The sequence below is a fragment of the Giraffa tippelskirchi genome, chromosome 11 (genome assembly GCF_054371585.1).
Source record: "Giraffa tippelskirchi isolate mGirTip1 chromosome 11, T2T-mGirTip1v1.2.pri, whole genome shotgun sequence".
NCBI classification, from domain to species: Eukaryota; Metazoa; Chordata; class Mammalia; order Artiodactyla; family Giraffidae; genus Giraffa; species Giraffa tippelskirchi.
The window spans coordinates 31,142,580-31,719,295 of record NC_137285.1 but is presented as its reverse complement, the minus strand read 5'-3'; the positions used below and the strand labels follow the sequence as shown (position 1 = coordinate 31,719,295).

The following is a 576,716-nucleotide window of genomic DNA, read 5'->3' as shown; positions in this document are numbered from 1 at the left end:
CTCCTCCAGTGTAAAATTATAAGGGATTTGATTAAGGTCATACCACAATGGCCTGGCTCTTTTCTCTAGTTTCTTCAATTTAAGCCTGAATTTTCTAATAAGGAGCTCATGATCTGAGCCACAGTCAGCTCCAGGTCTTGTTTTTGCTGACTATATTAAGCTTTTCCCTCTTTGGCTGCAAAGAATATAATCCATCTGATTTTCTATTGGACATTTGGTGATGTTCATGTTGAGTCATCTCTTGTGTTGTTAGAAAAGTGTGTTAGCTATGACCAGTGTCAACAAAACTCTGTTAGCCTTTGTCCTGCTTCATTTTGTACTCCAAGACCAAACTTGCCTGTTACTCCAAGTATCTCTTGACTTTCTACTTTTGCATTCCAGTCCTCTCTGATGAAGAAGACATCTTTTTTCAGTGTTAGTTCTAGAAGGCATTAACCAGTCAACTTCAGCTTCTTTAGAGTCAGTGGTTGGGGCACAGACTTAGATTTCAGGAGTCTGATGGGCTACAGTTCATGGGGTCACAAAAAGTCAGACAGGACTGAGCAACTAAGCACAACAACAACAACAGTGATATTGAATAATTTGCTTTGGAAACAAATCAAGATTATCTTGTCATTTTTGAGATTGTACCCAAGTATTGCATTTCAGACTCTTTTGTTGACTATGAGGGCTACTCCATTTCTTCTAAGGGATTCTTGCCCACAGTAGTAGACATATTGATCACCTGAATTTAATTCACCCATTCCCATCTATTTTAGTTCACCGATTCGTAAGACATCAGTGTTCACTCTTGCCATCTCGTGCTTGACCATGTCCAATTTACCTTGATTCATGGACCTAACATTCCAGAGTCCTAAGCAATGTTGTTCTTTACAGCACTGGACTTTACTTTCACCACCAGACATATCCACTACTGAGTGTCATTTCTGCATTGACCCAGCTGCTACATTTTTTCTGAAGCTATTAGTAACTGCCCTTTGCTCTCCCCCAGTAGCATACTACACACCTACTGATATGGGGGCTCATCCTCCAGCTTCACATCTTTTTGCCTTTTCATATGGTTCCTGGGGTTCTCACAGCAAGAATACTGGAGTGCTTTGCCATTTCTTCCTATAATGAACCACATTTTGTCAGAATTCTTCACTATGTCCCATCCATCTTAGGTTGCCTTGCATAGCATGGCTCATAGCTTCATTGAGTTATGCAAGTCCCTTTGCCATGACAAGGCTGTGTTCCATGAAGGGGGAATATCCTTTAGGCACTTCAGATTCAGCGTATCCAATATAAACTGCTCCTGCCATACTTGTTTCACATTTCTTTTTGTCTACTCATTTGTATTACTGTATTACTGTCTTTCAGGCACAGACACTTCTTTTTCACCACAATTCCATACCCTTGAAAAGCCACAAATTCCTGGACACTATCTTTCATCCCTTTCCTATAGATCCCTGCTTCTTTATTTCCACTTCTATAGTATTAAGTTGGTGTCTCATCATTTCTTTTTCTTCCACATTTAAAAAAAATTATTAAAATATATATAGTTGATTTACAATGCTGTGTTTGTTTCAGGTGTATGGCAAAGTGATACAGTTATACACACATATTTTTTATATGTGTATATATATGCAGCTTTATATATGTAATTATATCTATATATATATATATATATATGTATATTATATATTTAGATTTCTTTCCACTACAGGCTATTACAAGATATTGAGTAGAGTTCCCTATTCTATACAGTAGGGCCTTGTTGGTTGTCTATTTTATATATAATAGTGTCTACACTCTAATCTCAAATAATCATCTCTTACATAAAACTCTGCACTATTTGTTTCCAGATTTCCCTGATTATGCTTACCCACCCCTCCCAATCTAGCCCCAACTCTAAATCACAAACATGATCAAGCTATCTCGTCACATTTTGAAAATCTTTTAACAGCTATGCATGACTTGCCCTTACACTGAAGTTCTTTATAATCTTCCAGTTTGTAGTACACATATAACACTACCTTTTACCCCTCATCTCTCCCTTACCTTCATCCCTGGAAACCATCAACTCCACTCCATAATTCTAGTCCTTAGGTGCTTATCTGTCCACATTCCATCTGCCTCAAACCATTTTTCCTGCTTTTTTGTCTAACTTCTTACAGTTCCTACTGGTCCACTAGAACTCAGCTGAAACATTACCTCCTCCACGGAAACTTCCTTATGCATCCTTATTCTTCCTCCATGCTTCCCACAGCATCCTAGAACAATGGTCACATGAAACAGTATCTTTGAATAAACAAATGCTCTGAAGAGTGTAATGTTGCACACAGCTTTCTTCAGCATAAAGATGAAATAGCACCATTATTAAAAGCATCATTTGTTATCACAAGGATGTTAAAGCTTAAATAAGTACAGCAAAGACAGCAACAGAATCTTGAACAGAAATGTGTACTATTTCTCAGGCACTGGGCTAAGTGCTTTACATAGTTTACTTAATTCTCACAGTATTCCATTGAGTTTTACTGCTATCATCCCCAGTTTATAGATGAGAAAAGGAAGACTCAGAGAAGTAAATCTGATAATCCATCCAGATATGCAATGCTGATGGCCATTTCCCCGGTAAAAGAGTCATCAGTATTCCCTTTGACACTCAGGAAGGACAAAAATGTTGGGGTGTGTATAAGTCAAGTATACCACTCTTCATAAGAAAAGTCATACATCATATTTTAGAAGTTTTATTCAGTACTGAAGACCAGGAAGCACTTCTTTTTCTTTGATGCTCAAGTTCCAACTGTTTTTCATCAAGGAAAGAATATATTAGTTTAAGAAATATACACACCACATTATAGAATTCACAACATTTTTTATCATCAGTTAAGAGTAACTGTATAAGAGGAACTGGGCTTTTGAAAACACGGATAGTACTTCAGTGATGTGTGTATAAATATCTTTAAAAAATACTAAATGTAAGTGATGAATTATAGCATTTGGGTCTCTGTCATGATCTGGAAAATATCTTGGTTAAAGAGAAGTTTGTGTGCTTGGATTTTTCCAGAAGTTATCTAAAATTCTAAAAAACTAACTTTATCTCAAGAGTTACATTTTTATTGTCCTACACACATCTGAAAGTTTCTGACCTTAAACATCATGGCAGAAGGTCTCAGCAGGCTGCTTCATGCTACAGGCCATTTACTTGAGCATGGATGCCTCAAGAAGAACAAGATAAATGAGGTCTAAAAATTTGCCTCACCTATGCACCTTCATCATCAAAACTATGGATGAGTCTCACCAGGAACTTTGAGTCAGCCTGCCTTTCAGTGAAAATGAATTATGAATGAGTTTAGCAGTAGCTCAGAATGAAACGTAAATCTTTGAATCTAATGCAACCAGTTCTGATAGGGATGCTACTGCTAAGTCGCTTCAGTCGTGTCCGACTCTGTGCGACCCCATAGATGGCAGCCCACCAGGCTCCGCCATCCCTGGGATTCTCCAGGCAAGAACACTGGAGTGGGTTGCCATTTCCTTCTCCAGTGTATGAAAGAGAAAAGTGAAAGTGAAGTCGCTCAGTCGTGTCCGACTCTTAGCGACCCCATGGACTGCAGCCCACCAGGCTCCTCCATCCATGGGATATTCCAGGCAAGGGTGCTGGAGTGGGGTGCCATTGCCTTCTCTGTCTGATAGGGATAGAACAGGATAATTAAATAGTTAATTTAGACATCTCACTAGGGGATTAAGGACAAAAAGAAGTTTTTAGAAGTTTGGGAGACTGTTGTAAGCTAATGACCACTCAAGAAAATAACTCACTAACCTAGCAGCAATCTACATTATCTTGAAGGAAGACCAGGAGCATTCAAGCACAAACCACACTAAAGTCACCAACCCTGATAGTTAACACAGAAAATAATAAATATGGGGTATGAATCTTGACATGAAGTCAGGGAGTTAACGGTCCTTGAAGAGTAGCATTTCTGCATGTAGCCAAGATATGAATACACATGAAAGGGAAAAGCAACTTGCTGAAAGGGGACATTATGCCAAACCTTGAGACGGATTACCATATTTTAGTATATGTCATCACCCCTTTGCAAATATACATGTGATTTAAATAGCACATGACAGTTCCCATTAGATCATATAGGGTCAAAGGAGAAACTAATGATATAAGCCTTGACATCTGCCCCAAAATGAGGAAGACAGTGGTCTTCTCACCTCCCTCTTTTTCCTTGATTATCAAGAGGTAGCCCTCTGGGTTCTCTGGGCTGCACTCCCTTGCCTGCCTGCCTGTATCTCTCTCACACATGTCCTGTGCTAATAAACTCACTCTTTGCCTAACACTTCGCTTCAGGCTGAATTCTTTCTGTACTGAGACAAAGAACCTGAGCTTCAGTCAGGCCTGACACCAGGTGAAGCAGTTTCAGTTAAGAGACAGCAGGGGATTCAAATCCCCTCCTAAGTCAGTGATCGTGGGTTCAAGTCCCAGCTTGAGGGGCATCTGGGTTTGAGTCTCATCTGAGAAGGAATGCAGTTTCAGGTCTGTATTTGTCCTAATGTCAGTTAATATTTCTAAAAAGGAACTTGACTACAATATTACAGTTGCTGCTGTGTTCAAACATATGTATTTTATTGAGACAAATACCTTTTCAGTTTTTGAATAGTTGTCTCTTCCTCTCTTCCTGTGAATAAGTTTAATCAGGAAATCAGAAACCTCTTCAGTTTTATTCAGTTTAGCTGAGGCCCTTCCATCTGTTGTGGCTTTAAAATACGCCAAGTGTTTTCTAGCCAAGGTCAAGACACAGCAGAATGATATACCTCAGCCATTCAATTTAAAAAAGAGAGAGAGCAAAAAAGAAACTGCATATCACAGTCCTATTGTCAGAGGCTTTCAGTGTGATGAAAACGTATTGCACACTGGTGAGCTTCAAAAGGTCACCGAATAGAAAGCTTTCTTCTTCCTCTTTGCCTGTTCAATATGGCATTGCAAGCTCATAGCATTGAAGTTCCAGCAATGATATTTTATTCATGCACTCCTCCGTTTCTTTTTTATCATTCATTTCTTTATTCAGAAAATTCCAAACCAGAGTGAGCTCATATCAGCAATCAGTTCAGTAGGGAGAAGCAAGGCTTCCATCTGAAATAATTGTTTTAAACAGTCACTACTCACACTTAAGCATCTGAATTTTAATAAGAGCTCCAGCTCCACAAAAAAATATCAGCTTAACTTCATCATTGTACTTTTCCTCTCTCTGTGCTCACAGGTCCCAGCTTAATGAAAGACTAGAAATAGCAAGGCATTTCACAAGAAGGATAGTTCTCAGTTTTGCTTTACATATGAAAGCTTATCCCAGAGTGTTGGATCAGCATTTGAGGCTGGAGATGAGCAGAGTGGCTCATGTCATACTTCTGAAGTGCTAACCCAGCCTCAAACATCCTTTGATCTGTCATGGCTCAGAAGTTCCTTGTTCCCTCTTTCTACACTCAGTGGCATTTTATCCAGGCTGCTCTGTGAACTCTTCATCCAACTCTTCTCAATGCCTGCTGAAAATGAAAGGCAGCAATTGACTTTTCCATGAGTCAAACTCCATCTGGTAAGGGTGCCCCCACCCCCTTTAACTCTGCTTAGGAAGACAGGTTCCTGCCTCCTGCTTTCTTCCCCAAGCTTAGCTGGAGGCATTAACTAAACTAGGAGGCTTCATAACTTTAATCTGATAGGCTGCCAGGACAGACTAGAAAGAGAACAAGAAAGTGAATAACTGCTTTCCCACACAGCAGGAAAGTGGACAGACTCCAAGTGTGAGAAAACTTCCCCGGTTGGCTGGACCATTCACATCCAGCAAGAGCAGTTTATAAGCATCATAAGAACAATTGCCATTGTCATATTCCAAACCATGCATGACTGCACTATCCTTTTGTTATAAACTCTCCGTTGGCCACATTGTAACTAGGAATTCATCTCTAAATTTCCTCCTTCACTGCAGTCAGCCTCTGCAAAGAGAGGGCCATCTGCCACGGTAGCTCTGCCTACGAAGGTAACGGGATCCCCTGGGGGGCAGGAGATGGCATCACCTGACATCCAAGTGCCCTCGGAGGTGACTTTGGCTTTGGTTCTACACTATAAAATCTTCTAACCACCCAATCCTGTTTCTTTCTTTGTTTCATTTTCTGAAACACTTAAGGGAGTAGGGGGAGGCATGGTAAGTGAGACTTCCAAAGGGCATAAATATTTCATTACAATAAGACAAGTCACAATTCATTTGCTTCATTTCACACATAATAGCTATGAATGTCAATGCATTTCATTGTTTTTATTTTTAGAAACAAAGGATTAAACCTTGTAAAATGCCTAAAGCATGGCCGTGACCTCCATATGGATAAAAAGAAGTTAAACATCCTATAGCAGTGGTTCTTTGAGTATCATACACATTCTCTTCTTTCAATAAAACTTATTAACATGACCTGAGAGAAGGCATTCTGAATTAGTAAAATGTTTAATATTGGCAGACTCTTTCTAGAGAGTAATGTGTCTGGAACTAAACTAATAGAAGATTGCCTAATGAATTTTCTGGCTTCATTGAACAGATATGATTTCCTACCAGCATATCTTTTGTCTCAAATGTAAATATTTATTTATAATGTACTTAAGGAAGCTTCCAACATTTATTGACACTACATATTCAACAATTACATGGTTAGAGCCAGCATCAAGAAAAACCCTAAGATGTTCTCCATCTAATAATTTAAACACCTGACTCAGGGTTTGTGCAAACCAAACTTCTCAGCCCACATTTACTGTGAAGAGTAAGCTAAGACTGGAGATGCAAACAGTTACATAAGATAAATCTCTCCAAAAAAGTTTATAATGTAATCTAAGACTTCCACCAAAAACATACTACATTAGTCAGTGTTCTCTAGAGAAACAGAACTAAAATGATACATAGAAAAATAAACAAGTAAATATACTTAGATTTATTATAATACATAATTTATATGGGTTATATTCCCTTTAATATTATATACTATGTATAATTATTGCATAATTACATATTTTATCACTATAATAATTTAATTGTTAACTATTAATAACATGTAATTTTACATGTGTGTATATATATAATATATATATATAAAGAGATTTATTATAAGGAATTGGCTCACATGATTATAGAAACTGAGAAGTCCCACTATCTGTAATCAGCAAAGTTGAAATCCAGGAGAGTCAGAGTTCCAGATATAAGCTGAAGTTCTGAGAAACAAGAAAACCAGTGATGCAGTTTCAGTTCAAGTCTAAACCGAGAGCCAGTGCTATAAATTCTGATCTGAATCCAAAGCCCTGAGAACCAGGAGACCCCATTGTATAAGTCCCAATCTAAGAGCAAGGGGCTTCCCTGGTGACTCAGACGGTAAAGAATCCACTTGCAAGGCTGGAGACCTGGGTTTGATCCCTGGGTTGGTAAGATGCCCTGGAGAAGGGAACAGCTACGCACTCCAGTATTCTGGCCTGGAGAATTCCATGGACTGTATAGCCATAGGGTCACAAAGAGTCAGACATAACTGAGTGACTTTCACTTTTCAAGGGCAAGAGAAAACCTATGCTCCCACTCAAGCTGTCAGACAGAGAGCAAGTGAATTCTTTCTTACTTGGCCTTTTTGTTCTATTTAAGCCCTTAATGAACTGAATGGGGTTTCCCTTGTAGCTCAGTTGGTAAAGAATCTGCCTGCAATGCAGGAGACCTGGGTTCAATCCCTGGGTTGGGAAGATCCCCTGGAGAAGGAAATGGCAACCCACTCCAGTATCCTTGCCTGGAAAATCTCCTGGACAGAGAAGCCTTGTGCGCTGCAGTCCATGGGGTCACAAAGAGTCGGCCACAACTGAGCAACTAACACACACACACCTCATGGATTGAATGAGGCCCACCCATACTAGGTCTACAGATTCAAGTACTAACCTCATGCAGAAACGCCCTCACAAATACACTCAAAGATGTTTAATCATCTATCCAGGCTCTTCATGACCCAGTCAAGTTGACACACAATATTAGTCATCACAAATCCACCCTTTGTCAACTTGACACTCATACACATATCCTTATTTCCAAATAAAAATAATACCAAGGTCATAATTCTACCTAACATGATACAACAGTGTGCATACAACTAAAAATCACACAAACTCTTTTCCCAGAAGAGGTGGTAAAATGCTATGAGCTAAAATTAAAAATGTTTAAACACAACAATATAAAATCAATGTATGTTACATGATAAGGGTATAAAAGAGAAAAGAAAACAAAAGTATTGCAAATACATTTGTGTATGACGTGTGTGTGTGTGTGTGTGTGTGCAGAAAAGTATACATAGTGGAACTACATTCTTCCATTACTCAATTTATGTTCCCTCTGACTTCAGCCAGCATCTCAGGTGGTCATAGTTCTATAACTGGTAAGGTGACCTAAACCTTCCTTCCTGAAGGGTCAGGGCCATTAGTTGTGCTACCTGACATGAGTTGTTGTAGTTTTCTGTTGACCTTAATCTCAGGGATGGTAACACTAAGAAATGCCCTGAGGGATCTACTGTATTCTTCCTTACTCTCATTGTGTAGCAGTATTCCAATCTCCCCTTGCTAGTCAAGGGCAATCACCCCAATCAGCACACTCATTACTTTCATTGCTTGTTGATTCAGAGGAATGAGGAGTCCAAAGTGGCCATGTAGTAGTCCTAACTTCTTCAGTAGAATCATTATGGTGTCTCCTGGTGGAAACATTCCTCCCTCTGAAACTAAGACATCTAGGTGAACCTTCAGCAGAACATAAAGCTGAGGGGGCAGAAATTTTGCTAATGGTGACTATGGGTAATAGTGAGCGATGCCACTCCTAGATTCTTGGACCCTAATAATCTTGGCTACAAGAGAAAGAACACCATCTATTGGACACTGGTTCAGAACATACACAGCCTTCTGGAAAACCTTGCCCAGACCTACAAGGTTTTGCCATATAGCTGGCACTGTAACCAAGTCTTCAAGAGACCACTCCTCTGTGCTATCAAGGCAGCTGCTTCAGGATTAAAGGAAACATGGTAAGACCAGTGGGTTCCATGAGCATGGGCCCACTGCTGTGCTTCATTTGCTGGGAAGTGAGTTTCATGATTGGAAGCCGTGCTGTGTGGAATGCCATGATGGTAGATAAGACATTCTGTAAGTCCACAGATGGCAATTTGGTAGAAGCACTGAGTTCAGGGTTTGCAAATCTATATTCAGAGTGTCTATTCTAGTAAGAACAAAACAATGGCCCTTCCATGGTAGAAGGAGTCTGAATTAATCAGTCTGCTACCAGGTAGCTGACTGATCACCCAGGGAGTGATGCCTTAGTGGAGATTCAGTGTTGGTCTCTGCTGTTTGTGGATTACACTCTCAGCAGTGCCTGGAACCAGGCAGACCTGCCTGAGAAGAAGTCCATGTGCTGGAACCCACACATCACCTCCATCCCTGACACCGTGATCACTTTGGTCATGAGCCCATTGGGTGACAACAAGGATGATGGGGAACAAGGCTGATAGGTATCCATAGAATGGGTCATCTATCCAGTTTATTATTAAAACCATCCTCTACTAAGGTCACCATTTGGTGAGCACTCACATGGAACACTAATATCTTCATATTTGTTACCCGTTCATGGAGGACTATCTACATACCTCTTCCCTAAATCTCACTGTCACCAATTTTCCAATCATGTCCCTTTAAAATCCCTGACTGCCCAACTGGATAACTGGCCATAAATCAGCATATAAGCACACATCTGGCCACTCCTCAGGGTTGTTTAGGATACTGGAGAATGACAGAGTATGAGCATAATCTTAAATAGGTGGTGGCTCCAATTATAGCTGCCCTGCCTGATGTGATTTCTTCTTTTAGTTTTTTGAATTTCAATTATTTTGCTAATTATCTTTTAAAAATATTATTTTTTAATTTTTATTTTTGGAGGCACCAAGAGATATACAGGATAGTCCCTAATGAGAGATCAAATAGGTGCTGCCTGTGTTGGAAACTCAGAGTCTTAACCACTGGACTGCCAAAGAAGTCCCTAATGTGATATCTTGAGTCAGTTATCATATCCCCTGTTATAAAAAGGACTTTCCTGGTGGTGCAGATGGTAAAGAATCTGCCTGAAATGCAGAAGACACAGGTTCAATCTCTGGGTCGGGAAGATCCCCTGGAGAAGGTAATGGCAACCCACTCCAGTATTTTTGCCTTGAAAATCCCATGGACAGAGGAGCCTTGCGGGATACAATTCATGAGGTTGCAAAGAGTTGAACATGACTGAGTGACTAACACACACATACATTCTGGTACCACAAGTGACAAAACTGGACCCATTGCACTTCCTGATTTCAAACTATATTTCAAAATTATAATAATCAAAACTAAAATCTTTTGCATATCAAAAGAAAAATAAACCAAATGAAAAGACAAGTTATACAGTTGGAGAAAGTACTTGCAAAGCACACACCTGATAAGGGAATAATGTCCAAAAAATACAAGGAATTTATACAACTCAATAGCAAATAATAAATAATCCAATTTAAAAATGGTCAAAGAATCTGAATAGACATTTTTCTTTCTTTTTTCATTTTTAAATTACGAGGGCTTCCCAGGTTGCTCAGTGGCAAAGAATCCACCTCCCAATGCAGGAGATGCAAGAGACTCGAATTTAATCCCCAGGTCAGAAAGATCCCCTGGAGTAGGAAATGGCAACCCACTCCAGTACTATTGCCTGGAAAATTCCATGAACAGAGGAGCCTGGTGCGTTACAGTCCATAGGGTTGCAAAGAGTCGGACACAACTGAATGACTGAGCACACAGGTGGCTTCTTTTTTTCTTTCCTATTTTTTAAATTATGAAAGTATGATAACATATTTATAGGAGACTTGGAAAATAGAGAACAAAGTTAATATAATTCTACTGTAGCAATTTTTAAGAGGATGATTTAAGATTTTAAAGTTGGAGTTTCAATATTAAACTCTCAAAAATTAATAGAATGAATAGACAGAAAAGTAGAAGGATATAGTTAGACCTGAAAAGCAGTATGACCGACCCAATGCAACATAATTAAGATTTATACAATTTTCACACTATGGTAGTAACTTCTATTCAAGTTCCCACAGATTATAAACCAGAAGACACTGAAACATATCCAAAGACATAAAACAAAATGCAAAAATTTCATGGTCTAAAGGTACTCAAATCATACAGAGTCTATTATCACTGTGTAATTATGTGGGAAATCAGTATCAAAAGATATTTGAAAATAACCCACATATTTTAGAGTGTAATATGACATTACCAAGAGAGATCTTTGACTTAGCCATTGAAGCTTGAAACTTCAAATCCAATTCTGAGAATATAAAGAAATACTATGTTGTAACAACAACAACAACCAAAAAAACCCAAAAAACAGGAAATTAACATGTGATACAGTATTATTAACTAAAGTACAGAATTTGTCAGAATTTCACATACTTTCATGCTAGTGACCAGTATTTGTTTTCAGACCTTATTCAAGATTCCACATTGTATTTAGTTACACTGAGCAGCTTCAGCTGCATGCAAAAATTTCTGATAAATACTCTTTTCATTTTTATTCTGCTACAAATATTTTCTAATTTTCCTTGCTATAGCTTCTTAGATACACCCACTCATCATTTAAAAATGGACATTTAATTTCCAAATCATGGATTTTTAAAGTATTTTTGATATTAATTTCTTATTTAAATGCTTTCTTCTCTGCAGTGATCTCTGTGTTTTTTCAATCTTTTAACATTATTGAAGCTTTCAATTAACAGACATTTTTCTAAAAACATACAAGTGACCAACAGGTAGATAAAGAAGTGTTTAACATCAGTATTCTCAGTGAAATGCAACTCAAAACCAGAAGGTATCACTTCAAACATTTTGGAATGATTATTATCAAAAAGACAACAAATGACAAGTGTTTGCTAGGATGTGGAGAAAGGGGAACTTTCACGTACTGATGATGAGAATGCAAACTGGTGCAGACACTATGGAAAACAGTATGTACATTCCTCAAACAAATTAAAATTACAACTACCATATGATCTAACAATCATATATATTCCTTGGTATAAATCCAAAGAAAACAAAATCACTATCTCAAAAAGACATTGTACTCCTGTGTTCATTGCAGTGTGATTTACAATCAGTTCAGTTCAGTCACTCAGTCACGCCCGACTCTCTGCAACACCATGGACTGCAGCACACGAGGCCTCCCTGTCCATCACCAACTCCCAGAGTTTACTCAAACTCATATCCATTGAGTCAGTGATGCCATCCAACCATCTCATCCTCTGCCATCCCCTTCTCCTCCTGCCTTCAATCTTTTCCAGCATCAGGGTCTTTTCAAATGAGTCAGTTCTTCGCATCAGGTAGCCAGAGTATTGGACTTTCAGCTTCAGCATCAGTCCTTCCAATGAACACTCAGGACTGATCACCTTTAGGGACTGGTTGGATCTCCTTGCAGTCCAAGTGTCTCTCAAGAATCTTCTCCAACGCCACAGTTCAAAAGCATCAATTCTTCGGGGCTCAGCTTTATTTATAGTCCAACTCTCACATCCGTACGTGACTACTGAGAAAACCATAGCTTTGACCAGATGGACCTTTGTTGGCAAAGTAATGTCTCTGTTTTTTAATACGCTGTCTAGGTTGGTCATAACTTTCCTTCCAAGGAGTAAGCGTCTTTTAATTTCATGGCTGCAATCACCATCTGCAGTGATTTTGGAGCCCCCCAAAAATAAAGTCAGCCACTGTTTCCACTGTCTCCCCGTCTATTTGCCATGAAGTGATGGGACCAGATGCCATGATCTTAGTTTTCTGAATGTTGAGTTTTAAGCCAATTTTTTCACTCTTTCACTTTCATCAAGAGGCTCTTTAGTTCTTCTTCACTTTCTGTCATAAGGGTGGTGTCATCTGCATACCTGAGGTTATCGATATTTCTCCCAGCAATCTTGATTCCAGCTTGTGCTTCCTCCAGCCCAGCATTTCTCATGATGTACTGTGCATGTAAGTTAAATAAGCAGGGTGACAATATACAGCCTTGACATACTCCTTTTCCTATTTGGAACCAGTCTGTTGTTCCATGTCCAGTTCTAACTGTTGCTTTCTGATCTGCATACAGATTTCTCAAGAGACAGGTCAGGTGGTCTGGTATTCCCATCTCTTGAAGAATTTTCCATAGTTTGTGGTGATTCACACAGTCAAAAGTTTTGGCATATTCAATAAAGCAGAAATAGATGTTTTTCTGGAACTCTCTTCCTTTTTCGATGATCCTGCAGATGTTGGCAATTTGATCTCTGGTTCCTCTGCCTTTTCTAAAATCAGCTTGAACATCTGGAAGTTCACGGTTCATGTATTGCTGAAGCCTGGCTTGGAGAATTATGAGCATTACTTTACTAGCCATGTGAGATGAGTGCAATTGTGCAGTAGTTTGAGCATTCTTTGGCATTGCCTTTCTTTGGGATTGGAATGAAAACTGACCTTTTCCAGTCCTATGGCCACTGCTGAGTTTTCCAAATTTGCTGACATATTGAGTGCAGCACTTTCACAGCATCATCTTTTAGGATTTGAAATAGCTCAAGTGAAATTCCATCACCTCCACTAGCTTTATTTGTAGTGATGCTTCCTAAGGCCCACTTGACTTCACATTCCAGGATGTCTGGCTCTAGGTGAGTGATCACACCATCGTGATTGTCTGGGTCATGAAGATCTTTTTTGTACAGTTCTTCTGTGTATTCTTGCACAGAAGAACAAGACCAGGAGCTGACTGTGGCTCAGATCATGAACTCCTTATTGCCAAATTCAGACTTAAATTGAAGAAAGTAGGGAAAACCACTAGGCCATTCAGGTATGACCTATATCAGATCCCTTACAATTATACAGTGGAAGTGACAAATAGATTTAAGGGACTAGATCTGATAGACAGAGTGCCTGATGAGCTATGGACAGTGGTTCGTGACACTGTACATGACACAGGGATCAAGACCATCCCCAAGAAAAAGAAATGCAAAAAAGCAAAATGGCTGTCTGAGGAGGCCTTACAAATAGCTGTGAAAAGAAGAGAAGCAAAAAGCAAAGGAGAAAAGGAAAGATAAACCCATATGAATGCAAAGTTCCACAGAATAGCAAGGAGAGATAAGAAAGCCTTCCTCACTGATCAGTAAAAAGAAATAGAGGAAAACAGTAGAATGTGAAAGACTAGAGATCTCTTCAAGAAAATTAGAGATACCAAGGGAAAATTTCATGCAAAGATGGGCTCAATAAAGGACAGAAATGGTATGGATCTAACAGAAGCAGAAGATATTAAGAAGAGGTGGCAAGAATACACAGAAGAACTGTACAAAAAAGATCTTCACGACCCAGATAATCACAATGGTGTGATCACTCACCTAGAGTGGGCAACGATTTACAATAGCCAAGACTAGAATGGACCTAAGAGTTCATTGATGGATAAATGGACAAAGTTGTGGTACATACATACAATTGAATACTATTCAACCTTTAAAAAAAGAAGGAAATCCTGTCATTTGCAAAGACTTAGATGAAGTCTAAAGGCATTATGCTAAGTGGAATAAGTCAGACGGTGAAATAGAAGTACTATATGATCTCACATGTAGAATCTAAAAAACTAGAGAACAAATTGGTGGTTGCCAGGTGTGGGGGAAATAGGAGAAGGGAGTTAAAAGGTACAAACTTCCAATTATAAGATGAATAAGTTCTGGGGATGAATAGTAATATAGAGCATGGTAACCACAGTTAACAATATGTTATTGTATATTTGAAAATACTAAGAGAAAAGACTTGAAGTTTTTATCATCACCAACAAAAAATTATACTTATGTGAGTCAATGGATTAACTAACCTTACTGTAGTAATTGTTTTCCAATATATACTTATATCAAAACAATTAATGTACACCTTAAACTTACAAATTTTATATTGATATGTCAATTATGTCTCAATAAAGCTGAAGGGGAAAACAAAGTAAGAAATTACCTATATGTCCAAAAACAAGGATCAATCTAGTAAATAATGGTATGTCCATACAGTTTTATTTGTTTGTTTTTTTATTTTTTTAATTAGTTTATTTTCTATTTTTTAACTTTATAATATTGTATTTGTTTTGCCATACATTGACATGAATCCACCATGGGTATACATGTTTTCCCCCTCCAGAATCCCCCTTCCAACTCCCTCCCCATCCCATTCCTCCTGGTCATCCTAATGTACCAGCCCCATTTAAAACATAATTTAGCAATTAAAACTGATATAATACAAAAATATCTAGTGAAAGACATATTTACAAATGTTATTATCCAAAAATCATAATACAAATATCAAAAACTACATATATAGAATTACCATATATATGTCAATGTTTTTCATATGTTTACATTTATATCTGTGTAAAATATTTAAACATATTACTCTGCTACATAAAATACCTGAAATAACAGTGGTTAACTCTTAAAAATAAATTTAAAATAACACAACTAGTAAATAATGGACTTCAATCAATTCAAGCCCATAGCTATCAGATGTAAAAATCCTTTATTTATATGGCATATGCTGATTTTAAACATGAGAGCGTGTAATAGAAAGAGTCTATTCAAGTGGCTTGCTTAGTCATGAGAAAGATTACCAGCAGAATCAGACCAAAAGCCAAAAAAAAATAACAAGAATTTCATGCCAATGCTTATGCCAAACATTTGTCAAAAATGGCTTTTTAATGTTCATCATTCAACTCTTAAAAACTAAGTTGAACTCTTCTGTTGGACTATTATTTATAAATGTGATCAAGTTATTCTTAAAGTTAAATTCATAATTAAAAGAGATATTTTCACTAATAGACATTAGAAAAATTACTAATTTTCTCTCCAGTGCTCCATTCTGTTCTCTTGAAAAACATTTACCTTGTTGTAGTTCATTTGAACAATAGTCTGAAAAAGAGCTCATGGTGTGGAAAATAATTTTCCTCCAATGAACTTGGGTCAGCAATTTTTCTTGAAATTAGATAAACCAGCATGAAATTCAAGACTTAAATTGAGACCAGCTTGTTCAAACTCAGTTTTTCCAAAGCAAAATATAATATAGTAGCAATTTCTTTTCCACTGTATTATATATTTAAATGCAAAATCACCAGTTATATCAAATTCATCTCAAATTCACAGACTGCCAATTTGTTTACCTGAATTCTGATGAATTAGCTCTTGCTATATCAGTGTAAAGTTATTCAACCTTGAACTGTTACCATCAAACAGAGATTTTCTTAGTCTGCAAAATTTACCTCTTATAAGAACTAGCCACAGCCTTTTATTATCAGATTAAATAACAGAGAAAACATATCATTTCAACCTAAACAGCCAAGAGCTATTATTATTCTTTTCCTGACAGGAGAAATTTGACCTCCTATCCACAAGTTTCATATCCCAGAGTGAAACAAGTTTATCATTTAGTTTGCAACTAGATAACTTTAACGATCTTCTTGGCAGAGAGTGCAACAAACACTGTCATCAGGTGCCTTAATGTAAGGCGCAGAAGAGAGGTTTCAGAATGAGAGAAAGGAAAAACAACATTTCTCCATGTTTGGTTCGGAACTGGTGATTTGGTACCACCTTGGGGCTAGGGGGCAGAGAGACGGAGGTGGTGGCGGTTATGATATTTACAACTGTTACCATGAGCAATATACTCATATACATTATATTGTTTGGTATTCTCAAACCCACCAAGGTAGCATTATAATTCTTAATTTATAGACAAATAAACTGAGGCTCAAGAGATTAAGTGAGTGGTTGAAATTCATTCAGTAAGTGGCACTGCAAGAATTTCAGTCCGTGCCTGATTCCACACCTTTGCTATTTCCACTGCTTCATTCTGTATCTTAAAATACATACGCTTCTTGCCTCCTATACTCCCTTGGTCCACAAGAACTGACAAAGACTCATTCCCTTGTAGCTACACAAAGATAAGAACAGCCTTAACTTAAGATAATAAAAAGCAAGAGCGTAACTATCACAATATCATGAATTATAGAACCTGAAACCGGAATCTTCATACCAAGTTAAGCAGTCCCATTCTTCCGTAATAAAGCTAATTAATCCTCATAAAGATATTAGGCTCTTAGATACTATTTAAGTCCAAGGAGGAATATATTAAAGTTTTATGAGAAATCCTGAGTCTTGAGTTAATTAGACTTGACAAAAATTGATAAATTTTTACTAGAGACTAGTGAAATTATGATAGACTCTAAGCCAAATAAATTCATATATATATATATCTATAAGTTGAGGCAAGATTTGTTTTATTTACTGAAAATCTCCAGTACCTAACATTTTCATAACAATTAAATATTTGTCAAATCAAAGATAAATAGTATCCTTTATGCTAAACCTTTATAACTTTTAAAGATTTTGTTTTATAGTGTTCTAAAGTAAATGACTTCTTTTGGAAGAAATTATTACTGGCTGAAAATAAGATTAGTTCAGGAATTATTCGGGAGATCTCATCACTAGGAATACTTTAATTTTAAGAACTCATTACACAGGTACCACTGAATTCATTAGGTCTCTGAGGACAATAATTAACAACTTAATTAGAAGATTCAGTTGAATATTCATAAAGGGCAAATGTTATAGCCAGATATATTATATAAAAATACAGTATCTTTTCTATTATGACACCACCAACAGCAATGAATACCACTGATTTAATAATAGCTCTTTGAGCAAAAAGTAATCATTTATTAATTATAGCTAAAAAAAGAAAAAAATTATATTACCCAACCATAGAATATTCATAAAACATAAAACTTTATTCATAAATAGAACAGAGCTTGAATCTAAGAATCTAATGTACCTTTAAAAATACTTCTGAATGCTTTTTAGCCCCTACAAAAGAATAAAGGCTCCATGTAGTTTTTTATAGCATATGATTGGAATCTCGACCTTCTAGTATCATTAGGACAACTATTAGGGCACTAGTGTCATTAGGACGGTCATTAAAATTCTAAGTCTTATAAAATATAGCAAGACTATCATATCCAGTATCAGTAAGCAAGACATTTCAGATTAACCCCGCAATCCCCAAAGAAGTAAAATGTCGGACAAAATTTGAAAAAACAAAAAAAGCGTTAAAGAACTAAAGAGAGAGCTGCTGCTGCTGCTGCTAAGTCGCTCCAGTCATGTCCGACTCTGTGCGACCCCATAGACAGCAACCCACCAGGCTCCGCCGTCCCTGGGATTCTCCAGGCAAGAACACTGGAGTGGGTTGCCATTTCCTTCTCCAATGCATGAAAGAGAAAAGTGAAAGTGAAGTCGCTCAGTCGTGTCCAACTCTTAGCGACCCCATGGACTGCAGCGTACCGGGCTCCTCCGTCCATGAGATTTTCCAGGCAAGAGTACTGGAGTGGGGTGCCATTGCCTTCTCCGAAGTGAGAGCTAGAGTTAACTGAACCAAGATACGGGACAATAAGGAAAGAAGCCAGTCATAAAGAGTTGATCAAGAGATTAAGGAGTATTTTAAAATCTAGGACCCCCCAAAATAAAGAAACCTTGATGAGACAGAATTCACCTCAAATTTTCCTCTTCTGTGGAATTTTATCACCTTAAAATAAGTAGCATATTAAATAAGAAGTTTATAAACCTGCATCCACTGTTTGATACATATTCCTGGTTATTTTCAAGTAAAATGTTTCAGAATATTAAAAGATAATCTCTAGCAGCTCTTTTGAGATTCTCAATACGTTTTAGCCAGTTAGTAATTTTCTTCTGTAGTGCTAAAAAGTCAGTTCCTGACTTACTTTATACTCAGTGCTAGATATGTGGTATATGCTTAAATAAATACTTCCTGCCTATATCATGCTGCCAAAAATAGAAAATGAGAAAAAAATTATATTAGATTTTCCTCTGATGCATATTTCAATAACTGTGTTAGGACTCACTCATGAATTTCAAAAATATATTATGCCAGTAAACCTTTTTGCAAGGCACTTTGTAAAATACAATTGAAATTTGCAAAAATACTTTATCTTAAACTTTTGATTGCATTATGGTCTATTACAACTTTTCCACAGTGTAGGTAATATTAAGTTTTTTTTTCCCTCTAGGCAAATAGTCTCTAGAGTTTGATATCGATCAAAGATAAAGCCTGATGCATAAATTATGTCAGTGACTTCAAACATCAAGCTAACATTTCAGGCTGGATATGTAAAAACCTCTGAGCTGCCATCTTCTTTCTGAAATCAACCAAGAGCAAGGAGAGAAAGGAAGTAAAATGGAAATTTCATTTTATAATAACAAAAACCGTTGACACTCAAATTCAAAATAAAGGAAAAAGGGCTACTGAGTGGAATGCACCTTGGACCAAGATAATGGAAAAAAGGAAAAAGGAGACAAGCGGGTCACTGCTGAAAAGCTCAGGTAGAGAAAGGAAATTAAAACCAAAAACCCTAGTTTGGACCACCTACAACAGAAAGGATGGAACCAGTTACAAGAGCTTTCTGCTATCTTGTTGGAAAATGAATTTGCAGGGGAAACAGAACTGAAGAAATAGACACATTCTTTGTAACTACTGCAGCAAGACAGAGAAAAAGCCCTGCCTGAGTAAATCACTATACCTACCATCCCAATCTTGGTCAAGGATACACATACACACATACACACACACACACACACACACACAGTTTTTTACACACACACACACACACACACACAGTTTTTTACACACACACACACACACACACACACACACACACAGTTTTTTATCCTATAGAGTTCCACGGAGAACCAGGGAGATTTCCTGCTAGCCCACACTAAGTCTGGTTCCTGTTCTATACAATCTGCTCTATAGTAGCTAACTGAAAAGAACTCTAGTCATTAAAAAGTAATAATTAATTTATAATAATAGCCAGCACTAGAGATAAGCAAAACAACTTTAAATAGGAAGGTCACTATCATAAAAGTATGTTTGAGGAGAGGGGACATATGTATACCTGTGGTTAATTCATGTTGATGTATGACAGAAGTCAAACCAATACTATAAACCAATCATCAATCAATTAAAAATAAATAAATTTTTTTTAAAAATTGCACACACACATACATAGCACATATACAACTTTTTAATACTTCTTATAATCCCAAAGAAAAGAAGTAAAGGCATTCAAATTTCCCGTGTGTTCAAGTTTTCCATAAACTCTTGCCCTGACTTTTCTAACAGCAAAAAAAAAAAAATCAGTAGATAAACTCTATGGTACTCTCAGACAGACCAATGGACCAAGCCCAAAAGTAGTCCCATAGATACATAAAAGCTAAAGTTTTAATAGAAGTGACATTGACAGTATGTGAATGAGATGGGAATTATTCAATAAATTGTATGGAAACAATTTTATAGAGGAAAAATGAAATCAGAATCTTACATAATCTTTCTTACAAAGATCAATGCCAGATGAATTAGAGATTTAAACATGAATGTCAAAGTTACAAAATATTTCAGAAGAAAAAGGGAAATATCTCTGTTACCTGGGGGTTAAGAAGAAATTTTTCAAACAAAAATGAAATTTTTCAAACAAAAAGAAAAATTTCTTCTTTCAAACAAAAAGTAAACAGACTGCAAAGGAAAAGACTAATATATGTCTTCATTGAAATTAAAATTATGCTTATCCAAAATATTATAACAAGAATTGACTACATAACCCACAAGCTTTCAGAATTTAAATGCACCATGATAATTGAAAAAAGGTAGTGAAGACGTAGAGAATGCCTTCAAGTCAACGTGAAAATTGAAATTAAACCAGTAGAAAATTTGGGGGAAAATTTAAGTATCGGCAACTCTAGCCACTTATATGAAAAGAAGATAAAAATGGAAATAAAGACTTTAAAGGTGCTCACCTTCATCAGCCATCGTGTATGCTCAGTTGCTTGGCCGTGTCTGACTCTTTGTGACCCCATGGACTATAGCCCGCCAGGCTCCTCTGTCCATGCTCCAGGCAAGAATACTGGAGTGGGTTGCCATTTCCTCCGGGGTATTTTCCCAACCTAGCGATCCAACCAACATCTCCTGCATCTCCTGAATTAGCAGGCATATTCTTTACTACCAGCACCACCTGGGAAGCCCTCATCAATCATCAGGGAAACCCAAACTAGAACCAAAGTTCATCGTGAGACACCATTTTACTCTGATTATAGTCAAAAAAATTTTTTTTCTTTAATGTGATAGCATCAGTGCTGGCAAGACTGTAAGACCCTGAGAACTGGCATGCACTACTGATGAGACTGTAAAAAGACACAACCATTTTGGAAGACAATTTCACATTCTCTAAAGTCGAGTCCAATTCTTTTGCAACTCCACAGACTGTAGCCTGTCACACTCCCCTTTGCATGGGATTTCCCAGGCAATACTGGAGTGGATTGCCATTTCCTTCTCCAAGGGATCTTCCCAACCCAGGAACTGAGACTGTCTGTCCTGCAGATTCTTTACCACTGCAGATTCTTTACCAAGCCTACAGCATCAAAAATGAGTTGAGACTCATATAATTTAGAATAACTTTAAAAATAGATATATTTTTTGAAGAGTTTGAAATAATAATAAACACTATACTTGAGGGTGTTCTCCTAGTGCTGAAGGCTTACCTTGGGATCTTTCCAGGGTAATGGTTTCAATAGTAATGTTGGAGACACTTGGTGAACTTTCAGTCATGGAGCTGCTCCCCTAAGCTAAGTTGCAATAAACTCTCAGATCATCTAGAAGCGGGATCTATTTACATGTGATGATTTCAAATTCTATCCCCAGGTACCTATGCTCACTGTGATCAAGCCCAGACTCTGACGGTATGATCTCATGATCCTGAGCAAAAGGCAGCCCCATCAGGGGAAACTCCTAGAGTACTAACATGGTTTTCATGTTCAAACAAGAGGTGACTGGGGACCCCTTGAGGACATCCCAGACGTTGATGGTATAATCGTTGTATCCAGGAGGATACACTGAGGAAGAAGTCCACGCTGGAAGCTGCCCGGAGGCGATAGAGGCAACACGAAGCATCATCTGATCCCGAAGCAAAGGCATCTCCACCCAGATTAGTATCAGACACTGTTGATGTCAGATTCTTGTGTTTGGAAGGCCTGCACGCACTGTCCAGGGTGCGCGTCCCACCCAACGGCTTTCTTGTCACATCCCCGAAACAACAAGGTGTTCCAGGTCTCTGAGGGGTCCAGGTCCAAACAGAGCACGTGGGTCCCATGCCCATGGAAAGCTCTGCAGCTGCCGCCTGCTCTCCACGTTCCACAGGGCACATGTGCCGTCGCCGCTGGCTGTCAGGATCTGCCCATCAGAGCTGGTGACGCTGCAAGCTGACAGATAGTCTGTGTGCATAGCAACAGACTTCTTTTCGGCAGCCATGTTTTCATTTTTGTTAAACGTCAGTAGATACATGGAACACTTATTATCCAAACTTCCGCATATAATGGCATGTCCCGACAGGGCATACGCACACTCCACCACCCACTTGCAGGTCATCACGACTGCACACTCTTTGTTACTAGTGAAGGAATCCCACACTACCACCTTACCATCCTGCGAGGAGGTCACCATCCTCCTCTTATTCTTGAACCAGTCCATACACAGAACCTTGTTCCCGTGGCCTTCCTCCTGGTCTTCATGACAAACTGCTAAGGGGCCTCCACATGCTCGGCCACCTGGTGCAGCTACAAGTCGGGCAGCTTGGCCCTCTCCTCAAGTTTGCCCTTGAGGCTCTCGGCCTATCTCTTGAACGACGCCAGCATCTCCTTTTCATGTAGCCTGTCGGCTGCTGTCTTCACACGGGGACCCACCTGGAGGGAAGCAGGATGCGAGTTAGCAGGAGGCGAAGGCGCCGACCAGCTCTGTAGTAGTGGGTCCAGCTGCCTCCCCATTCTCAGGCGCATATCCCAGAGCAATGCGTTTAACCTTTCTTGCTAACACTGTCCCTTAATATTTTTGAAAGTGATAAATCTTCTTGCCAATTTTTAAATTGACTATCATCTTTAATCAGAAATGTTTGTAATAGTTCTGAAGGATATTAATTCCCAGTTAAATATAAATATGGCATTATTAAATAAAGCTGTTACATCTCTCTTTATACACGTGTCTAAGGAATATGAATATAAGAATACATTTTTTAACCAACCATCATTTATTTGAAAAAACTTAATCAAGCTTTTCTTTAGCATTCAGAAATTTAACATCTGTCATGTTTCTCTTTAAACTTGTATCTCTATTTCATCTTCCTCAAATAATTTTATCTTAAAGGAATATATTTTATATTTGGAAGTTTATCAGTAAAAAATATATGAATTTAGAAGATAAGAAAATAGTAAAGACAAAGTACTAGTGAATAAAATGTAAACAAAAAGAAAAAAACAAGGAGACTTCTGTTTCCAGGAAGACAGAGTAAATGTACTTCTTATTCTTCTCAATAAGGACAATTTATGAAGAAGAAAGACTGTTTAGGGACCATAGGACCTACAGACTGACACAGTGGTGAGTTCCTTGGAGTAAATTATATCCCAGACATGTAGCCAAAGAAACTGGCAAACTGGAACTACCAATAGGCACATGTAAGCAGAAACTCCAACAAAAGCCTCTCTCTCTAGTCCAGCTCAATGCACATAAATCTGAGCAAACTGCGAGAGACAGTGAAGGATAGGGAAGCCTGGTGTGCTGCAGTCCGTGGAGTCACAGAGAGTTGGACATGACTTAGAGACTGAACAACAACAGCCAAAGGAAGCAGGAAAGGGGCAGCCTAGCAAAAGAGAAGACTTTAAAAAAAAATACCTTCTCAACTTCATTCATTCAAACACCAAAGGAGGGGGAAAAAATGTGGCTCCACCTCAAGCGTGCTAGCAAAATCCAAGCGAGGAGCCTACACCTTCATCCTTATAAGACTATAAAGTTACCCCAATCCGCTCCCTGCCAGGATGGTTTCAGAGATGAGCAAGCAGGGAGACAAGCCTTTCATCTCTCCTGGCTAGTGACAAGCCTACCCTGCAGTGTTAGTGGAGACCACATGGCGAACTGCAACTCCCAAACTCCTAACCCTGCCAAGCAATAACGAGGACTCTCCAACCATGTGTCAGCAGAGCACGCTGTTTTAAGAAACCTGTACTTCTATTTCCAACTGTCAGTGGCAAGGCAAATCTTCTCCTGCTAAGGTAGTGTCAAGATAAATCCATCTAAAATAGGTTTATATAAGCTATGGTCTCACAATATCACACAATAATGTCCAGGTATCAATCAAAACTCACTGCTCATACCAAGAAACAGGAAAATATACAAAACTGAATGAAAAAAAGAAGTCCATAGTTGCCAACACAAATATGACAAAGTTGTTAGAACTATCTACAAATATTTTAAAGTAGTCATAATTAAAATACTTTAATAAGCAACTATGGAAAACAAATGAAAAAGTAGAAAACTTGAGCAAAGAAATAAAATGTAGGAGAGATTTCTGCATGATAGTAGAGTGAGATGCTCCTTTTTTCTCCTCTTCAATCTAGGAGTAAAGAATCTACAACTCCAAAAAGGTGCTTCTGCCCAATATACCAGAACACAGAAGAATTCCACTTATCTGCACACCTAGAGATGGGTGGACTAGAACACATAGAAACAGTGGAAAATAGAACATAGGACATTGGAGGCAGTGCCTGAAATCTTGGCTTCCAGCCCTATAGCTGAGAGCCCGCAGCCCTGTAGAACCTGGTAGAAGCAGGGAAGGCAGCTCACAACACCAGCCTCCTGGCACAGGCAGTTGGCGAGCAATGGCAGTAGAGTCTGGAACCCCATCCCTTCAGTTGCAAATGCAAGTTGTTCAGTCATGTCCGACTCTTTGTGACCCCATGGACTATACAGTCCATGGAATTCTCTAGGCCAGGGTACTAGATTAGGTAGCCTTTCCCTTCTCCAGGGGATCTTCACAACCCAGGAACTGAACCCAGGTCTCCCACATTGTAGGTGGATTCTTTTCCACCTGAGCCACAAAGGAAGTCCAAGGGCGACAACAATTCCAGTCCTCCACCCCTCACGGGAAGCAGCAGCTGCTGCTGCTGCTGCTGCTAAGTCACTTCAGTTGTGTCCGACTCTGTGTGACCCCATAGACGGCAGCCCACCAGGCTCTTCCGTCCCTGGGATTTTCCAGGCAAGAACACTGGAGTGGGTTCCCATTTCCTTCTCCAATGCATGAAAGGGAAAAGTGAAAGTGAAGCCGCTCAGTCGTGTGACTCTTAGTGACCGCATGAACTGCAGCCTACCAGGCTCCTCCGTCCATGGGATTGTCCAGGCAAGAGTACTGGAGTGGGGTGCCATTGCCTTCTCCACTGGAAGCAGCAAGTTCCAAGAATACAACAACACATGACATGGCAGAAGTACCCATGACACCGGATCCTCCCGCACCGAATCCTTCCCACCACAGCTACAGAGCCTGCAAGTTAGGGGCACAGCAGATGAGTCCGTCATTCCAGTGCTCCAAGCTGCAATACGAGCAACACTTGCAGCAGCAAGACACCAACAAACCTGGAGGCACAAGCACTGAGGCCAGGAGTACTCGGTGACATCTCTGACAAGGCGGTGAAAGGTCGAAAGTGCCAACTCTCAAATATAATCAGAGACCGATGCCAAAATCAGACATAGACATTACAATAAAGAAAACTAAGCCAATATCTATTATGAACATAGACACAAAAATCTTCAGCAAAATGCCAAACCGAGCAACTTATGAAAGGGATTATATGCCATCACCAAGGGGGACTTACCTCAAGAATGAAGGCTGGTTCAGCATATGAAGAGCAATCAATGTAATACACCGTATCAGTAAAATCAAGGGAGAAAACCACACGATCATCTCAATAACACAGAAAAAGCATATGACAAAATCTAACATCCTGTCAATAACAACAAACTAGGAATGAAAGGAATCTTCCTCAGTCTGATGAAGGGCATCTAGGAAAACTGTACTGCTAATGATGAAAGACTGAAGGCTTCTCCTAAAGATCAGGAACACATGTCTTCATATCTCTTGAGTATGTACCTGGAATTGCTGGATCATATCCTGCTACTATGTTTATCAAACTATCAATGTATGGGAGTTCCAATTTCTCCAAATCTTCACCAACATTTATCATTTTCAATCTTTTAGACCGTAGCCATGCTTGTGGTTGTGAAGCAATATTATACTCTGGTTTTGATTTGTATTTCCCCAATGATTGTTGAGGTTGATCATCTTATGTATTTAGGTCAATTCTATATCCACTTGACACATTATGTCTTAATTCAACACAACCTGCATTAATTGTGCATTTGTCAATAAACTTCAAATGGAAAAAATGAAAAAGAAAGTCTATTTTGTCTGAAAAAATAAACAATCAGAGATAGTGCAGGTAAGAGCAATCAAAAACTTATGCTATAAAACCACCTATTGGAAATAATAGAAGAGACTCTAATTTCTAACCTGTTGAATCCTTATTTTAAGAAAAAGCGTTACCTTCAGGTGTACCAGCAGGCAAACAAATGATCAAGCACCATGAGGAACCACAATAACACTATAGTTTCCCCTAACAAGCACACAAAGATAATTCTTCAGAAACCAAACTTGAAGTTACAGAGAATGCTATTCTACTCCCTGTTGGCCTGTAGTATTTCTGATAAGAAAACTGCTGTTACCATTACCCTGGAAAGATCCCAAGGTTCCTTCGTAAGTTACCATCCATTTTTCCATGGCTCCTTTTGAAATTCTTTCTTTGTCATTGACTTCTGACAATTTTAACATAATATATCTTGGAGAAGGTCTTTTTGCTTCGTGGTAACAAGCTGTTCTCAGGTTCATGGACTTGTGTGTCTAGTTCTTTTCCCAGGTTTGGGAAGTTCTTAGCTATTATTTCTTCAAATAAACTCTCTGCTTCTTTTTCTCTCTCTTCTCCTTCTGGGGAACCATAACCTTAATGTTACCCTTCCTAAAAGAATAGAACAGCTCTGTTCTAGTGTAGGATCCTAGCGCCAGGAATTTTTCTATCTTTCCCCCTGAGGTAAAACAGTCCTTTGTTCCTTTTGCCTTTTGCCCAGTTGCAATGGGTCTTCGTAAGTTCCTTGGGAATGACAGCATTCATTTTTCTTTCCCTATCACTGTAAATATATTGTACCATATGAGAGAAATTTCTAGGAGGAGCTTCATGTCTTTCTCAGAGTCACTGTTTCCCATCTCTGACTCCTGGTTCCTAGTTTTACTCATGAGCACCCACTGGAAGTTTGTGAATAAGAATTCGTGAGTGAATGTAGACTCTCTTTGTATCTATGACTCCCAAGATTTCAATACTCTCACTTGGCCTTAAGAAATTCATTAAAAACTTTAGCTCAACAGCATCCACTATCTCTCTTCATCATGTCCTGCCACATAAGTCACTGCTTACACTTCATTTCTCCTTGGAGCAGACTGCCTATGGTTTTTCAGTTGAACTCCCTTTGACATGAGCTCTCTGATGATCTCAAGTTATGATTCTGTAATTTATCTGACTTTTTCTTGTCTTTAGGTTGGAAACATTCTTTCCAACTTTTTGCATCCTAGGCAAAAAGTAAAAGTCTCAAAATTGTCAATTTATGATTAACATGTTGAATTTCATTCACTAGTAGCATAATTCCTTCCATAGCACCTCATTTTTTCCTGGTTTTCTGAATGATTTTGTCCTTTCTAATATAATCTGTCTGCAAACTGCTCTCAAATCAACACATCTCAACTGCTGGTTTTTTAAAACTAAAATTTTGATATTCTATATCAGTTCAGTTCAGTTCAGTCACTCAGTCGTGTCCGACTCTTTGCGACCCCATGAATTGCAGCACGCCAGGCCTCTCTGTCCGATATTCTATATATGATAAGGTTATTTTAGCTATTTCTGTTTCCTTCAGTTTGTTTGAAATTTAAGTTCTTAATTTAACTTATATTGATAAATTAATAAAAATTTAATAATATTCAGTTAATTATCTTTAAGGTTTTATTTGCTAGACATAAAATTGTTACATCATTTGAGAAATTCACTAAATAACAGTCAATAGTTTAAGATTTTCAAAGCTGTAAGAATGCAGGTGCATTCTTTACCAACTGAGCTATGAGGGAAGCCCTTTTAGGTTAGGACAAATATCAGGTATTGTTTTCCATACTATACAGTAGGTCCTTGTTGGTTATCTATCTTATATATAAGGTGTGTATATGTTTATTCCATCTTCCCAATTTATCCCTTCCCTCACTTCCCCTTTGATAACCATAAGTTTATTTTCTATGTCTGTGGATCTATTTCTGTTTTGTAAGTAAGTTCATTTGTATCATTATTTTTTAGATTCTACATATAAGTGATATCTTTTATTTTCTTTGTCTGACTTACTTCACTCAATGTGATAATCTGTAAATACATCCATGCTGCTGCAAATGACATTATTTTATTCTTTTTTATGTCTGAGCCAGTGCCACTTTTCAACAGCATTTTCTCACTTCATATCTCTGTGTCACATTTTGGTAATTCTTGCAACATTTAAACCTCTGTTATTATATTTGTCATGATAATCTATGACCAGTGACCTTTGATGTTACTGTTGTACTTGGTAACACCACCAATCGTGCCCATATTAGACAGCAAATGTAATTGATAAGTGGTGTGTGTGTTCTGACTGCTCCACTGATCAGCCATTCTTCTGTCTCTCTTCCTCTCCTTGGGCCTTTGGATTCTCTGAGACACAAAAATATTGAAATTAGGCCAACTAATAACCCTAAAGTGGCCTGTAGGTGTTCAAGTGAAAGAGTGTCTCATATCTCTCCCTTTGTGTTAAAAGCTAGGAATGATTAAACATAGTGAGGAAGGCACGTCAAAAGCCAAATAGGCTGAAAGCTAGGCCTCTCATGCCAAACAGTTATCCAAGCTGTGAATGCAAAGTAAAAGTTCTTGAAGGAAATCAGAAATTCTACTCCAGTCAACACATTAATAATAAGAAAGCAAAACAACCTTCTTGCTGATTTGAGAAAAGTTTTAGTGGTTGGAATAGAAGAATAAACCAGTCACAACATTTCCTTAAGCCAAAGCCTGACCCAGAGCCATGTCCTGATTCTCTTCAACTTTCTGAAAGCCAAGAGAGGTGAGAAAACTAGAAGAAAATTTTAAGCTAGCAGAGGTTGGTTCATGAGGTTTAAGGAAAGCACCATATCTATAATATAAAAGTACAAAGTGAACTGGCAAATTCTCATGTAGAAGCTGTAGCAAGTTATCTAGAATACCGAGCTCAGATAATTAATTAAGGTGGCTACACCAAAAAGCAGACTTTTAAGCAGACAGAAAAAAAAGAAAAAAAAAAACAACAGCTTTGTTCCAAAGCTAGTGAGAAGTCAATGCCTGGCTTCAAAGCTTCAAAGGACTGGCTGACTTGTTAGAAGCTAACACAGCTGGTGACTTAAGTTGAAGCCAATGCTCATTTAGCATTCCAAAAGCCCTAAGGCTCTTGAGAATTATGTTAAGTCTATTCTGCCGGTGCTCCACAGGACCTCAGAAACAAGACCTGGATGACTACATATCTGTTTACTGAATATTTTAAGTCCAATGTTAAAATACTGCTCAGGAAAAAAGACTCAAAATAGTATTGCTTGTCTTTTTTTAAAAATCAATGCAGTGAATGCATTTCTTTTTGTTTGTTTGCAGGCTGTGCTGAATCTTAGTTGTAGCACTCAAGATCTTCATTGCCGAGTACAGGACCTTCCTTGCAACATGTGGGCTCTTAGCTGTGGCATGCGAGATATACTTCCCTGATCAGAGATCAAACGTGGGCGTTTTGCATTGGGAGCCCTGAGCCTTAACCACTAGACTATGGGAAGTGCCTATATCTGTGATTACTGGGAAGAGGTCAAACTATCAACATGAATAGGCGTTTAGAAGAAGTTGATTTCAACCATCATGATAACTATGAGGGGTCAAGACTTCATGGAAGGAAGTAACTGCAGGTGTGGTGGGAATAGCAAGAGAACCAGAAATGGAAGTGGAGCCTAAAGGTGTGACTGAATTGTTGAAATCTCATAATAAAACTTCAACAGATGAGGAGTTTCTTCTTATGAATGAGCAAAGAAAGTGGTTTCTTGAGATGGAATCTACTCTTGGTGAAGAGAGGCTGTGAAGACTGTTGAAATGGCAACAAAGGATTTAGAATATTCCATAAACTTAGTAGTAAAATATCAGCAGGGTTTGAGAGGATCAACTGCAATTTTGAAAGAAGTTCTACTGTGGGTAAAATGCTATAAAACAGCATTACCTGCTACAGAGAAATTTTTCCAGAAAAAAAAAAGTCAATTAGTGAAGCAAACTTCATTATTGTCTTATTTTAAGAAATTGTTACATCCTTAAGCAACCACCACCCTGATCAGTCAGCAGTCATCAACACTGAGTCAAGAATTTTATTTCATCAATTTCATCAAGAAGATTAATATTTACTGAAGGTTCAGATGATGGTTAGCATACTTTAACAATAAAGTATCCTAAAAGTAAGGTAGGTACATTTTTTAGACATAATGCTATTGCATACTTAATAGGCTACAGTATAGGATAAAAACAGCTTTTATATCCATTGAGAAAACAGAAATGTGTATACTTCCTTTTTTCATTTTGAGATAGTTACTTTATTGTGGCAGTCTGAAACTGAACCCACAATGTCCCCAAGGTATCCCTGAATATACTCATTGCTATTTCAGCAGGTGTAAGCAGGTTTAAGATTCTCTAGCCAATTTCATCAATAACATATCAATCTTACTTTAATTTATTTTAAGAAAATTATGTGTCACCAATCACCAAAATTGAGCCTTCTTATGGTGGTGGTGGTGGTTTAGTCGCTAAGTCATGTCCGACCCTTGCAACCCCACAGACTGTAGCCTGCCAGCCTCCTCTGTCCATGGTATTCTCCAGGCAAGAATACTGGAGTGGGTTGCCATTTCCTTAAAATCATTTTTGTTAAAACTATCAAAACATTCCTGATAAGACTATGATTGGTAAGTTCATCAAATTAGATATTCTACAAATTGAACTTTACTTTCTGTGAATTGATTTGAAAACTGTATATTAGGTAAATTTTCAATTTTGGAAGATTGACTATTGACCAAATTACCTGCACTTATTAAACTTTCAAACATTAGACACAACCTAAGCATCCAACAACAGGGATACATCAAGCACATTATAATATATTCATAGAGCTCAAGTGTCCAAAAGAGAATGGTGCAGTTTCAAATAAAATGACACGAACAAATCTTCAATGGATAAGGAACAAAGCCAGTTACCGCCATTAATATAATTCAGTGATTGTAAAGGTGTGATTCTAAAAGTGTGATCATCACCACCAGGGAACTTGTTAGAAAAGCAAATTCTCAAATCTCAGTTCTAACCTGTGAATCAGAAACCCTGAGAGGTGCTGCGTTAATGCAAACTGTGTTTTAACAAGCCCTCAGATGACTGTGAAGCATGCTGAAGTTAGAGAACCACTGATATAATTAAAAGAGAAACAGTGCATATATTCATGCACAGACACACACGTATATACTTTCATATGCACAGACACATTCTCATTCTTCTGGATGCAGAGACTACCCTCTAAAAGCACACAGGAATCCATAAGAATTGCTCTTTCTAGGCAAGAGAACCAGAAGCAGGAGGGGCCCGGAGTGAAAACAAAGCTTACTGTTGATATAACCTTGTGTACTATTAGAACTGGTTTTCTGTGAATGTCTTTGACAAGAGCAGATTTTTTTCTTTAATCCTCAGGTTTAATGCTAAAGAAATGTGCACAGCTATTAATCATGTAAATTTTTCTCATTCAATTTCCATGTTGAAATAAAGGAAAATAAGAATTCAGGCAGGTGGGAAAGAGAACATTTTAAATATTTTCTGCCCTTTCTCACAGTAAGCGCATCAAGTTTGAGGAAAAGGTTGCAGGTTACAGTCAAGGTACATATTTCATTGTTAGAAACCTGAAACAACTAAAGTAACAAATAGTAACTTTAATTAATAGTCATGCTATTATCTTTCTAAAGATATAACCACGTGGGCATTTTTAGAATATCTACACGAGGTAGAGAATTATTTATAAAATTTATCAGAGTAGGAGTCTACAGACCATAACATTAAATGCAATAAATGGTGTCATGTATAATTCATCTCCTTCACACTGTAGTGAACTTGGCAGTGACCTCAGTTGAAGCTTACAGACTCAAGCTTACATTAAATCTCTGAAGGCAAAAATTTGCAATTTTTCTTTCATTCTATATGGTTTTCTGAGTTTGTGTTAAATATTTCAAAACGCTTAAAATGTAGTCTTATCAGCATATCTTTAAACTTCTTTCTATTCTTAAATCAATTCAGGTAATCAACTAATTATAACCATCATTACAAAAAATATTAAGGATATTTCCAAAGTTCCGTATTATTTTCTTATTTGAGACAGTAAGATATTTCCATTTTTCAGACCACAAATCAGGTAAATTTATATGTAAAGAAATAACTGAAAGAATACAAATCCTTGTGATTACTGTATTTCTACTTGTATTAATAAAAGTTACGTAGTGGTTTAAAAACATGCTTCTGTCATTCAGTCATGTCTGACTCTATGCAACCCAATGGACTACAACCCACCAGGTTCCTCTGTTCCTGGAATTTTCCTGAGAAGAACATAGGAGTAGCTTCTTATTTCCTTCTCTGGGGATCTTCCTGGTTCAAGGATCAAATTCGAGTCTTCTGCAACTCCTCCATTGCAGGTGGATTCTTTACCACTAAACCACTGGGGAAGCCCTAGTTTTAAAAATATATCCACAATTTTTTAAAAAATTTATCCCTTCAAGAGATAGAACTTTACTCTTTTTCCCTTGAGTGGAACATGCAGAAATGATGTTATTTCATTTCTGATGTTAGGTTACAAAAAGGCTATAGCTTCCATCTTAGATACAAAAAACCTCTGACTTAGTTCATTCACTCAGGGAATTCAGCTCCTATATAGTGAGACCCCTCAGGCAGCTTGGAGAGCCCTACGTGGTGGGAAACTGAAATTTCCAGTTAACAGCCAGCAAAGAACTGAAATTTGCCAATGAGAAAGGGAGGGGCTTGACAATGGACCCCACTTGCACATCCCCAGGCAAGCTTTCAGATGACAGTAGCCCTGGGCAATCATTCACTACAACTTTAAGACAGATCCTGAACCAGAACCATCTAGCTACAGATGACTCTGAGTTAAAAATCCCTGACTCACAGAAACTATAAGCTAATAAATTTTTGTTGTCTTAAGCTGCTAAATTTTGAGTAATTTGTTATGCAGAGATAAATGATTAATGCATGCCCTAAATAGAACTATCTGTTAAATACAGTAGACATGAAATATGTGTTTCCCCAACATCCCTTGCTTTGCATAATCACTCCCTCCCTACAGTAAATAATCCTGCATAATCCATGACATTCCTGGTATGACTGACTTTTATTCCCTCCTGAGCAAGGAGGCCTGGAACAGCCCAGCAAGGTAGAATACCTCAACCACAGTGACTGCTTCAGAGCTGCACATGGAAGTTGAACTGGCCAATCAGTTCAGCTCAGTTCAGTCACTCAGTCATAACTGACTCTCTGTGACCCCATGGACTGCAGCATGCCAGGCTTCCCTGTCCATCACCAACTCCCGGAGCTTGCTCAAACTTATGTCCATCGAGTCAGTGATACCATCCAACCATCTCATCGTCTGTCGTCCCCTTCTCCTCCTGCCTTCAATCTTTCCGAGCATCAGTGTCTTTTCCAATGGCTCAGCTCTTCGCTTCAGGTGGCCAAAGTATTGGAGTTTCAGCTTTACCATCCATTCTTCCAATGAATATTCAAGACTGATTTCCTTTAAGATTGACTGTGTTGATCTCCTTGCAGTCCAAGGGACTCTCAAGAGTCTTCTCCAACACCACAGTTCTAAAGCATCAATTCTTCATTATTCAGGTTTCTTTATAGACCAGTTAGAATCCCCTCAAATAATATTAAGAGTTATTTGGAAAAATAACTCCTCTGAAACCAGTAGTCTAAGTGTCACATAAGATTAAAGCTGCCTGACCATCTTAACACTCCATGAAAAAAACATTTTCTGAAAACGAAGCCAAGATGATACATGAAAGCAAACAGATATGAAGCAAAAAGAGAGGGTTGTTCTCATCACGTTTTTAAACCTCTATATTGTGAAATCTACATTTTACCTCCCACTTAGGTGAGCTTTGCCATAGGTTAGCTATTTCAGGAAGTCAGATAGGGTTTCTGTTTCCAAATGAGTCTGAATGAGTCAACTGAATGAGTCCTAACAAATTTGACAAATTTTATGAACTCAAAATATACCTTAGACTCTTGCTTCTGGCCATGATGAATTAACACAAATCATTTTATTCTGTCACCATAAACAATTTAAAATAAACAAAATGTACAAAACACAGCTTTCAGTTTTGGACAAAAGTCATCTCAAGACAGTTATTTCAGAGAAAAAGGAAATAAATGAAGTGAGACCTAAAATTTCTCCAGCCTACCATCTGCAGAGTTCCTAGGCCTCAGAATGGTAGAAACCAGACAGATCATGAATGTCTTCCTGAACTGAAGAGACTGAGCTGAGAGTTTGTGGAGTCCAAAGAAGCTAGAGTTTGTAGATCAGCATAAAAAAACAGGGAGTGCTAAAACAGAAAGTGAATTCTAAAAATATGCAAGAAGTTTCTCTTGAGTCCTCAGATGAGTGCTTTTTAAAAATTAATTTTTATTGGAGTATACTCACTTGACACCACTATGTCAGTTTCTTCTATACAGCAAAGTGAATCTGTCAAATGTATACATATATCTCCTCTTTTTTTTTTTTTTTACATTTCATTCCCATTTAGGTCACCACAAAACATTGAGTAGAGTTCCCTGTGCTATAGCTTCCTCGGTGGCCCTAGCGGTAAAGAACCCGCTTGTCAATGCAGGAGACATGAGAGACATGAGTTCGATTCCTGGGTGGGGAAAATCCCCTGGAGAAGAAAATGGCAACCCACTCCAGTATTCTTGCCTGGAGAATCCCATAGACAGAGGAGCCTGGCAGGCTAGTCCATAAGGTCAGAGTCAGACATGACTGAAGTGACTTAGCGCACATGTGCCATAAAGTAGATTATCATTAGTTATCTATTTTATACATAGTATCAATAGAGTATATGTGTCAATCCCAACCTCACAATTTAGCCCCCCTGTAACCCTTGGTATCCATATGTTTATTCTCTATGTCTGTGTCTCTATTTCTGCTTTGCAAATATGATTATCTATACCTTTTTTCTAGATTTCACATATATATGTTAACTTACAACATTTGTTCTTCTCTTTCTGACTTACTTCACTCTGTAGGATAGTCTCTAGGTCCATCCATGTCTTTACAAATGACCCAGTTTTGTTCCTTTTGATGTCTGAGTAATATTCCATTGTATATATGTACCAAATCTTTATCCATTCAACTGTCAGTTGACACTTTGGTTGTCTCCACCTGGAAAACACATAATTCAAAAAGACATGTGCACCCAAATGTTCATTTCAGAACTATTTTACAATAGTCAACTGAACGCTTTTTAGCACTTTCATGTGAGGTAACTACCAGAGGTTGGTGAAACAATTTCAGAGATCATTGTAGGCTGGTAATAATTCATCTTCCCAATAGCTAGAGTGTAGAAATCTCTTTATGTATGAGGCAAATGGTTATGTATTCAAAGGGGATTATCTCAGTAGTAGAGCCAAATTCACTCTGGGCTAAAGGTTATTCAGCTGTTTTCAAAGAACTTAGGTAAGTTATAGAATAAGCTTCAAAAATCTGTGAAAGAATACAAAAAATTCCAGAACCAGAAAACATAAAATTCACTAAATCACTCTGATAATTTAATATAACACTATACTGGCAGCCCTCAGCAGTATAATAAAGAATAACATTAAAAAAAAAAAAAACAGATTGGAGAAAATAGAAAACTTACAGATGACATGATCCTCTATGTAAAATGTCTTAAGGAATTTCCAAAAATCTTCTAGAATTAGCAACAGAATTTAGTAAGGTTTACAGAATCAATACACAAAAACCAATTATAGTTTTAAAAACTAGCAATAAGTAATCAAATTAAAAATTTTAAACTATACCATTTACAATAGTATGAAAAATTTGAAATATATAAGGATAAATTTTGACAAAATATGTCATATCTGTACACTGAAAACTATAAAATATTGATGATAGAAAATTTAAAGAAGAGGCATACCATCTTCACAGTTCACATCAATTATTGTTAAGATTTTATTCTACTTAAATTGATGTACAGGTTTAACACAATCCCAAACAAAATGCCAACAGGTTTTTAATAGGAATAGGCCATCTGACTCTAATAGTTACATGCAAGTACATAATGAGAGGGTAACAGGTAGGAAGGCTAGGGGTCCCCAAGCAGAGGAAACAAACTGCAAGTGGCAGAGGTTTTTGTTTCTTTTTTTTTTTTTCCTTCTCTATACACAATTAAAAGGAGCTTTCTTTTAAATTCTGTGTTGTCATGACAACACGAGGTTCTGCCTGAACTTAACTTTCTCAAACCTTGAGCTAACCCGTGTGTTTTTCTTATGGAAATGTTTTTCTTAAGCTATGTTAATCAACTATGGTTTTGCCTTGGAATCTGCCTTTCTTCAAATCTGTTCTGCCTAAGACTCAAACTTTGAACTGATAATGGCTCAACAAACCTGTAGGTCTTACTCATGGAACCGTTCTCTTCAACTATGTTAATGAAACTATGTATTTGCTTGGAAATCTGCCTTTCTTTAAGTTTCATGTCAATTGTTTTATGGCCCAGGGATGACTCCCCCTGCGCCAATGCTATCTCAAAATGCATGTTGTGGGAGAGGGGCCTGGTGCAACTCTCTTACTTTTGAGGTTATTCCTTATCTGATTAGCAACTTACTAACAGATATGTAACTCCTTGCTAAAAACTAGCAAAAAGGGCACTCTTTCTGCCCCTTTCTGATGTCTACATCAGAAGCTTCATCTATCCCTTTTATACTTTAATAAAACTTTATTACACAAAAGCCTCAAGTGATCAAGCCTCATCTCTGGCCTTGGACTGAAATCCTCTCCTCCAGAGGTCACAAATCCTGGCGTAGCTCACGGCTCACAGCCATAACTTCTCAATAATACCTAAAGAAGCAAAATGATCTTTAAAACTAATGAATAAAATTGGAGGGCTTATACTATCTAATTGTAAAACATATTACAAGACTGTAATCAAGAAAGTGTGATGTTGTCATAAAAATAGACATGTAAGTCAATGCAAACTAACAGTGGGTCCAGAAATAGATACACAGGCACCTGGTCAATGGATTTCAACAGAGATGTCAAGGCAACTCAATGGGGAAATGATAGTCCTTTCAACAAATTGGACTAGAACAATGGAACAAACTTATTTTAAAAAGCAAAAGCCTCAACCATTCTCTGACATTATATAAAAACACTAACCATAAGCTGAAATATATAAGTTTAAATTATCACATTTCTAAAAGACAGCATAGCATAAAAATCTTGGTAACCTTTAGTTTCACAATGGTGTTTTAAATAGTGTACAAAAAGACATCAAAGAAAACAATCAATAAGTTACACTTAATTAAAATTTGAAACTTTTGCTCTTTATACTATATTGTGAAGAAAATAAAAGGGCAAGTCATAAACTTAGAGAAAATATTTGCAAAACATATATCTAGTAAAGGACTAACATATAGGTTCTTACAACTCAATAAGAAGACAAATTCACTTTGGAGCTAAAATAGAATACAAGTGATATCTTCCTCATCTCAGCCCCTTATTCCTGCCCCATGAAGAGAGAATAGTTTGAAAAACAAAAAAATCTCAAATTAGAGGGTAAGCAATGCTATCTCCTTAATGCATTTCATGTCTAAGAGCAGAATCGGATCCCTAAGAATAGTCAAAAAGAGGATGCGATGGTCAAAATCAATGAAATGAATAGATGCTGTCTTCTTGGAATTAGGAGAAGAGTAGAATAAATTAGAGGGCCATGAAACCAGGTCAGAGGAATAAAATAATGTATGAGATATGGATGAAATTCAAATAAGGAAGCACATATAAAACTAAGAATAAGATCTAAGAATACTACAATACTACATATTTTATCACTAGCATTTTCATCTCCACTGATATTTTGACATTATGGCTTTCAGGATATTAAGAAATGTATGGTAGCCATTGAAAATTAAGTTTTAAAATGGCCAAATATTGTGTATTACCTTATGCAAATTTATGCATTACACAGACTCTCTGCTGGGTTCCATATATTTTAAAATCACAAAAACTTAGGAATTAAACATTTTCAGAAAATAAACTCTTTATTTGAATGTGGATAGGTCAATTCATTGCTCATTTTAGAAAACATTAACCAACCTTCACTGAGCATTTATGTGTCAAGAAGAGTTTGAAATGTTTCCTGCTACCTCACTTAATCCTCATCAAAACTTCCATGAGGGAAGCTTCCATGCTATCACCCTCCATTATGTAGAAGTGAAAATGAGGCATGGAAAAGTAGACTAGAATCAGACATGTTAAAAAATACTTCAACCCACATTGAAACCCTGGTGATCTGACTCCAGAACCCAATTTAATACCAGGTAGCATCACTTCATGGCAAATAGATGGGGGAAAAAATGGAAATAGTTACAGACTTTATTTTCTTGGACTCCAAAAGCAGGCATGAAAGTAAAAGATGCTTGTTCCTTGGAAGAAAATCTATGACAAACCGAGACAGCATATTAAAAAGCAGAGAGATACCACTTTGCCAACAAAGGTCTGTATAGTCAAAGCTATCTTTTTTCCAGTAGTCATGTACAGATGTGAGAGTTGGACTATAAAGAAGGCTGAACACAGAGGAACTGATGCTTTCAAACTGTGGTGCTGGAGAAGACTCTGGGGAGTCCCCTGGACAGCAAGGAGATCAAACCAATCTTAAAGGAAATCCACCCTGAATATTCATTGGAAGGACTGATGTTGAAGCTGAAGTTCCAATACTTTGGCCACCTGATTTGAAGAGCCAGTTCATTGGAAAAGACACTGATGCAGGGAAAGATTGACAGGAGGAGGAGAAGGGGACGACAGAGGATCAGATGTTTGCATGGCATCATTGACTCAATGGACATGAGTTTGAGCAAATTTTGGGAGATAGTAAATGACAGGGAAGCCTGGCAGGATGCAGTCCATGGGCTAACAAAGAGTAGAGTTGGAAATGATTAAGTGATTAAACAACAAAGCTTCTCCTCTGATAAAACTATAACTGAGCAGGACCTTATGGGACCTTCCCATAACAGACTTCTGCCTGCCTTTTGTCTAAAATTAGTCAAAAATAATTAATCAGAGAAGGGAGAAAATGCAGAAACAAAGGAAAATAATCAAACAAGACAAAATAATAATAGTTTTGCCTTAAACAAAGTCAGACAATTAGTTCCTTCTCAAGGACTATAGGTATCATTCTGAGCCATGTCCTTTGAGCTGTTTTGCAAATATGCAAACCCCACTAGATGAAGAAGTTAACTGAATGTTGTCTGCAATCATGTAGACCCCAGACTAGTTGGAACCAGAGTGTTAATGATGTTGACTCCCTATTTCCTCACCACCAACCAATCAGAACAATGTCCACGTGCTGATCACACAGCCCACAACTCCCCTTCCTCACCTGTCTTTAAAAACCTTTCCCTAAAAGCTTTCAGAGAGTTCAGACCATTTAAGTACTAGCTGTCTGAACTCCTTGTTTGGTACCTGCAATAAACACCACACTATCCTTTACCACAAACAAGTATCAATAGATTGGCTCTACTGCACAGGTAATTGGACCCAAGTTTGATTCAGTAACAGTAACTAATGTATTCAAAAGCCCCAAGCATCAGAAGTGTTCTTAACCCATGCCAGTTGCTTTGACTTTAAAACACACAAGGTTAAAATCAAGTGCTACAGGATTATTTTGCCAAATCAAACTTGAATCCACGAAGGAGTGAAAGCCCCTCACAGTAGTGAGCACTTGAACTTCCCTGGGGAATGTCATGCATCGTGGCTACGAAAGGATCAGAAGCTACACCTATACTGGCAGGCCAACTCTCCTGAAGCATCCGTACTCTCTGAAGGTCTTGGCTGTGACCATGGCAACCCTCGCCTTCCTGCTGTGTCACACCTGCTTTCTGTCATGACAAGAATATCTTCACCCAGCTATGGAGTTGTATATTTCTGCAAATAGTGATTTCAGCAAAACGGTTAATCTCCAGGTTCTAACCCAGCTTTCAGGTGAACAAATTTAAGCCATTTCTTGACTATCCTTTAGAAATGAAAGACTAGGGGAAGAAAAGGAGAGAGGCACACTTTCAAAATGAAAAAAATGAGATTGAACCTTATTTCTCTGAGGCTCATATAAAGCTTAATCTGAGCATACATGGTTTTGTTCCTGCATTTATCTAAACTATTGTTGTCATTTTTATTAAGTCGGGGCAAATAAAAGTATTTTACATATTCTTTAAAAAGCCTTTTACACCTCCCAGGGCAATTACCTGAGTGCACATGAAATCTTGCCATTTAGTTATTTACAAAGACGACTCCAGGGTCCTTCCTCCTTAAATAAAGATCTAGATTTTTGTATACACAGCATACATAGTAACCAATTTGGAATTTGGAATTACTTTCTTTGACAATTCCAATTTTAATAACACTTTTTCTCTTTTTAAGTTATTAGATCTTCAGTATCATTAATCACCCTCAATATTCACCTATTTTCCTGTTGTTTTATTCAGTGTGGAATTCAAATACATTGGCACACACATTTATAGGTAATTGTTCAAAAATCAGGAATGCAATTATGATGTCTTCTTGTTTTCCCATTTCAAGGAGATGCTTTCTGTACCTCATCACGCTTAGTGTGTAAAGAGCTCAGATTGGTCCATTGGCTGTGGAGGGCTTTCCCAACAGCCTTGGCAGTTGCCATGTTGCAGAGAAGAATGTTTTGGAGACCCAGACACAGATGGGAGAATAGACTAAAATCAAGGACTCTTCTCCACAAAAGAGAGAAGGGATCTGTGAGAGATGGGGCATTGGGAACCTGCCTTGGTCAAGTGGGACCCTCACAATAAAGCAGGATAGCTTAGAAGCAAAGAGCATGGTCTCTGGTATCTGAATTCCCCCCTCAGCTGTATGATGTTGGCTAATAGACACCACCTCACTAGGCTCCATTTATCTCATATATGACTAAGAGATGGTAGAGGGACCCACGGAAATGTTGTGAGGGTGAAATGTACTAGCTCATAGGACTATATAGAAGTGATAGTTATCGCGACAATTGCTACTGAAGAGAAAGAATAAGAGAACTTTAAACACCTAAAGTTTTGGCAGAATGAAGTCTGGAAATTATATCATTCATTTTGTCTCACACATTTCAGCTGCACTCAAAAACTCAAGTTGTTGACAAGAACTTCTCTTTTTTCAATTATAAAAAGGACTTTGTCTATTCTTAAACTTTAGTCAGGCTTCTCTTGGAGCTCTTTTCAACTAGGACTTGACTTGTGTCAACTGGGCCTATGTTGAGCAAAGAAGCCTATTGAAACTAGTTTTAGCAGTAATCCTAAGAAGGCTGTTTAGCAAGAATTCTTTCAACCTTTAATATCCAATCAAGTTCCTCTCATCCTACCCTCTATATTAAACAAAGTTGCTCTTAGTAGCTTCCATCCAGTAACTCTCTTACCAAACTGGCTGTGTAGTCAGGGTAAAGTTCAGTCTTTCTCCCTAATGCAATGGTCTTCACTCCTATTTCAATGGTCTTAAATATAGTCTTCCTTGCCTGTTTAACCCTATCTGGTGCAATTTTCTCTTGACATTAGTCAAGGAAAGATCAACATCCTCTTTGGAAAGTCTCAGACTAGGGTTAAAGGGAGAGGAAAGGAGACAAGGACATGTAACTCCCAAACTCTCTATGTTATTACTCCTAGACTCTCCCACCTCAACTTGGTCATCTGTGGCCAGCTAAATGATTTCTAATGGGAGTGAATGCAGTGAAGTTCATTTGCAGTAAAGTATAATCTATCAAACACTGCATTAAAAGAACTTAGAATAAAACGAAAGACAGAAAAAACTGGGGTGCTGGACCCATGTAAGTGAGGGAAAGGTCTGTTATGAGAAAATGGGAATAAGAAAGGGAAAGTCCAGTATTTGAATCAGAAACTGACCACTTGACAGTGTTGTCAAACATGTTTCTGTGATCTTCAGGAACATATGTCATTCTATGTATCTTTTGTATGAAAGCATAGCAGAAGTTCTGGAGTAGTAAAAATGGTTTCCTAATATCATCCAGTACATGACATAATTCCTTTATGAATATTTATGTCTTTGTTATCAATAATCTTCCTTCTTCATATATTAGGCCTCTTATCCTTTCTGAACTCTGTGATTAGCATTTATTTTCTTTTTACCTTTAATTCTGGCCATAGTATCTTTCACTAAGAATTTTCCCTTTCCTACCAGAGTATAAACTCTCTGAGAACAGAAACAAAAATCATATTTGTGTATTTCAGCATACTTAACAGCTAATATGGGTTTCCCAAATAGCTCAGTGGTAAAGGATCCACCTGCAATGCCTAAGACCCGGGTCCATTCCGTGGGTCAGGAAGATCCCCTGGAGGAGAGCATGGCAACCCACTCCAATATTCTTGCCTGGAAAATCCCATGGACAGAGGAGGCCGTCAGGCTACAGTCCATAGGGTCAGAAAGAGCCAGACAAGACTGAAGTGACTTAGCACAATAGGTAATAATAGCTGAACACATCAAAACATTTATTCAGAGTTCATACATAGCATATAACCCAATGGCCAATTGACCACCTACTGCAGAGAGATAAAAGTTTAGAATTCCTCTCACCTGATCAAAGCAGAGCTTCCTGACTTCTAAAGAACTTCTAGCACAACAAGCACATAAAATTGTGGCATCTCAGCATTCCACTAAAAGTTGAAGAAATGAGAGCAAAAGAGGCATCATCACACCTGTGATGCTAATTTTACGTGTCAGCCTAAAATTCCCCAGGTGTTGGTTAAACATTGTCTGAGTGTATCTATGATGGTGTTTGTGGATGAGATTAACATTTGAATACGTAGGCTGAATAAAGCATGTTTTTTCCCCAGATGAAGATGGGCCTCCTCTAATCCATTAAAAGCCTTACTTCAGTAAGCTGAGAAAAAAGTTCTCTCCCTGCCTGACTTTCTTCAAGCTGAGACATTGGTTGTCTTCTGACTTTAGAATCAGAACTCCTCAGACTCCAACTAACACCGTTGGCTCCTCTGGTTCTCAGGCCCTCAGATTTGAGTGGTCATCAACTGGAAACAGTGGCATATTTTATTTTCTTGGGTTTCAAAATCACTGCAGACAGTGATTGCAGCCATGAAATTAAAAGACACTTGCTCCTTGGAAGAAAAGTTATGACAAACCTACGCAGTATATTAAAAAGCAGAGACAACACTTTGTCAGCAAAAGTCTGAATAGTCAAAGCTATGGTTTTCTCATTACTCATGTACGGATGTGAGAGTTGGACCATAAAGAAGGCTAAATGCCAAAGAATAGAAGACTCTTTTGAGGGTCCCTTGGACAACAAGGAGATCAAACTAGTCAATCCTAAAGGAAATCAACCCTGAATATTCATTGGAAGGACTGAGCTGAAGCTAAAGTGCCAGTACTTTGGCCACCTGATGTGAAGAGCCAATTTGTTGGAAAGGACCCTGATCCTGAGAAACGTTGAGGGCAGGAAGAGAAGGGGGCAACAGAGAATGAGATGCTTGGATGGCATCACTGAATTAGTGGACATGAGTTTGAGCAAACTCCAGGAGATAGTGAAGGACAGGGAAGCCTGGCGTGCTGCAGTCCACGAGGTCACAAAACATCAGACTCAACTTAGTGACTGAAAACAACAGAAGCTCTCTTAAGTCTCCAACTTGGACTTTTCCTACAAAATCACATGAGCCAATTTCTTATAATAAATCTCTCTCTCTCTTTCTCATTCGATGATAGGTAGGTAGGTAGACCTCCTATTGCTTTTGTTTCACTGAAAAACCCAGACTAATGCAGCACAATAAACATTTCATTAAAAGCAGTCTTTACTAGTGTTACCAAGTCAAACTAGGGTTCACTCACCCAACACACAGTGCACAGCAAAGCCAATCTACTAACAATGGGTTGTGGTGAAGGAAAGCACAATGTTTATTGCAGGGCCCAGCAAGGAGAATGGGCAGCTCATGCTTAACAGACCTAAATTCACCAAAAGTTTTCAGGAAAGCACTTTTAAAGGCAGTGTGAAGCAGGGGGCTTTAAGGAAGTGATCAGCTCCTGAACAGTTCTCTGACTGGTTGATACTGAGATCCCAGGGTGGGTGTTTAGGGGATCTCAACCATCAACTTTCTGATTCTAGCTGGTCTGGAGTCTACATGCTGGTTGGTCAGCATGCCTATGGTGGGGGTTTCAATTTCGTCAAAACAACTCAAGAATATGATTCAAGATATTATCTATAGACCTTGAGGAAAAACTAAAGATCCTTGACTTTGTTTTATGGCTAAACACTTATTATTTTTTCTTGCTTGACCATTTTTCTTTGCTTCTGCATTTTCTCACTTCTCTAAATTTGCTCTTTGGAATTCAGGGAAGGTGAAAGCTTTCCTATAAATAAGAGTCAGGGACACCAGGGCCTGTCCCTGGGAATGCCCCTCAGGTCCTGCTCATCTTCAATAGCTTTTTTCCTAATTCCCATCTCCCTGTCTTAATTAACTAGTGTATTTCTGCTCTCTTTTTCTCCCACTATTCTTTTTATTCCTTTCTACTACACATATCCTCTATCATACAAACCAAATCCATTCAAATTTTAGTGTGGATAAAAACACTTTGGATTCAAAGACCCTCTTAAAATGCACACTCCTAGGCCCCATCTCCAAGAAATGGTGCCTCTATGTTGTGGCCCTGTATGCAATCAAACCTGAGAGTACACTGTAAGACTTAGTGAGCTTTTAAAAAATGCCTATTAAATTTTACAGTAAGAAATAATATTAATAGTTATAAATAAACAATAGAACAAAGTCTAGGCATGCATGATATGAAGTGTTTTTAAATTTTTTTTTACTTTTTAAAAACTGAATTATAACTGATTTACAATGTTGTGTTAGTCTCAGGTATACAGCAAAGTGATTTAGTTGTACACACACACACACACACAAATTGTCAAATTCTTTTCCATTATAGATTATACAAGTTTCTGAATATATTCAATGCATAAGCATTCCTTGTGCTATACAATAGGTTCTTGTTGGTTATCAATTTTATATGTAGTAATGTGTACCTGTTAATCCCAAACTCCTAATTTGTTCCTCCCCTTTCTTCCCCTTTGTTAACCGTAAACTTGTTTTCTATGTAAGATGTAGTGTTTTGCATCAACTTTCAAGGAACAGGACCCTACTCCTAGTAGGAAAATTTAAAACCCATCTATTTTTCCCTAGAGGATGGCTCTTAGGGTCTCCTTATGTACCTTAGCATATTATCAATGTAAAATATAGCTGGAAAATTTTTCTGAATTTATAATAAAATATGAAGGGCTCTCTAAGTTTCTTTGGTTTGAACCATAAAGTACTGTTTGAAGAAGACACATCAGCCAAAAATGACCTCAATCAATGCCACTTTGTGCTTCTTGCTGAGTCATCTGACATTAAAAAGAAAAAAGAAGAAACAGAAGAAGAAATTCTCCTTCATAAGAAGAAGAGAAACCTCAGATTTAATAATTACTCCGTGGGTATGGATTCATAATAAGGAACATTGGATGTCACTGCTTACAAACATTTCAAACAGCCCTTTAGACAACAAGCCAGACTTTCTAGAACATAATTAATGCAAATTAACTGCATATATGTGTGTTTGTGGGCTTCCCAGGTGGTGCTAGAAGTAAAGAATTTGTCTGCCAATGCATGAGACATAAAGAGACCAAGTTCCATCTCTAGGTTGGGAAGATCTCCTGGAGAAGGGCATGGCAACCAATTCCAGTATTCTTGTCTGGAGAATCCCATGGACAGAGGAGCCAATGGGCTATAGTCCATAGCATTGCAAAGAGTTGGACATGACTGAAGTGACTTAGCACAGCATAGCATATATGTATTTATACCTATATATGTGTGTGTACCTGTACATCTATGCTTGTGTGTGTATTTAATAAATACAATTAAACAGAATAAACCAATTCTTTTCTATCCTGTTTTAAAAATAAAAAAGAAAGTAAGACATAAAATAGTTACATTGTAAAGTTTGCTCACACTCAAAAGAATGGGAAAAAAACATGTCCTTATATTCTGTGAGCAGGAACGTTGGCTTGGGATAAAATTTTCTATGACAGCATCAAACACAAAAAACAGTCCTGTGTCTCAACTTGGGGTTCAAGGTATAGGTCCCTGAAACACTGTTTTAACTGATTCAAAAGTGTGTCTAATGACGATAAAGTCAGGTACTAAGTATGAGTGGAAAAAGCTCAAGAAGTTTTTTCTCATGAAAGTAAGTAGGAAAAATCACTACTTCAAACTGATCCCATATATAATTTTTCAAAAGACAAATAGCTAATATTTAGTGAAAGTTTTCTATGGACTATGCTCTCCTCTTAACACCTCAAGTAATACACATAATTACTTGTAGAAAAAGCACTAAAAGTCCTTAATTTGCCGATAAGAAAATGGAAGTACAGAGAAACTAATACTTTACCAGAGTCTTTTCATAAGGATGAAGCAGAGCTAGCACTAAAACCCAGACACCCTGGTGTGCAGAATATACCAGGCTCTCATTGCTCAGCTAGGACTGTTTTTCTAATCTGTCCAGGCAGAGAGGACATTTTTCCTAATTTGCACAAAGTGCTATGTAGACCATCAGTCCTGAGAGTATGTGCACACACAAACACACACACACACACATCAAAAGTTATTAATAAATTCAATATTATATTTATGTGGTATACTCAATTTTGCTACAATCCCAAAAAGTTATATACTCTCATCAACCAAGTAAAATTTTTTGGAGCTTGTCATCAGGAAAATAAGACAAAAGAGAACATTTACAATATTTTCTCCATGAGGCCAATCTTGCTCAGTGAGAATATTCCTGGATCAGCCGTTAAGAAAATTTTTATCCACATCTTTTTAAGAAAAATATGTGATAAAGGAAATACAGAAAGCATAAGCAGAAAATTGGTTTTAATCATTTTTAACACTTGCTGCTGCTGCTAAGTCGCTTCAGTCGTGTCCAACTCTGTGCGACCCCATAGACGGCAGCCCACCAGGCTCTGCCGTCCCTGGGGTTCTCCAGGCAAGAACACTGGAGTGGGTTGCCGTTTCCTTCTCCAATGCAGGAAAGTGAAAAGTGAAAGTGAAGTCGCTCAGTCGTGTCCAACTCTTAGCGACCCCATGGACTGCAGCCCGCCAGGCTCCTCCATCCATGGGACTTGATCCAATTCCTCTCAAATGTGTTGCTGCTCGATATATTTTGAAGAGTCAGATCCCATTTGGGAATTTGCACCGTCTGTTTTCTGTCTCCAATACAAGAGGTTGTCAAGTACAGTTTACATAGATTTTGGATCTGGATTGCCTGGATTCTACTCTGATTCTACTGCTGAGGTGAGCAACGCCAAGCAGGTTACTTAACCTGCCAAGTTCCTCATGAGTAAAATGGAAATAGTAATAATAATTTGCCACAGGCTCAGTGTGCTAAGTAAATTAAAAATACCTAACACATAGGAAGCACTATGTGAGTGTAAACTAATGTACATATACAGCCCAAAGAGTCCATAGTATTATCTTCATTCCTACTATTTCTTTAAAAGTCAAAAATTCAAGAAAAATGTTATTTACCTTCTTTCTCTCCTTTTATTTACAGTGTGAAGCACTTTCTTTCTAAAACAAACACTTTGCTCATTAGTTTTCTCTAACAGGCATTTGCCCTGAATTATCTGAAGGTACTCATGGACATGGAAGAAGTCTTTCCCTCTATTATGAGTAATTATCTATTTAAAAAATCAAAGTTATAAAAATGTCTTCATCTTTCTTTTTCAGTGTACTGTTAAAAGAAAATAAATGACCAACTTCATAAGATACCTTTTCAAAGACAAAAATTGATTCTCACATCAAGGAAATCATATTAACAAAGTTACATATTAAACACACCACATACTCAAATCATTCACTTATTGGATATCATTATCCATCAAAAATAACTATCTAGTATCTTGATTACCAATCTCTTTTGTTATGCTTTCAAGTCTACCTTTAATAAATGCTTTAGTCTTACCCATTTCAGGAAAAAGAATTTTAAGCTCCTACTTAACTTTTTTTTGGAGGGATCCAAATTCTCAAGTGATTTGTGTACTATTTCTGATACTATTCTTGGCTATATATTCCTCCTTTAAAGTCCCTTCTATCACCTCTCTGCTGATGTAATACTCTTATAGGAATCAGCGAGTCACCTTTCAGTTCAAACGCAAGCTCTTTTTTTTCATTCTTATTTCTGCTATTTACTGGGTACCCCTTTATCTTCTCTCCTGACATCTCCTAGTGCTCCTTCACTCTTTGCAAAGCTTCCGTTATAGCCCCTACCCCTTCTCTCTGTGTCTGCTCCTTCAGAAAAAAATGACATTATCAGAGCTTTAATATTATTGCTACACTGGCTGACTTTCAAGTCAATCTTCCAGAAGCACATCTTCACTTGAATTACAATCACCACCTCAAATCCCAAATATCTAAACTCAACAAGTTCCTGCATCCATAGGGCCCACTGCCCTTCTCTCCCCCTATTTATTTCCACTGGTATCATTCTTTGACCTGAACTTCAAATTTGAGAAAACCATCATAATTATCAAAGCAAAGATTACACCGGACAAAATTAAAGGAAAACTTCGTTAACTATGGCAATAGGAAAGAGAGGCCAGAACTCAGTCTGAGCTCAATTCTGCTGAAACAAAGTTTGAGAGGGCTTTCAAGTCCTAGCATGAGCTCGTATGTCCTGGCATGGCTTCTCTGATACCTCAGATGGTAAAAAGAATCTGCCTGCAATGCAAGAGAGCCAAGTTTGATCTCTGGGTAGGGAAGATCCCCGACGGAAGGGAATGGGTACCCACTCCAGTTTCCTTGCCTGGAGAATCTCATGGACAGAGGGCCTGGCAGGCTACAGTCCGTGAGTTGGAAAGAGTCAGAGATAACTAAGTACAGCTAAGTACAGCATGAGCTCATGGAAAGGTATATTAGTGGAGGACATTAGGAAGATATTATAAGTCAAATGTGTCTTATACATGGCTTTATCCCATGACAAAATAAACAGGAGTTAGTTATACAACTTGAAGCAAGTCCCCTAACCAAGTCAGATACCTACCATCCCACAGAGCCTGGAGATAGGGCTGCTGATAACTTTTCAAAGGATCCTTGAGAGAATATTCCTGGGTTATAAAACTGGCAACAAGCTTTTAAAAAGATTGACTTCTCAAGGGAGCAGAGAAAGAATTTACAATTACAAACTACAATTACAACTACAAATTTCTAAAATAAATGCACTAAGAAAAGAGAAGTCAGGACCCCAGAGTCAGGAGGAAGCCCGTCTGAAGTTTAGTCACACTGAGGAGAATGTTAAGACCCTCTTATCATTGTCCTCTTCCACCAACAATTATAGAGAGCTTGTCACAAGCACAGTCCTGGGTCAAGAGACATAGGTGCCTTGTCTCTATAGCTTCCCTCCATTGTGTTTATCCCATAACTTACTGAATATTCTGTCAATTCAAAAGCTGGGAAACAACTTAGATAGATAGATAAGCTGTTATACCCCTATGATTACAAGCACCTTAAGAATAAAGGAAACTTTCATAGAAGACACTATATATATATGCATAAAAGGGGACAAAATTGTGCCATTTGCAGAGACACGGAAGAGAGATTTTCAAACAGAGTGAAGTAAGTCAAAAAGAGAAAAACAAATATTATGTAGTACCGCTTATGTATGGAATCTAGAAAATTAATACAGGTGAACTTATTTACAAAGCAGAAATAGAGACACAGATATAGAGAACAAATGTATGGAAATCAAAGTGGGGAGGGAGGTGGGATGCATTGGAGATTGGGATTGACACATATACACCACGCTGCATAAAATAGATAACTAGTGGGAACCTTCTGGACAGCACTGGGGACTCTGCTCGGTGCTCTGTGGTGACCTAAATGGGAAGGAAATCCAAAAAGAGGGGAATGCATGTATATGTATGGCTGATTCTATTTGCTCCAAAGCAGAAATTAACACAACATTGTAAAGCAAGTATATTCTGATAAAAATTAGTAATAAAATAATAAAGAAATTTTTGGGGTTCCTATTTATCCAGAAATGGTTTGATTGTTTGAAGGATTACCAATACATTTTGAGGTACAGAGACCAACAGCAAGTAAAATGTAATCCCTACATAAGAGTTTTTCATCTTTGTAGCTGGTGATCTTGACTGAGTCAGGCAGCCTTTGAATTTGGCAAAACCGCTCCTAGAGCCTCTCTGTGTGCTTGAGCAAACAGTGCTCCTAAATATCTTACCATTTTGTGGAAAACTTCACAAATTGTGAAGTGATATTGGAATATGATCTTAATTGATTAAATTAGGGGCAAAGTGTAGAGGCTAGAAGGCAGGAATTACATGATAAGGAGTTTTGACATGTGGGAATATGTTTGATGTGTTGGAGAACCTCAAAGAAAAGTGAGCTCCAAGGGAGAGACTGAGGTTTTTCCTTAAGGGAACAAAATAATGAAGAATGAGCATCAGGCTGCATTCAGTATCCTGGACACTTCTTGACTTGGGTGTCCTAAATCTGGGAGCATAAATCTGTGTAGGCGAACACTTTCTCTAAGAGCTGATCGTGGAGGATGGCAGATGCTTTCCTGCTTACCAGAGGGGGAGCAGAATGGGCTGTCCAGTGTCGGGTTGTCCAGAGTTGGCTGTCCAGTGTTGCTAAGCAGCAGAGTGGTTATTGTCACAGTGGATAAAAGTGGGTGGCTTGGAGGAAGCCAGCATTAGCAAGGGCAGTTGTGAACTGCCCTGAAGATCCACAGCCCAGCAGGACAAGCAGCAGCAGAGGCAGTGGCCAACAGACTGAGTTGAGGGTGGTCAGTGCAGAAAAAGAGCTGGAGGCCAACAGGCAGCAGAGGGAATGGAACCCACTGCTGCAGAATCTGTTTCTGAAAAAAATGTGAAACTCTCTCCTCTTCCTGGGGGGGGGGGGGTCCCACCTCCCACAGGAAAATGATGTTACCCAAGATCCTCAGTTGATGGAACATAAGAGACCATTTGGCTACACAGATGAGGATTTATTTTTAGCATTTAGGGAGGCAGATTTCCTGGGAGGAAAAGACTGATTTCCTTCTCTTCAAGAAATTGGAGCACGGGCCATCAAGATTTAAATATTACTGCAAATGTAACAAGTTTTTACCTGCTAGAAATTGAGTCCCAGAATGCAAAATTTCAAGTCTAAATTATTAGAAGAATTGTTTCAGTTTTCAGTTAAGAAAGCTCAGCACATTGCTGAGCATGAGTGGTTTTCTGACTGTGGATGCGTTTTATGTTTCCCTCTCTGTCTCTCTCTCTTTCTGTCAAGCATATTCAGACATAAATATCACCATAGATTCTGTGAGTGACCCATGTTTACCCCTATGGGACTATAAGAATCATTTCAGCATTCCCAATGAGAAAACATTGGACATGAAACATTCAAAGTTGGAAGAGTGTCCCGTACAGAACTTTTTGTCCAAACGATAACAGGGAAGAAATCTGTGCAAGGTTTTTTAAATGTATCCCTTTAGATGTGGTTTCATATCTTTAAATTTGGCATTATCTTCATCTTTGGAGTTGTAGAGAACTATCTCAGCTTAAATTCGAGAGAAAAAGAGGATTTTGGTTGCCACTGATGATAAGTTTAAATTTTAGGGTTATTTTGTTATTTGTTGATTTGATTTCTGCACCTCTGTTTAGATACTGCAGTAAGTGGGTGTGATAATAAACTTGCCATTTAGCTGTGTGTGATCCATATTTAAGCTGGTTTCTTCTACTTATTGCTATGATTCCAAAAGTGGCCCAGAATCATTGGATGCTGTTTAGAAAAGAGGGTGTCTTTGCCACAACCCAAATAACAAAAGCAATGGGAATCTGAGCAGCAGAGAAAGAACACAGCTTTGGAAATTGAAACATTTTCTACGGGTCTGAGTCACATGGTTCTCTGAAAGTCACAGTTTCAGAGAAGACAACAAAGGATCAAAATAAATTCATTCACTAGACACCATGGAGAAAGCTGTATGCTCAAGACTAAAGCAGCATTTAGTCTGTCCCTTGAGTTGAGTTCTGTGCAAAGTCCCTGAGATGGCTTACAGCAAGTAATAATCAAAGGCATCATGTCAAAGGCCCCAAGCAGCATTTTCCTAATTTGCATAAATGAAAATACACAGTAGTCAACAATCAGAACCCAAACATCTCTTTAGCCCTATCTCCTGCTTTTCACCAAACCCTCAACTCTAGCACAGATTTTTCTCTGCTAACCCTCCCCTGTTCTTTTCTACCTCCATTTCTTTGTTCAGGACTTACTTTCCTGATATACCTGCTATCTTTCACCTAAATCCCACCCATTTTCAAGGCACTGTTGATATGTCACTTTGGATAAAATTTTCTTCTACTACTGAGTCTGGAAAATGCTCCTTCCTCCCCAAAATTCCTGGAAAACTTTGCTGTTAATCTTAGAAAAGTTTCCTTTTTTACTGTCTTGAATAATTATTTAAATAGAGGCATATCTAACTCTCTAGTGCTTTTTAATGTGTCTCGTAAACTTGTCTCATAAAATATAACCTCTGCCTTTAAAAGGTTGATAATAAACAAGCTCCTTGGTGTCAGAAGCCATGCTTCACACTTTCATGCCTATACAATTCTTGTTTAGTCTTTTGATGCCTTGAGACTACATCAGACGATGTATCACCTTCTGGGAGTGGCAAATGTTAATAATAAACCCTGGGAATCCATTCCTCACTCAAACTCAATATCCAATTCATTTTAGACAGATAAAGATCAATCAGATTTTTTAAAAATTTCCCAAAGGTGAATTTTCAAAGCCTCTACTGATCTTTGCTATTCATTTGAAAATTACTTCCCCACAGTTGACCTAACTTCACCACACAATTCCCAGCATGCCCAGGCTAAATTTTCCCAAATTCCCCTGACTTAGAGTTCTCAAATGGGAGCAATTTCGTCTCCCCTGCTCCCCACCCACACACTTATGCTGGAAGGTGTTGGTAAAGTCTGGAAACATTTTGGTTTTTACAACTAGAGGCTGAGCTACATGCGTCTAGTTGGTGGAGGCCAGAAAAGCTGCTAAACCTCCTATAAGGACAAGTCAGCTCCATAGAAAAGAATTATCTATCTCAAGAAGTCAACAGTGCCAAGATTGAAACCCCTTGCTCTAGCTAAAGTAATCTCTCCTTCTTTTAAATGCCTGAGTTACTTTGTCCCTCTCTTCTTTATGGAAACTACAAATTTTTACTTTGTAACTTGATGAGAATTGGGTCATGCCTGTGTCACCTTTTAATGTTTCTGCTCTTGATCCTTAACACCACCTTGTCTTACGCTTCTGTCTAGTTCCAAAGACCACAAACAGCCCCCAGGACGGAAATGGAAGACCCTCAGAATATTGTTAATATCTAACATTTATTAAGTGTTTGTTCTCTTCCAAACACACTAAGTGCCAAATAAAGATTATCCTAAATGACCCTCCAACAACTCCATGTGACAAACACTGTTATTTTATAGCTGGGAAAACCAAAGAGGTGGAGAAGTTACCTTGTTCAAAGTCGTACAGTTAAGAAATTAAAGATCCAACATTCAAACACAAGCATTTGGACTCCAATGACCATCTTCTTAAGCAATGAAATGTGCCATTTGCACTCTCCTAGTTTGAACCATAATCCTCAAATACAGACCTCAGAATTTTTGGTAACAAGGTTAGGAAAAGTATACTTTCAAGTAGAAGCAAACAAAGCAGGAAAGCAGGTTATTTTCTCTACACATTACCGGAAAAACAGTGTCAAAAATAAAACTTGTTTCTGATAAGTTGCACCAATCATATGCCTTTCACTTTCCAGAAAACATGCAAAGCCCTGCATCTATAAAGATGAATAAGACATAGTCCTTGACTCAAAGAACTCATGGTGTATAAGAAGAGAGAAGAGATTTAACAATTCCAACCCTGGGAGGCCAGCACCCTAGTAGACCAGTGAGAAAGGTATTATGGAGAACAGAAATGGAGAAATATGTCTACCAGCTCCTATGGGGCAGCCTGCCCAGTGCCACGTGCCCACCTGCCCAGTGCAGCTTCACTGGGAATGGCTGAGGAGTTTTGTTTATGTTCGCTCTCAGGGCCGTGAAATGCTACTGTTCCATCTAAAGGCATATTAATGTTTAGTTTCTCTTTTGGAAATTCTTTAATTTGCAAGTTAAGAACTGACACACTTCTGGCTATTGTTTTCCTCAAGCAGTTCATGTGCATGAGTAGCATTCGTGTAGAGAGAATATGTGAGTCACAGAATTCCATATCAGCGAGCAGGTTATGTGGTGACTTACAAATGTAGTAGCTTGGAGCTGTCTCATATAAGCCTCTCATAATAACACCATGAATAGTCCTGTTCTTATTTTGGATGCACAAAGAGAGTAAACCCAGGTAAAGAGCCTTGAATTTGCAGACTGTACCTAACTTCTTGAAGTGTGAAGAGAGCCCTAGAAGTTCCTGACTGATAGTGGAAGAGCTCAACTTTAGACATTGTTTTCTGCAGCACAAAGAGAGTATTCAAAGGAAAGGGACGTTTCTATATTTTTATTCCATTGCTTTCAGTTAAATGAAACAGTTGTTTCATCTGCACCTAAAGTATATGGTACAGTTTTCTTAAGAATTAGGGGAACAAGGGGCCTACAATTTACAGGACCGTTTCAGTTCCTTTCAATAATTCTTGGGTTTTTCTTTGTTTCATTTTCTAGGAAGGTTGAAGAAGGAAGAGGTGATAAAGAAGAAAGCAACACCATTCATTTTTTAAAAAAAGAAATGATATATATGTGGTGTGTGTTTGTACGTGTATGTATTCTGTGTATTATTTTGTTATCATTCCAGTTATTTTCTTTCCACTAAAGTTTGCAATAACACTAACTCCTGATGATGCATTCTGGATCTTTTAAATTAGTCACTGTTATATTGTAGGAGACTGTCACAGGAGAGGAGTCAGTTTGCTTTTAACATTTTCACAGGGAAACCATTTAAAGCATCCTATTCAGCAGAAGACACATTTAACCCTAATAATCTCAAGCCTTGATGAAAAAGCTATATTTTGTAGATTATGGTTAAATGGAGAAAATTAAGTTCTGTAAGATAAATATGAGCTCCATTAACTTCTGATATCTGGTTTATTATAGCATTACATAATATGTTGATCCGCTTTCATCCAAATAAGATGCAGTAGTATTAACATCAACTTCTGAACAATGGCCTAAATATGCTTTTTTTTGGTAATGAAATCTGATGTATGTTATTTATAGTGACATGTGCTTTTATTTTCTCATCAGAAAACTGAATATTAATTGCATTTTACATTAGTTCCCAATGGCTCAGCAGGTAAAGAATCCGCATACAATGCAGGAGACACAGGAGACTCGGGTTCAATCCCTGAACTGGGAGGATCCCCTGGAGGAGGAAACGGCAACCCACTCCAGTATTCTTGCCTAGAGAATTCCATGGACGGAGGAGCCTGGCGGGCTACAGTCCATGGGGCCACATATAGTCAGACACGACTGAGCAACTAACACTTTTTTCAACACTTATTACTTAGCATATATTAAAGTTTTGAACCAAATGTGTTAACACTTGTGCTTTGCCATGTAAATTTCCCAGAAGTTGTTGAGCTCAAATGTATCCTACATCCACATGTAGTAATTTGTCAGAAATTGTTTAACTTCTGTATGTACTTGTGCTGTTTGATTCTAGCTACTCTGCTGAACAGTAGTCGAGTTACCATACAATATGGCTTTATACAAGGAAATGTGTGTCTTTTGTTTTGCGGTTTTGACATACAGAATTTCCTGTGTCTTCTTATTTAAATGAATTTATTAATAAAACTGGGGGGTGGGGGGAAGAAATGGAGAAATGCAACCTAGCTCAGCCTGGAAGGTAACACTACAGTCAAGTCTTAATGGAGGAGTAGACCATATGGAGGTGATGCCAGCAAAGTGGGAAACCAAAAAACAGGCCTATGGAGGCCTCTGTTCTTAATGAAACCACAGGTATGTATCTGGCTAAGTAGAAAGTTAAGTGTAAAGCAGCAATGAGAAAAAAAATATGAAAAGAAGAAAGTGAAATCATGATGCACTTTTTTTGTGAAGCTGATTGTAATCCTCGGGGCAAAGGACTGAGGATTCTTCAGCAGGAGAATGGCCTGGTCAGAGTTGCCCTTTTAAAAGGTCACTTGGGCTCCAGAGTGGAATACATAGTCAAAGAGAAAAAGATTAAAGGGGGGAAAACCATATAGGCATCCTCTGTAGCAATCCAGGGAAGAAACAGTAAGTACTGAACAAAACAGTGGCAGTAGAGGTGACCAGAAGGTCCCTGGCAATAAACAGACAGTCCTTACCTGAGTTATTTCCTAAAATTTACAACCCAGTACACATAACCACCAGAACAGAGTCCTTATGCCCCATCGTAAATATCTCGTTCTTCAACTAAACATCCAGCCCTTCTGTGATTGCCCTTGGGTTTCCTGACAAAAAGTCTGATTTTGCTCTCTGAAACTCCCAAACCAACATTGAGAGACGCTAAAGAATTTAAGAATGAGCAAGATTCTCATTTGTCAAAGAATAATGATAAATAGACAAGAAATCTTAAATTCGCCACATACACCCAACCTATGGTTGACCTTCAACAGCATGAAAGAAATCATTTAAGGACTTCTTCCTAGAAGTTCCTGATAATGTAAAATCTAAGTTCTTCACAGTGTACTGAGAGTTCACTTTGTCATGTTTTGTATTATTGCCTCATATTTTAGAGGTTGCACATATATTTATCTACCTTGATTTTACCTTTTTGCAGCACATTACTTATCTTTAACCCCAAATTAAGAATTTTCCCTTCTGAAAGTTTAAGCCTTAAAAAAGAAACTAATTCACTTTGAAATCTAAAAATGCTACATATACTCAGATATATCTAACAGAAATAAGTGCTAAAACATAGGAACTACTTAAACAGGTTATGACGACATAGTGCTCTTTCTGCCTCCAATGGTCTAAAATAGATGAAAGGACCTGTTAAAGCTACTGCATCCTTTCTACAGATCTCAGTGTACATCATTTCCTTAGGGGAGCCTTTCACAACCCTCCAGATGAAGTTAGGTACCTCTGCTGATGTACTCCAGTAGTCTGTACTGCCTTTACATTTGTCACCGAATTTAGGTGCAGCTGCTTGCTGTTGGGAAACCAATACTCGAGAGACAAGTATTAGTTGGAAAGAGCAGTTTGCTTTATTCAGGAGCCCGGCAACCTGAAGAGAAGGCAGAGTCCTGTCCAAAAACCCAATTCCAAAGATTCAGCTCAACCATGAAAATTTTTAAAGGGAGAAAGGGAAAGTTAATCGAACTTAATCCATTAGGTAGGGGGTCAAAGTCTTCATTATCTTCCACTGTGTGCAGACTGTCTTCTGATTGGTTGGTGGGGAGGTCAGAGGGTGGTGCTCCAGGAATTCTGTGCTCAGCCTGAAGTTTCCACCCTTCACTTGGGTGGTGGTGCTAATTCCTGCAGAACTCAAAGATATTATTATGTGTATTCCTTGAGGAGGAAACAGGACACTTCCCCATGGCTGCACCATTGTTTCTTTGCTACTTCTCTTTCATTTCTACTTCCCTCCCTTCCTTGATAAACAACGGTTTGAATCTACCTTTTGGAACTCAGTGAAAGTCAAGGAGGCTGAATGAAACCTATTTCCTACAAACAAGAAAAGGGGGACACAGAAAGGATTTGTAACTGGAAGCCCCACAGGATCTGTTCAGTTTCACCTTAATACTGCTCACATTTAGAAAAATACTAATTTAATCACTACTCCTCTTTCCCCACTTACCTTCATTGAGGGAATTGTATTTAGTGGCGTTTTTCATAACTTCATTCCCAGAAACACCAAACATAATGACTGACACACAAGAAGTGCTCAATAAATATTTAATGTATGTTTAATATGTGACATAATCTGCTCCATCATCCATCTAAGCTATTCGTGAGATTTGAGGTGGAAAAATGAACATGAATTATTGCCACTGGAGAGGGAGACTATATTCTTAACAGAGAGAAAGACTTACTCTCTCTGCATTGATTTGCCATTGTTCAGACTGTGATATTGTAAGCTTTTTTAATATGTGAAGAGTTTTTAATTAAAAATTCTGAAAGTTTTTAAATTTAATAATAAATAGGTTTCCTGTTTCTATTTAATAGGCCTCTGAGAGAGAAAACATAGTTGGAAAATAGAACATTTATTGATTCATAAATACTAAGAACTTCTTTATTCCCTAAGTATAATTAGACATAATTGTTAAAAAAAACATTTCTTCCTTGAAGGTATTTCCATTCTAGAACTATTACAGCAGTCATTTCAATTCTCCAGTGTTCCTGAAGTAGGCATTCATTTTGCATTACTAAATGGAATAGGTGGGGAGGAAAGCATTATCTTAAATTGCATTGCTTCATTGAAAATTCTTTCTAATACACCTTGTCTATAAAAGTAATCAAAACTTTTCTACACCCATCAGTATCTGAGGATATCTTTCTCAATCCAATCAAAAGTAACTAAATATCTCCTCAGTATCTGATAATTGGTTAAAGCTTAAATTGCTACTCTTTTTCTAACAACATAGAAATTTATAATTCTATCACTATAAATGTCCCTTATTAAGAAACCATTCTGTAAGAGTAACAGTATGCACTTGAAGAAACAGAAGACCTATTAAAATTCCTTTAGATATAAATAAATCTTACACTTCATGTAACAAGAAATTGGAGGCAGGGTGTTTATGTGGATGGGCTTTTCTGAGACTCTTTTCCTATTTCCCCTCTGCTACCCTCAGCATGTTGATTGTTCATCTCAAGGCCCCAAAATGACTTCAGAAGATCTATACATCATATATTTAGTCAACAACCTTCAAATCCATAAAAGAGTAGTTTCTTTCCTTTGCTGGGGTAACTTTCCAGGTCCAAGATGGGGCCACTTCCTCCCAGGGAATCACATTGACAAACCAAGACTTAGATAATTTTTGTGTCTCTGTAAATGGTTCACTTGACCAGAAATGTGGTATACTAGTCAGCCAATCCCCAAACACCAAGCCAACTCTGAGCTTTACTCTTATTTCCTGTTCCTTCTCACCCCAAGCAAGGTCGGCTGTGTGACCCCAGCCAATCAGATATTTTCTATTTTTCTCTTCCTTGTTCTTCTTTTTATAAAAGCCTCTTGCTCTCCACCCCATTTTGCAACTCGCTAAATGGAGACTGCTCACATCATGAAGTACTAAATAAAGTTTGTTTGTATCTCTAAAATAGCTTCTTTAATCATTTTTAACACCTTGGACCTCTTTTCTTAAGAGAGACGGAAACTTCCACAAAGCATTCCAGCAGCCCTCCCCGGTCATACTCATTCCTGCTGCTGCTGCTGCTGCTAAGTCGCTTCAGTCGTGTCCGACTCTGTGCGACCCCATAGACGGCAGCCCACCAGGCTCCCCCGTCACTGGGATTCTCCAGGCAAGAACACTGGAGTGGGTTGCCATTTCCTTCTCCACATACTCATTCCTGAGTCACTGGCAAAGGGAACAGAACTACCAGGGTTGTCTTCAACTAATCAGGACACTGCTTCGTGCTGAGGAGGGAACAACCTCTCCCCCAGGCAAATGAATGCCTGACACCTGGAAAATTTCAAAGATCTGTTTTCAGGGATAGGAGACAATGGGAACTTGGTAGTCAACCAAATGAAATCAGTCCTATGAGTATTTTTTCTCCAATTTGCCCATTTTAAGGGATAGAATAGTGGTTATAATTGATCATAGAAATCCACTCAGATTAGGTAATTTTCATTAGTGAGAGAAAAAGTTTATTTTTTCACTTGTTAATTTAATCAATGCATTAAAAATGAGCTAGGTGCTAGAATAACATAAATCATGGTCCCTGCTCTCATAGAGTTTCCACTATAGTAGGGGAGACTGACAAAATGTTAGCTAATAAATGATAACACAAACATAACTGAGATGAATGTGGTAGAAATGAAACCAGAAGTTGTAAGAGGATAATATGGGGATGAGGCTCCTGAATTCAGTGGTTCAAACTTACTAGGGAGCTGACAATGAAAGGAAGTTGAGTGGAAAACAGTACCCTGGGCAGAAGAAAAAGCATGAGAAGGTCCTGACACGGGACAGAGGCTGTCATGTATGGAACAGACACTTCTGTTGTGGTCTGTGTGCAGGTTGGAAAAGAATTTCCAGACATGAGGCAGAATGACAAGAGAAAAGAGTTTATTAGAGTGGGAGACATTGTTAGAACAGTGGGCCAGCTCAAGGGAGAGCTGATGCCTTTAGCAGGCTAGTAGCTAACTTTTATAGTCTCAAGACAAAGAAAATTCCTGCTGGGAGGGTGGTATCAGGTGATTGGTTAGGATGCAATAGAGTGGAAAATAGGATGGGTATTTTATCTAATTGGAGTTGGTGAACTAGCCCGTTCAGATCGGGAGGCTCATGATAACAGCTGCTATGGGGCTTGGTCCTTTCCAGAGATTTTGGTCCTATGATCTTGGTACAAAGTTCTGCATCTGTGACCTTGGTATAGGGCTCCACAACTTCCTCCTCTGACTCAAAAGAGAAGAAGGGAGTTTCCAGATGCAGGAAAGTAGCAACAAGTTGAGGGATTCCCCTTGTATAGTGTTGGAGAAGAAAACATTTCCCTTCTTCCCTTCTAGGGTCTCTGGCTGGTCTGATATTTTAATTTACAGAAGACAGATTAACAGCCAAAAAACAAATTTAACTATGTATATATGAGAGTCCCACAGAAACATGAAACTCAGTGGTAATCAGCAACTAATGTGTATGTACCACCCTGAGCCAAGGAAAAAAGGGGACAGGGTCCTAGGGCTTCAAAGGGAGGAAGACAAGTAGAGGACTGTGAGAAGAGCAAATGTTTGGTAAACCAATGTGTGTCCTGCCACACAGGTAAGTCTTTCTGATATAAGAAGTTCTCTCTGGTAATGGTGCTCTTTCCAGTATAGGCACCCTGTCTAAATTCTTTCAGGCAGTTAAGTTTTCCTGAGTCTGCTGGGTCTTGATTGCCTTCAGCTCACAACAGTCCACATGGCAACATGGCACAGTTTAGGGTGGCATATTCTGCTCCCCCTTAACAGGTCCTATCTCTTTAGTGAAGATATTGGACGATTTGCCTTAGTATACTGCCATTAACAGAAGCCAAGACAAACCCACTTAAAAAGAAGTATTGCAAAGCTCTCTGTGGGAGAAAAATATCTTTTCCAGTATTTTTTTTAGTTCTGTACTGGGAATCCTATAATAAGAGACAGATTAACAGTATGCATTCATGTGTGTATGCTAAGTCACTTTAGTCATGTCTGACTTTTTGCAACCCTAGGGACCATAGACCTCCAGGCTCCTCTGTCCATGAGATTCTCCAGGCAAGAATACTGGAATGGGTTGGGTTGCCATGCCCTCCTCCAGGGATCTTCTCAACCCAGGGATCGAACCAGTATCTCCTGTGTCTCTTGCATTGTCAGGAGGTTTCTTTACCACTAGCACCACCTGGGAAGCCTAATTAACACTACACAAATTTATTTAATGTAAGAGAAAATAATACAAATTTATTTAATATAAGTTTTACATGACATGGGAGTGTTACCAAACCCATGTTTGGTCTGTTCAACACATCACAGGACAATAATTGGGAGACAAGATGTTGAGACAAGGAATAGTAAATTTATTCAGAAAGCCAAGCATCCAAGAAGATGGTAGGCTAGTATCCCAGAGTACCATCTTATCAAGGTCTGGATGCCATTTTCCTTTATAGAACAGAGAGGCAGGGGAGGTGAGGAAAAAAATTAAAAAGCCATAGATCTTGCAAAATATCTCCTGTCCTGATCAGTATCAGGGAGGAGATGTGCTTGATTCTTCTTGTCTGCAACCATTTACAGGTGGGCAAGGTCAGAATGTCACCCTGTGAGCTGAACAAAGTCACTTTACCACTTAGGCAGAGGGATAAGTTTCCCTGAGGCAGGCCATTATGTATGCTCACAACTATAGACAGTATCCTTTTAGTGATTAAAGTAACAAAAGCGATGAAAATCAGAGATTAGAGTAAAACAAACAGATCCAACATGGAGTCAGGTTTTGCTCTTCCCCGTTTATCAGTCAGTTCAATCACTCAGTCATGTCCGACTCTCTCCGATCCCATGGACTGCAGCACACCAGGCTTCCCTGTCCATCACCCACTCCCAGAGCTTGTGCAAACTCATGACCATCAAGTCAGTGATGCCATCCAACCATCTCATCCTCTGTCATCCCCTTCTCCTCCTGCCTTCAATCTTTCCCAGCATCAGGGCGTTTTCTAATGAATCAGTTCTTCCCATGAGGTGGCCAAAATATTGCAGCTTCAGCATCAGTCCTTCAAAGGTATATTCAGGACTGATTTCCTTTAGGATTGACTGGTTTGATCTCCTTGCAGTCCAAGGGACTCTCAAGAGTCCAACACCACAGTTCAAAAGCATCAATTCTTCCATGCTCAGCTTTCATTATGGTCCAACTCTCACATCCAGTCCAACTCTCACATCCATACATGACTACTGGAAAAATCATAGCTTTGACTAGTCTGATCTTTGTTGGCAAAGTAATGTCTCTGTTTTTTAATATGCTGTCTAGATTTGTCACAGCTTTTCTTCCAAGGAGCAAGCTTCTTTTAATTTCATGGCTGCAGTCACCATCTGCAGTGATTTTGGGGCCCAAAAAAAGTCTCTCACTGCTTCCATTGTTTCCCCATCTATTTGCCATGAAGTGATGAGACTGGCAATGGTACCCCACTCCAGTACTCTTGCCTGGAAACTCCCATGGACAGAGGAGCCTGGTAGGCTGTAGTCCAAAGGGTCGCGAAGAGTTGGACATGACTGAGCGACTTCACTTTCACTTTTCACTTTCATGCATTGGGGAAGGAAATGGCAACCCACTCCAGTGTTCTTGCCTGGAGAATCCCAGGGATGGGGGAGCCTGGTGGGCTGCCATCTATGGGGTCGCACAGAGTCGGGCACGACTGAAGCGACTTAGCAGCAGATGAGACTGGATGCCATGATCTTCATTTTTGAATGCTGAGTTTTAAGCCAGCTTTTTCACTCTCCTGTTTCACTTTCATTAAGAGGCTTCTTAGTTCCCCTTTCTTTCCGCCATAAGGGTGGTGTCATCTGCATATCTAGGATTATTGATATTTCTCCCAGCAATCTGATTCCAGATTGTGCTTCATTCAGCCCAGCTTTTCACATGATGTACTCTGCGTAGAAGCTAAATAAGAAGGGTGACAATATACAGCCCTGACATACTCCTTTCCCAATTTGGAACCAGTCTGTTGTTCCATGTTCGGTTCTAACTGTTGCTTCTTGATCTGCATACAGATTTCTCAGAGGGCAGGCCAGGTGGTCTGGTATTCCCATCTCTTCAAGAGTTTTCCACAGTTTGTTGTGATCCGTACAATCAAAGGCTTTAGCATAGTCAATGAAGCAGAAGTAGATGTTTATAGGCATCTTCAAAAGGAGATGAAGACATGAAGAAACAGTTAAACCTGAGTGTTCTGTGCTAGGCTTGATAAAAAGTGGAAAGTCATGGAATATCTTTCCATGGTAGAGTAAAACTGAGCTGAGTATAATAAACTGGGGAAAAGTTAGCATGGCCTGTTGGTTCAGATCTCGTTACTGAACTTAAGTCCACGTGCCAAACGCAGAGTGAGGTCAAACAAACTAGAACATCAGAGTTTGGACCAGAGAAAGGTTTTATTGCAGAGCCATGGAAGGAGAATGTGTGGCTCATGCTCAAAAATACCAAACGCCCCAATGCTTGGGGGGAAAGTTTATATAGGCAAACTTTGGGGTGAGGGCTGCAGCCTGTGTGATTTATTTTCTTCTGATTAGTTGGTGGTGAGGTAGCAGGGTGGTGCTCCAGGAATGTTGAGCTCAGCCAAAAGTTAACATCCTCCACCAGGGTGAGGGCCTTAGTTCCTGCAGAAGAACTCAAAGATATCCTTATGTATATTCTTTGAGAAGGAACCAGAATCCTGCTTTAACAGCTGCATTATAGTTTCCTGGTTGCTTCTCCTTTGTTTCTGCATTCCCTTACTCCCCTGATTAGCAACAGCTTCAGTCTGCTCTTTGGTATTCAGGAAGGTCTAAGAGGCTGAAGCCTTTGTCCTGTAAGTAAGAAACTGGGGACACAGAAAAGCCTTTGTGCTCAAGAGGACCCCACAGTGTCCTGCTTGGCTTTAATCCCTCTGTAAGCTCCTTCCCTTCTTCAGGGATAAAGGTGCTCCTTTCCTCCAAGCATAGGAAGGGGACCTCTCACTTGAGTGTTTCATAATCTGACTCAGGGAAATGTCAGAAAGTCCTTTCTGTACCTGCCAATTCCCAAACTCTTTGAGCTTGAAACAGTCAATAGGCCAATAGTCGTGGTCTGTGTTGGGATTGGAAAAGAATTTTCAGAGATGAGGCAGAATGAGAAAATAAAAGGGAATAAAATTTATTAGAGTGGGAGATGCTGTTTGATCAGCGGGTCACTCAACAGAGAGCCGATGCCTTTAGTGGGCTGGTAGCCAATTGTCCTTTTCAAAAAAAGGAAAATTCCTACTGGAATGGTGGCATTGAATAATTGGTTAAGATGCAATAGGGTTGGTAATAAGATAGGTATTTTACCTAATATGGGGTCAGGAAACTGGCCAGTTTAGATCCAGAAGCTCATGATACCAGTTGCTGCGAGGCTTGGTCAGTTTCAGAGATCTTTGTCCTGTGACCTTGGTACAGGGCTCCACACCTGTGACTTCAGCATAGATCTCTACATCAATGTGCCATACTCTAGGGTAATGGTCTCAGGTGACCTCAGCCTATAACCACTTGAAGCAGGGCTTGGGTTCCTAGCCAGAGACTTAGGCTCCTAGCCAGAGACTTAGGCTGTGTCATAGCAGTGAGAGCACCAAATTCTAGACACTAGACCAGTGGTCAGTGACAAGGTCCCAGGCCCTCTGGCTTTGCAGAAAAGAATTTCCACAAAGACAGAAAGTAGTGAAGTAGGTAAAGTATTTATGAAGAGGAAAAGAGTACAGTACATGTGGATAGATACATGGGTGGAGTCAGAGAGAGCTGCACCCTTATAGTAGTTTAAATCACTTATATGGGGGCATTTCTTCTGGGTTTCCTTTGCCCAATCATTTTAATTTGCCAGGTTCACAGTCCACATTTGGTAAATCTCAGGATCCTCCCATGTGTGCACATGCATCTCTTAGCCAAGACGGATTCTACTGAAGAGGCATATGGGTAGAACATCTCTTGACATCACTGCCCTTTGACCTCCAAGAAGCATTTCTGAGCATGTGTGGTCAAGAAGATCTCCTGACTTTGAGAATGAGAAATATGTGGTCTAAGTAGGGCCCAGCTTCCTCCTCTAATTGTCCTACTATTCTCATCTTGGAGTTTCAGTCCATGAGGAATAAATCTCCAATTGCTTTACCCTGGGGTGCACGGGGGGGTGGGGGGCAGACAGAGATGACACCTATCTGCTGCCTCAATGTGTCCTAAATCCCATATCTCCTGTGGTAGCCACAAATGAGAAGTACTACAGGAAAGCAGGGCAGCCCTGAGGACCTCTGGGACTAGAGCCAGGAATTTTGTAGGTATTCAGATTCTCTTGGGCTAGCCTAACTTTGGGCATCAGCCTCATCTCTCAGGCTTTCTCCTTGTGAAAGTTGACATTGATGCAGACACCTCTACAGGCAAAATCTTGTAATCCCACAAAAGAGATGAAATGGATAATTCCCCATCACTTTCTTCCAAAAACCAACCTAGCTTGGCACATCCCTTGAATCAATCTCTGTGGCCAAGAAAATGGACCACTGATCCTGACTCACTGTGTCACTGGGTCATGCAGAGGGGGGTTGTCACCCAAAAGGAGAGAAGGGGGTCAATTACAAGCAATCTCTTCCAAGAAACAACTGAAGTGTGATTGATAACTATGCAAGATATTTTTTAATTATTTACAATTCACTTATGTCAATAAACAACAAAATCATCTACAATTCCAGTACTGAAGCTCTAAGCCACCTCACAGAGGAATACTCAATAAAGCATTAAGTCAGTCTCAGCTTGAATAAAAAGATTCTTTCACTGTGCCAGTTCAATGATGCTAATTTGTCTCATCTTATGTTCCAGTTGACTCCATATCCCACACCAGATAAATCTCAGGATCCTCCCATGTGTGCACATGCATCTCTTAGCCAAGACGGATTCTACTGAAGAGAAGAATGCAGATTTTCCCTCCCTGTATCTATCTGCAAATGCTCAAAATTTCACACTTGGCTTTTTACTGTAGTGATTGCTGCTGTTAATTGTCTACTCCAGAAATTTTTGCAAAAATGGAATAGGACAAATTTATGCATACAATTATTGAAACGGTCAGCCTTGATCTTTATCACATACAAATCACACAATCTACATTGAACTAGCTTAGTTTTGAAAGTATTAATAGTTTTTCTAGTAGAAAAAGTCCTTGTGACTAACTATAAAATTCAATTTCAATTCAGATAGCACCACCTGCAGAGTCATTATGAGATGATGCAATTCAAAAAACCAAGGGAGCATAGCATTTCCTTGGAAGGGTCAGAGACAGACTACAAGGTCAGATTCTCACAAGTTATGTTTTTTCCCAGCCCTAGTTTTACCCACTGAATTGCAGTTTTCTACAAACATATTTTCCAGACAATTTCAATGTCTAGGGCTTCAACATTTCAAATATATTCATAAGCCCTGTAACATGAAGGCTTAGCTTAAAAATGTAGAATAGAACCTAAAGATATTAAGATATTTTACAACTTTCCTCTTATGTGTCAATGAAAAATTGATCAGTCAATCTAAGAAAGAAATGGAAAATTTTATTCGAGCCAAGTTTGACGATTATATCCTGGGAAGAGCATCTCAGAAATTTCTGAGTATCTCAGAAATCTCCAAGGCACAGGTGTATAAGTTTTTGGAGATAGAGGGCTATACATCAAATGATGTGTTAATGTCAGTTTACATCATCCAGATCTAATCATCACCATGGTAGGGATCATCAAATGAGCTTACAAGATCAAGAAGTAGTGTTATCTTCTAAGGAATTGTTTTGTCGATGGTAAGAGAATGTTGCTCTTTATGTTGAGCAAAGGGCAAAGAGGCTTCCCAGATGTCACTAGTGGTAAATAACCCACCACAAATGCAGGAGACACAGGAGATGCTGGTTTGATCCCTGGGTTGGGAAATTCCCCTGGAGCAGAGCACAGCAACCACTCTGGTATTCTTGCCTGGAGAATCCCATGGACAGAGGAGCTTGGTGGGCTACAGTCCACAGGGCTGCAAGCAGTCTGACATGGCTGAAGTGACTTAGCATGTATGTAAAGGACAGAGAAACATTTTTAATGTTAAAATTTTTTGTGGTGACATAAAATATGAAATTTTATTTCCCATATGCTGCATGACTTTCTTTAAAAGTTGACAGAAGTATTGCACATTTGGAAAAATGTCCAACAAAACTTGAGCAGTGAACATTTAACTACATTCTAAAATGGAAAAAAATAGTCTTTTCTTCCAAGTTATTGCAAATTCATGATGTAGCTGCATCCAGTCTCCAGGAATGGTTAAATCTTTTGGTTAAAGGAAATATTTATTGGTTGTTCTCTACAGCACATTAAAAATGGTTCCCTACACCTTTAACTGTTAATTAGCTCAAATATTTGGTTCAGAAACCACAGCCCTGTTTAGTGTGACCTCACTGGTATGGCATCTGGGCAATTATCTTTGAGATAATGAGCCTTTTCATCCATAACAGAACAACAGCCTCTCACTTGGATTGCAAAAGATCAGAGCCAATCTGCTGCACACCAGGGTGCCTGCCATCCCCTTTGTATCATACCTTATTTTCAAACTAACCTTTCACATTCTGAATTAATTAAAGTGTTTTCAGATTAAAAATTAATGAATTCACTTTAGCATCATTTGGGGGGATGATAGGCACAAAATATCATCCAAACAATGTTTTGGATCCTAATACCACACTCTAAAAGAGAAGGAAAACCACATTTCTTACGGCATTTTCTGACACATGCTCTAGCTTCGCCAAGTCCTGATTTGGGTTACTCAGAAAAGTAAAGTCTCAGGAAAGATTTAATGGTAGAGTGTGCTAAATGCTCAGTTGGCATTTTGATGTAGTCTCATTTTGTTCCAAAATTAATTGAGAGGTTACCAAGTTTTTATCAGGTTGTGATAATAAAATCCTTAACCTTTGCCATCAACCACTCCTCTTTAATCATTTCTGTAAGGCGAGTGCAGAGAAAAAGAGAGCGAGCTGGGCAGTCAGGAAAGAAAAAGTAAATTTATTAGAGGGGAAAGAGAGGGTGACTGGCTCTTAAGGAGAACTAGCGTTCTCCCTTTCTAACGGAGTCCTTCTAACACCCCACCAATGAAAAATTCTCTGAAGGGATGGTCACGTAGCCGGGGGTCTGAAATCTGGTGGTCTTGCAGCTTTGAGAAGATAAGCGCCAGTGAGATAACAGGATGCCATTTGGGCAATTTGGTCAGTCTCACAGATCATTGTGACTTTATTCACAATGAGCCATCTTATCAATGAGACCCCACGTGGGCCCTATCAATTTCCTGCCTTGCCATCTCACCTATTCTTCATCATTGAATGAGTCTTCCCTTCTTAAATAACACTAAAAGAATATGAAGCCCTTTTCTCAAAGGGTCAAGCACTCCTTCTCAGAGATTTATTGGAACCTCATTTCTTTAAAAGACTTCATGAAGAAGTTTGAGATGAGCATATTCCATGTAAGTACGTAGTTTTAAAAAAATATATTTAGATATTTAAAAAACAGCAAGGAAAACTTTATTGCAAGTGAGAATTGCTCAGTCATGTCTGACTCTTTGCAACCCCATGGACTATACAGTCGATGGAATTCTCCAGGCCAAAATACTGGAGTGGATAGCCATTCTCTTCTCCAGGCGATCTTTCCAAACCAGGGACTGAACTCAGGTCTGCTGCATTGCAGGCAGATTCTTTACCAGCTGAGCCACCAGGGAAGCCAAGAGGATCCTGCAATGGTAGTCCTGCAGTAAGGGGATGTTACCAGAAGGGAACCACTTCTAGGACCCAAAATGGGCTCTTGTCTAACACTCAGAAAAGAACTGTCTGAGGAGATACACATACTGGCAAAGCAAAAGAGTAAAGCCTAGAAGGAGAGTAGCAGGGTAAGGGAACCCAGGAGAACTGCTTGCCACATGACTTGCAGTCTCGGATCTTATGATAATGGGGTTAGTTTTCCAGGTTGCCTCTGGCCAATCATCTTGCCTGTGCCCAGGTTTGTTCAACTCAAGAGCCTTCCTGGCAAAGCACACATCTCTCAGTCAAGTTGGTTTCCACCTGTAAGGGTTTCTGGGAGAGTGGCAGGACATATTATGGCCTGTCTCCTCCTTTTTTGGGGGCCCCTCCCAAATTCTCCCAGTTAGTTTTTAGCAGCAGCATCGTGTTCCTTATCAGGACTTCCTGTTGTGAGACAATTCATGCAAGTAATTATTCTTATGCCTGGGCAAGGCGGGCAGTTTTGATCAATGATTCCCTAACAGAGAGAAATTCGGCTCAACTCTGAATAGAACAAGAGCAAGAGAAGACTTATCCAAGGAACAGTGTAGGGTCAGTGAATGGAAAATTATCAAGAGGAAATATCTAGGCTCAAGAGATTCTTACTAGATTGACTCAGCTTTCCTATTTGAGATAGAGCAGAGTGATGAAGCACCCAGGGTGGGAGATAAGGGGTTTTACCTGATACAGAAGGTGAGGAATTTTTGATGAACTGATTTAACAAGATTCTTGATGAACCTAAATTAAATCATCTAAGGACAAAGCCCAAGTTCATGGCCTCAGCTGTTGAGGGCTCTGAGAATCATGATTCAAGCTTAGTGAGAGAATTTTTGTCAGTACTAGAAGATCTTCATATAACACTGAAAAGCTACAACAATCAGTCCTCTTACTGTTTTATGTTTGACTTGACTTAATAAGAAGGAGGAATGCCAAGAAGAGGGATGCAAACCACTCTGCCACCATTCCCTATATCTTAGTCAAGTTGCTTTTGGTTGTAAAACACAGAAATTCCACTCAAATTAGTTCAGTCACAAAGGAGGAATTTTTTTAAGAAGCATCACCTACTCAAGGGACATGAATTTGAACAAACTCCAGGAGATAGCGGAGGACAGAGGAGCCTGGTAAGCTGCAGTCCTTGGAGTTGCAAATAGTCAGGTGCAACTTAGCAACTGAACAACAACACAAGTGTAACCAAGCCTCATGGAGAACTAGATCTAAGATCTGGGAAAAAAAATCAGAATGCGAAACATCTCTCTCTCTCTCCACCCCTGCTTACATACAGACACACACACACATCAGTTCAGTTCAGTTCAGTCCAGTCACTCAGTCGTGTCCAACTATTTGCGACCCCATGAATCGCAGCACACCAGGCCTCCCTGTCCATCACCAACTCTTGGAGTTTACCCAAACCCATGTCCATCGAGTCAGTGATGCCATCCAACCATCTCATCCTCTGTCGTCCCCTTCTCCTCCTGCCCCCAATCCTTCCCAGCATTAGGGTCTTTTCCAATGAGTCAACTCTTCGCATGAGGTGGCCAAAGTATCGGAGTTTCAGCTTCAACATCAGACCTTCCAATGAACACCCAGGACTGATCTCCTTTAGGATGGACTGGTTGGATCTCCTTGCAGTCCAAGGGACTCTCAAGAGTCTTCTCCAACACCACAGTTCAAAAGCATCAATTCTTCGGCACTCAGCTTTCTTTATAGTCCAACTCTCACATCCATACATGACTACTGGAAAAACCATAGCCTTGACTGGATGGACCTTTGTTGGCAAAGTAATGTCTCTGCTTTTAAATATGCTGTCTAGGTTGGTCATAACCTTCCTTCCAAGGAGTAAGCGTCTTTTAATTTCATGGCTGCAATCACCATCTGCAGTGATTTTGGAGCCCCCCAAAATAAAGTCTGACACTGTTTCCACTGTTTCCCCATCTATTTCCCATGAAGTGATGGGACCAGATGCCATGATCTTAGTTTTCTGAACATTGAGCTTTAAGCCAACTTTTTCACTCTCCTCTTTCACTTTCATCAAGAGGCTCTTTAGTTCTTCTTCACTTTCTGCCATATATAGATACACACACACATACACACACATTCACACACACATATACACACATACACACATACACATACACACCCATGTTGCTTTCTACAGGCTTGCTTTGTCTCTAAGAGCAAATCTGATTTAACCACTTTGGCTTGCTATTCATTACTGCCCTGAGCTACTTTTGCAAAGGAAAATGACAGCATGATATCAAGATGCTTGTTGTGGTCAATATCTATGAGCAGGAAGATAAGGACTGTTCTCTGAGAAGGGAATGTGGCGCCAAAGCAAGCGGGTCCACTGCCTATGCACATTGTACTGGCCAGTACTGAATGCCTGTGAAACATGACACTCAGCCTAGCAGATCCAACACAAATTATGAAAATTCAGGTGTGCCAGAAGGCAAAACACTAACAAGGAACCATATATATGGCCTCAACTGATATATGTTTATGCCACATCTAAATTTCTTTCCTATATCCAAACTAGAAAAATATCTAGTACTCATTTTTGCCATTGATAAGCTTTAAATTTCCTAAGGAAGGAAACAGGAAAGAGAAAAAGATGAGAATTTTTATCTCTCCATATCAGAAAGAGAACTACTGCTCTTAGTTCCATGCATGCAAGTAGGAATTAGGAGTTAAATTCAGCCAGGATAATGATAAAACATCTTTAAAAAATCACACCCAGAAATCTGGCTGATTAAGTCACATAAAATTCAAGTAACTCCTTTGCCCTTTTAAGAAAACTTGTTTCTGTCATCAGCTAATCTAATAGAAAGGTTTTTGCTCACATTAGAAGTTATTTATATGCTTATTTTATAATTCTAAAACATGTGGCAGTAAAGTACACGCATAAAATAAAATAACTGGAAAATGTTAAAAGTTGATTAACCATTGAATCTAAAAAGAGCCATGAAAGATAGATACCATTTTAATGCAGTCAATTTAGAGACTTCATTCTGTTTCATTTCTTCTTTTTTAACAATAAATTCCTGCTTTTGGCTATTACTTTTAAAGACTGTTGAGTTGAAGCTTGCAGGGGTTATAACTTGGCATTTTATGACTTTTCCTTCCAGGAGGTCAAAGGACAGGAATTCATGTTTCACTCACACACCAGAAGCTAGGCAGAAAAGAAAAAACGCACAATGAAGTCTCAGGAAATTCAAGATCCCTGTCTGGAAGCCATGCGCAAAAGATACAGGGAACAAGACTATGTCTGTTTTATATGTGATACTAAGTTTTCTTATAAGTAACTTTAGCTTTTACAGGAAAAATTGATTCCATGCAATATTAAGTCAGATTAATATTCATTCTGTGACATTTCCACAGTGGGAGACATTGCACACTTTTTCTCTTCTCACCTTCTACATTTCTTCTACAAACCTCTGAGAAAACCTTGGGCTTTGAAGTCCATGACACTTGTGAATCCCTCCAAAATGAAGACCCCATGGTCATGTCTAAAAATCACAGGGTACAATATCACACTATGAAGCCAATTCTTGTGGTTAATAAATAGTTGATACTGTACTTACACTTCTTGGCTTCAATACAGTGCTCACCAGGAATTGGAACTCATTATTTTCCAACTGCTAGATGCTGGGTTTGTGTGAGTATGTAACTCTGTTGAATAAGCCATAAATGCCACATTCCCACTCTTTCTCACACCAGTCCAGGAACTTCAGCAAGAGCCCAGGCCTGCTCCCTGGTGCCCAAATGTATGTCTTTCTCCCCACTGTCAGCACCCTGGTTCCAGCCCGTCACTGCCCCCAGAACTATTACAGAGGCTTCTGCTCTGGCTCCTCACCCTCCTGTGTCTCGTTATCTGGATGCTGGAATGATGATCTATCCTCATTGACCTGGAAGAAAGTCCAGCCTCTCCAAAGCTGTGGACATCACTTCCTGTTTCCTTACTTCCCTGAGTTTCTTTTTTAAAAAATAATCAATTATTAAAATCAATGAATATATCTACTCCTTTTAATCTGGAAGAGCTTACAAGTACCCCACTGTAAAGAGAGGTCCTTCTTCAGCTAAAGACTACTGAAATTACCCTCCTTGTACAAGCATTCTCATTAATCCACTGGCATTTCACTCAGAGAGTCCACACAGATGGACTTTTTTGGCAGACTGTGATGCCATTTTTTTTCTTATTGCACTAGATATCTTTGCCAGAAAGGGGTCTCTGCATTTCATTGGGTGGGGCCTGAGAAAAGTGTAATTCTGCTATAATAAAAATGGTAACTTTGGGCAGCAGTGTATCATATGTTTAATAAAGGCTATGAAAATGTTGTCGGGGTCACACTCCCTCAGAAGGCTCTAGGGGAGAATCTTTTCTAATCTCTTCCAACTTCTACTGCCTCCAAGCATTTGTTCACTCATAGCAGCTTGACTGCAGTTTCTGCCTCTGGCTTCACATGGCCTTCTGTGTGTTTTTTCCTGTCTTCTCTCTTTTTATAAGACCACTTGTCATTGAATTTAGAGTCTGGACAGTTATCTGGAATGATCTCATGAGCCTCAATTTAAGTATGGAATATCCCCTGGAGAAGGAAATGGCAGTCCACTCCAGTATTCTTGCCTGGATAATCCCATGGACAGAGGGGCCTGGCAGACTATAGTCCCTGGGGTCACAAAGAGTCCTCGGAAATGACTGAAGCAACTTAGCACACATACACACATGCAGTCTTACGGCTTCCCAGGTGGCTCAGTGGATATAGAATCCACCTGCAATGCAGGAGACACGGGTTTGATCCCTGGGTCGGGAAGATACCCTGGAGAAGGAAATGGCAGTATTCTTGCTTGGAGAATCCCATAGACAGAGGAGCCTGGCGGGCTACAGTCCATGGGGTCGCAGAGAGTCAGACACAACTGGAGTGGCTAAGCATGCACATGCAGCCTTAATTTATATATTTGACATTGATAAAATTAAAATATCTGAAGCTCTGAAAAACCTCTTAACTTGGGGAAGAATTTTTTTAATCTTTTTAGTATTCTTGGTGCAATCAGTATTTGAGATTTCCTTTATCCACTGTGTTACTTATTACAAAAAAGGGTGATCATTTTTGTCTGTTTGTTTTGTGGTCTTTTAACTAGTCAAATAAGTAGCTAATTTATATTACTTGCCCCCTGCAGGCATTTCATTACCACACTGAAAAGGTGAGAAAATAAGACATTAATATGCATAGACACTTTGCTTAAGCAATTTAGAAGAGTATATACAACAGAAATTCTTTCCAGATCTCCGCCATCTCAAAGCCAAAAAATTATATTGAAATTCAGCTATTTAACCTTCATAAATGAAGTAACCCACATAGCTAACATTAAATGTTTGATTTAATTTACTGGTGCAGGTAGCTCACTGAGAAGGCATTTAACCTTAAAGTTAATGATATCAGTTCTATTCCACAGTGTATGTGCCTCCAATTGCTTTCTACAGCACTGCACAAACTAATATTACATTCTCATTTTAGTAATATCTGTGGGCAGGGGGGAGACATTATCCTCAATTATAAGATGTATAACACGTTTGTCAACTTCAGCTGCCTTCAGTTTCAAGAGCTTTAGGTGAGGAAAGAAGGGGCAGGACCAGATGACCTCAGAGAGTGGATTCAAGGAGAAATCTCTGAGAGCCAAGAGAGAGAGACTGCTACAGTTGTGTCTATGCCAGAGAAGCTTCCTTTTTCCTTTCCATATTTATACAAATGCCACCTTTAGGATGTGCAGGGGTTTTTCGCTAGTGTATGGAGATGTGTTTCTAAAGAGGGTGGGGAAGACTACAGAAGTACTAGACATCTTTGGAGAATTTACCATCATGTCAGAGGGGGAAGTCCTTTCTAATCATAATTTTAAAAGTCCTAAGATTCTTAAATGGATAAATTTAGCTACCTACATAACAAATAACTGCATGGCAAGATTCACCAAGCAAAGTGAAAACATGAAAAACTGAAAGAAAAATACAACAATGTCATAAAGGTTTATCTCTCATTTAATATACAGAGTTTCCACAAATCAGCTTCAAAAGTCTAATAGCAATTAGAAAAAAGGCAAAAAAAAAAAAATATGAACGCATAGTTCGCTTTCAAAAAGTAAATATCCCTCTTAAATAAATGAAATAATGCCCAAGTTCATTCACAGTGGAAGTACGATGATACCAGGATACCAGTATTTATTATCAGACTACCAGGGACCAGAGGTTTAATAACATGCTGTAGGTGACATAGAGCAACAGACACTGGCATACAATGCTGATGAGTCCACAGTTTCAAAACTTATATGGGAGATAATCTCAATATACAGCAGATTTACATATGTATGCATCCAGAAATGCCACTTCCAAGAATATATCCTATAGATGTACTCATGCACTTAAAAAAAGACATTCACTGTAACAACTTTTTTTAAGAGCAAATTGAGCAAGCAACCTAAAAGTTCACATAGAATGAATTTGTTATATTAAGGCATATACATAAGGGAATACTATACTGTCATTTAGAATAAAGTTCTTTGTGTATTCAAATAAATTGACCATCAAGATATGCCATCAGGTTAGAAAAAAAAAAAACACTAAGTGTGGAGCAGTATGTGTAGTATGCAGATGTTTGTGTAAAAAAATAGGGAAAATATGAAATAATAAAGTTAACCAAGAATAAATAGAAGACACATAAGGAACTGATGATATTGGTTTGCTGCACTGAGAATTGTATACCTGATGGAGAGAAATGGGAGGAAAAATCTGTGATAAATATCCTAGGTATTCTTGCATTTTGAAGCATATAATTATTATCTATACAGGAAATAATTTTTAAAAGTCAAAAGAAGGATGCCATCACTATTTTACACAAAGACATGTAGAGGTTCTATGAATTTCATCTGTTAAAAGTCTCTTTAACTCTTATCACAATGGACAAAGATAATCAAAATTATTTTTTGAGGGAAAAAAAGAAGTAGGAATACTCTTCTGTTTGAGCTGCTCTTAGAAATTGTCCTTTCTGCAGAATCCTAAATGCTTTTTCCACACTCTCCCTCTCCAACCCTCATCTTCTCTCAGAATGAGACATAACTGGATAGCTTGTTTAGAAATACAGGTAAGGACTTCCAGCCTTTGCACAAGGTCTATGTGGAATTAGCTCAGGCCTGCTCAAATGCAAATCGGAAGCCTTATTGGGACATAATTACTGTATCTCTCTTCACATGGAGAGGCCTGGTATAACATATGGTCTGCACTAGAACAGAACATTTTATTTTTTAAACGTTTATTTATTTTGACTGTGCCTTGTCTTAGTTGCAGCATGTGAGATCTTCAGTCTTAGTAGCAGTAAATGGGATCTGGTTCCCTGACCAGGTATTGAACCTGGGCTCCCTGCATTGGGAGTACTGAGTCTTAGCCACTAGACCACCAGGGAATCCCTGGGATAAAATGCTTTAACTGGGGCCATGTAGAAAACTGGGGACATAAAATGAAAGAATCTTTTAACAATCAGGTTAGAAATTTGAAGTGAAATTAAATAGTCTTAGTTTCCTATTTTCTTTATGGTTAGTTTTTGTTTTTTGATAGTTTGTTTGTCTTAATATGGAAGCTCTTTAGCTATTGACCAGAGGGAAATGTTCAGTTCTAACTCAAAGAGCCACGGATTCTTCTCCAAGGTTAAGCCCAGGAGGAAGTTGGGTGGCAGGAGGAGGCAGGAGCTGATAGCAAAGGTAAATGGGAATGAGGCAGGCGCGTGGTTATGTCAGTGTTGAGTGTGGCCCAGAGATGAAGGGTGACTGGGAGAGTGGGAAGTAAAATGTCACCCTAATTATTACTAAAAAAAATTATCGCTAAACTGCTTGCCTATTTTTGAAAACTAAAGTTATCTCCAGTCCAGCAGGATGGCAAGATGTTTGTTATCATAATTGAAAATAGGTAGCTTTTAAATACCACCGGCAATAGCAGTGCTGCAATAGCAATGCAGAGCAAGCTGGGAGTGTTTAGTGAAACAGTCAACTATACAAGAGAGGAGATACCAATAAAAATTAAAACTCAGCCAGAGAGATAATTCTCCATATTCATTTTTGTGGTCACCAAAAATTTTCCCTCTGGCACAAAATCTTTTCCCCCATAAACTGAACCTGTGTGTCTGTTCCTTCTCTCTTCTTTATTTTGCCTTCTAGCTCAAGGTTTGACTTTGGCTTGTTTTCATTAGCATCACCTTCAACAAATCATCTTCATTTGTCCAATTACAGACAACATAAAAATGCCTGTCTGCCATGTTTCTTATTTCAACCCCAGACTTGACATCACTCTCCTCTAAATCACAGAAGACACATGTCAGTTTCTAAGACTTCAAGTTAATTTTCACTTGGCTCTCTTGTCTGATTTCACATTTCTCATGGGTAATGACCAGAGCAAAAATGATGGTTGAAGAGCTTCTCTCCTTCAGACCCCTCGCTACCCCATCACAGATTTATACCACACTTGTCTTCGGGGAATTTTAGTACAGCTCTCCCCTCTACTCAACAATAAAAGAGAAAAGACTAGTATGATAATCTGGTATAGATATTCTCTTTTTAAATTAATTTTTATTGGTGTATAGTTGCTTTACAATGCTGTGTTAGTTTCTACTGTACACCAAAATGATTTGTGCATACATATACATGTATCTCTTTCCTTTTGGACATCCCTCCATTCAGGTCACCAGTGCATTGAGTAGAGTTCCCTGTGCTATACAGGAGGTTCTCATTAGTCATCTATTTTACACATAGTATCAATCTTCTTACACCCTTGAGGGACAAAGTCCCTTCCCTTATGTCCATGTGTGCTAAGTCGCTTCAGTAATGTCCAACTCTGTGCAACCCTATGGACGATATCCTGCCAGATTCCTCTGTCCATGGGATTCTCCAGGCAAGAATACTGGAGTGGGTTGCTGTGCCATCCTCCAGGGGATCCTCCCAACCGAGGGATCAAACCCATGTCTCTTACGTCTCCTACACTGGCGGGTGGGCTCTTTACCACTGAGCAACCTGGGAAGCTCCCTTCCCTTATACCACGATGGAAACAGCTACCACCATCAATGAAGAAAATGGAGCAATTGATGTCTTAAGAAGGAATTCGTGAACATTTCTACTCATTTCATTCTGCTGCTCCTAAAACCAGCTTATGCACTTACAAAAGCCAGCTACCTCTGTGACTGCATCCAGGTAGGGACACACCTGCATTAAGAAATTGGGGAAGTAAGCGATCACTCTCCTTTCAATTTGAAGAAAAACATTTTAGTAAAATGGAGACATTCTAAGTAACTTAAATTTCACTAAATTAAAGTGTTTTATCCTTATTTTCTGCCTAAAAAGAAGCAACATGGGTAAGTACTCCCAGAAGAAAACAAACTAACAAAAATGTTTGTGTATTTTGTCTCAATGTATATTATCTTGGCCTCTCTTTATATCACTGTCTTTTTTTTTTTTCAGACTTTCATTTCTCTTTTTATTTTTTTGGTCCCCTTTAAGGTTTTAAAATGCCTGACTTGCAGTACGTACTTGAAGATTTCCATGGGAACCAAGACTTACCTTGAAATATAATGTTCTAACTAGTGTTCTGAAACACTCTGGGACTCCCATGTGTAGGGCTGCTCAAGCCGTTATTGTTGGGTTTTTTATAGGTGATTTCCTGGATACCTGAAAATGTGAATGTCTTGAAGATGAAACATCCTTCACTGCCAATGTCTCCTGCCTATGTATACTTTATCTTTGATCTTGTATGTTTCTATGTTACTTTCTTGAAGAAAAAAAAAGTCATTACAATTTAGACTCCAAGAATTTACTTCCAATTCAATTTATGCTACTCTAAAATCTTAACTTCAGCTATTTTCTTAAATCTAGAAAATATTCATCAGAGGTAATGATGTATTAGTCCCCAACACTATTTCAACTATAAATAGCTTTTATAATTTATTAATTAACTGCAACATCTTTACCATATCATTGATTTGAACAATTTCATTTTAATGCTGATTGCTATGTTGGGAGAACCAGCCTGCATTGATTTAAGGGAAATATTTTTTAAAATGCCTTATTGAAGGTAGAGGGAAGTCCTTTTATTGAATAGATGCTATGTAATCCCACATTTGTGCTACAGTGTTTAATATGAGCCTCCTGTCTTAAAGGAGCCTGTGCTGTTCAAAGCTGTCGCCAACAATCACATGCATGTATTGAGCAGTAGAAATGTGTCCAGTCAGAACTGGGATGTGCTAAAAATGTCAAACACACATTAGATTTTAAAGACAGTGTGTATTCACACCAAAAAAAAAAAAAAGTAACAATATGAGGTGATGGATGAGTTTTAATTTATTTTCTGTGGGAAAATCTTTCATGATCTTTTATGTATATCAAATCATCACATTGTATACTCAAAATATCTTACCATTTTTTTCATCTATTATACTTCAATATAACTATAAACTAAAATTAACTGTGTAAAAAAGAATACAAATATATCATCAATAATTTTATATAAATTATATGTGGAAATGATAAAATTGTGGATGTATTGGACCAGATAAAATATGTCATCAAAATTAATTTCTCCTGTTTCTTTTTTATATATAGATACAAAATTTTTATACTTGACATATATTATACTGATATAAATATATCATGTGAGAGCACTGATACAGACATTTTAATAGTATCAAACAAGGGTTAGAATCATTGCTGTTACTAAAGGCCTAGCACATTCTTTAAATACCCCTAGTCTCTGGCTAATATACGAGCTCAGTAAGAATTAATTAAATAAAATGACAAATGAGAGTGAAAACAATTATTTATCTATCCAAGGAAATCAAAATGCTCAATTAGCATACAAAAATGAATAATTTGCATGTTTGAGACCGAAAGGAAGCAAGCCAAGGGAAATATATTTGATAAGTAAAGAAATTGTGATTAAAACAAAGAGTAAGTATTGGTTAAAGTTGCAAAACCAAAGGCAAAGAAGGGAGATATATTTATAAGATGTAATGATTGTGAAAAAGAACTGATGTATATTGTTCATAAGCAAGTTAGCAATGTAACTGAAAAATCAATATAATGTGAAATTTGAGCCACTTATTTCATGAGTAATTTATGCAAAGTCATGATTTAGGTAGGTTAAATCAAAATTCAACTCTAGTAGAGTTAATAGTTTCCAAAAAGTTATATAAAAAAAAAATAAAAAAGGTTTTTAAAGGAGCTATAATGGTAACTAGTGGCATCACACCTTAACTAGTTAGGCTTCCCTAGTGATTCATATGCTAAAGAATCTGCTTGCCATGCAGGAGATCTGTGTTCAATCCCTGGGTTGTGAAGATGCCTTGGAGAAGGGAATGGCTATCCACTACGTATTCTTGCCTGGAGAATTCCTTGGACAGAGGAGCCCAGTGGGCTACAGTTCATGGGATCACAAAGAATTGGACACAGTTGAATGAATAACACTTCACTTTATTTCACACAAAGTTTGCTTTTTGTTTCAAATTCTAACTAAAAATAGATATCCATTAGTTTTACCATATATTAGAATTAAGCTGAAAGTGAATTACTTATCATAGAAGGAAATTCTAAATGTTGGAAAACAAAAGAGGCAATTTGGAAAATTTGAAAACTGTTTAGTAAGCAATAAATCACACAAGTTATTTTTGATTGTGACACTCAATATCTAGAAGGGAGCAACAATATTATTAGCTGACATCAATAAGGTGTTTGATATACTCTAGGCACTGCCTTTAGAAATTACATAAATTAACTCATTTAATTTTCACAAGAATTTCATTATTATCCCTACTTCACAGATAAGAAAAATGAAATGAGAGATTAACTTGTGTGTCCAAGGTCACACAGCTGAGTCGCATAGCTTGACTGCAAACACAGGCAGTCTGGTTTTAGCATCTTGCTGCTAATCACCCGGCTATACTTTTATGAACACCTGTCATGAGACAGATTATTTAAATTTCTCATGTAATCTTTACAGAATCCTACAAGAAGGGGCAATTGTTACCAGTTTAAAAAGCTAAGAGATCTGGGCTCCAAAAGGTTAAGTGACTTGTCCAAATGGGACCAGAAATAAATTAAGTATCAGAATCAAGATTTGGATAAAGATCCATCTGATTCCACTGTCTCTTCTACCACCAGCCATATTCTGCTACATAAATAGAGCCTGAAAATGACTGAATAAATCTCCTGTCTCTATGCAGGTATTAATTATTCTGTTCAATTTTGGTGGATTTGGATTATCTGTACCAAACATTCTGAAGCACTTTCTCTTCTGAAAATAGAACAATATCCAATCTAGTAGAAACTGGTTATTTTCTCTTAAAACTTTGCTCTGAAACTTCACATACCTGTACTCTGCTATTGACTGGGTTTTAATTTGTAAATTTTATTTTATTTGCCAAACTGAGTATAAAGCAGCATATACAAGCCTATGAACAGTACACTGATAGAGCATCAGAACCTTGGAGAGCTCCGCCAACTTTCTGCAGGCCTCCTCCACAGAGGAAAACCACTGGGTTTTGAAAAAACCACCTGCAAGCTGCAGAAACCTCTTCACCCAAACAAAGGAAATTTTCTACCTTACTTGCAACCTGACCCACAAATGTATAAGTCCCAAAAATCAGTGAACAGTTAAAACAGGGAGATACGTGGTCATTTTTTTTTCTTTGAGAAATAAAAATAGGGGAAAGGGAAGAGAAGGCTAATGCTAATTGTACTGAAGAATTAGAATGCAGGAAAGTTAGAAATGAAAAGTTATGTTTCCCCTAGTAACTATAACTTGGCATATTCTATATAAGGGCATAAATATAACAGCAAATACAGTACATAAAATACTATCATGTGTGCAAGGAATGAATAACAATAGTTGGGAGGATCATAATTTTGACTTTCTTGACTTTTATGAGTTTAAATTCTCAGGCACAATGTTGCATTAATACATACAAGTTGGATTTTTTTTTTCAAGTCAACCTTAACTTAATTTTTGCCTCTCTGCAATTGACTTCCATTTTTTCTTGGCACTATGCAGGCTAAAGCAGTAACATTTGAACACTGACCTTACAAATCTGATTCTGATTCAAGTCTTGACCTTTAAGGGAAAAATGGGAGGAGAGAGTGTTTTATCTTAGGTCTCATTAAACGAGAGAAAGAAAGTGAGGGCAAAGCTTTCAGCTGTGCATGATTTTTAAACAGTGGGAGAATGCAGAAACTGCTAAATAAAACAAGTCACGCATTGGGCCAGAAAAAAAGCTGAAGCAATAGTTTAAGTCTGCACACTGCTGTTTTTTTATTTAATGCTGAGGGATGTTTACAATGCTGTGATTGCTGGAGAAAGGTTAATCCAGATGAGTAAAAGAGTAGCAGTAAATGAGACTGTTTCACACCAGCTCTTTGCAATGAATATTTTAGTAACCATTGTGAATCCATGTCAGCAGTGCAACCATAGGATGAACGAGGAAAAAAAGCAAGTACTACCCTAAAGAATGAATTTTGATTTAAAATAAAGGGAGAGGCATTTTCATTGCCCTCTGCCATAGTGATGATAGGCTGGGAAACAGTTTTCATCAGAGGAAAGTGCTCTTTTTGAGCTCCTGTATTCTCAACTCACCATCCTATTCGTGAACTTGAAAAGTAGGGAGGAGTAAAAACCTCCACTCATTCTCCTTCCAGCTTTCATTTAGTTTCTTTTTTCCCATGAGCTTCACAGTGTAGTAGCAATTCTCTCCTTGGAGAGTAACGCCTTACCTCTGACTCAAGTTATGTCAAAAACTAGTCAATATTCTAAGCAGTTCCACCAGGGCACATGTTCCTATTTCCTTCCCTGAAAAGTATCAGTACTGATCTCTCCAAAACCTTGAGGCCAAATGAAAACAGCAGGAGAGGCTTTCTGTGGGGGAAATGCAGATTTGTACTGTTCCCTCCATTTTTTTTCTTTCTTTCCAGAGTATCCATACAGACAGAGTAATATTGGAAATTCAACATTAATTTCTTTCTTTCTTCTTCCCCAAGGCTGTGTTAATAACAACCATTTTGTGTTCCTGCCTTTAAAACTTCAGGACCAAAGATCAGAGTCATTGTTTCAACTTTTTCCTTTGAAAGAACCACTGCCCAACCCACATGTAAAATACAGATTTCTTCCTCTACTGTTCAGTAATTTCTGTGAATAATAGTAATTATTGTTGTAGTATTGCTGTAGCATTATTGCTGAGGTATTGGTGAAATATCAGCAATTCAAATTTGAGTTCAATCTTTTGTGCCCACCTCATGATTTTAAACTCTATACAGAAAAAAAAATAATTCAGACAACTGTTAAAGATGGCAAGGAGGGTTACTACAGTGGGTTTTGTAGTAGAGGAAAGAGATTAAGTTCAACTCAGGAGGTTTATAACCGAGGAGCAGAGTGGGAATCAATGATGGAAATTTACTGAGAAAACCTCAAGCCTGGGGGGTTAGGGCTGAGCCAACTTGATAGGAATTGTGCCGAAGGCAGGTAAAGATGACAGGATACCAGGGAGGGGCTTGGGAATTTGATCAGATCATGGGGAATTTTTGATAAAATGACCCAGAAGGATTCTTTCTAAAAACTGACTAAATGAACCAAGGACAGAGTAAGTCAAAAAGAGGACTCAGAAGAGCTCAAATCATGTTTGGTCAAAAGAGAGAGTCTTCATCAACTCATTTTTTAAAATGACTGCATATTTTTAGAAAAGAAAAGGAAACTATGACTAGGCATGTTCAATATAACATACTACTCCCTGATGGTAATATGCATTGCAAGCGAATGTATTTTTAATACTATGATCTCTATATCCATGATTATATTCAAGACACATTTTATTACTAAAAGCAGTTCAATATTTTGTACATAAAACAATGCCAAAATGCCATGTAAAGAAACAAAATTCCTAGGCAAATTGGATAATTGGCTTATTATCTGAATGATAAATTAATGAAAGCTTACACTTATTAATATTTTTAAGTTATTTTCACATACTTAAATACCACTAATAACTTTACTATTGGGTGTTAATAATTGTCAGGTCCTCTACTGAACACTATAAACATTCAGTATGACCAACTTTTTTCTTTGGATATGCACTATTACTGAGGTTCTCAGGGGGCTCTACTGGTAAAGAATCTGCCTGCCAGTGCAGGAGACAGAAAAGACACGCATTGGTCCCCTAGGTCAGAAAAATCCCCTGGAGGAGGGCATGGCAACCTACTCCAGTATACTTGCCTGGAGAATCCCAAGGACAGAGGAGCCTGGCAGGCTGCAGTCCATAGGGTCACACAAAGTCAGACATGACTGAAGTGACTTAGCACACGTGCGTGCACTGTTATTACATTCATTCAGAGAAAATTGAAGCTAAGAGTATTACAAAAATATTGTGTTAGATATTAAGCCAGACTTGCCTGTGAGTGTCTAGGAGTCTCTGGCAGAGATGTGGGTCGACAGTGGCCTGCCACGGAGTCAGGGGCTCTGACTACAACAGTCGTGGGACTCGCGATGTGCTGGCATAAGTCCTTTTGAAGGAGGTCACCATTACTGTCATTACTCTCAGTTTGGCCAAAATACGGGGAGGGAACACAGCCTCACCAATCAGCAGAAAATTGGATTGAAGATTTACTGAGCATGGCCCTGCCCATCGGAGCAGAGTAAGACCCAATTTTACCCACAGCCAGTTTCCCCCATCAGGAACCTTCCACAAGTCTCTTATCCTCATCCATCAGAGGGTAGACAGAATGAAAACCACAATCACAGAAAACTAATCAAACTAATCACACGTATCACAACCTTGTCTAGTTCAATCAAATTATGAGCCATGCCATGTAAGGCCATCCAACATGGATAGGTCATGGTGGAAAGTGTGTGGACAAAACGTGATGCACTGAAGAAGGGAATGGCAAACCCACTTCAGTATTCTTGCCTTGAGAAACCAAAGAACAGTATGAAATGGCAAAAGAATATGACACTGAAAGATGAACTTCCCAGGTTGGTAGGTACCCTATACACTACTGGAGAAGAGCAGAGAAATGGCTCCAGAAGGAAAGAAGAGGCTGAGCCAAAGCAGAAACAACACTTAGTTGTGGATGCGTCTTGTGGTGAAAGTAAAACCTGATGCTGTAAAGAGCAATATTTCATAGGAACCTGGAATGTTAAGTCCATGAATCTAGGTAAATTGGAAGTGGTCAAATAGGAGGTAGCAAGAGTGAACATTGACATTTTAGGAATCAGCGAACTAAATGGACCGGAATGGGTGAATTTAATTCAGATGACAGTTATATCTACTACTGGGGGCAAGAATACCTTAGAAGAAATGGAGTAATCCTCATAGTCAACAAAAGAGTCTGAAATGCAGTACTTGGCTGCAATCTCAAAAATGACAGAATGATCTCTGTTCATTTCCAAGGCAAACCATTCATTATCACAGTAATCCAAGTCTATGCCCCAACCACTAATGCCAAAAAAGCTAAAGTTGAACAGTTCGATGAAGACCTACAAAATCTTCTAGAACAAACACCAAAAAAAAAAAAAATGTCCTTTTCCTCATAGGGGACTGGAATGCAAAAATAGGAAGTCAAGAGATACCTGGAGTAACAGGCAAGTTTGGCCTTGGAGTACAGAATGAAGCAGGGAAAAATCTAATAGAGTTTTCACAAGAGAACACACTGGTCATAGCAAACATCCTCTTCCAACAACACAAGAGAACACTCTACACTCTACACATGGACATCACCAGATAGTCAATATTGAACTCAGATTGATTATATTCTTTGCAGTCAAAGATGGAAAAGCTCTATAAAGTCAGCAAAAATAAGACCAGGAGCTGACTGTGGCTCAGTTCATGAACTCCTTATGGACAAATTCAGACTTAAATTGAAGGAAGTAGGGAAAACCACTAGGCCATTCAGTTATGACCTAAATCAAATCTCAGTAGAAGTGACAAATAGGTTCAAGGGTGTAGATCTGATAGACAGAGTGCCTGAAGAACTATGGACAGAGGTTCATGACATTAAACAGGAGGTTGTGATCAAAATCATGCCCAAGAAAAAGAAATGCAAAAAGGCAAAATGGTTGTCTGAGTAGGCCTTACAAATAGCTGAGAAAAGAAAAGAAGGAAAAGGCAAAGAAGAAAAGGAAAGATATACTCAGCTGAATGCAGAGTTCCAAAGAAGAGATAAGAGATAAGGAGAGATAAGAAAGTCTTCCTAAGTGAACAATGCAAGGAAATAGAGGAAAACAATAGAATGGGAAAGACTAGAGATCCCCTCAAGAAAATTAGAGGTGCAAAGGGAATATTTCATACAAAGATGGGCACAGTAAAGGACAGAAATGATATGTACCTAACAGAAGCAGAAAATATTAAGAGGTGGCAAGAATACACAGAAGAACTACACAAAAAATAATCTTAATGACTCAGGTAACCACGATAGTGTGATCACTCACCTAGAGCCAGACGTCTTGGAGTGAGAAGTCAAGTAAGCCTTAGGAAGCATCTATGAATAAATCTAGTGGAGATGATGGAATTCCACCTGAGCTATTTCAAATCCTAAAAGATGATGCAGCTAAAGTGCTGCACACAATACGCCAGTAAATATGGAAAATTCAGCAGGACTGAATTTTCACAGGACTGAAAAAGGTCAGTTTTCATTCCAATCCCAAAGAAAGCCAATGCTAAAGAATGTTCAAACTACCACACAATTGCACTTATCTCACACGTTAGCAAAGTAATGCTCAAAATTCTCCAAGCCAGGCTTCAGCAGTATGCAAACCAAGAACTTCCAGTTGTTCAAGCTGGATTTACAAAAGTCAGTGGAACCAGAGACCAAATTGCAAACATTAGTTGGATCACAGAAAAAGCAAAAACATCCACTTCTGCTTCATTGACTATGCTAAAGCCTTTTACTGTGGGGATCACAACAAACTGTGGAAAATTCTTAAAGAGATGGTGATAGGTTATGGGGAACAGTGTCAGATTCTTGATCTTGAAAGTATATTTAGCTTCGGGACCAGGGACCATGCTTGATCACTCAAGAGCTTTTGCGTAGCAGAAGTATGTATTAAAGTATGAAAAAGGATAGAGAATGCTTCCGACATAGACATCAGAAGTGGGATGGAGAGTGCCCCAATCCCTAGTCTTAGCAAGGCAATTATATACTTTTTAATTGGTTATTACAATAAATCAAAAGAATGTCTCAAGATTGGAAAGATCTTACTAGATCCACTCCCATAATATACATTTTAAGATAACAAGGTTAGTCAGAAGGTTTTCAGGAAGGAGAAATATGTCCTCAAGCAGGATACATTATTGTTATATAATTCTTACTAAGGAATGTAGAAAAAAAGCTTGTCATTTCCTCCTCCTTGAGAATTCCAGACGCCTATCTCCTCTTGGAGAGCCCCAGACCCCCCTCTCCTCCCCACGGACCCGGGACTTCCTATCAACCTGCCTAGGAATTGACTCTCTCAATGGGAATACCAGACTACCTTAACTGCTTCCTGAGAAAACTGTATGCAGGTCAAGAAGCAACAGTTAGAACCAGAAATGGAACAACAGGCTGATTCCAAATTGGGAAAGGAATACATCAAAGCTGTATATTGTCATTCTGCTTATTTAACTTCTATGCAGAGTACATCATGGGAAAAGCTGGGCTGAATGAAGCACAAGATGGAATCAAGATTGCCGGGAGAAATATCAATAACCTCAGATATGCAGATGACACCACCGTTATGGCAGAAAGCAAAGAGGAAGTAAGGAGCCTCTTGATAAAAGTGAGAGAGGAGAGTGAAAACGCCGGCTTAAACTCAGCGTTCAAAAACGAAGATCCTGGCATCCAGTTCCATCATTTCATGGCAAACAGATGGAGAAACAATGGAAACAGTGAAAGACTTTATTTTCTTGGGTTCCAAAATCACTGCAGAGGGTGACTGCAGCCATAAAATTAAAAGATGGTTGCTCCTTGGAAGAAAAACTATAACATACTTAGACAATGTATTAAAAAGCAGAGACATTACTTCGCTGACCTAGGTCTGTCTAGTGAAAGCTATGGTTTTTCCAGTAGTCATGTATGGATGTGAGAGTTGGACCCTGAAGAAGGCTGAATGCCAAAGAATTGACGCTTTTGAGCTACGGTGTTGGGAAAGACTCTTGAGAGTCTCCTGGACTGCAAGGAGATCCAACCGGTCAATCCTAAAGGAAATCAATCCTGAATATTCATTAGAAGAACTGATGCTGAAGCTGAAGCTCCAATACTTTGGCCACCTGATGCAGAGAGCTGACTCATTAGAAAAGACCCTGATGCTGAGAAAGATTGAAGGCAGGAGCAGAAGGGGACTGCAGAGGATGTCAAGGGACATTAGTTTGAGCAAGCTCTGGGTGATGGTGAAGACCAAGGAAGCCTGGTGTGTTGCAGTTCATGGGTTCACAAAGAGTTGAACATGACTGAGGAACTGAACAAACAATCAAAGGCTTGAGCATAGTCAACGAAGCAGAGTAGATGTTTTTCTGAAATTCCCTTGCTTTCTCTATGATCCAACAAATGTTGGCAATTTGATTCCTGGTTCCTCTGCCTTTTCTAAACCCAGGCTTTACATCTGCAGGTTCTCAGATCACATACTGCTGAAGTTTAACATGAAGGATTTTGAACATAACTTTATTAGCATGTGAAATGAGCACACTTGTATGGTAGTTTGAACATTCTTTGGCATTGCCATTCTTTGGGATTGGACTAAAAACTAACCTTTTCCAGTCCTGTGGCCACTGCTGAAAGTAAGTTAGTGTGCAAAAGCAAATTACTACATTTAGTTTTAATAGAATAAGGGTGGCCATAATTCTTTGCTGCTTTTCCCACATAGAGGTGATTTATTTCTCAGAAAACCTGGCTTTTGTCAATGAAAGTCTTGGCCTTGAAGAATGTTGTCTTTCCTACTCTCCTATATGGGATTCAAAAGCATATTTTGGGACTTAAAACTAAAAAATTGACTTTCCTTGGCTCAACCATCTCTCCTCCATGAACAGAATAGAGACAAACAAGCCCGAAGGAAAGTGGTCTCAGTATCTCAAAACTTTAACCCATTCCATAGTCACGATTGCTCCTTGGAAGAAAGCCTACGACAAATCTAGACAGTGTATTAAAAAGTAAATACATCACTTTTCCAGCAAAGGTCTATATAGTCAAAGCTATGGTTTTTCCAGTAGTCATGTACAGATGTGAGAGTTGGACCTTAAAGAAGGCTGAGCACCAAAGAATTGATGCTTTCAAACTGTGGTGCTGGAGAAGACTCTTGAGAATCCCTTGGACAGCAAGGAGATCAATCAGTCAATCCTAAAGGAAATCCACCCTGAATATTTATTGGAAGGACTGATGCTGAAGCTGAAGCTCCAATACTTTGACTACGTGATGTGAAGAGCCAACTCACTGGAAAAAAACATGATGCTGGGAAAATCTGACGGCAGGAGGAGAAGAGGACAACAGAGGATGAGGTGTTTGAATGGCATCATTGACGCAAGCTCCAGGAGATGCTGAAGGACAGGGAAGCCTGATATGCTGCAGTTCACTGGGTCACAAAGAGTTGGACATGACTTAGCTACTGAACAACAATGACAACAACAGTTATGAAAGACACAAATTGTAGCCTGATATCAAGACTAAAAGAAAAAACAAAACAAAAACTACAAAACTTATGAACGAATTTTTCTTTGCAATTCTGATGACACATTATTACTTCCTGAATAGCAGAGAAATGTGGCCTGGGAAAATGTTGCTATCTCAGTCAAGTCTTTCTTCTGTTTTTGAAGAAGGTGGCTTCTATTACTTGTATTCGTATTGGTTTGAAAAAGCATTCATATTTGTTGCTTTCGTTCTATTTTCCATAAGATACTGATCTTTCCAGGAATATTGCCAATCTCTATGTTTTTCAGGAATGCAAACTCCGAACTGTGAGGAATTAAACTGATCACATAGCTGTATCAGTCACTAGATCACATTTCTCTAAGGCAGGATCTTTTTTTTTTCCATATCCTATTCATCCTTAAATCCACCCATCTCTATTAGAATGCCTGCTGCAAAAATTGTTTAGAAATGTTTTATGAAAAAATGTCAAGCCTTTGAATGGTTTTGCTTTAGTAAAATAATATGGAAAGTTTTGCATGTGTTTTGTGTGTTTGTGCATGCAGGTGTATGTGTGTAAAATGCACACATATGATGAGTTTAAGAGAATTAAACCTGCTGCTTTCAGTTTGACAGTTCTCACTAGAAAGAAGTTAGTTTTATACTCATATTTTGCTGGTGTATGAAAATGAAAGTAAAATTCTTTCCAAATTGCTCAGAGCTGAGTTTGAGCAGGGTTGCCTTTAAGAGGAGTCAAAAGAAAGCCATTTATCAATATCTTTTTTAAAAATTTCAACATCTATTTTAGTACTACCTATGGTTTTTAGCTCCTTCTAATGGTGTACTTAAAATCTCATTTTGACTCAATATTTTCAACAGATTATTTGGTTCACAGTCATAACTTTTCTATTCTTTAAAAAAATTTTCATATATACATGCATGTGGTTACATCTAACAGCTAGGGAAAATTATTTATCTACACAGATATTTCTCTACAGGCATCCCTGAACACCTCAAGTTATATTCATGATGGTTGTTCAAAGTGGCACATAGCTGCACTTCTTTGAAGTATAGAATTACATGCAGCTGCCTGCATGCAGTGCAATCCAAAATAATTACTGTCAACGTCCAACTTCTACCTTTTAAGACCCAGAGGGTAGCAGAAAATTCATGGAGGAAATAAATTGTGTAACCTTGTTCAAAGCCTCTCTTACTCTCTTCTTTCTAAAGAACTACTGTAAAACTTCACTAAACAACTATTAATTACACATAAAAAAGTTACAGCATTTTTATCTCAAACTTGCATCTATAAAATATTTTGAGACTAAAATGTGTTTGAAGACAACATCTATAATTTTCTCAGTAATTCTGAATTATTTGACATTATTTTCTGCCTCTCATACACATATTTGGGATATGTTTGTATATAATATTTGACATAAAAAAAACTCTGAACCTTCAAAATACATGACCCAACTCTAATCATATATTTGCCTTCACTGTATGAATATATAAAGTAGATGATTTGGTGCTGAGGATTTTTACATTGATTGCTCATTTGCAGTTATTTGGCATATGAGAAAAAGCTATGATGATAACATCTGCTAATAGTATTTGAAACTTATCATGTCTTTTTAAAGTGGAAAAGGGAAAAAGTTTTGAAGAAAATTCAAGTTAATCTTGATACTATGATGGCATTACATATCTTTAAAGGACATAAAAATTTGAAATAGAAATATAGAAAAACCTTAACTTTTGACTGCAAATTTGCCAATTATTTCTAAATAGCAATCTTAAAAACACATTATTTAAATTAAATTTATTTTGAATAGGGAGAAACTTACTATTACTTCTCTAAAAGAAAGTTTTAAGAATTATTAGCAATATATTAAACTCATTATTAGATAATTAGCTTTGATTTTTTCAGTTTAGATTTATGATTAGAACTAAATCTAGTCTGAAGTGTACTTTTTTATTATGAGGGAAGCAGGATGGGGAGGGAAATAAACTGCTTACCGTAAGTAAAACTGCAAAGGAAATCTTTATCTTTTGGGGGGAAAATGTGAACCCCTTTAACTACTTTAGAAATGCTGACTTATGAACAACATAATTCTATGTAAACATGGTTAGACCAAACTTTGAAAAGCTGATTGAAATTATTTTTTCATCTTTAATATTATTCATAGGAGACTACATTAGCTTAATTTTGAAAATATCTGGAATACAGAGAAAAGTATTTTGGAAAAGTAACTGTAAACTTATTGAGAAACCTTGTTACAATGAAGATATATTGCCTTTTGGGTTTGTGTGTGTGTGTGTGTGTGCATACTTACATTTATAATATATATATATATATATATATACAGAGATAAGTATATTTTGCATATTACAAACTTGAAATCATATTGTAACTGAAAGTGGGATCTGGTTACTCACTGCTCAAAAGCCAATAAAAGGGCCAGATTGATGGAAAGGAAAGTTTGCTATATTTTGGATGCTGTCAACTGAGGAGGAGGGTGAACTCCTGTCCAAAGGCTGACTCCTCCTCCCTCTGGACAATCAGAGGACAAGAGTTTTTATAGAGAGGCAGGGGATTACCTGCAGAAATAGAACAGTCAGCTCTGACAGTCATCTTGAATTGGTCATGTGGTGATCTGACCAGCACCATCTTGACTGTTTTAAGTACAATTAATCCTCAGTTCCAGGGCTGGTTTGTTCCCATTTGCTTGAGGCCAGTTCTCAGAATTGTGGCAGCTTATGTCAAGGCAACAGTCTGGTCATCATGTTTCAGCATCTATAAGATAGTTCATAGGATGTGGCTCAGAATATTATCCATAACCCTGGAGAAGGAACTAAAGGTACTTGACTTTGTTTAATGATAAAACTATTATTATTTGGTTTTGTTTGACTGTTTTTCTTTGTTTCTGCATTTTCTTACTTCTCTGATTAAACCCATGGACTGCAGAATGGAACGAGGCATTACAGAACAACATAGACACTATGGTCCCCAAGAAACTTATCTGTGGCACAAATACAGGTCCAACAGCCACAAGTCAAACTTCCCCATGGTCTCATTAATGTCATTCAAAGCAAACTTGAAGAAGGGAAAGGGCATTCAACTTCTGTGACAGTTTTAACCAAACTTCTCTTCTAGAATGTTCAGCAAGAACCAGGTGAGAAAGAATTTGTGTGTATGTGTGTGTGTGTGTGTGTGTGTGTGTGTGTGTGTGTGATGAGAGTGTTTCCAAATTTGTGATTATCACAGGTGAATTGGATAAAGGTGGTCAAAAGGCACAGACTTGCAGTTATAAATAAATACTAGGGATGTAATGTACAACATATAAATATAATCAGCATTGCTGTATATTATATATGATAGCTTTTAATACAGTAAAAGCTTTGGTCACCTGATGCGAAGAGCTGACTCATTGGGAAGGACCCTGATGCTGGGAAAGATTGAGGGCAGGAGAAGAAGGGGATGACAGAGGATGAGATGGTTGGATGGCATCACTGACTCAGTGGACATGGGTTTGGGTGGACTCCAGGAGCTGGTGATGGACAGGGAGGCCTGGCGTGCTGCGGTTCGTGGGGTTGCAAAGAGTCGGACATGACTGAGAGACTGAATTGAACTGAACTGATTAAACTTATTCTTTGGTTAAAGTTTTTCCACAAGCAAAAGGCAGGCTGAGGACATCATGGGCAAGGATCATAGGCTTGTGTTCCATTTTGACACTAATTAATGTAGTTTTTAAAGTAAACATTAATGAGTGATTTAAAAATTCTCTTTATTGGTTGCATAATGTTCCATGGTATAAATAGTTCATAATATCTATTTTGCAATGTTTAATATTTAATATATGTCAGATATTTGCTGTTTTAAAACTGCTGATATGAATGACTTCATAAATAAATCTTCATCTACATCTCAGATTATTTTATAAGGAGAGATTCCTAGAAATGGGTGTACTGTTTAGAGTGTCAATGTTTTAAAGCTAATACTATATTATAAATTTCCAGATGCATAAGTGGGATTTAGAAAAGGTAGAGGAACCAGGGATCAAATTTCCAACATCCACTGGATTATAGAAAAAGTAAGAGAATTCAAAAAAAACATCTACTTCTGCTTCATTGACTATGTGAAAACTTTTGACTGCATGGATCACAACAAACTGGAAAATTCTTAAAGAGATGGGAATACCAGACTACTTTACCTTCCTCCTGAGAAATCTATATGCAGGTCAAGGAGCAACAGTTAGAACTGAACATGGAAAAATGGACTGGTTCAAAACTGGGGAAACAGTGTGTCAAGGATGTATATTGTCACCCTGCTTATTTAACTTCTATGCTGAGTACATCATGCGAATCTCAGGCTGGGTGAAGCTCAAGCTGGAATCAATATTGCCAGGAGAAATATCAATAACCTCAGTTATGCAGATGACACCATCTTAATGGCAGAAAGCAAAGAGGAACTAAAGAGCCTCTTGATGAAGGTGAAAGAAGAGAGTGAAAAAGCTGGCTTAAAACTCAACGTTAAAAACACTAAGATCATGACATCTGCCCCCATCACTTCATGGCAAATAGATGGGGAATAAATGGAAATAGTGACAGACTTTATTTTCTTGGGCTCCAAAATGACTGTGGATGATGACTGCAGCCATGAAATTAAAATACACTTGCTCCTTGGAAGAAAAGCTTTAACAACCCTAGAGAGCATATTAAAAAGCAGAGACATCACTTGTGAACAAAGGTCTGTACAGTTAAAACTATGGTTTTTCCAGTAGTCATGTACAGATGTGAGAGTTGGACCATAAAGAAGGTAGATCACCGAAGAATTAATGCTTTAGAGTTATGGTGGAGAAGACTCTTGAGAGTCCCTTGTACAGCAAGGAGATCAAACTGAAACAGAAATCTGAGTTCTTGTTAGCAGAGCTGAAGAATCCACAAACATGCAAACACTCATGGTAGCAAGTGAATAGAAATTATTAGAGAGGGGTAAAGTACAAAGCTCTCAGCATAGACACTGAGAGGGGGTAAAGAGTCCCAAAGATGGGACTTACAGAAGATTTATATCCTTAATCTGTACATTTTTGGTTCCCTACTCTCCTTAAAATATGTCATTTTTAACCAATCAGTTTAAAGATCAAGATGTTTAGTTTAACATCTTTACCACTTCTCTTGATCCTCAGATTAAGTCACCACCCTTTTTCATGCCCCTGACCATTTTACAGTGACCAGATATATGGATTTAAGGTTAATGATCACCAGTTGTTTTTCCCTCAGGCATATAGAACAGATGTTAATTAATGCCCTTCCCTGAATCTGAGTGCTGATAATTTATCAGACCAAGGACACATTCCAGGAATTCAGGACAAAGGGTATAACTTTAAGTAATGGAGTGAGATGTTTACTGAAAACAAGAGAGAGTTCTGAGTTCTACACTCACTGCCTAGCAATTTCTACCTCAAAACCAGTCAATTCTAAAGGAAATCAACCCTAAATATCCACTGGAAGGACTGATGCAGAAGCTGAAGCTCCAATACTTTGGCCACCTGATGTTAAGAGCCAACTCATTAGAAAAGGCCCTGATTCTGGGAAAGATTAAAGGCAGGAGGAGAAAGGGACAACGGAGGATAAGATGGTTGGATGGCATCACTGACTCAATGGACATGAGTTTGAGCAAGCTAAAGGAGATAGTGAAGGACAGGGAAACCTAGTGTGTTGCAGCTCATGGGGTCACAGAGTCAGACATGATGGAGCGACTGAACAGCAGCAACAATATTACAAAAACCTTCTAAAGAACTTGTACTGCTTGTTACCTTTCAATTGACAGTATAGAGGATTGCCAATTTTATCATACTGAACCAGTGTTGTTACTGAAACAGGATAAAGGGGGCAAGCATTTAAAAGAATAACATAGCTTGAGGGCTCGACATAAACGGATTAGAACGAAATAGGTCCAAGATGGCAGAAGATTCAACTTCCAGTGGACCTTGAGCCTCATTATATGCCCTTGTAACACATCAGCAAGCTAAATAACACACTCACTAACCACCAGCACCGTGACAGCTCTGAGGGCAACCATCAAAGACCAAAGAGTAGGTTGTGGCCCAATTCCTGAAAATTCCCACCCCATCACCAAAATAGTTAGAATAATCCTCCTACTCATTAGCCTATGAAATTACCCAGTCTGGAAACTAACTGCACCATATTTCAAGGCTATTCTCATCTTTTGAGATTGTAACAGGAGGGAAAGGGTCAGGGCAAAACTTTTGAAAGAATGACATAGACTAAGGACACAATATAAACCGATTAGAATCAAATGGGTCCGAGACTGCAGACACTGGACTTTGATTAGATCTTGATCCTCAATCAGCAAGCTAAATGACACACCAAGAGGTTCAAAGGCACCGTCAAATGACCAAGGAGTGTGTGGTGGCCCAATTCCTGGAAATCTCCACCCCTTCCCAAAAACAGTTGGAATAACCCTCCCACTAATTAGCATATGAAATTACCCAGCCCATAAAAACTAGCCAGCCACACTTTGAGGCTGCGTTTGCCCTCTGAGATGGCCCACACTCTATCTGTGGAGTGTGATTCTCTCTGAATCTAAATAAATCCACTTCTTACATATCACTTTGTCTCTCACTGAATTGTTTCTGCAATGAGACCTCAAGAACCTGAGCATCCTTAGGTCCTAAAAACAGGTACCATGGGTTATGGCTGGGTTTGAGTCCCATCCACGTGGGTTCAGGTTCCAATCTGAGGTAAACGATTTCAAGATGGCCCACACTCTGTCTGTGGAGCGTGTTTCTTTCTAAATAAATCCACTTCTTACCTATCACTTTGTCTCTCACTGAATTCTTTCTGCAATGAGGCATCAAAAACCTGAGCTTCATTAAGTACTGAAAGTAGGTGTATGATCTCAGTTGAAAGACCATGGGTCTAGCTAGGTTCAAGTTCCAACTGTGTGGGTTCAAGTCCCAATCTGAGTTACAGTTTCGTTATTATTCAAAAATCACTGATAATTTGATAAGCTATGGTAGCTTATTTTACTTTGCTTTTCTGGTTTGCTATGAAGTTGAATTTCTCAAAATATTAACTCACAGTTATAGACAAAAGTACACTTAAATCATGCACAGCTAAAGCACATGAAATGGTTAAAAGACCAGTGTACTCACAAGTATCATGTACCTGGATGTTAATCCTCATCAATATTAGCTGGAGGATGAACTTTTGTCATTCAGTCTCTTTCTATTGTTTGTACATCTGTTAGGCAGAAATAAGATTTGCTCTACTAACTGTATTGTAAGAATGGACAAAAGATCAAACAAAATTACAAATGTGTGTTAAGCCACAGTGATGTTGCTGAATGCAAGTTTAGTGCCTGACACACAGTGAGGCCAAACAGAAACACTGGAGTTTAGAGTAGAGAAAAATTTAGTAAAGAGCCAAGCAAGGAGAACCAGTGGCTTATGCTCAAAAACACTGAGCTCCCCAAAGGTTTTCAAAGAAAAGTTTTCATAAGCAATACTTGGGGAGAGGGTTGCAGATTGTGTGATTTTCTTCTGATTGATTGGTGGCGAGGTAACAAGGTGGTGCTCTAGGAAACTTAGGCTCAGCTGAACTTACTACCCTCCACCTAGGTGGGGGGCCTTAGTTCCTACAAAAGAGCTCAAAGATGTCTTTCAGTATATCCCTTGCAGGAGGAACTAGGACCCTGCTTATCACTGCAGTATTGTTTCTTAATTACTCCTCCTTAGTTTATGTATTCCTTCACATCCCTGATTAGCCACTGTTTGTATCTGCCCTTTGGAAATCAGGGAAGGTCAAGGAGGATGAATGAAACCTATTTCCTAGGAACAAGAAATGGGACACAAAAAAGATTTGTACCTGGGAGCCCCACATGGTCCCGCTCAGTTTCAGTAACTCACAACACATCTGAATTTGGACTCTAATTCTAACACAGTTGCTTTTGTTGTTCAATTGCTCAGTTCTATCTGACTCTTTGTGACCCGATGGACTGCAGCATGGCAGGTTTCCCTGTCCTTCACCATCTCCCATAGCTTGCAGAAACTCATGTCCTTTGAGTAAGTGATACCATCCAACCATCTTGTCCTCTGTCATCCCCTTCTCCTCCTGCTTTCAATCTTTCCCAGCATTGTTGTGGTCCTTTAATGGACCTGAACTTGGGGGTACAGAGTCGACCGATAAGAAAAGAAGGAAGAAAAGAGGCTGGTATTCCCTGGTTTACACAGTATGCCAATATAACTCTAGGACAAAGAGCTAGCACCGTCTACTAGGCTCAGGGCGCCCTCTCGAAGAGGTCTTGAAAGCCCGGGCAAATAAGTAGACACGGTGGACACCTGTGCTCCGTGGAAGCAGCCTGAAACGGAGAGAGGGAGAGAGCGAGAGAGTGGGAGAAAATGAGGAAAAACACAGTGACCAGTGCTCTGGTGGAACAAAGGCATTTATTCAACATATTGTGGGCATATATATACTCTCTTACCAGATAGCCCTTTTTAGCAGAGATAGGGATCAAAAATCTAACAAGTCATCTAGAAAGCCAGAGGCTAGAATTATTCTCTAGAGAGGGGGTTGTAAAAGTAACTTTACATATCAGAAAGGAGGAGACTTGTAAATGGCTGCTGTTCACCGTATGGAATTTCCATACGAATGAGATACATGAATTTCTATTATCCCCGAAAGCCGGCTTGCCAGCTCTCTGGCACCTGTATTCAGGTGCTGTTAAGGAACATAGAATTCATGCAAGACTGAAAACAGCACACAGGAAGCCTCCTGTTAAATGTATCCTGACACAGCATCAAGGTCTTTTCTAATGAGTCACCTCTTCGCATCAGCTGGCCACAATATTGGAGCTTCAGTTTTGACGTCAGTCCTTCTAATGAATATTCAGGATTGATTTCCTTTAGGATTGACTGGTTTGATCTCCTTGCACTCCAACAGACTCTCAAGAGAATTCTCCAACACCACAGTCCAAAAGCATCAATTCTTCAGCATTCAGCCTTCTGTATGGTCCAACTCTCACATCTATACATGACTCCTGAAAGCACAGCTTTGACTATATGGACCTTAGTTGGCAAAGTAATGTCTCTCCTTTTTAATACGCTGTCTAGTTTTGTCATAGCTTTTCTTCCAAGGAGAAAATGTCTTTTAATTCCCTGGCTGCAGTCACCATCTGCAGTGATTTTGGAGCCCAAGAAAATAAAGTCTGTCACTGTTTCCATTGTTTCCCCATCTATTTGCCATGAAGTGATGGGACCGGGTGCCATGATCTTTGTTTTTTGAATATTGAGCTTCAAGCAAGTTTTTCGCTCTCCTCTTTCACCTTCATCAAGAGGCTCTTTAATTCTTCTTTGATTTCTGCATAAGGATCATGTCATCTGCATATCTGAGGTTATTGATATTTCTCTCTGCAATCTTGATTCCAGCTTGTGCTTCATTCAGCCCAGCATTCTGCATGACGTACTATGAATAGAAGTTGAATAAGCAATGTGACAATATACAGCCTTGACGTACTCTTTCCCAATTAGGAACCAGTCCGTTGTTCTATTTCTGGTTCTAACTGTTGCTTCTTGACCTGCATATAGGTTTCTCAGGAGGCAGGTAAGGTGGTCTGGTATTCCCATGTCTTTAAGAATTTTCCACAGTTTGTTGTGATCCACACAGTCCAAGGCTTTAGTTAATCAATGAAGCAGAAGTAGATGTTTTTCTGGAATTCTCTTGCTTTTTCTATGATACAATGGATGTTAGCAATTTGATCTCTGGTTCCTCTGCCTATTCTAAATCCAGCTTGAACATCTGGAAGTTATCGATTCACATAGAACTAGCTTGAAGAATTTTGAGAATTATTTTGCTAACATGAAATGAGTGCAACTGTGCAATAGTTTGAACATTCTTTGGCATTGCCTTCCTTTGGGATTGGAATGAAAACTGACATTTTCCAGTCCTGTGGCTACTGCTGAGTTTTCCAAATTTGCTGGCATATTGAGTGCAGCACTTTCACAGCATCATGTTTTAGGATTTGAAATAGCTCAACAGGAGTTCCATCACCTCCACAAGTTTTGTTCATAGTGATGCTTCCTAAGGCCCACTTAACTTCACACTCCAAGATTTCTGGAACCAGGTGACTGAACACACCAGTGTGGTTACCTGGGTAATTAAGGTCTTTTTGTATAGTTCTTGTGTGTATTCTTGCCACCTCTTCTTAATATCTTCTGCTTCTGTTAGGTCCATAACATTTCTATCCTTTATTGTGCCCATCTTTGCATGAAATGCTCCCTTTGTACCTCTAATTTTCTTGAAGAGATCTCTAGTCTTTCCCATTCTATTGTTTTTCTCTACTTCTTTACATTGTTCACCTAGGAAGCCTTTCTTATCTCTCCTTGCTATTCTTTGGAACTCTGCATTCAGATGGGTATATCTTTCCTTTCCTCCTTTGCCTTTTCTTCTTTCCTCAGCTCATTGTAAAGCCTCCTCAGACAACCGCTTTGCTTTTTTGCATTTCTTTTTCTTGGGCATGGTAAGGATAATGTCAGTAATGGCTACCTCCTTCAAAAGGACTTATGCCAGCAAGCCGTGGCTCCCAGGACTGTTGTAGTCAGTGCCCCAGACCACACAGCAGGCCACTGCTGACCCACTTGTCCGCCAGAGCCTTCTGGACACTCACAAGCATGTCTGGCTCAGTCTCTTGTAGGGTCACTGCTCCTTTCTCCTGGGTCCTGGTGCGCACAGATTTTTGTTGTCTCCTCCAAGAGTCTGTTTCCCTGGAGATTCTCAGTCTGTTTACTGGATCCCCAAGTTGGGAAATCTGTTGTGGGCCCTGGAACTTTTGCAACATTGTGAGAACATCTTTGGTATAATTGTTCTCCGGTTTGTGAATCGTCTGCTTGCTGACTCTATGGTGGAGCTAAGGCGATCTCCTCCAGGAGGACTTATGCCACACGCTCTTCCTCCCAGGTCTGCTGCAGCCAGAGCCCCTGTCCCTGCAGCAGGTCACTGCTGACATGTACCTCCACAGGAGACACTCGAACACTCAAAGGCAGGTTTGGCTAAGTCTTGTGTGGTCCCTGGGTCCTGGTGCACTCAAGATTTTATTTGCACCCTCTGAGTGTCTCTGGCAGGTCTGAGGTTTGATTCTGAATGAGATTTTTCCCCCTCCTACTGTCTTGTTGAAATAGCTCAGCTGGAATTTCATCACCTCCACAAGTTTTGTTCATAGTAATGCTTCCTAAGGCCCACTTGACTTCTTACTCCAAGATTTCTGGATCCAGGTGACTGATCATACCATCATGATTATCTGGGTAATTAAGGTTGCCCTTAAATGTTTCCCTTAACATGGGGTATCTTTTTTTGGTGGGATTCAACATTCTCCTATCTATGGTTGTTCAGCAGCTAATTGCAATCTTGGTGTCCTCACAGGAGAAGATGAGTGTACAACCTTCTATTCCGCCATCTTAGGTTTGATTGTTTGGGTCATAACAAAGTCTGGAAAATTCTTAAAGAAATGGCAATACCAAACCACCTTACCTGCCTCCTGCAAAACCTGCATGCAGTCCAAGAAGCAACAGTTTAGAACCGGACACAGAACAGTGAACTTGTTCCAAATAGGGAAAGGAGTACATCAAGGTTGTATATTGACACCTTGCTTATTTAACTTCTATGCAGAGTACATCATATGAAATGCCAAGCTGGATAAAGCTCAAACTGGAATCAATATTGCCAGGAGAAATATCAACAATCTCAGATATGCAGATGATACCACCTTAGTGGCAGAAAGTGAAGAGGAACTAAAAAGCCTCTTGAGGAGGGTAAAAAAAGAGAGTGAAAAAGCTGGCTTAAAACTCAACATTAAAAACAGTAAAATCATGGCATCTGGTCCCATCACTTTGTTGCTAATAGAGAGGAAAATTGGAAGCAGTGACAGTTTTTCTTTTCTTGGAATCCAAAAACACTGTGGATGGTGACTGCAGCCATGTGTTTTGCCGAAAGTTTTCACTTTCATCTCAGGTTCAAAGGATATTCGTTAGCAAAAAAGCCACTCATTACATACAAATAAATAATACAAATATTTATTAAATAATTATCTAGCTTACTTTCAATATACTAACATTAAAAGAAAAGAGAAATAGAAAGAGCATAGGATACCTCACCAAATCGGGTTTTGACCAACATCCAGACTTAAACAGCGCTGGGAAGTCCTGTGTCACAGCACAGCTGGAGTCCCGATTGGGAAAATGTTCCAGGCAGAGTTTGCTCCATGGGTAAGACTTCAAACATTGCAGTTCAGGGTTCCCTCTTATAATTCCAGGATGTAAACAGATATCATCATCAATCAAACTGCAGCTCTGGTTTCATGTTAATGTTAGCCCTGGGGCTTGGTTGGCCAGGCCCCCTCCAGGGACTCAAAAATGTCAAGATTTCTTTCCCATCTTATCTAGGGTGCTGCAAGTCTTGCACTCACAGCAGGCAGTAACTCACAGTCATTCCCAGTCAGGGCAGTGTCCAGACAGGTTAGAAGCAAGGTCAGAGGCCTGCTCTGCTCTATCTATGAAGCCTAAAAAAGACTACTTAATTTCCCTAACACCATGAAATTAAAAGATACTTGCTCCTTGAAAGGGAAGCTGTAACAAACCTGTGTGCTTAGATGCTCCGTGGTGTCCAACTCTTTGCAACCCCATGGACAGTAGCCGGCCAGGCACTTCTGTCCATGGGGATTCTCCAGGCAAGAATACTGGAGTGGGTTTCCAAGCCCTCCTTCAGGTTATCTTCCCAACCCAGGGATTGAACCCAGGTCTCCCACATTGCAGGCAGATTCTTTACATCTGAGCCACCAGGAAAGCCATAACAAACCTAGACAGCATATTAAAAAGCAGAGACATTACTTTGCCACAAAGATCTATATAGTCAAAGTGGGGTTTATCCAGTAGTCATGTACAGATATGAGATTTGGACCATAAAGAAGGCTGAACACCAAAGAATTGATGCTTTTGAGCTATGGTGTTGGAGAAGACACTTGATAGTCCCTTGGATAGCAAGCAGAGCAAACCAGTCAATCCTAAAGGAAATCAACCGTGAATGTTCACTGGAAGGACTGATGCTGAAGTTGAAGCTTCAATGCTTTGGCCACCTGATGTGAAGAGCCAATTCATTGGAAAAGACCCTGATACTGGGAAAGATTGAAGGCAAAAGGAGAAGGGAGTGGCAGAGGATGAAACGGTTAGATAGCATCACCGACTCAATGGACATGAATTTGAGTAAACTCAAGGAGATAGTCGGAGAAGGCAATGGCATCCCACTCCAGTACTCTTGCCTGGAAAATCCCATGGACGGAGGAGCCTGGTAGGCTGCAGTCCATGGGGTCATGAAGAGTCGGTCACGACTGAAGCGACTTAGCAGCAGCAGTAGCAGCAGCAAGGGGATAGTGAAGGATAGGGCAATCTGGCATGCTGCAGTCCATGGGGTTGCAAAGAGTCAGACGCAGCTTAGTGACTGAACAACAATAATAAACAAACACTTTTATTACTGAGCGTATGTGTCATATGACAGAAAGATAAGTAAACTGGCAGCCAAAATGGTGAAACTCTAAGATCAAATCTGTCACCAATGAATGGTCTTAGTCAAAGCATTTATTTGTCCTGAGCCCACTTTTCTCATGTATAAGATGGAACAATGAGGAAGGGATATCTAAGGGCACATTCCAGTTCTAAACCCCAATATGTAAAAGACAGTTGCTTTACTAAATCCTATGGAATACGTAAACATATATAATCAGACATTGGGCGAACTTCATCAAAGTCCTTCAAAGACACTTGTAGTGTCTAGTCCCTCAGTCGTGTCCAACTCTGCAATCCCATGGCTCCTCTGTCCACAGGGGTTCTCCAGGCATACTGGAGTGGGTATCCTATTCCTTCTCCAAGGGATCCTCCTGACCCAGGAACCTTGTAAGATAAGGACAAACATAGAAACAATTAAAAACATAAAGCATGCCTTGATCTTGGTTTCTAAACACTTTTCCACACCAAAGAGAGCACAATTTCTTGGGGAAAAAAAAAAAAAGCTGATTCCAGGGATTTGGCAAGGAAGAGCAAGATGAATCTGGAGCATTATAGTAAGATGCTAAGGAAATACAAAAAAAAATAAAAAACTTATGGAGAAATGTCAAAAGGACATAGTAGTCAGTTTGAAATTGCTCCCACTATACAAATCTGGTGAAATTTGGACATCAAAATGAACATTTATGGATTACAAGAATCTTTGAATTCATACTAAAAATAAAGAAATAGAACTCTTCCTTACAGCAGGATATCAAATATTAATAATAAGTATAGAATGAATGATAGAATAAGAAAATCTCTGTAGTGTAGAAAACTGCTAATTTTGATTAATTAATCAAAGTTATTGTAACTAATTATTGGACAAATTAGCATCATGTGTCTCCTGTAAATGATGCACAAAGAAGTACACAACTCCTTTAAGTAAGGTTTCTGCCCAAAAACCATACCCAAAATTTTATCTTGAATAAATAATAGGCAAACTCATATTAAGAAACATTCCACATTCTGACTGGTGCAAAGTGGTACCTCATTGTAGTTTTGATTTGCATTTCTCTAATAATTAGTGATGTTGAACATCATTTCATGTGCCTACTGGCCATCTGGGGCTCCTACAGTTAGAATTAGTTACATCCAGAAATGCCACCGGGTTCTCAGAGTGAAGATCACAGAAAAATCTCCTATGCTTCTGACAAGGAGCAGGGAAAGTAGCCAACATGGAATGAGCTCAGAGCATTCTGTTCTGCTTAACAATAGCCCTCCCCAAGGAAAATTATTTTGCAAGAGCCAAATCCACTTGGGTTTTTACCAGAGCCTAACTAACTTGAGGGAAAGAAAATACTCATCTCCAGCCCCCTATAGCCTTCCTATCTTACTTAAGGGGAAAAATTCTGAGAAGCGCTTGTGAAGGTCCCATCCCAAGGGCACAGGCTTACTAAAAGATCAAGACCTAGATATAGGACACCCGCAAGAGGGCAGAAGGAAGCTCTGGACCTTCCCTTCCTCCAGGAACACACCAATTCAACAACAATTCACAGACAAATTCCCTTCATGGAAAATCCAGAAACTAGTTGAAAGGCTCATGCACATCAGGCAAGCATGAAATCAAATACACTGAAACGGTAGGCAAATTTAAGACATCTTCTCAGTGTAATCCCTACCTCCAGCTCAGCACCATACAGTTGGGAGGAAACCTCCAAGCTCCCAGAATCTCCCTGGTAAGGAAAAGAATTGGTCTGCTCATCAAATACCCAAAACTTTCTGGGGGCTTCACAAAGGACGGGCTTCTGTCTTGCCTATCTCAGGATGCTGACAAGACTCAGGAGAGTCTAGCCACCTAGGAAGCTATTAAGAACAGAGACAGAGGTTTGGGCTTACAGTTACCATAGTACTTCACCTAAACTCAACACAGAGCAAGTGGTTGAAATATGCCATATTCCAATCCTCCCTACAGAGGGAAAGAGTTGGACAGGGAATCCAATGATTCAGCTTTTCAGGGGCATGCCCAAGGAAATATCTTCATTGACATTTGTCTCAGAGTACTGGTGAGACCTGGTATACGCAAGACAACTGGAGGCTACTAGTAACAAGGAGTTTGGACTAGCATGAACGTTTGAGAAGTCCCCAGAATCTCTGGCTGGGTGATCGTTGAGGGTCTTCTTTTCTATGAAGTCAGTCTGTGGAGACTGGGAGAGGTGGATGTTTTGTTGAATGTGTGGACACCAAACAGAGAGACAAGGAAAATAAAGAAACAGGAAAATATGCTACATACTCTTATCCCTCTAAAAGATAAACTTCCAGAAACTGATTTTAATATGATTTACCTTGCAGAGAATTCAAAATAACCATCATAAAGGCACTCACCAAGGTCAAGAGAACAATGCTTGTACAAAGTGAGAATTTAAACAAAAAGATAGAAAATATTTTACAAATACCAAACAAATCATAGAATGATTTAAATAATACAGTGGCTGAACAACAAAAAATTCACTAGAGGAGTTCAGCAAGAAGTTAGAGCCAGCATTTTGTTGTTGCTGTTCAGTCATTAAGGTGTATCCAACTTTTGTGACCCCATGGACTGAAGTAAGTGAGGCTTCCTTGTTCTCCACTATCTCCCACAGTTTGATCAAATTCATGTGAATTGAGTCAGTGATGCTGTCTAACCTTCTTATCCTCTGCTGCAGTGCATAATAAAGGCTTAACGAATGCAAAGACAAATCATTAGAAGCTACTCAGTTAGAAAAGCAAAGGAAAACAGGAATGAAAAAGAGTAAAGAAAGCTTAAGCAACTTATGAGACATCATTCAACAGACAGAGACTTATGAGACATCATTCAAGGGACATTATGAGAATCCCAGAAAAAGAAGAGAGAGGAAAAAAGAGAGAGAGAAACAGAAAGATTAATCAAAGAAATAATGGCTGAAAACTTCCCAAACTTAATGAAGAAAATGAACAACCAAATCCAGAAAGCCTGAAAAATGACAAATAAGATGAACCCAAAGACATAAACACTGAGACATATTATAATCAAATTGTCAAAGGTCAAAGACAAAGAATGAATCTTGAAAGCAGCAAGAGAAAAGAGATCTGTCGCATACATCTGTTCCCTGTAAGAAAATGAGCAGTGTTTTCAGTGGAAACCACGAATGAAGGCCAGAAGGAAGTAGGATGTTAAATTTAAAAGGGCTAAGAGAAGGAAAAGAAAACTTAAAAACAAGAATATGTGAACCTCATATCACAATACTAAATGTGTAAATCAAAAAATTGACAGACATGATGTGAAAAATAGAGAATACAGTAATAGTAGAGAACTTGAATGTTTCACTTTTAATAATAGATGGTACAATCAGACGGAAAATCAATGAAGAAACAGAAGATTTGAACAGCTCTATAGTTGAAATGCACCTAGTTGATTTATACAGACAATTCTATGCAACAGAAGTAGAATACACATTCTTCTTAAACACAGAAAAAACTCTCCAGGATAGATCACATGATGGCTAATGGCCACAAAGCAAGTCTTAGCAAACTTTAAAAGATCAAAATTATACCAAATATCTTTTAGGACCAAAATGGAATGAAAACTATATATCAAAGGCAGAAGGAAAACTAGAGTATTTACAAATATGTAGAAATTAAACAACACACTCCTGATCAACCAATGGATCAAAGAAGAAACCAAAGCAGAGGTTAGAAAATATCTTGAGACAAATGAAAATATAATATATCAAAACATATAGGAATTAGCAGAAACAGTACTAGCAGAGATTTTTCTTTAGCAATAAATGCCCACGTTAATAATGAAAAAAATCTCAAATATATAACCTAAACCTTATTTTATACCTCACATAACTAGAACAAGAAGAAAAGACCAAAGTTGAAAGAGGGAAGGAAATAATAAAGATTGTAGAAGAAATAATGAACTAGAGAATGGAAAACAAAAGAAATAATCAGTAAAATTAGTGGATTTTCTGGGAAAAAAGATAAAATTTACAAATATTTAACTAGACTAAAAAAAAAAAGAATGAAGACTCAAATAAATAAAATTATAAATAAAAAGAAGAAACTGATACCACACAAAATATCATGAGAAACTACTCTGAACAATTATATACCAACAGATGGACAACTTAGAAGCAATGGATAAGCTCCTAGAATCATAAAACATACCAAGTCTGAGTCCTGAAGAAACACAAAGTCCAGACAAAACTATTACTGGTAAGAAAATTGAATCAGTAATCAAAACCTCCCAGTTAGAAAAAACAACAACTTCCCAGTACATCTTATTCAGTTATCAGCAAAAAATTACAAGACATACTAAAAGTCAGAAAGAATCTTAAGGCACAAACTAAACATGGGAACAAGACTCGGATATGACAGATCTTGGAATTATCAGACAGGGAATTTTAAATAATTGTGATTAATATTCTAAAGTTTCTAATGGGAAAAGTGGACAACATGCAAGAACAAATGGGTGATGTAAGCCAAGAGAAAAAGCTTCTAAGAAAGTATCAAAAAGAAGTGCAAGAAATCAAAACCACTGCTACAGAAAGAATTCCATACCAAGGTTAAAATTTCCAAGTATGTTAATTGAATTGTGATGACATAAATGCATAGCTTTTTCCTAGAAAATAATTGCTAGACGTCTAGAGTAGAGCAGCTATTGTTTGCAACTGAATCTCAAATGGTTCAGAAAGTACAGTTGACCCTTAAACAATACAGGGATTTCCATCGCCAGCCCCTGCACAGTAGAAAAGCTGTGTATAACTTCACGATTATCCCTCTGTGTCTGTGATTCCATATGCACAAATTCAACCAACTATGGATTGTCTATTATGTATTTATTGGAAAAAATGTGTATATAAGTGGGTCCACACAGTTCAATCCCTTGTTGTTCAACTATAATTATAATAATATATGTGTATGTACTCGGGGTGGTGGTTCAGTCACTCAGTCGTGTCCAACTCTTTGCCAACCCATGGACTGTAGCCCACCAGGCTCCTCCATCCACGGGATTTCCCAGGCAAGAATACTGGAGTGAGCTGTCATTTCCTTCTCCAGGAGATCTTCTCCACCCAGGGACTGAACCTGGGTCTCCTGCATTGCAGGTGGATTCTTGACCAAATGAGCCACAAGGGAAGCCCATTTATGTGGAGGGAAGGAAACAAATACAGTGAGGTATTCACATTTGGTGATTCTAAGTGAAGAATATATGAGTTCATTATTTTTCTGAAAGCTTACAGGCATTTCTAAATTAAAAAGACGTGTGTATGGAAAACAGCATAATGTATATACCAAGTTAGTGGAACAGAGATTCCTTTTGAACTGAGAGAGTAGGGTTGGCATTATATAGAATATAGAATATAAGAGGAGCAGTGAGTTTTGGACATCAGGAAATCAATGGAAAACAGAGAACTTAAATATGAGGAAAGTGGCTTTTATGAAAGCAACAGTCAAGAATGTTTACAGTATGTGCAAAAGATGATGTGTATAGTACTGTGACTAATGAGATAAATATAGAAAATGAACAAACCTACTTGACTATGTATAAAAATAATAATCGAAAAATCACTCTATAGAATGTCTATCAGTACTAGAAAAACCAGTGCCTGGAAATATTCACATTCCCCACATATACTTGTTTACTGACTTCCTTTCAACCAAATGCTAAGACATTTGCCTGTATCCAGTCGTCTTTTTTGCTGCACTGCTTTCTGCTCTGACTTGAACTTGTAAGGCTGGAATTCAGGGTTTCTCTGGGAGAGTTGAGGCTCCCCTGGTGGCTCAGCAGTAAAGAATCCACCTGCAATGCAGGAGATGCAGAAGACTCAGGTTCAATCCTTGGGTCGGAAAGATCCCCTGGAGGAGCGCATGACAGTCCACTCCAGTATTCTTGCCTGGAGAATCCCATGGACAGAGGAGCCTGGTAGGCTACAGTCCATAGGGTTGCAAAGAGTTGGACACGCCTGAAGCAACTTAGCATGCACACATGCTGAGAAAGTTAAAGTGATATATTCCAGCCAAATTTTACTGAATTTTGATTGCCATGATAAACAATTCAGTCTTCCATGGACATTAAGATGTTATGGTCAAAACTGTGATCAAAGTAATAACTAAGAAATTTAAGTGCAATAAAACCTGAGTGTAAATCTTGATAAAGGTACTCATGAGGTCTGTGACCTCTGGCAATTTGCAACCTTCCTAGCTTCAATTTTTCTCTTAAAATGATTAAAATAATGTAGCCTCCCTTCAATATGTGTATTCAAGAGTGGACCGGGAAAGAGGCCTGGCATATAGGAGAAAACTCAATATCACTATTAGATAGAACCTTTGTAATTCAAAGAACATTCAACAAATATTTCTCTAAGCCAGGAATAACTAAATTGTGATAGTTACATTTGACCTACATTGCCATGACCATAGATATCAAAGAAGAAGGAGGAAAAGGATAAACATTAAAATGTCTGCATACCTAATTTGCTCAATCATTTTCAGGAAAGTTGTGGAATTTTGAATAAAAATTTATTCTGAAACAAGTGGGGAAATTGCCTGCCTACCTTTAGTCTGCCTTAGCTATCTTCAGAGTCAATATGAATAAGAAAGAAAAACCATGATTGTATAATTTTAGGTAAGAAGTCTTAAATTTACCCTTCTCATGGAAGACATTATCAACCATTATTCCCACTTTGCACATCCTCTCTGCAAATATTCCTAGCACTAGGATTCCAAAGGAGAGAAGTGATTAAATATTTCTTCAGGCAAGATCTCTCTGCGTTAAATGAGGTGGAAAGGGAAAAGATGTATGTATGGGTTGTAGTCTATGAGTTAAGAAGCAGTTCTGAAACAAATGTTTAACTCAGAATTGAGATTCTGTCCCAGAAACTTAAATTTTTTCTGTAGAGATCTTCTATAGCTGAATTATCATAAGGTAGAAAAAAAGGCTGAAAAGCATCCAAATAGAAATTGCTCACAAATACAAATACTTGAAATACTGCATGAAATCCCTGTTTAATCTTCCAAACAGATTTTAAGAATCACAGTCTTAGCCATTTTCCACAGCTGTTCAAAAGCCCTACAGCTTACAATGCTCTGCCAGGCAGAATTGAATTAGTTGTCACTTCCTAAGAAGAGCAGAGAGTTTGAGTGATGTAGGTCAGAAAGCAGCTCATGTATAAACTATTTGGTGCTTATTTGCCAGATTCTATGGTTGTTCTTGGGTTACACTTGGTAGATTTGTTTGTTTAATTGATTAGTGAAGGTTTATTTTGAAGAAAAAAAGTGTTGAATTAGTGAACACCTTTATACGAATAGCCTTATGGCATGTTGCTCATTATTTTCAACAAGATGAAGATTTCCACACCAAGAGACCTATGAATATTGAAATGTATCTCAAGTAGAAATCAATCATCACTACTCTCACATTACAGAAGAAACTAGTCTTCTGGGGAGTATGTTATCATTGAGATGATTCTTACCCTCACCAAAGCTCCTTTCCAAAAACCGTCAAGTTTTATTTTTTCCATTTCTTTCAATTCATTCTCCTACTAAACTATTTCTTAAACTATTTTTTCCAACATTTTTCAATTCATTCTCCAACTCAACTGTTTTTTTTAATTTCCACGTATATTTTCCTTTCACCTATCAACTTTTTTTTTCTCTGTATGGGCCCTTCTCATTACAAATCTCCCCTCTTTTTTGTCAAAAGGAAAGGCTAGTAGCTTCTATATTTGTAAGCCATAAATTACTCAACCATTGAACATATTATTTTTAATTGAAGTATAGTTGATGTACAATATTATACTAGTTTCAGGAATACAACATAGTGATTCAATATTTAAATACATTATGAAATGATCATCATGATAAGTCTAGTAACCATCTGACTCTATACAAATTTATTACAATATTATTGACCATATCCCTCATGCTGTGTATTACATTCCTGTGATTTATTTTATAACTAGAAGTTTGTGCATCTTAAACTACTTCACCTATTTTACCCCAACTCACCCATCAGGCAGCTACCAGTTTGTTCTCTGTAGCTATGAGTCTACTTTCTTTTTCTTTTGTTTGTTCATTTGTTTTTGTTTTTGTTTTTTAGATTCCACATATAAGTGAAATCGTAGAGTATTTGTCTTATGCTCTCTGACACTTCACTTATCATGATACCTCTGGATCACTCCATTTGTTGTTGCAAATGGCAAGATTACATTCTTTTTTATGGCTGAGTAATATTCCATTGTGGGCTTCCCAAGTGCCACCAGTGGTAAAGATCCCACCTGCCAATACAGGAGACATGAGATTCGGGTTTGATACATGGGTCAGGAAGATTCCCTGGAAGAGGGCATGACAACCCACTCCAGCATTCTTGCCTGGAGAGTCCCATGGACAGAGGAGTCTGGTGGGCTACAGTCCATAGGGTAGCACAGAGTTGGGCACAACTGAAGCAACTTAGCACAAACACATACATGCAATATTCCATTGTATGTATGTACCATGTCTAATTTATCTATTCATCTACCAGTGACCACATATTGTTTCTATATCTTGAGCTCTCATAAACAATACTACAATGAACATAGAGCTCCACATTTTTTTTTTTAGTTAGTGTTTTTGTTTTCTTTGGGTAAATACCCAAAAAAGTGAAACAGCTAGATTATATGGTAGTTCTATTTTTAACTTTTTGAGGAAACTTCATACTGTTTTTCATAGTGGAAGTATCTATTTACATTCCCACTAACAGTACATGAGGGTTCCCTTTTCTCCACATCCTTGCCAACACTTGTTCTGGCTGTCATTTTGAAAATAGCTATCCTGACATGTGTGAGGTAATGTCTCATCATGATTTTACTTTACATGTCCCTGATGAGTGGCAATATTGATCATCTTTTCATGTGTCTATTAGCTGTTTGTATGTCTTCTTTGAAAAAATGTCTAGTTGGGTCCTCTGCCCATTTTTAAATGGATTGTTTTGGATTTCTTTTTTACATTAAGTTGTATGAGTTCTTTTTATATTTTGGATATCAATCTCTTATTAGACATATTATTTGCAAATATCTTCTCCCATTCGATATGTTGCCTTTCATTTTGTTGATGGTTTCCTTTGCTGTACTAACGTTTTTTCATCTGGTATAGTCTCATTTGTTTACTTTTGCATTCGTTTCCCTTGCCTCAGAAGACAGATCTGAAAAAAATATTGTTAAGATCCATGTCCAAGAGTGTATTGCCTATGTTTTCTTCTAAGAGTTTTAAGGTTGCAAATCTTACATTTATGTCTTTAATCCATTTTGAGTTTATTTTTGTATATGGTGTAAGAAAGTGATCCAGGTTGATTTTATTTATTTATTTGGTTTCACTTGGTCTTAGTTGCACCACATAGGATGTTTGATCTTCACTGTGGCTTGCAGGATCATTAGTTGTGGCATCTGAACTCTTAGTTGTGACATGTGGGATCTAGTTCCATGATTAGAGATGGAACCCAGGCCCCTGCATTGGGAGTGCAGAGTCTTAGCCACTGAACTACCAGGGAAGAGTCCATTCTGATTCTTTTGCATGGAGCTTTCCAGTTTTGCCAACACCATTTATTGCAAAGGAAGTTTTTTTGTCCATTGTATATTCTTGCCTCTTTTGCTGTAGATTAATTGCTCATGTAAGTGTAGGTTCATTTCTGGACTCTATTCTGTTCCATTGACCTATGTGTCTGTTTTTATGCTAGTACCATACTGTTTTGATTTCTGTTGTTTTGTGGTGTAGTTTGAGATCTGTAAAGAGGGAAAACAGAACTCACAACACACTGAAACTGCGTACCTCATTCTTTGGCCATATTGCATTACTTTAGCCCTTCCCATCAAGAGTTAAACATTAGAGAAATGTTGATGCCCAAATAGCTCATTAAGTTTCCTTAAGAAAGTTCCCATCCCAAAGTCTTAGGTTAGGTATAGCTATTACTTGTTGTTGATAAGGTTATATTCAGCCTAGAAACCTTGCAAATAAGCACATATGAGTCTGGTAAAATAAAAGTAAAGCTAACAACTTTCATGCTTTGCAGGAACCTAGTGATCCAGCTTACATGAGAAAGCAGAAGATCAAAGAAATGTTATGCTCTCTTTGAAGGCCAAGTGGCTCTAAGAAGTCTAAAATTTGCCTTTACCCTTTAATAATAAACCTTCTGGCTTCACTTTTTTCCTTAACATAAAAGAAGCAGGAATTCTACCCTCAATAAAGATGGTTCTTTTGGACATTAGTCTGCCATCTCCTTGGTCTGCTGGCTTTCCTGATTAAGTCACTATTCCTTGCCCCAACACTTTGTCTCCTGACTTACTGGCCTGTCATATGGCAAGCAGAATCAGCTTGAACTTGGTAACAACACCTCCAGCTGTGTTGTTCTTTCTCAAAATTGTTTTGGTTACTTGAGGTCTTTTGTGGTTCCATACAAATTTTCAGATTATTTGTTCTAGTTCTATGAAAAATGCCATTGGTATTTTGATAGGGATTGTATTAAATCTGTAGATTTCCTTAGGTGGTATAAACCTCTTAACAATAGTAATTCTTCCAAGCCCTAAGCATGGTATTTCTTTCCATTTATTTGTGTTTTCTTCAATTTCTTTCATCAATGTCTTATGATTTTCAGAGTATAGTTTGTTTTTTTTTAATTCCTTGGTTAAATTTATTTCTCACATTCTTGTAAAGTAATGCTCAAAATTCTTCAAACTAGGCATCAACAGTACGTGAACAGTACATGAACTGAGAACTTCCAGATGTTCAAGCTGGACTTAGAAAAGGAAGAGGAACCAGAGATCAAATTGTCAACATCCATTGGATAATAAAAAAAGCAAGGGAACTCCAAAAAACATCTACTTCTGCTTCATTGACTATGCTTAACGCCTTTGAGTGTTTGGATCACAACAAACTATGGAAAATTCTTAAAGAGGTGGGAATACGAGACAACCATATCTGTCTCCTGAGAAATCTGTATGCAGGTCAAGAAGCAACAATTAGAACCAGACATGGAACAACAAACTTGCTCCAAATTGGGAAAGAAGTGCATAAGGGCTATACATTGTCACCTTTCTTATTAAACTTTTATGCAGAGTACATCATGCAAAATGCTGGGCTGGATGAAGTACAAGCTGAAATCAAGATTGCCGGGAGAAATACCAATAACCTCAGATATACAGATGACACCACCATTATGATAGAAATAAAGAGGAATTAAAGACCCTCTTAATGAAAATGAAAGATGAAAGTGAAAAAGCTAGCTTAAAACTCAGCATTTAAAACATGAAGATCTTGGCATCTGGTCCCATCACTTCATAGATCAGGAAACAATGGGAACAGGATATTTTCTTGGGCCCCAAATTCACTACAGATGGTGACTGCAACTATGAAATTAAAAGATGCTTGCTCCTTGGAAGAAAAGTTACGACCAATCTAGACAGCATATTAAAAAGCAGAGACATTACTTTAATGGCAAAGGTCTATCTAGTCAAAGCTATGATTTTTCCAGTAGTCATGTATGGGTGTGAGAGTTGGACCATAAAGAACGTAGATCACTGAAGAATTGATGCTTTAGAGTTACGATGCAGGAGAAGACTCTTGAGAGTCCCTTGGACTGCAATGAGATCAAACCAGTCTGTCGTAAAGGAAATCAGTCCTGAATATTCATTGGAAGGACAGATGCTGAAGCTGAAGCTCCAATACTTTGGTTATCTGATGTGAAGAACTGACTCATTTGAAAAGACCCTGATGCTGGGAAAGATTGAAGGCAGGAGGAGAAGGCGACGACAGAGAATGAGATGGTTGGATGGCATCACCGACTCTGTGGACAAGAGTTTGAGCAAGCTCGGGAGTTGGTGATGAACAGGGAAGCCTGGCGAGGTGCAGTCTATGGGGTCACAAAGAGTCAGACAGGCCTGAGTGACTGAAATGAACTGAACTGTACTGAGGTGGTTTATTCTCTTAGATGTTATTAAACATATTTCTTAAAATTATTTATGCCTCATTCTGTGCAAGATGTTCTTGGGAAATATAGAGAAGAATAAGACAGTGGTTCTATGTAAAGAAAATAACTTGGTGGAAGACACAATATGGTAAGTACTGTTCAGCAGCATGAACATAATTATACTAAAATAACTGCATGATGTCTGAAAAGATTCTTTTTTTTCTCCTTTACTCTTTTCTAAATTTCTTTACCATTATATTAAAGACTTTCTAAATATCAGCCAGGAAAAGAAAGCTTTTTATTATAACTCTTCCAAAATGTGAAAAGATAAAAACAACATTTCAGTATCACGCCATGACTGATGTGCATGAATTTACTCCAAAGGGAAAAAAGGAAGTGAGGGGGTAGAGGGAATGAGGAAGAGAAGCACTTTTAAGCAATACATGCTCAGGGACCTGCCAAGGGTCACAGTTGTTTCGTATTCTGTAAGGACTGCTGCTGCTGCTGCTAAGTCGCTTCAGTCGTGTCCGACTCTGTGCGACCCCATAGACGGCAGCCCACCAGGCTCCCCCGTCCCGGGGATTCTCCAGGCAAGAATACTGGAGTGGGTTGCCATTTCCTTCTCCAATGCATGAAAGTGAAAAGTGAAAGTGAAGTCGCTCAGTCATGTCCGACTCCTAGCAACCCCATGGACTGCAGCCTACCAGGCTCCTCCGTCCATGGAATTTTCCAAGCAAGAGTACTGGAGTGGGGTGCCATTGCCTTCTCCGCTGTAAGGACTAGAGTAGCCCTTTAACTTAAGGCCGAAACTTTCCTGTTGTCAAATGATACCTTCTGAAGGCACTTGTGGAGCATTTTTATATCCTCCTTGTACTCATCTGATGGCCAGAATTATTCAAATACTCTTTCTAGTGAACAGAGTTTTCCTGAACATGAGCATGTGGTGATCGCCTGGCACAGAGTCTTTACGCGCTAGAGACAAGGGCAAGAGCTTTTTCATCCACTCACTGCTTTCATTTCCTCTATGCACTATCTTTTCACAAATTGGAGACAAGAGTATAAATTTGTGATTCATATTCCACTTTCAAAACTGAGAGGCTGATATTATGGTGGGTGAAAATATCTCCCTTGGGAGTTCAAGCCACAGAGCCATGGCACTTTCCCAGATAATGAGGTCTCGAGATAAGCACAGCCTCAGACAAAATAAATGCATTGTTCGTAGCCTGTCTAGAAAGAATAACTGAGCCCTCAAGTTTTCCTGAAGTCTTTTAGTAAAGTCTTTCAAAGTTAACCTACTGAGATAACTTCTTACTTCCCCTAAAATGTGAAAAATGGATCACAATACCTTTAATGGAAGCCAGATTAATGAACTGGTATGAAATCACAGATCAGTTCAGTTCAGTCGCTCAGTCATATATGGAATAAATATTTATTGAGAAGTTCAGGCATTGTATCAAAAAAGTTTACAAGCCTGATATTTTTTTCCAGTGGTCTGGAAAATAGAAAATATTTTCTCATGGAAATAACATGTAGGCTGCTGTAGGAAGTGGAAAGTCTGTATAGAAGGACTAATTGACCACATTATTTTGTGAAATGTTTGGCTTTCATGTACACACTGTTGACTTCCAATACAGATGTAGTACAGCTTACAAGGACACATTAAATGCAACAAAGAATCAAAACTTTAAAAAAAAAAATTAGCCTAGTTTTGGCAAAAGTGTGGGGAAATGGGACATCTCATGCATTTTGAAAAGAAATATAAAATATTCAACATTTCTGGAGGGCTATTTCTACCAACATTAAAAATGTGCATACCATTTGATGCTGAAATTACATCTCTTATTATTTAAGAAAAAACATGTGAGTGTAAAAATATGTAATACAAAGATATTCATTGAATGCTGTATAGTAAACGGATAAAATAATCAAAATGTCCAATGATAAGAGATTGAGTGACTAAATAAGGATACATCAATATAATAAAATAATGTTTAACATTTTTTTTCAAGATAGACTTTTATATTGACGTGGAAAGACATCCAAAATATTTTGTTGAGGTAAAAAAACAGGTTATGTATTAGACTGTGTAGTGTAACTACATTTATATAAAATATATACATTACAGTTTATACTTGCAGATGCATCTTAAAAGACACAAAGTGAAATTTTTAACAGCAATTACTTTAGAGGAGTGTGATGACAGATTGTTTATCATATATTACTTTAAAATAAAGATGTCTTTATTTTCAGAAAATATACAAGACAACTCATTTTATTTAAATCATATTGAAGAAATGTTTCATCACACTGGGAAATGCCCATAATCAGTTTTCAACTGAATCCATTTCTTAACCAGTATAGGCTGCAAAATTGTGGTCTTCTAAATTTATTCATACATAGAGGCTAAACATGAAATTTTTGAACAAAAATGTTCATAGTGCCATGTTCATGGGGAAAGTTGATCTAAGCTGCAAACTGAGAATCCAAGCTAGAAACACACCTCTTTGTATCAAGTCCTGACAATGAGCACAGGGTTTTTCTTCTCTCTCTTGGACTCCAAGCAGCAGGAATATTACCACCACTGCAAGAGCAGTCAAGAAAAGTAGAGTCCCACACATCCTTAGTAGTTTCTAGAAAGGGTGAAACCCTAAGGGACCACATTCAGGTGTTCACAGCGGTGAGGTGAGCCCAAGGTCACACTGACCAGAAAAGACACATATATAGAGAGCTTGCTATATACTAGTTAATCTGCTTTACATATGAATTACTTGTTTTATCCTCAAAATAACCTTAAGAATAAAATACTATTATCTCCATTTTTGAGATGAAAATACCAACACTCAAGAAGTTAATGCTAGTAAGTACCTAGTACATGGCAAAGCCAAGACCAGAACTCAGACCTGCATGATCCCCAAAACCATATACTTTAGCCATTTTATATGTCAGAGTAAATAATGTGGGCACTACCTTTGTACCTTTTTCACTTATTTTTCAGGTCTTAGTCCAATCAGTGCAGCCTGCTCCTTTGTCTTGGTTCAGACTGATTTCACCTGGTTGCCATATGGATATCCACGGCAGGGTGCCATGCAAAAGAATAAGATACTACATAAAACTCAAGGCGTCTCCCTAAAGTATGCAGTACAGTTTTCAACCCAGAAATCGGAGAGAGAAAATGACTGTCCCCAAGATGGCTATTCCGAAAGAGATAATTGCTGTTCGTCTCACTCTGTTCACAGAGTGCTTTGCTGCATTGACACTTACATCCTTGGAGGTCAGCCCGCACCTCACTGACAGCCACCAGTTCAGCTGTGTCAATTCCACCTGAATCTACTTGCCTGCAGCGTTTCCAGAGCACACAGCTAACCAAACCATTATTATTTTGTACCTGTGCCCAGAGAGCTCTATCAAGGGTGCATTTTAAAGAGCTTGGAATAGGTAAATAAATAAACAGCTCGTAGGTAATATGTAATTTACTAGCAAAAAAGCAACCATGACTTGCTGCCCTAGTGGTCCACAGCCTGATGCCTCCAGTGATTACTTGCAGAATTCTATGGTGCAGAAAAGCTGGATTTCATTTTTTAGCTTATTCCTTAAAATTGCTGGCTGATGGATCTTTCCTAAGCTTTTCTTAAATGTCCTTGCTCATCTCCACTCTAAAATTAAATATATTTCACTAAAAAACTTCATCTACACATAAATAACAATACTTTCAGCAACCCTTCTATATAGGGGACATAATCAAGTGTTTAAAGATATCAAAGCATCTTTTCCCTTCCTTATGCTCAAAAAATGGAGGAATTTAGAGATCTACTCATTGTTCTCCAGCCACACAGTCAATCTATTTTGTAACTTTCAGGTGGATCTATGATGTTCTAATTTTGATAAGGTTTCTGGCAAAGTTAGTTGAAACATTTCAGGAGGAAAGAGATATTAAAGCCTAGTTGCTATTTAATAGCTAAACACTCTGAGCATTTGCCAGCTGGGTTCCATGGACTTTCCTGCTTCAGAATATCTACAAACTCCTTAGATCGAATGTAAAATTTTGTGTTAATGTTCATTTCCTACCACTTATTAGATTTTCAAAGTATCTGCAAACCAAATCAGATCAACCATCCTTGAGTCTTTTGGTCATACAAGGAAAAGAAACTAAAGCTTACACTTCTCACACAACTGTTTATCTCAGGAAAAGTCATTCATACTTATTTTAGCATTGTTCATCCACTCTCATCAGGCCAATCTTTGTCCCATTACACACCTTGCCCATTTCCACTTCTGACTAATTTTGTTGGCCTGTCTCCCTGTTGCATGGGTTACCCTTCTCTGAAAGCAGTTCTAAAGTACCTCCTTGGTAAAACTTCAGTGACAGATTTTCACCCAGATTGATTTCACCTTATTTCTTCTTAACATACTTAGAGTCTGAAGAAGTCATGTACCGAATTTATGTGTGTGCATGTGTATTTTTCACAAGTGTTTCATATATGAAAATCTCTCCAGATGTATTATGACTTGCACTATTTATCTTAATCTTATATCTTAATTATTATCAAGAATCCAATAGTTCATAAAAGCTAGGGATAAGTCTTGCTTTCTGTGTAGCTCCCTCTACTACTTAAAACTATGCTTGCTTGCTTAATTGCTACCCTGAGTTATTAGTAACCCACAGAAATGCTTTTAGTTTCAGCATTTCTCTCTGTAAGTGAATTTGTCTTCCTTCAAGTTAGAAACTATGGTACAACATTAGAGGAAATAGGAATTGGAAATGAATGTTTAAAAATATGAAATCTTCTTACCAGTCAAGTTATAAACTGTATCTAATTCATACAATTTATCAGCAAATCCTATTACCATTTTCCCCACAATTTGACCCGCTTTCACTCATCCAGTGCTATCCCCCTCATCCTATTGTCATAACTGCAACAACCTTCTAACCAGCTTCTGTCCCTAGAGAGTCTTCACAAAGCATTAAAAGTGAGTCTTTTAAAATATGAGTCAGATCATGACACTCCTCTCTTTCAAATTTTTCCTGTGACCTCCCATCTTAGAGTAAAAAAACGAGTCCTTAAAATGGTCCCTAAAATCCTGTATATTCAGCAGTCCAACTTTCCTCCTGGTCCATTTCCCTGAAGCCAGTTCCAGCTCTTACACCAGATTCCTGTGTGTTCCCTGACCCCATCCAACATACTTCTGTCTCAAGGCATCTGTGCTCATTATAGCCTCTGTCTGGTACATTTCTTTTAGACCCCTTCTCATCCCAATCCAGGAGCTTACTCTGATCATACTCCAAACACACACACACACACACACATACACACACATATGCAGAAAATCCCCCCACCCCCATTCAGATCTATCTTCTCTCCATCGAACATAGTATATATTAGTTCATTATCTTTGAATCCATACTACAGGACAAGTATTTTTGCCAATTTTGTTCATTTTAGTCATGTCAGTGGCTAGAACATTATCATGCACATATAAAGTACTCAATACATTTTTATTGAATGATTGCTTCATATTAGTCAAGTTTCTTTTGAACAAAGACAACCATTTAAAATAGTTTAAATCATAAAATTCTTAAAATTTATGTTCAGAAAAAAGATTAAACACCAAAAATATCCACACAATGTACAATAATTCATCATTGCATTCATTTTTTTAATGGGTACAGTAAAGAACAAAAAATGAAAAGGAGGTAAAGAGAAGGAGTGAGTTAAGTAACAGAGTTCAACAGTGAGAAACTATCTGGAAATTTGGAGGCTAAAAATGTACTCTGGAGACTAATGTCCAAAGGTAGTAGGAAGGAGTATTATTTATGCTGAACAATATCATCAATAGATATCATTCCCTCTGACAATTAATTATGTTTGTCTATTGTCTGAAAGATAGCCTCAGTGCTTCCCCCAAAATCCTCTTAGAATTCTTTACATTTTTGTGCATATTAGAATGTCCAGCAGTGCAGTTTCACTTCCAACAGCCAGGAACCATATCTCTTTACAGAAGGATGGACCTCAGAAGACCAGAACCCTTTTCCCGTGCCCATAAAAAAACTGGACCTGCCTGGAAATTGATTTTCCATCAGTGGCAACCACCTTCACCATTGGTCCAGAGTTGCAGAGGCACAAACACTTTGGTTCCCCTGCCTTCTGGTCATGACTACCCTGAGGCGTCTCTATATCTTCCCTGCAGGAAGGAGTCCAGCTTTCTCCTTGTGGTACTTTGTCTGGCACCTCCCCCTTGATTGTCTTTCCTTTCCTGGTCTCACCTTCCCACTTTTCTGCCAATCTTCCCTGGGACTCTTCCTCATAAGTCACTTTCACAAAAAGCCTTATCTCAGGATTTGCTCCTGGAAATGCCAACCTGCGACAGTTGATATCAAAAATGATCTGACTGAAACTCAAGATAAGATTCTGGAGTTGGCTAACTCGCTGGCTAGATGGCAATAGGAACCCCACTATTAGTGACAGATAAAGTGACAAGACAGGAGCTACTGCTAAAACTTCTGGGTGTGGCAAATTAGAATGAGATATGAGAGGAAGCGGTTCACTGGATTGTACAGTATCCCTAGCATTTGGGACATACAGTAGGGAGGGTAATTACACGAACTGTAGGGTTCATGGTTATTATGAAGTCCCATTAATGGGCCGTAGAAAGAAAATTACACACTTAGATCAGCCAATTACTAGTTCAGAACATAGCTTGAAAGCCACAAGTTCTCCATGATGGCCTTTGAAGAGAACATCATTGTCTGTAGCTTCAGGGAAGACATGCTGAGGACCACGACCAAGACTGGAGAGTGAGAGCAGCAAAGCTGCAGAGAGGCTGGAGTGCCGTTTGGCAAGTTATTTACACTGAAGGCAAATTCTGATGGAGAAGGGATAGGATCCTGGCACTTGGGACAGAGATACCTGGATGCACCCAGAATCACTGAACCGCACAGTGCCCTTAAAACCCTGAGCCTGAAAAGGTGTTTCCATTCTTCTAACTGGAGAACAGCAGCTTCCTCTGGCTGCAGACTGCAGAAGCCTCAACTGAAACCAATGCTTCGCAAAATTATACTTGCCTGTAAATTGCAGACTGCAGAAGCCTCAACTGAAACCAATGCTTAGCAAAATTATACTTGCCTGTCAAGATAGGCTCCCTTCCTGACTATTGGACCAGCATGAGCTTATTGACAAAGTAAGCCTCTGCTAAGGGATGAAAGGAATTATTTACTCAAAGAAATACAGAACCTGACTAAGAGGCATGGGAGGAACTGAAAGGTGTGCCTGGAAGTGGTCACTGAAGTATGGTCTGGGAAAGGTAGACCAGAAGGGTGCATGGGAAGAGTTTGATGCTTGGGGGTACGCTCTTGACCTTAACACCGAAGCAGCAGCCAGTCCTGATGTATTTTGCTTGCTTTGTTCCCAGGAACTTTGAAAAAAATCACAAATCCCATTAACTGAGGTAGAAATACCAGAACTCCTTTGGTGGAACTTGAGAATGTAATCAGCAGGCTCAAAATAGGGGGCCAAGGTAGTTATGCAAAATCTAAGACTCCACCAGGAGGCTATATACCTTGGAAAGTTCTGGAGGACACCCCTCCACTATGAGTCAGGGGGTGCACATATAAAGTGTCCTCCAGTGAGGAGGCATACTTGAGAAGCTTTTTGGTGATCGTTCTCAGTAGGTTGGGGGTGAAGGTAGGATGCTGTTATAGAACTGATGGCCTTGTGTTGGTAGGAAAGGTAGCATTTGCAAGAGCAGAGGCCAGATGGCCACACTTAATCACCAGGCAAGGAGAACAGTTACCACAATAGACATCAAAGCTGCAAGTCCCTATCGTGATCTCTAATAAGCCATGGTGTTTCTAGGACAAGATAGATGAGCAGACAACAAGGGCATTGCCTGATAATATACAATAAAAGATGTTTTAATTTTAAAATGTTCTTCAAGAAGATGAAGAGCAGATGAACAGAAGGCTGGTGTCATCTGTACTAATGAACAAATCACTGCCCCCTCCCTAGTGTACAGACTCGAGTCAGTCCTCAGACATAGAGTCCATTGTTTAGAGGGAAGATCAAGTCCCCTTGAAGGAGGATCCTGCAATCCACAGCAAGGAAATACAATACTGATTCTCTCATTCTTCCCCAAAGAGAACTATGAACATTTACACAAATAATAGCACACTAGGAAACAGGGGGTACCTACATACGCCTTGGACTTTAAATCCTGAGTCCACACTAACACTGGTACCAGGAGTTTCCAAACATCACCACAGCACACTTATAACAGCAGGGGTAGATGGGGTCCAGGTGATAATGGGGTGTTGACTTAAGTCATTCTCACACTGTGTTCCTGGCCCCACAATGGCATTTCTGTGATCCTGAACACAGTCACAAGATAATGTATTTAGCAGCCAGCAGTGATCACATTGATTCTTTGACCTATGGAATAAAGGCCATCAAATTAGAAAAATCCAAGTATAAGCCCCTGAACTTGTGCCCAAAGATAACAAATCAGAAACAATACCACAGCCACGTGGAATGTAAGAAACTAGTGATTGGCTCAAAGATTTAAAATATACAGAGGGGTAATTTCCGTCACATTCCTTTTATTGGATTCATCTAGCCCTTGGGAAAAGCCAATTTATTATGGCAGATGACTACAACTCAGTTGTGGTTCCTGTTGTGTTAGCTGTACCACTTATAGTACCTTTTCCTAAAACAAATGCATTCTTTTCAACAACTATCAATAAGAAGGATCAGAAGATTTCATTCAAGTGAATGAGTAGAATTCTCCCTTTTAACAATATGACTCAGAGGGGCTTTTATCAGCTAGATATTCCACAGAACATCACACTGGCTCACTGAACCAGAGACCTCATGATAAGTGGACCCAAAGCACAGTACTAATTTAGCAGTACTCTGGGTGCCTGATAAGCAAAGGTGCTACACGGGATGGGAGATTAAAACCCACTAAGGTCCAGGGACTTGCCACATCAGTGATCTTCTTAGGCAGTAGGTGATTTGGAACAAGTGACAAATCCTCTCCAAAATAAAGAACAAGTTATTACACCTTATACCTCCTCCAGCTACCACTAGGATAAAGAACAGAAGTTGGTAGCCCTCTTCAGGCTTTGTACTTAGGAAAGTTGTTTCATCTCTTTTACTGTCTGATGCTGTCTGCTGAAGAGAGGGGTTTGCATCAGGCTTAGGCTACAGTGTAAGTGACCCTGATGCCTGGGCAGTTCTGTGCAAATGGACACAACATCTGTGAACTCTTGCTCTGCATGTTAATGTCCACAGGATGGCATCTACTGCAGAGCATAAGATAAATAACCCGTGGGTGGGATGTCTCATGTAAATGTCAGGTAGCCTCTGTCCTTGGCCATCCCAATACCAGTATGGTGGACCCAGTCACAGCAGATATGAGGCTATCCATGCACCCAACCGGCTGTGCTGTCACTCACTCCAAGCCGGTCCAATGATGGAGGCTGTCGAAGACCCAACCAGTCAGCCCCAGAGACAGATACTGGACCTTCAGTATGGTGCCCTTCCTCAGGGAGACCAAGCAGCCACTTGGTGGCAAGCTTATTAAGTTAGACCCACTCCACAGTGCCAGGCACCAGTCTGCCTCTCTGGCCCAAAGTGCTTCTGTGTGTGGAGTCAGTTCAACATGTGGTGCATTGGGTAGTCTGAAGAGGGCGCTGTTGGAACTCCACTGATTGCCCTCTGATCCCTTCACCTCGTTCAAGTCAACAGGTATTTAGGTGAGATGTTATTCCTAACATCAAACTCCTGCAGCTTTTGAGCTTTCTGGAACTCACTTGGCCTGCTTGAATGAGAGAACAGGAAGTATCCTGGAATTTACCTTCTTCCTGGAGCATCTTCCTTGCTCCAATTTCAGGACAATGCTAAATTGACTAATGTCTCCAGGGGCTCTTTATGGAATTGACCCAAAGTTACCCCCTAAATGACTTTGGCTAATACTATAGTGAGGCAGCCCTTTGGAGAAAGCTACATTTTCCCAGGGCCCCAGTATCTCTCAAGCTTTTCAGCATTGCTAACCCTCTCTGGTCTTGTTCTTCGCATGATTCTTTAAGTTTTCCTTTTTGTGCACTTCAGCTGATCATGTGAATTTGAGTCTAATAGTTGGATGAGCTGTACTAGCTGTACAGATTGTCTCCTTCAAACAAAAACGAAAAAAAAGGGACTTCCCTGGCAGTCCAGTGGTTAAGACTCTGCAATCCCAGTGCAGGGGACACTGGCTCGATCTCTGGTCAGATAAGTAGGACCCCACATGCCGTGCAGGAAAATGGTTTCATTGGTTCTCAAAGAGTTTTTATTTTTTTAATCTTGTTTTAAAGATTTTAAACAAGATTTAAGAAATTTTCTTTGAAGATTTGTCTAGGCCTCCTTCCTCACCATGGAAGTGACCTTTCCATTCCCTTAGAAGTGTTTTTCCAGGAATACTCCCTAATAAATCACGATACGTGAATCGTTGTCTTGAGTGTCTCACTGTAACTGTGACCTCAGACCGAGCACCAGGCCTGAAACACAGGCAGCTCTCAGTAGACATTTGTTGATAAAGAAATGGCCCTTTGGATTTAGCATCTGTGCTCAGCAGAACTGTGCATCTCACTTGCAATAAATGATTGCAAAAAATGTATGATTTGTGGGCACAAAGCAGAGATATCTGCCGCCCACCCAAAATAAAAATTACTGTGTTACCATCAGTCACAAAGCTCCATTTCTGGAAATTTTCTGCAGGTCAAATAAGATTTTGATGTCTGAGGTACTCTGTTAAACAGAGTAAATAATGAGTAAATATTTTAGCCAGGAATTGCAGCTAGGTAGGGCTAAGATAAATGTGAATGTGATAGAACACATACTTGACAAAGATACCTACAGAGAGAAGGAAACCCCTGAATGTAAAGTTGGATCAAAGGTAGCTCTGACTGCCTTTAAAATTTATTTAAGAATCCCTCTTGACTTTCAAATGACTCTGTCTTCAACTAGAAATCTCCTCCAGCTTAAAGGATTCTTATATTAGTCAGAGTTCTCCAGAGAAATAGAACCAATAGTATATTGCTTCTCAGGGAGAGAGAGAGATTTATTTTGAGGACTTGGAGCAAATGGCTATGGAAGCCGTGAAGCCCCTTGATCTGCCATCTGCAAGCTGGAGACCCAGGAAAGTCCAAGGCGTAACTCTAGTCTGAGTCTCAAGGTCTGAGAACAGGAGCCAGGAGAATGAACCCAGGGCTGACGTGGGGGAAGACTTATGTCCCAGCTCAAGCAGATAGGCAGGAAGCGACCAAGCCCTGCCTCCTACCACTCTGTGTTCTATGCAGGCCCTCCAGAGACTGGATGATGCCCACCCACACTGAGGAGGGTAATTTACTTTACTGAGCCACCAATTCAAATGCTAATCTTGCCATAAACATCCTCACAGTCACCCCAGAAATAATGTTTTATCTGACCACCCCATTGCCCAGCCAGGTTGACTGATGAAATTAACCACCAGAACTCCCAAAAGATCAGGGAAGACATTGCATTCTTAAGCTATACTGGAACTAGAGGAAAACGTAGCATGCACAATATCCAACACAGACTCTTGAACCCTACCTGGATCTTGTTTTTGTTAACAAGGGGCTCTTCGGAACAGCTCATGGCTCCTAAAGATACCCTGTCAGAGTGGACTCCCCAGAATAGACTGTAGTCATGGAGGAGGGAATTTCAGTTCCTGGATATTTTACACACAACTCCAGAACCACATAATTGTGAGTGTTGTGTTTAGATTCCTAAGTTCTGGCTAAAGGAAGCCCAGGGCTCTTCTCTCTGCTCAGAGCCCACCCCACACACCTTTACCTTCAAAGAAAAAAATTACTGACATGTAATGTCCAAGGTAAAGAACAGCAAATCCTGTCAATTCTACCTTCAAACAAAAATCCCAAAGCTGACCTCTAATCACTTCCTCCAACAACACAATTCGGATCAAAGCTGCAATCATTCCTCTCTTGGGTTTTTGTAATACTTTCCATCTTCCTGCTTCTGTCCTTGAACATAATCTAGTCTAATCTCAACCAGCAGCCAGTGTGTTCTTTTAAAATATGTCCAATGCTGTCATTCACCAGCTGAACATCCTCCAATCAATGACCAGCTCAGTTTCGTTCAGTTCAGTCACTCAATTGTGTCCAACTCTCTGCGACCCCATGGACTGCAGCACACCGGGCTTCCCTGTCCATCACCAACTCCCTGAGCTTACCCAAACTCATGTCCATCACGTCGATGATGCCATCCAACCATCTCATTCTCTGTCATCCCCTTCTCCTCCTGCCTTCAATCTTTCCCAGCATCAGGGTTTTTTCCAGTGAGTCAGTTATTCGCATCAGGTGGCCAAAGTGTTGGAGTTTTAACTTCAGCATCAGTCCTTCCAATGAATATTCAGAACTTATTTCCTTTAGGATGTACTGGTTGGATCTCCTTGCAGTCCAAGGGACTCTCAAGAGTCTTTTCCAACACCACAGTTAAAAGCATCAATTCTCCGGAGCTCAGCTTTCTTTATAGTTCAACTCTCACACCCATACATGACTACTGGAAAAACCATAGCTTCAACTAGATGGACCTTTGTTGGCAAAGTAATGTCTCTGCTTTTTAATATGTTGTCTAGGTTGATCATAGCTTTTCTTCCAAGGAGCAAGCTCCTTTTAATTTACTGGCTGCAGTCACCATCTGTGGTGATTTTGGAGCCCCCCAAAATAAAGTCTGTCACTGTTTCCATTGTTTCCCCATCTATTTGCCATGAAGTGATGGGACCGGATGCCATGATCTTAGTTTTCTGAATGTTGAGTTTTAAGCCAACTTTTTCACTCTCCTCTTTCACTTTCATCAAGAGGCTCTTTAGTTCTTCTTCACTTTCTGCCATAAGGGTGGTGTCATCTGCATATCTGAGGTTATTGACATTTCTCCTGGCAATCTTGATTCCAGCTTGTGTTTCATCCAGCCCAGCATTTCACATGATGTACTCTGCATATAGGGGGCTTCCCAGGTGGCACAGGTGGTAAAGAACCCTCCTGCCAGTGCATGAGATGTAAGAGACCCGAGTTCAATCCCTAGGTTGGGAGATCCCCTGGAGGAGGGCATGGCAATCACTTTAGTATTCTTGCCTGGAGAATCCCATGGACAGAGAAGCCTGGCAGGCTATAGTCCATAGGGACCCAAAGAGTTGGACACAACTGAAGTGACTTAGCACCCACATGCACATATCCTGCATATAAGTTAAATTAGCAGGGTGACAGTATACAGCCTTGATATACTCCTTTCCTGATTTGGAACCAGTCTGTTGTTCCATGCCCAGTTCTAATGTTGCTTCTTGACAGCTCATTCAGAGTAAAATCCCAAGTCTATACTAGGTCTCCAGGCTCTCTGTATGTGCCTGCCACCTCCATTCTCTCTAACTCCCTCTCCTAAATCCTCCTCCTAGCTCCCCAAACTGACCTCCTTCCTCTTCCTTGGACACACCAAGTGCTTTCTTGCCGCTGATCACTGAACTTGTGGTTCCGATTCTGAATGCTCCATCTGCTCCTTCCCACAGCTGCAAGCTTGGTCCCTTATTTCCATCAAGCCTCACCTGCCCTCCTTAAAGAAAATAGCAACCACCACCTCCCCCAGCACCCACAGCCCTGTCACCTACCACTGCCCATCTCCCCACCTCATTGTCTTTTTCTCTGTTCCTTTTATCTTCCTTTACTTATTTACCTGTTCTTATGTTTACAGACTGTCCACAAGCCTAAAAGTTCTGATAACTATTTGTGGAATGAATAGAAAGATTACACAAATGCCATCACAGAGTGCCAGGCCAGGATGGCATTTTTCTAGAGTCTTTCTATTCATTCAACAAATAGTTATCAGGACTTTCAGGTTTGTGGACAGTCTGTACATGTACAAATAGGTAAATGTGTAAGTAAATGTACTATATCCTATGTGCTTTATGCCTTCTGAACTCTAGTACAAAATTAAAATCCTGAGGAAAAGGAAAAGAAAACTGCCATTGCCTCCATTTCAGTATTGTTCACAGTCATCCCCCCTCATACCCACTGCTCTATGAGTGAGCCCCACTGCATCAATCTGTCAGGGTATCTCTGGGCCCTGGTGCATCTTCCCATGCTTCATATTTTTTTTCCTTTGTGAGCATCAAATATTAACAACCCACCATGTCCTCAAGGAGCCACCTCTCTCCTCATCCGACTACACCACCTTGCACAAAAAGCGAGCTCAGTAAGTAGATGTAAAGTGACTGAAGGTGGCAGCTTGCCAGTCTATGGTATGAAACAGGCCTCATATTCCTCCCAGGCAGTGTGGGCATTTCATAGGGGCCTCCAGGAGACCTTGCACCAAAGCTTTAACACAAATTTACTGTTGAAGAGGCTGAGATACGATGAGTGGGTTTAGACCCAGGGCAGGTGGTTTGGAGGCAGGACCTAGCAATACTCTGAGGTCGTTTGTTAATGTAACTGTCTGAATCACTTATCCAACTAAGAATATGCCATTAGGCTTTGTATTTGTCATGCTAATGAGATGCTATTTGTAAGAAATAGGAATGAATAAATTCTGCAAATTAGTGTACACCAGAAAATATTTGCCCTCTTGCCTCACAATGCTTACCCTGACCCAAAGAAGTAAGCCCTAGAACAGAGGTGTACGATCATTTGTGTGGAGAGAAAGTGCACAATGTTTGTCTAACTTTCTCAGAAGTGCCTGTTTATGCTTATCATCTGGACATTTGATATTTGCAAAAGCTATTGCAAAATATAGCTTTTTTATATGCTATAAAAAGGAGGCTCCTGGAGAATTCAGAAATACTCTGAAATACAAATATACTCTATTTACAGACTTGCTGTTCAAGATTATGCCTATAGGTAGCACACTTGTATTGTGTATTTAAAAATCTGTAACCAGTTTGAGTGCTGGTGGGAATGTAAATGGGTACAGCTACTGTGGAGAACAGTATGGAGGTTCCTTAAAAAACTAAAAGCAGAGCTACCATATGATCCAACAATCTCACTCTTGGGCATATATCTGGTGAAAGTGAAAGTGAAAGTCGCTCAGTTGTGTCCTACTCTTTGTGACCCCATGGACTATAGAGTCTATGGAATTCTCCAGGCCAGAATACTGGAGTGCGTAGCCATTCCCTTCTCCAGGGGGTCTTCCCAACCCAGGGATCAAACCCAGGTCTCTTGCATTGCAAGCAGATTGTTTACCAGCTGAGCCACCAGGGAAGCTCAAGAATACTGGAGTGGGTACACTATCCCTTCTCCAGTGGATCTTCCCAACCCAGGAGTTGAGCTGGGGTCTCCTGCATTGCAGGCAGATTCTTTACCAGCTGAACTACCAAGGAAGCCCCTATGTATCTGGAGAAAACTGTAATTTGAAAAGATACATGCACTTCAATGTTTACTGCACCACTATTTACAGTAGCCAGGACATGGAAGCAGCCTAAATGTTCATCAATAGAGGAATGGTTAAAGAAGATTTGGCACATATAAGCAATGGAATATCACTCAGTCCTTAAAAAGAATGAAATAACGCCATTTGCAGCAACATGGAGGACCTGGAGATTATCATACTAAGTGAAATAAGTCAGACAGAGAAAGGCAAACATCATATGATGTTGCTTATGTTCAGAATCTAAAATAAATAAATAATAGGGGATTCCCTGGTGGTCCAGTGGTTAGAGTCGGCACTTTCACTGAGGGAACCCAGGTTTGATCCCTAGTTAGGGAACTAAGATCCCAAAATGTGTGCTGAGTGGTAAAAAAAAAAAAAAGATGCACACGAACTTATATACAAATCAGAAATAGGCCCATAGACACAGAAAACAAATTTATGGTTACCAAAGGGGAACAGGAAGGGGATAAATTAAGAGTTTAGGATTAACATATACACAATTATGTATAAAATAGATAACCAACAAGGACCTACTGTATAGCACAGGGAACTATGCTCAATATTCTGTAATAATCTACAAAGGAAAAGAATCTGAAAAAGAATAGATTTATATATGTAAAACTGGATCTCTTTGCTGTACACCTGAAACCAATATAACATTGCAAATCAAGTGCACACCAATATAAAAATTTAAAAACCTCATTAGTTAAAATTTTAAAAATAAAAATCTGTAAAGAGGGTATGTCTAACATTAAATGTTCTCAAAGAATATTTTTTTAAAAAGATACACTATTGTGGGTCCACAGAGATATGTGATTTTGTCGATTACAGCAATTTTGTTGATCAAAAATTCTGTAAAACAAAATAGCTAAGTGCTTTCATTGTCACCAAAAACAACTTTACCAGGGAAGGAAAAGTGGATTCTCAACAAAGTCTTTGTATTGCCCTGGGAACTATAAATTCCAGACTGAAAAAGTATCTAATACACAGAAAATGGGAAGAATAGGGCAAGAATGGCAAGTAACTGCTGAAGAGGGATCTTAAAACTGCTTTGACCTGAAAAACATTTCAAAAGCGAAACAAGTGATTTATAAACTGAAGCACAAATGTAAAAATATATTTGGGTCATCTATTTGCTTAGATCTTTCTGACAACAGTGCCATCTGGAGACCCGGTTTGACCAAGGACATGAGATCTTAAGGAAAGTTTGACACAGACACTGAAAAGTATGCTGATGAAGTCTTTCTGTTTCTCTCAGCGTTCTTTTGCTGCTTGTCATTGCAGCAAATGGGCAACTGAAAATTCAAAAACTGAAATTTTCCTTGAAAACTTAGATGTGTGAAGCTATAAAAGACATGATAAATAAACTCTGCAAGATTCTAGTGTGAGGTACAGAGCATTTAACATGTGATTTATTCATTCAGAGGATGTTATTTTAGGAGAATTAAGAAAATAATAATAATATATTGCAATCATTCATGATAATGCTCGTATTCATAGCAGTGTTCTTGTTTCATTATGGTAGTTGATTTACAATGTTGTGTTCATTTCTGCTGTACAGCAAAGTGATTCAGTTGTACATATACATGTATTTTTTAAATATTTGTTTCTATTATGATTTATCACAGAATATTAAATATAATTCCCTGTGCTATACAGTAGGACCTTGTTATTTATCCATTCTGTGTATAATAATTTGCATCTGCTCATCCCAGACTCATAATCCTTCTATCCCCCAATCCCTTCCATCTTGACAACCACAAATCTGTTCCATGTAAAAGTTCTTTAATTTATAACTTTGAAATTACAAGTAAATAGATGTGCTTCTAATCTCAGAACAAGTAGAATCAAAAGACCTGAGAAGTAAAGAGCAAACATAACTCAAGTTTCCATCTTCCCTTTACCCACTCACAGAGGCTCTTAGCAGCTTCTGAGCTTTTCTTCCCAAGAGTCCCATGAAATGTGTCCCAAGTTTTTCAGAGACTCTGATGAGCATCCCCAGGTACCAAGACCACCTCTTCTTAGGGCATCTCCTCTGCGCAAGATGCTACCTACCCTAACTGTGAATAGGTCCCCAAGTCACCTCTTGCTTAGCTAGTCTGCCCTGCAATTCCCATGCCATCCACCAGGCACAACTATCATTTTCCAGCAAGCAAGGCTGGGCATCCCCACCACTGACAGCATTTCTGTTTTCTGTGCTGTGCTCAGTCACGTTTGCCTCTAGGTTCCTCTGTCCGTGGCATTTTCCAGGCAAGAATACTGGAGTGGGTTGCCATGTCCTCTTCCAGGGGATCTTCCTGACCCAGGGATAGAACTCGAGTCTCCTGCATTGCCTGCATTGCAGCGGATTCTTTACTGCAGAGCCACTGGGGAAGCCCCCATTGGCAGCATGGGGCCCTTCCAGGGCAAAATTTGAGTGGCAGTGGGTGGCAAAGAGGAGAGATGTCTCCTCCTTCCTTTCGTGGCTCATTCTCGAAGAGAGACATCAAAGCACAATTGTTTTTCCCAGACCTTCCAGAAAAGCCCCTCTTCCAAAAGTTGTCCAGCCTCTCACTCAAACAATGCCCATGCTCTTCAAGCCATCTGTCATTTTTCTCACACAAGAGTTTTGTTAAGTGTTTGGGGTCTGTTCCAGGGGAAAAGTAAGGAACAGGTCCCACTGACATCAGAGCTGTGTGTTACCAAAAGGCCACCAGAGATTTAAACAAGGATGAATTCCACATGGAAGCTAAAAGATTGAATTTCTTGTGCTTTTCTGTGCATTCCTATCTTAACATACATTCCCAAAAGATGCTGACTTATACACCAAAATGTCTTACAGAGATTTTAGTTAAACTAGCTTTTTTCCGATGTAATTTCTTTTTTACTTTTATTTAACCCCTCTCTCCTTTGGATTAGTTCTTGTGGCATGGCCAGAGGACAACTATTACTGAGGGAACCCTGGCTGTTCTCAGCACGACTCACACCTATTTTAATCCCCATTCATTCCTCACTGAGACTGTCTATCAAGACAGTTTCTATATTTTACCCCCTCTTCATCCAGTAGCAAAGATTGCTTTCATTTCCCAAATGCTCCTTAATCTCTTACTTGAATATCCTCCTGGCAGTTCCATCCACTAGACCTAACACCCTCAACCTTGCAGTGTGCAGTGCAAAGGTCAGATTCAAGGGGGAGCCCTCAGTTAAATATGATGGAGAAATCACATGAGCCACAGAATCCACTAAAATAGAAGGGTGCAGTTTGTCAAATTCAAAGAAATATTTGAAGATTGCTGCCAATGGGTACTTTGGGGCTTTCTGAGGATTTTAGCCTTGTTGCTTTGAAATGATCCATCCAATTTATCCAGAGTTTATCACACCAAATCGGTCTGAATTTTTATAGCCTATCAAAGAGAAAAGAATAGGAAAAGCAAAGCTAGTGGGAAGTTAAAGTTGGACACATATTCTGTTCCCACTGATGCCACCAAGAAGTTCTGAACTTGGACAAGGCTCTTACCTTCCCGGGTCCTCATCTATCACATAATAAGCCTGGACTGGGTGATTGTCAAGGGCCTTTTTAGTTCTAACAATTTATTTTGCTAATAATATATGGTTCTCTTTGAGAACAGGGAAAAGGAACTGGTCGTAAATAAAAGACAAAAACAAAGCTGTTCCTCAGTTAGTAAGATGATTGTACCCAGCAGGGGATTTGGGGAAAAGGCAAAGTGGTTTTTAGAGCTGACAGTAAGAGTGGGGGAGGCTGCCAGCCAACAGGAAGGCCAAGGAATGCCATTTCAATGCAAAATTTATCTTGATAATATGAAAACTGGAACACTGTCCAAACAACGGTATTTCGCTCTGTATAATCAATTTAAATTAGATAAAGACACTTTCTCAGAACTCTAAAATACCATGCATATATTAAAATTAGCTTTAGAGATAACATTACAAGTATATTCTTTGATATTAAAGTGCAGTTTACAGGGATTCCAGTTAATTTTAAGAGAGAATAAATCTGATTTCATATAGTTTCCTATTTGGTTTAGAACATGCTTTTTTTAAAATGTCATCTTTTAGGCAATGGATTTTTCACTTAATCCCGGTGAATGCCAACCATATCGACAACTGCCAAAAACAACTCTACCCAGGCTTGTATGTGTAGGAAACCAGCAATTAAAGTGCAGGAGAATCCACATTTAGAAAGCGCTAATACTTTGGCTGTTTTGAGGAGGAAAAAGTAAATTCCCTGAGTTTTGTGGAGGGAAAAGATACACATACAAACATGCACACACCACATTCTCATTCTTCCTGAAAGGTATTTTGCTATTCATCAAGAAATCCAGAGATTTCTAGGAGCTAAGCCAGGATATTTGAACCAGAAGAAAGTAAAGTTGGTCAAAGAGCTAGCAGGGCTGATAATTAGCTGCAAATAGGCTTGTAAACCTTTAAAATGTACTGTAAGAAATGCATTTGGATTTCTAGTAACACGTGTATAGCCATCAAAATTGGGGAGTCCAGACACAACAGTAATTTATGTGGTTACATTTGTCTTTACTATTCAGAGTTCTTTATAGTCAAGGAATGAAAATTGGGATTCAAATGTGAATTTCATGTTTTGTGGCACCTTATTAAAATTATAATGAAAAATTCTATTCTTCTGCTTGGAACTTCAGCATATAATGAATTGCCTAAAAGGACAGAAAAGTACAGGGGAGAAAAAGTGTAGTTCAGCATGATAAAGTGGAAAGAACATCAGGCTAGGAGTCAGGAGATCTGGATTCTATGCTCAGCTCTGCTGCTAACTGGCTGACTGATTTGGGGCAAATAATTTCATTTCTCTGAGTCTCAGTTTTCCCACTGTAAAATGTGAGGACTGGTTTAGATGAATATAATTCTATGATCACTAGTGTCAGATCTTGTAGCATTTTCTCTGCCAAGAGAGCCCCTAAGAAAATTATCAAGTACTCCTACATAATAGAAAACAGCATTTCATTCAACACATCACTCTCATGAGTTCTGAGGTAGACAGAGGAGCCCAAACACTTGGTGTATTATGCATCCAGTCGATCACAATTTATCTGCAGAATATCCCTTTTCTGACATTTAAGAAAGGTCAGAATTCTCAAGAGCTTAATAGGAATGTTAATGTCTTTTACAACTGTATGGCCCCTTGGTTATGCTGAATCATTCAAAGTTCTCTGGGACTATGGACAATGAATGGCAGTGACCTTGAACGTCTGTCTGACTCTTGTCCAGAGAACAGGGGTAAGAGAAAGTCAACAAGACTGTGAATCTTTCAAGGAATTATATAGTCACTGTTAGTAAAATATATATACTGCTCTGCTTGCAGCTTCTCTACCTTAAGATGTATGTCCTGATACACAATTGTATTACACTGAAAGATTTATATGCAACATTTCAGCAGTTTTCTACTCAGGTGGTAAGATGCAGTATAATTATGACAAACATTGGCCAGCATGACACCTGCCTGGAACATTACAAATGGAAAAATTGAGAGATGCAATTAGATATTTGACTGCACAAAGTGAGCAGGATTAATGCACATTTTTGCCTTCTGGATTTTTTTTTTTAATTTTTATTTTGATAAAAATAATTGTTTAGCCTTTTTACCTAGATTCTAATCCTTTTTGCTCAGCTCTATAATAATCCTCCTTCACTTCAGAAATACAGAGCCTCAGACATCTCAGATTCTATGAACTCATAAGTAGCAAAATATATTAGGCAAATTTCTTTCAGTTAATGTGTATATCTAGGCTTTGCTTTAACCATTGTTGAATGTTTTATTTGATAACAAAAGAGATTACCATGTCATTTTAGACTTTCCATATTCTAATTGTGGTAGAAGGCCACTGGTATTTAGAGAAACTTAAATCCTGCTTTCTTACTCATGCCCTCCATCCCCATTCTCACTTCATAAAATAGGTAACCAACAAGGACCTACTGTATAGCGCAGAAACTCTACTGAACACTCTGTAATAACTTATATGGGTAAACAATCTGAAAAAGCATGGATACACCTATGCAGATAACTGAATCTCTGTGCTGTAGAAACTAACACAATATTATAAGTCAACTATACTCTAATAAGGACTTCCCTGGTGGCTCAGAGGTTAAAGCGTCTGCCTCCAATGCGGGAGACCTGGGTTCGATCCCTGGGTCGGGAAGATCCCCTGGAGAAGGAAATGGCAAACCACTCTAGTATTCTTGCCTGGAGAATCCCATGGACGGAAGAGCCTGGTAGGCTACAGTCCACGGGATTGCAAAGAGTCGGACACGACTGAGCGACTTCCCTATGCTCTAATAAACTTTCTTTAAAAAGAGAATAGGGCTTCCTGGTGGCTCAGTGATCAGGAATCTGCCTGCCAGTGCAGGAGACACAGGTTCGATCCCTGGTCCAGGAATACGCCTCAGAGCAGCTAAGCTTAGGCCTGACAACTACTGAGCCTGTGCTCTAAAGCCCACGATTCACAATGACTTGAGAGGACGCACTGCAACTACCAAAACCCATGCACTCTAGAGCCCCCGGTCCACAAGGGGAGCCCCCACACTGAGAAGCTCATGCCCTTCAACTACAGAGTAGCCCCTGCTCACCGCAACTATATGAAATCCCAAGCAGCAATGAAACACAGCCAAAAATAAATAAATAAATAAATATTAAAAAGTACTTCAAAACCAATTGATAGTATATTACTATCTGATCTCCAAGAAGAAACCATTGGAGCAGCAAATTAATTACCTGATGTGGATAGATATAATTGAAGTTCGACTTTGTTATTGTTTAAATGCTAGGAGTTACAGAATTTTAATATTGACTTCTGTAAACCTCTGACCAAACATCAAAGAAAAATATTTAACCTATCAAAACGTTTTTACAGGGAATAACCTTGAATGAGATGGGGGGGACAGTAGACTAAAATAGCAGATATTCATTTTTCCAAGTTTATTGAGGAGTAATTGATAAATAAAGTTGCATATAAAATGTACAAGGTGATGACTTGATGTACATAGACATCATGGAACAATGACCAAGATCAAGTTACTTAACGCATCCATCACTCCCACATAGTTAACTCTTTGTTGTGTGTGATGAGATTACAAGACCTACTCTCAGTCCCACTCAAATATACAGCACCATATTATTAACTACGTTACCATGCTGTGCATAAGACCCTCAGAACTTAATTCTTTTTCTAACTGAAAGTGTCTGTCCTTTGACCTACATCTCCCCATTTCCCCCAACCCCCAGTCCCTGACAACCACCATTCCATTCTCTGTAAAACAGATGCTCATTCCTACAGATTAAAGTTTTATTACTTTCCTGCAGCCTGCGGCCAATTTCTATGGCTCTGAGAATGTCAGGAAAGGTGTATGCATGACCTGAAGGAGAGCTGGTGACTCATCTGACTGGTGAATCTTCCTGCTGCTATGGTATTGGGCTAGGCTTTAGAACAGCGGGAAGGATAGCCTGCGTTTGCCACTGGCCCAAGTCTGTACAATATGAACACCCAGATTAAAGGTGTTAAAAAATGTTACACCATCAATCTTAAAATCTCCAAGTGTATTTTTTAAATGGAAAATATCAATGATTTTTTCAATTCATCCCAATGTTTACTGTCATGTGATTTTGAGACCACACAACTCAAGTTGGGACTTGAACTCATTGTCTTATAATTGAGATCACACATCTGGTCTCAGGATTTCATGAAGCTCAAATTCTTGATGTTTCAGCACAGAAAGAATTAAGTGCAAGACAAAGTGATAGGTAAGAAATGGATTTATTTAGAGAGAAACACTCTCCCCAGACAGAGTGTGGGCCATCGCAGAAGGCAAGGGGCCCTGAAATGTGGCATGGCTAGTTTTTATGGGCTGGGTAATTTCATAGGCTGATAAGTGGGATTATTCCAATTATTTTGGAAAAGGAGCCAAGATTTCCAGGAATTGGGCCATCAGTCACTTTTTGGGTTGGCCTGGGAATTGTCATGGTGATTGTGGGTGTGTCATAGAGATATTAATGAATCAAAAAGAGCATATAATGAGGCTCAAGGTTTACTGGAAGTTGAATCTTCTGCCATCTTGGACCTAGTCTGTTCTAACCAGTTTTTGTCATGGCTCTGTCATTCTTTAAAAAAAAAAAAACAGTTATTCTTTTTTTGTTTGTTTTGTTTTGTTTCCTCTTTAGCTGAATGAGGAACTTCCCAACCAGGGACTAAACCCATGCTCTCTGTAGTGGAAGGACAGAATCATAACTATTGGACCACCAGGGAGGTCCAGCTATGTCATTCTTTTAAAGGTTGTGCCCTGCTCCCTTCCTCCTGTTTCAGTTTTATAGTATCAGTATCCATATTTATTAAATGAACAGAAAGCTATACTGATGCATCTCACAGAACATTCTAGGCTCCTAAATGCAAACTACTTAGGCAAGGTATGGATCAGAAAGAATTATTGGCCAAAACGCATATTTCCTTGTTAGCTGGCGCTCATCTGGATATTCAGCTCAGTTCAGTTCAGTCTCTCAGTTGTGTCCAACTCTTGACGACCTCATGGACTGCAGCACGCCAGGTTTTCCTGTCCAATATCAACTCCCGGAACTTGCTCAAACTCATGTTCATCGAGTCATTGATGCCATCCAACCATCTCATCCTCTGTCATCCCCTTCTCCTTCTGCCTTCAAACTTTACCAGCATCAGGGTCTTTGCCAAGGAGTCAGTTCTTCTCATCAGGTGGCCAAAGTATTGGAGTTTTAACTTCAGTATCAGTCCTTCCAATGAATATTTGGGACTGATTTCCTTTAGGATGGACTGGTTGGATCTCCTTGCAGTCCAAGGGACTCTCAAGAGTCTTCTCCAACACAGTTCAAAAGCATCAATTCTTTGGCGCTCAGCTTTCTTTATAGTCCAACTCTCACATCCATACATGACTACTGGAAAAGCCATAGCCTTGACTAGGCGGATCTTTGTTGGCAAAGTGATATCTCTGCTTTAATATGCTGTCTAGGTTGGTCATAGCTTTTCTTCCAAGGAGCAAGCATCTTTTAATTTCATGGCTGCACTCACCATCTGCAGTGATTTTGGAGTCCCCCAAAATAAAGTCTGTCACTGTTTCCATTGTTTCCCCGTCTATTTGCCATGAAGTGATGGGACTGGATGCCATGATCTTTGTTTTTTGAATGTTGAGTTTTAAGCCAACTTTTTCAGTCTCCTCTTTAACTTTCATCAATAGACCCTTTAGTTCTTCTTCGCTTTCTGCCATAAGGATGGTGTCATCTGCGTATCTGAGGTTATTGATATTTCTCCTGGCAATCTCAATTCCAGCTTGTGCTTCATCCAGCCCCACATTTGCATGATGTGCTCTGCATATAAGTTAAATAGCTTCTTGATATTAAAAACATTTAATTTTTACATTAAACTCTGAAATTATTTGGCAATAGCCAGTTATTTTGTTTGGACTATAGATCTGCCCTCAAAAACCACGAATCCTGGACAGGAGGAAGGTATTTCAAGGAAACTGATCCACAATGATGGCGTTTATAATGAAAAAAAAGATTTGAACCAGATACATTTATTTTTTATATGTGTATATAGATAGATAGATTGGTTTTTCTGTATTTTTACTTTCTCTCCAAACAGGATATTAAATTCAGTTAAAGGCACAGGATAATGATTCCCATGTCTCCTGCAAACCTTACTATTACCCAGTCTTATTAAACCACATTCTTTGCTTAAGCCTTTGGGGGAAAAGTGATTCAAAAGAGTTCATGAATGACGTTCTGAGTTCAGAACTATTGTGAGAAAACAAGTCCTGCCCCTTATCTCAGAGAGTCTGCCCTCTAAATTTTCCAACACAATGTATGCCCCCGGAGGGAGCACTGATGATCCCAGAGTCCCTTCCCATCCCACCAACCAGTATCAACAGGAAACGTTGACCTTTTCAGCACAGCATTGTTCAACTTTTTTTCACAGCTGTCAACAACCCTGTACTGCAATTCTGACAGCTTTTAAGTAACCTATTTTTCTCACCTTGCCAAATCAAATCATGAGTGAAATTGTATTGTAGTTTGATGTTCTCGTTACTCACATGTCATTTAAACTTTATGTAATTCATATATTGTTCATGAAACTTTAGTGAAAACATCTGGAAGAAGAAACTATTTTCCAATTTTAAGACTTTGGAAGTATTTTATTTTTAATGAAACCATGAATTTTAGAAGTGTTTTTCCTCTTTCACAAATTCTTCTAACCTCTCAGAAATATGAGATAAACAGATAAAAGAAAGTAGTTGTTTGCTTCTGTGAGTCTCCTATCTAAACGAAAATATCTCAGTGTGTAAAGCATTCTGATATTGGTTGAATTTATAAGAAAAATTCTTATAAATCTTCAAGTGTATCTTCAAGTGCAGTTTGCTGTACAGAGTTCTAATGATCTGAAAAAGTTAGTGCAGATACCTAAAAACTTGTGTTCATACTCTACAAGCTCTAAAGTTACAATATCAATAAGGAGATGCTCACCAACAAGGAGAATACTCCAGTAGGGGTGATGATCCTGTAAATAAAAGCTATATTGTGATGCAGTAAAAGCTGCAAATAGGGTAAATTTAAATACAGCTAGTATTGATTTAACTCATCGTCAAGCAGTGCTGTTAAGTGTTTTACATGTATTAACTCATTTAATTTTCAAAGCGCAACAAGAAGGTGCCATTATAAGATTCATTTTACAGATAAGAACCTGAGATGAAAAATTACATAACTCTCCAAAAATCAGTCAGCAAGGATCAGAGATAGAATTTGAGTTAAGCGATTGGATGCCAGTCTTAACCTTCACCACTGTGATAGCTGGTGCTCACTGGTGCTACTGAACAAGTATTGAACTTGGAGAGGGATGGCTATGGACTTTGTTTTGACCAATGATAAATGAGCAGTGATGTGTCATTTTCATCATCAACTGTGGGGAACAGGTGATCATTGGTGTATTTACCAAGTAAAGCTTCCATTGCCAGGATGCCTGAGCAGTTACAATGAGCAGAAAACTCCTGTGAACCCGCACTGTTACGTGTCACACAGATGAGAATTAAAGACTTATTATGTTAAGCCTATTTAGATTTTGGAACTATTTATTACCACAACCCTGACACAGACAAACTGCCTATACAATTATGAGGTTCATTCAGAATCAATTAATCCAGCTTACAGAAGGGACTTAGAATGCATCATTTACCCAGTGAAGGCAGGACACAGGAAGAAAAAAAAAAAAGTATGAAACATCCAAAAGCAAAAAAGCATGAAGCTATTATGAACTGAAAGTAGTTGAGAGGACTAAAGATATTCACATTAAGATAAGGCCATAAAGTGCACAGTCAGTCTTGTAAATTCTGACTTCTTTAAGGATTGACTTTTTTCTACAATCCATTTTTTAAAGTCATGGTAAATGAAGAGTCCTAAATTACTTATTAGTGTCTATACTTAGGGATGTCAAAGCATCCTTAATTTCATTAAGTCTAGTGTTGGGGGTTTCATTCAGTTTCAGTGTTGTCACAAAATAACAACAAAATTTTTGAGTGAGATCTATTCTAAGCAGTCACACAAGCCTGTAGTAGCAGAAGGTAAACTTGCAATACTGATCCCCAGTATTTTTTGCTTCTTTCTCATTCCACTTTTCATTTACTTCAAATTTGTAGATAAGTGGAAATAGTTTGGTAGCATATTGTTTTAAGGATGGAGTCACAAACTGTTAAGCTATTTTCTGATGGTGTAAATATTCAATACGAATGAGCTCAATACTCCAACACCTCCACACCAGGAAACTTAGAGTTCCAAGTTGTAGAACAGTTCCCATTATTCTACAGGCTTTGACAATTATTTGTCACTTTATGTGACATGTAATAGCATTATGAAAATTGCACTAATTATTTCTGAATTTTAGTTGCATATTATTCCCTTTGATGAAGGCACTCTGTCTAATTAAAGATGAACATTCACTACTTATTTTTTCATATATGGAGATCAGTATTTCTTTCTCAGTTGCTAGAAATCATCCATGAACTATTTTTAGAAAACTTTGCCATGGTAAACTACTTTTTCTAAACAAACATTGCTTTGAAATGGGATCACCCACAGCAAACTGCATTGGGAAGATGTGATAGACACACGTGTTTACATCAATTTAAGGACAATGAAATTCAACAAGATCTACTTTTTCAGCACTGAACTTAGAGGCAGAAAGTTTTGCTGAAATCTCAACTTGAGTCTGAATCTGAATCTATCTCTGTCTCTCTTGTGTGCAAATCCAGCCTATAATTGCCTATTCCCTGCTATTGCCTTCCTGGAAAATTGGACAATTGATAGGATATTGAAGGTGGTTCTGCAAGATGAAAAAAAAGAAAAAAAGAGTCAAAAATATCACGAAAGTTCCTATGAATATAGAAAATCTTTCACCGTGGGTTTCTTGAGAGTACCACCTTCCTAGCTAATGAAAAGTTAGGCATTGTTACACTTTCTCCATATGTTGCCTTCAGTATTATTACTCTTCCTTCCCCTTACACACCTCTCCAGAAACATGCACTTTCATACATCACTTTTTGCATTTTGCACATCACAAAATTTTTCATTCAATCACATTTTCTTTTTCGAAGCTTCTTCAAACCATCTCTAATTTTACCCATCTGGTCACGCAGTGTGTCTAAAAGCCCATACAATTCATTTTTCATCACGTTGACAGATTGGCTTCAATTTCAGCTTCTTTCTCCTCAGTCAGCATTTCTCCTCACCCGTGCATGAGCTGCCCAGGAACAGAAGCTGTGGCTGCAGCCTGTACAGAGAAGCCTTCAGTTCTTTCTTGGGAGTAGGTTTGATATAAGTAAATTTTAAAGTGTTTAGGTCTTTTAGCATGTAATGCTAAATGATCCATTTCTAGTCATTCTACTTTCTAATCCAGTTCCTAAAGGCACATTGCTGTAAGAAAAAGAAAAAACAAACAAACAAAGTTTATAAATAATGTGCCTCATTTCCTCGCATCTCAGTGCAGATAAGAAATGATTGAATGAAACTTCTTCAATCCTAAGAGAACAGTAAGTCATGAATCCGTGTCTTTAAATTCTAACATCTGAAATTGTCCAGTGAAGAGTTCTCCCTTTTCTGAGATCTTTTCTCATAACTCTTTGCCCTTCTCTGCCCTGCTTCTTCCTCAGGAGACTGACTGATGTGAGCTCACATCACCTGGACAGTTCATTCTTATCTCTTTATCTATTTTTTTTAATTGAAGTATAGTTGATCTAAAATTTTGTGTTAATTCTAGCATACAGCAAAGTGACTCAGATAGATATATATGTAATTGTAGAAATATTATATATATACACATCTATTCTTTTTCAGAATAGAACATGAAAACATGGAACAACAGACTGGTTCCAAATAGGAAAAGGAGTATGTCAAGGCTGTATATTGTCACCCTGCTTATTTAACTTATATGCAGAGTGCATCATGAGAAACACTGGGCTGAAGGAAGCACAAGCTGGAATCAAGATTGCCGGGAGAAATATCAATAACCTCAGATATGCAGATGACATCACCCTTATGGCCGAAAGCAAAGAAGAACTAAAGAGCCTTGTGATGAAAATGAAAGAGGAGAGTGAAAAAGTTGGCTTAAAACCCAACATTTAGAAAACTAATCTGGTCCCATCACTTCATGGCAAATAGATGGGGAACAGTGGAAACAGTAACAGATTTTATTTTGGGGGGCTCCAAAATCACTGCAGATGGTGACTGCAGCCATGAAATTAAAAGATCCTTGAAAGAAAAGCTATGACCAACCTAGACAGCATATTAAAGCAGAGATATCACTTTGCCAACAAAGGTCCATCTAGTAAAAGCTATGGCTTTTCCAGTAGTCATGTATGGATGTGAGAGTTGGACTATAAAGAAAGCTAAGCACCAAAGAATTGATACTTTTGAACTGTGGTGTTGGAGAAGACTCTTGAGAGTCCCTTGGACTGCAAGGAGATCCAACCAGTCCATCCTAAAGGAAATCAGTCCCAAATATTCATTGGAAGGACTGATGCTGAAGCTGAAACTCCCAATACTTTGGCTACCTAATGCGAAGAACTGACTCATTTGAAAAGACCCTGATGCTGGGAAAGACTGAAGGCAGAAGGAGAAGGAGATGACAGAGGATGAGATGGTTGGATGGCATCACCAACTTAATGGACATGAGTTTGAGTCAACTCTGGGAGCTGGTGATGGACAGGGAAGCCTGGCGTGCTGCAGTCCATGGGGTTGCAAAGAGTCGGACACGACTGAGCAACTGAACTGAACTGAACTGATTCTTTTTCAGACTTTTTTCCTTCATAGGTTATTATAAAATATTGCGTATAGATCCCTGTGCTATATACAGTATGTCCTTGTTGTTTATATATTTCAGTATATATATATATATATATGTTAATCCCAACCTCCTAATTCATCCCTTTCCACTCCCTTTCCCCTTTGGTAACCACAAGTTTGTTTTCTATGTCTCTAGGTCTCTTTCTGTTTGGTATATAAGTTCATTTGTATCACTTTTTCTGGCTGCATATGTAAGTGGCATCATGATATTTGTCTTTGTCTGACTTACTTCACTTAATATGATAATCTCTAGGTTCATCCATGTTGCTGCGATAGCATTATTTCATTATTTTTATGGCTGAGTAATATTCCATTCCATGTATACACCACATCTTCTTTATCCATTCATCTGTTAATGGACACTTAGGTTGCTTCCATATCTTGCCTATTGTAAATAATGATGCTATAAATATGGGGGTGCATGTATATTTTTGAATTATGGTTTTCTCCAGGTATATGCTGAGGAGTGGGTTTGCAGGATCATATCTATTTTTAGTTTTTTTAAGGAAACTCCATACTGCTCTCCATAATGGCTACCTGACTTCTGATTGGGCTTAACCAATGGGCTTTATTAGCAGGAAGAAAAAGAAGCTGAGGTATTTTGTCCCCCTGTCTATCCACTCTGGGCCACTCTTATAGTGATGGCTGCATTTTTTCATGGGCTCAGCTGTTAACTGTGATTCATTTTCTTTAGTTTCATCTCTCACTGAGCTCTGTTGATATTATTTCCTCTCCTTGCCTACTCAGGACTAAAAATGCTAACAGCTTCCTGTTGTTACTAATGTCTTGATATCTCAACACTCCTTATTAATAAATTCTCTTAAGCCCATACATCCAAACACACACATCACATCTCTGTAAGTAGTCTCTCCATCAAACTATCTTGCATCACTTGAGTTAAATTTTGTTTTCCACTGGGTGCTAGCTGATGTAGTCAGCTTACTTGGTTGCTGTGTAAATTATGTGTCACTTCAGTGGAAGCCACTGCCAGACAATCATCCTAAAGAGTAAAGCAAAGTGACCCATCTCTCAAAGAGATGCTTGTACGCTGTGTTCACAGCAGTGTTATTCACAATAGGTAGAATGTGGAAACAACCCAAGTGTCCATCTTCAGATGAATGAATAAGCAAAATGTGGTACATACACACAATGGAATATAATTCAATCTTAAAAAGGGAGGAAGCTCATGCTACAACATGGATTAACCTTAAGAACACTATTTCATTATAAACCAATATAATATAAACATTTGATAAACCAATCAGAAGAGATAAATACATTATGAGTCCACTAGAGAAGTCAAAATCACAGACTCATAAAGTACAATGGCAATTTCTAAGGGCTCTGGGAAGGGAAGATAGGGAGTTATTGTGTAATGTGTGATAAGCTTCACTTTTGCAAGATGGAAAGAGTTCTGAAGATGGATGGTGGTGAAGGTTGCATAAAAATATGAATGTACTTAACACTACTGAACTGCACATTTTAAAACGGTTAACATGTACATTTAAAAGTGGTTATTGTAACATAAACCTTGCTAGCTGTATTGTACTACAATAAAAAAATTGGAAAAAAAGAAAAGATAGCAAAACTTGGTGAAGTATTGTGAGAATTAATCCATGTAAGGCTCTTAGCCCCGTGCCTAAGAAAAGCACACATTCATGGTCATGATAGTTCTGCTGTCCTTGCTGCATTTCTTTTTTTAGCTTTAACATCCTTATGATAACAAATGACAGTTTTAATGATGGTGTTATTTCATTTTCATGCTGAAGAACACTGTGTGTGGAATATTGCACCCTTCAGAGATACTGTATCCTTCACAGATACTGTGTCACGTGACCATTGTTTTAGAGGATGCTGAAGGAAGTGTGGAGGAAGGTGTCTCTGAATAAGGATGCACATGGAGGTTTCCACAGAGGAGGCAATTTTTCAGCTGAATTCTGGTAGACCAGCAGAAGCTATGGTGCTTTGTTCTGAATTCCATCACTACAGATTTAAAATCAAATTAAAACAACAGTTGCGAAGTATCATTGTAAAGATCAGCACACCTCAAAGGCAAATACGTAAGCAAATGCATTTCTTAAAGACAAAAGACATTGTTAAGAAACATTTGCCAATCTTTTGATTGACTAGCATTTAAACCCTTCCCCCGTGTGCGAGAATTTTCAGGACAGACTCGGCATTCCATTCCAAAAACTTAAGATTTGTAAGTTTTTGACCTCCCTGGGAGTAGGTCAATATGACCTATGATTTGCCAAAGAGACTCAATGTCTTAGACTTTTAACAGGGAACTGATGACACAAGGAATTATGAGATAAAGCAAAAAGCTATGACATTGAAAGCAGTTGGAACAAGGTCAAGATTCTGGACAGGAAAAGAAGACTATGTAAACACATGATACATTCCATGAAGAAAGGATGACCATGCGATGGAGCTAAAAACCCAGGGAGCACAGCCAAAGCCATAAAGAATTATTCCATACCTTGAGAATGAATTAATCTTCAAACATTTGCCTAGCTGGATTCCAGAATTTCCATCAAGCAATGACTTCCTCATGCATTCCATTTCCCCACTCCCTTTATTAACAGAAATTGCTATAATAAATAGACTATGTCTATCCCACCTTTGTTCATTGGCTGTGGAGACCAGAAGGGCGGGAAAGGGAGGAGCAGATAATCTGTCTCTTTAGTTTCACAGGTCTACAGATTGAATGGATATATACTTAAGGAGCTGTATTTAAGGAACTGTCCTTGATGATGAGGACTTTCCTGGTGGCTCAGAGGTTAAAGCGTCTGCCTCCAATGCGGGAGACCTGGGTTCGATCCCTGGGTCGGGAAGATCCTCTGGAGAAGGAAATGGCAAACCACTCCAGTATTCTTGCCTGGAGAATCCCATGGACGGAGGAGCCTGGTAGGCTACGGTCCATGGGGTCGCAAAGAGTCGGACATGACTGAGCGACTTCCCTTCCCTTCCCTTCCCTTCCTTGATGATGAATCCAATCCACACCTGGATCTAATTTGGTGAGGTTCTGGATTTTAAGCTAATGCTACATGCTGCTAAATTGCTTCAGTCATGTCTGACTCTGTGTGACCCCATAGACAGCAGCCCACCAGGCTCCTCTGTCCCTGGGATTCTCCAGGCAAGAATACTGGAGTGGGTTGCCATTCCTAAAATTTGGGGAGTTATTGGTTGGAGTGAATGTATTTGCATGTGAAAAGGACATGAATTATTGGGATCTAGAGGATGTACTATAGAAAGGAGTTTCTAAGATGCCTCCCAATAGTTCTTCTGGTATTCAAGCCCAGTTTGATATGCTCCAGTTGAGTGTTGGCTGGATTTACTGACTCTTACAGTAGAAACAGAGAACTGGGGCTCCCAAATCTTAAGCTCTCTCTTGCCTTCTCTTTCGCTCCTTCTGAAGTAAATTGGTTACCATGTTGTGAACTGCCTTGTGGAGATATTCATATGGTAAAGAACAGAGAGAGGTCTCCAGACAACATCCAGCAATGAAATGACTCCTTAGTTCAACAGTCTGCAAAACTGGATTTTCCCAAGAACCGCCTGGATAAATTTGAAATTTTTTCCTCTCTCAGATGAGCCTTCTGATGAAACCACAACCTCAGCCAGTGGCTTGATGGGGACTTCAGAAGAGAATTTGACCTAGCACTACCCAGCTGAGTTGCACACATAGTCCTAACTCAGAGAAACCATGAGAAAATAAATGATTGTTGCTTCCAAATTTGGAGGTAATTTGCCACACAGTACAATGTAATAAATATGCTGCTTTTAAAAGTCTAATCTAATTCATCTAATTAGTTCATTAGATAATGTTAAAAATTGAAAATAATCAAGAAATAACATTATTTTCTTATTATTTAAAAACATAAGGGGTTCCCAAGTGGCACAGTGGTAAAGAATCCACCTACCAATGCAGGAAATGCAAGATACTTGGGTTTGAACCCTGAGTTGGGAAGATGCCCTGGAGAAGGAAATGGCAACCCATTCCAGTATTCTTGCCTGGAAAACTCCATGACAGAGGAGCCTGGCGGGCTATAGATCCTGGGTTGTGAAGAGTTGGACATGACTGAGAGACTGAGCTCACAGCACAGGTAACAAAGTTGAAAGTGGTCGCCTCTGTGTCTCAGGACTAGGGAATAGAAAGGGGTGAGGAGAGAGCCTCTACTTTTTCATTAAAACCTTTGACTTTCGAAAGTTTGCCTCACATTTCTAAAAACCTCTTCCAGAAAATATCCCTTCTCCAGGGTTTCTGAAGAGCCAAGTCTTCATTTTAAGATCTCAAAATTGCATAGCATTGTATAGTATTAGCAGCATTTCAAACGCATTACTTCTGTAATTCTCTCATTCTCTTCAATAGAAGGTGAGAATAGAGCCAATTTTTACATTGTCCTGAAAGCAGAAGAAAAGCACCTGCCAAGAAAAACACTCTGCAACTCTTTGGTGAGCAGTAAATTCACAAAAAGTCAAATATGACATACTGAAACTATTTGAGTGGTCTGACACAATGAATCTGCAAAGAAAAAAAAAATAGACACGTGAGAAAAACTCAAGAAAAGCACTCATAAACTAAAACAAAAAAATCAATGTCATTTAATGGGTCTTGCTTGATTTAACTTCTTTCGTTGAAGTCATATGGCTTTCTTTGCTTTTCCCTTTTCCCTTTGAACAATAGCTTACATGTATAACCATGTTAAAAACACAGAAATCAAGAGAAATGGCAAGGCCCAAAGGACCAGGTAAAATGCTAGGATTTGAAGGAATTGGATTGAAACATCATCCCTGACCTTCTTGAGGTTGCACAAACTCAAGCTAATTAAAAAACCTTCCATGTAGTAAAAATGAAAATAATTATGCACCTCATAAGGCTGTGTTGGAACTAACAAATAAAATGGATCATAAAGCACTTAAGAAAATAGAACCAAAAGGCTGGGAACTACACTATACTAACAATATTTTGGTGTCTTCCTTTAATCTTCATAGTGGAAAAACATTGACTACAGACCTAAAAGCATAGAAATGGAAAAAAATGGCTGACAATTTCCAAAGCAAACCTCTCTCCTTAAAAGAAGTGCAAAGGTTTACTAGTCAAATATAATTAAAATGAAAAAAAAAAAAAGTCTCCCAGACAGAAGCACGGCAAGTAATGAAAATAAAAACTATAATAACCCACCACCTTTGTGATTTATTGAGGACTTACTATATGCCAGGCATTGTGCCCAGCACTGTGCTTTCATTATTTACTCATCAAAACACACCCACTAGTTAGGTATCTTTATACCTATCTTATTAAAAAAAAGGAACTTAATAATTAAAGGTCACACAGTAAGTAGTTGAGCTGATATCCAAATAAGGATCCACCTGAACTTAAAATCTGGTAGGTTTATATGTGGGATCTAAAAAAAGTGATGCAAATGAACATATTTACAAAATAGAAACAGACTCACAGACATAGAAAACACACCTATGGTTACCAAAAGGGAAAGGGCATGGAGGGAAAAATTAGGAGTTTGGGATTAACAGATACACTACTATACATAAAATAGATAAACAACAAGGACCCACTGTATAGCACAGGGAATTATATTCAATATCTTTTAATTACCTATAATGGAGAAGAATCTGAAAAAGAAGAATGGGTATATGTATAAATGAATCACTTTGCTCTATACCTTAGACTTTACAAATCAACTATACTTCAATCAAAAAAATTAAAGCACACACACACAAAAATCTGGTAGGCAAGAAACAGAACACTGGGAATATAAATGTCCTGAAAAAATGTTTGTTGTTACAACAAAGAGAAAGATTTCAAATTCCTTGTGAAGAAACACACAAAACACCCTTGTCAGTGGCCCCCATCCTAGGCTCCACTGGGAAAACTTAGGCAAGCATTTCATGTCTGAAGCTGCCATGCCATCCAAGCCACACAACAGAACCAAGACCAGCCAAGCATCTTGAAATCAATCATCCGCTGGCTGGCATTGTCCAATGGGGAAAGTGAAAGGACCAGTGTAAACAGAAAGGGTGGTTATTAGCTGCATCAGATTCTCTTTCCTTTCAGTTGCCAATTGAATTGAAATTCTCTCAAGTCTTTCAATTTTTTAATTGTCAAGTAGATTCAAACCTACAGAAAAGTTGTGAGAATAGTACTTGCAAGCCCTTCATGCAGATTCCCTAATTGTTAAACTTGACCTCATTTGGCCCATCAATCTCTTTCTTCCTTTAGAGAGAGGAAGAAAGGTGTGTTGACTCATTACCCTCATTACTCATGACCAAAGGAGTAGTGTATGCTTCTTCCCTCCAAAATAAGGGATTATATTACTATTACCATACACTCCTCCCAGTCAGGAAATGAGCACTGATACAATGAAGTGAAATGAAGTGAAGTAAAAGTCACTCAGTTGTGTCCAACCCTTTGTGACCCCATGAACTATACAGGCCATGGAATTCTCCAGCCCACAAGTCACCCCTCTATCCATGAGGATTCTCCAGGCAAGAATCCTGGAGTGGGTAGCCATTCCCTTCTCCAGGAGATCTTCCCAACCCAGGGATCGAACCCAGGCCTCCTACATTGCAAGCAGATTCTTTGCCAGCTGAGCCACCAAGGAAGCCCAGTTGACACAATCCTACCATCCAGTTCAATTCACAGGTTTACACTGGAGAAATCTGGCATATACCAGCTGGTAATTGCAATCAAGGTGCACAACACTCAGGAGATCATTGTCACCTTGCTGGCATTCCTGCTGTGGATGTGTGGCTTGGTCCTGGTCAAGAAACAGTAGATGCAGTCAGCTTGTAGAAAGGAAGACCTGTGTTCTTAGGCTGTCAAGGAGCACAGACAGGAAAAATCTAAAGAACCATTCCAGAACAAAGGACACTCAAAAGACAGGACAAGTCAAAGAAATATGTGTTTGCAGGTGGAATCCTAGACTAGAAAAGTAAAAGAGCCACTGTTTAGACAGATGGCTAGTTTGACGCCCATAGATGGCCCCGTTTGAATGGTGTCTGTGAATTGGAATTCCACCTGCAAACACGTATTGCTTTTGCTCATAAAGTCTTTTGAGTGTCCTTTGTTCTGGAATGATCTCCTTAGTGTTGACCAGTCCCAAGGTGAGGTGCATGTTGATGGCGTGATCCAGCTGGTATGTGCCAGATTTCTCCAGTATAAATCTGTGATTTTCCCCCTTTATATGTGATTACTGTTTGGAGGAGAGACACAGATTCTCTCTTCATACCATTTGACCCAGGAGTATGCAAAGAATTTGAGTGGTGAGAGCAAACAGAGGCAGAGAAGAGCAGATTCAAATAGCACTGTTAATTCACATGTGTGGCAAATCCCTGAAATGAAGATCAAAACCTCTGCTTCTGGAAATATGACTCCACGTGGTCCAGCTCTACTGTGATTCCTCTGGTTCCTGAATCTGAGGAGTTCAGCTTTTCCTGAGTTTGGGCTTTGGGCATCCTTGAGATTCCCTTGGGCCTGGGTCAGGTTCCTAGGAAACACGCTATGCACCAGAAATTTGTGTGTACAGTTGCCAATCCTACAAGGAGGTCTGGAGGTGGAATGGCCCTTCAGAGTTGGCCTGACTTGAAGCAAAGAGGCCTGAGTCTTCTATCCTCTACATGGACCAGTCATTAGGGGAAGGTCTCCCCAGTGATAGGAAGTGTCTGGGTGAGACAATTCCCACTGGCAAGGACAATTCCGAGACAGCTCAGCTGGGAACCATCACAGCCAATACTCCAACCAGGGAGAGAATGAATGTCTCCAACTTGGAGGGGACAGCTGCCAGACTCACCACCTTGTCGATTAAAGCCCATCCTTTGTACCACTTAGATCTGATTGCATCATATAGTAATTATACTCTCCTGGGAAGAAAGCCTTCAGAGTTTTAATTAGCATTTTTTCCAAGGAAACTTGCAAAAGAACACATTATAACAACCACTGAAGCCAGTCTTAGGACTGTAACTGAATCCATCTTCTTCCTCATCCACTATCTCACGACTCTGTGAGATAGTGGTCTAAATAACGTATCTCAATGCAACCCAAACCCTCATCCTTGAGGGATCTGATCCCCTAGACATTAGGCCCTTTTCAGTTTACAGTTGCTGCACTTGTCTATTTGTCATTAAAACTGTATATCCAGGGGCTTCCCTGGTGGCTCAGTGGGAAAGACTCTGCCTTTCACTGCAGGGGACACAGGTTCCATCCCTGGTTTGGGAAGATTCCATATGCTGTGGAGCAACTAAACCCATGCACCACAACTACTGGGCCCATGCACCTACAGCCTGTATTCCACAACAAAGAGAAGCCACCACAATGAGAAGGGCATGCGCTGCAACTAGACAGCAGCCCTCACTCTCCACACCTAGAGAAAAGCCTGCACAACAACAAAGACCCAGCAGAGCCAAAAATAAATAAATAAAATCAAAATTGAGTGTCCAGAGATGCCCCAGCAGATCATCTGAGTGTTATGTGGGTTCTTCCTGCTACCATCTTGTAAGAGCCTCCCTCCTGGCTCTTGATGACCAAGGTCAACTTCCCTGCCAATATGATGGCTCCGTTCCTTGCCTGTTAGTCTCTTAACACAAGAAGTCCAAAGTGACCATATGACAGCTGAACATTTAAAGGAGATCTTCCTGTCCTCTGATGGAAGTGGTCAGTACCTAAAATTTCAGGAAAAAGAAGCATGGGTTTCCCAAGTGGATCATTAAGTCTTGTAGTGATCAGGGTCATTTCTGCCTCTGAGATTAGTGATTGATTTGCTGTACATACCACAGACTGAAGAATACTGCCTTACTCTCAGTTTTAGCTGCAGATGGGCACCTGAGTTGAGTCTTCTAAGTTTCATTCCATCACTCCATTGTGCCAGGATATTCTGAATGGTGCGGTATCTTCATGATCAATGCAGTTCTAGGGTCATGAGCCCATTGTCCATCTCCTTCCTAGATGTGTGCCCTTTGGTCTGAGGTGATGTGATTTGGGTTACCATGTTGGTGGATCAAGCCTTCAGACAGCGAAGCCCTGCAAGTAAGGAAAGCATATCCATCCTTAGAATATGTATCATCTCCAGTTGAAAAAAATAGCTGTCCCTTTCACGGCAGAAAGAATTAAATCGCAATCAACCCACCACCAACTGGCTTATTGACCTCCTCAGAGAATCATGCCCTGTTGTGGGGTTCAATGCTGATCTCCGTGGCTGGCACATTGGATGTTCAGTAGTAATAGTCACTAGATCAACTTTGTGAGTGACAAGTCATGCATTGGGGGCCATGCATGATCTTTACCCCACCACAATGACTCCTACATTCTACCAGCAATAGCAATGGATAATAGGGCCTGGCTGACACTGAGGGTTTCCTTGGTGGGTAGCATCCCCTGTGTAGTAGATATGCTCTAGTGGGAAGTAAGAGCTACAAGAGCTAAAGAGTTACAAGAATCTTTATACTTTATGCCCATTTCTACATGGTCAGATATCCTGGTCCTTGATTTTCAAATCCTTCTCCTTCAGTCTGTGCTTTAATAGTAAGCCATTTGCCACTAGTGCTTCCCTGGTAGCTCAGCTGATAAAGAATCCACCTGCAATGGAGGAGACCCTGGTTCAATTCCTGGGTCAGGAAGATCCCCTGGAGAAGGAATAGGCTACCCACTTCTGTATTTGGGGGCTTCTCTGATGGCTCAGATGGTAGAGAAAGAATCTGCCTGCAATGTGGGAGATTTGGGTTCAATCCCTGGATTGTGAGGATCCCTAGGAGGAGTGTGTGGCAACCTACTCTAGTATTCTTGCCTGGAGAATCCCCATAGATAAAGGGCGCTTGTGGCCTACAGTTCATGGGGTTGCAAAGAGTTGGACACGACTGAGCGACTAAGCACAAGCACAGCGCATTTGCCACGAATCAGCAATCTGTTGTGACACAGAGCTCAACTCTCTTGTTATAAAACACTCAGAGAGGCAGTAATTCCCCTCCATTGCTGTCTTTCAGTGGCCCCCTCTGTCATGAAGCAACAGTCTGCTTTCAACCTGCATCCATGTACTAAGCTGATTTACCCATAAACCAAGCTAGAACTTTTCTGCCTTAGTTAGCTTGGTATAAGCAATAGTAAGAACTGGAAATGGAACAACAGACTGGTCCCAAATAGGGAAAGGAGTATGTCAAGGCTGTCTATTGTCACCCTGCTTATTTAACTTGTATGCGGAGTACATCATGAGAAATGCTGGGTTGGAGGAAGCACAAGCTGGAATCAAGATTGCCAGGAGAAATATCAATAACTTCAGATATGCAGATGAGACCACCCTTATGGCAGAAAGAGAAGAAGAACTAAAGAGCCTCTTGATGAGAGTAAAAGAATTGGCTTAAAACTCAACATTTAGAAAATGAAGATCATGGCATCTGGTCTCATCACTTCATGGCAAATAGACAGGAAAACAGTGGAAACAGTAACAGACTTTATTTTGGGGGCTCCAAAATCACTGCAGATGGTGAGTGCAGCCATGAAATTAAAAGATGCTTGCTACTTGGAAGAAAAGTTATGACCAATCTAGACAGTATATTAAAAAGCAGAGACATTACTTTGCCAACAAAGGTCCGTCTAGTCAAAGCTATGGTTTTCCCAGTAGTCGTGTATGGATGTGAGAGTTGGAGTATAAAGAAAGCTGAGCGCCACAGAATTGATGCTTTTGAACTGTGGTGTTGGAAAAGACTCTTGAGAGTCCCTTGGACTGCAAGGAGAGCCAACCAGTCCATCCTAAAGGAAATCAGTCCTAAATATTCCTTGGAAGGACTGATGCTGAAGCTGAAACTCCAATACTTTGGCCACCTGATATGAAGAACTGACTCATTTGAAAAGACCCTGATGCTGGGAAAGACTGAAGGCGGAAGGAGAAGGGGATGACAGAGGATGAGATGGTTGGATGGCATCACCGACTCAATGGACACGAGTTTGAGTTAACTCTGGAGGATGGTGATGGACAGGGAGGCCTGGCGTGCTGCAGTCCATAGGGTTGCAAAGAGTCAGACACAACTGAGCAACTGAACTGACTGACAGCTTGTTATAGAACGTCCTCTATGAGGCTATAGGAGTGAGCAAAGGGATTTATGCCAGTGTAGGAGTGGTAGTTGGCAGGAGTTTCTATACTTCCTGTGCCTTCTGGCCCTGCTCATGACTGATCATAAATGTATCATTTCCATCTGTTGCTAAATTGTTGCTGATCCTGCACATCAAGGACTTGGTGGGTCTGACCGAACCTAGCTCACAGTGGACAACTAACTCTAACACCAGGCTCAGACACACCATCTCTAGCAAGGCATGATATTTTGTTTCCCATTACAGGTAGCCCTTCAGAATTGTCCCAAATTGAAGCAAAGTAGATAGGCATTCTGACTTCAACATCAACCAGTTAATAAATATAAGCAAGAATGTATTCTATTGGGTTTTTTTTTTTAATTCTTAATTGGAAGACAATTGCTTAACAATGTTGTGTTGTTATCTGCCATACAACATTGTGAATCAGCCGTAGGTATACATATATTCCCTCCCTCTTGAGCCTCCCTCCTACTCCACCATCCCACCCCTCTGGGTCATCACAGAGCACCCCAGGCTGGGATTTCTGTGTTATATAGCAACTTCCCACTAGCTATCAGTTTTACACATGGTAATGCATATATTTAAATGCTACTCTCAATTCATCCCATCCTCTCCTTCCCCTGCTGTGCCCACAAGTCTGTTCTCTGAGTCTGTGTCTATATTCCTGCCCTAAAAATAGATCCATCAGTACCATTTTTCTAGATGAGGGATGTATTCTGAATGATGTAACTCCCTTCTGCTGGGAGCAGTTCCTGGGGACGGACTCAGCTGTGAACCATGTGTATCTGGAGCAGCATGACTCTTGTCTTACAGGAGGCAGCTTTTCAGCATACCACAGTATCCACTACAAATAGCTTAAGACTATTTTCTTTCTCTAAAATAGCCTAGCTAAAACCACAAATGTAACATATGAGATCTGAATCAAAAACAACAGTACTGACTATTTTCGAACAAGAGTTCACAGTTTGGGGAAGAAAATGGGTGAAGTTTTTTTCCTCTTTTTCTACTTGTTTTTTATCATGGTAAAGTATATGTAACATAAAATTTACCATCGCAACCACTTTTAAATGTGCAGTTCAATGGTATTGAATACATTCATATTGTGCAACCATCACCAGAATCAATCTCCAGAAATCTTTTTATCTTGCAAAACTAGAATTCTATACACATAATTGTCCATAATACATAACAGTAACTTCCCATTTCCCCTCCTCCACCCAGTCCTTGGAAATCAGTATTTGACTTTCTGTCTCTGTGATTTTGACTACTGTAGACCCCTCATAATTGTGGAATCATATAGTATTAGTCTTTTCATGACTGGATTATTACACTTAGCAAAATGTCCTCAAGGTTCATCTACATTATAGCATGTGTCAAAATTCCCTTCCTCTTTAAGGCTGAATGTTATTCCACTGTATGTTTAGACCACATCTGGCTTCTCCATTCATCTGTCAATGGACTCTTCTGTTGCTTCCATGTTTCAGCTACTATGAACATGAGAGTAAAAATCTCTTCAAAACCCTACTTTCAATTATTTTGGGTATATTCCCAGATGTGGAATTGCTGGATCATATTGTAATCCTATTTTTAATTTTTTGAGGAACTGCCATATAGTTTTCTATAGTGGTTGCACTATTTACATCCTTAACAACAGTATACAGTGGTTTGAATCTCTCTATATAATTGGCAATGATTGTCACTTTCTGTTTTTATAATGTTAGCCATTCTAATGGGTGTCAAGTGTTATCATGTGCTTTTGATGTGCATTTCCCTAATGATTACTGATGCTGAGCATCTTTTCATGTGCTTCTTGGCCAATTGGATATGTTCTTTGGAAAAATGTCTATTCAAGTCCCTTGCCCACTCTGAACGAGGCTGTCTGATTTTTTTGTTGAAAATGGGTAGATTTTTAAAACCAATATTCAACGTTGAATTCAAAAAGCTTTAATTTCTCCAGCCTAAAACATATACAAAGAATTAAAGTAATGGTAATACATTAGTCCAAATGTGGTATTGCAGACTTTTTGAGTTAGGATAGAAATAATTTTTTTTTTTATTAACTACAATTACATTTCTATATGAAATGCTGGGTTTGATGAATCACAAGCTGGAATCAAGATTTTCGGGAGAAATATCAACAACCTCAGATACGCAGATGATACCTCTCTAATGGCAGAAAGTGAAGAGAAACCAAAGAGCCTCTTGATGAGGTTGAAAGAGGAGAATGAAAAATTTGGCTTAAAACTCAACATTCAAAAAACTAAGATCATAGCATCTGGTCCCATCACTTCATGGCAAATAGAAGGGGGGAAAGTGGAGGCAGTGACAAATTTTATTTTCTTGGGCTCCAAAATCACTTCAAACAGTGACTGCAGTCAAGCAGAGGCATCACTTTGCTGACAAAGGTCCCTATAGTCAAAGTTATGGTTTTTCTAGTAGTCATCTACAGATGTGAGAGTTGGACAATAAAGACCATAAAGAAGGCTGAGCACCAAAGAATTCATGCTTTCAAATTGTGGTGCCAGGGAAAATTCTTGAGAATCCCTTGGACAGCAAAGAGATCAAACCAGTTAATCCTAAAGGAAATCAACCCTGAATATTCATTGGAAAGACTGTTGCTAAAGTTGAAGCTCTAATACTTTGACCACATGATACAAACAGCAGACTCATTAGAAAAGATCCTGATGCTTGGAAAGATTAAAGCAAAATGAGAAGTGGACAGCAGAGAATCTGAGCAAACTCTGGGAGACAGTGAAGGACGGGGAGCCTGGTGTGCTGCAATCTACAGAGTCACAGAGTCAAACAGGACTTAGCAACTGAGCAACAACAACAAAATGACCATGAATTCATATTTAAAATGTTATCACCTCCCTCTTCATCCCATCCCTCCGTTTCACATATGATAATTTACATGCTTCCATGCCATTCTCCCATATCATCCTGCCCTCGCCCTCTCCCTTAGAGTCCATAATACTGTTCTATTTATCTGTGTCTCTTTTGATGTCTACTGTATTGGTGTTTTTCTTCCTGGCTTACTTCACTCTGTATAATAGGCTCCAGTTTCATCCACCTCATTAGAACTGATTTGAATGCATTCTTTTCAATGGCTGAGTAATATTCCATTGTGTATATGTACCACAGCTTCCTTATCTATTCATCTGCTAATGGGCATCTAGGCTGCTTCCATGTCCTGGCTATTATAAACAGTGCTGCGATGAACATTGGGGTACACGTGTCTCTTTCAAGTCTGGTTTCCTCAGTGTGTATGCCCAGCAGTGGGATCGCTGGGTTATATGGCAGTTCTATTTCCAGTTGGAGGGAGGTAGAAGGGGGGTTCTGGAAGGGGAAAACATGTACACCCATGGTGGATTCATGTCAATATATGGCAAAACAAATACAATATTGTAAAGTTAAAAAATAAAAAATAAACTAATTAAAAAAAATAAAAATAAAATAAAATGTTATCACCACTAAAGACGGTTCCAACTTAAATTCTATTTCAAAGATTCATTTTGTAACCAAAAGTGGGGTCCAACTGCTTGCTGCTCAAAAAGCCAATAAAGAAGCTGGATTGGTAGAAAGGAAAGTTTGCTTTATTTTGGATGCCAGCAACCCTGGTTGGGGGGAAGGGAGCTGGAGGAGGGAGAACTTTGGTCCAAAAGCCCATTGCCCCCCAACTACCACCAGTGGACAAGAGCTTTTGAAGGCTGACAAAGAGGGCTACATGCAGAAACAGTGCAGTCAGCTCAGACAGTCATCTTAAAATTGGTCAACGGTGGTCTGACCAGCATGGTCTTAATTGTTTTAAGTACAGTTAATCTTCAGTTCCAGGGTTGGTTTGTTTCCATTTCTTTGAGGCCCATTCTCTGAACTGTGGCAACTTATGTCACGGCTGCAGCCTGGTCATCACGTAGTTAACTTCTTCCACCCGGTAGGGGTTTCAGTATCTGCAAAATAGCTCACAGGATATGGCTCAGAATATTATCGATAGCCCTTGAGAAGGAACTGGAGATACTTGACTTTGCTTAATGACTAACCTTTTTTGTTGTTTGGTCTCCTTTGACTATCTTCCTTTGTTTCTGCATTTTCTCACTTCTCTGATTAAACTTATTCTTTGGCTAAATTTTTTCCACAGACAAAAAGCGGGCAGAGAGCACAGGGAACAAGGACCATAGGGTCTTGCTCCATTTTAATTTGAAACCCCAAAACCAGCCTCTTATTGAGGCAGTGCTATGCCTGGTGGTCACAGCCCTAAGGCTAGTCCACAAAAGCCTAATACAGAAAAAAAAAAAAAAAGTACAAAAAATAAGCTACCAGATAAAATTAGTTTTCTATAACAAAAACAGTGACTTAAAAGAAGAGACATAGTGGCCTAGAAGCAGTAAAAAAAAAAAAAAAAAAAAGGATACCCTTTCTGATAAGTGGTAAGAAAGAAAGGTAGAATGAAGCATCCATAATATTCTCTCTTCTCTGTCTTATCCTGTCCTGATCATTACAGGCATACCTATTTTATTTGACTGCACTCACTGTTTCCTTTAGCATTTTCTGTGGCCTTCTATTGTCACTTATCTCATTATTTTAATATCTTATTTGTCTGCCATTTTATGCATTCTGTACCCAGCATCTTTCTAAAGCACCATGTGCATTAAATACATGCTTGATAAAGGATTGACTGAATAAATGAAGATGTCAGGAACAGGAACTCATTACCCTGGTGAACTATCCTGGTTTTCTTGTCACCTTTAAAAATGACACCTAGAAACTCAGTGTCATCCAGAGAATGAGAAATTGAAAACTGATGAAGCACAACATCTTTTCAGGACAACTTACTAACCTGAATTTTCTACAAACCTATTTTATTTCTCCTCTCTGAGTTTACATCCAACACAAGGGTGGCAGCCCGAGGGCTGGTGGGAATCATACGTCTGTTTCTCCTGCAAAGACTGTGACAGTGTTTAAAAAAAAAAAAAAGCAGCCCTATAACAAAACTGCACTTATCTATGACACAGAAACAGACTCACAGACATGGAGAACAAACATGCGGCGCCCAGGGGGAGGTGGGGGAGGAGCTAGGGTGGATTGAGAGTTTGGGATTAGCAGATGCAAACTATTACACAAAGGATGGATAAACAGCAAGGTCCTACTGTATAGCACAGGGAATTATATTCAACAGCGTTAGTCACTCAGTCCATATCCAACTCTTTGTGACCCCATGGAGTGTAGTCCACTAGGCTCCTCTATCCATGGAATTCTCCAGGCAAGAGTACTGGAGTGGGTGACCATTCCTTTCTCCAGGGGATCTTCCCCACCCAGGGATTGAACCTGAATCTCCAGCATTGCAAGCAGAGTCTTTACTGTCTGAGCCACTAGGGAAGCCTATGATAAACCATAATGGAAAAGAAAATTTTAAAAAGATGCGTATGTATGTATAACTGAGTTACTTTGTTGTACAGTAGAAATTGGCACAATATTATAATTCAACTATACTTCAGTAAATATAATCTCTCTTTTTAATGTATGTAAGGCATTCATATTACAAATCCCCTTCAACCATGTCCACCAACCATAAAAACTACATGTTAGTTCTTAGCTTCCTCATTACAAATGGACTGTCCTTCTCTTGTCCAGTCCCTGGAAACCTTCAAATTCCTTCTGTTGGTAAAGGCGCTTCAATTTTTTTTCTCATTCTTATGCTCTCCAAGCCATTCCCTGAAGCTTATCTTTTTTTCACAGCTAAACAGCTCATCTACTCCAAAGAGAAATTCTGCCACTTGCGTGGGATTTAGAAGAGGATACAGTCTGCTAGGAGTTTAAATAACAAACTGTTTTTCCTTCACACAAAGACTAGTCCGGTATGATAGACAATTCTTAGGGGGTTTCCCATCTCAAGAGGCTCCGATCCTCTGTGAGAACCCCCATATATGTGGGAATGGTGGGTGGGGCCACGTCTGTCCTCTGTAACTCTTCCCCACTCTCAGCCATGTCTGCAGAGCCTCAAGGGGGCCCCCTGATGGAAACTGGAAGGCTTGGGACCAGGAATTAAACACAGGGCCTGAAGTCAGAGAGAGCCTTGTGAAAGCCTATGGTGAGGCTGGTCTGCTGTTTTGTTTTTTTATATACAATTTAATCTAATAATTGAAAATATACTCAGAGAGATTAAAAGTCACACAAGATTCAGATTTTTTAAAATGCCCCCCAAAAAGGAATTGATATGTGGCATCACACTACAAAACTAAACTTAGCTAAAGACACATTATTGATTTTCTTAAACTACGGGTTTTTTTTAAAGTATTGAGAAATTAACAGTTTATAAAAATAAGGTAAAAATTTCAGGTGGGAGCAGAAAGTTAAAACCATGTTGTACCTTGGCAAAGTCTTTTAAAATGTCATGCCCTTAAAATAATGTCTTATGAGATTGTTCTTAGGCTGAATCATACGCAAGATAACTCTCAAGCCATTTCACTTTGTTTTTGTCCCCATGCTGGCTTCAAAGTTGTCCCTGGGGGACAAAATTAATCTCAGTTAAGAACCATTGTCGGCGCTTCCCAGGTGGTGCTACTGGTTAAGAACCCGCCTATCAATGCAGGAGACATAAGAGATGCTGGTTGGATTGCTGTGTCAGGAAGATCCCCTGAAGGAGGGCATGGCAACCCACTCTAGTATTCTTGCCTGGAGAATCCCATGGACAGAGGAGCCTGGCAGGCTGCCATCCATAGGGTCGCAGAGTCAGACACGACTGCAGCAGCTTAGCACACATGCACAAGAACCACTGTCCCCTACGTTTGCACGTGCTCAGCTGCTAAGTCATGTCTGACACTTCGCATCACTATGGACTGTAGCCCGCCAGGCTCCTCTGTTCATGGATTTTCCAGGCGAGAATACTGAAGTGGGTTGCCTTTTCCTTCTCCAGGGTGGTCTGCTCTTTTTTGTATCCAGTGGGTACCCCAAAGTTTGCTGCTTAAACCAGGTAGTGTTAATTTTTATTACTTTTTCCTAAAAAGCCTCTGATGAACAAACCCTTCAGATAACCCCCACACACACACACACAAAACACACACACAAACACAAATTCTCAGGACAGAAAAATCAGCACTTTTTTATTTTTTAGAAAATTCAGGTCAGCCTGTGTCCTCTGGTCAAGGAGGGAGTCAGCCACTATTGCCAGAAAATGAAATGATCGTGGATTCTCTCCTATCCAATCGAGATGCATTCATTTTATGGAGCAATTCAAAACATCTTGTTACACCTCATATCGAAATTACTGATGTGAGAGGCTTCCAGTTACTTCTAGGAGTGTCAGTAATTCATCCCAGGTGAAGTGCAGAATTGAAATCGTGATTCTAGGATGGCCAAGCAAGATCTTCTAGGAACACCTACCTGCATCATAACATTACTTAAATGATTTGGGGAAGGTGGGGGTTTCCAAAAGTTGCTATCTTTTTTTAAAATTTCCTTGGCTTCCCAGCATCTTCATTTCCAGAAAGACACTAAGAAAGGCTGCTGTTCAGACTCTGACCTATTACAGAGATGAAACCAGCTGTGTGCACAAGGCTGTTTCCTCTGTTAATCAAGTCACTGGTCCTTCTACGCCCTTGAATTTCAGAGTGAAACTTACAAATAATCAGATATTAACATTTAAAATATGTACTCTCCTTCTGTCCGCCAGAAGGTAATGAGCAGTCTTAAGTCACTCAGACTGAGTTTCCATGTCCTAATTGCCCCCAAATTAAATAAAAAGCTCCCTACATCCCTTCTGCTGCTCAGTGAAAACAGGATAAAATATGGCCCATCCTAATAAGCCAGCAAGCGTGAGCTTTCCTCCCCCCTCCTTTCCTCCTCAACCCCAGACTTCCATTCTGTTCCAAACAGCGCTAACTTTCTCTGCCTCTTTATCTCCATAGAAATCAAATCGCCATAGCTCAAATTCATGTCGCAGAGAGAATTTTCTGCTATTAGAAAGAAAGATTGTCTTCCCTTTTGCTATGACGAGTTTTTTGTTTTATTTCTTTAATGCAAGATTGTGGGGGTGTGGAGGTGGGAGAAAGACAGGATGGTTTGAATTGCAGGACTATTTAAGCCATAATATTTAATTTCAGACTTTGTCCTTTACAGCCTGTTACTTCAGCTGCCATTTCTCTCTCCCCTTGCCTCATTTTCTCTTGGAAATTGATCTCATTGTTCTTGTCTGAATAAAAAGGCCCAGGCTCGGGGCATTTCAATTGGCTTTGGTTCAAGAATAAAAGATCCCTTTTAAAGTGAAAATCATGGTTTTTGCCAATTCAAATCTCATTACTCATTCCCCTCCCAGGCCGAGCGGCAAAGCCAGAGGCTGCACCCATTGGGATGCTTGCACACCGCTAAGAGGTCTTGCAAGCCACCGCTTCCCTGACAGTCTCTGCTGTGTGATCTGTGGGTCCATGGGGAGACCCCAGAATGCTCCTCAGAGGGGTCTTCAATGGACAGCAGCAAGCAAAATCCTATGTATCTCTGTGACTTTTGCACTTGACTTTGTTTTCTGCATCACTCTTAACTATCTAAATAGAAATGTGTGCTAAGTCTTTTCAGTCGTGTCTGACTCTTTGTAATCCCATGGACCGTAGCCCTCCAGGCTCCCTGTCCATGGGATTCTCTAGGCAAGAACACTGGAGTGGGTTTCCATTTCCTTCTCCAGGGGAATCTTCCTGACTCAAGGATTGAACCAGCATTTCTTATATGTCTCCTACATTGGCAGGCAGATTCTTTTACCGCAAGCGCCACAGTTGTCACCAATTTATATGGGAAAATGGACATGCAAGCTTATTTAGAAGGTAAGGCATCCTGAGTAGGTAAGAAGCAACAGTGTCCCTGGCTCCCTGTGTCTGGAATGCCTGCTGGAGGACCGTGCACACCGGGAACAGAGCTCCTGCTCGGCTGTTTCTCCTAATAATGATCCACCTTTCATCATCTCCCCCAATAATACTACCCTCAATCCCCTAATCCTCCTTTTATTAGCATCCAGAGACCCTTCACGTTTAGACTTCTATGCTCTATAGGTAGTGAACTAGCTAGAATTCAGAGAATTAAAAGATGGTCATTTCAAACAGGATTGTGGAAAGCAAGTGTGGTAAAAATCAGCAACTGGGGAATCTGGGCGATAAGTACACAGAAGTTTGTTCTTCTATTCTTACAACTTTTCTCTACATGTGAAATTGTTTCAAAATAAAATGCTGCCCCAAAATAGCATCGTCTTCCAAGCCTATGACAAAATTCTGGACTCATCGTAATCTGAGGTGATGTTTGCAGAGGTCATTAGAAGTACCCAGGGACTTCCCTGGTGGCTCAGACAATAAAGAATCTGCCTGCAATGCAGACGACTTGGGTTTGATCCCTGGGTCAGAGAGATCCCCTGGAGAAGGGAATGGCTACCCATTCCAGTATTGTTGCCTGGTGAATTCCATGGACAGAGGAGCCTGACGGGCTTCAGTCCATGGGGTTGCAAAGAATCAGACATGACTGAGCAATTTTCATTACTACTTAGAACCACAGAGAGCCCCAGAGAGAGAAAAGTGATCAGGATTGAAGTTAAAAAAAAAAAAAATCACCCCTGAGTTAAAGATGGAAGCAGATTAAAGATTTTATTACAGGAATATATTCTGTGCTTGAGTTTATGAGTGTAGTTTCACAGCAGCAGGCACAAGGAGAAGTTTTGTTTATGAAACTCCAAGCTTTCCCTCCAAGACCATGAAATATCTCCAAACAAACCACCAAGATGGTCCTTGATCTTTATATCAGCACTGGGCCAACCAATCTAGTGACAAATTAAAATACAGTCCAGAGACAGAGTAAAATGAGCAAAGGACTCACCCACACCCAACAGAGATGGCAAAATTTAATCAATAATGATCTGCTTCTAAGTTGCTTCAGTCATGTTCAACTCTTCCCAACCCTCTGGACAGTAGCCGGCCAGGCTCCTCTGTTTATGGGATTCTCCAGGCAAGAATACCTGAGTGGGTTGCCATGCCCTCCTCCAGGGGATCTTCCCAACCCAGGGATAGAACCTGTGTCTCTTGTGTTTCTTGCATTGGCAAGCAGGTTCTTTAACACTGGCACTACCTGAGAAGCCCAATCAATAATGATAATAGTCCCTTATTAACAAAAAATTTTTTATAAGGATGGAGTGGCTGGGATTGAAAGGAAGTGAAATTCTGTTTCTGGGTGCCCTGGCATTACAGATGATGAGCCAGGTGAACTAGCAGTGTGTTGCCTTTGGGACATAAAGAGATTAGGCTGAAAATAGTTAAATTAAATAGCAAACAGGTGCACAGTTTCTATACATCCCACAGTGTGGAGCTGGCATGGGTGAAACTTTCTTCGATATCCAAAATCCTTTCAGTTTATCAAGGCTCAGTTCAAATTGCCTATCCTTTTTGAACTTTTTCCTGGCTAAATAAATCTACTAAGAACACGGCACAGGTGCAAGAGAGAGAGACCAACTATTTTTTAAACCAGGATGTAATAGAATTTGCTGTTTCATGGAGCAGCTTTCAGGGCAGAGCCTTTGGGGAAAATGTTACCAAATAGAAAAATATTTGAAGCAATTTGGGAGTTCATTTGGAGCCTGCCCCTGGGGTAAATATCACCTAAAGCTCAAAAATATGGGCCCAAGATCACACGAATATAGAAAAAAATCGGAAAGTTCCTACATTTCTTCTCTTAACTGTACCTGAAAAACAAAATTGGTAAAATAGAGGATAGATTTTATTATTACAGTCAGTTCATCTAACCAATAAAATAACCAATGTCCACAAGGAAAAATAAATGCCCCCAAATAGACTAATGACTCATGCTGGATCAAACTCATGGCTCCAATTGAGGGTTGGTGTAACCTAGCCAGTAAGGCGCAACTCTGGAGCCAGGTGCTGGGGTCTGAATTTTGCCTCTGCTGCTTACTGGCTGTGTAAACTTGGACAAGTCACTTAACAGCTCTGAGCCTCAGTTTCCTCATACTGCTGCTAAGTTGCTTCAGTCGTGTCCAACTCTGTGCGACCCCATAGACAGCAGCCCAACAGGCTCCCCTGTCCCTGGGATTCTCCAGGCAAGAACACTGGAGTGGGCTGCCATTTCCTTCTCCAATGCATGAAAGTGAAAAGTGAAAGTGAAGTCACTCAGTCGTGTCCGACTCTTCGCGACCCCATGGACTGCAGCCTACCAGGCTCCTCCGTCCATGGGATTTTCCAAGCAAGAGTACTGGAGTGGGTTGCCATTGCCTTTCCTCATACGAAATAGCAGTAAAATAGTACATGGTCTGTTTGACTATTATAATATTAATGAGTGTAAATTATGTAAAGCTCTTGGAACTCTGCCAAGTACATACTAAGTGCCATAGGATTATTAGCCATTATTAGTAAAACCTTAAAAGTAAACTCTATAATTTAAATGATTAGGTGATGGGATAAAAACTATTCAAAGGTTTACTTTTTTAGGACTATGGAGAACTGGATTCAAGTCCTTACTCCATATTTATGTCTGTGTGACTTGAAGTCTCTTCTATAGACATAAATAATAAACATGAATGATAAGGTCCACCTGTGCTATATGGAGGATAATCTAAGAGATAAGACTGGTAGAGGGGTGTATGATTTAGGAGCCTATCTGAAGATGACCCAAAGGAGAGATGGGCATAATTTGAACCATACTGGCAGTTTAGATGATGAGAAGTGTTGGAATTCAAATTTGGAGGTGGGTTGAACAGGAACAGAAGGAAAAGAGAGCAAGGTACTCCTCCAGTGTCTGGCCTGAGCAACCCAATGGATGGTGTTACTTTTTAAGAAAGACAGTTTAAGAGAGAAGCAGCTTTGGGGAAAGAGAAATCAAAAGTTCAGTTCTGGACATGCTCATTTGAAAGTTCCAGTTTACAGGAACATAGAGAATAGCCTCCCCAAAAGGGAGGGGGTTGGGGGAGGGATGGAGTGGGCGGTTAGGGTCAACAGATGCCAACTATTATATATAGGATGGATAAACAAGAAGGTCTTACTGTATAGGAAATTCAATATCCTATGATAAGCCAGAATGGAAAAAAATATTTTAAAAAAGAATGTTTATATATGTATGGCTGAATCAGTTTCTATGCAGCAGAAATTAATGCAACATTGTACATCAACTGTACCTCAGTTAAAAATTATTTAAAAAAAGAAAGTTGTAATTCAATATCCTAGTGGAGACTCAGGCAGAGAGTTGGATGTATGAAAACAACAATCAAGGCAGAAGTTAAGGGTCACAATATAAACTTAAGAGGTATTAATATCTAATGCCCTCCCAATATTTAATTCAAGAGGGTCCAAAAAGAGAAGAAGGTCAAAGACCAAGCACTGACTGAATCAGCTCAACGTTTAGAGATCCAGTAGGAGCCGGTGAAAAGAAACTGATGATTAATAACCAGGACAGTGTGAGGCCACGGAACCCAGGACAAGACAGTTTCCAGTAGCAGCAACACTCCAGCTTTGGACATCAGACCAAAGAGCCCCATTTGAAGACAAAAGAATATCTGTCCCCATCCTAATTGTACGATATTTTTAAAATATTTATTTATTTAATTGACTGCTCTGGGTCTTGGTTGCAGCATGTGAGATCTAGTTCCCTGACCAGGGAGGGAACCCCGGCCCTTTACACTGGGAGTGCAGAGTTTTAGCCATTGGACCACCAGGGAAGTCTCCCTCATCCTAATTTTAAAACAGTTAATTATACATCATACACTTAAGAGAAAACAGTAAGCTACATCTTAAAAGTTAACTAAGCGTGTGTGCATGTTAGTTGTTCAGTCATGCCAGACTCTTCGCCACCCCAGGGACTATATAGCCTGCCAGCCTTCGCTGTCCATGTATAGTTAAGTTAAAGGTTAACTATACATGTTGCAAATTGAAGCAATAACCATTTTGGTTGAAACAAGCTCACCACGTGTGTGTTGAAGATTGATGGATGTAGCAGAATCCCACTGGAAGGAGGCATTTTTCTCCATCAGAACAGAGCCCCTGGGAGGGTGATGTGAAGAAGAGCCAGCATCTCAGAGCCCAGATTGCCTTGCAGCAAGCATGGCCGTCTCCCTTCTGCTGTGCATTCCTACAGTTTCCAGCAGCTTCAAAACCACTTAGGATCCCAGGGTAGCCAGCAGCTTCCAATATCACTGCCAACAGCTGAGCAGTTCTGTCTGAACTGAGCACATAGGAAGATCGGGCAGACATGTGCCTGCCTTTATTCTGTACATCCAGTGCAATTTTTCTTATAGGAATGCACAACTCAACTTGAGAATATAAGCTTTGTTTAGAATGACGAAAGCAAGTAAAGATCTGCACTCTGAGGAAGTGACTTCACAAACAGAAATGCGCTGAAGCATGGGGGAAGGTGCATGACAGACTCTGGAGCCTGGACGTGACCCTAGTGATGTTTCTACAGCCTCATCTCCTTCCATTCATCTCCTGGCTTAGAGCCAGACCCCCAACACGACCTGCTTTGTGGATTTAGCTGTGTGTCTGCAAGAACATGCTCTCCTGAGCCCCTGTGTTCATGGCACTCCAGAGAGACTAGCAGACTGGATGGGCACACCACCGTCCACCAGAGGACTGATGGCCATGCTTGGCATTTTTGTAACACTGATATTCATGTTTATTGTCCCTTCCTTACAGGATCCCTGGGAGTCAGCACGCACCTCTGATAACCTCATTGCTATCCTCAGTGTCCTGTGAGGTGAACCAAGACCCTTGGGATTGTTGAACTGGGGCTCCGCAGGCTGTGTAGCCCACAGACAAACACTGTCATCATGAGCCATTCATCCGCAGAGGCCAGGGGTCCAGACTCCAACAGAACTGAAAATCTTGCCATCTCCTAAAGAGATCCTTCCCACATTGAATGCTGGAGAGGGAATCCACGTGGTGGGGTCCTCCGAGCCAGAGCAGGTGTCTGGGTGGTCACGCTACTCCTCACTGCCCGCCTTCACCCTCATCCCTACTGTGCACACATCAGAGGCAAAGCCCTAGACCTGCACACCCCCCCTCGACACACAAGGGCACATCCTCACTGTGGCCAATACCACAGCACATCTCCAGTTTAGAAACTGTTTCTATCACCACATCTTTGGAAACCCTCAACTGTTTGGTTTCTTCTCACTTATCCCTTCTCCTTTGCACACATGGCATAATGTGCTGTTTGAACCATGCTTCTCCCTAGGACACTTTCCTTTCCTTAACTCTTGCATAGCATCAATAGAATTTATCACCAAGCAAGTGCATCTTGGATCCATTCAAGTAGATTCAGAACCAATATGGTTTAATAAGAAGACAACCTCAAAAGGCAACCCGATTTTAATCATGAGAATGTGTGCTCAAGAACTGAAGAGATATGAGTTTAAATTGCTGCATCGGTACTTACAGGCTGTGCGACCAGGATGAATCACTGACCCACTCTGAGCCACAGGCTTCACTCACAGGTCTGGACAATAATAATAACTTACAGGGTGACCATGAGGAAATAATCAAATATGGTAGGTAGAAAATTTGACACATATTAGGCACTCAGTAAATGAAAATAACTGCTATTTTAATGTTTCTTGGGTTCTATGAATTTCATTCTCTTAATAAAACCAAATTCAAGTGAATGGTGAGGATTAAATGAGGTAACATATGTAAAGTATCCCACATGATCATAACACATAGTAGATAGGTGGGCAATAGTGTTATTTTTCTGCCAATGAGGGGTGGATGGGCTCCTCTGTGCCTTCATAATTTTATTTTGCAGCTAGGGAAACTAAGGCTTATCCTTGGTTATCTCAGGTCCAGACCTGCCGTTTCACTTCTGAAGTCAATTTCCTCTCTTGTCCAACAGGAAGTTCATGGTGCTTTATGTTTCTTAAAGAAGTTGCCTTCCATTGAAAAGTACAGTAAGGCCCAAGGCTAAGATGTTAAATAGACAATAAATAATAATAATGGTGCCAAACTCAGGTCCAGCTGCTCATTGGTGGAAAATCAATGCATGAGAGGCAAGTGTTGGTAGAAAGGAAAGTTGCTTTTGATAAGACAAGTCAGCAATCTGGAGAGAAGGTAGACTCAGTGTACCCCCAAAACCATCTTCAACGGCTGGGACATGAAAGTTTTTAAAGGGAAAAAAGGAAGTAATCTCAGCTAATCACTGAGATGGGAGGGGTCAGATTCATCACCATCCCCCACTGCGTGTAGGACTGTCAACTCCTCATGATCTTTCTTCAGATATTGTCTTGTTCACACAGTTTGTTCAAGAGATTACTGAAGGGGAAGCTAGGGAAGAGATTCGGTCAGCTGTTAATTACTTATTCTTCATTTCTACCTCTTTGATCTACAGAGAGAACCAGCAGGTTAGGCAAAGGATTGTGTGATCAAAAGATGTGAAAGCTGTGCTAGGGCCGGACGTGAGTACAGCATGGCGCCTGACTTAAAAGTTAGTTACAGGGACTTCCTCGTGGTTGATTGGTTAAGAATCCACCGTTGCAATCAGGGAGAATGGGTTCGATCCCTGGTCAAGGAATAAGATCCCACTTGCTGCAAAGCAATTAAGCCCATGCACTGCGATCACTGAACCTGTGTGCTCTGGAGCTCACCTGGAGCCACAAGGAAAGATTCCGCATGACAGTCAAATAAATACATTGTAAATAAAGTAAAAGTTAGTTGCAATGTAGCTTTGCTAAAATGACAAGAAAAGGAACTTCCTGCTAAGGGTAGGTTCCTGCAAAGAGCTACTTACTATAATAATAATAATAGCCAAAATGTAATTAGTGTATATTATATACCAGGCAGTGTTCTAAGGATTCACTTATATTAACTACAGGAGTTAAAATAAAAGATCCTTTTATGGTTCCAAAACCCAAGGAGATATGGAGTTGGTCCTGAGCCCTGTCCTCACTCTTGCCCACAGTGCTGTTTGGGGGGTGGGGGGGAGGTTGGTGTCAGCAAGTCAGAATCCACTGACAAGACGACCATGGCCATCGTTTCAGCATGTAGCACAGTGTGTGCTTTCCGCCAGCCATGGGGTTTTGGGCCAATGCCCCCACACAGGTCAGCACATGATTCCCCCCCACTCCCTACACTGCTTAATCACCTCAAGCACCTTCTCCAAATGGCACCACACACTCCCAGGAAACATGGTTTATTTTAGAAGCCAAAGGAAAGTGGATTTTCCATATGGGTGCAACTGAGATGGAGTAGGCCTGCCGGAGGCCAGACCAGGGCAGGAAAAGGCTCTCTGTTTGGTTGTGATTTCTTTTCTCTGCTCAAGCGCATTCATCTCAGCCTGCTGCACTTTCGTTCCAACAACCTCCAAGCCCTTTTCAGCCAAAAATCAACCATGCGTGCACACTGGTGCCTCTCTGTCTCTCTCTCTCTCACACACACACACACACATATACACACAGAGAGATGAAACACAGCTCTGGCTCCTCTTGGCATAGATTTTGGTTCAGCTTCATTAGGCCAGCCATCTGGGTCATTTCAATTCTGTTTCCAGTCCTGAAATAATTGCAGCATCTGAAACAGCCATTCCCCCAATCCTGCCCCAACACCTTCCTCCCACCAGCTGCCTAAGCATGAAACCTCACAAAGGAAAGATAATGAATGTTTTGGGAAGATTGGAGAATGTTTTTTTAAACCACACAGGATCAGACAGTCAGAGTTCCAGAGCTCATGTCCGTGTTGGTCACAGGAGAGGAAAGCCCGTTTTATCACGGAATAATTACTGGGAGCTGTGTACCTCCCCTAGCCCTGTCTCTGAGCCCTCTGAACTCTGGAATGTGACCAAGCTCATAACTGGGACTTCATCCAGCAAGTAAAATGTGACTCTTTAATTTCATCTGCATCTGTCCAAATTGTGCTAAGATGGCTACTAGGGCCTTTGGACTCTTTCTAACTGCTGGACTTTTTATGCCAAAGAAAATGATTAGAGTTTAGATTAATATAATCCCTTGAAGGCCCTAAGAATCCCCAAGCTTGCAAAGGGTAAGTGCCTAATGTATATAGAAATATAGTTGTTGGAAGATACAGTCTGTGAAGTCCTCCTCTTGCTGAGTTTTTAAAGTGTGTAATTTTTAAAAGTTGTAGAAAATAAAGGCAGGAAATTCAAAGGAATTAGACTGGTCATAACAAATCTACCAGCCAATTACTTTATCTGACCATGGCCAAGTAAAAGTTATCTTTAAAGGTGTAAGAATATCTAAGATAAAGAATATCAGAAGTAAAAGGGTTTCTTTTGTTGTTTTCCTTTGCTTGACTGATGACTTAAATATCTCTGCTTATTCCTACCTAACTGCTTCATTTATCCAGCCAATACTTGGAAATTTTTTCATATTTGTTACCACCTGCTAAAAGCTAAAACTGTGACCCGCCAGACACAACCTCTGCCCTGACAGAGCTTAAGGTCAAGTAGAAAATAAAGAACAGTAAGATATATATAGATAGATACACCTATAGATAGAGATATATAGTGAAGTAACCACATGAAAGTGCATACAAGGTGTTATGGAGGCTGTTACAAAGAGTAACCAAGCCAGACTCGGGAAGTCACATAAACATCTCAGGGAAACAACCTACTAGATAAACCCTGAGGGATGGAGAAAAGTGGAGCAGACAGGCCTGGGGTCTGTCTGTCCGGCTATCACAGAGTGCCATAGAATGGATGACTTAGATAAGAATCATGTCCCGAAGCTCTGGAGGCCGGAAGTCCAAGGTCGGCAAACCAGCCTGGTCCAGCGAGGTCCCCCTCCTACCCATGTCTTCCCTCGGTCTTCCTTGGTGGATACACAGAGAGAGAAGATCTCATGTCACATCCTTTTTTTTTGAAATAAGTGCATGAGTTCCTTCCCAAAGATCCTCTCATAACCTAATCTAACCCCAATGACCTCCCCAAAACCCCGCCTCCAAATACCATCAGCTGAGAACTGGAGCCTGATTGGCTACAGTCCATAGGGTGACAAAGAGTCAGATATGACTGAAACAACTCAGCACACAGACATTAGGGATTGAACCCTTGTCCTCTGCCCAAGAAGGCAGATTCTTAAACCCTGGACCACCAGGGAAGTCCCCAAAGGTCGGTCTTCTTAAAGTGGAGGAAAGCCATAATTATATTTGGGGGTTCTAACATTACTCTGTTGGCTACACGGAGGAGGAGCTGGGTGCTAGCATGTTGAGTGAGAGCTGCTGAGAGAGCTGGTGAGGACTCTGACGTACCCAGATGGCTTTTTGCTCTAATCAGCTCAAAGAACACACTTTCAACAAAAGACATCTGAGGACAATGGGCTCAGTGAGTCTCCCATCTCTTCATTCTAAGGGTCCCTGGTTGGTGGCAGCTGTTGTCAGCTATCCGTCCTTGGAAAGGTCCTGCCAGGCCTGAGGATGAAGCAGGGGTTTACCAAACCATAAGCATCTTACTGCTGTTGTTGTTTAGTCACTCAGTCGTGTCCAACTCTTTGTGACCCCATGGACTGTAGCCCACCAGGCTCCTCTGTCCATGGGATTTCCCAGGCAAGAATCCTGGAGTGGGGTGCCACTGCCTTCTCCAGGGGAATCTTCCCCACCCAGGGGTCAAGCCCACGTCTCCTGGGTCGGCAGGCAAGCTCTTTACCGCTTAGTCACCTGGGAAGCCCACAAGTACCTTATACTCTAGCAGAATTAATTTTATGGCTGCTAAAAACCATTAGCAAAGTCTGTTACCTGGATTGCACATCTGCATTCCAAATATAATTCCTGAAAGAGCCACCTGAACATCCTGAAAAATTGCCCACAAATCACCTCATCCCAATCAGGCGACACACAGATGTGATCACACTGCTGAAGTAAGCGGGGGCCCTGGACTGTAACCCGTCTGCTGTTTTACGATGCACAGGTGGGTCTGAGCAGGGTATGTGTGAGGAAAGGCCACCACAAACACGGAGACCAGTCGGGGGCTGGTGAAATGAGGGTGCCCTCAATTCAGGCAGCAACAGCAGGAATAAAACTGGAGAAAGCTGAAAGATGCAAGAGAAACTTGAGAGATGGAACTTGGCTAACGACTAGATATCAGGGAAAACAGATTTCCAGGAAGTATTTAGACCTATTAACACTTTAAAGACATTTAGGAAGCATTTATTTTTCAATCACGCTTTGGTCATCAGTTGGATCTAGAGATTATCATGCTGAGTGAAGTAAGTTAGAAAGAGAAAGACAAATATCATACAATATCATTTCTATGTTGAATCTAAAATACAACCCAAATGAACTTTTCTATGAAACAGAATCAGATTCACAGACATAGAGAACACACTTGTGATTGCCAAGGAGGAGGGGGAAGAGAGAGAAAGGAGTAGGAGTTTGGGATTAGAAGATACAAGCTGTTATATATAGGATGAAAAAGCAGCAGGGTTCTACTGTACAGCACAGGGGACTACATTCAATATCCTGTGATAAACCATAATAGAAAAGAATATAGTATATATATAATATGTATATATACGTATAACTGAGTCACTTTAATGTACAGCAGAAATTAACACAACATTGTAAATCAACTATGCTTCAATAAAATTTAAAAATGAAAAAGACCTGTCCATCAGTGAGATTAGCTTGAATTTCACAGTCTCTTTTGTGTTATTTAGAGACTTGCATGAATTCCAAAGTCTATGAATGTCATGAGTAGCACAAGGTTTATCCAGTGAAGATGATAAGCCCAACACGGCAGGTGGGGAGCAACGAATGGAAGAAGAGATTTGTTTTCTTTGCTCTCCAGGACTTTTAGCTCCTGCTCTGCCTTCTGGGCCCCCCACCCTCTAACCCTTGGGTCTGTCACTGACACTGAGCCCCCCAGCTGCTTTCCAGCCTGTCCTTCCTGGACAGTCCCAGACTCTTCCCTTCTGCTCACACCCATTCAAAGTCAACACTCCCCTCAGCCAGATGCCAGGTGGGAAGGAGAGCTAATGCCACTTCCACAGCTTACAGAGCCTTACCTTTCTATCATCAGTCCCTCACTGGCTGATGTTGAAGCCACTTGTATCTGAACCTATGTTTGCTTATCTGAAAAGTAAACTCATTGGAGTAGATCAGAGGTCATACGTTCACATACCTAGGAAGGCTGAGTGTGTCCTGTGGGTGAGTGAGGCACACCAGGCATCAGGTAGCAGAGGCAGGATGGTTTCCTTGGCGACTTAGACAGCCCCCACCTATATCTGCCTTCAAAAAACTGTTGTCCTGCAGGCTCCGTGTTGCCAGATCATCCACATTTTTTCAAGAGAATTTGGAAATGCAGATTTTGCACATAATTATCCAATTTCCAAAAATTTGGCAATGCAACTAATTCAAATTTTTTTATATTTGTGAGCCAGCACTGTGTAGGCCAAACAAAACACATCTGCCAGGCAGATTTAGCCTATGAAGGATTGGTTGGTACCCTCTGGACACAACAATCTCCGAGGCTTTTCTCTGGCTCTTAAACTGTGAGGGAAATCTAAAATGCCATCATCTTCAGGACATAATTGCTAAAGTTATGGAGTTCTAGATCAAAGGGCAGATCACAGGTAAGCATTAGTTTGCACCATAAGGTTGTTTTGAGTGTCTTTCAAATTCCAGCAAATAAATATTACATCAATGTACATGATTAACCTCATCTTTCTAAGACTTGAAACTCTCTGATGTGGTGAAACCTGAAAGTGGTCATTTCTAAGACTGAATTTTTGCTTTTATCATGATCCAAATTTAAATAGAGTTTAGCTATGTTAAAATCAATATCATTGTTCAGTTCAGTTTAGTAGCTCAGTCGTGTCCGACTCTTTGCAACCCTATGAACCGCAGCACACCAGGCCTCTCTGTCCATCACCAACTTCCGGAATCCACCCAAACCCATGTCCATTGTGTTGGTGATGCCAACCAGCCATCTCATCCTCTGTCGTCCCCTTCTCCTCCTGCCCTCAATCTTTCCCAGCATCAGGGTCTTTTCAAATGAGTCAGCTCTTCGCATCAGGTGGCCAAAGTATTGGAGTTTCAGCTTCAACATCAGTCCTTCCAGTGAACACTCAGGACTGATCTTCTTTAGGATGGATTGATTGGATCTCCTTGCAGTCCAAGGGACTCTCAAGAGTCTTCTCCAACACCACAGTTCAAAAGCATCAATTCTGCGGCGCTCAGCCTTCTTCACCGTCCAACTCTCACATCCATACATGACCACTGGAAAAACCATAGCCTTGACTAGATGGACCTTTGTTGACAAAGTGATATCTCTGCTTTTTAATATGCTGTCTAGGTTGGTCATAACTTTCCTTCCAAAGAGTAAGTATCTTTTAATTTCATGGCTGCAGTCACCATCTGCAGTGATTTTGGAGCCCAGAAAAATAAAGTCAGCCACTGTCTCCACTGTTTCCCCGTCTATTTGCCATGAAGTGATGGGACCAGATGCCATGATCTTAGTTTTCTGAATGTTGAGTTTTAAGCCGTTTTCAATCTCCTCTTTCACTTTCAACTTTTAGTTGTACAGATATATATACATATATATATGCATAAGTGAATCACTTTGTTGTACACCTGAGGCTAACACAACATTGTATTAATTATTCAACTATACTTCAATAAAAATTATATCGATAAATAAATAAAATCAATATCATCAGGGTAATGTTATGTTAAAAACTATGCGAACAAATATTTTCTGATTATTAAACTTGAGGATAATAACAAAAGGTCATCTTAAAATTATCAAGCATTTGTCATTCCTCTCGTTAAGTGTTATTTGTTATTTTGTTCTGGCAAAGTCTGCTGACATATCTTATCACAGTGAATTTTAAAAACATCCGATTTTAAAGATCATCTATATAATGTGGGGCTTCCCTTGTGGCTCAGCTGGTAAAGAATCCAACTACAATGCCGGAGACCTGGGTTCAATCCCTTGGTTGAGAAGATCCCCTGGAGAAGGGAAAGGCTATCCACTCCAGTATTCTGGCCTGGAGAATTCCATGGACCGTATAGTCCATGGGGTCACAAAAAGTCGGACACGACTGAGCAACTTTCATTTAGAAATGCTCAATATTCTTTATTTGATGCTATGCATAAACCATACTAACATGCCTCTTGTTGAGTAAAAGGCAATAATTTACATGGAGACTTTTAATTAAGTTGGCCCAGTTCAGACCAAAAAAGATAAAGTGGACATTGTCAGTGTATGGGCTTCCCTGATAGCTCAGTTGGTAAAGAATCTGCCTGCAATGCAGGAGACCCCAGTTCAATTCCTGAGTCAGACAGATCCACTGGAGAAGGGATAGGCTACCCACTCCAGTATCCTTAGGCTTCCCTGGTGGCTCAGCTGGTAAAGAATCCACCTGCAATGCGGGAGACCTGTATTCAATTCCTGGATTGGGAAGAACCCCTAGAGAAGAGAAAGGCTACCCACGCCAGTATTCTGGCCTGGAGAATCCCATGGACCGTACAGTCCATGGGGTCGCAAAGAGTCAGACACGACTGAGCGACTTTCACTTTCACTTTGTCAGTGTATCTTCAGCCCTTGCTTTAAGAGGTTAATGAACACAGGTGAATCTGGCTCTGTTCTTTGAGACAGTGAAGTGATCTTCTCAGTACTTAAATACACTTGTCATTTGTTATTTCTCTCCTCTAGATGAGCGCAACAGTTCCTCTACTCTGGGCCAGTGGAGCTACTCTCTGTGGTCAGCTGGCAGCTGAGGCTGGATGGTCCCGGATGGCCTCACTCTCGCACCTCATGTGGACACAGACTGTTGGTCTAAGGGGCCTCAGCTGGAGGGCAGCCTCTGCTCCATACACTCTCTTATCCGCCAGGAGGCTCACCCAGGCTCCTCCCCAGGGCGGACTCAAGGCTGCAGAAGGAGGAACAGAGGGTCAAGCCAACTGGCTCACCCGGTTACATACCAGCCCTTGTCAGTATCTGTATTTGTAGCTTTCTGAGCCACCCCATGTTCTTTCTTGGTCTCTGATTATGCCATGTCTGATAACATCCCATCAAACCTGTCCCCTCTCTACCCCACACACTTGTCATTCCTCCCTGAGTGCTAACAGCATGGATGGGCTCTCTGCACCACCTGAAGAACTGTGCAATTTAATGAGATCATCACCACTTCAGAACATACATCTCCTTTCCTTCTAAAGCTGCCCATGTGGTATGAGACATTTGGCAAGGGTGCCTCTTCTCTGGATTTCAGGTGGACACAGATCTCTGAAGCCCCTCTGCTTACCTTAGGTTTTCAGCATCTCATTGACAGTCTTGTTTGAGACTCCAAGAGCTACAGCATTGGATTCTTTTTGAGATATTCATGTCCCACCAGGTTCCATCCCTTATATCCTTCTCTTTTGACCTTCTCATGTCAAGAAGGTCCTTTTCCTTAACAGCAGGAAAATGTTCTTAAATCATATTCTCTATCTTCTTCTGCTCTGTGACTTAAGCTCTATAGTGACTCCTTCAAGCACTGGCTCAGTATCTTTCAAGTCCTGAAGAAGGTCTGATTCACCTTGGGTCAACATGAGGTCTAAAGATCAGGCTCAGAACTTTGATTTTATGACCATTCAAGAAGTTATACTAGATGTCAAGAAAGCTCTCTCTCCACCAGAGATTATCTGATAATGGGGAAGAATGAAGTGGTCATTTCCAAAATAAGCTATTCGTGGCTTCTATCTTGGTATACATTCAAATGGAGTTTAACTGCATTAAAAATTAATGTCATCTTGGCACAAACAAGTGCAAAAAGATTTTGTCCACTTATGAAATTTGAGAATGAAAAGACACCAGGCGTTTTTTAATGCCTATAAAATGACTCTAATAACTTTGAATTGACATCTTAGGCAACCTCAGTTCAGGTTGTTTGCATATAACACTCTAAGAGTCCCTTAGAAAGAGAAAAGGAACATTTACTCAGTCACCACTTTGCATGACATGCTGTTTAATTCTGTTTTCTGACTTGTTCAAAATACTCTCTTGGGATAGCTGAGTAGCTTTTCTAAATTATACTTGTGAATTGTTCCTAAGGAGGCAATGGCTTTAGCATGTTATCTTTATAATCTATACAACTAAGGTTATTTAAATATGAGTTTTTATAAGAGCATAGAGATAACTGGCCAAGAATTTAGTGTTAATTTCCTAAACTTTATTACTTCAAACAAGCCTAGTATGTTCACCATAATTTGTAAAGCACAGTTAGTGCAGATGCTATAAAAGTCAAGGAATGTTTCGGTTGAATCCGGCCATTGAACAGCACTGAGCCTAATATTATGAAGACATTTTTGCCTTTTGTTATATGCCATTGCTAAGTTATCTTTCATCATTTTGTTGTGTGGGCTTTTTTAATCTGATTATAAGGGCTCAACAACAAACAAAGAAAAAACATTTCTCGGAAGTAAAGTGAAAATACACAAGAAGCACTAGAAAAAAAATAGCAATTTGAGGATTTCCTAGAAAAGAGGCATCAATAGAAACAGAGATGATAGACCTGCCATATGCTGACCTCAGATCCACTGTGGGGACCACACGTAGGAAGAACGTGGAGCATTAGGGTCATTCAGATGGAGGAAGGATTGAAAATGATGTGTGTGCGCTCAGTCATGTCCAATTCTTTGCGATCCCACGGACTGTAGCCCACAATGTTCCTCTGTCCATGGTGTTTTCCAGGCAAGAGTCCTGGAGTAGGTTGCCATTTCCTTTTCCAGGGGATGTTCCCAACCCAGGGATAGAATCCATACCTCTTGCATCTCCTGCATTGGCAGGCAGATTCTTTCAACACTGTGCCACCTGGGGACTTCTGATACCGTGTTTTAAAAAATAAAGACCTCTGAGAGATCATAACACATTTGACAGAGAAGACTCAGGGTGTAATGGTTAGTTTTTCTGGGCTGAGAGATATCCAAATAGTTGGTAAAATATTGTTTCTGGTATGTCTGTGACTGTGTCTCCAGAAGAAGTTGGCATTGGAATAGATACCGAGCAGGGCCCTGTGGTGCTACTGGGCACAAAGTCCTTTCTGTATCCCTCATATCTTGATTATAGGACATAGGTCCAGTTCAACTTCCATGACCTTCCCTGAGTTTCAACAGGAAGATTCAAACAGTTGCTAATCAGAAAAGAGAGGGGATGAGGAGACCAGGAAGGAGCAGCCAAGAAACAATAACTCTTTGGGGCAGGGTCCTGGTTCCTCCTCTAGCTCAGTTCAGTTCAGTCATTCAGTCGTGTCTGACTCTCTGCAACCCCATGGACTGCAGCATGCCAGGCTTCCTTGTCCTTCATTATCTCCAGGAGTTTGCTCAACTCACGTCCACTGAGTTAGTGATGCCGCCCAAGGATACACATAAAAATGTCTTTGAGCTGTTTTGCAGATTCAGAAATCCCCACCAGGTGGGAGAAGTTAACCATCTGCTGCCCACAAGCATGTAGACTCTAGACCGGCTGGAACCAGGACTTGATGATGCTGACCCCCGATTACCTCACCACCAGCCAATCAGAAGAATGTCCATGAGCTGATCAAGCTCTCTCCTCTTTGAACCATTCCTATAAAACTCCTTACTAACACCTCCAGGTGGAGACACAAAGTTTTGAGGGCATGAGGGGCCTGCTGTGGCCCCCTTTGCCTGAGAAAGCAATAAGGCTAGTCTTTTCTCCTTCAGTCAAAATTCTGTCTCCAAGATTCGGTTCAGTGTCAGGGTACAGAGGTGGATTCAGCTTTGGAATCAGTAGACTGAGAAAAGAATTCCATCCTCACCAAGGTGGGTAGACAGCATCTAATCTGTTGAGGGTCTGAATGGAAAACAAAGCTTATAGGAATTGGCTCATGTGACAGTGGAGGCAGAGAAGGTCTCTGATCTGCCGTCTGCAAACTTAGAACCAGGAAAGCTGGTGGTGTGGTTCAGTCTGAGTGAAGTCCTGGGATCCTGTGGAGCTACGGGGTGCTGTGAGTTCCAGTACACATCCAAAGACCCAAGAATCAGGGGCTGATGGTATAGGTCCTGAAGTCTGAAGGCTGATGTCCAAGGGCAGAGGACGGACAACTCAGAGAGAATGAATCGGCCCTTCCTGCCCACTTCTCCACACACATGTATATGTCTTCTATTGCTTCTGTTTCTCTGGAGAATGCTGACCAACACATGGGAAATTCAGAATAACATCCTTCAAACGTGTGTCAGGGGAAGAGAAACCAATCTTTTATTGACCTTCTAGGTGCTAAGGTTTTTTCCAGCCAGCTATAAGGCATCTCTTACAGCCAGAGATGTACAAAGACCCATGCATCCCCATCACAGTGATTGTAACCACAGCCCAGGCCACCAGCTGACAGAGGTGTCACAGAAGGAAAGTGATCATCAGACAGGTGGTTGAACAGTTGAATTTTAAGTTCCGTTATCTCCTCTGGCCTGAGATTTAGCATCAAACCGCATGAGGGTTGAGAACATACATCCAGCAAACCTGGGCCCTGCTTCAGCTCTCACTGGAGCTGTTTTTCCCATCATCCTTGAAACCATGTCCACATCACAGGGTCCAATTGAGGTTATCAGCTGCACACAGTGAACGCTCAGGGCAGAGCCAAACACAGCACATTCTCAGGAACGTTACTGCCCCCTTCACACCTCATCTATCTTCTTGAAGATCCTTTCAGACAATGATTCAGAATCCAAAGACAAAAGCAACAGTGAGGACACACCTTTTTTTATGGCAGACATTGAAGAGAAAGAGAATACAGAGCAGTTGCAAGAAGAATAAAAGAGTCATTGTTAAAAAAAAAAAAAAGAAGAAAAAAAAATAGCCATCTGAACTTTTGAAAAATGTTTTAAAAATGCGTTTTACAAAAACCTTTGAAACACAAGGGGGTCAGGAGCCGTTTTTAATCCTTTGCACTAGAACATGGCAAAGGCAGCCTGCCTGAAGGCTGGGCTCCCTGTTCTGCGTCTCTGAAGTTGGATCAATAGCATCCAACCCAGCAGACAGCTTCTCCCCTCCGGTCTTTTCCATCCTCTTGGACTCCAGCCCCACCGACTCCACACAGGGCCCCAGAGTTGGCCCCGAGGTTTCCCCCTTTCACACAGCGGAAAACGTCGTTTCTGAGAAGTGCATTTCTGTTTTTCAGTTTTGAGTTAGGATACTATTAAGTGGGTTTTGTGTGTCCCGCCCGGGAGGGCATCCTGCTGTATCTCATCCGCACATCTTCGGTTCACCGATTCAGTTGCCCGAATGCACGCGCTTCCTGTTCGTTTTCTGGTTGTCGGGCGACCCCTGCTGGTCACTTGGAGATGTTGCCACCTTTGCTCATTTTGTTCTGGATTTAATTCCGTCATTAAACTGTAACTGCCGCTTTCTGAGAGATTCAATTCTCCTTTACTTAGTTGTGATAGCTTCTATGAATACCTGTCGTGCGTTAAATGTCATTTTCATCGCATTAAACTCAGGGTTTTGAAAACTGCTCCCCGTAGAAAGGAGTTCCTTTGCTGAAATACACAGCAGAGGAAAATATCTTTGTGCTGTTGAGTCTTAATGATTCAGTGATTTCGTGCTGACAGAGGAGATGACAATTTTTATATTTTCTTAAAAAATACGAGCCGGCAACCAACACGGGGACTGACACGTTTTGAAGCCCAGCTGGTGGCACAAAACAACATTTGCTTAAGCCTCGGCTGGATGCTCCCACTGATGAAACATCCATAGCTACCCAACCATAGCACAAGGTAATCTATGACTTACACAGCAGAAAGGACTGTAAATAAGGCTGAAACATCCCAGCGCTTCAGAAATCAACAGCGTAGCCTCCCTAAACCTCTCTATCTGCAAAACCATTGGCATTTGCCTATTGAATTTTTTTTTTTCGTTTAGTGCACCTACTATGTAAAAGGCTTGAAATAGGGCAGGGAAGAGAATGACTGAGTAATAGAAAATAGAACATAGTGGTAGTTATGTGCAACAGCATCAGGTCTATATATTTTGAGCCTCTTACCTGTTCATATATGTTCAATAATTTATTTTGGTGGCTCTCAGTGCCCTCTTGTTTTACTCTCTATTGTGAGAGTAAAAACTAACATATACTTAATTCCCTTAATATTATGATAACTAGCAACTTCCTTTAATAATTCACAGTAAACAAAGCTAGACCTTTTAAAAATTTGCATTGTATAATCTCATGGAAAACAATAGCAGCTCACTTTGGCCAGACCTGAGATTGGCAACCTTCAGGTCAGCCAAGGATGTGGGTTTCTTAAATCCCTTTAGAGGAAATGTAAAAAGCATCATTTTCATTAGTCTTAGAGGTCAACTCAAGAATAAACTGCAGGAAAAAGGAAAAGAAAAGTGGATATATGGATGTGTGTGTGTGTACAAATGTTCCACATACACAAACACTGATAAGTAAAAGTCCAAATCCTAACATGAATGGGAGAATCACACTGATAACTAAGTTTATTGGACTTGAATGAGACTCTGTCTGTTACCTTGCCATTTTCATCTGTTAAATTTTAGTCACGTACAACATATCACCTCCCTCTCTTTAGACTTTGCAAACTAAGCTATTATTTATTCTATTTATTCATACTTTTTCTTGAAAAGTCTGTCCTCCATAGACCCTGAAATACTTCTGTTGTGTGCTTTTTTTCCTCTGAATTCTCATCTCTGTTTGCCTTCATCCTCCTGGCAGTGAAATGCCTCAAACTGAATACAACATCCCAGGCTTTTTTAAAAGTCTTTCTAATAGTAAAGCTCTTGCTTAGGTTTTGAAAATCAACCTGTTTAGAAACAGTAAATTCATTCACAGCCTTATCCATTTAAAGCCTTATCACAATACTGCTTTTTATTTATTGGTTTGTCTTTTTCTCTCTCAAAGATCTCTCTACTTTATGAGGTTCCTATAACATCTTGCCCCTTCAGTAGATGTTAATTTAACTAAGTATTTATGTTTCGCTCTGTAGTTCCTCTTGAAGTTTTCATTTGTTGTTGATATTCTTCCTTTCAACTGTTCCTTTGTTCCATTTTCCATTACTTCAGTGACCCTTAGACTTTTGAGGAAATATTTGCAAATATACACTGACTTCTTGTTTATTTATGGCTCTTTCAACAATGTTCTTTTCTTTGCAAGGAGCTCAAATTCTCCAGCAAGAGCTAAGGTCATACTCAAAGCACACCTCTGATTTCAACCAAAGAATAAAGGAGGAATAAAAATTGAAAAATACTATAAGAATCCTAAAGATACTCTCACTTAATAAGGTATACATTATAAAATACACCATTCTTTTTTGAAGTGAAATGGTGTGGTCTCTGGCTGTCTCTCTTTTCCTACCCAACTTGAGGATTTAAACTTTGTTCAGTTTCACAAGATATGAATTCTCTAAATAGTGTAGAATTTATTGTCATCAAAAGCAACTGTCTCAGTTGCTTCGTTTCACAGTTTCCTACTTGAGGGCATCAGTGGAAGTCTGCTGGACAATCTGTGTCACCTGCACAGGTGACTCAGCCTGGATGGTGGCTAAGCATTCCTGCTGTTTTAAATCTTTGGATTTTTTTTCTTCTAAGATGTAGCTATTTCCTCATCTTAACTTTTGGCAGCCTTTACGCAGTCTGGATCATCAAGTTTTCACTTTTGATGGAAAAGAATCTCGCGGTTAATGCCACTTGTCTGTTCCTTTTATCTGGCAGCTGCTTATGTAGACCAGCTCCTAAATCTGAGATCACCTACAGACCACTCCATGCTGTCAGATACCAGGAGCATGGAAAGGCATTTGAATCACCTCCACTTATTTCAGCAGATGATTATTTATTTCCATCGTGTTCTTCATGCCTTAACTACCAGTTCCAAACACTAAGAGAGGGTCACAGACTTGCACAGCTGGGATGGAGCTTAGACCATCCCCCTTTACTGAAATACCTGCCTCCCAAGTGATGAGCATTAAGCTAAAATATCTTTGTTTAGCACGGAGGAAACATCCTGACCAGGCCCACCTATGAATGACTGCAGGAAAGAAGTAACACCTCCCCTCCAGTCAGGCTAGAACCAGGAAATGTCTGACTTTGCTCCCTCCCCTTTCAGTATAAGAGAAGCCTGAATTCTAACTCAGGGAAGGTGGTTCTCCAGTGCACAAGTCCACCATTTAATCTGCCAACTAGCTTTCTGTATAAAGTCACTATTCCTTTTTCCAACAAGTCTTCTCTCAACTTATTGGCCTGTCGGGTGGCAAACAGTACGAGTTTGGACTGCGGAACAGTCATGTATCTGATAGGTGGTAGAGGAGGGGTTGAAACCCAGGCAGTCTGGCTCCCAAGCCTGGTCTCTTAATCACTCTCTTTCGCAAATGTCCAAGTCAATTGCATGTCCTCATGCTGTCATCCTGTTTCAGCTGATGCAAAACTTACTTCAATACCACTAAGCTCTGCATCATCAATCAACATACCTTGGTTTCCAAAATTACCCTCACCCTGGAAACATAAACAATCTCTCCAATTATTCACCCAAGGAACCAAAGTATGCTTTATCTACATGTGAACTCCTACAAAGACAAAAATACAAAATCTCACCGTCTCGCCCCCGGGGAAACAAATGCTGAACCAGAAGGTTACGGCAGACTTTTGAAAATCACTCCCCTCTGTCTGCTCCGCTCACAATATGTTTCTATAAGCTCCCTTCTGTCCTAGTGGGATTGGAGCATTTCTAAGGCTGAGATGCAGAGTAAACACCTTTACATTGAACAGATCTATCCTGTTTCTCCTGTCTGCCTGGGGCTGCCTCTTGCTTTTCAAGATCCTTTGGGACTGAGACATCACTCCAACCACCTGAGGCAAGGCACATAGCAGATGTGAACTGTGGTCCTTTGTCAATCAGTGCCGGCCCTCCTCTGGGTCTTCTGGAGCCTGTCACACGCTGGCTTTGCCCAAACCGTGCTCCATGCCCACTGGGATTCCGAGAAGAAGGACCTTATCATTGGCTGGTAAAAACACAAGAGAACTCTAAAACTCAATGAGTCCACGGTGCCTGGAGAAGACTAGTAAAAAGTCCTTAGCACCTGGGATTTCAAGAGCATCCTCCCTCAGGTTTTTATTATGCCAGCAATTACAGCATCAGGAACATTTACTTCCCACAGCATAACAACAAAAGCGCACGAGAGAAATATGTTTCTGTGACTTACCTGTTGCCTTAATGAATTTTTGCTTGTAAGGTATGAGGGAAAAGGCATTCATATTCTTTCCATAAGACACAGTCGAACAGTTTGACAGGAACAACTATTTATGTTGAGGGAGTGTTTACTGGTCCCAAACAGTCTGCTGAGGTTCGGAGTGATTTTGAAGGGGTTTCGAGAAATACAGGGCAGAGACCCTGAACAGTAGTAAAGGAAGCAGATGTCAGGTGTAGAGTTATTTGTCTCTGCATGCCCACCCACAGAGCCAGAAAAGCCTGCCTGTGTTTCATCTCCACAGAGCTTCCGATACTTCCATTGTTCTCAAGTGAAGAGGGCACCGCTGAAAAGTTGAAAAACCACCCAGTGTACAGGGTGCAGGGCTTAGAGTGCTGGAGAAAATCTGAGACAAGTTAAAAGGAGTTTATGAAATAGTGCAGGGGAGTCAGGGAGAAGCAACAGGAGTTAACTGTCTTTTTCAGACACGCTTGGTTCTTTGTGTTATGCTGTGGGTCGCCTGTAAATATGATTCAGGGTTTTATTTTCTTTTCCTTTCAGATAATCATTTCTAGTGAAACTGGACATTTTCATCACAGTGCCACCTCCCCCCAGCATGGAAACCACACTCACTCAAGGAAGCTGCCCAGGCCCTTAGAAGCAGGACAGGTACAGAGTGGACAACTCATTTGTCCCAGCCCATGGGTTCTCTGCCCAGCGTAAGCAAGGCAGAAATGTTGTTTCTGATGCCTTAGCCTTGAAAGCCATTCACCACAACTCCTTCTATATTTTCTTGTTGAGAAGAAAGTCACTGCCATTCACATTAAGAATAGGAGGGTGGAGGGTTAGACTTTACCAGTAGTAAAGAGGACTAAACCTGTCTATTTAGTAATATGCTCTCTTGAGCAAAGACTAAGTAAAGACTTCTAAAACACGAAGTACCTAGATTTTAAATATCCCCATAAGCAATACACGGTTTTCAAATCTTGGCTACAAATTCCTTTCTCCAATTTTCCATAAACTTTCTCCACTCCAAGTTACACGGTATTGTTGAAAAATAAATCTTCTGAGTAATTTGGGGTTCAATTATAAAGTATAGCAGCTCCTGAACTGACATCCATAAAAATCAATTTTAATTCATTCATATGTGGCTAAGTATTTTATGAGGTACTGGATCAAACATCTGTTCCATTTCTTATGACTATTACTTCAGCAATTGAATTACTTTTGGAAAAGCAATCAAATTAGTTTCTCATAGACTGCTGATTTGTTCATATTTCATGTCCCTTACAACACTTAAGTGAGCAGGTTGTTTTTTATACAAATCACTTGTTCCGTTGTTTTAGTAGCGGCGGCTGCGCAGTGCTGGAGCAGCAGCTGCGTGGCGTTGGGGTGACTGTGAGGAGATACCCCATGTCCAAGGGCAAAGGAGAAGCCCCAGCAAGATGGTAAGAAGGGCAAAATCACGTTTAAAATCAAATCCCATACCCGCCAGAGACTTTCAGAGAGCTCAAACAAACCTTGTGTGCACCAGAACCCAGGAGAAAGGAGCAGTGACCCCACAAGAGATTGACCCAGACTTGCTCGGGAGTGTCCAGGAGTCTCCAGTGGAGGCATGTGGCCTGCTGCAGGGTTGGGGGCATTGAGTGTAGCAGTTCCTGCATGGGACCTTTAGAAGGAGGTCACCATTATCTTCATTACCTCCACCATAGTTTGGCCCTGGGTAAATAACAGGAAGGGGACACAGCCCCACCCTTCAACAGAAAATTGGATTAAAGATTTACTGAGCATGGCCCCGCCCATCAGAACAAGACCCAGTTTCCCCCTCAGTCAGTCTCTCCCATCAGGAAGCTTCCATAAGCCTCTTATTCTTCTCCATCAGAGGGCAAACAGACTGAAAACCACAATCACAGAAAACTAACCAATCTGATCACATGAACCACAGCCTTGTCTAACTCAGTGAAACTATGAACCATGCCATGTAGTGCCCAAGACAGACGGGTCATGGTGGAGAGGTCTGACAGACTGTGGCCCACTAGAGAAGGGAATGGCAAATCATTTCAGTGTTCTCGCCTTGAGAACCCCATGAACAGTATGAAAAGGCAAAAAGACAGGACAGTGAAAGATGAACTCCCCAGGTAGGTAGGTGCCCAATATGCTACTGGAGCTTAGTGAAGAAACAACTCCAGAAAGAATGAAGGGACGGAGCCAAAGCAAAAACAACACCCAGTTGCGGATGTGACTGGTGATGGAAGTAAAGTCTGATACTGTAAAGAGCAATATTGCATAGAAACCTGGAATGTTAGGTCCATGAGTCAAGGCAAATTGGAAGTGGTCAAACAGGAGATGGCAAGAGTGAACATCGACATTTTAGGAATCAGCCAACTAAAATGTGCTGGAATGGGTGAATTTAACTCAGATCACCATTATATCTACTACTGAGGGCAAGAATCCCTTAGAAGAAATGGAGTATGCATCGTAGTCAACAAAAGAGTCCAAAATGCAGTAATGGATGCAATCTCAAAAATGACAAAATGATCTCTGTTCGTTTCCAAGGCAAACAATTCAATATTACGGTAATCCAAATCTATGCCCCAACCAGTAATGCTGAAGAAGCTGAAGTTGAACGGCTCTATGAAGACCTACAAGACCTTCTAGAACTAAGACCCAAAAAAGATGTCCTTTTCATTATAGGGGACTGGAATACAAAAGTAGGAAGTCAAGAAATACCTGGAGTAACAGGCAAGTTTGGCCTTGGAGTACAGAATGAAGCAGGGCAAAGGCTAATAGAGTTTTGCCAAGAGAACGCACTGGTCTTAGCAAGCACCCTCTTCCAGCAACACAAGAGAAGACTCTACACATGAACATCGCCAGATAGTCAATACCGAAATCAGATTGATTATATTCTTTGCAGCCAAAGATGGAGAAACTCTATACAGTAAGGAAAAATGAGACCAGGAACCGAATGTGGCTCAGATCATGAACTCCTTATTGCCAAATTCAGACTGAAATTGAAGAAAATAGGGAAAACCATTAGACCATTTAGGTATGACCTAAATCAAATCCCTTATGATTACACAGTGGAAGTGACAAATAGATTCAAGGGATTAGATCTGATAGACAGAGTGCCTGAAGACCTATGCACAAAGGTTCATGACATTGTACAGGAGTCAGGGATCAAGACCACCCCCAAGAAAAAGAAATGCAAAAAGACAAAATGGTTGTCTAAGGAGGCCTTACAAATGGCTGAGAAAAGAAGAGAAGCAAAAGGCAAAGGAGAAAAGAAAAGATATACCCACTTGAATGCAGAGTTCCAAAGAATAGCAAGGAGAGATAAGAAAGCCTTCCTCAGAGATCAATGCAAAAAAAAAAAAAAATAGAGGAATACAATAGAATGGGAAAGACTAGAGATCTCTTCAAGAAAATTAGAGATAGCAAGGAAAAATTTCATGCAAAGATGGGCACAATAAAGAACAGAAATGGTTTGGACCAAACAGAAGCAGAAGATATTAAGAAGAGGTGGCAAGAATACACAGAAGAAAAGAGATCTTCCTGACCCAGATAATCACGATGGTGTGATCACTCACCTAGAGCCAGACATCCTGGAATGTGAAGTCAAGTGGGCCTTAGGAAGCATCACTACAAACAAAGCTAGTGGAGCTGATGGAATTCCAGTTGAGCTATTTCAAATCCTGAAATATGATGCTGTGAAAGTGTTGCACTCAATATGCCAGCAAATTTGGAAAACTCAGCAGTGGCCACAAGACTGGAAAAGGTCAGTTTTTATTCAAATCCCAAACAAAGGCAATGCCAAAGAAATTCAAACTACCGCACAATTGCACTCATCTCACACACTAGCAAAGCAATGCTCATAATTCTCCAAGCCAGGCTTCAATAGTACGTAAAGCGTGAACTTCCAGATGTTGAAGCTGGATTTAGAAAAGGCAGAGGAACCAGAGATCAAATTGCCAACATCCACTGGATTATCGAAAAAGCAAGAGAGTTCCAGTAAAACATCTACTTCTGCTTTATTGACTATGCCAAAGCCTTTGACTGTGTGAATCACAACAAACTGTGGAAAACTCTTAAAGAGATGGGAATGCCAGACCTCCTGACCTGCCTCTTGAGAAATCTGTATGCAGGTCAGGAAGCAACAATTAGAACCAAACATGGAACAACAGATTGGTTCCAAATCAGGAAAGTAGTACGTCAAGGCTGTATATTGTCACCCTGCTTATTTAACTTATATGCAGAGTACATCATGAGAAATGCTGGGCTGGATGAAACATAAGTTGTAATCAAGATTTCCAGGAGAAATATCAATAACCTCAGATATGCAGATGACACCACCCTTATGGCAGAAAGTAAAGAGGAACTAAAGAGCCTCTTGATGAAAGTGAAAGAGGAGAGTGAAAAAGTTGGCTTAAAGCTCAACATTCAGAAAACTAAGATCATGGCACCTGGTCCCATCACTTCATGGCAAATAGATGGGGAAGCAATGGAAACAATGGCTGACTTTATTTTGGGGGGCTCCAAAATCACTGCAGATGGTGACTGCAGCCATGAAATTAAAAGACGCTTGCTCCTTGGAATAAAAGTTATGACCAACCTAGGCAGCATATTAAAAAGCAAAGACATTACTTTGCCAACAAGCATCTGTCTAGTCAAAGCTATGGTTTTTCCAGTAGTCATGTACGGATGTGAGAGTTGGACTATAAAGAAAGCTGAGCACTGAAGAATTGATGCTTTTGAACTGTGGTGTTGGAGAAGACTCTTGAGAGTCTCTTGGACTGCAAGGAGATCCAACCAGTCCATCCTAAAGGGAATCAGTCCTGAATATTCATTGGAACAACTGATGCTGAAGTTCCAATACTTTGGCCACCTGTTGCAAAGAACTGACTCATTTGAAAAGACTCTGATGCTGGGAAAGATTGAAGGTAGGAGGAGAAGGGTCAACAGAGGATGAGATACTTGGATGGCATCACCTCCTCAACGGACATCAGTTTGAGTAAGCTCCGGGAGTTGGTGATGGACAGGGAGGCCTGGCGTGCTGCAGTCCACGGTGTTGCAAAGAGTCAGACACAGCTGAGAGACTGAACTGAACTGAAAGCAATTTTACTTACTCAAGTGACTTGCTTCTTAACTGAAATCTTGTTTCTTAAGAACAATGACAAAGAAAGTTTATCTTATTGTTCCAAAACTAAAGATATTCTTCCCTTCTGTCTGATTGATTTTCACTGCTGAGAAACAATGGCAGGTATTATCAGAAATGTTAATTTAATTAAAGTAAGAATACACCAAACAAACAGCATGCAGTTAAATAGAAATCACTACTTCCCTCTCTCCAAGTCCATAATTGGATTAACAGAATAACAAAAGTCAAAGAGTCAGTGTATCTAATTAAATCAGACAGCCTTCTATTTCAGTAAAAAAGTAATCAGCCCAGATGTTTAGCTCATTTACTCACTCAGCAAACATTTGTTGTGTATTTGCAGTGCACCTATAGCTGGACTGGCTGTAAATACCCTAAATTCTGGAAGGGTTATGATTAAGATACTTCTTTCAAAATTTAACTAGTACCCATTTCCAGTACAGCTAAGTCAATCCTTACTGGACCTAATCTTTCTTCAGATACTAGCTATGAAGTGTGAGTAAAATAAAATACAGTAATGATCTGAAGGCACAGGAGAGTTAAAAAAATAAAAATAAAAGCAGGGAAATTTTGGAGAAAAGACAATTGGAAGAAGACTTGGTCATGCTTGCATTTTTTTATGGATTTTAACTAACAAGCAGGATGAAGATGGCAACAAGTAACTGAAACTTTGATATAAAAACTCACATATTTCTGGCTGGAAGAAAAAGAAAACAGTTCACAACAGCCTTAGATCCTAGAAAATAAGGGAATAGAGAAGCAGAGTGCATCAACACCATGTTATGTACGTAATTTCTGCCAAAGTCTCTGGCTGCCCCGCATTAAAATAGTGTAGCTAAATTAAAAGAATTGAAAACTGATTTGAACCTCTATCAAAAAAAGAGTTTTGAGTCCAAGAAAGTAAATTGGGTACTTCCCTGGTGGTCCAGTGGATAAGACATCATACTCCCAATGTAGGAGACTTGGGTTTAATCCCTGGTGGCAGAACTAAGATCCCATAAACCACAGCTAAACATGTGAGCTGCAACTACTGATCCCAAGCACTCTAGAGCCTGAGTGTCACAACTAGAGAAGACTGTGCAGCCAAAATTAATAACTATATAAATACATAAATATTTTTTAACCTTGTTCCATTTAAAAACAAAAAAAGCAAATTGATAAAACTCTCATAACAGGAATATAGCAGAATTGACAGTTTCCATAAAATAATTTTCATGAAGCCTGAGATAAAATCCAAAATTACTCAACATACAAACAGGAACAGATGATATATTTTAAAAAGAACCACTGGTCTAGTATTTTACTGGTTGACTATATAAGAGAAACATTGTAAAATATGTAAGATAATTATATATTATAAGATATTTTCATAAGATACGTGATGCATATACGCATCTACGTGCATTCTCAGTCATGTTCGACTCTTTCGTAACCCCATTGACTGTAGCCCACTAGGCTCCTCTGTCTATGGGACTTCCCAGGCAAGAATACTGGAGTGGATAGCCATTTCCTCCTACAGGGGCTCTTCCTGGCCCAGGGATCAAACCCATGTCGGCTGCATTGGCAGGAGGATTCTTTACCACTGAGCCACCTGGGAAGCATACATACATCTACCAACCCATAAAAGATATATACAATTTGCAGAAATAAAGATCTATTTCTTTAAAAAAAAGAAAAGAAAAAAAGACAATGTCCCAAAATTTCTCAAATTTGAGGAAAGACAAATTTTCATATTGAAAAAGCTCAGGAAAACCCAAGCAAGACGTAAACAAACAAAACCAAAAAACAAACAAATACACCCAGGCATATCATAAGCAAACTGCTGATACTAGAGTTAAAGTCTTCAAAGCAGCCTCAGGACAAAGACGTATTACATTCAGGTCAACAATGATTCAAAATTTATCACCAGAAACTATGGCAAACAGAGGTTGTGCCTCATTATCTTTTAATTGCTGAAATAAAAACACTCACAACTAAGAATTTCATATGCAGTGAAAATATTCTTTAAATGTGAAGATGAAGGGACATTTTCATATTTTTTAAACAATATTAAGAGAATTCATTGCCTGTAAAGCTCCTCTACAAAAAAAAGCCTTAAAGTTTTATTCAGGCTGAGAGCAATAATATAGACTAAAACTTTGGTCTTCAGAAGGGGCATTAGATCATTAGAGATGATGATTACCTGAGTAGATATAAAAACGTCTGGGTGAGTATACTTGTATATACCTAAAAAACCCTATCAAGATATCAAATAATATCATTATCCCAAAAGTTCCATCCTTCCCTTTCTCTGTCAACTCTCTCTCCCAGGAGGAAACCAGCATCCTGGGGTTTTCCCACCATAGATTAGCTTTGTTGATTAATTCTTCTCTGTCTAGAATCCCAATAAATTCAGGATAAGGTTTTGAAATCCATTTACTAGAAAATAGTTGGGAAAAACCTTTTGATTAGTAAGGCCAAAGCACATCCAGTCTAATTGTCTGGTGGCTTCCTTCTTCAGCTGTCCCAGTTCAGTTCAGTTCAGTTCAGTCGCTCAGTCATGTCCGATGCTTTGCGACCCCATGGACTGCAGCATGCCAGGCTTCCCTGTCTATGACCAACTCCCGGAGCTTGCTCAAACTCATGCCCATTGAGTAGATGATGCCATCCAGCCATCTCATCCTCTGTCGTCCCCTTCTCCTCCCACCTTCAATCTTTTCCAGTATCAGGGTCTTTTCCAATGAGTCAGCTCTTTGCATCAGGTGGCCAAAGTATTGGAGTTTCAGCTTTAGCATCAGTCCTTCCAATGAATATTCAGGACTGATTTCCTTTAGGATGGACTGGTTGGATCTCCTTGCAGTCCAAGGGACTCTCAAGAGTCTTCTCCAACACCACAGTTCAAAAGCATCAATTCTTCGGCGCTCAGCTTTCTTTATAGTCCAACTCTCACATCCATACAGGACCACTGGAAAAACCATAGCTTTAAATCTCAACCCCTAAACAGTTCCCCTTGTGCCCTGAAGAGGCTTTGGCTGTTAGGAAGAGAAATTCACCCTACTTCTGGATTCAAGTCAAAGTGTAAAGAATAAACTCCAGACTTCTGGCAGATAAAGTAGTAAAACACACCTCATTACTAAGTTTACAGTCTTGAAAGGAAAGAGGATAAAGCCGAAGATACAGACAAAATACAGAATGCTTAGTGTAGCGGGTTCCTGGAGGAGAGAGAGCATGGTGTCAAAGGACAGACTGACCTTAAACGTTAGAAATGGCATCTTATCTCCTGAGACTGAAGGAAAGAAGGTAAGATTGAAGAGGAAATAAAAATCTTTTAGAGTAGTGGGTTCAGGGAACTAAGAAGTACCTAACTTTATTAAATGACAATTAATTCAATCAAAACAACTGAACCAGGAGATCCAGGGGACCCAGGCGTTAATTACACATGGTTTGAAGGTCAAAACAATTAAACTCTGTAAACCAAACAAAGCAAAGTGATGCAAACGCAACAAAGCAAATGCTGTAAAGTAATGCTGGATCTCCATTTCATTCTTTTTTTACATTTTTACATGTATTTATTTATTTTTGGCTGCAGTGTGTCTCTGTGGCTGCATACAGGCTTTCTCTAGTTGTAGTGCACAGGCTTCTCCTTCCAGTGGCTTCTCTTGTTGCAGAGCATGAGCTCGAGGGCATGCCAGCTCAGTAGTTGTGGCAGACGGGTTTTGTTGCCCCAAGGCACGTGGGATCTTCCCAATCCAGGGATCAAACCCATGTCTCCTGCATTGGTAGGCAAATTCTTAACCACTGAACCACCAGGGAAGTCCTCCATTTCCTTCTTTAAAGCAAAATTTCAGTTAGATCTAGATTCAAAACATATAGTATAAACTATAGAAGTATTAGAATAAAATAATTACTATGATATAGTACAGTCCATTGCCAATATTTTAAGACTAAAACATGTCATGAGAATGCCACACAACATTTCTAAGAAAAACTCCAGCACTTTACAGACCGCTTCTTCCTGTACACTCACTCTGCCGTCTCGGCTGTTTTTACAGGTTATGGCGGACTTCACTGAGTTGGTGGGGACAGTAGCTAAACTTCAGAGATGAACCCCTGACCTGTGAATTGAAACAGCAGATACACTGCCAAGGTTAACCACATAGCTGCTTATGGAGTGCTCCTCAGGGCACTGTAACTCACTTAAGTTCTCCAAAGTTCATCCACCCAGTGGCACTGAGACCCCACTGAGAAAAGAAGCGAAAGAGGTAGAAACAAGAGTGGAGGCACTTTTTGCTCTGAAAATGCTCAGTTTTGATGAGCCGCCTTGATTGCCAAGAACCTTCCATCCTGAGACTTTCCACCTATCTTCTCCAGGATGTCTTGGGTCTTCCTCTCCACATTCCGCATCCTGGAAATAATTCAGTGGGGTCAGAATAATATTCAGAGGGCCCTTGACCTTTTGTGACCAAACTAAATATTCCTCCATCCTTTCATTTATTCCTTCCAATTTATGCTATTATGAACACAATGAAATCAAAGTTCTGATTGTCAGTGGCTCACAAAACAGTGGCTGCAGCTCTAAACATCTTGTTTTCTTTCTGGAAAACTGTTTTAGAAGTTATTTTTAAATTAAGGGATTAGAAACATCCCTACCTCATGTGGACTGCTTCTTACTTCAGAAAAAAATGTCAGTTACAACAGATGTGAACGGTGGGCAGGACAACAGAGTCAAGATATATGCTCTCAGGTGCCCTTTGAAATTAACTTTATCATCTTATAAAACCCTATAAGAGATGACTTCTCACCTGCATCTCCTGAAATTTCTAGAGCTCTGCATCTGCCTCACTTAATCACTGAGTCAGCCTTGTACCCACAGGTTTTGTATTTGCTTTTTCTTTGCTGAACTTCAGGAACCTGTCTGAGAAGGTCCCGGGTCCAGCCTCTCTCTTGAACACTGTGAGAAAAATCAAATGTTACCACTGCCCTTCATATCGCTTGATGGGCTCTCCTTCCTCCCTTGATTGTGGGCATTCCTAAGGTGTTTTGTTAGAGAAATGATGAAAAGCCTGTGCACTCAATCCTGTAACATTTTGAGACAAGAATTCTCCTCGATCTTTGCTGACTCACAGAGCACCTGGTGTACTGCCCTTGGACCACAGCTCAAAGGCACATCCAGGTCATGATCAGTTCTTCAATCCTGGTCGTCCATCCTAGTGAACTCAGTTCAAAAGTGAACTTCAAAACCCCCTTCCATGCTTTCAGCAGATAAGAGTCTGAGCAGATCTTTGTCTTAAGATCATTATCTCATCCTGGCTAGGCCTTGAGCCTGTCATACAGAGTGAAGTAAGTCAGAAAGAGAAAAACAATTGTCATTTAATATCACTTATATGTGGAATCTGGAAAAATGGTACAGATGAGCTTATATTCAAAGCAGAAACACAGACACAGATGTAGAGAACAAATTAATAGACACCAGATGGAAAGAGGGGGTGAGATGAATTGGAAGATTGTGATTGACACATATACACTACAGATACTATGTATAAAATAAATAACTAGTGAGAACCTACTATATAGCACGAGGACCTCCACTCAGTGCTCTATGATGACCTAAATGGAGAGGAAATCTAAAAATACCAGGAGATATATGTATACATACAGCTGAATCACTGCTCTATAGCAGAAACTAACACATTATAAAGCAACTATTCTCCAATAAATATTTCTTTTAAAGATTATTGTCTCTTTTAACGGTTGCTTCCTGAGGAACAGTTTCCAGCTGATGGTGTTAAGTGTGGTCAATAGTTATGATATTATAGATGAATTGTTGTCGTTCAGTTGCTAAGTTGTGTACGACTCTTGGGATTCTCACAGCTAGAATGCTGGCGTGGTTTTCCATTCCCTCCCCCAGTGGACCATGTTTTGCTGGAACTCTTCACTATGACCCGTTGGTCTTGGGTGGTCCTGCACAGCATGGCACACAGCTTCACCGAGTTATGCAAGCCCCTTCCCCATGACAAGGCTGTGATCCATGAAGGGGTATAGATGAATATCCTGCCCTAAAGGCCCTTTAAGCTGCACTTTAAGGACAGTGGTCAAAGCAGCTCCCAATCCCTCTAGTTGACCAAGCCAGGAAAGTGAGGTGGAGCAGCAGAAATTTCTGGCTGGAAGTCATGAGCAGATTAGGAAAGGCAAATATACCTGAAGTCTTTGACCCAGGAGCCTGTGTCACACATGGTCACAGGCTTTGATTGTCACGAAGGCTGCCTTAAGGGCGTACAACCTGCGCAGTCACACAAGGTCCCATCAGAAGTGTCTGGAGCTGGGTCACTCTCCACTGTCACCACCTTAAATCCTTGAAGATTTTTGAATAAGGGCTCTGCATTTTCATTTTGCATGGGACCCTGGAAATTATTTAGCCAGTTGTTTTGTCAGTTCTTCTTGCATGTCATGAGGCAATAATAGAAAAGGAATAATCAGGTGAAGTTAAAGCAGTCAATGATTGATTAAGGCTGTGGGGACCCTAAGGTTCTTCTCTCCCTCCCTAGCCCCCTTTCACCCAGCCCGAGCCATTCAGCACATTTTAAAATTATGCCCATTGACTCCTCAATTGCGATCTGCTCTGATTTCAAATAAGAAACTGAACAATAGTAAAATATAAATTCGTGTCTTTTTTTCATGCTCACTAGAAAGATCCATTTTATGTAAGGAAACTGCAGAGTAGAAATGGGCTGTAGCATGAGGTCCTTGGAAGGAGGTCAGGAAGGGGAGACTCTAAAAGTACAGGTGGCTTCCCAGAAAGAAATGAAAAGAGATCTTCAACACTTAGGAAGGTGTAAATTCACAAAGAGGATGACATCCCCAGAAAGTGACCCAGTTCCCCTCCTGCTGGCAAAATCAGCTCTGTTCCATGATGCAGCATCATGACCAAGGGGTATAAGATGGTCAGGCCCTCGTACCAGCTTTCTGAGAAGATAGGCCATATTGCAGCCTGAACAAATAAGAGTTTTGTTGTGGGTCAAAAGGGAGAGGAGATAGCAATTTAGCAAATGTAACTCTGACTTTTCCCAAGGCTCACATGTGCCACATGGAAGGGGAAGAAAAGAAATAGAAGGGGAGAGCAATTGGTCAGCAGGAGGATTATTCAGAGTGGGTGTTGGATACGTGATGGGGAAGGCAGGAAAAATGGAAGTCACGTCAGCCAGGAGGATCAAGAAAGTTGGGAGGATAAGTACAGAAGCAAGGGGGTGCCACCATTAAAAAGAATGAAATAATGCCATTTGCAGCAACATGGATGGCCCTAGAGAGTGTCATAGTGTAAGTCAGACAGAGAAGGAAAAATATCATATGACATCCCTTGCATGTGGAATCTACAATGATACAAATGTGCTTATTTACAAAACGGAAACAGACTTACAGACTTAGAGAATGAACTTATGATTGCTCGAATGAAGGGTGTGGGGAAGAGAAAGTTAGGAAGTTTGGAATGGACATGACACATAGCTATATTTAAAATGGATAACCAACAAGGACCTAAAGTATAGCACAGGGAACTCTGCTCTATGTTATGAGGCAGCTTGGAAGGGAAGGGAGTTTGGGGGCGAATGGATACTAATGTATGTGTGGCTGAGTCCCTTCTCTGTTCACCTGAAATTATCACAGCATTGTTAATTGGCTATACCCCAGTACAAAATGAAAAGTTAAAAAGGAAGAAGAAAAGCAAGCAGGCTTCAATCTCTCAGACAATAGTCTGGGAGAGTGGCACTGAGGTAACTGCAGGGGTTGTGGACAAGCTCCATGGTCTCAGGTGACCCAGGAACCCTAGTGACTCCCATCTGCAGAGCACATGAAAGTTTGATATATGCTACTTAGTAGTTTCTTTAATTAAACTTCTTAATTAACCTCTACAGTAAAACAGCTTGATTTTTACTTCAGATGACCTCGGGAGTGCTGGAAAAGAGAAATGTACCACCAGGAATTATTCCATAAAAGCAATTAGCTGCAGGAATTCATGAAACAGATGTACCGATTCCAATGTTACACATGATATTAGTCACATTCAAAAAATCTTAATACAAACACTTTCATCCTCCAGAGCAGACAGTATCAGCTCTGAAGAAGTCATTTCAATGCTGACATGATAACTATAGATGCTACAAACAGTGGAAAGACCAGCAGACTGGGAATATTGATTCTGGGTATAATCCCACCTCTGCCTCAACCAAACTACAGGACATTGGCCAATCATAACCTACAATCTCCCTGAGAAAGAAACATTTAGACCAGTAGTCCTCAAGGTGTGATAACAAACCCAGCAACATCAATATCACTTGGGAACTAATCAAAAATGCAAATTCATCCAAGACCTACTGAGTCAGAAACTCTGGAGGCCAAACCTGAGTTTTCACAAGACTTCCAAGCAATTCTGATACATGCAGAGCACTGCAAACTACTGATTTTGATGAACTTCAACTTTCCCGTCAGTTCAAAAATTCTAAGCCTTGTCATCAGTATCCTCATCCTCAAGTAGTGTACATCAAGAGCTTACCCTGTGACCCTACCCCTGTACGAACCACTTTATGTAGAATAATCCATTTAGTTAGCAAAATATCCTGGCAGGTAAATTCTATTAACATCATTACTCGGCAAATGTGCTCTGAGAGGGTGAGGTAGCTGCAATGAAATATACCACCAAGATCCTCCTTGTTCCTCCAGCAGCAGAAGCCGCCCTTCCCAAGAAGACATCCTCTTCAAGGAATCCCATATCAAGTAATGAATCATGAAAAGGTTTAAAGGCCTGACCCTACCATGGGACAACTGTGACAGGCATGTGTGTTCCACCCAGAGCTCCCCATGGGGTTGGCCGAGCCTTTCTCAAGCCTGCATCACAGTCTGACTTCTCTACCAGTCTTGCTCACTTGCACTTCCTTTCACCTAGGTCCATCCCTAAACACTCTGCACCCCAAACTTCTCAGCACCTGCTCCTGAAAAACCTTTTCCAACAGTAACTGAGTAAACGTTGGAAGCCAGTGGTTGGTGGGGCCAGAATTCTAATCCAGCCAGAAGGACTCTCAGCCTTGAGCTCTTAACTACTTACTATGCTTCCCTGTATTTGTCACCCAACTGGCTTATAAATTAGTGGCTCAAGCATTTAAACATGAAACCTTATAAACAATTTAAGGCTACATTGGATTGTCCCAGGAGGCCCCAGGTGACCCCTGGCTTATACTGAGTGAGCCCTCACTTGATCTGAGAATTTCTGATGACCAGTGTTCTGCTGTGTCATATTACCTCCCAACTTAAGGAAAATATTTACGTATTGTAATACCAAAGAGATAAGATCTTTAGGTAAATTACATAGGCAACATTTGGCACAAAGTCTAGAACATATTACAGTTGATACCACAGAAAAACAAAGAGACCACAGTTATACACCAAAAAAGTGGATCACTTAGAAGAAATGCATAAATTATTAGAAACATACAACCTGCCAACCTTCCTCAGTCACGAAGGAACAGAAAACCTGAACAGACCAATAACAAATAATGAGATTGACTCCGGAATCAAAAGATTGACTCCGGAATCAAAACCTCTCCAGAAAGAAATGGAGAAGGCAATGGCAACCCACTCCAGTACTCTTGCCTGGAAAATCCCATGGACAGAGGAGCCTGGTTGGCTGCAGTCCATGGGGTCGCTAAGAGTTGAACACGACTGAGCGACTTCACTTTCACTTTTCCCTTTCATGCATTGGAGAAAGAAATGGCAACCCACTCCAGGGTTCTTGCCTGGAGAATCCCAGGGACGGCGGAGCCTGGTGGGCTGCCCTCTATGGGATCACACAGAGTCGGACACGACTGAAGCGACTTAGCAGCAACAGTAGCAACAAAGAAAAGCCAAGAACAGATGGCATCACTGGCATATTCTACTACACATTTGAAGAGTAACTTTAATCCTTCTCTCAAACTCTTCCAAAACATAGAAGAGGAGGGAACACTGCCAGACTCATTATATGAAGCCAGTATTACCCTGATATCAAAGCCAGATAAAGACACTACAGGAATAAAAGAACCACAGACCAATATCCCTGATGGATGCAGATGCAAAAACCCTCAACAAAATACTACAAACCAAACGCAGATGCACACTAAAAGGATCACACACCACAACCAAGTGGGATTCATCTCTGGGATGGAAGGATGTTTGACATACGTAATTAATGTGATTCACCATATTAACAAAATGATAGGTAAAGAGCACATAATCATCCCAAACAACACAGGAAAAGTATTTGATGAAATGCAACACCCTTTCATGTAAAAATTCTCAAACTAAGAACAGAAGGAATTTATGTCAACATTAGAAGGCTATATAAATATGAATGCACAGAGCTAACATCACATCACACTCAGTGGTAAAAAACTGAAAACTTTCTGTCTTAGTGATAAAATGAAAAGGCACCCTACAGAATGAGAGAACATATTTGCAAACCATAGATCTGATAAGAAGTTAATCTCCAATATACATGGACTCCTACAAAAAGGCAAATAATTTGACTAAAAAGTGGTAGGATTTGGACATGCAAAGGACACGTAAAAGGCTAGATAGAGTAGGGGGGACTAAAAATTCCTGACATAGAGAATTCATGAGGAAGGGAATCGTATTTTAGAATAACATGACACGGAATGTGCATGACAAACACGGAATCATTTTCACTTGGCTAGGCTAAGAGCAGAATGTTTAAAGGGGAATAGGAGAAAACCAAAAGAGAAAAGTTGTAAGACCTGATGGTGAGGCCAAAGAGTCTGGACGTTAGACAACGTCCACATTTTCCAGCAGGGGAAGCACGTGCCAGCCTCTGCTTCTGGAAGAATTTATAATGGGAACAAGGAAAGACTGAAAAGGGAGCCCAAACAGGAGGTCTCCACAGAAATAACAAAGACCTAACATAGGCTCAGTCACCTGTGCAAGGGAGCGATTATTTCAGTCAAAGAACAGCTAACCCGGGACAAGGCGGGGTAGGGGGTGGCGGGTGTTGGCAAAAAATATCAGACAGAAGAGAAGAATTAGAATAGGGGCAGCCTGAGAAGGCAAACAGAAAAGCTTGGCTTCCTGGCCCCTCGACTGTCCAGCTCTGGCGTTAGTTATTTAAAGACTTTTTTCCGACGTGGACCAGTTTTAAAGTCTTTATTGAATCTGTTACAATGTTGCTTCTGCTTTATGTTTCTGTTTTTTGGCCCTGAGGCATGTGGAATCTTGGCTCCCCAACCAGGGATCGAACCTGCACCCCTGCATTGGAAGGCAAAGTCTTAACCACTGGCCCACCAGGAAACTCCCCCCACCTCTGGCTTTAGATACACCACGGGACCTCCCCAGCTCTGGAGCCCCTCATTTATTAAAACAAAGAAGTGAGGCCACTGAGAAGCTCAACTGGTCTCCTACTTTGCAATCTTCTGATTTAATGTGATTGCCCAAGAGCAAGGCATTTTGCGTTCTTGAGCAGGGAAACAATACGATGAGAGGGATGGTTTGAAAAGATGAGCCCATCAGCAAATATCTATTGTAGGAATTACTGTATTGATAACACTCTCAGCACAATGCCTTCATGTCATAGTTTTGGTCCTTAGAGAAGTCTTTGATATACACCAACCATGAAGCATCTTTTGCCAACAAAGCTCCATCTAGTCAAAGCTATGGTTTGTCCAGTTGTCATGTACGGATATGAGAGTTGGACTATAAGGAAGGCTGAACGCCAAAGAATTGAAGCTTTCAAACTGTGGTGTTGGAGAAGACTTTTGAGAGTCCCTCGGACAGCAAGGAGATCAAACCAGTCAATCCTAAAGAAAATCAACTCTGAATATTGGGTTGGAAGGACTGATGCTGAAGTTGCACCCTCGACTCCTTCTAGATCTGATGATCCCCACAAAACTCCTTTCCTCTTCCCTCCAAGGCTAACATGGAAGTTACCTGGATCTTGGAATATTGTTTTCATTCATTCCTTTTCTTAAATATCATTTATTTTGAAAATAATTAAAAAGTAAAAAATGCCCAAAGTAATAAGGACTACCCAAAGTATTTGTAGACCATTTAAATATTATACAAAGTTTAATATTTAATAATTAATATTTAAGTTAAATATTAAACAGCGTAGGGCTCCCTTTTCCACACCCTTTCCCTGACATTCAGTCCTGTTGCTACAACTCTCTTTCCTGTTGACACATTGGGCATTTCCTTCTCAATTTTTTCCTGTTTACTCAGACTTGATTTTATTTTGCAAGTGATATTTCACATACCATTTCAAATGTAATAACTTGTCATTGTGCATATTCCCAAGATGTAAATATAATATCACTTATTTTCAGAAAGGGAGACCAGCTAACACAATTCAAGGGGGAAAACAGTTCTGCTATCAGCCCAGCGTTTTCCTCATAAGGGTTTGTGAAATAAAATACATATTCTATGGCAAAACAAGAAAAATATAAACATAAAAAGCTCCTCTCTACCTTTTGGAATCCTCTACGTCAAGGCTGTATATTGTCACCCTGCTTATTTAACTTATATGCAGAGTACATCATGAGAAATGCTGGGCTGGAGGAAGCATAAGCTGGAAACAAGATTACTGGGAGAAATAATCTGAGATTTCAGGAAGCTACCACCAGAGGGAGAATGTGAGCCATAAAAAAGGGGCAGAGCCGGCGAAACCCCTTAGTTGTTGAAAGAGCAGGTAGAAAGAGACATAACCGGTAGTCTGGCACAAAGCCCCTGGATATTCTTTTTTGTTGTTGTTTGTTTTGTATTGATTTAATTATTATATTTATTAACTCTCCTCTCTTTTTTGGAGCTCACATCGGTGATGAATCTTTTTTATACTTTTATTACCAACATAGGAATCTCTACAAAACATGTTATTGTTTTACATGTTTTTAAGCTTGATGTGGTATCAAACTGAATATATTTTCAGTATGATGTTTATTTAATATATTTGTGAGATTTATTCATCTTTGTAGATGTAATGTTAGTTAATTCCTTTAAAATGCATTTATTACATTCCTTTGTGTTGATACACTACAATATCTACGTCCTTTGCCTATATCCAAGAAGGACTGTTTTTAAAATTTTAAATGTATTTATTTTTAATTGGAGGATAATTGCTTTACAGTATTGTGTGGGTTTCTGACATATATCAACGTGAATCTGCCAGAGTTAAGTATACTATGTCCCCTCCCTCTTGATTTTCCCTCCCGCCTCCCACCACATCCCACCCCTCTAGGCTGTCACAGAGCACTGGGTTTGAGCTCCCTGCATCATACAGCAAATTTCCACTGACTATCTCATTTTGCACATGGTAATGTAGAAGTTTCAATGCTACTCTCTCAATTCGTCCCACCCTCTCCTTCCTTCACTGTGTCCACAAATCTGTTCTCTGTGCCTTCATCTCCATTGCTGCTCTGCAGATGGGTTCATCAGTACCATCTTTCTAGACTCCATATACATGTGTTAATATATGATATTTGTTTTTCTCTTTCTGACTTACTTCACTCTGTATAATAGCCTCTGATTTCATCCACCTTATTAGAACTGAGTCAATTATATTCCTTTTTCTGGCTGAGTAATATTCCATTATATATATGTATCTTTTCATTTTGTTCATGGGGTTCTCAATACGCCAGGAAATTTGGAAAAATCAGCAGTGGCCACAGGACTGGAAAAGGTCAGTTTTCATTTCACACAAATGAAATACACACTCACACACCAAAGGACAGATCTGTCATAAACCCTCTCTGAGGGTGACCAGTACAGTGTCCCAAACAAATATTTGTTAATAGTGGTCAGATGTCAGAATCAATTGGCAAAAATGCCCAAATACCAACCAGTGTTCACAAACAGTCCTCAACATCAGACACACATCAGAACCATTGGCATAATGCCCAAATAGCACTTCAAGTCCACAGACAGTTCTCAACATCAAACACATACCAGAACCAGTTGCAAGAATGCCCAAATAACACTAGCACTCACAAATGGGAAGATTGCCTGTGTGCACATCAGCAGGCTTACCTGGTCTTGGAGCTTGTCAGCTCATCCCAAAGACAAGTTTCCATTCCACCAAGGAGAAGTGTAAGTTGGCAGCCAGTGTCAAGCAGGGGGGAAACAGGGAGGATCCTCAAAACAAATGGTTTGGGCAGCTGCTCGGAATGTCCCCCAAATCCCCTACTTGGGGCTAGCTAGCCACATGCTGCAGGCTGATACACCATCATGGCCGCAGCTCTCCCCTGGAAAACCCAGGATAGCCAGGTACTGTGAAAGCATAGCACCCAGCTGTAGCCAGCAATAGCCAGCAGTAGCCAGCCCCATGCTGGGCTCCAAAATCTGTTACCAAAAGAGTGTGTGGGGGAGACCAGCTGCTCATCTCTCAAAAGTCAATAAACAGGCCAGGTTGGTGGACAGAAAAGTTTGCTTTATTTTAGATGCCAGCAACTGGGGGGTCGGGTAGTGGATATGTGTCCAAAGGCCAACTCTCGCCAACCAACAGCAACCAGTGGGGTAAGAGCTTTTATAGACAGAAGGAGGGGGCTCCATGCAGAAACAGTACAGTCAGCTCTGATAGTCATCTTCACATTGGTCACTGGTGGTCTGACCAAGGTCATCTTGGTTGTTTCAGGTACAGTTAATCTTCAGTTCCAGAGTCGGTTTGTTCCCATTTCTTTGAGGCCAGTTCTTGGAACTGTGGCACCTCACGTCATGGGTACAATCTGGTCATCGCGTAGTTAACTTCTTCACTCTGGTGTTTTAGTATCTATGAGACAGCTCCCAGGATGTGGCTCAGAATATTATCTGTACCCTTGACAGAGAACTTAAGGTCCTTGACTATGCTTAATGACTACATTACTATTATTTGGTCTCCTTTGACTGTTTTCCTTTGTTCCTGCATTTTTCATTTCTCTGATTTAACATATTCTTTGACTAAAATTTTCCACAGACAAAAGGCAAGCAGAGGACATGGGGTGGCGGTTGGGGGGTGGGTATGGACCATAGGGTGCTGCTCCATTTCAGAAGCTAGTAGCCTCCCTCCCCTCAGTCCTGATATCCAGGTAGTCCAGGAAGCAGCATCACAAATAGACTGGATTTTCAGGTTTCTGGTATATCCATTTGATAGACTATCAGAGTCATTAAAAACCAGGTACATGGATGTATGTATTAGTGATTTATGATAATTTTTAATTTATTTTGGCTGTGTTGGGTCTTAGTTGGATCATGCAGGATTTAACTTGCATCATGTGGGATCTTTTGTTATGATGCACAGACTCCAGTTGTGGCACACTGGCTCCAGAGCATGCATGTTCACCAGTTGCGGCTCGTGGGCTTTTTTGCTCCAAGGGCTGTTGGATGTTCCCCAACCAAGGGTTGAACCCACGTCTCCTGCATTGCAAGGCAGATTCTTATCCACTGGACCACCAGGGAAGTCCTGGGATTTTTAATTTTTTGATAAGAACTTGCTTTACATCTTGTGCTTGGTTGTTCTTGCTTATAAGCTGTCTTACCTCCAAAAAGTATAATGTTATTTCCTTGTTCCTCTGTCTCTAGATTCCTTAGCTGAATTGTATATGTAGTTTGTTACTTCAGCTCTGACGACTCCTCTGAGCATCATGCTTATTAACGCAATTGCTTGTTAAGCATTCTAATATCAATTTCCCACTAGCAAACCAACTTCTTCAAAGGCCAGCTAACTATTGAATGAGAATTATTTTTATCATATGCCAAATGGCTTTCTAATATAAACAAGCAAAAAATGCATGAAAACCTATACATTTTAATTAAACAACTATAAGTAATTATTTTAATGACTCATTTCCCAGCATAATTTAATGTGTGCCTTAGCCTAAAAATCATATAATAGAGGTGAAGACTCTCTATACTTGGACTGAGTGTTTATTGAACATCTCACTTCAACAGTTGTTACAAGATAAACTTTCAAAAATAGAGGGTGTTTTCATAGTAATTCTCACTATCATGCTGTAGGCATTTCTACCATGAGAAGTTTTATTCCAACATTTTTGTAAAATCCACTTGTTACATCTTTTCTTTGAATATATCACCTTTAACTGTTAAATATGGGCAGTCTAAAATATAATGGGAATTACCATATTACTGTTAGGAAATGCAATCATGAGCAATTAATAAGAAATGTAGTATACAACTTTAATTAAACATCATTCATGCTGAATGTATTTATGTTTTGTTTTATGTATTAATACTATTTTGTTCTTTTCTGCTCAAAGTAAAGAAGGGTTGAATTTTTTTTTTTTAAGCCCCAGCTAGTACTCTAATATCTTCAAAACTTAGCCCATTATTTTTCTATACCACCAACCTACCCTTCTTGTATGGCCTATATCAATTCCCAACCCCAGCCACCCAGGAAGTATCAGAATCACCCTATGCCCTTCCCCTTTCAATATCCCCATAACTAACCAAGTTTTGTCAGTCTTATGTGCTGAATACTTCTCAGATGTGTTTGTCTTCTGGTAATTCAGGCCCTCATGTCTCCCCTAAACTGTGCAGGCTGATCTCCATCCCTCCAGGTTTTGCCCTCATCCATTCTTTCCTCTCATGACTCTCAGAGCAATCTACCTAGAACACAAATGTCCATGACATTCCCAAAGTCCTTCAGTGACTCTATTGCCTACTAAGGAAAGTCTGTGCTTCTTAATACAGCACTGCTTCATTTGTTTAGTTGCTAAGTTGCGTTCGACTCTTTTGAGACCCCATGGGCTGTCCCACCAGGCTCCTCTGTCCGTGGAATTTTCCAGGCAAGAATACCGGAATGGGCTGCCATTTCCTTCTCCAGGGGATCTTCCCAACCCAGGGATCGAACCCGAGTGTCCTGCCGGATCTCCTGTATTGCAGGCAGATTCTTTACCACCAGCACCACTGGGGAAGCCCTAACAGAGTATTCAAGCCCTCAGCTAGGCATGCTCCCTCTGTCTTCTCAGCTTCTACCACTACTGCACCCTGCTCTGCGCTTTTTACTTTAGTAATAGAGAAAGGCTTGTAGTTCCCCATGAACCCTTCATGTTGTTCAGTGCTTGCATGTCTTTGTGTATGGTGATAAATCTGCCTGGAATTCCCTTCACACTTTTCTTCACCTGGCTAATACTTCTCCCTTTTTTTTTTTAATCTGTTTTTTTTTTTTTACCGAGGTACCATTGGTTTATAACATGATGTAAGTTGCATGTGTACAACATTTTATTTCTATTTCTGTTTACCCTACAGGATCCTCATCACCTCAGATTCAGTTCCACTCATCATCATGCAGTGGATCCCTTTATGCATTTCACCCTCCTTCCCGTCTTCCCTTCTGGTAACCACTGCGTTGTCTGTATCTACATACGTGTTTTTGTTTGATTTGGTTTTTTCATTGATTTGCTTTGTATGTGGGTTTTGTTTGGTTTGTGTTTTTTTTGTATTCTATATATGAGTGAAATCACATGATATTTCTCTTTCTCTGACTTATTTCATTTAGCATCCAATCCACATTGTCACAAATGGCACAATTTCATCTTTTTATGGCAGAGTAATATTCCATTGTATATGTGTATGTGTGTGTGTTACATCTTCTTTACCCATTCATATGTTGTTGGGCACTTAGGTTACTTCCGTATCTTGGCTGTTTTGAATAGTGTTGCATGAACATAGAGGTGCATATAATTTTTTTGTACTTTTGTTTTTATTTTTGGCTGTGCTGAGTCTTCATTGCTGTGCAGGCTTCTCTCTCATTGCAATGAGTGAGGGTTACTCTCTAGTTGGGCACAGGCATCTCCTTGCTGTGGCTTCTCTTGTTGTAGAGCATAGGCTCTGGGGTGTGCAGGCTTCAGTAGCTGCAGCAGAAGAGCTCAATAGTTGCAGCTCCTCTAGGCTTTGGAGCACAGGCTCAATAGTCACGGTGCATGAGCTCAGTTGCTCTGCAGCATGTGGGATCTTCCCAGATCAAGTATTGATCATGTGTCTCATGCATTGTCGGTTGGATTCTTCACCACTGAGCCACCAGGGAAGCCCACGTATAACTTTTTGGATTAACGTTTTTGTATTCTTTGGATAAATATTTAGAAGTGGGATAGGTGGATCATATAATAGTTATATTAGGTAATATGGACATTTTAACAATATTAATTCTTCTAATTCATGAGTATGGAGTACCTTTCCATTTGTTCTTGTCTTCTTCAATTTCTTTCAACAATATGTCTAATGGTTTACAGTTTAACCTTTTCAGTTGAATTTATTCTTAGATATTTTATTCTCTTTGTTGTGATTATAAATGGGGTTGTTTATTAATTTTCTTTCAGCTGGTTCATTATTAACATGTAGAAGTGCAATAGATTTTTGTATGTTGATTTTTTACACTATAAGCTTACTGTACTTGTACATTATTTCTAACAGTTTTTTGGTGGAGTCTTTAGGGCTTTCTGTATATAAGACCAAGTCATCCACAAATAGCAACAGTTATACTTCTTCCTTTCTAATTTCAACATCTTCTATTTCTTTTTCTTTCCTCACTGCTTTGGCTATGTCTTCCAATACTGTGTTGAATAAGAGTTGCCAAAGTGGACATTCTTGTCTTTTTCCTAATTTTACAGGGACAACTTAATTTTTCACCGTTGAGTATTATGTTGAACCATAAATTGGTTTGTCATATATGGCTTTTATCATCTTGAGGAACATTTCTTTCATCCCTATTTTATTGACAGATCTTTATCATAAGTGGATATTGAATCTTGTTAAATGCTCTGTCTTCATCTATTGAGATCATCATACGGCCTTTTCCTCTATTTTTGTGAAGTGGTAAAACACATTGATTGACCTGAAATCATTAAACCATCCTTGCTTTCTTACAATAAATTCCACTTGGTCATGGTGTATAATCCTATTGCTATATTTGGCTTTTCGTGATGCCTGATGACTTGTCTGCCGTTTGAAGTAGGGAGCATCCTTCTGCTTGATGCTAAGAATTCAACCGGCTTCCCTGGTGGCTCAGTGGTAAAGAATCTGCCTGCAATGGCAGGAGACAAAACATGAGCCACCGGTTTGGCCCGGGAGTAGGGTAAATCCCTTGGAGAAGGAAATGGCAACCTACTCCAGTATTCTTGCCTGGGAAATCCCATGGACAGAGGAGCCTGGCACGCTATGTCCATGGTGGCACAGAGGAGTCAGAGGCGACTTAGCGCCTAAACGAGGAGTCTACAGTTTAGAAATTGGAGTCTTTTCTTCTGATTTCCATTAGGTGGCGCTCTAGCACAAGTTTTTGGGATCGTCCTACCTGAGCTGCCTCTGGCTTTTTTGACAGCTGGCCCTTTCCTCCCTTCGCTGCCTGTCAGTAGTGTTGCCCTGTGCCTGTGCTATTGCTTTCTGTGCCTCTAGATTTGTTGATGCCTTGCTGTTCCCAGCGTCCCTGGCATCACAATGGTTGCCCGCTGCACTGGGACAGTGAGCTTTTCATTTATCTCCGAGATTCGCTGAGTCAGTGGGCTCCACTGCTTTGGAGGGAAGCGGATTGTGGGGGACAGCCAGGATCACGCAAGTGCTTCTGCCGTACCCCATTCACCTGGGTCATTCTTAATTGTCCAGATCTCGCTCGGTCATCATCCCCCTTAGGAAACCTACCTTAAAATTTCTGGTTGGGATAAATGCACCTTCTTTCTTTCTTTTCATCTTAAACATCCTTTTCAAATACTTTAAACATACTTGCTTTATATACTTTCTTAACAACTTCCCTGTCTAGTCTCTGCACGAGTCTCAGTCACTCCTTCTGTACTTCCTTTTGACCCTCGCTCCTGCTAGCTTGTTTTTGCACACACCCTAAGACTCACTAGATTTTATGCTGAGCTCAAGTTTGGTTGAACTTTAAATTAGGGAATTCTGAATTACCTGAATTGCTTTGATTTCTGCCAATTGCTAGAGGGCATTACCAACTAAGAGTACCATTTCAGCTGAATTTCTTGCCTTGGGCTTTCCCGGCCTGGAAATGTGCTGAAATTCTGATCCCAGCTTTATATGAGAGTAACACTATGTTGCAAAATATTAGGAAATACTTTGAATTTTTTTAAAACCCAGTATCAGTGAAGACAGACTGACTTTCTTGTTGGTTTACATCACCAGCAGGCAGATTTTTCTAAATTTATCTTTTTAACTGTGATTTATTTTTAACTGTGATTTTTTTAACTGTAATTTATCTTTTTAACGCGCATTTATCTTTTTCATGTGAGGGCTCTCAGGTTCACCTACGTTGTCAGGTTGAAACTCTGCTTGTGGAGAAGGGGAAGTTTTAAGCAACAGCGCTCTAGTCTCTGACTAGAGACCTGGCTCAGATTAACCTGGGCCAGTCTTCTGACTGCCACGCTGGTTTCAGCTGTATGTTTCGTTCTACTTTTGAATCACATTGATTTTTGTTGTTAAAAGTCTGATTCTTTGTTCACTGAGGACTCCCTTAACTCATAAGCTCAGTGATGTCTTTAAAAGCACGTTTGCTTTCATTTATCTGATATCTGTGTTTTGACATGGACGTGCATTTCAGAATGTCCATTCTCAATAAAGTGCTGGACATGGAAATGTCGAGAGTTTATGTTTAATTTATGTTCTATATCAGGGTTACTTGCGAATTTTACAAGAATCCTCTGCCAAACACTTGTGGGTTTTTTCTTGGCTGATTTTTACATTAGTTTTTTTAGCCAAGTGAGGTGTGCACACGATACTAAAAGTCATGTAGGAAAAACGGACTTGTCTACTTTCTATGACCTAAACTCCTGTGTCCCAGAGCAACCATTTTTAAATCCTAAAAAAAAAAAAAAAAAAAGTTAAACTACTGCTTGTATTATTTTACTTCTTTTTTATAAATATTGTTTTTATCAATATCCCTTGACTCATTCATTTTGCACCTTACATATTGACTGCTTACAATAGTAGCTACGGTTTTTATTTTTATGCATCTACCCATACAGCTATATGACAATTTTTTAAGTCAGTGTTTATCCACCTTACTGTAACTTTAAATACATTCACTCTTGAATGAAGTAGTATACTCCAGTTGTGTTTACTTTGTGTACAACATTTTGTTTTTTCTGGAGTCAATTATTTCCTCACTTTTTTGCATTTACTTCATTTTCTAAAAATATTTTCTCTCAGACCTATTTATTCCATGGTCCAAATCATCAAAGTATTGTGTGTGGTTTTTTTGCCCTGAAGACCTCCCTCCTAAAATTTTCAGTGTTTTTGTTTTCATATGGATTGGTGTTTCCAGACCTCCTGTCTAGCTGTCAGCCACAATTTTTCATTTATTGCTTTCCTATAGCAAAACCCCATTTCCTGGGTGTTGTGTGGTCCTTTTTCTTATTTTTTCCCACAGTTTTGATGGGAACACATTCTCCAGTGGTTTCCTGAGAAAGTGTATACAGGAAGTAAAATGTTTGCATGTCTGAGAATGCCTGTGCTCCACCCTCACATTCAATGAATAGTTTGCCAGTACAAGGACTCCTAGGTCCAAAATCATTTTCCAATTGTCCCAACATCGTTTGTTGGCAAGACTGTATAGACTTTGCACTCGTGCTAAAAATCTAAGATATTTTCCTAAGGCACCAATATCTTCCTTACATTTATCTTACTTCAAATTGTTAGCAAGCCCCCTGCCACCTACTTTCATGTCTTCTGCAAAATGGAGGCAGGAGACCATGAAATGCCCTGTAATTATTATGAATAGTGTTTTGAATTTAGACTGAGTGAATTAATTCAAAAGCTGACTTGACTACCTCTCAACTGTGTGACCTTGGGCAGGTTATTTAGCTTTACTAGGCCCCAGTTTTCTCATTTTTAAAATGGAACCAGTAATAGTATCCACCTCATAGAGTTGTTTGGAGAATCAAATGAGATAGTGTGTAAAGGGTTTAGTTCAGTGCCTGGCACGGAGTACACCTCCCACAAACAGCCCCTGGGTAGTGGGATTGCTGGCAGCCCCAACATTTCCTATACAGAGTCACATGGGAAGACAGCATACTCTGGGTTCAGCTTCTCAGGACCAGAAACCCTCACATGTAGAAGCCAGAAGGAAGGTTCCTTCTACCACCATCAACTGCCGACTGACTCACCAAACAGAAACGTGGTGGAAGGAGACTCCACTTCACCACCCCGCTCACTCCCTGGTGCTCCTGTTCCCACCTCCAGGGGGTGTATATTTCACCTCCCACTATTAAGAACTTCCGGTGGGTTGGAGCCTGCACAATGCTCTCTCATGCTCGGGTTCCCAACTCCAGAAGCCACAATACTCCTCTGCCACTCAAGGACAGTCGTGGAAACTTGGTCATGTGGATGTGAGGACCAAGCCACAAACCAGCTCTATTGTAGGCAGTCCAGGTCCTGCTGTGACTCGTTGGGCAAGGTGCTTTCTTCCCGTGAGCAGTAGAGGGCGCTGTGTACATCAAGTGGGAAGGGTGTACTGTGTATACCCACACTCCACACACAAGTATAGGAGGACAGCTGGTCGACCTGACGACAAAGTTAGGCATATTCATCTGAAATCATTCAGGTAGAGAAAAACGGGCAAAGACATATCTCTGCACATACATTGCCAAGTACCACATGCACCGTCACATACACAACACACACACCCACAACATAGATAGATATACCCACCAAGAGTGTGCACACAAATTTGGTCATGAACACAGTCACGTGCTCCTCGAAACTCACACGGATCCACAAGTTAACTATTTACAGACATGAAAGATCTATCCAGATACACACATATAGACCCACGTGGATCCATCTACACAAGGACGCAGAAATGGACAGACATGCTTACAGCCAAGGACTTTCTGGCAAACAGTCTCCCAAAGACACTCTTGCACCCACAACCTCAGGGGTCAGGATCATCACTGACATGTTGTAGACAGGGACAGTTGAGAGAGTCCACGTGCTTTCCCCAGTCACATCGTGACAGACAGTAGAGTTGAGAGTATGCTCTAAGGATGTCCTCAAGGAAGGAGAAGCATTATTTCCAAAAGAGTAATCGCTGCTCATGCTGACTTTTGCAGTTACTCATCTTAGGGCCAGTTCAGGCGTTGCTCCTTGAAAGCCGTTGTTTCAAAAGTTCTAAATTCAGATTCACTGGTTATTCGGCCAATAGTCTTTTACCAACTGAAAATAGCAGCCTGTTCATTTTGTTCTGACCAGGGATATGGAGAGCAAGCTTGCAGACCATCCTGTCGCTGTGGCTGCCTCTCAACACCCAGGATAATGGAGCGTCGTCACAGGAAAGTCATCACAGGCTTGCTCACCAGGAGAAGCCAAGAAGGAGGAGGATGGTCTCCAATTCAATTCTGCCTTTCAAGTCTCACGCGTCTGACTCACATCCAGAATGCTAGCTGCATCGCTATGGAGAAAATACACATTTCAGGGACTTCCCTGGAAGTCCAGTGACTGAGACTCCATGCTTCCAATGCAGGTGTTCAGGTTCAGTCCCTGGTCGGGGAACTAAGAAATTGCATGCCACACACAAATGTATTAATAAATAAAATCACAATAAGTATAATAAAATAATTTTTAAAAACAATAGCATGAAAGAAAATACACATTTCAACCTCCAGTGCCCCACTAGAGGTTGTGTAGAATGACGTTAGGACAAATTGATCCACAGTATCTACCACAGCAACTTGCTTAACGTTACACAGCCAGTAAGTGATGGGCCCAGTATTCAAATCCATTGCGGATTAGGAGCCCTTTTCTTTCTGAAGAATCTTCTATGGCCTCAAACAAACAATGGCCTCAAAATACGATGATTAAATTAGTGGAAGCGTTCTGATGTGTGAAAATAAGGATGTCTTAGTTGGGTTCTCCAGAAAGCAGAGCCTGAGGCAGGAAAGCTCTCCTGCACTGTTACTGCTGTATCGGGGAGCAGAGGTGAGGGCAGGAGGAGGCAGGGAAGGGAGAGGGGCCAGGACGAGGATGTGGCCGAGCTGACCATTGCTGAGTGCAGCCCACGGCTGCATCTGGTGGGACAAAATGCATCTGAGGTCGCAATCTTATCTCGTGTGAACGTGGAAAGGGGATTCTGATCAAAGGTTCACCCCCAGGATGTGACTTCCACTTGCCAGTTGCACGCGCATCATCTCTAGGAGACTCCAGTGGCTGACAAGCGTGGTTAGAGTTTGGTTTCAGCGGCCTCATGGATTTGGGGCTTGACTCTGTAAGCACTGAGAACCCCAGGGATATTTTAAAGAGGAAAGTGGCATAGTCAGAGGGGGCCCATCCCTAGTTGGATGCTTTCCTTATAAAATCTCATTATCTGCTGAACTGAGATATCTGTGGAAATTCCCAAGTCAGCCCTTGACGGTAGTAGCTATGCAGACCCACATCTCACGAGCATTGTGCTTTCCTATCCGTGACTTCATCTGCCTCTCTGCAGCCTGTGAGACATGGGCGTTTCCACTTTCAGAAGCAGCAGCATCAAAGGGGACCCATGGAAGACAGTGAGGTTGAAGTGTGGAAGCTAACTGTGCCTGATGAGACTGGACTAGGAGAGATTTCGTTCAAATTGAGATCACTCTCATTTCTCTGGGTTGGAGGCAGGGTAGGTTATTGCTTCTAGGAAAAAACAGGAGGGTAACAATTTGGTCTCCCTTGGGGACTTGAGGATTCTGTGTTTGGAGGTTCTGCCTTCCCTCCCACTGTCTTACCTGCACAGGTCCCTGGGCCAGGGGCGAGCCTGGCATTGCTGAGTCAGGTGGCTGAGGCATTTGCTGCCAGCATCTCCCAGGGGATAAGCAGACCTGCTGGTCTCTTGACAACCTCAGTGTAGAACAAATTAACACATTATAAATCAACTATTCTTCAATAAAATATACTGATAGAAGAGTTCTGATATTAAATTAGTGTTGAAATAGAATCTGCTTCTCACAGCCCACTCCCCATTAAGATCTTGATGGGGAGTAACAGGAGTCAAAGACTGCATCCTCAGTTAGAGGAGGGATTCAGAGACGGAGGATTGGCCTACTTGACAAAACATTGGTCCTCCAAAGTGGATTCTCAGAAAAAGGTATCTCTTCACCCACTTGTGTTTCTCTGAAGGGGCAAAGCTTGTCCACTGGATTCTCCTCTGTACTTGTCCTGTACTCATTTCTGCAGTCTTGCTATTTTCAGAATGTGTGAGAAAATAGACAAGGAATAGCAAAAGAAAGCTTACAGAATGGAACTCCAAATGGCCTTTAAACTTAAGGAGGACTTCCCTGGTGGTCCAGTGGCTAAGACTGAGCTCCCAGTGCAGGGAGCTTGGGTTTGATCCCTGGTCAGGGAACTAGATCCCACATGATGCAGAGACAAACAATAAAAATAAAGAAATAAATATTCTAAAATAATAATAATTATTAATAAAAAATAAACTTAAGCAAAAATTCTTGTGATAGCCAGAATTCCAAAATGACCCTGAACTCCTGCCCTGTGGTGTGCACCGCCTCAGTAATCCCACCCCCTGGAGTGTGCATGGAACTGTGAATTTGATGGGACAGCCCCTCCCTTGCATAAGTACTTTACAAGGCAAAGATGGCGGATGGTCCTTCCTTCGGTGGCAACATGTCCTATGGGACTTTATCCAAGCAGACCAAGGCAAGCCATTCTCCTGCCAGCTTTGAGTCAGTAAGCTGCTGTGTTTTGGGACACATGGCATTGAATGGTGGCAGTTTCTATGGCCTGAGAGAGACGATCTCCCTGCTGAAAGGCAACAAGAAAATGGTGACTTCAGTCCTACAACTGCCAGGAACTGAATTTTAAACCTATGAGAGCCTGGAGGTCAGCCCTTCCCAGCTGAAACTCCAGATGAGAACACAGTAATCACTTCAGCCTGGTGAGACCCTAAGCAGAGGACCCAGCTAACCCGTGCCCAGTCTCCTGATTCATGGAACCTGAGATTATAGATTTTTGTGTTGTTAAAACCACTAAATCCTGGTAATTTGTTACACAGCAGCAGTGGAGCCTAATAAATGTTCAGCTTCACTCATAAGAAGTGTATATCAGAACTCTATCAAGATGTTAGTTATTCACTTGTCAGCTTGGCAAAGAGAAAAAATTAAAAATATGCTATGTGAGCAAGAGGATAGGAAATAGGTATTCCCATAAATTGTTATAGGCAGTTAAATTAGTAAATATAATTTCTGTGGACAGTGATTTTAAAATATCTACCAAGATTTAAAAACATAACCCTCTTATCCATCAAGTCTGTTTGTAATTTATCACAGAATATATCCACAAACCTGGGTAAAGTTTGAGATGCAAGCTTCTTTTCTGCAGCACTGCTTGTAACAATGAGAGATTAGATTACCTATGTATTCCTCAACAAACATCTGGTTAGGTAATTTGGAGTATATCCATAAAATGGATACTCTGAAACCATTAGAAAGAATAAGAAATTTAACCATGGTTCTTGAAGATATTCAAGATGTATTTTGAAAGAGAAAAAAAGTCATGTTTAGTACAGGGTATATAATAATAAGCTACCCTTTTCGTGGGAAGAAAAAGGAGAGAATATATTTGCTTGCATATGCATAAAATATGTTTGGAAGGCTTGCAAGAAACTGATTATCGTTGGTTGTCTCCAAGGAAGCAGACAGGGAGAGGGCGTCAAGGCAGCAGGACAGGAAATGGAGTTTTTATTCTATACTTTTTTATGCACCCTAGATTCTGAACTGCATGAATGTATTACCCATGAAAATATAAACAAATTTGGAAAGCAATATGCTTTTGTTGACTGGTCCCCTGGAGAAGAAAAATCACACACCCAGAGAGGCCACAGTCCACAAAAAAGTTAACCGTACAAAGCATCTGTTAATGAATCCAATGCATTTTTCTTTTAAACATTAAATACTGAAAAACTGTAAGCAAAGTATGCATTGAAATGGACAAAGACATGGGCAGCTTTTCAAAATCCGTCACAGTAAATAAAGTTCTCTTTCGGCTTCCCAGGTGGCGTTAGTGGTTAAGAACCCACCTGCCAGTGCAGGAGGCAAAAGATGTGGGTTTGACCCCTGGGTTGGGAAGATCCCCTGGAGGAGGGCATGGCAACCCACTCCACTATTCTCACCTGGAGAATCCCATGGACAGAGGAGCCTGGCGGGCCACAGTCCATAGGGTCTCAAAGAGTAGGACACAACTGAAGTGACTTAGCACACAGTCATGGGGCTTCCCTGGTCGCTCAGCAGTAAAGAATCTGCCTGCCAATACAGAAGACATAGGTTCATCTCTGATCCAGGAAGATCCCACGTGCTGAGGAGCAACTCAGCCCATGTGCCACAACTATTGAGCCAGCCCTGTAGAGCCTGTGAGCTGTAACTACTGAGCCCACGTGTTGCAACTACTGAAGCCCATGTGCCTTGGAACCTATGCTCTGCAACAAGAGAAGCCACTGTGATGAGAAGCCCAAGCTCTGCAACTAGAGAGTAGCTCCCATTTGCCACACCTAGAGAAACGCCCTGGTGAAGCAATGAAGACCCAGCACAGCCAAAAATAAATAAATGTTATAAAAATAAATAAAGTTTTCCTGGATCTGTTAAAGCAGGTGAGCTCATCCTAGGGCTGATTGGTGCATCATTGGAGGCACAAATCTCCTCAGCATTTCCCTGATGAACTGCATGAACCACAGTCCTGGTAGAGCTTATCCCTGATCATACAAAGCCAGGGAATTCACAAACTTCACTGAATCGGTGTTCAGGGAAAGGACAATCCACAGGGCAGCCAAGAGTAAGAGAAACTTATTAGAAATTTAGCAAATAGCTCAAAAGATGCTTCTCAGAAACACCACCTAAGACACCAAGGTGTAGGTCAAGATTTCAAAGCAGCATTTTCTGTGGTGGTACCCACCCAAATCAAGGGACTTGGGGGGCTTGCTGTGTGTGTGTGTGTGTGTGTGTGTGTGTGTGTGTGTGTGTGTGTGTGTGTGTCTGTGTCTGTGCATGGTGGTAAGGGAGATACTTTTAGAAAGACAGTGTTGGCAAACTATAATTCTATACCAACAGAAAGGGGTTAGGATGATCAACTCTTTAAGACCACAATCATGACACAGCCATATAAGACCCAAAATCCCACATAACAATGTATCAGATAAAAAGTGCTGCTGCTGCTGCTGCTAAGTCGCTTCAGTCATGTCCAACTCTGTGCAACCCCATAGACGGCAGCCCACCAGGCTCCTCTGTCCCTGGGATTTTCCAGGCAAGAACACTGGAGTGGGTTGCCATTTCCTTCTCCCATGCATGAAAAGGAAAAGTGAAAGTGAAGTCGCTGAGTCATGTCCGACTCTTCGAGATCCCATGGACTGCAGCCTACCAGGCTCCTCCGTCCATGGGATTTTCCAGACAAGAGTACTAGAGTGGGTTGCCATTTCCTTCTCCACAGATAATAAGTACTTATATACAAATGTTATTACTTTAACATAAAAAATATGAAAACAGATGTCTTTGAAACACTTTTGATTTTATAGTATTTACTTTGCTGTTACATAAATGTTAGATATAAATCATTGAAAGAAAACAATAGGAAATATCAACAACCTCAGATATGCAGATGATACCACTCTAATGGCAGCAAGTGAAGAGGAACTAAAGAACCTCTTGATGAGGGTGGAAGAACAGAGTGAAAAAGCTGGCTTAAAACTCAACATTCAAAAAGCTAAGATCACGATATCAGGTCTCATCATTTCAAGGCAAATAGAAAGGAAAAAGCTATAACAGATTCTATTTTCTTGGGCCCCAAAATCACGGCGGATGATGAGCACAGCCAGGAAGTTAAAGGACACTTGTTCCTTGGAAAGAAAGCTATGAAAAACCTACACAGCATATTAAAAAGCAGAGACATCATTTTGCTGACAAAGGTCCATATAGTCAAAGCTATGGTTTTTCCAGTAGTCATGTTAGAGATGTGAGAGCTGGACCATAAAAAAGGCTGAGCACCAGAAAATTGATGCTTTTGAATTGTGGTGTTAGAGAAGACTCTTGAGAGTCCCTTGGACAACAAGGAGATCAAACCAGTCAATCCTAAAAGAAATCAATGCTGAAATTTCATTGGAAGGACTGATGTCTAAGCTGAAGCTCCAATACTCTTGCCACCTGATATGAAGAGCTGACTCATTGGAAAAGACCCTGATGCTGGGAAAAGTTGAAGGCAGGAGAAGAGAGTGGCAGAGGATAAGATGATTAAATAGAGTCACAGACTCAATGAACATGAATTTGAGCAAACCCCAGGAGACAGTGAAGGACAGAGGAGTCTGGCATGCTGCAGTCCATGGGGTCGCGGAGAGTCAGACAGGAATTAGTGGCTGAACAAAACAACGACAGTGTGGGATCTTAGTTCCTGACCAAGGGTCAAACCCATATTCCTTGCACTAGAAGGCGGATTCTTTACCAAAGGACCACCGGGGAACTCCCAAGAAATCCTTGTTTAACTTGGTTGTCTTCTCCTGGTGACTTCACTTTGATTTTTGAAGTAATATTGTTTCCAAAGAAATTAGCCTTTTTTAGTTTTTTGGTTTTTTTTTTTTTTCTTGTATGAATTTTGGTTGCAGCCCACACAGCACTGAACAGCCGGGTACAATCAGCTCGTGTTTATTAAAGACTCTTGTGTCCCTTCAAAGATCATCAAACAATTTTAGAAAAACAGCAAATACATTTTGGTTTGTAACCCTTTTTGGTTTTTATCCTCAGTGTATTTCCAAATTAGAGGAAGACACCCTTTTGACCCATATTCTAAGAAGTAAAGTGGAAAATCTGCTGATTTGACAGCAGACCAATATTTTTACATCTTTCCTTTGGTTGATAGCACTGACATCTGCTTGTGGGTGCATGTCTAAGAGACTAGTTTTCCATTTTTTCACAGTCCAAAATCTCATGAATCACCTCTGAGCATTTTGGGAAACTGAAGAGTGACCACAACTGTCATCACAAAGCCTCAATGTCACAGGAAGGCAAAGTGCACCCATCTTATCCGTGTTATGTATAATGTATGTTAGACATCGAACAGGTGAGGTTTTTTCACTTTATTTTGTAAGAAATTTATAGATAAAACAGAATTTGGCAACATTTACATTTGCACTGTGGACTATGCAGATAAATGAGGAAAGTCTGTTAATAGTTTGCATAGATATCAATAATATCAATAATATTTTGTTTGTCTCAATATTATGTGTTGTTGTTCAGTCGCTAAGTCATGTCCGACTCTTCGCAACCCCATGAACTGCAACACACCAGATTTCCCTGTCTTTCATCATCTCCCAGATGTTTACTCAAACTTATCTCCATTGAGTTGGTAATGCCATCTAGCCATCTCATCCTCTGTCGCCCCTTCTTCTCCTGCCCTCAATCTTTCTTAGCATCAGGGTCATTTCCAATGAGTTGGAGTGACTGGTTTGATCTCCTTGTTGTCCAAGGAACTCTCAAGAGTCTTCTCCAGCCTTACAATTTGAAAGCATCAGTTCTTCAGCACTCTGCCTTTGTTATGGTCCAAGTCTCACATCCATACAGGACTACTGGAAAAACCATAGCTTTGACTATATGGACTTTTGTCGGTAAGCTGATGTCTATGCTTTTTAATATGCTGTCTAGGTTTATCATAGCTTTTCTTCCAAGGAGCAAGTGTCTTTTAATTTTATGGCTGCAGTCACCATCCACAGTGATTTTGGAGACCAAGAAAATAAAAGCTGTCACTGTTTCCACTTTTTTCCCATCTATTTGCAATGAAGTGATGGAAACTGATGCCATCATCTTAGCTTTTTGAATGTTGAGTTTTAAACCAGTTTTTTCACTCTCCTCTTCCACGCTCATCAAGAAGCTCTTTAGTTCCTCTTCACTTTCTGCCATTAGAGTGGTATCATCTGCATATCTGAGGTTATTGATATTTTTCCCGGCAATCTGGATTCCAGTTTGTTCTTAATCCAGCCCAGCATTTTGCATGATGTACTCCGCATATAAGTTAAATAAACAGGGTTGCAATATACAGCTTTATTATACTGCTTTCCCAATGTTGAACCAGTTCATTGTTCTGTATCCCGTTCTGTTTCTTCTTGTTCTATATACGGGTTCTTCAGGAGCCAGGTGAGGTGGTCTGGTATTCCCATCTCTATAAGAATTTTCCACAGTTTGTTGTGATCCACACAGTCAAAGGCTTTAGAGTAGTCAATGAAGGAGAAGTAGATGTGTTTTGGAATTCACTTGATTTTTCTATGATCTAATAGATGTTGACAATTTGATCTCTAGTTTCTCTGCCTTTTCTAAATCCAGCTTGTACATCTGAACGATCTCAGTTCATGTACTATTGAAGCCTAACTTGAAGGATTTTGAGCATTGCCTTGCTAGCATGTGAAATAGGGGCAATTTTATGGTGGTTTGAACATTCTTTGGCATTGCCTTTCTTTGGGATTGGAATGAAAACTGACCTTTTCCAGTCCTATGGTCACTGCTGAGTTTTCCAAATTTGCTGGCATATTGAGTGCAGCACATTAACAGCATCATCTTTTAGCATTTTAAATAACTCAGCTGGATTCCATAACCTCCTCCATAACTAGCTTTGTTCATAGTAAGGCTTCCGAAGGCCTTGCTTGACTTCACACTCCAGGATGTCCGGCTCTAGGTAAGTGACCACACTCTATTGGTTATCTCCGTCATTAAGACCTTCTTTGTATAGTTCTTCTTTGTATTCCTTGCCACCTCTTCTTAATCTCTTCTGCTTCTGTTAGGTCTTTGCTGTTTCTGTCCTTTATTGTGCCCATCTTAGCATGACATGTTCCCTTGGTATCTCCAATTCTTGTGAAGAGATCTCTAGTCTTTCCCATTCTATTGTTTTCCTCTGTTTCTTTTTATTGTTCACTTAAGAAGGCTTTCTTACTTCTCCTTGCTGTTCTCTGAAACTCTGCATTCAGTTGGGTATATCGGTCCCTTTCTCCTTTGCTTTCACTTCTCTTTTTCTCTCAGCTATGTGTAAGGCCTCCTCAGACAACCACTTTGTCTTCTTGCATTTCTTTTTCTTGGGGATGGTTTTGGTCACTGCCTCCTATACAATGTTAGAAACTTCCATCCATAGTTCTTCAGTCACTCTAGTTACCAGATCTAATCCCTTGAGTCTGCTCATCACCTCCACTGTATAATAAAGGATTTGATTTACGTCAGACCTGAATGGTCTGGTGGTTTCCCCTACTTTCTTCAATTTAAGCCTGAATATTGCAATAAGGAGTTCATTATCTGAGCCACAGTCAGCTCCTGGTCTTGGTTTTGCTGAGTGTATAGAACTTCTCCACCTTCAACTGCAAAGAATATAATCAATCTGATTTTGGTATTGACCATCTGGTGATGTTCATGTGTAGAGTCTTCTCGTGTTGTTGGAAGAGGGTGTTTGCTATGACCCGTGTGTTCTCTTGGCAAAACTCTGTTAGCCTTTGCCCTGCTTCATTTTGTACTCCAAGGCCAAATTTTTCCTGTTACTCCAGGTATCTCTTGACTTCCTACTTTTGCATTCCAGTCCTCTATGATGAAAAGGACATCTTTTCTTTTGGTGTTAGTTCTAGAAGGTCTTGTAGGTCTTCATAGAACTGTTTGGCTTCAGCTTCTTCAGCATTAGTACTTGGATTACTGTGATGTTGAATGATTTGCCTTGGAAATGAACCAAATCATTCTGTCATTTTTGAGATTCAATATTATAGACGTTTTAAGATATTTATTTATTTATCGGGCTGTGTCAGGTCTTGTTGTGGCATGTAGGATCTTTGCTGTGTCATGTGGGGTCTTTAAGTGAGGCCATGAACTCACTCTGGTTGTGGTATAAGGGCTCCAGAGCACGGGGGCTTCAGTACTTGTGGCATTCAGGCTTAGCTGCTCCATGGCATATGGGCTCTTGGCTCACCAACCAGGGATCAAACCTGAGTCCCCTGTATTGCAAGGCAAATTCTTAACCACTGGACCACCAGGGAAGTACCTCTTTTATTCTATATTTTCTGTGGTTTCATTGGTATCTTAAAAAAGATTAAGAAGATTTGGAACTCCTTTTCTTGAATCAACGTATCTAAGAGCTAGCAGGAGCATTGTTTGTTGTCATGACTTAACACATCACTTGATACACTGTAGAAACCATGATTTCTACAGTGAAATCTGACAGAATCAGGTGTACACTGTGAGGGGCCAAAACATCCGTGATCAAAATTTCCCCTTTGTTCATCCACTGGACATTTCAGTTGCAACCTCCACTCTAGAAATGTGGCTCCACTAGATTTCACGGAAGAATCAAGGATTGCTGTAACTTCATTCCTGTAGAATGCCGAAGGTAGTACATGGCAGCTATGTTACTGGTGCCTTTGGGGGAATTAATAAAACTTTATTGATTTCAAAGTATGTTCATAGCTTATCCCAGGCTTGTGAGAACTGAGCTTCATATGTGGTTTGATGAAATAGAATTTATATTTCAAGGCAGGAAAAGGAATAATTAAACATAAAATTCTCTCTCTGTGTTTGTTTGGGTCTCTTGCCTCCTTCCCTAACGTGTAGGATGTCTCTGAATTGCGCATTACCCAGAGCTCCTCAAGGATGGGAGTGCCTCCTTCATCTTAAAAATAATTTTTCCCCTTTCTTTGATGATAGCAATGTAACTGATTAAAAGAATAACCTTCTTTCCCAGCTGTGTAAGGGGTCATGGACCTTGTTGCTCACTTTGCAGCTACTTACCTGGGCTACGTATCCTTGGTGAACTTTATGTAATATCAGTATGTCATTGATGTAAGATTCTTAGTCTCAAAAATGTATATGACTGTGCCTTCAGCTTCCAAAAGTTCTCAGAGCTTCTGAGAGTCTGTCTCCAGGGTAATAGTCCTGAGTTTGATTCAAATAAAGTTTTTTCTTCTTAACTTGATAGTTTATTGAATTTTCATTGACAGTTTTCACATCTCCTTCCTCACCATGCCCAGATCCAAATTCTTTCCCAAATATTGTGTAGTATGCTGTGTTTTGTGCAGTATGTTCAACTCCTTCATTTGCTTTTGCATATCTTTCTGTCATCAAAATGACATAGTTACTCTTTTTTTAAAATGTATTTATTTTTAATTGAAGGATAATTGCTTTACAGTATCGTGTTGGTTTCTACCAAACATCAACATGAATCAGCCATAGGTTTTCCTAAGTCCCCTCCCACTTGAGCATCTCTCCACCTCCCTCCTCATCCCACCCCTCTAGGTTGTTACCAAGCCCCAGTTTGGGCTCCCTGAGTCATACACCAAATTCCCATTGGCTATCTATTTTACATATGGTGATATATGTTTCCGTGTTACTCTCTCCATACATCCCACTCTTTCCTTCCTCAACCACCAGTGATGTCTGGGTGTGCTGGCATTGGTCTTTGCCACAGTTCTTGTTTTCGTGAACTGAATCCCTGGCAAACACAGACACAATATTCCCAATTTAAAACATTAAACTGGCTCCATCTCAGTACAAAGCACAGTCAATCCAAAAGCAAGGATGGACTGTTGATACAACTATAACATACTTAAGTTACACGCTGTCAAAGAGAAACAGTCAGATGCTAGTTAAAGGTTGGGGAGATTTTGTTCAGTAATCCTACAATAGAGAATAGTGTGTGCTAAGTCACTTCAGTCGTGCCAACTCTGTGCCACCCCATGGACTGCAGCCCTCCAGGCTCTTCTGTCTATGGAATTCTCCAGGAGACAATACTGGAGTGGATTGCCATTCCCTTCTCCAGGGGATCTTCCGGACCCAGGGGTCAAATCGGCCGTCTTTTATGCCTAATCTGCATTGGCAGGCAGGTTCTTTACCACTAGCGCCAGCTGGGAAGTGCCAGCTCTAAAGTCACCATGGATTTTAAACTCGTGGAGGGTTGGCATCCCTAAAGCCCTCAACTGTCAAGGGGCAATTGTATTTGCATATAATCTAAGACTAAGTCATCTCAAGATTATTTTGATAATTTATACAAGATAAATGCTATGCAAATAGTCACCGTCAAGATGCAAACTCAAGTTTTGCTCTTTAGAACTTTTCTCCAATCTTTTTTCTGAATATTTTCTATCCTCATTTGTGGAACCCACAGATATAGAAGGCCAGTTGTATTGTATAACTGAAATGCTAAGAGTAAAACTTAAATATTCTAAAAACCAATAGAAAAAGAAATCTGTTAGATGATGGATGTGACAATTAACTTCATGGGGGGGTCCTTGCAAAATGTGTATGTGTTCACTAATCAGTGAACAGAATCACCACAATGTTCACTAAATAACTTACAATTTTATATGTCAATTATACCTTAATAAAGCTGAAAAATGTTTAAAGATAAAATATGATTGTGAAAAAACAACCTTGCCAAAACAAAAGGCAGGAGGCTTATGAAATGCTAGGATGAGCTAAACGAAAATCTTTGAAGGCTCAAAAGGAGAAAGTCGACATGATTAGCTTATCAAGCTTAGGCTCCTATCCCCAACAAACACTGGGAGGCAGGGGCCCTATCTTGATGATTACATTTCAAAGGGATGACCACCCCCCCACACCAGGTTCTTCAGAAAGACACCTTTGAGTTGTAAAAGACATATTGCAAATGTACATTAAAAGGATTTATAATTGAAAGTTTTGTATTTTTCTCTTTTTAAGGAAACACTTCTAAGAAAAGGAAGGTCAAGCTCCTTTAGGGAAATATTGGCTGGAGCAGAGAGTAAATCCTTCTGGTAATGTTGGGCTTTCACAGGAAGGTTCTTAAGGCAGCTGTAGTCATCTTAGGGATGTGACCTCAAGGTACGAGAAACTAGACTCATGTTTGTTCAAATCTCTTAATGTGGGGAGTAGATGAAGTCACTGGTGCTGCAGTTCTCATGAGCCAAAGCTGAGGACTAGTCAAGAAGAGGGCTCGGAGGAGGCTGATTAAAATTTGGTCAAGGAGAAAGTCTTCGTTAGCACCTGCAGTGATGCTATAATGAATGATGTACTGTTTTGCCCCACGAATCATGTGACAGCAATTACAGAGATGGATAATCTGCTCAACACTGAAATTATGTTGTTTTCAGTCCTTATTTGGGGGGAGAGGAGGGTTGTGCCCCAAAACTCACATCGGTTTTGTGTTTTTCTCCCAGCTTGCCATGCCCTCTGCAGAAAACCAGGACTTTTGCATCCCAGGGAGGGGCTCCAGGGACTGGGAGTGTTCCTTGTTACCAGGACAATCCCAACCAAACTCCTCCTTTCATCATATGCCAAGAGGGATGTAGAAGAAGATTGATTTCAGGTAGAATCCTTGATGATTCAGTACATGCCCTGGAAAATACAGAGTAAGGATTAATCAAATAAGGAGTGGCTGCTTGCATGTCCTACAGAAAGACACTTGGGCAGAGAACATGAATTTATTTACCATGAAGTGCCTGGTGGGAGCAAAGAGGCATTAGTTGGGGCCTTGGGAGCTGCTGGTGAGAAATCCTAAGAGATGGAGCTGAGGAAGGAACATGAGGAAAAGAACAAGCTTTGAACTTGGGCCAAAACCAGCACTGGATCAGAATCTAGACCCTTCCTCTCTCCCCGTCTCCTGCCACTTCCCTTCTAGTGGAATTAGAATTGAAGTTTCACTATTAATGCAACTGGGCATTTCAATTACTGACCAATTTTATTCCCTGAATGCGATGAGAGAATTAAGGGACGTGTCCTAAATTTCATTCAGTGGATAAACTACTTCCAGAGTAAATTCTCACTGACAATGAGAAGGAAAAATTAATTTGCTTTCTGACTTGATCCGCTTCTTGAGGGTGATTGCAAAAATTACAGAGAAAAGGTGATTTGCAAAGGTGCGAGAGACGAGTAAGGGGCTATTCCTTTTTAATACTCTTCCAATGTCACATGCATAATTCATTCAACAATTGCATAAAAAGCACTGATAGTCACTTAACATTCTAACAAGAACTAGGAGTGTAAAGAGGAAAAAACCATAGGTCTCAAGGACCTTAAGAGTGGAAAGGGTGACAAGTCAAGATCCTATAACTCTTTTCAGCAGTGGTTTTGGGACAGTCAGGTTTTTACTGTTATTCCACTGGTTTGAAGTTCCTCTTGGCACATGCTTATCCCTGCCCCCAATCCTTGCTTCTCAAGAGGCCAAGGCTGAGTAGAAGTGCAGAAAGATTTGTCTCTACTTAACTCTCCAGATAAATGGCCAGAAGATCAAGCCTGGAAAGCATGCCCTTGGGTACCACAATAATTTGTGTGGAGCTTAGCATTTTGCCAAGACTTACAAGAACAAGAATGCAAGAGCATAAGACCTTACCTTTCAAGCCAGCAAAGACAAGCTTGGAAAATTTTCAGTGAAGCATATTTCCTAAGAAACAAAACCTATGGCTTCAGCAGATCATCAAGCCAAGGGAAATATTTCCAATCAATTAAAGAGGATGATTCTGGAGCAGATTGTTATACCAATAAAATGGGTTCCTTTTGTATTTTTTATTAATTGTGTTTTTCTTTAAAGTAATTTCATTGTGATATAATTGATGCTAAAGAAAAACTTACAATGCTATTTTAGTTGTTTTCCCCTAACCTTCTGTTTTCTAATGGAATTTAATCTTGCCAGAGAAAAAATTACCAAGTACTCTATTTCTTAGAAACCTAACCTCCAGACTAGCTTAGAGAAGATGTTTACCGTATATTTCCAACCACAAAATTCCTTGAATTTTATTGACAATTATATTTGCATTCTGTTTGGAAAGAGCCCAGACCAAAAATTCTTAAAGCCAGAACTACCTCATTAATTTAAGATAGTAGCTTGAGTGTTTAACTATTGTTTTGTTTTGCCTTTTTTACAAAATACAAATCATCAAAAACTACTTAACTATACAATGATTTTTTTTCATTTTAACTTGAGTCAAAATACAGTGAGTCAAATGATGCTCCTAAATTCATGGTACTGTGTAGTTATTGAAATGACAAGTCTGATTAAGGAGATTCTTTATACTCTGACACTGCCCAATATTGTGGCTAAAAATAGTTCAACCATGGACCAAGATAATCCCTCTTGCTAATGACACTTAATACTCCAGACACGGTACTGTACTTTCAAACATCCTCAAACCTCTTTGACTTCAAGACTCTTAAAACTAATTTAACACTTTATTGTGCAAAGAAAAAGATTCTGAAATAATGAAATATCAATGCCCAAGGTATACAGTGTCAAAACCAGCTCACAGAAGTACATTATATACGTGTCATGTAAGTGATTTACATTGTCATATTATCTGCTCTCAACACATTTATTGACAGTCTGCTAAACAGAGGATTACATGCAACATGTTCTAAGAAGAGTGAAATTATGAAAGAGAGTGAAATTATGAAGCAGACACAGTCCAAGCTCTTACAATTCAGTGAGACATGCACAGATAACTAGAATATGAAACACCCAGAGTTTGCATCACAGTGGAAAAGCAATGAGATTGGAAATTGGAGTCATCTTAGCTATAGCAGTAACCAGTTGTGTAATTGTGAACCTAATTCAGAGATTCTGTGTAACACTGTTCCCTGTAATACCTACATAAAATGAGGCATTATATGGGCCATCCCAGTCGGCTGAAAATATTTTGCATTGCATATATGCTGTGTGCTCAGTTGTGTCCAACTCTTTGCGACCCCATGGATCCATAGGTCCTTTGTCCATGGAATTTTCCAGGCAAGAATACTGGAGTGGGTTGCCATTTCCTACTCCAGGGGATCTTCCCAAACCAGAGATCAAACCCAAGTCTTGCATCTCCTGAATTGGCAGGCAGATTCTTTCCCACTGCACCACCTGGGAAGCCCCTTGAATTGCATGCATCAATCACTAGAAATTGTTTATCATACCTCCAATATTTATAATGCTGTGCATATGACACATTAATTAACTTGGGAGGTTTTTTTTTTTTTAAGGCCAGGATTCTCCACCAAACTAATTATACCAGGATATCTGGGAGTGGAGTACACACATACATATTTTTTTAAAGTACCTCAAGGCTAGAAGAAGACACAGATGAGCAAACAAGAAAAATTACTATAGAGTTTCAAGTTTGTCATGAGTGCTATGAAAAAAAATGGTAGAAGAAGCAAAAATAAAATGGAAGTACTTAACATAAGTAATTACGATCTTAAAAAGCTTCTCCCCAAAAGTGACATTTGCAGAATGAGAAGGGGGTCCCTATTAAGAACTGAGCTGTCTGGGCTGTGGGCATGCCAGGCAGGGGATTTGACAAAAAGAATACTCAAAAGAGAGGGAAAAGCATCCAGACAAATACGTAAATGGGAGAAAAAGACTGAGTGCAGAGAACAAATTAGACACAGGATCCTATAGTCAGGCACTGCGTAGCTGAATGTGTTAGATGTAAAACCTGTGTAAGATGTATGGAGTGGGGACTTCCCTGGCAGTCCAGTGGTTAAGAATCCACCTGCCAATGCAGGGGACATGGGTTCGAACCCCAGTCAGGAAACTAAGATTCCACCTGCTGAGGGGCAGCTAAGCCTGTGAGCCACAACTACTAAAGCCCATGCACCTGGAACCTGTGCTCCAAAACAAGAGAAGCCACCAAAATGAGAAGCCGGAGCACTGCAAGGAAGAGGAGTCCCTGCTCACCGCAGCTAGAGAAAACCCATGGGCAGAAATGAAGACCCAGCCCAGTCAAAAATTGATTAATTAACTAATGTTTTATAAAAAGATGTATAGAGCAGAATTTGATCATTTTTCTCTTTGAAGAAAATAATTCTGATAATTCAAAAAAATATCTTGCAGCAATGATGGTAAAGATGACCTAAAAGTAGATTTCAATATTGTGAAAATAGTGTGTTTTTAAACAGAGATTGGAATAAAGCCTACTCTAACAATGAAACTAATACACATTCATTTTTAAAGAAAATATTTATCATAAATTATATCCATATTTATGAGTACAATGCAAAAATGATTGTTAATGATTGGTGTTTTTCAAGTGAGCTGAAAAATGATCTAAGATCTCTAAGAATTCTATCCAAATGTGTCCTGGAGTAATGGCTGTATTAATAGAATGTAGGTTTTTAAAGATCTGAAATGTCAGTAGAATGTATTCATCTGCTTAACACAGTTTAGGCATTCTGAAGTATTCATGTAGAATTTAAGACTGTGTTAAAAATTAAGTATTGATTTTAATGCTAGGTTTGGAAAAGCATGTTATTTGTTTTCACTTAAAAAAAAAACTATAAAAGCAAGCCAGTGAGAGTTTCAAAAGATGAGTCATGTGGTCTGGTGTTAATTTAAAAATATACTCTGTATACACTTAGCCAGAATATAGGCAAACCTTATAACCCATCTGTTTCACTCCTAGGTAAATACCTAACAGAAACATGTACATTTGATCTCCAAAAGGCATGGACCAGAACATCCATAGCATTCAAAATGGACAAAAGCTGGAAACTACCCAAATGTCCACCGATAGTAAAGCAGATACATAAACTATAGAGTATTCATATAATGAAACCCTGTACACTTGCAAAATTTGACAATCTACAATCACAAGCCACAACACTGATATTCTTACAAATATTACATCACATGAAAGAAACCAGGCAAGAAAGAGCAATACCATATAGTGTCATATAATGTACAAAAATTGGAGAAGGAAATGGCAACCCACTTCCGTGTTCTTGCCTGGAGAATCCCATAGACAGAGGAGCCTGGTGGCTACAGTCCATAGCGTCGCCAAAGAGTCAGACACAACCGAGAAACTAAATGACAATGTACAAAAATAACTCTTCACCTGAAAAAAGGACTGGAGGGGTTTGGTGGAGAGATCATTTGAAGCCAAGGTTGAAAATCAGTAGTGTAATATAATGGATACCATAAAGCAACAGAGAATCTCTCAAGTTTGTAATGTTGAGTACAAAGTGTGTTAGTCACTCAGTTGTGTCTGACTCTTTGTGACCCCATGGACTCTAGCCTACCAGACTCCTCTGTGGGATTCTCCAGGCAAGAATACTGAAGTAGGTTATCATGCCCTCCTCCAGGGGATCTTCCCAACCCAGGGATCAAACCTGGGTCTCCTGCATTACAGGCAGATTCTTTACCATCTGAGACACCAGAGAAGCCCCAATATTGAGACTAGCTAAAGCAAAATATTTTTCTGTATGGATATAGACATGAATGTATAGAGGGGAGATCACATATGATATAAGTCCTATATTGCTTTTTAAGAGAGTGTGATTTCAAAAAAAAAAAAGAGCATGTGCTTTCAAATGATTAACATCTAAGGGTAGAATATTTCTACCCAGAGATTTTAAAACTCCTTTTTTTAAAAAAGCTTTTTTTCTTGTTTTTTGTTGTTGTTTCTCATCTCAGAAAGAATTCAGTGAGAGACAAAGTGATGGGTAAGAAGTGGATTTATTTAGAGAGAAACACATATCTTAGGAGGTGAGAGAGGTCTTAAAATATGGCATGCTTAGTTTTTATGGGCTAGGTAATTTCATAGGCCAATAAGTGGGAGGGTTATTCCAACTATTTGGGGGAAGGGGTGGAGGTTTTCAGAAACTGGGCCACTGCCTACTTTTCAGTCTTGATGGTCAATCTGGGAACTATCATGGTGCTAGTAGGTGTGTCACTTAGTTTACAGTATTACAGTGAGCATATGATGAGGCTTAAGGCCCCCTGGAAGTTGAATATTCTGCCATCGTGGACCTAGTTGGTTCCAACCAGGTTTCATCGTGTCCTATCACTGTGTGTGTGCATATGTGTTAAGTCGCTTCAGTCATTCTGACTCTTTGTGAACCTGTCAGCTGTAACCCGCCAGGCTCCTCTGTCCATGGGATTCTCCAGGCAAGAATACTGGAGTGGGTAGCCATGTCCTCCTCCAGGGGGTCTTCCCAACACAGGGATCAAACCCATGTCTCTTATGTCTCCTCCACTGGGAGGTGGGTTCTTTACCACCAGTGCCACCTGGGAAGCCCCATCCTGTCCACTATGTCATTCCTTAAAATGCTGTGCCCTGTCGCTTGCCTCCTGTTTCAGAGATGCCTGCAACTCGGCATTCAGAGAGGAAAATTACAGAGGCTGATGAGTATTACAGGCCTGTTTGCAAGGCTCTCTGTCCTGTGGAGATGGACTTTTCAGGCTACCTAGAGACCAAACCAGCCGTCTTCTGATGAAAGGGAGGCATCTGTGTGCCAGCCCAGCTGTTGTTGGTCAGTCACTCAGTCATGTCCAACTCTTTGCAACCCCATGCACTGCAGCACGCCAGGCTTTCCTGTCCATCATCAACTCCCGGAGCGTTCTCAAACTCATGTCCATTGAGTCAGTGATGCCATCCAATCACCTCATCCCCTGTCATCTCCTTCTCCTCCTGCCTTCAGTCTTTCCCAACATCAGGGTCTTTTCTAATGAGTTGACTCTTCACATCAGGTGACCAAAGTATTGAAGCTTCAGTATCAGTCCTTCAAATAAATATTCAGGGTTGATTTCCTTTAGGATTGAATGGTTTGATCTCCTCGCTGTCCAAGGGATTCTCAAGAGTCTTCTCCAACACCGCAGTTCAAAAGCATCAATTCTTCAGCGCTCAGCCTTCTTTATGGCCCAACACTTATATCCATACATGACTACCGGAAAAGCCATAGCTTTAACTAGATAGGTCTTTGTCAGCAAAGTAATGTCTCTGCTTTTCAATTCATGGTCTAGTTTTGTCGTAACTTTTCTTCTAAGAAGCAAGCATCTTTTAATTCCATGGCTGCAGTCACCGTCCTTAGTGATTTTGGACTCCAAGAAAATAAATTAGGTCACTGTTTCCATTTCTTCCCTGTCTATTTGCCATGAAGTGATGCTACCTGATGTTCAATTGGGTTCTGGAGTAAGATTGCCAGGGCTTCAATGTTGTTGTTGTTCAGTCACTCAGTCATGTCCGACTCTACAATCCCACGGACTGCAGCATGTCAAGCGTCCCTGTCCATCACCATCTCCCAAAGCTTGCTCAAACTCATGTCCATTGAGTCAGTGATGCCACCCAACCATCTATCCTCTGTCGTCCCCTTCTCCTCTTGCTTTCAATCTTTCCCAGCATCAGGGTCTTTTCTAATGAGTTGGCTTCTCATCAGGTGGCCAAAATATTGGAGCTTCAGCTTCAGCATCAGTCCTTCCAATGAATATTCAGAACTGATTTCCTTTAGGATGAACTGGTTGGATCTCCTTGCTGTCCAAGGGACTCTCAAGAGTCTTATCCAACACCACAGTTCAAAAAACATCAATTCTTCAGTGCTCAGTCTTCTTTATGGTTCAACTCTTACATATACACATTACTACTGGAAAAACCATAGCTTTGATTAGATGGACCTTTGTCAGCAAAATAATGTCTCTGCTTTTTAATACACTGTCTAGTTTTGTCATAGCTTTTCTTCCAAGGAGAAAATGTCTTTTAATTCCCTGGCTGCAGTCACCATCTACAGTGATTTTGGAGACCCCCAAAATAAAGTCTGTCACTGTTTCCATTGTTTCCCTATCTATTTGCTATGATGTGATGGGACTCGCTGCCATGATCTTCATTTTTTGAATGTTTAGTATTAAGCCAGCCTTTTCACTTTCCTTTTTCACCCTCATCAAGAGGCTCTCTAGTTCCTCTTCGCTTCTGCCATAAGGGTGATATCATCTGCATTTCTGAGGTTATTGATGTTACTTCTGGCACTCTGGATTCCAGCATGTCCTTCAACCAGTCCGGCATTTCTCATAATGTACTCGGCATATAAGTTAAATAAGCAAGGTGATGATACACAGCCTTAACGTACTCCTTTCCCAATTTGGAACCAGTCCATTGTTCCATGTTTGGTTCTAACTGTTGCTTCTTGACCTGCATACAGGCTTCACAGGAAGCAGGTAAGGTAGGTGATTTGGTATTCCCTTCTCTTAAGATTTTTCCGCAGTTTATTGTGATCCACACAGTCAAAGTCTTTAGCATAGACAATGAAGCAGAAGTAGATGTTTTTCTGAAATTGTCTTGCTTTTTCTACGATCCAGTGGATGTCGGCAATTTGATCTCTGGTTCCTCTGCCTTTTCTGAATCCAGTTTGAACACTTGGGAGTTCTCGGTTCACGTACGACTGAAACCTAGCTTGGAGAATTTTGAGCATTACTTTGCTAGCATGTGAAATGAGAGCAATTGTGCAGTAGTCTGAACATTCTTTGGCATTGCCCTTCTTTAGGACTGGAATAAAAACTGACCTTTTCCAGTCCTGTGACCACTGCTGAGTTTTCCAAATTTGCTGGCATGTTGAATGCAGCACTTTCACAGCATCATCTTTTAGGATTTGAAATAGCTTAGCTGGAATTCCATCACCGCCACTCGCTTTGTTCGTAATGATGCTTCCTAAGGCCCACTTGACTTTGCACACCAGGATGTCTGGCTCCCAGCTGTAGGAGGGAAAACTGGTTGGTCTGACATGAGCACTCCTCCACCCCTCCCAATGTGTCTGTTATGTTCGTTCAATGGACAGTCTAAATTTATACTTCGGCCTTTGTAAACCAAAGAAATAGCAGATTTTTTTCTTAGAAAATGCCATTTTGTGTGCTTACAAATTAAGATTCTTGGTTCACAAGGCTAGAGGTAAATCTTGGACAGTGTTGAATTTACCTTGGTGAAGTTATTGTTTCTTCAAATCTGGACACCAAACATTGCAAGAGGCATGCCTTCTCCTTAATGCTTTTATTTTGGGAGTGTAGTGAGGCTGGAAGGAGAGCAGGGAAGAAAAGAAGCACCACCACAATATGAAGCTTGCCCAGCAAGTGTCAGCTATGTTTCAACATCTGCAATATAGAAATATGAAAAAAATGTCCATCTGAGAATCAAGACCACAGATTCCTCACAATTCCTTCCTGTTTCTTTGTCTGGTGATACCCTCAATCTCCGCCCCATTGTTTGGGTTTCCTTTCACATGGTGTTGCCCTTGCTCTCTCTAACAAGGTCTCCCAACATTTTACAAAGATTAAAAGAGACTGCTTCCCTTGGCAGGGACCTTCTGCCACTTGAATGTTTCCTCTGGTGCCCACTCCCTCTGAGAGTCCCTGGCATGGCGCCGATGCTGCCACTACATCCACTCTAAGGCGCTATTTAGGAAAGCTGCCCGCAGCCTTACCGAGGAAGGGTGGGGTGGGATGTCGGTAGTTGGAGGGGGAAAGAAAGACAAAGGCTTGCTAACAAATCCTTACTGAGGATATGGCCTCCTGGGAGGAAGGGAAGCAGGCAGACTAACCTGGGTGGAGTCACAAGAAAATGGAGCAGCTATTTTTAGCACAAGTGCCTGGCATTATAAAGGAACTGCAAACAAAGACTTGACAGTGGAAAAAAAGAAAGGATGGTGGCTACAACTGTCAGTGTGTAACACAGGGTTACAGGAGAAAGTTACTGCTTCCCACATATGTCACACAGACTTAGCAGGATTGTCAGCCATTGCCTTAGTGAGTCAACAATTTTTAACCGCTGCATTGAGATCATTATCCAACTGTTTAGTGATTAGCCCAGATTGCAATAAAAAAAAATGTTCAATTTCATTTGTCAGTCAGACTGACAAAAAAAATTCGTCAGTCCTTGTGAAATCGAGCAGGACCCTGTGGGTACAGATCCTTTCCTGTCCCCTGTTTCTTATTTGTAGGAAATAGGCTTTGTTCAGCCTCCTTGACCTTCCCTGGGTTCCAAAGTGAAGTGAAGGTATTAACTACTCAGTCATGTTTCTTTTCCACTCCATGGACTGCACCCACCAGGCTTCTCGTCATGGAATTCTCCAGGCAAACCAGAGTGGGTTGTCATTCTCTTCTCCAGGGGATCTTCCCCACCCAGGGATTAAACCCGGGTCTCCTGCATTGTAGGCAAATTCTTTCCTGTCTGAGCCACCACTGTTAACTGGATTCCAAAGGGCAGGTTTAAACAGTTGCTAATCAAGGAATGTAGAAACAAGGAAGGAGATCCAACCAGTCCATCCTAAAGGAAATTGTTAGGGGAAGCACACCGATTGAAACTGCCCACCCTGGCCAGGCACCATAGTAACCATTTACATGAGTTGTTTTACAACAGGAGGTCCTGGTAAGGAACACGGAACTAATAAGCCTCCACCAACCAGGAGAGTTCAGGAAAGGTCAAAAGGAGACACCACATGTCCGACCACCTCCCAGAATCCTTCTCTCTGGCATCCATCTTGGCTGAACAAGGCATGCACCACCAGAAAGGACTCTGAGTCAGAATGATTGGCTAAAGACAACCCGGAAACTAATTCCATCACCATAAAACCCGAGACTGCAAGCCATGTGACAGAGCTGTTCTCCCAGGTTCCCTTACCCTACTGCTCTCCACCTGGGTGCCCTTTCCCAATAAAATCTCTTGCTTTGTCAGTACATGTGTCTTCTCGGACAAGTCATTTCCAAGAGCCCAGACAAGAGCCCAGTTCCAGGCCCTGGAAGGGGTCCCCTTTCCTGCAACAAATCAGTCCTGAATATTCACTGGAAGGACTGATGCTGAGGCTGAAACTACAATACTTTGGCCACCTGATGCAAAGAACTGACTCATTGGAAAAGACCCTGATGCTGGGAAAGATTGAAGGCAGGAGGAGAAGGGGACAACAGAGGATGAGATGGTTGGATGGCATCACCGACTCAATGGACATGAGTTTGAGCAAGCTCTGGGAGTTGGTGACGGACAGGGAAGACTGGTGTGCTGCATTCCACAGGGTTGCAAAGAGTCAGACATGACTGAGTGACTGAACTGAACTGAGAAACAAGGAAGCAGACAAGAAGTGAAACAATAGTGTAGGCTTGGGTCAGGTTCCTGGTCCCTCCTCAGGGAATAAACATACAATACCTTTGAGTTCTTCTACAGGGACTAAGGTCTCCACCCAGGAGGAGGATGTAAATTCAGACTGAGCACCAGATTCCTGGAGCACCATCCTGTTACCTTGCCACCCACCAATCAGAAGAAAGTCACACATCTTGCAGCCCTCACCTCAAATTTTGCCTACAAAACCTTCTCACCTCGGACCATTGGGAGATCAGGATTTTTTAGCATGAGCCACCCATTCTCCCTGTTTGGCCCTGCTTTCTCTGATCCGAAATTTAGTGTTTTGGTTTGTTTGGCCTCACTGTGTGTCAGGCACATGACTTTTTGTTCAGGAACACTTGCTGGTAGAGCCAGTTTCCAACTGCCCTGCCAAGCAAGATGAGCAGATCTCAGGGAACGAGATGTTCGGGCTGGCTTCCAGATAGTACAACCTTATCATAAAACTAAGAGAAAACAAAACAACACCTATCAACACAGTCACTGGAAAATTCATTTATCTCCATGATAGACACCAATCTCACCTTGATGACATAAATATATTGCCTTTAACATTTTCAAAATACAAAACTTCTTTGACTCTTGACATATATAAAAGAGTTCCCCTAAACACAAACAAAAATCCCAATTATAAGTTTACTAACTTGAATTACAAATTTTACATACCCCAATGATTTGTTGTTATTGTTGCTTGTGATTATCAGGCCCCAAATGGCTAGGTACAAATATATACATACATATATATTATTTGGTGGCACCTGCTGGACACCCAGGAGGAAAAGAATAGTACAGAAGAAGTCTCTAGATAGCAATAATTCTAAGAGAAAATAGACAAGCTACAAAAACATCTAAAGATCATACATGTGCCAAGCACTATGCCCATCACCACAGAGGATATCAAAGAAAACAGTCTCTGACTTTGAGGGCTGATGAGTGTAATGGGTTTAAAGACATAGACACAAGTGCCAATAAATCAATTAATGCTTAAATAGTTGTTGGTCACTGCATGTCCAAAAGATGCGATTCAGTATGTTTGGGAGTGTCCCCCTGAAATCTGCATTTTTAAAATGATTTGTGGCAGATTATACTGCGCAAACAAACTTAGAGACAACTGGCCAGGTACTTAAAAACACAAACCAAGTGCTTGGCAAGCACCAACAAGGAACGAAATCAGTTAAAACTCCACAGAAGTAATGACATTTGAACTGAGATTTGAAAGCTTTTTTACAGGCGTGTAGGGAGAAGGCAATTCTAGAATGAAAAGAAATTGTATGTTCTATATTTGTTTGTACTTCTGTCCCTTAAAACCAATTGGCAATGCCATACAACAAAAACTAAAATGTGATAAAATAAAAAAAGAGGAATGAAGTTAAAAGAAGAAAAGCAAGTATGCCTGCCCAAGTATTCAATATGATTTCTGTGAATGAGCATGTAAGTCTGACTTTATGCAACTGGCTATCATATAAACAGTATCACAAAAGCAGCCATCTAGAAGGGCATATAAGTTCAAGAAACACCAAGGAGTTCAACAGAATGTTGGAAAATAGATAAGTAAGGCTATGAAGAACCAGGTTCTTCAGAATCCTTCTGCATTTCTACACTGTACACAATCTTATAATTTCTAAAAATACCTATTCCAAACCTTCCTTTTGCATTTTTAAGTCCCCCACCACCCCAATTCTCTGATACTGCTTCCAAGGAGAGATGAGATATGAACTCACTGACTGATAGAAAATGAGTGAAACAGGAGGAATGGGGGAAGGACACAGCATTTGGAGAAACGGCAGTATAAACTGTCATAAACCAGATCAGAGACAACCTGGAAACTAATCCCATGAGGACACAGCATAAACTGACTAGAACCAAACAGGTCCTAGATGGAAGACAAATCAACTTCCATTAGACCATGAGCCTCATTATATACTCTTTATTACACATCAGCAAGCTAAATGACACACCCACAGGCAGACAGTTACAAGACTGGTCATATAGTTCAAAAAGTGGTCAGTGACCCAATTTCTGGAAATCCTCACCTCTTTCCCAAAATTACTGGAATATTTTTTCCACTCATTAGGCTATGAAATCGTTAGGGGAAGCACACTGACTGAAACCACCCGCCCCGGTCAGACACCATAGCAACCATTTGCATGAGTTGTTTTACAACAGTTGTTTTACAACATAATCCTGGTAAGGATCATGAAACTAATAAGCCACCACAAACTGGAAGACTTCAGGAAAGATCAAAAGGAGACACTATGTGTCCGACCACTTCCCAAATCCTTCTCGTTGGCATCCATCTTGGCTGAGCAATGCGTGCACCACCAGGAAGGACTCTGAGTCACAATGATTGGTCAGAGACAACCCGGAAGCTAATCCCATTACCATAAAACCCAAGACTGTGATCCACGTGGCAAAGCAGTTCTCCTGGGTTCCCCTACCCTAGTGCTCTCTTCCCTGGCATCCCTGTGCAATAAAATCTCTTGCTTTGTCAGCACATGTGTCTCCTCAGACAATTCATTTCTGAGTTAGACAAGACACCATTTTGCAGCAAAATTATTCACCCCAATAAAAACTGACAACCCCATACCCTAGTGCCACTCTCACCTACTAAGATGGCCCACACTCTTTGGAGTATGTTTCTCTCTAAATAAATCAACCTTTTACCTATCACTTTGTCTCTCACTGAATTCTTTCTGAGCTGAGACATCAAGAATCTGAGCTTAATTAAGTCCCAACACCAGATGTGATCTCACTTAAAAGACCATGGGTTCAGTCTCCAGTCTGGGTTTTGGCTGAGATTGAGTCCTCGACTTTGGATTCAAGTCCCAGTCAGAGATACACGGTTTCAGGAGGAGGGATGTTTCTGGGGCCAAGCCTTAGAAACTGGTAGCTTCCACTCTCAATATCTTGGGACATTCACTGTTAGAACTTAGTCGCCATACTGTGAGGAAGGCCAGACCCATGGTATGGGCACACATGTATGTCCAGTTTGCAGACCCAGCTGCAATCTCAGCAAAGAGGCAGAATCAACTACCAGAAGTGTAAAGGAAGAATTCTGTAGATGATAACAGCCCCCAGCCATCAGGTTACCCTCAATCTTTCTGACTGAAGCCCGGACATCAGGGAGTAGAGACAAACTATCCCTATATGCTCTATACAGATTCCTGTGTCATGGAGTCCATGAGCACAGCTAAATTATTAAACCCCCGCATTGAGAGGTGCTTTGTTATAGGTGGTAGAAAACTGGAAAACTCTGTATTTCTCTAGTCCTTTGAATTCTCCTAGTAACACCCACTCCCTTCACACACAGAAAGTCATAGAATTACTTTTCTCACTCTCAGGAAATTGCCTTATTTCCTACTTTCCATAAAAATAAAAACATCAAATTTGAACCCTCTGTCTACTTCCACCAAACATACCACATCACCTACGGCTGTAGTTCTCCTTCTATCACAACAGGAAAGCACTTTTCTAAGGTAATTTGAGTTACCAATGGGTGTAGAGTGGAGGATGGGAATTCAAACTTAGTTTATCTTGAATTCAGATATGAATTCTTGAATTATCTTGGATTCAGATATGAATACTTCCCATTCACATTTAATCAGGTCCAACTAGTTCTCATTAAAACTAATAAGCAGACCTCCCCAGACCCCATATCTCTCTTCTAGCCTCTCCCTTGCCTCTTCTTCTTCTTAGACCTCAATAACCTAAATAGATGAACCATCTCCCTTTTATCCTCTCACTCACTTTCCCAGCATCTCTAATCTGGCTTCACTCCATTATTCTTTTTGAAGGATTCTCACTAATGTCACAGGAGACCTCCACTCCACTAAATCCAATGGATATTCTGAACCTCCTACATGTGACAATGTTGAGCTGCATGTGACAATGTTGAGTATTCTCTCTTAGTCCATTCAGGCTGCTGCAACAAAGTACTGTATAAGGGGTGGAATAAACTACAAACATCTATTTCTCACAGTTCTGGGGTCTGTAAGTCCAAGGTCAAGACACCTACAGAGCCATTGACTGGTGTAGGCCTGCTTCCTGGTTTGGAGGCCAAGAGAGCTCCCTGGAGTATCTCTTATAAGGACACTAATCTTATTCACAAGGGTTCCATCCTCATGACTTCATCAACTCTAATGCTCCCCACCTCCTAGGCCTATCACATTGAGGGTTAGGGTCTTAATACAGGAGTTGGGGGAGGGGGAAACATCCAATGTCCATACATCCTGTGTCTTTCTATTCTATTTATTTATTCTTGGCTGTTCTGTGTCTTCATTGCTGCACTTGGACTTTCTCTAGTTGCAGAGAACAAGGGCTACTCTCTAGTTGGGGTGTACGGGCTTCTCATTGTGGTGGCTTATCTTCTTGTGAAGCACAGGTTCTAGGACATGTGGGTTTCAGTAGCTGCAGTCCCCAACTCTAGAGCTCAGGCTCAGTAGTTGTGGCACACATCCTTAGTTGCTCCTTGGCATGTGGATCTTCCCGGGCCAGGAATGGAACCAGTGTCCCCCACCCCAGCAGACAGACTCTCGACCACTGCACCACCAGGGAAGTCTCGTAACACTCTGTGTCTTGAAACATTGTTTTCCACTCCTGATTTCACACCCGCTGGTCTGGTCACCCCTTCTCAGCCATATTTCTGGCTCATCTCCTCCCCTGAGCCATTAAATTTTGAAGTCCTCTCTCTTTCGTAGAATATACTCTTTTCCCCAGAAATTTCACCCACATCCTCCATCTAATTACCATATAAAATCACAAATTCACATCTCCAGTCCAGATCTCTACCATAAGGCATAAACTCACGTATCAAACTGCCTATTTAGCACCTATCTTCCCTCTTCAGCCTGGCCCTCTTCCATTCATGTGTATGTGAATGCACCACCATCTGTTCAGTTACCCAAGTCCAGAAACCTAGGAATTATCTATAACACCTCCTTTTCTCCCCATACCACATATTCAGTTTCTCATCAAAACCTACCTATCTTACCCACTAAATATCCCTTGTAGCCTTTATTTTTTAATCTACCACTGTTTCTCTTCAAACAGCTGATCCATTTCCCAGAGCCAGAACAATCCTTCCAGTGAAAACATGATCAAGTCTGTATAAAACATCTCAAACAGCTTTTAATATGTCTCAATATAAAAAGCAAACTTTGATATGGTTTGCAAGCTCTGCATGGTCCTTCCTATGTGTCTAGAACTTAAATTACCCTCTCCTTTCTGCCAGAATGACCCTTGATCTTCCCCTTATACTACAGAGCCTATATTCAGATTTATCTCTACTTTCTTCCCAGAATGCTCTCCAAATCCAGACCACTCAGTTCATCCCTGCTCAATAGAGTATAAGCTTCAATAGACAAGAACCTTATCCATTTTATTTGACATTGTATTCCCAATGCCTAGCACAGTATTTAATAGATGCCTAAAGTACATCTGTCAAATCTATAAATACATGTGTTTGATTTGGTAAAAAAAAACACCTTTGTGCCATAATACTGAACAGTCCAAAATGCAAGATGGGGCCGAAGAGAAAAGTCAGAGCTAGAGAAGTAGGTCTGGGGATCATCCTTTATGAAACTGAGATCTGAGGAAAGGAAGATGACCATGATTCCCCAGGGACAGTGTGGAATGAAAAAAGAATCAAGCACTCACTCTTCAGAAACATTTTCATTGAAGAGTTGAGGAGAAAGGCCAGCAAGGATACTGCCAAGTACTTTTGCCACTAGCACATAACAGAAGAAGTGAAAAATTCAAGGAAGTAAAGGGTACCTAGGAGAGTCAGATACTATGAAGAAGCACTGAATATGAGTGCTAAGGTCTTGGACCTATAAAAGAAAAGAATTTGTGTTCACCTGCCCAATTTCCCTACTCCACTCATTTACAAACCCAACCTGTAAAGGCAGAGCAGAAACAAGATAACCATAATAAAACTCCCACAGGAGAAAAGAAAGAGTAGGAAACACACAGAAGTCGCAGTGCATAGGAGTGATCGAATCTCAAGCACAAAATCATAGAACTTTGCCAGCCAGGGAAAGAAGTTGTCTCCTCAGCCCAACCTGCCCTCTGGAAATAACTCTCATGTCTTCCATGGACTCAGTTTTGCATTATAGGAGGTTCTTTCCTGTCCTTTACCACCAGAGCCAAATCTAAAGTGGGTGTTGGAATTTATGTCCTGTGTCAGAACTGGTTTGGAGTTGAATGATAGCAAGCTTTCACAAGCAAGGCTTGTCATTTCTTTGGCAGTACAATTCCTTCAAAATCTTTATAGGCTTCTGGGTATATTTTTTTATAGACTTTTCCATATGCCATGCCCACACCCAACATTCCTTTCCAGCTGTATTTCTAGAAAATGCTTTATGTCTTATCCTCTGAGATCAATCTTGGCTTCTCCTCTTTGTCTTGTTGAAGGTTACCTGGAGGCCATGTGAAATAATTGGCTTGGGTAGGAAAGCCATACCACAACCAAATTTTGCCACAGGCCTGTCTCTCTTTGTTTGCAGAAAAATATGAATGGGTCTTTGAGAAACACTTTGAGGAGTTCAATTGTAGGTAACCCTTCTAACCTCATGAGGCTCCAAATGTAAGGACTATTTCCCTTAACCTTTATAATTTCAAACTGGCCAATTCTTTTTTGAAAAAATAATATGTATTTATTTGGCTGCATGTATTTGAGCAGGATAGTTGCAGCATGCAGGATCTTTCATTGTGGTGCGAGTGCCCAGTAGCTGTGGCACTAGGACTTAGTTGTCCCATGGCATGTGGGATCTTAGTTCCCCAACCAGGGATCAAACCTGTGTCCTCTGCATTGGAAGGTGGATTCTTAACTACTGGATCACCAGGGGAATTCCCTAAACCGGCAATTATTGCCTTAATTCTTTGCTGAAATCCTTGCTAAAAGTTTCCAAGAGAACGCAAAGCACACTCATATTCTGTTCTTTCCAACCATTTCCCTTAGGAAAGGTAATGTGTTTTCAGGTAAAAGTTATAGCAAATATTTTACCATGATGTAAACAAATATCACTTTTCCAGGCTGCACTATGTGGTGTCTGTTGTTGTTTAGTTGCTCAGTCGTGTCCAACTCTTTGCGACCGCACGGACTGTAGCCCACCAGGCTCCTCTGTCCATGGGATCCTCCAGGCAAGAGTACTGGAGTGGGTTGCCATTTGCTTCTCCTATGTGGTGTCTCACTGTTGTCAAGCATTTTATAATTAATTATAGCCTTAGCTTTAAACTTAGCCTTAGCCATAACGAAGGCTAAGTTGCTCTGGCAGAGACCCAAAACTACAGAGGGTTGAAAAATGATGAATTTTATTTCCCTGTCAGGTAATAGCTCTAATTAAGCAGGGGCCCTTCTCTAGATGGCTATTCATGGGGCCAGGACTTTGTCATCACATGCTTGATCAAAGCTGTGTCGTAGCTGTAATTTGGTTCCATAACATGATGTGAGTGGGAAGGAACAACCCAATGCCTAAGGCCTATCCTAGCAAGGGTCAAAAACCACTTCCTCTTGTAATCCATTGACAAACCCTTAGTCTTACTCCAAGAACTTTCTGTCATATGTGGATGGAACATGAGATATTGAACAAATGGGAAATTCCCATTAATTGCACATTGCTTTTGGCTCAGAGGTTAAAGCGTCTGCCTCCAATGCGGGAGACCTGGGTTCGATCCCTGGGTCGGGAAAATCCCCTGGAGAAGGAAATGGCAAACCACTCCAGTATTCTTGCCTGGAGAATCCCATGGACGGAGGAGCCTGGCAGGCTACAGTCCACGGGGTCGCAAAGAGTCAGACACGACTGAACGACTTTCCTTTCCTTTCCTTTTCCCTAAGTCACAGACCAAAACTTTTCTCCTCCTAACGTAAGGTTTTCCAAACTGACCTCTGCAGCTGACTTCTCAGAGAGGGAGCTGGCTGTATGCAAAATTCCATGGACTCCAGCCATGGCCTTGTGTGGAAATCAGTTCTCATCAATGACACTCTGGGACCCCTACTGCTCAACCATGCGAGCAAAGAGCAGGGGTCTCTCCAACCACAGAAGTCAGAGTGTCATACTTGCTGCTTTCTGTAATTTAGTTCAGTTCAGTTCAATCAGCTGTAATTCAGTTCAGGTCAGTTCAGTCGCTCAGTCGGGTCCGAATCTGTGCGACCCTATGGAATGCAGCACCCCAGTCTTCCTTGTCCATCACCAGCTTCCTGAGCTTGCTCAAACTCATGTGCATCAAGTTGGTGATGCCATCCAACCATCTCATCCTCTGTCGTCCCCTTCTCTTCCTGCCTTCAATCTTTCCCAGCATCAGGGTCTTTTCCAATGAGTCAGTTCTTCACATCAGGTGGCCAAAGTATTGGAGATTCAGCTTCAGCAGCAGTCCTTACAATGAATATTCAGGATTGACTTCCTTTAGGACTGACTGGTTGTATCTCTTGCAATCCAAGGAACTCTCCAGAGTCTTCTCCAACACCACAGATCAAAAGCATCAATTCTTCGGTGTTCAGCTTTCTTTGTAGTCCAACTCTCATATCCATACATGACTACTGGAAAAACCATAGCTTTAACTAGGTGGACCTTTGTCAGCAAAATAATGTCTCTGCTTTTTAATATGCTGTCTAGATTGGTCATAGCTTTTCTTCCTAGGAGCAAGCATCTTTCAATTTCCTGGCTGCAGTCACCATCTGCAGTGATTTTGGACCCCAAAACAATAAAATCAGCCACTGTTTCCCCATCTATTTGCCATGGAGTGATGGGACCAGATGCCATGATCTTCATTTTTTGAATGTTAAGGCAACTTTTTCACTCTCCTCTTTCACTTTCATCAAGAGGCTCTTTAGTTCCTCTTCACTTTCTGCCATAATGGTGTCATCTGCTTATCTGAGGTTATTGATATTTCTCCCGACAACCTGGATTCCAGCTTATTAATCCAACCTGGCATTTTGCATGATGTACTCTGCATATAAGTTGAATAAGCAGGGTGACAATATACAGCCTTGACGTACTCCTTTCCCAGTTTGGAACCAGTATGTTGCCGTGTCCAGTTCTAACTGTTGCTTCTTGACCTGCATACAGATTTCTCAGAAGGCAGGTCAGATGGTCTAGTATTCCCATCTCTTGAAGAATTTTCCACAGTTTGTTGTGATCCACACAGTCAAACGCTTTGGCATAGTCAACAAAGCAGAAGTAGATACTTTTCTGGAACTCTCTTGCTTTTTCTGTGATCCAACGTATGTTGGCAATTTGATCTCTGATTCCTCTGCCTTTTCTAAAACCAGCTTGAACATCTGGAAGTTTTCAGTTCACATACTGTTGAAGCCTCGCTTGTAGAATTTTAAGCATTACTTTGTGTGTGAGATGAGTGCAATTATGTGGTGGTTTGAACATTCTTTGGCATTGCCCTTCTTTGGGATTGGAAAGAAAACTGACCTTTTCCAGTCCTGTGGCCACTGCTGAGATTTCCAGATTTGCTGGCATATTGAGTGCAGCACTTTCAAAGCATCATCTTTTAGGATTTGAAATAGCTCAACTGGAATTCCATCACCTCCACTAGCTTTGTTCATAGTGATGCTTCGTAAGGCCCACTTGGCTTCACATTCCAGGATGTCTGGCTCTAGGTGAGTGATCACACCATCATGGTTATCTGGGTCATGAATATCTTTTTTGTATAGTACTTCTGTGTATTCTCACCACCTCTTTTTAATATCTTCTGCTTCTGTTAAGTCCATACCATTTCTGTCCTTTATTGTGCCCATCTTCTCATGAAACATTCCCTTGGTATCTCTAATTTTCTTGAAGAGATCTCTAGCCTTTCCCATTCTATTTTTTTCCTCTATTTCTTTGCATTGTTCACTTTGGAATGCTTTCTTATCTCTCTTTGCTATTCTTTGTAACTCTGCATTCAAATGGGTATATCTTTCCTTTTCTTCTTTGCCTTTCACTTCTCTTCTTTTCTCAGCTATTTGTAAGGCCTCCTTAGACAACCATTTTGCCTCTTAGCATTTCTTTTTCTTGGGGATGGTCTTGATCCCTGCCTCCTATACAAGTCACAAACCTCCGTCCATAGTTCTTCAGGCACTCTGTCTATCAGATCTAATCCCTTGAATCTATTTGTCACTTTCACTGTATAATCATAAGGGATTTGATTTAGGTCATACCTGAATGGTCTAGTGGTTTTCCCTACTTTCTTCAATTTAAGCCTGAATTTGACAATAAGGAGTTCACTATCTGAGCTGCAGTCAACTCCCAGTCTTGTTTTTGCTGAGTGTATAGAGCTTCTCCATCTTTGGCTGCAAAGAGTATAATCAATCCAATTTCAGTATTGACCATCTGGTGATGTCCATGTGTAGAGTCTTCTCTTGTGTTGTTGGAAGAGGGTGTTTGCTATGACCAGTGTGTTTTCTTGAACAAACTCTGTTAGCTTCTGCCCTGCTTCATTCTGTACTCCATGGCTAAATTTGCCTGTTACTCCAGGTATCTCTTGACTTCCTACTTTTGCATTCCAGTCCCTATAATGAAAAAGACATCTTTTTTGATGTTAGTTCTAGAAGGTCTTGTAGGTCTTCATAGAACCATTCAATTTCAGCTTCTTCAGCACTACAGGTTGGGGCAAAGACTTGGATTACTGTGATACTGAACGGTTTGCCTTGGAAATGAACAGAGATCATTCCGTCCTTTTTGAGATTGCACCCCAGTACTGCATTTCGGACTCTTTTGTTGACTATGAGGGCTACTCCATTTCTTCTAAAGGATTCTTGCCCACAGTAGTAGATAAAATGGTCATCTGAATTAAGTTCACCTATTCCAGTCCATTTTAGTTCACTGATTCCTAAAATGTCGATGTTCAGCTGTAATTACATGTCCTGAACACCAGGCCCTGACCATACCAGGGCAAAGGGCAGTATTTTTCCAGTCCTAAACACTGAACTCTCAGGATGGGGCTGACCTGAGATTCTCAGTGTCCTGGTCACAAGAAGGACAGACTCATACTTCCCTGGTCATGCATTTTAACAAGGCTGAGTCCAGATGTTGAGTTCTGTCTCCCAGCCCGTGGTGCTGGAACTCTTTTCCCTGGGCTAGTATACAACGAGCAATGATGGGAATGCACTCCGACTACTGCCTCGAGTCCCCAGGTCTGGCCACGCTGCTTTGCTGGCTGAAGTGGGTATGCTTCCTGGCTGTTTGTCCTCTAACAAACGCAGATGTGTCCTTTGTTTCTAAAGGAAACCTCAAAATCTTTCTATTGAGGTACTACAGGCAAAGATCATTCACAGAGGCTTGAAGTATGGGAAACATACGGGTAACTGATGTTAGGGTTCTAACAAATATCAAGCACCATCGGATGATTTTTTTTCCCCAAAAAATCTTACGATAAAGGAAGGAAGCCCTTCATAACAAGACACTGCATGGAGCAGTTAGAGAAAGTTGAAATCTAAACAAGGTGGTATATCATTACAGTCTTACTATTAAACAAATAAAAGCAGCAAACTCCTTCAAATAAGCATTATCAATACCCTTCACAAATAGGCTTTAAAAAAAAAAAATATGGCCCCACAGCTTTCAGGATTTTAGTTTCCTGACCAGGGATTGAACCCAGCATTGGAAACATGTAGTCCTAACCACTGGACTGCCGGATAATTCCCCAAATAGGCTTTTTGAAATCTGCTTAACAGGCTTATAGTCCACTTTTCCTTGCTGTGTGAGTATCACAAGTTTTTTCCCTAGTCTACCTGGACATGACAAGGCCCTTTTCCTTCTGTTGGTGATAAGGCAATTCTTAGAATGGGTCTTAAATTGTATCTGTACCTGAAGAAAATCTCTCATTTCTAAACTGACATGTAGTTGATTTATATAATACTATATTAGTTTCAGGCATTGTTGTTGTTAAGTCACCCAGTTGTGTCTGATCCATGGACTGCAGCATGCCAGGCCTCTCTGGCCTCACCATCTCCTGAAGTTTGCCCAAGTTCACGTCCATTGCATCAGTGATGCCATCCAGCCATCTCATCTCTGACGCTCTCTTCTCCTTCTGCCCTCAATCTTTTTCAGCATCAGGGACTTTTCCAATGAGCCAGCTGCTCACATTAGATGACCAAAATACTAGAGTTTCAGGTGTGCAGCATAGTGATTTGATATTTTTATAGATTATACTCCATATAAAGTTATAAAATATTGGCTATATTCCCTGAATTGCACAGTACATCCTTGTATCTTTTTATTTTACACCTAGTTGTTCGTACTTCTTAACCCTCTACCCCTATATTGTCCCCTCCTCCCTCTCCCCATTGGTAACCACTAGTTTGTTCTCTTTAACTGTGAGTCTGTCTGTTTTTTCTTATATTCGCAGTTTGTTGTATTTTTTAGATTCCACATGTGAGTGATACTAGGTCGCATTTATATTTGTTGTCTTTTTGACAGTGGCCACTCTGACAGGTGTAAGGTGATGTCTCATTGTGGTTTTGACTTGCATTTCCCTGATGATTAGCAATGTTGAGCATCTTCTTGCCTGTTGGCCACGTGTATGTCTTCTTCGGGAAAATGCTATTCTGGTCCTCTGCCCATGTGTTAATCAAGTTGTTTGGGTTTTTGATACTCAGTTGTATAAGTTCTTTGTCTCTGTTGGTGACATAGGGCTTGGAAACTTTTTTTTTTTTTGGCTCTATCTCCTTAGGAAAGCCTCTCATTTTGATGTGTGAAGGAAGTGGGATGTGATATTTGCCCAGTTACTGACTATTGAGTCATTCTTTCTTTCTTCCCTGCAATGCAGTGCTTAGTAAATGACAAAGTCTTATTTTAAATTCTGAATCCATGTTCTTCATTTCTGCTAAACTAGTGATTGTTAATTATGCCCCTTTGAAAGTCTTTCTGGCCATGGGGACATTAGACCCCACAATCTCCTTAGCATCAAATTCTGTGAACCACCTGGACTACTTTCTCCCAACCATCTGCACAAACCCAGCTCTGGGGAGTGAGTAAGTGAAAGAAGACTAACGTAGCTCAGAGGATGGGATATGAATATATAGTTGGCACAGCAATTACAAAATTTTGTTATAAAGAATGAATGAAAAAAAATCACCTTAGAAATCCAGAAAATCAGCAGACTAGAAAGTAGGACAAATGGAACAGATGGGGCAAATATATCCGTGCTATTTTTGGTTACTAATTTGTACCCTATGTCATTTTAAATTATTTTATTTATTTTTTTATTTAAAAAAATGTCATTGAAGTGTCTTTGATTTACAATGTTGTGTTAGGTTTGCGTGTACAGCAAAGTGACTCAGTTTTATATATTTATATATGTATGTATATTTATATTCTTTTTTCAGATTCTTTTCTGTTATATGTTATTATAAGATATTGAGTATAGTTCCCTGTGCTATACCGTAGGTCCTTCTCACCTATATAATTTTTTTTAAAGATTTTAAGCCTTAAGTGAATTTTCTGCAAAAAAAATTAAACATTATTACCTAAGGATAGTTAATGTATGTGTGTGCCCAGTCGTGTCTGACTGTTTGCAACTCCATGGATTGTAGCCCTCCAGTCTCTTCTGTCCATGGAATTTTCCAGGCAAGAATACTGGCATGGGCTGCCATTTTCTCCTCCAGGGGAGCTTTTGGACCCAGGGATGGAACTCTCGTTCTTGTGTGTTCGGTCTTAGCAGGCAGATTTTTTACCATTGTGACACCTGGGAAACTCCAAGTTAGCATATTTGTATGTAAATCATTCTACAATTAATAAAAGCTATTTGTCATATCTATTTGAACATCATTCTACAATCTACACAAATAGTCATATCTATTAAAATGGATCAAGGCTAACATCTCTACTTAGTAACAGCTAATCAGCAAATTAGTTTTAAATACTAGAATTGAATTTTATAATTTAGGTCTGTCATTAAACTACTGTTTAGGTCTGTCATTAAACTACTGTTCTTGACCATAGTCAAAAATCTCAAAGTAATTAAAAAAAAAAAATAGATACTTCATAGTAGAAAAAAGGTGTCATGGGAGCTCAGAGGAAGAGTTTGCATACTCTATTAAATAATAGTGAAATATCATGTAAATGACAGTTCAACATACCAGCACCAAGGTGATTAACTTATAGGGAGGTAACTGCCTTATACTTAAGAAAAATAACTTTGTTCCACAAAGTTACACATTTTTATATATTAACAGCTATACCCCCTGAAACAATGATTCACTAAAGTTACGCTTTTTAAAAATCATCAACAACCATAGACTTCCACTCCATTAAAAATTTCAAGAATGGTTAGCAGCTGCTTTCAAATAAGCATTTTATATCCAAGTTGAATAACCAACTAGATGTCAAGATTGAAAAATATAACTAAGCTACAGTCCATCATCATGATCTCTAAATGTGTACTATGCTTGAAAGGCTAGTAACAGTAAGAAAGCAGGAACATCTATCATCTTGGTATCTCTGATTTGAAGCAATATTCTGTAAGCTGTATGAGAGCAGAAAACTTAGCTTGTCCCCTGAGCCTAGTACCCTGGCACTAGGCAGATACCCAGTGAGTATCTGTGGATTTGATGAATAAACCTGCCTTAAGACATCAGCTCTTGAATATTCAAAGCTTCTACCATCACTTCAAAGCAAGACCAGATCTTTCTAATCAAGGAGCAGAAAACCCAAGTTCTTTTCCTTTGTGGTTTGTCAACACAACTTCTCAGTTTGTTCAGTACTCAGTTCTGTCATGATCATAGGGACCAGACGACTCCCTTCCCTGTAAACTTGCTTCCCAAGGAGAACAGCAGGACAGTGTGGGCCTGGCAGCATTTGGTAGGAGTCCTTCATAATTCTGCAGTGAAGGTCTTCCACTCAGTTGATATTTTTCAGAGCATGCACACTCTAAATATGACTCAGAAGATTTGTATAATCTGGAGGCTTTTGAAGCAGAGAAAATCCCCCAAGCTTCCCAGTGGATATTCCCAGAAAGCTTCAGTGCTGATACGTAGTTAAAGATCCATCTCTAGAGGCTTCCCTCATGGCTCAATGGTAAAGAATCCACCTGTCGATTCAGGAGACACAGGTACGATCCCTGATCCAGGAAGATCACACAGGCCACGGAGCAACTAAGCCCATGTGCCACAACTACTGAATCTGTGCTCTAGCGCCTGCGAGCCACAACTGAAGCCTGTGCACAGCCTAGAGCTCTGTGCCACGAGAGAAGTCACCACACTGAGAAGCTGTGCGCTGCGATGAACTGATTGTTGGTTTGCACCCCAGACGGGCCCTGTCTGGCCTTTGGGTGTTGTTGGTGCCGAGGCTGTGTAGACCCCGCAGGTTTTCAGATGGTTCGTGTCTCTCTGTCCTGTGCTCATCCACCTTCAGCTCCTCGTTTTCTTTTCAGTGATGCTGGAGAGGGCTGTGTCTCACGGGTAAAATTTACAAGCAGTTCTACATCCGCTTCAGAGTGAGTCACGAAGGACGATGACTTAGTGATTGGGGGGGTCCCAACTGCTTTAAACCAAATATGTATTTGAGGTGTTTTGGGGGGAAATGTGTGTGTTTAAGGAAGTTCAAGGGGAAGAAACTGACATTTGCCAAAATAACTTGAATGGATGTTGAAGAAATGGTGGCTGAGGCTCTCTGTCACAGTCACAGACAGCAGCAAGCTTACAGAACAAGTCAAAGGAGAAAGCTGTAAAACAATGAGGATGGAGGAAAAACAGAGGGAAGTACAGGACCTCTACTGACAGTGGAAGCAAGTTGAGGGACTTCTCTGGTGGTCCAATGGTTAGGACTCAGCACTGTACTGCCAGGGCCCCAGCTTCAATCCCCGGTCAGGGAACTAAAATCCTACAAGCCAGCAGCATGGCCAAGGAAAAAGCAAACAAAACAGCAAGTTGAGCACAGTGATAAAGTTCATTTCTTTAGCCCTTGAAGTGAAATTGAAATTCCAGTACAAAAACATTAGGAACTGTCCATTTCTGATCAACTTAATTTTTTGTTCTTTTTTCTACTTTGTTTTTCAATTACTGTCTCCATTAAACTATCCACAGCTTAAAGTGATGATAGATAGATAGATTTAATGAATTTATATTTTAAATCAATGAAAACAGATAAAAATTGAGTAATATGCAAACAAGTGTATATGTATATGTGTGTATCTATATACACATATAGTATGATACACATAGTATATACAAAAATCTCACTTTGTTCTTTCTTTGTTACCTAGATAATTTACAGGTCTTCTGCAAAATCAGTATTTTTCCCTCAGCTCAGATTTAGCTCTGGGAAATTTAAAATCTCACTAGAGGATTGCACAGCAGTGGAAGACAGACAGGATAAAAGCCCTTCAATAAAATATCCCAGTATCTGTCTTTGGTTCATCCTGCCTTAAATCAGCACAGCCATCACCTCCATGTCTTCAAGGGGAACAAAATCAATATGACTCCAGTCATTCATCAGTCAGAAAATACCCTGAGCACCCTCTGTGTCCCAGACACATTAGTAACAACAAACTTTCTTCTCAACCTTCCCTACACATGGTGTCAAGCAATCATCCTAACATCCTTGGGAGGTAGAGAGTATTGATATTGTTTCATTTTTAGAGGTGAGGACATTGGCTCTCAGAGATGTTTAGTACCTGCCAAAGGTCACATGGCTTTTGAAGGGCAGATAGGTCATAGACACTAACAGCAAGCCCATGGCTTTTCCATAATATGAAGTGGATAATCCAAGGCTCAAAGTGAAAATAAATGAAGAAATTGTCAGAAGGAAAACACTAAGAAGACTTCTTTGAGCACAATTATGTTCCAGCCACACAACCCTCTCTTACATACTTCTTTGGCAGTTGGCCCGGTAATTATAAGGAATTTGCTTTCAGTGAATCAATTAAATTGCATATTAGAGAAGTTGTTCAAAACTGACTATAGTCTGTTTAGTAAATTAAAAGGGAGATAGGGTGCGGGTGGCAATTATGAAACTAGGTAACTAGGAAATTATGAAACATCTAACAATGTTTGATTAGCTTTTTAAAAATGTGTTTCTAGGAAGCAAGAATTGTCTTTAAAATGCTTGAATTAGCTTTACTGTAAAAGTTATTTGAAATAAGGAAAAGTGATTAATTTCTCCTGGAACGTTCATGGACAGTCTCTGTTGCTAAGAAATAAGTTGTAAGGGAGTAGCTCAGAGCTCCCCTGAAAGGGATCATTCTGGTCAAGGAAAAGAGGCTTAGTTTTTCCTTGGTAGCAATTATATGCTAACAGGAAATAAACAAAGAAGCAAATATTGCTTAAAAATATCATGTAAGGGAGTGATAAGTGCTAAGAAGAAGAAAATAAGCAGCGGGAGGAGACAGAATGATGCAGGGCCCTATTGTGGATGGGGTGGTTAGGGGCTACCTCTGCAGAGGGGGCTGCTCAATAAACACCACCAGAAAAGAAAACACAGAGCACCAAGAAGATGTAGGAGACGAGCGCGTCCAAAGACCCTGAGGTGGAGACAGACAAGAAGGCCAGCGTGGTGGTAGCAGAGTGAGGAAGCGTGCAGGTGCCACCATGAGAGCCACACAACCCACAGCGTGGAATTTCATTTCATTGTAAGTGAACTTGGAGAAGGAAATGGAAACCCACTCCAGTATTCTTGCCTGGAAAATCCCATGGGCAGAGGGGACTGGCAGGCTACAGTCCATGGGACCACAGAGAGGCAGACATGACTTAGCAACTAAACAACAACAAGAAGTGTTCTAGTCGTGGTTCTCCAGAGAAACAGAAGCAATAGGAGATTATATACACAAATCCATGTACCTACATATACATGGAGAGAGATTATAAGGAAAAGGCTAGTGTGATTATGGGGCCGACAAGTCCCCAGATTTGCAGTTGTTGAGCTGCAGCCCCAGGAAAGCTGATGCTAATGCACCCGCATAAATCTGAGGACCACAGAGCTGGTGGTATGGTTCCAGTCTGAAGACCTGGAAACTGGAGGTCCAGGAAGAGCTGATGTTTCAGATCCAGTCCGAAGGCAGGATTAAACCCCACATCCTAGCTTGGAGTCCGTCAGGCAGGAGGAATTTCCTCCTACTTGGAAGAAGTTCAGCCTTTGTGTTCTCTTCAGACCTTCATCTGATTAGATGTGGCCCACTGAATCAGGGAGAGCAATTTGCTTTGATCAGTCTACTGATTCAAATGTTAATCTCATGCAGAAACACCCTCACAGGTGTACCCAGAATGCTTAACTAGATGTTTGGGTACCCTGTGGCAAATTTATGGTTGATCCATAAAACGAACTTTTCACAAGTCCAACCCTTCTTGTGGCACCAATACTTATCTCCTTAAACCATACTTAATCTCAAAGTAAAGGCACTAACAAGACCTTGTTTCTCCCTCACATGATAAAAGTTTCCTGTGTAAAAACAAAAATGCAGACGAGGAGGTAAAGTCATTGAGTGATGTTTTCTCTTCTTCTTGAGTTCCTGTAACTTAAATACCATGATGTAAAGTCAATACTTCTTATGTTACATGATAAGAGAATAGGAGAGCAGGAAGAAAAAAAGATATTTGAGAGTATATGCACACACACTTACTATATAATAAAATAAGAAGGAAATCCTCATGATTACAGTCCTCATTTCAGTAACTGGCCACATGGCTGTAGCTGGTATTTATAACCACCTTCTTCCACAAACCATTCTGTGTCCCCTTTGGTTCAGCAAGCACATCAGCTGGTTCCTTATCTGGTGCGGGTGACCCAAACATTCATTCCTGGAGAGTCTTCGGCCATTAATAGTCCCACCTGGATTGCACAGTTGTAGTTTTCCACTGGTCTTAATCACAGAGCATGGTAATTAATACTAAGAGATGCCTTAAGGGAACTCCTGTATTCCAGACATAGCCTGCCTTGCATACTCTATCATGGGGTGGTTGTCCAATTTCCCCCTGGTAATTAATCACCCCAGATAGCACAGTAACTCTCTGTTGCCCATTGATTCAGAGGCATGAGAAGCCCAAACTGACTGGGCTGTAGTTCTAACATCCAGTTCAATGGAATCATTGTTGAGCCTCCTGGTAGAAGCATTCTTCCCTTTGGAATTAAGACCTCTAGGACAGAAGAATATAAGGTCATGGGAACAAGAAGCAAAAATTTGCTAGTGAGTCATCAGGGATAAGAGTTGGCTGTGCTGCTCTCCTTTTCACCCTTTGATCCCTAGACCCATGAATCCTGGCCATGGGAGAAACACCACCATATCGTGGACACTGATTCTGAGCATATTTTAGAGCATTGCCCCCCAGCTATGCAGGTGCTGCTGCCCATCTGGCACTGTCCATGGGGCTTCAAAAGGCCACTCCACCATTACACCAAGCCAGCTGCTTCAAGACCATGGGGAGCATGGCAAGCATGAGCACATTCCCAGTGCTGGGCTGCATTTGCTGCATAGTGAGTTCTTTGATCAGAAGCAATGTTGTGTGAAACACAGCTTGCCGAAATGTCTGGGCATCTCGCGGCCTAGTCAGGTTGATGAGAGGATAAAATTAAGCAACACCATAAGCTAGGTGATCACAGAGTTCTCAGCAGATCATTACATGATCTGGTTACATTTCAGAAGGATCCACCTGACAGCTGTGCAGAGACTAGACTAGTGGGGGAGTAAGAATATGACCAAGGAGGTTATCGCAGGAAAGAACTAGGGTTTGGACTACATGGTGGTGGGGAGATGGAGAGGATGTATTTTGAGTCCATCAGATGTGATGATGGGGTGTATGTGAGTCCTGAGAAAAAGAAGGGAATCCATTCCAAGTTTGGGGAATTGTGTAATTAATTGGTGAATGCGGCTGCATTTACTATGTATGGACCACTGCTGGGAGAGGGCAGGGAGATTTGGGAAGGAAAATGAAGAGTTTGGATTTGGATATGTAATAATCAAGATTCCCATTAGAAATCAAGTAGAGATATGGAATGAGCAGTTTTATTTAGGAGTTTAGAGATTCAGAAAGATTCCCAGGCTGGGAAGCTACCCTTGGATGTTTGGAGCATATGTAGAGGTCTTTTAAACCACAGAACTGTGTGCAGTTGACCTGGAGAAAATAAGTGTGGGAAAGAAGGAAGGGTCCAAGGACGGAGCCTGTGGATGCTCCGATATTCGGAGGAGAGGAAAAAGGAGCAGGGGTCAGTAAAGGAGGCTGAGAGGAACACAGGGAAGAAAACAGGAAAGCAGGAAACACAGCCCCAGAGGGAACGAGCCCCCAGATCAAAGTGCTAAACATTCCGGCAGGATGCCAGAGACGTGAACACAGAAGAAGCCACGTGACACTGATGCTGATGGTGACGCCAGCTCTGCCCCGTGCACTTGGATGTCTGCGGGCTCAGGAGAGACCACGCAGCAGAGGAGAGGCCGAGAGTGTGGGCACCTCTGCCCAAGAGATTGGTTTTCAGCAGCACTGAAAGGTCAAGAAGTAATTACAAGGCAGTGTGGTAAAGTCTAGAAAGGGTTTTTGTAAATAAACTTTCTTTCAAAGGAGCGGGGCTGCTCCCCAGCCCTCTCAGCCCTTTCCCTCTAAGTCACTGTCTAAGTGATGACTCGCCTGCCTCCTCCATTCACATCCAAGGCTCCACACAATCACGATGACACCTCCAAAGTTCTCATTTCTTTCCAAACTATTTCTCAATATTTAGACATGGGAAGGTATCCAGCAGCTATTCTCAAAGGGAAGGTGAAACCAGGGTCCAGCACCCCTTCTGAAAGGGAGAGGCCAAGAGGGTGACCAGGGAGATGGCCGGCCTCACAGGAAACCCCATCACTCAGGGCACACATCCCCCAGGCAAGTCTCCACACAGTGGGAAAGATATCAAAATCCTCGGGGGATATTTCACTGTGATTAAAAAGGACTGCCTCATCCAGCAGCATCTTTGCCTGAAGCTGGATCTAGATTTGGTTAAAGGAAAAAAAAAAGAAAAAGCCTGTGAAAGGGTTTCACAAGTTAGTCTAATTTTAGAAGAGCATTTGACAATTCAGAGGGAAACAATTAACACTAGCTAAGTTGATTCAAGTTGGTTTGATTGCAAAGAGAATCACATTCTCTGGGGAAGTCAGACGAGCCCACCTCAGGCAGAGAGGGCTGTTAGGGTCTGTCCTGAGCGTCAGTCCCACATCCACGCCGCCCTCCACCCCCAGCACTCCAGCTAGCAGGATGGCCCCCTCAGCAATCGGGCGGGGGCTGAGTCCCCGGCGCCTCCACCCTCCCATCAAGGGAGCACATGCCCATGGACGTGAATTGTCTCAAAGGATTCCCTTTGGCTTGGAAGCATCATTATCTACTCTTCCTTTTTCTTTCTTTCTTTCTTTTTTGGCTGTGCTGGGTCTCAGTACATTGTGGCACGCGGGCTCTTCCTCGTGGCACGCAGGCTGCTCTAGTTGTGGTTTGTGGGCTTAGTTGCAACTAACATGTGAGACCCTAGTTAACCCACCAGGGATTGCACCCTGCATTGGAAGGCAGAGTCTTAACCACCGGACCACCAGGGAAATTCCCTCAGTATCTATTCTTGATTGGCCCCGGAAACCCTCTCTGGTTTTCCTCCTGTGACTCTAGACCTAGTTGGCCTGGATGCGTCCAGCATTCCATCTGTTAAGTGGAAAAATGACAGGACTTTCAACACAGAGATGCCAGGTGGGTTAAAATGTGAAGCTTGTAAGAGACTGCCTCCCCTTGAGAGCAAGCACCCGGAAAGATCAGCTGTGTTTATGGGGAAATCTTTACTTGCCAACTGGAAGCCTCTGTCTGCTCCTGGTCACTTCTCTGCAGCTGCTTGTCTTGAATCTAAGTTCATCTTTCAGTTTAATGAGCACATAAAACTTGAAGAGTTTTGTTTTCACACACACACTCTTCATGCCTACACATACCATCACCACCAACCTTTGAAGACTCTAAGTCAGAAAGGAGAAAAAAAAAAAGAATCCTCCAGTGGCACCAGAAAGTTAAATATCTGAAACCGTTATCCATCCTCTCTGATGCTGAATCCATGGACAAGGCTGGTTTACTTGGACTCCTCATCTCAGGGTAAGTAAAGAGTTGGCCAAAAATTTCACTCAAAAAAAAGAATGAACATTTTGGCCAGCCCAATATCTGCCACTGCTTGTCCACAGCTTGGGAGTTTAAGGAGAGATTCTTATTTTTTAATTGAAGTGTAGTTGATTGACAGTGTTATGTTAGTTTCAGGTTTACAGCAAGGTGATTCAGTTATACATATGCATATGACTATTCTTTTTCGCATTCTTTTCCATTATAGGTTATTATGAAATACTGAGTAGAGTTCCCTGTGCTATACAGTATGTCCTTGTTGGTAATCTATTTTACCAACAAGTTTAGTTAATCCTTCTCTTCCCCCTCCCCTTTGGTAACCATAAGTTTGTGTTGTATGTGAGTCTGTTTCTGTTTTGCAAATAACCTTATTTGTACCCTTTTTTTTTTGCTTGGATTCCACATATAAGTGATATCATATGACATTTATCTTTCTCTGTCCTAGTTCACTTAGCAAGATCATCTCCAGGTCCATCTGTGTTCCTTCAAATGGCATTATTTCATTCTTTTTATTGCTGAGTAATATTCTATTGCATATATGAACCGCCTTTTCTTTATCCATTCCTCTATGAACACTTGGATTGCATCCATGTCTTAGCTATAGTGAATAGTACTGCTATAAACATTAGAGATGCATGTATCTTTTTAATTAAGAGCTTTCTCCTGATATATCCCAGGACTTGAATTACTGGATCATATGATAGCTCTGTTTTCAGTGTTTTGAGGAACCTCCATACTGTTCTCCATAGGGGCTACACCAATTTACACTCCCATCAGCAGTGTAGGAGGGTTTAGGAGAGACTTATCCCTAGATTTGCCCAAGAGTTACTGTGTTGAGGTCAATCTAAGGATCAACTCAGCCAGGCCCTGTCTCCAGAAGAACTTACAGCAGAGAGGAACTGGCACGGAGTCGGCCACAGGCTTCTGTGCTCTGGGTGGGTCTCTTCTGGATCTCAGATGTCTATGCTCAGGATGGTCCTTTTAAACAAAACGGCATTTCCCCAAGCTAGGACAAGGAATCTGTTACAGTTGAGGCGGAAGGGGAAGTTTTCAGCTGAGGCCTGCTCCTACCATGCAAAGGTCAGCAGGAATACAGCCTGCATTTGTGGGGACAGGCCCGAGGCCCTCACTGCTCTCTCCTCTCACGGGCAGCGATGGGCAACGCCAGCGCCTGCAGAGCCACGTCTGTAACTGTCCTCAGGCTTGTTCTCCCCAGAGTCCAATGTCTACTCACATCCAAGAACATTTCCAAAAGCCAAAGTCAATAAACAAAAGAAACCTTTCTCCGTGGCTCACAAGCAGATTTTCCCAAGTTTTCCCCAGCTATAAAAAGATATGTCAACGGACAGGAAATAGTTTCCTGACTGACACACTGTCTCCTGAGGGGAAGTTTAACTTCTTGTCTCTCCCTGTTTCAAGTTAGCTGGAGAATCATCCCGGTGTCCTTGGAAGGCCTCCTAACATGTTTGTCTTGGGTAATTAGGAGTTCAGATCATGAACACCATAATATAATCTCAACCTGATAGTTCTTTTAAGTCATCCAACCTCTGGGAAATCCCCAACTCTCTCCCTAATTAGAAATATTGTTTTAATTAGCTCAGAGAATAGGGCGCAGGTATATCTGGAGATCATTTTACTGCTAATAGGTGCTAGAAAAGTAACAAAATATTTGGCCCATTTCAAAAAGATCCACTTGCCTTATCAGGTATGAGTTTCCTAGTGCTGCTATAACAAATTGCCGCAAATGCAACGGCTTGAACAACATGAGTTTATTCTATTATGATTCTGGAGATCAGAAGTCTGAAATTCATCTTACAAAGAAACTGATTCCTTCTGGAGGGCCCAGGGGAGAATTTGTTCCTTGCCTTTGCCAGAAGCTGCACTGGAATCCTTTGGCTCAGAGTCATATCACTCCAAACTCTGCATCTGTCTTCTCTTCACCTTTATTCTCCCTTGTCTTCTTGTATCACTCTGATCAGTGCCTTCTGGTTACATTTAGGGCTCATCCAGGTGATGTAGTACAATTTCCCCACTTCCAGATCCTTACCTCAATTACTCTGTAAAGTCCCTTTTGCCAAGTAAAGGAACATTCTCAGGTCCTGGGAATTAGGAAGCAAATATCATTGGGAGACTGTTATTCAGCCTTCCACATATGGATTTTATTCTTTTTTGAACAATGTGGACCAGCCTGCAACATTTTTTTAAATAATGTCTTGTTTCACACATTACAATATGGATCAATTGATAAAACCAAGTTTTTGCTCTCTGGCAGGCAGCCTCACTATTATAATAGCTAATTTGAAATTCTGTCCTTTACTCTGATTTTCCTCCATTATTTTTCTCTAGGACTCATAAAAATATTCATTCTTCACCATGACCAATTATTCCAATTCACAGAAAAGAAGTTGTGTTAATAGAAACTCTTTTGGTGGCCAATGTAACTCAGTTTAAACTGGCTTAAATTGGAAACATAGGAAAAACAACAAATAACACACAAGGGGATCCCCATAAGGATAACAGCTGATCTTTCAATAGAAACCCTTCAGGCTAGAAGGGAATGGCAGGACATACTTAAAGTAATGAAAGAGAATAATCTACAACCCAGATTACTGTACCCAGCAAGGATCTCATTCAGATATGAAGGAGAATTCAAAAGCTTTACAGACAAGCAAGAGCTGAGGGAATTCAGCACCACCAAACCAGCTCTCCAACAAATGCTAAAGGATCTTCTCTAAACAGGAAACACAGAAAGGATGTTTCAACACGAACTCAAAACAACAAAGTAAATGGCAACGGGATCATACTTATCAATAATTACCTTAAATGTAAATGGGTTGAATGCCCCAACCAAAAGACAAAGGCTTGCTGAATGGATACAAAAACAAGACCCCTATATATGCTGTCTACAAGAGAGCCACCTCAAAACTAGGGACACACACAGGCTGAAAGTGAAGGGATGGAAAAACATATTTCATGCAAACGGAGACCAAAAGAAAGCAGGAGTCGCAATACTCATTTCAGATAACATAGACTTTAAAATAAAGGATGTGAAAAGGGACAAAGAAGGACACTACATGAAGATCAAAGGATCAATCCAAGAAGAAGACGTAACAATCATAAATATATATGCACCCAACATAGGAGCACCACAATATATAAGGCAAATACTAACAAGTATGAAAGGGGAAATTAACAATAACACAATAATAGTGGGAGACTTTAATACTCCACTCACGCATATGGATAGATCAACTAAACAGAAAATTAACAAGGAAACACAAACTTTAAATGATACAATAGACAAATTAGATTTAATTGATATTTACAGGAGTTTCCACCCCAAAACAATCAATTTTACTTTTTTCTCAAGTGCACATGGAACTTTCTCCAGGATAGATCACATCCTGGGCCATAAATCTAGCCTTGGTAAATTCAAAAAAATTGAAATCATCCCAGCCATCTTCTCTGACCACAATGCAGTAAGATTAGACCTCAATTACAGGAAAAAAACTATTAAAAGTTCCAACATACGGAGGCTAAACAACACGCTTCTGAATAACCAACAAATCACAGAAGAAATCAAAAAAGAAATAAAATTATGCATAGAAACGAATGAAAATGAAAACACAACAACCCAAAACCTATGGGACACTGTAAAAGCAATACTAAGGGGAAGGTTCATAGCAATACAGGCGTACCTCAAGAAACAAGAAAAAAATCAAATAAATCAACTAACTCTACACCTAAAGCAACTAGAGAAGGAAGAAATGAAAAACCCCAGGGTCAGTAGAAGGAAAGAAATCTTAAAAATTAGGGCAGAAATAAATGCAAAAGAAACAAAAGAGACCATAGCAAAAATCAACAAAACTAAAAGCTGGTTTTTCGAGAAGATAAACAAAATTGATAAGCCATTAGCCAGACTCATCAAGAAACAAAGGGAGAAGAATCAGATCAACAAAATTAGAAATGAAAATGGAGAGATCACAACAGACTCCACAGAAATACAAAGGATCATAAGAGACTACTACCAACAGCTATATGCCAATAAAATGGACAACTTGGAAGAAATGGACAAATTCTTAGAAAAGTATAACTTTCCAAAACTGAACCATGAAGAAATAGAAGATCTTAACAGACCTATCACAAGCACGGAAATCGAAACTGTAATCAGAAATCTTCCAGCAAACAAAAGCCCAGGACCAGACGGCTTCACAGCGGAATTCTACCAAAAATTTAGAGAAGAGCTAACACCTATCCTACTCAAACTCTTCCAGAAAATTGCAGAAGATGGTAAACTTCCAAACTCATTCTATGAGGCCACCATCACCCTAATTCCAAAACCAGACAAAGATGTCACAAAAAAGGAAAACTACAGGCCAATATCACTGATGAACATAGATGCAAAAATCCTTAATAAAATTCTAGCAAACAGAATCCAACATCATATTAAAAAGATCATACATCATGACCAAGTGGGCTTTATCCCAGGAATGCAAGGTTTTTTTTAACATCCGCAAATCAATCAATGTAATACACCACATTAACAAATTGAAAGAAAAAAACCATATGGTTATCTCAATAGATGCAGAAAAAGCCTTTGACAAAATTCAGCATCCATTTATGATAAAAACCCTCCAGAAAGCAGGAATACAAGGAACATATCTCAACATAATAAAAGCTGTATATGACAAACCCACAGCAAACATTATCCTCAATGGTCAAAAACTGAAAGCATTTCCCCTAAAGTCAGGAACAAGGCAAGGATGCCCACTTTCACCACTACTATTCAACATAGTTTTGGAAGTTTTGGCCACAGCAATCAGAGCTGAAAAAGAAATAAAAGGAATACAGATAGGAAAAGAAGAAGTAAAACTCTCACTGTTTGCAGATGACATGATCCTCTACATAGAAAACCCTAAAGACTCTACTAGAAAATTACTAGAGTTGATCAATGAATATAGTAAAGTTGCAGGATATAAAATTAACACACAGAAATCCCTTGCATTCCTATACTCCAAGAATGAGAAAACAGAAAGAGAAATTAAGGAAACAATACCATTCACCATTGCAACAAAAAGAATAAAATACTTAGGAATATATCTACCTAAAGAAACAAAAGACTTATATATAGAAAACTATAAAACACTGATGAAAGAAATCAAAGAGGACACAAACAGATGGAGAAATATACCGTGTTCATGGATTGGAAGAATTAATATAGTGAAAATGAGTATACTACCCAAAGCAATCTATAGATTCAATGCAATCCCTATCAAGCTACCAATGGTATTTTTCACAGAACTAGAACAAATCATCTCACAATTTGTATGGAAATATAAGAAACCTCGAATAGCCAAAGCAATCTTGAGGAAGAAGAATGGAACTGGAGGAATCAACCTGCCTGACTTCAGGCTCTACTACAAAGCCACAGTCATCAAGACAGTATGGTACTGGCACAAAGATAGAAATATAGATCAATGGAACAAAATAGAAAGCCCAGAGATAAACCCACGCACATATGGACACCTTATCTTCGACAAAGGAGGCAAGAATATACAATGGAGAAAAGACAATCTCTTTAACAAGTGGTGCTGGGAAAACTGGTCAACCACTTGTAAAAGAATGAAACTAGAACACTTCCTAACACCGTACACAAAAATAAACTCAAAATGGATTAAAGATCTAAACGTAAGACCAGAAACTATAAAACTCCTAGAGGAAAACATAGGCAAAACACTCTCCGACATAAATCACAGCAGGATCCTCCATGACCCACCTCCCAGAATACTGGAAATAAAAGCAAAAATAAACAAATGGGACCTAATTAAAATTAAAAGCTTTTGCACAACAAAGGAAACTATAAGCAAGGTGAAAAGACAGCCTTCAGAATGGGAGAAAATAATAGCAAACGAAGCAACAGACAAACAATTAATCTCAAAAATATACAAGCAACTCCTGCAGCTGAATTCCAGAAAAATAAACGACCCAATCAAAAAATGGGCCAAGAACTAAACAGACATTTCTCCAAACAAGACATACAGATGGCTAACAAACACATGAAAAGATGCTCAACATCACTCATTATTAGAGAAATGCAAATCAAAACCACAATGAGGTATCATTTCACACCAGTCAGAATGGCTGCTATCCAAAAGTCTACAAGCAATAAATGCTGGAGAGGGTGTGGAGAAAAGGGAACCCTCTTACACTGTTGGTGGGAATGCAAACTAGTACAGCCACTATGGAGAACAGTGTGGAGATTCCTTAAAAAACTGGGAATAGAACTGCCATATGACCCAGCAATCCCACTGCTGGGCATATACACCGAGGAAACCAGAATTGAAAGAGACGCGTGTACCCCAATGTTCATCGCAGCACTGTTTACAATAGCCAGGACATGGAAGCAACCTAGATGTCCATCAGCAGACGAATGGATAAGGAAGCTCTGGTACATATACACAATGGAATATTACTCAGCCATTAAAAAAAATACATTTGAATCAGTTCTACTGAGATGGATGAAACTGGAGCCCATTATACAGAGTGAAGTAAGCCAGAAAGAAAAACAACAATACAGTATACTAATGCATATATATGGAATTTGAAAGATGGTAACAATAACCCTATATGCGAGACAGAATAAGAGACACAGATGCATAGAACAATTTTATGGACTCTGAGGGAGAAGGTGAGGGTGGGACGTTCTGGGACAATAGCATTGAAACATGTATATTATCGTATGTGAAACAGAACACCATTCCATGTTCGATGCATGAGACAAGGGCTCAGGGCCGGGGCAATGGGATGATCCAGAGGGATGGGATGGGGAGGGAGGTGGGTGGGGGGTCCAGGAAGGGGAACACATGTAAACCCATGGCTGATTCATGTCAATGTATGGCAAAAACTATTACAATATTGTAAAATAATTAGCCCCCAACTAAAATAAATAATTATAAAAAAAAAAAAGAAACATAAAAATAAGTATTGGCTCACAAAGCAGTTCAGGGGTATGGATGGGATTGGGCCCAGAGGGAAGCAAGTACTTAATCTCGTTTTCAGGAATTTCTTACTTGCCGCCTCTTTTTGATTTGCATCCTTCTGGGTTGGTTTTTTCTCAACAAAGGCTGATGCTTCCAAGTATTTGCAAAAAAAAAAAAAAAAAAAAGGCTACCAGAAGTGCCAGGTATCAGGTTGGGCACTCTAACCGAAGAAGACACTCCCTCATTCCTAAAGTTCCAGGAAGAATTCTCCTAAACTCAGCTGACGTCAGGAGCACATCCCTGACCCAGCTCATCACTAATGGGACAGGGTGCTCTGATTGGCCAGGCTGAGTCATGTGCTCTCCTTGAGGCCTGGAGCGAGCATATACATGGTCCAGGCCACATAATAGAGATGATGGGCTCACTCACCCAAATAAAGGTGCAGTTAATAGAAGAAGGATTCATGGATAATGACCAACCAAAATTAACACGTCCACTACACCTCTGTCAAATTCAAATGGCACCTTTTATGCAGAACATCTCATGATAAATCTGGACTGTCTCTGAAGGCAAATATAACCGCTGTTTCTGAAACCCAGACCCTTACCTCCGTCCTTGAGCTGCAGTGCCAACTGGTTGTTTGTGGAGTCTCAGATAACACTGGAGTCACGGAGACATGGTCTTTTCCCAGGCTGAATCATGAAAGGACTATTTTTTTACTAAAATGACCAAATACTTTAGGATTGCAAGACCACATCACAAAAATCTGAGCCCATAGTCAGATCTATAAAGCCTGGGGAAATTTAAGCAAAAATAAGTAATTCAGTTGTCCAACAGATTAACTAACAACAATGAAAACATTATGTATAGAGCACAATACTCTCATCTCCAGTAAGACAGAGAATGGTAAGAGTAATTGAACCAAAGTTTCTTGATTTTCAAAACTCTCCTGACTAAATAAAGGAAAAAAGAGACCAATAATGCTTTCCATGTCATGGTCTTCAAGGACTTTCAGATTTTCATAAACTAGTCCTTAGATTCTTGAAGTCAAAAATCTATTTCTAGGTAGAGTATTCTCTCTTTATCCAAGTGTAGGTATATATTTGTAGTTTGATTTAAATTTTTCTTTTATTTGGAAGAGATGACATGGAGAAATAGGAAAAATTATTACATGGATAAAGCAATCTACAAGATCACGGTTAAAGCATTTTTCATATTGATAAATTTGCTATTTCTGTTATGAAATTCTAGCTTTGGTTTCTCAGTTTCTTTGTTAAATGATTGTAACGTAGTATAATCAGACACGTGTCTGCTGAATTATGGAATCAGCCTGAAGGGGGAGTTGCTTCCATGATTCTTCTATTTTGAGGGACAGAATTTTACTGCAGTTTTTAGTGGGGAGCCATTTTACCCAGTGGGATTAACTATGAAAATAACAAAGGGGGGGTTGTAATGAGGATGTCATATAAACAACTGAAAAGTCAACAAAAATAAATCTGAATCGCAAATTCTCATAAATATATGTTGTACTTAACTGGTGCACAAAGGATGCACAATAAGTAATAAATCTTGAGATTTTGACATTCCAGTTCTTCTCAGAAGCTACTTCAACCCATGTACAGTTAAAAGTATTTTACTCTTTTCTGATTAACTATCTTCTTTTTCTTGATTTGGGATTCTTCTGTTTCTAATTTGAAATGAAGTCTACAAAATTTTAACTTACAGTTGCATCAACTTGCAATCTTAAATATGAGGTATGTATTCTCTATCTGGTGGCTCAGTGGTAAAGAATTGCCTGCCAGTGCACGAGACACTGGTTTGATCCCTGGATCAGGAAGATCCCCTAGAGAAGGAAATGGCAATCTGCTCCAGTATTCTTGCCTGGGAAATCCCATGGACAGAGGAGCCTGGTGGGCTACAGTCCATGGGGTCGCAAAAGAGTCGGACACGACTGAGTGACTAAACAACAACAACACAGTTGGTTTAAAATGTTGTGTTGGTTTTAGGTGTACAGCACAGTGATTCAGTCATATATAGATATGTACATTATATATATTCTTTTTCAGGTTCTTTTACCTTACAAGTTGCTATAGAATACTGAGTAGAGTTCCTGTGTTATACAGTAAGTCATTGTTGATTTTCTATTTTATACATTATAATGTATACATGTTAAGTTTTATCCCCTCAAAACATTCTGTAAAATCCCTGCAATAACCTGTCTGCCACTGGAGTTGTCTTTCTCTATCAAACTATGGGAAACCCTAGTAAAACAAGGAGCCCCTTGTTGTAGCAGGTTTCTGCTCACAGTTGCGTTCATTAACACCCAACCCGAAAGCAAAAATATTTTGAAAGGGAATCCAATATTTTCTTGCACATATTGAATAATATTGAAAGAGATTAACACTGGGAAACACAGAAGCCAAGTGAAAATAATCCCCCAAAAGCAAGAAATAGTAGATTCTTTACCCAGAAAATAAAATTTCCTGAAGCCAGAGAGAGGTAAACGGGAGAAGTGAACAAGGAATATTACACAGCACTGAGGCTTGTCCATCAAGTTTCTATAGCTCTCAACACTGATGTTTCAGCATTTTCTGCTGCTGCTTCTTATTCAAACCTGTGAGACATCAACCAAGAACAGGGTTAGAAGGGGTTCGACAACCATCTGTTTTTTGTAAAGAAAAACTCCAAACTGAATCTGAACTGAAGAGTCTTCCCTATTGCCCAAAAATCATGGGTGCCAAGGAAATTTCAAGGAAAACAATTTGTGCAACATTTTTGGATGTAGCAATTCAAATGTCTACTGTCTAACCATTCACAGAGCAATGATTTAGAACATAGAATCTGGAGTTAAGCTGACTGTGTTCACATTCTGGTTCTAAGTATCCTAACTGCAGCTTCAATAAGATGCCTACCTTTCTGTGCCTCACCCTCTTCATCTGATAAGTGGTTAGAATAAGACCTTCTGTCTCTCATGGTTGTGACAGATCAACCTGTCCCTAAATGTGACCTGATTATGCCAGTGCCAAGCACACAGGAAAGGCTCAGTGAACCTTGGCTATCACCATTCACATCCACTCTCGTGGAGGCTATGTAGACACAGTGCTGTAGGACATTAACATATTGTCTACTGTTCACGGTGTAAAAAGATTTCTATAGGCTCTAAAACACATATGCTGTGCACTTCTTGGTTCATATAAAGTATTAACCTAAATTAGAAAATCATAGTAATACTCAGAGTCTCCTGCAAGAAAGATTACCTCTGCTAAGAGAAAAGCTAATGTACATAGATGTCCATTATACATTAAAGAACAGAAACGGTAAGAAACTAACAAAAGCAGAGGAGATTAAGAAGTAGCAAGAAAACACAAATGAATTATACAAAAAAAGTCTTAATGACCCAGATAACCACAATGATGTGGTCACTCACCTAGAGCCAGACACCCTGGTGTGTGAAGTCAAGTAGGCCTTAGGAAGCATTACCAAGAACAAAGCTAGTTTTTGGAACAAAGCTAGGTGATGGAATTCAGCTGAGCTATTTCAAATCCTAAAAGATGATACTGTTAAAGTGCTGAACTCAGTATGCCAGCAAATTTGGAAAACTCAGCACTGGCCACAGTACTGGAAGATGTGTTTTCATTCCAATCCCAAAGAAGGGCAATGCCAAAGAATATTCAAACTACTGTACAATTGCACTCATTTCACATGCTAACAAGGTTATACTCAAAATCCTTCAAGCCAGGCTTTAGCAGTACATGAATCGAGAACTTCTAGATGTACAATCTGGGTTTAGAAGAGGCAGAGGAACCAGAGATCAAATTACCAACATTCATTGGATCATAAAGAAAGTAAGGAATTTCAGAAATTTTTCTGCCTCATTGACTACACAAAAACCTTTGATGGTGTGGATCGCAACAAACTGGGAAATTCTTAAAGAGATGGAAATATCAGACCATCTTACCTTTCTCCTGAGAGACCTGTATGTGGGTCAAGAAGCAACAGTTAGAAATGGACATGGAATAACTAACTGGTTCAAAATTGGGAAAGGAATATGACAAGCTGCATATTGTCACTCTGCTTATTTAACCTATATACAAAGCACATCATGTGAAATATTGGGCTGGTGAATCACAAGCTAGAATCAAGATTTCCAGGAGAAATATCAACCACCTCAGATATGCAGATGACACTATTTTAATGGCACAAAGTGAAGAGGAACTAAAGAGCCTCTTGATGATGGTGGAAGAGAAGAGTGAGAAAGCTGGCTTGAGATTCAACAATAAAAAACTAGGACCATCGCATCAGTTCCCATCACTTCATGACAAATAGAAGGGGAAAAAAATGGAAGCAGTGACAAATTTTCTTTTCTTGGGCTCCAAAATCATTGTGGACAGTGACTACAGCCATGATATTAAAAGACAGTTGCTCCTTGGAAGAAAGCTATGACAAACAAAGACAGCATATTAAAAAGTAGAGACATCACTTTGCCAACAAAGGTCTGTATAGTCAAAGCTATGGTTTTTCCAGTAGTCATATATGGATATAAGAGTTGGACCATGAAGATGACTGAGCATCAAAAATGTTTTTTAATTGCAGTGCTAGTGAAGACTCTTTAGAGTCCCTCAGACAGCAAGGAAGCAAGGAGATCAAATCAGTCAATCCTAAAGGAAATCAACCCTGAATATTGATTAGAAAGACTGATGCTGAATCTGAAACTCCAATACTTTGGCCACCTGATGGGAAGAGCCAACTCATTGGGGAAAAACCCTGATGCTGGGAAAGATTGAAGGCAAAAGAAGAAGGGAACGGCAGAGGATAAGATGGTTAGATAGCATCACCAACTCAATGGACATGAATTTGAGCAAATTTTGGGAGACAGTGGAGCACAGAGGAGCCAGGCATGCTATAGTCCATGGGATCACAAAGGGTTGGACATAACTTAGCAACTGAACAACAACAAGCGAAAAGCTGATATACATGGATGTTGTTTCCGTAAATAAATCAGAGTGAAACTTTGATTGAATTTACCATTTGACATACATATAGTTGTCAGGTGTCCTGCTCTTTCCAAATCTGAAGCTGTTGCAATTCCAGGTTCTGGAAACATGGATTTGGTGCTTACATTCCAATCTGAAATTTTAGTCTTGACCCCAGAGCTGCTTTGGGGTCAAAATTAGGCTCCATGATCACCTTGTTATAGTCCTGTTGGCCCTGTTTGCCTCTTTAGACTACTTGATATTACTTGGCATAGAGCCTCATTCAATGTTGCCACCGACTCAGATTCATTTGGTTAACTCTAATTTGCTGAATCTGAAGGTGGCTGTGTTTTTGGACTTTAATGCTTTTATTGCTCTTGGAAGTATCTTTAGTTTCTTCTCTTGTTTTCTGCTCCAAATTTGGACTTATTTTTTATCCTCTGCTCCAAAATTACCATCCCAGATTATATTTATCTCTTATCTCCAGTAGAAAGCAACAGATAATATGATGATTTGGCATTTTTAATTTCAATGAGAAATGGTTAATGTAAGAGTTCTGTATGAGTTCCACTCTATTACCAATTGTGGGTAGGTCAGTCCACATGTTGAAATCATAGTGTTGTTATCTAAGGTTTTATCCAGAACTGAAAACATGCCTTTAGCAAGGTGAAGGTGTACCCATTGGTTTCTATTTTTCTGAGAGTTTTTATCATGAAAATGTGTTGAATTCTGTCACATGCTTTTTCTGCATTAATTGGTAGCATCATGTGACTTTTGGTTTTGTCTGTTATTATGGGAAAGTTTGCTTTATAACTCAAGATATGGTCATTTTGGTATATATTCCATGGATACTTGAAGCTAATGTGCATTCATTGTTGTTGGATGGATTGCTCTATAAATGCTAATTAGATTCTGCTGGTTGAGGGTGTTCTTTTACATCCTTGCTAAATTTCAGCCTATTTGTTCTATCAGTTATTTAAAGAAGGATGTTGGTAGTTCCCTAGTGGCCTAGTGGATAGGATTCTGGATTTTCATTGCTGTGGCCCAGCTTCAATCCCTGGTTGGGTACTAAGATCCCTCAAAACCTTTCAGTGTGGTCAAAACAAACAAAAAACATGGGTGCTGAAGTCTCCAACTACAATTGTAGATGTATCTATTTTTCCTTTCAGTTTTATCAGTTTTTGCTTCATGTATTTTGAAAGTCTGTTGCCTGGCAAATACTCATTCAAGGCTGCTATGTCTTCTTGGTAGATTGATTCCTTTACCATTATATAATATCCTCTCTGTCTCTGGCAATTTTCTTTGTTCTGAAGTCTGATTATCTGTTACTAATATAGCTATTCCTTCTTCCTTTTGATTAATATTTGAATATAATTCCTCCCATTCTTTTTCTTTAAACCTGCCTATATTGTTATGTTTCAAATGAGTTTTTGTTTGTTTGTCGTTTTTTTTTGTGGACATCATACAAGTGGTTCAGGTTTTTTAATGCACTCAGCCAATCTTTATTTTTTATTTGATGTATTTAGGCCATTTACATTTAATGTAATTATTGATGTGTTGGACCTTGCCATTTGGTTTCTGCTTGTTCTGTTTTTCATTTCTTGGTTTTCTCTTTCCTGCCTGCTTATGTGTTACTTGAATGTATTTTAGTATTCCAGTTTGGTTCATCTAGTGTTTTTGTTTGTTTGTTTGTTTTAAATACTGAATTTATTTGGCTCCATCTGGTTTTAGTTGCAGCACAGAGGATCTTCTTTACTCCATGTGGGATCTTTTCTTGTGGTGCATGGACTCCTCACGGACTTAATTGCTTCAGGGCATGTGGGATCTTAGTTCCCCAACTAAGGATTGAACCTAAGTCCCCTGCATTGCAAAGTAGATTCTCAACCCCTGGACCACCAAGGAAGTCCCCATCCTAATGTTTTTTTCATGCATCTTTCTGAGTAGTATTTTAGTGATTGTTAGGTATTACATTATATTTTCATAGCTTCATTGCCTGGTGTCATTATTTTACTAGTTTAAGGAAAGTATAGAAACCTTATCTTTATGTCATTTTACTCTCCCCTGTTAGTAGTATAATTCGCTTAAATTTTTTTCCTACACTCATTAAGGATGCTATCTAGCAGTGTTAATGACTTTTGTTTCAATTCTCAAACATAATTTGGGAAATCTAAAAGGAGGAAAAAATGTTTTATATTTATGACATATTTATACTTTCCAATGTTTTTTCTTCCATTCAAATGTTGGAAATTCCCTTCTGTCATCATTTCTTTTCTGTTTTAAGAATGTCTTTTAGCCATTCTTTTAGAATTGACCTATTGGTGAGAAATCATCCTTTTTTCTTCATCTGAGAATGTCTTGATTTCATCTCCTTTCATGAAGGAAATCATGAAAGGATTATGTGTTTACAGTTCTCTTCTTTTATCACTTCAAAAATGTTGCATCACTTCCTTCTGGCTTCCATGGCTTCTCATGATAAATCTGTTATTCAAACTGTTTTTCCTGTAGAGTTAGGATGTCTTTTCTCTCTCACTTTTCAGCCATTATTTTTCAATCTTAATTTTTTAAGTGCTTTTTCACTTCTGTCTTCTTTCTTTGTTTCTTCTGAGGACTCTGATGACAAAAATGTTAAATGCCTCATTATAGTCCCACAGGTTCCTGAAAGGTTGTCTACATTTTTAAATCTATTTTTCTCTGTTGTTTTAATTGGGTAATTTCTCTTGCCCTGTCTTCAGGTTCTCTGATTCTTTCCTCTATGCCCTCTATTCTGTTGTTGAGCTCATTCACTGAGTTTTTAATTTTGGTTACTATAGTTTTCAGTTCTAAATGTGCCATTTCTCTTTTTATATCTTCTATTTCTTTGGTGACATTTTCTACATTTTTTGGTTCAATCACATTTGCAATGCTTGTTGAAAATTTTGACATCTATTCATTGCCTTATTTCATTCAGTTTGAGACCTTCCTGGTTTGTAGTATAAGTGATCTTTTATTGAAATCTGGACATGATGTAATGGGATTTTGGATTTTATTTAAATCTTCTATTTTAGGTAATTTCTTCTAGAAGGGCAAACTGAAGTGGAGGGTGCACTGCCTCATTCTTCCAAATGGGGTGGGATTCTTCCAGATGGGGTGGTCAAGGTTCCCACTCGACCTTCACTGACCCCTGAGGGGAAGGGCTGCTCATTACTGTTGGAGCCTCTTTCCCACACTCAGCCTCCACTGCTTCCTCCTTGTGAGGGAGGTCAAGGGGCCTTGCTACGGCTCCCCTGTGGCCTCCACTGACATCACAGAGGACTGGCCTCATTACTACTGAGTGGAGCTAGAAGTCCCAACTCTCCAGTCAGCTTCCTCTGAAACCATCCCAGCAAAGGGACAGGGCATATCGTCACTGCTCATGCTGCTGGGCAGGTGTGGAAATCTATGTGGTCCCTACTGACACTTCCTTGGAGGGAGGAAAGCCCCAGCTCCTCCTCAGCTTTCTCTAACACTAGACCAGCAAGGGTTTTAGGGAGGTTGATGGCACTGCCATTACAGCCTGAGGACAGTGGAAGCTAGGCTCCCAACTCTGCCTTTGCTGGATTGGGTAAAGTGGGGCTCCAGTTTTTTCTGCAGTGTTTCACTGCTGCTACTGCTGCTGCTAAGTCGCTTCAGTCGTGTCCGACTCTGTGTGACCCCATAGATGGCAGCCCACCAGGCTCCCCTGTCCCCAGGATTCTCCAGGCAAGAATACTGGAATGGGTTGCCATTTCCTTCTCCAGTGCATGAAAGTGAAAAGTGAGAGTGAAGTCACTCAGACGTGTCCGACTCTTAGCGACCCCCATGGGCTGCAGCCTACCAGGCTCTTCCATCCATGGGATTTTCCAGGCAAGAGTACTGGAGTGGGGTGCCATTGCCTTCTCCGCAGTGTTTCACTGGAGCAATGCAATTACTGCCTACCAGTTTTCTGTCTTGCTAGCTGCCCATTCCTTGGTTCCTTGGCTACAGAGCAGGCTTGTTTTGTTTGGTCTGAATTCACTGGCAATTTTGGGTTGCTTGCTCCTTTAGCTGCAAGTCAGGGATATATGAAGCAAAAAGAAAAAACACAGAGAGCACATTACCTCTGACCCTGAGATCTCAAGCCAGCTTGTCTTCTTCTCTCCACCTCCCAGAGTCATCTTATGTTGGCTTTATATATAATGTGAGAGCTTTTAGTTCTACTTAGTGGGAAAAGTATGCACGCATGCTCAATCATTTCAGTTGTGTCTGACTCTTTGGGACCCTATGGACAAAGTAGCCGGCCAGACTCCTCTGTCCACCGATTCTCCAGGCAAGAATACTGGAGTGGGTTGCCATTCCCTTCTCCAGGGGATCTTCCTGACCCAGGGGTTGAACATGCGTCTCTGAGGCTCCTGCATTGCAGGCAGATCCTTTACCACTGAGCTACCAGAAAAGCCTGGGAAGAGCAGGGAAAATACATTTATTCCATCCTCCCAGAGGAAGACTTTATTAAAAATGAAACTGCAGTAAGCTACTATAAACACCAGAGGTCTCTTCTAACATACTTTTAAAAAAAATTTTTAATTGAAGAAAAGCTAATTTTCAGCATTCTCAGACATAATTCTGAAGGACTAAATCAGTGTATTATTTTTCAATTTTTAAATATGCAACTTTTCTTAAATTTCATCTTAAAAAAAAGCTGCTTTATTTAATTATTTTCTCAAGATAACATTATTCAGTGGGAAAGATTATAGGCCCAAGTAAATCATGGTATATTATATTTATTCCCAGATGGCACTAGTGGTAAAGAACCCGCCTGCCAATGCAGGACACATGAGAGACACAGGTTCAATTCTTGAGTCAGGAAGATCACCTAGAGGAAGGCATGGTGACCCATTCTATTATTCTTGCCTGGAGAATCCCACGGATAGAGGAGCCTGACAGGCTATAGTCCACAGGGCCACAAAGAGTCGGACATGACTGAAGTGACTTAGCACACATGCATTATTATTCATCCACATTAATCAGTTTATTTTTGAAATGTTATAGTCATTAAAGTTTTTGAGGGGCTTCCCCCATGGCTCAATGGTAAAATATCCACCTGCAGTGCAGGAGCCATAGGAGATGGGGGTTCAATCCCTGGATCTGGAAGATCCCCTGGAGGAGGGCATGGCAACACACTCAGTTACCAAGTCCAGGCTCACTCTACTCACCACATGACAAGCCAGTGAATCTGAGAGATAAGGTATTGAGGCAAGGCAGAGACTTTACTCTGGGAGCCAGCAGACCGAGAAGATGGCAGGCTAGTGCCTCAAAATAACCATCTTATTGGGGTCTGGATTTCAGCTTCTTTTCTAGATCAGAGAGAGAAGCAATGAGAAACTAAAGTCAAAATGCAAAATAGAGAGGGAGAGGCAGTGGGGAAGTAAAGTGAAAGGGTCTTCAGTCTTGCGAAGCATCTCTAAGGAAATGGCCAGCCTTTGGAAGGGGTGTGTTAATCTCTTCTATTCGCAGATGGCCAAGGACAAACTATCTCTCCATAAGCTGAACAAAGGCACTTTAGTTTACAGTCAAGAAGAGGGGCAGAGTCCCCAGGCAAGCCATTGAGTATGATTATAATAACAAAAGCAACAAAAAACAAATCAAAGAAACAGTTTACAACATGGAGTCAGAGTTGGCTTCCTCCCTGAAGGAAAGGGAATAGACGTCATAGTCAACAAAAGAGTCTGAAATGCAGTACTTGGGTTCAATCTCAAAAATGACAGAATAATCTTTGTTCTCTTCCAAGGCAAACCATTCAATATCGCAGTAATCCAAGTCTATGCCTCAACCACTAATGCCAAAGAAGCTAAAGTTGAACGTCTCTTGGAAGACTTACAACACCTTCAAGAACTAACACCAAAAAGAGATGTCCTTTTCATCATAGGGAACTGGAATGCAAAAGTAGGTAGTCAAGAGATACCCAGATTTACAGGTTTCACCTTGGACTACAAAATGAGCAGGGCAAAAAATAAAAAAATAAAAAATAAAAAAAAAAAAAAAAAAAAAATGAGCAGGGCAAAAGCTAACAGAGTTTTGCCAACAGAACACACTGGTTATAGCAAACACCGTCTTCCAACAACACAAGAGACGGCTCTACACATGGACATCACCAGATGGTCAACAACAAAGTTAGACTTATTGTACTCTTTGTAGCCAAAGATAGAGAAGCTCTATACAGTGAGCAAAACACAAGACCAGCAGCTGACTGTAGTTCAGATCATGAACTCCTTATTGCCAAATTCAGACTTAAATTTTAAAAAGTAGGCAAAACCAATAGGACATTCAGATATGACCTAAATCAAATCCCTTATGGTTATACAGTGGAAGTGAAAAATAGAATCAAGGGATTAGATCTGAAAGACAGTGCCTGAATAATTATGGATGGAGGTTCGTGACATTGTACAGGAGGCAGTGATCAAGACCATCCCCAAGGAAAAGAAATGCAAAAAGGTAAAATGGTTGTCCGAAGAGGCCTTACAAATAGCTGAGAAAAGAAGAGAAGCGAAAGGTAAAGGAGAAAAGGGAAGATATACCCATTTGAATGCAGAGTTCCAAAGAATAGCAAGGAGAGATAAGAAAGCCTTCCTAAGTGAACAACGCAAAGAAATAAAGGAAAACAATAGAATGGGAAAGACTAGAGATCTCTTCAAGAAAATTAAGAGATACCAAGGGAACATTTCATGCAAAGATGGGCACAATAAAGAACAGAAATAATATGGACCTAACAGAAGCAGACGGTATTAAGAAGAGGTGGCAAGAATACACAGAAGAACTATACAAAAAAGATCTTCATGACCCAGATAACCACAATGGTATAATCCCTCACCTAGAGCCAGAAATCCTGGAATGCGAAGTCAAGTGGGCCTTAAGAAGCATCACTATGAACAAAGCTAGTGGAGGTGATGGAATTCCAGCTGATCTATTTCAAATCCTCAAAGATGATGCTGTGAAAGTGCTGCACTCAATATGCCAGCAAATCTGGAAAACTCAGCAGTGGCCACAGAACTGGAAAAGGTCATTTTCCATTCCAATCCCAAATATGTGCAATGCCAAAGAACATTCAAACTACCACACAATTGCACTCACTTCACATGCTAGTAAAACAATGCTCAAAATTCTCCAAGTTAGGCTTCAACAGTAGGTGAACTGAGAAAGTCCATATGTTCAAACTGGATTTAGAAAAGGCAGAGGAACCAGAGGTCAAATTGCCAACATTATTTGGATCATAGAAAAAGCAAAGAAATTTCAGAAAAACATCTACATCTGCTTCATTGACTACACTAAAGCCTTTGACTGTGTGGATCACAACACTGTGGAAAATTCTTAAAGAGATGGAAATACCAGACCACCTTACCTGCCTCTTGAGAAACCTGTATACAGCTCAAGAAGCAACAGTTAGAACTGAACATGGAACAATGGACTGGTTCCAAATTGGGAAAGGAGTATGTCAAAGCTGTATATTATCACCCTGCTTTTTTAACTTATATGCAGAGTAAATCATGTGAAATGCTGGGCCAGATGAAGTACAAGCTGGAATCAAGACTGCCAGGAGAAATATCAATAATCTCAAATATGCAGATGACACCACTTTTATGGCAGAAAACGAAGAGGAACTGAAGAGTCCCTTGATGAAAATCAAAGAGGAGAGTGAAAAAGTTGGCTTACAAGTCAACATTCGAAAAACTAAGATCATGGCATCTGGTCCCATCACTTCATGGCAAATAGATGGTAGAACAATGGAAACAGTGACAGACTTTATTTTCTTGGACACAGCATATTAAAAAGCAGAGACATTACTTTGCTGACAAAGGTCCGTCTAGTCAAAGCTATGGTTTTTCCAGTAGTCATATATGGATGTGAGAGTTGGGCCATAAAGAAAACTGAGTGCTGAAGAATTGATGCCTTTGAACGATGGTGTTGGAGAAGACTCTAGAGAGTCCCTTGGATTGCAAGGAGATCCAACAGTCGATCCTAAAGGAAATCAATTCTGAATATTCATTGGAGGGAGCTGATGCTGAGGCTGAAGCTCCAATACTTTGACCACCTGGTATAAAGACGGACTAATTGGAAAAGACCTTGATGCTGGGAAAGAGTGACAGCAGGAGGAGAAGGGGATGACAGAGGATGAGATGGTTGGATGGCATCACTGACTCAATGGACATGAGTTTGAACAAGCTCCAGGAGATGGGAAGGACAGGGAAGCCTGGCATGCTGTAGTCCATGGGGTCCCAAAGTGTCGGACATGACTAAGCCACTGAACAACAACTGCAACAACTCCAATATTCCTGCCTGGAGAATCCCATGGACAGAGGAGTCTGGCAGGCTATATACATACAGTCCATAAGGTTGCAAAGAATGGGACATGACTGAAGCAACTTAACACAAATGCATGCAAAGTCTTTGAAGGAAACACATCACTGCCTGTAGAAACTTTACAGTCTGAAACTACAAAGTAAAACTTAAAATAATGTTTCAGGATTTTGAAATTAGCTTTATTATTTTATGTATCTTTCATTAAAAAAATTCATTAAAAACCTAAATTATTCCCACAACCTGAAGAAAAGCAATTCACACACATACAAACCTTTTCCGTTTTAGCAAATCTTGCCAGCTGGAATAAGGCAAAAGATGTCACAATACTTGAATTTCTAAATTTTTGTTTACCAAAAGCAAACCAGAACATGAGTTAAATATTGCAACTAGAAAACCTGGGAATTCTTGGGGCTATTCCTATTGATTGTCACCTCCCACTGGCCGTGTTGCTGTTGTAACCTCTCATCCGTATTCTTTCATTTCCTTTCAGAACAGAATGATCAATCTTTTCAAGTATCACCAGAGAAATTCAAATGGGAACTCTTAGTGCCTTTGGAAACATAGATTATCATTTGAGTTCAAGTGTAGATAAAGGTCATAAACTTCCCTAACCCTGCTCTCTATCAGCCTTCAGCCATTCCAAAATTTTAAACCAATTCTTTCCCTTCAGACAGAGGCATTCCCATGACCTCTAACTGGACCAGCAAGATTTTACTGTTAAATCTCTTCTGTATTTAGAAATCAACAATTACCATAACAAAACAGGATGCCATTTTAAACAAAGCTTCCCTAAACTTTTGACCTGTGTGCTTTTGTGAGTGAAGACAGTGAGGGAAAAACTGACTTTCTTCCAACAGAAAACTTTTCAGTTGCCTGTTACTCAGAATCAGTGGTCGGTCTTGACAGCTTAGGGGGAAAAAAAAAAAAAGTCTGCATATTGAAAGACATCCCTACAGTGAGCTGAAAGTGATCCATGTGAAACAAGGGCAGATTTGCTTGGTATTCAGGGTGCACTAGAGCGTACCTGCTTGGGTTTTCCAGAACCTTCTTCCACAACCACCTGCTTACTGCTGCTTCTTACTCATTCACAGAAACAAACGCCTGCCTTACCTGCTTCATGGAGGGTGTGAAGGAACAAATGAGGTAAAGAATGCAAGCAGGATGTCGAAAAGTCCAAAATAATATTTACGTTTTTTCTGTGAACAAACTATACTCATTTTACCCTGTAAGATAACTTTTTTCCAAAGCTGGAAGAGCCATTGCTGGAACTTACAGTTGGCTAGCAGTATAGGGGAAGGAATCTGGTAAAAAGTAGAACAACGTATAAGAAAGCATAGTCTTCTTACTTAAAACACTGAAGGAAACACAGGTGGTGTTTGTACAGACAGAGGAAGAAGGGAGATTGAAGAAAGAAACAAGATCCAAGTCTCAAGAAGCCTAGTTTATTTCTAAAGGAGTGTTTTCCTTATGCTTCAATGACAAGAAGCCATGAAGTGCTTCTAAGCAGAAGAGGCAAATGAATTGATTTACATTTAAGGAAGATCTTGATGTTCTTGGAGGAGCAGCTGAGGGGTGAGACTGGAAGTCCCAAGATGTGTTGGAGGCCTGTTGCCAGAGTCCAGGAAGGAAATGGTAGAGTCCTGAGCTAAGGCAGTGAAGGTGGGAACAGAGATACTGGATTCAGATGTTGAGTAGAGAGAACTTTAGATCCTGCTTCTGTTGGGGGAGAGAAGAGGGAAATGAGGATGTCTCCCAGATTTTCTGACTTAGAAACTGGATGGATGGCTTTAAATGTTGTTGATGTTGGTCTTGTCCTCTCATAAATCTCTAAGAATAGATTTCTCCCTAATTTTGATCTCACAGTTTTCCTACAACGTGTGAAACCAAGCCTCTGCTATGCACTTGTGCTTGTCTTAAGTTGTAAATCATCTCAGCCTGATGTTATCTATAAGATAAATAAAACTCAGCATTCAAAAATAATTGAAAAATGAGAGCATTTTATGTTGAAGTGACATGATGTCTTAACTTTTTTTCAAAATAATCGGTCGAGAGAGCAGGAGTATAATAGGCCTGCATATGAAATAATGTTCCTCATCTGTGAAGAACTGATGAAAATGAGTGCATGGAGGAGCAGCAGTATACTATCCTCTCTACTTCTGTGTATGTTTTAAAATTTACATAATGAATTGAGTGCTGAGTCGCTCAGTCATGTCCAACTCTTTGCGCTCCTGTGAGTCCTAGCCCGCCAGGCTCCTCTGTCCATGGGGATTCTCCAGGCAAGAATACTGGAGTGGGTTGCCATGCCCTCCTTCAGGGGATCTTCCCAACATAAAAGAATACTTATTTTTAAACTAATTAAAAACAAATTAGATAGATGAACAAATTTCTTAAAAATTTCTAAGGAAATTTTGTTGCAAAAAAAAAGCAAGATGTCAACTTTAACAAAATGCACAACTTGAGAGTTGCGAGTTAAGTCTCATTTGGGAGAAAATGATGACTGCAGCCTGGGAGAGAGCATCTCAGATAGCTCTGAGAAACTGCTCCAAAGAGGCGGGGGAGGGGCAAGGTCAATATAGATGTGATTGTGGTGAAGGAAGAATACATGCAATCAAGCACATATTTTTCCAGATTTCTGCTAGTCTCATGAAGCTCTCTGCTAGTCCTGAAGAACAGTCATCACCATGAATAATTTTAGTGCTTTTCTAGATGTGAGGAGATACAAGAATTGGACTCAAAATCAGCTCCTCCTGAAAATATCTATCTGAAGATCTGTCCCTACCAATTTTCCCCTGAGCACAGAAGTGCCTCATTTCTGCTCTCCACCCTAACTCCTTTCAAGGGTATTGAAGGTCAGTAGCTGCAGCAGCACATGATTTAATCCTTGTGGAGGGAGATGGCAAGTGCCAATTTGTAGTTGACAAAGAAAATACCATTCTGGAAATTAGGTAGTAATGGCAGTTCAGTTTTTTAATCTCTCTGAATTTCCCTATAAAAACAGATCAACCAAGAAAGCAAAACCAATGACAGACCTACTAAATTGCTATCATTGACTCCCTGAAAAGCATGGTAGACTATTCTGAGAACCACCGCAGAAATGGGAGGGCACTTTGCAGGCCTCAAGGTGGGAAAGGTTCCAGCAGGGCTGCAGGAAGATTGCAGATGCTGGATCCATCCAGGAGCTGGTGCCTGTGAATTGCTGATGGTAACAAACCAGACACACTCTCCCTGGCAAAGCCCTGTGCTGAGGAAAAGGTGCTGAGAGAAGAGTCCTCAATAAGTAGGACAGGCACAGTAGTGGTGAAGCAAGGGAAAGTCCAGACACAATCAGGGGAGAGGAGCAGAAGAGAAAAAAAAATCCTAGGAAGTTCACATTCTGAAAACAACCAAACAGAAAAGCCTAGAGTCATGAAGTTAGAAACGCTGTTCTGCCTCATCCATCCCTCTTACAAAGACAGAAATACTCGTCTCACTTAAAAATGAGCTGCAGAAAAGGACTTGCTAAATCTCAACCCGAATTCTCTGGTGGTACAGCACATAGGAATCTGCCTGCCAATGCAGCGGTCATGAAGATTCCACATGCTGAGGAGTAACTAAAGCCCATGCACCACAACTACTGAGCCTGAGACTGAAGCCCGTGTGCCTGGAGCTCATGATCAACAGCAAGAGAAGCCACGATAATAAGAAGCCCACACACAGCACCGAAGAGAGGCCCCATCCAGAGCAACTAGAAGAAAGCTGGAGCGCAGCGCCAAAGACCCAGCACAACCAGAAATGAGTAAACTATAAAGATAAGTAAATAAATTTAAAACTTAAAAAAACCCAAACCAAGACGCTATTATTAGAAAAAAGAGACCTAAGAGTTTACTAAATCGTTACATGCTATGAAATAATGCCAGAAATTCAAGCTCACAGAGTAAAGGAGAACTGTAAACATAATATTTCAAAATATATTAAATAATATAAGGAAAACTACTGTATAGTCAAACTAATATAAACTTGGATAAAACATAAGAAATCAGAATTTTAAAAATTGTATAAATAAGAGTAGAAAAAAAGAAAATGCCAAACAAAAAGTGAAAGAATTCAGAAGTTATTTAGAAAAAAAATCATTTGAGAAACAAACCAAATAAAACACAGTAAGAAACATAACACAAAATGCTTTAAGGGACTTAGAAGACAGCAAAGAAGGAAATTTTTAAATATCAAAAGGAAATGAAGAAAGAGATTAAAAAGATGGATTGAAAGTGGTAGCTATATATATATATATATATAAAATAGCAAAATGAGATCTAACCTGTATTATAGGGGACTCTGGGCTCCACTGGTAACTCAGATGGTAAAGAATCTGCTTGCAATGCAAGCAACCTGTGTACAATGCCTGGGTCAGGAAGATCCCCTGGAGAAAGGCATGGCTACCCACTTTAGTATTCTTGCCTGGAGAATCACCATGGACAGAGGAGACTGGAGGGCTACAGTCCATGAGGTTGCAAAGAGCTGGACATGGCTGAGCGACTAACACTTGGACTCTTCACTTTCACTGCCGAGAAAAACCAAAAAACTTGAGTAAACAAATGCTGAACTCTAAAACTCAATAGAATTTTCTTTAAGAAGGATATGACACTGTTTACTGAATGTGACCCCTGACTGTATGAAATAGTAGCCAGCCGCTCACAGTGCAAGATTTATTTGAACAAAACTATAAATTTTCAGGGGGAAAATATCCTTTAGGTATCAATGCAAAAAGACCACAGTGTAGTCAGCCCTCCATATCTAAGGGTTTCATATTTGCAGATTCAACCAACTTTGGTTCAAAGATTGGGAAAAAATTCAAGAAATTTCCAAAAAGCAAAACTTTCAGTTCAGTCAGTTCAGTCTCTCAGTTGTGTCCGACTCTTTGAGACCCCATGAATTGCAGCACGCCAGGCCTCCCGGTCCATCACCAACTCCCGGAGTTTACCCAAACTCATGTCCATCGAGTCAGTGATGCCATCCAGCCATCTTATCCTCTGTAGTCCTCTTCTCCTCCTGCTCCCAATCCTTCCCAGCATAAGGGTCTTTTCAAATGAGTCAACACTTCGCATCAGGTGGCCAAAGTATTGGAGTTTCAGCTTCAACATCAGTCCTTCCAATGAACACCCAGGACTGATCTCCTTTAGGATGGACTGGCTGGATCTCCTTGCAGTCCAAGGGACTCTCAAGAGTCTTCTCCAACACCACAGTTCAAAAGCATCAATTCTTCAGCACTCAGCTTTCTTCACAGTCCAACTCTCACATCCATACATGACTACTGGAAAAACCATAGCCTTGACTAGACGGACCTTTGTTGGCAAAGTAATGTCTCTGCTTTTTAATATGCTATCTAGGTTGGTCATAACTTTCCTTCCAAGGAGTAAGCGTCTTTTACTTTCATGGCTGCAGTCACCATATGCAGTGATTTTGGAGCCCCAAAAAATAAAGTCTGACACTGTTTCCCCATCTATTTCCCATGGAGTGATGGGACCAGATGCCATGATCTCAGTTTTCTGAATGTTGAGCTTTAAGCCAACTTTTTCACCCCCCTCTTTCACTTTCATCAAGAGGCTCTTTAGTTCCTCTTCACTTTCTGCCATAAGGGTGGTGTCATTTGCCTATCTGAGGTTATTGATATTTCTCCCGGCAATCTTGATTCCAGCTTGTGCTTCTTCCAGCCCAGCGTTTCTCATGATGTACTCTGCATATAAGTTAAATAAGCAAGGTGACAATATACAGCCTTGACATATTCCTTTTCCTATTTGGAACCAGTCTGTTGTTCCATGTCCAGTTCTAACTGTTGCTTCCTGACCTGCATACAGATTTCTCAAGAGGCAGATGAGGTGGTCTGGTATTCCTATGTCTTTCAGAATTTTCCACAGTTTATTGTGATCCACACAGTCAAAGGCTTTGGCATAGTCAATAAAGCAGAAATAGATGTTTTTCTGGAACGCTCTTGCTTTTTCGATGATCCAGCAGATGTTGGCAATTTGATCTCTGGTTCCTCTGCCTTTTCTAAAATCAGCTTGAACATATGGAAGTTCATGACTCACGTATTGCTGAAGCCTGGCTTGGAGAATTTTGATCATTACTTTACTAGCGTGTGAGATGAGTGCAATTGTGCGGTACTTTGAGCATTCGTTGGCATTGCCTTTCTTTGGGATTGGAATGAAAACTGACCTTTTCCAGTCCTGTGGCCACTGCTGAGTTTTCCAGATATGCTGGCATATTGAGTGCAACACTTTCACAGCATCATCTTTGAGGATTTGAAATAGCACAACTGGAATTTCATCACCTCCACTAGCTTTGTTCGTAGTGATGTTTTCTAAGGCCCACTTGACTTCACATTCCAGGATGTCTGGCTCTAGGTGAGTGATCACACCATCGTGATTATCTGGGTCGTGAAGATCTTTTTTGTACAGGTCTTCTGTGTATTCTTGCCACCTCTTCTTAATATCTTCTGCTTCTGTTCGGTCCATACCATTTCTGTCCTTTATTGAGCCCATCTTTGCATGAAATATTCCCTTGGTATCTCTAATTTTCTTGAAGAGATCTCTAGTCCTTCCCATTCTGTTGTTTTCCTCTATTTCTTTGCATTGATCGCTGAGGAAGGCTTTCTTATCTCTCTTGCTATTTTTTGGAACTCTGCATTCAAATGGGAATATCTTTCCTTTTCTCCTTTGCTTTTCACTTCTCTTCTTTTCCCAGCTATCTGTAAGGCCTCCTCAGACAGCCATTTTGCTATTTGGCATTTCTTTTCCATGGGGGTGGTCATGATCCCTGTCTCCTGTACAATGTCACGAACCTCCATCCATAGTTCATCAGGCACTCTGTCTATCTTGCCATAAACTGGCAACTATTTACATAGTATTTATACTGTATTTACAACTATTTACAAATCATTTACATTGTGCTGCTGCTGCTGCTAAGTCGCTTCAGTCGTGTCCGATTCTTTGCGACCCCATAGATGGCAGCCCACCAGGCTCCGCCGCCCCTGGGATTCTCCACGCAAGAATACTGGAGTGGGTTGCTATTTCCTTCTCCAGTGCATTAAAGTGAAAAGTGAGAGTGAAGTCGCCCAGTCGCGTACAACTCTTAGCGACCCCATGGACTGCAGCCTACCAGGCTCCTCCATCCATGGGATTTTCCAGGCAAGAGTACTGGAGTGGGGTGCCATTGCCTTCTCCCATTTACATTGTAGTAGGTATTATAAGCAATCTAGAGATGATTTTAAAGTGTACAGGAAGATGTGTGTATGTTATAAGCAAATACTACACCATTTAATATTAGGAAATTGAACATCTGTGGATTTTGGTATCCAAGGGGGGTCTTGTTCCCCACTGATACCAAGGGTTGTGCATGTGTGCATTTGTGTTCAGTTGTTTCAGCCATTTCTGACTTTTTGTGACCCTACGGGCTATAGTTTGCCAGGCTCCTCTGTCCATGGGATTCTCCAGGCAAAAATACTGGAGTAGGTTGCTGAGCCCTCCTCCAAGGGATCTTCCCAATACAGGGATCAAACCCGAGTCTCTTAGCACTGCATTGGCAGGCGGGTTCTTTACCACTAGCACCACCTGGGAAGCTCACCAAGGGATAACTGTACTTAAAAGGAAAAGAAACTCAATTTGTCACCAGATTTTGAGTTAGCACATTATGCAAGAAAATAATGGCATACTCTTTTTAATATGCTAAAGGAAAGAAAAGAAAAAAACGTGAGCTATGGATTTTAGATTCAGCCAAATTGAATTTCACATGCCAGGTCTTCCCCTATGAATCTTTCCTAACGAAACTTCTAGACAACTAACTTCAGATAACCAAAATGACCAGAGAAACAGTATCATAACGATGGTGAAATATACCTAAGATTGTGAGCCTGGCCCATATCTTTCAGGAAAACCTCTATAATTTTGCACCAGACCACAAACTTCTGGTTTCAAGCAAAGAATTATTTGCTTTCGTGGATTTCACATTATTAGTTTAGATTCAGACAACTAGGTCAACTTTTACCAGCTTTCTAGGGAAAAACATTTCTGAGAGATTCAGGATATGTTTCAAATAACGAAAGTAACCTGTTAGCAAACTGTAGATAATTAATACCTATTGCTGCTTAATAAATTACCCCTAAAACATAGTAAGTTAAAACAACAAATAATTTCTGTGGTCAAGAAACTGGGAGCAGCTTAGCTGTTTTGTTGCCTCTCAGGCTTTCACAATGTTGCAGGCAAGTTGCCCACCAGGGCACCAAGCACCTCAAGCCTTCAGTGGAGCTGAAACATTCTTCCAAGCTCACTAGCTTGGTCGTTGTCTGTTCTTCACCACATGGCCCTCTGCCTGCGCTGCCTAAGTGGCATGAGGGTATGGCAGCTGCTCTCCCCAAGAGCTGTGCTCCAAAAGAAAAGCAAGAACTCAAGACAAACGTCATCTTTATAACCTAATATTGGAAGTTATAGTAAGTTCCCAACATACAAATGTTCTGTTCTGAAGGCACATTCATAAGTCCAATTTGTTTGTAAGTACAACAAATTTAGTCTGGTACCCAACTAACACAATCGTATATACAGTACCATATTGTAATAGGTTATATTTTTCAAACAAATAATACAGAAAAAACAAATCAAGAAAACATTTTTAATCTTACAGTACTGTACCTTGAAGAGTTCAGTAGTACCAGCTACAATGGGGCTTCCAGGTGGCACTGGTGATATATTATCCCTGTCACTAAGTCATATCTGACTCTTTCCTTCTCCAGGGGATCTTCCCAGCCTAAGGATTGAATCCCTGTCTCCTATGTCTCCTGCATTACAGGCAGATCCTATACCCACTGAGCCATCAGGGAAGCCCCAGTGGTAAAGAACCCACCTGCAAAGGAAGGAGGCACAGGAGACTCATTTGGATCCCTGGGTCAGGGAGATCCCCTGGAGGAAGATACAGCAATACACTCCAGTATTCTTGCCTGGAAAATTTCATGGACAGAGGAGCCTGGCGGGCTACAGTTCATAGGGTCACAGAGTCAGGCACAACTGAAGCAACTTAGCACAGCACACCGCAGCTATACCACCACTGCTTTTACTGGACATCCTGGGTGGGCTTGGAATAAAGACACTGTACTATTGTACTCTATACAGTACTGTACAATAAACTAGGTAAAAGCACCTCCACTTGTAGAGGATGCACACAGGCGACAAGGTACACCAGACAAATGAACTAACTTACTTGATTGGACATGTGAACATACATTCATATGTTTGAAAATTCACAGCATAAAGGTCTGTATGTAGGGGACTTATTGTGCATAACTTCACTTCTTCCATATTGTCAGTGAGATGAACCAACATCCATTATGAGAGGGGACCCAAGGGTATAAAAACCAGGAAACAGATTGTGGAGGGCTACTTTTGAGGCTCAGAGATGTAAATTTCACATAATTGGAAGCAGGAAGATTCGGGTTTTAACCAAGATCTATGTGACTCCAGAAATTATTCCAATATAATCAAACCAAGATACAGTGTGGGTTGTTAAGGTTATAGGTCTTTCTCTTACAATGAAATGACAAGAAAAATGGACTAACTTTTGTAAGACTATAATGACTAACTTTTATGAGTCCCATGTCTATATTTTCTACACATAAACGGGTTTTATCTTGCTTTCAAGTGACCCTAGATATCTACACTCCTTCAAATTTCACTCTCACAGCTCAGCTGCTCATCACTCTCAAGTAAAAACTCATAATTTTCATGTGTGTAACTTATGTCTAGTTGGTTTTAGTAAGGAAGGATCAAAATGCTCTGGATAATAGGATTCCAACCAAATTTATGGAAGTGGTTTTCAATCTTTTTTATGTTGACACATTTCATTATGTCTTAGTTTGGGCTTCTATAACAAATTACCATAGATTGAGTGCTCATAAACAACAGAAAGTTATTCTTCAGAGTTCAGGAGGCTGGAAGTCTGAGATCAGGGTGACAGTGTGGATGAATTCTAGAGAGAGCTCTCTACCTGGATGCAGACTGATGAATTCTCCTAATGTCCTGGTAAATGGAAGGCAGAAAGAGGCAGCAAGTTCCCTTTTGGTTCTTAGAAGGGCACTAATCCCTTTCAGGAGGGCTCCACCCTCATGACCTCACTTAACCCCAATTACCTCTCATAGGGTCCTCCTCTTAATAACATCACATGGTGGAATAGGGTTTCATCATATGAATTTTTGGTGATACTATAGTTCATAATATCAAATATCCAAGTCTGAATAATAACTATTATTCTTTTGGGAAAAAAAAAACACTTTTATTCCTGAAGTTCCATGAAAAGAAGTAGCCAGTTAAGCTTATGTTAAATCAAAAAGTTGTATTTGATTTTTTTAAAGAAAGCCCCACTTTATTGAGATATGATTGACACATAAACAAAAAAGTGCTTTTTCAATCATTGAAATTTGGTATGTAGCAGAAGTGCTTTGTTTATATTTCCATCTCTTCATCCAGAATGTTAAAAAGACAAGTACTCAAGAGACAGAATTTCATGAAAATTTAAACATTTTACTGCCTCATCAAACAGTGATGTGTTTTTATTTGTTGGCTTGTTTGTTTTACTGAAAGTACATGATTGTGAAAAACAATTCAGTTTGGTGCTGCTGCTTTCATTCTTGTTAAGGTACCACCTTTGCTTTTGAATGTAAGTAACATCAGTGCAAATGTCAACAAAGAGAAAAGAGCAAAAGGTGTATTAGTGTTATTTCCATAATAACAGAACTTGTGAACTTTTTGACCATGCAGAATTTGAGTGTCTTGAGAACAACTGCTTTCAAATTGGGACAATCATTAGACTCTGATCATTTAAAACTTTTGCTTGACTTTGTGAGGGCTTCTGAGACATTTTCCTAATCCTGCTGCCTGAGCTCTTGCTCTGGGCTCACACTCCCACACCTGCCCTGATGGTAGCCCAACCACATCCCATGCCAGGCGGACCATGCCAGCTGGCCCCATGCCCAGCCCAAGCATTAGGGAACTGGCAGAAGCGGCTACTATTCTTGTCCACCCTGGACCTTCATAAGAGGTCTGCTCTGTATTGGCCTCAGGTCCTATAGCAGAAGCTGTGGATTCCAATTGCGCATCTGGTTTGGGGCCATGAGATGATCTATTGCCTGATGATGAAAACCCATTGTCCTTAGTCATCACTTGCTCATTCACACTGTTGCGTGTATTTGTGCACTTGTAAACCTCCCTCCACATTTCAAGAAAAAAGTCTGCAAATAATAAATCCTGGAGAGGGTGTGAAGTAAAGGGAACCCTCCTACTCTGTTGGTGAGAATGTAAATTGGAACGGCTACTATGGAAAACAGTATGGAGGCTCCTTACAAAACAAAAATAGAGTGGCCATATGATCTAGCAATCCCATGCCTAGGCATACATTCAGTGAAAACTCTAATTTGGAAAAATACATGAACCCCAATGTTCACTGCAGCACTACTCACAATGGCCAAGACATGGAAGCAATCAAATGTCCATCAACAGAGGAATGGATAAAGAAGATGTGGTACATATATACAATAGACTATTACTCAATCATAAAAAAGAATGAAATAATGCCACTTGCAGCAACATGGATGGCCCTAGAGATTATCATACTAAGTGAATTAAGTCAGACAGAGAAATACAGATATCAAATGACATCACTTGTCTGTGAATCTAAAATATGATACAAATGAACTTATTTATAAAACAGAAACAAACTCACAGACACAGAAAACAAACCTATGATTACAAAGGCAAAAGGGTGTGAGGGAAGGATAGTTAGGGAGTTTGGGATTGACATGTACATACTACCATATTTTTAATGGATAACCAATAAGGACCAACCGTATAGCACAGGAAACTCTGCTCAATATTCTGTAACAACCAATATGGGAAAAGAATTTGAAAAGAAAAATAGATACATGTATATATTTTAAAAGAATTATATATACAAAAAGTACAATAATAAGGACCTACTGTATAGCACAGGGAACTATATTCAATATCTTGTAATACCCTATAATGGAAAAGAATCTGAAAAAGAATATATATATACATATATATAATATAACTGAATGACTATGCTATACACTTGAAACTAACACAGTATTGCAAATCAACAGTGTTGTTGTTGTTCAGTCATCAAGTCACATCCAATACTTTGCAACCCCATGGACTGCAGCATGCCAGGCCTCCCTGTCCATCTCCTGGAGTTTGCCCAAGTTCATGTCCATTTAATCGGTGATGTTATCCACCTGTCTCATCCTTTGTTACCCTCTTCTCCTTCTGCCTTCATTCTTTCCCAGCATCAGGGTCTTTTCCAATGAGTTGGCTCTTCACATCAAGTAGCCAAAGTAACGGAGCTTCAGCATCAGTCTTTCCAATGAATATTCAGGGTTGATTTTCTTTAGGATTGACTGGTTTGATCTCCCTGCTGTCTAAGGGACTCTCAAGAGTCTTCTCCAGCACCACAGTTCAAAAGCATCAATCCTTTGGCACTCTGCCTTCTTTATGGTCTAACTCTCACATCTGTACATGACTATTGGAAAGACCATAGCCTTGACTATATGGACTTGTGTCAGCAAAGTGATGTCTTTGCTTTTTAACACACTGTCTTTGTTATAACTTTCCTGCCAAGAAGCAATCAGCTTCTGATTTCATGACTGCAATCACCATCCACAGTGATTTTAGAGCCCAAGAAGTGGAAATCTGTCACTCCTTTCACCTTTTCTCCTTCTATTTGCCATGAAGTGATGGGACCAGATGCCTTGATCTTAGTGTTTTTAATACTCAGTTTTAAGCTGACTTTTTCATTCTGCTGTTCATCATATCAAGAGGCTCTTTAGTTTCTCTTCACTTTCTGCCATTAAAGTGGTATCTGCATATCTGAGGTTGCTGATATTTCTCTCAGCAATCTTTATTCCAGCTTGTGACTCATCCAGTGTGGCATTTCACATGATGACAATAAACAGCCTTACTCCTTTCTCAATTTTGAACCAGTTGGTTGTTCCATATAAGGTTCTAACTGTTCCTTCTTGACCCACACAGAGGTTTCTCAGGAGACAGACAAGAGGATCTGGTATTCCCACCTCTTTAGGAGTTTTCACAGTTTGTTATGATCCACATGGTCAAATTTTTTAGCACAGTCAATGAAACAGAGGTAGATGTTTTTCTGGAATTCTCTTGCTTTCTCTATGATCCAGTGAAGGCTGATGATTTGATCTCTAGTCTCTCTGCCCTTTCTAAACCCAACTTGTACATCTGGAAGTTCTCAGTTCACGTATTGCTGAAGCCTTGCTTGAAGGATTTTGAGCATAACCTTAGTAGCATGGGAGATGAGTGTGATTGTCCAATAGTTTGAACATTCTTTAGTACTGCCTTTCCTGGGAATTGGGATGAAGACTGACTTTTTCCAGTCCTGTGGCTACTGCTGGGTTTTCCAAATTTGCTGACATATTGAGCACAACACTTTAATGGCATCATCTTTTAGGATTTTAAATAGCTCAGCTGGAATTAAATAATTTCCACTAGCTTTATTGACAGAGTGCTTCCTAAAGCCCACTTGACTACACACTCCAGAATGTCTGGCTCTGGGTGAGTGACCATGCCATCGTGGTTATCTGGGTCTTTAAGATCTTTTTTGTACTTCTGTGGGGTTTTTTTGCCATCTCTTCTGCTTCTACTTCCATCCTTTAAAAATGCCTCAAAAAGTATGCTAAAATTTGTTTTTTAGGAAGGGCTGTATGATACTAAAAACCAACTACAAAGCTGAGACCCCGACCTCAGCAGAGCATTTCCTAGAAAGATACAATTACTGAGGGCTGTTATAAGGGACCCAAAGGACAACAGGTCAGTTTTTAAGGATATCACCCATTATAAGCAGAGGGAAAGTGTGCCTGGAGCATCATCACTGATGAAGAATGTTTCATTAATGTTCCTTTGAGTCACATGGGGGTTCCTGCCATCACGAACCTGAGATCTTCCTCTTTACTACCTGGTGGCTCAGTGGTCTCTGCTATGGATTGAATGGTATCCCCTCAAATCCGTAAGTTGAAGGCCCAATCCCCAGTGTGACTATGTTTGGAGATGAGGCCTTTAAAGGAGTAATGGGGTTACAATGAGGGCATGACGGTAGAGCCCTAAACAATAGGATTTGAGGTCTTTAAAAGAAGAAGAGACGAGACACCAGGGATGCCCTCACAGTGAGAAGGCAGCCGCCTGCAGCTCGGGAGGAGGCCTCAGGGAACCACACTTGCCAGCACCTTGACCTTGGACTCCCAACCTCCAGAACTATAAGAAAATACTTTCCTGTGGTATTTTGTTATGGCAGCCATACTACACTAATTCAGGGAGCATAAAGGAAAGAGAGCAATCCAGGACAAACCCAGGGGCCTTTGTTTTCTAAACCTAGCCCTCTCCCTCTGCCAGCCCCCAAGCCATTATATAAATATACATATATATATATGTATATATGCATATACATACATAATTATAATGTATGTTGTATATATAACATACATTAATACAATAACATTCTAATGTATAATATATACATATTAATGTGAAAAGAAGCCCCCTGGTGAAGACAAAGTTTGTTCTCAGCTATCAGTTGGGTGTTCTGTGTATCCTCTTTTCCTCTTTCTCTCTCTCTATAATATATATAAATATGTATTATGTTAATATTAATATGTATTATATTATATACATATTAAATTATATTAATAATATACATATTAATGCATATTAATATATAGATAGAGAGCAAGCATAAAGTCAGTCCACTCTCTTGGAGGAGACATTCTGTCTGGAAGCTCATTTATGAGACAGGCTGAGATCTGTGACCTGGGACCCTTTGCTGTAATGCTTGCACCTGGACAGATGTCTCCTCTAGCAACAAAATACAAAGAAATTATTTAGGACTAAAAATAACTGCCTGCATGAGCAGTTGGGGCAAATTACGGACTTCTTGTTCACTCACTAAGTTGTGTCTGACTCTTTGAGACCCCATGGACCATAGCATGCCAAGCTTCTCTGTCCTCCACTATCTCTTGGAGTTTGCTCAAATTCATGCCCATTGAATTGTTGATGCTATCTAACCATCTGCACACAATACCACCAAAGACAAGGGCAGACCACCTATGTCATGCCTCTGGCCTGACCCATGGACACACCTCTACCCTCACCTCATTCAAGGAAGCTGCCTCCACCTCAGATAATGAGCAAGGAAATTTGTTACTTGGTTTGGCTTCTCCTGCTGCAGCCGGGCCCCAGTAAAGCCTTACCTAAATTTCTTGCCTGTTATCTGAGCAACTTCTTTTGATTAAGTAGGCCGAGAACCCTGGTTTATACATTGATATGCAATTTTATGTACAGACACACTACAGGAAGAGTAGATATAACTGAAAAATTTGAGTCACTCACCATCTTGTAACTGAAAGAGTCCTCAACAGAGAAATATTCCTTTTGCAGAATTCTCACAAACAATGTACTTAATTTTCCAAGATAAAAGTTTATCATCATTTAGAAAGAAGCCAGGAAAAAAAAAAATGGTCTTAAGGACTTTAGAATGTTTTCCAAATGCATTGTGGTACCTTGACAAAAAATATTTTTTGAAGCTATAAAACATGCCCACTGTAAGTATCTATTGTTTTCTTTTTTTTTTCCTCTTAATCTATCTTTTTACACCCCTCTCCACTATATTTACACCTATTCTTCCTCACCTGAACTCACACACAGAAACATACCTCATCTTCTCTCTCACACTTATATTGCATCGAACACATTCCCAGCTCTTCCACACTGCCAGGAGCTTCTCAGAAGACAAATACCAGCCTGATTTAACAAAGTGATAAATTAATTTAGCAAAATGCTGATGCTCATTTCCTGTGAGTAATGTCTTAAAAGAGGGAGGGACAAATGCTTATTTGGTTGTTGCGATGGAAAGAACTTTCTCCAGGCTTCTGTGTGGGGTGATGAGAGGAGGTCTTGAGCAAGAATGGGCAGTCAAGAGCTTCACCTGGGTTGGAAACACTGGTTTCAAAGATCCTTTTAATTTGGCAATAGAGGATTCACACTGAACCTGAGGAATTCATGTGTTTACAGACTTCTGTGATGAGAACCACCTTCAGTAAGGTATGGGTCAGAACAGAAGAATCCTTGACAAGGATCTGGGGCAGGATGGGAGGACTCAAGAGAAGGGTGGAATGGAGAGAAGGGAGAAAGAACTGTTTTATGGTAGAAATAAATTAATAGACTATTCAAAAGAGAAAAAAGCACCACAATGGTTAATAAGTATTATGTATTTCTATCTCACTTGATTCCAAAAACACATTTAAAATGCTGGCTTGAAAGTCACTTAGAGCTCACCAAATCTTTCAATGGTCTGTCAACCATGGGCTGAGCCCTCCTGTCTGGGTGGATAAAGCATGATTTAGGGGCACAGCAATGCCTCCCTGGCATTAAAAGCAGGAAATGGTGGCATTCCACATCACTGTCATGAGAATAATTCCTCCAAGAATCTACTACCATAACGTGATCTGCAGCGGGGAGTTCTTGATCAACGTGAAGAGGGTAAAGGGGCAGCTTTCAGGAGAGGTGAGCCAGGAGGGAAAATCTCCCTTAGTTAGAGTCATTGGTCAGAGATTAACTCACAAGTTGAAGGCTTTAGGTGTGTGAAGCTGATCAATGCTGGGTTCCTTACTGGGTCTAGAGAAAACAATTGAAAACATTTATAAATATTTTGTCTCTTAAAGCCATACATAAAGCTCATGCTTCCGCCTGAGCAGACCAGGTCAAGTGAAACGTCAAGTGAAGTGGGCCTGTGTAGCCTATTGCACCCTCCCTGTAAAGACCCCATCATTTGGGGAAACTCTGAGGATCTTGAGCTCCTTGGGAGTAAAAGGAAACATGGCTATTCAAATCTCTTAGGGACAATCATACTTGACTGACCTTCAAAGGTACTTGAAATCAAAGAGGAAGCCACTCTCAGTGCAAACTCTGGATTCTGCTACCTTGTGCAAAATGATGTATTTCAATCCTCAACCAATTCAATACACTGAGAACTGGAAGACATCGTTTTTTGCTATTATCAGATGTATCCAATAGATAAGCCACATTAACTATTATTAAAGGGTAAATCTCAGTGTCATTACTACAACTTCAAATGAGGAGGGTGCCCTGCTCTATATCGTGTATGTCAGCATTTTAATTTTGAAAAGAAGGTTTGCCGTAAACCCACATCTGAATCGCCATGGTTATTCTTTCAGTGAAGAAGGTGAGTGCAACAGAGTCCCTTACATTTTTTCTATTAAATGCCACAAAATACAACCGAAAGAAAAATCTGTTTCTTTTATTGATTTTTTTCTCTTTATTGTGGTGATAATCCTATTAGAAATCAAGTGGTAAGATTCTCATATATTACGATTAATATATGAATACATTTTGAGTTAATTGGACGAATATCAACACTTGTGATGTTTTCTTCTGTTTTGAAGATGTTATTAATTTATTTCCACCATATCGTTCTTTCATATGGTTGCTTTTTCTTCCCACTTCCCTTACCTCCTTCTTTCCCTGCCCCTCCCACCTGCTTCCACCACTATTTATTATTTTTCCTGTTTTTGTCCATGCCTTGTAATATTTGGTTATATTCCTGACATCATGTCATCAATGATAGCATTGTAGAGAATCTGGATTATGTTATTTTTCTCTGAAGAGCAATGGATTTTTTTCTGCAAACAGATTACAAACGGATGCTGAGCTATGGGCTTTGTTGGTCAGAGGACATAGCCCTCAGTTTGGGGATGTGGTTTTTCACTCCTGCTAATGGCCCTTTGCAGTTTTCACTGGAAGCCCCAGGTGCTCATGAAGTCCCTCTAACTTGATGGAATCCTATCTCCAGTCTCCTTCTCCCTAGGCCCAGACAGCCACTGGAGTGTCTGCTCAACTCCTCAGCCTCCCAGCAGCTGCTTTCTGCTAGATTTCTTAGGCCCTCACTTTGGATGTGCATGGTTCTGGAGTCTGCCAGTGACAGGAAGGGCATTGTTATACAGACTCAGCACTCTCTCCTCTGTGAGTCTCTCCTCTCATCTGCTGGAGATGGAAGTCTGACCTTCCTGAGCCCAGTGGGACTGACCCTGTGCTTGAACTGTGTCCCAAGAGGGCCACAGTGACTGGGTGGGCCCACAAGGGAAATGCCAGTTCAATGTAGAAGTGACCTCATTTGCTTCCTTTCCTTCAAGGATTGTTCCCTGATCAACCCTGCTCTCCAGTGTATTCAAACTGTTTTTTTTTTTTGAAAATATATATTTATATATCTTGTCCAGCATTAATAATTGTTATCAGTGGGAGGGATAATCCAATACAAGCTATTCTTCCACTACCAGAATTGGAACTCCTACTTCTAATATTAAAGAACAGAATTCGAATTCAATCCTAGTTGATGCTGTACTTCCAACTTGATTGGTTAGCTAGTAGATTTTCTGTTTAATTCCTTGCATCACACATATGTAGTATCTTTCTGCCTTCTTAAAGCATCAATACAATGTATTGGACACAGGATGTAAATAAGCAAGACATTTTGTTTATTTTTCTTAGATTCAAATGTTTTGATTCACAGTGTCTTTTTCATTAAAATGGAAGCAAAAACAAACCAAAAAATAAAGATTCACTTTTTTTTATTTAACTTTTTGGCTGCACTGTACAGCCTGTGGGATCTTAGTGCCCCCGACCAGGGATGGGACTCATGCCGCCTGCTCTGGAAGTGCATCATCTTAACCACTGGACCCCCGGGGATTTGCTTTTTTAGAGGGAAACATTCCTGGTTTCATATTTTCACTCTCAGAGAGGGGGTTTGTACAATTTTGTTTCTACATCTGAAAGATGGGTATGAGGGACAGGATGGTTAGAATTATATATGTTAATAGATGTCACATTACTGAAAACTAATGATAAACTAAAAAAAAAATATGGTTGTAACATACACATGGCATAAAATTTCTCATAAAATTGGACCACTTTTAAGTGCTGTTTAGTGGTTGTGAGTACGTTCACTTGTGTTGCCAGCATTCCCACCATCCACAGATGTGTTCTCACCTTGTACAACTGAAATTCCATACCTATTATACCATCACTCCCCCTCCCCAGCCCCTGGAAATTGCCATTCTACTTTCTGTCTATGAGGTTTATGATTCCATGCACCTCACATGAATAGTATGTCCTTTTGTGACTGCTTTATTTCACTTAGCACAATGTCCCCAATGCCATCCATTTTGTAGTGTGTATCAGAATTTTCTTCCTTTTTAAAGCTGAGTAATACTCCATTGTATAGATACACATTTTGTTCATCCATTCATCTGTCAATAGACACTGTTTGCTTCCACCTTTTGGTTAATATGAATAATGGTGCTGTGAACATGTGTGTACAAATATCCCTTTAGCTCTTTAGGGTGTAAATCCAAACATGAAATTGCTCAATCATGCGGTAATTCCATTTTTAAATTTTTGAGGAACTGCTATATTGCTGTTTTACATAGTGTCTGTACCATTTTATATTCCCACCAACAGAGCACAAGGATTACAATTTCTCCACATCTTATCACAAACACAAGTTACTTCCTATTCTATTGCTACTTACAGTAGCCATCCTTTTTTTTCTTAAACTTTATTGAAGTGTAGTTTATTTATAATGTTGTAATAATTTCTTCTGTACAGTAAAGTGACTCAGTTATATTACATATATATATGCATTCTTTTTCACATTCTTTTCCATTATGGTTTGTTATAGGATACTAAATATACTTCCCTGTGCTATACAGTAGGGCTCCATTGCTTATCCATTCTATATATAATAGTTTGTGTCTGCTAATCCCAAACTCCCAATCCTTCCCTCTTCCAATCCTTCCCCTTGGCAACCACAGTCTACTCTCTATATCTGTGAGTCTGTTTTTGTTTTGTAAATATGCTGACTCGTATCATATTTTAGATTCCACATAGAAGTGATATCATGACAGTAGCCGTCCTAATGGGTAGGAGGTGATAGCTCATTGTGTTTTTAATTTGCATTCCTAAAATGGCAGACATTTTGCTGAATTGCATAAAATTTTATGCTTAACAGCATGCTTTAATAACAAATCAATATCTAGGTTATTAATTTGCACATACTATTTAGGAAAATACTTTGTATTATATAAAACCTAACAGCAGCTAATATTTTTCGATGACCTGTGCCACATGCTGCGTAGTGTTTAGTGTGTGATATCTGACTTTCTATTTGCTTTACCATGGAGATAGATCTATCATTTCATTCATTTTACACATGAGGAAACTGAGGTGTAGAAATTCAGATTCTTTCCCAGGATCGCATGGGCTAAAAAGTCAAAACCAAGCAGTTCAACTTCAGGATTCAAATGCTTGAACCTAAAAAGAATAGTAACAGGATTGTGAAAGAAACCTTGGCATCTATTCATTGCAAAGCTAACTTTGGGGGAATTTTTTTTTGGTTTGTTTTCAGGAACCTGTATCTTGCAGACTTGGTCAGGTCCCAGAACTCTTGGGTGGGGGGTAAGGATTTTAGCAAATGACACCAGCCCTGTTTCCTGGGGAGTGGAGGGCATGGCAGTGGCACGTGAAAGGCCAGATCACTAGTGTCTTCTCCCTGAATTATACCCGCCTGCTGCCTCCTCGTCAGGAGAGTTCAAGGATGAAGAACCCTCAGAGATTCCGGACTCTCCACTAGCAGGTTTTCATCCTCCTGGCCTTCTGGGTATGCCCTCTTGAAGTGAATCTTAGACATTCCACATGGTAAATGTTCCTTTCTGGGCCTCATTTTGCATGCCAGGAAAGAGTTACACTTATTAAAAAAAATTATTTTAATTGTGTGGGACTGTAGCCTGACCCACCCCGCTCACCTTCCCTGTCTGGCTCTTTTTATTCTATGTATTCACATGCTATTTGGCTATTTTGTTTGGTCTTTTAAAGTGCTATAAAAAAACCTCCCAGCTCATCCAAGATCACACCAATTCTATCATTGAAGAGTAACCCTAGGGTCTGCAGGGCTGGAAATAGCTTGGTTGGATGTAGAGATTTGAAATGTAGACAGTGACATAAAAGGATGAATTGAACATGTGTTGGCAAATGCAGTGAATAAGCTCTGTATCCTCACTAGGGTCTGTACCTCTGGAGGGGGATGGGGGTGTGAAGCTCTTTCTTCAGCACACACATCCCTTACCCATGGATGCAGGAGGTAAAATGGAGACCATGAGGGGCTTTGAAACCCTGGACAAGAACACTTCTTGACCTTGTTTTGAAAATTAGTATCATTTTCTCTTTAAATTTTTTTTTTTTTTGGACTATAGTTGTTTCACAATGTTGTTTCAGGTATGCATGTGCTTGTCCTCTGTGGTGTCTGACTCTTTTGTGACCCCCTGCACTGTAGCCCACCAGGCTCCTCTGTCCATGGAGATTTCCCAGGCAAGAACACTGGAGTGGGTTGCCACTGTCGCCCAGGAGATCTTACTCTTCCGTCTCCTGCATTGGTACGCAGATTCTTTTATCACTGCGTCACCTGGGACAGCAAAGTGATTTAGTTTTATACATATAAGTGTATCTATTCTTTTTCAAATTCTTTTCCCATTTAGGTTATTCCAGAGTATTGAATTGTCCCTGTGCCATACAGTAGGTTTTGTTGGTTATATCTATTTTATACGTGTGTGTTAGTCGCTCAGTCATGTCTGACTCTTTATGACCCCATGGACTGTACCCGCCAGGCTCCTCTGTCCATGCGATTCTCCAGGCAAGAATCCTGGAGTGGGTTGCCATTTCCTTTTCCAGGGGATCTTCCCGACCCAAGGATCGAACCCGGGTGTTCTGAATTGCAAGCGGATTCTTTACCGTCTGAGTCACCAGGGAAGCTCATTTTTATGCATATTAGTGTGTATATGTTAATCTCAAACTCCTAATTTATCCCCTCCCCCTTTCACCCTTTGGTAACTATAAGTTTGTTTGCTATGTCTGTTTTGTAAATAAGTTCATTTGTATCATTTTTTTTTTAGATTCCATATGTAAGGGACATCATATGATATTTGTCTCTCTCTGTCTGACTTACTTCAGTTAGTATGGCTGTCTATTCATGTTCCTGCAAATGGCATTATTTCATTCTTCTTGGCTGAGTAATAAGCCATGGTCCAAAATGATACACGCACCCCAAAATTCACTGCACTGCTGTCTACAATAGCCAACACATAGAAGCAACCGAAATGTCCACTGGCAGATGAATAGATAAAAATCAGTATCATTTTCAGCAATATCTCCACCTTTGTCAATGTTGCTTCTTTCATCTTAAGCACTCAAGCCAGGAATTTTAAGTTTCTTAAAAGTTTTTTTCCTGTGTGTGGCAGTGGGAGAGGTGGCTTGATTTTTTTTTTCTTTCATTCCTAATATCCTGTTGGACATCAAGTACTACTGATTTTTTTCCCTTGAATTATTTTTGTTCTTCCCTCCTGTCCCGGTTTGTTCTCCCCTCCTGTCCCGGCCCCAAGCCTCGCAGCCTGGGTGACCCCCACTTCTCCTCTCTCACCCTTGAATCCTGTTCTCCCCCCAAAACAGATCTTCTTTCCAGATGGTTGTCTCATCACAGATCCTTTCTTCTGCTCTTTTCCTTCCTTCCTTTTTTCTTTTTATGGGCATTGACTAAGCTCCTCAAATAACAAATATAGTCTCTAAAACATTTTTGTCCCACGTAATCGCACACTCCCTTGCTCATTCCAAATATTTCTCAGGGTCTCCTAGTCCTGAAGCCTCAGCTAGTTAGATGTGTTTCCTCTATGTCCAGACATCGCCCCAGTCCATCCCGTCCTCCCCAATACTCAGGAGGAGCCGAAGACTCTTCTCTGGATGCCTCAGCCTCTATTTTTCATTTATCTGAACATCTGTAGCCACACAGAACTTAGCTCCTAAACAGCCTCTTAGCCTTTGCTCCCCTTGTTAATCTTAAATCTTTGCTGATCTTGTCAAGAGTAACTTATTTGCCAAGTATACTTCAATAAAGAAATTTTTGCTATTTATTTTACTCTAAAATGGCACCCCACTCCAGTAGTCTTGCCTGGAAAACCCCATGGATGGAGGAGCCTCGTAGGCTGCAATCCATGGGGTCGCTAAGAGTCGGACACGACTGAGCGACTTCATTTTCACTTTTCACTTTCATGCATTGGAGAAGGAAATGGCAACCCACTCCAGTGTTCTTGCCTGGAGAATCCCAGGGACGGGGGAGCCTCGTGGGCTGCCGTCTATGGGGTCGCACAGAGTTGGACATGACTGAAGCAACTTAGCAGCAAATATTCACCAGTGCTGGCACAGTTATAGATGCCCTTCAATAAATGCATGTTGCAGAATGTACCTCACCAGGAGTGAACCTAATGTAAACTGTGGACTTTGGGTGATGATGATCTGTCAGGGTTGGGTTATCCTTTGTGACAAATGTACCACTCTGGTGCAGGATGTCAAGAGTGGGGGAGGCTATGCATGTGGGGGAATGAGGGGTGTGTAGGACCTCTACATTCCACTTGAGTTTGCTGTGAACCTAAATATTTTCTAAAATATAAGTTTTTAAAATAATAAATACATAAATGCGTGTTGGCTGATTTTGATGGCCCAGTTTATCTGTAATTTGGGCCCTTTAAGATGCTCATTTACTAAAACCTTTACACTATCCCAGGCACTGTTCTAGGTGCTGAAGAGAGCAGTAACCAAGAGAGGATGCACAGAGAGCGGGAATGACTCTCCACCTGTATCTCAGGAAGAACAGCTCAGAGCCCAGATGCAGGGAGTGGTTCTGAGGCTGGACAAGAGTCAACCAAAGGCAACAGTGCCCTGGCATTTGGTTGCTCCCCAAGAGACAAGTGTCTGCTTTTCTTGGCTTTGAACACCACTGCCACCAATGCATCACTTTCCTGACCTTGTAACCCTCTTCTTACTCACGGTTTTTGAACTCATCACTTCTCTTGTCTCACAGCTTCTGCATCCTGACAGTACAGCATTTGCTCTTTTTTGCCTTCGCGTAGAAATTCCCCAAAGAGAAAGTGATGAGTTCAAGTCAGTTTACTTTCCCTACCAGTCAGTGTCCTTCTAGGAACTTCTAGATGGTTGGCAAGCTTGGCAATTTTTGGGTCAGGAATCTCACATCTTCGATCCAGGTGTGATCAAGGCTGATTGATAAGATACTCATTTATGATCCTGAGGTCATGAAGTTTTCCCCTCTCAGGTCTGAGAAATGGGAGACATTCAGCCAAAAGAAGACTATAATTGGAGGGCACTTTGGTTCACTTTGGTGATATCTGTAAATATCTGGCATCGAGGAAAGTGTCTGCACCACAGGAAATGCACACAAGTAAAATTAGTTCATTACACATCTGATAGGTTTGTACATATTTCACCTTCATGTTACATGTGACACTGACTTGATCAATTTTTAAATATGTATTATTTTTTTATTATTCATTTTGGCTGTGATGGGTCTTTGTTTCAGCTCGAGGGCCAACTCTAGAGCTCACGGGCTTAGTTGCAGCAGGGGAATCTCAGTTCCCCAACCAGGGATTGAACTGGGGCCCCTACATTGGGAGCGAGGGGTCTTATCCACTGGACCACCAGGGAAGTTCCCCTAAATCAATTTTATAATTTTACTTGAAAAAAAGGTTTACAATCTATATAAATTAAGGAAAACCTCAAACACTGGGATATGCCTTTACTACACTGGTTCCCATCAGACCACACCATATGTGAACTATGGTCAGAGTTAATACTAAAAGCTCCTAAATTGTATTAAACTAGCTACAGAAAAAGAAAATGAAACTAGCTTTGACTTTTGAAGTGTTGAATAGCCCACATGGAAATTACTTCACTAGTTTCTCTCTTCTGTAAAAATTGGTCATTTGATTCTGAATTTACTTCAGATTTTTAAAAAATTTACTTCAGATATTATATTCTATGCTTAATTTTTTCCCATAATGAAAATTATTATGATCTTATTGAGTGCCCATAAAACAAAGCCTTTTCTAAGATTTTTTAGCCGTGCATGCAATGTTTTGATAGCTTCTATAAACGTTCCTGTTATGTAGCCATGGCATTGTAAAAACTATGGGCAGAAAACATCATTTCAAAAACAGGCAGGAATTTTACTGTGCTTGCTTTGTCCTTGGCTAAAATGTGAATGTTGAAAAAAGTGCAATTCACAAATTATTATTTTGTTCCAATCAGTGTTTTTTCTCTGTCAACTGGGCAAACCCTCATTCACTGTAAGATCTTTCTGAAGGGCCCTGCCCCCTTGGCTGCAGCCTGTCCTACTCATTTCCATTCCATTACTGCCCACTTCAACCTCCGCTGCCTGACATTCTTTGTGAATATTTTCAAGATCACTCGCCTCTCCAATCAACAACTTGACCCTTCAGTGTGCACTTGCTTTATTCTTTGAGTAAGCTATTTTTCAAGAACAGCATCAGGGAATCAAGGACAGAGAGCTCCTCTTTTTCTTTGGCAAGAATGGAGGTGTGATAATTCCTTGAAAATCCATAAACACACAGACCTACCAGATGTGCTGATACATGCTTATTCAGCAGCTTGCATCTTTCAAGACCATTTTGAGAGATTATCAGTGACCTGGAGATCAAATATATTCAAGTATAGATGAGCATAAACTCTACACCTCTCAGGAGAAGGAAAGGGTTAAAGCTGAGGATTTGGAGGGCTTTGATCTGCAGTATGAAAACAGAACAGGTGCGTTTAGTCTTTTTGATTAGGGAGGAGAGCTTTCTGCAATATTCCTAAAACATGGCAAAGTTCTGTTATTAATATGACACCAAGGAAGCTATGTCACGGCCACTGATCACATACTTCTTACAATCCTGGAGTGGAGTGAGCGGAGTCTTTGCTACTTAAAGGTAACATAAAACATAAACACGTAACAACAGGCGTCATGGCTGACTGTCATTTTCCTTTATTTTCAGCAGAATACAAAAAGCGATTAAGAGGTTATTCTTCAAAACATCAGCTCCTTAATATTTTTCTGAACACATTAGAGAAAAGTAAGTTTTTTGAATGACAGAAATTGGCAGCACAGGTTGCTGTTGTGATAAGGTGTCCCTGAGCAAAGGGTTTTACAGTGAACAGTTGATGGTGGCGAGCACACAAGAACACAGGTGTCCACACAGGGCACCTGCATTCTGAACAGGTACTGCTGAAGCTACAGGAGTGGTCTTAACTCTCCAGATTGTTGTGGTGGCCAGATTTCTAAACTTTACTCACCAAGACTGCACAAATGCCTGTCAGACTTTTAAGTTTGGCCATCTTCCCTTTAGCACCAGGACTGAAGTCCTGCCGTCTTTCTAGAAGCCCTCACATTTCCTCACGTTTCCAGAATGTGCTTCCATGTCCCTGCATTCGACCTCCTGCAGCTTCCTGGGCAGGACTTTTATTGCCACCTACTTGAGGATAAGAAACAGTCTTTGATTTCAAAATGTGCTCAAGAGTTCCTGCTTAACTGACTCTCACCTTTTTAAACATAAGTGACCTTCTCATAGACTTAAATATTATTCAGACCTACCTTACATTAGGACTCACAGACAGAACAAAGATATTTGATATACTCCTTGTTGTTATTGTTGTTTAGTTTCCAAGTCGGGTCTGACTCTCTTGTGATCCCACTGACTGTAGCTCTCCAGGCTCCTCTGCCCATGGGATTTCCTAGGCAAGAATACTAGAGTGGGTTGCCATTTCCTTCTCCAGGGGATCTCCCCGACCCAGGGGTCAAACCACGTCTCCTGCATTGGCAGGCAGATTCTTTACCACTGAGCCAACAAGGAAGCCCTGATGTACTCGTTAGAACTTCCAAATTACTCACTAGGTTGTACTAACTTACTGGCCATAATCTTGAATGCCAGTTTAAATTCTCCGGGGTCCTATTTCTTAAATACATATATTGGGAATCAAAATATTATGTCCTGCAAAAATTTTTACTGGAAAAGAATTAGGAAGAGATAAATGCTATGTAGATATACAGTGATATCATTTTTCACTGAATTTCTTTAAACACTATGAATTCTGGACACATGAGCGATCTTATTTTCTATTAACATGAATGATATTAATTTCTTCTCTCTTAGGCGATGTCATCTGTACCTCCTCAGTGCCCTGAGGACTTGCTCCTGCAGTGAGACCCAAGGGCTTTCTCATGCTTCAGTTAGAAAAAGCATGCTCAAGTCATTAAGAATATAGACAAGGTGTTATGTTATATTTATTTATTTTCCAGCTTGTACAAACTGGATGTAGAAGCATAAACATAGTACATTTCTACCATTTTCAACAAAAATATAACCAATATGTACAATTATTGTATTAAAAATACAAAAGGGATACAGACTCCACCAATGTCTTTCTAAAAGACATACAGGTACAAGTAGTATCAAAAGTATGAGGAAATCACCAGTTAATTGTACATTCTGCACTTGACATCACAGAGCGAACTGAGGTTACAGTCCTATGTTCTACGGTGACTTAATGCTTAGATAACATTTGTGCAACTTGTGTAGAGCGAGAGTTCTGTCTTTCTATATGCACATGAGGTCCATAGCCTAGAGAAGAAAACTGGCAAATAATGCATCTTACATGTAAAATTACAAATGCATCATTGACAATGTAATATATAAGCAAGTAGACAAATGCCATGATACAGGAGAGAATCATTAAATAAAGCACTGACATTGCTTTGATACAGTGAAAAAACACTGCAATTCGACTTTTAAAATTGGAAGCTATTTACGTTTATCTACTGATCAATATGATCAGCTGAATTTAATGGAAAAAAAATCCAAGACCAGCAGTTCCTCACATCTGAGTACTACTCGGATTGGCAGCCTTCACTTTCCGGAGTCTGTGCAAAAACAACACAAAAATAGAGTGGAGGGTTCAGTCCTTCTGGGGTTAATAGCAGCTGTGAGCAGGTGGTTGCTACACTCAGGCCTTCTCCATCTCAGCGTCCGTAAAGCCACTTACGGGTCAGTCTTTGGCCACCAACCTGCCTTGCAAAGGCTGGCGGACCGTGCCAGGTTTTGGACCTTTTTGATCTTTTTCATGTTAAAGGCTCGTGTGTTCCCTCGTGCCGATCTATCGATACAGGGAGGCTGTCTTGAAAGAGCAGTATGAACGGCTGGCGTTAGTGCCAACACCCCAAGCTGCTTTCACTGCAATGCTATCCAGTTATAAACGTTTCTCTTTAAAAACAAACAAGAGAAGCCCTAAAGCTAAATGAACAGAAATCAAAGAAACATAATTTAAAAAACATGGGGTCTGCCGTCCATCTCGATGGAGCAGGGCACGCCACAGGGTGACGCTGCCCTGTGCTCCATAAGGCTCAGACACAGGACGCTAGAGTCCCAGTCCCTCCCCGGCCATGTGCAAACAGTTTGTACAGTAGAGCCCCGGCCCCTGGGGAAGAAGGAGCAGGAGCCCTGGGATCTAGGTAATTGGCTAACATCTCATGCTTCCAGGATAGGGCACTTCTGGGGGCAGCCAGGACGCAGAAAGAGGGGCCGTGCCCCGCCTCCTCTCTTCCTGGTGTGGCCACACCCTGTCCGGCATATTTGGTTTTTGAGAAACCCAGGCTGGCAACCCTACTTAAAGGTTCAAAATAATACTGTAATCATTAAATGGATATAACATTTACTCTCTGAACACAATCTTTAAACTCATTAAAAAGGGGGGAAAAAAGAGGACATTGTAAACAAGCGGACGAGCACTGTACTCAAAGGATTTCGTTTTTGTTTTCCTTGGTGGGTTAAAGGCCCCAAGTAGTTCCGTGGCTGGCTTTTCTCACGATTCCAATGAAACCAAGTGCTAGGACTGGATTCAAACCTAAAAGGGAGATTTTTTAAAAATCCTTCCTGGCGTGGATAAGTGCAGCCAGGGTGAATCATTGGTGGCGATGACCTTGGAATCTGGAATGATGCTGTGTTACGTGGCAGGCAGCGACGGGGAGCTCGGAGACGGCTGCGCTGTGCATTCAAGCAACGAAGTCGGAAAAGTGCCAGGGCGGTTTCTTCACAGTATTTCACATGCAAAGGGGACAGGAAGAGGGGTCAGGAGCCCCATGCTGCTTTTAAGGCAGGAAAGGAGGCAAACTGGTCCACCATCCTCAGAGTGTGAGTTCCAAGGCTCCGACGCTAGGGGGCGTCTTCTTGTGCTCTCCTTTGGGCAGTTGACTCAGGTCCAGAGAAGCCCGCGCCTCAAACAGCAGACACTTGTTCATCTTCTGACAAAACAACCGTGAAAGAAAGAAATCAGTGAGTAAGCAAGTCATTTTCTTGTGTTTAGAGAGAACACATTCACCGGTATGCTAAATAAAAGCACCACAGCTATTTTCTAAGTCTAGGTCACTGTACTGTAGCTATTTTGTAAGTCTAGTCACTTACAATCCTCATCTTTTTTCTCCCTAATGATTCACAATAAAAAGTTTAAAATAAAGTATATTGTATATTTACTGATTGGAAATTCACTGACGGTAAATTCACTGAAAACAGTTATAAAGCAGCATGTGACCTTTTATAGTATACACTCACACATAAAGTCTAGAAGGATGTATAACAAAATGCTCATGGTGGTTGTCTGTAAATGGCAGGATTATAAGTAATTTTCATTAATTGTTTTGCTTTCTTCTATAACAATTTTTTGCAGAATAACTTAAAAGCAGAAGGGGGAAGGGGAGGCATGGGCTGCCCCTCTGCATTCTCACCCCAAAACGGCCAGCTGGGTTCATTCAGAGAAGGCAAAAAAAGCTCTAGAGAAGTGGGTTTTTCTTCACTAGACTTTCATTTGGAACTCGTTACAAGTTCAAACATTTTCCCAGAAAACTGAGGATTAGGGAAGGAAAAGGAGCCATGCACACATGTTATTATAGGGGACCCCGCTGCAATCTTTGGTTATTCCTCAAGTGGCTTAGGAAGAAGCAAAACGCAGCCTAACTGCTCACACTAGGTTAGGGGCATGGGGTGTGGAGCCCTGAGCGGGCAGTGTCCTGAGGGAGAGCAGACCAGCCAGGATTGGGGATGCTGGAGGTGGGGTGCAGAGGCAGGGCCGGGGGGAAAGCGCATGTACCGTCCTCCTCGGCGGCGAGACCCGGGGGTGCACAGGGGCCGGGGCGTGGGTCACCATCGCCAGGCCTGTGCCACTGCGGCCGGGGGGCAGGCCTGGCGCTGCCTGGGGCGGGGGGCTCGGCTGGCCGGGCCAGCATCCTGGACCGCTGCAGCGCCACAGTGTAGTCCGGCGGCTTCCGGGCCGGGTGCGGGTGGGCCTCAGGGAAGTCGGTGATGGGAATGCCCACGTAGCCTGGTGGGGTGGGCGGCGGCTCCCGGTAGCGGCCCTCCTTCCTGGCTGCTGCGGGAGAGAAGAGGTGCTGCAGTCAGCATCTAGGGAAGCACATCCCGGGCCACACGCACTCATCAGAAAGGATGAGGACCACGAGGAACAGCGCACATGTGAGGTAACAACAGGTAGGCCTGCGGAGCGGGATGCGGGGGCGGTGCAGTGGGAGGCAGGACGTCTACCAAACTGGCTATTCACCGGGTCATCTCTGGTGACAAAAGTGACTAAGCAATCTAAGTATCTAACTCTAACCGGGTGACTGCAGAGCGTCTCTGCTGGTCAGGAAGTAACCAGGCCAACACCCAACCCTGAGGTTTACTGGAAACACCAGGCAAAGGAAACAGAAAGGCGCCCAGGCCCAGGCCAGCAACCCGGGAGAAGGGCCTGGCCAGGCGAGCTATCACCCTGTGCTGGGCACCCACCCTCACCAGGCAGAGAATCAATTCATGTTACTTTCAAGCCTTGGGTCTCACTTGGGAAAACAAGGAATCAAAATAAATTTGGAAAAGTATACCAAAAATGATGCAAAATTCAAAACTTAAGACTGTATGTATGTAAGGTATGCATTTTTTCTTAAAATCCTTTTACATTAACTTCATGACTTAAAACATGAATCTATAAAGGCAGGTGAAGGCCAAGTTTTCTTATCTTGAACTTTCTACACTCAACTGTTAAGAACTTAGATCATTCTTTCTTTTGCAATAAAAATTCTGTGTATTAGTTTGTTAAAAGAAAGTGCTGTTTTATTTTTAATTGTCATGATATGGAAGAATTCCAAGCGTCCATCAACAGATGAATGGATAAAGATGTTACATACACACACACATATATATACACACACTGGAATATTCCTCAGTCAATAAAAAGAATGAAATAATGCCATTTTCAGCTACATGGATAGACCCAGAGATTATCATCCTAAGTGAAGTAAGCTAGATAAAGAAGAATATGATATCATTTATATACGGAATCTAAAAAATAATACAAGTGAATCTATATATGAAATAGAAACAGACTCACAGACACAGAAAACAAATTCATGGTTACCAAAGGGGAAAAAGGAGAGGAGGGATAAATTAGGAGTTTGGGATTAACATATACATGTGTATAGCACAGGGAACTATACTCAACGTCTTGTAATAGCCTATAATGGAAAATAATATGAAATATACATATATAAATAACTGAATCACTTTGCTGTACACTTAAAACTAACACAGTATTATAAATCAACTATACTTCAGTTTTTAAAAACTGCAACCTAAGAATAGGTATTGTTTTTTCCTTATTCATCTTGAAAAGATATTAAATTTGGCACCCACCCATGACTATTTACATGATAAAATAACTACAACATCCTGTCTAGTAAAAGTGATGTCTGTAAAGATTATATTCCAGATCTCTCACTCTGTATCCTATAATGCATCCCTACACTTTAATCATGCAGATGTTGAACATGCCATAAAGAATATATTCTGATAGGGCTAAGGGAAAAAAGAGAATTTACAACAAAAACAGCAGCAGCAAACTGATAGTGACTTTCATGTACTTATGAATTATTATCTAGGCACTAGTGTTCAAAGTGTTTTGCAGAGATTTCCTTTAAACCTCACACCAGCTGCATGGATAGAAATTATGAAACTCATTTTACAGATGAGGAAACAGACACCATTTAGTGACTCACCCAGTGTCACAAAACTAGGACAGTGGCAAAGCCTGGATTCAGCACGACCCCAGCCAGCCTGACTCCCAGCCTCTTACTGATGAAGTTACCTCTTAGCACCCTCCCCACCTTGTTCTATCCCAGTTTTATCCTGTGCAGAGGGAATTTGGTTAGCACAGAAACAGCTTACCTACATAAGAAACATCAATAGAAGATTTTTAAATATGCAACGTGTAAAGTTCTAAATACAATCCAAGGGAACAAAACAGAATAATAAAACATTTAAAACCAGTTCCAATTAAACAAAAAACTTCCTCCTCTAGAGAGAATGGCCATCCCTTCTGGTAACTTTCAGCCTAGAAGATCAATACTAGAGCAGAGAATACCCAAAATGACAACCTACTGATCTTGACAGCTACGACACACGGAAGGTTTCCTGTGCTGCAGGGTATTTATAAGCACTAGAGCGCAGAACCTGGGCTCTTAACCACCATTCTTTTCAAAATCCTGAGTGTACTGCTAACTCGGAAGCCCTGAGGGGCAATGGGTGGGACAGAACGAGGAGAAGACCCACAAACACATACTTCTACTTTTGAAATAAGTCAGGATGCAGCCATGACCCACACACAACAGAGCCCGGCGGTCAGCTTACCGATGAGCCCCTTGGCGGCACTGGGTGTCACGGCTATGTGGGCAGCCATGGCGGCAGGTTTGGCTTCCTCTGCGGTCACAGCTGTCATGCTGCTGCTGTCAGCTTCCAGGGAAACATCCTTACCCCCCCTTCTCTTGATCGTGCCCGTGTCCCCTTCCGAGTCCTCTCCCCAGTATCCTGTGGACGAGGCCCAGCTGGCCCGGGACTGGGCCTGATCGAGACTCTCTCGGCTCTGACTCTGCCTGCTGTACTTTGCACTGTGGTCAGGAAACATGATTTGGTCCATATGGCTGCTCGAGGCCCACAGCCCTGCGGCGTCCCCTGGGTAATCAAAGTGAGTGTGCCCGAAGGGGAGCGTCTCCCAGCTCCTCTGGTGCTGGATGGTCTGGATGTTGTCATGGGAGCCGCTCGAGCACGACGTCCAGCTCCCCCGGCCACTGTCAGCAGCGTCCAGGGAGGCTCGGTCCCCCTGGTCCTGGGAAAGCTCCTCCGTGCTGGGGGAAGAGATCACGGTGGCTGCAGCATACAGGCCCCTGCTCTCAGACAGTGGCGCACAGGACCTAGGCGGCCACCAGGAAAGAAAAAGGAAAAAAGACAGGAGGAAGGGAAGAAAAGAGCAAGATTAACTAATCAGTCTATAATAAAACTCATTTTTCCCTCAAAAGGTGGCTTCTTTTCTTCCCAGAAAGAAGATGAAGGCTCCATCAACAGCAGCCACTTTGCCCTGTTCAGTTTCCTCCCCTGGCCCTTGCGATGTCAGCACGACATCGACACGAGGGGAAAAGAGCAACCAATTGCTTACAATAAAGGAAGCTTATCCTTACAGGGCTCACTATAGTCTGATTATTTTGGGAGGGCACCTCATACACAAGGACTGAGACACATCCCAGAGTTGCCCCCTGCCCTCAGCACAGAGAAATGGGTCCCGGTGAAGACCTGCCCTAACTCGAAAGCATTCTGCCTGGCAGAGACAGCAGAGTGCTTTCAGGAAATGCTGAGCGTTGGAACTGGGATGGGAAAGCACCCACTGCCTGGGCATCATGCACAGTAAACAGCAGTGCACATGGGGAGGAGAGGAGCCCCTACCCCAGGCTGTACTGGTCAGGCTCCACCGCCGGCCGCCTCTCCAGCCGGCCCGAGGCCAGGCTAGTCTCCACGATGCTGACCGACGGCCTCTGGCGCCGCTCGTCAGGCAGCGAGACGGGCAATGAATCGAAGGAGGAGTTGCTGACGATACTGGATCTCGAGGAGATTTCGCTGTGGCCAGAATCTGAGAAGTTATCCACAGTGCCGCTCGGAGCCAAAGTGTAGCCTGCGTGGGGACAAACCAGTCCTTAGACACTGTGGGTTCATAGCGTCCACAATGCAAGCTACAGAAGCCACCACAGAAGTGGGGACTAGACACTAAACTTGGGGACTGAGATATTGCAAATTTTTACTCAAATGAATTTTAGCATGTTTAATGAAAGTTTAGAGAGGAAAAAAGAAAACGCCATTATATGAGCCAGGAACTAATGCAGAGATTATGGCATGAGCCGACTCATCTTAGCTCTCTTAAATATAAATTATACTACACCCATCTATACAAATGAAACTATGAAGAATGACTAGGATCATATTTAAAAGTATGTTTTTTTTTTTCCCTCAACTTGTAAAGTGAGCAATTTTGCCTTCAATAGAGTTATTATTTTTTAGAACTTTATGGCAGAGAATAACTCCATTGGGAAGATCCACATTATAAATGGACATATAGTAATAATAAATAAGATCTGAAGAAGGTATCTTTGGGGTTTTGCCATTTGATTTTTCAACATTAAAAATATATTGAATAAATTACATAAAAGCCAATTGTTTTCAAGGATACAATGTACAAAATCTCCACTTTCTCCTTGGACCATCACTATGTCTAAACAAATGTCCATTTTCTGGTATGAAGGACCCTTAACTCTCCTTTGTTGCTAAAAACAATTCTGAAAGTCACAAAAGAAGAGAGGCTTGTCTTGACATTTTTAACAACAAAAAATCCAAATCTTCCTTCTCGGTAGTCGTTTCTTTTTTAACATTACTAAGAATCTAATGCTACTTAAAATACTAATTTTATATGATTATACGTGTACAATGCAAATTTTCAATGCCACCTAATTAAAAAAAAATGAAATCTAGAACACCTAAATGATGCTAATTACTCTCTAAAGAGTATTTTCTCATCGTTTCAGTGAATTATGAATTCCTGATTTATTTTTTAAAGGTTGCACAGGTCTTGATATGATTTAATGTGTCCATCTATGAAATGTCTTTTATAAACCACACTACGAGTTCTGACAGACAAGATTTCCTGAACAGTCTGCGCCCAAAACACCTGAGAAAACCATCACTCAGGTGGTGCACTGGACATGTGGAGGGAGGGACTGTTCCGTTTTCCTCAGCTAATGAGACGACTCCTGTCCTTCCCCCTGGTCCTGGGTTCTGTAAACCCCACCTATCCCATAGGTCCGTGGTGCATTGTTATTCTTGTTACTGTTCTCACTTCCAAGAGAAGAGGAGGAGCTGGTTAAATCCAACTGCCCGGAGCCAAAAGATCTCAGCTGACTGCCACTGCCACCTAACAATGGACGAGAGAAGAGTTCAGACACACCCACTGAACACGGACTGCAGACTGATACCACAAAAAATGCACAGATGTCCAAAAAAGCTAGAAAGTCAAGCAGGAACGGTATTTGTTGTACCAGTGAAATCTCACAATGGATTAATCTCTTTGGCCTTGTCTAGCGAGAATGGCCTGGCCATTTATTATGTACTTATGCCCATTCAGTGAAAGGGTAGGGGGTGGAAATAATTCTGAGGTTAGGCAGCAGAGAATTACCTAGTATTTTAAGATATGAAAGCAATAATATTGGAAGGAGAGCCTGAGTGCCTAAAATGTAATCTCTTTAAAAATAAGACAAGATAGCAACAAAAAAGATAATCAAGACCCATGTTAATACAATGAAAAAATAAATCAGGAAGATGTTAGTTTTTCTTATGTTTTTATAGCCGTTTACACCATAATTAATGCTATATAATCATATTTAGTTAGAACTGTTAGTATAAAAAGAATTATTCCCACACTTATAATCAGTAAAAAATGAATTATAAAAATTATAATTATAACATTACTAAAAATGAATTTTATATAGTTATATAAGCTTAACACTATTTATAGTTATAATATTAAAGAATACCGAAATTCTTCAAAATTTATAAACTGAGGAGAAAAACATCCATTGGGTGTTACACATCAGGTTGCTTTTGTTTTTCTGGTTGCACCTTGTGGGCTTGAGGAACCTTAGTTCCCTAAACGGTGATGGAACCTCCCTGTTCAGCAGCAAAAGTTCGGCATCCTGACCATTGAATGGTCAGGGAATTCCCAAGGTCATTTTAAGTGACTCTACTGTCAGAAATGATGGAATCTCTAACTGGAATTTATCACGGCTGAAAGAACAGGTCACTAGGAAGGAGAACGTAAGTCACCCAGTCACCTTTCCGTGGGGAGCTCTGTGGGGAGGTGGGCGGAGAGGAGAGCTGGGAAGACGTGTTGGATATCGTGTCTTCTGCTGGCCTCCTATGACGCTCCAGACTTCCTTCTTCAGACAAAGAAAGAATTTTCTTTAAAGCTTGTGGAGAGTTGATGCCTGTAAGAGAAAGAATTTCAATGTGCAGAATAACCAGAAGAAACCAAACACCTTTCTGTGCTAAGACTTAATACTCTATCCTGTCGCAGGCTGTCGGCAGTCTCAGAGGTCTGAGGTACCAGGGTCTGAGGTACCCAGGAGGTACCAGGGACCGCAGTGCAGCTTCTGTCGCCTGCAGGGACAAGAGAGGCTGCTTCCGGTATTCCACGCTAGGTTCTGAGTCTTAGCCACCACATTATTCAACAATATGTTGGGCTGCAATGAAGAAAAAAAAAAGAGACAATCTGGAAATACTTTAAGCTAGCATGAAAGCGGTGCAGCTCAGAATATTTATCAGAACTCAAGTTTGGGTTGGAGAAGTATTTTGGTGTTGGAAAAGCGAGCGCGTGGGAAGTGGGAGTGATGGCAGAAAAGGATTGAGCCAAGAGGCAAAAGGAAGTAGCAGGAAAGAGACTGAAGGAGCATTAAGGAATTCCACACTAATCTCTGATCAATAAGCAGATGAAGGAGCAGCAGCAGGAGGGGACCCTGAAAGTGCCAGGAACCAGAAGTTGAGGGAGAAGGTGTCCGGGGGGAGCCATCCAGCACCAAGTGCAGGATCAAGCAGGAGGATTTAAGGCAGAATAAAAAGGGTTTCATGTGCTACCATCAGGTGATTTTTCCCCTAAAAACTACTTTAGATGAGGAAGTCACTGAAGAGATTTTTACTAAGTCTGTAGCATTATTATGAGGCACTCTCAATTACCATATTTTGAACAACAAAGAGACCTAAGGGGAGGCATTAGAGGCTGAAACTACCTCAATTAATATTAGTTGTTTTATTTTTTTTTAATTTTTGCTGGGTCTTCATTGCTGTGCATGGGCTTTCCCGAGTTGAGGCGAGCAGGGAGTACTGTCTAGTTGCAGTGTGGTGGCTTCTCTTATTGTAGAGCATGAGCTCTAGGACTCGTGGGCTTCAGTAGTTGCAGCACGTGGGCTCAGTAGCTGCAGCTCCCGGGTTCTAGAGCACAGGCTCAACAGCTGTGGCAGCCAGGCTTAACTGCCCCGAGGCATGTGGAATCTTCCCAGGTAAGGGATCAAACCTGTGTCCCCTGCATTGGCAGGAGGATTCTCAACCACTGAACCACCAGGGAAGTTCTTAAATATTTATTTTTGTCAGCTTGGGTCTCAGTTGAGGCATGCAGGGTTAGTTGCCCTGCAGCATAGGGGATCTTATTTCCCTGACCAGGAATCAAATCCTCAGTCCCTGCATTGGAAGGCAGAGTATTTACCACTGGACCACCAGGGAAGTCCTCATGTTAGTTTTGATGTTCTCAGGCTTAACAGAATCCATTAAAAAAGGAGGCAATGAAATTTAACCAAGATTTAATCCTTCATTTCACCTCATGTAAGTGTCTGATACTACTTTTAACCCAATCTTTTAAAAATCATTTTCAAGCAATCTTTTAATTACATGTACAAATAATAGTATACACAGGATACATGAAAATACGAGTTACACTAAAGCTACATGAATGAATAGCTTTAATTTGGAAAGAAAATTTCCAAGACAGCATCACACACAGAATGAAAAAGTACTGCCTTTGAACAATGTAGATGGATGTGAAGATGCTATGCCTTAGAAAACTCTGTTCCACTTTGAAAGTACTTTGCTGACAAAGACATTAAAATGAAAAATGCAGGAAGGGGGACTCCCCTGGCAGTCCAGTGGTTAAGACGTAGCCTTCCAATGCAGTGGTTGCAAGTTTGGTCTCTGGTCAGGGAGCTAAGATCCTACCTGCCTCATGGCCAAAACACCAAAACGTAAAACAGAAGCAATATTGCAACAAATTCAATAAAGACTTTAAAGAATGGTCCACATCAAAAAAAAATTTTTTTTTTTAAATTGTAGGAAGTATTCAGAACAAAACTTAGTTCATGAATGGGGGTGGTGGGTGAGCTCAGCAACTCTAAGTTAATATTTTATATTATGTGACTTTAAATGTTTGTTAAACTCTCTTAAGAAGACACATGACTATTTCATCCATATTCTGAAAGCTCATAAATTTAAATAGGCCTAAAAATATTGGAGAGAGAGTCTCCTTGGGTAAGAGGGGGATGACTCTCCATTAGATGTGCCTCCATGTGAAGTAACAGGCTGTGTCCATATAAGAAGCAGAAAAGAGGCATTAGAGGTTGGCTTGCAGGGGACTTAGGAGTACAAGAATATTCATAACAGGGAAGTGGAGGGACTTCCCTGGAGGGCCAGTGGTTAAGATGCTGCACTTCTACTGCAGGGGGCTTGGGTTCCATCCCTGGTAGGGGAACTAGATCCCACATGCCACACAGTGCAGCCAAAAAATAAATAAGATTATATTAAAAAAATAACACAGTGGACACAGGAACATTAATTCAGTTTGTTTGTGATAGAGGCAGCAACACAAATATTTCGAAGAGGAAAATGTCCCATAAAGGGGAGATATTTCACTTTTCCCCAATTCAACAAATGGAACACCTGCTGATCAGGAGGAAGGGGCCAGTGACAGCATACTCATGACAGAGCACTCGTGACAGGGCCCAGAGAGCCTCTAGGACTCCTGCTCGATGCCTGGACAGCCTGCAGCTGCCCGGGAACTATCGCAGCTACCAGTACCCCATTCTATCAAGAGTCAACTCTTTGCTGCCAGTTGTTTTTTAAAATTTCTTTCCTTTTATTAATATTGTTTCCTGTCACACACACACACACACATATATATACAGATAGAAAAAAGAACTAGAACATTTTATGAAAAATAATTCTATTCCATTTACATAAAAGGACTAAACTAGTCCATACTTTACTTTTAATAGGAAAGATGAAGCTCCTTTAACTGGAGCTGACTATTTTCCTCCCAAGTTACAGAATCGGTGATTCAACAAATGAGAGTTACACCTCCAGACAAATCATTTCACTTAGAAATATTCTGCCTAAATTCTAGCAACTCATTGATCATAAGGTTAAACTAGTTTAAATAAGCTATATGGGCAAAGCAGCTTCTGTATCTGTTAAAAGTTAAATGAGTAAAAGCCCCATGGCCTGCCTCTGCCCCCATCGCTATGACAAAGGAGTATGACTGAATGAGATGCTCTATAAAAACAGTCCTTTCCACTAGCAAAAGTAAAGTTTAACTTCATGAACATTAATGTCTTATTAAGAGGGGACAATCACGGAAAACTCAGGTATATCAGATGAAGTTACCCAAAATAAGCACTGTTCCCTAATCTGAGAAGCAGGTGGTGACTGAACAGTGCCAAAAAGGCATGTGGGTTGTTTGCCTTTTTGTGGTCGAGTTGTATGAGTTGTTTGTATAGTTTGGAAATTAAGCCCTTGTTGGTCACATTGTTTGCAAATATTTTCTCCCATTCTGTCAGCTGTCTTTTCATTCTGTTTATGGTTTTCTTTACCCATGCAAAAGCTTGTAGGTTTGATTAGGTCCCACTTATTGTTGGTTTTGTTTCTATTGCCTTGGGACACTGACCTAAGAAAACGTTGCTACGATTTATGTCAGAGAATATTTTTGCTTATGTTCTCTTCTAGGAGTTTTACGATGATAGGTCTTATGTTAAAGTTTTCAAGCCATTTTGAGTTTATTTTTGTGTATGGTGAGAGGGCATGTTCTAACCTCACTGATTTACATGGGGCTGTCCAGCTTTCCTAGCACCGCTTGAAGAGACTGTCTTTTTCCTAATGCATATTCCTGACTCCTTTGTTGAAGATTCATTGACCGCAGGAATTAACCCAACTTTGTACTTCAACTATACTTCAATAAAAAGATAAATGGGGGGGGGAAGAGGGTGTGAATGGAGTCACCTACCGAAAGGTGGGAGGTCCTTTACGGGAACTTTCTTCCGTGAAGGGTAAAGGGACACGGCGGGAACCTGCAGTCCCTGGTTGAGTTTGTGTGGTGGCTGCGGCGGCTGGGGCTGCAGCTGTGCTTTCGGCTGCAACCCCGCTCTCGGGGCCACGGGGGAGGTCTCCGATTTGACAGGCTTTTTGTCGCTGGGATTCTTAGGCACTGGTAATTGTTTGGTTTGAAAATAGAACAAGAAGTTGAACAGGTTAGTGGCCACATATGAGATAATTATAGAACTGCATGCATGAGCGCTTTCTGCAGTTGAGAATACAGAAATGTGTATCTTTTTTTCCCGTTCCCCATAAAAAGGACAGAAACAGGGCAGGGGGAGAACTTTTGTTACAGAAAAAAGGCACAACAGGACAAGATTTGCTTTATGAAGCTAGCCATCTCAAAGGATGATTATACTATTAAGTGCCACATTAAAAAAAAAAGTGTGGATAGTTTAATATGTTATGTCTATCAAAAACCCAAATATATTATAAAATTGTAAGAGGAAAATTGTTAGAAATTATTTTCCTAAAATGGTACCCCAAATTCCATGATATGTTTTAAGTTAATAGATAATATTAGCTACAATCTTTTTACTACCAAATTCTCTCTCCTATGGGTTAGAATTATCTATGTTGCTAACAGCACTCAGTACTACTTGAGTATTATACTGAGTGTATAATTCCAAGGCAGATAGAAGGCAAGCCAACTTAACAGGGTAATCAAACGCTGTATTTCAAGTGTATATTCAAGACAACTCAATGGCATATTTGACTTCCTCCATTTTACACATAAAGGAGCTTAAATAACCTGCCTAAGGTGACATTATCAGCACAAGGAACAAACAGGATTTTAATTCAGACCAATCTGACTGATGAGGACAAGCTCTTCACCGTGATACATGGTGCTTTTATAGTACCTGGGTAAATCAATATAATAACCTGAATCTTCTCAATTATCTAACATTTAAACTCTGTAGAAGGTATCTTCAAACTTGCCCATTGTTGTTATTTAGTCGCTAAGTTGTGTCTGACTCTTTGTGACCTCATGGACTGTAGTCCACCAGGCTCCTCTGTCCATGGGATTCTCCAGGCAAGATTACTGGAGTGGATAACCATTTCCTCCACTAGGGGACCTTCCCAACCTAGGGATCAAACCTGTGTCTCCTGCATAGACACGTGGATTCTTTATCACTGAGGTACCAGGGCAACCCTAAAAAGATACCAAAGTATCCTAATGGAAAATGCCTCTGTCTTAAAATACAAATGCCAAGAGAAAGAAAGCAGCCCCCATTTCTCACCAGGCCAGATCTATGCATTAGGCTGAGCTACGGATCCCTGTGGAGCAGAATTCCTGCCTTATGTGGTAGCTGAACTGACTGCTGGGTGTCTTCTGGGCTAAGGGGTAAGGGGCAGCTAGCACACCTCGGTCTGTGCCCCTCCCAGGCTGCCCATCACTTTGCAGGTATCTTTGTGAGAAAACAAGGGATGGGAATGGGAGCTGCATCCGCCCATGTGTCCCTTGCCTGCACTCTGGTGGCACTGGGATGAAACGAAAAAGCCAGTCACCCTGAAGTAGTCTATGGTGTCGTGGTCTCCACACTAACCCCACTGGACACGAGCCTGAGCCCAGGACTGCACTGTGTGGTGTAATTACAGGAAAGGCTAGCGTGTCTCAGGATGCTATGTGCCCCTGCACCCTGCCCTGCTGTGCTGGCACAGGAAACCTATCTGCATTCCAGCCGGACCTGTAGCCACTTTAAGGAGAAACTCACGTGTGTTGGTGGCCGGCTCACACTGCAGGGATAGTGTCTGAAGACTCTCCTCATCCATCTCCAGCTCCAGATTGGACAGGTACTGCTTCACTTTGCGGGCCATCTGGGCATCTTCATATAGCTTTTTGGCATTGAGAAAGGAGCTACGACGCACCCGCTTTTTATGCCCACCTGTCTGAGCAACATCTAGCACGGCTGCGTTTGTACTACCCTGGCTGAGCGACCTGGAAGATGAAAAGGCAGAGATGCAGCTCGCTCCAGCACAGGGTCACCGTTCCCACAGGAAACGTGCCAAGACTTCTCTAACAGTCTAGTTCAAGAGGCTACATGCCTCATTCTGGTAAGTAAACTGTCACAAAGGAATATAGAATCATATCATATTCATATAGATTAAAACATAATATATAGATTAAAATGATTTTTTTCAAATTAAAAAGAACTCTACATACACTATATGTATACATATATGTTTGGTACTTGTTCTGTTCCAACTAAAAATTCTACTTTTTTGCCTCTAGAAAGCATCCAAGGCAGTTCTTTTGTAGAAGCCAGCAATTAATAATTATTATATATAAAAGCTCATGCAAGAATACACAGTTACAATAACTAAGAATGACATTAAATTTATTTCTCCTAAAGGGGATGTCTTACATTGATTTAAAGAAATTTACCCACAATGTTCACAATGGTTTTCTTATTGCTTGGGTTAAATGTAGTGAGTTTTTCGAGTAATATGGTCAATTTGTTAATAAAATGGTCATGCAAATGTAAAAACACATGTACAGGAACTAGCATATGAGTTGTTAAGAATTATTTTTGAAAAGACCGGTTTATAGAATGAAAACAGTAGTTAGTTGAGCTGTAAAAAATTTAGTTTTAACATGTAGGGGCACCTTCTGAATTACATAGATTCACTTCACAAAAATCTGTGCAACATATTTAAATTGCACAATTTTCCCTTCTAACATCCTTTCTCCCCTCACCCCAGGTTAGACTTTTCTCATTTCAAAACACACAAATTGTATTAAAATTAAATCTTTTTGAAAGCTCAGGAGTAAGGCCTGGCCTGTGGTTCCCCAGAACAGCCATCAATCATTTCACAGCTCTCATGGGTCATGACCTCAAAAGCAAAAGCCCCAGTAGATTAAACTTGAAGTCAGTTTGCCAACTGAAATTCTGCTAGAGCAAGAGGGTTAAGGAAAAAAAAATGCAAAAATGCAAAGCGTCAGGAAACACAGTGGGTAAGAAAAACACAATGCCATGAGCAGGATGAGAACTGTGTGGGTGTGCAGTGCCCCCACCACTTACCCCAGACTCCTCCACTTCTTCTTCCTGTAAGTGAGAGCCGTGGAGGTTGAAGCATGGGTGTAGAGAGAGACAGAGAGATCACAAGCTCAGAAAGAAAGGACCAGACTTCTGGATAAGCAGTACTAGAAGCCCACAAACCATAAACTGCATAATCACCTCACACACGCACACAACTGGACCAGCAATAGCTTTCTGGCTCAAAAGACAAATAAAAATATACATTCTGTTGTAAAGACTTTTTGTTCTCTCCTTCGCTGGATTCATTTTTGGCTACACTGAGAGCTCAATCCATTGTGTGGATAGTGAGACAATACCACTTGGATCATTTATATATTTTAGTTCATACTATCAATTATGCCTTTTAGCTCTGCAAATCAGCATTCTGAAAAATAAGAACAGTTGTGTCTTATGGTCAATGAAAAGTGTCTGAGGGACAAACTGTTTTCACTGACAGCCCAAAGTGCACCAGATGTGGAATCAGACAGTCATTCTGAATTACAGCTCAATGGAGAGTCTGTACACACCCTGATAAATCTCACCACAGATGGATATGCATTCAAAACCTTCTCCCATTGATTAGGAAGCTCTAAGCTCAACCTTCTCTAACCCCAGGAACACTGCTGAGGGAGATACTCACCGAGTCCTGAACATGAGGGCAGGGTCCATGTTCACAGAGGCCATTCGGCCAACGTGACGTATTTCTTTTGCAATCATTCTTAGCTTCTCAAAATTGACCAGCCCGTCAACCTTGGAGTCATTCCCTGTAATTGGTAAAGAAGGAAAAGGGAATCACATGGCATTCATCCTACACTTCCACCGGTGGAAACAGAAACCTTCCAACTTAGATATTTACCTTCATGAAGGAACGTAAGATCCTTCTTGATCACTGGGAACAGGGGGATGATAGGAGGCTGCAGGTTCTGACTGTTGAGGACATTGCGGTATTTCGCCATGTTTCTGGAAGGATCAAACAGGTCTTGGAGATCTTGAAACAGCTTTTCATATTTATTGGGAAGTTTCTCCCAGGTAGTTCGCAGTCTTGCCACTGGTGCCAGGTTTAGGCCACTGAGAGGGAAAAAAGAAAAGTGGTATAAAATTAAATGACTCATCCTGTTGAAGGACGGTAAGAATGTATTGCTTATTTGTTAACATAGAACAGTTCTGCTTGCATGATGTGTATACATAGGAATGTACAGGAGTTGAAGGACTATTAATAATTCTGGGTAATGTGAACTGAAGATGGAAGCAGGGACAGGGCCTTGGGGTTCTCCTCTTTTTCCCTTTATAGCCTCTGGTCTGTTTACTATAGGCAGAACTACTACAATGTCAAGTGTCATGAGGGCAGGGCTGTGTTTCATTGCTTTATCTCCATACATAAAGTACTTGGCACCAAGCAGGTATTTGATAAAGCAGATTAACAAATATCCTGTGATACTGGGTCATTTGTAGAAATGTGGATGGACCTCAAGTCTGTTGTACAGAGTGAAGTAAGTCAGAAAGAGAAAAACAAATATCATATAATATTGCTTATATGTGGAATCAAGAAAAATGGTACAGGTGAACCTAGTGCTAGGGCAGGAATAGAGATGCAGATGTAGAGAATGAATGTATGGATGTGAAAGGGAGGGGGATGAATTGGGAGATTAAGACTGACATATATTAATAAACACTACCATGTGTAAAATAGAGAGCTAGTGGGAAGCTGCTATATAACACAGGAAGCTCACCTCTGTGCCTCTGTGATGACCTAGAAGGATGGGATGGGGAAAGAGGGGAGGGAGGTCTAAGAGGGAGAGGATATATGTATACTTATGACTGACTCACTTGTGGTACAAAACTAATAAACACAATGTTATAAAGCAACTGTACCCCAATAAAAATATGTATATATATATCCTAGGGTAATAATTTAAAAGCTATAAGAACAATAATAGTATGATCAAATTCCTAGACAGAAAAAATGACTAATTTAATCATCAGCATCAATTTTGCTCATTGTTTCAATCTGTATTTTCTTCCAGCCTCTAAGCACTTGGAGGAGAGGAAAATTAACATTTACTAGGCATCCATCTGCCTTGTGCAACTGATGGAACTCTATACACATTATACCATTTGGGTTACTTGACAACTCTTTGGGTCATTGTTATTTTATACAGAAATAAACCGACATTCAGAGAAATTCAAATAATTTGCCCCAAGTCACAGAGCTAAAAACAATGGCAAATACAGATTTTCTGGGCTTTAAATCAGCATACAAGATTTTTTTTTTTAAATTGAAGTACAGCTGATTTACAATGTTGTGTTAGTTTCAGGTGTACAGCACAGTGATTTGTCATATATATCAATACACTCACACACACATACATATATATCTGTTCTTTTCAGATTCTTTTCTGTCACAGGCTATTACAAAATACTGAGTATAGTTCCCTATGCTATACAGTAGGGCCTTGTTGTTTATCTACTTTAAATATGTTAGTTGCTCGGTCGAGTCCAACTCTTTGTGACCCCGTGGACTGTACCCTGCCAGGCTCCTCTGTCCACAGGATTCTCCAGGCAAGAACAGTAGAATGGCTTGCCATTTCCTACTCCAGAGGATCTCCCTGACCCAGGGATCAAACCCAGGTCCCCTGCATTACAGGCAGATTCTTTACCATTTGAGTCATCAGGGAAGACCATTTTATACATAATAGTGTATATATTTTAAATCAAACTCCTAAATTATCCTTCCCTCACCTCTCTCCCATTTGCTAACCATAAGTTTATTTCATATGTCTGGGTCTACTTCTGTTTTGTAAATAAGTTCATTTACATATATGTATATATATATATATTTAGGTTCCACATATAAATGATACCATATGATATCTGTCTTACTCTGACTTTACTTAGTATGATAATCTCTAGGTCCATCCATTATAAGAGACTTTAAATAAAGGGTTACAATTAGGATTCAGAGAAAAAGAATTGTTCCATATGACGTAATTAAAAAACTACACTCTTACAAATTGTAAGGCTTTCCTGGATATATATTTTTTAACCTGCAAAACTGAATCGAATCTTACAATGAACGTGCTCTCACCTGATGATTGCAAACATGGAGTTAAAATTCTTGCACTCCCTACAGTGCAGAGCTATCTTGATGAAATGCTTAATGATCTTCATCCTCTTAAGCTGGTTTGTCTCCCGCAGAATCTCGGATGCTACCCAAAATGTCTCCTGGTTAATGACTTCCTCGAATGTCTTCAGGTTGGCACAGCTGGTTTTTGATTTGAGCTTGAATAAGTCATCGATGTACTCAGTGGGCTCGATGTTGCGGAAAAGCTCGAAGTTGCGCATGGAGAGCTGTGTGGCCACCTCCACGGTGCTGAGCTGCAGCAGCGAGATCTGGCTCTCTCGCAGCAGCTCCTGTGCATCCTCGTCCGAGCAAAGGGTTTCTGTCTCCATGTTGTTTTTCAAGTAATACCTGTGAGAGACACAGAATCCAAAGCCCGAGTGGCAATCTCAAGACATTCCTGGAAGAACGGCGCTGTCTACAGAACAGCAATGAGAAAGTGCCGCTGAATGATGCGGGGACTCTGCCTGGCAGATGGAGGAGGCAGTGGCTCCTCAGATGCCAGACCACAGAACCCCATCCAGAAGCCACTGATAGAAGCAAACACATCACACGGAAATGCATTTGTATCACCTGCAATCCGTTTTCTACTACTCTTCCCTTCCTTCTAGATTATTTTATCTTTTTTTTTTCTTTTTCGGCTAATAAGGACAGAAAATAGCTGAACTTAGATAATCGGTTTAAATAAGGAAATGGGATCCAAGGAAGGAAGCGGGAGAGATCCGACACAGAGTGACCACTCTGTTCCCCAGAGATTCTCCGTGACTACTGGTCCACCCAAGTTCACCTACTTATTCAAATACCAAAGAAACCTGTAAGCCATTTCCCTCTATTTGATGCTATGAGGAGAACGATCCTAAGACGGATTTTGACTTTCTAATATCTGATTTTCACAAAAACCCTACACGTAAGTGGGGTGTGTGTTTTTCTTGCTTGTCAGATGAAGAAACAGAGGCTCTGAAAGATGAACACCAGCTGGAGAGAGAACTCAGGGTTAGTGTGCCTTTCTCTGTCACCAACTTGTCCAAAGAGAATGCAGATGTTTACTCTGTGATTTTTTTTTTTAAACTGATTTTATAGAAAGATGCTTTCTTAAGCCAGACTCCATAAAGGAAGAAACAGAATGAGAACTGTGGTCCTGTCAAACTGGCCTTCTGCATATTCTGCCAAAGCTGACATGACAGAAGACACAGACCTCGGGGCTTGACAGTCATAGATGTTCTCAGCTTTGATTACTCATGAAGCCCATGATGTGAATCCATTTATAATTTTGTTGAGCAATGACTGTGAATCAGGACTCTGCACCTCAGTGGAGATTTGGAGAGCTCCATCATGATCACAGACAGATCAATGATATTTAAATGATAACGAGAAAAATGGACACTACCCACCAGAGTTGGGGCTGGCAATAAAGTGAGAGTGAAGAAGAGCAAGAAAGTTATAGTTGACAGCAAGAAACAGAAGTTCTGAATGAATTAAATCAAGTTTAGATGTCTAACACAAAAGGCAAGAATACAATGAAACACTCCATATGGTGAGAAAAAAAGAAAAAATATGATTTATGAAAACACTCAATTTTCAGAAAGTGCAAAATCTAGTCATTATATGAAAGCCAAGACTTAACTACTTTTCCAACTTTCCCTAATTTGTGATTTGAGAATATCAATGGAAACACCATTTAAGAGACTGACAAAACCATTTGAGAGGCTGACAAAATCCCAATGTTATCCTGCAAATGCAAGGCAGCAGAAGACCAAGCCCTGAAGCAACTAAGCTTTGATGCCAGTGTTAAGAAGGATATTTCATTAGTGTCATGAACAATAATAGGCAGCTTTAGCCAACCACACTGTCATAGATATCTCCACCTAAACAAATGAAGCTCCTAGAAAAGTCAGGTAGGCAGAAGCAAATGAAAGGTGGAAGGTGTGTTTGTGAATGTGCATCTCCCAGGAGAAGGGTGTGCCTTTCTGCCAGCCCCGTGTCCTGATGGGAGCATAAGCACTGGTGAGCAGCAAAGAACGGTCAGGTCACAGCGCCCTTGTTTTGCACAAGTTCCTAAGAGATCCTTTTGAGGGTCAACCGTCTACTGTGTGGATTCCCTTTGACATGGCAATGCTCAGTGAATAAGGGAAATCTTCTTTTTAATCTTCAGGGATACTTATTTAAAAAACCCTTGGAAAGTATTCACCGGCCTTTGGTGTGGGTTTGAGGAGGGAGGGTAAAGAAATTCAACAGGATGAATAACGTCTACCTTCCGCTCAGCTGTATTCTGTCAGCAAGTTTCGAAAGCTGATCTGGAAGCCTCCTTTGCTTGATCACTCCCTCTGGTGTGACAGAGACTTCACAGAGCGAGTACTGATCCGGGGTGGCAGTCACGGCAAACTCCCGGATGGCCTGAACGACCACTTCCTTCGCTGTAGTGTCCTTACTGATCATGATGTATCGGCTTTGCTGGTCAGCCTTGAAAACCCTTAGCACTTGATCTGGCAAGTCTGGTAAAAAGAAGAGTCATATGTCAGTAGAAAGGATTTCAGTACATGGTAATAAAATTAAACAAAGCAATGTGAAAAAAATTCTTAGAAAAGATAATGCTAAACTTCCATCTCTCCCATACATCAACAACTCTTCTTCAAAGACTGATTCAGTCAACATACAGGCACACTGAATGAACACATTAGCCCTAGGATAACCAAGTGATCCACAGACAAACAGATCAGATCACAATAGCAGCAGGTAAAGTTGTCAGGTTGGCAGCAGAAAGGAAAAAATTTAAATCTAAAGTTCATCTTAATTATATTGAAAAATCCAGGAAGCTGATCTAAAATATGCCTCTTACTTTTTATTTAATATGACCTGGTAACATCTGCATGGTACCGTGTTAACTTTATTTTATGAAAGGGAACATAAGTTATGAGAGATCCATTTGCTTGTGGGCATACTAAAATAGTCTTAGTAATAATAATAATAAAAAAACCGGTTCCAACTGTTTGAAATTTACATTTATCATGACTTTTAGCATCTGACAGAGTCCATGCCAAAGCAAGAGAGATACATATAGCATTACCATTACATTAGGGGGGGGAAGATAAAAAAACAAAACTATATGAGTGGTGCTCACCAGGAGTAGCACTGAAGTCTAAAATGCGATGATGTGACTGCAGTAAGTCAGGATTACTGGACGATAAGGTTCCACTGACAGGCAGTGCAGTTGGGATGTGCTTAGTCTGCCTTAATCCTACTATGCTGTCATCTTGAGACTGACCAATCCCGATATCACTGAACCAAGAAAAAAGGTACAAAATAAATGATCAGCAAGTTAAAAAGTTATGACTTACCAATAGATAGTGCACACACATAATAAATAAACCATATTTCAGAATACTTGCAGTTAATGTACAAATATCACTAATAAATTTGATCGTACATTACAAAAGCAACTCCTGCTTGTGTATCCAACTCAAGTGCACGTTCCTCTAAAACCTGCATTTCTAACTAGATGAACCATAACGAGCATTAGTAGTTTCTGAGTGCAGACATATATTCAAGAAAAGATAAGCCCGAGTTAGTCATGGAAAGAGAGTTAAGAAAAAGCACATTTTAAAAAAGGCATTTAGTCATTCAAATGATGACTTTTGCTTCAGAATGATAAGTTGTTTTATAATCTTATCTGTAAGAACTGAAGAAATTGAGTAAAATGAATGGAGGAAAAAAAGTCCAAACTATCCCAATTTCATCCTCCAATGTTTCAGAGAGATAAATGAGATCACGATAGAGTCAAATGTAAAGAAAGCCTGACACAGACATTATTTCTTAATTATATGGAGCATAAAAAAGTAGTGGTATATGGTGACATTTCTTGGCACCAAAGAAGAGGCAGAGGAAATCCAATGACTCACTTTTACTTTTAACTCTCCACTTAAAATTTCTAGTTCTAGATTTAAGCTCCAGGAGAAGTACTGCTTACTATTGATAGCTACAAACTCACTTCCATTTATAGAATCCCAGGCATAACTCTTAAAACATGATTTAATAATACATAAAAACTATTTCTAGATTTGAAGGGCCAACTATTTCCAAAACATAACATCAGAATAAAGCAGTAAGCACAAACACAAAATTAACTAGAACACAAGCAAATGGTTATAGTTCTGACCAATTTCCATAAGTACCTTTAAATGAAGAGAAAGAAGATCATGCTAAGGTTGAGACATAAACAAAGGTGTCATAAAATTAAGATGCAGCATCATTAAGTTTTTAGACATGACAGCTTGATCATAATACCTACTACCTACCATTTTTAATGGCTGTGCAAAAAAAAAAACCTAGCAGCATTCTTCCTTTTTATTTGGGAGAGAAATAGAAATTACAGAGGCAAATAAGTAAGGACAAGACTTGGGATGATGTTAGCATAAATTCTTCAAAACTCATATGTGAACATGGTCCAGAGATCCCACTCCTGGGCATATATCTGGAGAAAACACCAATTTGAAAAGACATATGCACTCCATTTACATTTACGTTGCAGCACTATTTACAATGGCCAGGACATGGAAGCAACCTAAGTGCCCATGAACAGAAGAATGGATAAAGATGTGGTATATAAACACAATGGCATATTTCTTAGCTATAAAAAAGGATGAAATAATGGCATTTGTAGCAATCTAGGTGGACCTAGAGATGAACATACAGAGGGAAGGAAGTCTGACAGAGAATGACAAATCTATTGCATTGCTTATGCATGGAATATAAAAAAATGATACAAATGAACTTATTTACAAATCAGAAATAGACTCATAGATATAGAAAACATATGGTTACCAAAGGAGAAAGGGGAAGGGGAGGGATAAATTAGGAGTTTGGAATTAACATATGCACACTACTATATATAAAACAGATAACAAGGACCCTCTGCATATAGCACAAGAAACTATATTCAATCTCTTATAATAACCAATAATGGAAAAGAACCTAAAAAAGAATGAAACACAAACATATATACATATAAAACTGAATCACTTTGCGGTACAGCTGAAACTAAGAAATATTATAAATCAACTATATTTCAATAAAAATTTAAAAATTCTTAGCTATATTTATAACAAAACTATATTTCTATTTAAGTGCATAGAGGCATGTATATACAGACAAAAAGGATTAATGTCCTGTGAAACATTAAAACGTTCACATTATTAGTGGAGTTTTATCTTTCAACCTTATAAAGCAGCCTTTACTGACCAAAATATGAGATGTTATACAGGACTCGAGACAACTGCTGTGGACTCTGGCCAAAGACAGAGTCAACTAGGCTCCTGCTGGCGCAGATGCTGTCAGTACCGGTCAGACACTCCGGGCATCCCCCAAAGGTGGCCTTCTTCAGACCCATTTCCTAGCAACATGTCACACCCAACACGGTGATCTAACATTCTACTCTCACCTGTGTCTCTGCCATCCACAGACACAAGATTACTCCTGGATTGAAACTGTGGTATAGTCAAGATCAAGCTCAGAGGGGTCCACCTCTGAGTGCAGCCTCTTCCTGCTGGACCTCTCGAACTCTCTCATTGTTACTGAGATTTTTTTTGACCTTGGTTTACTTTGTATGTAGTCTGTTGGCTTATCCTTTCTTTCCTCTGGGTTCAGCAGTCTTTCTCCACTTACTCAACAACTGGACCGAGCTCTACTATCTTACCCCCTCTACTCACATCCCTCTACCAGGCCTGTCCTTGCCAGGTGGCCACCATCTGGCACCTTAGCTTCTGTGATACTGATAATGTTTGAGAGAGAAAAAACAAAAAAACAGTGTATCTAGAACATTTATCTGCTTGACTACTTTGATAAGCTTTGTTAGAAAAAAAAACTTTGTAAACATATGCTGATCATTAGGAAAGAACTGCAATTTCCAGGCAAGAATACTGGAGTGGGGTGGCATTTTCTACTCCAGGGTATCTTCCCGACCCAGGGATGGAACCTGTGCCTCTTGCTTCTCTGGCACTTGCAGTGTCTTTACAACTAGCACTACCTGGGAAGCCCCAAGTAATGACTACTATTAAATCAAGTCTACATACCAACATAAAAGATCCTACAGTTTACTGAGCCTTCTTTTAAATATAATTACTCTTTTTAATTATATTACATATATAGATGATTTCAAATATTTTTCATAACAAAATGTTTATTTTTATTGAGTTACAATTGCTTTACAATGTTGTGTTAGTTTCTGTTGTACAACAGAGTGAATCAGCCATATGTATACATATATCCCCTCCCTCTAGGACTTCCCTCCCACCACCCGCCACCCCGCCCTCGCCCATCCCAACCATCTAGTTCATCAAAGAGCAGAGAGATCCAAATTTAAACTACAACGAGGTATTGTAAACTCACACCAGTCAGAATGGCCATTATCAAAAAAACCTACAAACAATAAATGTTAGGGAGGATGTAGAGATAAGGGATCCTCTTGCACTATTGGTAGGAATGTAAACTGATAAAGCCACTATGGAGGTTCCTTATAAAACTAAAAACAGAGCTACCATATGACCCAGCGATCCCACTACTGAGCATATACCCTGAGAAAACCATAGTTCAAAAAGACACAGGCATCTCAATGTTCACTCTAGTAGTATTTACAATAGTCAGGACATGTCCACTGACAGATGAATGGATATGATGTGGTCCATAATGAAATGTTTAAATGAATCATATATGTTCTTCAATGCAAATTACTTAAGATGTCTCCTCAGAGCTTCCAAAGCAACAATCTAGTTATCATCCTTTTTTCTTTCCCCTTTTCTAGATTTTGAGTATCTTTCCAAATACACATAATAATGTTATACACGGTATTCTCATCTTGTGTCCTCTGCCAACACCCTGTACTAGGGATGGGTTTCATCTCAGCTCTTATATGTCACATTTCTATTAATACTCACCAGGGTCATGCTGACTTGTGTTAGACCGTTTTAAAGGTTCATATTTAACTCATGGTCAGATATAACTCAAAGTTTTTTTTTTTAGTTATTGTGCTGCTAATTCTACATTTAAGTAATTTTCTTATCCACTTAAAAATGAGTTTTTCATTAAGAAGGGTGACTTGAAAAATCAATTCCTATTTTTTGTAATGCCAGCAGGCCTAATCCACTGTCTCTTAGAAACTTACTTGGTACAAACACACTCTCAAGTCTATAAATACAGCCATTGTACACACTACTTATCCTTAGGACTCTGCTGTAGCAGTCATTTCAAGCTAATATGAAAGCATCAATCATTATAGTTTAATAGGGACACAAGTTTGACATTCAATCCACTAACAGCATATTCTAGAACATAGCTCTCTAATCTTTGTATGAAATTTTTATCAGAAGTGGAATTAGAAAAAAGACTCAATAAAGTCTGAATGGTTATATGTACTGCTCCTTTGTAAGACCTATTAGATCATGAAAGAAAGAAAAAAAAATAACCCTTACCTGTTTTCAAGTTATCTCATACTACTGTAGTTAGAGGAATATATAATAAATAAATTTTGGGCACCCATGTAATTTAATATTTTAAAAAATTTTGACTGATGGTAATTGGGATTTATGGGGCTTCCCAGGTGGCTCAGTGGTAAAGAATCCACCTGCCAAGCAGGAGATGTGGGTTGGATGCTTGGGTTGGGAAGATTGCCCTGAAGGAAATGCCAACGCATTCCAGTATTCTTGCCTGGGAAATCTCATGGACAGAGGAGCCTGGTGGGCTCCAAGAACTGGACACAACTTAGTAATTAAACCACCACCACCAACTGAGGTTTATAAAACATCCACAGACCTAGAAGAAGCTAAAATGAAGAAAAAAGTGAGCAAACAAAGTTTTAAAAGTGTGACACTTGCAACTTTGTCTGGTATGAGCTGCTGGCATAAACAAACAGCCAAGAAAAGATTCAAGGATACACCTGACACGCTGACTGCAGAGCCCACCAGGAGGAAAAAAAGGAGTTCTGTGCTTGGTTGGTGATGTCTTGTTAACAGTTAAGTAACTGAAGACAGGAGACAGAAGCAAAAAGAGAAAGACAAGGGGAAATAGTAGCAGCTGGGAGCCGCAAAGACTCAGTTGGCAGAAGCAGATGCTAATGGTGAAAAAGACACCTAGAAACAAAGAAACAAGAGCAGAAACAACCCCATCATGCCACAGGGGAGACAGAAGTAAAGTCACATTCTTGCTTTTTAGAAGTCCAAATGAGAAATAAAATAGTTCAAACAAAGAAATGCTAACTATCTCTAAGAGGATTGGAGTAGGCAAGCAAGTGGCAAAAATGGGATAAAAACAACTGTCCAGTTGCTTCTAAGATAGCTCTGCCATAAAAGCTAAAACAATTTTTACACTCCTGAGTAAACATTACATCATTAACTTCGCTTATTATTTTAATACAATAATAGAATGCACAGAAAATTTATACAGATACTTACTTATATGGTTTCTGTGGCAAGATACTGATCCGAGTCTTGTCAAGTATCTTTTTGAGTTTGTTCCTTCCCCCAACAGTGTTGGCTTTGCTTTTCTTATTTACTTTTTCAAGTCCTATCACTTGTTCTACATCTACAGCGAGATCTGGAATGGAGTAGCGACTGGCCTTTTTGATGTCTCCAATTTTAGGGAGGTGAGGGGCACCATTTCTCTTCTCTTCTGATAATCTTGTCAGAAGTTCTTTAAATACTAAAAAGGAAACAAACACCAAAAAACATCCATTGTTGGAAATCTGAATAATTCAAAGACAACTGTAGAACTTGGAAATAGATACTAACTATAGACCGCAGTGATCAAAACTGTAATCCTATAGAAAAACACTCCCACAAGGAATGAATGGCACCAAGAATCTGTTTTGTATGTTTTCTGCCACTTCTACTCAGAAAAAGTTACAGGTATTTATTGACAGATTTTTATTCTTTACAGATATTTAAAATACTTGTCAATAAAAACATCAATAAAATTAAACGTTATGGTCCTCAAGCAAGTATGCTTTTATTTAGATCTAATTATATGCTTACATAATTAATTCTGTATCTATGCATTTTACTATAAATTTTCAATTCTTATGATGCTTGAATTATACGCAATAACTTTTCATGATTAAGACATAAATGTTTTTTAAAAAAAGACCAAAAGGAGAAAAATGAGACTATGCAAAAAATGCAAAATACTTACCAAATAAATTGGTTTTCACAGTGATAGATAAGTGTGTGTTATTTCTAAGAATTTCCATGGCTTTTGACAGCTGAATATTTTCAAAGTTTTGACCATTTACTTCTAGTATCTAAAAATAAAGTTATAAAATTAATTTCAGTTTCCCAATTGAAGGAAAGAAGACACCAGTGTTTACCATTATATTTGCAACTAGAAATACCATACCTGGTCCCCTCGTTTTAAGCCCGCTTCTGTTGCTTTGCTAGCCGAATCGACACTGTCAACAAAGATTCCAAATCCTTTCTCTGAGCCTCCAAGTAAGATAAAAGGCAAAGGAGCTTCTCGGGATGGTTTCATTAGTGTCATCAATCTTCTTTTTGCTTTAGCTGCACATGCAATATTTAACAGCCTTAGATGTCCACCCATTTTCTACAAGAGTTCAAAAAGAGTGGTTTCAAGGATGGGCTGAATAAAATGAACTTAAAGCTGTGATTAAAAAAAAAAAAATCACAAATATTACCTCTCTTTCCAGATTATTTTCAAATTCTTCTAGAAATCGAGTCATTGCAGGATCTCCTTCAAAGTCATTGAAGTGATTATTCACCCACAATAATACTACCCGTGTAACCTGAAAAATCAATTAATTTTTAATAGGTTTTCTTCTTTCTAGTGCTAAAGATTTGTGGTTAAGGTCATTTCAAAAAAAGATATCCAACAAACAATTTACCTAATAACAATGAACAAGAAAAACAATAGCAAAACCTTTAGATTTTATTGATGAGGATAACTTTCTGAAAATATATATTAATACTTTAAATGTGGACTTTATGTTGAAGGATGGTAATTAACATGTATCTTGCATACTCTCAAAATATATCTGAAACAGGTCACAACAAAAACTAAAGGAAAAAAGAGTCAAAATAAATTAATACAGAAGAAGACAGAAACTTCACCATCTACAATTCTGCAGGAAAAACGAGTCGCCTTTTCTTACTTTGCTCACATGTTTTCACTGAGCCCTACACGTTTATACATCACAATACACACACTCAGCTATGGAATATTTGCTTTATACCAGCAAGAACTGTGCAACCTTCATTAGACTGTAAGTTCCATGAAGACAACCTTATCTGTTATATTGTTAGGGTATCCTTAGTATTTATAACAACACCTGGCTCAGAGTAAACTCTCAATAAAATTTTACCAAATGAAAGTATAACTGCAACTTTAAATTAAAAAGTACTTGTTTTATTTTATATGAGTTTAACTTTCTCAATCTTGATTAATAAGATCAAAGAAACTTTCCATACCAGTGTTTTCAAGCATTAACTAACCTCTTAAAGTGGGAAAACAAAGTATGACATTCTAGCAGTAAAGAAACAAAAGTGACAGTATGCAATTAACCTTTAAACTACAGTTAAAATACTGTTTATGGTTAAATACAGTGGGACAAATTATAGTATATAAGCTGAGTAAACACTCGGGAGTCAAGTTGATATTTATATTAATTTTTTGTCATTTATTATCACTAATGATCATTTTTCAAGTTGAGAAAACCAAGACGATTGTCTCCCCTGAAACTATATCCTTAATACCTGACCTTTTCATAAAATTAAAATTTTGTAGCTGAGAAGCCACCTTTAAAGTCTACTAGCCATATTCCAGGTTAGAAAAACGAGATTTGTAAATCATAGATTGAATACTCCAACTACCGCCACCAATACCTTTAAGATGCAATAAAAGATCACTGTGAGCCAGGCAGTACCCAGTTATTCATCTTCACAACAACCCCAAAAGGACACAGACTACTATTTTACAAACAAAGAGATGAGTGGCAGGAGGGAAATGGCAGAGGAAATACTCAAAGCAAGTTTTTACAGTAGAGGACCTTAGCTGAGGTCTTCTACGCCTGTGACTCTCAGATGATGACCCGAAGAGCGTCAATGGCCAATGGCTGCTCTCAGCCCAAGGGGTGGTCAGCAGCAGGACCAGCACTGGAGCTGGAAGCCTTTTGCTGTTTGTCCCCAGTTCTGGGTTTCCCACCCTGCCTCTCCTATGTTGGGCCTCAAAGAAACAAGGCCATCAGATGGAAGGAGAAATGAGTACAGCCTAGTAATTCTCAAACCTCACAAGACTAGGAACTTCATCACCCTCTCTGACCTTGAAAAAGAGCCTGACTCAGGAGCCGGTGAAGAGGATCAGTTTGGAATTACAAGTCAGGGCCCTACCCACCCACAATGGTTGAGAGGAGATGCTGTTTTGGGGCAACTGAAAACTTATAACTTGTATGTGGTGAACACTGGCCAGCCACTGAACCAGAGGATGCACATTCCCAAGGAACCCAGGTGTTTGGGACTTGTGTTTTAATAGAATTTTCAACAGAACTAGAGTCTCAACATTTGTTGAGGGGAAAGGAATTAAGATGGCAGAGGAGGAGGACATGGAGCTCACCTCCTCCCAAAAATACATCAAAAATACATCTACATATGGAATGATTCTCACGGAAAATCTACTGAAACATTTGTTGTACAATGTACTGGCCTTTGTGTTAAAAAAGAAAATTCTAGGGCTGAACTTAGAATCTATAACAAGAACGAGTATTTGCAGCATCCCTAATTTTTTGCTTAAAAAGTACATTCTCTTAACGCACCAACATAATTTGAACATAACTGGTATAACAATTATATATATTAAAGTTATTTAACTTTATATCAGAATGTTTCACATTTGAAAGGAAACTAGAATGTATCTGCCAACCTTATCCCTGAGGCTCGGGTCATTAAACCACTCCAACAACTTTTTGCCCACTTCCATTGGGCTACAGAGAAAAGTCCTATAGGTCAACAGGAAGTCTTCTATGAACGTTGGATCCACCACTGAATGTTCTTCCACCAAATGCATTGTTAACCTTTCTGAGGTGCCCTGTAACAAATCAAACATGTCATCAGCATCCTGCATGCGTGGCATCTACATGTATCTTGATTTCAAATCTTCAGCATAAGATGAACTGGGTAGTAAGATACACAATAATGAATAAGACTGCTGTTCATCACAGAAATTCAAAGATTCCTTATAACTGATACATTTAAGAGAAGTTACACTGAAAAATGAGGAGGGGGCATCCTAAATCATCATAAGCGATACTACCCAAACCCTCCTCTCTCGGGATGTGGCGTGTTCGTCTCACCTTGATGACAATGTGCCCCTTTCTTGTTCCAGTCCGATCGAGCTCTCGGTGTTCCTTCACCATGACGATCTCTCCTTCCTCTTCAACTTTTTGCATGTTCTTTTCTACTTGGTTGAGGATACGGCAGTAATCTTGCTGGGCTATGCAGACAAACTAGAATAAAATGTAAGTCACATGTTAATGATAAAGTGCTTGCAAGAGACCTAGCAGTGCTAATGATTCAGTGTTTTAAATATTTAAGACTGACATTTTTCCATGTCTTTCCCATACTTTCTAAATGAGCTCGGTAATGAACCTTCATCAGACTTCTCTGCTTTTTAATATATTTCTTCCTTGGTCAAGAAAAGTTTCATTTTTAGAATAATTATATGTAATTTATATTAAAATCCTAACAATTAAAAAAAATCAGAAGATAAAATTAGAATATTCCTTCTTCACGCCCCTTTTTTTGATGATTAGAAAACACTGGGGGAGGAGACTGGACTCTCAGGATAGATACCTAAAAAAAAAAGACAGGATATATATGTGTGTGTGTCTGTGTGTGTATATAAATATATGTATCTCTAGATATATGATTTACTTTGCTGTACACCTGAAACTAACCCAGCACTGTAAATTAACTATACACCAATAAAAATTAGAAAAAAAGTGCACATCCTTAAAACTGTGGTCAGTCAGTCAGTTCAGTCACTCAGTCGTGTCCGATTCTTTGTGACCCCATGGACTGCAGCATGCCCAGCCTCCCTGTCCATAACTAATGCCTGGAGTTTACTCAAACTCATGTCCATTGAATCGGTGATGCCATCCAACCATCTCATCCTCTGTCATCCCCTTTTCCTCCCGCCCTCAATCTTTCCCAGCATCAGGGTCTTTTCCAATGAGTCAGTTCTTCACATCAGGTGGCCAAAGTATTGGAGTTCAGCTTCAGCATCAGTTCTTCCAATGAATATTCAGGACTGATTTCGTTTAGGATGGACTGGTTGGATTCCTTGCTATCCAAGGGACTCTCAAGAGTCTTCTCCAACAACACAGTTCAAAGGCATCAATTCTTTGGCGCTCAGCTTTCTTTACAGTCCAACTCTCACACCCATACATGACTATTGGAAAAACCATAGCCTTGACTAGATGGACCTTTGTCGGTAAAGTAATGTCTCTGTTTTTTAATATGCTGTTTTGGTTGGTGGGCAGAGCAGCAAAAAACTTTGGAGAGAGTCTATAGGTGGTTGTTTAATTATCTGTTAGGCTCATGGTCCTAACAGAACAGAAGAATATGAAAAGAATTCAGAATAGAAGGATGCAATAATGGATTTTAATCCAGTCCATCAGGGCAGCTGCTGGGTGGTGTTTCTGGTTTAAGAATTGTAATGTGCCACTGCCACCTGAATCCAGAGGACTAAGCTAAGGAACCACCACTTTTTTTAGGTTGTGACTTTCTGTTTTACTGTCAGTGGGCAGGTAAAAAACTGGGACTCTCTGGTGCTTAAGAAATCCTAGCCCGCTAATCAAATCACCACAGAACTGCTTTTAAGAAGAAATTCTCTTAACTGCCCCTATCCTGCCTCACTGTGGCTTCTAGGGCCAGGTTAACTAATTCAGACATGAGCTTTACTACCTCTCACTGTGGAATCCTGGGAAAAGAACCCGTGGGCCTTATTTTGCATCTGAAAAGGGGAAATAATCATAATAGCACTAGCCTCAAAGCGTTGTTGTGGAAGTTTAATGAAATAATCCAGATAAAGCTCCTCCACTGTGCTAGATACATAATATGTGCTTGATAAATTTTATTTATTATTTAAAAACAGGTGTAAAAACGTAATTATCACTTAGTGAGTTTTAAAAATTTGAAAAGATTTTGAGAGCAACAATTTTTTAAAAGATAATTTTAATAAATGATATCGAAATTCAAAGATATCCATGCAGTGGATATTATAAATGTGTGATTATATTATAAAAGAAATCAGCTTAGAAAGTCTGTTCAAAAAGATCTACAAAGGAAGCCACATACTTTTTAAGCTCAAATCATTATTCCTCATAACTGATATTAAGGTTAATCCTTCCTCTTAGAGAAGGAGTTAACAAAAACTGCACATCAAGTAATTACTCCTCCATGACCTCAAAGATAAAAACATTCAGGACTCGGGGCAATCCATTTAATTACATTTCTTAGTAGTTTTAAAGAAAGTGAAGAATGAATTCCAGAAATCACTTATTACACAAAGTAACCAGAAGCCAGTGAGGAGGTAAGAATAGATTTTTAAATTAAAATTTTTGTCTTCTCTGAATTTTGAATAATTTATTCTTATTTTAGAAATCATTTTTAGGGTAAGTCAAATGTACTTCAATAAAATATATATATTTAAAATTGCAAAAAAATCATTTAGGAATGAAGAAAGAATGAACATTTCTTTTCTCCTTTAATGTGAAAAGAGAGGGAATGACTAAATTATAGCGTATGGCAGATAAAAGATGCTACAGCCATCTAAAATCATGTTTTCAAACAACATCTAAACTTTCAATTCAATATTCATGATGTTACATCGTTTTTTAAAAAATTTTAAACCAAATAGTGTAACAATGATTTTAATGGTGATGATGACATCATTATTATTACATTGTGTCTGCCTGACAGGAACTTTCTCACTTTATCCTCCCAACCTCCATGGCATTCATGGGATGCCATGAAGGTGCTATCATTCCCACTACACAGATGAGGAGACAGCCATATAAACGTCATGCTAATCTCCCAATGTCTCATAAGTATGTGCTTGCTAATTTAAAATTATATACATGCATATAAAAATTGTGGAATATAACAAAATTATTATTACTTTTTAAGAATTATTTATTTTTAAATGAAAAAAAGATGAATATTTTTAATGATAAAGGGTACCAATCACAAAGGAGAATAATTATTATTTCTGAGCAATGCAAATAACAAGCAATTCTCATTGTTTAATATACTTTTCTATATTTTGCATACTTTTTGCATAATCAATAAAGCTTTTTTAAGGAAGTAGCAGCAGCAGTTCACATGGAAGAAATAACATACAACATTGCTTCTTCCACTGAGTTGGTTGATATAATCTCACTAATTTTTTTATTAGTTTAGAATCAAAAAGTTAAAATTCAAAAAGCACAGGCTTTTGTTGCAAGTAATTATGGATAGCCAAGTAAATTTTTTTTAACGCCAAAGACTACCTCCAAACTCGTATCTTTAACACTGACCACAGGTTTGCATACGTTTGAAATATGTGGTTCTTGCTTCAAAAATATTTTCAATTTTTTTGCTTTTTACAGGGCAGCAGGTTGTTCCCAGAGTCTCCAAACAATTTTAGGTGTTCTTTTTATACTCATTTTTAGAGAACATAATTATATTGTTCTATCTCCTAAACAAGAAATATATCCTTGAGTTAAAACAAGTAGAGAGATAAAAAGAAAATGCATTTTGAAATGTACTAAAATTAATCCTCTTGACTAAGGACTTAAAGAAATTACAATAAATTTGATTTGAAATTCTTAGTGTCTAGACAGACATTTTTGGCATTTCTTCTGCAGCAATCTGAAATACCATCCAAAAATGAAAAAAAAAAAAAAGCAATCCCAAATTGAATCTCCAATATGGCCACACAGCACTGACATCACAAAAGAAATACACTTTAAATGAAAACATTAATTATTTAATTAGCAAATTTATTTTTAAGAAATTTTTAGATATAACATTAAATTAAAGAAAAAATAGTTATGATAACGCCAGTTGAAAATTTGTGAGTTGCTGACAAAGATCACCGACTCAATGGACGCGAGTTTCAGTAAATTCCGGGAGTTGGTGATGGACAGGAAGGCCTGGCATGCTGCAGTCCATGGGGTCGCAAAGAGTAGGACAAGACTAAGTGACTGAATTGAACCAAGGTGTGTCTAGTCAAAGCTATATGGTTTTTCCAGTAGTCATGTATGGATGTGAGAGTTGGACTATAAAGAAAGCTGAGCGCCAAAGAATTGATGCTTTTGAACTGTGGTGCTGGAGAAGACTCTTGAGAGTCCCTTGGACTGCAAGAAGATCCAACCAGTCCATTCTAAAGGAAATCAGTCCTGAATATTCATTGGAAGGACCGATGCTGAAGCTGAAACTCCAATACTTTGGCCACCTGATGTGAAGAACTGACTCACTGGAAAAGACCCTGATTCTGGGAAAGATTGAAGGCAAGCGGAGAAGGGGATGACAGAGGATGAGATGGTTGGATGGCATCACCAACTCAATGGACATGAGCTTGGGTAAACTCCAGGAGTTGGTGATGGACAGGGAGGCCTGGTGTGCTGCAGTCCATGGAGTCGCAAAGAGTCAGACATGACTGATCAACTGAACTGAACTCAACACATAATTGTTTTAGTGAGGTTTTATACTTTCAGACGGCTGTTCACCCTGTATGATCTTGCCACTCTGATATGAAATAAAAACTCAACTAAGCTTTCTCTTATAAAAGGGCAAAAACAATTTATGTCACAGGATACGTTTCTTTTGGGCACATGACCTCACAGCTTTTATTTAGTAAACATATTGAAAATGACAAAATGAAGTAAAGTTAAACTTCAATCAACAGCTCTCACAGTCTCAGGAAATGCTGAGTCTCACAGATTTACCTTAAGAGGTGAGCTCTATTTAAACTGGTACTCTGTGCCTGCAAGGGGGCTAAACCTAACTGTTCACATAGGCATTCAAGTGTTCCCTATCTGCTGAAGGGTGCAGTGCAGGGTTAAGCCATGCCTGGGTGTTTCTGGCAGGCCCAAGACTTAGGTGGGGGAGCGGGGACGAGGAGATGGAAAGTCGAAGAGCAGGAAAGGAAAAGAGGGCCAGGCAGAAGGTGAAAAAAACAGACATGGATGGGGAGTGGAAAACCGGAGCCATCACCTGGTACCAAAAGATGTCTATGCCTGTTCCTGCCTTTGTCCTACAAACCCAACAGGGGACAAGACTGAGAAAAGAAGCAGAAGGGAGCAGGACAGAGCACAGTGTTCAGTGTTGGGGGCATCACAGGACCCAAACAGGCCGAGATAAACATCATTTGAAGTATGGTTTCAGTGCTCTGTGACGACCTAGGGGTTGGATTGGGGTGGGGGGAGCCTCAAGAGAGAGGGGATATATGTATTATAGCTGATTCATGCTGTTGAACAGCAGAAACAACACTGTAAAGCAATTACTCTCCAATAATAATAATAAAAAGAAAGAAATGTCCAATTGAAGCCACTCACACCATGTCCTCAGGCTGATCGTGGGCTCCACTTTAACCACACTACCCAAGACGTATTTTTGGAACCCACTGAGAGGCCAGCAAATGAGGGTCAACCTGCTGAGTTGCTTCCTTTCAGAATGAACACCACCTTTGTTCATTTCATTCAATCAATATTGGCTATCTTCAGTGTGCTCAGTAGAATGACACTCCTGTGGAGGTCATTTTATGGATAAACGTGATTCTCACTGTTGACTTTCCCCAGCAAGAGGAGGATGTGACATGTGCACTTTCTGACAAATACATGACATTGTAACAGAAATACAGTAAAAATGCTATCCCAAATAAGCATTAAAATATCTAAATTTTTTCTCCAAGCCTATTCTAATAAGGAGGGAGGGAACTTAGGGTCTGAGAGGGATAGGTGGAAGCACAAGGATGACTCTTGAACCTAATTTATTTCATGTTCCTTTTACAGCAGCAGAATGGCTTAGAGAGTAAGAAAAGTCTTTCTCTAGCAGACACTGCACCTGTGACCCTCTCTGCACATCTGGAGTCTCATATCAGGAGCTACAGGAGCCTAATATTATCTTAACCAGAGTTTTTGTTCTCTTTCAGAGTTTTCTCCTGGCGTCTCCTTTACGGACTATCACTCTGGGTTTCCTGTTGATTCCTTATCCTGCAAATAGATGAACTCTCTTCCTACTATCCACCTCCTCTTTTCTTTTCCCCAAACTCCCAGATAAATATTCAGTGTTACCTAGTACATCTGACATTAGTTAAATACTCTGTAATATTAACTCATATAATATTTTTATCAATTATTCTGAAACATATCTATGCCTCCTGTATCATTTCAGTTCCATGATTACAAACTTTCTAATAAAAGGAGTTGGCCAATTACGAGGTGATAGCATAGTAGCTGAATTCTCAGAAATAACTTTCACTGCACTTTAAAGACAGAGACTGACTCAGGTGCTGTAGTGACTTGTAGAAGGGCTTGGGTGGGGTGTGGGGGCAGGACTGAGGAGGATAGAGAAACCCTTAACAATTTTTCTGTTCATTTTGACTCAGTTTGGCTTTGTTTTTTGGGGGGGGAATATAATTCTAAAGCTGAAATGTCATATATGACCCCTCTTAAAAGAAATAATTTGAGATTTTGAGGCCAAATACTTTGAGATTTATCTACCATTTTGTTTTCCTCTAATATGCCAAATAATTGAGAGCTGGCTATATTTAGAAAGCTCCTCTGGCATTACATATTCAACACACTGAATTCATAGCCATTTTTTTGTTCTCTATAGTGCTTACTGGAGGAATTGTTTAGCAAAATTATTCTCTAGGTAAGACAATTTTATTTATAGCCATGGTCATTTTTCTTTTTGGTAAGTAAACCACTTAAAATTGAAAATTTAAATGAACACTACTTTACATTTATCAGACACTATAAAAATTCAATGATGTTCTTTTAGCATAAACTATTTTCAGATATATTTCAGACTTTAGACTAATAAATGCAGTGAGCACGTAACATTAATTAGTTTAAGTCAACCTTTTTGGTTTATTATATTAAAATATTTTATCTTTCAAGGTCAGTTTTTAAGACATGGAATTATAAATATGCAATAATAATAAAAGCATCTTAAATTTATTTTGCACTAGTATAGAGGTTACTTGTTAAATTGATCAAATTATATTTCACATTTGGTCTCAATATACTCTCTAGTCTTTTATTAAATGCTTTTAAATAATGAATATTAACATAATATCAATACTGACATTGTATTTTTCATTGGCAGTCATTTCTTTACTAACAAGTAATTTTACTGATTCAACTATGATTAATTTTCATGACTTCGAAAATCAATTCCTTATTTCCATGTATTTAAATAAAAACACCATGTAACTGTAAAACAGCAACTTTACTATAATCTCTATATAATTTCTGTTCATGACGGGTATTTCACTTCCATCTTTTCTGTTGACTAGATTATCTATTATTGATGGCAATTTTAAGATATCATATTTTTAGAACACCTGTTTTTTAATAGAACACATTTATGGAATGCTTAGTTTTGTGGAGTTCAAATAACTTTAAGGGAGATTTATTTTTAATTTCCTGGAGTATGATAACACTAAAAGCCATAGTTGTACTTTAAAATCTTCTTTATAATTCTAAAAGATGACCTATTTATACAGGTCAAAAAAATCTTACCACAACTACATATGTAAGTGTTCTTTGTTAAGCATAAGACATACATTTTTAATGACAATTTATACCTGGCAGTCATCCACCTTTGTCCTCATCACTCCTTTCATGTACTCCTTGTCCATGGTAGGAGAGACACCGAAACTATTTCCCATACACAGTATTTCTGCTTTTCCATCTGGATAAGTCACTTCCACAGAACCATTCAGGATCACTGACCATGAGTCCAGCTAGTTCCAAAAAGCAAACACAAAGCAGAAAATAACATCATAATCATGAAGCTGTAAATGCTGGAATGGTCCCTACAAATTATTTAGATCTTTTATTTTAAAGAGGGAAAAATACCCCAAATACAGCTGACCATTCTCCAAGTTCACAGAACAAGAACTAAAGCTCAGCCATCGACCCACGGGCTTCCAGATGCCTGCATGGGGTGCACGGCATTCCACTCTCCCAATGACTGGGTATTCCTCTCTAAAATGCCACGAGGGAAAAAACTTCTTCTGTTCCCCAAAACACATGTAAACAAGATAAAATGACCACCATCGCCTTGCTAAGAACATCATTTTGTTCTGACAAGAGGCATTATATTATAAACATATAAATTGCAAAATTTGAAAAGCTAAAACGTCAAAATGTTTCTATCAATATCATGTAAATATTGCAAATAATAGAAAATAAAATAATGGATTTGGAAAAGACTTTTGACACAACAGTGAGTGTGTCGCAGTTCTGAGTGATGCAAACTTATTGTTGCCCATTGTCTTTAAAGAAGAAAGAGTTTTTGTTCGTTGCTGCATTGAACGCGCCTCACACAGAGACATTGTTAAGTGGTAGAAATATTTCCCAACCTCTTCACCGTCGTTTAACACGATGGTCCCAGCTCTTTCCACCACAGCAAACACCATCACAGCACACAGCTCCCGCCTCACCGACATCGTCATGTTGGCAAAAGCAGGCAACTGGTGCATGAACTCCAGAAGTTGTTCTGAAACGCAGAAGGTGTGCGAAGAAAATGACAACTAATTTCAAAAACAAGCATTCAGAAAGAAGGCTCTGGGGTCCTTTCTTTTTAAATGCCCTACAATTCTGCCTGTTGAATAATACAATTACTTTAAATATCTTCAGCACACTGAATTTCTTGCAGGTATACAAAGAATTCTGTCACTGTGGAAAGGGTAACATTTCTTTGTTGATTCAAGAGCAAGAGGACTCAGTGCGATTCAAATTCCAATGGTAATGAAGAGATCAGTAAACTTCAATGGGGGATTGCTACTGAAGATGAGCTGTGATGTTGTTAAGGTTTATTACAGGATGAAATGATAAGCTGAAATGAAACAGAGCACTGGGAATTCTCCAGAAAGTCAGTAGGTCCATTCTGGTGCCTCTGGGCAACTGGGTGCCCGAAACAGATGGCAGAAACAACCACCCTCACTCTAAAGATACTCCAGGATTTAGAGAGCAGGGAATATTTTCTGTGGATCAGACAAACCCAGAATCAATTAACATTATGTTATGAATGCAAATGAAATGGATGTGCTAATTCAGATCTCATAGACTGACAAAGTCTGCCCACTCTTCCCAGTGGCAATGCTGTGGACAAGCAGATTCTTTTTAATCAGAACTCCTTTCTAAGTTCCTTCCTCTTCACCGTGGCTCTATAAGATGCACGGTTTCTTTTTAATTTCACAAGGAGGAAATCGAGGCTCAGAGGCATATAAGGAGGAGGTGGCAGTGAGATGATTCAGGACTGTCTACCTCCATGCTCAGGCTGGACCTCACAGGTAATGATGAAGACCACAGGGCACGTGCCAGCGTGTGGACCCTTACTGGCTGAATTACTTCGTTCCCTTTAGACATGTTTCTCTCACTTGGAAAAGAGTAATATAATACCTACCTTCACTGGACAGTTCTGAGGATCAAACGCAACCCAGATGATAAAGTCCTCAGCAAAGAGTAAATACTCAACAAATGAGAACCACTATTATCATCATTATTATATATATTATATGATTATATATTCAATATTATATTCATGGCATCGTTCAAACTTTTGGCTAAATGAAAATTTCACTCCATTTTCCTTGTCCTCACATAATGACATTGTCTCTATGCACATTCCTTCTGTTAGGATTTAGTGACAAGTTTTATGTTGTTGGATATAGTTTGCTAATTGCAAAAGCAATGTATAATAATACAAAGATATAGTCTATGAAAACATTACATTCCTACAAGGTCAGACGAGGTGGCGTTTTCTAGTCTAGCTTGGTAATGTCTGTTCTGTGGAGACCCTACGTCATCCCTGCTGTGTAAGACTTTTCATTATGGGGGTGGCTTTGGTAGTCAGAAGAATAACCGTGGTAAGTGGTACCCAGGGACTCTGTCCAACAAGACAGTGCTCTTCAACCTGACCCAGACTGATGTATCAGGACATCAACTGACTGTTGCAACCAGTATTTTTTAAAAAGAAGGAGCAAGAGTATCAAAGTGCATCAATTACAGAGGGAGTAAGTTTTGTTCAGTGAAACTTTTATTCCTGGAATGAGTAGATGTGTTTGTGTTGTGTCATAAAATATACCTGAGGGCAGTTATGAGGCAATTTTGAATATCACTCTAAGAGATGATCCATATCTACTACCTACAGGAGGCAGGACTCCTTGTTTTACAAATGCTTATGTTTTTGATATGAGACGTAAAGGCAGAAGAACCAACTGTGGTCCTCTGGCTGACACATCACAGTTAGTTCTGCTGTTATCACTCTGTCTTCTTCAGCTACCATCCCCCACTCCTCACCATAAGGTATAAAATACTAGCTAATACTAGCTATTAAAATCATTAAAATACAGCCCTTAAAATACTCACTATAACATACATTTTATTTTTTTCCCTCTCCTAGTAGGAGCTAAACTTCCTTGGACAAAGATGTATGATTTTAAGAAAAATATGAGACCAGAAATTAATTGTCAGAAATATTTTAACACAATATGTTTAGATAATAAAAAAAAGTTAAAGTGCCACCACATATGGTAGGCGAATATGAAGCATATGAATGTATAAAGCATACTCACTAATACTTGCAATAATGATTTGAAGTGCTTGCACGAATGTTTGTCATATTTTTTAGCAATGTCCTACTCCATTAATGGGTCATGAAATCAGTCTGTGATATATGAGTAAGTGACTAACATTAATAAAATACAATGGGATAGAAAATATCTGTGTATCACATAGAATAAGGATAAACAGTAATGAAGACAAAGAAGATACATTAATAGTAAATATACATTTTTCTCCAAGTTCAATTGAAAAATTAAACACTTAACCAGACAATATATGAGGGCTTTTAAAACTCTCAAGGATTCAATAATGATATCAACAGTTGTGTGATGACTTATTTATTACACCAGAGGATTATAGGAATTTAAAAAATAAAGAATTTATATCACCAATCTTTAAAAAAAATAATAATGTAAAATAGAAGCATTTGATTCCGGAGCTCAACATAAACCCTGATGCCACAGGAAACATCCAGAGTTACATGGATTATGGCAGCTGAGAACTGAGAGCGTGGGACAGCTAGCTCCTAGGGTATGGGGAGAAGTTCTGTGGATGGAGAAACAGAACCACTTTATTCTAAATGGCTTGCAAGACTCTGTCCGAATAATACATTAGTGTGACCTATCCTGCTTCATCAGGAAAGAAATAATCCTCTTTGTAAAAAATATTAGACGTTCAGTAAAACTTTTTTCTACTCAATGTAACACAAAGCCAAAAATCAACTTATAGACACCAGAAGCTTAGCCAATTCAGAAAATCCTTATCTTATTGCTTTGGTTTAATTTTATATAAGAAATAAGTAAGATAAAAAAAGACCTGTGGATTTGTGTGTGGGGTACACCAAGTGAGGAAAAAAAACAAGGGGGTTCCTTGAAAGGGATCAAAGTAGTTTTCTACCTTTATATACACACTACTGAATATAAAATAGGTAACCAACAAGGATCTACTGTATAGCACAAGGAATTATATTCAATATTCTGTAATAACCTACATGGAAAAAGAATTAAAAAAACGAATGGATATATGTATGTATAAATGATTCACTCTGCCATACACCTGAAAGTAACACAACATTGTAAGTTGACTACATGCCAATAAAATTGAAAAAAAAAAAAAAAGAAATCACAAAGACAAAGAGAACAGGAGGGTGACAGTTTGGACAGTGGAAATCAGATGAATGTGAGTTATCAGATGCAAGGAAGCTAAACCCTAAGTCTTCAAGGATGACACAGGACCACTTGACTTCATGCTTCAGAAGCCTCAGAAGACTTGTGACTACAAGCACCTTCAGACCAGAGAATGGAGCAGGTGGAGGAGGAAGTGGGATAAAGTATGGAGGAACAGGGATGGGCATGTGAGAAGCAGCTACATCCTCCAACAGAAACCCAGTAACCCAGAAAGGGTTACTGCAGAGGCACTTCTGCACTGGAGGTACAGGCACAGCTGGCTCCCACTTCCCATCTTCCAGGTCTGAGCTTCTAAAAATGCGCTGACAGTTCTTCATTCCTGCAACAGCCTCCTGTTCAGTGCACACCCCAGGATTATAACCCCAACTCCCACTCTATTCCTCATACCAGCAGGATCAGGGCCCCCATGCTTCATTTCCACTGGGCTGCCAGGACTAGGAAACCGTCAGTCCGTACAAGGTGGAGTCACATTAGCCAGTGACTGAGTGCTCACCCCACATAATAGTCATCTGTAAATAGCTGGCAATTTCTATCAATGGTTTCAGTGGTATTTTAGAATACCTGGTTTTCCAACTTTAATTCCCTAGCATATGTACAGATCTTAAATGGTACAAGGCTCTTCTCATAGATAATGTTTGGCTCCCTTTGAAAAACAAGAAACAAGACACTCACATATAACGATGGGAATACTGTCCTGTATCTAATCCCACTAGACTCAGTTCCTTGAATTTCTTTCAAATACTTATTGGCCCCAAAAGAGATGGGGGCGTGGAAGAGCAGATAATCAGGGCTCAGGCAAGGGTGAGGCAGAGATGCTCTCAGAGGAAGCTGGTCTCACTCCCAGCATCTAAGGAAGAAGCAGGGTCTGGAAGCCAGAGGCAAACACTAAACAATCATTACACAATCAACTCTTATTCTGATGGCCAAGCTGGGTCAAGGGAACCTTGAGGAAGGGGAAAGTGATGCAAAGCCACTTAGACCGGTAATCTTAAGGCGCACTTAAAGCCGCAACCCCTAGGCTCATGTGGGGCTCACTTGACATTCTGCTCACTTCTTCCTCCAGCCTCCCCTCTCTATGGAACCACAGGAGGAGCACAGTCACTTAAACAACAGTTCTACCAACTGCCACCCGACTGATATTCACACAGAGCAAAGCTCTAGCTTACTAGGAACAGTGCTCACAAGAAGATAAACAAATGTGATAATGTTTGGAAGATGACTTTGACTTCTTCCAATTTTTTTGGTCCTAGAGTAAGCTAAGAAACAGCTCATGTTGGAAGGCTTTTATTTGAAAGTTTTGTCAGTTGTGGCCTCTTGAAGCTATGGACTAAGTAAAATTAATGTTTTCAAAGATGTTTTCAACAATGCTGAGAGAAATGACCTTTTAAAGCCTAATATTCCTGGGCTCTGTTGTACCAGATAGTCTTACTTCTAAACTCTTTAAATTGCTCTGAGGTTTGTTTTCTCACCCAGACTCACCAATGTCATCGTCTGTCCTGTCAATGGGGTCCTTCTCCAGGCAGTCTCTCACGATGTCTCTGCTCATTAGAGGGTCTGAGGCCCTCTCGATGTCCTCTTCATCGTCATCGTCCTCAGAGTCCACTGCTGTTTCCGGCAACCCACTAAGGTCCATATCACCAGCCTCACTCTCTGTGGCCTTAAAACAGACCAAAAACAAATAGATGGACGGATGGACAGACAAGCTGTTTTTAAGTAAATCTTTTGTATCCAAAAGAAATAAGTCTTGTTTGAAATATTAAATTTATGATATGCATCTTTCCATAATTAAGTTACATGTATTCAACATTAACAAATATTCATGTACTAGGCACTATGTAAAATCATGACATCAACAAAATACGAGTGATTTTTATCTCATGGAATTTTTAGTTAGAATTAATGGTTTTATCACAATAATTTTTATTTCTTACCTGAGCTGTCACCTGGCATTTGAAACACAGTAGAATAAGAAAAAGACAGTACCAGTTTTCACTCTGTTTTTCAAAGAGGATGGCTTAAACTAAGAGTGTAAGGGTGACAATTCTGAACAATTCCTTTCCCCAAAGAAAAGGTGTAGGTTTATTAATGCCAAGAAGACTGAACCACTTCTCTCTTATTAAGACAGTCTTTATGAAAAAGTGAATCCCAAAGCAAAGGTAATTTGATAAATATGCAAATAAAAGATTAATAATTAGCTGATTACTCCAGTGTCCACTCTCCAACTATAAAACACCAAAGGTGTGAAAGACCCTACATGTCTATAGGTGACACAGTCTTTCTTCCCATCCCTCAACACTGCTGATTGCAGCACCAACCAAATTTCAAGTAATCAAGATCAAGAAAGAATGAAGCAAAAGTAAAATTATTTGCTCAGGAATGTCTTAAGGAGCCAGGTATAAAAGGAATGAAAAGAAGGACGAACGTCTAAGTATACTGATATCTTTAGTCATAGCTGCTAATTGGTAGCTACTCTCTGCAGCTGAAAAAAGTGTTAAAAAAAATGCAATGATCCAATCTTTAAAAATTTTTAGAACTATCTTTTTTAATTCTAGAGAGAGACTCCTATCAGGCCTAACATGGTTCTGTGATTAAAAACAAATATTTAGCCTGAATCAAGACTCACAAGTTTCAAAACAGTCTCTTCTGTTGGGCTATTCAAGCCTACAACCATCATTCTTTGAAGGTTGTTCTATACATTTTTGTGATGATCATCTCAACAGTAGTACATATGTGTCATACTGGCCTTATTTGACATTATGTACCCAGATTTCACTAATTGCTTAAGAATAGTAAGAATGAGTACAGTTAAATATTAACTCTATCAATCTTGAGCATCATAAACATGGCTTTCCAGAAAAAATAATAAACTCTTAGAAACACTTTATTATAAAACTATTAACTTGGTAGAAAACATAAAGTCTACCAGCTTCAGATAACTCATAGCCCATATGATTTTCAAAGACAATGAGACATCTTATTTTTAAGAATAAGCAAATACAAATTAAAATATATAAACAAAATAAAATATAAAAAATGTTGAACCCAATAAATAAAAAGCCAACACCAAATACTGACAATATGCCAGGAACTGCTCCATGTGCTTCACATGTATTAACTCATTTAATCCTTCAAACAATCCTATGAAGTAAGTGCCATCATTGACATTTATTATTCTCCAAACATTCAGGTAAAGAGAAATTATTTTTTCAAGACTGTGTTGCTGGTAACTGTGGAATCAAGAACAGAATCAAGAACTCTGGCTCCCGAGTCACAACTACAACCTAATCTGTTTCTTTATAAGAGATACTCAATACATGAATGCAGCTTATAGAAGGATTTATATATATATTTTTCTATCATTTAGCTTAAGTCAACATTTAAAGAATAAATTGTATTATCTTCTTATCAACAAAGTTTCACCTTTCTAAAGTCTTAGTTTATATTATAGAACATACTATTTAATTCTATATTTTGAAGCAACACAAACATGTGTTAATATTTTCCAAACTTTAACAAAAAGAATTTCAATCTTTAGGTACAATTTCCTGAACTAAAATACATACATTATAAGAAAAACATAAGGGGAAAATAATTGAAGACAGAATACCTAATGAAGACAGAATAAATGGAAATGGAAAACCCAACCCCTACAAAAGCTCTTTCAGCAGTGGCCTCTGAAAGAGCAGTGAATACTGCTGCTTGTGTTGGAGCACGTGAACAGAGATGCTCCTCCAGGTGGAAGAGCGAGAAGGCCTTGCCACCAGGGCCAGAGAATTAATTGTGGAGTGCTCAGCAGTACATCTCTAATTTATGATTTTTTAAAAAATGGAATTCTAGTTGACTTACAATGTTGAGTTAGTTTCAGGTGTACAGCAAAGGGATTCAGTTATATTTATGTTACATATTTAACAATATATAATACATATAACATATATAAATCATTTATATATGTCATATATAATTTATTCATATATATGTATACATATACACATGTACACATATACATATTCTTTCTCATATTCTTTCCAATGATGGTTTATGACAGGATATTGAAATACAGTTCCTAGTGCTGCACAGTAGGACCTTGTTGTTTATCTATTTTATGTATAGTAATTTGTATCTGCTCATATTTCTGACTTAAATTGTCTCTAGATTCTAGAATGAAACTGAAGCAGAACCGAGTGTGATATGGCATGCCAAGGCTGTGAGCAGAGAAACTAGGCCAATATTGTTGTTATCATCACCTTATTTCTAAAGCCTAGAAATGTGACAATTTGCTAATGCTTGCTATGATCACATTTCATCTTAGCTTCATCTTAACATTGGTGATTATTAGTCATCATCTCATATTTTCAAATATACAGTCCTCTATACCCACATTCTTTAATATCGGCCTGGAGTGAAGAGGTAGTACTGAAGATAGAAATAAGAACAAAATATTTTTAAGTAATATAATTATACAACTGAAGGCTTTTTAGATTTTTGAACATTGAACATATGGTAGGGGATGAAAGGTATATTTTATACCATCCCAAAGAAGTCATTACTATCATTTAAATGAATTCTATTTAAGTCTTAAATAGAACAGATTTTCCAATGTGAGTTGGATTAATCTCTGCAAAACTGAACCCCCACTCCATCTGTGTAAACAATTATTAGTTGTTTTCTAGTCCTGTTATGTGTATTCCATTCTTTAAGAAACTATTCATAAAATAACATTCATGAAACCAGCAACTTAGAAGATTATTTTTATTTAAAATAAATATCCTTTTCAAAATAAAATATATATCCCTCTTATATTAAAATACTACAAAATTTCTTTTAGCAATACATCTTAAATAGAACTCGAACAGATTTCTAGAAATCTATTAACTTCACGAGAAGGCAATGGCACCCCACTCCAGTACTCTTGCCTGGAAAATCCCATGGACGGAGGAGCCTGGTAGGCTACAGTCAATGGGGTCGCTGAGAGTCAGACACGACTGAGCGAATTCACTTTCACGTTTCACTTTCATGCATTGGGGAAGGAAATGGCAACCCACTCCAGTGTTCTTGCCTAGAGAATCCCAGGGACAGGGGAGCCTGGTGGGCTTCCATCTATGGGGTCGCACAGAGTCGGGCATGACTGAAGCGACTTAGCAGCAGCATTAACTTCACGAACAATGAGTCACTTGGAGACTGAGCTGAGTTATAGGTTTAGCGAATGCTGACTGGTCAACAGGATGAGAGGGCTAAACTTGAGAGCCCAGAATTGAGGAGTCACTGGATTTATTTCGGCTGAATGAGCAGACAAACCAGAGGTCATCAGTTCAAATCTCGGCTCCAGTATTCATCATGTGACTGTAACACAGTCCCTGAACCTCTACAGACCCAGTTTTGTAATCAGTAAGCTGGAGTTGTATCTTGTCATTCATAGGACTGTCCTTAGATCAAACAACAGAAAAGAGAGCCAGTTATAGGCCACATCAAAAGGCCCTACCTCAAGGGGACAAGTTTCCACCTCTGTGCCTGCATCCCTTTACCTGGCCCCACCCTAGCAATGAGCTTTGAATAAAATTTACACTGGCAGAATTTGTCCAAAAAGAAAAAAACTTTGTTAAATATTCCAGCCGCTTACATATTGTAAAAATCTCTCTCAGGCTAATGGCACCCCTTAAGTTCTGGCTAAATGACTCACACAGTAATTATAAAACCAGTGATCCTATACTGAATGACTACCATGTATACAGCACTACATCTGATGCTTTAGTACATAATAATTAATCCTCATAACAATTCAGCAAATCAGGATTATTACCACTATTTTTCAGATGAGAAAACATGAAGGGAAACTAAATAAACTGTTCAAAACAAAACCTAGTATTTGTGCCAGTAATCAAAATCAGGTTCAACCAACACAAACTACTAAATACTTTGTACTTTAATACTTTGCCCAGTTTTTTAAATAGACTGTCTTCATAAAGAAAACAGTTAAAATATAATAAAGCAATAAAATGTGTTCTGCTTTGCTTGGTCATAAAACATAAAATGTTTAAAAGATTTTTACATACAAATATTTATTTGTATGTAAACATAAACAAAACACCTGCTATTTTCTATCTTCCTCCAAACTACAATACTACTGATATTTATGCTAGTCTTTAAAACTTTTCATTCTAAATAAAGATATGCACACACTTTATATTTAAAAGGTATCTCGGTAATTTGAGATTAACATATACACACTACTATACATAAGGTAGATAAACAGCCAAGACCTACTGTATAGCACAGAGAACTATATTCAGTATTTTGTAGTAACCTACAATGGAAAAGATCTGAAAACGATTACACAAATACAGGTGAACTGCTTTGCTATACACTTGTAACAGATTTCCCAGGTGGCACTAGTGATAAAGAACCTTCCTGCCAATGCAGGAGGTATAAGAGATGTGGGATCAATCTGAGTCAGGAAGATTCCCTGGAGGAGCGCATGGCAACACACTCCAGTATTCTTGCCTGGAGAACCCCAAGGACAGAGGAGTCTGGAAGGCTACAGTTTATGGGTTGCAAAGAGTTGGACACGACTGAAGTGATTAGCACACACGCATACTTCAATAAAAAGAAATAAAAGGTATCTGATTATATCGGTCTAAGGAGGAAGAATAAAGTCACCTAGTCAAATACACCCTGTCCTAAATTAATTTATCTTCCATATGTAAAGCACAGATTTAGGTGCACATTACAGGGGCTTCCCTTGTGGCTCAGCTGGGAAAGAATCCGCTTGCAATGTGGGAGACTCGGGTTCAATCCCTGGGTTGGGAAGATCCCCTGGAGAAGGGAAAGGCTACCCACTCCAGTATTCTGGCCAGGAGAATTCCATGGACTGTATAGTCCATGGGGTCGCAAAGAGTCAGAAACAACTGAGCAACTTTCACTACAGTTAAGTAGTAACAGAGAGAAGGCAATGGCACCCCACTCCAGTACTCTTGCCTGGAAAATTCCATGGATGGAGGAGCCTGGTAGGCTACAGTCCATGGGGTCGCTAAGAGTCGGACACGACAGACTGACTTCACTTTCACCTTTCCCTTTCATGCACTGGAGAAGGAAATGGCAACCCACTCCAGTGTTCTTGCCTGGAGAATCCCAGGGACGGCGGAGCCTGGTGGGCTGCTGTCTATGGGGTCACACAGAGTTGGACACAACTGAAGCGACTTAGCAGCAGCAGCAGCAGTCTCAAAAAACAGTAATATTCTCAGATCAATGTTGAAAACTCTGATTTTTTAAATCAAACATATACTTGTTATTATGAATACAGATCTTAAAACTAGGTTTTTTTTTTTGCATTTTTAAGGATATCAAGTAAATGAAAAAACTGAGGAAATATTAAATGTCATGAAGATCTAGTGAAGTGTTAATTTAGAACCAAAACAATATAACTACTATACCGTTATCATTAAGTACTTAAAAATCATTTACAAAAAAAGTTTTTCCTTATTAAATATTCAGCATCCACACATATCTTTACGTTTAAGAGGGCTGCTTAATAAGTAATTTTGATGGAAATAAATTTTGTGAGAATTTCAAACATACATATTTAACCCAAAGTCAGATCCTGATATAAAGTTAGGCTAGAAAGTTATATTGATGCTAATTTAACTGAGATAACAAAGTAAGTAGGCACTGCAGACAAATCCATATATATGCAGAAAATATGAAAATGTATTTGGAAATAAGTATAATATTTGCATTAAGTCCAGTTTGTTCATCCTAATTTATGCTGTTCCTAATTTTATACTAGGAATGCTTTTTTAATAGGACATACCTAAAAGAGCAATTCTTTAAATCTCTTAATGGAAATTATTTTCTTTTCAAGACCTACAATCTTAACAAGTGTAAAATGCCTATAAATATTTATTATAAGTAAGAAAGTCTGAGCTAATTTGATAGGAAAAATAGCTTCATATTTAAATCTTTATATACTCAATTACTTACGTCTTAAATATTTATTTAAGGTATGGACATTTGCATGTTCTTGTGCAAATTACCACTCTTGCCTTTGAATACTGTTATATAGTATTTTTCTTATTAATTTGCATAAGTGAGTTAATAGCCTGACTTTATATCTTTGTCTCAATTGACCTTTTAATTATTAAAATTTTTGATCATTCACTATACCATTAAGAATTTGCTAATTTTTTAGTTTATCTGGAATTTAATCTTAATCATGATATAAAGTAAGGTTATAATGTGGGTCCCCCCAAGACCATTTTTGAATAATCCATCACTTCATTATTTGTGAGATTTCTTCCATTACATAATACATCCTTACACATGAATCTCATTTTGCTTGAACTCTCTGTTCCTTTGATCTATTTTCATACACTTATTTTCAATCCACTTAAGTCATTGTTCTGATAATCACACCATTTAACCAGGACCTTATCATGGTTGGAAACTGTACTGTCTCGTGTTACCAACTTTGGCATTCTTCTTTCTATCACCCATAACTTCCTACTTTTCCACTTGCTTTCATTCCCTTCCGAGGTAGCTATCTGTCCAAACACATATGATCCTCAGTCTTCCAGACTCTTACCTCCTTCATGCTCTCATACTCCAGCTTCTATTCCCTAGTTTAATACTACAATCCCATTCATCCAACACATCATTCCTGAATGCCTATAGTTTCCTGGTGCAATTCCAGGTTCTAGAGAGAAGATGGAGACAAGATAGAGAAGTTCCTGCCTTCTGGGGGGGGTGGGGGGTGGGGCAGACATAACAAATTAGAAAGTAATAACTGTTTCCATTAAAGCTTAAAAAAAAAAAAAAAAAGACCAGCCAGGAAAGGAATCAAAATGTAGGATCTACTTTTCAGAGGGTAATAAGGAAAGAATTCTCTAAGAAGACGGTCCTTAAAAATGAAGGCTGAAAAGGATCAAGCTAGGAGAAAACATCCTGGACAGAAGGACTGCAAAAACAAAGCCTTGCAGTAGAAACAGCTGGACGTGCGGCCCCGTTCGTCTTTCTGCTACACTTATTTAATAAGGCGCCAATCCCAGGGGAAGCCAAATCTTTGCTTTCTTCTTGCTTGCTGTGGAGAAAATTACTTATCAGGGCAGAGGGAAATCACTCTGTATTTGAGTTCACCAACTCAATTGAGCTTCCAGTGCTCTGGTCAATTTGCTCCCCTGCTCTCTGAAACGATTACTTCAAAATGTGTCTCTCCATGAAACTCTCTATCTGCCAACCCTCTCACTCTGAACAAGGGAATTCAGGTAGAGCAGACACAAGTCCTCCACTCCAAACCCACCTTCATAAGCCTCTGTTAAAACAGAGGACATTTCTTTTCTTAAACCTAGTGACTCCACCTTGCTCTTGAATTCCTCCCCTCCAACCCTCTCGGAAAAATTATTCTACCCTTTTCTCTCCTGCACACAGCATTTCATTCCAACCTCTTTGTATCCACCTCATGAGCATTTAGACCACTCCAACATGACAGCTTTCTCCCAAGTCAGAACTGTACAAAGTTGAAAGGGGTTGCCATGGATCTGGTTGTCCATCACTGGAACTATTCAAGAATCAACTGGATGCTTTATTGACAGGAAAGGAGTAGGAGATTCAAACACAAGACTGGTCACTGAACCAGGTGCATCTGCCAGGTTTCTTCTCACCTTAAGAATTTCTGATTTAAAGACAACAGAAAAGGTCTCCTGGGGATCTTTAGTTAACGTTAGTCTTATATCATCAGTGACCAAATCCTTGGATACATCCATGGATTTTTCCTTATGCAGGATATAAACTTAACAGGATACAGGCCTGTCGTCAAGTTTGAAATGAATGGCCTTGAAACTCAACGAAAATGAATCCAAATACACAGGAGTCTTCTTTTCCAACTGCATCCCAAAATAAAGTCCAACTGCAAGCTGTAAACACCAACCCCCTCAGAGCAAGGTGGAGTTCTCACTGTGGTCTGGATCTTTAGACATCCTGATTGGGGGCTGGAGGAGGCAGCAGAAGTACCATCAAGAATCTCTTCACACCTTTTCCCAACCCACCCAAGGTAATAACACATAAAGCTGAAGTTCCCCTCAGAACATGCCTCCATAAAGTATATAGACAACTCACTTCCTTCTTACTATAAATTGACCTTCTAGGTGCTCTCTGTTCAGGCTGATACTATACCTGAAGAAAACAGGAGGAACTTCTATGATCTTAACCTGTGTTCTTACTACAGATCTTCAAAGTGTACGATCATCTCAAAGTGTAGAAGGCAAAGGCTCTATCATGATGTTTTAATTAACACAAGCCAAAGCAAGACTTTTACTTACACTGTTCATTGTTCTGTTGTAAGGGATACTCTTGAGTAAACATTTATAAAAAAAAAAATCAACTTCTAAAAATAGGTATTATGTGGGGGAGTGGGGAATGCAAATGAGATTACTTCTGAAAAATTTAATTACAAGGTAACACATAATGCATCAAAGTAGAAGTATGAAAACTTAAAGAGTCAGATAACTCCATTTCTTATTGCAAAATTAAAAAAAAAAGTTCATAATCAGCCAAGAATCTGCAAATAACTGCATTTGTGGCTTTCACTTATTAGTCTGTGAGCTCTCCACAACACCTCTGAATTATAGAAAAGTAGGTACCTAGTGTCTCCTGAAAAGAAAATTAATTTTCTAAGATCTACTCAACTTAAGACTTAAAAAGAAATGTTTTGCCCTGACAGTATTCTGCTTGGTTACTTATAGTAAGTTTTTTGTTTTTTAAATAGAAACTGACTACCATCTGAATACATCAACTATGATGTTTCTCAAGAAAGGTTCTTTTATGGCCGTCTCATATCACAGTTCCTAAGGAGACAGAAATTATACTTTGTAAGCTAAGTATTATGTTCTTTTGTCTGAAACCATCCACACTAGCTGTATGTACTGAGAGAATACCAAAAAAAGGACCTTTTTTGCCTATTTTAGTCACTTTTCCTAAATTTTCATTTTCTAAGCAAATGAGCTCTTTCTTAAAAATTAAAATTGTTTTGCTTTGAAAACATTTTTGAAATTCCATAGTTCTAGTTCTTTTCTATCCATCAGTGTCATAAGAAATCATTTTAAACAAATAACCAAATCTATAGTTAATAAAAATAATACAAGAAAAATAATTCAGTGATCCAATCTTAATAATCTCTTCCTTTTGCCACACCCAAGACTTTATTAAGAAAAACTTAGTATGGAAGCATAATAATGATGTTTCCCCCTACAATTTTAGTCAAGAAAGAGGCATAAACCTAGTACGTCTATAGTCAAATTAGTAAAATATTTACTAATATTTTAGTCAAGGGAAACATTTCCATTGCAACCACTCTTTAAAATTCTGGTAACAGGTCCTAACAGAGGCAAATACAATCAGACTGTAATCTGACTTTCTAAAACAAACGTACAACAAACTGAATGTCCATGTGAAGCATAAACATTAACATTTATGCCCACTTGTGCACATATAATATAAACACATAGATTTACCTTATAGATTCTATCAATGAAGACTCACAGAACTCCTTAGAATACATGAAAATGAAGCGAATGATAAGGAAATACCTTCCTACCTGGTAGATATCAGAAAGACTGCTGCTTCCAGAATCACTAGTGATGCTACATCCTGAGTGGCTGGAGGAGACGTGGGTCACCTGTGGGTGGAGACTGTCAGTGAGGTGTAGCTTTGTGAAATCTGCAGGAAGCTGGGGAAGGAGCAGGAGACACCAAGTTACAACTGGAATCAAGAACTCTAAGAAGACATTTAAAAATCGTATTATACTCTATTTCACACCATTTAGCCAAAAGTACTATGAAGTCCCTTCATTTTTTAAGTTCACAATTACTAAACACTGTCTTATTTACCAAAAATCACAAAATTAAGTTTAAGGGCATTCAATGAGCCTTAAATCATACTCAATTCAATGCTTAAATAGGTGGGTTTAGTGCTTAAGATTAACTTCGTAAGTACTGAATCCAATGGGCTACAATTTTCAAATTATACATCAATGAGCAAATTAGTCTACTACTATTTGTCAGCCAGCACAAATGCAACTTTGTGGCAAGAGACAGCCTAAATAAGAAAACAGATTTGAGGTTCATGTATGCCCCAATGACATTTAAAGGTTAAAAAGATGAGGATCTTAGAACTGAGGAAGTATATGGTTACACAAGTAACTATGCAGGCACTATGGAGAAAACAGAAAAGAATGGTCTCAGAGAACGCAGAATCAACTCAGAGAATGCAGAATCGAGACGGTTATGGACAACATTTATCTATCTCTACACAAACACATAAAAATCAAGATTCTACTTGTTCATGATTAAACTTCAAATACAAACTTCATGTACTGAACAGATTTACTAAGCATTCCTCAAATGTTTCTATCACTCCCCATATAGCAGAGAAAATGCATTGAAAAAGGAAACATTCACACATTTACCCATTCAACAAATATTTACTGAACCCCTTTGCTCTTACTATGTGCTAGTCAGTGAATGAGATGCTAAGAAAATGCTCCCTGCAAAATCTTAGACTCCTATAAGTTATTATTAATTCTTTTTAATTCAAAAAGGGTGCTGTTTATCTATAATATCACATAAACTATTGACCAATAATAAACCTGATATTTCAAAATATATGTTAACTGACACCATGCACACTGATAACATCTCTCTTTCCTGCTGGCATATTGATTCTATTTGGCTGTTGAACAATAGACTAACTGCTAAAATAAAACTCAAGTAAGAGTTTGCCTTGGCAACACTCCCTTTTCTTTTGGGACCCTCTGCCCTTCTCTCCTTCCAAAATCAAGATGCTATTTCTTCATAGGGGAGGTGATGCAGGTTCATGGCAAGGATCAATGAGGTTCATACCTGGGGTTCCAAACAAAGAGGTACAGTGTATCTATACCCACCACCATTCAGACCTGACTTAATAAGCAATTATGATATATAATAGTACATAATACATGGATGGACTTGGATGGCGTTATGCTAAGTGAAATAAGTCAGACAGAGGAGGACAAAAGTGGTATAGTATCAGCTACATGTGGAATCTAAAAAGCACAACTAACTAGTGAATATAACAAAATAAGAAGCAGACTCACAGATATAGAGGAGAAACCAGTAGTTACCAGTGGTGGGCTGGGGGGAGCAGGGAATCAGAGGAATGCAAGAGAGGGAGGTACAAACTACTGGATATAAGACAGGCTCAAGGATGTATTGTACAACATGGGGAATATAGCCTATATTTTGTAATAACTATAACTGAGACTTCCCTGGTGGCTCAGATGGTAAAGTGTCTGACTACAATGTGGGAGACCTGGGTTCGATCCCTGGGTGGGGAAGATCTCCTGGAGAAGGAAATGGCAACCCACTCCAGTATTCTTGCCTGGAAAATCCCACGGACGGAGGAGCCTGGTAGGCTATACAGTCCATGGGGTCGCAAAGAGTTGGACACGACTGAGCGACTTTACTTTCACTTTTCACTTTCATAAATGAAAAGTAACCTTTAAATTGTATAAAAAGTTTAACATTAAAAAAAATAAAATTGTATCTCTTCAGAAAGAAAACATTTAATAGTCTGCATAGAAATTGTATTTTTTAACATCATGGAAGACAAAATATACAAAGAAATTTAAACATAAATTTATTAAGGGGCATATAAACAGATGCCAAATAAACAGATAAAAAGACATATGCTGTACAAGCTCAGAGAAGTGAGATGTTTATACAAATGTGTGAAATCATCGCAAAAATGATGTATGTTTCACTATGAATGTTTTTTTACCTGATAATTGAAAATGTGAAAGATAAAATTGGGAAAATAACAGTTTCCCAGCAAAGAATAGATATGCAAAAATTCCTAAATTGAGAATTTATACATTTTATCCACAGTGCAGGATATCTGCAAGATAAACCCCCTTCATCATCCTGGCTACACTTCGTTTAATGTAGTCACTCACCACAAACGCACCTGAAGAAACATGACTAAGTGGCTCAGTGACTTTAAAAGGCATTAATCAATAAATGGAATTACAGAACAATAAATTGATTTCTATTGATTGTCTTTTACAGAGATAACTCAGGTTGACCTGTGCTACACAGTGTGACTTTTTTAAAATTAACTTGAATATGTCAAATAAAGATGTATCCATCTAATGAACTTTTACTCACTAGACAGTTATTTATTCAAGTCTCACAGGACATGCTTCTTTTCAGCGTCCACCAGCTGGTTGTCTCTCCTGACTAAATGGACCATGAGGAGAGCACCAGGAGGCTTGAGTTCGGAAGCTAAAAGTAGAGACACTCCGCAATCTATTCATCTACGCTCACTTTCAGCCACAAGGAGCAGAATTACGTGGCTTTGTCAGGCTAAGAACCAAAAAGACCATGTAAAGAGGAAAGAAGAAATACTCCCATCCTTAACTCAATTCTATTTCGTAAAGACTATTGAGTACCTGCTATGTCAGACACTCTGTTGGGGACAGGAAATATGAAGGTAAATAAGACACCCCCAATTCCAAAGGTAACTTCTGCTATCCCAAAAGTCACTGCAGTAGGTGTCATGTACAACAGAAAAATAAATCAAACACAGTTTTTTAAACATGGCTTTTCCTCTCCCCACCACCACTTCTGTTCTTTGCAGATAATGAAATGATGTTAAACTCATTAATGAATAGAAATGAATATAAACTTCAGCATTAACTATTTCTTTATATTGGAATAGATGTCATGTTTGAAAAAGTAAGAGTTGCTCAGTTGTGTCTGACTCTTTGTGACCCCATGGAATAGTCCGTGGAATTCTCCAAGCCAGAATACTGGAATGGATAGCCGTTCCCTTCTCCAGGGGATCTTCCCAACCCAGGTCTCCCACATTGCAGGTGGATTCTTTACCTGCTGACCCAGCAGGGAAGCCCAAGAATACTGGAGTGGGTAGCCTATCCCTTATCCAGTGGATCTTCCCAACCCAGGAATTGAACCAGGGTCTCCCGCTTTGCAGGTGGATTCTTTACCAGCTAAGCTACCAGGGAAGTCATGTTTGAGAAAGCTTTAAATGTTTTTCCATAGACAGGGATAACAGTCTCATGATTAAATGTTACTGACAGGATATATCAGTCAAGGTTATGGAATGGGAGGAGTGTGGAGGCTGTTCCCATAAGGAGGAGTCTGAAATGCACACATGGGGCCCAGCCACACAACCAACAGACTAGACACCCGGGTCCAGGCCTAGGGAAAACGGGTCTCTCAGAGGGAAACAAACCAGATGGGAACTGGGAGGCAGGCGGCAAACATGGGTATAGACACTCACGTTTCAACCTTGGGGCAAAAGAGTGACACCTGAACCCTGGGAGAGTAAATTATACCAAAAAAAAAAAAAAAGTACAACATGTCAAAAATAAAAGATTCACTTCTTCCTAGCTTTTCTAGGTTTGATCCAGGGCCTACTTAAATTACTGTCACTATGCTACTCAGTCAAATTTCAGATTAAAATGAGGTTGTGAATTATCTTATGACTCTAGTCACCACTTATCACAGAGATTCTGTTCAAAAAATAAGAAAATTTTTGAAGCCGGGACTACACACAGTAGTTACCTGAATAAAATTAAATAATAAGTAAATGGGAAATTAATACATTTTACACATTTTGATCTTAATACCAATATATTCAATAACAATTCATTAAGAACACAGTTCAAAGGAATCTATTTATATATATTTTTAATATTTGATTATATTAATACATTACCACTCAAATTTTTCCTGGATCAAGTAATCTTTATTCCTAAAAAATGGCACTTGTGAATCACAATTGTAGTGTCAGGCAAATGACTGAATCATAGTTTAACCATAAACACTATTAATTACATAAGAAATAGGAATGGTAATATGTATTTAAATCAGATTCTTTAATGCATAAAGTAAGCATAAACTTAATATGAATCACAGTTTTGCAAAATCCAGGTATCAATTATTTAATAACTTGTTTGTTATCTTTTTTCTGGAGAAATAGGGAGGCTCTAACAATTAGCTTTAAATAAGAAGTGTTATAGAAGACTTCAGGCTCATATATGAACAGGCGTTTGATAGTCTTTTATTTATTATTGGAATGATTGGCATTTATAAAATCACAAGGTACTGAATGAACTCCATTTTGAACATAAATGAAATGAGTGAGTAAGAACTGAAATCTCTGACATCACTGAATAAATACTTTGCTGAATTGGTAAAACTACCCAAAGTTGTGCTAACATAGTAGAGACTAGGGTTTTATCCTTCTTCCCCCTCCTTCTTTCCCAGAAAAACATTCTTATGTTCATGTTTTCCAGCTCTACAAGAATGAGTCAGTGTATCCCTGGATATGTAACAGAAACATGATAGAGTTTTATGGGCTGCTGAGAAATCCAATAGTTCAAAACAAAACAAAAAATACACTGTCACCATCAGCTGAAACTTACCTAACTAAAAATGTCCCCAACTAATCCCAGAATCACTTTATTTCAAAAAGTAGTTACAACACAACACAAAAGGTTTGGAGTGATTGTCAGAATCTATCCAATCCTCCATGGCAGTTCATCTCGAGTAAGGACGCCACCTAAGGTGAGTACTATCCTCAGTGACTGCAAACTTGTTGTTGTTGTTTAGTCTCTCAGTTGTGTCCAACTCTTTTTCAACCCCATGGACGGTAGCCCGCCAGGCTCCTCTGGGATTTCCCAAGCAAGAATACTGGAGTGGGTTACCATTTCCTTCTCCAGGGGATCTTCCCCACCCAGCATCGAACTCACGGCTCTTGCCACATCCCCTGCATTGTAGGTGGATTCTTTACCACTGAGCTCCAGGGGGGCTTCATGTAAGCTGTATCCTTAAGAATTTACCCAAATGAGCATTGTCTGCCCAGATCATCACTGGAGTTCTGTGAGCGCTGTTCATGCTCACATTTCCAAGCTGTGTGGGGAGGAGCTGGTATATCCCTGAACACATTTCCCATTTTTCTTCCTGAGGTGTTAGTGAAAATATAGTCTCCTATATTTTCCATTCATTTATGGAAAACCTGTGTTGTGAGGATTAAGTGAATGACCGGGTATAAAGCAGACAGAGGAGGGCCTGGCACTCAGAAACTAGCAGAGTGGTAAGTCGGCCATAAACTACCCCATGCAGACTCGGGGAGACACAGGGTTACCCCCAGCTCCAGATTCCTGTGGCTGGAATCCAGTCCAGATGCCAGCAGGTACTGAGCTGCTCCCAGAAAGGGCCGTAGCGGCCAGTCATCACCCAGCTCCAGACACTGTACCTCACCCGCAGTAGGAATCAAGTTGTGCTTTCAAAACAAGTCATATAGGGACTTCCCTGGCAGTTTAGTGGTTAAGACTCCATGCTTCCAGAGCAGGCAGCATGAGTTCGATCCCTGGTTGGGGAACAAAGATACAGCATACTGCACGGTGCAGCCAAAAATAATGATGATAATAATAGTAAAATTTAAAAAGCAAGTTATATTTTCTTTGTATGTATACACACACACACACACACACACACACACTCACACACACACACACTCACATACAGCTTTTCTTTTACCAAAACTGATCTAACACTGAGTTCTGACACACTCTGATCTGTTTCTACATACAGCTTGAATAGGCAGGAATATTTGGCAGCTCAGTTTTGAGACCACTTTATACTATGGTCAACTTTTATTTCTATAATTCATAGTACTTAAGAACACCAGAAAAAGTGAGCATTTGGACGCTGAATATTATTCATCAGAAATCACTTTTACCTCTCACATTCCATTAAGACATGCTCTAGACCCAGGACTCATCCTTCAATAATACGTCATCCATCACCAGTATTCCACAAACCAAAGAGAAAGACTCCTACACAGTACACAATTTCTTTTGTTCATAAATTAAGGCAAGAAACAGAGCTTTCCCCAAAGGGTCATGAGATAATAATGCAATAAATCTAATAATATTTCTCATTAAAATACAGGTAAGCATTTTAAAACATTGGAATGACTATGCTTTACAGGAATAGTTCTAAAAAAAATCTGCTTTTACCTAGTGGAGAAACCTACCAAAAGATTAGCAATTTGTAAGAACTTAATATTCTCCCAGCTTCCTGTCAGGCTCAGAAGACATAAGCCTCATTTTATACAATGAGTTATCTTCTGTTCAACTTCCTAAGTCAAGCAACTATGAGTTAATGAACCTATGTGCACCTTACTTTCTTCTGTAAAATGAATATATTCAATTAGTCCAGTGGCTAGATAAAATAACCTGTAGACCCCACCTAGGGGCTTCCCAGGTGGCAACAGTGGTAAAGAATCCACCTGCCAATGCAGGAGACATAAGAGATGTGGGTTCAATCCCTGGGTCAGGAAGATTCCCTGGAGAAGGAAACGGCTACCCACTCCAGTATTCTTGCTTGGAGAATTCCACAGAGAGGAGCCTAGTGGGCTACAGTCCATAGGGCTGCAAAGAGTCAGACATGACTGAGCGACTAAACAGCAGCAGCAGATTCCACCCGCAGCTGCCCCTCTCCCTTTCTATTCCCTCTGCCATTTTTCTACCATCTTAAATCAGATAGTTTTCAAATTCAATGGGGGGGGGGGACAAAGCTTATTTTTGACATTGTCCTACCTAACATCACCGTTACAGTAATTTACTTATTATATTCCCTCAAAGTTTACATGCCACATTTAAAACAAATCACATATCTATATGGAAGAGCTCACTGTTAGACTACCATACTAAATTTTGCAAAGTAAATAATCTCGTTGTCATGATAATGCTTACAGTCCAATTACTCTTTTGTATAAAAGTTCAAATAGTCATAGCTGAGAATTCTCTCAAAGTGATAACACCTTGGAGAGTTTGTGCTTGTGTGTGAATAAGCCCATTACATTTGACTGTAAAAAGCTCCACATCAGTTGCGTGTTTGGCCAGGACACCAGGTGCGTGGTTCTTGCCATCCCAGCACACCACCACGCGAGGACACTCTGAACAAACATCTCTTGGCAGGAGGGGAGGGAGTGGCGCAAGTGTGGTCATGCCTTATTCCAAAAGTTCCTTGCAATCTCCCTACATTAAAACAATGTTTTGGAGTGAGGTATCACAGATAGGACTTAATAATTAGTTAAAGTTAATATACATTAAAATTTCACTTTTCTGTCCAAACATATACTTCTATATGTGAGAATTAGCTCCTGAATTGCAGTGGTCACCCAGCCCTCTCTCCAGGGCAGAAAAGCCACCCTCATGTTTTGAAGGGTTGGTAACACATGAATCATAAACTTCACTGGCTAAAGTTGTATGTATTACAATCTAAAACTTAATTCCTACATTCATGAAATAAGCACAATCTGAACACAAATAGAACAACTAGGATCCCTGTTGAGGAAAATAAATAATTAAAACTAGTAAACTGATTAAAAGGTTGCTAGTCATATGATTGATATTTTCCAGCAAATACCTTTAAGAAGCCTTTTCTATTGGATGTTGATAGAAAGCACCGAACAGAAAACCTGTGTGAACTTCACTTCAAAACAGAAAAGTGGACTCCTTTATTAGGAGGAAAAGGTGTATGATCTAAGTGCCATATATTCTAAAATGTAAGGCTATGGCCCATTTTCTCCAGGAGTAGCCAACAGTAAGATCACCTATACACCAGTTTCTGTGTGCCAGGCTATGTTCTTACAAGAATCTCATGAACTAGGTATTACTATGACTATTTTAGATAAAAGAACAATAAGATCCAGAAAAGTTAAGTCATTTCCATCAAGACTGTAAAGTGAAAAGATGGCAGAGACAGATTCCTGGATGCCTGGCCCTGCAATGAATACACTTAAGCATTAAAATTTAATGCATTTTTTAATTTATTGGTTGACTTGAAAACTCTCATGGATATTGATGAAATGCTCAAATGGCTGCTTATATCAATTTATGAATGTCGTTTCTTGTGCAATTTTCAAAATCAAATAGAAAAACAGTAATCTGAAACAATTGCTCATTCTTACTTTCATGAAACAAATGAAAACTTTACATCTTTATCTCCAATACCAACAACATCACAACACCACTTTCTGAGCCATCCAATAGTTTTCATTCCTTCTAAACTGTTTTGAGATTCACTATTTTTTAGAATATGTATGTGATGTACCTTAAAACATAAGTGAGGTTGGTTTTTCATTTGTCCTGCAGGTTCTTTACAACATCATTCACTATTTATAAGCTAATCTTTAAAATGTTATGGTAATATCCAGTATTTGCAATTTTGAGATCACATACCCAAGAATCAGTATTAAATCTGTGTGAAACAGGAAAATTCTGTAACTCATCTGTTCCAGTTCCACCGCAGACCCTTACATCACTCCAAGCTGGCACTGTTTGAGGTCATTACTGCTTATGTTCCTTATTGAAGAGTACTTCATTGTTTAAAAAATAAAAGTAAAATGAATTAAGAGAGAACCTCATAATGTAAGATAGCGGTTCCCAACTTTTTTTTGGCACTAGGGACCAGTTTCATGGAAGACAATTTTTTCACAGATAGGGGAGCAGGGTACAGTTTTGGGATGATTCAAGCACACTACATTTATCGTGCACTTTATTTCTAATCTAATGCCACTGCTGATCTGACAGGAAGTACTGGTCCACAGCCCGGAGATTGTTTTTAAGAGACAAAAGCAACTTCTTCCTTGGTAGTTAACTCTGGCAGAACAAAATCTTGCCTAATATACAATAACCCTAACATCTGACAATCAGAGAAAAAGTGTGTGCCTGCACACACACACTCACCTGCAGAGTCACTTATAAGATAGTCAACTAATTTCATCACCTTAAACAAGACACCTGGCATAGTGAGAACAGTTCTATAATAAATCAGAATCACTGAAAGTTTGTCATCTGAAAGACAGCTGCATTTTTTTTCAAAATGAAAAGGTTTATGCGGGACCTACAATAAACTATATAATCTTCCAGAGCAATACTGAAGTAGTTGATTAACCTGTATATCCTGTTGTCTGTTAAGAAACCTAGTTTCAGGATGGTTTTCAAGTTACAGCCACTCCATTCTCACTTGAAACACACACAGAGCATATAACCCCTTTTCTGAAAAGCACACCTTTCTCTGAGAGATTTAAAAAAAATTTTCTAGATCATTTAGTCTAAGAAACTTTCACTAAAATACAGGGCAACTGTCAGCACTGAGGCAGGTAACTGAAAAAGCACTTTCTGGGTAGCATTTCACCTACAGAAATCCAACTCCTTTATGCATAGTCTCCTCATGTTAGGAATAATCACCACTATTATTTGGGGTGCATGTATTACATGGTGAGCAATGTGGTGAATATCTGATGACTGCTTGTTCTAATGTATATAAAAAGCCCAGATATTACACTTAATTGTTTAAGAAACAGAAGCTCAAATAGCTCAAGGGGCATGTCAAAAGCTTCCAAGTACAAGGCTCCAAAAACTACACACTTTTCACTTTGTATTTTGACTCTAGAAATTTGTCATTTGGGGCCAAATTCTAATTCAATCTTGACATCCATCTTCTTTCTCCCTTATTTAAACAGAAAACATCCAGAAAAACACTGCACTAATATAACCATAGCTTCATTTTTATTACAAGAACCAACCTAATAGGAGTATTTTCTAGCAAAATTTGTGATTATCCATATGATAATACTCATCAACAGTTACTAAAACTTGAGTTCTCATGTTTTCCAGGACCAAGTAGGATCAATGCTCTGTAAGGAGTGATCCCCAGAGATGAAGTGGAACCACTGATACCAGAAGACAGGTTCTAGGACCAATTAGACAACAACCCTGATGAGCTCCCGAGGGAGTATGGGCAGTTAACCCAGCTGCAAAAATGCTCATGGGAATGTGGAATTAGGGAAATGAGCGTTTAAAGTCAAGGAACAAAAAGATTCCTAGGGGATCCATGGATGATCTTAAGCTGCCTAATAGCTGGATTGGCAAGAAAGCCTCACTCAAAATTAAAGACATTACCCCACAAGTATTCTTCCACTCACAACTGAGTTCATACTTCTGGAGGATGACTAGACAGAAGCAATGGATGCTGTGTCCACACCCTACTTATTTATGGTTTCTACAGATCTGCCATGACCTTTTCCTCGCATCACGAGAACCTCTGTCAGAAGACACCAGAGCTTTTTGGGAAGGTGGGACTACTGAGCCATCATGTGGAGGGGCCTGGATCCTGGACCCCTGCTTAGAAGGTAACTGCACACTAAGTGATCCAGAGTACTTGCTTCAGACTCTATGCAACAGAGAATAAACTTCCATTGTGGTTGAACCCTTGTGTTTGGTTTGGTTTGGTACAATGGCTCACATTATCTGAATTCATACAAATACAAATATGATGATACTTTTTTGTGATTTATTTATGAAAAATCTTCCATGGTGAAATTCCAAACTCTTTAAGGAGAAGTAGATAAGGCTCTAATAACACCCTGACCTCATAGTGTCATGTGTCATTTGGATAAAATCTACATTAGAGTTCCTTTACTTACTCAGTCAAACACATTTACTGAAAACCTACTTTATGCCAGTATGTCAGGCACTGATCCTGGCTTTCTAACATAGCAGCAAGTGAGATAAACTCCCTGCTCTCATGGATCTTACAAATAGTGTATGGAGACAAATAATAAAAGGTTAATGAAGAAAACAGTCAAACAGTGCTAAGTACTGCATTCAGCAAAGATTAAGAGAGACTGACATGACAGAAGGGTAACTGGATAGTCAGGAAAGATCAAAGATATGACAATGACAGGAGAAAACTGGTTTTTATATTCTCAGTTACTTCCTAAAGGGGCTGTTCTAATCATACTGCTTAATGAGATATATATGCCATTTTACTAGATAGATAAATATATATATACACACATACAACATACATTTTATATCTTACACATATACATCTAATACACATATATATCTTATATAAACATACATACACATATATAGACATACATCTGAGCCACCAGGGAAGCCACACAGATATCTACACATACTTTATACATGTAACACATATATTACATTTCACATATTTATAAAGTATATATTTGTGTCTGTGTAAAACGAGAGCAATCTAGCATATCCTTGAGCCAAAGGAATACAATTACTAAACATCTTATGAAAAATTACTGGGCTCTCTGTGCAACCGCAAAACAAAATCAACTAAGTATGATGGTATCTTATGACCCCAAAACAGTATAAAATAGATTCAGATTTGTTCAGCACCCTAGGGCTCAGAGAGCACTAATACCTGGTCAAATTTCAAGTTGCAAATGTTACACGATGGGAATGTAAGGCTTCCAAAATAATTATCTATCCTCCAAAAGTACCACTTAACAGCTTTAATGGAAAATTAAGTCTAGAAGCCACCTACTTAGTCAACTGATTTTGAGTACTCAAAAATTCATTGAACAGACTGATTGCTCAGGGGAAAAAATACTTCTATTGAAATATAAGCTATATTCTTTGGACAAATAGGAATTCAAGAAACTTAATTTCCCTAGGAAGAAACTTGGATGTATTCAAAACCCTTGATTCCATAGAATCCTTTATTTCTTAGCATTTGTGTGTGGGTGTAGGATGGTGGGGGTGGAGAGGGAAGACCATTGAACAGGTAAGGATACATCACACAGAGGTAAGTAAATTGAAAGTGAAAATTAATAAAGTAGGATATGGGATGCAGAGAGTGAGAGGCCTTACTGCTAAGATGTCATTTGAGTAAAGACCACAGTGGAGTGAATGCCTGCGCCCTGCAGACACACATGTGAAAACAGGCGTTTCATCAAGGGCACAAGTCATGGGCACGGTGGCCTTGGTGTGTTTAGGAACAGCTAGGAAGTCAGCACCAGCCCCAAGAAGACCAGAGGGAATTAGGGCAGAGAGAGATGCCATGGGAAATCATGTGGGGAAGCTGCAGGAATGATGTTGACTTTCCTCCTGAGTGAAATGGAAAGATGGGAAGGTTCTGAGCACTCACCATGCAGCATCACGAATATAAACATTTTCCTTAAGTGGTTAACGTAGACATATATTATTGCCATTTGGAGAAATATTCAACAGTAATTCCACATAACTTAAATACAAAGAACAAGTTTATTACAACTTGTACCAAGAAACCATCAACAAACAAAGGGCCTCACAGCTCATCTTAGAGGATGTCCCATGGCAACGACTCGGCTGTAAAGCTGTATCTATTCTAAGTCACGTTTTCTGGGTACATCGGCTCTATTACCTCTATTTACTGAAAAATCCCACCCCGCTCCGCTTATATCTATGTCACACACACACACACACACACACACAAGAGAGGAAACTACCTAGATTTCAAATGATATCTCAGATTCTACTGCTCGTGGTTCATTTCTAGATTTCACTCAAACACAACCACAACTGCTGCTTTTCCAGTGAGGAGTACTACAACCTAGCCAGACAATAATCTTTAAACGTTATCCCTCTTAAGTTACTCACAAAAAATAGTAGGTATTAATTTTATGCGTCTCGTATTATCAGTTTTTCCCTTTCCCTCAACGATAAAGATACTCATTTTAGCATTTATTTCTAAAGACTTCAGTGATAAGACATTTAATTTAACATCTATTTTCAAGGGCTTTGTGCATCAACCCTGGCACACCAGATAATGTCATTGCTTTAGCTCTGCTGGAGGGCACTAGGGGAGAATTAACTGAACATTTGCAGCGCATTACTCATTGCCTGGGGCCAGCAAAGACACATGCCGCCAAAACTGCACGCAGGCTAACAGATTTTTCTTTTCCTCCATTCTTCCCTTTTCATTTGTTTGTTTGCTTAGACTGGTGAACCTCAGACAGCGTATCACTGGGCAAATAGTATGAGTCCAGGAAACAGTGGAGCACACGTGACCTCACAAGAAGACTCCTTCCTAACACCCTCACTTCCGTCAGTGCTCCAGCATTTCTCAGTTACTGTACTATACTTGGTCGTTTAGTCATGTCCGACTCTTTGCAACCCCATAGGACGTAGTCCACCAGCTCCTCTGTCCATGGCGATCCTCCAGGGAAGAAAACTAGAGTGGGTTGCCATGCCCTCCTCCAGGGGATTTTCCCAACCCAGAGATCGAACCCAGGTCCCCCACCTTGCCCGCGGATTCTTTACCATCTGAGCCAAGGATCTATTGACAACATCAACTGAGCAACTGTCTTAGAAAGCAGACTCTTCCTACACAAACACCAACATCTAGTATTCTACAAAGCTTTTACTTGCCTTAAACTTCAACTACTTTCTCTGAACTTTTAAGTGTGTATATGTATGTGTATTCATTTATTAATTCCAAGTTTAAATTGGGGAAACAGAATTGTATAATCAAGAAGATACACTTAGGGAATCTTATTACAAGTTTCATATAATCTGTGGTGTCATTAGTGCCTGCATGTGCATGCACACACACGCACACACAGCATAAACAACCTGGAAACGTCCTCAGATACACACAGCTTTCCTTCCGCAGCCTAGAAGTTACAAAGCCTCAATTCACCCTCAGCAGAACCAAGACCTTAGACAACTAGCCAAGCACCCACTGTGCACCAGACCCTCTGATGGGGATTTGCAGAGATTCTCCTACTTCATCTAACGCCAGTAGGACGCCACCTCCTGCATTAATCTCTTATGTCCCTTTTATCTCCTCTTCAAGTTGCAACCAAGTAAACATCTAAAAAGGACAGAAAAACACACACCTGATCATGCCAATCCCTGGCTGGCAGCCAGTGAGGGACCCTCTTTACCGCAAGGAGAGGGTCACACCCCTGACCTCTGCACCCACCTCTTCTCCTGGTGATCTTTGCACACTCCTCTCTGCCCTAGGCGTGGAAGCTCTTTATAGTTATTTAGTAATAAATATCATGCCGAGTTTCTCTCTCCTCAGCCTCTGTTGTTCCTTTCTCCTAGCAGGACACCCTCAGCCAGGGCAGCCAAATTCCTGAAGCCTCCTCCTGAAGGCGAGTTCTCGTCAGATGCTCCCGTGTTACCCAGAGCTCAACCACCCTTCACAGAAGCCACTGCTCCGCCCGCCCCAGCCTTCCCTGGGTGAGTCCAAAAGGGCTCACGCGTGCATTTCCATCACTCTTTCCTCTGCCTCAAAGAGCCTGAAATGCAGTCACTGCTGAATAAACACACAAATCACTGAACTATTAACCCCAGTCTAGAGCTGAAGACTCTGAAGGCCAAGACAAAATGAATCAGGATGTCTCTCCCTGCCCAGTTCAACAATCACTCCTGTGTTTCATCAATTACAGGTAAGACTGCCAGCAAAAAGTGAGAAGACAAGGAATAGAAGGAGATAGACAAGATTATACTAAACCCAGGCTAACAGTAAGCATAGTAAAACAATGTATTTAGTTTGGATTTCCTGCAAGTCAGGACAAAACTTGTGGACTCAAAACTTTTTGAGTTCCTGTCTGTATAGATTCAAACAGAGGAACCTGGCAGATGAAGAGTGTTTGAATTCAGAACTGTAAAGATTCATCCATCTACTTAATTATTTAACAAGGATTCACTGACTGACTGTGATGAGCCAGGCACAGTTTTAGGAGCTTGTCATTTGGCAATGACTGTCCCTGGTCCCTGGAATTGACACTTCCGGAGGTGGGAGGGCTTCAGGGTGGAAGGTGAAGAAGGGTTAAGTATAATAAAGAATTATAGATATCATCGGTACTATAAAGAGAACACTAAAGGGCAGGTGATGCGATGGACTGTGATGCCGAGGACTGGGGAGACTATTCTAGATGGGGCACCTGGGGAGGCTGTTCTGAGAAAGTGACATTTGAGACAAGAGGTGAATACACACAAAGGATCCAGCCAGACAGGGAACCAGGGGCGAGCTTGAGAGATGAAAGGAACATGGAGGGCAGAGGCCCCAAGGTAGGAAGAACTTGGGGATGCTCAGGAAACAACCATGCTCAAGGTGACTGAAGAGCACAGAGGTGTCAAGAGGTTTGGAGTAGTAGGAACCAGTCCTACTACAAAGGAGGCTTATTTTAAGGGCAATGGGAAGTCACTGGGGTTTTAAACAGGCAACTAACAGGATCCAGTAAGGTTTTCTACGGCACTGTGTCTCGGTGAATGCATAAAGACATGTGTACACACATACAATGGAATACCAATGGACTACTCAGCCATACAAAGAATGAAATAATGCCATTTAAAGCAACATAGATGGACCTAGAGATGATCATACTAAGTGAAGAAACTCAGACAAAGAAAGACAAATACCATATGATATCACTTACATGTAGAATCTAAAATATGACACAAATGAATTTATATATGAAACAGACTCACAGACAGAGAGAAGAGACCTGTGACCGCCAACTGGGAGGGAGTTGGGGGAGAGATGGATTGGGAGTTTGGGATTAGCAGATTCGAACTGTTAGATGCAGAGTGGATAAACAAGGTCCTACTGTATAGGATGCAGAACTACATTCAATATCCTGTGATAAACCACAGTGGAAAAGAATATGCATATGTATAACTCACTTTGCTGTAAAGCAGAAATGAACCCGAGTGTAAATCAACTATACTTCAATAAAAAAATTTTTTTTAAAAGATAAATCATTCTGTTGGGGTGGTGGAGAGGGAGAATGGAAATGGGAGGACTGTCAGGATGGAGTGGGGTCTGCCTTCAGGACCACAGCAAACAAACTTAACAACAGACTTTCAAACCTAACCTAATGCTTACAGGTGCTTCTGGAACCAATTGGTTAACTTTCACAAACGATAAAATTCCAACTATGTAAACTGCTATTGAGGTGATTACCTGTGTATCACTGATGGCTACACCATTTTTGTAATTAGTTGCGGCCTCCTGTAAGAGATGGGGGTGCCTGACCAAGTTTTCCAGGAACAAGGGGTCAGATTATAAAAATACTCAAGTTCCTAACTACAGAGTGGTAATTTATTAAATATCCTAACAAAATGAGTAATTATTTTGACCAAGTTCCTAACCAGCAATTAGCATTAGGAGGTCATAAATTATAACATGAAATGGTAGAAACAATACATGGCTGGTTCCAAGCGGTTTATGTGACTCAAGAAATCATTTTAATTCCTTACAGCTCAACTTCCTCACCCATGTGGAGGAGACATGACAAGGTTTGTCCTGCCCGCCCCACAAGGCAGTTCTGAGAATGTAGGACCAATGTGAATGAACTCTAGTAATATAAAGCATTATGCAAATGCAACTTTTTGTATAAAAGAACCATTACAGACCTGGAAGGGTTTTTAGGGATTTATTTAGCATAATCTTCTCATTTCAAAGTTGTGGGAACTGATGTCAAGAAAAGGAACTAGCTGTGGCACGCTTGATACTAGAATACAGATCTTACTTTCATATAATAAAATTAATTCGAATATTTTCCAAATTTTCTACAATGTAAATTGTAGCATTAATATTTTTAAAAAGTATTCTGAAAAAAATAGTAAAAGGGAAAAAAACCTTTTCTTTGAAAAAAAGTTTATTTCTACTTATTCATTTATGCAAAGACAGTATCAACATAGGAAGGAACATACTTTTAAGTTTAAAATTAATCTTCCATTTTGAAAGGTTTAGGATTTTGACTCTTCTTTCAACCTTACTCTTTTAAATACTTCAGTCCAACAAAATAGCAGACAAATAAAAAGTTTATTCCCTTACTCTTAAGGTCATATTGAGATTATTAGATTTGACTCTTTAGAGTTTAGGTATCATTTATAGTAATCTGAAGATTTAATCCCAGAATAATACATGTAAGAATGTTATAGCATGCACACAAAACAAATTACAGAGAATTTTAAAAAGAACAAATTTCATGGCACTTTCAAATTCTGAGGCACAAGAAAGCCTTCTTGGGGATGCTTAAGTTAAAAGACTCTTCCCCTTAGATTCATAATGAAGATTATTAGGGATTATAAAACAATGGGCACTGCTGATATGGCCCATAGAAGTTGCATCAGGACAGGGTGACACAGAGTTCCCATTATGAGCTATTATGTTGTGTAGACCAAAATTAACATAGGATTAGTTTTAACCTCAACTTCATGATTTATATATATGAAGACAAATGCTCTTAGAAATGCATGTAACTTTCATAATCTTAGGCAGTCTCGTTCCCACCACATAAAAACACAAGCAAGTACATTAACCTGTTTCTGGCACTGAATTATTTTAAGGCCTTAGGAAGTTGACCTTCCATATTATCCATATTAATATTCTTTCCAAATAGACTGGATCTCTACAACTTCATGCTGTCCAAAATTCCTAAACAGCTTATACCAGAAAATTTTTGTGCTATTTATTTCCATATTTTATTAATTTTAATTAATTATAAAATTTCCCTATTTTATATAATATTAAAGAATTGCATGACTTATTATAACAAAATTCTTATAGGTAACAGTGTTAGTCCTAATTGATCATAAGGATTGCTAATGCATTAGAAAACATGCAAGCGTTGATGTCTGCTGGGTCCTAACTGCTTTCAGCCTTTAGAGCTTATTCAGTTTCACCTAAGTTCATTTAACCAAGGGGGAAAGAATCTTCTCAAGGTGAAACAATGATCTACTAATCCTGATGTTTGCCTATACCTGCATTGTTGTACTTTTTATTACTTCACTGGTCACATACAACAAATACTTACTAAAGGGCTTTTTCATGGTAAACATATCCTGGACACTCTAGATAAAGTGCTACATCTCACAGATGAAGTCCCTACTCTTGTGAGGCTTTACATTTCAACAGGCACATAATAAATGAGCACTCAAATCATAACAGCAAGAACAACACAATCATAATACATGCCTGACAGATCATGTTTACCCTGTGTGGTGACAGAAACGTCTGCATGGCTATCCCGGACTCACCTGGCAGGAGACCCTCCTGCACCTGCGATCAGAGAGTCTGGGAACCAGAAGGTCACAAGAGACTGAATTTGGGCAAAAAAGAACAACTAGTGAAAGACTCCACGGTCTGGTCTGTTCAATGAACAAAAGGAAGGTCAAGGAGCTGGGGGAGTGGATAAGAGAGGAAACTAAGATGAGACCAGCTCGAGCCCCAGCTCTGCAGGGAGTACAGATTTCATTCCAACTACTAGAGAGTTTTAAAAGAAATGACATGGTCTGATTCATCTTTTATAAGATAAGGTGGTTGCTCTGTGAAGAATGGCACGGAGTAGGGTGAGCACAGAAATCAGGGAAATGCAGGAGTCCGTGGGAACCATCCAAGCAAAAAGATGCTGGTGGCTTGGACCAGGGTGATGACATTGGAGAAGGAACCAAGGTCAGGAGGGTGGATAAAACAAGACTTGCAGAAGAGCATGGAGTCTGGAGTAACCCAAAAGACCAAAGGTAACTCGTGGGTTTGGGACTTTAATCTCTCAGTAAATGGTAATGCCAATGATGGGAGGGGAAGAAAACTGGAGAACTATAAGTCTTTGCAGCCTGCTTGGTTAGCTGGGTTTGTTTCTTGGGTTGGTGACTGAGAAAACACCCAGAAGTTCTATTTTGGTTGTATCAAATTCAAGGTGACACCATCCATATCACATCTCTTGGGCAATGAAATATACGGTCTTGAATTTTATTATAATCAACCAGTGGATGTCTGGTTGTATGTGTGTGTCTGGGGAAGTTTGCAAAAGTTTTCACCTGCTCGTTAAGTGTTTCCAGGTTAATATACACAAAAATAATAATAAACGATGATCCAGACAATTATGACAATGAGGAAGAGGATACACTGATCTTATACTGTGATGAGGTAATGATTCTGGAAGTCAACAAACAGATGGAGGAATAAGAGGTAGAAGGTCTCAAGTTTTCTGTCCCTTTTGAGCTAAGTCATTAATGTAAACATATTAGATGTTGTTGTTGTTCAGTCACTCAGTTGTGTCTGACTCTTTGCAACCACGGACTGTAGTCTGCCAGGCTCCCCGTCCATGGGATTTCCCAGGTAAGAATCCTGGAGTGTGTTGCCATTTCCTCCTCCAGGGGATCTTCCTGACCCAGGGATTGAACCAGTGTCTCCTGTATTAGCAGGCAGATTCTTTACCACTGAGCCATCAGGGAAGCCTCAAACATGTTAGATACATACTAGCAAAAAGCAGAAGTAAAACGGGAATTCAATTATTTTAATGTAAAGTTAACTTCTACATCTTATTTTGCCTATAGCAGAAGAAGGCAGGGGTCTTTCTTGGTTGATTTGGGGGAAACAGTCCTGAAAGAGCAATGGTTATTCTTCTGGAGGTGCTCCAGGAAGTAAGAAAAGAGACCAGTAAAGCCAGAGTCAGGAGCTTTTATGCCACTTTCCAGTAAAGAAATTTTAGCCTGAAGTTGGTCACTTCTCTTAAATGAAAATATCAATGGTTTCTCTGAGAAACAGCCTGACATGGAGTATGTTACACTTAGCATATAAGAATTTCAACACTCACACCTCTTCTGGCAGCAGTCTCAGTTTTGATGGCATGCAAATTTTGGGGGGAGGGAGAATGAACTCATGGCTCAAGAATCTGGCAACTGTTTGAATTTCACTGTAAAGAAGCATCATTAAGAAGCTAGGAATCTGAGTCACTTAATATCAGGCTTCAGCTAAATTCTTAAATGGTTACATAACGCCACTAATTTTTAAGAACAAGAATGCATTTTTTAAAAATGTCAAAGCTTTAGGATTTCCTGTTTTTCATACTATAAAAATGTCCTGTCTGACCCCTCCAGATATGTAGATATTGCTTATTGCTTTTTCCCAAGAATGAAAGGTCTGCATCTTAAGATCCATGTCCATTATTTCCTGACTCTCCAAGATCATGTCTTTCTTTAGGTTAAGTAACTCATCTCTCTATGATAATACTTTATGTCTATAAAATCAGGCAAAATATAATGAACCTCATTGCAAAAACTAAAATATCACTAAAATCCCACTTGGCTCACACATTATCAAATAACTGAATTAAAAATGATAAATCAGTGCCTCAAATTCTGGAAGCTTTACCCCACACAGATAACACATTTGAATGAATAACAAAAGTTTTCACTCAAGCTTTGACATTTTAGCATGAATTAGATACAAATTTTAAATTTTGGAAAATGAATAAAGAATATTTCTGAAAATTAATTTTAAAAACCTTTTAAACTTATGTATGAATAGCTTTCCCAAATTAACAACAGTAAAATCAGAAAAACAAATATATAAGTTCTAAGCTTGTCATTAACCAAAGGCATCTTTTTGTGAGAACAAGTGTCACAAACAACTAACATAATTTGCTTAAGCTGCAAGAGCTTCTTTTCCCAGAATTTTAAAAGATATGAAAAAGCAAAAAAAAGAGAGAAAACATATTATCACAACTTAATATATAACGCTGTGTTTAGAACAACACAAAAGCAAATAACCATGTTCTCTTACATGCTCAGCATGAAATTATCTTTCACCAAGCAAAAGGCATTTTTTGAACCAATAAAGCAGTATGTACAGTTAAGAGGTATAGAACTCCCACATCCTGGCCTTTAAAATGTTCTTCTTCGAAGAAAGCAGCATTTATGAGCCCATAATGACTATTTTAAATTCCCTGAACCACATTGCAATAGAGAAACACTGTGTAGCGTAATATATAACGGCATATTTAAATATGACCCAAAATTTCCTGCTTCCATAATCTATATTAAGTTGTGAGCAAATAAAGCCATTTCTACCTTGATCATTTCTCTAAGCAAAGGTTAACTAGAAAGGCCAGCCTTAGGAAGAAACAGAATACATACCATGATAGAGTCTCTTTCGTTAGAAACGGCAAGAAGAACAGATTTAAATTAAGACTTGGTGTATAAAAGCTGAAAGCATAGAATTTGTATCCACATAATGAACTGATGTCTCCTCTAAAGACGTCAGATTGCTGTTCAGCTAAACTATCTAAAAATACCTCCTTGCAAACACACACACACGAAATGACTACAAAGACAGGTCTTACTAAGCAGCTCTGCTTGCAAAAAATCACTTAATAAGTGGGGAAATTTTTTAAAGTACTTGTGAAAAATGAAATAGGAATTTTTCTTAGCAACTAAAATCTTTCATGAGCTATTTTGAAAACCAGTACCAATCTGCAAAAAGTAGCCAATGATGAACCTGAAAGCAAATCATCACAGCTCTGTGATGTCCAACAGAGAATCATGTTCCATGAACTTAAAATTAGATAAGGGAAAATACATGTCTGAATTGCTGTCAACATTCTGTTTAAAAACGAAAGAAGGGAAATTTTCTGGCAGGAAAAGGGAGAGTCCAGTTCATGGATGCTACCATGAGTCAGACCCTGTGCCAGACATGGAACCCTCACAAGCAGCCTATGAAGTGAGCACCATGAAGAAAGCTTTACAGACTAGGGAAAATGGTTCAGAACACTTAATTCATCTGCTTAACACCACATAACCACAAAGAAGAGGCAGGACTCCAACCCACACAGGACTGACCCTGGAGTACTATCATCTAACATTGATAACTGACACTCACACAGGCTTTACAGTTTGCAAAAAGATTCTGAAAGCATTAACTCTTTTTATATTGTTCTTATTTAAACCTCAAGTTTATCACCTGTAAGACTCAAAAAATCTCACTTCACACCTAATATCACTTTGATGACTGAAGAAAATACTATTAGGTAAAGCACTAGTAAGTAAAATAATGTATTATCATAATCATCCATAATCTTCAAATAATGTTGTGGAGGAAACCAGGTATTATAAGCATAATCTGTTGTGAATCGAGAAAACAAACTTTCATGACTTGCCTAATAGTTGCATAGCTAGCCATCCTCAAAATAAGGGCTCAAAGCAAGGTCTCAGTATGTATTTTATTGTCCTACTAAAAAAAAAACCCTCGCCAGAATAGTTCCTTCCTTTCTATTGCTATGGAGAAAGGCTCACAGCTGAAATGAAGACAGTTTTGCTTTAAATGCCCTTATCAGTACGCTTGACAATGCCAGGCACTGGGGCAGCGGTAATAAGTGAGTTTTGAAGCACATGACACTTCACTGTGCATCCCTTTTGCTGTGACTCAGGCTAATGCTGCAAAGCCACTCATTAATTTTATTATAAAGCAATTAAAGGCAGTATCTTTTTTCCCACAGCATCTTTGGATAACACTTGAAGAAGCGAACAAAGGAGAGAGAAGAAATAATATATAGTAATGAATATACCCACGGCTAATAGTGCCAGTACTTCATACTTAATGCCTTGAAGCATGTTCTATAGTCCAGCCAAGGACAAGACCTCACCCACCCTCCTCTGTACTGAGGATGTACACTGAGCCCAGGCCCAGGAGCAAAGCCAAGACAAGAATTTTTTTTTTTAATTTTTATTTTATATTGGAGTATAGTTGATTTACAATATTGTGTTAGTCTCGGGTGTACAGCAAAGTGACTCAGTTATACATGCACATATATGTATTCTTTTTCAGATTGTTTTCCCATTTGTTATTAGAGAATATTGAGCACTGTTCCCTGTGCCATACAGTAGGTCCCTGTTGGACATCCATTTGAAACACATTTTAAAACATAGTATACCTGTCAGTCCCAAACAAGTAAATCAAAGATAAATATCATATGATACCACTTATATGTAACATTAAAAAAAAAAAGATACAAGACTGTTCTTAACACAAGGAAGACTATCATTGGATCTCAGATCACTTTGTGATGTTCAGTTGAAAGTACAGCTTTCTACAAGTTATAATTATATTCCAGAATCCCAAGAGTATGTGTTAACGGTGATGGAGCCTAAAGAAAATGTCAAAATTGTAATAAAGATGGACCTAATTATTATTCATTTATCTGTATTTTAAGATGGCTAAGACAATGTTGCTAAATCTGTCTGGATAAGAAAACTCTTTTATCTGGCCATATGCTAAAATGAGCTCCTTATAAATTACTTACCTAACTGGAAACAAGAGAGCAATCACATCATCCAAACAGTAAGTCAAAAAGAAGATTCTTTTCTATTTTCAAGTCGAAAAACAAAGTAATGCAAGAGACCTCTGGAGAACCATACAGATGGAAAATCTCAAATAAGCATGGTAACCTTCCTGTAAAAAGCTGCATTAAGAAAACTTCCATGTAAAGAATTAGAGTAATTCTTCAATACAAAATTGTATCCTTGTGATTCTGGTCAACCTTGAAGGAGGATAAAATGCATTCCTTTCATTTCCTTCAAGATCAAAGTACTCTAGATTTTATGGTAAGAATGGTACTTACTATATCACGCATGTGAAATCCTTTTGAAATTTACACTAAAGGAAATCAACTCAATGTAAGGGGAGGAATAACCTGGTCTCAAACTTTCTGATGAGGACTATAATCTGCAGGGCACACAGAAAACAAAGGATTGGTCCAACCTTGCAGTAATGTAACAGAAGAAAATTTAGGTACTTCATGGAATTTCCAAAACTAGATCTGCATGTGTGCACATGTGTGAGCATGTATGTCTGCACATACAAGAGAAGACTGCCACTGGCTCCACCATGAATCAGCTGTGCGACTTTGGGAAAGTCTCTTTAGCTCTCTATGCCTTCATTTCTTACATATAAAAAGAGGATTATGTTGTTGTGAGGATTAAATGATAATATATGAAAAGTATTTAAAACATTGCCTAAGAACATAGGAAGCCTTCAACTTTAGCTAATGACATTATTGCTATTATTTTTGTACTCTAATATTGAATTGATAAACAGAAGGTAGCTTTCTGAGTATGGAACTGTAGCGAAAATAAAGCAAACCAACTTACAGACAGGTCATCTAAGCAAAGGGAAAAACTAACACAGTCTCTGATTCACCTGAACAAAAGATTCAATTCTCCTTCCTTCCTGGATCCTGTGTTGTGCTTAGTCGCTCAGTCATGTCTGACTCTGTGTGACCCACATGGACTGTAGCCCGCCAGGCTCCTCTGTCTATGGGGATTCTCCAGGCAAGAATACTGGAGTGGGCTGCCATTTTTTTTTCCAGGAGATCTTCCCAGCCCGGGGGTTGAACCCAGGTCTCCCGCAATGAAGGCGGATTCTTGACCATCTGAGTCACCAGGGAAGCCCACTTCTTGGATAAACAATACCTTTAAAAAACGTAAGAATTGTGCTTATGGGCCGTGCTTTACTCTAAACATTTTATAGAGTTTACCTCTAATCTTCACATCACCCTTTTTCTTCAGTTTATAAATGAAGATTCCATGTAGTAGAAAAAGCTAAAGAACTTAACCAGGGTCATACAACTTGTAGTGAAGCCAGAATATACTGGGTTGGCCAACAAATTCATTCAGTTTTAAGTAAAAAATGAAAAACGTTTTTCACCAAGAACTTTATTGAACCTATTCCCTAACTGAACGAACTTTTTGGCCATCTTAATAGATACAGGTTCCTGGCCTCTAGAGCCTTGCTCCGACCACAAGGCTACAGTTTTTACTAACCCTTCTCTTCATGTAACTTTCTTCACAAAGGTTACAACTGGTCAGACTACAGTTTTCATCTTCTTCACTGGTTACATTTTTAAGCGGGTTACTAGGAATACCATCACTTTCTCTGGGAGATTTCCCTCCCCCATCCCCTGCTAAGTTCTGGGAGCTCCAGTGGATCCCTGGATAGTTATCTCAACATATTTCAGGATTCAAGTTCCTCCAAGGTAGGAACAACAGCATCTTATAAATGATGAGAGTATGGTATTGAAACCAATGTGGGAGCAGGCATCTCCAACCATGTTTCACCTTGGGCTTCTCACTCTCTTATCAGGAAAACTCCGATGCACTACTTAAAATCTCCAAAATCTGTCTGCCTGAAACACCCTTAATTCCCACGTCCACCCTCATCCATCTGGCGGGCTCCAGCTGCCTGGCACATTCCCTGCCTCCCATCCATGAGACTCAGAGTAAGTGTAAGCAGGTCTCTTTCCTGCTACTCATCTATGAGTAAGTCTAAGACACGGGCTGAGAACTGCTCACAAATATCCAGGATCAAACACAGAACACGTTTCCCTGAAACAAGGGTTGTACATTTAGTTCCACAACTTACTGCTCACTACTATTATTGTAATACACACATACCACTACATTAAGCACATCATTATACTAATGGGGCTAAGAGTACATTTCACAGATTCTAAGATGCATAGCTTTTATGTCAATCCCAATCATATATACACTATTGATACTATGTATAAAATTGACAACTAGTGAGAACCTACTATATAGCACAGGGAACTCTACTCAGTGTTCTGTAGTGACTTGAATGGGAAGGAAATCCAAAAAATAGAGATTATATATGTATATAATCTCCTCTCTCTCTCTCTATATATATATATACATACACACACGCACGCGCTACATAGAGCTGGCTCACTTTGCTGTATGGCAGAAACTACTTCTGCTTCTTTTTGCTTCTAAGAGCTTCAGTCGTGTCCAACTCTTTGCAACCTCAGGGACTATAGCCCACCAGGCTCCTCTGCCCATGGGATTCTCCAGACAAGAATACCGGAGTGGGTTGCCATGCCCTCCTCCAGGGAATCTTCCCAACCCAGGGATCAAACCTGTGTCTCTTATGTCTCCTGCATTGGCAGGTGGATTCTTTACCACTAGCGCCACCTGGGACCCATGGTAGAAACTAACATCCAATAAAATTATTTTAAAAAATAAAATTAATTTCTGTACATCAAAAATAAATAAATAAGATGCACAGCTTCTTTCTTATTTTAACATCTTTGAAACCAGGATCCACCTCACAGTCAGAAAAGTCTGAGAAGAAAATACTGGGTCACTGACAGTCAGGTGAATCAAACCACAATGTCTTAGATTGATTAACTAGGTGCAGATCAACAGAGACAGTGTGCCTACCAGCTACCCTGAAGGAAGACCTAACCCAAAGCCCGGACTTCAGAAACCAAAATCACGGACGCTGGAATCCCGCATCACACTTTTATTTCCTTATATTCTACAGTGAACGGTTTTTTAATTATTACATAAGTTGACAGCATTAGGCCAAAGCTCTCTGATCTGACATTCAAAGGCATCTCCCGCATCAACCCACACTACCCAGGTGCTCCTCCAAGCCAGTCATGCCAGTCCACTCACTCTTCCTTGCTTGAATATGGACACTTAAGCTTCAGTGCTTGAGTGTATTCTGTTTGTTTGCCTTGCAAAAAGCTCCCCCTTCCACCGCCGGTTTCCTTTTATCTTGTTTCCGACCCCTGTTCGTGGCACAGTTAAAGTCTTATTTCCTTCTTTGTCTACTCACATCACAGGTGACAGTCCCACCAGGGCTCGCCTATGTATTTTCTGTCTCAACTGCTCACCCATCATTTAAATATATGCTACTCCAACCAGATGCATGATTTTCAAACTATATTTTTAAATTACTTTTATAGAAACCTGCATAAAACCCTCAAGAAAACATTCAAAACACATTGTTTCATTATTAATTTTCTCTTTTCAAAAGGCAATTAAGGAGAACATACAATTTCAAAACAAATAAAATTAAACTTAGATAAACAAAGCACAAGAATAATGTGAGTCACTTTTTGTAATTTTTTATTACCATTACAGTTCATGCTTCACAATGATTTGAGAATGCTGCTGCACTAGTCAAGGGTGTTCTTACATAAAGATGCATTTCTTTTAATCCACATACTTTCATATCAACACATACTTCTTACCAGCTACTAATTTAATGAGTACTCAATTTATTTTGACATTTTATTCCACCAATACTGAAGACACTTTTATTAAATGAGAACTACAATCTATATTCTCCTCTTCTGTTCAAAGATAGACCTTAAGTAGTCTTGCTCTGAGAAAAAATTGAGAGGCATATAGTTTATCTATAGCTCTTTTTCTAGAGTAGAATAACCTTTTCATTTAATAGCACTACTATCAACTTTTGTGATGCTTGTTCATCAAAGACATTTTTTAAATCTTAGGTATAAATCAGGTTGTTAATTTTGGGAGGAGGGGAGAGGCAAAATAAAACAGCGGAAGAAGTCTAGAAAGATGCCCAACTCAAAGGAACACAAAGGATTTCAGTATTGATAAAAGACACACTCTACAGTGGAATGGGAAGAGGAAAGAAATGTTGTCACAGATGTTTATATTTTCTTTAGCTATTTAAAAGTTGACTTTTTCTTTTGACACTTTTGTATCTTAAAATTTTGCATAAGCTTCAAGAAAAGCACAACAGTATGACTATAGCAAACTTTATGAAAATCACACTGGATTCTTATAACACTAATTAAAGAAGCTCTTAAGTAAGTAACGTTTCCCTCAATTTTTAATTTCTATATATTTCATATGCTACATTATCTATAACACACATGCCATGTTACATATTAATATATATTACATGGCAAACTTTAAAATTATAAAACAGACAAGGCAGATTATGACAAGTTTCATAATAGTTAGAACGTGTCTCTTAAATAAGTTGGCCATATACATGTATCTTCTACATATATTTGGGGGGTGGGGGAAATATAGAACAAATATTATTGCCAGATTTTATGCTATGGTATAATATAAACTATATTTCTACAATACAAAGATATGTATCAAAATGTTACCAATGATTTTATCTGGGTAGTAAAACTGTGATCCTTTTCCTGTCTTTATCTGTTTTCTATTTCTCTTTAATAAGCATATGTATAGCGATGTATTTTTTAAATATAAATTATGAACAAAACAAATAACAGACACCACAGACCAAACTACCACCTAAACAGCCATAACACAAGACAAAACAAGCGGTAAAATTTAGTGTAACTATTCGAAGGGTACCTCTTGTAAATAAAACAGTTTAAAATTATGTTTACATTTGGGTAAATGTTGCTTCCCTGTTGGCTCAGCTGGTAAAGAATCCGTCCGCAATGTGGAAGACCTGGGTTCGATCCTTGGGTTGGGAAGATCCACTGGAGAAGGGAATGGCAACCCACTTCAGTACTCTTGCTTAGAGAATCCCCATGGACAGAGAAGCCTGGAGGGCTACAGTCCATGGGGTTGCGAAGAGTCAGACACAACTGAGAGACTTTCATTTTCACTTTTGGGTAAATGTTATCCCTAAAGCTGTGTGATCTGGGGACTTCCCTGGCAATCCAGTGATTACGCTCCTGCACTTCAATGGCAGGAGGTGTGGGTTTGATCCCTGATTGGGTAACTAAGATCCCTTATGCTTCATGGCATGATCTAAATAAATAAATAAATAAAAATAAAGTAGTATGATTTTGATATTTGATTGTTTCCACAAATGGAAGTTTTCAATAAGAAACATGTGTATGTATGTGTATTAGTTGCTCAGTTGTGTCTGACTCTTTGCAACCCCATGGACGGTAGCTCGCCAGGCTCCTCTGTCCATGGAATTCACCAGGAAAGAATACTGGAGCAGGTTCTCGCCCACTTTTCCAGAGGATCTTCCCCACCTAGGTATCGAACCCAGGTCTTCCACAGAGCAGGCAGATTCTTTACCGTCTGAGCCACCAGGGAAGTGTTCAATAAGAAATATGAGGCCTTATATGTTAGTATGAAGGTATTATAAAAAAATTCATATTTTTAAATTGCCATTTAAAAATGAAGAAAATAAAACAAATAAGTCTAAGCTTAATTAGCCAAAAAGAAAAAATTAATTTAATCCTTGACATTCTCAATTACTGGAAAAGTGACATGTAAATTGTACCCATCCCTCAATTTCTGCGAACCTTGCACCCTGCCCCACTAACCCAGCCACTGCAGCCCAGTAACTACAGAATCCTTCTGAATTCTTACTGACAACCCTAAGCAATCTTTTTCACGAATATTAAAGATAACTGTGAACTTCTCAGTTCCAGAAAACTCAGAAAAACTACATGGCATAACACTCCCACTTAACTCCAAAGTTTTCTTAATTACTGAGAAAAATGAAAAAAGAGTGACTTCACTTAAAATACTTAAAAGAGTAAAATTGTTAGGTTGAACCCATTCTTTTTTTTCTTGGAGAAGAGAGACAATCAAAAGATTATAATTATACACCTTTTCTATAACCATATTTCACTGTCTCTTATTATCAAAGGCATGTTGGTGTACACTGGAACTTAAAATTAGTGAAATGTTGACCTATTGGAGATAACCCATAATAAGGGGCTCCCATCTTGATCTGTATTTTTCAGATCTCTAAAATAGAGCTTTCCCAGCTAAGCCACAAGAGAAGCCCAAGAATACTGGAGTGGGTAGCCTATCCTTTCTCCAGCAGATCTTCCTGACCCAGGAATTGAACCAGGGTCTCCTGCATTGCAGGCGGATTCTTTACAAACTGAGCTATGAGGAAAGTCCCTGCAATGTGGGAGACCTGGGTTCGATCCCTAGGTTGGGAGGATTCCCTGGAGAAGGGAAAGGCTACCCACTCCAGTATTCTGGCCTGGAGAATTCCATGGACTGTAAAGTCCATGGGATAGCAAAGAGTCAGACATGACTGAGCAACCTTCACTTCAAAATAAAGCTATAAGGAAATAAAATGGTTATCACAGAAGATCACACACATTTTCAGATATCCCTGAAAATTGTTATTGTTACAGTCAAAAGTCGTGTCTGACTCTTTAGACCCCATGGACTGCAGCACGCCAGGCTTCTCTGTTCTCTTCTATCTCCCAGAGTTTGCTCAAATTCACGTCATTGAGTCAGTGATGCTACCTAACCATCTCATCCTCTGCCATCCCCTGAAAATTAGCCTCTGCCAATAAACTTATAGAATTCTAAGCTTTTTCTACGTATGTAAATTAGAAATAAATTTTGGATCAATCATATTTACACACATACATGCATGAAATAACATGTATACATATGGGGGTATGCTTTATCTTACAATCAAACCAAGTCACTATTATAAACAAGTAATGTACTTCTCCATAGTTCACTAACAATATGTACCTTAGTAGTTCAAAAGTGTTTTTCAGATTGGCACTTTATTGATCAAATATTGTAAAGTGAGTCCATGCCCACGATGGCTCTGGGAACAGCCTTTTAATGAATATGTAGTATAGGTGATGAAGACGACATGGTATACTGATACAAAGTGAGGAGATGTGTAGCATGTGGGGATATTTGCACAATGACTTAAAGTATACTAGAAACACTGGAGGTTGGTGGATAAACTGTGCAAATATGACATATCACAAACTGTACAAACAAATAAGATCCATTGTTATATATGGCTTCCCAGATGGCTCAGCAGTTAAGGATCTGCCTGCAATATAGGAGACACAGGCAACACTAGTTTGATCCCTAGATTGGGCAGATCCCTTAGAGGAGGAAATGGTAACCCACTGCAGAATTCTTGCCTGAAAAATCCCATGGACAGAGGAGGCTGGTGGGCTATAGTCCATGGGATCACACAGAGTCGGATACAACTGCGTAACTGAGCACATACAAACGTACATCATTATATTTCATGTACACTCTATGTATAGTATAGATAGATACAGATATGAGAGGGAGAGAACACAGAATAATTAACATAAAAGATCCACACTAGGGACTTTCCTGGTGGTCCAGTGGTTAAGAATCCGCCTTCCAGGATAAGGAGAAGGGATAGTTATGGAGTGTGGGACGGACATGTACACATCACTACATTTAAAATGGATAACCAACAAGGACCTACTGTAGAGCACAGAGAACTCTGCTTAATGTTATGTGGCAGCCTGGATGGGAGGGGAGTTTGGGAAAGAATGACATATGTATACATATGGCTGAGTCCCTCAAACTGTCACAACATTGTTAATCAGTTATAACCCAACACAAAAAGTTAAAAAAAAAAAAAAGGAATCCACCTTCCAATGCAGAGGACATGGGTTTCATCCCTGCATGTGGAACTAAGACCCCACATGCTAAAACTAGAAAGAAGATTGCATGCTGCAACAAAAACCCGATACAGCCAAAAGTAAATAAAGATTTTTTTAAAAAGACCCATTCCAGAGGTTCGGTCAACAAGCAGAAATGGCAGCGGCTGACAACTGGCCTGTTCTATGTGGCCAGGGTGTTTCCAGATCAGCAGGAAAGGGAGGGCCAGGAGCCACGGGTCTGAGAGGCCAGTGTGTGCTACGGTCTGCAGAAGGACAGGATACTTTATGGGGGGAGCTCTCTTACATCATTTCTCTACGTGGTTTAGCGTGTAAATGTGCGTTTATGGTCTCTTGTGTGTTTCTGAACAAGCTTCCTATCTATGTTCCCCCAAACAGACACTTTTATTTAACTCGTTCTGTGTAACACCTAAGGTAGTCCTAATAGTCCTGGCATTTTAATACTATACATGGAAACAATCATGAGCATGTGTCAGGTCTCCAAAAATAAAGACCATTTCTTAACGGTGAAGAAAAATAAGGAGGTCAGAGAAAGCAAAGATCTTTGGGCAAAGAAATTGACAGAGACCTGGAGGACACTGACTAACTTTCATTTAAATCACACACACACACACACACATACACGCTTGCACCTCGCTTTCTCTCACAGGTATTTCTCTCATCTAGACACTCATTTTCCTTTGTTTTTAAAATCCTATTTTTTCCAAGTTCATAACTTAATCATAATACAAATAAAATACATGAATAATGATAAAGTGGTCATTTGCTTTTAGTAGGAAAAGTTTTGAAAAGACTGCTACATACATAAGTTACTTTTCTCACTAGGTACATAAAATAAGGGCTTCCTTGATGGCTCAGAGGTAAAGAATCCACCTGCAGGGTATGCGGGTTCAATCCTTGGGTTGGGAAGATCCCCTGGAGAAGGAAATGATAACCCACTCCAGTATTCTTGCCAGGGAAAATCCCATGGACAGAGGAGCCTGGTGGGCTACAGTCAGTGAGGTCACAAAAGAGTCGGAAACGACTTAGTGACAAAACAACAACATAAAGTAAGCACTAAAAGGTACTTCATCAAGGATTTAAATTAAATAAAAATAATTTTTAAATGACTATTAAGCACAGGAAAAAGAAAACTTGAGTCATCACTCTTAGAAGGATTCTTAAACAGATTACCTGAATAAAATATTTAAGAGTATGGTCAGGCCTAAAATCAAGGACTAGAGAAATTTCAGGTCATATTCAGGGATAATTATATCTGCTGCTAAGTCGCTTCAGTCGTGTCTGACTCTGTGCGACCCCACAGACGGCAGCCTACCAGGTTCCTCTGTCCCTGGGATTCTCCAGGCAAGAATACTGGAGTGGGTTGCCATTTCCTTCTCCAATTATATCTATATGACCAAATTTACAGAGTATTTACTTTGGCTTAAATACCAATATTTCAAACATATAAAATATGATATTTTAAATGAGAAATTAAAACTATAATTTTTATTTTACCATGATTAAAGAAGTAATCGATATTCTAAAAAGATGCTGAGAATTCTCTTTTCTACTAATCTTAATTGGTTTTATTTTTATGTAGTCTGTATTTAAATGGGTCATTACTAAACAATATTTAAAAGCAAAGGTGGAAAGTATGCTTCTTCTTTTGACCAAAAGTAAGGATTTTTCTTTAATTGTCCTACAATGGGACAGAGCTTTCTTCAATCTTACACATATAAGCAGTGTATACAATGTACTGGCAAGTTCCTACAATATATTTCTTTACTTCTAACAGGGTAAAAAGATCTATTATTTGTTGCCAGGGTTTCTTGGACCAAATCCAAGACAAGATGACCTTGTCCTTGAATAAAACAATAGGATATTGCTTCCTCTCAGGCCTCTTTGAGCTAGCACAGTGGAAAACCTCCCCCAAGAGATAAGTTTATTTCATCTCAGGAAATATATCTGTCATAATAGACAAAATAAAGATCAGATAAAGAAGAGGTGGAATCTTAACCCAAAAGAGGCATAGTCTTAACAGCTATGATTAATCTCAGTGCTATCTTCCACACTGCTAAGGAAAATGCATCAGTAAAATTATATTAAGAAGACATTCTACCCAGTGTTTATAGACAAGGTCAGACTGTCATGGTAGGATAAAAGCAATTTTTTAAAAATTAAGTTTCCTTAGATCTTTTCTAGTTAAAGACAGAGAGCTGGGAGTCAGAGAAGAGGTGGTTGGTTAAGTCCTTTGGTGGACCTTCATATTATGGCCATCAATTTTTCAGGTTAACACTTTCCTCTGCCACCTGTATTGCCCTATTCTCCCTGACATAATCATTCCAACAGTGATGATCTCATTGTTTTTCTCATAACCTCCTAACTCCTCATACCCTTGGAAGCCTCACTTGTGATTCTTCCATCCTAGAAAAGCCTCTCTATTCTGTATTCTCAACAGTTGATAAACTGTTTTTCATTCCAACTGTCTCCTTCACACCTGGTACCAGGAAGGTGGATAATTCACTCAAGATACAGTGTCTCATCTAACTGCAAAGACCAAACCAATTACAAAAATTAATAAAATTAAGAATTACATATTAAGTGCCACTAAATTATCATTCAGAGGAAGCAGAGATGAATAGCAGCGAGGAGCAAATGAAAGTCAAGCACACAGCACTGCAGGCTGAGAAGCGAGAACAGAAAATGAGCTGTTAGCATCTGTAATCAGAGTATCTTGTCCTAAACGAAAAAAAGCACAGGTGGGGGAAAAATGTGCTCCTTAGTTAGACAAGGGAGATTACAGAGGGCCTTGGTGACCAGCAGGAACTTAGGCTCATAAAATGATGACTTGTGGCTACAGATGAGTCATGGCCAGTGTGGACTTGAGAGAGGTGGTCGTGAGCAGAAACGGGGCTGTGGAACAGCCAGGTCAGGGCTGCCCGTGCAGCACAGGCGGCCAGGGGCAGGCCGTCAGAAGTTACAAAGGAAGCAGAAGTTGAGGCATCAAGTTTATGTTGAAAGAGTTAAACAGCAATTAAAGCTGTTTGGTCCTAGATAGGACCAAACACAGAAGAGCAGGAGGAAAAGGAATCGGGCCAAATGGCAACTGTTCCTGACCATCCCAACTCAAGCCTCAAGACAACAACATCAAAAGAGACCAAAGCACTATTTTTTTTAACATTTTAATTTTCTTTTATTATGGTGAAATATAGAAAGCATAAAATTAACCATTTTAACCACCTGTAAGTGTACAGTTCTGAGGCATTAAGTACACTCACAATGCTGGGCAACTGTCACCCACCATCCACCTCTAGAACTCTCTCATTTTCCCAAAGTGAAATTCCATACCCACTAAAGAAGTAGCCTCCACTTCCCCCTCCTCCAACCTGTAAAATCACCATTCTACTTCCTGTCTCTATGAATCTGACTGGTCTAGAGACCTCCTAGAAGTGGAATCATACAGTGTTTGTCCTTCTGTGACTGGCTGACAGAAGTACTATTATCTATCAAATAGTTTCACAAAACTATGTTTTTAAAAGTTTGTAAGATAATTTTGATCACGATATATGAACTTGCAATGTCACACATACTAGGAGAAACAAGAGCAGCAGGAGAAAAGCAAGCCTTTTTTTCAAGCTGTGTATTCCAACCATTCACATCAGCTCTGATAACTACACAATCCACCCACCAGATTTACATTAAACTCGGCCATAGAAAGAGAAGCAAGACAGAGTGGTAGGTAAAGCAGGGCTATGAAATCAGACACACCTGAGCTCCAGTGATGCTCTACCACTTACTAGTCCTGAAGAAAAGTATTTTTTAAATCTTTCCAGGGCTCATTTTCAGCATATCTAAAAAGCTGATAATAAATCTTTCTTTAGAGGGTTGTTATAAAAATAAAGTCAGGGCACGTGGTACTGTACCTGTCATATAATAAGTGCTCAATAAATGATAGCTATCACTGTTTATTCCCTGCATTTAAGTAGATCTTTTCTTAGATCAGTCACATTTTTTAAAGTATCATTTAATCACAACTGAAGTCTCACTTATTGTAAGTACAGAACACTACACATATCGATAATTCTACAAAAAAGTGCAACTGGAAAACAGATGATCAGTTCAATAGTATCAAGTTGACTTATTTTAACTGATTCATTTAAAAAATGTACAAAGTTTCTAAGTCACTCTACAGTGCACGACTTTCAACAGCACACTTAAGGAACCCTCCTCCTGCTAGTTCATCCGAAGTGGGAGAAAAGGAGGGTGGAAGGCAGAACAGCTCGGAAACAGTGACAACCCCTCGCATGTCACCCCCAGGTCTCCCCCAACTTACTAAGCCTGCAAAGCTTTTCTCATATAACATCTATTAACAGTCTGTACCCCTAGTGTTCCATAGCAGTCTATTGGAAATGCAGTTTTATCACACATTTTAAAATGCTAATAATCTCTTATTGTCAAAATTCCTCAGATCATAAGGCTCCCCTGGAGACTGAGCGCTGGGTGGTGAGAAGAGAGCCCAGAACTAGGCGAGGTCTTGGTGACGCCCAGGTGTTCACCTCAGTATTCACGCCTGGCCAGGTGGAGAGGACCAGTGACGAGAGGTGACAACACATATAAAAGACACTCGTGTAAAGGGTTAAATGAGGCCCCCAAATTCATTTACATGAGAAGTTCGACAGTGTTCACTGTGCGCCTGTTAAGTGCCAGAAGCTGAGATGACACACAGAGCGGGACAGGGCAAGAATAAAAAGCCCCTAAGATCCTAAAGATTCTCACAAGGTAGAAGAACAGTTTACTCCCTGGACTCAGCCACAGCTGTAGCAAAAAAGCCCCCGGTTTAATGGTGCTGGCCTTTCAGCATCTCACTCCCTTCTGAAGTCAAAGAAACAAAGCCACTTAAAAGCCACAAACTTTTTGAAGAGGCAAAAATGGAAGTTACTTGTGACATTACTAAGTTTTACTCATTTAAAATTAGCTCTGACATTATCCCCGTGAAACCTCATAAAACCTCACAGGGCAAAGAGGGGCGTCCCACTCACGTTCGCTCGACAGCTAGTTACTGAGTCACCTACTATGTGAGAGCCGGAAAGTTATTCCCCTGTTCAACTCCTGCACAAAGTTAAAATCTCAAAAGATTCTCCTGTTTCAACTCCTGCAAACATTCAAATCTTAAAAGTCTGCTCATTAACCAGAGTCTAGATAACCAAAGGCCTCATCAACGAGGACCGGGTAGCAAGACCCTGACAACCCCGCCCCAGAGGCTGCTCTGGACAGAGAACTCCAGGACTTCCATCTGTCACAAGAGTGTCATGGGAGACGCCCCTGACATGTTTTCTAGACAGCACTTGACTCACAGAAATCTTATGGCTAGGGTTACTTTTATCAAACCATAACCCTGGAATTTAGTCAAACATAAAGCACTTGTTAGGAAATAAATGTGCTTTTGAGAACAGGCCTCTGTGCACTGCTTGAGTGGCAGAACAGGTAATACCATGTTCACAAATGTAGTCATAACTTTTCCTTCCCCACCAGTAAATAGTTTAACAATTTTCTCTGCTTATTAAAATCATATTATTATTGGGACTTCCCTGATGGTTCATTGGAAAAGAATCTGCCTTCCATTTCAGGGGAGGCGGGTTCGATTCCTGGTCCGGGAACTAAGATGCCACATGCTCTGTACCTGTCATATAAGCCCATGGAGCAACTAAGCCCACGTGCCAACTAGAGAGCCCATGCGCCTCCGCCACAGAAGACTGCACACCTCAGTGAAGACCTAGCACAGACAAAATAAAATAAAATAAAAAATAATTATGTTATTATTAATTTCAGTAACCTCGTCTCTCCATTCTGAGAAACGACCAACGAAAAAGGTAAACAAGGAGCCTGTGATTTGAACTTTGCTTCTAAGGTTCCTCAAATGCTGTTTAAGGAAGGTGCTTACTGGTCCCTGGAAAACTCCCGAGTGCAGAGGAGCTTCACGTCAGAGGCCCTGTTAATAAAATCTAACCAGAGTGGAACTTCTCTATAACAACATTTCTTATTAGTGAAATTAAGTATAAGGCTGGTCTTTTTTTGGATCTGATCCGAAGAGATTTAATTAGCAAGGTACCACAAGGATCTCATTACAGAGGGGCTGGGCTCCAAGCCCTGCATCATAACACGCCTCCAACACGGCCACAGCCCGGGAACATCTGTGGCTCCCACCCTGGGACTGCACTCACTGCATCCCAGAAAACCTCTCAGATTTAGTTAATAATGTTGTTCATGATGGTGGACAAAACCAAATTAGACCCACAAATCCAGGCACCTAAATATTCTAATTCATGGCCTCTGTCTATACATTTTCAAAGCCTCAGCGATTTATCTCCATTTTCGAAGTTTAACATCTCAACCATTTTAGTATACATAAAAGATAATTCCTATACCCTAGTAGAATACTCACCAGATGCCAGGATATAAGAATAGACGTTTTAAAAATATTTAGACTAATGACTATATAAGCTGCCTAAATATATGCATTTTCATTCAGGACAGTTAAATATACATATATTTACACACATATGCCATCAGTGTGATGGCAGCAAACTTCCAACATGGTGATATGAAGGCAGCAAAGTGAAAACTTGCATTCCTGGAGCAGGAGGCTGGGACTTGGGATTAACCAGAGAAAAGTGTTTCTCACAAACAGCAGTAGCTGCCTGTGGGATTTCAGCATGACAAATGCAGGGCTGACTCATGGGATCAATTATAAAGAAGCAACATTCGTGGCATTAAAAAAACTCTCTGTTCTCATCACCTGTTAATACACATTAAGAAGTCAGATGAGTCTCACTGATCGTTTTATTACCAAATCAATAGCCAAAGCTCTCCTCCCTCCCCTCAAGCCTACATGTGAATTCCGTACTACAGTTGTCTGTTCCCAATAACCTTTTTGTGATCTCTCATGAAATTCAACTATACAAATATTTTTAAGAAACTATTCAAGTATTAAGTTAAAGCTGAATTATCAAGCTTTAATTTCTGATTATAAAAAGCAGCCGTCCAATATCTACCAATGTTCATGATCTTGCTTTAAGTGGACTACTGGTCTTGCCTTTAAAAAAAATTTTTTTTAATCACAATAAAATTGGAAGAACAAGCCAGCTGTAACTTACCCTCCCTCCTCCAAGCAGAATGCCATACCCTCTAAAAACCCTGCCTCCCCTGAAGAGAAGCAGTGATCATCCCCGTTTTAAAGCTGTTCTCTATGACGTGCGATGGAAGCACAAGCGGCATTTGAGGTACTTACTGAATGTTTCTCCTGCTGGCCCATAACTCCATGGTTAGCTGGGACTGCTAGTGGTTTCATAATGAAGAAACATATGCTGGGCTGAATTTACACATCATGTAACAGTCTCTCATGGACGGCAAGTCACCCTTGACAGCAATGAATTAAAAGAAAAAAGAAACAGAAAGCAAGAAAAAAAAAGGGGGGGGGGTGGGGGCGAGGAGGAGAGTCAGCTGCAGCCTCAAGTCTCACTACCGGTGAGCTGAAAACCCTCACACTTGCGGACCAGAAAAGGGATCTGCCCGACCCTGCTGGTCTCCATTTTTATAACACAGAAACTCTAACCCTCTCAAGCTATGGCGAGACCCAGGAAACCTTATCCAGCTTTCAGTCTTCCCTGAGGGCAAGATCATTTCTGAGACTCAAGAACAAGAGGCAAAAGAAAAGGAGGAAATAAAAAAAAAAAAAAAAGCTAAAATGGCTGACTGCACACAGACTCTCCTCCAAAAGGCTTCCTACAGAATGATATTAGGGTGGTGGAGGAACCAGTCTCCAGCATTCAGCCAAGCATTGTTAATACTCTTGTCTCATTTGCAATCACACGTACAGACCCCTCCGACCATGGAAAAAAGAAGAAAGAGGAAGAAAGAAAGAACCAGGGCAGAGCGTGTGAATCGGGACCTCCTCCCTGGCTGCCAGTGATGCTGACGGAGCAGTGCCCAGTGATCTCTGTCCCACTCCACTAACCAAGTTTGCACAATTAATCTCAGCGGCATGACACTGATGGACATTTGATCTAATGATGTCTGTCCCTCACACTCAACACAACCATGACTGCCAGCAAGAGAGTCACTAACAGAAACACGGCACATGCACACACACACACAGTCTCGAGAAGCAGGAGTCTGAATGCAATACACCAATATAATTACATTATTGTGCTTACTTTGGAGGACCATGGCTGCAGGCAGTTGGCATAGCAACGCACAAGGAAAGCCATTTCCTGGGTAGAGAGAAAGCTTCCTTTTCTAAATAAAAAATTCCTCTTAGGAAACAGGCGGCATTGCTGCTTCCTGCAGAAAGCAAGACACTGGAGTCTGTCTCTTAACCTGCAAGGCTCACAGTCAATGCAGTTCTAGTGATGTAAGTGGATTTCTCTCTCGCCCTCCCTCCCCTATATACACTGAAATATTCAGCTCAAACGGTACACACACGTTCCTTAAGGCTCGCCCCCTCCTCTCCTTAACCATTTCACTCATTAAGGTAGCGATGGACAATTCAGATAAAGTAACGTGGTCTTGCCTGTGTTGTATCAGCAGCTGTAGGTTAAGCAAGTCTCAGAGGGGTGGAATCCATTGATTGCTGACTCCAAATAATATCACTGAAGACAGGGTGGGAAGGCAGAGCAAGGACTTACTTGAACAGCTTTGAACTAAAATATGATTTTTTTCACCAAGGTGAAGAAACAAGAATGGATGTGACCACTTTCCTCACCCTCAAATATCGCTGTGCTATAGGAAACCACCCAAAATTCACAAAATGCAAGCTCTGTACAAATTTAGAAGATGTGATTTTTCACAAACACCCATACACATGCGCGCGCGCACACACACACATATAGCACCTTGCAAATAATATCAAAATAAACCTGCTCAGGATTACAAAAAAAAAAAAAACTTAGAGGCAGAAGGTTGAAATTTAATAAGGTTGTATTATTCTGCCACAGACTCTGAACTCCACCCAGATAAGTGGGTTATGTGAAAGACAGCATTATAGTGGACATTTTAATCTGGAAGCCCTGGTCCATTTCTCACGGTCATCTCTACCCATAAATACGGAACATCTAGCCACTGGAGCAGTTGACTTTGGAGCTATTCATGCCTGCTAACTCGTGTTTCCCTCTCTCCCTACCTAAGCCACACCCACAGCGCTTATCTTCTTTCCTCCCCTCACACGTGAAGGCAGCCGGGCCCCCCACATCTCTATTTTGGATCCCTCTCCCCAGACATGCCCCATTCACAGACTTCTTGTATTATCCATTACCCCTTTTCTCCCACATATACTCAACCTCTCTTTCACAACTAGATGTTCTCCACACTGACTTTTGAACCAGTCAGGTCTCGCCCATCTCAAAAGCAAAACCAAACCTAGAAACCCTGCCGAGATCCTGCATTCTCCTGAGGTTACCAGGCTACGGTCTGATGGCTTCCCCACTTCACAACGTGACCTCTTGAGGAATCACCTGCTTTGGTTCCATCATCTCTCATCCCACTGCCCTCTCGACGAAGGACCACCATGGTCCTGAGACACGACTGAGACATCAGCAAGTCACCCTTAACACCCTCTCCACATGCAATCCATCATGATATCCCAGAAATGATGTTCTCTCCAAACTCAGATTTCTTTTCCTCTCCGTCACTGTCATCGCACTCCAGTCATGATTTTTTTGCCTGGAAAACTGTAGAAGTCTCCTTAGGAAACTCTGGGTTCAGTTCTAACTTCATCCATTCAACCCGTTTAACAAATGACATCTGGGATATTTTAAAAACTAAAATTTGGTCATTTCACCCGAATCCACTGAGCCCCCTTTTCCATATCAAGAAAACCCATGGCTTCTCACTGCTTCCTCGAAGAGGAAGAGGACCTTTTTTCACGCTATTTCCTCTGCCTTGACCTCTCTATCCAGACTGACTCCTACTCTACCCCTCACAACACCCTGGTGAAACGCCCTCAAGTTTACCATCATATTGTGGATCACTTCCCTGCCATGCTGTGACTTTACACTTAATTATTTGAGCAGTTAGTATGTGCTTACCCTGCTACCCAGCCCTGTCTATGAGGACTGGCATCATGCTTGCCTGTGTGCCCCTGGTATTGCAGTGCACAGCATACTACGTGGTTTTTGAATGAATGAAACCCTCAGTGACTAGGAATGGACACTGACAAGATCATCTTTGATCCTGTAAACCAGTCTCTAGCAAAATACCAAATATCTTTCTATAATAGACAAATTAACTACTTAAAAGTAGTCAGCGCTGATATTTGACAAAGGAGAAAAGGCAACGCAATAGACCAAAGAGAGTCTCTTCAACAAATGGTGCTGGAACAAATGGACATCCACACACAAAATAATAATAATAATAATCTAGAAACAGGCCTTATACTATCTACAAAAATTAACTCAAAATGGAACACAGACCTAAATGTAAAACGCAAAACTATAAAACTCCTATAAGACAGGAAGAAATGACCCTGAGTACACTACTGCCTTTTTAAACACAACACCACAGGCGTGATCCATGAAAGAAATAATAAATAAGCTGGACCTCACTTAAATTAAAAACTTTGGCTCTTTAAAAGACAATATTAAGAGAACTAGAAGACAAGCCACAGACTGGGAAAAAAATATTTGCAAAAGACATTTGATAAAGGACTTGTCCGAAATGTACAAAGGACTCTTAAAACTCAACAATAACATAAAATTTGATTTAAAGATGGGCCAAAGACCTTAATAGAAACCTCATCAAGAAGATGTACACATGGCAATAAGGATATGAAAAGATGATCCCCATCTTAGATCATCAGGGAAATGCAAATCAAAACAACCATGAGATACTACGACACATCTATTAGGATGGGCAAAATCCAGAACACTGATACCAGCACCTCCACTGGTGAGGAGATGGAGCAGCAGGAACTCTCAATCACTGTTAATAGGAAGGCAAAATGGTATACCACTTTGGAAGACAGTGTGCTTTCTAACAAAACTAAACATACTTCTATCTGATGACCCAGCAACCCACCCCCTGATATATACCCAAAGCAGTGGAAGACATACGTCCACATAGAAACCTCGACACAGATATTTAAGCTATTTTATTCGTAATTGCCGAAACTTGGAAACCACACCAAGATGCCCTTTAGTAGATGAATGTATAAATAAACTGTAGTATGTCAAGAAAATGAAATATTATTCAACACAAAAAAGCAACCAGCTATGAAGCCATGATATGACATAGAGAAACGTTAAGTGGATATTACTAAGTGAAAGTAGCCAATCTCAAAAGAGTACGTACTATATGATTCCAACTATATGACATTCTGGAAAAGGCAAAACTACAGAGACAGTAAAAGATCAGGGGTTGCAGGTGGGAGTGACGGGGTGCAGCCAGAATGAAGAGGTGGTGCACAGAAGACTTTTAGGACAGAGGAAATCCTCTATATGATATTAAAATGATGGATACATGTCTCATTATACATTTGTCCTAACCCATCTGCACAACATCAGGATTGAACCCTAAGGTAAGCTAAGGATTTTGCATGAATATGGTAGGCTCATCCTTGGTTTTAAAAAAGGATGTACCATTCTAGTGAGTAAGACTATGATCCACGGGGGCAGAGATATCTATGAAATCTCTGTATACCTTTTTCTCAATTCTTCTGTAAACCTAAAACTGCTCGAAAAAAATAAAACCTTGAATGAAAAAAAGTAAAAGCTAGAAGCAAACCAAGTGTCCACCTATGAATGAATGTATATATAAAGTATGGCATAATTTATACATATGATGGGATATTCAGTCTTTAAAAAGACTAAGATTCTTCACAAGCTACAGCAAGGATAAATCTTGAAGATACTATGCTAAGCAAATAATTTAGTCACATAAGGACAAACACTGTATGATTCCAGTTATACGAAGTACCCAGAAGAATCAGCTTCATAGACAGAAAGGAGAATGGTTGTTGTGAGGAGCTGGGAGAAGGGAGAAATGAGGAGTTATGTTTAATGGGTACAGAGTTTCAGTTTGGTAAGAGGAAAATGTTCTAGAAATGGATGATTATGGTTGCATAACAAGGTGAATGTACTTAATGCTACTGAACTGTACACTTAAAAACGATTAAAATGATCAATTTAAATGTTATGTGTATTTTACTACTATTACTACCACTACCACTACTACTACTACTACACACACACACACACACACACACACACACACACACACACACACACACACACACACACACACAGAAAGTCAATGGCAACTCAAGAACTAAATGATCAAGTCACACAACATTCACCATCTAGCCCATGTCCCACAGGTCCAGATGACAGAAGCCCCTTTCCAAGATTAAGTCAAATAACCCCCATGCTGATGGCAGCCGACCTTAGGAAGAAGGTTTCACATTGCTCCTCTCAGCGAAAAAACCTGTCACTTCTCTTAAGGAGGAAACTAAGCTCATCGGGGACCCTGGTAGATGAAGTCAGAATCACACATCCTCAGGCACTGGATGCTTTTTTGTGCTAAGACTGCTGTGATTTCTCTCCCAAGCTGGCTCCACGCCTACAACCTCCCCATTTTAAAAAACACATGATGGCAGTACTGAAATTCTACTATCCATCCTACCTTGTACACAGAAATTTAATTATACCAGGTTATGATATGCCAAACATAAAATATGAAGATTTGAGAGAAACCAATATTACAGAGTTTACACAAATAAGAAAAAAATCACACTTAGGCTGAATTTACTTATACTTACCCTTTTTCTTAACCATCAAGGTTTAGCAAATAGCATTCAATAGATTCAGCTACTGAAAAAAGACCATGTAACAACTTTCTGCCTGTGTTAAGAACGTCTGTATGTGTGCATGCTTAGTCATGTCCGACTCTTTGTGACTCCATGAACTGCAGCCCGCCAAGCTCCTCTGTCCATAGAATTTTCCAGGCAAGAATACTGGAGTGGGTTGCCATTTCCTTCTCCAGGGGCTCTTCCTGACCGAGGATTGAACCCATGAACCCATGTCTCCTGTGTCTCTTGTACTGGCAGGCAGATTCTTTACCACTGAGCCACATCAGTAACAATGATCCAAAAGACAGAGATTACATACACATCAAGAAATCACTTAATGTAAATCTTCATCCTAAATTTAAAACCATCATATTCACTTATACTTTTTTCTACCTAAAGTATTCCCTTTTAATTACTATGAAGTTGAGAAAAATGGTCTGCTCTTCTCAGTAATTATTAACCACATTTAGGATTAATATGTGTTTATTTATTTATAATATCTACAGTGCTTATCCATAGATCTCCAAGTGCTTTACAAACATTTAATTAAGCTTGGTCAAAACCCAAGGGAAGCAATAAAATAATGTATTCCTCTTTCACAGAAAAATACAGTGTATAAGATTACACAGTTAGTAGTTGGGAAAAAAATAAAATAGAAACTATGTTTCTAATATCACTGTGTATAAGATTACACAGTTAGTAGTTTGGAAGAAGATAAAATAGAAACTACATTTCTAATATCACTTATTTTACTTATCCACTATACTATGGTCATTTTTTTCTCTCTTTTCCTTTCCTCAGAGGGAAAACTATAGAGGTTGGAGAAAATCTGTTGGAAAGGAAGGAAGAATTTATTCTTCGATACTGGAAACATAAAATTTTATAAACATAAATCCTAATGTTTTATTGTACATCAAAGAAATGACATTTTAAAACGCTATTTTCTATATGACCACACCAAATCCATGCATCTGGTCCCATCACTTCATGGGAAATAGATGGAGAAACAGTGGAAACAGTGTCAGACTTTATTTTTTGGGGCTTCAAAATCACTGCTGATACTGATTACAGCCATGAAATTAAAAGACGCTTACTCCTTGGAAGGAAGGTTATGGCCAACCTAGATAGCATATTTAAAAGCAGAGACATTACTTTGCCAACAAAAGTCCGTCTAGTCAAGGCTATGGTTTTTCCAGTGGTCATGTATGGATGTGAGAGTTGGATGGTGAAGAAAGCTGAGCGCCGCAGAACTGATGCTTTTGAACTGTGGTGTTGGAGAAGACTCTTGAGAGTCCCTTGGACTGCAAGGAGATCCAATCAATCCATCCTAAAGGAGATCAATCCTGGGTATTCATTGGAAGGACTGATGTTGAAGCTGAAACTCCAATACTTTGGCTACCTCATGCGAAGAGTTGACTCACTGGAAAAGACCCTAATGCTGGGTAGGATTGGGGGCAGGAGGAGAAGGGGACGACAGAGGATGAGATGGTTGGATGGCATCACTGACTCGATGGACATGGGTTTGGGTAGACTCCGGGAGTTGGTGATGGACAGAGAGGCCTGGAGTACTGCAATTCATGGGGTCGCAAAGAGTCGGACACAACTGAGTGACTGAACTGAACTGAACTGAACACCAAATCCATAAGCACCAAGCCAATGCAAAACTATGCTAGGTATGGTCAAAGTTTCACTTCTCTTTTCCTAAACCCAATATATCCCATTAGTATTATGATTTCTTTCTTGAAAAAAAAAAAGAAAGATAAGAAATGTTGATAATCGGACAAATTCTTCACACCATTAACTCAGTTCTACATTTCTCATAATCTAGTCCACCTTTGGGTAAACTTCAGACAAATCCCACACACACATTCTCCTCACAGAGGAAATCTGGACTACAATTTTTATTTTTTATACTTTGACCAATAAAAAGGAACTTCAGGCTCTTGGTTTAAAATAATTTCTGAAATAAAATGAGAGATATCGACACTATGCCTGACATAACAACTGTTGAGTAAATACCTGAGTTTAATTTAATAAAGGCTTTAGAAATACTTGGAACCATTACTTGACTTAGCACTTATTATCAGAAAAATCTAATTGTGAGTCCAAAAAAGATATATGCTCAAGCCAGATATACTTTCAAGATATATTCAAAGAAATCTTTAGGCAATGTCTTTCTTTCACAAAAAGCTGTCTGACAACAAACTACATATGCTGTAATTAACCAATTTGTAATAAATATACTATTTACATGGATCATGATAAGAGAAAGATTAAAAGATGGCATGACATTAAAAAAAATACATTTGAATCGGTTCTATTGAGATGGATGAAACTGGAGCCCATTATACAGAGTGAAGTAAGCCAGAAAGAAAAACAACAATACAGTATACTAATGCATATATATGGAATTTGAAAGATGGTAATGATAACCCTATATGCGAGACAGAATAAGAGACACAGATGCATAGAACAGTCTTATGGACTCTGAGGGAGAAGGTGAGGGTGGGACGTTCTGGGACAATAGCATTGAAACATGTATATTATCATATGTGAAACAGAACACCATTCCATGTTCGATGCCTGGGGCAAATGCTCAGGGCTGGGGCGGTGGGATGACCCAGAGGGATGGGATGGGGAGGGAGGTGGGAGGGGGGTTCAAGATGGGGAACATAGGTGGACCCATGGCTGATTCGTGTCAATGTATGGCAAAAACTACTACAATATTGTAAAGTAATTGGCCCCCAACTAAAATAAATAAATTTATTAAAAAAAAAAAAAAAGGTGGCATGAAATGGAGAGTTCCCTGGCAGTCAAATGTTTAGGACTCAGCGCTTTCACTGCCACGGCAGGGGTTCAATCCCTGGTCAGGGAACCAAGATGCTGCAAGCTGCATAGCACAGCCTAAAAAAAAATGGCATATAATGGAGACATGCAGAAAAACAAAGAAAAATAAAGAAGTCTGTAAGTGACTAAGAAATTCCAACACACAGAATGGAGCTTTTCAAAATGCACTTATTTGGAAAATGAACAGACTTCAACAGCTGATTTCATAAAGCTTACCTCATTCTCTAGAACCTGTTTTAAGAAAAGACCAGACTTCATCCCAAATTTCTCAAGTTCAAAAGCAGAACCCTTGTAACTGGGTGCAAATCATTTCACTGCTTTTCCTAAGGACAAGGCCTCAAAGTGGGCTCCTGACTGCAGTATTTCATAGAGCAACACTACTCCAAATATAAATGGCAATTATTATCTTTATTAGTAATTTGGCATGTAACCTATTCTATTATGATTACTATGTTTGGATGAGCATAATACATTGCTAACTATCTATTTCTATTCAACAAAAGGAGAAATACTGACCACAAACTGGAATGTAAATTAGTTGAAGACAGGGACCATACAGCATTTTATTTGTCTGATATGTTAATGATAAACTATGTTTTATCTCTACTATTTAACACATAGTAATTGTTTAAACGAAGAATGAATGCATGATTCCACTTAAACTTTTTCAAAAATAACCTGTGAAATGTTATTGGATTGACCAAGAAGTTCATTCATGCTGTTCATGGGGTCGCAAACAGTTGGACACGACTCAGTCACTGAACAATAACAAAAAGTTTGTTCAGTTTCAAGTAAAAAATAAAAGACACGTTTTCCATTTTCATCAAGAACTGTATTGAACAATGTATTCCTCGAATGAATGAACTTTAGGGGCAACCCAGTATTACACCAGCTGTAAAATGAGGAAATAGACACAGGATAGTTGTGCAACCAAAAAATATGTCCAACTTGCTAAATGACAAAATTAGCTGTTTTAATTAACGTGACAGGTGAAAAGAGTAGATGAAAACCAGCAAGTCTAAATTCAACAGCTTACAATGTATACCACCCAAATGTCATTCATACAAGTATTAACATAAGATAGGGAAGATCAGGCTAGAGGAACAATTCACGGCAGGGTGGGAGGTGGCAAGGGTTATCTGCAAAAGTGAGCTCCACAATGTCTGGAAATCCTAATATAATCTCAGGTTACATTATCAGACATATAATGTGCAGGGTGGGGACACAGGAAGGTCTGCTGTAGCTAGCATAGGAGAAGATGAAGTTGCATAACTTCATGTAACTGACAGCAACCCATTCTAGACATGAGGACTTAGGAGATAATGAGTAACTTGTTATCACATTCGAACAGAAAATCCAGATGCTAAGGTGTCGGAGAAGTTACAAGAAGTTAGGAATGTTTAACCTAGATGAGAGGCTGCACAAAGCAGGGTGTCCTTAAATATATGAAGCACAGTTACAGGAAAGTGGAATATGAATATTTATTTGTGCTGCTTTAAGAGATATCTAGAACCTTCAAGAAGACTAAACTAAGATTATAGAGAGGCAGATTTCAGCTAAGCATGAGGGAAATTTCTGAATAATAAGGCTTTTCCTACAATAAACAATAACTGGTATGATTTACAAAACTTTGTACCAAGCAGTAGTGTGCAATTTTGACACATGCTATGTATGGAATCTCACAAATATCAGTGCTAAGTGTAATTATTAATAAAAATATAATAAAAGCAGAGGATGAATGTCAGTGATTACATAGGAAAAAATAAATTGTATTAAGTGGTTTGCTGGCAGATTCCTAAAATCCTTTTAAATTCTTAAAGTTATCTTACCTAACATGGCTGTTCCCAAACATTAGCTAGTAGCAAGATGGGGGTGATAAGACAGAGACAGGTAATAAGATAGAGAAGACTGTCTGAATGAAAATGAATCTATCATGGGATAAGATTTCCTGGTGGCAACTTTCCTTTATTCTGAGATCTTTGTCCTCCTACTTTGGCAGCTGTGAAGGAAATATTAAAATGTCCTTACCTTAAAAAAAAATTATAGTGATAATTGGACAGCAGTTTAAAGGTTTTCTTGTTAACATCCCTTAATTTGCAAATTAAATGTTGTCAAACCTAGAAAAAGGTAAGTAAAAGGTGTTTCTCTTAATGGTAGCAATAATTTGAATTATTAAAAGCTGTATATAACTAGACAATCAGTATTATAGAAGGTACAATATTCTTAAATACTACCAAAACACTACCAATATTTTCTCATACACAAGTAATTTTGTGGCAGTGTTTTAATCTCTAAAAAGAATCACTATTTTTAGACAGTTGTGAACTGTTTTGGTTCATTAGAAACTCATACTTTTTACTTTAAGAAAAGTCAATCTGTTCTTAAAAGATCTTTAAGAAAGATTTGGCTTATAATTTATAATATTAGTGGATCTAACTTTTAAAATACTCTAATTAATCACACAGTTATCCTTTGTTATGAAATGGTACTAGTTGCCAGTGAAAACCCATTTCTGTATTAGAATGAAGCTAGAAAGGCTAAATAGCAGGGGTGGGGGTGGGGGGACAGGGAAGGGGATGGAGGTGGGGAATGTTGTGCTTTACTAATGAGAGATGCATGGTTCAAAAAGGGAAAACACCTAATTGCAACATGAAAAAACTGATGAATCAGCCAGCACCTATAACAGTGGATATTCTTGTTGTTGCTGTTCTATCATGTCCGACTCTTGCCACCCCATGGACTGCAGCAAACCAAGGTCCTCTGTCCTTCACTATCTCCCTTGAGTTTGTTCAAAGTCATGTCCATTGAGTCGCTGATACTATCTAACCATCTCATCCTCTGCTGCCCCCTTCTCCTTTTGCCTTCCATCTTTCCAGCATCAAGGTCTTTTCCAATGAGTCAGCTCTTCACATCAGGTGGCCAAAGTATTGGAGCTTCAGCCTCAGCAACAGTGGACATTCTATTCTCCAGTCTATTTCTTTTAAAGGTACTTAAACTGTAGGCATCTAAGGTGGCTGAATTATTTGAGATATATTTCTTTTAGATCAAATTTAAAATGTAAGTAACATAAAAGCAATATATGTTAAATTGATTTTAAAAATAAGGAATTTCATGTACCAGGGACAGAAAAGACCTATGTCTTTGTTCAACTCTATCTGTGTGACCATGAACATTGAACACGTTACCCGACACCTCTGGCCTTAGGATGGTTATCTCCTAACAGTGGAGACAACATCACCAAGCTTTCAAAACTGCAGAAAGATTGAGAAAATATGTGAAAAAACACCCAGTCGATGGACTGACCTGGTGGTAGAGATGACAGGCTCCTATCATTGGCGGGCAGTGCAGGGGGCATGGGTGCAATTCCTGGTCCGGGAAGATCCCACATGCCTTGGGGCAACTAAGCCTGTGCACCATGACTACTGAGCCTGTGTTCTAGAGCACTCAAGTCACAACTACTGAAGCCCTCATGCCCCAGAGCTCCACACCACACAACTGCGCTTTCATGCTGCAACTATGAAAGCCCGTGTACCTAGAGCCTGTGCTGCACAACAGGAGAAGCCACTACAATGAGAAGGTCGCTCACTGCAACTAGAAAGTAGTTCCACTCTACACAACTAAAGAAAGCCTGCACACAACAACAAAGACCCAATGCAACCAAAAATTAAATAAGTAATCAGGAAAAAAACACCCAGCCGACTGGTGTATGTGATAAGTATTCAATAAGGGTCAACTTCATTCCTTCCAAGAAATTCGAAAAATTCAGTGGTACTCAAGGTTTGGGCAACCCATTAATCAATGTTATTCAGATAGCATATATCCTTGTATAGAACTGTCAATGCAGGTGAATCTATGATGTCTCTCCTAGTAATGTTTACTCACGCTAATTCTGGGAATTTGACCCAAAGACCTCAGTACAGAACCACAGTACTGCTGAGGACCTACTATAACAGCATATATGTGGTGCAAAAGTTATACAATAGCATATGAGATACTATCTGCTTCTGAAGCCTCTGCTGACTATTCAGGAAATTTAATTTTTAACAAACATATTTTCATTTTTTAAAATCTGTTTTCAAATAAATATCAATATGTATAAGTTCTCATAATGGTTCAATAATTCTTACTCTACAAGAAAATAACAGTATTTCTAGAAAGCAGCATTCATCAATAGACTTCATGACCAGGAATAGAATTGTGACTGCCTGTCTGATGTAATTAAATATATTCCAGACAGGAAATGCTTCCAAGTTAATTTGCCTGGAAAATAATTAAATATAGAAGAAATGGTCTCAATATAGAAAATATTTTAGGTGCCACAGAAATTCTTTAAATGTCCCCTTGAAAAAGAAGCCAGCCTCCCAATATGACCAGGGGAGCTTAAGATGACAATATTCAATTTTCCTTTCTATAAATAAATGAATAAGCAAACAAAGCCCAAACCACACATCTACTTTCTTTCTTTCCTTAAAAACTAAAAACACAGAGTACTTTACCTATTTGTATTTTAGTTGTACTTTGAAATTTTCAATTACTGCCATGCATATATTTAAAGAAAAATATTATAATATTTAATTGAACATATCAGGTAACTACAATTGTTAGAACTACTCACAACTGGCCAGATGAATCACATTCATGGACAATTATATCTCCTGATTGCACCACACAGTAGCAGTTCACGGTATTAACACATAAACATAAATCTTACCATGAAACAGTAAACAGAATAAGTAGCATTCACTCATTCATTCTACACTTGACCCCCAAGACAAACTGGGATAAGACAGGAAAAAAGAAATCAGAAAGAAGAAATGACCCTCAGAAATCATCCTGATTAGTAAACAGTGTGGTGGACATAAGCAAAGTATACAGTGTGTCATACGAAATGCTTACTAAAAGACTGCCTTGGAGCAAATGTATAAGAAAACCTATTTTTCTTGATGGTGCATATTTTATAGGCAACGTTTTTTCAAGGAGGTGAAGCAAAAAACAAACAAAAAATCTGTTGGGCCCAAATTTTAAAACACATGATTCAATCCAGTGGACTTTTTAAAGATAAAATCCAAAACTAATAAAATATCAATATTATACATTCAGCTATAAAAAAAAAAAAGGACGAAATAATGCCATTTGCAGCAGCATGGAGGCAAGAGTACTGGAGTGGGGTGCCATTGCCTTCTCCGATGGATGCAACTAGAGATTATCATACTAAATGAAGTGAGTCAGAAAGAGAAAGACAATTACCATATGGTATCACTTTTATGTGGAATCTAAAATATGACACCAATGAATCTATCTATGAAACAGAAACAGAATCAAAACATAGAGAATAGACTTGTGGTTGCCAAGGGGGAGGAGGGAAGGATTGGGAGTTTGAGATTAACAGCTGCAAACTAGTATATACAGTGGTAGTCTTCAATCTTTTTGGCACCAGAGAGTGGTTTTATGGAAGACAATTTTTCCATGGACTGATGGGGATGGGGTGGGGGGGTGGTATCAGGGAGTGGTGAGTGGGCGGTTTTGGAATGATTCAAGCGCATTACATTTCTTATGCACTTTATTTCTACTATTATTAGACTGTAATATATAATGAAATAATTATACAGTTGTCACTTGCCACTCACTGATAGGGTTTTGATGTGAGTCTGCAAGCAACTGATTTATAACTGTCTCTGTGTAGTCAAATCTCTCTGCTAATGATCATCTGTGTTTGCAGCCACTCCCCAGCACTAGCATCACCACCTCAGCCCCACCTCAGGTCCTCAGACATTAGATTTTCATAAGAGCGCACAACCTAGATCCCTCGCATGCACAACTCACAGTAGGGTTCCTAATCCTATGAGAATCTAATGCTGCCACTGATCTGACAGAAGGCGGAGCTCCAATGGTAATGTGAGCAACGGGGAGCAGCTGTAAACACAGGTCACTGGCTCAATGCTGCTCACCTCCTGTTGTGCAGCTGGGTTCCTAACAGGCCTCTGGTAGTGATCTATGGCCTGGGGGCGGTTGGGGATCCCTGATACACAAGATGGATAAACAAAAAGGTCTTACTGTATAGCATAGGGAACAATAATCAATATCCTGTGATAAACCATAATGGAAAAGAATGTGAAAAAGAATGTATATATATATATAACTGAGTCACTTTGCTGTACAACAGAAATTAACACAACATTGTAATTCAACTATACTTAAATAAAAAATAAACTTAAAAATATTATACAAACTACTAGAAAGCATGGTATTTACAATAAAGGAAAAAAATGCAATAAGAAAGAAAATGGGACAGTCAGCTAAAGGGGAAATTTCTCTAAGCAAGAAGCGATGCAGGAATCTCCAGTGACCAATGAGCCTATAGGGAAAGCACATGTAGACAGGCACTCCAGCTCTTACCAGGGCAAACCCACCACCTCAAAGTCAGGAGCAGGGAAAACTTCCAGCCCCTTCCCAAAGGAACTGCTACCGGTTTAGACATCCTGCCGGAGCAGATGATTACTGAATTGCACTGACTGAGAGCACAGCCATGAGAAGCAAACCACACGCTGTGATAACAAAGGAAACCAGCCACAGGTGTCTTAACATAAGCAGGACAAGCAGAAAAGAGGGAAGATGGCAAGCCGATTTAGACCAAAAAAAAAAAGGAAGCCAGTAAGAAAAGAAAAAAAGAATACTCAAACTAGAGGATAAAAACAGAATTCTAGAAAACTAGTAAGAAAGTTTGAGGTGTTTTAAATACACTGCTAAGTACTGTTTATTTACTTGGCACTATCAAACTGAAACAAATTGTCATAGATTATCCTGAACATTAGTATTAATCACCCAAAGGAGGGTGTTGAAAATACTCCTGGTGATGATCTTTTTCTGAGGGTGTGGGGGTAGTTAGGGACACCAAACACTAGTCTTATTGACATTACCACAAGACCAAAAACTCAAGTTTTAAAGGTGATCTAATGACACTACCATTACGATATCATATTTTCATACCACACAAATGTTTGCATTAAAATTTTAAATATTTTATAATTCCACATAATGGCTCATAATTATCTTAATAGGGAAGAGGAGTCACAGAACTTTATGGGGAGACACCAAAATAAAATTCCTAAGGAGAAAAATGCTCTAAATGAGAAATGCTAAATAAATAAAGTAAAAAATATCTACCTTTAAAGATTACTTTTGGGTTTCCCTGGTGGCTCAGTTAGTTGGTAAAGAATCTGCCTGCAATGCGGAAGACCCAAGTTCGATCCCTGGGTCAGGAAGATCCCCTGGAGGAGGGCATGGCAACCCACTGAAGTATCCTTGCCTGGAAAATCCCATAGACAAAGGAGCCTGGCAGGCTACAGTCCATAGGGTCGCAAGAGTCGGACGCGATTGAGTGATTAACACTTTCATACAGTAACTACAAAATGGATTGCTGGCAACCATCCACTACAATGAATATATTGAAAACAATTATTTAATGTGAAACATTTTTAAATTCTTCTGATTTCACCCCAAGTTAGCTTGGGACCTTTACATTTTCTCCTAGAATCTATAAGGGGATTAAGGAAGAAGGAAAAAGAGGTAAGGGGAAGAATTTCACAGGAAATGAGGACAGGCAGCCTCACAGGTGTACAGTCTAAGGGCACTGCTCTCAGAAGGGCCCTGCACTTGGTTTTTCATGAAAACTAATTTTATGTGAAAGAAGACAAAATGGACAAAGTGGGGTTACTCAAAATTGGGTACTTGGCCCATATTTTCTTGTAAGTGAACAAACTGAGCTTGTCACCTTGAGGAAAACGGCTTATAGCACTTTGCCAAGGATAAAATTTTAGCTTTCAAGTAAAAATTAGATGTTGGGAAAACATATCCAAAACCATAAGCTTTACAGCTTCCCAATAATTAAGGCCTTTTAAAATGAGACTGGTAGTGATATTAACAAACACGATTTTTTAAAAAATATTGTATAACATGCTAAAATTTGGAAGACTTAAATTTAACAACCAATGTGTGATATTATAAAATCACACATGAGTAGAAAGACCTATTCCATGTGTCAGTAAGGACAACGAGTTTTAAAAGTTTACTGACAGGGTGTTATATTCCTCATGGCAACAGAACCTTTGAGGAACTATCACTTGTCAAATTTTGATGGAGTGTAACAGTAAAATTATTTGAAGAAGCTGTTAAAACTTTCCTCCCTTTCCATACTTTATACACTTTAACCCAAAGAACACATCAGAACAGACTGAAAACAGAAGCAGATATGAGAATCCAGACGTCTTCCGTTAGGCCAGACATTAAACAGATTCAAAAAACTATAAAACACCACCACTTTTCTTATGTTTTTTTCTGTTTTGTAAAATACAGTCATCTTTCACTTAAGGAAAAACCTTAAAATGGGTTTATTATGTTTAATTAGCCAACAAGTATATATTTTTAAGTTTCTCAGTTTCAATTTCTAACATGCCAAGAAATGATATAGATAATTCATACAAACAAAAGCTGATGGAGCCCTCACAAACTTTTAAGAGTGTAAAGGAGTCCTCAGATGGAGAAGTTTGACAACTGCTGCTCTGAGAGATGAATCAGAAAAGAATCAGCCTCTTAGTTCTTTTTTTTTTTTAATCCAGTTGTCAGCTGTCCTTACATTCCTTGAAGACAAAACCCAGTAAGATCCTACCTCAGCTGAACTTTCTAACACTCAACCCACTTGCAGGAATACTAGCTGCCCATACTCTCCCCATGGAATTAAAGTTAGTCCCAAAAGTTAGGCAACCTTTTGCACCAAGGAGCAATATAAAGACTGAAGTACTTGTTAAGAATGTCCATTATTCAGCCTGGATGGGAGAGGGGATTGGGGAAGAACAGAGACATGTATATTTTTGGCTGAGTTGTTTACCTGAAACTATCACAACAATGCTAATTAGCTATACTCCAACACAAAATGTTTAATTAAAAAAAAAAAACTGTGAACATAGATGCAAAAAATTTAAACAAAATTTGAGAAAGTTAAACTCATGCTGAAAGAATAATGTGTCATAATCAAGTGGCATTTACCCTAGGAACTCAGGGATGGGTTAATATTTGAAAAACAATATTTTATAGTAAGTATAAATGGATTATAACCTTTAAAAACTGTGAAACACTACATTGTACACCTGTAATATGTAATATTGTACATCAACTATACATCAACGAAGAAAAAATTCATCCTTGAAAAAAAAAAAGAATGCCCATTATTGTCAAGGGCATCAATATCACCAAGAATATCACCAAGGCCCAAGTACTCTCTGCATTAGAGAAGTGGGATGTGCTTATTTCAGAATTAACAAACGGCAACATGATCTTTTTCCTAATAACATTGAGTATTCTGAAGCTCCTGATATTCAAACAGGTTTTTGAAGATTCAGTTTAAAATTTTGTATAACGAAATTGATAGAAAGTAGAAGTACACAAATCAACTTATTTTAAGATTTTAACCTATCTTCTGACACTCCTAAATGCCTTCTGGACTGTACCAAAGCCACAGGTGACCAATTAACACTACTATCTTTACAGATATCTGAGTAAGAGTCAAGACAGAGTAAATATTTTATTTTTCATCTTCAAATTTTTCCCTTCAGAATTACCCCATCTTTTATTGCAGTTAGCAATTCATTTTTCAGATCCAGCCCACTCTGAGGTCACATCATTTCTCCTCTAGGCTAGCAGTTCTAAACCCCATCTCACATCCAACTACTGCCAATATTACACTTGAGAGAAAGAGAGGAAGATATAGGAAAAATAAAGGCTAATGACTCCATACTAAGTCCATAAGAAACTGCTCTAATACAAACAATTGTTCAGTAAGGCTTTTTTTCCCAATAGATTCTATAATTATTTTTTCCCAAAATATCTTAAAGTTGTTTTTCAGCCTACATGTAATTTAAACAATCACCAAGGCTGAAAGGTACATCTGTTAACTGGGTATGCTCAAGTCAGTTGCTACTACTGATACTCTTAACATCACTGAATTGTACACTTAAAAATGGTTAAGATGGTACACTTAGTGTTACATATTTTTTATAAAACAAGAAAAAAAAGTTAAATAGGTGAACTGTGTGGCATATGAATTGTATCAATAAAGCTGTAATTTTTTTTTTAATCAGTAAGTTTGTTCCTAGTTTTTATAAAAGAAAGGGAAAAAAGTTTCCTACTGAGATATGCATAATGACAAATTTTTTCAGAGGATAAGGAGGAAAATTTATATATATAAAAATGTACAAAATCTAGTAGGTGTTTAAAAACTATTTTAATAGGAATCATTAATATTTTCCTTTCACAAGTAATGTCAACCTAACACCCATACATTGAATCATATGCTAGAGTTTCTCCCAGAGGTCAGTCAACAATACCTTCTAACTAACACAAAGGTATTTCAAGTCAATGATGTTTTAACACAGGATTCAAAATCAAAAGAGAACATTTCTAGTACCCCAATATTGCAAATAGTGAAAACAGATAACTTAGAATGGATAACTTAATCCATTCAGTACTGGTAGGAAAGGTTAATTCAGCACTGGTAGGAAATAGGTCTGAGTATCACAGTAGATTTTTCCAAAGAAAAAAGACATTTTTCAAATCAGCATGTAACACCGCAAAAAAGAAAAAAGACATTTTTCAAATCAGCATGTAACACCGCAAAATCTCATGACAGAAAATAAAAAAGGAAGGAAAAGAAAAAAAATCACATAAGAGATGAAATGGCTGAAGATGAAAAGACCTTTGCTGTTGAAACTAAAAGTTAAATTTCAGCCAAGTATATTTAAAACATGAACAGGCACAGAGAGCCACCAGTGTTCACAATTTAAGGCAGGACAAAGTGGCAGTGATCTTTCTGACAAATAAATTGCTTGAAATATTGCATGACTTGCTACACAACACCCTTATTACTTTCAATTTCCAAGTGCAACCAAAAGATGGGTCCAATTATGACATCAATACAAGCTTTCTTTCAGAATGGAATGAAAGAACAGTAAATCCCAGTGGCCACGGGAGTTCTGCAGCAGCGATGATGTCATATATAAAAATAGACATCCTCTAACAGAAGCAGAAACTTGTGTAAACAGCACGCAGCACACTATTCTCAACCACCTTGCATGAATTTGCAATGCCTGCTGTTAATAGTGCGAGATAAATCATTTCATGTTTTACACCATTTCCTGATTTACATTTCGATTTCTAAACAGACTCGATAGGGTAATTTCTCAATCTGTATAAATTAAATCAACATAAATACCTGATTATAACTGCGAGAAATGGTCCCCCCAAAGCAAGGAGACTGAGACCACCGCAGCAGCTTTCACAGGCTGCATTTTGCCAGGAATGCAGTGCATACGGCACAGTGCTGTTATGTCCACTATTGTTCAGAGACCTTTCCACAGGGAGCTTTCTGCAGGGTTTTAAAATGCAACATGATCCAGGTGAGGAGGGGTAAGTAAACCAGCTGAAGATAAGCATGAAAAACAAAGGGTATTCTGGACACTTCTCTGTAAGAGTCTCTGAAGTAAATGTAAAATATACTATTTGCATGCACACAGCAAATAGTATCTACCAGAATGTACGGGGTTTTTTTTTGTGGGAGTGTATCTATCACTCCTCTCTAACAGTCTATGCACATCCCCTCTTTTCATTCTTCACTCCCCAATTCTATTTTCACATTTACTTTTATTGGGCTTTTGGGGATGAAAGAAGAGTTTCCTTTGAGCCAAGATAGTAAGGCCATTCAAGAAGCCATACCTGATTCCTCAAGAAGCCTGGTTTTTGAGCCTGCACAGTACCTGAATTCCCCTCAATTTTAGCTGCCCATTGATTTATCTGTATTCTGCGTGAGACCGTAAAGTCAATGAGGGCAGACTCTGTTCTGTACACCTTTATGGCCATGGAGTCTGGCACAACCTTGAAGTAAGGTGAATACTTATTAAATATTCATTAAATGAATAAAAATATATAAATGAAAATACTAACTGAGCTTTCCTCTGTATGATACAAGAAATAGAACAGACAAATTTTCTGAAACTCCATCCTACTGTAATTCAGAGAGGTACTGATGACTAAATTGAAAACAAAGTCTTTAGATTCAATTAAGCAAACAAACACTTGATGAAAGATGCAGAATAAAACTACTCAAATAATTAAGAAGTTTTCCTATACTTGAATAATTTCTTTATATGGATATAAACAAATAGTGAATACCATCATATGAACAAATTTGTCAAGTGAGATATGAACTGATTGTTAGAAGTTAAAATCCTAACACTTAGATATTCCAGGAAATTTAGTAGCTACACAAGTCACTGGAACACAACACACGTTCTTACTGATAAGTAGCATATATTGGCTTAAAGTAGGAAGACCTCAGTAAGAAATTAAAGAATAAGTGACAAAGCAAAGCCATGACATGAGGGAAAATATTGTCTATTTCTAACACAAGAACAACAGCTCCAGTCAAAATGTCTAGAGTCAAATAAATGTGCACAATCACACAAACACTAATTTTTTCATGTTTCAATATCTGCTTTTTTATAATTAGTCTACCAAGAAGTCCTTAACTGAAGAAGAAACCAACGTGAACCTTATCACTTAAAAAAAAATCTACTTCAGAGATATATAAGATAAATATAACCTAGGAATGATTCTATAACCATTAGAAGAAATAGGACTTGTCTTATATTATTATGAAGAATAACCTTATTAAAAATAGGACTCATTTTTATAAGGTTTATTATATTGGTGCTACATGTTAAAGATACTGTATTATCACTGACTATAATAAAAAATTAATCCCATGTTTTATAACATTACATTGTATTCAACTTCAGTTATATTAATTTTATGAAGTATTGTTATTACTTTTGTATACTTGCACTAAGAACTTTAAGCCTAATCCACTGAAAAATTCAATATATAATTATTAAACAGTGCCCTGAAGAATATATTCCCACTGTAGAAATGGATTACTAAGAATTTGTGGGAGATACTTCTTTCTATAACTGACGTGTGAAAGTCACTCAGTCGTGTCCAACTCTTTGAGACTCTGTATAGCCTCTGGAACTCTCCAGGTCAGAACACTGGAGTGGGTAGCTGCTTCCTTCTCCAGAAGATCTTCCCAACCCAGGGATCGAACCCAGGTCTCCCGCATTGCAGGCGGATTCTTTAACCAGCTGAGCCACCGGGGAAGCCCAAGTCTACTGGAGTGGGTTGCCTATCCCTTTTCCAGTGGATCTTCCTGACCCAGGAATCAAACCGGGGTCTCCTGCACTGCAGGCAGATTCTTTACCAGCTGAGGTACCAGGGAAGCCTGGAAACTATGACCAATGGATTCTCATTATTTCAAAAATTTTTCATTGATCAAGACTTTATAAGTTTCATGTTATACTGTGTTTGAATCCTAATTCAAGTTAGTATGAAGTAAAGCCACATTTAGAGAGTTAAGTAGGAGTAGGGGTGGGAAGTCAGTAAGAGCCTCAAAGTGTGGAGAGCATCTAATTATGCAACCAGCCCAGGAAGGCTGCAAAGGTAGGAACCATCAGTTGGTACACATAAACTCCACACTGTAGACAGGACAAGCTTTATTTAGTCTTCAGTCTAATATCTCTGTATAAAATATATCTGTTCTAATAAAATAAAACATAAAAATGCATTTAAGAACCTGTGGGCTTCCCTGGTGGTCCAGTGGTTAAGAATCTGCCTGCCAGTGTAGGGGACATGGGTTCGATCCCTGGTCCAGAGAGACCCTTCATGCCGTGGGGCAACTATGCCCATGAGCCACAACTACTGAAGCCTGTGTGGCCTAGAGTCCAAGCACCACAAGAAAGAGTAGCCCCTGCTCCCTGCAACTAGAGAAAGCCCATGCAGCAACAAAGACCTAGTGCAACCATAAATAAATAAATCTTAAAAAATAAAAAGAATCTGTAATATCTATCTACCCATCTATCTAATTCAAAGATCACTATGTCTTATTATTTTCAAACACCAATAATAAAAATTATGGACTTGCGTGACAATGATATGTCAATGTGGGTGCATCCATTGCCAAAAATATATGCTGCATTCAGAGAGACAGCCTATACTAAGTGTATAGAACATGCACATGAGAAGAACCCTGAACCCCATGATCAAACAGACAGATCAACAGTCCCCATCAACAGTATAATATCTCTGTGTAAGTTCTGCTCTTTCCAAACTAGGAAGCGGACAGAGCTGTTCTTTTTCCTTTTTTCTGCTTAAAAAAAAAAAAAAAGAGGAATAAAAGATAACAAAACAGGCATGTGCGAGCTTCCCAATCCCTGCAGCCAGGTAAAAGAAAGAGGGTCCTTCTGCCTTTTAGGGGCTTCCCAGGAAATGGCAACCCACTCCAGTATTCTTGCCTGGAGAATTTCATAGACAGAGGAGCCTGGTGAGTCCATAGGGTCGCAAAGAGTAGGACACGGCTGAGCATGCACGCATATCTGCCTTTTAAGTCCTTCTTTCCACTTCTCCTCTCCATTTTTATTATGGAACTCAGATTTTCTTACCCACCCAACTTCTAAAATAAATTACCCATGACTGCAGAAAGAGTCTGTAATTAGGGGTAAAATAAACAGGTTTTCTCATCCTATTCTGAACCTGTTGACAAGGTAAACTTGCCCAAAGTTCCAAATCAGTCCAGGAATGACCCCCAATTTTCCAGCCTCTGCCAAGAATTTTATCCATGACCTGCCCCTCCACCACCTTTACCCACTATAAGACTGAAAATTCATGTCACATCCTATTTTCCGGCATTCTTAAATACAGCTTCAACTCAACTCATCAAAATGTAAGAAAATGCTAATGAAAGCCATCTCCAATCTTGCCTTCTCACTGCATTTTAAAATGTTTATTCTCTGCAAATCTCATACACTTGCCTTGAAAAAGTGACCTGAAAACACTCTACATGGACTATATGAGTATTCATGTTACTGAAGAAAATTATTATAATCTGTCAAACTGTTGTGACACATCTAAGTTTAAAAAGTGTACATGAGGTATACATTGTAATTTAGTGCACATTTTCAATTCAATTCCTAGTTCTAAATGGGAATTAGAAAACTGGTAATTTCTCATATTATCAATGAAAAAGAAGAGGATTAATTACATTTTAAAATAGTATCTTTTAAAATAGTAAAGTTACATACTTTCAAGTATATACCAGACAAAAGCTCAAAACACAGGCGCAATGAAAAAAAAGTATATAATTTTATCAAAATGTTATCAAATTTAAAAACTATATTTTTTTAAGATTTACCACATCACTGAAAAATTAGCAGTGCTTCTAAAACACAATAGAGCAATCATGTCACCTGTGCCATTTTAATTTGCATCTTCTTACAGAGAATGTAAAGTAACAGCCTCATTTTAATTTGAAAAGTTATACAACTATTTTATGCTTTTAGGTAAGGTTACTGTAATAGCCAAAGATATTATACTGACAGTAGCCCTCCTCTAATGTGAATTAAATTATCCATGATCTTTTTCCTGGGCAATAAGAAAATACAACCATAGAAAGTTTTTAAAGAGAAATCAGTTTTTCTTCCCTGACTCCAAATTCCCTGATAACCCCAAATTTGACCCAAAACTTCAAATGAGTAAAACTGAAAATGTAAATTAGTTATGTACTGGCATGAAAGAAATGAGCAAACATATTACTACAGGACTCAATTAAAACATAGAATGAAATAAAAGCATGAAATCTGGTTAAAAATCAAGCACAAATAAGAAAATACAAGTGGATTTTAAATTCTTATTTCCTTTTTGACTAAGCCTTTATTCTGACTAAAATTTTACCAGTGGTCTCCCAAAATGCTCTTATATTGGGATTCCTGAAATTTAAAGCTTTCACGTATAGCCTTAATATGTAAATGTCTAATGGATTTGCCATAAAACTTTCTCACAGGAAGCACTGAAACATCCGTGATGTCTATCTGTCTGTCTTTCTTCATTTCTTTAAGTACAAAGCAGGTTACTTAAGAATAATGCTCCACTCATTCTTAAAACTATGTAGGCTGCAGTATTATTCTTTCTTCAAACAAAGTGAGCAATTTATCCCTATGTCTGCACAAATAAAGCAGCCTGTGACATCACTTAAACCACTGATAGTTTCAAAGTTGTAAGAGATTTTACTAAATCAGGGCAAAATACAAAAGAACAAGACCAAGCAAAACACGTCAATATTATAAACTTGTTAGTTACAATGCAAACTCACAAATGAACTGAAGTTAGTATTAGAAGACCACACAAATTACAATACCTGAGATTTAGTGCATTCCTTTGAGCCAAAATGAAATGAGTGCCATAGAGGAGGAAAGGAAAAGATGACATTATCAGACATGCTACAGTACATCTGCCAAAATGAAGATCATGTTAAATCAGGTTAAGAATGACCATACAGCATTGGCTACATGTATGATGTCCTTATGTTCCTTAGCCATGCACCTGAAATGCACCTGCAACCATTGAGATCATCGGTGATGTAGGACCATGCACCTTTTCAAAAAATTTTCACCCTGGTTCCTACCCTAGTTCTTTCAAAAGGAGTATTTCTGCTCAGAATAAGTAAAGGTGACTTAGGGCTAATGAAGAATAATGATCTTCACTTAATTCTTTACGCCCTGAGGTACCAAAACTTCAAAACAAAATGTTGTTGTTGTTCATATGTTAAAATCCTATACTTAGATAAAATAATAATATATGAATAAAACACAATTTGCATGAAAAGATGGGATTCAATATTTTCAATTATGACTCTGTTGTTGCCCATTTGAGCTCATTTAGGAAAATTAACGCATGTCACATATATTAGTAAACTGGTGCCTGATCCATCATCAAGCAAGTTAAATTTTTCACCCTAGTACTAAATTTTCCCTCATAAAAGTGCCTGTTGACCAGGTAAAACATTTTTTTAAACCACTTAAAAAAAAAGTAATCTTGTTAAAAAGTACACTTTTTTTATAAAATCAGATTAAAAAAAGAGAAGTCATGTACGGGAGGTGAGTAAAGAATTCCATAAAGGGGGAAAACGTGGGGATAGGAGAAATAATTATAAAATGACCCTCCCAAGTTAAGCGAGAGGGATATATAACTATAAAATCATACCAATTAGCCTTAATACTAAATTTTTAGTGACTCACATTGCCGCTAAATATCTTAGCATAGAATATGATTTGGAAAAATAATTTCAAAGCAGAAAGAGTATTAACAGTATGAGTAGTCTGTACTATTAATGTGTATAACTATTTTTAATCCATATTTCCTTATTCCATGATACGACATCAACACTAAAAATACTACCTTCTTTTATAGACAATAGTAACAAAAAACCTTTCATAGGTTTAAAAAAAAAGAAAATACTAAGTCTCTCCAACAGGCATACAAAGCTGGCTTTATGATGAGCAAAAGCAACCCTTTCCGAAGGAGCTCAATGAAATGATTCAACTATGAAATTCATGTTAAATTAAAATCGTGCATGGGCAGCAAGAGGAGTAGGCAGATAGCTGGTGGTCAAAACTGCTTAAATATTCAAATACAAAGAGCTCTCAGAAATAGAACACATGAAGTGTGGGTATAAAATACATCACTTCAAGTTACCAGAAAATTAAGTACATAATTTTATGTCTATATACATTTTCCCATGTGTTTTACATTTATACTTATTTGCAAAAAGAAAGAGGCTAGGTGAGAAAAACAAATGAGAAATTATAAAATAGCTGTGAATTACCTACTTTTATTTTTTCATATTTTCATTTTAAAATTAATTTCAAAAATGAGTACTCATTTAATGGTATTGTAACTATAGATAAGCCATCTTTGACCAAATTATGATGTGTAAGAATTCAAATTACTTTTTTCTTTGAAAATAGAAATCCTCAAATATATTTGCCACAATTTTATATGGGCCCCTCAAGGACATGGACACAGCGCACCCAAGCAGAGAGAAAGGAGTCAGAAGCATAGTCTCCCACGCTGACTATGCTGGGGTCTTGTATAAATGGCTCATTATCTTCGCCTCGATTTCCTCAAACATAAAAAGTAGCTTATTAACCTAACGTATAAAATAAATGACAATTAAGTGGGTGAAACCATTGAAGAGAACGTCTGAACCTATTAGAAATGCTTCAGATCATCTTTACTGGAATTTAAAGCAGCAACCTTTCAAATTATGCTCTCATGTCATCATATTAAGCAAATTAAACAATTTAATTAAACTAAACAAATTAAACAAAAAAATTCTCAGATAATGTTCACACAATGGTATGAAAGCTGTGAGAATAAGCAAATTTTAGCTATCTAACTTTTGAATAAACAAATAGGTATGACACTAGTCATTGGGAACAGGGAGAGAGATGACAAAATTTTACATTAATGTAAGAAAAAGTATCCCAGTTACAACTGTACATGCTAATCACAAAGCTGATCTTGAGAGCATTTCAAGAAATTAAAAGGCTAAACAATATCTTTTGACAACTTATTTCAAGGTTCCTTTAACTAGTCATATTATGTGTGTTTCCAGAAAAATCTGCACTTTGGACAAGTATACCACAGAAAGAAATTACTTGTCAAAAATAGAAAATTCACATCTTTTCACAAAACTCCTGACAAAAAATTATAAAGATAAATACAATTATTATACTTATATAACTTACCGTATGATAGCCTCTAGGCAAAGGTGGTTTGCCCACAGGATAAGGATCCACAGTGTCAATAATAGTTTGTCTTTCCCCTTTCTGGTTGATTTTTCTAAATCTCCTTCGAGACTGTCGATGAGAAGCTTGGCGCTGAAAATATTCTTCATTTTCATCCATATAGTCTACCTGAAATAAAATCCCCCAAAATTTCATTTCCTCAAACACCTCGTTCCATATTAAGATTAGATGCAGAATAAAACTTACGGGTAGTCCACCTTCATTCACTGTGCAAAGACATTTGTAGACAAACTATCTCAACAGACTTCAATTGCTTTTGAGCTTCTCTGGAACTAATTGCTTTTGAGTAACTTTTCTTTATAAAAGAGGCATTTTCAGTTCCACTTAGGACAATGTGGGTAACTCCTGAATTTCCTGTAGTTTCAAAGGGAAGGATACTTTCAGTAGTCTTTGTCCTGATTTATTAGTGAAAGATCTCACAGGATACATCACCACGTATTATGAAAGCAACAGCTCCATTGTCTTAACTAACGCACAAAAACTCTGATGGAGTAAATCTGGTTTTTGCCTTTTAAAAAAAAAAACAAAACATCAAATCCCTATTGACTCAGACACGACTACTAGCAGAATGACTTTGGTAGATTACTTAACGGTTTTTCTTCCTACTTTCATTCTATGGATTCAGTTTCTTCTTTTTATAAATAGCATTATTTTCAAGAAACAGTTTCCTCATTTTAAACATTTAGAAAGTGATGAATGGACTAATAGAGAAGAAAAGTTACATTTGGCTAATCTTCATCATGCTTACATAAGGAAAATGGGATTGCTCACAGAAAGAAGTGTATTTAGATTCTCATAGGGTTCTCACACTGGCAAACTTAGTAGTTGGTATATGGACAAGTACACAATCCTCAAGGAATTCTACAGATCAAAAATCCTTTAGATAAACACAAAATAGCAGTAACAGGGACCAGATTCTTGAGGAAATATCTAAAACACTTTTTAAGACCCATGGCTGGAGAGTCTAATGTATCTGCCTACACTCTTCCAATCCTAAATCTTTTCTCACCACAATGCCACATTTTTACTTAACAGTAAATTTTGTGAAAGTTCACCAAAAGTTTCCACTGGCTTTGTGAGGAAGTTCCCATCTCTGAGGAATTCCTCTCCTCCATCATGGGGGGGAAAACCTACCTCTCATCTGAAAACAGATATATTTACCAAATACTTTATCAAATGTGAATAAAAACCCCCCATCATCTATTTTAGGACATCATTTATTGACAAAGTTTCCCCTCACAGATGGATGCTGGATGGGAAACATAATGCACTTCAAATCAACTGAAGTCTCTAGTGAGTGCTCTCTCCAATTTTATTTTTGTGGCTGGTTTTTAAAAGGGGTACATACTGTCCTATCTTTAAATGTTTATATATTAAGAATGTGACAAGCTTTTTTTTTTAAGCATCAATAAAAATAAATATGTTGCTAATATCTCTTTTAACTATCTTTTTAGCATTATCTCAGCATATTTTTTTTAAAATCACACAGTTAAAAAGAGAGAGTAAAAATCTCAACAGAATGTTTAGCCAGCATAAAAGTCCCCCAAATTTCTTTTAATTAGTTAAAGGAAATGAAGTGATTTCCTCATGTTAATTGTTGCCTGAATACATATCACTGTGACTCATTTAAAGTATCTCATTCCAATCAATATTTGCAGATCTAAAATCCTATACTTTCTCCCCAAGTTTCAATTAAATGGCATTTTCATAGATTTATAAAGTTCAAGCACCAAATACTTAGGTGCTTGCCCTCCTTTAAATTTTCTTTTTCACTTAACTGAATCCCATAAATAATTATAATGATTATGAACTCAAACTCAAAAGTTATGAAATAAATATATCTAAAGTTATAAAATATATAATACACTATTATATGCAGTTTGTGGAAATGCTTTTATTTCATAACTTTTTTCAGGGGGAAAAAGTCTTCACAGAAGTTTTCTTACCACAATCATTTCAGAAGGCTCTAACACAATGCATTCACAGCCACGCCTAAAGCTTCCTGCAGAACGCTTGCCAAAACTAGAAAGAAAAAAAAGATTTAAGAAATACAAATTGTGAATTTAGGCTAACCCTTCAGATGAATAAAAATAAGAAACAAAACAACTACAAAAAAATGCATATTGAAGAAAGAGTAACTATCTCAAACCATTATTTACACAGAATGACAAAGAACCATTCAAATTTTTAAATCTCAGACATATTTTTCTGGAAAATTCCAAAATAATCTTTTTAAATTCATAATGTAAGTACTGAAGAATTGCTGTGAACGTGTTTTGTGTTAGTTGTTTTAGTTCACTCCCAGTTAAGTGAAGATTTAGAATATCCTAACAGGGGTGGGACCACTGAGGAGTTGCTAACTATCTAGCCGTGTAATAACCAAGGGAAAAGACTGGATACCAAGGGAATTTTATAAATTTAAGGATTGTGGCCTCTAATTCCTTATACACAGTTGTTAAGCTGTGTATCATTTCATAGATGAAAAACGTAGGAAGGCAAGATTTCCCAAATAATTGGAGTTGAGACCACTTATCAACTCTATAAAAGTAAGCTTTTCAAATAAAAACTATAACAATAGCAAATACAGAAAAACAGGAGACATAAGTCATTGCAGCCTACACTAGTATGATTTTTATCAAAAGTAGTTAGAACACATTTCAATTTTATATACTAGAGTTACTAAGAACTTACAAAAGAATCTTAAAAAGTGAATCTCAGATAAAAAGCTGACATACGGAAATAAGCAAAAGGGGCATGGGGGAAAAACCTGGTTTATTTCCAAAAATGGGATCCTAAGGAAAACTACAAGTATGTATATATTTATACAGTCTATGAAACAAGTAGTAGTAACACAATTAAATAGAGAAGGAATTGGCAACCCACTCCAGTATTCTGGCTCGGAAAATCTCATGTACTCCAACAGGAGTCTAGTGGGCTACAGTCCATGGGGTCATGAAAGAGCTGGACACAACTTAGCAACTAAACGACAGGGGTGGGAACTGGATCAATGGCAAACCATCACAATATGCAAAGTACAACATGCATATAATTCTCTTCTATAACTTAACTTACTTAGGTTAAACATTTCTTTCACTTAAAAATGTATTTTTCTAAATTTTCATATCTACTTATTCTAAATCAGCTTAAGGAATGGGTATTCAACTCAGGACTTTCAATTACAAAGTGACTTGAGTTGACATGCACTCTTAAAAGCCCTTTTTCTCCTGAAAACTGTACTGGTGACCTCAGACAGGGTACCTTGCCTTATCTATGGAAATATCTGCCTAACCCTACAGCAGACCCATTCTCTCTGACATAGCCATATGACAACTAGAGCCACGAGGAGTTCTAAGTGGTCATGACTTGTTCTGCTAACATACCACCTACCCCTGCCCATTCACTACTCCAAAAATTCTCTCTGCCTTCCGGTCAACATTTTAGTAGCTTTAATTTTAAGGGGCGTAAGGGGAGAATGTGCAGCGAGGCATGTGGGATCTTAGCTCCCAATGATGAGGGATCAAACCTGTGCCCCCTGCAGTGGAAGCACAGAAGTTTAACCACTGGACTGCCAGGGAAGTCACAGTAATCATGTTTAATAATCTACCTTGGAGAAAAATAGGAGAAAATAACTCTACCAAAAAACTATTTTATCGAGCATTTTCCCCCTAAGTAAATTAGATAGTTGAGTGGCTCCTATGAAAATTTCCATGGGAAATTCATAACTTCTTGGTGTCATGGTAGTATGGAATGTTTCACATATTAGAACACAACTGGGGTTAGGGAAAAAAGTTATGTTTGGGCTTCCCAGGTGGCGCTAGTGGTAAAGAACCGGCCTGCCAACGCAGGAGACATAAGAGACACGGGTTCAATCCCTGTGTCAGGAAGAACCCCTAGAGGAGGCCATGGCTACCCACTCCAGTATTCCTGCCTGGAGAATCCCGTGGACAGAGGAACCTGGCAGGCTACAGTCCACAGGGTTGCACAGAGTCAGAGACAACTAAAGTGACTAAGCTTGCTTGCTCGCTCGAGGAAGAAAACAGGTAAGACAACATTCTCTATCAGCTTGTGACCTCCAGCAAACCAGCTTGACTATCCTCATGGTCTAAACAATACCCATTTCTAAGGTTATCAGTGAGACTAGGCCATCACTTAAGTCATTTCCTGCTCCAAAATTCTGTTTCTATGGAAATCAAAGAGTCATACTCACCATATCTGAAAAATCCTTTTAAAATATTCACACATACACATTCTCATAAGCATACACATATTAAAGTGCTTTTTTTTAAGCTGAAAACAATAGGAAAACTATAACTATCTTATCCTCTTTGTCATGTTAGTTCACATGTAATTAAAATGACCTAAAATTGTAAACATTCTTCTCTTAGTTTAACAATTAAATACAGAAAATCCTCAACACACACAAAAATTTGCTTCTAGCTTTTGAAACTACTTACTCGCAATTTAATTTTTTACAATGATGCTTATATTTTAATGATACACTACAAACTAAGAAATAATCTCAATGTGTTAGTAAAATATGTAGTAGGTTTCAAGCCATCATTGCCCATTTAATTCTGTTATAGGACTGGGTAAAAACATATGTTGCATGCTTAAAGTTTATTACTAAATAAAACAACACTAAATCCAAAGAAAATTATATGACTCTAAGCTTTTTTCCTATTTGATTAAATTATAGAACCAGACAAGCTTCACAAAAGTAATGACAGAATGGTTTTCTTTTTTAAAAATTTCATGTAGTAAAAAAAAAAAAAAATCAAATGTATGTAATGCATACAATGTTCATATGACTAAATAAAAAATAAAAACTGTTAGAACTGGGCTTCCCTGGAAGCTTAGTGGTAAAGAATCTGCCTGCCAAAGCAGGAGACATGGATCTGATCCCTGATCAGGGAAGAGCCCACGTACCGTGGAGTATCTCCGTAACCCGTGCGCCACCACTATGGAGCCTGTGCTCTAGAGCTTGGGAGCCACAACTACGGAGCCCTTGTGCTGCAGCCACTGAAGCCCGCACGCCCTAGAGCCCACGCTCTGCTCCAAGAGAGGCCGCCACAATGAGGAGTCCGCACGCTGCACCAACAGAGTGCCCCCTCTCTCCGTAACTAGAGAAAGTCTATGCAGCAACAAAGACCCAGGGCAGCCAAAAATATGAATTAATTATTTTTTTAAAAACTGCTAGAACTGAGTTTCTTATAAGTTTTAGCAACAAAAATAGTAACATCTGTATGAATAAACTACATGGTATTTATTTTATGCCTAATTCTTACACCACCAACTCCCTACTTCAGAATTAAGGCTGTTAATCCTCTTACCAACTAGCTACTAGTTCAACAGAACTTCATCGCTGAGGTGACCTTCACATATTTAGTTGCACTAACACTATTACTTTAGGGATGAAAAGTCTGCATCCCCTAAAATGTGCTACAAAAAAACATTTCTACACCTTTTACAAAGTGAGCTGTGCTAAAATCTAACGAAACTCTTTTGGAGCCACAAAAGACTCAAGTTCTACCGACCGTCACAAAGATGTGAACCATAGGAGAAATAACAGACTCCAGTCAGATTAATTCTTTGACTACATTGAGGGGAAAAAGGCAAACGCACAGAGAACACACTCTACCAAGGGAGAATAAATTACATCACTTATCCAAAAATCTATTGTTTCCAAAAGGAAAGAGTGGCCTCAAAAAAGACAAAGCATAGGGAATTCCCTGGTGGTCCCGTGGTTAAGACCCTGGGCTTTCATTACTGAGGGTGCAGGTTAGGTCTCTGGTTGGAGAGCTACCATCCCACAAGCTGAGTAATGTGGCCAAAAAAAAGAGGGAGAGAGAGAGACAGGTATAGTTCATGAATGCACTCGCTGAGCTAATGCAAGGTCTTTTGGCTCCACTGCAGAGAGGAGTTACTCTTAGCTTACAATTCAGAAGCTATAAGGTAGGAATGAAATATGTCAGCTACAAATCCACTAAGTCCACAAAATACTTCTGCTTCTACTATCTGATTCTTTGAATCAAAAAATATATGAACAAAAGTAAGTAAACACCATTACTTACTAAGTGTTCATCAAGTTCTATATAAATAAACTTTTAAAAATATGATACTGGAAAACTTAAGTATAGAGATAAAAAAGAAAACCAGGGCAATTCCCTGGTGGTCCGGTGGTTGGGACTCTTGTGTTTTCCGGGCCCTGATTTGATCCCTGTCAAGGAACCAAGATCCTGCAAGCTCCATGGCACAGCCAAAAAAAAAAAAAAAAACCAGATAGAGACATACAGGAGACAATAACACCCACAGATAATACTAAGATCAATTCTTTTAAATATTTAGGTGATTTAGTAGAAAGAAATGGACAGAAACCTTCAGGTTTGCAAATGACACAGACATTCAGATAGTACAGCACAAAACAAAGCTAGTAAGAATAAAGCACAAGACATTTTTATAAAGTTTTATGTTCATGTAAAACAGCAGTGAGGACCCAATCTGCACAAGGAAATACTCTATGTGAAAAGTGATCAAATATACACAGTATGTAAGATAAGACCAAACAACAAAGGGTTCTCCTATTTCAGTTAGAAGTCAAACGAAAACTAGAAGTCTTTCAAGGCATTAGCACAGCAAACTGCATACATAATAAATAACAAATAATAAACCAAGATACACCTCAAAAGGAAAGACACACTAGGAAAAATAAAAACTGAAAATTACCAGACATACCATCATAGAAAACCACATAAATCTACAATAGAGCACTGGGCTAGAAAAGTTTCTAAGGGGAAAACCACAGAGCTGAAAAGTTTCCAACGAAATATTTAAGGATAACCAGAGGGATTTCTGTAAAACCAGAGGCAGAAATTAAAAGAATATTTCATTCAGTCTTATTAACAGCAGCTGAAAGTTGGTATTATTTAGATTGCTAAAATCATGACTTAACGGAAATTTAGAAATGATACAGATTAAATAAGAACTTGGTTAATTTTAAAAGTACACCTAGAATCCCTGGCTTCCCTGGTGGCTCAGATGGTCAAGAATCTTCCTGCAATGCGGGAGACCTGGGTTCAATCCCTGGGTTGGGAAGATCCCCTGGAGAATGGAATGGCTACCAACTCCAGTATTCTTGCCTGGAGAATTCCATGGATGGAGAAGCCTGGTGGGCTAAAGTCCCTGGGGGTCACAAAGAGTCAAACACAACTGAGTGACTTTCACTTCACTTAACACTTCACAATCCCTGAGGGCTTTAAGAAAAGTCAGAAATAGATAAAGATTGTTCTAAAGTCATTTGACTAAATTCTCCTCCAAATGCTCCTTGGTGCCACTGTCAGAAATGAACAGTTACTCCTGTTTTTAAGTCTTATAATTAAGCCTTTCTTAAATGAACAATTCAAAGAAATAGAAGAAAACAATAGAATGAGAAAGACCAGTGATAGCTTCAAAAACATTGGAGATATCAAGGTAACATTTCATGCAACGATGGGCTCCATAAAGGGCAAAAATGGTAAGGACCTAACAGAAAAAGAAGAGATTAAAAAGAGGTGGCATGAATTCACAGAAGAGCTATACTAAAAAGGTCTAAATGAGCCAGATAACCACAATAATGTGGTCACTCAACTAGAGCCAGACATCTTGGAGTGTGAAGTCAAGTGGGCCTTAGGAAGCATTACTATGAACACAGCTAGTGGAGGTGATGGAATTCCAACTGAGCTATTTCAAATCCTAAAAGATGGTGCTGTTATAGTGCTGCACTCAATATGCCCACAAATTTGGAAAACAGCAGTGGCCACAGGCCTGGAAAAGGTCAGTTTTCACTCCAATCCCAAAGAAGGACAATGCCAAAGAATGTTCAAACTACCATACAAGGCGCTCATTTCACACGTTACCATGGTTAGGCTCAAAATCCTTCAAGTTACACTTCAATAGTACGTGAACCAACAACTTCAGATGTACAAACTGGGTTTAGAAAAGGCAGAGGAACCAGAGATCAAATTGCCAACATTCACTGGATAATGGAGAAAGCAAGGGAATTCCAGAAAAACGTGTACGTCTGCTTCATTGACTACACTAAAGCCTTTGACGGTGTGGAAAATTCTTAGAGACAGGAGTACCAGACCACCTTACCTGTCTCCTGAGAAACCTATATGCAGGTCAAGAAGCAAAACCAGACATGGAGCAATGGACTGATTCAAAACTGGGAAAGGAGTACAACAAGGCTGTATATTGTCACCCAGCTTATTCAACTTATATGCAGAGTCCATCATGTGAAATGCCAGGCTGGATGACTCACAAACTGGAATCAAGATTGCCAGGAGAAATATCAACTACCTCAAATATGCAGATGATACCATGCTAATGACAGAAAGTGAAGAGGAACTAAGACATAGTAAGTCCTTACTGACTTGGAATTGAAAGTCCGGGAGATGATATAATGGAAAGAGAGCAGCTATTGTAGTTGAGAATATTGTTTCTCAATAAGCTTTACTACCAGTTAGCTGTGTGATCTTGGTTAAGTCACTCCATCTCTCTGGGCCTTGGATAAGTATATTAAATAATAATGAAGAGTGAAAAGGCTGGCTTGAAACTCAACATTCAAAACAGTAAGATTATGGCATCTGGTACTATCACTTCATGGCAAACAGAAGGGGGAAAGTGGAAACAGCGACAGATTTTATTTTCTTGGGCTCCAAAACCACTGCAGACAGTGACTGCAGCCATGAAATTAAGACACTTGCTCCTTGGAAGGAAAGCTTTGACAAACCTAGACAGCACAATAAAAAGCAGAGACATCACTTTGCTGACAAAAGTCCATATAGTTAAAGCTATGGATTTTCCAGTAGTCATGTACAGGTGTGAGAGTTGGACCATAAAGAAGGCTGAGTGCCAAAGGATTGATGCTTTCAAATTGTGGTGCTGGAAAAGACTCTTGAGGGTCCCTTGGGCTGCAAGGAAATCAAACCAGTCAATCCTAAAGGAAATCAACCCTGAATGTTCATTGGAAGGATTGATGCTGAAGCTCCAATACTTTGACCACCTGATGCAGAGCCAACTCATTAGAAAAGACCCTGATGCTGGGAAAGATTGAAGGCAAAAGAAGGAGGCAGTAGAGGATGAGATGATTAGATACCTTCAGCAACTCAATGGACATGACTTTGAGAAAACTCTGGGAGATAGTGGAGGACAGAGGAGCCTGGCGTGCTGTAGTCTATGGGGTTGCAAAGAGTTGGACACGACTTAGCAACTGAACAACAAAGAAACTACACGAAGTGGCCAAAAAAATTCAATGGAATCCCCACCAAATTCCTCCCCAAAATATTTTTTTGCAGAAATGGAAAAAGCAATCTTTACATTCATATAAAATTGCAAGAGGCCCTCATTAGCCAAAATAGTCTTGAAAAGCAACAAAGTCAGAGAATGTATGCTTTTGATTTCAAAACTTACTACAAAGCTGCAATCAAACTACTGGCTTAAGTAGTACACCAAAACAATGAAGCTGGACCCCTACGTCTCATGACACACAAAATTAAACTGAAAATGGAGCACTGACTAAGTAAGAATGCCAAAAAACAAAAAACTCTTAAGGGGGAGAAAAAAACAGGGATGAGTCTTCATTACCTTGGATTTGACAATAGACTCAGATATGACATCAAAAGCATCAGTAGCAAAAGGAAAATTAAATAAATTGAACTTCATCAAAATTAAAAACTTTGGTGCAAAGGACATTATCAAGAAATGGATAAGACAATCTACAAAATAGGAGAAAATATTTGTAAAGCATATATCTGAGAAGGATTTAATATCCAGAGTACATAATTCCTACAACTCAACAACAAAAAGTCAACCCAATTAAAAAATAGGCAAAGGACTTGAATAGACTTTTCTCCAAATGGCTGATAAGCACATGAAAAGTTGTTCAACATCTTTAGTTATTAGAAAAAAGTAAATCAAAAACACAAGGAGCTACTCACCAAGTTACCCACTCTCCCCCAGACTGTAGTTTACTACAGCTTAATAAATCCTGGCTATGTTTTCTACAGAAAAATAAATAAATAAAAACACAAAACGGGCTTCCCTGGTGGTCTAGTAGTTAAGAATCCACCTGCCAATGCAGAGGACACAGGTTCGATCCCTGATCTGGGAAGATTCAACATGCCTCGAGCAACAAAGCTACTGAAGCCCATGTGCCTAGAGCCCATGCTCTGCAACAAGAGAAATCACTGCAATGAGAAGCCAGAACACCAAAACAAAGAGTAGCTCCCATTTGCAGCAACTAGACAAAGCCTGAGCACAGCAACGAAGACCCAGGTGGCCAAAAATAAACAAACCCTAAACACACACACACCACACACAAAACAAAAACTCACAATAAGATACCATTTCACATCTGATACTGCATGTGAATGAGATACTAGAATGGCTATAATTAAAAAAAAAAAAAAAAAGCAAGTGTTGAAGAGAAACTGGAACCTTTGTGGAGATGTAAAACGGTGCCATAACTGTGAAAAAGAGTTTGGTAGTTCCTCCAAAAGCTACACATAGAATTAACAGAAGACCCAGCAATTCCACTCCTGGATAAACATCCAAAAATATTAAAAATATGGACCCAAATATTTGTACATCAGTGTTCACTGCAATAACAAAAGGTGAAAAATGCCACAAGTGTCCTCAACAGATGAGTGGACAAACAAAATGTGACATATACAGACAATGGAATATTATTCAGCTATAAAAAGGACTAAAGATCTCATAAGTGTTACAACATGGATAAGCCTTGAAAGCATTATGCTAAGTGCCACAGCCAGTCAGAAAATGACAAATATCATATAAGATTCCACCTACATGAGATATCTAGAATAGGCAAATTCATAAAGACAGAAAGTAAACTTGAGGTTTCCAGGCATTAGGGGAATGCCTAACAGTTACAAAGTTTCTGTTTGGAGCTACGGAACATAAGTTTTGGAGACAAGTAGTGGTAATTACAGAGAAGGCAATGGCACCCCACTCCAGTACTCTTGCCTGGAAACTCCCATGGGTGGAGGAGCCTGGTAGGCTGCAGTCTATGGGGTCACTAGGAGTCGGACACGACTGAGTGATTTCCCTTTCACTTTTCACTTTCATGCATTGGAGAAGGAAATGGCAACACACTCCAGTGTTCTTGACTGGAGAATCCCAGGGACGGGGGAGCCTGGTGGGCTGCCGTCTATGGGGTCAACAGAGTTGGACACGACTGAAGTGACTTAGCAGCAGTAGCAGCAGTAGTAATTAATTGCACAATAGTCTGATTATAAGTAACACTATTTAAATGATTAAAATGACATATTTTATGTGATACACATGAGCATATCCACAATTTCTTAAAAAATGTATTATCAGAGAAACTTATCAAGATTTTTGTTTGTTTTAGAGGTTTTGGGTTTTTTGGCAAAATTCAGGACTTCAAGAAAAAAAAGTAGTAACTCCACTTTGCCCAAAAAAGAACGCAGGTTAGGGGCAAAGAAGTTAAGTTTGATGACTGAACTACACCACTGATTAGCTTGGAACCAACTGTGTGGATCACAATAAACTGTGGAAAATTCTGAAAGAGATGGGAATACCAGACCACCTGACCTGCCTCTTGAGAAACCTGTATGCAGGTCAGGAAGCAACAGTTAGAACTGGACATGGACTGGTTCCAAATAGGAAAAGGAGTACGTCAAGGCTGTATATTGTCACCTTGCTTATTTAACTTATATTCAGAGTACATCATGAGAAATGCTGGGCTAGAGGAAGCACAAGCTGGAATCAAGATTGCCAGGAGAAATATCAATAACCTCAGATATGCAGATGACACCACCCTGATGGCAGAAAGTGAAGAAGAACTAAAGAGCCTCTTGATGAAAGTGAAAGAGGAGAGTGAAAAAGTTGGCTTAAAGCTCAACATTCAGAAAACTAGGATCATGGCATCCGGTCCCATCACTTCATGGCAAATAGATGGGGAAACAGTGGAAACAGTGGCTGACTTTATTTTTCTGGGCTCCAAAATCACTGCAGATGGTGATTGTAGCCATGAAATTAAAAGACGCTTACTCCTTGGAAGGAAGTTATGACCAACCTAGACAGCATATTAAAAAGCAGAGACATCACTTTGTCAACAAAGGTCTGCCCAGTCAAGGCTATGGTTTTTCCAGTGGTCATGTATGGATGTGAGAGTTGGACCATAAAGAAAGCTGAGCGTCGAAGAATTGATGCTTTTGAACTGTGGTGTTGGAGAAGACTCTTGATATTCCCTTGGACTGCGAGGAGATCCAACCAGTCCATCCTAAAGGAGATCAGTCCTGGGTGTTCATTGGAAGGACTGATGTTGAAGCTGAAACCCCAATACTTTGGCCACCTGATGCAAAGAGCTGACTCATTTGAAAAGACCCTGATGCTGGGAAAGATTGAGGGCAGGAGGAGAAGGGAATGATAGAGGATGAGATGGTTGGATGGCATCACCGACTCGATGGACATGGGTTTGGGTGGACTCCGGGAGTTGGTGATGGACAGGGAGGCCTGACGTGCTGCGGTTTATGGGGTCGCAAAGAGTCGGACACGACCGAGTGACTGAACTGAACTGAATCTCTTTTCTATACTAAGTCTGCAATGAAGTGATAGAGGTATGGGTGAAAGAACTAGGAAGATATGAAGACATGGTAAACAAAGGTTAATAAAATATTTGAAATCATTTTTTAAGTTTTTTATTTTATATTGGAGTGTAGTTGATTAACAACATTGTGTTAGTTTCAGGTGTGCTGCCAAACATTTCAGTTATACTTACACATTAATCTACTCTTTTTCAAATTCTTTTCCTATTTAGGTTATTACAAAATACTGAGCAGAGTTCCCTGTGCTATACAGTAGGTTCTTGTTGTTTATCCATTTAATACATGTGCTCAATCATTCAGTCATGTCTGACTCTTTGTAACCCCATGGGCTGTAGCTCGCCAGGCTCCTCTGTCCATGGAATTTTCCAATCAAGAATACTGGAATGGTTGCCACTTCCTACTCCAGGGGATTTTTCAGGCTCCGGGATCAAACCCTTGTCTCTGTGTCTCCTGCATCACAGGCGGATTCTTTACCGCCAGCACCACCTTGGAAGTCCAATTTTACACGTAATAGTGTGTATATGTTCACCCCAAATTCCCAATTTATCTTCCATCCTTCATCCCTGGTAACCTGAAGTCAGTTCTGAAGAGGCAATTATACCTACATTTTCCTCTCACCCAGCATTATTCCATTTTTATTTTATTCCTGGTCATAAATTAGAGGGTCTCCCCATCGTGCCAGCCCAGTCTTCATATATATATGGAGAAAGTGGGAGAAAGACAGAGATGCTCACTCATGTACAGTTCTGCTTCCCATTTGTCTTCCAAAAACTTACTGGACACAAACTCCATAATCAATATTGTTCAGTTGCTAAGTCATGTTCGACTCTTTCCAGTCCCATAGACTGCAGCATGCAAGGCTTCCCTATCTTTCACTATCTCCCAGAGTTTGCTCAAACTCATGAACTATGCAATCAACACAGAGCTTACAAGAAACTCACTAAATGTCACCCCTCTTCTTGGTTTACATTCTATGAAAGATGAGTACACAAGAGGTTGGTGATAACAGGCGAACAGCGAGCTATGAGTTTAATAAAAGGAATGTCATATTTGCTGACTACAATGCATCTCAAAAACAAAATGGATTTCTCGAATGTCAGAGTTGAGAAAAACACTTGGAAAATCATATAGTACAGGGTCTCCTGGCCTTTTTCCCACCTTCAGCTTCACACATGAAGGTAGGCCAGAATCCAATGTGCTACATCAAAGGCCCTCAAACATTTCGATTTAGAAAAAGGCCCCAAAGGAGTTTCAGTATGTATGACCCACTATCCTACTCTGCTCACGAGAAATGTTCAATTTCCATTCCACAAGTGGGAAAACAAAGCCAAACTACCTCAGAATAGGTTAAAAGAAATGCCCCGCAACACCACCAGGCTTCATGGCACGGTTCTGTGATCCCACACTGACCTCACCCCTTCTCTCACTTTCTTCACCAGCCCTTTTCCACATTCAGTAATATAAAAACTCTGGTCCTTGCTAAGCTTGACATGTATGAGTAATAATTCCCAGACATCCTCAGGAATACTGCTATAGGGCATCACATTTACCTGTAAAGCATAAACTCAACAAGCGGGGAACAGAGCTCTGTGGAAAGGTGGATTCTCAGAGGTTGGCTCACTCACTGGCTAGTTGAGTGAAAAAGACAAATCAGCTTTTACAATTCAGGAAGCAATTCGAATTCAGCAAAATTACAAATGACCATCAGGAGTTTGAGGGTTACTCTGGGAGAGTCAAAGGTTTGAAAGTCAAATCTGTAAAAACCAAGCCTCCTCAGGCAGCTGCTGCCAGAAATTCAACTACTAGCACATCTGCTTCTTTGAAATGGCACTCATAATATGACGTTCCAAGATAAACAAAGATATTTTTAAAATTTAAGCTCAAGTTTTAAAGTGACACAGCTTTTTTTAAACTCTGAATTTAAATTCTTTAAAAAATTGTCTTCTGGCAACTTCAGCCTTTCTATGTACACATGCATCTGTGTATGAGACACAAATATTTATATAACTGTCTTTCAAAAAAAGATGTAGGTAACATTATCAATAAGACTTGGTCTGAATAGTTAAAAACCTGTTAGCTCTTTCTACACTTGATGCCAGCCTTTCACAAAACTCCAGAAAGTTAGAAAGAGATAAGGAGAAACAGAGAAGTAGGGCATTTGTGTTTTAAGAATGCTGTTAGGCTTCTGATTCTACACAGTGTGAACATTTAATTACTATAGGCTCTAAATCCTTCTAAATTGTCCTGTCAAAGTGCAGCATATAGCTTGGCTTTCAACTATTAATCTCAATGTAATTTCAGAGCATCCTGATAATCTTAGACTAAACCACCAAAGATGACAACTAAAAGTGACGCAGACTCACTTTAGGTCAACCTATTGGTTCTCTGTGATATTTTTTTTTAAAAAAGTTAAACTCACAGAAAATGATTAATGAAAAGACTACCTGCAGCATAACAAACACAAGATACCTAAATGCTCACAGTTCTCAGTAAAACGAACTGAGGAATGGTTGTTCCAAAAACAGTTTAACATTCCAGATTTTCATTCCCATTAATCTTTTTTTTCCTTACAGAACAAACTAAAAATTAAAATATATGCAGACGAAAAATTTACTAAGTGTAATTAGTCTCCTATATAATGTAAAATAGAAAAAAAAATGTTAATAGTCTGATAAACTTTCAAGTCCAAGGTTCACGACAAGAAGGCACCAGTTGTCTGCAGGTATCAAATCTTACCTAGTTGTCATAAATACCCACAAGCCGTAATTCACCGGACAGGGTTCCGCAGGCTCTTTCTGAGGTCAGGCCACCTTGCCCTGCACTTCTGCGACCACATTTTCCCATCCAAGTTGAGTCCTGAGCGCTTCTACCACCGTGTCTGTGTCTACGAAGGCAGTGAGTGGCTGAGCACAGAAGCCTCTTCTGTCAGTGTCCCTAAACTTGCCCTTTGTATACAAGGGCCCCCGCATTCCTGCTGTGCGTCAGAACTGCCCAGTGGAATGCAACTCCTCAGTACCGGAATGTAAACTTTTTCATGTCAGGCTACATCCACACAGCCATCAAACTGCCCTACACTGGTGGGCAGTCCTTACTTACAGAATGTTTGAAAATGTGATTCTCCGATACTGATTCTCCATATCTTCATCTCTAAAAATGAAGACAGTTGCTAAAATGTATTTTCCTCCTTAAAAATCTAAGTAAATGACTGGCCTGATGCCCCTAAACCAAAACCAATAATATCTGTGTAGGACTTACCAAAAATACTCACATGAAACTGTCTTTAGATAGCAGAACAGCAGTAAACATTTAAGAAAAAGAAAAATCTAACAAGTAACTGCTGATGCAATCAATTCCATTCTCAAAAATCAGTAGACTCTAAAGGAATACATTTTAACAGAATAGCAAAATGGTTTGAAAGGCATCACTTAATCCTTTAAAAAATATTTTGTCCTCACTCATTAGTTTAAAAAACAAGCCAAAAAAAAAAAAACAAGTAACAGCTATTTATACCAAAAACATACACACACCAAGTACACACTGAAGTTGTGTGTGTCTAAATTACAAATGGTTCTTAAAGTGCGGCCTGAACAGGCTATTTCAGAAGTAACTGGGAAAATGAAACAGGCAGTTTCTTTGGAGGCTCATTTAGAAGTATTCTAATAATCATCACCCTGCACAGATGAACAGAGGTTTGCTCCTCTGCACAGCAAATCTCCACATTTAAGCTACGCTTATAAAAATAGAGCGCAATAAAAAAAAAACTGTTAGGGGAAGGCCTCAGAGCTATGTTTTATGTTTTCTCCCGCTCTGTAGCTTGTGGTCTATTTAACTATAGAAGAACTAGACATCTGCTACTTACGTTGTGAACATTTTGATCCCTTAAAACAAAATCTAACCTGCACTGTCTTCAGTATCTCTGAAGCACCAGCGCTGCCTCCTCCTAGAGGAGCCGGGTCTCTGTGGCTACCAGCTCGCCCCATCGCCCCTGCGTTTGCTCTCCCCGGGTGCACGGGCCTGCAGCCTGTGTGGGGAGCTAGGATTCCTCCCGGCGGCCAATTTCCTGCTTCAGTGACCCACCCACTCCTCCTGGCTGCAGTTCAGAGTTACGCATGCTGTGCAAGCGGGCACTGTTTCCGCATACCAGCCTCATGACCACAGCAGCTGCCTGACAGTCACTCCTTATCAATTTCTATTAATTCATTATCCACTCTTGTAAGTCAAGGGCAAGTAGGGAAATCCGCTGTGTCTGTTCTCCTCTGAGTCTTCAAGGTCAAATGCTTAGATGTGCCAAGCAGTGCGGTTTTGTTACTGACATTTACCCAACCTGTACTACACACACTACTCTCAACCACCAAAGGGATGCTGAATTGTACACCTGGCTGGAACAATTATCCTGGAAAAGGTGAGCATAAATCTACATTCAAACAACGTGGGAAAAGTTGAAAGAGGCTGCTTTTGCCCTTATTTTTCCCTTCTAGAGAAAAAAGGTGGCTCTTACCTCGCTGTATGGGGGTGAAGAGAGCAAGCAGCTTTTGTCTCCTGCCACAATCTACCCAGCAAAGGACTGAAGAGTGATGATGACTACACTTTGGTGGGGTCTGTGTCCTCGTGACCAGCTGCTGGAGGACAGCTCAGCTAAACTGATCTGCTGCTATCAGTCTAGCAGTGGCACGAACGGGTCTCTGCTGATCACAGGGCTTTGCGCACAGATGGCAGCTGATCAGTTTGTATAAAAGTTATGGTCCATACAGCTCTCCCTTCAGTTTCTGCATGCACGCCTTATCCAAAATGCCTTTGTTACAGTGTGCTCCCTGTTTCATTGCGCAAAGCTCGCCATGGAGAAGTTGAAGAGGCAAGGAAGCTCTCAGCTCTGAAGTCTTATTTTAAAATGACTTGACTTTTATAAAATTCATTACAAGTAAAATAAATAAATAAGTTAAGAAGAAACTGAGGACTTCCTTGGCAGTCCAAGGGTTAAAACTCTGTGCTTTCACTGCAGGAGGCACAGGTTAAATCCCACATGCCACACTGCGTGGGCTATTATATAAATAATTTTTTTTTTTAATTTTAAAAAAGAAATATCTTAACAGACCTATGCATCTTGCTAATGAGAAAAATGGTAGATGAATTCAAATGAATGGTTCAGGCTGATCCTAACCACTAAGAACGTGAACTGATCTTAAGAATCAAACATCTCAAGTAACTGCAACAAAACATCTGATATTCTTTTAAGTCTCATATAAATGGCACCAAAACCCAAACCCAGCCTCCCCCAAATCTGGCACATATCATAAAATATGCTGAAATAGCACACGTCTTTGTAAGATAGGACCTCAACAACAATTTGGGTCACTTGAATAGTACTGCATTCATGAAATTCTTGGAAGTTAACACTTTTCCAAGAAAGGAAAAGCATATATTGACACATATGAGTAGCTTCTCACAAAGATAGCAAGTAACAAAATGTCAATTTTTTGAATTCATATGAATGAAATGTGAAGATTTCTCAGAAACCATACTTATCCTGTTTTTCCTTGTTTTATAAATAATTGTTCCTTCTAATTCTACCAACAGTAACCCTGGCAATACTGTTTAACCTATTTCAAATCTGCTCTTATAGAATGTAGTTAAAAACTTACCACGTATCATCAAAAAATAAAATACTTAGTAATATATTTAATGAAGGCTGTGCATGACCTGTACACTGAAAACACAAAAGGATACTTAACTCTACAAAGAGAAATAGTAAAAGATCTAAATCAGTTCTGAGCTACACCATGTTCATGGTTTGGAAGGCTCAATATTAAGATAGCAAACCCTCCCAAACTGATCCACAGATCCAACACAATTCCAATGAAACCCTAACATTGACAAGCTGATTTTAGAATTTATATGGAAAAGCAAAGACATAGAGAGTTAAATAATTTTAATACAGAAAAAGGTGAGGGATTTACACTACATGGTTTTTACTATAAAACCACAGGGTATTGGTATAAGAACTGACATGTAGATCAATAGAACAAAAGAGAGTTAAGAAATAGACCTGAGACAAATACAGTCTAAGTGAAGTGTGAAGAGTCCCTCAGTCATGTCCAACTCTTTGAGACCCCATGGACTATAGAGTCTATGGAATGCTCCAGGCCAGAATACTGGAGTGGGTAGCCTTTCCCTTCTCCAGGGAATCTTTCCAACCCAGGGATCAAACCCAGGTCCCTGGCATTGCATGCGGATTCTTTACCAGCTGAGCCACAAGCGAAGCCCAAGAATACTGGAGTGGGTAGCCTATCCCTTCTCCAGGGGATCTTGCTGACCCAGGAATCAAACCAGGGTCTCCTGCATTGCAGGCAGATTCTTTACCAACTGAGCTATGAGGGAAGCCCAAATATAGTCTACTGATTTTTAATAAATATGCTAAGGTAACTTAACAGATAAAAAATATTCTTTTCAATAAATGGTTCTGGAACAGGCAAATATCAGTATCAAAAAACATAAACAAAACCTCAACCCTTATCTTACATCATACATAAAAATTAAATCAAAATGGATCTCAGGCCTAAATGGATCAGCTGAAACTTTTAAATTTCTACAAGAAAAACACGAGAAAACCTTTATGACATCAAGTTAAGAAAAGATTTCTTAAACAGGACACCAAGAAAATGCTGACATAAATGAACTTCATGAAGGTGAAAAAGTTTTTGCTTCTAAAACATATAGTTAAGAAAAAGCCAAGCCATGGACTGGAAGAAAATTTTTGCAAAATATGTCCAAAGGAATTGTACCCGAAATATATAAAGAACATACTCCAAAGTAAGACAGTCAATTCAATTTTTTTAGTGTGCAAAATCCAATTTAAAAATATGGTTTGAAATGGGTGAACTAACACTTCAAAGAAGATACATGAATGGCCAATTAACACATTAAAAATTCTCAACACTAGTCTTCAGAGAAACACACAATAAAACCACAGTGTAATTACCATTACATATATGGTATATTCACTTTTTAGCTGAAGTGGCTAAAATTAGAAAGACAGATAATACCAAGTGTTGCCGAAGATATGTAGTAACCAGAACTCTCAAACTGCTTGTGGAAGGGCTAAATGTTATAGCCGGTATGGAAAACAGTGTGACAGCTTCTTATAAAGTTAAACATACATTTGCTACATAACACATCCATCCCACTCTCAGGTATTTATTCAAGAAGTCATGAAAACATGTCCATACAAATACATGTTCATGAATGTTGACAGAAGCCAAAAAGTGGAAGCAACCCAAACCATCATTTTCAAACTGTGTTTTCTAAAATATGAATACTATCTTGCTTATAAAGTTCAATAGGATTTATGAAATCTGGCATCCCTTTTATGTAAGAATTGGCAATATACTGCACAGCTTGCTTACAATAGTATATGAGATAATTTTACATTGGAATGAACAGTAAGGCAAAGTTCAGTTGTCAAAGCCTGTCCCTACAGTCTTCTGACCTGATAAGCATCTCTTTTTTGCCTCTGTATTCTCCCTATTTACCTGTCCCTCCACCATATTCAGGGAGAAGGCAATGGCACCCCACTCTAGTACTCTTGCCTGGAAAATCCCATGGACAGAGGAGCCTGGTAGGCTACAGTCCATGGGGTCGCTAAGAGTTGGACATGACTGAGAGACTTCACTTTCACTTTTCCCTTTCATGCACTGGAGAAGGAAATGGCAACCCACTCCAGTATTCTTGCCTGGAGAATCCTAGGGATGGCGGAGCCTGGTGGGCTGCCGTCTATGGGGTCACACAGAGTCGGACACGACTGAAGCGACGTAGCAGCAGCAGCCACCATATTCATTTCACCTCTGATATCCACCCACCTCAGTTCAGTTCAATTCAGTTCAGTTGCTCAGTTGTATCTGACTCTTTGCGACCCCATGGACTACAGCATGCCAGGCCTCCCTGTCCATCACCAATTACCAAAGTTTATTCAAACTCATGTCCGTTGAGTCAGTGATGCCATCCAACCATCTCATCCTCTGTCATCCCCTTCTCCTCCTGCCTTCAAATCTTTCCCAGCATCAGGGTCTTTTCCAATGAGTCAGTTCTTCACATCAGGTAGCCAAAGTATTGGAGTTTCAGCTCCAGCATCAGTCCTTCCAATGAATATTCAGGGCTGATTTCCCTTAGGATGGATTGGTTGGATCTCCTTGCTGTCCAAGGGACTTTCAAGAGTCTTTTCCAACACCACAGTTCAAAAGCATCAATTCTTCGGCGCTCAGCTTTCTTTACAGTCCAACTCTCACATCCATACATGACTACTGGAAAAATCTACTGGAAAAATCATAGCTTTGACTAGACGGACCTCTGTTGGCAAAGTAATGTCTCTGCTTTTTAATATGCTGTCTATGTTGGTCATAACTCTTCTTCCAAGGAGCAAGCGTCTTTTAATTTCATGGCTGCCGTCACCATCTGCAGTGATTTTGGAGCGCCCCAAAATAAAGTCTCTCACTGTTTCCATTGTTTCCCCATCTATTTGCCATGAAGTGAAGGGACCAGATGCCATGATCTTAGTTTTCTGAAACTAAACCACCCACCTCAACCCCTCTAAATTATTTTGTAGCTATCAAAGGCATCACACTATCCGACATGCAAGTTCAAAGGATCTTTTATTCCATCCTCTCCCTTCTCTGTAATTCAAGTCACTAAATTCCATCATTAGTCTTCCTAAACTACTCTCACATGCACCTCCTATCAAATTCTATTTCTATGAAAACACTAGTCAGGTCCATACAGATAGGGTTCCTGTCTCTGGTCCCAGCTTTACAGCATCTTCCAGGATCTCTTCATTCACTGATCATAAAACTGCAGTGTTTGCTGGTTTCACAGTCATTAGCCCAATTGCTCAGTTAAGATCCGACTGACCACCTGCTTGTGAGCTTTGAAAAGAGAGGGTAAGGTCCAGCCCAGATTGTGGTGACTGAAAGTCTCCAGGGTCAGGCCTCAGTGTGGTACCCATCCTAAGCCAAGTGAATCTAATAATTGGCCCAGCTTGGTCAGTTATTGTTCATGTTACCTCCTAACCATCTTTATTGCCAAATGCATACTCCGTCGTGTCTGACTCTTTGTGGCCCCATGGACTGCAGCCCACCAGGCTCCTCTGTCCATGGTATTCCTAGGGAGGAATACTGGAGTGGGTTGCCATTTCCTCCTCCAGGAGATCCTTCTAAACCAAGGATCAAACCCACATCTCCTGCATTGGCAGGCAGATTCTTTACCACCGAGCCACCTGGGAAGCCCCTTATTGCCAAATACAAGGCCTCTAATCCAGGATCTTTTCTACTTTTTGTCTCACAAGCACTTTCTAAGAAAAGTTAAAACATACTGCTTAGGCTTGGATCATCATCAGGTAGCTCTTCTCCATGTATCTGAAGGACTGTGTGTGTCAGTTGCTCAGTCGTTTCCAACTCTTTGCAACCCCATGGGGTGTAGCCTGCCAGGCGCCTCGTCCATAGGATTTCCCAGCTAAGAATACTGTAATGGGTTGCCATTTCCTTCATCTCCAGGGAATCTTCCTGACCCAGGGATCAAACCCAGGTCTCCTGCAACTACTCTATACTCTGACATAGATAATAAAACCACTGCTTTAGACACAATGATACTTCCATACACAACATTAACTATATATGTGTATATACTGATATAGACACACATTAACTATATATAAAATTAACATATAAAATTTTACTTAACGTGTATTGATATTACCTCAATTTTTTTTAAAGTTCACTTAAATAGGATAATGATTTAAAAACCCAGAAGACCCTAATCACAGGTAACTCTTCATTCTGTGTTTCCAAAATTATATAATAAGTTAAAATCCAAGATCAGATGACTAACTGGTAAACTGAAATGGTCTCAAGATTCTGAATAATAATTATTATTTTAGACTATATAAACAACCACGGCAGTATAAAACTTCTGATATATGTACACATAAACACACATATGCACACACATATCCCATATATGATTTAGACTGGTGAAATAAAATATTAATAGTTTTCCTACCTGTAAAACTGAATTAAGTATAAATACTTAATGGTGGTTTTCTAAATGCACCCCTTTGAACAAAAAATATAATAATAAAATATAGGAAAATATTGGGACAGATTTTGGCCAATGCCTGTGTTTTTAAAATTACCTGAAAATGCCCAAGAAATAGCAAACTTATCTTAATGAAACTGACACATTAAGCAGCTTATAGCTATAAAATGTAAAATATGTCATCATAAAGTAAAAATTATCCTTAAATATAAGACTAACTCAAAAAATTTTAGATGAAGGCTAAACTAAGAACATCCAGTTATTTAATGTTTGTGTAGACCTATAACACATGAGCATTCAATACCAGAAATTATATTTTATATTTAATTGGAAAAATATCCAACACCTATAAAGCCATAAATGTGTGACAAAAGAAAGAAATATCTAAGAAAACAAATTTTTATTTTAAACTTAACATTTCAATATTCTAATCAGTAATAAATATTAAGCATATAGTTTTTAAACCCACATTATACTTAATTAAATTTTAACATAAAAAGGCAGTGATATACATGTCTAAGCTATATTTAAATTTATTTTAACTATTTCTTAATTCTTGAAGTACTTTTAAACAATTTTTAGCACATCTGAAAAATAAAATGTGGTACACAGTATAGCATAAAGTAATTTTCTTTAACACTGAAATACATGGCTTTGCTGTCTATTTTATATATATATATATATATATATATAAAATAGATACCTATATTTCATACATGCAAGTTTACAGTCATAGTAATTTTATAGTCATAGTAAAATAAAAAGAGTGTCCCTGGATTGTGGTTAATTAGAAATTGAATTTTAATAACAACATTCCTATTTTACGAAGTATAATTTGCTTCATCTATCAATTTCTCTCTTAGCGATAGCCTTACTCTTACCATTTTCTCTCAGTGTTCCCAACACTGAAAGGGTATTTCTTTACACAAAGCCAAATTGAGTTGCTCTGTATTTTAAGACACCCTGAATTCATACAGGTGGAGCAGTAATTCACATACTCCTCCAAATCAACCCTTCCCTAGAACAACTGTGCACACACAAGGGGTGCGAGCTCCTTTGCTCTTACAGCAGTAAACAATTGCAACATTTCACGGAGAAAAACAATGCTATATTTCATTGACACATATCAGACTTTGAAACCTTTATGAAGTATAATATCTACTTTTGCAAGAGAAATCCAAACATCACTGCCAAAACAGACTTCCAGGGTGAAATCACATGCTTATTTATGCAAAGGTCCTAGATGACAAGCCCCCTGACTGAAGACTTTAAGCATCAGAGGCGACAGAATATCAACTCTACATACACATACATCAGAACACTTCCCTTTAAGACTACTTACTCTGTTAGGACACCACCAACGCTGGTATTCCAAGGACCACAGAAGCCTGACTTGTATGCACAGCTCACCTGTGCAGCTGTAGTTATAGCAACCGAATTCCCAACTTGACCCAGCCACGAGCTCCCTCTCCAGAGAACCATACTGCTCTGTGCATCGGGTATCACACTGGAATAGGGTCAAAACAATGCTAAATCAATGCTAGCTTTCCAGGATGAAGATGTTGTGTACTACAGCAGAGAGTACAGCCAATATCCAAAGGGGGAATGTTTTTAGTATATCCCATTGTAGCTTTTAACATATTTCACTCTACCTTTAATTTAGACATCTACCTTATTTCAAATTTAACACAGGATATATTTACATAAAGCACAACTAAACTCTGCCTTCAATAGCATTAACTCTAGTCAAATCAAGTTCACATTTGTTTCAAGATGTATTTGCTTTATTTGGAATTCTTTCCCAGCTTCCTTAAAAATCTTTAACATATGTGTTTACCTTCTGTGTGTGTCCTGGGAATACTTGAACTGAGTCACCCTCAAGTAGCACAAGCAGGAGTTATAGATGATGTAAGGGCTGAGGAGGGAGGCACAGGGCTGAGGTACAGAAGGATCTGATAGAGAAAGTTAGCAGAGAGAGAGTGAGGCAAACTAGAAGGGGCTGCTGGCTTCCTGCTCTAATCTTTCTCCATAGAAGGATGAAAAGTAAAACTGAAAGTTGCTCAGTTGTGTCCAACTCTTTGTAACCCCATGGACTTCTCTGTCCATGGGATTCTCCAGGCAAGAATAGTGGAGTGGGCTGCTATTCCCTTCTCCATGGGATCTTCCCAACCCAGGGATCAAACCTGGGTCTCCCCATTGCAGACAGATTCTTTACCCTTGAGCCACCAGGGAAGTCCCTTAGAAGGATATTTGTATATTATTATTTTCAGGAACACAATGCATCTCAGAATAAGACAGATCTTAGGTTCCTGGGTGACTAGAAGCAGCCATATGACTCCACCTGGACAATGTGATGTGAGAGGAAACTTTGTTTCAAGGACACAAGTTAACTTTTTGTTCATCTACCTTTCCCCCGCTTCTGGCTCCCACTGCAGATGTAACGGCTGGAGCTCGGCAGCCAGTCTGTGCCCTGAATGGACGCTGAGTAGAGGAAAGCTATGAGTCAGGAAGAAAGATGGGACCTGGGGCCATTCTGGCTGGTGACTTTCAGGGTTCTCTCACAGGAGAGAAAAAACAACTTCTACTGCATTTATGTGATTGCTTTATGCAATCTAAATTAATAACTTCACTGTAATTAATACAGAGAGCAAACAATATACAGTAAGATGCCACCTGCCCTTTCCCCTCTTCCACGTCCAAAATGGATGGAGTGCTGCCTTCAGCCCAGGCTCCCCAGATGCCTTCTTCCAACACACTGCAGCCCCATTCCCTCCTGACTTTTCTATACTAACCTGACTTTCAATAAATTATAGCTTGTTACAAGTGATTTCTCAGAGGGATTATGTTCTCATAGTATTGTTAAGCTCTTTTTTCAAGTGACTTTTAAAAGGGCACAATAAAAATAGAATCCTGAACCAATACGATTCAATGAATATTTATTAAATGCCTGCTCTGGGCTAGGCCCTGCAGAAGCAAAGATGAATACACACCTGAGGCCTTTAAAGCCATTTGCAGTTGAGAAAGCTGAGAAAGCGTGTGGTTTTCACAGTAGGTGAGGAGGCGTAAGGGGCTGGAGGGGAGGCGGCAACAGTGAGGTGGCCATCCCAGCAGAGAGCAGCAACCCAAGACCATCTCACTAAGGAGGCTGGGTGTTGTCTGTTTGGCAGCTGAGTGTCATTTAAACTCATTATGCGAGGGATCAACAAGAAGAGTCTAGGCTTTTAAACGATGACATGGTTTCACTCTGGAAGAGTCTTGAGGGCAAGTAGGGAGCTGCTCTAACAGAGCAGGTGACAGTAAAGGCACTGCTGGTGCTGATGAAGGCAGGGGACCTGGCAAATGTGGTCACTGCTAACTCTAAGGTGTTATTAGCTGAAAGAAAAAAAAAAACTGTCAGAGGGAAAAGAAAGGTCAGAGCTGAGACTCAAAGAAATTGCTCGAGTAGGTGACAAGCTGTTAATAAAGCCATTAATGACAGAAGCAGCCTTCCAGACACAGTATCTCCAATCCCAGGGCCTGGACACCCTGCTCCCCTCGCCCCTTCACTGTGTGCAAACTAACAATGCCCAGTAGCCCCCACAACCACCTGCCCCATGCCTGCCCCCAAACACTTGCTGGGCTGGGGAAAGACATAAATGATCACATGTCAGTGAACACTGACATCAAGTGGGCACTCAACACTCCTTTTGTTTCACAACTTCTCTCTTGCCCAAACTCTTCAACACCCACCACTGGGCTTCACAACCACACCTAGACCTTGGCTCTGATAGTGGACCTCTAAAAGGGTAAAGCGTTTTTACTCTTTCCAAAGCCAACACTTGCCCCGTCATAGGCTTCACCCACTTCTGCCACAACCCCCTGCCCTCCTACATGAGCCCTCTTCGCTGGGTTACTCACATCAATGCACAGACACACTCTGGCATCTGCTAAAGAGATACATCCCCCTTGACCCTTCAACTCCAGCCAAAACTCCACTTCCCCCCTCCTCCCCACAGTGAAATTTCTGGAAATGATAAAATTTCTCTTTCACCAGTGCTTATCTCCACAAGTAGCCCCCCTGCTTCACTGAGATGGGCTCACTCAGTGACCCAGTTCACTTGTGACCTTCATGTTGTTAAATCCAAGGTCATTTTCCAGTCTCACCCTAGTGATGCTCCATGAAAAAGCGGACTGACAGACCACCTCCCTTCTCAAAATGCCGTTATCCCTTGGCCTTGGTGACACACAGCAAGATGTCCATGTGTCAGCTCCATGGTCCAGGCAGGCACTCGGAGGCTCAGTTACATTTGTAGGCTGGCTAAGACAGAAGAAGTCGCATATGAACAGTTGTAGGGGAGCCACTCAGGACAGAGGTCAGCATAGAAGGGCCCATGCATACTAGTTAAGCATCAAGTTCTCTCAGAGAGACGTTAACTAGCAGCCTAGGGTGATGGTTGATTCTGGAAGTTAGCTCCAGTCACTATGCTCATCACGATTGAGCGCCATTATGGTCAACAGGTATGTCAGTTTTTTCACTGCTGCTGGGCTGGATGTGGGGAAAATAATTGTGGAAGATGGAGGGAAAACAGTCAAGTCCCAGAGGACCGGCTGACACTCATACACACACACACACACACACCTTTATGCTTATAGGTGTGTATTTTAATTCAATTATATCCAGTTATACATATGTTTATGTGTGCAGATCACATTAAAGCAAACAGAAGTACATTTTTATGACTCCCTGCCTAACCAACTATTTCATTAACTGGCCAAATACAGGTCCCAATCACCTGCTCCTGAAGGTGATAAAAGTGCATGATAATGGAGTACACAAAACAATGCTTGAGACAGGCAGTTCTTATAACTTAATTAAAAGACGCTCGCTCTTTGGAAGGAAAGCTATGACAAACCTAGACAGCATATTAAAAAGCAGAGACATTGCTTTGCCAACAAAGGTCCGCATAGTCAAAACTATGGTTTTTCCAGTAGTCATGTACAGATGTGAGAGTTGGACCATAAAGAAAGCTGAGCGCCAAAGAATTCAGGCTTTCGAATTGTGGTGCTGGAGAAGACTCTTGAGAGTTCCTTGGACAGCAAGGAGATCAAATCAGTCCATCCTAAAGGAAATCAGTCCTGAATATTCATTGGAAGGACTGATGCTGAAGTTGAAGCTCCAATACTTTGGCCACCTGATGTGAAGAGCCAACTCAACGGAAAAGACCCTGATGCTGGGAAAGACTGAGGCAAAAGAAGAAGTGGGCAGCAGAGGATGAGATGGTTGGATGGCATCACCGACTCGGTGGACATGAGTTTGAGCAACCACTGGGAGACAGTGGAGTATAGTTAGAATAGACTACACAACAGCAACAACATAACTTATTAGCCCTTCTAACTCTGCTGTCACCTATGCACTTTAGGTCACCCCAAATATCAAAGTCTTATGGTTTCTCTTGGAAGGGAGGGAGCGAAGAAGGTAGAAAGAAGGAAGGGACGATGTTTTCTTTTAAAGAAATACAAGAAACTTCTAATAGTACTGGCTATAAACAAAACTTTTGAGAAGCTTATGTATCGCCTCATTTAATCCTGTTATACGTTACTGGTATCTCCCCACGTGAGAAGGTATGTAAGATCAGCACATTATTTTTAAAACTCAATGTGGCAGTTTAAGATGATTCATGGTTTTCTTTTGTTTTTCTATTTTCCCATCCCTCCTTTCATAACCACTCTCTCCCTCTGGGCTTCATCTGTGCTGCCACTGTTGGGATGTTGCCAATGCTAGGGGTAAACCTCACCTGTGATGGACAATTTCCAGCACTCTCTCACTGCCCTTCACACCTTTCAGATACAGTTCATGCCCAGTGAAGGTGCCCTTCCATGACATAATTCACCAGGGAGTTATTTTTAAAATGCCAGCCTCCATCTCCAATATGGCATCACATGACAAAACAAATCTGTGCCCTTTCTGGAATATGATGCTCTAATCCTATTCAGCCCTTTATGTGGAATAAGGAATATTTAACTGTACCTTAAGTCCCTACCGCACAGACACAGAATCATTCTTCCATTGTTTCACCCCCTTTCACTATTGAAAACAATCAGTGAGTTCTCAAAGCGATCAGTTAACTTATCACATACACTGGCAAGCAGAAGGGAGGCCCGCAATTTTTAATCTCCAGAAGTCATTGTTTGTCATAGGAATCAAAATGAAAATAGTTATTTCAGCCTCTCAGAACTGATTAGTTAAATGTCTTGTTTCCCCACTTATCCTCATTAGAGCTGCCAGATCTAATTTAAAATGTGATTATTGAAAGCACCCTAGCATAATTTAAATTTTTACATTGTGGGTGTACCTGGTGTCAATGCAAGGGAAGTGCTAACGGTACGTGGACACAGCCACCAAGGTGCAAATCAACGCTGTACTTCCTCCTGCAGCCCCTGCCAGTGTTACCGGAGACCTAACCAACCAGCGGCCCTGGCCTGCCAGCCAAGTGATGCAGGTTTGTAAACTGGGCTCCCATCACTGCCACTGTCCCCGATGCTTGGCAACTCACTACTCCATACCTGGAGGTGCACTTCTATTCCAGAAAAATGATCCTGTTCTCAAGGTCCTGTTGGACCTACTGCCCAGACCCGGACTCGCCTCCTTCACTCGTATTCCTGAGCTCTCACTCGTGCTCTCTGCCGCATCCAGAGCTCCTTTCCAACCACTGCCCAACAGTCTAAACCATCAACCCACTTCCAAATTCCCTCCCTCAGGACTTCCCTGGTGGTCCAGTGGCTAAGACTCCTAGCTCCCAATGCAGAGGGCCCAGGGTCAATCCCTGGTTGGGGAACTAGATCCCACGTGCTGGGATTAAGACTAGGGCACAACCAAATACATTACTTTTTTTTTTCTTTAAGATAAAATTCACTTCCTAAAGAGCCACCCTTAACTACCCTCTACATACATTAAAATACTCTTGTCTCTGAGAGGATTTAGCCTTAGCTAAACTGATTCACACTATACCATTTAATGATCCCTATGCAGCTTTTTCATGTTGCACATATGACTGCCTCATCTCCCCAACCAGGTATTAAACTGCCTGCCCGCAGGGTGGAGACCACCGTGCTTCCGTGTAGATGCCAGAACATAGAGACTTAATGCATGCTTAATGTAAGTAGGACTTAATGCAAGTTTCAACTAATATTGGAAATAACACAGAAATAGGCCTCAAAATTGGAACTCTACCAAACCCGCTTCAGAATAAGAGAAAACCCACAAATATGAAAAGCGTCAGTAAACCAGTCCTAAATTTTGATGGCATTTCAATGTTCAGCCGTTCCCACGGACAGCGCTTTGCCAGTTACTGATCGGATTTCTTATGCCGCATGCAGAGCACAGGCTGCTTCAACTATCACATCTGCACCAAACAAAATCTGGTTCCCAGACCTTAAGCCCCATGCGTCAGAAGCCTTTACCCTTCTGTGTAGCCTTTGTCCCAAACCTTTTTGGCTCCCAGCTTTCATTATGAACTTCCCCTTGTCATCATCCAAGTTCCAAGGCTCACAGCTAGTCTGGGCTTATCTTTTCCTTCAGCCTGACGTCTGGTTCCTCGTTGATACAAAGGGGTAGAGACTGCTGACTGACTGCTCTAAATATTAAAAATAGAGAAAGTTTTTAACTGTCAGAGCAATAAAAATATTATCTGTTTATGATTAAATATGGTATGCATGATCATTTCTATTGAAAGGCCCTTCCTTGGAGGCCTTTATGATTAAATTTACTCAAAAAATCAGATTCGGTGTTTTATTTGGCTACATCAGGTTTTAGTTGCAGCATGCAAACTGTTAGTTGCAGCATGTGGGATCTAGTTCCTGGACCAGGGATTGAACCCAGGCCCCCTGCCTTGGGAGCATGGAGTCTTAACCACAGTACCACCAGAGAAGTCCCCTAGATTCAATATTTTAGTAGGAGTGTTATTTACTTTTTGTCCCAAGATTATGACCAACATAAATTCAAGAAGAATCTGTATAACAGTAAAGCTTCATGTCTAAAACATCTAGTGTACTGTTTTTTACTTTTTTTTTTACAAATAAGTGTAAAAATGATTTTTATATTAATAGAAAAAGAGTCCAATCCTATGAGTTGATACACAACCTAGGTAAGGGAATTCCCTGGTGGTTCAACAGTTGGGACTTCAAGCTCTCAACGCCAAGTGCCAGCATTCAATTCCTGGTCAGGGAGCTAACATCCTAAAACCTCACAAGTTGTGTAATGTGGTCAAACAAACAAAAACCTAGGTAAACTATGTCCTTCTCTATAAACAATCCAAATCACGTTGCAAGTTTAGAAACAGTCCGGGCCTATCTTTAATACCTAAAATTATCAGCCTTTCAAAGAGGTCAGCAACTAAAAAATAATATTAATCCAAGTTACTTTTCTATGACTTTACTATAAACAGGCTTTGGTATTTGTAGAATGGGGCGATTTTAGAATTAAGAAAATTCAAGAATATAGCAATTGCTATTACAGTTCCTTAAATTCATGGATTTGGAGCACATTAGGGCAATAAACATTATTAATATTGCCCTGCCCATTAGGTACAGAAAACCAAACGTTCCTTTAAAAACTATTTCTACACCTGCATCTTCAGCTGAGATAACTTTCATCCACTGCTTACCAGCCCCACTGCAGCTGCAAATGATGCCTCTGAAAACCTTATGGAAAAAATGCCTTCATTAAGACACGTCACTACCCTTTGCCTGTCACTGTCTAAATATACCAACCCACCTACCACAACGGCAGATGTAAACAGCAGGGCAAAGCCTGGACCACTTAGTGACCACAGCTGCTCTGCTTATAGGCCTGGAAAAATACACACAGGCTATACCATTTCCATGTTCATCTATGGCAAGTGTCCACTCTGGCCTTTTCCTAAAGGAGAGTGAGAACAATCCCTGCTGTACCGCTGCCTTACTTTGCTCACCCTCTTTCTGATCATACAAAGATACTGAATTTATTTTAAATAAAAGAAAAACATAACGATATGTTGTACATTGCTTCGAGAACCCAAATTGTACTCCAAATAAGAGTTTAGCTTTATGTGTAACATTATAAGTGACATGACAGCCACTGTACAAATATCCATGTTTCAAAACTTGGTAAATATCTAACAGGTTTACAACGAAACTCATAAAACAACATCTCATTACTGACATGGCTTGCAGTGCGGCAGAGTGGACATGTTGTCACTGACAGTCACAAAGGAATTCATGAGCTCCACAAATGTTAAAAATCTCATCAAGGAACAATACTCATGCTTGAACAACCAAAATAAAGAACAATCCTCATCTGTCTAAAAAGAAAACAAAAATAAAAAATAAACACATAAAATGCTGGCCTAAATGTCAACTGAGGAATCCAATAAAGCTCATGAAATCTGGAAGCCAAATAGCAGATTTTCTTCATGGACACCACCCTTCCCACTGGGTGGTATCAAGGCAATTTCAGGAGAATTTGTTAAAAATATGACAATGTTGTTCAAAGTGTTTTGATACAGAACTAGCTGTTTAGGGTGAATTACCTTCAAAATGAGTTGAAACTTTCAAGAGAATGGTCAGGTTACTGATAACCAATTTCCAGGCTAATGTGAGAAAAACATGGTAAACAGAGAGAGTCACCCATGAACTGGCTGTTTTATAAAACCAGACTGCTCCTAACACCTAGTCCACAAGATGCTTTGGCCAAACCTCAGTGTTTGCTGGACAGGGAAGCATCTATGACTCACTGTCAACCTTTAAGGCAGGACCAGCAGAGGGCCCTTCAGGACTGTTCCTAAGGCAACATCCCCAGAGGAAACAAACAACTTGGACACAGCAAAGGTCACCAGGTGCAACATGAAGAAATAACCTATAAATAGCGCTGGCCTGTCACTCAGTCGGAAACACCGTCCCTCCTCATCCCATTACAGCCCTGACTCGCCAGCATCTGACAGCCAGAGTACCTTGTGTTATCTTTGAAAATAATTAGAAATGGGAGCCAATGTGTTCACGGAATAGGTCTGAACTGCAAGTCCTCTTTCTTACAGAACAGCAGTTTTCAGAACATTGGGTTCCCTTTCCACAAGTTACAACAAGCTGTCACTTGAAGCTGACGGTGGCTGGCAATCAAGAAAGACAGCCACGGGCTTCCTCTGCCATGCTGGGAACTCAGTCTATAGACTTCAATCCTACAACAGACCTGGTATCACAATGATGAAGTTGCTAACCTCCGTTCTAAGACGCATAAACTTCAAAGCACGTTCATTATAGCATTATTTATAATAAAAGGTATCAAAAACTTACCCTTTACAATTATTAACCAGATTGTGGAAAGTTCAAGTAACTGAACATTAAACAGACATCAAAATGCATAATGAGTAAGCTTTTATAAAGAGTTTCTGACATTATGAGCCAAGCACATACATGAACTCTTTAACTGAAATTAGCAAGACATTAAATTGTTTATTAAGTATGTAGAACACATACATGCAAGGCTAAATGGGAAAAGACTAGAATATTAAAGGATCACTATCTTGGATGAGACTTCAGGTAATATTTTCCTTCTCTTTGATCATTTATATGATAATTACCATTATTTTTTACATTAAAATTATATTTAATTTTTAACATATAACAATGCTTGAATATTTTTTGTCTCTACTCACTTCCAAGTTCAGAAATAGAGTCAGAGCCCCCAGAAAGGGAGCAGATAGTAGGTCCTACATGTGAAGGAAAGAGAAGAGTGTTCTAGTCAATTCTCTATCTCTTTGGGAAACAGAATCCCAGGGATGACAGAGATCTCTCACAGGGTCACACCAGGCCTCCCAGGCAGAATTCCAGGTGGACGACCACTCAGCAGCCTGTACTGCCATTTCCTCAGTGATGAAACGCAGGTAACAACCATACCTACCTCAAGGGACAGTTATGAAGTTAAATGATTTATATATAAAGCTTTCCAAATGATGCCTGGCAAACAGAAAGTACTACCGACAAAGCCTCATTCTCTCATCACTGCAATACCACTACAACTATGACTTCTGTGACAATCAAGGCCCCCATCAGCACCCTCAACGTCCCACAACTAGGATCAGTTATACTGTAAGAACAACAAACCAACAGGCAATGGTGCTTCCTTCCCTCATGGGCCACTCTCCCAGGAGAGTAACGCCCGCCACCAGAAGGGTGGGGAGGCTGGAGGCTGGAGGCTGGGGGATGCTCCTATTGGAGGCGGTGCCTCCGGCCCTCCTTTCTGCCACCCCAGCACATCCCCACACCTCTGTACCTCCCCTGGCTGATAAAAACTTCCTCTCCCTATCCTGCTCACTCTTTCTTAGAAAAATGTATAAAACACATTCTTCACGTGTCCCTCATCCATTCAGAAATGATTTATCAAGAATATATCATAATATGTTTATAAGAGAGTTAGGTTATAGAAGGTGGGGCTTGGAGGGGCACGGATTGCTACCCTTTAATATTAGTCAATTTAAATAAAGTATGTGTTCAGTCATTTTAAATAAAGATACTTGGTTAAATTTTTTAAATCTTTAGACAAAATTAAAATATTTAATTGTAAAAAATATACAGTCAGGGGGAAAAAAACAATTCCTGAAACTCAGTGGTCCCAGGAGGCCTCAGGAACCCACTGCATTTGTGGCTGGGGAGCCCTGACCCTTTCTGGCTGCAGCTGATTGGAACCAGGTTAACAGCTGTCCCCGGCCCATCCCCCAGATTGTGGCCTGAAGATCAGAAGAAAAGACACAGACACAGCGATCAAATGGTACGGATGTCAGTGACACAGGTCACAAATCAACAGTCAGCACCTGGGAGCCAAAGTCACAGCGAGAGCCCGGGAGAGGGGACGGGTCCCAGAGATGAGACCACAGGGACCCAGGGGCGGCCCAGGCCAGCTGGGTTTCTCGTCCCACGTGGGCCCATGGCACCCCCTCAGCCTCTCGTTAGATGTGCAGGAGACTCCCTGTTACAGAGGCAGTCTCCAGTTCCTCTGAACAAACATGACCTCGACTAGCCTGGCACATTCATGGAGCATATCACAGATGTGTTCTCCACCCTTGCCCTTCATTACAGAAGTTGGAACAGTGTGTACAGCACAGCAGAGTCCTTTCTTAAGATTTACATACCAACACCCCAAGGTACTGCCCTCCTTTGTGTCAGTAGAATAGGAAATTAAAGCAGAGAGGAATTCTGCAAAAGGATTTCAAGCTCTATGAATCATCTACTCCAAAACGTCTATACAATACCTGCTTCGTGGAAGAAACATGGATTCCTTGATGAACACGGAACCGGAGAGAAGGATGTACCAGCAGGTCCCAATATCATCAGGACTGAAAAGAAAAGACAAGAACGTCAGATGATTGTCTCCAACAAATATAAATAAAAATAAAAACACACAAAGCACATTGTTCCCATCTTAGTCTCAGAATCCTGAAGAACAATGAAATATCATAAAACATGTACCTAAAATACCATTCTTCACCCACTGGAATCACTTTTAAAAATGATTTTTCACAGCCAAATAACCTAAAGATATCAGTATATTTAAACCTACAGCATGTGCCATTTTCATTCCAAGTTTTATTTTTTAGTTTAATTTTTTGACCTGAAAATATTTTGTTTCATAAAAAGAAAAATACAAAGAGGTAAAGAGTAGAACTGAGTTTTCCCACCCATCTCCCCCATCTACCAAGCCCCCACATTTCTCTACCACAGTTGTGGGCATCATTTAGAACTTCTTCATGCACACAGGGATGGACAAACACTCATTCCCTCCATCCTCTTTCCTTCTTTATAGAGAAGAGGGCATATGCTACGGCGTTCCTTCCTGTGTGCTGACGCAGAGGTCTTTTCATCAAAAGATAGCTCTCTTGTTAGATGTGGCTTATCTGACTTAAGCAAGCCCCTGCGTGTGTGCGTGCGTGCAAAGTTGCTTCATGCATGCCTCACTCTGTGATCTCATGGACTGTAGCCCGCCAGGCTCCTCTGTCCATGGGATTCTCCAGGCAAGAATACTGGAGTGGGGTGCCCATGCCCTCCTCCAGGGGATCTTCCTGACCCAGGGATCAAACCCACATCTCCTGTATCTCCTGCATTGCAGAGGCATTCCTTACTGCTGAGCCACCGGGGAGCCAAGCAAGCCCCTACTGCCCATCATTTCAGTGGTTTCTAATGCATGTAATCATTAAAAAATAAAATGAAAACTGTAATGAGTGATCTTGTACCTACAGGAGTAACTGTGATTAGTAACTAGATGTGCAGCTGCTGAGTCAAAGGGCACAGACAGTGTAACTCTGATAAATACTGAGTGGTTATTGAGTAACTCAGGAGCCTACCACCTCCCCAAGGCTGTGCTAGTAGAGTCTATTTATGTAATAAATATTTAACAAATTTTCAATGAGGGCTGTTCTAGGTGCCTAGGGGACTCCAGGAAACAACAGCAACAAAGATCCCTGTCCTCCTGGGGCTTATATTCTGGTTGGACAATACACACAAAAATAAATACACTTAACTTCCCTGGCTATTCAGTGCTTAAGACTCCGCGCTTCCAAGGCAGGGGGTGTGGGTTTGATCCCTGGTCAGGAAATTATTAATAAGAACCCATATACCACGTGGCATGGCCAAAACGCTAAAAAATAAATAAAAGAAGAAGTAAGCAATAAATATAATAAATTAGTAAATTATAAATCCATGCTCTGGGGAATAAGTTAGTGTAGGGCAAGGAAAATAGGAGTGGGTTGTGATCGTTTTACATGCTCACTGAACAGAGCACAATGGTCTCACTGAAAAGAGTACATCTGAGCAAAGGGGATGAGGGGCCAATGGCTCCCAGACGGTGAGGCTTCTCAGCCAAGGGCACGGAGGTTGTGTAGAGGCCTCGGGCCGGGCAGCCAAGCAGGGAGGAGAGGGTGCGGCGAGGCGAGGGGTGAGGGCATTCTGTCCCTGAACCTGGTTGTTTATCACACATTGGGGATTTTGTCAATCTGCTCAACAAAAACTGTATCTCAGTTTACTTTTACTTTTCCTCTTATTATTGTAAAAGCACCTTTCTTCTTATGTTCATGAGCCCTACGCATTCCTTTTGCTGTGAAATCGTAACTTTTAGCCAGTGCTCTGCAAGCCATGGGACTTTTTCTTACCTGGAAGCACTTTATAAAAACTATCATTTTGAAGACACGAGCTGTGACAACCTTCTCCCCAGGTTGCTGCTTCAGCTTTGACTTTGTTTAGTGTGCTTTTTGCCATGTGCTGAGTTCTTTTTATTTTAAAGAGCCAAGTTTATCACATTTATTTGTCAGAACAGAGCTCAGCTTACTGTGAAAACAGAAAGCCAAACACAGCAGTGGCTGAACCACAGAGAGAGTTCATTTCTTTCACGTGTACAGTAACAAGCGGTGCTGGAACCAGGCTCTTCCTGCTGTGTGGCTCGGTAACCCCAGTCTGGGGCCCCCATCTCAGACTCTAAGGGGCCGCTCCAAACTTCCCCACCACGTGCACATTCTAACCCCTAGAAGGAGGTACGTACCCACCCATCTTTCCTGAGAGAACGGCATGGAACCTGCATCCTGGCAAACCACACCTGAAACAGTCTGCAGCAACCTCTGCCAAATCTTTTTATATTTTGGCAAGTGGATTACGAAAGTTTTTAAAGGACACCAATGCTTCCCAGGTGGCGTTAGTGGTAAAGAACCCGCCAGCCAACGCAGGAGACATAAGAGACGCAGGTTCGACCCCTGGGTCAGGAAGATCCCCTGGAGAATGGAATGGCAACCCACTCCAGTATTCTTGCCTGGGGAATCCCATGGACAAAGGAGCCTAGACGGCTACAGTCCATGGGGTCGCAAAAGAGTCAGACATGAATGAAGCAGCTTAGCATACAGGCACGCACACAAATGCTATTTACAATTCTGTATAAGCTATTTAAAACACTAATTAACATCACCTAATCATTTTCATTGCTATCTGCTTCTAACTCAAATCAACAAGTCACTGTTTCCCCCCACCAAGTCCGTCCTCTAACTATTTTACAACTGCTCAGTCCTCCATAGCAAAGCCTCAAGAAAACATAAAGGAAAATTACTATCAAGTTTAGTTCCATAGAAACCACCAAAGTAAAATGATTTCACAAATGAAAATGTAAAGTACTTCAAAAAATAATTTATACCCTTTTCTCTCCAGTCTTTAGTCATGAGCTTTTGCAATTAACACTGATTCACCTAATTTGGGAGGATGGGAGGGCAAATGTACTTCTCTTCCTATATGGTGACAATATATATTATTAATTCTGATTTCTGTCGAGTAAAACTCTGTTCTGACAGATGCAAGAATGGTTTAAATTTTTTAACGACAAGTAATAAATCATTGAAACAAAAAGAATTATCTTGTAAACTTATCTGCTCTCGCACTTACAAAGCTCCCATTATCACCAAAAGACTGGTCGACAGAAATGAGATCTAGAAAAGTAGGAAATTGAGGCTGATCACCACTGACTAACTAGGCACATGACCCAGTAAACACAAATAATGAACTGTTATCAAGGTAAGAAGCACAATAAATGTCACCACGGTCCGGATGAGCCATGACACAGAGAATATAACAAACATTCTCTGGCTTTTTAGTTATTCCATATAGGTCCATTTGGAAGGTAAAATTACTCTGGACAAAACGAACACAAGGTTTGTAAACTCAGCTTTCCCGGTGCTGATCAGAAAACACGCTTGAAGAAGCAATCCACGTCCAAAATGGACAATATACTGTGACAGTAAACACTCTGGTCCCCTGAACACCCATCAATTATCCTACAAATAGGGCTGATGCTTCTTACCAAGAAAGCCACAGCAAAGATTTAAAAATAAGAAACTGGTCCTCTAGACCTCGCCCACTTACTATAATGTCATTTGCCTGATGGATGAGCTGTTTCTCTCCCTTTTCCAAAAATTCAAATCTTAACTCACAAAAGCTGTGTTTGTTGCAGGAGGCATTTGCAGAGAATGACCATTGCCAACACTTGACTGGATTTGGTGGGCATGTACTACCTGCCACACCAAATATGACAGTCAAAATGCCTTGATTTTTAAAAAAATTTTATCACAGTATTTTGATTTACAATAGTTTGTTGGTTTCAGGTGTAAAGCAAAGTGAATCTATTTTATATATACATTTGTGAAAGTGAAAGTTGCTCAGTTGTGTCCAACTCTTTGTGACCCCATGGACTATATAGTCCGTGGAATACTAGGATGGGTAGCCTTCCTCTTCTCCAGAGGATCTTCCCAACCCAGGAATCGAACCAGGATCTCCTCCATTGCAGGCTGATTCTTTACCAACTGAGCTACATATGTGTGTGTTTAAAACATAAACAGTATCTGTTTTATACATACTAGTACTCTTGCCTGGAAAATCCCAATGGATGGAGGAGCCTGGTGGGCTGCAGTCCATGGGGACGCTAGGGGTCGGACACGACTGAGCGACTTCGCTTTCACTTTTCACTTTCATGCACTGGAGAAGGAAATGGCGACCCACTCCAATGTTCTTGCCTGGAGAATCTCAGGGACAGCGGAGCCTGGTGGGCTGCTGTCTATGGGGTCACAGAGTAGGACACGACTGAAGCGACTTAGCAGCAGCAGTAGCAGTAGTGTGTATATCTCAATACCAATCTCCCAGTTAATCCATCCCCTCCATTACCCTCTGGTAACCATAGCTTATTTTTCTACATCTGTAATTCTATTTCTGTTTTGAAGATAAGTTCGTTTATACCATTTTTTTTGTATGTGTGGGTACCAGTGGCAAAAACTTTTATTTTGAAGTCCTTACTCTTAAAAAACAAAAACTTTTTTTGTATTGGAGTATGGCTGATGGCATTAGCTTGGCTCACTGGTAAAGAATCTGCCTGCCAATGTAGGAGACGCAGGAGACACAGGTTCAATCCCTGGGTCAGGATGATCCCCTGGAGATGGAAATGGCAACCCACTCCAGCATTCTTGCCTGGAAAATCCCATGGACAGAGGAACCTGGCGGGCCACAGTCCATGGGGTTGCAAAGAGTCGGACATGACTAAGTGACTGAGCACACACATAGCCAATTAACAGTGTGGTGATAGCTTCAGGTGGACAGCAAAGAGACTCAGCCCTGTATATATATACACACATGTATATCCATCCCCCTCCAAACTCTCCTCCCATCCAGGCTGCCACATAACAGTGAGCAGAGTTCCATGTGCTATACAGTAGGTCCTTGTTGGTTATCCATTTTAAATACAGCAGTGTTGTATCCTTTTTTAGATTCTACATTTAAATGATATCATATATTTGTCTTTCTCTTAGTTCACGCAATATGACAGTCTCTAGGTCCATTCATGCTGCTGATAATGTCTTTATTATTGAGTTGTCTCTTTTAAAGATCCATATCTTATCAGTCAGTCAGTCAGTTCAGTCGCTCAGTCATGTCCAACTCTTTGCGACCCCATGGACTGCAGCAAGCCAGGCCTCCCTGTCCATCACCAATTACCAAAGTTTACTCAAACTCATGTCCATTGAATTGGTGATGCCATCCAACCATCTCATCCTCTGTCGTCCCTTCTCCTCCTGCCCCCAATCCTTCCCAGTGTCAGGCTCTTTTCAAACAAGTCAGTTCTTCACATCAGGTGGCCAAAGTACCAGAGTTTCAGCTTCAGCATCAGTCCTTCCAATGAATATTCAGGACTGATTTCCTTTAGAATGGACTGGTTGGATCCCCTTGCAGGCCAAGGGACTCTCAATAATCTTCTCCAACATCACAGTTCAAAAGCATCAATTCTTCGGCACTCAGCTTCCTTTATAGTCCAACTGTCACATCCATACAGGACTACTGGAAAAACCATAGCTTTGACTAGATGGACCTTTGCTGGCAGTAATGTCTCTGCTTTTTAACATGCTGTCTAGGTTGGTCATAACTTTTCTTCCAAGGAGTAAGCGTCTTTTAATTTCATGGCTGCAGTCACCATCTGCAGTGATTTTGGAGCCCAAAAAAATCAAGTCTGCCACTGTTTCCACTGTTTCCCCATCTATTTCCCATGAAGTGATGGGACCAGGTGCCATGATCTTAGTTTTCTGAATGTTGAGCTTTAAGCCAACTTTTCCACTCTCCTCTTTCACTTTCAACAAGAAGCTCTTTAGCTCTTCACTTTCTGCCATCAGGGTGGTGTCATCTGCATATCTGAGGTTATTGATATTTCTCCCGGCAATCCTGATTCCAGCTTGTGCTTCCTCCAGCCCAGCGTTTCTCATGATGTACTCTGAATATAAGTTAAATAAGCAAGGTGACAATATACAGCCTTGACGTACTCCTTTTCCTATTTGGAACCAGTCTGTTGTTCCATTTCCAGTTCTAACTGTTGCTTCCTGACCTGCATACAGATTTCTCAAGAGGCAGGTCAGGTGGTCTGGTATTCCCATCTCTTTCAGAATTTTCCACAGTTTGTTGTGATCCACACAGTCAAAGGGTTTGGCATAGTCAATAAAGCAGAAGTAGATGTTATTCTGGAACTCTCTTGCTTTTTTGATGATCCAGCCGATGTTGACAGTTTGATCTCTGGTTCCTCTACCTTTTCTAAATCCAGCTTGAACATCTGGAAGTTCACAGTTCACATATTGTTGAAGCCTGGTTTGTAGAATTTTGAGCATTAGTTTACTAGCGTGTGAGATGAGTGCAATTGTGCAGTAGCTTGAGCATTCTTTGGCATTGCCTTTCTTTGGGACTGGAATGAAAACTGACCTTTTCCAGTCCTGTGGCCACTGCTGAGTTTTCCAGATTTGCTGGCATATTGAGTCCAGCACTTTCACAGCATCATCTTTTAGGATTTGAAACAGCTCAACTGGAATTTCATCACCTCCACTAGCTTTGTTCGTAGTGATGCTTCCTAAGGTCCATTTGACTTCACATTCCAGGATGTCTGGCTCTATCTAGGTGAGTGATCACACCATCATGATTACCTGGGTCGTGAAAATCTTTTTTGTATAGTTCTTCTGTGTATTCTTGCCACCTCTTCTTAATATCTTCTGCTTCTGTTAGGTCCATACTATTTCTGTCTTTTATTGAGCCCATCTTTGCATGAAATGTTCCCTTGGTATCTCTAATTTTCTTGAAGAGATCTCTAGTCTTTCCCATTCTATTGTTTTCTTCTATTTATCTTCACTGATCACTGAGGAAGGCTTTCTTATAAAAGTAAGCTACTTAGAACCAAGAATACAAAAACAATGAGTCGCATAAGTTTCTTATAGTAAGATGCCACCAATAAAATCTGTTTTACTCAATTGGCCAGAAAAGTGTCCTGAGTTCATTAGAAACCACTGTGCTACCCTGCCCTCTCCTGCATTTATAATAATTATGTGTCAGGCAGGCAGTGTTTCAGTGTAGACATAACCCACTTTCCTTCAAAATCTGCAACCACGCCCCCTCCCACAGGGCATCTGTCACCACGCGACTCTATATGTGCCAAATAATGACTATTTTTAAAAAAGAAATTACCTAGCAGTAACAGCATCAAACTTGTCTACACTTAGAGGGGAAGCGAAATGAATCCGAGATCTCGTTTGCAGACATATGTGGCAACGCAGCTGGCTAACAGAAGACTGACGAGTAGAATAATAATTACAAGCCTAACAGGAACAAAATGGCAGGGGAAAAAAAATACTACAAGTCAGTCACTATGGATACAACTAATTTTATTCACCAATGTCATTTATATTTTTCCCAGTTGTTTAATGTTTTAAAATTATGAGCTCAGGAGTCCCATCAAGGATCGCTGAAATGGTAAAAGCTGAATCTCAGAGTAACTGACCATTTCCAAATAACTTTAGTGTTACATCACCAGTAACAGGCAGGAAAGAGACACCTAAGATTACAGAGGCCCCTCTGATCACCGAAATGGACACTCAGAGGCGACCTGCAAGTTTTAGACAGGGCTGAGAACTCCAACGGACAAACAATTTGATTCCAACACCGCCCATCCTACACCTGACAAGATGAAAGCCACAATGCCCAGGGTATGAGCCTCAGCAGAGCTTCTGTTTTGATTCTGTCAACAGAGAGAAAATGAATCAAGCCAAACAAAAGAAGCAAGCAAAATATAAGCAGGACATCATAAAATGACCGATCCGCCATGCCATGTGATCAGACAGAAGGACCCTAAAAGGCCATTACGACTGACCAGTCCAGGGGCCCACGCCTCCTGGGCTAAACCAGAAGGGCAGGTGCAGCCTTGGAATGACGGCAAGCGGCCACTGTAACCCGGCCCCACTCTTCCCAACTCACTTCCCTCTGGTCCTCAGCACAAACCCCCTTCCTAGATGGTATCTCCCCACCTTCTAAGTCACCCTGCACCCCAAAGGAATGGCTCTAACACCACTTCTTCAATGAGGTCTTCTCACTGATTCCCACACTCCAAAATACTTATCCCATCTAATTTATTCTGTTTTGTGCTTTTCTCTATCCATTTCTCATCCCTGAGCAATCTAGGTGTCTCCCTCCACCTGCATGAAGGCCCCCTGCAGACAGGGCCAGGAGCTGCAGCTTGTAGGAACGGGGCAGGATCTTGGCAGCATCTGCTCAGGGAACCGAGATCAAGACATGCTTCTGCTTATAACCTGGACAGGAGGAAGCCAGCCCCAACAACCAGCACCTAAAAGCAGCAGTCTGATGCCCTGCAAAGAGTAAAATTTTGGAACACACATTCTTTCACACCAGCCATGTGATCCTGGTGACGTCAGCCCCTGGGGCTCTGATTCCTCAACCATGATATGGGGATATTAGTCCTTCTTCACAACGTCACTGTGATCTAATGACACAGTACATATCAAGCACCTGCATAGCAGGGACACAGAACACTGGTCTCTTCCTCTCTTTCTCTCCCTCACAACCACCTCTGAAAGGGTCACCTACACCTTCCCTCTCTGCTCTCAACCCCAACAAGTCCTGGGCTTCAGACTGCACACCACTCACCAACCTACACTGTTTCCGCCGCCTGTGCCTCAGGGCCTTCGAACAAACCTGCTCTTCCAGCTCCTAAAGGGTACCTTCAGCCTAGTAAACTTCTTACTCATCCTTTGAATTCCAGGTTAACGACCACTTCCTCTGAGAAACATTTTAGTACCTTGCAAATAAAGTGAGTCACTCTCTGCTGGGTTCCCAGCCACTCTGGACTTGTTCACAAGAAGCAGAGCATCATTATCTCAGAAGTCTTTCCTCTCATTACCTCAGAAGTCTTTTCCTCTACTCGTCAGTACCTCCACAGACACACTAGACGATGCTCGACTGGCACTCAGATAATTTATTAATAAGTTAATTAATAGCTGAATAGACACTAACTCAGGTGAGGTGTTAAAGTGTCTGAAAGTCAAAGCTGTGAGTTTCAATTTACCAAGAACTAGAAAAATGAAGTGAGGGTTAAAGAATGTCGTTGACAATAACCTAGATGTCCACAGGGCGGCAGTGTCTCCCCATGAAAGGGTTATGTGAGCAGCTGCATGGTCCCCGGCTCCCCTGTAGGATCAGGAGAATGAATACACTGATGGGGGGAGAGGGGAGTGCGGATAATAAGCTAATAACTCAAAAGAAAACAGATTAAGTCAGAAAGGTGGTTATCAGAGGGCAAAAAAGTAATTGGGGAGAAGCCACTTAATTCAGTTGCTAATACAATATGAAAATTTAACTGAAGCCCAACTGGCCAAAAGGCTTCAAAAAGGGTAGGAGGGATGGGGTGAAAAGGGGGCTTCAGGCAAGGGCACTCCTGTCCTCGTGCCAGCCACCTGACATCTGGTGTGTGTGTGTGTGTGTGTGTGTGTGAGTGTGTGTGAGTGTGGTCTGTGTCTGTGTGTGTGCGTGTATTTAAAGAGGGGGGATGTCAACCAACAGAAACTAGAGGAATGGTCCCCATGCAAAAAACACACAATCGGGATGAGAATTTAGTGCCCAAGGAGTGCATCGAGTCTACAGGAAGGGTCTCCCCTGGGAGCAGGTCAAGGGCAGCGCGGTACAGGCAGGAGGGACGGGAGTGGAGGATGCCCTGTGGGGCTGTATGGGGCGACAGCCTCTGGGGCATCAGGACACATGGATGCACAGAAGCGGCCTCCGTTCAGGAACACGGTGGGTGATACAGCCGGTGATACAGCCGGAAACATCCAGGGCCGGTGGAGAGGGCACCCACTCAGGGAAGGGTGGGGAAACGCAGCCACGTGGGCCCACAAGCATCAGGGTTTGGGTCAGTTTAGAAAGGGAGGCTGCACTGTATTATGCACACTACCCAGATGCAACCCCACCTTCACACAACAGCCGCCGGCATCTGGGAGCAGTGTTACCTCCCGGGCCTACTGGCTTCTGTCAATGGGAACTAAAATGAAGACCATCCAAATTCCACCAAGTAAATGGAGCCCACAAGCAAGGAACCCAGAGGGCCGGCCACCAGAGACCATGACTAGGAAAATACTTGTTTCTTTTCCTACAGCTGCTATCCTGGTAACGTCATCCAGCCTAAGGATAACACAGAAAACAGAAAGTCTTCCTGAATTTCTTCCTCTGCACAACCCACCACCACATCCTGTAGGGTCCCCTCCAAAGCCCCTGCTGAAGTTTGAGATCTTATTCTATTCCCCCCATCAACACACACACACACACACACACACACACACACACACACACGGTCACTAGTCTCTTCTGACTGGTGCAGACGTGTACTCTCAAATACACAATTATACCAAAAACCAGAGCAGGACTAACTCTGCCTTCTGACACCAGATGACCCTCTACCCTCTCACAGGAGCCCAGCAGCAAGTTCAGACCAGAGGTTCTCAGTAGGAACATGGCCAGCCCCTGGGGACAGAACCTTGTCCAGCTCTTCTACCACTAACAGCCACCACGATGGAATCAAGGAGGATTTCCCATGAACGAAGTGTTCCAGGGCTTAAAACTGTAGCCCTGACAATCACCACCTTCCAACATACAGATGGAATAGATACATAAGAATTGTGCTCTTTTTCACAAATGCATTACCATCACTTCTGCTACTGGATTTACCAAAAAGTTTAGTAATTTTTTTGTTGCTCCCTGATGGGACTCTAAGCCTTATGCTCCAAGACAAAATATATATGATATATTTTTGTGCAGCCAACGGCAGAGAGTAAGCTCACTAGAAAAGTTAAAGCTCGGCAGTGTGAGACCCTGACAACACCAGATCACCGTCCAAAGAAAGCCGAAGCGCACACATCAGCCATATTCAGGAGTCAAGTGTAGGACACGTGATAGAAAGAGTCCTCTACCAAGGGTTAACATGCACATTTCTGATGTAAAGAACAGCAATATTGTTCTATAAAATTATACACTTCATAATATTTAATTATATACAAGCACATAGCCACAAATTTCCATACTCATGAAAACACATATTACAAGTAGAGGCTGACTTTTTGTTCCATTTCTTAAAAGTTCCAAATCATAAGAAGCTACTTCACTTTTATCACTAAAAACTTGGAAGGAAAAACAACATCATTATAACATTAAGTTTTTCAGAAAATCCTTAATTTCCTCTCAACAGACTATAGTAGCTTAAAACCAACAAATAGGATAAATCAGTAAAATCGGTAAGAACTCTGATAACTGATGGAAATATTGAGGCTATTTCAGCTAAATACTTTGAAAATATTTTATTTTGAATATATTAACATATTTTGAAAATATTTTTATTTTAAAAAGTCAGTATTTTGAAAATGGGGGGATACATGGACATAGTTTTTTTTAACCAGGGTAATTCACTAAACCAGCAAAGGGAATGATATAAACAACTAAAGAAGTAGTGAAGCCAAAGATTCTATAGACTCAACATATAGTCATTCTTAACTTTATAAAATTCATTCTAAAAACAAAATGAAGGAACGAGGTCTTAAGTGTTATGAAGTTACTCAAACTTTTTTTGAACCTAACACCTAACCCTAACATGCAGGCTGTTTTACCTGAAAGACCATAAAGAAGGTCTTTCTCTGCTGATCTAGCAAAGGAATAACTCCTTTCAAGTAAATGCAAAAAAAATAACAACTGAGAACATACAAGATACAAATGTCTATGCTGAGCAACACAAGCATAAATCTAACCCAGTGTAGTTTCTGCCCTGATGGAGTTCACAAACCAAATACATTTTAAAATGCTTTTATTTTACTGCTCTTTGATTCATCACAAAAATAAAACATTTTCAAAGATTAAAAGCAAATATAAAAATATTGTGTTTTTTAAAGTATTGCTAAGAAACCTTAAACTATCACCATATGTACATAAAACAATCTTAAGTAAGTCTATTTGTGGGTAGGCATGTATCCACGTGTATTTGAATTTTCGTACTTATACACAGCACATGTGTACATCACAACATACCAAGCTCACAGTTGAGCATCTTTATCCTATAAGTGTGGCCAAGGATCCAGGGGTGGGGGCAGTGGGGGAAGCAACAGCGCAAAGCAACAGCTCCTCCTCCACGGGGAGGAGGGACCAGGGGAGAGGAGGACCAACACCACAGGGAAAGGGCAGCTCCTCCTCCAGGGGGAGGAGGGGACAGAGGTTCAGGCAGATCTGAGCACAGAATGGCCCCTGGGGTAGGAAGGGGATGTGGAGGGGACAGGGAGAGGTGGCATCTGGACAGAGGATACTGTGGAAACCAGAAACCACATCACAGACTGAAAAGACTGCCCCTGGGAGAGGGGCAGCCGGGACGAAGTTCCTAAGATGGAGATTTAGATGAAATTACCTTAAAAGATGCCACTGAGCTCAATCTAACTTCTTCTAACAGAGGAACCATTTTCTCTTCTGCAATAAAGGGAGATAAACCCCATATCTAAGTGCTATGAAAACTCTTCTGGAAACCAAAGCACCCATTCCAACACGTGTGTGGATAGCGGGCGTGCAGTACAGTTACTTGAGTTTACAGAGTGTCTGTGTGTGCTTTAAATTTAAAAAAACAAAACACATTTTAATGGTTGAATTTCTTATCCAAAGGTTTTTAGCAATTCACTAGATACTAAACCAAAATGGTGAGGATGGCTGACCATTAAAGAAAAAGAGAATGGACACATTTGTTTAGCTCCTTTCTTAAATTCTCTAAAGCCCCTCAGGTATGAAATGTATACTGTCCCACTCAGCACTTCCAAGCCAGCAAAACAACCATTTACAGTCGATAACAAATGAAAGGAAGGGAGATTTACCTGATGTTTTTTGTCCACTGTGTAAAGCTCAACTAACAATACCTAACTTTCTAGGATAACAAATACTAGATTCTAAATGGGCAAGTCTACACTTTAAAAATTCTATTTCATCAGAATCACAACTCTCCGCTGAATCGCAATACAACTTAAAATGGCATTCTGCCATACTGCTCATGTTAAAATAATGCCAGGGGAGTTACTGATAGAACACTGTGGTCATAATTCCTTCCTAAACAAAGCTCAAGGCAACTAAGACAATGGGAGAACAAAACCTAAATGATGAGAAGAGTGGATGGAGTGAGAACACTGCCCACCGCTGGCAATTCTGACCACTTGTGCCTGCTCTGGGTTCTCCACACAGGGCCCTGTATATCAACTCACACTGGCACCAAAGCGGGGACCCTGTGATCCCTGTTCCCATTTGACAGATGAGAAAAGCGAGGCACAGAGGTGGATTAAAAGAGTACTAGATTTACCTGGTGAAATTTTGAAAATTATAGTCTTCGAAGTCACCAGCACACAAACATAATAAGGAAAACAAATACTCATCTCTTGGTTATAAAACCAAATTCTGAAAGTCTCTGATATTCCAACTACACTCTGTTCTCCAAGCTCAAGCAGACAAGTCATTCCCCCCATGAGGTAATAACAAGAGGTCCCTAGAAATGTGGTGGTATTACTAAATCATCACAGGAGTTTTACACACCCCAAATACAGATGGTCTTTCATTTTTAAAACTGCACCTACACCAACTGCTCAGAGCAAAGGCAAGTCTGTTCACGGATCAGAGAGGAATCCATCATCCTTCACACAAGGTTGGCCAAAGCCTGGGAATGTGACTGGGTGAGTCTACACTCAGTCTCTGAACTTTTGGTCTTATGAAATCATGACCCACAGACTCTTCATTGCTTACATTGCAACCTGATTCTAATTTGTCGAAAGGAACAATTCAACACAATCAACTCGGGCTGTAAATTTCAGCCCAAATGCAGTCAACATAGGATATTCCAAGTCATGACTGTGTATGATCAGCAGAGCTCATATTCATGGCCTAAACTGACTCTATTTTTTTAAAAAAAAAACAAGTATATTTAAAACACTGCAATCTACCTTCCATTTAAATGGATAATAAATAACAACTGTTAGGAAGCCAGGACCATGCGGGCAGAAGGGCTGGTGAGTTGCAGGGGCCACCCTGGCCCCTTGGGGAGGCTCCCTCCACCCCATGGAGAGATGCGGTCCTCACCCCCAACATGTACATGACATCATCTTCTATGGAGGCATGAAGGGGTGGGGATGCTGCTGCGTAGGGGGACAGCTGAGGCTGCAGAGTCACCAGGTCTAGGGCAGCGAGTCCAGACCCTATGTTGAGTAGTACTCTCAGGGTAGGTTTCTGTTCTCTCCAAGCCTCAGGGCCCTTCCACGTACAACAGCAGCGATGAAAAGATCCACCAGGACGGCTGCAAGGAGGAAGTAAACTAATACACACAAAGCTTGGATTCACGTATGCGGGATGGACAGAGGGCTTGTTACACGTTTGCTGTTATCTCATCATCAACAAGGCCCAGATCATGTTTCAGAGGGAAAGGACAAACTAACAGAAAGCTGACACTGACTGCCACTGGACTGCTGAAACAAATTAATAATACTCATCAGAGATCATCAACCCTGACATACGTACACCCATTCCACAGGTAGCTTTTAATTGCTCCTAAAAGAGAACTAATAGTCTAAGTTATTCACACCTTGATTCCTTCAAGGATAAATATATTAAGGACATTTGCCCCCAGTGTGAGTTTTCTCATTACCAATTACATCCTGGCTATTTTCTACTCTACTCTATTGGATGTATGGCCTTTGAAGCCCAAGATGGATATAGACAGCCAAGAACCGTCCTGCATCAGATCCACCCGTGTCTTCTTCTGAAGTCCATCCGTGGGACTTCCTTGGTGGGGTCCAGTGGTTAAGAATCTGCCTTCCAATGCAGGGGACTTAGGTTCAAGCTAAGATCCCACCTGCCTCAGGCAACTAAGCCCGTGCATCGCAACCTCTGAGCCTGAGCACCACAATGGAGACCCAGTGCAGCCAAAATTAAAATGAAAAAAGTCCACTCCTGACTGTCCCCTTTCTTCTGTCTTTGTCCCAGTTCAAGCATCATCATCTCAGATTCTGGCAGTGGCCTCCTGACAGATCTCCCTGCCAGTCCACTCAATCCAACTCTCCCCCTGTGCTTTCAGACAGACAGAGATCCTATCTTTGACGGAATGAGTGCGGCTGGGAGGCCTCTGGTCACATCATTTTGCTGCTTGAAAACTAGCCACTTAGCTGCAGATTAAAAGACACTTAAGAAAGATACGAAACAATAAACAAACTGTACCCCAAAAAATTAATTTTCATGATATGAAAGAATTATGTTTTGAGGTTTGATGATAATACTGTGGCCAAGCTTCTTTTTTTAGTCTATCTTTTAAAGATAAAAACACATATCAAAACAATTATGGGTGAATTGATATGTCTGGATTTCCTTCAAAATAATCTACTGGAGGTGGAGTCAGAGATAAAGCACTGTTGGTGATCAGTGGACAGTGTGGCATGATGAATCCATGGGGGTCTGTTTTATTACCATGTCACTAATACTGTGAACATCTGTGATTTTCCATAATAAAATTAATTGAGAAGGAAAAGCACTCATTTCCAATTGCCTAAAGAAGCAAGGATGACTTTTCTAACAACACATTCACAAGCAAACGTGACTATGACCTGCCTCTTCTCTTGACCCCACAACACCCCAGGCCACTCGCACTAAACTTGCCACACTGTTCAAAATGGGAGGCCAGGCCCCTCCCCTCTCTGTGCCTCTGTATACATGGTGCCTCCTGCCAAGAAAGTCTCTCGAGACACCAGACACACTAGGAGACGTAGTACAAAGGGCCACTTCTCCCAGACCCTACCCTGCACCCCTTCTGTACACACCTATAGTCTCAGTCATTCTGGTTGGTTAGTTTTTGTTGTTGCTGTTTTCCATTTTTTTCTATTTGTACTTCTACCAAAAGATTAAAGTCTCCTTAAGGGCAGATGCTGTATCTAATTTATTTCAATAAAGACTCCTTATAATATGCATGAAAAGCAGTAATTATTTAGTAAATGCCTTGAAAAACAGGAAGAAAAGTCAACAGAACAACCATCATTCATGGCAAACATTATCAGCAAAATTATATGTCTAGTAGATCAGAACTCACACATCCTTAATACACCAATATTTATCTACTGCATGCTTTTCCCATTCTTTAAGAAACTCGTTGCCATTGTTTCAAGGAGTGTGTTACACACCTTAAAAAGAATATCAATATGATTTAAGGAGGAAACTAAGCCCAGAGAGACACGGGCAGCTTATTTTCCTGTTGGGGGTCCAGTGGGCGGGACTCTATGGTTTCACCGCTGGAGCCCAGGTTCAATAGCTGGTTGGGGAACTAAGACCCCACATGCCATGGGGTGCAGTCAAAAAAAAAACACAAGCCAAAATATGACATTTATGCTATCATTACCTCTCATCTGGTGTGATGGGGGAATACATGCATTTTGTTCCTTTGGAAAGACTCCAGTCCAGACTATTTCTCATTTCATAATGATAAAAGTCAAAATACTCCATAATGTCAAATACCATCTCTGAACTACGTGAGAGACACATAGATGCATATGCGGACTTATCAGCAAAGGGCTGCAAACTTTTACTTTAAGGCAGGAAACAGCTGAAATGCTTCCCATTGCTACAGTATGTAATAAAATTTAATGCAAAATTAAGTAACGCTGACTTGACAAGGTGTCTCTAGTAATTCTCTGATACTCTAAGTGCATCATTTAGCTGCTACATTACGCATGGTGCAAAGAAAAAGGAAACACCTACTAGTACAAAACTTCATTGGCTTCATGTCTTTCGTATCTCACGGTTTCACACATCAACCTGTAAAACAAGAAATAAAGACATGAGTTCACCATTTGTCATTAAAAAACACACTAATAGTTTTAAATTGTAAATGAGACATTATGTAGAAAATTAAGATTATTTCTATGAATTGTCACGACCATTTATTGGCCTCAAGGTAAACATTTATGGTACCTAGGTTAACAAAATAAAATGAAACCTGGTACAGAAATGCTAGAAAAGAAACATTTTGTTAGATGTCAGCTTCACCAGGTTTCATAGAGAACAAAACTGTATGTGTTTTATACTTTGTAAAGGACATGTGGACAAATTAATGTTCTCCAAGGTAAATAGAAAATGAAAAGGAAGCTGAAAACCAGAAAGGAAAACCTATTAACTTAAAAAGTGATAACGTCATCCAGTTTAACACTGATGTTACTTAACAGTATGGAATTTCAGACAAAAGTAGGCTTTCATTAAAATCATTATTTTTATGACTAAAATGACTAAACAGATGCTTTATTACTTAAAGATTTGTTATTTCAGCTGATTCATCTCTGAGGAAAAAATTATGAAAATTATGGAAACCATGAATGTTTAAATATTCAAAATTACCTCAAGAATAGCATCTTCAAAAAGCATCTTATTATATTAAGCCCGAGTAAAATGTCCCAAAAGTACAGAAATGCGAAAGAGAAAATGACTATTTCTTCGGAAGGAGAAACTAAGAAGGAATAGAAAAGACTGGCTATAAAAGTGAATCCTTCAACAGCATCCGCACTTTGGTTACCGACCTACCAACCTCCAATCTGTGAAACACTAGGATCAACGCACACAGATATGTTCCCTGTCTGCAAACTCCAAACAGTGCCACTCACTCTTGATTTTTTTCAGTTGAAAACAACTCTCCTGAGTTCTCTTTTGCCCTGCTCTTCCTGCGACCACCACCCTACTTCAGAGTCCCTCAGCCTCTCAACCCCTAACCCGAAACATCCGCTGAACTCGAGGAGGCAGCACGGATCCTCGAGCACACATTAAACACCGAGTTTTAAGTGACTGAATCACATGAATTCTTCCCAGGAAAGGATGAGAGACTTAAGTAATGAGTCTAAAAATACCAGGTCTTAAATTATATAACAGGCTCTGCCCTGCCTGTCACATTCTCTCCAAGATCTCAGTCCTTCTACAGTGGTTCCTTGCTCCTGCACGCTCATCTCCTCCCTCACCATCACCCATTTCTCCCTCTTTCCTGAGTGGCTTCCTTGGATACATAAATACACCTTATGTCCATGGCATCGCCCATACAGAGGGAGGGGACACTCTTGACCCCACAGCCCCTCCAGCTACTACCCATGTTCTGCTTTTTCCATGATGGAAATTCTCTTTTTAGAGTGGTCTACATAAATAAACTGTCTCCATTCTCTCATCCTCCTCCCACTCCTCCATCACCAGATCCCTGAAACTCAAAAAAAGAAGAAAAAAACACAAAACCTCTAAGAATTACAGCATCCTCTCTGCTGCCTAAGTCTTTTCTGACCTTGTATCAATTTCACTTCTCAGTAGCATGTGATGACTCCCTTTTCCTTACAGCATTATCTTTTCTAAGTCTCCTGGTTTTCCTCTTATTCAATTCAGTTCAGTTGCTCAGCAGTGTCCGACTCTTTGCAATCCCGTGAACCGCAGCACACCAGGCCTCCCTGTTCATCACCAACTCCCAGAGTTCACCCAAACTCATGTCCATTGAGTCAGTGATGCCATCCAACCATCTCATCCTCTGTCGTCCCCTTCTCTTCCTGGCCTCAATCCTTACCAGCATCCAGGTCTTATGAAATGAGTCAGTTCTTCACATCAGGTGACCAAAGTACTGGAGCTTCAGCTTCAGCATCAGTACTTCCAATGAATATTCAAGAATGATTTTCTTCAGAATGGACTGGTTGGATCTCCTTGCAGGCCAAGGGACTCTCAAGAGTTTTCTCCAACACCACAGTTCAAAGGCATCAATTCTTTGGCACTCAGCTTTCTTTATAGTCCAACTCTCATGTCCATACATGACCACTGGAAAAACCATAGCTTTGACTAGATGGATCTTTGTTGGCAAAGTAATGTCTCTGCTTTTTAACAGGCTGTCCAGATTGGTCATAACTTTTCCTCCAAGGAGTAAGCGTCTTTTAATTTCATGGCTGCAGTCACCATCTGCAGTGATTTTGGAGCCCCCAAAAATAAAGTCTGTCACTGTTTCCACTGTTTCCCTATCTATTTGCCATGAAGTGAAGGGACCAGATGCCATGATCTTAGTTTTCTGAACGTTGAGCTTTAAGCCAACTTTTCCACTCTCCTCTTTCACTTTCAACAAGAGGCTTTTTAGTTCTTCTTCACTTTCTGCCATAAGGGTGGTGTCATCTGCATATCTGAGGTTATTGATATTTCTCCTGGCAATCTTGATTCCAGTTTGTGTTTCATCCAGCCCAGCATTTCTCATGATGTACTCTGCACAGAAGTTAAATAAGCAGGGTGACAATATACAGCCTTGATGTACTCCTTTCCCAATTTGGGACCAGTCTGTTGTTCCATGTCCAATTCTAACTGTTGCCTCCTTACCTGAATACAGATTTCTCAAGAGGCAGGTCAGGTGGTCTGGTATTTCTACCTTTAAGAATTTTCCACAGTTTGTTGTGACCCACACAGTCAAAGGGTTTGGCATAGTCAATAAAGCAGAAGTACATGTTTTTCTGGAACTCTCTTGCTTTTTTGATGATCCAGCATGGATATTGGCAATTTGATCTCTGGTTCCTCTACCTTTTCTAAATCCAGCTTGAACATCTGGGAGTTCACGGTTCACATACCGTTGAAGCCTCGCTTGGATAATTTGAGCATTACTAGCATGTAAGATGAGTGCAATTGTGCGGTAGTTTGAGCATTCTTTGGCATTGCCTTTCTTTGGGATTGGAATGAAAACTGACCTTTTCCAGTCCTGTGGCCACTGCTGAGTTTTCCAAATCTGATGCCATATTGAATGCAGCACTTTCACAGCATCATCTTTTAGGATTTGAAACAGCTCAACTGGAATTCCATCACCTCCACTAGCTTTGTTCATAGTGATGTTTCCTAAGGCCCACTTGACTTCACATTCCAGGATGTCTGGCTCTAGGTGAGTGATCACACCATCACGATTATCTGGGTTGTGAAGATCTTTTTTGTATAGTTCTTCTGTGTATTCTTGCCACCTCTTCTTAACGTCTTTTGCTTCTGTTAGGCCCATACCATTTCTGTCCTTTATTGTGCGCATCTTTGCATGAAATGTTCCCCTGTTATCTCTAATTTTCCTGAAGATATCTCTAGTGTTTCCCATTCTATTGTTTTCCTCTATTTCTTACTAATCATTTTTTCTGTCTCCTTTGGACTCCCTGCCCCTGCCCATTCCTCTGTCTGATTTATTGTTTTCGGCCACGTCATGGGGTTTGTGGGATCTTAGTTTCCTGACCAGGGATTGAACCCAGACCCTCCGCAGTAACAGTGCAGAGTCCTAACCACTTGACCACCGGGGAAGTCCCTACTTGACTTCCAAATGGACCACCTCCAGGGGCTGTCTGTCCTCTTCTCCTCTGCACCATGTAACCTCATCCAGCCTGTGATTTTTAATTTCATCCATAAACTGATGGCTTCCAAAGCCACGCCCCGCACCTAACCCCTCACTGTGATACCCACTCTTCTAAATGCCTACTTGGTGTAATAGCCATTTCATCTTCAAAACATCCAAACAGATCTCAAATTTCTACCCCACAAATCTGCTTTCCCCCAGTCAGAACCCAACTGTTTAGGCCAAAAACTTTGGAGTCATCATCTTGACTCCTCTCTTTTCTTCACACCCCATCTTTCCACCAGCTCCTGTTTCAAAAGACAGCCTCCCAAGCTGACCACATTCACCAACCCACCTGTGAAAACCTGGTATCAGCCATCATGCTCACACGCTCAGTCGCTCAGTCTTGCCTAACTCTGTGGCCCCACGGACTAGAGCCTGCCAGGCTCCTATGTCTATGGGATTATCAAGGCAAGAATACTGGAGTGGGTTGCCATTTACTCCTCCGAGGGATCTTCCCGACCCAGGGATGGGACCCACGTTTCCTGAGGCTCCAGCACTGGCAGGTGGATTCTTTACTGCTGAGCCACCTGGGAAGCCCCGTCTAAGCCATCATCCCACCATTATCTCCTACGAGGACTACAGAGGTAGCTTCTGCTTCTATTCTGCACACTTGTTGCCTCTTCTCCTGACATGCAGTCACTGCACCTCACACCTGGTCTTAATCTCCACTGTCTTCAGGAGAAAATCCAAGCCCCTGCCCTTGAATATGCAGCCCTGCACTGTTGACTGCACCAAGCATCCCGACCTACACTTACCCTCCCGCGGCTCCTGCCTGCTCCTACCTGGAGCGTCGGGACCCATCGGCACCATGGGGATCTCTAAGCAGCTGAGCCGACTCAACTGTTCCCTCTTTTCAACCACAAAGTCAGAGCAGCCCAACATGCTAACATCTGAATGAAACAACAGTGGTCTACACACCTAAATCCTGTCTGTCCCACTAGGAACATAAGCTCCATGGCAGCAGGGGTCTGGTCGACTTCACTGTGGCATCTCCATGGCCAACCTGATGTCCAGCACATAGCAGGCATGCAGGCGACAACTGCTGACCACATAAATCAGCCTAACCAGCACCAACAGAAGATCAGGACAAAATCATCCATATGACAATGCTGTAAATACATGGGGAAAGTACCAAATATTTTTTTTCCTTAAATATTGTTAAGGAATGTTTGATCTTCCCCGAATTCCGAAAGAATATACTGGCCATATTTTAGTTGTCCCTTAATGTTTAAAATTGCCTGTGTAGTAATAATTATGCTCATCCATGATGCTGAAGAATGTATACATGGACACACACACATATACTATATACAACTAGATATATACAGTTTTATATATATATACACGTTCCCCCCCAGCAAGCTCTTGTTTCCAACACTGAATGGCCACAGTTACTCTGCTTTTTATAGATGTCTTGGCCTCCACTCCGAACTGGAGCTTCCTCCTCCCCTTTGGAAAATATGCTGCTTCTAATCCATATGGATTAAGGGAGTGAACATTAGAAAAATGACACATGTGGGAAAGACGTCCAGGTTTCCAGTGAAGCCCTGAAACCTTCAGACTGTGTAGAGTGAGCGACCTTGCAGCCACACAGCCGACTGACCGCATGTGACTGCATGTGACTCGGGAGCCGTGCGCCGGATGGCCCCACAGGGCGCCAAGCGGGGCTCCCAGAGAGGAGAGCCTCCCCACCCGCCCCCCAAATATCAGTTCGTCTGAGGAAACAGACTTGGAAAATCTTATGAGCTGCCCTTTTTTTTTTCCCCCTAAATTTGGAAAACTGCATTACATGGAAGTCTTCACTGCTCTCTATGAATCCCACAGGGAAAACTTTTATTTATAAAACTCAAAGGAAGTTAACTTATCAAAATAAGATGTATTTTTCCCAGAAATGGTGGTTACTACAAAGCAGTTTATCCAAGTCATTGAGTTTATCTGTACCTCTTTTCTCGCTATTATTCATTTTGGTATCCCAATCTTGTTCTAAAAAAGGACTTGGTTTGTCAGCCGATGTTTTCCACAAATATGAAAAACAAATGACTTTTCAACATAAGCAGAACAAGACAAACATCCTAAAGGTGTCTCCTTTTAAGTTCATGCCAACAAAGCTGAATGATCTCCAAAATGAACTTTTTAAGGTATAAATACACTAAACTGAGTTGGTGATGTACAGGGAGGCCTGGCATGCTGCGATTCATGGGGTCGCAAAGAGTCGGATACGACTGAGCAACTGAACTGAACTGATACTGTTGAAGTAATCAGTTATTTCTAGCCAAAATTTACTTTTGAAATAGCAGGAAATTGATGGTTCTGAAGCAGGTTAAGGGGTATATGGGGCTTTATTATATTACCTCTACTCTTGTAACCTTGAAAATCTTCATAAGATGTATTAAAAATTTCCTTTTTTATTGCATAGAATTACTATTACCTTAAATAATTTTATGACCACATATACTACAGACACACATTATATAATCAATATATCTAATTATCGAAATATTATCCACGTGAAGTTTTATATGCACATGGCAAAGTGACGTTTGCATTTGTATATTAATCAATTTGCATTTGCAGGTTAACTGCATTCAGTTAAACAGATAATTGGTGATACAGTTTTTTCCTAGGATAGCTGCCATCCTGCATAAAATGAAAATTTCACACTTTAGAAATTATCCTCACTTTAATTTGAGCCATCTTCTAAATTCCCAATGGTTTGGCCCTTTCTAATAAAACTTGACTGAATTTTTAAACACTTAACCTACAATCTATTTTAAATGATTTTCATTAAAAATTTAATTTTAGAAGTATTCAATCCTCTTGATATGTTTTTCAATTAACAACTAAATATGAAATTGACATGCTCAAAAATTAATTAGTGTTTAAAGAGTAAAGAGGAAATACACAGAAAAAGTGTTCCTTTCATAATTAAAAACTGCTGGTATCAAAAGTATCTGAAGATGGAGGAAACAGAATTTTTCCATAACTTCCTAGTTGGTGTTTATATGCAATCTATGTTCCCAAGGTCCTTTCTTTTCTGTTCCAGTTAATCACTGGATTATACAAGATGTTTTGATCTTTTAGTATAAGCCCACATAACCATAAATAAGACTGCAGTGTTGCTATATAAGAGAAGTGATAAGAGTTTTACGAGTAGACTCTCATAAAACCAACTATGGTATAAAGTGAGTTTCCCAGAAAAGGGCAGACAAGTTAATGCAATAAATATATTCCATACAAAGACCTAAAACATACTAAAACAGTGAACCAAGTCATTCTCTGAACAGTTAAAAACATTCTGGTTTCATATGTATCTGAGTGCTAAGAAATTGATTTTTATTTACCAGGATGGCAAACAATGCTCCTTTGGTGTATTCACCAAGTGGTGTTTATTACTTTAGGTGAGAAGATGGACAGGAAGGAGAGGGGTGATCACTCTGGCAGAAACGTCAAACATTACCACATGGATGTAAAACTTACAAGGCCAAGTACAGAGGTCAGATGAGGCAGAGTTTTCAGAAGCAAGTTATCTTTAATCCTACTTCTACAGGATAATAAATGATCATATCAAATTCTAGCGTCCCACTGTTATTCCTCTGAAACTGACTTACCTAAGCTGATGTTCTCTCAGGTTGGACAAGGCTTCCATCCCATGCAAATAGGAGTACACTATCTCCAGATCCTGTTTCAAAAAAAGGACAGGAATTACTAGACTTGTCAGGAAAAGAGGCTTCTAAAATAAGTCATTATATTTACAGACCAAATTAAAGATAGCTTTGTTCAAATACAAGTTTTTTAGACCTCAAAAATCACGTTTATGTTAAGAGAAATCCCGGGCCTACACAATGTCATCCATCACAACTGCCTTTGGGATACATACAAAGGCCATAAAAATATAAACGACACTGGCTCAAAGCTATGAAAATAAATTCCTCATAAGTTGTTACCAATTATTTTCTGGCTTTAACAGTAAAATATCAAAAGTAAGGTTTCAATTGTAAAGTATAAATATTTGCCAATTCGGTCATTATTTTCTTAATTAATGCATGTTACTTCATGCCTACACTTAAAGATGAGCATGAATCCAATTTTTTTTTTTCAATTCTTACCAAGTGACATTTCTCACATGTAGAAATATTTAAATTTAAATATTCTCTTTTTAAAAAAGAGACATATGCCTTGTTTTTCCAGATCATGCTACAATACGTAGAAAAAAGAGTCCTGGTAATTCATGAAAGTTTAGAACAGGTAAAGATTCAAAATCCTGTTTATACTGATTTACATGACAAGCCAGCAAAGAACCAGTATTTTCTTTAATTGCGGTACAGTTGATGTATAATATTATGGAAGTCTCAGGTGTGTGAGTTAGTAATTTAAGACTCCAATGAATACCAGCTTCTGCTCTCAAGAATATGAATAGATATTTACTCCTCCTCCAAATCTTGGCCAAAATCTAAAACAAACATATTAAATATCTGTAAAATTATCCTCTTACTTTTTAAAACAAAAGCCCTATTGAGATATTCACACTTTTTTTCTGGTGGGAGACCACAGGACCAGATAGGGGGTGCAAAAACCTCCACCCCCACCCCACACTGAGACTACAACTCCTTCTAGAGAGTCGCTGTAAGCAGGCCCAGGGGTGCTCAGATATGTTAGAACTCAAGATTTATTGCTTGTGAATAATTCCATGGTTTGTCTTTGTCAAACACCATCATAATTCCTAGCATTTTACCACCCAAAAATCAACCCCATAACCATTAGTACTCTCTCCCATCCTCCCTTCCCCTAGTTTCTGGCAAGTATTAATGTGTTTTGTACCTACGGATTTGCCTATTCCGGACATTTCGTGTAAATGGAATCTCACAATGGAATACACACTCTTTTGTGACTGGCTTCTTTCTCTTGGCCTAATACCTTCAGGGTTCGTCTACGCTGCAGCAGGTAATGATACTTTCCTTTGTATTGCAAAATAGTATTCCACGGTAGACAGATGCCACGTTTTGTTTATTCACTCATCAGCTGATGGACATTTGGGCTTTTCCTGCTTTATGACCGGCATGAATAATATTATCAACTCTCATGCACACATTTCTGCTTGCACACCTGTCTTTAGCTCTCATGGAAATGTATATACCTGGAAGAGAACTGCTCATTCATAAGATAACTCTTGTGTTTAGCTTGTTTACCTAAGTGGCTACGTCACTTATAATCCTATCAGCAGGGTCTGAGGACTCTAATTTCTCCACATACATCCTTGTCAACACTAATGTCTGTTTTTTCTATTTTAGCCTTCCTAGGCGTGTTTGAAGGTGTTGATTTGTATTTCCCTAACGACAATTTTTCATGTGCTTACTGGCCATTCATACTTCTTTGGGTAAATATCTATTCCATTCTTTGTTCACTTTTTAATTGGGCTATTTGTCTTCATCATCACATGTTAAGGATTCTTTATGTGTTCTGGATAGAAGGCCCTTTCCAGATACACTATTGGGTAACAGTCTCTCCCTTTCAGTGGGCTGTCATTTCACTTTCTTGGATAGTGCCCTTTGAAGCACAGGGTTTTTAATTCTGATGAAGTTCAACTTATCTACTCTTTTGTTGTGTATGCTTTTATAGTCAGATTTAAGAAATGGTTATCTGATCCAAGGTCACAAAGATTTATTAATATATCTGCTTCTACATAGAGTTTCTTCTTCTACAGTTGTAGCTCTTATGTTTAAGTCTATAATCCGTTTTTAATTATTTTACATATACAGTAAAGTAAGCATTCAACTTCATTCTTTTACATGTAGATATCCAGTTATCCTATCATCCTTTGTTGAAACACACTATTGTTTCCCCAGTGAACTGTGTTGTTACCCTTGTGATCAATAGATCACAAATGTCAGTATTTATTTCTGTACTCTGAGATCTATTCCATTGGTCTACATGTCTGTCCTCATGCCAGAACCACATAAGGTCTCATGTATGCAGCTTTGGAGCAAGTGTGAAATCAGAAATTGTGAATGTTTCAACCTTATTCTACTTTCTTGGGTACATGCGAATTTCAGAATCAGCTTGTAAATCTCTGCAGAAAAGCCAGCTTTTAAAAAGGACTGCAATGAAACTAAAGATCAATTCAGGTAGTGTTGCTCCTGTGACAATATTGTCTCCTAATCCATGACATGGGGTGTTTTTCCATTCACTTAGGTCTTCTTTAATTTCTTTCAACAATGTTCTGTACTTTTCATTGCACAAATCTTGCACTACTTCAGTTAAATTTAATCCTCTGTCTCGGGTAACCTTTGTAACCTTAAGGGTACCTTTGAGAACAATTCAAACTATATGTGCAATTAGATTTCATACATTAAGGGCACAGATAAGGGACAATGATTCACAGAATAAACTAGGCAAGGAAATTAAAACCTTTCTAAGAGGATTCCAAGAAGATTTTAGAACAATATTATGATGTGTTGGGAGGTGGAGGTGAAGGGAAGACCTCATTTATGATTCTCAATTGCCCCAATTTAAACTTATCAATACAGAAATTTAAAGTATCACCTTCTGATGGTAAACTTTCAGATTAAGTGATGGACTTTCATTTTATTCATCTGTAGCTTTGTTATTTCCCACAAATCTTGTCAAAGCTATTTATAGATTGAAATCTACATGTAGATCTAAAAATTCAATACAAATAAGAAAGCTGAAACAAAACCATTCCCACCATCCAGTTAACAGTGTGCATTCCTAAACCCCTTCTTTAGAAGCAATCCTACCCCAATCATAATATTCTATGCACAGGTAGGGAAAGCCAATAAAAATGTCCCAAATAATGAGTTTTCTTTAATCCTCATAATGGAAAGTCCTTCCGAATAATGCTAAGATTCACATCCTATTTTATGTATTATAAATGTGGGTACTGCTGCAGTCCTTAAACAATAACAGAGAAACCACCCTCTCATTTCTGAAGAGTTTATAATCTGAGTCTAACACAGAAGTCTGACATTTTTTTCACTGGACTATTGATCAGCCTGTTATACGCTGCCCAAGGCCCATAGTGCTTCTAACAGGCAAGACTATTTACATTCATTAACCCTCACCAGGCACATACACTTACACTGAAAAAAGTCTATTTAGCAAAGGAGTAGAAAGAAATAGGGTTTTTCAAAAGTGCAGATCTCTGGGTCAGGAAGATCCTCTGGAGAAAGGAACGGCTTCCCACTCCAGTATTCTTGCCTGGAGAATTCTATGGACAGAGGAGTCTGGTGAGCTACAGATCATGGAGTCGCAAAGGGTCAGGTGACGTCCAGTTTCCTCTACTCCTCTTAGAGTGAGTCTAAGAAAAGAAACTTGTGTCACATGGTCTGTGCCACAAGGAGCTGGAAACTCCAGGACAGACACCATGTTTCCACATGAAGCTGTCACAGGGAAGGCAGTTTCATCGAGCTGGAATTAGATGACTTTACAGAGAGTCTGCCTCAACCTGAGATCTCCTCTCTGTAACTAAGAGAGTCAGTGTAACACACTGACGTCTGCAGGCAACAAGTAAGTTGATGTAATGTTTCACTTGTGACCAGCACAGGTTTGGGTGAGTTGGAAAGCTTAGGAAAAGGCATCAGGAAATCTCCGGTCTCAGACTCCCAGGGATGAAAGACAATGAGCAGAGAGGAGCCACAGAGATTCAGACTAAGGAAGGGGAAAGCTGCTGGTAGGCAGGCTTCCAGCAACACAGAGCCCGAGAGCCAAAGACTAGGTTTACTAGAGATGAGGGATCGCAGGGGACTTAAAGACACTGAAAGGCAAAAGGAAGACAGGTTTTCTTCTCCTCTCCTAGGGGCTAGGTGGGCTGGGTGGCATTTTGAAATGGGCAAATGTGGTCTTTTCTTTCTCATCAATTTCTTCTACCCTTTCCCCAGGTGTCCAGCGGCCCGAATCGCCCCCACCCTCAGTCTAGGTGCCCCCCTCTGCTCTGAAAGCTCAAGAGAGACGACCTGAAGCAAATGTGACTGATCAGAGGGGTCTTGCATCTCCCAGACGACCTGAAGCAAATGTGAGTGATCAGAGGGGTCTTGCATCTCCCAGACGACCTGAAGCAAATGTGAGTGATCAGAGGGGTCTTGCATCTCCCAGACGACCTGAAGCAAATATGAGTGATCAGAGGGGTCTTGCATCTCTCCAGGGGAACTATCGGTTGGCGTCTACATTTCCACAGTCCAAATAAATCTCCAGGTGGTCGGAGGTTTCAGAAATGAAATACACTGGGACGTGAGGGACAAGACCCTGGGATCCAGGCTCTGCCAGGAGCCGCCTCACCCCTCAGCGCCTGCCCCTCACACTTCCTTCACTTTTCACGCAGAGGTTTCAATGCTCATCGCCCCTTCAGGGTTGGCCTTTGCCAAAATAACCTATGAGCTGGTACACGGAACTGCCTTCACCCAGCAAGGAAACAAATAGGCATAAGAGCAGGTGCTGAAGAGACTTGCTGCTCAAACCAACCAGAGACCTGCCACATGGATGGCATCTCAGAGCAAACTCCCTCGTAAGAGGAACAAGGAAACACATGCTCTTCCAGGACTTACATTCTTGGATGCTTTTTTTCCCCCCTTTCTGCACAAAGAAACATTCAGAGTGAAGTTTTCAACAAACTTGACTATCGGGAAAAAGTCCTGGAGCCTTACATCACCTGAAATGCTCCAACTGTCATTTGTCAAGAAACCATGATTTGCAAACAACCTTCTAAGCTCCCACTGCACCTCCCATGACAAAAAAATCCACATAACCACTGCTATTTTAAAAGGCCTTCAGAAATATAAGCGATCTCTCCCACAAAATTCTCTAGTCTTAGACACAAACAGGAACATGTTGCTTTAACCAGGAAGCAGCATTTTTCAAAACAATAGATCTTTTCGAGGAAGGACATCCTTTTTTCAAAAATAGATGTTATTTGAAAGCAGAGAAAAGTCATAAAACTGCTATAGCCCTGTAGACAAGAACACTGATGGACAGACAAGAACACTGATGGACCGACAGGAATGTGGTATTCCATGAAAAAGACTTTTTTTGGCCCCAAATATAAACCATGTATCAAACCCAAAAGTATTCTCTAAGTCAGAGGTACTCAACCTTTTGGTCATTAGGGTCCAGCTTTGTGGAAGACAAATTTTCCACAGACTGGGGCGGGGGGTAGGAATGGTTCGGCGGGGTATGGTTCAGGCGGTAATGAGAGTGATGGGGAGAAGCAGATGCAGCCTCACTCACTTTGCCCACAGCGCACCTCCTGCTGTGCAGCCTGGTTCCTAAAACCTGACCCCGGGGTTGGGGATCCCTCTGTAGGTCACTGAGGAGAGGAACTGCTCACAACCTAAGGAATCCTCTTGCTCAGAATCTGAAAACACAACCCAGGGCCAACGGGAAGAAGTCAGGAAAGCTTTCCACATCGTGGGCGCCTTCTCTGGTACCTCCTAAGAGACTCGCTCAGGAGGGAATCAGCCTCAGAGCAAACTTAAGATTCACCGGGAACTAGGTTTTAACTCCCCTTGTTTACCAGCATGAGGACCGGCTAACCACTGAGCGTGTATTTTAACATGACCTTTGAAGAGCTGAGAGAGGAGACCATCCCTCACCTTCCCTGCCCCCTCCTCCACAGATGCTCTGCAAATGGAGGGGGGCGGGGGGGGGCGGTGGTTCGCTACACTCTACTATGAGAAACAATATATCCTTCTCCTTTAAAGTAAATTCTTATTTCATATATGAAGCTACATATTTGAACCAGAATCACAAGTAAGGTACAACCTTCCAGTTAGTTATAAGATCAATTTAAGAGGTAAGGTTGATGGAGAAGGAAATGGCAACCCACTCCAGTATTCTTGCCTGGAAAAGTCCATGGACAGAGGAGGCTGGTGGGCTGCAGTCCATGGGGTTACATGACTGAGCACGCGTGCATGAGGGTGGAGGGAGATGGGTTGGTAGCAATAAACTGGTAGAACTAAAAAAAAAAAGAGGTAAGGTTGCTTCCTTTAAAAAGACTATATCTCAATCATCAAAGAAACTAAGGCCAAGACCACACTAGAGCTCAAGGCCCACACTGTGAACCACCCTGCCAGCCTTTCGGGACCGGAGACCGCAGTGCTGACCCACTGCTCTCTGTTGCCAAGACAACAAGGTACTGCATCCTTCCAGCCAAAGACCACCAGCAAGGAATTATAGTTCTCTCCTTCACAATAATGACAAGGAGGTTAAAAGCCGAACTATCCAAGACTCAAGCTCCCGGCCACGGCCAGGAGGTGGAGGACCAAAGTTGGGGGGGACATCTGCTGGCTTTGCTGTGTCTACCCACACCAAGGTAAAGGTAAAAGTTTTACCTAGGAGACACCATGGTTCTCCAACTAAAATATTTAAAAACCACCCTTGGAAGGTTAATGGAAAGAACATGTACTCTGGTGTCCTCCCCATTGCTGCCTACAACCCTGGACGTGTTACTGAGGCACTATTTGCATACTAGCATAAAGATCGTCTGGAGGAGGGCATGGCAACCCACTCCAGTATCCTTGCCTAGAGAATCCATGGACAGAGGAGCCTAGCGGGCCACAGTCCATGGGGTCGCAAAGAGTCAGACAGGACTGAAGTGACTGGGCACACATGCATGCATGACTCTACTACTTGACTGGGTCACGTGACTAAAAGACATATAGTTTTGTGATGACACATGGCACATACAGACCCTTGAAAAGCAGGGCAGCTGATTTCACAACCTATGGGATTTGCAGAAAGGCAGGCACACAATAACATCAAGAATTACAAAATTTTAAATACTGCTGAAATTTATATACATTAGAATTTGCATGTATCAATGCATCCTTTTCATATCAATATATGGCTAAAAAAATAAGTCAAATGAATTATTTATGAAACATGCAAAGGGCCCCTGGATGACCATCTGTATCAATCCAGCTTTTATACTACGGATGGTCTAAAGGGAGCTGACCAGCCCCAGAGCACAGATCTGCCTGCACTTTTCGAGCCTGTCACCAACCTGCTCCCAAAGCCCCCCAGGCTGGCTTCCCAATAAAGCCCCCACCAACAGTCTTTGCACCCCTCCCATACAGATAGCTGGCAGTGTGGGGCCCAGCCTAACACAGAGTCCCTCAACCACACGGGTCCTCCCTCACCCCTGAGAAAGTGTCCTATAACTCTACCCACCGGCGGCAGGGACTGCTTCCTGAGCCACCCACATGGGCCCCCACGTGAGCTCTGTGCAGCCACTTGACACTTCATCTCCTACGCCAGAGAAGAAAACACCTCAAAGTTACTGTTTTACACGTTGTTCTAATCTCTGCATCTAGCAACAGGCTGTGTTGCAAAGAAGGAACAGGGCCACACTCCTGCAGAGCCGATGGTATCCACGACCTGCACACAAGGTGAGCTCGACCCCTGGGCGTAACCGGGGACAAAGGGCAGGGGGAAAGCCGTTCTCAGCCCGGGTACCCAGACGGGCTGAGGCAATTCTGCATGTGGCCACCAGGGGGCAGAGAGGACTAGCGGTCCTTCAAGGGCTTACACACCTAAGTAGTAGATGGATCTTGACATCATCCCTTAAGGTTGTGCAGAGACCACGATCATCCTTTCCCCTCTGTGCCTAATGAAAGGGCATGGGGGATGGGAGACAGGCCCACCAGCACTCTTGGTAAAGTCATTTCATTTCTATCATCCCCAGGAGGGAAAAGTCATATTTTAAACCTGTCCTCCACCCCCACCCCTCGCAACTTGGTAAAGCACCAGAGCCTTTAAAACAAAAATATCCATACTGCTGTCATCACAAACTTCAGGGAAATGTAAGGAAAAATCCATGGTGGACTGTTACGATTTTGAGTAAAAATTTTTTTTTGACTGTGTTATTATCAGTTTATTAATTGTGACCATACCTGTAAAATATCAATAGGAGAAACTGTGAGGAGGATATATGAGAAGTCTGTGTACCAGCCTCTCAACTTTTCTGTAAACCTAAAACTGTTCTAAAAATAAAGTTCCTTTAATTAATTTTTATTGGAGTATAGTTTATTTATAAGGTTGTGCTACTTTCTGCTATATGGCAAAGTGATTCGGTAAAACTCTTAACTTTGTTCTTAAACAGCAATTTCAACCTCAATCTTATGAAGGCTGTTTCTGAGTTTACTATAACTTATACCCAAAAGGAAGACCACACCCCAGAGCTGTGATTTCATTCAAATTCACAAGTCAAAACGCAGGAAAATCTGTGATTATATTCCAGTCATCTACAACTCGGTTTGGAGGCATTTCTTCAGCCCTGGACTCTTGAGCAACTGCATCTTTTTAAGACAGGCGGATAAGGAATTCCGGAAGTAAAAGATACTGATTTAAGTTATTGCATTTGTCCAAAACTACCTCAAGGGTTCTTTAGAGCTTAAAAAAAAAAAAAAATAGAGTTTTTGAATAGTTCCTAAACTTAAGACAGAAGTAAGTCTAAGGTAACTACCTTTAGAATTAACCATGAAAATTACAAAAGAGACCTCCGAGTTAAGCAGAGCACACCCTTGCCCCAAGCTTCCTCTGCTTCCAGGTGGTGGCAGGGAGCCCGAAACTGTCACATTTCAGGGGAGATGAGCTAGCTAAAGGCAGAAAAGTACTTCCTAAATTCTAAGAAGCAGTGGAAGTACCACATCATCCTCAAAGTTTATCTCTTATTGAAGAAAACGTAAGAGTTGAATGATTCAGCAACAACCGCCATCCCACGGTAGGTTTTATGCTCCTAAACGAGCAGTGTTATGTTTAGCAACTTAGACACCCATCACACGCTGCGTCCACTGCCCTGTCCCAGGGGGAAACAGCCATGGAAGCAAGTATTGTTTTTGAGGATTTAAATTTCTCAGTGTGTGTGTGCGTTTGTCACCCAGTCATGTCCAATTCTTTGTGATTACACCGACTGTAGCTCACCAGGCTCCTCTGGCCGTGGGATTCTCCAGGCAAGAATACCAGAGTGGGTTGCCATTCCCTTCTCCAGGGAATCTTCCAAACCCAGGGATCAAACCCAGGTCTCCTGAATTGCAGGTGGATTCTTTACCATCTGAGCCACCAGGAAAGCCCCAAATTCCTCATTAGAAAAATCAACAGTTGTAACTAAAAACTCATCCTGGGGACAAATAAGAAAAATATCAAGTGTCTAAATCACAGAGTCAGTATGGGCTTCAGAGTTGATATTTCCCCTTCAAAACAATGCCCATGACCAAGCCGACAGCTCCCTGGAATTCCCATCTCTCAGGCAGTGAGAACAAACATCAAAACAGATCTTTTGAAGTAACTCTCTTATTTTAATCTCTCAGACTGCAAAATACATAGTCAAATGTTAATTGCCCATGTACAGATTAACACACTAGAAAACGATTTTTCATGAACTAAATGCCAGCTCAGCTTTTGTTCTCCGTGAATAAGTGAGCAGGTAGTGAATGAGCACATTTTAAGTTAACATTTAAAATTTTGATTAAGTACAACTGAAAGGGCAAATCAGCTGTACACATACATGCACACAATAACCCCAACTCAGATAAAATGATTCCTGGACCATCTTCCATTTCTTTTTTTAAAAAAAGGAGCTATACATGCCCCCTGTGCCCAGTTCTCCTCTAAGGACACAGTTAAAACCATGGGCCCGAGGTGGCACTCTCCCAGGGACGGTCTGGCTCCGATTAAGCCCTGCACAAACCGAGCTGGTGTGGGGTGGAAGGGGGGAGCCACGGCCCACTGAAAACCTGGCAACAGGCGCCCAGAGCTGCAGAACCACCCTCAGGACGCCTCCAGTTCCAAAGACAACCTAGCTGCAGACGACCAGGCCAATGTCAGCATCCCCACAGCGGTGGCTTCACACAGTCCTGGGAAAACAAAAGCCAAGCGGAACAGGTCACCGAGGACACACAGGCTCTCCGCAGAAAGGAAGCACTTCCGCATGAAAGCAGGTTTTAAATATAGAAAACCTCATTGCTGCCATTTTTCTAGGACAAAAGACAAAAATAATTGGACATCTGTTTTTCCCATCTTGAATGTTTTACTGAGGAGTCAACCACCAAGAGTATTACTTATTCTCAAACTTCTCTGTTTCTCAAGAGGACTGGAGAAGCACACAAAAATATTCTGTGGACACGGTTAAAGCTTTCCAACTCTGTTTGTCAGAAATGAACTAAATACTAAAGACATCTTAGGTACCGTTCAAAAGTATCTCTTTCAGATCTGTCCATATGAGATGAAGTGGCTGGGCGAGGGGAAGTTTAACCATCCCATCAGATAAACACTAGGGGTGGGGGCCGCAGTTACAAAAGAGGAAGTGCATTACTAGACTGCAGAGACAACATAAGGACTAGTAAATATATATATAAAAAACTGATAATGGAGTGCTCCTTTAGAAAGAACCACCGTCATAATTTCTGAAGCATCCTGCCTCTCAATCATGTTTCAAACTCTCCTTGGACACTAACATCTTTATCTTACATCTGTCCTACCTCCCACAACTATACAGGGTGTACCACCCACATCTGACAGCTTAAATCTGCAGATGTGTCCACTTGATCTATATGAGGGACTCCATCACATTCATAATTAAGTAGCATAAATCAAGACACCTTTGGCTGTCACAACAGCAATGCGCGCTCTCTCTCTCTTAAACACACACATGCACACACACACAGAGCCTTTGGAGCATCATTATCAAGACGCTACACACACACACACACACACACACACACACACACACACACACACACACACACACACACACACACACACACACACACACAGACACAGCCCTTGGATCAAGATGCTCCAGACACACACCCACACCCAGAGCCCCCCACATCCCCCTCCAAACACACATACCCGGAGTCCTTTGGGCATCATTATCAAGATGCTCCAGACACACACACACACACACACACAGCCCTTGGATCAAGACGCTCCAGACACACACACACGCACACCCAGAGCCCCCCAAACCCCCCCGACACACACACATACCCGGAGTCCTTTGGGCATCATTATCAAGACGCTCCAGAAACCAGAAGGAGGCAAAGAGCCCTTGGTGAATTCAGCTACCACAGAAGAGCCATTACAGCCAAAAGGGGAAAGAGAAGGAAGCCAAAAGGCGGCCCTCACCCCCACATTTCCTAAGCTACGTTCATAACCCAGAATGCCTGGCACTGAGATCAAAGCAACAAAGGGGAGATGGGTTTGCTGACCAACTACTTCATCCCAGAACTAGAACATCCACATAGAAAGAAGGAAATGGAGGCTGTGAAATTTCCTTTTCCAGGTAAAGAACAAATTTCAAAGAGACCCAGTGAAGCGGTTCCAAACATAGGTCCATAAGAAAGTTTTCACCAGCATATGGCAAAGTGAAAGAACAAAGATGCTGTGTGAGACTCTTCATGAGCCGAAGGTACTTAACTTACAGAGCTCAGTGGTCCAGTGGTTAAAAACCTACCCTGCAATGCAGAGGATGCAGATTTGATTCCTGGCTGGGAAACTAAGATCCCACTTGCCATGGAGCAACTAAGCCCACCATGCCACAGCCAGAGAGTCCATGTGTCACAAGGAAAAGAGCCTGCATGATGCCATGAGGATCCTGTGTGCCCCAACTAAGATCCAACCAACACAGCCAAATAAATAAATACAATTTTAAAAAAATAAAGAGCTTGACTTTTGGGGAAGATCATACCATTTTTTTTTCTTTTATAATGTCATCCTTTGAAATCATATTGATATGAGATGATATAACTTGTTGCTTTGTCTAGTATTACTAGTAGAAGAAATTTTCTATAATTGCCCACATTATGTTGGCACCTCAATTTCTGAGTGGTGGTCAGGAAGATCAAAGGTCTGACTCATGAAATCCAAGAACCTGGGGCACCCACCTAAGAGCCTGCTAAATGTGGGGATGAGAAGTGACTACAAAGTCCCCGAATTATTCACTTCTTCCAGCTCTCATTCTCAAAACTTTCCAGAGAAAAAGCACTCTGGGCATTTTGACCCTCCCCCAAAGAGACCCTCCCTCCAATACGTTTTTATTAAAGAAACCTCTAACATCATAATCTTCTGGTGGAATACTGGGCCTTCAAACAGAATGGAAAATTTGCAGAAAACATGGCAAGATGCTCTGGGCAGGGCAAGGGGTTGTGGTGAGCCTGCGGGCACCTCTCCCCTGGCTTGGCTGAGTGACTGGTCTGAGCCCGCTGCCCAATCCCGCCTGGCTCTGCGCCCTCAGCAGCCACTCAGCCTCTCTGGCTTTTTGCTCACCTGCGAGGTGGAGATGGCGACAGTATCTGAACGAAGGTTTTCGCAAAGTGCTGAGGGCAGCACCCTGCACAGAACAGGCAATTTCTGAGCACTGGCTGCTATTTTTATTACTCTATTCTGAAGGACAATGATAGAAATCTTAAGACAATCCGTTGCCACATGGTGGAGGAGGCAAGCTGCAGAGACCTCTGAGGGACGTGCTTGGAACAGCACTGGAGTTTTTCCTTGTTTCCTCCGGGAATTTCTCGTTTCAGAGTAAAATACAATGCTGCAAGTTCAATGATACACAGCTTAAGAAGCAGCGAATGACTGGACTTGAAAATAAAGAATCCTAAACACAACTTGTATTTTTCCTAACACCAATGATGACTTCTATTTAGTTCCAGGTTTCAATAGAGACTGGGGGGAGAGACGATCCTAAAATTTGGTTTGTTTGGATGTTACCCCTCCCCAGGCTCACAGGCAAGCCAAGGCACAGAAGACCCACTCTGCACAGCCCCGACTGGGTGCCGACCTGGAGATGCGGAGACGGTACCATACAACCCTGGTCCTCAAAGACACACTCGTCCATACAGAACGGATGACTGATGGGGACCTAATGCGCAGCACAGGGAACTCTACTCAACATCCTGTGATAAACCATCACAGAGAAGGACATGAGAAAGAACGGATACATGTATATGTATAAATGAATCACTGTGCTGTATACCTGAAACTCACACAACACCGTAAATCAACTATACTCCAATAAAAACTTAAAGGAAAAAAAAGGATAATCAACAAAGAATTGTTGTTGTTGTTAAGTTGCTAAGTCGTGTCAGACTCCTTATGACTCCACAGACTGTAGCACATCAGGCTCCTCTGGTCCTCCTCCATCTCCCAGAGTTTGCTCAAGTTTATGTCCAGTGAGTCGGTAATGCCGTCCAACCATCTCATCCTTTGCCACTCTCTTCTCCTTCTCCAACAAACAATTAGAAATAATAAAAAAAAAAAAAGTCATTCCATCTATTTCCATCTATAAGAGCAGATAAAACTCCGTCACAGACAATTACAATGTGAGACAGAAATTCACTTAAAAGTCACGAGCATCAGGAAACGATCTTTCTAACTCCCAACTTCAATAAATGCTCTCTGCCAACCCACCATCACTGCCAGCTGCTCATCAGAAGGTTTATCTGAGGACTTCCCTGGTGGTCCAGTGGTCGGGGTTCTATCCCTGGTCCAGGAAGATCCCACGTGTAACTAGAGAGAAGTCCCCACTCTCTCCAACTAGAGAAAAGCCCACATTCAGCAATGAGGAGCCAGCTCAGCAAAAAATAAATAACTTTAAAAAAATAATAATAACAAAGTTTATCTGAATCACACCACACACTTGCTCCTGGGGGGCCGGAACCCTCACACACGTACGATGTGAGCTAATGACACCAGAAACCCTAAGTATCTATAACCTCACTCTTCACAACTTGCCATCAAGTACCCATCACACACAGGAAAATGTGATTAGACTCTATATTTAGCTTCAAGTCCTTTTACTACTAAAAAAAAAGCAGTTCATTCCCAAAGTACATTTTTATTGAGTTATTTAAATTTATTACACTCCAATAAGTAAAATATATAGCAATGCCCTGTGACAAAAAGTCAAATAAATTTGCCTGCCTCTGGGGATGAACCCCAATAGAGCAGAACCACTGGCCATGCTGAACTCTGGGGCCTGGCCTCTCACTGCCCTGCATCCTGCCTGCTGTCAGAGCTGAGCGCCAACGATACAATGAACCAGGGTCAGAGTCAGAGGAGACGGGGAGGCGGGGGCATAACCACTCCCTCTCTGGTCACGGGCCTCACACCACCATCCACGGTCACTCCCAGCAGCTGACCATCCACAGACACTGCAAGTGCCTGAAGAGTATCTGGAGGACCACCAGGCACATGAAAAGATTCCCAACGTTGCTAATGCAAGCCAAAACCACAAGAAAGGATCGCCTCACACCCGTAGAACAGCCATCATCAAAAAGTGTTTAAGTAACAGTAATTTTCTTTTCCTCAGCCTAAAATGGTTGTCTCCAGGATACAGAATTCTGACAGATGGTCTCTTAATACTTTGAAATTATTCCTGTCTTTGACTTCCATTATTAGAGTTAAGTAGTCTTGTGTCATTCCAACCATCATTTCTTTGTAAGTAATTTGTCTTTTTCACTGATTTCTTTTAAACTACTTCGGAGATGCAATTCAAAAACTACAATGACGTACCACCTCACACCAGCCAGAATGGCTGCCACTAAAAAGTCTACAAATAACAAATGCTGGAGAGGGTGTGGAGAAAAGGGAACCCTCCTACACTGTTGGTGGGAATGTAAATTGGTGATGCTCCTGTGGAAAACAGTATGGAGGTTTCTTAAAAAACTAAAAACAGAGCTACCATATGATCCTGCAATCCTATTCCTGGGCAGATATCAGGAGAAAACCATAAATGGAAAAGACAGATGCACAACAATGTTCATTGCTTCACTATTTACAACAGCCAGGACACAGAAGCAACCCAAATGTCCATCCACAGCATGCATGCGTGCTAAATCGCTTCAGTCATGTCTGACTCTATGTGACCCTATGGACTGTAGCCTACCAGGCTGTGCTGTCCGTGGGGATTCTCCAGGCAAGAATACTGGAGTGGGTTGCCATGACCTCCTCCAGAGGATCTTCCTGACTCAGGGATCAAACGCCTCTTGTGTTTCCTACATTGGCAGGCAGGTTCTTTACCACTAGGGCCAACTGGGTAACCTATCCATCCACAGAGGAATGGATAAAGATGTGGCACATACATGCAATGGAATATTACTCAGCCATATAAAAGAATGAAATAATGCTATTTGCAGCAACATGGATATACCTGGAGACTGTCACACTAAGTGAAGTCAGACAGACACAAACAAATACCATATGATATCACTTACATGTGGAATCTAAAACATGACACAAATGAACTTATCAACAAAATAGAAACAGATTCACAGACACAGAGAACAAACTTGTGTGCCAAGTGGGAAGGCGTTTGAGGGTGGGGTGAAGCAGAAATTTGGGATTAGCAGATACAAACTATAATAAATAGAATGGATAAACAACAAGGTCCTAATGAATAGCACAGGGAACTATGTTCAGTATCTTATAATAAACCATAAAGGAAAAGAATATGACAAAGAATGTACACATGTGTATAACTGAATCATTTTGCTATACAGTAGAAATTAACTCAGCATTGTAAATCAACCATACCTCAATACTTTTTAAAAAAAAAAAAAGACTATCTGAAAACACATTCTTTTTGCATATTATCACTAGCAGTTTTTGTGAATACCCAACATCCAGAACTAAGCCTAGTGAACAAGTTGGTTCTTTGCTCCAGCAGGAACAAAAATAAAATACAATGATATGAAATACAGAGGTAACCTAAGACTTTCACAAGAAACAATCTAAAAATATTCTGACCAATAGCACCGGGTTTTCATACAAACTATATCACTTGGAAATATGACAAACGCTAAGGATGATATTTAACTGCATTAATCCCTGCCTTACTTTAAATCTCACTTCATGATAGCCAAGCCTCATTTTTAGTAAAAAACATTAATAAATCAAAATCAAACATAAGATAATTATAGAATTCAATCTACTACATTAGACTACTTGTCCAATGTGCCATTTATACCTCTTGAACTCTAAAATATATGGTGGATAAAGACTATCTGTTACATTCCTTATTCTTCTGGACCCAAAGCACAGTTTTATTCCTGAAGGTAATTATTAGATGTTATTGAAGTGGCCCAAGTGTAACCTCCGAAATCCCTTGCTCCATCATGCAGGTGAGATTCTACCAGCTACATATACAGGTCTCACCCAAGGGGGCCAATTACCTTCTGAGTAGAATATTCAGTGCAAAAATCTGAAATGCAGAAAACAAGTCTGGTATAGCAGTAAAGTCTTGCTCACACCCCCAAACATTCACTTTGATCCTGCCTCCAGTATGAGTGACCTGAGTGAAAATTAAATGTTTACAAATTTTAAAAGAACAGGGGAAAAAAAAAGGGATGAGTACTATTTCTTCTGTATCACTTTTTGTTAGTCTTTTCTGAAGAGAGTAAGCCATCCAAGCATACACTTAGAATCACACACACAACAACCACACCCTCAGGTTTTTCAACTCTCAACACTGCCCGCTCCCTATCACTTGCAATTCTCTTCTTAGAAACACAGGAGCTTCCGGCTGACCATCCTTCACTTGACCTTCAAAGTCCTCACAGCAAAGCTCTGTCTCTCTGCCGGAGTTCTGGAGTGACAGGTACATCCCTTTTCTCAACTATCCGGTTATGAAACAATCTTTTGGAATCTGATCTTTGCCCTGAAGTTTGCAGCAATTCCCTTCTCTGAGATCACCAAGGATCACTTTTCAAAAAATTAGCATTGCCTGTTCCTCCGTGCCAAGCACTGCTCTAGATGCTAGGGGTACATTCATGTAGAAACCACACAAAACCCCTGACCTGTTGATAGGCCAGTCCAGTGGGAGGGAAGAGACTGACTAAGCAAACTACAGAAAGTGCAGTAAGAAGGCAAGACAGCAAAGGGAGGAGAGTACTGAACGGCAGGGAAAGGGCGGCACTGCCCATCCCTCCCCTGGGTCTCCGGGCCCCTCAAGGGGGCCTGAAGGCTGCACGAGTCTCCCTAAGGTCAGCACTGGGCTGGGCTCCTCTTTATAAGGCTCCTTTCACTTAGAAACCGCGTCTGCTCTCAGCCCATCTTTACAAGTAACTCCTCGACCCTGACTGTCCTTATAAAGGACCAGTCACTCCCGATCAGTTACTGGAGCATCACTTCAAATGGCAGCTGAAATTCACACTAAATCCTCCCCCATCATCAGGACTGGCTATGTCTTCTGATTTCTCTTCTTCTGCGAGAGTTCAAGTGGCCCAGCCCTTCCAACAAACACCCGGTAAGTCATCTTTCAAATGTAGTTGCTACTTGTAGCAGCTCTTCTCTTTTTTCACACATTGAGTTTTTGCAATCCTGTTAAGTTTCCCGTCATTCTTTTTCCATTCTATTTCCAGCGGCATGGGCAGTTTCAGGGCTTTCTCCCATACTATGCCATCACACAAACAAAATAAGGGGCCTTGACAGCTTTACAGGCTGTTGTCATTTCCATTAGGGGAACACTTCGGTCCATCACTGATCAAATCATCACACAAGCAGTTGGTGCCTCCACTGGAGGCTCTTCTGCCTCCCAGCCTCCTACCTGGCCCAACCTGATGGGCACCTCAACTCATATCCTCCAAGATGCCTATTCATACCACTCTGCTGTGCTCTGACCACCCTCATCTTTTAAACATCAGTCATAAGCAACTGACTGTATGTTTGTTTGTACCATTGGCATTTTACAACATGCATATGAAATATCTGTGGGAACAAGGCAATATAGGCAATACTAGGTAAGACCATATGCTACCAGGAGGGACTCTATCTTGTGCCTCTTTCTACTTGCCATCAACACTCAGAAATGTCTAGAAGTGCTGGAATCTGGAACCTGAGCAGGTGAAAGCTCTGTGACCGGCAGACATGCCAGCTTCTGCAGTCTGGCTGGTCCTGAGCCTCAGATCACTTCACAAGTGATGCACTGAGATCCTGATGCAGAAGAAAGATGCACACACGAGCCTGGTCACTATTATATAGAAAGATGCACACACGAGCCTGGTCACTATTATATAGAAAGATGCACACACGAGCCTGGTCACTATTATATGCAGAACACGAGCAGCTTTCCTCCCAGGACGTGCACCCTTCACCTACCACCCTGCCATCGCACCCCCCATATGTCTCCTGCCAGAGCTGCTAAAGGCTCCAGTTTAAGCCTCTGCTCTTTCCTTACCTCCCTGGTGGACTAACTCACAACGGGCCAGTTCCAATGCCCAATTTCTTATTTATCTTCCTTCAATTCTTTTGGTTTTAACTGATTTCTCTTAACCTCTGCGATTTTTTTCTTTCAAATCTTCCACAATATCAACTGCCTACAGAGTCTGATGGTACAAAGTCCAACATGCTTAAAAAAAAAAAAAAAAAAAACCTGCTTCTTCTTCTATACTCAATCTGAAATGAATTCTTCACTAATGATAACTTGAGTCTAAAAATTGTTAGACAAAGAGCTGATACATTTAATACTATTCATGTATACATATATACATTCCAGCTGAGCTATTTCACACCCTAAATGATGATATTGTTAAAGTGCTGCACTCAATATGCCAGCAAATTTGGAAAACTCGGCAGTGGTCACAGGACTGGAAAAGGTCAGTTTTCATTCCAATATCAAAGAAAAGCAATGCCAAAGAAATGTTGCAACTACTGCACAATTGAACTCATTTCACATGCTAGCAAGGTAACACTCAAAATCCTCCAAGCTAGGCTTCAACAGTACATGAACCAGAACTTCCGGATGTACAAGCTAGATTTAGAAAAGGCAGAGGAACTAGAGATCAAATTGCCAACATTTGCAATAGAAAGAGCAAAAGAATTCCAGAAAAACATTTACTTCTGCTTCATTGACTACATTAAATCCTTTGACTGCATGGATCACAACAAACTGGAAAATCATTAGATAGATGGGAATACCAGACCACCTTATCTGCCTCCTGAGAAACCTGCATGCAGGTCAAGAAGCAACAGGACTGGACATGGAACAACAGACTGGTTCCAAATCGGGAAAGGAGTATGACAAGGCTGTATATTGTCACCCTGCTTATTTAACTTCAAAGCAGAGCACATCATGTGAAATAGTGGGCTGGATAAAGCACAAGCTGGAATCAAGATTGCTGGGAGAAATATCAATAACCTCAGATACGTAGATGACACCACCCTTATGGTAGAAAGTGAAGAGGAATTAAAAAGCTGTTTGATAAAGGTGAAGGAGGAGAGTAATAAAGCTGGCTTAAAATTCAACATTCAAAAAACTAAGATCATGACATCCAGTCCCGTCACTTCACAACAAATAGATGGGGAAACAATGGAAGCAATGACAGACTTTATTTTCTTGGGCTCCAAAATCCCTGCAGATGGTGACTGCAGTCATGAAATTAAAAGATGCTTGCTCTTTGGAAGGAAGCTATGACCAACCTAGATAGCATATTAAAAAGCAGAGACATTACTTTACCAACAAAGGTACGTATAGTCAAAGCTATGGTTTTTCCAGTAGTCATGTATGGATGTGAGAGTTGGACCATAAAGAAGGCTGAGCACCACAGAATTGATGTTGTCAAACTGTGGTACTGGAGAAGACTCTTGAGAGTCCCTTGGACTGCAAGGATATCAAACCAGTCAAACCTAAACGAAATCAACCCTGAATATTCACTGGAAGGACTGATGCTGAAGCTTCAGTACTCTGGCTACCTGATGTGAAGAGCCAACTCATTGGAAAAGACCTTGATGCTGGGAAAGATAGAAAGCAGAGGAGATGGGGACGACAGAGGACAAGATGGTTGGACGGCATCACCAACTCTGAGCAAGTTCCTGGATATAGTGAAGGACAGGGAGGCCTGGTATGCTACATAGAATCGGATACAAGTGAGCGACTGAACAACAATACATTTATAGCATAGAGAAAATTACTGCAGAAACATATCTGAGCTGTATGTTTCCCTCTGAGTCAAAAATATACTAACGTTAGAGTAACAGTTACACCAGAAAGAATTAAAACTAAACTTTGCAGCAGGTGGCTCATTTTCTATGTTCTATTTGGGGCAACATTACTTTAAACAACACTCCTTTACAATAAGTATTCATTTAGTTAATATCCAAATACCTTGAGAGCCAATAATAGTTCAACAAACAGCTGGAAATCAAATATCAGATATAATTACTCACAGCTGGCTTTATTCAACTGATGTCATAGTAAATAAACTTATCCCACAGACCTTCTTCCTTATCCCAATGGGAAACAAATTCCTTCAAGAAACATAGAAGGCTTTTTGTGTTAGATTTTTTTTAAGTTTATAGAATATATTCTAGTATTAAAGATTTTCAGCAGGAGTACATAAATTGAAGATTTTCAGCAGGGAACACCCTTTTTGTTTTTTAACATTCTGTGTGTTTGCAGTATTTAGGAACCTTGGAGCCTTGTTTTCCTTAACACTAATACAAAAATAGCAAACCGGACTAAGTCACAAAACACAATAGACATTTGTATTTTTATGATGTGGCATCTAGTTTACTGTTTTGATATTGGACTTTATTATTTTTGTAGCGATGCCATGTCTCCACAGCTTAGTGATACTAATTATGAAGAATATTGGTTTCAAACCTATTGTTTCAAGGCATCAAATCATTTTCCTGTAACCCCCCATGTTATATGAAGGATAATGTTTTATTTATAAACAATAAAGACTACCTATTATATGCCAGGCATTGTACTGGATGATCTACATCTATTATCTATAATTTCTGTAACAATCCCCCATGCAGATACTTATATCTAACAATTAACAAAGACAAAGAAATCAAAGATAGTTTTTAAACTGCTGACCCCACCCCACAGGTACACAGGCAAACATCAGACTCCACAATAAACGAGATTACTATGTATCTGCTACAACAGTTTTCAAATCCCAAATAGATATCCTCATATTCACTCTTCTCATTCTAATTTATTATCATATTCCCAGATTCACTCATAGTCTCTCCCCACTCCTTCTTCTTTTCTCTCCCCTTTAAGAAAGAAAAAACAGACAGAAAACTACCAGCAGTGACACATGGCATGGTAACCTAACCAACAAACTTAAAACTAAAGGAATATGTACTTTGTGAAACCTTACAATTAGTCCTGGTGTTGTTTCAACTATGATATAACCTTTGACAATCACCTCTCCAGAAAGCTAAGATTAAGTGCATGCCTGTAGCATTCTGTATTTAGAAATACGAGTCCAATCATAATATATAACTTCAAAAAAACAGTTGGTCATTTTTAAATTACTATGAATCTTGACATAAACCAAAGTAATTTTAAATATACTCAAAGCAAGTGGCCGCTTCCAGAGCCTGAGATTCAAGCTTTGGTCATCTTACATGTCCCAGTGCAGCTTCACACTCCCCGGACGCCCGCCATGGCTCCCAGGGTCCCGGGTCCACTCCGTCTAGATCCTCTTTGTCAGTTCAGCACATCCATCTCTACATCTTTTTATACAAGACAGCATGACTGAGCAGACTCAAACACAAATAGGCCTATAATAAGCCCTCAATTAAAATGTGTTGAGTCAATGAATAGAATGTTTCTTCAAGGGCACTGAAAAAGGTAGTCCTCATTTTCATGCCCACCAAATCAGTATTTAAAGGAAATGATTTCAGACTTCCCCGGTGGTCCAGTAGTAAAGAAGCCACCTACCAATGCAGGGGACATGGGTCTGATCTCTGGTCCAGGAAGACCCCACATGCTGTGGGGTAACTAAGCCTGGGCACCATAACTACGAGAGCCCACGGTCTAGAGCCTGCTGCTCCACAACAAGGCAAGTCACCGTGAGAAACCTGCAGACCACAGCTAGAAGGTAGCCCCCACTCACCCCAACCAGAGAAATGCCACGCAATAAAGACCCAGTGTAGCCAAAAATGATTAAACCAATAAAATTTTAAAAGAAAAATAGATACATAAATTGATTTTAACACCAAATTTCCTTGGATTACCTTAGTCCCACTGGATTGATTTAACCCATGGACTCTAAGAAGGGCAAACACCATTTTTAAATCAGATCTTTCACTTTTCAAAGTGAAAGGGCTTCCCTCATAGCTCAGTTGGTGAAGAATCTGCCTGCAATGCAGGAGACCCGACTCGATTCCTGGGTTGGGAAGATCCGCTGGAGAAGGAATAGGCTACCTACTCCAGTATTCTTGGGCTTCCCTTGTGGCTCAGCTGGTAAAGAATCCACCTGCAATGTGGGAGACCTAGGTTTGATCCCTGGATTGGGAAGATCCCCTGGAGAAGGGAAAAGGCTACCAGCTCCAGTATTCTGGCCTGGAGAATTCCACGGACTGTGTCCATGGGTTCGCAAAGAGTCGGTCACGATCAGAGAATGTAAAAAATATGGACTCAATGCAGCATTATTCACAATAGCCAAAGTAACAATTTAAGTGCCTGTGGCTGAATGAACAGATCAAGAAAATGTGATATATATATCTACATATATACACATATATGTATATATGTATGTCACATTATATACCTCACTTTGTATATATCTCATATGTGTATATATATATACATATATACACACACAGTGTGTTAGTCGCTCAGTCATGTCCAACTCTTTGTGACCCCATGGACTGTAGCCCACCAGGCTCCTCTGTCCATGGAGTTCTCCAGGCAAGAATACTGGAGTGGGTTGCCATTTACTTCTCCAGGGGATCCACCTGACCCAGGGGTTGAACCCAGCTCTCCTGCATTGCAGGAATATATACACACACATATATATATAATTGTGAGGTATTTTATTTATATATGCATAATGGAATATTATTCAGCCTTTAAAAAAAAAAAGGAAATGCTCTCATCTGCAACAAGATGGATGACCCTGGAGGGCATTATGCTAAGTGAAATGAACCAGACAAAGAAAGATAAATACTGCACAGTACAGTATCACTGACATGTAGAAACAAAAAAGTGGTTGCCAACAGCTACGGGGTGGGGGAAATAGGGAGAAGATGGCAAAGGTCCAAACTTTCAGTTATAAGATAAATGAGGTATGAGATCCCACATATAATGTGGTGACTGTGATTGACGACACAGGCGTGTTCAGTATTCTGTTGGGGTGAGAGGATGTCCAGAACCCCTACAGGCACCAAATCTACAGACGCTCAACTCCTTTCCTTACAGGCAACGGGGAGGCACAGCTGACCCTCAACAACATGGATTTCAGCCGTGTGGGTGACTCATACGCGGATTTCTTTCACTAAGCTCATCCTGCAGGACCACAGGCTCTGGGGCTGGTTAAACCCAAAGAAGTAGAGCCACAGATACGGGTGCTGTGTGCTAAGTCGCTTCAGTCGTGTCCGACTCTGTGTGACCCCATGGACTGCAGCCCACCAGGCTCCACTGTCCATGGGATTCTCCAGGCAAGAATACTGGAGTGGATTGCCATTCCCTTCTCTGGGGATCTTCCCAATCCAGGGATCAAAACAGCGTCTCTTATGTCTAACCTGCATTGGCAGGTGAGTTCTTTACCACTAGCGCCACGTGAGAAGCACCAGCTGTAAAGTCAACATGGATTTTAAACCCATGGAGGGTAGGCACCCCTAAACTCCTCAACTTTCAAGGGGCAACTGTATCTGCATATAATCTAAGTCATCTCAAGATTATTTTAATACCTTATACAAGACAAATGCTATGTAAATAGTCGCCACTACTAGGCAAACTCAAGTTTTGCTCTTTAGAACTTTCTGCAATCTTTTTTCTGATTATTTTCTATCCTCATTCGTGGAACCCACAGATATAGAGGGCCAGTTGTACTGCATAGTTGAAATGTTAACAGTAGAACTTAAATATTCTAAAAACCAGTAAAAAAATAAATCTATTAGATGACGGACATGACACTTAACTTCACGGGGGACTCCTTTCAAAATGTGTATGTATATTAAATCACCACAGTGTTCAGTAAATATCTTACAATTTCATATGCCAATTATAGCTCAATAAAGCTGAAAAAATTTTAAAGATAAAAAATGAATTGTGAAAAAATAAGGACATATTTTGAATGCTTTTTTGCATTTTTATTGAACTTCTACAATTTTTCTTTTTTGCATTATTCTATCAATATAAACAACCGATTTTACCCTCAAAAAATAAAGAGAGCATCCATCAGTAAGATCACCATCAAGATAAAGTGCTTATTAAACATTCACTGTTTACATTTCACAGTAAGATAACATTTCCAAGATTACCTCTCATTATATGAAGGACCAGCAGGATGTTATCGGGGTTAGGGGGGTGGGGTGGGGAGCAGCGTGGATTTTACTACAGTTTTATAAGTCTGTAAAATAGGTACAATAATAGCTTAATTCACAAAATTATTTGGGTAGAAGAATATAAATAAAAAATTACTGAGCCATTTACTTCAGGCACTCATCTTCTAATAGGCATAAATATCTAGTAATTAAACATTTTTTCTGGAATAATATGGTACAAAATTTTTTAATTAAAAAGAAATTACACAGCTCAGCAAGTGGTGCACAAGTCGTCAGAAATGCTTCCTGTTTGAGGGGTCGTGTGGAGTAAGAGATAGCAGGAAACAAAAAGATCAGGGGTCCAGTCCACTGGCTACACACTGACACTTCCCCAGGCTCTCCCTCCCTGAGTCTCGTGATGAGACAAATCTATTACAGGGAGTAGCAGAAGCATCTGCAGACATGTGTCCTTGCAGGCTGGCACAACGAGTGAGAGACGGCCCTGGTGTCAGGCTGTGTTCAAGGCTTTTCCCCTCGCGAGTTTTTAAACTGTGGACAAGTTACTTAACCAGAGAATCAGTTCCATTTGAAAAAGTGATGCTAAAATTAACATACAACCCATAGGGTTTTTGTGAGGATTAAAGGAGATGCTGTCAGCAAAACCCAAAAGTACTGAGTTGATGGCTTGGGAGCCCAAGATGAAGATGTGGGCAGGGTTTATGCAGGCTTTGGTCCAGTTCATCACACAAACACCCCAAATTTTAAGTGTAAAGATTTAAGAGTATGCTTCCCTGGAGGCTGAAAATTATTTTCTAATAGCAATTATGACAGTTACCATAAAGGAATTTTTCCAACATATGTAGAGAGACTAGATTTTTAATAAACACTTGAGACTGCATAAAAAATGAGCAGAACGAAAGGTTTACAGATGCCGGCATGCTCTGAGGGTGTTCCTCTCCAGAATTTTACAATACTTGCTTTAAAAGATAATGAACAGTTAGAACATATCTGGGAAGTCATCTAAACTACTAAAACTCTCAAAAAACAAGTCTTAACTGCCTCTATTAAGCAACCACTAGATTCCTGAAATGGATCACATTCCCTTATTCATTCATCAAACCTAATCACACACCAGGGATCAAATTTAATATGTAGGAAGATAAGCTATTCTGTAGGGCTATCATTAACAAACTAGGGCTATGATTAACAAACTACCACAACTGCCATCACAACCTAAACTATTTCTTTCACTCAAAGAACGCTTTCACAGAAAGAAAAACTATCAGGACACTACAAAATATGTCTGATGCAAACTTCTGAAAACACAATTTAACAATTTTAAAAGAAAACTACCTTCAAAAACAGCGAAGATCTCTTCTAACCACTTGCTTTCTGAATCCAAAATCACAGAAGAAATTCATTGCAAAATTCTGTTTTACTAATGGAATCTTTAATTTGCATTAAGTAGTCAATTCCTGAAAATAATTGAAAAAAATCTATCTCAAAATACTTAAAAGTGCTACACAACAATACATTTTTAAGTTTACACCCAAGATTTTTTAAATGATATACATAAAAGAATGTCCTCAAGTAATTATCCTTTTTCCTCTTTCCTTCCCCCACCCCATATAATTTACATATTATCTTTGAAAAAGAAAAGCAATTATGTATTCAAAACCTATAGCTTTGAAAAACTTTACTTTCCAACTAGCCCTAAATATATGATCACAAGGAATTAGCAGAAGACTGAAAACACAGCATGGGCTTCCCTGGTGGCTCAGTGGTAAAGGATCTGCCTGCCAATGCAGGAGACCTGGGTTCAATCCCTGGGTCGACAAGATCCTCTGAAGAAGGAAATGGCAACCCACTCCAGTATTCTTGCCTGGGAAATTCCATGGAGAGAGGAGGCTGGCAGGGTACAGACCATGTGGTTGCAAAAGAGTCAGACACGACTCAGAGACTAAATAACAACAAAAATATAACACAGGACAAACTATAGAGAAACTGTTGCAGTATTTTCACCTTTTAAAGGTCAACATGGATAAGTAAAACCAACTTGAATATGAATTCCTGTCTTGCACTCAAAAAGTTTCACTGTGAAAGAGAAAAAGATGATTTACAGAATTCTATAGAGAGAGCCTACGTTCCAACTAAACCAAGTAGGCTTCCTTCTGAAGGCACTTCTTTAAAGCACAAAATAGCAGATGTTCACCCACACAGCTTCTAACGTATAAAAACAGGTAAATTGCATACATATTAAGAATATGCACCTGCCTCTGCAATCCCTGGGTTGGGAAGATCCCCTGGAGAAGGGAAAGGCTACCCACTCCAGTATTCTAGCCTGGAGAATTCCATGGACCATACAGTCCATGGGGTCACAAAGAGTCGGACATGACTAAGCGACTTTCACTTCACTCGCTCACACTGGTCTAAGCTCTATGGCCTGCACTGCAGTCAACTGAAACGGACTTTCTTCATGTGTGTGCTGTTGGAATAAAGGTAACAAATGCCTTTCAGCCACAGCCCCAGCACTACAGGGATATCCCTCTGTTTTGAACAGGGCTTTCAAAAATCAGGAAGAGATGGGTTTGAGGCTTGGTTCTACCATTACTAGCCATGTGACCTTGGTAAATTCCTCAACTTTCCTCATCTGTAAAATAAGGATAAAAGGTATGTTCTTCATTCAGTTTGAAACAGGATTAAACCTGCCTAAATATTAGCCACTGCAAACATTTCATATAGATACATGACCATGAGTAATTGATGGGGAATAACAAGGTAGAATCAGTCAGTAAAAGGTACATGTCATAAAATATACAACATTTTAAAATGATAGACAGACTTGTCATTTACATACGGTTTACTTGATACACAAAAAAAAGACTCTTCAAAGTCGGCCCAACTGGAATATTAACATAATGTTGACAGTTTCTTCATGAAAAAATCTTGTTAAACTAAAAATAACATAAGCATATAATTATTAGGAGTTCAAAGCCACATTTCATACTTAGGTTTTAGAGTTAAAAAGGATTCTCCTTCCTTGTAGATTTACAATAATAAGTTGGACTAGAGGGAGATCAATACTACCTGTGTTATCCTTGTCTCACATTTTCCCACGAGCATCCACCTGGAGATCTGAGAACAATGGGATTCATTCCTCCTAAATTAAGAAAAAGGATGCAGCTGCTTCCATCTGGGCCAGGACGCTGCTACACAATCAGACCACCATTGTTCACGCCATCAACTAAAATTACCCCCACATTTCTAATGAAGAGTTCCAGTTGTAGAATTGTTATCTTCTGTTAATTTTTTCAAAAGGAGCAAAGCTGTTAGAACTATGAGAAAGTACCTAACAAAAGAGCAAAATAAACCAGAGAAAGCAATGAATGGGTTGATAAACACATGGGTGTTTCCACCTGGGCCCACCCAACGTACAGATCCTTTTTAAATAGCAGATCATTAAAAATTCTAAGACTGGAAAATCTAATTTGTGAAAACACATCCATGAAGAATCTGGCAGTGATCAAACCTGATTCTGAAAAAACATTTTTAATAGACACTTGGACACTGTGTGGACTTCCCTGGTAGTCCAGTGGTTAATAACCCACTTGCCAATGCAGAGGTGTGTTAGTTGCTCAGTCATGTCCAACTCTTAGCGACCCCCTGGACTGTAGCCCACCAGACTCCTCTGTCCATGGAATTCTCCAGGCAAGAATACTGGAGTGGGTAGCCATTCCCTTCTCCAGGCAACTTCCCTGGTGGCTTAGATGGTAAAGCATCTGCCTACAATCTGGGAGACCCAGGATCGATCCCTGGGTTGGGAAGATCCCCTGGAGAAGGAAATGGCAACCCACTCCAGTATTTTTGCCTGAGAAATCCCAAGGATGGAGGAGGCTGGTGGGCTACAGTCCATGAGGTCGCAAAGAGTCCAGCACGACTGAGCGACTTCACTTTCTCCAGGTAATCGTGTCAACCCAGGGATTGAACCTGGGTCTTCTGCATTACAGGCAGATTCTTTACTCTCTGAGCCACCAGGGAAGCCCGCCAATGCAGGGGACATGGGTTCAATTCCTGGTCTGGGAAGATCTCACATGCCATGGAGCAAGTAAGCCTGTGCTACTAGAGCCCATGCACTGCAACAAAGAGTAGCCCCCACACAGCAATGAAGACCCAGCACAGCCATTAATTAATTAATTCAGAAAAGAACAACACTGCATGTTTTTCTTGGAAATTTCTGTAAGGCTGACTCCGTTACAAGTCCTAAAATCAAAAGAATATTCTCCACACAGATTCAGGCAACACGTTTTCCCCAACAGAATAATATGATGTCCTGCCACTTTGCCATATAGTGGAATTTGAATTTACGAATTCTTGTTTGTAAAATGGAAGAAGGATGGTGCAGAATGTAAACAGCTGCATGATCCATAGGAAAAACATTGAGGGAGACACTGCAAATAACAGGGGCAGCAGAGGGTAAAAATTAAGAGGAAGTACCTTGGCATCAGAACCCAGGTTCAGTCTCGACTTTGTTATTTATTTCTGAGAGATGCTGGGAGACTTCCTTAACAACTCTCAGCGGAAGCTTCACCATATGTGAATTGAAAATACCTACTATACAGTGTTGCCATGAAGATCAAATAAGTTACAGAAAGCACTTCCATGTTGCCTGTCATATAGCTATTGCCACTGTGTCAAATTTAAGGGGAAAAAAGGATTAACCAGCCTCTACAATGCCCCAGTAAGACTGAACCCTTCCAGCAAGGTAGCCAATGACAAACTCTGGTTCCTTCAAGATTCCAGGTCCAATTTAGCAAATATCGCTAGTAAGATTTCATCCTTTTTAATGAAATTAAAATTATACAAAATGAGCAAACTGAAGACTAAATTTTTTTGTGCTTTTCAAGATACTCTGGATGCTCACATGAATGACTAATAATCTCCAGTTTTTTGGGGTTTTTTTTTTTTTTTTTGGCAAACACCAAGGGTTGCCATTGGTACTTACTTACATTTCCCTGTCCACAAAGAAGGACATTTTGTCCACATTTGCACAAAACGTCCAAAGTGGAACTCTGTAAATGACAGGGGTCCTGTACTTAAAACTCGAGATATTTAGGTAGGAAATTGTTGGACACCTCTGATAACCTTTTAAGCGCTTTCCATAAAGATGGTTTAGGTGGCAACGGAAGAGTGGAGATTCACTAGATGCGAGTAAGTCCCTACACAGGAACCTTCAAGTTTCAAGCTTTCAAAGATGTGAACACGCGTTCATATGTCCAATCACGGAAGTTAGTTCCCGTGTCTGGTGTACATTGTCATGAGCATTCACCCTCTACAAGTGGCCATGCTTTTGTGTACCGTACTGTACACCACTGTATAAAGTACAGAGTACAGTGTCTTTATTTCAAGCTGGATGTGCACAAGGACTTCACGGAACTCCTTGCTGTGCAACACGAGGAGCTCACTACTAAACACTTGATAGAATTGGAGGCCCAGAGACAGGAACAAGAGAGACAAGAGGAAGAACCAATAACTGAAAAACTGAAGAGATTCATGATGCAAGAAATGGCAAGGGGATTCTCCTTATTTGAGGAGGCACTATGAGATTTTGAGACCCAGGACCTGAATGGAGAATGGTGCACGAAGGTTGCAGCAGCCGTTCAGAATGCAACCCAGTGCTACAGCGTCATCTATGAAGAGAAAAAAAAGAGTTACTACCAGACATCACTGGATCGTTCATTCAACAGGGTAAACAGAACTGAATCCAGCTAGGAACCAGAACCTATGCCATCAACGTCAGGCATGAGTGACACCACACCTTGCCCTCCATCTCCTGCTGCTGATGACCCTTCAGCTCTACCATCTCCCACCTCCTCTCCCTCCCCCAGTCAGTAACTCATCTTATCTGTTCACTCAATGCCAACCCCTGTATTCCAGCAATATTGTACTGTACTACTGTACTAATCAAGGTAGTGTACTGTAAGATTAAAAATGTTTTCTGTATTTTGTCTTTTGTGCATTATTTGTGTGAAAAGTATTACAAACCTATTACAGTACAGTACTCTAGAGCTGATTGTGGTAGTTGGGTACCTAGGCTAACTTTGTTGGACATACAAACTCATTCTAGGAACAGAGCTCATTCGTTATGCAGCGGACCTGCTGTAGCCTTAAAAGCCTTCCAGACTCAAAGCATAGGAAAGAGAGCCAAGGGACAGTTATATGTCTTCCTTTGCTCTTTGTCCAAATATAGTGTCTGTATCTGTGTCTATATTTACATCTAAGTAACAATGTTTCCCCAGAGAAGGACAATGAGAGAGAGAAGAGCCCTGAATTGCAGCTCCTACAAACTATTGTTGGGTCGGGAGTGAAGAGAGCCAGGAAAAAACAGGAACTTGCCCTCTGCCCACTTTTGGCAAAAACGCAACACAGACACTCCTAAGACTAAAAATCGTGTAGACTTTCTAGTTGACACATATCTCTTTAAGAAGAAAACATTATCCACTTTCAGTAGAATTCTGAAATGCTGGATAAACCAACTGGGTGAACAATTACTGGGGAGAATCAACTTTTTAAATAAAATGACCACACGGACCATAAGCTGTTTTTACTACAGGATTTCGTTATGTTTTGCTGTCACTGCCCCTGACTTGTTTCGCACCCCAACTCCCCCAAACCTCACCTTCTCACCACTCCCACTGACACAAGAAGAAAGGAAAAGGGGGTGGAGTGGTTTCAATCACTTAAGGGATTCTCACAAGAAAGAGGATTTCTTTCTTAGAATGCAACTCTAGAAGCAGATATATGTGGGGTTCTTTTTAAAATTCAAAATGGGAAAGTCGACATTTTAACGGGCAAGGAAAACCATCGCAGTACAGAAATTAAAGCGATTTCTTAAGATTCCCCTCCATCCTAAAAAATGGACTTAGTGAAGAACTGCTTTTCACAAGTAGATTATACATACCAATGCGACAAAAGTGGTAGCCTTGTAAAACCTGTTCTTCCAAAAAGCCATTCATTCATCTTGGCTAACAAGTACAGTCAAGTCAAAGGCATGACTCTGAAACCCTAGAAACCACTTTAAAGGGTCACGGGCTTAAGATTCCCAAGCTCGAAAGTGAAGAGTACAATCAGCACATAATTCAGCAATAGAGTATCAGCAGTCACAGCTGGAAACATGAATGCCCTCTCTCTCCCAGGTGCTCAGTCACCACCCTGCACTGGAACACCCTCCAGGCTAGCATGCTTCTTGCTATTACATCCTGACTTCCTTCAGGCTCAACAACAACTGTTGGCAGGGGTGGGAGTGGGGAGGGTCCTGACAACAAAGGCAGAGCTGCTGCCCTAACATCGGTGGAGTCTGCAGAGCTTGAGACATTTATAGACCGTCCAGTCCCTTGTGATGATGTCTTTCCCTCACCTTGAATAAACAACACAAGACTTCGGACCGGCAAGACACAGCGGACAGCCAATGAACAAAACTACATGTCAAGTGGGAAAGCTTCTTAAATAACACACATGCCTGAGCCCCTCTCCAGCTGTACTAAATCACTGACCATGGAAGCCTAGGAATCTATATTTTTTACAAGCAGAATCTGTTTCCCCAGTCAAGGAACTCTGGTAATCAGATGAGTTTGGGAAAAACAGAAAAGAGCAAACACTTGAAGGATCACAGGCTTCTTACATGCGAATGGGTTCCTTGTCAAAAGCACCTAATCACTGCTGTCCTTGAGAATCTCATGCTGCTGGATCGCATTTGGAGGGCAGAATTTTCATTTTTTTCCAGATAGGGTATAAAAATCATGGTTTTTGTTTATGATAAGTCAGTTTTATAGCTATAATATAGCAACATAAATAACCAAAGATGCCATAAAACAGTTAAACAGAAAAAGCACAAAACATCTTATCTTAATGGTTACAGTGAGCTCCCACTAAATTTTTGGAGTAAATGTATATAAGAATTTGTTAGTCCTTTAGGAAAATACATACACAGCATAGGAAAGCATGGTAACATTAGCCTGACTTGGGAATTTGAAAAGCCTGGATTTCAATCTTGGCTTTCTTACAAAGAAGCAAGTTATCAAACTTCTCATTGATAAAAAGGGATAATAATGGTTTTACCATTATAATTAAGTAAGAAATAGGTATACCAGGATTTTCCTGGTGGTCCGGTGGCCAAGAATCCACCTTACAATGCAGGGGATGTGGGTTCAATCCCCGGTTAGGGAACTAAAATCTCACATGCCTTGGAGCAACTAAACCCCCACGCCACAACTACTCAAGTCTGCGCTCTCTGGAGCCTGTGTGACCCCAACGAAAGCTCCCATATGAAGCAACAAGATTCCACTTGGCGCAACTAAGACCTGATGCAGCCAAATAAATATTAAAAAAAAAAAAAAAATAGGTGTATCACTAATTAAAACAACATATTTGAGCACTCTGTGTGTATGCATGTGTGTGTGTATACATATGTGCTCAGCCATGTCTGACTCTTTGCGACCCCCATGGACTGTAGCCTGCCAGGCTACTCTGTCCATGGAATTCTCCAGGCCAGAATACTGGGGTGGGTAGCCTTTCCCTCCTCCAGGGGATCTTTCGAACCTAGGTCTCCCTCATTGCAGGCAGATTCTTTAGAAGACAGCAATTCTCAGCAGGTTAAGTGAGACAACACTGAATCCAGTAACTGAATTTGGGTGTTAACTTCATTTTAGGCTAGAATCTCGGGAAGAGTTGAGTAGAACTGCAAAGGGGAAATTATAAACAAAAAAGAAGTCAACTTCATAATATAAATTTTTGATTGCCTAGAAAATGTGAATGTCTATTTTAGTTAAGTCAATCTTTCTCAAAGGTTCCAGAGCAAGGAAGTTAGAAAGTGACCATTTTCAAAGTAACTATTTAGCTCATCTACACTTTACAATAAGATACATGACCAATACCTATTGTTTTTCAAGATCAATTAATCATCTTGCTCTTACTTTTAAAAATGAATCCACTTTGAAGTATAAGGATGCATTTACCAATTGAAGGACACAAGTGTGCCAAGACACAGAAGCATATGCTCTTATTCCTTGAGAAGGAATCAAAACACATACTTGAGAACTGTAACATCTTCTGCAATACTGCTTAAACTTCCAGGAGTTTCACTTGTTCTAAAGAGAAAGTCAACTTAGCTGGGGAACAATAAAATAATGCCCAGTTATAGCCCTACTAGAGAAACAGATAACATCACCTGTGTTCCGCTACCTGGAAATATGTCACAAAGAAATCTATTATCTTTTTTCCATTAAATATTTTTCTTCTCAAGATAGAATTATATTCCCATCTCTGTTCAAAGCCAAAGGGAAGAAAAAATACCTCAACATTTAATTTTCTAATCCTCTTAGATCTTGTCAAAACAAGGAAGAGGAAATAAAATATGGGCAAGAGGCTGATTGTCAATCAAAATGGAAAATTAAAACTCCTCAGCTTGAATTCCATATTGGCTTTAATTGCCAAGTTTCTCAACTTTTTCCTACTCATCTACACTTTTGGAAAACTTAAAAATCTCACTGTCTCCATTATAGTTTAAGATTGTTCTCTATTTCCAAATTAAAAATCACTGTAGCCACACTGGCTAAATGTTTTCCTGTGTTAATTTCTGTGGTTGTGTTATGGAAATTACAGGACATCTGAATTCCAAATATCAATTCTTTTAGTACTGCTGAGTGTTTCACCCCTAAAAATTATTGCTTTAAATTAACATGTAGGCTACTGAAAAGTCATATATTTATAAGAGATTATACAAGTGGTTGGCTCCCTAGGCAAAGAGAATTGTAACTATGGCACATGGGTTATACTCATATACTACTATCAAAACAAAACATCTGTCTCCACCCTCTCAGTCTAACACAGGATTCTTGTGAATCAATGTGGTGACACAGAAAGGAATTTGACTGAGATACAGAATCAAATCTGAGGTCATGAGCAAGTCTTCAATTCCCTCTGGGTCTCTGATTCCAAAGGCATTTCTTTTTCAAATGGTTAAACCAGGGTCTCTAAATTCTAAAATCTCTTTAGTCAGTCACTATCTCAGCCCCCTATCCATCTCCAGAAAGTTTACTGTACAAATCATCAAGTACATTATCATGGCCAAACGTCAATCACTAGATCTTTCTTAAATGCCACATGCTATCACCAATTTCTGAGGCAAATTGAATTAGAAACAAATTTTAAAAAAAAAAGAAAGAAACAAAGAAACAAAAGTAATGTAAGTAGAATGAGCGATTACATAAGAACGTGATTGTAATCTGAGTTCAAGGATACTAGGCGTGTGCATTCTCCAAAGCACAAAGACAACTCTGTGAGTGAAGGATTTCAAAAGATGGGAGTGCAGATAAGAGGGTATCAGTCAGGCAATACTCAGCACTCAGAATGGTGCAGAGAGAGAACGGACCTCTACTGCTATGCTTTCCAAATCCCACTGCTGCCTTTGCACCAGGGGACTAATCCCACTGGCTTCTCAGAATTCTAACTCTTCGGGGACAAACTCTCCTCTAGGCCTCCAGATGAACTATCATTTGCTAACAATTATACCATCATGTGTTTATGGCTACAGAGTCATAAATTACTAGAATCTGGGACTTTCCTTGTGGTCAAGTGGCTAAGACCCTGGCGCTCCCAATGGAGCAGACCCAAGTTTGATATCCGGTCAGAGAACTAGATCCCACATGCAACTGAAAATGTGGAAATGCTACAATGAAGACTGAAGATCCTGTGTGCTGCAACCAAGACCTGGTGCAACCAAAAAATAATAATATTTTTAAAACAAAAGAATTATTAAAAATAAAATACTAGAATCTATCCAACTCCTTACCTTATAAGGAAACGAAAGCCTAAAGAAGTTAATCAACTTACTGAACATAGACTCATTACCTAGCCAGCCAACCAAGACAAAGATCTTTACTGGCCATATTATTATGGACTCAGAGACAGAGACATGTTTAAAAATTAAAACACACACACACATACTGAGCATCTACTACACACCATGCCAACCACTGAGACCTGTGTGCTTCCTTCCGATGAAAGGTTAACTAATTTGAAGCCTCATTTAAAACATCCACCTCAAATTTGCACAGTACCCTTCCTTGAACAGCTTATAAGAATTACATAAATAACTTTCAAAGAATGGACATTTTTTCAAAAAACAAGCAAAGATCCGACATCAATAAGTTTTTTTTAAAAATGCAAGAGCAGGGAAGGAAATGCTACACGTGCCAGAGAAAATCTAGGCGCTCCCGCACTCATATTCAAAGTTCTCACTTTAGAAAACCATGGCGAGTTCAGCTGAAAGAAGAAATGAGACTTACTACCTCTAATTAGCTTCTAAATAATCAGAGCCACCATTGTGGACATCTACTTTAAGACTCATACTAAATGCTTCCCTGGTGGCTCAGATGGTAAAGAATCTGCCTGCAATGCAGGAGACTCGGGTTCAAACCCTGGGTTGGGAAGATTCCCCTGAAGAAGAGAATGGCAATCCACTCCAGTATTCTTGCCTGGAGAATCCCAGGGACAGAGGAGCCTGGAAGGCTACAATCCATGGGGTCGCAAAGAGTTGGACACAACTGAGCGACTACACTTTCTTTCACTTTAAATGCACCAATTTCATTCATGATTTGGGATCCTCAAAGTAGAAATGACCTGGTAAGACTGGGTCTTACTGCACCTTGTTCACAGAAGGAAGAATTGTAATAGTGGTTCTCAAACTTGACTAGCATTAGAATCACCAGGGAAAACTTTCAAAGTCAGGCGCCAAGGCCACACTCCAAATCAATTACATCAGAATCCCTAGGGTGGGACTAGGAGTAGCTTTTAAATCTCCCCAGATGTTTGTAACACACAGTCAAATAAACGAGACAATAGCAAGGGTCAATCTCATTCCAAAATTCTACATCTAAATCAACTATGTCCACTGGACCAGGTAATTCTAATGTTAATAAAGGCTGGCTGCTGTAATTAAATCTCTGCTAAAAGCTGTAGCAATTCTCCAACATAAAAGTGTGAACAAAGTGAATGGCATATCACAAGCATTCATATAGTCACTGGCCACCTAAATCGAAAAATCTAAAATTAGAAAGTGAAAACAGAAGATAATTTGAGCCAAGAACACATTTCAGATACATAACACTTATAAAATTTGAGATAATACATGAGATCCAATTGTAATTTCCTAATTTCCCTTTCTCTAATACTCTCATAAGACCTTAAAACAACATACCAAAGAATCTTTCTCTCAATAATCTCCTACCATAGTTGATGCTGAAAATAAAAGTCTTTAATATGAAATTCTGTACCTGTTTTGTAAAAATTTATTAAAAGCCCTAGTGTTGGGCTTAACTTTTCTCATCTTCTTTATGGGCTTTCATTGTTAATTCACCTCACAGAGTAATTTGTCTGCCATATCCACTCCCCAAGAAGGAATAAAAAGAGCCACAACAAAAAATTAAAATAATTATCTATAGTTTGTGTTTTATTCTGACTGATCTTTTCTTGAGCACTAGGTCAGAAAAATATAAAATATGTTCTATCATCATGCTTACTAATACCCTGCCTTTGCAAAATGAGACAATTATGTTTAGTAAGTGATTTTAAAATGACAGTGCACACAAACCTTCAGTCCTTGGGCACCTAAAAGCTGATTTCTTCCCAACATAGTGGGTCGTAGAAAATACAAACGTATTTTAATATTGTAAGTAATTCTTACAAAGTAGTAAGATAAGCATACTGAAAAACATATATAAATGGACAGAGTGTTTATGCTCGTTACAGCAAACCCAGCACTATGTAAATCCCAGATCACTTAATAAACGTAAGTGATAGATTAATTCACCTTGAGATAAAGGCATCAATCCATTCCATTCCATAATTAAAGCTTAATAGTCTGATATGATTCAATATTCCCCAACAATAATAAAATGCTGTTAATCTCTGCTTCCTAACCTGACTCTATAAGACATTCTAATAAATCTTTGGGGACAGAGTCTACATAAGATTTTGAAGCACAGTGCCCAACTCTTATCAAATGGTCCCTGGAATTTGTTCCCAAAAAGGGCAAACTTTTAATCCAACAATAAATGAGAAGGGGGTTATCAGGTTCAATGAAATTTAAAATAAGTTAGATGACTGTACTGTAATAGTATCAGGAGAACAAACTGGAACAAAAGCCTGGCTGTTATCTGGATGGTTTGTGGTTCTGATCCGGCTATTATGTGTTCTGGGGAATATGGACAGGACGCTTTACTTACATTGAGCTAACTCTTCTTACCTGAAAACAATGAAATAGAATAATACAACTTCTTAGCTTCTTTTTTAACACACAAAATTTAAGCAATTTAAGTTTGTTAGAAAGTCTGAGCAATTTTATTTAAATGGTTACCATGAGAAAAAGGCTAAAAGTGGTCAACATTAAGTCAGCACCTGAAATGCTGTACTTCACCGCATTCTACATTTACTATTTCTTGTCACGAAGCTGAAAATATTTCTATTAAATCCACAGGTACCAGAGACTGTGTTTACTGCTTGGGTTTTTGACCAGTGGTAACTAAAATGAGAAACAGAAAGACAATAATAAACTTGGGATTATTTCCCTATTTTTATTATAAAAACATCAATTAATTAATGATACTTATACTAATGGTAATTTATTTAAGGGGAAAAAAAAACCTAGAAGGTCCTTTACAGCAGGTTCACACTGAGCTTCTTTGAGGTTTTCCTCATTTATGACGATAAGATAAAGCAACTCTAACAATATAGTAAACAACTTTCAAAACTAGTTTTCTGAAAGTTTGTATCAAATACCATCACATTGTTAGGAAACTGCCTTACTCTAGAAATTAAAGTTCTCTATTTTTATTTACAAAAACATTAACAGAGTATCTCACAGTCCAGAAGTGATGATTAACTGCTCAGTTTAAATATACTCTTCTGAAAAATTATTACTATTCTGAGTACAAAGGCCAATGTGAAAATCCACACATATGAATTCCCTTTTCATAATAAACTAGAGCAAAAAACAATTAACCCAACTTGTAACTTATTAAATCCCAAAATGACAGTCAAACATCTCTTCATCTATGAAAAAATAACTATTCTTTAAGGCAGCAAAAAAAAAAAAGTGAGCCCAAATTTTCATACCAAAAGAGTTTACAGTAGTAAACATAATAACTTTATATGTTTATAAGAAAGAGAAGACTTTGGGGGAGACAACTGTCTAACAGTCTTGTCTAACATACTTACATGATTTATAGACACTCAAAACTGCACCCAGAGAGACACCATTTTGCCTGAGAAACATAACTTTAATTTCAAAATTTTAAGCTTCATAAACAAAAACATACGCAAAAATCTCTTGATACAACACAAAACTATACCTATGTCTATCAGTATGCATACATACGTATTTACTTCCTACGCTCTGTCCTGGAAGAGGAAATGTGCTCAGTCGCCTCAGTCGTGTCCAACACTTTGTGATCCCACAGACGGTAGCCCACCAGGCTCCTCTGTCCAAGGGGATTCTCAAGGCAAGAATCCTGGAGTGGGCTGCCATGCCCTCCTCCAGGGGATCTTCCCAACTGAGGGATCAAACCCACCTCATCTGTGTCTGATTCACTGCAGGTGGATTCTTTACCCACTGAGCCACCTAGGAAGCCGGAAGAGGAAATACCCAGTAGCAAGAAGCAAATTCAGAACCCAGATCTTCGTTAATCCAATAAAAGGAACCAGGGATCCTCAAAGAAACGGGTGATTCTAAGACAGGTCAGGAAACACAAGATGAACCTGGAGCATTCAGAAGTACCAGAATGTAAGAAAAGTGCTCGAGAGGAAAAAAAGGGACATGGCAAATGAGCACAAGCGCCTCAATGTTGAGCAATAAAATAATGTGCTATTAAATTATAACCCAAGAATAAAATAAATATCCATGAAATCCATACTGGCATAAATAACTGATTGAATATAAATGAGGAAAATGAAATGCATAAAGATGAAAAAATATTCATATTCTAATGTCAAGTAAACAAAGGCAAGATAGAAACCTGTAAAAAGAGAAAAAGAAGCATAAATGAGGGAGAAGAGGTAATGTTCGTTAGAGAAAAATTCCAAATTATTTACAAAGATGTGTCCTCCACTGGAGTGGAGCGGTTAACAGCAAAGAAGCCTGGGAGGCACCAGCCCAGCCAGGTAATCAAGTCAGCACCAACTGTGATAGGTCATGTGGACAGGGTGTATCCTCGATATCATATGATCAAACAGCATGGTCTTCCTCCCAGAACTTCACATCCACACTCTATAGTTACGAGAAGAACACCAGACAAATCCAACTGAGAGACATTCTACAAAACAATTGACCATTAGGCCTGAAGCAATCAAAGTCAGGGGGAACAAGGAAGAATGAGAAACGCACAAAGTCGGAAGTTCTGGTTGCTCCTGGAACAGAAGGCGCATTTGTGAGAAATTAGGTGGAGAGTTAACAGCGATGCACCAGAGTTGGTGCCTGAGTTCTCGCGGATGAATCACGGTAATAAAAGATGCGGCAACAGGAGAAACCCAGTGAGGCACACTCAAGGACTTGCTATACTATCTTTGCAATTTTTCTATAAACTAAAAATATTCCAGGATGAAAGTTTACTTTTGAAAAAACTATATTCATGCGGACAGATCTATCCAAAAGTTACTTCACGTCACAGCTAAAAAAACTACAACAATGCCAAAGAACGTCATAGGTTCAGGCTGTGGACACCCAATGTCTGATTCTTTGATTTTGGATTCTAGTTTGGGAATGATTTGCAGAGTAGAAACATTCATCATTTCAAAGACCTAAGAGCTTAAACCATTTACTCTCTCCTTTCATCTTAACCACATCCAGGGATCAAGACCTGGTGATTCTTCACCCTCAACACCACCTCTTCCATCCCTGAGGGGTCAGAAATTTGTTTCCCACGAAAGTCTTTTCCTCCTAGTCAATTTCACACAACTGTTAAATCACTGAAACACAAAACCTGCAGACTTTTGATGACACCCTAGCTTAAACACAGACACCACACACACACATACACACACAGACCCTCTTACTAAAAGTCATAGTACAGAGTAATAACTGATCTTCACCTACCTCTCACTACTCATTCCCCAAGCAGCTCACTCTCTAGTCAAAACAATTTCTTTCCCAAAGCCCACAGCACTTTGGGGCTTTTTTTTTTTCTGTTATGGGGTTTTGTGGGGGGTTTTAGTTTTTGTTATTTATTTATTTATTTGTCTGTGTTGGGTCTTAGCTGTAGCACAAGTGATCTTCATTTCGTCATCCAGGATCTTTCATTGCAGTACAGAGACTCTCTAGTTGTGGCGCACACACTCAGAGGTTGTGGCATGCAGGTTCTCTAGTTGTGGCACTCAGGCTCCAGAGCACATGGGCTTAGTAGATGTGACGCAGGAGCTTAGCTGCTCATGTGGGATCTTAGTTCTGCAACCAGGGATCTAACCTGCATCCCACTCATTGCAAGGTGAATTCTTTCTCTTTTTTTTAAAAGCTTCTTAACCTGCATTTTTTTAAACTTTTAAAAAATTTTATTTATTTACTCATTTTCAGCTGTGCTAGGCCTTTGCTACTGTGCACAAGCTTTCCCTAGTTGCAGCGAGTGGGGGCTACTCTCCAGCTGCAGTGAGCCGGCTTATTGAGGTGGCTTCTCTTGTTGCAGAGCACAGGATCAAAACCGTGTCCTCTTCATTGGCAGGCAGATTCTTAACCACAGGGAAGTCCCTGGGGCTTGTTTTGGTTTTTTTTCCAATACTTTTCATCCTATATCGGATTGTGAACCCCTAAAAACCAGGAAATAGCCATTCTTATTTATTCAGATTCGTCCTCCACCATCTAGCACTAAACTTTATGCATAACAGGTACCTAAAATGCCCTTTAATTTTCTTGAAAATATTTCCACATTAAATCAACATGAAAATCTCAACCAAAAAAGAAAAAAAAATTCTCAATCATCAGTTAACATGTTCTCTGTTCAAAACAATCACTTGACTGCGTTCAAGTCATCTTTTCCATTTCACATCAAATCAAATGACCAGCACTGAACTGAACAAGTTACAGTAGATAAGACAGTATCTTTGACTTCAGCTGTGAGCAACTGCTGGGGCTTCCTAGATGGCTCAGTGGGTAAGAATCCGCTTGCAACGCAGGAGACTCAAGTTCAATACCTGGGTTGGAAAGATCCTCTGGAGGAGGGCATGGCAACCCTCTCTAGTATTCTCGCCTAGAGTATCGCATGGACAGAGGAGCCTGTCAGGCTATATAGTCCATAGGGTCACAAAGAGTCAGACACGACTGAAGTGACTGAGCACATAGGCACGCATGTGAGCAAGTGCAGAGTTAGTCACTCAGTCATTTCCGACTCTTTGCAACCCCTTGGACTGCAGCCAGGCTCCTCTGTCCATGGAATTCTCCAGGTAAGAATACTGGAGTGGGGAGCCATTCCCTTCTCCAAGGGATCTTCCTGACCCAGGGATTGAACCCAGGTCTCCTGCATTGCCAGCAGACTGTTTACTATCTGAGCCACCAGGGAAGCCCAAACAACCGTAGGGCCACAGCCAAACGGCCACATAATAGAACTGAAAGTGCTTTAAAACTTCCATGGTGTGGTCGACCTTTGGAAGCGGTATTTACGACTCCCTCGTAAAGTACCCTCACACCCAAAGTACAGGGAACAGGAAAGCACAGAATAGACCTCTGATTTATCCTCCAAGTGTTGGCCAAATGAGGAGCAAAGCCAAGCCCTAGTTCTAGGCACTGCTCAGGTTTCCTTGCTCCATCACACCCTGTTTTTCTCGCTTACCAGAGCAGCAGCAATCAGCACAAACCTCACACTGAGGCTGGGACGACAGCTTGAAAGGCGGGAAGCAAGGGACGGGCAGTCAGCTGGACAGCAGCCAGGCCGACCTGACCCTGAGTTCCCAGGTCAGCAAAGGATCCCAAACCAACCCACGTATACACGACCCTCATTACAGGGGAGTCCACATGTGTAAAGGTGCCTACTCACTAACTTTATCTGTAACCCCAAATTAAGGACATCCCTGGTGGTCCAGTGGTTAAGATACCACACTTTCGGATTTCCCTGATGGCGCAATGGTTAAGAATTCGCCTGCCAATGCAAAGCACACCAGTTCGATTCCTCGTCTGGGAAGATCCCACATGCCACGGAACAACTAAGCCCGTGCACCACAGCTACTGAGCCTGTGCTCCACAAGAGAGGCCACCGCAATGAGAAGCCCTCCCACTGCAATAAAGAATAGCTCCAGCTTCCTGCAACTAGAGAGAGCCTGCACAAAGCAAGGAAGATCCAGCGCTGCCAAAAATAAGCAAACAATTTTTTTAAGCAAGCCTGAAATGAAAGAACTCATTGGAAAAAAAAAAAAAAGACTCCATGCTTCCACTGCAGGATCCTTGGGGAGGGAACTAAGACCCCAGATGCCACACAGTGTAGCCAAAAAAAACATAAAATGTAACCCCAAATTGGACACTCAAGGTCCCTTCACAGTCATTCAGGGATGTGTGCAGAGCAGTAAAAATGAGTCACCCTCTGTGCAGGGTCCCAGCTGGGTGGGAAGGGGGCAGTGCTCACCACCTTCTTGCTGCAGCTCCCACGCTGTACACAAAGGTCCTTGACGGCATATATTTTGTGTTTACGGTTTTCAATTTTTTGCATCCCTCCCTTGGGTGATTTCACAGCTTACAGGCCCCCAAGCACGATGCTGAAGTGCTGTCTGATGATCCCAAGTGCAAGAAAGCTGTGACATGCCTCAGGGAGAAAACACATGTTAGGTGAGCTTTGCTCAGGTATAGGTTACAGTGCTGCTGCCCCGAACTTCAACATCAGTGAAGCCACAAATTTATATTGAGTAACGTGTCTTTAAACAGAAACACAGACAAAACAAAATTATACATTGATCAGTTGATGAAAATGTGACCAGAGGCTTGCAGAAACCTAGCTGAGTATTTGCCAGGAGCAACAGTTTAGTATTGGCTAAGTCAGTGTTCTCTGTAACTATACAGACTATAACTCCCATGAACACAGGATACATTAATACTACTACTAACAGTAACAATGTAACTAGTGACAATAAATGACAGTAAAAAATTAGTACTACTTGATGAACCTGCTCCTAGGATGTGCAAAATCCAGGGCAAAAACAAATAAAATATTCTAAGTAAAAGAACCAGGACTACAGAGGGAATTTTCTAGACCCAGCTAACACCTGTCCTAATTGCTTTCAGAATAACATTAATACAACAACATTTTACAGACTTTTAAAATTGTGTCCTAAGGCACATCTCTGTGTGATAACAGTCTCCTATGAACTTGTGATTATTTTAACTCTCAAACAAACAAGGGGAAAACCTACCTGACCCTAAACAATTCTGTTCTATCATGTGTTTCCACAAACTGGACAGTCTAACACTTAATACTTAAAGCAATTTTTAACCACTCATATTACCAATACACGTAGAAATGACCTATTTAGGGGAAAAACATAATTGTCTAGTTCTTTTCCATCATTTACATAAAATAGTCCTATTTATTAAAAAAGAAGGATAGATGCAGGGAGAAGGAAGAAGAAAAACTGCAGCTGAAATTTTAACTAAATTTGCTATTTTTTTAAATGCCCACAATATAGTTTTAAGAGCCAACTTTGCCTCTTCCTCAATGGCTAGGTATTCCAGCTCTTTTTTCCTTCTGCTGTTGTTCATATTTGTATTGAAAACACTACTTCCCAGAGTGTGTTCCACGATGTTGTGCAAAGAGGCAGCTAGGCATGGAAGTTTAGGGAACACACACTCCACCCACTCCCACAGCAGAGAGGCAAAATACAGACTTGAAAACCAGGGGCTTCAAAAATGCTGCAAGGAATACACTTGTTTAATCCAAGTTTAATTCAAATTCAAAAAAATTATTTGATCACAACAGCCTCTTTCGGGGGCTTCCCAGATGGCTCAGCGGTCAAGAATCTGCCTGCAGTGCAGGGCTTTCTTATTTTCTTGGGCTCCAGAATCACTGCAGACAGTGATTGCAGCCATGAAATTTAAAGTCATTTGCTCCTTGGAAGGAAAGTTGTAACAAACCTAGATAGCATATTAAAAAGCAGAGACATCACTTTGCTGACAAAGGTCCATATAGTCAAAGCTCTGGTTTTTCCAATAGTCATGTAGGGATATGAGAGCTGGATCATAAAGAAGGTTGAGCTCTGCTTTTGAACTGTGGTGCTGGAGAAGACTCTTGAGAGTCCCTTGGAGTGCAAGAAGATCAAACCAATCAATGCTAAAGGAAATCAGTCCTGAACATTATTTGGAAGGACTGATGCTGAAGCTGAAGTTCCAGCACTCTGGCCACCTGATATGAAGAGTCAACTCACTGGAAAAGACCCTGATGCAGGGAAAGACTGAAGGCAAAAGGAGAAGGGGGCAGCAGAGGATAAGATGGTTAGATAGCATCACTGATTCAAAGAACATGAATTTGAGCAAACTCTGAGAAACAGTGGAGGACACAGGAGCCTGGGATGCTGCGGTCCATGAGGTCGCAAAGTGAACAACAACTCAACAGCATGGAAAGCAAAGGTTATACAGAAATACAACAGGAGAATACACTAGACATCCATCACTAAGGAACTGATTCAACTATGCTATAATGACATTCTAGACATCAACTAAAATAAAAGAACTAGATACACATCAACATGAAGAGACCACAAAAAATATGGCTGAGAAAAAGGCAAGTTGCAGAAAGATATGTAGGGGGAGGGGGGATTAATGCTTGTGGAGATACAGGTGGGGTAAAAGAAGAAAAATGTGGACTCAAGGACATGTCCCAAGTTCTCAAGAGTGTTTGGTCCTCTTCTGAGAGGAAGGAAGGTGAGACAAGAAGAGGAAAAGGCCTTCCCCTATGCTTTTGCCCTGTTTCCATGTCACACACACAGTATGCAAAGGAAAAAAAGAATTCTAAGGGAAGGGGACTGCCAAAGAGACCCACGGGCTTCTGGCTACTGAAGAATAACTTTGTTCAACAGATTCTACACATCAGGACTGCATCTGCTCTCAGAGCTCCCACACACAACCCAAGGGCACATTCTCATCTAGAACTGGAGGCTGAGTTTACAGTGTCTAAAGTTCTCCATGGCAACAACATGGTCTGTCAGAAAGAGAGGCATTTGTTCAGAATCAGAGAAAATGCTTCTCCCCAAGAGCACCCTACCCATCCCCCCCAAAAAAGTCAGAAATGCCATCTCCATATAACTCACTCCCTATAAAATATCAACTTTAAAATAATCATGTAAAATTTGATGCTCTTATGCATTATATCCCTGCAACTGTAAAAAATTTATAAACTTTGATCCAAGCCCTCAGTCAAGATAAACCACTATTATTGTATGGTTCTAGCAAATCCTCCTTTTATTAATCAACTAGTCGTGGGCTCAATGGAATATTCTGTGCCAGAAAGTATATTCTGCATGAATACACCATAAGATGGAAAAACAAGACATTCCAAAACATATATTTTTATGTCTCTCTCGCTTTATGGGCTTCCATTTAATGTGGGAGTATGTAGGAGACCCCAGTTCCATCCCTGGGTTGGCAAGATCCTCTGGAGAAGGAAATGGCTACCCATTCCAATATTCTTGTCTGGAGAATCCTATGGACAGAGGAGTCTGGTGGGATACAGTCCATGGAGTCGCAAAGAGTAAGACACAACTGAGCAACTAATACTTTTATTTTTCACATAATCTTTGGGTCCAAACAAGGGAAAATTAAGATCTGAACCAAGAGTAGCACAAACACCAATACTTTTGACTAACAACATTAGAAGAAATGGGTATTTACTGCAGAAAGAACAAGTTTCTTAACCCTTCAAAGCACTCTAGGAAAATTTTTTAATGTTATAAAATAAATAGGTTTTCATTCTAATTTCACAAATTACACATACTCCTCATGATGACTAACTTGGATACAGCCTAACACAGTGCTTGCGAGTGAAAGTTCTGGAACCAGAGACCATGGATTCCAACACCAGCCCCACCACCTACGGTCTACACCAGCCCTGACAGGTCACTCCTCTTCCAAACCCTCTTCCCATAAAGCATCCTTTATATACTGTAGGTGACACGTTTTACATGGGAAGAATTCAGTAAATGTTTGCTATCATAAGCTACAAGACTTTTAAGAAATTAACCATTGTTTTCTGTAATTTAAAACACTGAGACACTAAAAACCAAAAAGAGGGAGGGAGGTGGGCTCTTTTTAAGAACTGTTATGTTTTCCAAAGTGATCTTTTTATCTATTAATATTAGCAACAAACTCGCTTGGTTTACCCTTTTCTTGCCAAATGAGTTTCGTGCTATTTTTCTTTCTCTTTTTTTTGTATACACCATGAAGTATTCTGGCAAATCAACCCGTCCTCCACAACAGCTGCTGTGTGAAACTGACTCATGAAATGTAGACACAGAAATGAAGTATTTGATCATCTGGGTCCATCCATTTGCCAATGCACCAACAGGAGTTTTCCATGCTACAATATATTTTCAAATATTGCAAATAAATTGCTGGTGGGTTTTGTTGGAAATCATTCTAACAAAATGATTTGTTCACTACATATGAGAAAAATGTTCCTCATTTTGTAAAAGCCATAAATCCATTAACTTCTGATTATAATAAAAAGGAAAGAACAAAAGATATTATCCTAAATTTCAATGTCCTGAAGGGCATTAAAGCATCTCTTTTTGCTTTTCAAAAAGAAAATTATCCAAATTAAGTCATATATTTCAATTGTTCTAGACAACATTTTTTACTTTAAAGAATACAATTGCTTAGATGTATACTCAATGTAGGAAAATGTTTGGTCACACATATTCAGAAGTTTACAGGAAATTCTGTCTTCCATTCTGCACATAATGTCCCCAACAACACTGGTACATGCACTTCTGTCATACTGTTATGTTATTAATATGTTATGTTATATTGTTATTTTATGTTAGCATTTCTTCTATGTGGCTCTGGGCTTTCAGAATCCCACTGTTTGTTGAGCCTGCTTCACTTAGAAGGAAGCATTTATTATTGACATATGGGTAAAACTGGTTAAAATTACCTTCAGTACTAACCTGTAAACCTATGAAAAAAAGTTCAACTTCATAAAATTAAAGAAATGTTATCTGAACCCTGAAATACAATTTTTCACTTCTCAGACTGGCAAAATTGGAAACATTTAATGGAAATCCTTTGTTGGCATGGATTTTTATACACTGTAGTGGAAATACCAATTGGTGCAACTTTTTCAAGGAGCCATTTGGCAATATCTATCAAAATGTTAACTAACACATACTTGGACTCAGTAAAGCACTACCAGGAATCCAATCTAGTGTATCTTCTCAAAAAAGCATCCACATACACATACACACACAGATATAGTGATGCTCACTGCAGCCTTATTGATAAGGGCATGTGGGAACTGGCAACACCATGAGCGTCCATCCTGGTGGGACTATGGATGTAACTGAGGACACACAGGACACCAGCATGTCCCCTAAGCAGGATGAGGCTGGCCTCGGGGTCATCCACAGAAATGTTATTTAAAAGAGGCAAGCACTGTGTGTACAGGATGCCTCCTTCACTTGCTTAATTTTTTTAATCAAAATGTGCTGTGGGATCATATAACTTTTTTCTAAGTACATAAAATGTTATTAGAGACTTTGGGATGGTGATACCTAGGAGGGAGACTTAATTTTACCTACATTGTTTAGATCAGGATATTCGCATCTTCTTAGTTTAAAAAAAAAAATACTTAAAAAAAAATGAGGTACAAAATTGATCCAGCAATAATACTGCTTATAAGATCGTCCATTAGACTTTTTTTCAAGAATTATCTTTCTTTTTTCTATTTACTGTTTATTTACTTATTTTGGCTGTGTTAAGTCTTAGTTACAGCATGTGGGATCTAGCTCCCCGACCCAGGCCCCCTGCACTGTGAGCACAGGGTCTTACCCGTTGGACCACCAGGGAAGTCCCCATTAGATGTTATATGGGCATCATCCACATTATATCTTCTCCTCCCAGGCCCCATCTGCTAAGTACCAGGCTGGCCTTGATTTCATTTTCTCCTCATCTGCTAGAGAATCAGCACAGAGAAGGTCCTCACATCACCACCCCCATCCCCTACAACGAGAAGCATACCCCACAACACCCCCGGGCCATCCAGTTCAGACCCAGCCCACAGCCAATCCTGAATCCCCTGACACGGCTGGCCGCACAACAAAACATTTGGCAATTACAAAAGAAATACCCCCCAAGTATTTTGAGAACTAGTAATGTCATTGACGTTCATATATAGCTTCCAAATAACAAGTGTTTTAAAAGAGAAAGGTAAACTCAGGTTGCCAATATCCACTGGATCATCGAAAAAGCAAGAGAGTTCCAGAAAAACATCTATTTCTGCTTTATTGACTATGCCAAAGCCTTTGACTGTGTGGATCACAATAAACTGTGGAAAATTCCGAAAGAAATGGGAATACCAGACCATCTGACCTGTCTCTTGAGAAACCTGTATGCAGGTCAGGAAGCAACAGCTAGAACTGGACATGGAACAACAGACTGGTTTCAAACAGGAAAAGGAGTACGTCAAGGCTGTATATTGTCACCCTGCTTATTTAACTTATATGCAGAGTACATCATGAGAAACGCTGGGCTGGAAGAAACACAAGCTGGAATCAAGATTGCCGGGAGAAATATCAATAACCTCAGATATGCAGATGACACCACCCTTATGACAGAAAGTGAAAAAGAACTAAAGAGCCTCTTGATGAAAGTGAAAGAGGAGAGTGAAAAAGCTGGCTTAAAGCTCAACATTCAGAAAACTAAGATCATGGCATCTGGTCCCATCACTTCATGGCAAACAGATGGGGAAACAGTGTCAGACTTTATTTTGGGGGGCTCCAAAATCACTGCTGATGGTGATTGCAGCCATGAAATTAAAAGACGCTTACTCCTTGGAAGGAAGGTTGTGGCCAACCTAGATAGCATATTTAAAAGCAGACACATTACTTTGCCAACAAAAGTCTGTCTAGTCAAGGCTATGGTTTTTCCAGCGGTCATGTATGGATGTGAGAGTTGGACGGTGAAAAAAGCTGAACGCCGCAGAATTGATGCTTTTGAACTGTAGTGTTGGAAAAGACTCTTGAGGGTCCCTTGGACTGCAAGGAGATCCAATCAATCCATCCTAAAGGTGATCAATCCTAGGTGTTCATTGGAAGGACTGATGTTGAAGCTGCAACTCCAATACTTTGGCCACCTCATGCAAAGAGTTGACTCATTGGAAAAGACCCTAATGCTGGGTCGGATTGGGGGCAGGAGGAGAAGGGGACGACAGAGGATGAGATGGTTGGATGGCATCACTGACTCGATGGACATGGGTTTGGGTAGCCTCTGGGAGTTGGTGATGGACAGGGAGGCCTGGCGTGCTGCAATTCATGGGGTTGCAAAGAGTCGGACACGACTGAGCAACTGAACTGAACTGAAACCCAGGTTTGCATGCTGTTTACCTGCTGGGATTTCCAGGAGGATGGGAGTGCATCTTAAATACTAGCTGGCATTTTCCCAACTTTCTTCAATATATATATATATATATTTATTTATACATATATATATGTAAAAACATACAGTACAACTAACTCTGCGAAAGTATACTAATCATTCTAAATGATATCAAAACTACCTCCATCTAAAATGGAGAAATATCTCCTTGCAGTATAAAGTGTTGAAAACATGGCTAAACACCACCACAGATTCATCCGTGAAAATCTGACTGAATTAACTTTCAAACTTACAATCTACAACATTCAATCCCAGCAAAGATCATTTATCATCATAGTTGTGAGGAAAGAAAAGGCCCCACCAGACACTGTCAAATCTAACATTCTCAAAAATATCCCCATAATCATGAAACATTCTGTTGAAATTCTCAGAGCATGGGTATCCATTTCCCTTTCAAAAACCTGCCTCTCTGCACGCAATTCCTGTTTACTGGATTTCATTCTTCCTGTTTAATAACTCCTCCACCCGTGGTATGACAAAATCAAAAACCTGAAGGAATCTATTTTTAGCACAGATATTTACTTAGGTATTTTCTATGTAATCAACAGGATACAAAGTTGTTTATGCCTGACCAAAATCCGCCTGCTTTGTTCACTGTCCGCTTGCTAATATTGAGGAAAGGAAAATCTTTCAACAAACCTTAATTAACAAAAGATAACTTGAAAATAATTTTGAGCTTAATGTGAGTGTATGCTTACTCATGTCTGATTCTTTGTGACCCCATGGACTGCAGCCTGCCAGGCTCCTCTGTCCATGGAATTCTCCAGGCAAGAATACTGGAATGGGTTGCCATTTGCCTTCTCCAGGAGATCTTCCCAATCCAGGGATCAAACCCTCATTTCCTGCATTGGCAGGCGGATTCTTTACTGCTGCACCACCTGGGAAGCCCACTTGAGCTTAATATCCTCCAATAATTACAACTGTGGATTTTAAATTATCTAAATAGCCTGTAAGGAAAAAATGACAAGTGCTCTGTATTATTCTGGGTGTGTATGAATGACAGTACAGGAAACACTGCTCAAAACACCTTAGAGTCTTCTGTGTTTCTATGCCCTAAATGTGTGCTCTACATTTGGCAAGATCCTCTTACCAAAGCCCTAAGTACTGCTGAATTATACGCTGAAAGGACCTTGAAGTAAATGTAGAGGAGGACACCGTCAATACAATCCTTTCAATAGAAACACCCGAGTCTGTGATGGGACACCTGCTAATTAAAGCTCCTTCTCTTTTTTCCCCGGAGAAAGCAGTGGCATCCCACTCCAGTACTCTTGCCTGGAAAATCCCATGGATGGAGGAGCCTGGTGGGCTGCAGTCCATGGGGTCGCTAAGAGTCAGACACGACTGAGCGACTTCACTTTCACTTTTCCCTTTCATGCACTGGAGAAGGAAATGGCAACCCACTCCAGTGTTCTTGCCTGGAGAATCCCAGGGACGGGGGAGCCTGGTGGGCTGCCGTCTATGGGGTCGCACTGAGTCGGACATGACTGAAGTGACTTAGCTTAGCTACCTAGCTCTTTTTTCCCAGGCCCCCTCATCACGGCACCTCCACACAGGCACCCGGACTCTCCCCTACGGGCACTGCCATCCTTGGGCCCTGAGCTCCTGCACCACGTCCTGTTCATCTGTGTATCCCAGCGCACCTGGAAGAACAGTGCCATGCACACAGATGTGTTCTATGCACCTGGCATGTGCAGAGTGCCTGAAATGCACAAGTGTGTGCCTACCAGAATTTTACAGTTATGACTTACAATACATTCACCAAAAATGTGGCCAAGCCAGATGCACCAGAACCACGTGAGACTCTATTCCCTGGAAACCGACAGCGTTCCACAGCCGCACCTATTTCAGTTCACGCCTGTCTGGAAATCCCCTTCGGGTAGTAGTAAAGATGGTGTCCTTTCAACATACATGGACTAACTCTAATCTAGGATTAGGTGACTGGTATCCTGGTCCAGTTATTTTTGATTCAGATGGTCTCAGAGAACAGTAACAAAGAGACAAAGATACGGCTTATGATTATGACACTGGGGGACTTCCCTGGTGGTTCAGTGGTTAAGAATCTGTCTTGCAATGCATGGGACATGGGTTTGATCCCTGGTCAAGGAAATAAGATCCCATGTGCCTCGGAACAACTAAGCAACTCATAAGTTCATGTGCCACAACTAGAGAGTCTGTGCCTTAAGTAGAGAGTCCATGAGCCGCAACTAGAGTCCATGTGCCACAAAGAAAGATACTGCATGACAGGATGAAGACCCCACACCCCACAATTAAGAGCTGACAGAGCCAAATAATTTTTTTAAGAAAAAAAGATTATTACACTGCTTTTCCCTAACCCTTCCAATCAGCCAAATTCAAAATATAAATTCTAAATTCCCTTATCTTCATCATTAAACCAACAACAACAAAGCTGGGAGGAAAAATTCTCCCCAAAAGAAAAATTCTATTCCTTCATATGCTTCTAGTTGTCACATATTAAGTTAACTAACCACCACACAGGGAGTGAGTCACTTGACTCTCACTGGCATCCTAGAGTCCTTACCCAACTCAAGATTTGAACAGAGTGGAATTTTAACAACAAAGGTTGGCCACATCCTAAAGGTATCTATATTTCAAAAACTGATGAGAGATAAAACTTTCTTCAATGTAGCAGTAAAAACTGTATCCAGATTACATGTATCACTGTCTTTGTAACTTATGCTGGATAACATGGAGACATGAAACTATGAACTTTACACTTCCCATTTTTTATCAAAAAGAAGGGAATACTCTCTAGCTTCCAGGTGTTCTGTGATACAGACACATTCTGCATATGTATGTCAGTATAGATCTCCATCCATTCCTGGTCACAGGTCCTCTCAGCAGTGCCAGGGTGGGATGAAACAGGTAACCAGGTAAAATCTCCATGGAGAAACTTCTCATTCCAGCACCTCCCTTGGGAAGTTTGCGGTTGATGTTTTTGGTTGATGTATTGGGCTACATTATACGGTAAAATTAAACCATATTCACTCAGGTTCCACTAATTAGTAATTCAGTCTGGGCTAAAGTCGATTATACCATGAAAATGCTAAGCAAGTTTATAATGCAATTAAATCTGTGTGCGGGCATATTTACCCTACTTAAGAATTTAAGAGCCCCAGTACATTAGTTGAACATAAGTTACAAATGAACAATTTCTTAACTCACTAAATCAATTCCAAAAGGATAGAAAACATTTTTTAAAGTATTATTGTTGCTCTTTGTGCTTACAGATAATGAGTTGCATGTATTTAAATACTCTAGGATCTGAGCATTTCAGAAATTTAAAATATCCTTCCCAGTAAACTTAGATATTTGAATTATTTTTGCATTTGCTTTTCACAAATTCATTCTCCTTTCCTAGAATGATGCTTCAGGTATAAATACCTTTAAAGGGTATGGGTTTTGTTTTGTTTTTTTCCCCACACACACAAAGGAAATGCAAAGTAACTCCTAACTCCGGTATTGAGAGATGCAGCCACGGTGAGTGTTATAAACTGATGTGATGACGCCCTGACCCCCGGTGTGATGGTATCTGGAGATGGGTCTTCAGGAGGTAATCAGGGTGAGATGAGGTCTTGAGGGTGGAACCGTGGTCCAATGGTACAGATGTCCTTATCAATGAGGGAGCCATACCACAGCTTTCTCTTTCTCTCCCTCTTCCCCCCACCCCTACATTCACACAGAGAAAAGTCCATGTGAGGACAAGAAGGCAGCTCTTACCAGAAAGCGAGTCAGCCAGACTCTTGATCTTAAACTTTTAGCCTCCAGAACTATGAGAAAATGAATTGCTGTTGTCTAAGCCACTCAGTCTATGTTATCTTAGTATGGCAGCCTGGGCTGACTAGTAAGTTTCTTAAATCCAGCAAAGTTAAGCCAAAGTAAGTTTCAAAAGCACATGAAATAAAATATTCAAATGGAACAGAGTCAAAACAGATACTCCCCAAACCCTCACTTTTTCCAATTGCAAATGACCGAGGAGGCATATACATTGTGCCTGGAGATTCTGATTCCATAGGCTTCGAGTGGGGCTTGGAATCCCTTTCAGTCAGTTGTAGTCACTCATATACATTTAGCTTCTTCCATAGTCTGAGATTAGAAACCAATGGCCATCAGGGACCAGAAGCTGAAGCTGAGGATGGCACCGTGGACACTGGTCAGGAACCGAGGTTGTGAGGGGCAGCATGGACACCCCCGCTCAGCTGCATGCTCTCCTTTCTGATTAATGCTACTCAGTCCCAGAAATCACTGCATAGGAAAAGCCATCAAACTTCCTCACAACTTGATAGAATTACACTGTATTATACTCATGTTTATTTGAAAGAAAATAATACATATTTCAAATTCCATTTACTGTATTTACATTCCATTTACTGTATTTTATTACAGTAAAATATATCACTAGAGAAAGCAGTATGGAAATTTGCACTACTAATCTATTCAACAAATATTTATTAAGCACACTTCCCCCCCAAAACCCCCACCCTACCCCCAGCATGGGGGACACTCATGTCAGTCACTAAGAGATGAATTTCTAATGATAAAGAGACATCAGGTGTGAGTTCAAGAGCACCAGAGCTTCAAATCTTCAGTCTAGTGAACTCCAAACTACTTAATGATGATAAATAACTTTTTTTTTCAACTTTTTACTTTATATTGGAGTGTAGTAGATTAACAATCTTGTGTTAGTTTCATGGGGACTGCAGAGTGACTCAGTTATACACATACGTATATCTATTCTTTTCAAATTCTTTTCCCAAGTAGCTTGTTACATAACATTGAGCAGTGTTCCCTGTGCTAAACAATAGATCCTTGTAGGTTATCCATTTTAAATACAGCAAGTGTGTACATGACAACAATTCTTTGGATCACGTAAGGGCATTCCAAACTCTCTTTGTTCTAAAACTGAGTTCCTGATTACTATTTTTTTCATCAAACTTGATCTTCCCAAAGTCCTTTTCTCCAATAACTATCACCTCCATCCTTCCATAAACTCTAAAGTCATGCATGAGTCCCCTTTCTTTCCACTCAAATGGAACACTTCTTTTCTGCTCTTTCATTGTATACAACAGACATGAGATAATGCTCCCTCCCGCCATCTGCTTCCACAATGAGCTGACAGCATGAGCCCCAGACTGGCCTCTGTGATTCCATCCTCGCCCTACCATTGACCATCCTCCACCCAGCATTCACGGTGACCTCACCACACCTCTACCAAAAGCCTCCGAACAGCCCCCAACACACCCAGAATGAATCCAAACTCCCTATGCAATCAGGGCTCCCCACCAACCTCTGATGTCAACACCTTCCACAAATCACTACCTCACTGCTTCTGCCCTGAAGCCTCCACCCTCACCAGCTAAGACCCCCTCTAGGCAGTCTCTCCCCTGGAGAAGGGCATGGCAACCCACTCCAGTATTCTTGCCTGGAGAATCCTGTGGACAGGGGAGCCTGGCGGGCCACAGTCCATGAAAATAAAGTTGCTCAGTCGTATCCGACTCCTTGCGACCCCACAGATTGACAGTAGCCTACCAGGCTCCTCGGTCCATGGGATTTTCCAGGCAAGAATACTGGAGTGGGTTGCCATTTCCTTCTCCAGGAGATCTTCCCGACCCAGGGATTGAACCCAGATCTCCCACATTCTGGGCAGACGCTTTACCATCTGAGCCACAAGAGTTGGACACAACAGAGCAACTTTCACCTCACATGAGGCAGTCTGATGTTTCCCCTCCCTTCCCCAAAGGCAGGCCCTCTTCAAATACCACTTCATTACCAGTGAAGCCTTCCAAATGTGGCCTTAATCACCTCAAGCTTTTCCTGTGATACTTATCAACACCTGACTTACTGTATAGCCTCTGGTTTGCATGATTCCCTTCACAAGCACGGGAGCTCTCTGTACCAAATAGGCAGGGCTCAGCTGTTCACAGCTGCATCCTTAGAGCCTAAGACAGTGAGTGGTACACAACAGACTCCTGATAAACATGTATTGAATTAATTAATTTATATTATAAGGACTCATAGGAGTAGTGAATGTTTACCAATATCTATTTTACCAATAACTTAAAAATATTTCTGCAGTGAGGTTCACTATAAAAGGAAAAAAACTAAACTTAAAAAAAAACAAAAAAATGTCTGCTTCAAAGTACAAAGTCCCTGGGCCAGACCCCCTGACCTTTCTATGTTGCCACACCCTCGTGCTGCAAAGGGCCTTTCCCCATGTTTGTCAGAAAAGTTATTCACATTACACAGGAAGCATTTCAGCACTATGAAAATATTCTCCCTAGAACATATTTACAGAACTATCTATGGTGGAATCTGGAGGAAATATTATTTTCTCACAATTTCTAGAACATATCTATTTGTAATGTAAATGGGGAAACTACAGAGTTCTAATATCACACAAATTAAATCAGTATTTAAAAATACACAGATTTGCACTTAGCCAAAACAGTAAAATGAGTAATGATTTCACTACAAACAAAAATTATTTGCAAAGGTACAAAGTGGCATTCAATCTGATAAAGAATTGTATCCAGAATATAGAAGTCTAACAACTTCAGGAAAAACATAACTTTTCAAAATGATAAATGCAATATGGTATCTAGGTTGGATCCTGAACAGAAAAAAGACATTAGAGGAAAAACTGGTAAAACGCAAAATAAAGTCCATAGTTTAGTGACCAGTGTTTTTCCAACATTAATTTCTTAGTTTTGGGAAATATACCCCAGTTCTGAAAGGTGTAAACAGTAGAATATGAGTGACAGGTATACAGAAATTCTCTACTATTTTGGCACCTTTTATGTAAATCTAAAATTATTTCAAAACAAAAAGTTAAAAGGAGGTGGACAAAATATTTGCAAAGACTTTTACCAAAGAGATGTGGATAGCAAATAAGTAAATGAAAAGATTCTCATCATTAACCAGTAAGAAACTGCAAGCTTGTACATGAATGTTTATAGCAGCAATATTCAAGGCAGAAACATCCCAAATGTCCAACAAAACGTGGTATGATGAAATACTGTTGTTGTTGTTCAGTCACCCAGGGGTGTCTGACTCTTTGCAATCCCATGGACTGCAGCATGCCAGGTCTCCCTGTCCCTCACCATCTCCCAAAGTTTGCCCAAGTTCATATCCATTGAGTCAGTGATGCCATCCAGCCATCTCATCCTCTCACACCCTTTTCTCCTACTGCCCTCAATCTTTTCCAGCATCAGGGACTTTTCCAATGAGTCGGCTGTTCACATTAGGTGACCAAAATACTGAAGCTTCAACTGAATACTCCAGTGAGTATTCAGGGTTGATTTCCCTTAAGACTGATTGGTTTGATCTCCTTGCTCCAAGGGACTTTCAGGAATCTTCTCCAGCACCACAGTTCGAAGGCATCAGTTCTTCAGCGCTCTGTCTTCTTTACAGTCCAGCTCTCACAACCCTACGTGACCATTGGGAAGACCACAGCCTTGACTATACGGACCATTGTCAGCAGAGTAATGTCTCTGCTTTTCAACACAGTCTTGGTTTGTCATAGCTTTCCTGCCAAGAAGCAACTGTCTCCTGATTTCATGGCTGCAGTCACCATTTGCAGTGATTTTAGAGCTGAAGAAGAGGAAATCTGTCATAGTTCCACGTTTTCCCCTTCTGTCTGCCATGAAGTAATGGGGCATGATGCCATGATCTTAGTTTTTTTAATATTTTGTTTTAAGCTGGCTCTTTCACTCTCTTCCTTCGCCCTCATCAAAAGGCTCTTTATTTCCTCTTCGCTTTCTGCCATTAGAGTGGTAACATCCACATCTGAGGTTGTTGATGTTTTTCCCACCTATCTTGATTCCAGCTTGTAACTCATAATATTTCATGATGAAATATTATTAGGCCCTAAAAAGGAATGGAATGCTTTATACATACTACAACATGGATTAACCTTGAAAACATAATGCTAAATCAAACAAGCCAGGCACACACAAAAACTGCATATTACATTATTCCATTCATACAAAATGTCCAGAATAGGAAATTCTATAGAGACAGAAAGTAAACTCCTGGTTAGTTAGGACAGGAAGCATAGTGCACAGCGTGTAATAGCTAAAGAGCACAAGGATTTTCTTTCTGAGGTGATAAAAATGTTCTAAAATTGACTGTGATGGTAGCTGCACATTCCTGTAAATACACTAAAAATCACTGATCATATACTTTAAATGAGTGAATAGTACAGTATATGAATTAAACTTCAATAAAGCTGTTTTTTAAAAAACACTAAGATATCACTACATGCTTATTAATAAAATGCCTTGAAATATAACCTGACATATCCAAGTGCTGATTAGGATGCAGGACAACTGGAATTTTCATGCACTGCAGATGGAAATACCATATGACACAGCTGCTTCGGAAACAAGAATTTGTCAGTTTCTCATGAAGTTAAATAGCACGTAGCCCCAGGAATCCCACACTTAGGTATTTGCCAATAAAAACAAAAATACATGTTCACATAAATTCTTACATGTACGGTTTACAGCAGCTTTATTCATAATTGCCAAAAACTAGAAGCAACTCAAATATGGATTGGGGATAAACAAATTTTGTACATCTATACGATAAAATACTACTCAGCAATGAACGGGAAAAAAAAAAACAACTACCGATACATGCCACAGCATGGTTCAATCTCAAAAGCCTGATGCTTGATGAAGAAGCGTTGCAAGAAGATGGCCACTATATGATTCCATGTATTAATATATGACATTCTGGGAAAGGCAAACCTGTACTAAGAGACATCAGACCAATGGCTGCTTGATCAGGGCTAGTCAGAGGAGGCCGACTACAGACAGGGGCAGGGAGCTTTCCGGATTATGAAAACATCTTTGACTGTGGTCACTGGTGGTGGTGTGCCTGTACACATGTTAAAACTCACAGAATTTTACACCAGGAAAGGATAAATCTTACTATATATAAATTATATCTGCAGACTTCCTGCTAAGACTTCATGTTCCCAATCAGGGGACCCAGGTTCTATTCCTGGTCAGGGAACAAGATCCCATTTGCCACCACTAAGAGTCTGAATGTCGCAACTAAAGATACCACATGCCACAACTAAGACCCAGCTCAGCCAGATAAATATTTTTAAAAAAATTATATCTGACTTTTGTAAAAGTTAATTACAACTTAATTACAACTTGTTTTTTTAATTCCTAATACAATGTTGACAGTAGTATGCTACTACAATAATTATCAAAATTAGAAATGCAAGAATCCTTTGGCCCAACAGAAATTTATCAGGTCACATATGTAAGAGATATTCCTTGTAGCACTGGGAATACACTGTACTGGCTAAACACACACTCACAGACACACCCCACAAGGGAGCTCTTCATTCACTGTTCCAGAAAGATTTCCAACTTTTATTTTACAGTAAGTAACTAAGCAAGGGACAGATAGATAAGTAGATATAATCTGGGGGTTGGGGAAAACATTTTGCATGGGTCTATGCATGGATCTTCAAAAAAAAAACCTTTGGAAGAATAAACAAGCAACTAAGACCACTCACTCTCAGCGCTGGAGACCAGGCACATGTGGAACAGAAGAGGAAGGAAGGCTCTCCTTTGTATGCCTTTTTATAATGTTTGATGTGTGAACTGTGCACGTGCACACACACACACATACAAAACCTAAGTAAATATTATTTAAAACACTAGTTTTTAAATATATAGTCTAAGTGCAAATGATGAACATTCGTGGAACACTGCAAACATTCCAGCGACAGCAACACATTATCATGTACACTTACAGTGCAGGGTGAATTTCGAGCGACCCATTAGGAGGTTGCACTCAACCTTTCTTTCTGATCCCAGTGCACCTCAAAAACAGGAGCCTGAGGAATGGTCAATATAGAATGTTCTGGAAGGAAATGATATGGTTTTGTTTTTTAAAGGAGCCATAAATGAGAAAATTCAGAATTAAAAAAAAGAAAAGAAAAGAAAAAAGACCTTGTTACCCCTTTGAAAACCTCCTCTCTTTCTGCCCTAGAGTACTGTGTTCTTCCATCCCTAAAGTAAGGGCATTTTCTACGTCTTGTAAGGACAAAGGGGAACAAACTGGACTTGCTACCACAGACATAGTGACACAGGTCTCCTCAACTGAAACGACTCGAGTACATCACTGAAACACAGATACCTCCCCAGCATCACCAGAACATCTGGATTTCAGCATTTCAGAAGCACTTAAGACTCTTTAAGATCTCACATTCCAGAATCGAGCATCTGTCTTTCATTATATAGTTGAGATCAAGAAGTACAATCATAAAATAGTGTCAGATAATGTCAGGTAACATAAACAGTATCTCTCTGCAAGATACAGGCTTAGGAATTAATTCTTAGCATATCTGGATAATTTCTGAACGTGTCTCAATTCTTGTCAAATTCCAGTTCAATTAACCCCTTTCTAAGTAGTGTAGTCAGACAACAAAATTCACTTATGAGTTAAGACATCTTCATGGCAATAGTCAGAGAAGCAGAAGTGCCAGGAATGTTTTACTCTACAACTTGCTAGCTCTGAATACTACAACCCAATTCAAATCTGGTCCCTGGGAGCAAGCCCCTGAGCCTCACCTTTTTCAGTCAGCACTGAAAACCAAGGCTTCCAACTATGTTTCCAGACAGAGAGGAATTATTAATATAATTCTACGTGGAAATGTCATAAGCAACAGAAATAGGAGGTATGTCAAGTCTGTGTTTTTCTGACAAACGAGCAGATGCCTGGATACTACTGCTGAGAAAAACTGGTTAGTTTCCCCTGAACCCCCGCCCCAGGACAGAACAACTTGAAAGGCATCAAGCTAGCCCACAACAAAGATCAAAGAATTCTAATTGTAATCACCACTTCCATCCTCTTCAACTGACAAAAATCGTTAATAATGTAGCTGATTATTAAAAATAAAAAAGGAAGCAAAAACCAATAACAACTAATCAGAAGAAGATACCAAGAAAATACATTTATCATGTTACTATGTCACATGTTATATAAACTGGATAAAACAAAGTACTGAAAAGGAGGAAAAAGAATAATACATTTATATCCTTAGGGCTTCCCTGGTGGATCAAATGGTAAAGAATCCGCCTGCAATGCAGGAGACCTGGGTTTGATCCCTGGGTCAGGAAGATCTCCTGGAGAAGTAAATCACAACCCACTCCAGTATTCTTGCCTGGAGAATTCCATGGACAGAGGAGCCTGGCGGGTTACAGTCCATGGGGTCGCAAAGTTAGACGTGACTGAGCAACTAACACTTTACATCCTTAAAACAGTATCCAGTGACAAAACTGTCAACAAATATTAGATGCTACTAAAACCATCATGTAAAACTCTGTATTTTTTCAGATAAACCTAATGACTAAGACAAGCTACTTAAAAGGCAGAGTTAGTATAACACTAACACTTATCGAGACTTATCTATTTGCGAAGTACCTGGACTTAAGTTAAAAATAGACCTTCCAGTCCTATTCTACTAACTCCAATTATTTTAAAGTTAAAATTTTAATAAAATTATTTATTTGACCACACTGTGTGGCTTGCAGAATCTTAGTTTTCCACCCACGGATCAAACCTAGGCCTCCTGCAGTGGAAGCATGCAGTCTTGACCACTGGACCACCAGGGAACTCCCAAAATTTTAATAAAATGTCATTTTAGACCTGAAGCTTATCTCTGAAGTATAAGTAACCTAGTGAAGCATTTTGTATAAAAAGAAATGGGCAAATAAAGAGAAAGACCTTAAGCAAATTAGAACTTCACTCTGTAACAGTCCTTACTACAACAGTCCAGATATTGACACTCAATTTTACTTCAGGAGTCTGGTCGAGTGGGAAAGTGTGGACTTTGAGATCAGACAGTTATGTGTCCTTAAGCAAATGAGTTAACCTCTCTATCTCAGTTGCTTCTTCACTGGTAAGTTAAGAACAGCATCTCCTGCTTAAGTGGGTTGATGTAAAAACTAAAAAATGAGGGGAAAAAAAATCTAGCTGACTTTCTGACACATAATGAAGACTTAATAAATGTCTATTGCTTTTCCGTATCATCCCTCAGTTGTTCTAAGTTGCGTTCTCCCGAAGTATAAATGAAGAGCAAACAACACAACTCTACGTATTATGTATTATTATACTAATGGAGACTTGAACTTTCAAAGGGACAGCATTACGAAAGTAACTCAATAAAAGATAATTAGAAGCATAATATAAAGATTCATTTACTGTTGTACCTTTCAATAGTGAACATTTATATTACGAAAGTAATTCTAATTTCTTTTCAAATTCTTCAAAAATAGTCATGAAATTTCTATTCCACATTCTTATACTTATTAACACTCTTCTGAAAGTTTTTGGCTGTATCTCTAAGTTCACAGAGCATTCAAATATAAGTACAGAACGATGACAGATTTCAATAATCAGAAAAGAACAGAAAATCATATCTATTCACAGCACACAATTACAAAGCTTTTATTTCAAAAACATGTATTCCGATAAACATTCTTAGAAGAGAATATATATACATATGGAAAGACTTTGCCACTTGAGTACTTTTGAAAGTGAAAAAATTTTCAGTTCAGCTTTTCTACTCAACATAATATAATCAAAACTACTCAAGATATATTGGTGTAGATGAGTTCTTACACAATGGTTCTTTTGAAGTCTGAAAATGCTTTAACAAAGAAAGCTCTTTAGAAGGCTCAACATGAAGCCTACACTTCTAAAATGATCCAGATAAGTACTAATCTGGACAACCAAATAAAGAAATAATTTGAAAACATGGTCTTACTGCCTTACTCACACTGAAAAGAGGCATACTTCTATAAATAGCCAAATAGTATTATTTGTATTGCCAAATAATCTCTTATCTTTTAAAATTACTCACAATTTCTACTGGCACTAATACTTTCATTGTGTCAGTGATTATAATGTCTTACATTACTGTAGACTTTTCCCTTTGAGAAGTACTTTTGCATATGTTATGTTCATTTAACCCTTAACAGATACCCTGGAAAACAGTGTACTGTTTTATAGACCAGAAAGCTGAGGTCCAAGGAAAGCTGCCAAAGTCACTCAGAGAATAGGGAGTACCACACCAGCCCCTCTCTCTCACCTACTTTTCCTCATTAGATTACAGACCCCAAAATGAGTGACATCATTAGAGCAACATCAATGCAAAAGAAGTTAAGGCATTACAAGTTCTGTTTCTCTTGGATCTTACAAGAGATTAGTTATATAATTTAAAATACTGTCGATCTTACAAAAGCTTACAAAGTAGATGTATAAAACAAAAAGTTCAAAATCCAGTAAAAGCAAACGTACACACCCCTTGAGTAAAATCCTAGGCAACAAACTGAAGTCCAGGGCTTAGGAATTCATAAGATCATGCCTAGAGTTTCAGGTTTTTATTTTTGACTTGCTTATGTGACTGACCAAAGTCGTGGTGGCTAAGTAAAATTTGAATCATATCACCTATCCAAGCAATTCTAAGACTTAATTGTGGCTGTCTTAAAATAATAACAAGCCTAAATTATGTTATACTCAAATAGTAAAAAATAATCTAATCTCCCAGGAGTTAAATTTTGAAATTATACCAAATTGGGTTATGCCCTGTCAGTGCTGCTTATTGAATTACATGGAAATGTCTGATGCACACTTCATACATTTAAGTATTTATGAAACGCTAAGGTATTATAAAACACCATGGAAACACAAATGTCTGTAAGATAGCTTCACTTTCAAGGAATTTTTTGCAGTTTAAAATAAGAGATAAGGTACACTAAAAACTGTAAGATGAAAGAAATTGAACACACAAATAAAATGAAAACATATTCCACACTCTTGGATTGAAAGAATTAATATTGTTAAAATGACCATACTACCCAAAGCAATCCACAAACTCAATGCAATCCCTATCAAAATTCCAATGATATCTTTCATAGAACTAGAACAAATATTTACATGGAACCACAATAGAGCCCAACTAGCCAAAGCTATATTCAGAAAGAATAACAAATGTGGAGGTATCACATTCTCTGATTTCAAACTATATTACAAAGCTACAGTTATCAAAATAATATGGCCCTGGTATAAAAACAGACACACAGATCAATGGAACAGAATAAGAGCACAAAAATAAAACCATATATACATGGACAATTAACTTACAACAAAGGAACCAAGAACACACAACAAAGAAAAGATAGTCTCCTCAAAACTGGCGTTTGGAAAGCTGGACAACTACATGCAAAAGGATGAAATGAGACCAGTTATATTTCACCACACAAAAATTAACTAAAAATAGATTAGAGACTGGGATGTAAGACCTAAAGACATAAATTCCTAGAAGGAAACATAGGTGACAACCTTCCTGACATTGGTCTTAGTTATGTATTTGGATTTGACTCCAAAGGCAAGGGAGACAAAAGAAAAAAATTAAAAATGGGACTTAGATTTCCCTGGTGGTCCAGAGATTAAGATGCCATGTTTCCACTGCAGAGGGTCCAGGTTCGATCCCTGGTCCCCCTGCTCAGGGAAGTTCCACATGCCACACGGTTTGAAAATTAAAATGAGACTGCTGCTGCTGCTGCTGCTAAGTCGCTTCAGTCATGTTCGACTCTGTGCGACCCCAGAGAAGGCAGCCTATCAGGCTCCCCCGCCCCTGGGATTCTCCAGGCAAGAACACTGGAGTGGATTGCCATCTCCTTCTCCAATGCATGAGAGTGAAAAGTGAAAGTGAAGTCGCTCAGTTGTGTCTGACTCTTAGCGACCCCATGGACTGCAGCCTACCAGGCTCCTCCATCCATGGTATTTTCCAGGCAAGAGTACTGGAGTGGGGTGCCATTGCCTTCTCCATAAAATGGGACTACATCAAACTAAAAACTTCTACCGTGAAGGAAATCATCAACAAAGTGAAAAGGAAACCTACTGAATGGGGAAAGATATTTACAAATCATAAATCTGACAGGGGTCAGATCCAAATATTTAGGTAAAATCCAGATATTTTGATAAAATCCAAAATATACAACTCAAAATATACAAAGAACTCGTACAACTCAACATTTCAAAAAACAAGGTCCAATTAAAAAATAAGCAGAGAACTGAACCTTTTTCCCAAAAAAGACGAAGAGATGGCCAACAGGCAAATAAAAAGATGCTCAACATGACCAATTATTAGAGAAATGCAAATCAAAACCACGATGAGATATCACCCCCCACAGGTCAAAATGGCTATTATCAAGAAGACAACAAATAACAGGTCTTATTAATACCAAGTGTGTGGAGAAAAGGGAGCCCTTGTGCACCGCTGATGGGAATGTAGACTGCTGCAGCCACTGTGGAGAACCATTACAGAGATTAATGGAAAAATTAAGAACAGAACTACCATATGTTCCAGCTATTCCACTGCTGGGTATTTATCCAGAGAATATGAAAACAGTAATTTGAAAAGATGTCTGCATAACTATGTTCAGTTAGCATTATTTACAATACAATAGCCAAGATGTGTAAACAACTTAAGTGTCTACCAAGGGATGAACAGATAAAGAAGTGTGCGTGTGTACACACACTATACACACTATAGAATATTACTCAGAATATTACCAAATGATAAATGTCTTACAGAGAGGTGCAAGCTAAAAACAATAAAAATTTCCACAAAGAAAAATTCAACCTCTAGCTCAAATGACCAGAAAAATGTTCATAAGTTAGTCCTTTTAAAATGCCCAGGACAGGTCTGAGGGAAGAACAGCAAGGAATGAAGGGACCCTGGGTAAAAAGGGTCCCCCTGCTTGTGGCACGCGGACAAAGACCTGAGGATGACAGCAGTGAGAATGCAAGGAAGAATCGGGAAGGAAAATAAAGGGATGTTTTCTTTCCCAAACTCCATGGTTAGCTTTTTACAAAATCAACAAAGGAGCCATCTACCCAGAAGATAAAGCAAGAGTATTGTTCTTTGTGGTTACAAGTTTCATTCTTGAAAATTACCATCCACAGGAATGGCTTCTACTTGTCAAGAAATGAGGCCTTAGGATTTTTCTCTCTGAAATACCACCCTATATAAACAGGTCCACAGCAGTGTTTCTTTTCTTGTACTATTGATCTTATAATCAACTGAGAAGAGTAAAAATGAAGCAAGTATAAATTAGGACCTAGCCTAAAAGCAGAAGGGGGAGAACCAGCATGGGTTCCCATAAACATATTTAACTTGCTCGTTTTCACAATCAGCAAAGGGGAATATTTGCCTATTAAGAAAATTCTGAGAAATCCTTATAACCTTCTGAAAGAGATGATAGAGATTGGCCACTTTTTTTTTTCTTGTCTAAACCTTGGACAAGAGAGAGTAAATGGTATTTTACCCCCCGAAAAAGTCATTTAACCTATTTTAAATATAAAGAAAACTGTAAGATATACAAAAGGGGAAGACAGAGGATGAGATGGTTGAACGGCATCACCCACTCAATGAACAAGAGTTTATGCCAACTCCAGGAGATAGTGAAGGACAGGGAAGCCTGGCATGTTCTGCAACATGGGGTTGCAAAGAGTCAGGCACGACTGAGTGACTGAACAACAGCAAATACAAAAGGCTAGACTTTAAAGTTATGGGTGAGATCTTTCTCAATTCTAAAAAATTTCATCCAGTTTGATGAGAAGTATGGTTTTCTTTTCACCAGACTTTCAGAGATTTCCGGGAGACGCTAGCTTCTTTCTTCTTTCCCCTGTGCTAGCCTGTATTTTCTTCCAACCAATTTGAAGGTAAATACTGTCTTCCTAGAAACTGGCTCAAAATGTTTAACATCTACTCACTTTCCTTAAAAGAAAAAAATCACAAGCAGAAATGTTCAAAATTCTGTACAATATTCCTGAAGCTTTTAATTAAATAGCTTTTAATCCTTTCCAGAAGACTACATTAACTGTAGTCTTCTGGAAGACTTTTCGTAGACAACAGAGGTGGCAACTGACAGTATGAAAACTGATTATCCTCTAAGGATTAAGTAAGGAAGCAGCTTAAATACTAGGGATGTTTCTACTAGGAGAGAGGAGGTCTGAAACTGTATACATTGTAATAAGATTTCCATTAACATTTTCTACAAAGTTTCACTGAACACTGGCAAGACTGTTGCAATTTTAGAGACCTCAGTGTCTCTCTCCCAAACCATGATGAAAGCATATCTTCTCAAGAAAGGAAATTCATTTCTAACCCCAGAAGCCTCATTGAAATAGCCTCTTTTCTTTACTCACATCAATATAATTAATTACCATAGCTACACAAGTTAACTAATTAAGTTATTCTTGTGATTGCCAAGAAGTAACAGCTACTGAGGACGATTCTGCAGGCACTATGAAAAGGAAAGATAACTCAAGCAAGTTTCTGCTTGGGTGCAAGACAGAGAAAGGTAAACAACATAATAAAAAGCAAAGAGTTTTATCTCTGAATCCAATTTAAAGGTTTCGATAATATGCCTACAATCATTTTTCAAAAGCTAAAGGCAGTAGTAAAATCATTCTTGATTGCAAACACAATGGAAATAAAAGCATCTTTGAGTACAACACAAAGTTATTAAGCAGAGCACCTAGCAGGTGCCAAGAACAGGGGCTGGTACATCTGATGGGCTTATATAATTCAGTTTTATTTCATTAATGAAAGCCTAATTCAGAAGGAGGATTTCTCTTGAAACTTCTCACCTAACTCTAGATGTCTTGAAAACCAAGAAAAAGACAACAGACACAGTTTCAATAAAGTCAGGCTGGAAAACTGATGAATTAACCTATACAAAAATATGTCCTTCCTGGGAGAAAAACTGTACGACTCAGGAAAAAAAAAAAACCTATTGGGTAAACATTAGCAGGTGAACAATAATAAATAACACCTATTTTACCCAGTGCCTTTAAGATATTTTATGAACAGTTATGTTAATAATGCTACTATATAATAAAATTTCTTTTCTCCTTTCAGATTATATTTGTAAAGAACACCAGGAGATACTTTATTAGAATGACTAAAAGCCCCAGTACTCTTTCAGCTACATCTCAAAAGAAAAAATAATTGAAATTGATATAATAGCTTTGTTTTGTGCATCTAGGCTGGGTTGAGAGGCCTCTACTTTGTTCCCCTTTGTATAAAGATGTGTGCGTGCTCAATCACCATCAGACTCTTTGTGACCTCATGGACTGTAGCCCACCAGGCTCCTCTGTTTGTGGGTTTCCCAGGTAAGAATACTGAAGTGGGTTGCCATGTCGTCCTCCAGGGGATCTTCCCAACTCAGGGATCGAACCCATGTCTCCTGCATTGGCAGGTGGATTCTTTACCACTGGGCCACTTGGAAAGCCCCTTGTATAAACATACCTCTTTGATTACAGACCTGCAGTTATAAAAGACATTAAATCCTTGAGCCCTGAAATCAGTTGGAAGTTCTCAGAAATGAGCGTCTGTAAGGCAAAGGACAAATTTCTGTAGAGCCAGACAGTAACTATTTTAGCCTCTGCAGGCCATACTCAGCCTCTGAAGCATGAAAGCAGCCACAGACAACACATGAAGAATGAGCCTGGCCGGGTCCCAATAAAACTTTATACACAAAACCAGGCTATGGACTGAATTTGGCCCGAGGACTACAGTTTACTCAGTCCTGATCTAGGAGATTAAATTTTCAACAGTGTGCTGGCTCTGTCCCTGTGGCATGGGGAAATTCACCAACTACTCTTGGTGTTTATTTTCTAAGGAGTCCCAAACTAGATCAGGGATTTGCAGCATTTTTTTTAGTGGTAAGTCTCCTTTTTCTAATAGAAATTAAAGGTGGAGACTAGGCCAAATTTCCAGGACTCTCCATAGGCCCCTGGAAGCCTCCAAGTCTGTGGTATGATGATAGCCGATTCTAAGGTTCCACTCAGCGTCAAGAACCAATATTGACAAGTCTGTTTTCCTCAAGGTACCTTCAGGCATCAGGTAAGGAAAGCAGTCTATGGATTACATGCCTTTCGCATGCTCCAGAATCACACTATTCCTTCCCATTAAGAAGAGCATTATGGGAATTCCCTGGTGGTCAAGGTGTTAGGACTGTGTGCTTTCACTGCCAAGGACCCAGGTCTGATCCCCAGTCGGGGAACTAAGATCTCACCAGTCAGGCAGTGTGACCAAAAAAAAAGATCATTACATGACAAAATTAAAAATTACAGTGTACAGGTAAAAAGTAGAAATCAATGAAGTTAAATTCTACTCTATACATGTATTTAATTAAGATGTCTTTTACTATAAATGTGTATTTTACCCAGAGTAAGTCTTAGTACAGTTTACTTTTTTCTGAAGTTTTATATATAATCAGTAAGTAAAGATCTAAGCTGCTGCTGCTGCTGCTAAGTCGCTTCAGTCATGTTCGACTCTGTGCGACCCAACAGACAGCAGCCCACCAGGCTCCCCCGTCGTCCCTGGGATTCTCCAGGCAAGAACACTGGAGTGGGTTGCCATTTCCTTCTCCAATGCATGAAAGTGAAAAGTGAAAGTGAAGTCGCTCAGTCGTGTCCAACTCTTCACGACCCCATGGACTGCAGCCTACCAGGCTCCTCCGTCCATGGGATTTTCCAGGCAAGAGCACTGAAGTAGGTTGCCATTGCTGTTTCCAAAAGATCTAGGCAGAGGGTATTTAATCTATTTCTGAAACCGCCCCTTAAGAAGTTAATACGTATGTCCTCTGTCGCTCTTTGCAACCTCACACAAGTGTAGCCTGCCAGGATCTTCTGGCCATGGGATTTTCCAGGCAAGAATACTGGAGTGGGTTGTTATTTCTTCTACTCCATGGAATCTTTCAGACCCAGGAATCGAACCTGCACCTCCTGCATTGGCAGGTGGATTCTTTACCTCTGCAACACCTGGGAAGCCCAAGGAGTTAATCTATACAAATAGTCATATCTATTAAAATGGATCAAAGCTAAGATCTCTACTTAGTAACAGTTTATCAGCAAATTGGTTCTAAATACTAGAACTGAATTGAATTTTATAATTTAATTCTGTCATTACACTACTGTCCCTGACCATAGTCAAAAATCTCAAAGTAATTAAAAAAAAACAAAAGGTACTGCAAAGTAGAACAAAGGAATTCTCCAGGCCAATTCTTCTCAGAGGAAGAATTTACACACTCTGTTACATAACAATCAAATATAGTGTAAATGACAGTTCAATATATCAACACCAAAGTGATTAAACTTATGGGGAGGCAACTGCCTGATACGCAAGAATAAAAACTTTGTTCCACAAAGTTACATGTTTCTATAAAGGAGGGCTTCTGTGTTACAGAAACTGAACCATAAACTACTGCTTCTATTCAGCTTTTATCCAACTCACTATTAATGTAGAAGTATATAATTACATTTTCCGCTGTATCTCAAATTCTCAGGAAAAAAAAAAAAATCAAGTCATTAAACAGCATTTATTAGCTCCAGTTCTGTGCTATGGGGTGTGCCAAGACCTGAGTTTTAAAGACGCATAGCAAATTCCAGCCAAGCAATCTCTCCAGTGAGGCTGACAGACACCTCACACATTAATGCATTTTAAATGAAATCAAAGTCTTATACTGCAGATTCAGGCATATTTTAGACCCTAGCCCCCTCCCAAAAACAAATAACTTACCAAAAAACACAGAATGTTTTAAAATAACAAATACCCCAGACTCTTTCAAATAACATTTCTAGCCGTCAGCTTCTGATAGGAAATGGTTTAACTGACCCCACCACACATAAGAGCAGTTCATCTACATAAATCTTGCATGCTGTCATTAAAAGCCCATAGCTAAAACATCTACTCTAAAGCAAGACATAGTGCATACTTAAAGTTTTAATATCAAAGTCAGTCTTCTCAGACTGTAAAGAATGTGCCTGCAACACGGGAGACTTGGGTTCAATCCCCGGGTCAGGAAGATCCCCCGGAGAAGAGGATGGCGATCCACTCCAGTACTCTGGCCTGGAGAATTCCATGGACAGAGGAGCCTTGCTTATTACAGTCCATGGGGACACAAAGAGTCAGACACAAGTGGGCGACTAACACTTTCACACACTTTCACTAGTCTCAAATAACATTCAACATGAAGTCACTTTTCTAAAAGACATAAGTTTACGATACAAGTATGAATTCAACAAATTACAGAAAACTATTTAAGCTATCTTTTACAAGTATTTTACATATGCTTGCATATTTATAAAATGATGATGATTCAGCTTGTATGAGGAATAACAAATTGAAAACTTAAAAGTCCCAGAAAAATGACAAAGCACTGCTACACACAGAAATATCAGAACACAAAACTGGAATACACAAGGAATGAAATAAAATTTTAAAACAGTGCAAGTGAGGCAAAAAGAATGTAGAAAATATAAACCTATGTTTTATTTTAAATCAATATATAAATCAATAGTTCCCACTTAAAAATATATTTAAAAGTCACATTTAGTATTTTATTTATATTTATATATAATGTTCACACACTGGTATTTTTACCTGTATTTTCAAATAAGAGACTGTGCTTCAGAAAATTAATAGTTATATATCTAATAACTGAACTAAAAAGTTAAATATATCTATATGACTCCAAAACTGCAATTACAGTAATGTAGCTCTGTATGTTACTGTAAGACCTCTTAAAGTAAGACTTTCAAAGAGGTCTCCTGAGAATCACTCTGTAAACTTACTACAATCATCAGTTTCCTACACAAAGTAAGTTGGACAAATACTATCGGCTCATAGCGCTCATTCATCTTAACCTCCTTCTTTCTTGCCTTTCTGCAATATACAGGCTTAAGTGCAAAATACTCACATTTCCAGCCTCCTTTGCAACTAGGAGTAGCCATGTGACCCAGCTCTGGTCAGTGACAAGCACCTGGAGAGGACTTCCCTTCAAAATAACAAACTCTTACCATCAAAAAAGGTAAAACCTCCTCCCGTCTCTCCTGTTCGGGGTGCAGCCATCATCTTGGGACTTTGAAACCTAAAATCACTTGCTAAGTAGCATGAGCTAGTTTCCTTAATGAAATCTTTGAGCTTCTCCATCAGGCCTGAACTGCCTAACTTCAGATTTCTTATTTTGTGAGAAAGATAAGCCCATCGCTAAGCCTCCATGTGTGTGGTTTCTGATAACCTCAGACTAATGGAATGCCAACACAATCTAAGCCATGAATCAATTCTACCAATTAGATGTATGTTATAATCACTTCAGTGAATTAACTGTAAGATACATGAATGATGAAAAATTATCTGAAGGAAAAAGAAACACCAAAAACTGAAAAATAATAATATGGGAGGGGAGTTTGAGGGAGAATGGATACATGTGTATGAATGAGTCTCTTCACTGTCCACCTGAAAGTATCACAACATTGTTAATAGGCTATACTCCAATATAAAATAAAAAGTTTAAAAATATAACAAATATTAAGCACTCAAGTCAGAGACTATTAAAAAAAACTAAAAATATGTGAGCATATTTAATCTATGCAATCATGTAAGGCTGGTAATATGAATAGCTCAGTCGTGTCCGACTCTTTGCGAACCCATGGACTGTAGACCAGCAGGCTCCTTCCGCCCGTGGAATTTTCCAGGCAAGAGTACTGGAATGGGTTGCTGTTTTCTATTCCAGGGGATCTTCCCAACCCAAGGATCAAACCCACATCTCTTGTGTCTCCTGCTTTGGCAGGCTACTTACCACTAATACCACCTGGGAAGCCCCATACTCATCGGTGGCAAAATTTTAACAGTCCTTGACAAAAACAGACTATGGTGAAACAGAGCTAAATTTATTTTGAGATTATACCCTTTCTGTCTTTATGATATTAGAATGTCCTTTCTTTTATGAAATGAGAATAGTGGAGAGCAAGTTTAAATTCACTTTAACAAGCTTACTTGTCAAAATAAATAGGTGACAAATCAATATCAGAAGCCCAGAGTTTTATGATTTTTAAAAAGTCTTTGAAATCCAACAGCCTGAGACTCCATGAAGTTAAGTTACCTCCCCAGGACCACAAAGCAGTCTGTGGTCTGGACACCAAAGTTCAGGGTCATAGTCACCAGGTTAGATGAAGGGAATATGCTCAATAAACTCAAAATAACTCTCCTGTGAATGCACTTAAAGATACAAATGTGCAACTACAAAGGAAAGCGCCATCCCACCAAATGTCAAGTGGGAACAAGGACTTTTAAAGTGAAATGATTTTACCATGCTGACCCCCACAGAGCTTCCTCCATATGATGTAGATTTAAACCATACCAGAGAAAATGGAATCAAGATAGGAATTCTCACCCATTCCAACTTAAGTCTCAGACGACTTTAGGTTTGGAGATTCACATCTGGGATTAAAGAACTTGTGGGTCTCAGCATCCACTGTCTGCCTCTGAAAGAAGTCTGTGGTTTCCCAATTGAAGGAGCAGTGCAGTGCTTGATAACGCCAGCCCCTAAAGCCCATCCCTCAGTTTATTCCAGTCCCACAAAAGTAAGGGAACCCGACACAATGAAGACTAGAAAACACTGAAATGCACATTCTTCTTCACCTCTATTCTTGGCATTTCCATCTTTTTTTTAACTCGTAAGTTTTTAAAACTCAGCTCTAGTTGTTTGGAAATGTATAAATCTGATCAAGCAGTTTCTTAATACAGTAACTAATTTAACTTAGCCAAACATTTCTAACAATTTGACCAAAAATTTTCTAATTTGAGTGTGGAGTTTGCAAGACTGCACAATGTCACTTACAGAAGAAATCAGAAACTTTACTGCCTTGAAGACTTCAAATACTTCACTTATATACAGAACAACTGGACAAATGCTAAATAGGGCTAGTTAACATCTATATATTTTCACTTTTTTTACTTTATTAATGTAAGATTTTAGTTACTTCAAAGGCTGGCCAGCTCTTCTTTTTCAATTGTGCCCTCAAATGTGGTTACTGAAAACATCAAACAGAAAAAAATCCTATTGAAATATAGAAAACAAATGGCTTGATCTTACAATTGAAAATAGTAAATACCTCCCAGCTTATAGTTTATTTGTAGTTATCTCAAATGTTAGCACCTATATTTTTTAATCTAATCTTCCAGCACTAGTTTCAGTTAGTTACAGGAAAAAAAAAAAAGTACATAGTATACAAAAACAGCATGTATTCCCCAATATTTACCACACACACAAAAAAAAGGTAGGTGGCTGGCAGAGGAGGGGAGGTTGTAACAGAAATGCAAATGCCTTTGCATTTCAATTTTCCATTTATATATATACATAAAACATATATATATGGAAAAAAGATTTGTAGAGATACTTCTGTCTTGAACTGATTTTAATGAAATGCTGCACACGCAGCTCAGAGGTCTCATCACCTCCAGCTGTAATAGGGCCTCTGACCTGCCTCTTCAACACCCACTGCCACCCTTCCCCTCCCTTCCACCTCCTCACTCCTACCAACAATAACAACTGAAAGACTTTTTAAGTTCACAGGAAAGGAAAGAGAGGGGGATGCTACAAGCTTGATTTCACTTCGCTGACTTCCTTAAACTACTACACAGTGCTGTTTCTACTTGCTTCATGTGCACGGAATATTTTAGCTCCTGCACATTTTTTTCTTATACCAAATATTCTAATTGACTTACATTTGGGATCATGAAACCTTCACAACTGGTAAAATACATTGCATTTTTATGGGAATATCTACAAAATTTAGGGGAAAAGGTGAATAGATTTTAGCTCTTCTTGTCCATTTATTGCAAGCTTGGATGTGTGTGTGTGTGTTTAATTTCCTCCAATATATATTGATTCAGCCACGTCACTAATGGCCTAATGTACGCAAAATATTTAGCTAAAAGGTACTAAGCTCTTCGTTAAGATTAACTCAAGAAAAAAGATTATTTTTTTAAATATCTTAATTTGGTGGCCTCTTGTCAGAGCCACAACAACCCCAAAAGCTGGTTGTTGGTTTTCTTTCACTTTTCATTTTGACATAGCTTTACACTAAAAGAAGTATTTTATAAAAGGTAGTTCAGAGATCCTACACACTCTTCATCCAGCCTGCCACAGAAAAACTATCGATTCAAATGTTACTGGTTGTCCCACTGTTTACTTTCTGGTCCAAGACCTCACCCAGAATCCCACAGCTCATTTGGTTATCATGCTTCCTTGGTCTCCTTCAATCTGTGGCTCTTCTTCAGCACTTCATCCTTTCTAACCTGAACACACTTCTGGGTACTGGCCATCTTGTGTGTGTAGTTGCTACGTCATGTCTGACTCTTTTCGACCCCATGTACTGTATAGCCTGCCAGGCTCCCCTGTCCATCGGATTTTCCAGGCAAGAATGCTAGAGTGGGTTGCCATTTCCTCCTCCAGTCTGTCTTGTAGAGCATCCTAAAATTTGAATTTGCCTAGTGTTTTCTGACACTCAAATTGAAGGGCTTTTTAGTAAGAACACCACTTCAGATGTGCCCTTCTTGGTGCATCATGTGGACACATCTTGTGATATAACTTTGATCACCTAATCAATTTGGTATCTGCTAATTTTCTTCACTTTAAAAGTACTGATTTCCCCTTTGTAATTAATTAATTGATCTTGTGGGGAAGACACTTTGAGACTAAGCAAATATTCTGATATCCGATGTATATATATCTATCATCATACTCTCACCCACTAGTTCTGGCATCTACTGATTCTTGCTTGCAACCATTATTACCGTAAGGTTTGTCTACTAGTGATTTTGCACTTCCATCATACCTTCTACATTTGGGGGAGGGGGGAATCCTACTGTAACAAAGAGCTGTTTCTCCCCTATTTATTTATTTAATAATTTACTTATGCTGGCATGAGCTCATCCATTTTTCCCCTAGAGGTATAATTCCATATTTTGTTGTTCAAATTGTCCCCCTGGAACTCCTTTGTATAAATACATCCATCAGACTTCCTTCTGAATTGTAAAACACCACTTTGGTTGAGGAAGACCAGGTAATTTCTTTTCATGATGTATCCTAGATGGTAAGACTACCTTTACACCTACATTATATACACAGAAAAAAAATGTTTTTAAGGAAAAAAAAAAACTATATATATTGAAATATCCCAAATGTGTTGTACTCTCACAACTTTTGCTCATCCAAGATCTAATGATCTTTGGTCTTTATTTTATACATATGATTATTAACAATTTCTCATTGTTACTGTTTTAAATCCACCTTACCTTGTGCTGCCCCCATCCCCAAATATTTTTGGTATCTCAAGAACACAGCCCAAACCACTCAGAGATGATAGTAACTAAACTCATTTTGGCCAAAAGGTAACAAGCCTTAATTATGCTAACTGAAAAAAAGCCAATCCAAAAAGTCAATCCATGTATGATTTCATTTACATGACAGTCTTGAAATGACAAAATTATAGCAATGGAGAAGAGATTAGTCCTTTCCAGAGGCAGGATTGTGCCTATAAAAAGGCAACGAGAGGAATTCTTGTGGTGATGGAATCCCTCTGCACCTAGGCTTTATCGATGTCAGTATCCTTGTTGTGATATTCCACTACAGTTTTGTAAGATATTTGTAATGGGGAAAACTGGGTAAAAGGTACAGAGGATCTCTGCATTATTCCATACAACTTCATGTGAGTCTACAATTATCTCAAACTAAAAACAAAAATTATTTTTTAAAAAGAATGAGTTTCAACTCTAGCATAAATACTCAGGAGAGATCAGAATCACCATCATGCATCTTTTCAGTTCCACTGATTGCTAGCTGGCTTCTAAGAAAGTTACTATCAGCCCTCCCCAGAATAAACCACCAACAGTTAATTCTTCTTCAGGGTCTCTTCTTTTCTGATTAGCTTTTATGTGAACACACACCACAAGCTGGAGAACAAAAAGCTGCCAAGGGTCAGAAAGTGTTGGTTGGTCAACTGAACTTCCAGCAGTTAACAGGATCAAAATGTAAGTTCTGATTGCAGTTTATCTAGCTCTTATTAAATATTTGAGAAATTCTAAACCTCTAGAAAACTGTTACCAAAAACAGGGTGAGGAGAGGGAACAGCTCGTATAATACCAATATCATGGAACTATCACCGGGGTCCACACTTCCATACCTCTTTACACAAGTCTAGACCAAAGTTCTTTGAGAGAATTATAATTCCTTTTCATTACCTATAAAACTTACAAAGTAGCAAAGCTAAAAAAAAAAAAAACAACCAATTTTTTCAAAAGAGTCAAGAAGGCAGTCTTTCTGTGTTTTGAAAAGGTTACTGTATCTTTATTTCAAATAATTCATTTATGTCAGAAGCAAATGCTGCTATTACTTTATGTAATATGACTTTATATGACTTGAATTTCAAACATCAAAGGCAGATCTTACTGTGTTTATTTAACTGCCCCCCTAAATCTACCCAGATGAAGTTTTCTCAGGCCAACAGAAAATTAAGGGAAAAAAAAAAAAACAGACTTACGGTTTCAAACAGGAGGGGATTGGGGGAATGGATTGGGCATTTGGGGTTAGCAGATGCAAACCATTATATATAGGATGGATAAACAAGGTCCTCTAGAGCATAGGGAACTATATTCAATATCCTGTGATAAACCATAATGGAAAAGAAGATCTTACAGGGACTTCCCTGGTGGTCCAGTGGTTAGGAATCTTCCTGCCAAGGACATGGGTTCCATCCCTGGTCCGGGGAGATCCCACATGCCAAGGAGCAACTAAACCTGTGCACCACAACTACAAAACCTGAGTGCTGCAACTGCTGAAGACCACGCACCTGGAGCCGGTGCTCTGCAAGAGAAGAAGCCACCACAATGAGAAGCCCAAGCACCACAACTAGAGAAAGCCTACGCAACAAAGACCCAGTGCTGCCAGAAAAGAAAGTTATATGTATACTGAACTGAATCACTTTGTTGTACAGCAGAAATGACCACTGTAAGTCAACTATACTTCAGTTATTAAAAAAAAACAAAAAACATGAGTTTTCATAATGTAAAATTATAGTGTTAAGAGGTTATAGCTGGGTTTGTTTTTTTATGTTACATCTTTTCTTGAGAGAAAGAAAACTGCACCAAGTTGGCGACCAGAAAGTCCTTCGTTGTTTTTTTTTAATTGGGGGGGGAGGGTAGGAGTTTGAGTGTCTGTGAAAATCCCAGGGTCTGGGAAGGACTATATTAAACCAGCCTCCACACAGCACTGCAGTTAGATTCATTTTGAACCTCAGCCAAGATATGCAAAGCTAATTATGGAACTGTTAATTACTAAATGTTTAAAAGGTTATTTGAAGACAACTAAGTTTCCACCAATAATGCAAAAGAATGTTAATAATTTTTACCACAAACTTAAGTCCTCACTTGTTCAGAGCCACATGCTAATACAGTCTGAAATTGGCTTTTCAGTAATAAAGGTGTATTTTTTTAACCTCCAAATTCAAATATCATTGCTATGAAAGCTTAATGCTTGTAGCCAAACAGGCTTTACTTTGTGAGACATGCTTTTCAAAATTGCACCCAGATCATTTAGTTGTGTTTTATGAACAAAAACTACTTGAGACAAATTATTTATTACTACAGCCCCCAAACGAGCCAAAATATAATCAAAGTATAAGTTGTCAGATGAAAACATAAGACTGCTGATAAACAATGATAAAAAGAAATGGAAATTTTTATGTGTCAATTTTCATGTGTCAATAGACAATTCTTCCACTAGATTTGAAAGTTAAACATCCACCAGAGAAACTCTTTTGTGCAGATTCTCACAATATAAAGTTCCCTGTGCTAAAGGCACTTTTTCAACCCTCTCATTAAGACTCAAGAGGTATTCTACCAAGTGACTTTTGCAAAGAATTGTCTTGCACTGTTACAAGCTCTCTGATGACAAATTCATGAATTAGCAACTAAATCAAAAGGTGTAATAGCCACACACACCCCAAAAAATCAGTGAAGAACAAAGTAATATTATTAACTAGGAAGAGGCAAGGCAGGAGCTGTGTTTTAAAATACTTTCTAAAATACAAACCATTTTAAAAAGTAACTGTTACAACTAGCTAAAAACACATATTAAATCTTTAAAGCAGAAAAAACAACTCTGCAATAGATGTTTCACCTGAAAGACGAAAAACAGGCATTTAAACACCTTACCTAAGCAATCTTAAAGGGATCTGAACTCAATAAGTTAATAAAATGGTTTGGAAAACTCATTTTATTGTTTAAAGCCTTGGGGGCAAAGCTGTTTGTAATTTATTTACATCTTTTACTTCACTAAATTGCTTAGGTGACCAAGTTTCCCACTTAAGTGATTAAAGACATAAACCCAAATAGTTTAATAAAGCAATTACTTAAGAATTCTGTTTTTCAACAAGAGGTGCACTGACAAATATCAATAGAATGTGTAGTGTTCCTTATTTTCAAGGAGGTTTGTTATTAGTGCGAACACAGTGCCCCATTGACTACAACTTAGCCATTTCCCAGACACACAATACTGGACACATCCTGGATTAAAGATGGCTTTTTCCTCCTCCCAGAATATCAGGTGAAATAGTGACAGCCCCTTAAATCTGAATGTGCAACATCTGGCTAAAAATTCGGGTGACAATTTTGCTTGCTTCTCCTCACCATCCCCCCTCTAGTGAAGAGCCTAAATAGGAAAAACGGATTCCATTTCCCAGGTGGCTATGAAAAGCTTCCTAATTTTACAATAATTTTCAAAGTCCCTGTGTCTGCACTGAAGTTCTCCCTGCCCCCAAAACCTCTTTACCTTCTTAGTTACTTTTTAGGTTATACAAGTGACAGCATGACTACTTCTAGGCAACTGACTGACCTGGTACAAAAGTATGTCTTCTCAGGGTTTAGGAGACTGGGTGGGTGGGATTTAAAAAAAAAAAAGGAAATGAATTTAACAAAATATATATATATATATATATATATGTTGTTTTCCTCTATCTTTTTTCTTAAAGCGCCTTTCTTTTGCTTGTCGTAAGAATCATACAAGCTCCTCATAAATCTATCCTGAGAAACAGAAGGAAACACAACAGCAAGACTTTCCTGATTCACGTGTGTCTGTTCATCGGTTTAATAACTTTGCTTTTAAATTACAAAATTCTAACCCTCAAGTAATCATGAGAAAGGAGAGTGCAGGAAAACTTCCAGTCCTTGCATTCACAAAGCACTCAACAGAAAAGGCACCTGATACCAACGTGTTTTTTTTTTTTAACTTCTGAGTAAATTTCAAACTTTTAGAAGAAGAGTAATTCTTTTTAATGAGCCAGATAAAGACGGGAAGCATTCACCTTACCAACTACTTTCTCCTTAAAATGATAAACATGGAAGTTTGCATTGAGCATTAAAGTTAATAGGGTTGACACTTATGAAAGTTCAAAATGTTTGGTAAGTTTCTCTAGGGTGACTTGTTCTGGGTGGGGGGGGAGATAAATATGCTGCTTTCAAGCTGTCATCGAAGTATGCACATTGTTGGTGTCGGTAGCAACTGGCCCACTTCTGACTCAGGCCAAGTTCTACATTGGTCAGTTTTCACTCTGTTCTCCACAGCTGGCACGGAAACAGGAAAGTTTAACAGTTCATTTCTTTGGCACAATCCACGCGCTGTCACAGTGGACCTTCTGCCTCTTTCAGTCTTGTTTGGTGACTGACTACCTCCCCCCCACCTGATAGTAGGTATTGAGTCATTGCTATTCTAATCAACCAACCAAACACACCACTTCCCCCTCTCTAATTTCCACCCAAGGCCTCTGACATCATTTTCTGACCCACCTTACTGAGTTCTAATATTCTCAGCATGTGTGATTTCACTTGGCACCTCAAACACTGAAAGGTATTGAAACACTTCACTGAAATTAGCTTTTCCATCACACTGTGGCTGAGAACCTGCAGTTTCAGATGCAGAGGACTGAGTGATTGCCAACCGCAAAGCAAACAGTAGATGGAAAAGGCACAGGAGAGGCAGCGCAACAAGACCTGAGCAGGACAGTCCTTGTTTTTGATAAAGTAATCCTTTAGAACGGGAACTTTCCGGTGACAGTGTGAACTGAGTTTTCCTTGTAAAATTTATCACCCATCTTCCACATGTTTGGTAAATATGCACACTCTAGCTACACTCCCCAGATGTGACGGCTGCATCAGAAAAAAATGAAAAACGGTACCAGGTGCCATTCCTGGGCCTTGCCCAAAGGCAGCTGGTGGAAGAGTCTATTTTAGCCTCTTCTCCCAGCGTTAAATAACAACCGTCAACGGTAGAGAAGGAGAGCATTTGGATGTGAACAGATGGCATCCAACACCTAACAAGCGAAGCCACTCTTTCAAGCACTAGATCCTAAATGTCTGATGGTCCCAAGGATCAGGAGGGCTTATTTGTCTTAAGAAGGTTGGCAGCAGGATCCCCTGGAGTCACCATCCCAACGCATGCGTCATTATCCAGTCAGCAACTACAAGCAAAAAAAAAATCAAACCACCACATTTTTATAAATTTCCCTTTCTAGTCCAACTAGAGACGACCAGATCCAACACCATCAGCAATTCCTCCACTTGAAACCAGAGAAAAATAAGCCTGAAGGTAAACTAAATGTATAAAGGTTAACAAACTTACCTAATTTTGACAAGGTTGTGCAACACCAGGAGAATCCTCAGGGTGCCCTTCCCGGGGGCGGGGGAGGGGGGCGGTTAGTATTTGAACATGCCTGCTCTGCAGTTCCGTCTGTAGTTGAAACTAAAAGCAGTAACCTAGCTAACCAACTTTCTTCCTCCCTTCCTTGGAAAGCGGCATCCTTTTTGCCCCCAAAAAAGCAAAACAGTAAATATACAAACATCTCAATGTTTCGCTTTAGAAGGCCACCGCGGATTTGTCTTTCGCAGAGCCCTGTAAGTTTCCTCGACACCTCTGCGAACACCCGAGAACTCTGAAGGCAGAAGGGGCCACAGGCTCGGGGAGGAAGGGAGCCAGGCGGCCGGTGGGGCAAGAGGGACGGCCGAGGGCAGGTCACCCCCGCTGACTCGCAGGCCCAGCGCGCGGCTGGGAAGCCGGGACGCTCGGGAAAGACCTCTCTGCCCCGCTGGACAATCGCGGGGGCAGGACAGTACTGAGAGGACAGCGAAAAGAAGACGACCCAAGAGAGGGAAAAATAATGCCAGGACGACCCGGTGAAGGCTTGCAGATGGGAAGCCAATGGAAGTTGGGGACCTGATGGGAGGCACGGGTGCGCGGGGCAAACGGCGTCGGGAGGGGTGGGAGCTGGGAGGGCGCAGCCGACGCGGGTCTCACCTGGGGGGTCCTTTCGGCCGGGTTCTTCATCACCGCCTGGCGGAAGCTGTTATCCACGTAGGACGCCATCTCCCCCCGCGGCCCGGGCCGGGGCCGCTCCGCGCCCTCGGCCGCCTCCTCCCGGCCCAGCGCCGCCGCCGCCGCCGCCGCCGCCTCCGCCCTGTGCGCTCCGCCCGCCCGCCTCGGGCCAACCAGCCAAACCGCGGCGGCGGCCGGGCGGCGGGGCCCGGGGCGCGCGGCGGGGCGGGGGGCGTGAGGCCCGAGGGTCCCCGAGGCGCCCGGCAGCCGGGAGCTCCTGCTTCCTCCGCCTCCTCCGCTTCCTCCGCGCCGCGCGGTCGGGAAGGCTCCCTCCGGGCCCTGGCTCGACACGCCTCCCCGGCTCCTCTCGGGGACGGCGGCGGCTCCTCCCGGCCCTCTTGGGCCTGAGTTATTTTTAGGGAGTTCGAGCCGCGGTGAGGGGGGAGGCTAGGGCGCGCGGGCCTCCTGCTCCTCCGGGCGCAGGGCCGCCCCCTCCTCTCGGGGTCTCCGGAAAGCACTCCGGCACCGCGGCCGCCGTCTGAGGACTGGCTCAGGTCTGGGCGCTCTGGAGCTGAATCGCTTCGGTCTCCGTCTCCGCCGCGCCGGAGCTCTGTCTACTGCGCTCCGCCGATCCCCCCGATTGCTGCTGCATCCCCTCGGGCCGCCCCGCCACCGCCGCCGCCGCCCCGGCCGCCGCCGTGCGCTCCGCCGCCGCCGCCTCCCCCCATCGGCGCGCGCGGAGCAGCCAGAGCGCCCCCGGCTGCGCCCTTGGCCGCCTGACTCTCGGCAACTTTGTTCTCGGTCTGAGGGCGCGGAGGGAAGGGGCCGCGGGCAGCCGGGTCTGGACTCCCGGCGGCGGGCGTCGCGCACAGCCCCCCGGAGAGTGTTTGGGAAGCGGCGACTCCCCTCCTCTTGCCCGCCTCTTCCTCCTCCTGCGCCTCCGCGCCGCCCCGCGGTTCCTTAGGGAGGAAGCGGCCTCCGGGGCCGGTCGCTTTGTGCTGCAACCATGGTGAAGAGTGAGTGACGGGTTTGCGGCCAGTGGGCTCGCGCCGCGTCGGCGGGGGCCGGGCGTCCTGCGCGCGGGCCCGCCCCCGGGCCCCCAGCCCGTAGGCCCGCTGGCCGCGCCCTCGCTGGTGAGCGGCACCTTCGGCGGCCCAGGTGAGCCGGGCGTCCTGGCGGCCCGGGATGGCAGCGCCCTGGCGGGGCTGGCGGGGGCCCAGCTCCACCTGGCCTCGAGGAGGTGACGAGTCTCAGCGCCGGGGCGGAAGGCACAGACTCCCCTCTCCCGCTCCCCACCCCTTCCCCGGCTTACGCCGCGCCCCCTACCCACATCCCACTCAGGATCCCCGGGAATCTGCAGCGTCCCCTCGCCTCTCCATACTCCCCCTGCCGCCAGGTCTCAGCCCCCGAGGCTGAAAGTTGACCTGGAACAGAAGTCCGGTCGCAGCTTGGGCCGCCCTGGGCAGTCGTTTTGAACCCAGGGGTTAGGCTCCGAGTCGCTGCAGAGGCAATCAGTCCTCTAGGGGTTTTATTAGCTTTATTTGTGACTTGCTTCAGGGAAAGCGTTCCCTCCTGCCTCCGTGCTCAGCAGGCGCCTGACACTTAAGTGATCGCGAAACTAAGGAGATGGAAACGTGCGGGTTCAATACTGGACACCGCCCCTAGACAGGCAAACACTCCAGATTTAAAGGTGATCAGCCTTTTGCGCGAGACTCAGACAGCATATCCTGTGACATAAGCAGAAACCCTTGCAGGTGTGCTTGGCATGAGGCAGAGTAAACCTCCAGACTCCGGACCCAAGTCGGACTTACTTGGCTCAGAAACACTAGGACAGAGCCCTTTAAGATGTCACCGTGCCTGTTGCGTGCCGCCCCCCTCCCCCGGCCCTGCCGCATACCCCGCCACGGGCCAGGCCAGGTCGAGAAGTGTAAGGTCAGCCAACCAGAGGCCACAGCTCTGGAGTTCTGGTCCTAGGGTTTTATTTTTACTTGCCTCCCATTCCCTCACCCTCAATAAGCTCATGTTTTGCTGTCTGTATGGAGGCCATGTTCAGAGGAGGATTGTAATTTGCACGACCTACTACGCTGGACTTTCCTCAAATTTTCAAACATCCTGTTTCAACATCTAGTTTATTTTAAACAGTTAGAATAGGTTATGAACAAACATTTTAGGTTCCTGAAGTCATCTGCGTGGCATTAAACAGATTGTGTGGCTTCCAAGAGAAGAAACCGTCCTGGCCCAACCTTCTGAAACTGAATCTGAGTTACAAATTGTATCTCTAGACCTTTGTATCTCTAGATATTACCTTTGCCCCAACTGCTTCCCCATATTTCTCTCAAACTCCTCACTTGAGGGCCAGCATCAGATTCTTTATGACATAGACCACCACCTTGAAAAAGTGCCATTACCACTCTGTGAAGAGAGAAAAGAAGGAAAATCAAGTCCAATGAAGTGAGAAAACATACCTGACATCTCCATCTGGTGCCCAGTAGATGTCTCAGAATTAACATGTGCAAACCAGGCTCCAGATCTTTGGCCCCAAACATGCCCCACCCATAGCCTTCCCCATTCCAGCCAACAGTCATCTACACCAGTCACCCAGTGCCCAGGTGAAAAACTTTGGCATCTTTCTTGACTCTTTCTCTTACACCCTACAAATTTCAATAAACCTGTCAGCTCAACCTTCAAAGTACTGTATCTGGAATCTAACCTCTACCCACTGTCTTGACTGCCATAACCTTGGTCCACGCCAGCATCATCTTTGGCCTAAACTTTGCAATAACCACCTACCTGGCCTCCCTCTTTTTGCCCCTTGTCTCCAACATGTAGAGCGAATCTGTTCATTCCAGTTCAACTTACTCTTCTGCCAGGCTCCTCTGCCCCTGGAATTCTCCAGGCAAGAATACTGGAGTGGGTAGCCATTCCCTTCTCCAGGGGATCTTCTCGACCCAGGGATTGAACCCAGAACTCCTACATTGCAGGCACATTCCTTATGATCTGACCCACCAGGGAAGCCCTACTCTTCTGCTAAAAAAGAAAGAAAAGTTCATTAGTTATCCATCACATTTACAGTAAAAGTCAATGTCCTTATTTATGATGGCCTAAATGACCTACAGACTGGTCCTTCCCCACTTGTCTCTCTGACTCATCCCCTACTACTCAACCCCCTACTCTTTTTCCAGCTACATTGGCCTCCATGCCGCTTCTGGAACTCAGTCTCATGGCTTTCCCTTTGCAGTTCCTCTGCCACCTGAATTGGTGACCAGCTTCCCTAGGCCACCAAAAAACAAAACAAAGTCTGAAATGATGTTCCCTTTGCTCCTCCTTCATATCTTTATTTGAATGTGACTTTCCCTCTATCTCCACATGCCCCTCCTTCTCTCCCTTGCTTTCCTTACCACCATCTAACATACTACATATTTTACTTACTTGATTTATTTCTTGTTTGTTTCCCTCTATAATGAGGTAAGCTTCTGAAGATCAATGATATTTGTTCCTTTTGTTCACTGCTGCATCCCCCAACATGAGGTAAATTAATGAATAACTATAGTATCACCTTGTATGTATAGGAGACTGTTACATACATTATCTCACTTGTGCCCCTGATGGAGGAGGAGAGGTTAAGAGAAAAGTGACCTCTCTGAGCCTGTTTGCTGCTGTTTAAAAAAGGGATAAAAATTGCATGCCCTGAAGATTTGCAAGGATCCAATAGAATCCATTCAAAGTGCCTTGCAGAGTGCTTGAACCATGCTGTGTGCTCAGCACAGTAGTTAATAATATTTTTAAGATCATTCTTATCCTCTCAACTCTTTGAGGTTAGTGGAACAGTTACTATCATCCTGTTTACAGATGAGGAAACTAAGACTAAAATAGGCTAAGTGACTTGCCCTAGTTCCAGGCCTGCCTTGAAGTTTGGAGGGGTCAGGGGCAAGCTAATATAGACCTCATCATAAATTCTTAAAGCTATAAATTAAATGGAACACAGTGTGCCACAGACTACTGGCTTCTGGCTTGAAACTCATACCTCATTTTCTTCCCGCCTTGGCTCCATTACCTTCTACTCAGAGACTCATGCACTCAAAAACATACCAGCCTGTACATCCAAACAACATCATACACCTCACAAAAGCTTCCCCTTGGTTATTTCTCCAGCTGTGGTCCAGAATTGGATGATCAGGCCTGAAAGTGGCAGGACAGTAAGTTCCAGGGCCCAGGGTATTCCGAGAGCATGGAATTACTTGTCCCACGGGAAGGGTGAAGTCGGAACAGAGCCCCAAAGCCCAGGCAATGGGCAGGAACCCACTCACCCAGATTGCACACCCAGAAAGTTGTGAGTTACAGTTGCAAACCCAGTTTTGTTTTGTTGTTTTTTTCTAAGTGCTCTATTGTAATACAGAATCACCCCCAATGACCTCAAGTGAGGCCTAATAGTGTGTCTTATCCACCAACAAAATTACTAACTCACTGTCATCCTCTAAGCTATCATTTAATTTCAATTAAAGTTAATTCCCCACTATTTAGAATCTACTTATCTAAGTGTGTCAATAATGCTTATCGCCCTTCAGCATCTAGGACACCTAATACTTAGCATTAACTGCTTTTTTATTAACATTTGAGCTCCAACAGTATGCAGTGCATACCATAAGTGACAAAATCAGACACAAACTTGCCAGTTTGCCAATTAGCCTAAACCAAACTGTCAGTCACCTTAATCCAAGTAAGCCATCTATGAGGCTGCCTCATAAAGGCATGTTAAAGGCATGTTTAAGGCATGTTCTGTCATATTATCTAGGAAGTCATTAAGGGATAAATAGAACACTGAGTTTTAACTCTAGAAATACATTTCGAGTTCTGGCCTTAATACCATTCTGCCTATAACTTCAAAAAGCCTCAATGATTACAACAGTAAATTCTAATGCATCTCTAAATACAATATGTAAGTTAGGAGTTTAAAGTGAGTAAAGTAACTTTCTAAAATTCATATTGGTCCAGGTATGACACAAGAATAGAATTGATACATCTATATCAATCTATCTATAGAGAGTCATTTTGTTCCAAAATAACACATTAAACATTTACTATTCAATCAGTCAATAAGTATTCATTGTGTGTGATGTGCCAGGACCCACTGATGTCTGTGCTTAGAGTACCAGTGGTGGGCAAGACAAACACGGTCTGTTCCCTGACCTCTTGGGGGCTGGCTCCATGTGTTAGACATTTGTCTAATTTCTTCCCCTTACCTAGGAGAATGACCAGGATGC

The 576,716-nt window shown here is 39.9% G+C and overlaps 1 protein-coding gene, 1 long non-coding RNA gene and 1 pseudogene across 18 annotated transcripts; all 3 read right to left on the bottom strand.

Moving 5' to 3' along the window:
* Window positions 1-21,884: 21,884 nt before the first annotated feature.
* LOC145526353 (guanine nucleotide-binding protein subunit beta-5 pseudogene) lies at window positions 21,885-22,968 on the bottom strand (annotated as a pseudogene).
* Window positions 22,969-142,299: 119,331 nt separating this feature from the next.
* On the bottom strand, window positions 142,300-183,851 carry LOC145526899 (uncharacterized). Its single transcript, XR_014069284.1, has 3 exons — window positions 181,153-183,851; window positions 154,368-154,616; window positions 142,300-144,151 (listed from the first exon to the last, which is right to left on the bottom strand). It is a non-coding gene; the product is annotated as an uncharacterized LOC145526899 (long non-coding RNA).
* A 125,458-nt stretch (window positions 183,852-309,309) lies between these two features.
* Window positions 309,310-571,572, bottom strand: RAPGEF2 (Rap guanine nucleotide exchange factor 2). Of its 17 annotated transcripts, none has more exons than XM_081543684.1 (31): window positions 571,438-571,572; window positions 488,898-488,968; window positions 481,632-481,688; window positions 464,759-464,842; window positions 431,736-431,811; window positions 429,730-429,897; window positions 427,338-427,355; window positions 364,088-364,219; window positions 353,986-354,163; window positions 349,114-349,250; window positions 348,334-348,492; window positions 340,829-340,981; window positions 340,399-340,563; window positions 338,162-338,269; window positions 337,867-338,070; window positions 337,663-337,771; window positions 336,927-337,173; window positions 331,607-331,764; window positions 330,740-330,980; window positions 328,456-328,839; window positions 326,227-326,438; window positions 326,011-326,134; window positions 325,374-325,397; window positions 324,066-324,289; window positions 322,262-322,462; window positions 318,276-318,428; window positions 317,237-317,359; window positions 315,844-316,069; window positions 314,758-315,317; window positions 312,176-312,454; window positions 309,310-311,333 (listed from the first exon to the last, which is right to left on the bottom strand). In XM_081543684.1, the coding sequence occupies exons 1-31, from the start codon at window positions 571,504-571,506 to the stop codon at window positions 311,308-311,310; spliced, it is 5,070 nt and encodes a 1,689-aa protein (XP_081399810.1). In that variant the 5' UTR covers window positions 571,507-571,572; the 3' UTR covers window positions 309,310-311,307. The 17 variants fall into 17 exon arrangements, with proteins under 17 accessions (XP_081399810.1, XP_081399813.1, XP_081399812.1 ...); XM_081543687.1 differs by having other exon boundaries at window positions 312,176-312,451; window positions 317,285-317,359; XM_081543686.1 differs by lacking the exon at window positions 427,338-427,355 and having other exon boundaries at window positions 317,285-317,359; window positions 429,706-429,897.
* Window positions 571,573-576,716: the final 5,144 nt, after the last annotated feature.

Bases quoted from the DNA above. Each gene is read 5' to 3' on its own strand.
- RAPGEF2 (XM_081543684.1), bottom strand. From the start codon at position 571,506: ATGGCGTCCTACGTGGATAACAGCTTCCGCCAGGCGGTGATGAAGAAC. The intron at 337,772-337,866 runs GTATGGTATTTC...CTTTATTTTTAG, and splicing joins GCTTAAAACGAGGGGACCAG to ATACTAGAAGTAAATGGTCA. The intron at 330,981-331,606 runs GTGAGCACCACT...TCTTTTTACCAG, and splicing joins AGACTTCAGTGCTACTCCTG to ACTTGCCAGATCAAGTGCTA.